At 46.8% G+C, this 556250-nt stretch overlaps 8 protein-coding genes, 2 long non-coding RNA genes and 1 other non-coding gene across 22 annotated transcripts; 1 reads left to right on the top strand and 10 right to left on the bottom strand.

The window, feature by feature from the left end:
* Nucleotides 1–5470: 5470 nt before the first annotated feature.
* EFHD1 (EF-hand domain family member D1) lies at nucleotides 5471–45712 on the bottom strand. The gene is made up of 4 exons (XM_045794116.2): nucleotides 45278–45712; nucleotides 23000–23147; nucleotides 15246–15380; nucleotides 5471–6765 (listed from the first exon to the last, which is right to left on the bottom strand). The coding sequence occupies exons 1-4, from the start codon at nucleotides 45583–45585 to the stop codon at nucleotides 6631–6633; spliced, it is 726 nt and encodes a 241-aa protein (XP_045650072.2). The 5' UTR covers nucleotides 45586–45712; the 3' UTR covers nucleotides 5471–6630.
* Nucleotides 45713–93869: 48157 nt separating this feature from the next.
* Nucleotides 93870–121407, bottom strand: EIF4E2 (eukaryotic translation initiation factor 4E family member 2). Of its 4 annotated transcripts, XM_087864403.1 has the most exons (9): nucleotides 121089–121407; nucleotides 115110–115224; nucleotides 113518–113652; nucleotides 108468–108572; nucleotides 107146–107298; nucleotides 106912–107048; nucleotides 103779–103791; nucleotides 94941–95022; nucleotides 93870–94400 (listed from the first exon to the last, which is right to left on the bottom strand). In XM_087864403.1, exons 1-9 carry the CDS (start codon nucleotides 121106–121108, stop codon nucleotides 94264–94266), a joined length of 897 nt encoding a protein of 298 aa, XP_087720529.1. In that variant the 5' UTR covers nucleotides 121109–121407; the 3' UTR covers nucleotides 93870–94263. The 4 variants fall into 4 exon arrangements, with proteins under 4 accessions (XP_087720529.1, XP_045650075.1, XP_045650074.1 ...); XM_045794118.2 differs by lacking the exons at nucleotides 94941–95022; nucleotides 103779–103791 and adding an exon at nucleotides 100144–100221 and having other exon boundaries at nucleotides 94258–94397; nucleotides 121089–121392; XM_045794119.2 differs by lacking the exons at nucleotides 94941–95022; nucleotides 103779–103791 and having other exon boundaries at nucleotides 93870–94397; nucleotides 121089–121393.
* A 1747-nt stretch (nucleotides 121408–123154) lies between these two features.
* Nucleotides 123155–128840, bottom strand: CHRNG (cholinergic receptor nicotinic gamma subunit). The gene is made up of 12 exons (XM_045794215.2): nucleotides 128707–128840; nucleotides 128371–128510; nucleotides 128066–128110; nucleotides 127762–127871; nucleotides 127043–127198; nucleotides 126186–126283; nucleotides 125677–125877; nucleotides 125364–125478; nucleotides 125039–125153; nucleotides 124103–124319; nucleotides 123749–123882; nucleotides 123155–123474 (listed from the first exon to the last, which is right to left on the bottom strand). The coding sequence occupies exons 1-12, from the start codon at nucleotides 128759–128761 to the stop codon at nucleotides 123301–123303; spliced, it is 1560 nt and encodes a 519-aa protein (XP_045650171.1). The 5' UTR covers nucleotides 128762–128840; the 3' UTR covers nucleotides 123155–123300.
* Nucleotides 128841–134222: 5382 nt separating this feature from the next.
* Nucleotides 134223–141562, bottom strand: CHRND (cholinergic receptor nicotinic delta subunit). Its single transcript, XM_045794216.2, has 12 exons — nucleotides 141445–141562; nucleotides 141007–141152; nucleotides 140533–140577; nucleotides 139921–140030; nucleotides 139660–139815; nucleotides 139332–139441; nucleotides 138231–138431; nucleotides 136879–136990; nucleotides 136662–136776; nucleotides 135606–135810; nucleotides 135397–135515; nucleotides 134223–134699 (listed from the first exon to the last, which is right to left on the bottom strand). Exons 1-12 carry the CDS (start codon nucleotides 141494–141496, stop codon nucleotides 134517–134519), a joined length of 1554 nt encoding a protein of 517 aa, XP_045650172.2. The 5' UTR covers nucleotides 141497–141562; the 3' UTR covers nucleotides 134223–134516.
* Nucleotides 141563–141858: 296 nt separating this feature from the next.
* Nucleotides 141859–147200, bottom strand: PRSS56 (serine protease 56). 2 transcript variants are annotated; one of them, XM_045794196.2, is made up of 13 exons: nucleotides 147110–147200; nucleotides 146367–146474; nucleotides 145926–145979; nucleotides 145621–145810; nucleotides 145131–145230; nucleotides 144877–145042; nucleotides 144497–144639; nucleotides 144090–144252; nucleotides 143725–143901; nucleotides 143474–143638; nucleotides 143324–143386; nucleotides 142865–142971; nucleotides 141859–142483 (listed from the first exon to the last, which is right to left on the bottom strand). In XM_045794196.2, the coding sequence occupies exons 1-13, from the start codon at nucleotides 147195–147197 to the stop codon at nucleotides 142199–142201; spliced, it is 1809 nt and encodes a 602-aa protein (XP_045650152.2). In that variant the 5' UTR covers nucleotides 147198–147200; the 3' UTR covers nucleotides 141859–142198. The 2 variants fall into 2 exon arrangements, with proteins under 2 accessions (XP_045650152.2, XP_087723743.1); XM_087867617.1 differs by having other exon boundaries at nucleotides 143725–143898.
* Nucleotides 147201–158240: 11040 nt separating this feature from the next.
* On the bottom strand, nucleotides 158241–160649 carry LOC148110824 (uncharacterized). Its single transcript, XR_015726763.1, has 3 exons — nucleotides 160586–160649; nucleotides 159011–159453; nucleotides 158241–158800 (listed from the first exon to the last, which is right to left on the bottom strand). It is a non-coding gene; the product is annotated as an uncharacterized LOC148110824 (long non-coding RNA).
* Nucleotides 160650–177647: 16998 nt separating this feature from the next.
* Nucleotides 177648–184975, top strand: ECEL1 (endothelin converting enzyme like 1). Its single transcript, XM_045794219.2, has 17 exons — nucleotides 177648–178521; nucleotides 179126–179194; nucleotides 179300–179410; nucleotides 179488–179580; nucleotides 179752–179876; nucleotides 180543–180765; nucleotides 181238–181336; nucleotides 181575–181649; nucleotides 181846–181949; nucleotides 182175–182233; nucleotides 182309–182360; nucleotides 182929–182996; nucleotides 183181–183305; nucleotides 183595–183660; nucleotides 184041–184136; nucleotides 184356–184432; nucleotides 184566–184975. Exons 1-17 carry the CDS (start codon nucleotides 177733–177735, stop codon nucleotides 184663–184665), a joined length of 2331 nt encoding a protein of 776 aa, XP_045650175.1. The 5' UTR covers nucleotides 177648–177732; the 3' UTR covers nucleotides 184666–184975.
* Nucleotides 184976–193815: 8840 nt separating this feature from the next.
* ALPI (alkaline phosphatase, intestinal) lies at nucleotides 193816–196753 on the bottom strand. The gene is made up of 11 exons (XM_045794222.2): nucleotides 196676–196753; nucleotides 196479–196595; nucleotides 196248–196363; nucleotides 195897–196071; nucleotides 195646–195818; nucleotides 195271–195405; nucleotides 195113–195185; nucleotides 194847–194981; nucleotides 194569–194760; nucleotides 194232–194354; nucleotides 193816–194114 (listed from the first exon to the last, which is right to left on the bottom strand). The coding sequence occupies exons 1-11, from the start codon at nucleotides 196737–196739 to the stop codon at nucleotides 193816–193818; spliced, it is 1602 nt and encodes a 533-aa protein (XP_045650178.1). The 5' UTR covers nucleotides 196740–196753.
* A 7453-nt stretch (nucleotides 196754–204206) lies between these two features.
* Nucleotides 204207–548356, bottom strand: DIS3L2 (DIS3 like 3'-5' exoribonuclease 2). Of its 8 annotated transcripts, none has more exons than XR_015725613.1 (22): nucleotides 548284–548356; nucleotides 498957–499105; nucleotides 498268–498425; nucleotides 490037–490090; nucleotides 480141–480242; nucleotides 428417–428651; nucleotides 398141–398241; nucleotides 393068–393315; nucleotides 373150–373323; nucleotides 339792–339871; nucleotides 311768–311880; nucleotides 299762–299869; nucleotides 281811–282044; nucleotides 246810–246889; nucleotides 216219–216402; nucleotides 215535–215621; nucleotides 212502–212649; nucleotides 211949–212079; nucleotides 211674–211778; nucleotides 210396–210497; nucleotides 207662–209700; nucleotides 204207–207587 (listed from the first exon to the last, which is right to left on the bottom strand). XR_015725613.1 is itself a non-coding variant. In XM_087864389.1 (21 exons), exons 2-21 carry the CDS (start codon nucleotides 499006–499008, stop codon nucleotides 209551–209553), a joined length of 2646 nt encoding a protein of 881 aa, XP_087720515.1. In that variant the 5' UTR covers nucleotides 499009–499105; nucleotides 548284–548356; the 3' UTR covers nucleotides 204207–209550. The 8 variants fall into 8 exon arrangements, 4 of the variants coding, with proteins under 4 accessions (XP_087720515.1, XP_045650076.2, XP_087720520.1 ...); XR_015725615.1 differs by having other exon boundaries at nucleotides 204207–207418; XR_015725614.1 differs by having other exon boundaries at nucleotides 204207–207868; nucleotides 208060–209700.
* On the bottom strand, nucleotides 419496–423796 carry LOC148110823 (uncharacterized). Its single transcript, XR_015725617.1, has 2 exons — nucleotides 422946–423796; nucleotides 419496–421809 (listed from the first exon to the last, which is right to left on the bottom strand). It is a non-coding gene; the product is annotated as an uncharacterized LOC148110823 (long non-coding RNA).
* Nucleotides 462721–462933, bottom strand: LOC123790127 (small nucleolar RNA U3). Its single transcript, XR_006779012.1, has one exon. It is a non-coding gene; the product is annotated as a small nucleolar RNA U3 (small nucleolar RNA).
* Nucleotides 548357–556250: the final 7894 nt, after the last annotated feature.

Here is a 556250-nt window from a genome sequence, read left to right as displayed (position 1 = left end):
AGAGAGCAGGAACCAAATCTAAGGGAAGAAGAGAAGGAGGAGGAGGAGGAAGGAGTATTTGACCTTACATCCTTGGCAGTTGTCATTGTCCTGACATACAGTAGACACTCAGTAAATACCTACAGAATCAAATCAATTCTTGATTATCTACTTCTTTGAAAGGGTGCCTTCCCCTTCTGGTATTCACTCTTTCTTTCCAGTGCTTCTTCAAATGGTGATTTTAAAGTTACAACAATAGACGGATGCCCACTCTAGTCAGGGACAATAACAAAGTTTCACCTTTGTTGTATCATTGATAGAAACAGAGAAGTTAATAATAATAGATCATTGGGGAGGGGGAGGAAGGAGGAAGGAGTTTAGCCAGAAACAAGTTTAGTATGTAACAAATACTGGTTGATCCACTGCCACAGATTGTATTTTTCTAAAAATGGCAACACCGATATTGTCCATTCAACATACTCTTCTAGAGCCTTGCCACTACCCTTTCTAGAGGTAGAGTGTAATTCCTCTCCCCTGGGGTGGTTATATATAACTGATAGAACAAGGCAAAAGTGAAAGGAGGTGACTTCTAATGCTAGATCACAAAGATGATAGAGCTTCCACCTTGTTTGCTAAAGCAGTCTCTTTTGAAGCAAGGAGCTGCCGGATAATAAATCCAAATGGTCGGAGGTCACCATTCTGTGAGGCAGCCTAGACTAAGGAAGAGGCCCATGTAATTGCCTCCAGCAACAGCCCCAACAGGTTTCAGGAGTCTGAGCTACACAGATCTGAGTGTTATCCATAGAGAGGAGATCTTTGAAATCATTGGGAATCACCCACAACCAGCAACTGCAGAAAGGAAAAGTATGGAGCTAAGTAAGGCAGGCTCTTGGGAGGAAAACACACAGCTGGTGGGCAGAGAGAAAAGTTACAGGTAGGACCAGGTTAGGAGCAGGAGCCAGTCTCAGAACAGAGGGAGGAAGAAATTGATTGGCAATGCCAAATCTATAGGATTGTCAAGGAGCCTGGGGCTGGGGAAACTGCCCTTGAATTTGGTGACTAGGATTGTCTACGGAGCAGGAAGAACAGAAGGTTAGGAAAGAGTAGGAGATAGGGAAGGGAGGACGAAGAAGTTTGGAAGTGGATGAAAAGGGAGGATAGATTTGTTAGTGAAGAGGTCAGTGGCCACTGAAATTGGGCCCCTAATTAAAAGTGTTGCATACACAACTGAAAACCGAAGAGAAAACACAAGTAAGAGAGTGGGGGAAGAAACTGAGCCAGAGAGCTGAGCAAACATCAGGGAAAGGCGGCTCAGATGATAACTATGGAAACAGATCCATTTTTATGTTTGAAAACATTTTTAATTATAAAAGTACTTGCATATTTTAAATTCTATTCTCATTTCTAACCTTCAGATGTATACCAAGAAAATTAAATCATAAAAAACTATCTTGGAATACGATAAATGTGTCCTTTCACGTAAATGTCCCACAATGTGTCCCAAAATGTTTCTTGTTTTTTCCTGAGTTTTTTGCACATTTAGGATTTCATATTGCAGCTGTCCCAGAGGGTTCCCAGAGAACTCCCAGAGGGGCGTAGAACTGCCCTCTCACTTTTGTGGTGGTCAGACGGTCTCCTCTCTTTTCTTATTAACTGTTATTAAAAATAGTAATAAAGCAATACAATCTTATGGTTTTTAAAAATGCAAAAACATATAAAGGAAAAAATTTAAATCCCCTCAAGACCTACCCAGGACCCTCAGGACCTCCCCCACTGAAGTAACCCACTGTTGACAGCTTCCGGTATGGCTTCCCCAAAGACGTTGTATGCGTAGACAGGTATGATGTGCTTCTCCATTCTCAGCACCACCAAGTGCTGAGAAGATGATGGCTGCCCAAAATCCACTCGATCTCCGACCTCGTGCACCTTAGTCTGCACGAGCAGAGCCATGGTTTTATATCTCTCATGTAAAACAAACAAAACACAACACCTAATAATTACTATGTATGTCGCTCTGCCCCTAACCTTTTTCCAAGAAACAATACGCCCCAGCATCCTCCACATTTTTTTTTTAAGACTTTATTTATTTATTTGACCCAGAGAGCAAGAGAGCACATGCAGGGGGAGCAGTAGAGGGAGAGAGAAGAGAGAGAGAGAAGCAGGTTCCCCACTGAGCAGAGAGCCCGATGTGGGGCCCGATCCCAGGACCATGGCCCATGGCGCCATGACCTGAGCCAAAGGCAGACACTTAACTGACTGAGTCACCCAGGTGTCCCTACAATTTTCCATTTTAAGTCTACCAAATTGCCCTTCAAAATGGCAAGAGCAGTGTGCACTTCCACCAATACCATGTGGCAGAGTACTGAAAGTGATTGGTTTCAGAAAGGACGCGGGGGAGGGGAAACTGACGCCTGATAAGGTCTATCCTCAGCACTTCCCTAAGTTGTGGAACCCTAAGTTGCCCCCCAGGACCTCCCACCAGCCCAGGACCCTGGGGATAGCTATGGAACCACTGTTCCTATAAGTCAGCCCTGTGGGCAGGGATGTGGCCAGAATCTGGCCTGGTGGGCAGATAGGGTCTGCAAGGAGAAATCTGAGCAGGGGCAAGGCCACAGGTGTCAGGTCACATGATCCAGCAGGGAGGACTCAGCAAGTGGCAGCTGCCAGGGGCGTGGCAGGTGAGCAGGCACAGCAGCAGGAATCTCCCTGGGCTGGTGGGGTCAGGAGCCTCCAAAGAACAGAGAAGTGAGAAAGAAGGCACTTGTGCTTGGGGCCAAGGCAGCAGCCAGACCTGGGGCACTGCGGCCTGGGATCCTTTGCCTCTAACTTTGGGGACCCAGGGCTCAGGAGGAAACAGAATTGCAGTCATGCAAGGTGGAAGATAGAGAGGAAACCAACTGTGTCCTGGGCGCTAACAAGTCCCAGGCTTGGAATTGGCAAGTAGATGACCATCATCTTTGTTTTACAGATGAAGACTAAGGATCAAAGAAGCCAAGCTACTAGCTTCCGTCTGACTCCAAATCCCATTACATCACACAGCCCCAGGGCAGAGGCAAAGGTTTGTTGATTTCCCTATATTGCTCAGTCAAAGGAGGGCCTTTGGGGGGTAGACTCATCACTTTTCCAGTGAGAAAGGATGTCCCCACCATCTCCACTATCCTCGCTTTCAGAGCTGTTCCCTCAGGCCAGGCTCCCACATCTGGGTGCTTAGAAGATCCCTGAGTCAGTGATAGAGGTCCTCCCTTACCCATCTCTGCTGCAACAAACCCAGTTTGTCCTTGTGAAACAAACAGGCGGGGGAGCCTGTCGCGGGCTGGGCAGCATGCTAGGCCTACTGCAGTGGGTAAGGCAGAGTTCCTGCCCTTCAAATTCATTGTCCAAAGAGAAACAGAAGTGAAGAGAAGGGTATTGCATAATGCCTTAAAGATTACACTAGAGAGAAAAATGAAACAGAAACCCCAAGAAGGGGCACTTCGCCTACCCTGGGGGCATCAGGAAAGCTTCCTGAAGATAATCTCTTAGCTGAGTCATCAACGTTGAGTCCTTTGCCAGCGGAAGGGAGGGAGGGAGAGCCAGGTGGAGGAAACAGTCATGCATAGCCCTCAGGAGCCCCACTTTCTAGGAACCCACTAGGTATCACGTGTACCTGGAACGTGGTTTGGCAGGAGAGAGGGGAGGGAGGAGGGGCAAGTGATGGGACAGGACAGGTGAGCTGGGACTGGATCCCGAAAGCAGGGGAGGCAAAAATTGAAGGGGAGATGTTAGGAACCAAGGTTATCCTAACTACAGGGTGGACATCCGGGCAAAATGAGGGCAGGGAAGGCAGTCAGGAGGCCATTGCCGAGACCCAGAAAGAACCAATGAAGTCCACGACCATGGAGGGGGAGGATGGGAGCTGTGGGTGAGAGGCATGAAGGGAACATCTAGAGGACTCTGATCAAGGAGGGGCAAAGAAGTCTTATCCCTGGTCTCCAGTTACCTGACCCAATTATTTGTCCTTTTTGTCTTCAGCCCTTCTGTGTTACATTTTCCATCATTTGCATTCATGAGTTTTTAGCTCTTGCATGGGCCTCGCTGTCCAGAGAGGCAAGTGATGTTTGAAGTAATTACACTGTTGTCTCCATTGCTTATTTTCTTTTATTCATTGACTTTATTTTTTTAGAGCAGTTTTATTTTTTTTTTTTGAAGATTTTACTTATTTGATAGAATGAGTTGGGGGGGAGGGGCAGAGGAAGAAGCAGACTCCCCTCTGAGCAGAGAGCCCAAACCAGGGTTCAATCCCAGGACCCTGAGATCATGACCTGAGCTGAAGGCAGCCACTCAACTGAATGAGTCACCCAGGTGCCCCTAGCAGTTTCAGATTTGCAGAAAAACTTCGGAAGAAAATACACTTTCCATACCTCTCTCCCTGTCCCACCCCCTTCCCTTATTACTAACATCTGGCATTTGTGTGCTGTGTTTGTTACAACTGATGTGCCCATATCAATACCTCATTATTAAATGAAGTCCGCAGTTTACATTTGGGGATACTCTTTAGTGTTGTGCGTTTTGGCAAATGTATAATGACCTCTGTAGAATCACTACAGGACCACTAAAAATCCCCCATGCTCCACCTATTCATCCTGCCCTCTTTCCCTCTCAACACCTGACTTTTTACTTCATGGGTTTTGTAGTTCTGTCTTTTCCAGATGTCATAGCTGGAATCATACCGTGTGCAACCTTTCCAGACTGGAAAGTTTCTGCTGTCGTTTTGTGACTTGACAGCTCAGTTTTTTTCATTGCTAATATTTCTTTTCATGGCTGAATTAATATTCTATTGTATAGATGTACCAGCTTATCCATTCACCTCCTGAAAACCATCTTGGCTGCTCCCAAGTTTTGAAAAGTAAGAAATAGCTGCTATAAACACTCATGGGCGGGTTTTTGTGTAGACAGAGGTTCTCAGCTTGTTTGAGAAAATGCCAAGGAAGCACACTTCCTGGATTGTATGCTCAGACTGTCTCATCCCTTTTTCATGTCCACTTCCTTGGGTGGGGAGGCTGGAGGGTGACCACACCTGGAAAAAAATGATACCCAAAAATCATAGGTCTTGCTTTTGTCCAAAAACCAAAACGATCCTCCCTGAGGAGCTACTGGTGTTCTCTTAGGAGAGAGGTCAGTACTCAGGTCCCCAAATGCCCCAGAATCTCAATGGGAAGAAGGGAGGAGTCATTGGCCCTCATCAGAGTTTCAAGGGGTCTAAGAAGCAAGAGAAATTAAGCTGCAGATCTTACCTGTGGCTGAGAGAATCCTCAGTGACGGGAAGGGGAAGAGCGGCTGACAAACCACCTCAGTCCGCAGAATGCCCCTGAGGAAAGCTGACCTCCAGTAACCACTCCTAACTCTACTTCTGGAAGTTGGTGTCAAAGAGGAGCCTGGGCTGGATGTGGTCCCTGCAAAAAACACTCTCCTCTCTTCCCCCAAATCAAAAAAGACTAGAAGCACACGGAAGTGATGGCAAAGTCCATTTGCACAGTTTATTTAAAAAGAGACAGCTGTAAAGTAGAAATGCAGATGTTTTCCTGTTGTAAAGACAGCAGTTACAAAAGAGAAGTAATAAATATGATGCTAGGAAGTATTTTTTTAAAAATACAGCAAACCCCTGGCATTTGCGAGCAATCCCAAGAATGCACGACATATAAAAATGTGCACCGGGTGTAAGAACAGCTTCCCCTCAACATCTTGGGAGAAAAAGTTGGCCAGATGAGGACAGTCATGACTTGGGGGATTTTGAAAAGCTCTGGATTTGTCACTTGGGAATGTAGGGGTCTGCTGGAATAGAATTTGCATAGTCAGAATTAACAGGGATTCTTCTACACATTAGTATCACTTCTGATTCTTCTCTTATTCTTACAGGTAAGTAGCATAGTATTTAAGAGTAGGAGGAAAGGCTGCAATCAGAAGACATGAAGGGAGGGGGATTGAAGAGGGTGGGTCCGTGAAGAATGCTGAGAGGATGGGAGACAGGTGATAGGAAGGAACAGAATTTTCTATTTTTCTACTATTTTGTCATCTCAGCCTCATACCACTCCCCCGGTTGAAGAGGGGACAGGCAGTGGTCCAGCCTGGCTTGCCTTCAACCTCACCATCATCAAAAGACAGAAGATGCAAAAGTAACTGGCAGAATCAGGCTCAGAATGAAAACAGGGAGGTTGGATAAGAAACAAAGGGGAGGGGGACCCACAGAGGAGAGGGGCAGAGAAATACCCAAGAAAACCAGGGCAACATTAACATCAGAGCCCTCCAGGGACTCTCTCCTCTGAGGACCATCAAAGAAAGAAGTATCTGCACAAATTAACACTCTTTGATAGGAAGGGCAAAGGGACATGGAAAAAGTACAAATTGCCAAGTAGAGGCACATCTGGCTACAGAGCAAGGAGGGCAGGAAAGAGAAGCAAGTGGGGCAGTTAGCTCATCCCAGGACTGTGGGGAGGGGCTCCCACACAGGGACGAGAGCCTCCCCTGCCACCCCACGAGGCTGAGAAGTTTGCATTGGGTGGTGGGTGTGGAGGCTGGTGGGGGGGGACAGGAGTGGCAGGGGTGAGGATGCCCAGCCAGCTCTCGTGGGGGCATCTGTGAGGCACTGTGTGGATGGAGGTCAAGGTTGCCTGACTATGTGCTGAACGCAGCCTTGAGCTCCCGGAAGGCTGCTTGGCGGAGCCTCCTCTTCTCTTCCTCCCGCTTCCGCTCATCTTGCTCGGCTTTTAGCTCAGCCTCAAACTTACTGGCACAGGACAAAGCTTGGACCTGCAGAGAAACAGCAAAAACAAACCAACAGACTGAGGGAGGAGAGGAGCAACTTGGAGATGGAGCAGCCCACCAAACGTAACTCAGTGGGCTGGGGCCGTGTGCCATGGGAACCCGGTCCCTCTGCACGGCAGGACCCTCTCACCCCCAGAGCAAATACTCTTCAGAAGTTTGCTTAATCCAGGGGCGCCTGGGTGGCACAGCGGTTAAGCGTCTGCCTTCGGCTCAGGGCGTGATCCCGGCGTTATGGGATCGAGCCCCACATCAGGCTCCTCCACTGTGAGCCTGCTTCTTCCTCTCCCACTCCCCCTGCTTGTGTTCCCTCTCTCGCTGGCTGTCTCTCTGTCAAATAAATAAATAAAATCTTAAAAAAAAAAAAGTTTGCTTAATCCAATGGTGAGGATGCCATCACCTTATTTGCCACCGTGCTATACCTAGTCCTACCTGCTAAGGCTGATCTTTCCACTTCACTTCTTCTCCGGGACACGGTTTAATATCCTGCCTCTTACCCACTTCTATGTCAACCTTTAATTTCACAATAATATTGTTTTGTTCCAGGGGGAGAAAACCCAAACCAAAACCAAATGAACTCCCTGCTAGGATTCTGACGGCAACTGCATCAAACTGCCGGTGGCAAACTGATACCTTTACAACATATCAATCATTCTGAATTGACTTCTGAATATTACGTGTTTTGGGGAATGTTGTGAAGGGGATTTGGTGCCAATTCTTCAAACCTAGTTTGTCCATAATAATACTGTTATCAGCTACATCCATCTTAAAACCCTCTATTCTGGAACCGATCCCTTTTCCCCCCATCTCAGTGTCTCATCAATTTGGTAAAATTCCCAAACCCACTGGGTGTGCGCAAAGTTATTTTAGTAAAGATTGCCAAATTGCTCTCCAAAGTAGCTGTTCCGATTTACACCCCCACCATCACGGAATGTTGAGTAGTCATTTCCCCACAGCCTCTCCAACGTTTATCAGGCACCTTTTTCCTGTTTGCCAATCTGATAGGGAAAAAAGGCCCTGGCACCTTCTTTTATTTCCTTTTTGCTGAATTACCCATTTCCCTGGGGCTTCCCATTTCGCCACTCTTTACAAATTTAGACTTAGTCCCTTGTTACATATTTTCAGTTACTTAGTCTTTTGCTTAATGCCCCAGGTATCTGAGGCCATGGGAATATTTAAATTTCGATGTAATCAAAATCTTCAACCACTTCCATTCTGGCTTTTGTCTCTCTCTCCCTCTAAGTAGGCTCCACATGCAAGGTGGGGCTTGAACTCACGACCCCGAGAACAAGAGTCAGTCACATGCTCTATCAACTAGTTGAGCCAGCCAGGCGCCCCATGGCTTTTCTCTCTTATGTCATGTTTAAGGTCTTTTATATCCCAGTGCTCTAAACCCATTTTCCTCTCATATTTTTTCTGGTTTTATTTTCCCATTCAGCTCTTAAAGTCACCTACACTGTATGTTACTGAAGGAATATATATAATAGAAGGATTTTACTTCATTTTCCTAAGTGGAGAGCCAATTTTCTCAACGCCCTTTTATTGAATAGCCCATTATTTTGCCACCGATTTGAAAATTACCTTTTTTTCTTTTTCTTTTTTTTTTTTAAGATTTTTATTTATTTGACAGAGAGAGAGAGACAGCCAGCAAGAGAGGGAACACAAGGAGGGGGAGTGGGAGAGGAAGAAGCAGGCTCCCAGGAGAGCAGGGAGCCCGATGTGGGGCTCGATCCCAGGACCCTGGGATCATGACCTGAGCTGAAGGCAAACGCTTAACGACTGAGCCACCCAGGCGCCCCTGAAAATTATCTTTTTCGTGTACTAAATTCCCACATGAAGAGGGTCTGTTTTTACTGTTTACTATCCTGTTCCACTAACTGATTTTATTCCTGCACCTGCACTACATTATTTAATATTACTGCTTAGAGAATGCCTTGATATTAATGAGGAAAGTATTCTTCCATTATGTTGACTAAGCACATTCTTTTCATTTTTTTTTTTTTTAAGATTTATTTATTTGAGAGAGAGAGAGTGGAAGCGTGCCCATGCGTGAGTGGGGAGGAGGGGCAGAGGGAGAGGGGAAGCAGACTTCTCACCCTCCACCCCCCAGCAGAGAGCCCAACGAAGGCCCATCCCACGACCCTGAGGTCATGACCTCAGCTGAAATCAAGAGTAGGATGTTCCACCAAATGAGCCATCCCAGCACCCCTATTTATTTATTTTTAAGTAGGCTCCATGCCCAGCATGGATGGAGCCCGACATGGGGCTTGAACTCATGACCCTGAGATCAAGACCTGAGCTGAGATTCAGAGTCAAATGCTTACTGGACTCCATCCAGGTGCCCCTCTTTTCATATTTTTAAATGTCTTACTATGAATGAGTATTAAACTTACCAAATGTTTCGAGATGGCTCACTGACAGGATCACATTTTTTCGTATTTGGTATCTATGAGATTTTTTAAAATTATCCCTGCAGTCTTAATATAAACTTCAAATGTTTTAAGATTCCCACAGCTATATTCATTACATTAATATTTTTTTCTGATGTGTTTTTATCTGATGTTGTTATGAGAATCATGATGGCTTTAGAGAATGAATGTGATATAATCTTTTTCAATGTTTGAACTAGTTTGTGATATTGAAAACAATGTGTAACATTGCAGAATTAATCCCTAAATTCCCCAGCACTTAACTGGTTAAGGGGGAGTTAACCTAAATGTCTTTACAATTCATCACATTGTCTACTTATTACCTCAAATTTATAAAAAAGCATTCCCTTTCATTGAGTGTTTAATGATTTTAAATCAATGTGTCCTAACCTCTCGCTGTCATTGTTTTTTTTTTTTTTAATTTTAGGTAGACTCCAAGTCCAACATTGGGCTCAATCCCTAAAATCTAGAGTTCCACATTCTACCGACTGAGCCAGCCAGGCACCTTGACCTCTCACTGTTTTTAACTACCATGTTCCCAGGTCCATCATCTTTTCTCCATCATGAGCTTCCACGTTTGGGTGTCTCCTTGTGTATTCTCTGGTTCACTCATTCACTTCTCTGCCAAGGCGGCTGAGATTTACCATATCCGAAAATGCTCTTTATCCTGTCCGTTCTGGTTTTCAATCCATTACATCCTTGGTAGCACAATGCAGATTCTCACACCTCAATGAAAAATGGTAACATCCCTTCCTGCATTCTCCCTGCACTGCACAAGGGTCCAAGTCTGAACACAGGATACCTCTGAAAATATTAACCACAAAGTCTTATGCTTTTACTTTTTCCGAATCAGAACCCCTAGGGGTAAGGACTAGGAAATTATGTTTTCCAAATTTCCCAGAGGCCCTGCTCTGTTCCAACCAGCTCTCCTCCAGCTCCCTACATCGGAGTCCCTAGAAGACAGATTTAATTGCCTAGAGTAGAGCCCGGTTCATGCTGACTCTCTTCAAACTCTGTCCCCAGACTCAGGCTGAAAGTCTGGACCCCAGATCCCTTTGTCTAGCCCTGACGCCTCTCCTCCTCACCTTATTTTTTTCTTTGTTTGGTTTTCAGGAATTTAAATATTTAAAGTTAAATTATGTAAATCTATGATTAAATTATATTAGAAACAAGAGTAATAAATATTATAAAGTCATTGCTTCTTGATTATCTTGCTACCTTTTACCCTGTTTTGGAGGTTGTCTGCTTCTGTTCTATCTCTCAGGTGGGAATCCCACACAGTAACGCGCCGTGACTCTTCCCAAATTCACGTTCAGCAACATCCTGTTGAAGCTTGAAAGCAGCCCCGGTGGGAGTATTTACACCTTGGAACCCAACAAAATGCTACAACGCAGGGCTGGATTTATTGTTTCGTTGGCAATCTTTTCATAAGAAAGTGATGGGAAATGTTAAAAATGCAGATTAAGCTGAAAGATGTGTAGTGTCTATAGCCTTTATATTATGAATAGCTTCAACGAAATTCAGAGAATATTCTTCCAGTATTTGAAAACTATTATCAAATTCAGCAAAGGGACACGTGGGTGGCTCAGCTGGTGAAGCATCATGATCGTACAGCTCAGGTCATGATCCTGGGGTCCTGGGATTGAGTCCCACATCGAGCTCCTTGCTCAGAGGGGAGTCTGTTTCTCCCTCTGCCTGCTGCTCTCCCTCTGCTTGTGTTCTCTCTCTCTCTCTCTCTGGCAAATAAATAAATAAAATCTTAAAATAAAAAAAGTCTATCTCTCTCCTTGAATCTATGGTCTGTGAGTCCTGTCTTGCCAATCACCCCACTCTGCGTCTTCATGTTTCCTTCTCTGCAGACCACTTCCCTGGGCTCTAAAAACATACCAACATCGGTCTACTCTAGGTTAAAAACAAACAAACAAACAAACAAACAAACAAACAAACACCCAAAAGTTCTTCTCTGATCCCAAGCTACCATTCCAACTTTGTCCAGGCCTCCTCTGCCAGTCGTCTATACAGAAAAGTCGGGCTGTTCCCAGTTCCCACCCACCTCTTACCCTACTGCCATCTGCCCTCCACAGGGAACCTGGTCTCTCAAAAATCTCCACTGACCCACTTGTCAGACCCAAGACCTCTACTCTGGCCTCATCTGACTTCAACTCTTCTGGAAAGTGCTCCTGTCCTCCAAAATGGCATTTTTCTCCAGGGCTTCCTTGTATCTCCGCTCACTTTCTTCCCCACAGTCCGGTCACCACTGTGTCCTACCATAGTCACTCTCCTCTCATTCTCAAGGTGCTACGTGTATCTTGTGAAGACGGCTCCCATGGTCTGTGTAGTCGGGCGTCCATGAGGCATTCATTTCCTCCCTTCTCTTGTCCTCCGAGACATGGCCTGAGCATCTGGGGAGACTGACCCTTCCCTGGGCTCCAGAAGAAAGCCCAGTCAGGGTAATGGTATTCCAGCTCTTGCCAGTGCTCAGTTCAGCAACAGACATGTGTGGAAGAGATGATTCCATGACCCTCCATATCTAGCATCCCCATCCTTCCCAACAGCAGAATTACAGCCGGGCACACAGATCCCTAGGAGGCAGGGCATTTTGTATTCTCCCATGCAGCCAGGTATGACCAAGTTCTGTCCCGCAGGACACGAATGAAACTATTTGCAACTAACACTGTGCCCTTCATTTTTTAAAAATTTATTTAAGCAATCTCTATACCCAACGTGGGGCTCGAACCCATGACCCTCAAATCAAAAGTCACATGCTCTTTTGACTGAGCCAGCCAGGCGCCCCCATTGTGCCCTTCAAATGAAAGGGTATACCATCCCCTTCCTCAAACCATTCCCATGGTGTGGGGGGGCATTCCTGTCTTGATCGTTAAAACCTCTACAGAGCTCCACAAGCCTAGTCCTAATGGCACTTTTTACTATCCACCTCCAAGCAAGCGGTCATAAATGTTGAGAGTGCTCCTTAGTTGGGGACCCTCCCCAGCCCCGCTGTTACTACCCTCGACAGACCCATAATTCTCCAGACATCTGTGGAAGCCTCCCCGACTCCAGCTTCTCTGCAGGCGAGTCCATCCCCAGTGTCCAGCGCTGGTCAGGTGGAGGCCGTCTGAGGGTCCCCGGCACCTGCAGCCACGTTTCCTGAGCAAGGCCGCAGAGCTGATTCAGCTCCACGTTTCCTGGGCCTTACCCTGGAAAACCCGAAGTAGGCTGGGGGCGGGGGGGGGGAGGGTGTTGCTGAGAAGCTGGTCTGCAGATAATTCTGGTGGTTAGCAGGCTGGGGAGGCCTGACCTTTAGGGAAGACCAGAGATCCCTATGCAACTGCATCTGGTGCGGACAGGGACCAGCCTCCAAATGTTCTTTACCCTCTGTGCCTCGGAGCCTTTGTGCTTGCTGTTCCCACGGCAGGAACGCCCTCCCTTCCTTGATTACAAGGTGAATCCCCATTCATCTCTGAACATCTGTCGCAAATGTCAGCTCCTTTATGGCCCTCTCCCAAATCTGAGTGATGATTCCCTCCATTTGTCATTCATGCAAACATTTATTGAGGGCCATTATGTGCCAGGCTCTGTAATTACAAAGATAACACACCCACTCTGCCTTTGAGTCTGTGTTGAGGAGGCAGACATACAACAAGTTCAAAACATTTCGTTGTTATTCTTTTAATCTTTTCTCCTCCTTATAAAAATCATGCACGCACATTATAAAACATTCCAAAAACATAAAAAAGAGGTCCCTCAGTCATAGCTATTACTAATACTTTGGTATGTAATTATCCGGGTTGTATTTAGTATTTAACAAAATTGGGTTTCAAACATAATGTTCTGCTTCCTCCGTTTTGGACATCTGTCCACACGAGTGCAGCCACACCTCATTCTCCCATAGCTGCGGGGTGTGCAAACGGGCGGGTGTGCCACCAGGGGCTCAATTCCCTGATAATGGAAACTTTGGTTGTTTCCAATTTTTCTCTATTAATGTGTATAAAATCCCTGTCTACATGTCTATGTTTATTTGCATGAGTGCCTCTAAGGGATAAAATCCCAGGGGCAGAATCCCAGAAGTAAATGATAGGAAGCATACACAGCTAGCCCCAAACTGCTCTCCAAAAAGCTGGGACAATTTCTGCACTCTCACCAAAAATGTCTGAGAATAGGGGAGGGGCATCAGGAAAGAGAGAGAGAGAGAGAATCGTAAGCAGGCTCCACATCTATCAGGACCTGAGCCGGATCTCAAGAGTAGGATGCTTAACCGACTGAGCCATCCAGGGGCCCCTTGAACGGGTAAATTATAATACCACTTCTATTCATAGTAGAGGCACACAGAAGAGGGTAGACTTTCTCAGGAAAAGCAGCCAAACTCTGCTCATTCCACTCTTTAAGGTAGAAGGAGTAGAGTTTTCTAGGAAGAGGCCTTTGGGTTGGGTGTTCCGGGTGGAGGAAACAGCAGGCACCAGGCCCCACTGGTGAAAAGGCATGGCAGTATTAGAAGAAATGCACACCGAGTAGAGGCCAGAGCAAGGATCAGAGTCGGGTTGTAAGATTTTTCATCGTTCCCAGAGACTTTGTGGAGACTTTAACAAGAGCATGGTATGCTGAACTGCAGAAGTGGCCCAAAAAATATCATGCTAAACTTGGGTCTCAATCTTAGGCCCCTGCTCAAGGCATCATGAACGATCCACATGTGTTGGCTCATTGGGCGATGAATGGAGAGGATCCATCCTTCCAGAATTCACCCATCCCTCCTCTCTATTCCCTCTCTTCCAAGGCTGAGTGTTTGTTTTCCAAGTTTTGTCTACTACCTCCTTGTAAAGGAGTTGTATTTGCAGAGCTGAATGTGCCAGGCATTGCCCCGGCTGTGCTGAATCAATGCTAAGTCATGAAGGAAGGGTCGAACCACTTTCAGGATTGGACACAGGATGCTGGCGTTGAAGGCGCCATGAGTGGTCGGCCTGTCCCGTGAATCTTCAGATGAGGACAGGAGGAACGCAGATGTTAGGGGTCCACCATGATACACAGCCTATGTATTGGCAGAACGATGACTGAACCTATCTCCAAGCAGCGTCACAGGGATTTAAGGAGACAGTCCTACTCAGGGGCCAGCGTGGCCAGGATATTTGCCAGGGACACTATGTCTCTGGGCAAACTTCTGGAATAAGCCAACACCGCCCAAGAGGCTGGCTTCCATCTGAGCTGGGAGGGCATCCCAACAGCTCCTATCACGTATTGAGTGCTCACAGTGAGCCAGGCATTTGCTAAACACTTTCTATATGTGAGCTCATTTAATCCTCACAGCCATCCCATTATCGCCTCCATTGTACAGATGAGAAAACTGAGGCACAGCGAGGTAACAGGGTCAGTGGAGGAGGCAGGATCTGACCCCAGGCAGCCCTCCCCACTGCACTCTACTACTCTGGCTGACTGGGGATTTGGAGGACTCTCTGATTTCTCTTTCTGCAGGTGCGCTCTGTGGAGATGAAAATGACAGCACCCAGCCAGGGACAGGCTCTCCATAAATGTTTGATGACAGGATGAACGTGTGAATGGATAGGAGCACCCAGAAGGGCTCTGGGGCCGTGCACTGGAGATTGCTTCCCAACCCCCAACCACTGTCAGTGGAACAGGCCAGCGGGGCTCCCTCCTCTGGCCCCATCGTTCATTCGTTCATACACGAGCATTTAAGACGTAAAGGTGGAGGCACCTGCTCCAGGAGTTCACCTGGGGCTGGGGGTAGAAAGGTGTTCTCGGGGAAAGTCTGGATCCAGAGCTGATCTGGGAGCATTGTACCAGCAAATCCATTTGAATCCGAAACCAGGATGGAACGCATTTACCATCGGATCGTTTTTCCATTTTGCTTTTCATTTTCAGATCTCACGCAGACACACTCATTCCCCTTCAATCACACATGATACGCACACTTAAGCTTTACTGTTCTGCTTGTCCCGGGCGAGAGAATGAGGTAGTCACTGACCGGGAGCTCGCATTGGGCAGGGTGAAGGGAGGGAGGACGGTCCTGCACAAGGAGGAAGCACCCACCTTGGCTTCAAAGAAGTCCTTGGCACCTTTGACACCCTCCTGGGCCACGTCGATCTCGGAGAGCTTGGCCAGAGCCATCAGCCCGCTGTCCTCCTGCAGCTCCCCTGCCGCGGCCTTGTGGAATATGAGCAGGAACTGCAGGAAAGGGTTGACAAGAGTCCAGGTCAACGTCACGGAGACCTACAGGGAGCCCCTCCAGCCCGACGGAAAGTCGTGATTGCCAAGCCTACAAAAAGGGTGTGAATACGTGCATGGGACCAACTCTATTTTCCCTTATCACACTGTCAAAAACAAACACAGGCCCATTTTTCACAAGAACGTAGGGAAATGGGCACCTTCATCTCCAGCGGAAGGGAATGAAAACCGATTCAAATTTTTTGGAGGGCACTTTGGAAATATTTACCAAAAATAAAATGCTTTCACCCTTCCAACCATTAATCCCACTGCCAGGCATCTGTCCCTCAGAAACATTTGCACAATAGTTTAAGGAGCATTGTCTATAAAAGCAAAACAGTTGGCGATGTCCAAGTTTGCGCCACAAAAGAAAACAATCCAATAGACCTATAGGCACTATTTTCATTTTCTGTTTGTGTCCCACTTTTGCATTAGATTGTTTACTTTTGCTAGTGTTTTCTTTTAAAGGTTTTATTTTTTAAGTAATGTCTATATCCAATGCGGGGTTCGAACTCACGACCCCGAGATCAAGAGTCATATGCTCTACCGACTGAGCCAGCCGGACACCCCTCACAAGTTTCTTTTTTTTTTAATAAATCTTTTTTTTTTTAATATTTTATTTATTTGTCACAGAGAGAACCACCACAAGCAGGGGGAATGGCAGGTAGAGGGAGAAGCAGGCGGAGAGAGAAGCAGGCTCCCTGCCGAGCAGGACTCCATCCCAGGACCCTGGGACCTGAGCCGAAGGCAGACGCTTAACCAACTGAGGCACCCAGGCGTCCCCTTCACAAGTGTTTTCTAAGACATCTTTATAGAACCTGGTATGTTTCAAATACTTCAGCTATCACTTACCTTTTAATCGTGTTTATGATCATTTTTGACTTTCAAACATTTTATATAAATTATCAGACTTTTTCTTCTCTTGCACCAGTGCACCAGTGTTATGCTGAGAAAAACCTCTCTGGCCACCAAGGTTACAGAAACAATCACCTATGTTTTTGTCTATTGCTTTTATGACTCCTTTTTTTGTTAAACGTGTAAATATTTAATCTTTGAAATTTATTCTGATCTAGCCTGTGAGGTTGATCATTAACCCTATTTTCTTCCAAATGGTTAGTCAGCAATCCCCACACCATTTATGGAATAATCCATCCTCTTCCTCCAGATTCCAAATTGTGGCCTGAATACATTAATCTTTTTTTTTTTTCTGAATGCATGAATCTTTAAAGCCAATTTGTACGAAAGCCTCCATGGGCTACATCTCCCACAGCCCCGCCGAAGGATACATTTTTAAATAAATAAGCCAGGTTGAAAAGCCAGGTCTCCCACCTTCCAGCCCTTCCCCTAGGCAATTTTACGGCTTTTACTTCTCTGAAGAATTTTGGCGAATTTGTCCAACCACTGTTGTCCAAGCTTCTATAATTTGTTTTTCCAAGTCGGCCCTAAAAGAGGCCTCTCCAGGTTTTAGGTGCTACGTAAAGCACAAGTATCTACAGGGGAATTCTGAGTTTTCGGGGGTTTTGTTTTTGTTTTCACGATCATCCCCTCTAAAGAATGGCTTCCCCCAGGGAAAAGAACATTACCTAAAGTAGACTGAGGGGCCAAACAACTCCAACGGGCTTTCCAAATTCCAACTCGGCTGTCCTTTCCTGCCAAGACTCTTAGTCCCCAGGGGGAAGTGTGTTTCGGTAAGTGGAAGTCTCAGCCTCTACCACCGCCACCCCGAAATGCCACGCGAAGAAGCCTTTCTTTGTCCTTCTCGCCCTGGGTCTCGTAACTTCACTGTGGACGTTGCCACATGTGAAGCAAGGGATGAAGCAAGATGCTCAAAGAGCGTCGCTTCGTGGAGGCCGCCACGGGCCGCTTGGCTCCACGGAAACACCACGTTCATCCAGCTGCAGCTTCCAACTTCCTCACTAGAGGCCGGCAAAGACTCAGTTTGCTGCAGACCGTCAGAGCCAGACCGCGGACTCCAAGTCCGAGAAAACAAGTGCTTCCGGAGGTGAGGCTTCCCCAGAACAGGGTGGAGGGCAAGGAGGCTTGGGGGGGACGGCTGTAGGGGGCTCTCATGGGAGAGAATGCAGCCGCCAAGATGGCAGCCCTGGAAATGTGAGCCAGCTGCAGACGGAAGGAGTGAAAACCTGTCCCTCAGCACCCTGCCCACCCTTTAAATATTTACAGCTTACAGAACACCCCCCACCCCTCCCTTGCTCCACAAGGCAAATACACAACAGGTAGCCCCTCCCCACTGGGACAGCAGCTCTAGAAAGATGGCGCATGGCCGCAGCCTAGCAAAAATCCAAGTGGCCTTGGTGGTGGTGGTGGTGGTGGTGGTGGTGGTGGTGGAAGAGGGGTGGTTGTCTCCTTCTCCCGGAGACTCATTTTTCTCACATCTACAGTGGAGGTATTTACAGGCGGGCTTGGAGTATTCCTCATGGATCTTTTCCCCCACATGTGCTTACTCTCACTCTGCCAGCTCACAGAGGACCAACAGCAGCTCTGTCATAACTTAGGGGTCCCCACCCCAGCCAGTTAAAGGAAAAAAAAAAAAAATCCTGCTCAACCTGAAAATGTTCAGTCTTCTAGAAAAGCAAGCCAGGCATCCCCATTTGATTTTATTATAATCATCAACTCCTGAATGACAATTTCTCCAACTGCCCAGCCTTGTTTGGCTTCCTATTTATAGTCCACAAAGGCTGGTATGTTGTGGGGAATTGGAAAGTGTCCTAGCTGTGACTATGAGCAAAGAGGGAGGGGGGAGAGAAGCAGAAAACAAAGAAACAGAGAGGGAACTAACAAAGCTAAAACAGTGATTTCAGACCTAAGCTATCAAATGCTTCTGATAAATTTAAAGAATTTTAAAATTTAATGTCTTTTTTAGGTAACGCTACCCTTAACGTGGGGCTCAAACTCACAACCTCAAGATTAAGAGTCACATGCACTACCAACTGAGCCAGCCAGGTACCCCTAAATTAAAAAAAAAAAAAATTCATGACTCTGACTGGTAATGCAAACACTTGCCCTGAATTAGTTAGCCCTCTAAGATTGCAAGTAAAAGAAACGAACTTGTTGACTTAAGCAAAAAGGAGGTATTTGTTGACTTATTCTTGCAAGGAACAGCCATCTGCAGAACCAATTTCTACTATTTCACCCCAATTTCAAATTCCCAGGACAGGGAATCTAGTGGACATAGTCTGGCCAGTGGTCCATCCATGGTCCGATCAACAATGACAAGGCCTATGGGCAACCCAGCACAGCCAGGGTGCCACCCAAGGGAGGGTAGAGTAGAAAGAGAAAATGGAACCCACAATTCCCAGTACTGACAGGTATCCAGTAAACCCATCATCCAACCTTTGTACAAAATGACCACACATCTGGTCTTGGAGCAATTCTTCGAGAGAGATATAATGGAATGAGAGAGGAATACAAGAAAAAGAGAGGAGGATATTAAGGCTTCTCTGCCTGCCTCCAAAGGAGAAGGAGGTGGGGGAATGTCTGGGATCCAGTTCCAGATGACTACAGCTATGGAGATAGAATTGCTAACCTTACTCGTCACATTGTCAGCGTTTGGTCTCTGGTCATGGAACACTGCTACATAAACACTTTTAAGGGTTCCACATACACCATTTTTCGAAAATGCCCCAAATGTGCATGTATTATTTTCTCTTTCTTTCTTTCTTTCTTCCTTTCTTTCTTTCTTTCAGAAGTCTCCATGCCCAATGTGGGGCTTGAACTTACAACCCTGGGCTCAAGAGTTACAAAGAGTCACATGCTCTACCGACTGAGCCAGCGAGGTGCCGCCACATGCATTCTTTTCATAACTGGAAAGGAGGGGTGGCTGGGTGGCTCAGTCAGTTAAGCAACTGCCTTCAGCTCAGGTCATGATCCCAGGGTCCTGGGATCAAGTCCTGCATCAGGCTGCTTGCTGGGCAGGGAGCCTGCTTCTCCCTCTGCCTGCCGCTTGTGCTCTCTGTCAAATAAATAAATAAAAAGCTTTAAAAAAAATAATTGGAAAGGAAATGGTTTAAAAGAAAGATGAATTGCTTTGTACACTGGGGAAAAGTAGCATAATAGACTTAACGGAAACATATCTTTGATATCAAAGAGCTTTTATGTGGATGTGACTTGCTTTGGTCAAGTTGATTCAAAGAGAAAGAAAGGGAACAGAAACATTCACTAAGCACCTACTAAATGCCAGGTTGTGAGGAAAGAACTACAGAAGTAAGCAATTTTGTCTGTCTGGCAATCTGGCCCCCATGTGATGATGATGGTGGGACGGTTGGCTATGGTGCCCTGTGGTACATGACTTGGACCCAGCCTGTCATAGTCCCCTGAGTGCAATGACTGATCCAGGAGGTAGGCTCGTGTCCCCAATAGCCCAGTTTGGGCCCCGTGGTTGCTGAACTGGGACAATGGAACCTGGAGCCACATTGGCAGGTGTCAGGGAGAACACGCCATATGGAAAGAATAGGTGAGGCAGACACAGAAGAAAGCACAGTCGAGATATGACAAGAGAAAGGCACTGCACTACTGTGCCCAACATACTTTCCCTTCTTCATCTCCCGGCTACGGGAGCTGCATTCTGTCACTTGCCATCAGGAGTTCTGATTTGGGCATGCAGAGAGAACTCCCTTCGCACAACAGTACTGAGGGAAAGCTAGTAACACCCCCCCCCTTTTTTTTTAAGAGTTTGTTTATGGGGGCGCCTGGGTGGCGCAGTCGTTAAGCGTCTGCCTTCGGCTCAGGGCATGATCCCGGCGTTATGGGATCGAGCCCCACATCAGGCTCCTCCACTATGAGCCTGCTTCTTCCTCTCCCACTCCCCCTGCTGTGTTCCCTCTCTTGCTGGCTGTCTCTGTCTCTGTCAAATAAATAAATAAAATCTTTTAATAAAAAAAAAAAAAAGAGTTTGTTTATGGGGTGCCTGGGTGGCTCAGTCGTTAAGCGTCTGCCTTTGGCTCAGGGCCTGATCCCAGTGTCCTGGGATCAAGCCCTGCATCGGGCTCCCTGCTCAGCTGGGATCCTGCTTCTTCCACTCCCCCTGCTTGTGTTCCCTCTCTTGCTGGCTGTCTCTCTGTCAAATAAATAAATAAAATCTTTAAAAAATAAAAATAAAAAAAATAAAGAGTTTATTTATTCAGAGAGAGAAACAGAGTGTGAGTAAGGGGAGGGGCAGGGGGAGAGGAAGGGAGAGAATCTCAAACCGACTCTGCACCAAGGGCAGAGCTGGACACAGGGATCGATCCCACTGCTCTGAGATCATGACCTGAGCCGAAATCAAGAGTCAAATGCTTAACCGACTGAGCCACCCAGGAGCCCCTTAACACCCCTATTTTTAAAGACAGAAAAACTGAAGCTCAGAAGTCAAATAACTTGGGGCACCTGGGTGGCTCAGTCAGTGAAGCGTCTGCCTCTGGCTCAGGTCATGATCCCAGGGTCCTGGGATGGAGCCCTGCATCGGGCTCCCTGCTCAGCGAGAGCCTGTATCTCCCTCTCCCTCTGTGGCTCCCCCTGCTTGTCCTCATTCTCTCTCTCTGTCAGATTTATAAAAAAGAAAAAAGAAAAAGAAAGAAAGAAAGAAAGAAAGAAAGAAAGAAAGAAAGAAAGAAAGAAAGAAAGAAAGAAAGAAAGAAAGAAAAAACAAAAGCAGGGGCGCCTGGCTGGCTCCACTGGTAGAGTGAACAGATCTTGATCTTGGAGTTTTAAGTTCAAGCCCCACGTTGGGTGTAGAAATTACTTAAAAACCAAATCTTAAAAAAAAAAAAGACAAGGAAAAGAAAAAAGAAAACCAGGAGGTTGGGCTGTGAAGTATTTATGGCAAACATATCCACACTTCCAAATCCGACAGCTCTGGGCACAACTGCTAGAGATGGGACTACAACGGGGCTCTGAACGACAAAGGACGGACAGGAATGTCACTGAGGCTTTGTGAGGTGGGGGGGGGAGGCTACCACAGGAACACTTCAGAGATTTCCAAACCTCTGATGTCCATCTGTGGGCATTTCTGCGGGAAATGGCCAAACCCGCAGCTGAGCAAAAGCTAACCAAGCATCTTGGATTCAGGGAGGAGCACGTCCGGGTGACTCCTGGGACTGCGTCTTAGCTCGGCCGGTGACCTGCACAGACCTCTCCACACCCTCTCGATTTTTGTTCCCCCCGGGTCACAACTTTGCCACAGAAGCTCTTTCCCAGGCGTTACCTCCAAAGCTTCACCCACACGAAAGATTTACCTTCTCTACCCCAGGGATACTGGACTGAAAGAGCCAATGCGTCGCACAAATGATACAAAGGAGCCAAACGAGAGGCAAGCGAGCCAGACGGACAGCTGCGAAGGCGAGCGTGGCAGCTGACGACCGGAGGCCGTGGGCACCGAGCCCGCCGCCCAGGTCCAGCCTTGAGCTGGAACATGATTTCCGGCCAAGTGCTGACCGTTTGGGCCCTCTAGCTCCTTAGCTCGAAACGAGAAGGCTGGCCTAGAATATCCCGAGGGTTATGCCCAACACAGGTTTTCCCTGACTTTCTATCTGGAGTTGATCTGTGCAGTTGAGAGGCAAGGCCAGTGTCACCGCAGCTGGGGAGGGGACTCAGTGCTGCTGCGTCAGCCCCAGGCACCCCAGGAAGAACATCCACGGGCCCTAGCGAGCCTAGAGGGAGGACGTGTACTTGGCCAAAGCTCTCACCATCAGAAACCAGGACACAAGAACTCCACTGTTTTGGAAAAACCGAGGTTACACACCAGGAAGCAAGGACGACGCTCTCTGCTCCCAGACCCTGAGGGCCCAGCTGAGATGTGACAGAATGTGACTGAGCAGCTGGGCTAATGCTCGGAGCTTTGAGCCCGGATATTGTCCCCAAACCTGCTCCAACACCTGGGCACACAGACACACCTAGAGGCCTTGCAATAAAACTCAACCACGTAAGACAAGGAACCCTTCCTGTGGAGCCGCATCCCTGCCTCGGAAGAAACCCAGTGTCCCTGAGCCTCCCCCCCCCCCCAGATAGAAATGGCTCTTGGCCTTATCACCAAAGTTCTCACACATTTAGAGATCAGACTGAATCTACTTGCACTCTTCCAGAAAGATATCTGTATGCGGAAATTTTGCCTGCAATTTCAGGGATTCAAAGGCCAAAAAGCCCATTCTTGGATTGTAAATGGGGACGTGGGGAGCTCCGTGAGCACAGTGTAAAACCCTTTGTTTAATTGCTTTTTGAGTATCTTTAAACACTTATCATAAAATTTCAAAGTTTTAATACATAAAATGGCATAAAATTATAAAACTACCAAAACCTGGCACCCACACATATCCACTATTTGGTAAACATCCTTCCAGATTTCTCCACACCCAAACATTCACCCAAATGAGGTTGTCTTACCCACCGTGACTTTCTATCTGCTTACCAAGCATTTTCCCATGCCAGCACTGCGGTCCACTAGCTTTTAAAGATATTTTTAAAAGAACTCTAGGTTAACTGTCCAATCAGCGCTCTGGAGAAGCCAAAGCCACTTGTGTTCCAGGGACCTGTGACTGTGAGGCTCCTCCCAGGGGCCCTCTGTGCAGGGACTCAGGGCCAGCAGGTACCTCGCGGAAGCTGAGCTGGCCGTCAAAGTCCTCGTCCACCTCCTTGATCATGTTTTTCAGGCCCAGGTGGGTCTGGGGGGCCCCCAGCTTCTCCATCATCAGCTTCAGCTCCATCAGGTCAATGTAGCCGTCCCGTCCAGCATCATACCTGCAGGGTCAAAGGAAGGAAGCTGACAAGGGACCACCACAGCCAGGACCATAGGACACTTGTCGTTCTCCCAAACACGTAACTCTTTCGGCCTCATTTACTGGAAAATAACTCAGTCACCTGCTGCTTTGCAGTACCCACCTGGGTCACCAGATCAGAAGGGACCCTCCCACCCTTGAAACGCCTTTGGGCACTGCACAACACAATTCAAAGGGGATCCTGCACTACGAGATTGCTGTTATGACTTTTATCCCCTTAACGAGGCCATAAGTTTCTCAAGGATGAAAAACATGCCCGTTTACCTTTATGTCCCTCAATTTTGGTCAGCAAACACCGGCTGAACCTCCCAATGCCGGGCAAGTTGTAGAGTGAGCCCGGGCGTCCCCGGCATTCTCACAGAAGGCAATTCCAGGACCTTCCTTTTGGGTCTCTGCCTCCCCCACTTCCACAAACCCCTCCATTCATCCTTCTTAGTCTTTTTTAAAAAGATTTTATTATTTATTTATTTATTTGAGAGAAAGCATACACTCAAGAGAGTAGGGGAGGAGCAGAGGGAGAAACGGACTCCATGCTGAGCAGGGAGACCCATGTGGGGCTTGGACACACGACCCTGAGATCACGACCTGAGCCGAAATCAAGAGTCAGATGCCCAACCGACTGAGCCACCCAGGCACCCCTCTCTGTTCAATCTTCTGGTCTCCTGCCTGTGGAAGCTGGTCCCCACCCTTGCATGTGGCTGTCCTGGCCCTGGCTCTCTGGTTTTATGCTTGGCCCTCTGGCACGCTCATCTAGCCTCCAGGTCCAAACAGTCACATCTATGCAAGTGACTGCTGAGAGGGGACCTGGCTCTGACCTGTTGGCTGAGTCCTACCATAGAGCCAGCATCTCTGCTGGTGTCCCTCCAGGCCCCCAGTTCCCTGTGTGCAAACAAACCCAGCCTCACTATGGTGGGAGGACCCTGGCCCGGCCCTCTACCCCTTTGTGCCTGGGCTGAGGGGAGCCTTCTTCAGCCTTCTGTCCTCTGCTTTCTGCCAACCTGTTCACCCCCTACTTCTCCACATACCTCGATTTTCTCACAGACCCCCCCTCTTCTTCCTTCAAATCTGTCCCATTTTCTGCTCCTCAGGAATCCCTTGTTGTTCAGCTATGAACACCTTGCTTTACAAAGCAATCAGTTCACAGGAGCCAAAAGGTGGAAACAACCCAGGTGTCCATTTTCAGTGAATGGATAAACGAAATGCAGTGTATCCATACAATGGAAAAAGGTGTATTTTTACAATAGGATTATTATCCACAATAAAGAGGAGGGAAAATCTGACACATGCTGCCTCGGGGAGGAACCTTGACAACATTATGGCAGGGCTGAGATAAGCCAGACAGAAAAGGACAAATACCATATAACTGCACTTGTCTGAGGGACCAAGAAGAGTCAAATCATGGAGACAGAAAGTAGAACAGTGGTTACCAGGGCCTGGGGAGTGACTGTTTTGTGGGTTAGAGTTTCAGCCTAGGATGAGGAAAAGGTCCGGAGACAGATGGCGGTGATGGTCACACAAGAGGGCGAATATACACCGAACAGTAAGCCTACATGGTCAAGGTGGCAAATTTTACATGTACTTTCCCCACAGTAAAAACAGACAAACCAGTCAGGCTCCTTCACTCTCTACCCCCTCCCCACCCTCCCAACAACAAAAGCCCACCATTGTTGGCACCCACACCACCACCCACCAAGGAATGCAGTCTGTGGGCAATTAGAAATCTAACCCTGAGGGCTGGTGGTATTCTGAGGCCCACGTGGTTAGGCTGGAGATGAGGCCCAGTAAGTAGTCCCCAGTGTGCTCTGTTCCAGGCACAGTAGCCGACTCATGCCATTCCTCCCACCCAGAATGCACCTCCCACCACCCCACTGTCCTCAGTGGCCTTTCAGTACCCCCAAGCTGCCGCCTTCCTTCTCTGATAGCCAACAGCCCCAGTGTCAGTCCTCCAGTACTCAGCAGGGGCCGCCTCCCCCTGCTGGATATTTCCTAATGCAGCAGCTCTGTGTTCCCCACAATCCCAAATTCTGAAAGAAGGGGGCCACAGGCCTCCCCACCCTGTGACAGTCTTCTCCACTCCAGGCCAGCCCCACACATCAGGGGATATGGGCCTGGTCAGTGGGGGGCACCCGAGAATGCCAATGGACTCAAGACCCCATGCAAGGATGGGAGTGGAAGGAACCAGCAGTATCTAGCCCCGGGAAGCAGAGCACTGTCTTGCGATGATGCATTTAAACTTTCCAGGAGCATTCCCAAAGAACAGCAGGAGCTGGGCTCTCTGTGTAGACATGACAGAGCTGGACTTGAACCAACACAGGGAAGAGCTTTCTGGCAAAAACAGCCAACTAGAATAAGACCTGAGGTAAGAAGAGCTCTTACAAACAGGCTGGAGGGACAGTCTCTGTTACAGGGAGTCCTAGTCAAAATAAACAGGTTTCTTTAGTGTGGAACTTTCCAGAGCCTTCATATAGTCATCTGAAACCTACCAGAGGGAAACAGAGCACACAGACTCATCTGATCACACAATCCTGTGTGTTCGGGAACTTTCCACTGGCAGAAGGCACACCTTGGCAACCTGGTGTTCCAAGGAAAACACTTTGGGAAACGCCTCTCAGAACAATTCAGGGTTAGAAAGACGGGTCAGTTAAACTACCACAATGGTACCAACCATGCTGGGATTTTGAATAAATGTCCTCTGCCCACCGCTCAACACACAGTGCATGTCTCAGCAAAGTTTGCAGAGAGGAGGAGCCCCGGAGTGTTGAAGGGCCGTGCACTGAAGATGTGTATCACTGGGGGCAAAAGCAAAGAGGGGTCGGGTCTCAACACAAAGAGGAGGAGAAAAGGGAGCAGCGAAAGTCTAGGTGTGAGAGACGGTGTGTCCCAGAACCAGAGAGAAGCTGGAAAGGAGGATGGAGGAACAGGTGAGGGAACACTCAGGAATTGGTCCCCACCCAGCAGGGTTAGAACAGACCCGGTTTCCTGCTCATATAACCTTGAGCAAGTATGGCCTCCCCCAGGACAATGGGGCTGGCACTATGGGGTCATGCACAGACTGAGACGCCAGCCTTCTGCGTCTCTTCTGGGTTTCTGACCACACGAGGCGAGAAGGTTTGGAAAAGGAGCACCTGGGTGGCTCAGTCGGTTAAAGTCAGTTAAGCGTCTGCCTTCTGCTCAGGTCATGATCCCAGGGTCCTGGGATGGAACCCCACATCAGGCTCCCTGCTGAGCAGGGAGTCTGCATCTCCCTCTCCCCCGGCTCATGCTCTGTCTCACTCTCTCTCTCTCTCTCTCTCTGTCAGTAAATAAAATTGTAAAAAAAAAAAAAAAAAAAAAAAGGATTTGGAAAAACTTTCTTTTAGGCCCATAAGCCTGAAACATTCTCCAGGCCTAAGAAAAAGGACAAATATTTCAGAAAGGGCCTCAGCAAAGTCTGGAAACAGATTAAGGGAATTTAAAGAAATCTTTACATGGGCAGAAATCTTCCAATGTGACCACTTTGGTGAGTCAGGGCCTGGAAGCAGAAGCCCAGCACCCCAGTGGGCAAGTCCCAGCCGGAGGGAAGGGCCCCAGGTGCCGCTAGGCAGGCTGGGCTGGGCTGTGCAGCGGGCGATCCACCCCGCACAGCAATAAAGCCGGTGTGAGGATGTGGAAGAGACATCTCCAAAGCCGAGCAGGGCCGGGAAGAGCAGGGTTCACTCCCCGGGCCTCAGTCAAGACCGCTTGCCTTTGTTCCTGCCTGAGCACTGGCTAAGGGCCAGCTGTGGTAAGTTCTGGCAGGATCGTAAAGTGACACATGAGTGGCGTCCTCACCCCTCCCTGTGGAGCTGGGATTCATAACCGAGAAGAGCATCCTTCCCTCTTCAAAGTGACCTCTCTACAAGGGCGGGTCCATGGTCATTTCTCTCAGGGCCTGGTTTTGCAAGACAGGCAGGAAAAACCTCCCAGGTCCCCTTCGTCATCTTTTTTGTTGTACCTGTTCCTCTCAGAACACCCGGCAACCGTACAGGCCGTGCAAGCCATGGGGCTCAAAGCACCTAATAGCTCAAACTGGTCTGCTCTGCGGTTCACAGCGCATGGTCTCATATGCCCATCCTTTTCATCTTTACACCAGCCTTATGAAGAATTAATAGTAGCCACCTGTGTTTCTGGTTTATCAAGAGCTTACTAAGTGTTGGGCTCTGTGCAAAATCACCTCATTTAACCGCCAGTGCTGTGAGGTGGTCATTAGTCACCCCCCTGCATGGACGGTGAAAGCAGAAGTATGGAGTGAAGCCACTTCGCATGGATGAGAGTGAACCTGGGACTTCCCAGTAGGCGCCTGGCTTTACAGGGGAGCAGGAAAGGCAGGAATGGTCATTAACTAAGTCTATACTATGTGCCCCACAACTCGGCGGGGGGGGTGGGCAGAGGGCACACTCAATGTCCCAACACACAGACCACTATTGGGACTGTCAGATTTACACCTTTTACGGTTTATACCTGAAGACTCTGGCAGAAATGATAGGAGCCACGTTGCTAAGTCCTGAACGTGCATGGATTCTGATTTTGGTCTCAAAGCATGGTGCAGGGACCAGAAGAATACCCAGGTTGCTGTCTTAACAAACATTTGGAGAAACAGTCTCACCGGTCAAGGCTTTCAAATAAATTTCATCTGATTTAACCCTCCAGCACTACTCTGAGGAGTGTAGGACTGTCCGACTGATGAAGACACTGACCATCAAGGTCAACCAGCCCAAGGTCACTAGGTCTGCCCAGGTTAACCCGCAGGACCCCTTGCCTCATGCCCAAGCCCGAAGTCTGAGCCCTGGGCTGAGCAACCCAGCCACCAGAGTTAATATGGGGGGGATAAGACTTGATATTCAGCCAGTTCTAACAGAATGCCAAGGTTGCCCCTCGAAGCTAATGTAGAGAGAACATTCCCCAGGAAGTAAGGAATTAAAAAGACAAAGGCCTTTCCGAAGGCTGTAGGACTTCATGATCTCGTCCCATGGTGGGTGTGGCTGCAGGAAGCTGGAGGGGACAGGAAGCTGAGGCCCTCACGGGTGGGCCAGAGGGCAAAACAGTCATCTTTAGCCTGCTTAGAGCCCCTCTCCACAAGCAGTCCAGTGTGGAAGGCCCATTAGACAAGGTCAAGGGCAAAGTGGCTAACTTATACCAACTTAGTGCCTGTGGGTAAGGTGAATGCAGTTGGATTCGTTTCCTACATTCTGGAAACCTCCTTTGCCTGCCCCCCGCCGCCCGACTCATTAAAATGCTATCACCTTCCTTTTGATTTGGAATATCCAGCCCCATGGAAGGGAACAGCACCTAGAACAGTCTGCCCAGGTCAGGCCCACCCACCAAGACACCCCCCAGGTCCCCAACCCCTGCCGCCGGGGCCAAAAAGCCTTTGCCGGAATGGGGGTTTAGGACCGGCTTCAGGAGAAACTGCAGGCCCCTCTGGGGTTTTCTTTCTCCCTACAAGCCTGGCCTAAACCTGAATTCCCCTCCCCCTATTTCAAACTATCAAAATATTCCCTTTCCCTCCCCACAGTTCCTGTCTTTCAAATGCTTGCAGGCCCCTTGGAGTCCACTTAAGCCCTTGGCTCCTCCCCTACCAACATCTTAGCTCCAAACACCAGTTTTTTTTTTCAATAATTTAAATTTTAACCCAGATTTTTCTTATTGAAGGCAACCCAGGATGTAAAGAAAAACCACCCAGAAACTCAAGCCCCTACACCCTTATTTGCTATTGCTAGCTGGGGTGTCCTTCTAGCCCTCCTCTGAATTGGTGAACTTTTCCCATGTTTTTTGTTTTAAAAGATCCTCAGTGCCTGCCATCTTTATACTCTCCAGGATCTGCTACAGAGACCCTAGTCCCATTAGCCCTGGGGACAGCCCTGCAGACACGGGCTGGCGTTGACACCCAGCCCTGCCACCCGCTTGGGAGACACTCGGGCAGGGAGATAACACACCCACACTCCACGCTGGCACCCAGTGAGCAGCCAAGGAGAGGGAGCTATTTTTAAAAGGACTACCTGTCTGCAGCCATGAAGAGGAAGACAGCTTCCAGGGCTCCTGCTCTGAAGAGCTGCCCTCTTTCGACTGGGCCTCACACAGCTGTCAACGTCTTTAGCATTCTGGGGCAAACTCAGATGCACAGCCCGCCGAGGCCCCGTTATGCAGAATGTCCATGAAGCCCACACTCAGTGACAGCCCCGCCCAGCCGGGGCGAGCGATCCGGTCTCTTGCCAGGGCTCACTCAGAAAGGCTCTGTACTGACCAGGCTGGCCCTGGATGGGGGGTGGGGTGGTGGGCTGAGACCCCTCACCAGCATGCCCATCACCGTGGGTGCCGAGGCCCTGGGAAAGCGCCTGGCCTGGCCCCAGCAAAGGTCCACTAGTAAGGGGACAAGAGGACAGGGGCCGGTGTCCAGTGTCCACCCGGCGCTCAGCCCCTCCTGGTTCCATGAACCACTTGTTCTCTCAGCTTCCACTGTGCAGAGCCCCTGGGTTTTCTTGGTTTTCCCCTCACCAGAATAATCCTGCCATTAAGGAAGAAAGAAGCCAGCCAGGCTTTGTCTGCCGGAGGCTCAGCCATCAGAAACTCCCCAAGGATCCCGGCGGGGGGCGGGGGGGGAGGCGATGGGGGTGGTTCTCAGGGGGATGGCAGTGCCCCAGAAAATGTCTGAGTGTTGAGAGGATCGCCTCCATTCCAGTAAACTGAACACTTCTGCTTTTCTTTTACGGAGCAAGGCCTTGAATGGAACTCACGCAGGGCTGGACAGGCACAGGCTGCTCGGGGTGTGGTCCCTAGACCTGTCGCCTCAGGGTCACCCAGGATTGTTAGAAATGCAGACTCTCGGGCCCCGCCCCAGACCTGCTGAGTCAGAACCTACATTTTCATAACACCCTGTGGTGCCCAGGTACTTTCAAGTCAGAGAAGGGCACTGTGTCAGACTACCCCAAAGCCAGTGGCCTTTCCAGGGACGCCCCTGGTTTCTCCCCGTGGGTGTCCTGAACTGTGCCTCTCCTGATGAGTCTCAGGGTGCCCCAAGGTCACAGGACTGTTGTTCCTCCTCCAAATTCCCCTGGTTGCCCAGTTCTCTGAGGTTCTGCTTTCCTATCTTTGGGGGGTCCTCCCCAGCTGTCAAGTCATCTGCTCCTCCTTTTCTTCCTTCTTTCCTCCCTCCCTTCTTCCCTCCCGTTTGCTACAGGCTGGAAGCAGGCCCAGAAACCAGATCTCCAAGTGTTACAACTACATGCAAAATAAGAGTCAGCAGGCCCAAGGAAGGGGGGGGGCGGGAACGACGCGGAGACTCTGAGGAGTTAGGTCTGTACAAGAGCTTGAGCCCAGAGTCTTTGATTTCCAATCAGTTCCTGGCTCCCCGATTCCATTCATCCACTCACTCAGCACCTGGCTCCCGGCTACCTGGGGCCTCTCCAGAGCAGAAGGAGAGCACAAAGACCAGTCCCAGCGGGCAGACCGACGTACAAAGAGGCTGTTGAGCGCTGATATGGACGGAACTTGGGCAGAGTGGAGTGGAGGGAGGCGGCAGGGACCCAGGAGCAGGAACTAACAGGACCACAAGTGCGGAGCCAAGGGAGGGAGCCGCTGTCACCAGTACAGTCCAGAAGTGCCAGTATGTTCCAGAAGGGGGGAGTGGAGCCAACTCCCACGAGGCATTCTGGGAGAGTTGTGCCTTTCTAAGAGCAGTGGGGGTGAGGGGGTGGGAGCAGCCTCCAAAGAGTTTAAACCAGAGAAGTGGCCTCAGAAGGCTGCTTCTTCAAAAAGACCTCTCAGCTCAGGGTGTGGGATGGATGTTTCCAGGGCAGGGGCCCGGTTGGGGAGCACACACTAGCCTTAGCTGTGGAGGGATGCAAGGAGAGTAATGGTTAGGTGGGGCGGGGGGAGTACACAGCCTGTGGGGCGGGGGGCTCACTTTCAGCAAGGCAAGAAGCCAGCATCGCCAGTGGAGGCTGGGTCCCTCCCACCCATCAGCCCCAGCATCCTGCAGCCTGGTTTCATACACGGTGTCCGGCAGTTCATAAAGAAAGGTGGGGAGGCAGAGAGCCGCAGGGCCACCCCACTGCTACGGGGCACCCACTGTGTGCTCAGCACCTCACAAGACAGTGGGGGGGGAGGCAGTACCTTCAAGAGGATCTGGGAAATCTGCTTTGTCCCAAATGTATGCAGGGGAGTGCACTGCTCCTGCCAGGGACCGCCCCGTGGATTCAGGAAGAGAGGGCAGGGGATGACCTCACAGGAGAGCTGCTCACCCTCCGTAGGTCCCCCACTCAGTGGGGGTGTAAATAGGGAGGTTTCAGCTACATGCAAATTCTACCGCTGATGCCAGCAACCCAGCGTGGAAACAAAGCAACCGGAATCCCATGACCACCCTCAAGGGAACATGCCAGTGACAGCGAGACAATAGGTCAGCAGTGCAAAGTTCTTTGTCCACACTGAAGGCACCAATGCCAAGAACCCCTGAGCAAGAGTGACCCGCTAGGGAGGCTCAGCTAGGGAGGCTCAGCCCGAGAAAGCTTGACTCAGCAACGCAAGTGTAACAGGCACAGTTCGGTTTATTAGAGCTGGGGGCTCCTACCAAGGAAGGAGAAGGATAGCAGTGGCCGGGAGCGTGTTCCCCAAGTCACAGTCCCCTGGTTCAAAGCTCTGGTGACACTGTATGCTGTGTGTCTCTGGGCAAGTTACTCTAACTCTCTGGGCTTCCAATTCCTCCTTCGTCCATTTGTTGCCAAGATTAAAGGAAGGCCAGTAAGTGCTCAGCTTATCAGGCAGCGCTCACATTTTTAGTTTTGGCGGATATTAAATCATTAAGAAAAAGACCTTAATCCTGGAGTCTCCCCTTGGTCCTTCCGAAGTGGGGGCACCCTTGCAGGGCTTGGGTAAGTACAGGCGGCTGGGGACTCAGTTTGGGAACAGGGAGTGGAGTGAGTGGATCTGGGAATTTAAAGTTCCGGGCAATCCATCTGGAAAGGAGAGGGAGAAAGACCAGGGTGGTGCGGGCAGGGCACTTGCACTTGGCTTCCCGTGGGAAGCCTGCCCTGAGCAATCCCGAGAGGAGGCAGTGGGGAGCCGGAAGGGTTCTTCTGAGCAGGAATGTCAAAATGAGCAAGGGTCAGTCCTTCGCTGCAAAGGCGCGGTCATGGGGTGCCTCCCCTTAGCTCCCAACACTTCCTAGAAAAGTCCTGAGGGGCTAGGAACAAGGCCAGAGGCGCCTCTGGAAACCTAATTTTCCTGGGAATTCTCAAGAGCCTTGTGGATCTCGGGGGACAGGTTTCCCCAAACGACCCAAGGCTTCCACACCAACTCGGTTAGGCCTGGGGCAGCCCCGGCAGTGCCCCCCACCCCCGTCCTCCACCTCCAACCCGGGAGTCAGAGAGACAAATGGCAGGGGGAGGCCCTGAGGGAGATGGAGGCCAGGGGCCCCAGGCCCAACCCAGGGGACTGTGGGGGACTCAGCCATCCCTCCAAACACGAAGGAAAAAGCAGCCTGGCTGGCAGCCCTGGGTCTCCCATCCCCACCCCACTACTTCCCTGCCGGCCAGCCCTTTCCTGTGTCCCTCTGCTGGGCTGGCGCCACCTTAAATCAGCAGCCCTTCCGGGGGCCCTCGGTGGAAAAAACATGGGGCTGGAACCAGAGGAACTAATTCAGGCTCTGCCTGCAGGCTGAGCGGTCACACGATCTTGGGGACAACCTGAGAATGCGGTGGCTTACCTGTTTCCACATCTCACTTACAGGCCTGCGTCTGGGGGGCATGTGGGTGGTGGCACTGCCAGAGGGAATGACAAAGCCCCGGCCACGGCCCCCTCCCTCTGATGGCCCCCTCCCTCTGATGGCCGCGTGGGCTGCGAAGCACCCCAGAAGCAGCAGTCAGGGCCACAGTGCAGCTCCAGAGGCGGAGCTCAGACCCCTCTTCAGAGGTCAAGGCACCCCTAGCCTGCCTCGACCCGGGGCTGGCCCTGGGGTGGGCATGGGGATTGGAGGAAGAGGTTAGCCACATTTGAGCATAAAGACCAGTCTCTGCTTTCCCACGGCAAACACTCTGGAAGGGAGGGGAACGTCACAAGAATCAACCATGACTAAGTGCATTCAATTAGAAAATGGGGGGTATGGGAGAGGAGGGGGGAGGGGAAGGGCAACAGCCCAGAAAGAGTGGAGCCAGCTGGGGCAACCAGTAACAGAAGAGTGCACTAGCCGGCTGGGGCTGGCCTTACAGGTTATCATGAGGAGCCGGGACCTCATCCCATGGGCAACTGGGAGCCACTGAACGCTGTATGTTGTCCCGGAACCACAGAGGAATCTGAAGACAGAAGCAAGGTAATGAGATTTGGGCTCTGGCAAGAGGTCACAACATATAAGATGGATGGGGGAGGCCAGCTGCCCCAGGCCCGGTGGTCAGGTAGCCTACAGAGGCTGTGCCACCCCTGGCCCGGCCTGGCTCTGCAAGGGAGGGTGTCAAGGACGGCTGAGATTTAGAGCCTGAGAAGATGGGGGGTGGGGGGGAATGACAGTAATGGGAGAGGCTAGTGGCACAGGAAGCACGAGTGTCGGCCTTCTGGGTTCAAAGCCCAGTTCCACCACTTACGTGATGTGTGACACTGGGCAAGTTACCTAGCTTCTCTCTGCCTCAGTGCCCCCATCTGTGAAATGGGTATGACCTCATGGTACCCACCTCACAGTGCTACGCTATGTAAATGATAAGATCAGGGCCTGCACACAGTAGGTACTCCACAAGTGGTGGCTGTTCGGTGTTTTGGGGGGAGCCCAGTGCTCAATAAAGTTGACCATTGTAGCGTGGGGCGGCGGGAGCGTGAGGCCTTCAGGGAGGGGACAGAGACCCCGTCACTGAGGCCAAGCAGCACAGTGCTGGACAGGATCAGGGACCAGCACTTCTCCAAGGCCGAGGCAGAGCTCACCAGGTCTCCCTGGGCATAGAGCTGGGACGGTCAGCAGCCAGGTCTTGTCGGTAGAGGGTTGATGCCAGGCCTGCTGTCCCAGGCCTAACAGTGTTCCCTGAGCAGCGCCCAGTGGCCTGGGGGTTCCCCTTGGAGGTGTCTAACCCCAGAGCTGACATCAGCTGCAGCCTCAGTCCATCCTTCCCACCAGGAAGGGGCGGAGGGGCCAGCCCTGGGGACACAGTTTGTAGGTCCTAGACAATGTCCTTCTGCTTCCTGCAAATCTGATCCAAGCTAGCAGAAGGCTAAGTGCGTACTGTCCACCCAGAGGCAGACATTCAGGGGGAAGGACCAGGCAGCCACACCACTTGCCACTTCAGAATCAGACCCCAGTGTGACTGGAAGGAGTCCACTGCTCCTCGCCCTGTACCCCCCCAACACTAAGGCTCTGCCTGGCCTGGAACCAGGCACTGGCACAGGGAGGCTGCTGCTGGCACTGGCAACCCAGTCTCTACCTCCAAAACCAAAGAATTTACCTCCATCCTGCAACATAGCAGGGCAGCCAGGCTAAGACTAAAAGACAATAAAATGAGGCCCGGATACCCCTCCACATACCCATCCACCCACCCCTCGCACAGGAGAGGGCCCTTAGCAACACAACACCAGGAGCCGCTGAAAGGAAGGAGAGACATCAACGTCTACTACTCCCAGCCAAGATGGCGGCTGGCCCCCGGCACTCACCGTCTCTCTACCTGGAGACCCCTCCTAAAGGAGAGGAAATCAGTGATACGAGAGTCATGATGATAAAGAGAATACAGGAAGTTTGGGGAGGGGGCTTGGGAAAAGGGAGGCATCAGCAAAGAGTTCTCAAAGATAAAAAGCAGACTAGGAATATAATTGGCTATTCTGCCCAAGGAAGCCAGTTGGGCCCTCCAAACCCAGAGGCGAGGTGGCGGTGTTCAGCCAAGCTCTTGGTCAGGTGGAAGGGTTACTTGGGGCAAAAACAGGAGCTTTACTGAAAGTTGGCCTAGAGGAGAGTTGACACAGACACATCCCCCTCCTCACCCCCAAATACACAACACTCTTAGCTGCCAGGGATCTACAACCACAGGCAGAGAGAGAAATCAAAGGGGCTAGTGATTACAATGGCAGCAGCGAGTGTCCTAGAGGAAAGACCTCTACATTCAGGCATCCGAGAGCCCCCAGTAATGGGCTGCTCCCTGCCTGGTCTCCAGAATCCAAGCCTGCTTCTGAAAGCCCCTCCCGTACATACAAAAACAAAGACGGACACAAGAGAGCCATGGTCAGGAAAAGGCCCAAAAGGAGCACTGCTGGGCCCCACCCCTCCCTTCCTCCCTTCCAGAACCTCCATTTTGGCCAGGTTCCTGCCCCTTAGGGAAGGGCAGTCAATGACTGGCCTGGGTGGGCCCATGACCCAGTGCTGGCCAAGGGGATGCCAGGGACTGGCTCACGGGATCCGTCTGGAAAAGACTGCATTGTTTCAAAGAACCGTAGGTCTTTCCTGCCTCTGATTTTGTCACAGCTGTGTGTGACTTGGCGAGCTCCCCACCTTGCTACCAGCCCCCAGATGAAGCCAACACCAGGACTGGAGGGGTGCAGAGGACCAGACCTAGGTCTCTGACAGCAGCAGCCAAGCATGCCCAAGGGCCACCCTTGTCCTCTGGACTCCCTGTTATACGAGCTGATTCTTCACTGATGAGTTCACGGCAGGGTTTTCCATCACTTGAGCCAAAGGCCTCAAGGAGAAGGGCATAGATAGTCTCAACATGACGTTCAGGAACTGGTCCCTAATCTGATGGTGGCGACCCCTCGGAGGAGAACAGCATCGGGCTTCCACTCTCCAAGTCATAGTATCTTCATTATTTTACAAGAGATTTTGAACAGGGACATCATACTTTTACGACAAAAAATCATTTTCTTTTAGTTATGAGATTCTAGTCTATTCCCTCTAGACCAGTGGGTTTAAGCTTTGGGAAAACAGGCCTTAAACTCCATGGAGGAGCTGGATCCCCTCAGCAAATGGATGCCCACAACTCGATACACGATTCTCAAGGGCCCGAAGATCTGAGGTGAAGAGCTCCTGCTCCAGCCACGGGGCTCAGGGAGAGCAGACGCCCAAGGCCAAGGTCTCTGCCACCAAGTTAGCTTTACTTTTTCCTTTCCTGGAGTTTTTAAGTCTTTCTAGGGCTTGTCCACAGCCTGGCTCAAACACCTTGGACTGCCTCTCAAGGGAATTAACACCAAGGCAGCCCCCTTCCCAGGGGATAGGGTCACACTGGGGACCCCCACTGTGGGGTGCCAGCTGCCAGCCCCCTTTGCTGGCCGAAGAGGCTGATGCATTTGTGGCCAGGGCTCCGGGCTCCCTCCTCCGTCCCCTTCTGCCTCTCTTCCCCTCAGGCCCTGAGGCCCGCCTCAGGGAGTGAAACCCAGACATGCGATGAGCGAGACCAGCCCAGATTCCCAGGGCTTGGGATTCAGAAGACTCCAGAGGGACTTAACTGCCTAGAACAGGGGACAGTAAGCTACAGCCTGCAGGCCAAATCCTGCTCCCCAAGTCTGACTGGAGCACGGCCTTGCTGGTGGGTACCATAAATGGCCGGTTCTGTCCCACAGTGGCAGTTAAGTCATGGCAGCAGGGACCCGAGGGCCCACAGGCCAAATAGATTTACTGTCTGACCCGACTGAAGGAGTTTGCCCACCTGTGGCCTCGAAGAAAACCAGAAAGTCATACAGTCCATCCCCCAACCTCCCAAAGCTCTGCCCCAAATTTCTCACCCCAAGAAGTCAGACCACCCGCATCACAGTGAAGCCCCCAGAGAAAACGGCTTAACACCTTTCAGACAATTCTTTCCATTTCTCAGCAACTCCAACCATGAGAAAGTTTTCTTCTCTATATTGAACCAAAACTGTAGTCTCCCCTCCTTGTGGCCGCCATGGTCACCTGGGTCCTCACCACACTCCAGGCTGTCAGCTGCCATCCTCCGCCTCGAGGACCCTCAGTCCCAGGGCCTTCGGTGCGTCCCTGTCTCAAGGACCTGGATCAGTCCTGGCTGGCTGCTCTTCCCTGGCTGTGGCCAGAAAGACCAGGACCCCCTATCCTGAATGCAGCAGCCTGGGGTCATAGTGCCCCCCAGCGTCTTCACGGGGGCTGCTAGGCCGCAGGCAGTGTCTTGTACGTGCGTCGGGGACGGCCTTTCCAGGACTCGCATTCCTCCCTGTCAAGCAGCATCATTTAAATCCAGCTCCCTGTAAAGTTCATTTGAGCTTCTCGAGGGCAGTGAGTCCTCCGGATCAATCTGGATAACCAGCCCCCAGCAGGTGCTTCGCTGAATGAGGGGAAGAATGAATGGTGAATGGCTCAGAAACAGGAGGTCGAAGGAGGCTCAGCATCGCCATCATTACGGTACCACAGTGGATTACGGTGAGAAATGTACAGGCATTGCAGGCTGTGGGAGCCCAGAGGTGGGAACACTGGGGAAGGGGTCACAAAGTGTCATGCAGCCCCGGAACCAATGAGTCCATGCCTGGGGTCCATGTTCTTGGCAGGTCGCTGACCCCAAACCAGGTTTCATCCTGCAGGATAGTGCGGTCCTTGCTCCAATGACCCAGAGGCCCCTGCACACGGGCCTTCCAAGGAGCACCTAGGATTGAGGACCAGTGGTGCTCTTCAATCACCACCACTGACGGGACACAGGAGCTGAAAGAGGCTCTAGAGGCAGGACACCAACATGAGGGGGAGACGAGCACTGAGCGTGTGAGGGTGAGCGTGAACGTGAGCATGCGTGTCAGCAGGTGTGAGTGTGCGAGGGTGCACACGAGGCACAGATCTTCGCCAAGCAGGAAACTGAAGGCGGATGTGGGCCAAACCTAGAGCGTGTGCTGGGCTCCTCCCCGGAGCATCTCTTCCCGGCTCACAGACAGGCCTGGCAGCCACAGCTCCCAAGACCCCACTCGCTCAGCACATTGTCACAGACACACTGCCTCGGCCGCATCACGAAACCACACTCCCTAGCCCAGCGGAAATCAGGCCCTCCTCCAACCCAGTGGCAGAAGGCATTTCTATTTACTAGTTGGACTCGGGGTACACCAGGGCTAGAGTCTACATGAAGTCAGAGTCCCCTAGACATCACAGCTTGGAAAGCGGGTGCTTGTTACCTTATCTTGCAAGGGAGAAGGGAAAAGGAATGTTTTTTGCAAAATTTAAGATTTTAATAACACTGAATTTCAACTTCCATCGCTCCATTTCAAATTCCTCTTACTCAAATTCTCATAACATGGGAAGGCTCTGTAAGGAGGGTGGAGGAGACTTCCCAGAGAGAGATGTGGGGAGCAGGGAAGGAGGAAAAAACTTCCTGCAAAGATCTCACTGCCGGGAACCGCAGAACGCCCGTCCAGCCCCCCTCCATGGCGAAGGGCTGGAAACAACTGTGCTTAAACGGGGCTGAGAAATAGTTCTCGTTCCAAGTCAAGGTGCCTTTCTGCCGGAAGCCGAGGCCCCAAAACAGAAGCCAGCCCGGGTTCTGGCTGAACGCCCCCCAGGAATTCAGATGAGCCCAGGGTTCTCTCTCCTCACCCTCAATCAGCCAGGGTCAAATGTGCAAAATCCAGTGCAGGTGAGGGAATGTCAAATCTTAGGCGGCTCACTGTGGACTGAAGCCACAATTGGGAGCCAGAAGCTCTTGCCTTTCTCTAAGGGGGAGAAAAGCACCCAGCTTCTATTTCTTTTCATGCACCTTTCCCATCCTCGAAGTCAATTCACTCAAAAGATGCACCTGAGAGTGGGTGCGCTGTCTCTCTCTTCCTCCTCCTCCCCCCACACCCCCTCCTCCACCCCCTCCAATAAACCTCCTCAACTTCATCTCTACAGCAAATGCCTCCCCTCCAAGTCTACACCCCTTTCTCCCTCCCTAGTTCCATAACATCCTTGCCTTTCCTGGGCTCAGGGGTGATGCGGGTGTTGGAGGGGTGGCCATGACCTCACTGTTTCGGATTCTCCATAAAAAGACAACTCTCCCAGAGCCAAATACTCCTCTTCCCACCCTCTCTTTGGGGAACTGGAGCACAAGCTTCGAGTATAGCTGCAAAAACATCGCAGGCACATTTCAAGATTGCTGCATTTGGGTCCTGCCTCTATGTGGCCGCCCTCAGTAGCTCCCTCTGCGAGAGGCCCCTGGAGAAGCCCGGGGGTAATTAAAATTTCCTGTCTAGCCTTAACCTCCACCAGCTCGTGTTACAGCCCTGGACACACACACACACACACACACAGAGTCAGGTTCTTCTGGGCCTTCTCACTCTTCATTTAAAATCAGGCCACTGTTCTCTTGGCTCGGGCTATCCAGTAACACACTTGGAAATGAAGAGGGAACTTTCTCTGGCCAGGTGGAGGATGCCTCTGGCTTTCCACACTCACTCGAGAATTCTCTTCCTCCTACAACACACCATTTGGGAGCCAGGCTCATGCACATGGGTTACCCCAAGGATACGAAGACAAGTGACCCCCAGCCCAAGACCCCAACATGCTTGCAGGCTGGGGAGGATCCGGTTTTTCTCCAAAGCTTGACAATGTAAGACATCCCTAAGCAAAACACTTTCTTTTCTTTTTTCTTTTAGCAAAACACTTTCAAACAGGAGAATCAGATGTAAAAGATCAAGGCCCGTTCCGCAGTACGTGCACAAATCTCTCTAGCCCCGAACAAAAAGAATGGACGTACTTTGTACTCGTCAAGTCAGGTTCTGAGTGAACTAAGGCAACATCAGAGCCTGGATCTAGAAACTCTGATTAAACAGAAATTCTTGCTGAAAGTAAGTGCGCTCCTGGCACGGGTGGGGGTTTTCTGTTGGTTTTGTGTTTTGTACTTAGATGGCAAGTCCATTTCATTAGGATGGGGCTCTGGGAAGACTGATCCCCCTTCTGCTGGGGGCAGGGAATCATGCTGGCTTTGTTTAAGGCTCTGACATCCCCCCTCCACCCCCCACTCCCTCCACTCAGGAGACGAGGAGGAGCCCGTCATGGGGCCACATGGACTGGGCAACTCTGCTCGCTTGCAGTATTGGGGTGAATAGGGCCCCCCCAATTCACAGCTACCCAGACCCTCAGACTGTGATCTTATTTGGAAATAGGATCACCACAGATGTAATAAATTAAACTAAGATGAAGTCATACTAGATTAGGGTGGGCCCTAAATCCAGTGACTAGTGTCCTTACGCCATCAGGAACACCTGACCAGACTTAGCAAAGTGGAGCTGGAGCATGGTGCCCATAAGCCGAGGGGTGCCAGGGCCTGCTGGCTACACCAGAAGCTACAAGAGGCATGGAAGGATTCTTCCCTAAAGCTTCCGTAGCTAGCAGAGCCCTGCCAACACCGTGAGTTCAAGAGTTCAAGGGCCAAGCTTCAGAAGGGCAAGAGAACACATTCACGCTGTCTGAAGCCACCAAGTTACGGGACCTTGTTAGAGCAACCCTAGGACACTCCTCCACTCCTCCCATCCACAGAGCCTGGAAGGGCAGTAAGGGAGGGCACAGCCCCAGCGAGACCAATGACTCAGCAAGCGGCCAGGGCGCCACTCTCCAGCTCAAACTGCAGGAGAAATCAACTTCAGAGGATAATTCAGACGCTGCAAAGTGGTTTTGAATTTTTTTTTAAGATTTTATATATGTATATGTGTGTGTATGTGTGAGAGAGACAGAGCACAAGTGGGGGGGGCAGTCCCAAAGGGAGACGGAGAAGCAGATTCCCCATTGAGCAGGGAGCCCGATGTGGGGCTCGATCCCAGGACCCTGAGATCATCACCTGAGCCGAAGGCAGATGCTTCACCAACTGAGCCACCCAGGCACCCCCTGGTTTTGAATTTTAAGCAGAAAAGGACAACACAAAGTTTGCACACCCACCAAAATGACAGCTATGTGACCATCTGAAACTGAGTGCCGCAAACCTCGAGGGCCCTCGCCGTGGGCCCGGCGTGGAGCTAACGAACTGCTCCACATGCATGAGCTTCGTTAATGCCCCCAGTAACGCCACAAGGCCCGTACTGTTCTAGCCTCACTTGACCGAAGGGGAAACCGAGACACCGAGGTTTTCAGTAACCCTCCAGGTAGCAAGCTGTAGAGGCAGGGCCTGAACCCAGGAAGCCTGGCTCCCCATTCCTGCTCTTCCCAGCCTCGGCACTGCTTCTGCAGTGGGTTCAGTCTGGAAAGCCAGGTGATGGGAAATAAGCTGGGATTCTAACATGCTTTGGCTTTTATTTATTTACGTGTAGAAAAGCAAAGGGAAAAGGAAAAGGGACGAAGAGGCCACACTTCGACGGGGAGAGAAGCACGGTACCGACCAGTGGCTGCAGACAGGTGTCCAGCAGACTCGGTCACGGGGCAGGGAGGGGCAGGGAGGAGAGTCCGGGAAGGGTCCGCATGGGCAGGGCTCCTCCAGGCAGCATGGGGGTGGGGGTCGGCAGGAAGGGGTTTCCTGGCCCCGCCCTCAGGGAGTGGCCAAGGCGGCAGCAGCTAGGGGTCAATGGTGGGGGGGGGGGGGACAGAGGAATGAGCAATCCGATTTTCAAGATGACCTACCTATGCATAGCTGAAAAATTGCTGAGTTTTTTTTAAGTCATGCAGGACAGCAGGAAGAAGAACCCACGAAAGAGGGCCAGCAGGGAATCAGGGCTGGGCTGTGGGCAAAGCTGGGACCAAGGAGCCCCTCAGCAGGCAGCAGAGGGCCAGCAGGACAGGCGGCACTGCCAGGCCAGGCCAGGTGGCAAATCCCCGAATGCCAAGCCCCACAGCAGCCTTTCCGGGTGCGTGGGGGCCCACGGCCTGCCCTAGCCTGGGCAAGGGTAGCAGGGGCAGGAGATTGGCTGATGGGCTCAGGCAGAGAAGGTCCCAGAGCCAGCTGGCCATCTGGAGGGGGGTGGAGGTGGCAGGAGGGCAGGGAGCTCAGGGGGCTGGCAGGGGGACAGGCCGGACTTAGTGACTGTGGGCACAGCAGGGCCCCTTCACAAGATGAGGGGTTGGTCCATCACCTAGCGTCACTGCCACATGCTGAGCCGTGTCAGAAGTAGCCAGGTGACAAATCTCTCAACCCAGGGCGGGCTGACGCTGATGGGGTAGGGACAGCCAAGTCCTGGCTGCCCCCCAGGTGTGAGGAATGGGTAGACGCACACAGAGGGAAAACCAACGAGCTCAGAGAGTTGGGCGCTGAGTTTGTGGAAGCTCGGGGGTTGGGGCCATGCAATCCCTGTTTCTGCAGGGTATGGGGAGCCTGAAGCTGGGGCCGGACACAGGGACACAGGGCTGGAGCCAAAGTGGGGGCACGATCTGCAGCAAAGGGCTCCCCCCTTCGAGGTCACATGCCATCTCAGCAGGTCACCCATTCATCTCCCCGAAACCGATGAAAGGAACAACTGCCTTCATTCTACAGATGAAAGGCCAGAAGTGGTTAAGCAACTTGCCCAGGTCAATAGCCACAGCTAATGACCCAGGAATAAGGGGGCCGTATCCCCACCCTCCCCACATTCAGGATGCATAACTGGGTCCTGATACCAGATTAGGGGGGGCCTTGATGAACACAGTGGAGAAAGAAAGGTAGCACTTTCCAGGGGCCCTGCCCCAGTGGCCACAGCAGCTACCTGGCCCTCATGGGAGGGTAGCCGTTGTGCCCATCTTACCAGCAAGAGAACCAAGACTTAGAGGGATTATGTAGCTTGCCCAGGGTCACAGACCCTAGGCCCCGTCAGCCCCATGTCTGTCTGAATCTGAAGGTGGCCCCATTCCCCCGCTGGTGCTCGGCTGACTCTACCCAGAGGGGCGCTCTGCCTCTCCTGCCTTCCGGACACAGCGGGCTGATTCCCAGAAAGGCTTCTGTGCACCAGCTTGGGCCTCAGATCCCACTCCCTGATGACAGGAGCTGCCAGTCCTGCCACAGGACACTCACGGCTGAAGGGGAACAAAGCAGCAGGCCTGAGCCTGCCCACAGTCTGCGTCCAGGATGACCTCTGAAGGTCATCACAGCCAAAGCAGTACTTGACCCTCCTTCCTCAGCAAAAGCCCCCAAGATTTGCCAGTGAAAGTTCTTCTTCCCCACCGCCAAGGCCCAGCTGTTGGGGTGGGGCACGTGACTCAGCCTGGCCAATGGGAGCCACAAATTTCCCTGGCCACAGCAATTGGTTCAGAGCCAGTAAGAAACAATAGTAAAGCTAAAAAGAGAGAGACAATAAGGCCTTTGCTGTGGTTACTCTTTTCTACTGGACTTACTGGAGCTGCTGTGGCCTGCCTGCCACCACTAGGGATAAGCCGCCTGAGAATGAGGACAACACAGAGAGGAAGCTGGCTTAAGAAAATGAGAAACTAAGCACTGATAGCATCGTCTGAGCGCCTAGATCCAACCATACCTGACACCAACTGTGAGCCAATTAACCCCTTTTTGCTTATGCCCATTTTCGTTGAGAGTGACAGAAAACACAGCCTAGAATTCTGCCTGACGCCACAGCTCTGGAGAGCTATCCTGTAATGCCAGGCACAGGCTGGGACCCCCGACCACATGTTGCCTTCCCTTCAGCTTGACCCTGTTTTCTCACGAATGCCGCCTTGCTTGAAGACCCTGTGTGGACTCCCTGTATCACTCTTAGGCAGCCAACAAACAGATTTATCCTTTCACTCATTGTTCTTCAGGGAAAAAAGCAATAGCATAAATAAATAAAAAGAAGCCCAAGTCACGTCAAAGCAACCTGAAGATGGAGGTCCCCAAGATGCACTCCCCCCAATCCAGCTGGACTGGGAGTAACTGCTGGGACATGGGAGCAAAGGAGCCTGAGCAATCCTCCCCAGAAAGGCATAACCCCAAATAGATCAAAGGGGCTCCCACAAACCATTCACCCATTGCTTTTCCATCTCCACCCCAGACATTTTTGTTTTTGCCCGAAACTCAGCCTTCCTTAATTATCCAAACTAGACCCACTAGGTGTGAACACCAGAGAACAGTGCCTGGAAGAAGGGAAATCAGCACGTGGGGGAAACAGAGGAGGCAGGGAGGCTCCGGGTGCCAGCCTCTGTTGACCTCTGCAGAGGCCGCGGCTGGACGGCAGCCCAGCCTCAGGAAGGGGCCAACGCTCTGGCCACACAGTGCCGGCCACACAGCCTTTAAATAGAACCTCCACGCGGGAGGACAAACACATTCCAAGCGCTTTTAAAAACGCCCCAAGCATGACCTGGCCAGAGGCCTCTGCTCCCCCAGGCATTTTTCCGGTCTTGGCCCAATTCTGGAAATAATATTAATAGCTCGGTTAGGAGCTCAGGGTGTGCAAAATACTGTATGGCCTTAAAAGGCAGGGACGATGACTGCCCTCACTCTCCAGATGAGGAAACTGAGGTCCAGGGACCTCCCAGAACGCAAGGCCGAATAGTGGGGGCTCTCTACGCTGCCTCCAACGCCCAGCAGCTCCCCGGCTCGGCGCGGCTTTCACCGCAGCGAGCCCCAGTCGCACCGGCTGCCAGGGGCTACGTCCTCCGACGGCCGCCTCCTGCCCAAAACGCCAGAAGGGGTAAAACAAATATGGCGACGCTACCAGGAGGCTCCCTGGACACACTCCTCCAGGAACGTCCCGATCTTTTGCAACGAGTTTAACCAACTCTCAGTTCTCAGCTTCTTTGGGTACACCAGACCCTGCGCGGCAGCCAAGGATAACTTTCCGCTTTTGTTTTAAAAGATAAAAGGACAATGGGGCTAATTTCTCCCTTGGGAGATAAAGTTAAAGCTGGCAGGTAAAGCGCTGCGCGATTCTGTTTCCTAGAAGTTGCGCTGCGGGCACATCTTGCAACCAGCCGCGGAGGGGGCGGGACCGGCCGTCGGGACCCGGGAGCCTGGGACGCGGGCTCGGCTGTCCCAGGGAACGTCTGAGCTCAGTCAAGGAGAGCTGCGGCCACTGCTCTCGGTGTCCCCGCCCAGCCAGGTCCCCCCCCCCCCCCGGGCCCGTACGGGCTCCGGACGCGCAGAATCTGGGGGCGTGGGCTAAATGCTAAGTGCACCCCGGATCTCCTAAATTACCTCACCCTGTCCCACCAAAGCTGAGCCAGGACTCTGGGCCAGAAAGATCCGCCCACCCCACCTCCCTGTTCCCTCCCTCTCGGGTCCTCGGGCGCAGGGTCCCCCGGGGCGCACGGCGCAGGGCTGCGCGGGCGCTCACAGTTTGAACATGCTCTCCAGGTCCTTGATGAGGCGGCGGCTGAACTCCGGGAACTCGGTGTAGGGGTTGAAGATCTTGCAGCGGCGAGGCCGCGCGGTGCCCTCGTTGATGTCCAGCCGTCGGGTCAGCTGCGCACTCAGCTCGGCGTCCGCGCTGGCGGTGGGCGCCCGGGCGGGGGACTCGGACTCGGGCTCGGGCTCGGGCTCCCGCGCCGCGAAGGCTCGGGGAGCTGGCTGGGGGCGGCCCTCCTCCGCCTCCTCCCACTGCAGTCGCCTCTGCAGCTTGCGCGCCAGCTCCTGGCTGGCCATGGCGACGGATGTGGGGACCCGGGGACGCGGAACCCGACGCGGGGACTGGCGGACCGCGCGCTCCTCGCGGGCTCGCGGCTCGGCAACGCTGTGCCCAGGCGGCCAGAATCCGGCGGTTGGGTAGAACTGCGGGCGGGAGAGGGGGGCAGGCGGGGCGGAGCTGCGGCTTTAAGGAGGCGCGGCGGGTGGAGGACCCGCCCGCTCGGCCAGAGGCCGCAGGTGTGCTCGCGTCCGGGGGACGCCCACCCGGCTGCCCCTTCCCCGCGACTCCGGACTGGAGGCTGACCGCCCCTCAGGACGGGAAGTGGACCCTCGGATCAACTCCGACCTTGCCTCCTGCTCCTGGTCGGAGGGATCCTGGGGACCCCGCGGTCCCCGGGGAAACAGCAGTGGGAAAGTCTCATGACCGTTCGGGCGGTTCCTCTCTCGTTCCACAGACGTACCCCGACTGGAGGTGCTCGCGGCCCAGGACAGGCTGGAGGTGGGAAAAACCGAGCGCCCCGGGGTGATGCCCACGCGCCCCAATGGCTGGAGGTGACACCCACTGGTCGCGAGGTCTGGGAGTGGGAGGCGCCCGTGGGGAGTGGGGAGCTGAGTTTCTGACATTCATTGAAAATAAATGTTGCTAAAACATACTAAAAATACTAAAATAAGCCAACAGAAAAAAGAGCAAGCAGGGGTGACAAAACTCGTGGTTCCCCCCCGAGGCAGGACCCCCGCGTGGCTTCAGGGGCTTCAGCTTTTTCCGTGAAACACACAAGAAAGAAAAGAAAAGGAAACTCAAGAATAAATAAATAAATAAATCAGCATTTTTAACAAGCGGGTAAAACAAGTACAGTCGTCATTCTCCCTAAGGAAGGCTAATGCCGATGGCTATTACATCAGCCAAGCGTTGTAAACAGCGCTCCGCGCCCGCCTGGACTCTCTCTGCGCTGGGCACCCGGTGGGCTGCCGACGGGGGCGGGTGTCTGTGACCCCCGCTGGGTTGTGCGGCCTGCCAGGGGCTGGGGGCATCTATAGAGGCCTAGTGAAAAAAAGAGGTTATTTAAGGGCGCCTGGCTGGCTCAGTGGGAAGAGCCTCCAACTCTTGATCTTGGGGTTGTGAGTTCCAACCCCATGCTGGGTGTAGAGATGACTTAAAAATAAAATAAAATCTTTAAAAAAAATAGAAGAACCTAATAGTTTTGCCTTTTCTTTCACTTGTGGGTAGAACATAATATTGAAGATTCTCTTGTTACTGAGAGTGGATTTTGAAAGCAATTCAGCTTTGTCAGTGTTTCTAAAGGAGGAAGCACTCTTTTTTACAGCTTTATTTAGTGTTTGGACTTGGGCAAACGCTTGGGATACCATCACTGCGATCGAGGTCATAAACATATCCATCACCTCCAAAAGCTTCCTCGTGTCCCTCTGGTTTTTGTTTTGGGGAGTTTTTGGTAAGAACACTGAATATGAGATTTACCCTCTGAGATTTTAAAATCCATTTGTTACTACATGCCCTGTGTTAGACAGTGGGTCTCTAAGGAAGCACTTCCGCGTAGTGTGTGTATGAAATATGCTGTCATCGGGGTGCCACTCAACAGGCATCTCACCTGCAAGGGACAGAGTTTGGGGGCTGTGCCCACCCCTGGCAGCAAAGCCGCAGATACCCATGATGCTCAGCAGGCAACACCTAGCCACGCCCAAGAATGAAGTCTCAGTATCTCACCAGGGACCCAAGGTGAGTCACAGTCACTGCCGTGGCTTGGAAAAGCCCTGCTCCCCTTCTCCCCTTCAGAGTCCAGCTGGGTGCCTGACAAACTCAAAACATGATTGCTGAGTGAATGGGTCAGTATCAGCACTTACTAGGCAAATATGACCCGTGTCTTGTAAAATAAATTTCTTTTTTTTTTTAAAGATTTTATTTATTTATTTGACACAGCACAAGCAGGGGGAGCTCCAGGCAGAGGGAGAGGGAGAAGCAGGCTCCCTGCTGAGCAGGGAGCCCGATGCAGGACTCGATCCCAGGACCCGGGATCATGACCCAAGCCGAAGGCAGACGCTTCACTTACTGGGCCACCCAGGCGCCCCTGTAAAACAAGTTTCTATATAAAAAAGAGTAAAGGGAAAGGGATCAAATTATGAACAGTTGTAAATGCTGGAAGTCAGATCATTTCCATTCTCTTTTTTTAATTCTCATTTTTCTGAATTTTTTACAGTGAGTGTGTAAACTGTTATAATCAGAAAACAAATGTTGGGGCGCCTGGGTGGCTCAGTTGTTAAGCGTCTGCCTTCGGCTCAGGGCGTGATCCTGGCGTTCTGGGATCTAGCCCCACATCAGGCTCCTACGCTGGGAGCCTGCTTCTTCCTCTCCCAATCCCCCTGCTTGTGTTCCCCCTCTTGCTGGCTGTCTCTCTCTCTGTCAAATAAATCTTTTTTTAAAAAATGTTATTGTTTAAAATGAAAAGGTGCCAGAGGGTGGGGATTGGCTGTAGAGCAGCTGAAAGTGCCTCACCCTGTGCCATCCCACGAGCTTGTTGACCATCCTCCAGGGTGGCCAGAGGACGGTCTGCATTTCATCGGGGGATCAAATGTGTTTTAACTCTTTTGTGCAAACTTCTTCTTCAGTGACTGCTGTGTAACAAACCATCCCCAAACCCGGTGGCTCTAAACCACATTTACTTTGCTCACAAATCTGCAATCTAGGGCCGCCTGGGTGGCTCAGCCGTGAAGCATCTGCCTTCGGCTCTGGTCATGATCCGAGGGCCCTGGGATCGAGCCCCGCATCAGGCTCCCTGCTCGGAAGGAAGCCTGCTTCTCCCTCTCCCACTCCCCTTGCTTGTGTTCCCTCTCTTGCTGTCCCTCTCTGTCAAATAAATAAATAAAATCTTAAAAAAAAATCTGCAATCTGGGTAGAACTTCATGGGACAAATGTCTTTTCTGATCCTTTTGGCATAAGCAGGAGCAGCTCCAAGGCCAGGGGCAGGGTTGACTCGAAGACTCATTCCCTCACAGATACAGAATCGAAGTTGGCTAACGCTTGGGTCTTCCTTTGCACTGTGGCTGGAGCTCCTACACACAGCCCCTTCACAGGGCCTAGGCCTCCTGAAAACATGGTGGCTGGGTTCCCAGCGCAGGCTGTAAAGAGGGAATCGCCTTTGCTGCTTCTTCTTCTTTTTTTTTTTTTTAAAGATTTTATTCATTTATGTCAGAGAGAAAGGGGAGGTGAGGAGCCGAGGGAGAGGCACGGAGCCCAAAGCGGGGTTTGATCCCAGAACCCTGAGATCAGGGCCGGAGCTGAAACCCAGAGTCAGATGCTTAAGCATCTGAGCCACCAAGGTGCCCCAAGGGCGTTGCCTTTTATGATGTAGGCTCGGGAATCAACATAGCTGAGCTCTACTGGCCAAGGCAGTCACAAGGAGAGAGAATATAAATCTCCACCTCTCGGTGGAGGAGTGACAACATCACATCTAAGAATAGCGAGTGAGATGGGATACATACTATTGTGGCCATCTTTGGAAAATACAATTTGCCTGTTCTCCCTCTGCAGGTCCCTGCAGGGCTGAGTACTATGCCAGTTCCGTGGCATCTGGGCAAGAACAGATAGATCTTTCAGGCCGGATGGGTTGGCACAGGTTCCAGGCCCTCTGGGAAGGGTTGACCTGCAAGTCACAAAGAAGATGGAATGAACCAACTTCCAGAAAGGGAAAAACCTTTCCAAGAGAGCAGAAAGCTGGGGACACTTCCATCCCCAGAGGCATTTGGCCTCTTGCTTGTGTTTGCATTACCAACTTCTTTAACAAGTCAAAATCTCAAGGCTCTGATTTGTTTTAGAGGAAAATGTTTGGGGGCACCTGGGTGGCTGGTCCAGGGTCGTGAGATCGAGCCCCTCACTGGGCTCCACATGGGGCAGAGCCGACTTAAAAAAAAAAAAGTTTGTCCTTTAAAAATTAAGTCATTGTTGATGCCATGTGTTCTTTCCGAATTTCTTCATACTATCCCTCATTGAAGTGAAAATATTCTCTCTTTTTTTAAAATACATTTTATTTATTTATTCAATAGAAAGCACGAGCAGGGCGTAGGAGCAAGGGGAGTGGGAGAAGCAGGCTCCCCGCTGAGCAGGGAGCCCCATGTGGGACTTGATCCCAGGACCCTGGGATCATGACCTGAGCTGAAGGCAGGTGCTTAACTGACTGAGCCACCCAGGCACCTGAAGTGAAAATATTCTAAAATTAGACAGTGATGATCATTGCACAACCCCATGAATATATAAAAACCACTGAATTGTACCTTTCAAAAGGATTAATTTTGTGGTATGTCAATTGTATCTCAATAAATCTGGTATTTAAAAAATGGCAATAATAATCCATTGCCTCTTAACATAAATGAGAAGAACATTGTTTTCCATATTTGTATATGTCTTTCTTTTATTTTTTTTGAGGGGATTGGTGCAGAGGGAGAGAGAGAATCTCAAGCAGACTCCTCGCTGAGCGTGGAGCCTGACAACGTGGGGCTCAATCCCAGGCCCCTGAGATCATGACCTGAGCCGAAACCAAGAGTCAGACGCCCAACCAACAGAGCCACCCAGGTGCCCTGAAACTCAAATATTATTGAGAGCAAATACTACCAATTGTTCACCCCAAAGTCACAGGTTCACCTTGTTCATCGTTCAAGAAAGTGTCTCCAAATACCCCGCTGTGAATAACCATAGTTTGTCGATTGTTCTTTCAGGTAAGAAATAATGTTCCCTGGGAAAGGGTCCTCGTCCAACTCATAGCGCAATCAGTCGTATACATGCTTTTCTCCGGATAACTGCCACACTTTGGTCCTCAGCAGAAATGCTTCATGTGTACGTCCCAAATATTAATTCAAAAGACATGCACTGAGATCAATGAACAGAAAAGAGAGCCTAGAAATAAACCCACACTTATATGGTCAATTAATCTATGACAAAGGAGGCAAGAACATACAGTGGTGTTACGGAAGGACGTGTCAGCACCGTTAACTCAGGAAGCCGGTGGGTGAACCGGCGCTGCCAAGGCCACCGGCTCCTGCCAAGGCCACCGGCTCTATCCCTAGGAATCCCGAGGGGACTGGACAAATCGAAAGCACCGCTCACGGCTGGGTTTGCAAACACTGTTGCTGAGCAAACTCAGATAAACTCATCACAACAGACACTAATAACTCAAGACACAAGGGTTTGGAAAAGAGCAGAGGAGAGCTTTATTTCAGGTGTCGGCAGCCAGGGGAGGCGGCAGCCTCGAGCTTTAACAGGTGGCCCCTGCCAGCAAGAGGGACCCCAACAGTTTTATAGGAGAGGTTCAGGGAGGTACAAGAGAGCAGGAAGAGTGGATGGTCATGGGTGTGGGGCAGTAAGTGTTCAGCCCTTGACCTTGGGCAGGGAAGGGGACTGTGGGGTGTGGTCTTCCAGGCATTCCATTGCTGTCAGGGATTTCTGGCTTTGTGGTTAGAATGTTCCAATCATTGTCAAAGCCCTAAGAAATTGTGATGAGAAGTAACTCTTGGGGTCTGTCATTGAGCAAGAGGGCTCCCTGACAACGGGGAAAAGATGGTCTCTAGCAAATGGTGTTGGGAAAACTGGACAGCTACATGGAAAATAACAAAACTGGACCATTTTCTTCCACCATATGCAAAAATAAACTCAAAAGGGATTAAAGACCTAAATGTGAGACCTGAAACCACAAAAGCTGTCAAAAAACACATAGGCGATAATTTCTTTGACATCAGCCATAGAAACATTTTTCTAGGGGCGCCTGGGTGGCTCAGTCAGTTAAGCATCCGACTCTTGGTTCCTGCTCAGGTCGGGATCTCAGGGTCGTGAGATCGAGCCCCCAACCCACTCCAGGCTCAGCATGGAGCCTGCTGGAGATTCTCTCCCTCTTCCTCTTCCTCCCCCTCTGCCCCTCCCCTCAGCTCCTGTTCGTGCACTCTCGCTCTTAAATAAATAACTAAATAAAATCTTTAAAAAAAAAAAAAAGGACACATTTTTCTAGATGTGTCTCTTCAGGCAAGGAAAACAAAAGCAAAAGGAAAACTATTGGAACTACACCAAAATACAAAGCTTCTGCACAGGGAAGGAACCCACCAACAAAACAAAAAGGCAACTATGCAAGAAGGCATTTGGAAATGATATGTCCGAAAAGGGGTTAGTATCTAAAATATATAAAGAATTTATACAACTCAACACTAAAAACCCTAAATATCCAATTGAAAATGGGCAGAGGACATAGACATTTTTCCAAAAAAGACATACAGAAGGTCAACAGCCACGTGAAATATGCTCAACATCTATCAGCAGGGAAACGCAAATCAAAACCACAATGACATCACCTGACACCTGTCAGAATAAAAAACATAAGAAATAACAAGTGCTAACAAGGATGTGGAGAAGAAGGAATTGTGCACTCTTGGTGGGGAGCAAGTTGGTGCAACCACTGTGGAAAACAACATGGAGTTTCCTCAAAAAAATGAAAAATAGGGGCACCCGGCTGGCTCAATTGGTAGAGCATTCCACCCTTGATCTCAGGGTTGTAGATTTGAGCCCCATGTTGGTGATAGAGATTAGTTAAAAAATAAAAAATTGTTAAAGATTTTATTTATTTAGTTATTTAGTTATTCGACCGAGAGAGAGAGAGCACAAGCACGGGGAGTGCCACCCAGGCGCCCCTAAAAAATAAACTGTTAAAAAGAATTAGAAATAGAAATACCGTATGACTCAATAATTCCACTCCTGAGTATTTACCCAAAGAAAATGAAAATACTAATTCAAAAAAATATAAACAGCCCCAGGTTTTTTGTTTGGTTGGTTTTGTTTTTGTTTTAAAGATTTTATTTATTTATTTGACAGAGGCAGAGGGAGAAGCAGGTTCCCCACTGAGCAGGAAGCCCGATGTGGGACTTGACCTCAGGACCCTGAGATCATGACCTGAGCCGAAGGCAGATGCTTAACTGACTGAGCCACCCAGGCTCACTTAGAGATTTTATTATTAAATAATGTCTACATTCCACATGGGGCTCGAACTCACAACCCCAAGATCAAGAGTTACATGCTCCACTGACAGAGCCAGCCCAGGGCCCCTGCAGCCCTATATTTATTGCATCGTATACAGTGGCCAAAATATGGAAGCAGTCCAAGCGTCCATCGATAGATGAATTGAGAAAGATGTGGTGTCTATATACAATGGAATATTACTCAGCCATCAAAAAGAATGCAATCTTGCCATTTGCAACAACACGGGTGGATCTTGAAGGTAAAATGCTAAGTGAAATAAGGTAGCCAGAAGAAAGTGATTTCACTCATATGTGGAATTTAAGAAACAACAGAATAAACAAGGGGGGAAAAGGAGACAAATCAGGCTCTTAACTGCAGAGAAGAAACTGGTGGTTGCCAGAGAGGAGGTGGGTGGCGGGATGGGTGAAACAGACAAAGGGGATGAAGAGTACAATTATCTTACAGCCATTTTAAAAAATTAAGTAATTGGGGCGCCTAGGTGGCTCAGTCAGTTAAGCAGCTGCCTTTCTCTCAGGTCATGATCCCAGGACCCTGGGATCGAGCTTCCCCCCCCCCCCCCCGCCAGTCCCTGTTCATCGGGGAGTCCGCTTTTCCCTCTCCCTCTGCCTGCCGCTCCCCCTGCTCATGCGTGCTCTCGCACACTCGTGCTTTCTCTGTCAAATAAATAAAATCTGTAAAAAAAAAAAAAATTAATTAGTTAAGTAAAGTAATCTCTACACCCAACGTTGGGCTTGAACTGACAACCCTGACATCAGGCATCTCCTGCTCCCATGACTGAGCCAGCCGGGTGCCCCAAGAGCACACTTACCTTGATGAGCACTGAGAAATGTATAAAACTGTTGAATCATTATATTGTACACCTGAAACTGATGTAACTCTGTATGCTATTTATACTTCCATAAAAAAAAAGAAACGTGTACTGAAGGATCAGAATCTATTAACATTAAAAATTATCCTTCATCAAAAACGTTGTTCTGTGAAAGGGAGGCTCACGTGGGGGGCGGGCAGGAGCGCCTGGCTCCGGGAGTCCCAAACAGACCAGGTCCAGCCACTCACCATGGACAAAATCCAAAGGCAGAGGGACAGGCAGTGGTGGAGCGAGAAACGAATTATTTCAGTGAGGCCAACTCGGGCAGGACAGGGGTCTAGCGGCTCGGAGACGGTCTCCGAAGTGCCGAAAATACTTCCAGGTTTATATGAAGAAAATGTGGGACAGAGGCAGGTGGGCAGTGAAGGGCAAATCCATCATGGTCTTGGGGTCAGTCCTGCGGGGTCTTCCTGGCCCAGGGCAGGCCTTATCAGCTGAGGGGTAGTTTTGGTGCCTACAGGAGACCTTTTGCCCTCAGGGTCTTTTGCCTGAATTAAGAGATCAGCTGGAAAGAAGGATCCTCAATTAGAAAGTTTGAGGTCAAAATGGAGGTAGTTAAGTCCTCTTTCAATTTTACCTGAAGTTACAACCTATTCCCACCCACATCTCACACGTGTTTTATTTTTGCCTCGGTCCCATTTGTTTTCATGTATTTTGTTGACTGTTCCCTGCCCGCCCCTAGAGCGTAGGCCCTGAGGGCAGGGACCTTGTTATGTTTTGGGTGTTACAGGATTTCTTTTCCTTTGGTGCCCCGGGTCTTGGTCACGCCTCTTGGAAGAATGATGAGGTAGACGGGAGGAAGAGCGGTGGGCAGCAAAGCAGGGTTCGTTGAGAGTTCATAAGGTTTCTTGAGTGATAGAACAAAGCTCCTGAAGAGGGAGGGGACCCGAGAGGGTTGCCACTAGAGTTTCTAAGTCTAGGGGGTTTTATGGGCTTGTTGGGGTGCTGTTTTAATCAGATTAACCCTCCATGCACCTGTCAGCCAATCAGGTTTTTGTCGTCTACCTATCACGTGGGAAAGGGTGGAGGGCACCCTCCAGGGGTGGTGTCAAATCCTTTTAACGGCGGTTTCCTCCTAGGGCGGGGCCCCTTGTCCCTGATTGCCTTTCTCCCAACCAGCCTTCATCATGGGGGACAGCCCCAAACACCTGCAACGGGACCAGGCCCTGAGTTCAGAGGATTTGAATGAATGAGGTTTTTTGATTTTTAAGCCGAATGCCGCAGAGGAGGGAGTCCACGCTCAGCCCAGTGCACTTCTGTGGACGGCAGAATCAGCCCCAGTGCCCGTCGTCGGGGGCGGAGTTGGGTGCTTTCTGCTTACACACAGAGAGCAGAATACTTGGCCGCCATTAAAAGACACAAGTAGATAAATATCTCTTAAAATGTGGTCCACAGACCACTGAGAACTGTTTTATGAATCCAAGACATCATTTACCTTTTCCAGTGTGTTTGCACCAATGGCATAAAAGCAGAGGTGGGTAAAACTGATGTCACCTTAGCCTACATCAAGGCAGTGGCACCAAGCCCTACTGAGAATCGTTGTATTCTCCTGGTTTTTGTTTTGTTTTCCTTTCTCTTGTTCTGTAGTTTTGAAAGAGGACTTGAACTACCTCCATTTTGACCTCAAACTTTTTTTTTTAAGATATAAACTTTTTATTTGAACGTTTATATATTAGATTATATCAACAGGGATGTGATATTTACAAGGCAGGAGATCATTTCCTTCTTCAGAAGATTATATGCTTATTATTTGCACTTTATCCTATTTTCATCTCTACATTTAAAAGACATAAATTACAGAGCATCCAAGGAAGAGCAGGAAAAAGACAAAGGAATTGAAAATATGGTCTCCTTAAAAAAATGAAAGGGATTTTTGCTCCCCTTGGAATAGAGAGGGGTGTTTTATAAGTAACTAAAACCCTGTTGAAGGTGGATATTGACCCCTTTTTCCATCCCTGTAAAATGGGAGACTTAGGGGTGCCTGGGTTGAGCACCCAACTCTTGGTTTCGGCTCAGGTCGTGATCTCAGGGTCACAAGATCGAGCCCCATGTTGGACGCCGTGCTCAGCCCAGAGGCTTCTTGAGCTTCTCTCTTCCTCTCCCTCTGCCCCTTTCGCTCATGCTTCTGCTCTCTGTCGCTCTAAAGTAAATATTTTTTTTTAAGGGAAGACCGAATGTAGATGATTTAAATTGTTGCAAGGCAGGCAGGGGGCAGGGGTGGTCACCATCCATCCATCCTTGAAAAAAGGATTACTGATGCTGGAGTAGGTCACCAAGCACAAGAGGGTGGTCCCTGAGATCAGCGTGGGTGGGCGGAGGGGTGGAAAGAGGAGTGGAGAAGTGGCTGGGGGCTTACTCCACGGCCTCCTGCCATTTCCCAGGTGTCTGTAATTAACGGGACCAGCCCTTTTGCCTCTGACTACGAACTCACCCGCATTGTTGCTGCTTACCAGGAAAGGAATGGTGAGTCATAGGTATAGTTCATTCAGCCGCTTCTCAAGGACCTTCCAGGTTAGTGGGACCATTGGACAAAAACCGAATTGGAGCCCTTGGGGCACCTGGGTGGCTCAGGTCATGATCCTGGGGTCCTGAGATCGAGTTCCACATCGGGCTCTCCACTCAGCGGCGAGCTTGCTTTTCCCCCTGCTTGTGCTCACTCTCTCTGACAGTAAATTTAAAAAAAAAAAAAAAAAAAAAAAAAAGAATCGGAGCCCTTGTCAGGATGAAAATAGCAGTGCTAGTGAATACTCAGTGACCTTGACCTCAGACTTTCTAATTGAGGATCCTTCTTTCCAGCTGATCTCTTAACTCAGGCAAAAGACCCTGAGGGCACCAAAACTAGCCCCTCAGGCGATAAGGCCTGCCCTGCGCCAGGAAGACCCCGCAGGACTGACCCCAAGACAGTGATGGATTTGTCCTTCACCGCCCACCTGCACGGACCCACCGACCTCTGTCCTCATATAAACCTAAGTGTTTTTGGCACTTCGGAGACAGTCTCCGAGCCGCTAGACCCCTGTCCTGCCAGAGTCGGCCTCACTGAAATAATTCGTTTCTGGCTTCACCACTTGGTGAGTGGCCGAACCTGGTCTGTTGGGGACCCCCGGAGCCAGGCACTCCTGCCCCCCTGCGCCCAGCTACAAAATGACCAGGAGTCTCCTCTGGGAGGTACATTGAAATAACAGCCAGGAGAAAGCCGAGTGGGGTGCTCAAACGTAAACAACTCGGGCTGGAGGAAGTCCTCCCTGGATGTCAGCATCCCATCTACTGTCTTCTAACTCTTCCCTTAGAGAGGTTTCCGGAAGACTCAATTATTTCTGCCTTTTCTCGCAGGATTTCATCCCAAGAGCAAGTTTCGGGTCTTTGTTTTTGTTTGGGAAACCCTGAAAGTGACTCCTATCTGTCCCCAGGCTGGCTGCATCGTCCCCAGTGGAAAGCCCACAGGCACTGCCTAAATGGGTTTTCTCCCCTTTCTTAGAATCTGTAACCACACCTTGCCTCCACGGGACCCCCTGGCTGGGCCCTGGAAGGCCCTGGAAGGCCCCCGGCTGGCACGGTGGCAGAAGAAAGTCCTAGCAGAGAACTAGGGAGCAAAAGCTTTGGAACTTTTTAAACCTGACTCCAAGCCTCAGGCCAGACCCTGAGGCTCCAACCCCAGGTCCCCAGGCCCCTCCAGGCATCCATGTCTGTGGCCTTGGAGACTCGTCAGGGAGCCCCCCCAGAGGGGCAATGAGCTCAGACTCAGGTTCCCTGGGTGGCCTCAGCTTTCTCTTCAAAGGACAAAGAGACTCCAGATGGTGAAAGCTGCAACAGAGAAAATACTCACCTCCCTATTTCTCACCTGATAGAAGTGACAAAGAACTAGGAGTGGGTGAGGTTGGACCCTCCCACTGGCCTAGGGATTCCCGGCAGGGGCTGTCAGAACATAATCCCCCCCCATCTTCTCCTCACCCAAGCCCCTCAGGGTCAGTGCCACCCTGGGGAACCTTTTCCTCCCAAAGTTCCCCCAGTCAGTCAACTGTTGGTCCCGCCCCCTGAGGCCACTTGATTTTCTCCCCTCCCTGCCCCCCACCGACCTCAGGCCAACCCAGGGCTTGCAGGGAAGGGCAATGGGTGGCAAGGCCTCCCCTTATGGGTCCTCACCCAGGCCCGAGGGATTGGTCCAAAACAGTGCTGTCCAAGAGAAACAATGCATACTTTTTATTTTAGAATGTGTATTTTGGGGACGCCTTGGTGGCTCAGTCGTTAAGCCTCTGCCTCCGGCTCAGGTCATGATCCCAGGGGGATGGAGTCCTACATCGGGCTCCTTGCTCAGCAGGAAGCCTGCTTCCCCCTCTGCCGCCTGCTTCCCCCTCTGCCCGCTGCTCCCCCTCCTTGTGTGCTCTCTCTCTGACAAGTAAATAAGTAAAATCTTAAAAAAAAAAAAAAAAGAATGTGTATTTTGTATTTTAAATTTTCTAATAGCCACATTTTAAACAAAGTCTAAGAAAACAGGTGAAATTAATTCTCGCAATATTTTATTTAACCCAATACATGCCAAATATTATCTTCTTAACATGTAGCCAATATAAAAAATATTAATGAGATATTTTACATTATTTTATTTTGTAGCACGGCCTCAAAATTTGGGGTATGTTTTATACTTCCAGCTCCCCTCAGCCCATCCAGCCACATTTCCAGCGCTCAGTAGCCGCTGTGGCTGCCGGCTACTGTCTTGGATAACTCGGGACTAAGAGACAGGTCAGAGTGATCTGCTCCCTGGCTCTGACCCTCAACTGAGACATTCCTGTCTGGCCTCATCTCTGGCCTCCAGGCCCTCTGGTCGGAACCTCGGCCATTGACTTTTCCTCAAAATGCAAGGTCCCCAATGTACCCAAATCTGACCCAGTGCTCCATGGATGCTAGACCCTTCTGGGATAGGATCCGAAAATAAAGACCAAAGGGTGCCACCGGTCCTAGTCCCCGGTGTCCTTACTGGTTTCAGTCTGGGGTCCCAGCAACGGCTGTAGGAAGCTCATGGGTTTGGGTATAGCTGCTCCCCTATGAAGAGGGGACACTCCTGAGATTCAAAGGTTTGCCTTGTTGCCCGGAACTTGCTGATGGGACCATTTCTTAAGAAGTTTGAGGATATCGGCGCATCTGGGTGGCTCAGTTCGTTGGGCATCTGACTCTTAGTTTCAGCTCAGGTCATGATCTCAGGGTCATTGGATCGAGCCCCTCGTCAGGCTTCATGCTCAGTGGGGAGTCTGCCAGAGATTCTCTTCCTTTCCCTCTGCCCCCTGCCACATGCTTGCTCTTTCTCTCTAACAGTAAATAAATAAATCCTAAAAAAAGAGAGAGAGAGAGAGATTATCTTTCCCTCTCCCTCTGCCCCTCCCTCTCCCCAAATAAATAAACTAAATAAATAAATCTTAAGAAGTTTGAGGATATTATATTTCATTAATCCCCTAAGTTCTCAGACAGTCTTTACATGTAGCACAGGGTAAGATGTCCCAAACTATTTTTGGCTCTTCCCTTCAGACACAGAACCAGAAGCCCTCAGTCATGGGGCCAGAGTTGGGAGGAGGAGGGCAGCAGTATAAATCCTGGCTCTCACTCAGAGGCTGTGTGACTTTGAGTAAGTTACTTAACCTCTCTGAGATTCTGTTTTCTCATACATACAGCAGAGGTAATACCACCCACAGACATACAAGGATGTTCTGACAACTGATTGCATGTAAAGCACTTAGTAGGTATTGAATTAATGTCACCCTGCTGATAGATGTTGCTGCTAAGTCAAGCTTTGGTTATTGATCAACATACAGGTAACAGAAAGACTTGTATTAGCCACATCTGGACAGAGACCCTTTTGATATCATATTGGCTGATACCTCTGAACTGTGTGGTTTTTAAAAGTTAAGGCAAAATTTAGGAACACCTTGGACCCATTAAGTAATCACTCCCCATACCCTCCTCCTCCCAGCCCCTGGCAGCCACTAATCTGCTTTCTGTCCCCATGGATTTGCCTATTCTTAATATTTCACATAAACACAAGCATACGCTACTAGGACCCTTTGTGTCCGGCTTCTTTCACTTTTTGTCATGTTTTCCAGGCTCCTCCAAGTCGTAGCTTCTGTCAGAGCCTCATTCCTTTTGATGGGTGAATAATATTCCATTGTGAGGATGGACCACTGCCTGCGTCTCTGTCCATTTATTGCTGGACATTTGAGTTGTTTCCCTTCCCTAGTTTTCAGGGCGAATGCTGCTGTGAACAGCACGTACCACACACCTTAGGGCTGGAATTGCAGGGCCATGGGCTAATTCTGCGAAACGCTTCTGAGGAGCCTCTGGAGTATTTTCCACAGTGGCGGCATCTTTGACCTTCCTCCCAGCAATGTAGGGGGGTTCCACTTGCTCCATATCCTTGCACCAAGCATTCTCTCTCTCTCTCTTTTTTTAAAGATTTTATTTATTTATTTGACAGAGAGAGAGGCAGCAAGAGAGGGAACACAGCAGAGGGAGTGGGAGAGAGAGAAGCAGACTTCCCATTGAGCAGCGAGCCCGATGTGGGACTTGATCCCAGGACCCCGGGATCATGACTTGAACTGAAGGCAGACGCTTAACAACTGAGCCACCCAGGTGCCCGTCTTTTTTTTTTTTTTAATATTTTATTTACTTGTTTGAGAGAGCAAGCGAGAGAGAGAATGAGCAGGGGGGAGAAGCAGAGGGAGAGGGAGAAGCAGACTCCCCGCTGAGCAGGGAGCCCGACATGGGACTTGATCCCAGGACCCCGGGTTCATGACTTGAACTGAAGGCAGACGCTTAACTGACTGAGCCACCCAGGCATCCCCACCGAGCATTCTTAATACCGAGTAAAGAAAGGCTTAAGGAACTAACTGGCACATGCCAGCTCTCCATCGCCTGTGTGGACCTTTGTTAAGGTCAAGCACAGACATTGGGATGAACAAGCAGTTCACGGAAGAGGCAGCCTGAATGGTCGATAAATGTGGACCGATGCTCTCTGCCTCACTGCTAATCAGGGAAGCGAAAGGCAAATTACAACCGCAGTGGAAGAACATTTCCTACTCATTTGGAGTAGCAAACATGAAAAGGTCAGACCAGGGGCGCCCGGCGGGCTCGGTTGGTGGAGCAGGAGACCCTTGATCTCAGGGTGGTGAGTTCAAGCCCCACGTTGGGTGTGGAGCCTACTTTCAAAAAAAAAAAAAGAAAAAAGATTGGCCAAAACTTAGCTTGGCTGGATGTAGACAGTGAGTGTTCTCATACACCACTGGCCGAGAGTGTAAATTCCCACAACCATTTGAAGATTCGCACAGTTTACTACTAGTAGGTATATATCTTAGAGGAATTCACACAAAGTCAGAGATAAGAATCCAAGGAGCCATATTTAAAAACATTTACAGCTATTGGGGCGCCCAGGTGGCTCAGTTGGTTAAGTGACCAACTCTTGATTTCAGGTCAGGTCATGATCTCAGGATCGTGATCGAGCCCCACATCGGCTCTGTGCTCAACGGGGAGTCTGCTTCTCTCCCTCCCCCCCCCAGTTTGTGCTCTCTCTCTCTCTAAAGTAAGTAAATAAATCTTTTAAAATATTTATAGCTGTTGATGGAATTCAAGAAACACTACCCCAAAATATGGCAACCGGGCATATTGAACTTTTCTTTAAAGATTTTTTTGTTTTTGAGTGAAAGAGAATGCGTGAGGAGGGGAGACATAGAGGGAGAGGGAGAGAGAGACTCTCAAGCCGACTCCCCACTGAGCGCCGAGCCCCACGTGGGGCTCGATCTCACAACCCTGAGACCATGGACCTGAGCCGAAATCAAGAGTCAGACGCTTAACCGACTGAGCCACACAGGCGTCCCTTGAATGTTTTTAACTGAAGGAATTGAAGAAGTAGAAGATGCAGGAAGAACTTTTTGACCTTCCCCTGAAGCACGTCACAGACCCCAGGTGAGAGGTGCCCTCTCGATACCCAGAGGAAGGAGTGTCCTTATCTCCAGGACGCCAAGAAGAATCTGAACAAACCAGCCTTGTTTTCCCCAGTTCACTACCCTGAGCTCACACCCCCTTGTCTGATCACATTTTTCCATGATTTTTCACTCTTCATCATCATCAGATCCAGCACCAAAACGTTCAAGTGTAACTTTGGGTCTTCATTTTCTCGTGAAGGCTCTCATTCACATAAAACTTACAGTAGATACACGTGTATGCTTTTCTCCTGTTAATCTGTCTTTTGTTACAGAGACCCAGCCAAGAACCTACACCACGTTGTTGTAGGAGGCAAACAATGGAAACAACCTAATGAATAAACCACAGGTATACCCAGCAATTTGCATGACTCACAAAAATAACGTTGAGTGTTACAGGTGCTAAAGAAGGATACGCCCCTATGGCCGCACCAAAGAGAAATGCACACGTGTGCACTGAAAGATACATATCATAATGTCGATGGTAGCTTTAAAAAATTTTTTTTTAATTAAATTTTCTAATTTTTTAAAAAGATTCTATTTGTAAGTAAGCTCTACACCCAACGTGGGGCTTGAACTCACAACCCTGAGATCAAGAGTCACAAGCACCACCGACAGAGCCAACCAGGCACCCAATGGCACACAAATTCAGCTTAATTTTAAAAAGCCCCAAACCGCAAACAACCCAAATGTCCATTCACGGTAAAATAGATAAATAAATTGTAGCAAATTCATGCAATACAATTCTACACGTCTGTGGAAAGAACTGCTTGGGGGACTTCGTACACATAAGGTCAGGAGAAAGAAGCCGGCATAAAAGAATATACCCTGAATGTTTATATAAAGTTCAGATTAAGCAAAAGTGACATTTAGTGTTAGAAGTCAGGGGTGAGGGTTGGGGGAGCGACTGGGAGGGGGCCCAGGACGGGTGCCTGAGTTCCTGGAAGAGTTGGGTTTCTCGACCTGGCTGGCCACTAGAAGTGGTTCGTTCTGCAAATTTTCATCAAGCAGTATGCTCGTGATCTGCGTGCTTTATTTTAGAGAGAGATTTTATTTATTTATTTGTCAGAGTGAGAGAGAGAGCGATCAGGAGCAGTGGGGGAGGAGCAGAGGGAGAAGCAGCCTCCCCGCCGAGCAGGAAGCCCAGTGCAGGACTCGATCCCAGGACCGTGAGATCATGACCCGAGCAGAAGGCAGACGCTTCACCGCCTGAGCCGCCCCGGCGTCTGTCTGTGCACTTCCTTGTATTTATGTTTGTGGTGGTTTTAAAACAGGGCCACAAATGACTTGGCACTCCTCCCATTGAGAGCTGGGGTCTAGGTCCCCGCGCCTCGAACTTGGGTGTACCCTTGTGATGGGTGGATCAAAAGATGATGGAAGTTGGGGCACCTGGGTGGCTCAGTTGTTAAGCGTCTGCCTTCGGCTCAGAGCGTGATCCCGGCGTTATGGGATCGAGCCCCACATCAGGCTCCTCCGCTATGAGCCTGCTTCTTCCTCTCCCACTCCCCCTGCCTGTGTTCCCTCTCTCGCTGGCTGTCTCTCTCTGTCAAATAAATAAATAAAATCTTAAAAAAAAAAAAAAGATGATGGAAGTAATGTGACGTCACTTCTGAGAGGAGGTCATAAAAGGCAATGCTGCTCCCGCCTTGCCTGCTGGGAAGGCTCCTTCTTGCCACCCTGTCACCCTACAAGACGGCTGGCTGCTCTGAGTCACTCTCGTCGCTGTCCTGCCCGGGAGCCACACACGTGAGTCAAGAAATCCTCTCAGGTGGGTACCCTCTAGCCCCCCACTCTTCCAGGTTCCACCAGTCAGGTAGCCCCAGCTCAGGTTCCAGACATTCCGGAGCAGAGGAGAGCCACCTTCCCTGAGCCCGGACTCCTGACCCAGAGGGCCTACAAACATAACAAATTGGTGGTAGCTGTTTTATCTCACCAAGCTTTTTTAAAATTGTGGTAAAAAACATATAGCATAAAATTTATCATCGTGATCATTATTACACGTACAGCTCAGTCGGTGAACATAAGTATGTTCACATAGGAGCACCCGGGTGGCTCAGCCAGTGAAACGTCTGCCTTCGGCTCAGGTCATGATCCCAGGTCCTGGGATCAAGTCCTGCATCGGGGCATCGGGCTCCCTGCTCACTGGGGAGCCTGCTTCTCCCTCTGCCCCTCCCCCTGCTCGTGCTCTCGCTCTCTGAAATAAATAAATAAATAAAAATCTTTAAAAACCCCCTGTATTCACATAGTTATGCAACATATTCCAGACCTTTCCCATCTTGAAAAACGGAAGCGCTAAACCCATCAAGGACAACTCCCCTTTCCCCCTCCCTGCTGCCCGGTGCAGCCACCATGCTTTCTGTGTCGATGAGTCTGACGGCTCTAGGAACCTCCTGTGAGAAGGATCATAGACATTTGTCCTGTTTTGGTGACTGGCTTATTTCACTTAGTGTCATGGCCTCCTGTTGTATCCATAATGCGGACGTCACTAGTTTCTGGGTGGTTCTTTACACCACCGCAAACAGCTGCAACAACGTTGTGCCTCAATCAGCGTTAAAGGGAAAAAAGTGACTACACTTAAAAAAAAAGTGTTACCCACCCAGCAAAGCATTCCTACAAAGATCAGGCAACACGCAGATGCTCAGGGGATGCAGCACCATGACCTCTTCTTGAAAACACAAACCTTTTCCGTGCCAGACGGCACCAGGCAGGGATAAATCCCGATAAACAAGACCAGGTGTGGAGAAGATGCAGGGGAAGGGCTGGGGGGTGAGTACGAAATCTACTTAAATATAAAGATTAAAGAAAAGAGGGAATCACGGTTCCTTGGGTGAGTCTGTACGATATAAACTCTGAGCTTGTAAGAAAAAGATGTGAAAATATTTATTATCTATCACTGGATGTAACTTCCCGTGTAGGACTGAGTAGAGCCACCCACCTGATTCTCCGTATATACGCACGTGGGGGGGCAAAGTCGGAGGATGGTGACAGAGTAACGTCTTCCTCTAAGTATCAGAAATGCAATCAACTCTATCTACCACCGAACTTTGCAGGGGGTTTTGTTTGTTTAATTTTGGATGATTACAAAAACAGCAACAAAGAACGAGTGATTGATCTTCTGATCCTTGGCTCCTTGGAAAGGGCCCAGCGCTGCCCTCAAACCCCACGCCGGCCTGAGGTTCGTGGTATTTGCTCCCTTCACCGAGGGTCACAGACGGCAAGTGCCTGGCACAGAGGCGCACACCTAGTCATAGGGGGGACCAAACCCAGCGTGTCTGCTGTCTGATCCTGACCCCAGCCCCGAGCCCATCCCTGCAGCCTGCGCAGCCCCCGCCCTCCCCCAGCCTTGAAAGCCCTCTCCTCCAGTAAGGAGAGCGTCCAGGACCAGGTGCTGGGGGCCAAGTCTGCCGCTAATTTGGGGGAACTAGGGAAAATGGCCTATTCTCAGTTTCCACATCTCTAGGATGATCTTTTGTTTTTCATTCAGTCATGCAATAACAACAGTTGAGGGGCCTGTATGCCAGGCCCCAGAGGCCACAACGGGGCAGAGTGCTGTGATGCAGGGAGCCCTGGGAACCTCTGGACAGCGAGGGGTCAGGGAGGGTCCCTGGAGGGAGGAAGGGCACTGGAGCTGGTAGCTATTCCAGGCCGGGAGGGTGTGCCCCCAAGGGGAGCAGGCACAAGGCAGAGAAGTGAGCCCTCATGGGGGGTGGGAGGGTACCCCAGACTCCTGGTAATATGGATCCTTTTTCTGCTACTTTCCATTCATTTTGCCTCTTCTAGAGTTTGATATAAATGGAGACATAGAGTATGTGTTTTTTTATGTCTGGCTTTTGCCATTCAAAATGATTTTGAGGTTCATGCATGTTTTTATTTGCATCAGAGTGGCGGTCTGGGCTCCTGTTTTACGGCTGAATAGTAGTCCGTTGTGTGGATACACCCATTTATCTACTCATCACTCACGAGGGGTGCCATAGGCTGAATGCTTTTGTCTCCCCCAAATTCACATGTGATGGCATTTGGAGGTGATTAGGTCATGAAGATAAAGCCCTCCTGAATGGTTAATGCCTTCTAAAAGAGACCCCAGAGAGATCCCCTTCTGCTTCTGTCAAGTGAGGACACAGCAAAGATGTCCGTCCGTGAACCAGGAAGCAGGCTCTCAGCAGACCCCACGCCTGCCAGCACCTTGACCATGGACCTCCCAGCCTCCAGGACTGTGAGATCTAAAACTCTGTTGTTTATAAGTCTCCCAGCCCAGTAATTTGCTACCAGCAGCCCTAACGGAATAAAACAATAAGCACTGAGATTGTTTTCAATTTGGGGCCATTACTGGTAAAGCTGCTGTGGAGATTTGCATCTGAGCCTTCATGTGGACATATGCTTTCCTTTCTTCTAATTACCTAGGATGGCATAAGTTAGATGTTGTGTTTCAATTTTTAAGAAACTGCCAATCTGTTTTCCAAAATGGTGTAGTATTTCTATTGCTAGAAAGAGTATGTGAGTTTCCTTTGCTCCATATCCTTGCAATACTTGGCACAGTTGGTCTTTCACATGGTAGCCATTCTAAAGGGTGAGTATTGGTGTCTCACTGTGCTTTTAAGTAGTATTTCCCTAATGACTAAAGATAGTAGCCAGTTTTGCTTGTCTTCATTGGCCCTCCCTGTATCTTTTTTGGTGAAGTTTTCAAACCTTTTGACCATTTCTTTTGAGTTGTTTGTCTTATTATAGAGTGGTAAAAGCTCTTTATATTTTTGGATTACACTCACTTTGCAAGATACACATATTGTGAATATCTTCTCCTAGTCTGTGGCTTACCTTTTAATTTTCTTACTGATGTTTTTTGAAGCCTGTGCTTATTTTGGTGTCAATAAAACATCCAAAAGAGGGAGCAATTTCGTGCAGGGGTGGCGCTCCAAGCCCAGCGGACTGGGCGTCACTCAGCAATGAGGATAAAGTGAGGCTGAAATGCACAGACTCTGACGTCATAACTGCTGTCTGGGGGTGGAGGTTTCCGCACTTCGCGCCTGGCAGGTAAAGGGCCCGGCAGGCCGGGTCTATGCTGGGCACTGCCACCTGCTGGCCGCTTGCCCCTGTGGACTCCCGGGCCCTGGCTGGCCTGAGGAAGCCTCCACCAAGTTGGGAGAGCGTGGCCCCCCCCAAGTCTCAGAAGGCAGCCCCCCTGTTGGAGGTCCCCGGGAGCCACCTGGCTGGGAGGCTGCTGGGCCCCCCAGGGGGTGTGGGCCTCTCCTACCTGCTCTCTCGCTGTGGATGTGGGAGAGGCGTCCTGTTGGCAGCTCGTCACTGGGACAGGTCTTGCCTCGAGGGTTTCACATTTAGTTCTTGGAATCTCTGCAGTTTGGGAGGACACGCAGAATGCTCTGCCTGAGGGAGGGAGTCTCTGACGCGGAAGTGGCTCCACTGGCGGGTGGTAGCTGGGGTCACCGCCGAACACCCTGCTTTCTCTGCCTACCCCAACCGACTGCCACGCAGCGCCCAGTCCTGGGCTGGGCCTTGTCAAGGATTTCCTCATCCCCCAGGCGACTGGAGCCCTCGAGCTGTGGAAGCTCTTCTCAGAAAGGTAGTACCTGGGACTCTGGGGGTGGACAGCCCCCTCCCAGGATGCCACTGTGGACCAGGGTGCAGAGCTGGTGTCCTCTCTTGGGTTTAGGGCTGTGGACTGGCTCACCAAGGCTGTCATTGTCTCAGGATGGGCCCCCTCCCAGTGTGCTTGTGGGGTCAAAGGACCCTGGAGACCCAGTGGGCAAGGGTGGGGGGCCTGGTGGGGCAGGTCGTCATTCTAGTTCCCTCACGCCTACAGATGGGGTCTGGAGCTTCCTCCCTCTGGGTCTGACTGGGGCTTGTCAGCTGGGTCCTGCAAGCTGCAGGTGGATTCTCAGGGACACGGAAACAACAAAAGAAGATGGAAATTGGGGGCACTTGATCTTCTTCTTGCCCTGACCCTGCTGGCATGTTCACCTATGGACTCTTCCAGAATATTTTAATATTACTATTTTTTAAGTAGGCTCTGCGCCCAATGTGGGGCTCAAACTCATGACCCCGAGATCAAGACCTGAGCTGAGACCAAGAGTTGGACGCTCAACTGACTGAGCCACCCAGGTACCTCTATTCTAGAACATTTTTAAATGCAAAAAACAAAACACATAGTACTACAAAGGAAACCAATTTTATTGAAATACAATGATCAAAATATTTGAAAATGTGTCCTATGTGGTGCTTCTTGGTTAATGCAATAACAGTAGGTCTAATAATGTCAATATTTTCAGAAGAGAATAATGTAGACGGTATTCAACTGACTGAGCCACCCAGGCACCCCTAACTTTGTTTTCATTTTAAGAGCCTTTACGCTTCTCATGCTTTAAAAAAAAAAAATCTGTAACAGAAGTTAACCTACCCAAATGCATTATGATAATAAATATGTTTGAAGTTACTTTGTCATTGTACTTTATGCTTTTTCCCCTGGTTTTTCCTTTCTTCTCTTCCTCTCTTTTGTTATGAAACTCAAGTGGTGTGCACATACAATATATTTAACAATCATTGGCCTTTATCTCAAATGTTGAATGGTTGGTATACCTCCAGATACATTAACAACTACCATATCAGTTTTTGAAATCATCCTTTATTTAAAAAAGGTAATGAAATTTTATGCCTGACAGCTGCTAAACCAGTCAGCTGAATTACCATATTCCTTCATTTTGAGCATGCCTATTTCTTTAAAAAAAAAATAGTCAAGTTTTTTTTTGTTTGTTTTCTTTTCCTTTAGCAACTGCAATGTTATTCGATTAGTGGTTGCCTTAAAAAAAATTTTGTCTTAAATTTTTAAAAAAGAAAAAAATATCTGAATATATGTACGTATACACACACACACACACACACACACACACACAGGGCATGCTCTACTGACTGAGCCAGCCAGGCGCCCCTGAACTTAACACCTCCTTGATGAACAATGTCAAGAATAAAACACATTCCGTGCCTGCACACCTAGATAATGGAGAGATCTGGCACACTGGGGTTCTCTCCCTATTTGCTCCCAGAACTTGCGGATTCCTTCGTCGGGGACTGGGTGTCTTCTGCGTGCAGACACAGTCTCAGGCACCTGACCGCTAGCTGCTAACCGGGAACATAATGAAAGCTCCGTTCAATGAACACTCAGTGGGCGCTGCACTCAGTGCCCGGAGCTTTACACCGACTGCCTCGCTCCGGTTCCCCAGACTCCCGCGGGCTAGGTTCCTTCTTACTTCGTCTTCTCAGTAACCTCGCTCTAGCTGGAATCAGGATCTGGGTTTTAGAAATAAACCGTTCCGGGATGTCGCCAGCTTGGGGTGGACCGCGGAGGCGGGCCCCGTGCGCTCCCCCATGCTCAGTGCGGCGCGGAACCTGCCCAGGGCGTCTGCGGCCCCGCGCGGGCCCCCCACGCGATTTGCCCGGGGAAGCGCAGGTGAGTTCGCACCTGCTGAGAGGTAAGGAGCGGGGGCAGCAGGTGCCTCCTCTCACCGCCATTCCAGATGAGAACGACTGTGGACTTCGACACCCCGGCCCCCGACTGCAGGAGGCTGCGGAGTCTGACCAGCCTTCAGTTAGCGATTCTCTCTCCTACAGGGACAAACCCCAGGGAGGGTTTGAACTGGAGAGAATTCCAACCTTGCGCCCCGCCGAGAATTTAAAACCGGCAGTGCCACCTAATGGCATCCTTGAGGAATGACCGCGTCCCTGCACCCAACCAGACCGGAAATTGTATGGTTAAATACTGTACTTGAAATTTGCTGAGAGTAGAACTTAAATGTTCTCATACACAAAATAAGTAATACTTATGTGAGATGATGGATGTGTTAATTAGCTAATTGGGAGAATTCTTTCACAATGTATACTTAACATCAAATCATCATGATGTACCTTTGAAATATCTCAAAATGTTGAAGATTTTACTTATCGTACTTCATGTTTTTTAACATTAAAAAAGATTTAAAAGATTTTATTTATTTATTTATTTATTTATTTATTTATTTATTTATTTATTTATTTATTTATGAGAGAGAGAGCACAAGTGGGGGTAGGGGCAGAGGAAGAGGGAGAAGCAGATTCCCTGGTCAGCGTGGAGCCAGCCTGGGGCTCCATTTGAGGACCCTGAGATCATGACCTGAGCCAAAATCAAGAGTCTAACGTTTAACCGACTGAGCCCCCTGGACGCCCCTATTTATCTGAGAGAGAGAGAGAGAGTGCAGCACGTGTGAGCCAGTGGAGGGGCAGGAGGTGGAGGGAGAAAATCCCAGGCCGACTCTGCACTGAACGTGGAGCCCGCCCCAGCATCGACCTCATGACTCTGACATCATGACCTGAGCCTAAACCAAGAGTCAGAAGCTTAACAGACTGAACCACCCAGGTGCTCCAGAAATATAATTTTAAATGTCAATTATACCTCAATAAAACTGAAATTTTTTTAAAAAGAGAAGTTTGCTGCTTAATGTCAAAAATTAAAGACTTTTTTCTTTTTTTTTTAAGATTTTATTTATACGAGAGAGAGAGAGAGAGCACAAGAGTAGAAGCAGTGGAGAGGGAGAAGCAGGCTGCCCATTGGGCAGGGAGCCTGATGTGGGACTTGATCCCAGGACCCCAGGATCATGACCTGAGCCAAAGGCAGACACTCAACCCACTGAGCCACCCAGGTGCCCCAAAATTATAGACTTTCAAGCTTGAAATGGGCTTTAAAGAGCACTTAAGGCAACCCTCCCATTTTATGTCTGGGGACAGTCTCTCCCACGTATAAGGACAATGCTCTCAATATGACAGGTCATGACCTGAGGAGACTGAGTGGTGACACTTCAGAGAAATGCCTCTGTTAAGAATAAATCATGAAAAGGGGCACCTGTGTGGCTTGGTCAGTTAAGCGTCTGACTCTTCGTTTCAGCTCAGGTCGTGATCTCAGGGTCCTGAGATCAAGCCCCACGTCGGGCTCCACACTCAACAGAGTCAGCTTGTCCCTCTCCCTCTGTGCCACCCCTTCCCCCCGTTCACTTTCTCTCTCTCTCAAATACATAAGTAAAATCTTTTTAAAAATAAGAATAAATCATGAATGGGGTGCCTGGGTGGCTCAGTCGTTAAGCGTCTGCCTTCGGCTCAGGGCGTGATCCCAGTGTTCTGGGATCGAGCCCCACATCAGGCTACTCTGTTGGGAGCCTGCTTCTTCCTCTCCCACTCCCCCTGCTTGTGTTCCCTCTCTCGCTGGCTCTCTCTCTGTCAAATAAATAAATAAAATCTTAAAAAAAAAAAAGAATAAATCATGAAAAGGGAGACAGACAGCCTGCATATTTACCTGCACCTAGTATGGCTTCTGAAAGCACACCTGGGCTCGGATCCGGCCAGTCCCAAAGAGCATGTGGTTTGGTGCACCCTCTTTGGCAAACCACCAGTTTGTCAGTGACCCTCTTAAATTTGCTTCAAAGACTGAATGAAACTCATTATGCCCATAGCATTTGTTCTGTGTGCTTTCCCTTCATTCAGCAAATATTTAGGGATGACACTCTGTGCCAGGCACTGACTGGGCTTTGTGCTGGAGATCCAAAGAACACACCGCTCTTGGGGTCTTGGGCTCAGAGCACGAATGGTGGAGACAGATACCAAGAAAACATTCACATCACTGCACACTAACTGTGATACACGGCCAGGACGAAAGGTAGGACGAGAGAATATTACAGGGGACTTGACCTGATCTCACAACCTTGAGATCGAGAGTTGCGTGTTGTACGGACTGAGCCAGCCAGGAGCCCCTAAAGGTCACCTTTTACGTCTTATTCCTATGCCGAGTATTTTTTTGTTGGATGCCAGACATTGTGAGACGTGTGTTTTGGCTGTTGGATTTTGTTGTGTTCCTTTAAAGAGCACTGGAGTTTTTATGGTGGGCAGTTCGTTTACCTGCAAATCATGTTGATCTTTTTTTTTCTTAAGTTTTTAAACTTTTGTTTAAGTAATCTCTTCACCCAACATGGGGCTCGAACTCATGACCCTAAGATCAAGAGTCGCATGGTCTTCTCGCTGAGCCAGCCAGGCGCCCCCACTTTGATCTTTTTGAGATTTGTTTTAAGCTCTTTCAAGACTGGTCCGGAGTAAGTCTTCCCTCTCTAACCCCGCTTTTAAGGTGTGGCCGCTCTGGGATCTTGACTGAACATGCTACCATTCAGTGAAGTCTCCTACTTAACTTTGGCGGGTCGGGACTCAAACGGTTCTCATTCCTACCAGGTTTGGGGGTTGTCCAGCTTATGGCTCTGCAGTATTCGTTCTTTTCCGGGAAGGCATTTTGTCAGTCCCTGTGGAGGTTCTCTACGTGCAGGTATAAAGTGGAATTCGGCCAAAGACTCAAGGGACCCTATGCAGAGTTCCAGAGCTCTATATCTGCTTCGCTCTCTTCCTGCCGGCCCAGGCCTGTCCATTCTTGGCCTCCAAACTTCAGTCTGTGTCTCTTCAACTCAGCGAGATTGCTGGGCTTTGCTTGCGTGTCCCTTCATTGTGCTTAGTCTGGATTTTACTTGCAGGTGGAAAGCCTGGGAGGTGGTACTTCTTTGGTCTTGACCCTCATTCTAGGGCTCCCCTGGAGTGGACTTAATGTAGCAACGCGAAGTGACCGCTAGATGGCGCTGCCGCGCCCATTACATTCCGCCCCAAGGCTCAGCCGAAATGCGCAAACTTCAACCCGCTTGGTCATCAGGCGCTTCATTGATTGATCCCCACGTCGTGCCAGGCACTGCGCCGGGTTCTTCGGGACTTTAGTTCGCTTGATCCTAATAGAGCTTCAAGGTGTAGAGAATCATTCCCTTCCCAGATGAAGACCTGAGGCGCAGAGCGTCCTGTGTGACCTCCCTGAGGCCACGTAGCTGGCAAGCAGGAAAGCCTATGCCTGCCCCACCTGCCTTGCAACTGCTCCCCCCCCCCCGCCCCCAGGGATTGCACTTCCGTGTTGAAATTGTTTTTCTAGATAATGGGGAGTCACGGAGAGAAAAGCCACCTACCTATGGTGAAGGAAGGCTGAGACTTTGGGGGCCACAAGACTTTGAGGACTTTGTCCTTAATTGAACTAAGATCCCTCCACGATTGGGAGCTGTGGCTTAGTGTTTGGGTGTCTGACTCCATCAGCAGCTGAGGAGACAAAGGGGACACGGAGACATCCAGGGAGCTGGGACAGGCCCTGGAGGGAGGGGTCTGCTGAGGAGGGGTGCCTGGGGCCTCCCCAACTCTTCCTAGGCTCCACAATTACTAGATGCCCAATCTGCTAAATTGCTTCCTTTACCGAGCCTCAGCTTCCTTACCTGTAAAATGGGATCACAGTGACCTGGCTCTCAGTGTTTGGAAGGACAGAATAAGAGTATGTATAAAGACACAACTCCAAAGCAGCGTCAGTGCTAGTAAGAGAGCGTTCCAGGCATGAACGGGAAAAGGCAGCTAGGAGAAGCATGCCCAAGGAAACCAGGAGGACTTGCAGGAGTGACAGAGGGGCGCCCCGGTTTCCAGTCCAAGCCACAGGGGGTGAGAGAGACTCTTTCAGACCTGCAGAATCTGGGGTGACAGTGACATCTTGTGCTGAGTGGGCAGGTAGGGAGAGGAAGCAAGAGCCCAGCACTAACCTGAGAACCTGTTGGTGGTGGGAGAAGCCAGGAGAAAGGGGAGCAGGAAGGGGAGGATTTGACTTCTGGCCCTGGGAGGAATGGAGAAGCTGGGGCAGGGAACAGGGGGCAGAGAGGCCCATCCAGAAAGCCGAGTGAGATGGGCCAGCCGAGGCCAGGGAGAATGCAGAGGGTGCAGGGATGGGTTCTGGGGTCCAGGAGAGAGTGGTGCCTGCTGGCCCAGAGCATTCGTTTCAGAGCCTGGGAAGGGAGGAAGAGAGAGACAAAGGGTGCAGTCATGGGAAGTAGTTGGTTTTAGCTGGGAAAAGAGAGACCAGGGCAGAAGGAGATAAATCAATGCTGAAGATGAGGGAAAATGCTGGCAGCAGTCCCGCCAGGGGCGCTAAGTATGTAGATGTTCCTAAATCAAATCCTACATTGTACACACACACACGCACGCACACACACGCACGCACGCACATACATCCTACAAAGCCAAAAAACATTAGAATAAGCTGGTTTTCAGTAAAAGGTAACCACCTTTTGTGTAAGAGAAATATACAAACGCAATACCTATTCTCTCTACCATAATTTCATTAAAATATAAAGAAAAAATATATTTGCAATCACAACAAAAAATATAAAGTACTTTGGAATGAATTCAACAAAAATGTTGTAGGACCTAGATTTTTTAAAAAAATTTTTAAATATTTATTTATTTTAGAGAGAAAGTGGGAGCAGGAACAGGAGGGGCAGAGGGAGAGGAGAGAGGGAATCTCAAGCAGACTCCCCGCCGAGCACAGAGCCCAACATCGGGCTCCATCCCGAGACTGATGAGACCATGACCTGAGCCACAATCAAGAGTTGGACATTTAACTGCTAGCACCACCGCCCCCCCAGGACGTAGATTTTAAAATGAGCAAAGTTAAAAGTAAACAAGAAAACTTTGCCGAGAGACAACAGACTTGATTAGAGAGGAATGTACAGCCTGAACCAGAAAATAATACACAGTGGTATGAAAAATATATATTTTAATTCCATATTCAGTTTAATCATCAATCAGTAGTTCATCATTAATTAATGATTAGTTGGTTCTTCAAAAATTAATTTAAAAGATGTTTATTTTAATAGAAAAATGCCTCTGGGTATAAACAGGAAATTTACTATAATTAATTAATGATTAGTCACTAATGAATATGCATTAATTCTAATACATATATGATCATAGACAAGAAATATTTGAAAAAGAAGAGTCATGATAGAAGACTTTTTTACTGTTACTAAAACACATTTTTATTATTTTTCTAAGATCTTTTATTTTTAAGTAATCTCTACACCCAGTGTGGAGCTCGAACTTATTACACCAAGATCAAGAGACTTCTGCCCCACCGACTGAGTCAGCCAGGCGCCCCCTAAAACACATTTTTAAAAAAAGATTTTATTTATTTGAGAGAGAGAGCGTGCACATGTGTGGGTGAGAGAGAGAGCTCGAGAGCTCGTGCGCACAAGTAGGGGGGAGGAGGAGAGGGAGGAGTGGGCTCCCTGCTGAGCAGAGAGCCTGACTCGAGTCTCAGTCTCAGGACCCTGGGATCATGACCTGAGCAGAAGGCAGATGCTTAACCAACTGAGCCACCCAGGCGCCCCTAAAACACATTTTTAAACTGTGCTTATTAAAACGATGTGTTATGACATAGGAATAGCCAGTCAGATCTATAGATCTGAACAGAAAATCTACACATATGTGATAATTTGGTATATGATAAGGGAAGCATTTCAAGTTCTTGAGAAGAATGTTTAACAAATCGTGTTGTCTTTCTTCTTTTAAGATTTATTTATTTATTTGAGAGATAATAAGAGTGCACACGAGGGGGAGGGGCAGAGAACAAGACAGTCTCAAGCAGACTCCGAGCGGAGCATGGAACCTGTCGTGGGGCTTGATCTCATGACCCTGAGATCACGACCTGAGCTGAAACCAAGAGTCGGAGGCCCACCAGACTGCACCACCCAGGTGCCCCAACAGTGGTGTTTTTAAAAATGTGGCTCACATCATAGAATGAAAATAGGGTTAGCTGCCTATCCAATATTTTAAGCCACATTCATTCCAGATGTGGTGAGGATTTCAATACAAAAGTGTAAAACCAACAAACAAAAAAGCAGCAGATTTACTGGAAGAAAACTTGGTATAGGTTAAAGTTCACGTAACTTTAGAACAGGACAATTAAAGCAAAGCAAACATCATAAAGAAAAATTTGATAAACGTAACCAGATAAACATTTAAATACTATAAATAAAATTCAAAAGCAAATGACGACCTGGGAAAAATGTTTGCAACAGATATGACAAGAGATCAGTACTTTTAATTTCTACAGAGCTTTTAAAAAATCAATTAAAAACAGTTTATTTTAATAGAAAAATTGTCTCTAGGCAGAAGTAGGAAATTTACAAAAGAAAACAAATATGAATATCCAACAAATACAACGTCCAAAATAGAAGAGTATAATTTCTTTTTTTAATGATCTGTTTATTTGATATAGAGAGGGAGAGAGAGAGAGAACGCAGTGGTGGGGAGGAGAAGAAGGAGAGGGTGAGAGAGAATCCCAAGCAGACTCCAAGCTGAGGACAGAGCCCGATGAGGGACTCCTCACGACCCCGAGATCGTGACCTGAGCCAAAATGAAGAGTTGGACACTTAACCGATGGAGGCACCCAGGTGCCCTGAGCAGTATTATTTCTTACATACCAATTAGTAAAGATTAAAATATAATAATAAAACCCAGAGTAGGCGAGTGTGCAGGAAAACAGGTACTATATTTTCTGGAGGGCAGTTTGCCGGTACCTTTAAAAAACATGTAAAAGGTGTGTAGTTCATATTGCAATTCCTAATATACCTGACATCCCTGCCCTATATTGTGAAAAAAAGAAAAAGAGTGATCATCTTAATCCAACTAGGATAATCCCACTCTCGCCACAGTGACTGGCCGGGTAACCCAGTTCCCTTCCCTTGGCCAAAGGACTGGTTTAGGTTTGGCCACTTTACCCTATTTGAGCCAAAGAGATTCAAAGGGAGGTTTGCTGGGGCTTCTGGGAAAGATTACTTGTTCTTTGGCAAGGGCTCCCAGACTTGCACCCTCCCTCCTTTTCTGGAAGGAATGGAGTACATTAAGAACCCTGGAGGTGGGGCAGCCATTTTGCCACCATGAGGGATGGCGCCAAGGATGAAGCTGTCCTGAGGGAGGCAGAGTGAACAGAAGAAAAGGACTGGGTCCTTGATGGTGGGACACTGTGGATCACAGCAACCCCAAAGCCTGCTCTACCTCTGTACCTTTTTGTTTTGTGTGCCAGTAAAACCCCTCTATCACTTAGTTTGGGTTCCCCCCTAGAAGCAGGCCTGGAGACAAGGATTCAGTGCAAGTGGCTTATTTGAGAAGTGATTCCAGGGGCTCCTGGGTGGCTCAGTCGGTTAAGCATCTGACTTTGGCTCAGGTCATGATCTCGGGGTCCTGGAATCGAGCCCTGAGTCAGGTTCCGCACTCAGCGAGGAGTCTGTTTCCTTTCCCTCTGCCCCTTTTCTCCTCCCCCCTCTCTTGCTCTCTCTCTTTAAAAAAAAAAAAAAAAAAAAAAGTGATTCCAGGCAACACCGGGAGAGTGTGGAAGTGAGGCAGGGGAGGGAAGCGGGTGCTGTGAAGCCCCTTTCCACTGGGGGCAGTTGGAGCCCAAACCCACCAGGGAGCTCGGATACAGCATAACACGTACTCCCAAGTTACCCCAATCGAGAGGCAGAGAGGCAGGGTATTTATAGGGCAGCTCCGTACCCACCATTAGAGGGAGGCTGCCTCCGGGCGCATTAACCAGCCGGGACTGCCCATTTGCCCGCGCTGCCGGGAGAACAAAAGTGCTGAAGCGGAGACTCCTGCTCACAGCGGCAAAAGCAGCCTGGGTCCGGGGAATGAATGCCCCGGGGCTACAGGCCCGGCACCGAAGCAGCGGAGTAAGCCGCTCATTGTGCTGTTTGAAGCAGGTACGAGGTGCATCCGCTTGGACCCAGCACTGCCCTCGATGGCTGCTTACCCTAAGGAGCAGCGGAGGGTGGTTCTCAGCGCAGAGTGCCTCTGTGGGGAAGAGCCCAGGCTTTGGGGCCAGTATCTGATTTCTCTGTGCTCCAGGGGGCTCCCCTGTCAAGGAGGCATCCATCAGCGCCTGCCTCGAGGGCTGCTTGGGGACATACGCAAAGGGCTTCTACCAGGGATGCACAGAATAAAAACCGCTTAGATGTTGTTATTAAAATTAATGCCCTTGGTAACAAAAAGTTGGAAATTCACATCCATCCATACAGACATATTAAGTATATTATAGCAATTCACAGGGTAAATTGTAACACGGCCATCAAAAAGCCCACAGCCTATGGGGCGCCTGGGTGGCTCAGTCGTTGGGCGTCTGCCTTCGGCTCAGGGCGTGATCCCGGCGTTGTGGGATCGAGCCCCACATTGGGCTCTTCCGCTGGGAGCCTGCTTCTTCCTCTCCCACTCCCCCTGCTTGTGTTCCCTCTCTCGCTGGCTGTCTCTCTGTCAAATAAATAAAAATCTTAAAAAAAAAAAAAAAAAGCCCACAGCCCTACAGACTATACCCACGGATACAGAGTGATACACTGTTAAGTAAACCCAGCCCTTCACAAGCCTGAACGCACACTTGTGCCACAGGCGGCTGGCTGGTTTGATACTGTACTATGATTGGCTGGACTGTTGCCGGGGGTGGAAGCTGGTGAGGAGGGCACAGAACCTCTCTGGACCACTTCTGCAGCTCCTGATGAGTCTATGATTATTTCAACATAAAACACGAAAACAGGGGCTCTTGGATGACTCAGTCGGTTAAGCGTCTGCCTTCAGCTCAGGTCATGATCCCAGGGTCCTGGGATGGAGCCCCGAGTCAGGCTCCCTGCTCACTGGGGACCCTGCTTCTCCCCCTTCTTGTGATCTCTCTCTCTGACAAATAAATAAAAATCTTCTAAAAATTAAAAAATAAAACACAAAAACAAGAAAAACCTAAAAAATAATCCCATTTATGAGAGATCTCTAATGTGTATATGCTATAAGTTTATACACTTTGGTAGTAAAAATATTGTTTCTGGGGGCGCCTGGCTGGCTCAGGTCACCAGAACATGTGACTCTTGATCTCAGGGTTATGAGTTCGAGCCCCACATTGGGTACGGAGTTTACTTAAAAATAAAATCTTGAAGAAGCAGGAGAAGGAGAAGAGGAAGAAGGTTCTAGAGACTTTTTCCCCCTCCTATCTGTACTTTCTGTAATGGAGCAGTTTTAGGTGTGCGTGAAAATTTGAGCAAAAAGTATAGAGTTACCAAATCCCCTCTCCCCAATTTCTCCCATTTTTAACATCTGATTTAGTGCGGTATATTTGTTGCAATTGACAAGCCAACGTTGATACGTTATTATTAACTAACATCCATAGTTCACACTAGGGTTCACACTTGGTATCGTACATTCCACGGACTGTGATAACTGTATAGTGAACGAGCCAGCATAACAATATCATACAGAATAATTGTTTCACTGCCCTAAAAATCCTCTATGCCCCACTTCTTTATCCTCCCTGCTGCCACAGCAACCACTGAGGTTTTCACTGTCTCCATAGTTTGGTCTTCTCCGGAATGTCACGTAGTTGGAATCCTCTACTCTGTCGTCTTTCAGACTGGTCTCTGTCACTTAGTAATAGGCATTTGAAGTTCTTCCTTGGCTTTTTCATCACTGGACAGCTTATTTCTTTTTATCATTGAATAAATATCCCATTGTATCCCATTGTATGGGTGGACCACAGTTATTTTTTTTATTTTTTTAAATTTTTTTTAAAGATTTTCTTTTTATTTATTTGACAGAGAGAGAAAGAGAAACGCGAGCACAAGCAGGCAAAGTATCAGGTAGAGGGAGAGGGAGAAGCAGGTTCCCCGCTGAGCAAGGACCCCCCCCCCCAATCACGGGACTCGATCCCATGGATCACAGTTATTAAATTAACATTTTTTTAAAGAAGAAATCATTTAGAAAGGGGGATAGAACGTATTTGGTAGAGACGAGGCAGAAGGAAAAGGGCGTACAGAAAGGCACCTAACAATGGTGCTGTCGTCGGGCGTCGGGCGGGCGAGGAGGGAAGCTTGAGCCCAGCAGAGCATTCCAAGGGGAGAGGCATTGGCTTGCCTGAAGGGGAGAGGGGCTGCGGAAGGGAGGGCACCGGCAGGAGGTACTTAGTGAGTCCTGGGCCTCTGGGTCTTGGGAGAGAAGGCAGAGGCATGACAGGTGCAGGAAGGGTTGATATCTTATGCCATGTTGACCTGTGTCTTGAGGAATTTCCTGTGTAGCTCATGGTGGGTTTCGAAGCGCCCCTGTCTACCCCTTCCTGGCAGCTGCAGTCTGGAAAAAGTTACCACTGAGCCATGATTTTATAAATAAGCTATGAGCGTGTCCCAGGAAGGCAGCACCTCAGAGCCTGGACATTTAGCACCTCCGTGGCCAAACTGGCAGGCTGCCTGATGCCGCTGGTGCCAGGGCATAATTCACCAGCTGACAACAGCCCCATAGCCTGTCTGACACCGCTGCTGGGGTAGCTACAGGATGCAGCAGATCCCCCACACCCCTCTGTTCTGACTCCCAGATTCTAGGATTGATTGGGGCTTAAACAGGCATCTGGTCTACCTTTGGGATGACCCATTCGCCAACAGAAATTATTTTATTCTTCCTCTGTTAATCTCACACCAGTTGCCCCCTCTGTTCCTTTTATGCTCTGATCATCAATTAAATTTTTTTTTAAAGATTTTATTTATTCATTCGACAGAGATAGCCAGCGAGAGAGGGAACACAAGCAGGGGGAGTGAGAGAGGAAGAAGCAGGCTCATAGCGGAAGAGCCTGATGTGGGGCTCGATCCCATAACGCCGGGATCACGCCCTGAGCCGAAGGCAGACGCTTAACCGCTGTGCCACCCAGGCGCCCCTGATCATCAATTAAAATTTGGTGGTGGTTTTTGCAAGGCTCAGCTCATTTGTATTTATATCTTACCAATAGTTGTTCTAGAGATCCAGCTTAGTGTCGGTATGGTGCCCTTTTCCTGCCTTTTTGCCATGATTTTTGTTGATCTGTGACCACCTTAGCATGCCTTAACCTGGGAGGGGACAGTCTGACCACTGGCCCATCAGTCACCCATAGCTGGTGGCAGTGCCGCCTACATTTTAGACTGCAGCCCCCTGACTTGTGCAGACCACCCAGAGCGTACTCAGGGTGGGGGATCAGGAGGGGCTCCTTGACAGTCAAAGTGGGCTATGCTTCCTATTCTTGGGGCTACCCACCCCGTCCCTTTCTGCTGGTCCTTCAAGGGCCACACCTCCTCTCTGGGGCTCTTTATCCCCTGCCACTTGGGGTCCCAGCCCTTTTCCTCCTGTTGTGGTCAGGGTGGGATGGGGGGCCCATATATTCCTATTTGACCTCATAGCATGGTCTTTTTTGACCTGAGCTCACAAAAGTGTTTCCCTTGTGCCAAGCGGGGCTCACACTTATTTCTTGTCAGGCTTAGGAACTTGCTCTGGAGAGTAGAAACCCAGGCCCCGCCTTGGAGTAAGATCCAGGCATTTAAATCAAGCATCACCCCTCATGCAATTTTTTGGACTTTTTAGTATGAAATTATTTTATTTTATTTTATTTTATTTTATTTTATTTTATTTTTAAAGATTTTATTTATTTATTTGAGAGAGAGCAAGAAAGAGAGAGAGGCGAGGAGCAGAAGGAGAGGGACAAGCAGACTCTGAGCTAAGCCCAGAGCCCCACACAGGGCTTGATCCCATGACCCTGAGATCATGACCCAAGGTGAAATCAAGAGCCAGAAGGTTAATGATTGAGCCACCAGGTGCTCCTGAAATAATTTTAGATTTATACAACAGTTGCAAAGATAGTACACAAAGGTCCTCTATACCTTCCACCTAGCTTCTCCTAATGTTATTATCTTCCCAAACCACGGCACGCTGATCAAAACCAAGAAGTCAGCTGTGGTTTTGCTAGCTCAACTGCAGACTTCATTCAGGTCCCCCCAGGTTTTCCATTGCCGTCCTCTTTCTGGTCCAGGATCCCATATTACATTCAGTCATCGTGTCCCCTTAGTTTCTCCTGATCTATTACAGTTTCTAGGTCTTTCTGGGTGTTTCATGACACTGACACTTTTGAATAGTCCCGGTCAGATATTTTGTTATTTTGTAGAATATCCCTCATTGTGGGCTTTTCTGATCTTTTCTCATGAGTAGACAGACAGGTTATGGATTTGGGTGAAGAAGACCTCAGAGGAGAAGTGTTCGCATCACATCCTATCAGGGTGCGTGGTATCAACAAGACCCACTTACGCTGTATAGGCACGTATCTGTATTTATGGCGGAATCTCTCTCTCTGTATATGTATGTGTGTGTATTAAAGTAAACATATGGGCTGCCTGGGGGGCTCAGTCAGTTGAGCATCTGACTCTTGATTTCAGCTCAGGTCATGATGTCAGGAGCATGAGATCAAGCCCCGCATTTGGGCTCCTTGCTCATAGGGGAGTCTGCTTGTCCCTCTGCTCCTTGACCCTGCGCTCTCTCTCTCTAAAATAAATAAGATCTTTTAAAAATAAAATAAAACCTTTAAATAAATAAAAATAAAGTAAATGTAATCTCATACTGATGCTTCTCCTCTCACCTGGCACTGCAGGGTTCATTCCAGCATCTCATATGATTTTTTTTTAACGTTTTATTTATTTATTTGAGAGAGAGAGCATGACCAGGAGGAGGGACAGAGGGAGGGGCAAGCAGACTCCCTGCTGGGCAGCGAGCCCGACAAGACAAGGGGCTGATCCCAGGACCCCGAGATCATGACCTGAGCCGCAGGCAGATGCTTCCCCGGCTGAGCCCCCAGGCGCCCCTCGCATGATTTTCAGGGGCTCTCTGATGGCAGGAGGGGATGCTGCAAGTAGCAGGAAGGCTACAGTGAGCTGCAGTTCTTCCCGGAGACCTTGGCTCTCATCTGCACATGCGCGTTACCGGGCAGACGCTTTGCTAGTAGACATTGGACTCACGGACGTGAGCTGGCAGGCTGCTGGATCGACACTCCTGAGCCCAGGCTGGGGCCCAGATCCGCCCTGAGGCTGCACGCGGTCTAAGCTGATGGCTGCTCGGGCTGCTGGCTGAGGCTTCAGGCAACGGGTGGGAGGTCCGGGAGGGTAGGCGCAGATGAACCACAGGGGCTCTCGGTCTTCTCGTCTTGATTCACGCCCCCGCCTCCCTGTTGCAGGGAAAGTAAATGAACAGGGACTTCAGCTAGGACAGTGATTTGTTAGGATCACTGATGCCTGGGCCCAGACACTGGTGAGTATCATGCAGGGCTGGGGTGTGTCCCGGGAAGAGAGATGGGGTGCACCAGCTTTACCCTGGCTTTGGTCTCCCTTTGAGCTTCAACCGGTGTGGTCAGCTGGGAAGACACACCGCCCACACACTTCTCCCCTCCTTCCTGGTTCCTCGGCCTCCCCTCCATCGACTGCCTCTCCGTGCCCACCCTCTGGTCTTTGCCATCTCCTGGAGCCACTCTCTTCCTGGATCCTGTGCCTGTGGCCCTGTCCTTCCAGTCTTCTTCTGAGACTCCTCCTCTGTCTGCTGTTTGGCCTCCTTGGGGCCCCCGCCCTCCCTGTTGCTCTGCCATGAGCCCTTCTTCCTGCCTGCCGTGGATCTCTCGGCCGGTCACGAAGTCACTGGTTGCCAGCACCCTTCTCCAGTCTGAGCTCTTCATTTTCAGCCTCACCAGCTCGGCCAGTTCCTGAGCCCGGAGATCCTGACGGGACCTGTTCCTTCCTGGTTTGGGGCAGCGAGCCAGGCCTTCCTTCAACGTCCTTCCGTGCTCATGCAGTTGGTTCCCATCCCCCCACCAAGGCTCTGTGACACTTGCAAACCTTTGCCTTTCTCTGTCAGTAGATCCGAAGAAGGCCTTTCAAGTATGAGCCCAACTCCAGAAGTCATACAAGGAAAGACTGGCCAATCCGAAGAGATAGCAGCAAGACTCTGGATGTGAAAATGTCAGGCACAAACAGTCTAGAAAAGAACACTTATGCCTTTGGTGGTTGGTGATTTCACAGGCAGCAGAAGGAAGCACTCGGCAGCCAGCAGATCATAGCAGAGGACTGTCCAGAGGCCACAGTGATTCCTGGACGGAGAAGAGAACTGAACATGTCAACAAATCATGGTCAGAATCCTTGCTCACACGGTCCAGAAGGACAGGAGACAGTGGAACTGGACCTATCATCAACCACAGCAAACAGGACGCATGGTAGTTCCTCCCACCGGGAGGAGGGGGAAAAAGTGTTCACATTGCCCTCATGGCATCTTGTCTTCTTAAACCCTAGAGATTCCATAGTAAGTTACACAGGCAGCCACGTTAGAGCCACACTTACCTGCGTGCAATGGGTTCGCTTGTTAAGAAGTTACAGCTCACCCTGGACTCTCTTGCCCACCCTCAGCCACCAACCGAATAGTGGCTTCATCCCACCACATCGGGTGAGCCACCCTGGCCTCCCTGCTAGCTGGTGTTGCTTCTGGCACCGGTCAAGCTCGTGTCACAAAGGGGTGGTCTCCTTCATACACAAAGAACTCCTAGAAGTCATTAAGAAAAGGACTATCAATTCAATAGAAAAAATGGTCACTATATGATCTGAAGAGCAAATACAAATTGTTCTTAAATATATGAAAGAAACTCAACCTCACTCATAAGAACAACACTGAGATATTTTTTTTACCTGCCAGAATTAGCATAAATCAAAAAGTTTTGCACAATACACTTTTGGTAGGTATTTGTGTTCTGCTCCATTCCAACGTGTGTGTGTGTGTGTGTGTGTGTGTGTGTGTGTGTGTGTTGGGGGAGCTCCCCATGCCAGCAAGCAATGCTCAGACGCGAGCTGGGTGTCCTACTGATGCGGTTGTGGGATACAGGTGAGGCTCAGTGGGGTGGGATCCGGAGCCGATGACCAAGAAAGAATTCTTGAGGCATCTTTGGTGCAAAATGGTGGTTTATGAAAGCGCGGGGACAGGACCCGTGGGCAGAAAGAGCTGCGCTGCAGTTGTGAGGGGTGGCTGATTATATACCATGGGGTTGGGGGAGGTAAGGAAAAAGGGAGGTTGAGAAAGTACTTTCATATGTCAAAGAAGACTCTGGACACTGGAGGCCTTGCTATTGTCGAGTTAAGGACGTTCACCCCTCTACAAGGTGTTAATAGTAAGGTAGTTGGGAGCTTCCCGGGATGTTACTTTCCCCCTATCACATGTCCTTGTCAATGCGCTGCAGGTTTAAAAGAAATTCCATTTTATTTACATTTCCTTCTGCCTCAGCCTCCCTCAATTTTATGGAGGGGATGGTCATGTTAAGGCTCCAGGAAACTGAATTATGGGTCTCCGAAAGTTAGGCTATTGATGAGAAAGCTTCTTCCTTGTAAATCAGTGTACACTGAGGGAGACTCAGGTCTCGCAGGACTGCCATCTCTGTCAGTTAACCATTTGTTTTTCCTTTCCTTAGTTTCAGGGCAGCCAGGAGTGCCGAGGAACGTTGCATACATGGGGGGGGCGGGGTTTGCAGGGTGTCAGTTTCTGCTTTGTCCTCAGCTTGCCTTCTGTTCCCTCATCACTACCGTTTAACTCAGTTCCCACACTGGCTATCGGGGGACAGCATCGGGTCCCACAGGTAAAGGGCTCAGTCCTGTAAGACTGCCCAACACTTCAGACACGAGTTGTCAGCCCAGCGTGTCACCCGTGCTTCTGAGAGACAGTTCGGTGGATTTGCTAGAATGGCTTGCAGAACTCAGAATACCTGTTAACTCACTAGATTATCAGTTTCTAACAAGGGAATTAAAGGATATGCGTCAACAGCCAGATGAAGAGATAGAGAGCAAACCCTACCAAAGGAGCTTCTGTCCTTGGGGAGTCTGGGGCCTGACACAGTGGCACTTGGAAGCATGCTGGTTCCCCAACTTGGAACCTTTCCAAACCCCCTCCTTTTTGAGTGTTTATGGAGGCTTCGCTACACAGGTATTGATCAATCTTTAGTCATCGGTGATCAACCTCAGGCCTCTTTCCCTCCCTGGAAATCATCTGGTCGCCACCGGTTTCCCTGGTGACCGCCCCAGCCTCAGGTGCTTTACAAAAGCCACTCGTTAACAGGAACCCAGAGGGGCAGAAAAGGGGTTGTTGTAAATAACAAGACACCCATTCACCTTTGTGGTTCTGAATAGATTTCAGGAGCTGAGGATTAGAGACTAAATACTGTAAGGAAAGATGCTCCCCTGCTTCTGTTGCTCAGCAAATTCAAGGTTTTTGGGAGCTGTGAGCCCAGAACAAAAACTATCAAATATATATGCAAAATATATTTTGGTTTCTGAATGACCAAATACATATATTTCTTTTTTTTTTCTTTTTTCTTTTTTTTTTTAGAGAGAGAGAGGTGCAAGGGGGAGGGGGGTGGCGCCAGAATCTCAAGCAAGTTCCATGCCCCGCAGGGAGCCCGACCCTGGGCTTGACCTCACGACTCTGAGATCATGACCTGAGCCAAAACCAAGAGTCGAATGCTGGATGCTTAATGGACTGAGCCAGCCAGCCAGTGCCCCTCTATTTTTCTTATAAGTCACAATATCATGGTGGGGCTGTGAGGAAACAGGCATCGCTGGTGAGTGTGTAAGCTGGTGAGAAATTCGGCCCTAACTATCAAACCCATCTACTCTGTGACCCAGCCTCGCAATTCCACTTCCAGGAATTCATCTTACAGAAATGCTTATACGTGTGCAAAATGATGGGGATATGTACCAGTTAGTTATTGCAGGTTTCTTCCAATTAGCAAGATTGGAAGTAATCCAAATGTGCATTAGATTAAGGGGACTGGCTAGAAAAAACGTACATCCATACACCCTGCCCTACAACGTTTATACCTTTCCTTGTCTTCTTTAAGAAGATTAATGTATCTTGGCTCCAAATTCAGCATGGCATTTAATGGAGACCATTAGAGGCATTCCCACCAAGACAGGAGCAAGAGCGAAGGCTCACTATTAGCAGCACGGTTTAAGAATGTACTGGAGGCTCTAACCAATGCAATCTGGGAAGAAAAGCCAGAGGTATACAAATTTGAAAGGAGAAAGCAGCACTTTCACTCTTAGAAGATAAGATTATCCACATACCTGGAAAATCCAAGCGGATCATTGCAACAACTACTACGAACAGCAAGAATTTCTGAATTCCCAGTGAACAAAATCCAAACACAGAAATCAACAGTCTCACATCATTGCTTCAGAATGATGGGCCACTGGTAAGACCTGGGAACCCTGTGAGCCCGAGCCCAGAGTGGCACTTCATTTGCTGTAAAATGAGGTCTTTGGGCCGAAGCTGTGCTGTGCAGAATACCACCATGATGACTTCGGCATTTTGCAAATCTGCTTTGGCAGAGATGTTCTGGGCAGCCCGTGTCTGTGGCAGCCTGCTCCAGTCCAGCCCTGCTCAGAGACAAGGGAGTGGCCCCTGCCATCAGGGAACACAGTCCCATCAGGACGAACAGACAAGGGCTCCCGCAAGCGCCTGGCACTGTAGGAACACCGGCCTGCACGTCATTCAGGCAGGAGGGGACCAGGAGGGCTCCCTGGAGGAAGCAATTACTGAAGGGTGATAGAGGTAGGCAAAGGGTGGAGAGGGCATTTCTCACAGCAGGAGACGAGAAGTGTGGAAGCGGGAAGAAAGAGGGTGTATCTGGGGCACCCCAGGAACTCAGTCTGGCCAAAATATGACCTGGGAGGGCATTCATTGAAGAAATACGGGCCAGTTAGCAGGGCCAGGCTCAGTGCGGTTGATGTGAAATGTTGGGGTTTGGGAGCAAACAGCTGAAAGAATTTTTTAGATGTTTCCGTGCAAGAAAGGTGGTTTTATTAAAGCATGGGGACAGGGCCCATGGGCTGAAAGAGCTGCGTGGGGTCGTGAGGAGTGACTGATTATATACTTTCGAGTTGGGAGGGGGTTAGGGACAGCATAAGTCTAAGGAATTTGGAAGCAAGGTTTCCAGGACCTTGAGGGGCTGGCTGCTGTTAGGACAAGTTCATTCAGTACTGTCTAGTGAAACCTTATTCATGAGACGCTTTAGATGGATATGGCGGGGCCCATAGGCTTGGAGGATGATTGCTAACACACATCTTGGGTGGGGGAGTGGTAGAGATAAAGGAAGTTTCCAAAGAGATTTTGCATGTTGAAGAAGACTTACAGGATCCTGGAGGTCAGGCAAATGTCAAGCTCCGTTGTCTTTTGCCTCCAGAGAAGTATTCACAGCGAGGCAGTTGAGTCCTAGAGGAAGGTCACTCTGCTTTTCTCAAGTACTTGTCAATGGGCTGCGAGGGAAATTTAACTATTTTTCTTCTACATTTCTTTTCCCTTTGTTCTCCGTATGGGAGTGAGCTACTACCTGGGGTGGTGGGGCTGTGGAGGCTGTGGTCGGGGTGGTGCGAGCACTCTGATTACAGGAGGGGAAGTTGCTAGGGGTGCCAGGGAGTTGTCAGGTTGTCCGAAGCCAACGCCCACTCTCAGGGGCAAGCGAGAAGGAGGGAAGGAAGGCCCCTCGGAGGTGGCCCGGATCTTGGCTGCCAGTGACAACCTCCCAAGAAGTCCTGTGCTAAGGGGAGGGCAGGGATCTCTGCCAGGGCCTCTGGCCATTCTGTCACACAGGAAGGGCCAGCCCCCTACCTTTTGAAATGAAGGGCCTTGGAGGTCAAAGGGGCCAAGTGGGAACCATCAGGAAACAGAAGGTGTGCAGGGGGTCGGGTCAAGAATGAGTAAGGCATATATGTGGCCGAATTAGCAATAGCTATGAGTGGACCAGGACCACTGACAGCGTGGCAGAAGCTGGGAACGGTGGACACTTCAAGCAGGGAGCACAGAACTGAGAAAACAGAGCATGGGGTGCGGGGCTAGACCCCAGGGATCCCCGCAGGAGCCCCGTGCCAGGCAGAGCCAGGCCCGGCCAGCCACAGCTGTGCTCAGCCTTTGCGGGACTCCCACCACATTCTAGGAATCATCCTGAGTGGGGAGCGAGCGGGGTCTGGGGAGGGCAGAATGAGGCCAAGGCTGAGATGGGCTTCTAGCTCTTGAGGTGTCATCGTTAGCCATCCTCTCGTCTGTGATGAGGAACATCTACTGGCTGCGGGATATCTGATTGGTCTACCTGCCTTTTTGGGCTTGTGGACCGGACCCCTTGATTCACATACTGGACTAAGAGTGTGGTAGGTGGAGGGATGCCTTGAACCCCGCCCACACAGATGGAGGTCAAGGGAAAGATCAAGTCAGTCCCCGGGTACAAAACCTCATTGTCTGTGTTTACTGGCTGAGGATGTGTTTAAAAACTTGGAACTTTTGCTCTCGGGGTGGGGATTTGCTTCCACAGAGCCAGTGCAGAGAGTCTGACAAGACAGTGGACTAAGGCAGAGAGACGATTTGGGCACAGAAACTTTACAGAAACACTCACGGTGGTGGAAACTGCATGGTGTGGTCTGGGGTGGGGCTTCCCTGGCGTCGGAAGGGTGGCATGGGATTAGGGAAAGGCTATAAAACATCCCCCTGCCAGCACACCACGATGCCCTCCTGGCCCTCACTGGAGCCTCAGGGGAAGCTACCCTTCTCACTTGCTCTGGATTCTCTGTGGCCACTTGGGTGGGCCTCTGACCCACTGGGACCACCCTGCAGGGGTCATTATGTAGCCCCAGGGCCCAGGTCCACTCTGGACACCAGCATTCCCATCAGTCCAAGGAATGGCCTGCAGACTAGGTGAGCCATAGCCTCCCCGCGTTAGGAGGTTTGGAACTCGGAGCTCAACTGACCCGAGGTCAAACCCCACCTCTGTCCTTACAAGACACGTGACGTTCTGCAAGGTGCTAAGCTGTTTCTTCATTTGTTAAAGGGGGACCACAATAATCTACACACGGGCACACTAAGCGGTGTGCATGGGAAGTGATCACAGTGCCTAGCACGACGGACTGCTCGTAACTGGTCCCATTTACCACCAGCCCCACCCATGGGAACCCCTCAAGCACGGAGCCCAGGTCTGCACTTGCAGTGTCCAGGTGAGTGAAGGTTACCTGTCCACTGGCCTGAGCCCCCACTGACTACATTTGAACCCCTAATCCCCTGGCTTCCTCCCCGGCCCTCCTGGGATGCTACAGCCCCACCCGAGCACTCCTGCTACCCTCTGCACACCTCCCTCTGCACCTCCCTTGCTGTGTTCTGGAGCTTATCCCCTTCAGACTGTGAGCTCTGGAAGGGTCCCACCTCAGGCTTCCCGCTCACCTCTCCCACATGCACCGAACGGCCCAGGCTCCCAGGCAGGAGGCCAGTGTCGGATGAGCACGCTGAGCACTGCAGAAGCCAGCTGTGGGCTCTGTTCTCTTGCAGCTGACACATCAGAGGGCTGTACTTCTATGAGCTGTTGGGATGGAGACGGATTATTTGTCCAGGACATTTGAGCTTGAGTCAGAACCATCTTAGAGGGGACTTCAGTGTCAAGGTCATGGGGAACTAGGCCTGGGTAAGTGTCAGGGCTGACACTTTCAACTGGCACCAAACAGGACTGTAGCCAAGGGAAAGCAGACCCAAGGCCCAGGGGCAGGGACAAAGGAAGATGAGAAATACCAAAACAGACTATCCAGGTCTCTGCCAGGGGAGAGAGGTCAAAGAAGAGAAAAAGGGCTGGATTAGTTCCATTGCCCTCTGGCAAACCGTGTGAGTAGATGCGTCTTCTGGGTGTGGATTTGCACTCCGTGGCCATAATGCTTTTCCCAGCACAACCATCCATGGACTGATGAAATGCTCTATTTACCAGCCTACATAGTCCTTGTCATTAAAATAATTCATTTCTCAGCAATTGAAATCAGGCCATGGACTTGTGAACACGTACCTCCCAGGTTTTAGCACATCCCTCACCACGCCCCAGCAGCGGGAGAGAGTGCCACGGCCTCTGGAAGACGCAGCTGTGATTGCCATGGGGAGACGGCATCCTGAAAGGGCTGACTTCTACCTTAAAGGCTGAGTACATGCTGTGCATGAATCTCCTCTCCTGTAACCAGAATTCCCAGGTCCAGGAATCAAGGGAGAGAAGTGGGAGTGGCTCCTCTCACCAGTCCACTCAAGGTGGCTCTGCTGGCTCGGAGCTCTTGGTTTTCCAAGGAGGTGGAGGGGCTCCTCGGGACACTGAACCAACAAGCTAGTTGGGATTATTCTACTGGCTGGGGAATATTCTAGAGGGGAAACATGGGTGCTGCTACACCACAAAGGTGGGAAGGACTGTGGCTGGAGCCCAGAAAACCCTCTAGGTCTCTCCTAAGAAATCGCCAATGATGAACGAAAACTAAATAAAGGCAGGACAATTAACTCAGACCCTTTAGGAATAAAGGTTTGGATCTACCATGCGCCAAAACAGAATCCAGCTGAGAGCCTGGCCGAGGGCAGAGGAAAGGGAGACCGACCAGGTAGTGGAAGAGGCGGTTATAAATATCAACTCCAGACACACACACACGCACGATTTCCTTTCCGCTTCTCAGTATCCCAAGCAATTTCTGTTGGAAGCCAGCTTTACTGTTTAGGTAGCATTCTGTGATTCTATATTCTATTCGGACGAGACTCTGACTAGATGGGAGGAATCAGCACGGCCCAGAGATCCACACGATTGCTGGGCTTTACGGTTCCTCAGTGTGGGAGACGGTATCTTCTTACAATTAGTTGCATCTTGAGCAGAAACAGAGTAGCTTTCGCGATAGTACGGAAGTTCAAGTACACGCAGAAGGCTGGGTATAGATGCTGTGCAGCTAAGGGACGGGGCTGTACTAAGCCCTTGTCTCTCAGCTTCACACCCAGCGTTTTTAACTGTTTTTGTGAAACTGACACAGCACTCTGCGAACATTTCTGCTTTGCTCACACGTATCCTGTGGGATTTCTCCAGCGGGATGCACGGGAGAGAAGCCTCAGTGCTGGCGGAGGAAAACCTGCTCTTCCCGCTCCTACCGCACGACCCCTTTGCAGCAGCGGCAAGCGTGTTCCTGTAGCTACAGCTCGATCAGGGGCTGTCCATCTCCAGCACGCTCAGAAGCAGCCCCCTCTTGCCATCACGTCTGCGGAGACACCAGGACCAGAGGAACGGCCTCCATCCTGAGGCAGCTTGCCCTGGAGCTGCTGTCTCCTTGATTCTTCCTTTCTGCCTTTTTACTTACTGTGTCAAAAATTCTATCCTATTGTTAAAATGACTTTCCTGTGTTGTGTCTTCTATTTGGACCATGACTGACAGACACAGAAAGTTTCTATCTATGGAAACGGAGTGTCAAGTCTGCAGTGTTTTAAATCCTTCGTCAGCTGAGGCTTCTGCGATGTTTCTCTCTTCCTTGGTATTTCACACGGGCACTTGGTGATTTCATCAAATTCTAATCCTTCGAGTTTCCTTCAATTCCAATCATCCTCACCCCACGTTGAGAAGGGAAATGAACAGTATTTTGATATTAAAAACTTTGTATCAAAAAATTTAAGTGGAGTTTTGGCAATGATTAATACCAATTAGAGAATATTTTTAGAACACGTTTATGTCAATGACCCTGCATTGTCTCAACTATCCCCAGGTTTTGTTCTGGAATGGATTTAAAAGCCCCGTGCACAGAAGGCAGACTGAGCGGCCGCAGCTACCGGTATCCCCACTTCCCTGTATTAAAGAGTCCACAGCCTGGTTCTTGCGGATATTTTCCATTTATTACTGCAGTAGACAATTGCTCTGAAAGTGCAACACTAAATCACTTTGTCACAGCCTCTGCTCCTCCACTGGCAAATTCTTGGAAGTTCATTCTTGGAGCATCGTGGACCACAAGCTTCTCTCGAGGTGGAAAATTATTGCCACTGCCAAGGTCACAGGAAAAAAACCCATACACATGAATAGAAGACAAAATGAGAAGAGCACTGGAGAGGGGGAGGGGCCAATTTCAAGTGGAAAACCCAGCAGAGGGGTCATGGGGAAACAGCCCGCCTGTGCAAAGTGGAAGGTGACTCCCCGTCTCCTGGCAGCAACCTCCATGTTTATGAAGTTGGCCTGGATGTACCTTTCACACCTTTGTCCCCAGAATAGGTGATACCATTGCCACTGCTATGCCACACCTCGGTGTAGCAGAGGCCCAGGGAGTCAAAAAGAAATGAAAGGACCTCTCAAGCTAGTTTGGAAAATGGGTGGTTTGGCTAAACTGACTCTTCAACCTCCCACTTAAAGCTGCTGGGCGGAGTATCTGGGACAGCTCTGGGGGTAAGACACTGCCTAAGAGAAATAACTCTCGTTCTAACCAGCACTGGGTCAGCATCTCTAGATGGTAAAAAATAACTTTCAAATACTGCAATGACAAGGAGGAAGAGAAACATGAGCAGCTCTAGAAAACACAAGAGATTAAAAAATCTGAATGAGACCAAAAAAGCGCAAAAATATGAATATGGACAAGACACCTAAGCAGCCTGACAGAACCCTCCCTCCTGAACACATTATACACACACGCACCCGCTCGCACACACATAATAGTCAGGCAGATGCCCCAAGGAGGACAAATCCAAACGTCTGCTCTCTTTGGAATTCTCATGGCAAATCTTGAGTGTAGGCAAAAGTGAAACCCTTCCCAGGGTCTAGACAAATACTCATGAGGCAGCCTTTGCTCCCCATTTTAGCCAATGTTGCTCCTATATTTGCCTGAGCCCTTCACAATTGTCTGGGCACTACAATTCATTCTTCATACTCCTGGAGTTTAAATCACTGCTAGATCTTCTTCTCCGATCTAACTTCACCTGTAATGGAAGCACCTCCCTTTTGGCTCCTGTACTCCTGTTCTTTTGGGGAAAAAGCATCCCAAGACAGTGGTAATTAGGTGTTCAGGAGTTGGAAAGTAGGAAGAGAGTAATATAAATACAATAAGGAAATGCCTGTTACTCTCATATGATTTCTCTGAGACCAGGTGGCTAAGGCCCTGGCCTTCGAAGATAGGTTTTAGGAGAGGCCTTAATTTAAGGTACTGCGATCTCTGCTCACAAGAGCCAAGTAAGACAGTGCTCCTTGGAGGTTGCTGTAGGACTCGTACTCAGTACTTATTTCAATCCTAGGTGCTCTTTTGACCTCTCTGACTTCAGTCCTTCTGGAGTCAGGTCACCCGGCTTCTCTGATGCATGACCAGTCATTTCCAGCATGTTTGCAGTGGCCTACAAGAGGTTTCTGTCCGGGTATTGGATCAGCACAGGTTTACTAGCGTATCTACCAGGTGATAAGGACTGAAAGCAGGTTTTCTCAACCACTGCAGACAGGCACAGCCATGCAAAGAAAGCCACCCATCACGATCACCTTTTCATCAGATGCCCCCGTTTCAGGATCATAGAATTTATCACATTAAGGATTAATACTGGGTGACAACCAAGCTTCTGCTTCCCTTCCTCAATGAGGGTCATGCAAGAACCACACAGGCCCTGCTTGTCTGGTTTCAGACATTGCCCTCAGCTCCAAATCCTGCACTTGGAACTGCTATTATAACCTAGCTCCTAATCACACTGGATTCTGCTCCAGTTTAATTTACCAAGGCATACCTTCCGAGCCGCCTCAGTGAAACCAGTGTGGCCCACTGGATTAAAATTCTAAGTGCAGCAGTGCCTAAGAAGAAAGAGTCCCACAGGAGGGAGGACTGGAGGGCATAAGGCAGGAGACTATACAAAATCAGTCACACATTTTCAGAAAATGGTGGGCTTGGGGGAAGAGGGGAGAGAAATAAACAAAGGTCCCAATAATTTAATGGCAGAGCTAGAAGAGAGCATTTATAGCTATTCCGGGACTCTCCAACAAAAAGCTTTTCCTGGATGCACAGACATTCATAATACTGATAACTCTCAGTCGACAGCTCTGGCTTGTACACGTGGTCACGATGCCCTTCGTACAGCAGAGAAGAGCAAAACAGAACGCCCGACAGGCATCTGGACAGCACACAGCAAAACGAAAGGCTGAACTCCCCCCCTCCCCCCAGAACCCCATTTAAAAAAAAGTTTGTCTATTACAAAGTCACGTTTTCTGTTTTCCGCTTTATAAAGTCAGCGATGCTGGAGGGTGTCTAGCGGAATCCGTCCTCCAGGAATGAGTGCAAAAGGGGAGCGCACGGCTCAGGGACGTCCCTTCAGTGAGCAGATGGAAGGACCAGCTGGAGACCTCCCATCCATTTCGGACAAACACACACATACAGAAAAGGATTATTGCCAGCTTGTGTACTTTCACAATGTGATTTTTGTATTTCGAAAGCTTGAATTGTCCCTGAAAGAAAAAATGGGAGAAAACAGAGCATTCAATACACAGATCTTCTATAGGCAACAACACACATGCAGGGCAGGGGCAGGGGCTGGGGCAGGGGCAGGGGCGTGGGTGGAGACCTGAACTCAGCAGCTCCAGGGCCCTCATGACACACCCCAGAACTTCCCTTCCTTGCTAATCTAATGCCAACATAGCAAACCACCCCCCCAAGTCCCTTCGAACACTTCAACTCGACTATTTTCAAGAGCCAAAGATTAGAAACAATCCAAATCCTTAGCAAAAGGGCACTGGTTAAATATGAATATTATGGCACATTCATTCACTGGGACCCTTGTGCAGCTTAAAGAAACAAGCCAAGGAAGCTCACTACTAATATGGAAAACTCTCCAAGAGAAACTGAGAAGGTCTGGAATAGTGTATGCACATAGTACACCACCTTTTGTGTAAGTGGGGGTGGGGGAAATAAGGTCATGGTTCAAATCGCTTGTATGGACATGCAGTCGATAAGGAGACACTAGAAACCAACAACAACGGGTACGTGGGGCAGTGGCGGGGGAAGGGGAGGCGGCACAGCAGAAACTGAGCAGATGGAGTTAGAGTGGGAAGAAACCCCTTTTTTCTCACACACACCAAAAACTCTGTTCAAAACTTAGAGCTCTCTATAAAAGGATGTTCCATGAGGTAAAACACTCGTAGCCTTTACTTTAGACACTTGGCTGTAAATCTCAGAGAAGCGTGTGTATGTAACACACGGTAAGTCACATCCTCTCACTGCCCTCTACAGGATGTGCACAGGCGTGGCTACCCACCAGAAACCTTCCCTGTTCCACACTAGAAGTCCAATATCGCAGCAGTTCACACTGCCTTTGAATCCCACAGTCTCAGCGCTGAAAGGGCTTTAAAGGTCTCCTCATGTGCTGTTCTAGCCCAGAGCTTCAGACTTTAAAGCATCTGAAATTCTAGAACAGAAATGCTCATTAATCTGATTTCTGAGTCATTATTTCCCTTTAGTTTTAGTGGGATATTCTAGAAGCCTTAGCTTTAACTGACCCATCTTAAAACTGCTACAGTTTATTGGGCATATGGGTACTGGTGCAGAGTAAATATAAAAGAACACGCTCGGCCCAGACAGAGAGCAGTCTCCAGTTAGCGTAACCGATTCTCCCCCACGATGGCAGCGGGCCGCCAGTGAAGAACAGCCCTCAATACACAAGGAGAGTGACTGCAGACAAGTACACTGAGAGGGGGAAACAGAGCTGGCGTAGGTGAACTCTGGCTGCGAAGAAACGGATGTTATCGCAACAGGCCACTAGTATTTTTATAACTGACATGCACGACCATGTAGCCCATTTTTCTGTGGCTACTGAGCGTTCTGATGATTTCCATCTAAGGAGATAAAGACTAAACGTGAAGAAACACTTAATGGGGCGATCATCTTTTTAAAAGTCCTTTCAAAAGGACAGATCCCACTGAGGTGCCACAAGTAGCTAGCAAAGGATGAATAAGGAAGTATCTGATTATAAAACAGAAAAGCAGGCGTCACTGATGTGTGCGTGTGATTTAAGTCCCCTCGGGGATGGTGCACTACTGAGACCACGTGTCAGAGAAGCAAGCCCTCTACAAACAAAAGAAGTGATTAGGAAGGAATGGTTTGCTGTTTCCTTTCTGCCCGTTTGATGCCACCTCTACCCCACAGAGCAACTGGATCACAAAAGTCAATCAGCAGGGAGAGATAAAATGGGTCAACAGAAAGGTGGGGTGTGGACGGGAGCATCACAGGATTTGCTGACTGTGGGAGAATGCTTTATCTTGGAGTAAGAGAGATGGCAGGCAAGTGTCTCAACCCAGCCCTTTCATCTGTTTAGTGATGAAGAGGAAAGAACTTTTCCGACAAGTCATCACTGCAAGCAGGTCACCTTTATCTTCTGGAAGAGTCCCTGTACTATGCTGGGCTTAGGCCACAAATTCTCTCTGTGGCAGGTAAACGGAAGAGCTTTACAGTACTTTATCATCCAAATATTTACTATTTATTCTAAGTACTTCTATTGTCACAGATCACTTCATGGTCAGAAAATCTAAGAAATCACAATTATTCTAAGATTTATTTGTAATGTGGAAAAGGGGAGAAGAGTAAGGAGCCAAGAAAATCTAGCTGAGCTTCTCCAGAGTTTGATATAAAGGAAAACAAAGAGCAACGAGAATGGGTGACAGGCTCCTGACAATGACAGGCTGGTGGCAGCTGGTGGCTCTGGTCCAGCTTTTCTTAAAAAAAAAAAAAAAAAAAAAAAAGTGGGCTGAGAACAGCTCGCTGCCAAAATTAGTCTCAGGAATGTGTTCACCTTAGACCAGCTGAGAACTCATCCGCAGTTCGGTCCCTCACCCCGGGGCTGCAGTGCCAGAGGGATTAGGAGACAGAGAAAGGAAGGAGGAAGACAGGAAGCGGCAGAGGTCACAGGCAACTTCTAATATTTTTTTTTTTTTTAAAGATGGGCTTCTGTTCTTTTAAAAGCAAATTTAATTTAGAAAATCCAGAGTGAGCTCCTAAAAGCTAGCCCCTCTAGCCACCTAGCAATGTTGTGATGGTGCATGGGTGACTGGGAAGGGTTTTCTGTTTTTGTTTTTTCCAATGATATAACAGATCTTTTAGAAGGAAATAACATTTTTACAACCTCATCTGTCAATTTACGTAAAATAACTAACTGGGACTGGCCCAGTGTACTGATTTAAAGGGGCTTTTCAGAGATCAGTTTTTCCACTGTATCTTAATATTGTCGAGTATTTTTACACACCAGGGCACAGGAGCCAACAGACCCACAAGGCCAGAGAAGTCAGAAAGACATTCTCTACAGGATGACTCTTTGTCCTGATACTGGGGGCTCAGAAATATCAGAGCCCTAACCAAACTGGCTTTGAACTTCACGTTCCCAGGCACCTTGGGCAAATCTATTGGCCAAATACTCTGCAACAGCTTTCTAATCTGCTCTGCCTCCACATAATCACCTTTTTCATCCTTCTAGAGAAAAGGACAAGTTTGAACTTTGGGAAGAATAAGCTGAGGCAGAGGCTGACTCCTGAGGGTGCACAAGAGAAGCAAGGTGGCTGGTTCCTCAGAGGAATGCCTCTGCATTCTTGTAGGAAGCTGTCGCTGTGCTATTGCCCAGCAGGGACAGCACCGTGGTTCTGGGACCTCAAGGGAAAACTGGGAGCAGAGCCACTGAGGAGGAGCCCTGCCTGACTCTGCTCTGGAGGGGGATCTGAAGGTACACTCACAATTCAGCCTACACATGGTCTTCAGAGGAATATTCTCTATCAGCTGTCCACCCCAGGCCAGCTCTGGCTTCCTCCTCTCTCCCTCACCGGATATTAAATAAAACTGCAAACCCTTCCTAGGTTCGGTGGGGCAAGTTTCAATCTCTAATCTCCCACTGAGTGCCAACTTCATTCCCCCAAAACACAGATTACTGCTCTGTGCATGCCAGGCCAGACATATAAGGAACCATAAATCCTCTCCCAGCAGCTAACCGGGACTTCTATTGAAGCCATGGTTAAAAGTACAATACTGATTTATAATGCAGACCATATGGAACAGTTCTAGAATATTAGCAGCTATATGTAATAGCATAACATATCAGATAAACTGAGAAGTATTTGTGGTTCAAGAAGAAATACTTAAAAAAATTATTTAAATTGCAGTTTTTATTTCTCCCCAGATCACGGTCTACTTGGAAGGGGGAGATGAAAAGGCAGAAAGGATGAGGAGCTATGAGCTGGAAGTACACAGCCTCTTAAAGCACCTCTTCCAGGAGTAAGGTGATAGGAATGAAATACGGAGTCCTTTAAAGGTCTTTAGGACAATGAAGTGAGGTGATTTTTTCGTTTAGATGCTCATACCCCTCTCAGATTTCCAAGGCCATGCTTCAAGAAGGAGAACACCTAGGGGACACCTGTCTCTGTCGGTAAAGCATCCGACTTGATCTCAGTTTGGTGAGTTCAAGCCCCACATTGGGTGTGGAGCCTACTTAAAAAAAAGAAAGAAAGAAAAAAAAGAACACCTAAATTATGAAGTGCTCATGAGCTGCTTTCTGCATCTGCTAGACAGAAGAGGTACAGGGGCAACAAACAGAACAAAGAGACTGCAAAACAGCAATGATATAAAACGTGATTTTGAGGCAATTCAAAGATAGCTTTCCCAAGGAATTCGGTGTTAGTGAAAGGGGAGGGAACAGTTTTAAGTTTTCTCCCATTCTGACTATTTCAATTTCATTTTAAAGCCCCCCCCCCATGGAACATAAGATGCTATTGATCTTTAAAGATTCCATCATTTTATGTCCTCTAAACATCACTATGTCAATTAAACTACGTCAAAATTTTTCTTATCATAGTCACTGTAAGCACCCTGATTTTAGGGATACTAACCCCCCCAAAAGGAATCCTAGAAATAATCAAATATGGTAATGTTATCAAAACAATTCCATTACAGTGCCAGGCCTCTGGAAATCTGACTTCTTTTCTCTCCTGCACATCAGTGTAGCCAACATTACAGCCCACACATGTTTTCCATCCCTCCTGGTATATTAGCAGCCACCTCAGAATTCTGTTGACTCTCTTTTACAGAGAAATCTTTTAAATAAACTGCAGTTTTAAAAATCTAGTATCATCTAAAAATTGAATTTATAATGAAGGAATTAAACTATTAAAAAAGACAAGTGGCAGCATCCCTGAGTGGAGTTCTGGGACTATGCCTACAGATCATCCCAGCTCCACAGAATACTCAGACCCTGGGCCACCTGCTTCTGTCCCTCTGTGTCGTCCCCTCTTCCTGCCCAGCTGAGGGACGCAGGTCTCCTTCTCTTCAAACTGCCTCATTTCCTTCGTGGGAAGGAGGAGTTCTAAAGCAGCTACTACAGCTGACATGTTCTGCTCCAATTTTAGCAATTCTCTCTCTCACAGGGATAGGGGTGGCAGGGGGTGGGGGTAGTTAACGTCCAGGAATATGCTCTCAGGGCAGGCACATGCAGATACTGTCCTCTCATCCAGAATAAACTGACCCAGTTCCCTCTGCTAAAGAGGCAGACATGGACTTGTCACTCTCTTAATTGAAATACAAATGTTCTTAAAGTGAATGTGTCAGTTGACCCTGCCTTCCATTTCCCAGGGACTCTCCCTGCCGGTAAGCCTATGATGTTCTAGTGACAGCACACCCTGCATCTACCCCAGCTCACTCTCATTGTGAAACCCTCAGGTTCTATCACTGTTTGCTCACAACTGACAAACACCACCAGCAAACAACAGCCATACCTCTCACCTAACCCACACCGGAGCCTATGCAATTGCCCTGTTAGTTACAGACACCGCCAGATGGCTTAAAAATGGCCACGTCTGGGCAAAAGACAAAAGGATCTGTGGCACATTTATAATCATGAGATGTTGGCATCGGAAGAGATCGGATACATTTTAGGCTGTGGACCCTCACTTTTCCAAATGAGAAAACAGGGGTATAGCACATTAAACAATCTTCCCAGAGGTTCACCAGGAGACAGGTGACCCAACGAGGACGATTCAGTGGTTTTGTACTCAGTGCTTCTCTCTGAGACTGTGGCCATCAGTCAAAGAGGAGAGGCTGGAGCAGGCTCCGTGCCGGCAGAGGCAAGGCTGACAGTAAATGAGGAGAGGGCATGCCCTTGGGAAGACAGGGCCTATGGCTGAGACGTATGTCACAAGGTTACAGAGAAGATAGACAAGGCCCTACCCTGAGTGTGAGAGACAGAGGGGAGCGTCCGATCAGCGGCCGCTGCTGTTCACCAGGCCATGAAACTCCTCCCAGGCCCTGGCAAACCAGAGACAAAAAACACAATAGCACATTCAGGTCAACAGCTTTTTAACAAAGAGAGCACAGACACGATAACCCCACATCCCACTTCAGATACCTCCAGGTCGAGTGGAGCCCACCAGTACCTGGAAGCCCAGTTGGAACCTAGACTTCCCACTCACATTAGCAGTGGTGGCCAGCTCCTCTCAGGGGCAGTGGGCACTGCTCCCGGTCTGCTCCACTGGCGAAGTCTGGCCCTCACTAGTCCCTCAAGCATTTGCCAAAGTCCTACCTGCTGCTCCAAGTCTACCAGGGAGGCCACTGAGGTCAGAGCTAAGCTCAACCATCCCTGGAGACACCTCTCATGACTAAGGCAAAGGGCAGTGGTGCTTTCTGCCTTGGGGGCATGAGGACGTGTGGCAGAAACTATTTTTCTTCATCAGGCCTCACCCTGGGGGTAAGGTCAGGTACCCAACAGCATCATGATGTCTGGAGATGCAATGAGGCAACTATAGCGCTTTCTCTGCTTTCACATTTCCAACCTTCTTGACCCCTCTCAACTCATACCCCAAATTTGTTTCAGGTTCCATCTGTTTCTGGAAATACCCATTTAACTATTAACTTAAACTTTAAACTGTGTAAGTCACAGTTCAACATTTCTAGGGATCAATGCTCCTTAGAACTTTCTGCCAATTAACTCAATTTAGTAACTGGGATTAGGAAGGGATAAGAAATGTGACCGAGGGGTACACAGTCTTTCTGGGTGCTGTTCCATGAAGAACAAGCCCTTGGTAACTGCTGGTCCAAAAACAGGAGCAAACCAGATCCCCCATGCATCCTGAAGCCCTAAACCACCTCGAGTTTCCTTGGAGGAGCTGATGTCCTACCTTTTTGCCCTAGCTACTTTTCAGCCCCGTTAGGGACAAAGTGCCTGGTACGCTCCCTGGGAAATATATATACATATATATATATATATATATAATGGGTAATTCGGTGCTTCTAAATAGAAAATTCCTTATTGGCAATTATTCCACTCTTGGTTTAAATGGATGACAATACCCAGGCTGACAACAAATTATGTCACTCACTACAGGTTTAATATTATGGCCAAAAGAATATACTTCATTACTAGGCCTTCTATGGGTAGCTTTTCCTTCCTTTTTTTTTTAAATAGGGAGGGGATAAATACAGAGATCTGGTATGACAAATTCCTTCTGCCGGGGAATATTTGTACCAGTTTCATTAGTTTTTCCCTCTTTTGAACAGCAGCAGCAATGACAAGTTAATGATCTACCTCTGATTCTAAGAGGTAGATCTGCGGTTGATGGTTTCTTCAGAGAGTATTACCAAAGCTACTCCTACATGCTAACTGAATTGAAGAAAAATATAAGACCGCCAAACAAGCGTGCCAGTCTTTGTCAATTCACAAACTCAATATCCACAGCAAGACATCTGTTCCACAGCCCTTTCTGGAGAGGTGGTGATGCGGTGAACTTCCTGAGTCCATGAGTGACGTCACAGGCTGTTTCATTCTCCATTCCAAACGAAGATAAGGGCAAAGCAAGTCCGATGCTTGGGCAGCAGCCTAGAAAACCCCTCCTCTCTCCTTCTAACAGTGAGGTTTCGATTCTATCTTAAGCAACTTAGGTGTCAACAAGAAATGACACGGCTGTGTTGAAGCTTCATCTCATTTATCCTTTTGTTTCCAGAAAGGCCTACACTAGTCCAAACAGAGCAGTTCTCTATGTCAAGAACCTGCAGAAACACAGGTTGCAGAGCTCCCCTCTAATCCATTCCAGTATGAAACTGCCCTCCCATTTTCTTCAGAAGGATCTTCTTCAGCTGCTAAACCTCAACATGAAGAATCTGGGTACAGAAATTTCCTCACATGGGTTCAGTGGAAATCAAACAGTTGATCATAGTCACTGGAACAATCACTCTTACTCTCTCTCGTAGGCCAACGCTTGGCTAAGAGGCAAGTCAGCCACCTAGAGCTAGGTGCGAATTTTCTACCTATTCTCCACCTGGCATCCCAGGCATTTTAGGTAATATTAAAACTTGCTTCTTTTAAAGGTAAAGAAAGAACAAGTTAAATGTTAGAAGTGTCATATGAATGGAGTTTCTTAAAAAAAAAAAAAAAAATTTACCCTGAGGTTAACAGAGTCTACAGGGAATTCTGAACAGGTTCAAATGAGAGTGACAAACAGCCCTTTAGAGACCACTCGTGTCCCAGCTCACTTACCAGAAAACAAATTCTGACAGCAGAGATCTCATTTCTGTGTAACTGTACTTGCCCCCACCCTGCCGAAAGCCTGGGCTTTCTTCGTTTTGAACATCAGTATGGGGGAACATTTCATACTCGCAAAGCCAGGCCAGCAATTATGCTGGTGTGCCTCAGTGCCACCAGGCTATGATTCTGATTTAGCTAAGATAGGAGAAGGGATGGTTTGTTCTTGACTACAAAATTCAGTGTTTAAATACAATGATATCTAGATGTGGTAAAGCAAAGTCCCCATGTTTGACCCATCTCTCCTCTAGAATAAAGTAATAAGGAGAAGTCACCTACCCTCAACTTCCTGTGCAGAGGGACCTGGTCAGACTCCCCAGTACTGTGGCCCACTGAGTGAAGCTGGCCCTGTCTTCCCCTTTTCTACTCCAGGCCAGATGCACAAAGGAACTCAATGGGACTATTCCAAAGAGAAATTTCCTCACAAAAGATACTGCTGCTTTATGTGGCTCTGTGCCAAGTTTTATCCTGGTGGTCCCCTGGTGGTTGCAAGTCTGGCTGCGTTATGAGATTTTTCCTCAAAAGAGGATAGTTAGTTACTTGATGTTTGCAAGGACCCAAACCTATGAAATCTCAACTATGACTGGTCTCATTAAGAGGAGCCATGCACCTGAGCTAACACTCAATTTAACAGGTTTCCCATTTCTCAGTGGGACCTGCTCACCCTTCAGGGGCGGAACTACTGGCAATGAGCCCCGGTAGGAGGCAGCAGGCAGGCAACCCCTCTGCAGCAAAGCAGCGCACACGCACGGCACGCAGCAGCGCTGGCCTCCGCTCACCTGAGAGTGCAGCAGGCAGAGGCCACAAGCAGCGTGATTAGGGAAAGGCTGGAAAAACCAAACAGCTGAAAAAGGACATTGAAAACTGGACTGAGACACAGCAAGGTGGAGAAACGTGACTGAAAAATCTAAGCCACTCCTAGAAAAACGCCCCTCACTGTTGCCAGCAGCCCTACTCTCCAGAGAACTTGGGGGAGAACAAAGGTCGGCTCCTTCTTCCTTCACTTCCCCTGAGTTCTCAAGTTCTTGCTGCTGCTCCTTGGCTTAACCAAAGCCACATCTGTGGGAGAGCCATAAGGACTAGAACAAAGCAGAACAGCTCTGACTTCTGTTCACATTTGGCAAGGATCACACAGGGACCTCCACGTGGGTTTGGTGCTTTCTGATCAACTCTTACTCTGGATGCTGACATCAAGCTCGTCTCCTGGACCAGTTATATAGCTGAAATTAAGGTCAATATGGGTAACACAATATTGGAAGGCAAGAGGGAAAAGGACATAGAAGGTAATTCTTTGACAGATGCTGAAAACACAGAGAACGGGCATTTCCATATGCCAACAAATCTCCCATTTTCCAGGTACTTCAACCAATTGTGGATATGCAATAAGCAGAGAAACGATCACACAAACACCTCCAGAATGTTAAATGCCAGTCCCACCGTGTGTTCTGTGAGATCCCAGGCCACATGCAGCCTGGTGGTCAATCAGGACAGTAGAAGCGCAGGGTGTTGCTGCCAAAATGGAAGAGCCACTTTGGAAAACTCCACATTACACCCACAGACACCTTCAAGATGCTATCAGGCAACCTGACCTAAAGTTCTGCAAAAATTGTTTATTTTTGGTTTGGGTAGTAGCTCCTAAGAAAACTTAAAAGTAACATGAGGCCTGCTGAAATCCTACGTGCAGGTCAGGGGCCTGAAGGCCGTGCTGCAGCACATACAAGCCAAGGCACAAAGCACCTGAGGGGCTGGTATGTGCTACAGTCAGATATCCTAAGGAGCAAACGCTGACAGGATGAAGGCATTTCCCCACCCCAGATCCGGATGCACAATAACCTGGGGACCAGGAGAAAGGGAAGGGCTAGAACCCTGAAACCTTGCAAGCAGGACTAGCTCGAAGAGGAAGACAATTTGGCTCTAAATGGAAACCGAAGGGAGAAGGCCAGCAGAGAGCTTGTGGCTTGGGCAGCTCTGGCACAGTGAGAAAACCCTGTTAACACAAAGCGAGGAAACTACATACACACAGCCACACACAGACGGAAGCAGGGCTTTACCTCCAAGCAAGAGTTCTTTGAAGTAAAGGCAAACAAAGTCAGCAAAGCAAAGGCCAAGGATCCCCCTTTCCAACCTTAACAGACGATCAAGCTGAATTCTAATCAGAAATCCCTCTGGTCTGGTCATCAGCGTGACCAGATGGGAACTACAATTCAAGTACCAGAAAATGGGGTCTCATTTTGAGAGCGAGATGTCACCTCATTATGTCAGACCTCAGCAGAACTGGAACAAAATACCATGTGACACTACAATGGGCTTATGGAAACGAGGCTGCATTCCCCAGATGGCCCTCCATGGAGAAGTCTGTGCCATTCCTTAACATGGTGACAGTCAGTCTGAAAGGCCACTTCTTTGATGCACCATAAAGAGCGAGAGCATGAGACAAGCTAGTTTAGCACCATTTATTAAGTGATCTCAGCTGTTGTTGTAGCTGCTGCGTGTCAGCCTGTTCTTAAAACATAAAATGCTCTTCCAATTCCTCTTGTCCAGGACAGAAGGATCTTCCAGGTAGCACGCCAACAGAACAAGAGACTCCGATGATGCCAGCTTCAATGATGGTGCCATCCAGAGAGGGAGAGGGTCATGGCACATTCAACCGCGGCTTCCAGAGGTTTTGAAAAAGGAGCCTTTGGGGGCCCAGCCTGCCTGGCATTCTAGTGGAAGTGCAAAAGGTGGGCACATTGGGAGAGGAAAGAGAGGGAGACGCGAGGGAAAGTAGCATCTGGGACTCAAGGAGGGTTTCTGGTCCCTGTAGCTGCAGGGCTGGAGTGCTAGGCAGATCTCTTGATAAAGCAGTGAGCAGCAGACTAAGGCAAAAAGCCCACGGGCTCTCCTAGACTCTATAAGGACTTGTTCACGTTTCTACAAAAGTCAGGAAGAACCGCCTCAGGGTATTAGAGAGGGAGAACAGTGGAGAGGGGAGAGTTGTAAAATACCTCTTTCCCTTTCCTATCTAGGTGAAAGCTTGCTTTTGAGGGGAATGGGGGGTGGAGGGCATTTGGGAACCTTGAACGTAAGAGTCCTAGAAAGTGTGGATTTCCCCAGACTGAACTGTGTCTGGCTGGAGGGCAGACACTATTCTCTCCCAGAATGAAGAACGGGGAAATCTGCCTAGAGAAAAACAATGCTAACTCCGGACTGCTAAGGCAAGCAACTGGGGCCACGACTGGCTAGTAACTGTTGGTGGCTACGGATGAGTCACAGCCAGCCATCTGATTACGGACCAACTCCTGTGGCAGTGTTCCCAGTAAAAAACTGACACTTAGTTAGTTTAAGCCAGCTCCACCCACAACATTCTCTGTGAATGCATGGGAAAAAGATTCCCAAATAGTTTGCCTGCTGAACACCATCACTGGGCTCGTTACTAGTCTTTAATAAGAATAACATGATGATGATATTATTACTAATGATGACGATGATAGCAATAATAATAATAATACTTCGCCCTGTAAGAGCATTCTCCACCTGAGGACCTTCAATTACAAAGATTAAATCAGCCTCACAACAACCCTGTTAGGTAAAGTATTATTATCCCCCATTTTAACGATGGGGAGACTGAAGCAGAGTGGCAGAGACTTGCCAAAGGCACATACTGATACTGGAGTCAAAGGAGAGAGTTAAACCTAAAAGTCCTGACTCCTAGTTAGCTAGCTCTCCCTCCAGTTTTGAGAAAACCTGACAGCCACTCCCCACAACTTCTTCCTAATAACTCAATCACTGAAGGAGCAACCCTAACCAGTGGTTCTCATTTGTGGACATCCAACTCTAGGTACCCCGAGTCTTAGACCACAAAGCTTACTTCCCCTTTGGCATTCATGCTTCCCCCTTAGATTCTACTCTCACAAACACACTATTCTGCTTCCTCTACAAGTTCAGCTCTACACACAAGGAAGTAGAGTCGTCATTCCCGATAGAAGTCAATTTCCCAGGACAAAGAAAACAGACTGACACTCACAGGTTAAAAAGACATGCAAAAGTGGGGTGAGGGGTGGACAGGGAGGAGGACTTCATTGTTCAGTGAAATTATCTTAAAAAACAGCAAGAAAACGAAGAGCACTTTGTCTTTCATTTCAAGATAGCGGTTAGTGAATGAAAGACAAGACAGCCTGTGTAAATAAAGCAAGCCCAGGCGGTGCAACTGGGATTCTGCAGAAGGGCTCTTTCTAATACAAAGTGCCCCACAGTACAGGTGGGCAGGAAGCCTCACCCTCAAAGAACTGCTACAAGTGGCCAGAAGCACTAGAGGGGAAGACTGGTCTGTCCCTTCTCCATAAGTCAAGCTCCTGTACGACCATATTCCTCTGGGCCCAACTAAGGACCTACTTCTCCTAAGCTTAGGGACATGCCCCCCAAGCACCCCCAACACGTACTTGATGCTGTCGGTGTGGGTTTTGTACTCCATAATGGTGTTGGGAGGTAGGTTAAGCACTCGCCGAAGCGTATCCCGGATTCGGGCTGTGGTTGCTTGGTCACTGGCAGTCTTATTCCATATTGAAATAATGTCCTCCTACAGGAGGAACAGAAGGAATCGTCAAAGCACACCGGAGGCAGTGAGGAAAGCAAAGGCAATACAAGAAACCAGACCTGCCCATGGGGTGGCTTACCTGAAACCGGACAGAGACCACAGCCCCACAGATCTCCTCCCCAACCATGAACTGTTCCCCCAACATGGCCAGGATAAGATTCTCCCAGCAACGGGATGCCAAGCCCTTCCGCAGCCGAATAATCCATTTGCCACCATTTTTATTTGCATCGTCCTGTACAAGAGAGAAAGCAGTAAAATTAAAATGTGGTTTTGCAGGTCTTTTACTTTTGTATGAAGGCAGGGAAAAAGCAAGGATCCCTTGAACACTTAAGACGTCTTGTCACTTTCCAGTTATTGAACTTCATAGGAAAAATGGCAGTAGGACTAGGGAGACAAGAAATGGGAAAAAAAGAAAAACAAGGTGGGACTCCTTGGTACAAGCCATAACAATGAATGGCTAAACTGACCCTTTAAAAATAATCCTCTTTTTCTCGAACTACTTTAAGAATCAAAATGAAGTGATATCAGATTTCAAACACAGATCATTCCCCGCTTCAGTCACTAAAAGTTTAGAGTGTTACTATGTCTCAAGCACACAGACGTGAAGCCACACTTTCTACCAAATCCAGGCTAGAGACAGCCAAGAAAATTAATCGCAGCAGCACAGTCTGACAAGTGTTGCTGTAACAGAGATATACTAAATTAAACAAGAACAAGACAGAAACACTCAAGAAGAAGAAACATTTACGCTGGGTCTTGAGGAATGTAGAGTTAGGCAGGTAAAGCAAGTGAAAGGGCTCTGCAGGCGTAGAGAAAAACATGTCTGTGTACAAACTGGGACTCTGGGTTAGGGAGATATGCAAAGAGGAAGGCTAGCTGCACTGAAGGGAAGGCCTACGGGTGAGTGAGTGCAAGATCATGTGAGCAACGCAGAGTTCTGTAGGGCCTATAGTTGGGTGTGTGTTGTGTGTTCACCTTTGTCTTCTAAAAAAAATGCCCTGGCATCAGAACAGAAGATGGATTACAGCAAAGAGAACACAGAGCTCACCTCTCGGTCTGCAGCTACTGCCTGTAAGTAAGCTTACTTTTTACCCACCTTCAATCACACATACACTATAATAGTATATCACAGCACACACACACACCCCATTTTGATGGGAGTAAGGGTAATTAAAAAAAAAAAGTCCTTTAGTGTTGTTGTAATACCATGTTACTGATAAAAAAATCTTTGTAAACACACAGACAAGCAATGACATCAGTGCCTTTTCCCAGAGGTCCTGGCTCCAAGGATGTACCAAACAGGGATGCAACTTTGAGAGACTTTAAATACTTCTAACCTTAGCAGGGCTAAAAAAAAAACCCAAACACTCAGAAAAGCAGTCTGAGGTCATCTGTGCTTACCTCCCACATAGGTTTAATTCCTTCTTTGAAGAGATGGAAGTCACTGTGGCCTGTCAGGTCCCCGGGACGTACCATGTGGCTATAAAACCTCCAGAACTGCTCCACCTGTACAGAGAAGGCCCCAGAGCACAAAAGACGTGTCTTTTCTTTTTCTCTGAATGAGTATGACACTTAAGAGAAGAACATAAACATGGAAGACACTCCGCTAAGACCCTACTTTTTGGAGGATACATTTTCATTTGGGGAAGTATGTGCGAAGGAAAGCATGTTGTATGGGAAGTAGAGAAAAACATAATATTGTTGATACAAGAATAAACTCTAGGTGAAAAATGCCAGCCTCAGCCAGGAGCCCTAGTAATGGAAGCCCCAGGATAATCACTGCATGCTCTAAGAGGACCCTGTTTTACACAGTGGAACCCTTTCAATTTATTTATTTTTCTTAAGAAGGCTCTATGCCCAACGTGAGGCCTGAACTCCTGACCCTGAGATTAAGAGTCTCACACTCAGGGCCCCTAGGTGGCTCAGTCCGTTAAGCATCTGCCTTTGGCTCAGGTCATGATCCCAGGGTCCTGGGATTGAGCCCCGCATCAGGCTCCCTGCTCAGCCGAGGGCCTGCTTCTCCCTCTCCCTCTGCTGCTCCCCCTACTTGTGCTCTGTCAAGTGAGTAAATAAAATCTTAAAAAAAAGAAATAAAAAAGAGTGTTGCACTCTACCGCCTGAGCCAGCCAGGTATCCCAACACAGTGGAACCCTTTTAGTCTTCAGGTATATTAAGTGCCACATAACCTCAGCCTGAATGTATTTTTTTTTAGAACCAAATCACTTTTTAAAAAATACAGTATTATTAACTATAGTCATCATGCTGTACGTCACATCCCCATGAAGTTTCATCACTTCTCAATCAAAGACCGTTTATTGGCAGATACAGCATTAACTACAATGAATACATTTTAGTTCTGTTTGGTTATTGAGCACAAGTGATAGGATCAACCACATGCATTACTCTCAACCACGGTGCCCTTGATAAAGCCGGGACAAGCCAAAACCAACAGAACTCAGCCTCTCTTATTTGGGGTTTAAGTCCCTCTTCTTAGCTAGAAAATTTATGTTTCTCCTTGCCTCTCCTTCACAATCCTGTTAGAAAACTAGACATATTTCTCTATCAGATGCATGCTTACTTCTTCTACTCAAGCTATTCCCATGTCTCTCAGTAGTGCCAGGATAAAGAGACCTCGTTTCCCTAATCCTTTGTAACTCACAGGGGACACCTACAAAGTACCGGTTAGTGAAGAGGCACACTTTAGGAAGAAAGAAAAAACATGGAATAGTGTGAAGACAGTTGGTATTTGCCAACACGCCAATGAGGTGGCTCTAAACAAACACCCAGGAAGACATTATAACGTAGCTGAAAACAGGTATTGAGTAGACAGAGATTCAGATCATACTTCTAGATATGGATTATCCAGCAACTAAGAAGGAGACCTTACACTTTATGAAGCGGCTGTTCCCCCAGTTCCTCTAGAACAGGAACATGGGAACTGTCTCCTGTTATAAAGAAGTCAGGAACGAATGCCATTCATAGGATTCCGAAGCAGTGTCTCATCTCAACAACCGCTATGTTTAATCGTATACAGCAACTGGGGACAGTAAGTGGCCGTATGTATTAAATGAGCAATCCTTTTTCCACTCTGACACAGTGGGAAGAAACAAAATACACCCACTAGAACCTGTAGCTCATTGCGAATTAGGAATTGGGGGTGGGGGTGTTTAGGGAGAAGTTTACCAGCCACCCCCAACTCCCCGATCAAGCATTGCTTTATTAGCAGTTTGGTCTCTTCCAATTTTATAGCCAGACTACAGAATCTCATAGTCACAACCTTATATCCAAATCACAAGAGAGATGAAGTAAACAATTTGAGAAGTATTATTAGGCTTTAAAAGATTTTTTTCTTCCTTCTCTTTAGGCAATTTTGGTTTTTGAAACTCCTCACTGAAACCAAAAAATAAATGTTCAGACTCCAAATGTGAGCTGCACAAAAGACTTCAGAAATAATCTCGGGGCTCCTGGGTGGCTCAGTCGGTTGAGCGTCTGACTCATGGTTTCAGCTCAGATCATGGTCTTGGGTCCTGGGATCAAACCCTATATCGGCCTCTGCACTCAGCAGGGAGTCTGCTTCTCCTCTCCCTCTCCCCCCACTAGCACACACTCTCTCTCTCTCTAAAATAAAATCTTTGAAAAAAGAAATAATCTCAACTACCTTCCTCATTTTATAGTTGAGAAAATAGTTTCAGAAGTGGCCGTGCCCTGAGTCTAGCACCACAGCAGATAAGCCACGTGATCCCCAAGTCCACTGCTCTCCCATTTTAAGACACTGCCTTCTTAGTCACCCTGCCTTCAAGAACTTTTAAATATGGTCAAATATTAGGATTAAGGAGCATTGAGAAATACTGCTTTGGATTTGATAAAAGGTTCCACAATGTGATTACTTCTCTGTGAAGAACCTAATATTGTAAGACATTTTCTAATGCCTTGAATTACATTGACAGCCAACTTTAAACACTGTGGTCACACATCCACTGAATCTGGAAGAATGACACGCCAGATGATGCTGATGATGTTGCTCTAGTCAACTCAACATTTATGCCAGAAGAAAAGAAAAGAGAGGCGCCTGGGTGGCTCAGTTGGTTAAGTGTTTGCCTTTGGCTTGGGTTGTGATCTTGGGGTCCTGGGATTGAGTCCCGCATATGGAGCCCCATGTTGGGCTCCCTGTTCAGTAGGGACTCTGCCTCTCCCTCTACCCCTCTCCCCCCAACTTGTGTGCACGCTAATAAAATAAAATCTTAAAAAAAGAAAAGAAAACCCTTTGTGCACAAGCTCAGTAAATTCACATCTACCTTTCCTAAAAGAAACATGCTAGAAATATTCACAATTACCCCCAAATAACTAAACAGAAGCCTGAATGAAAACTCCTCTCCTTCTCCACCCTAGTTCAGTCTTCTCTGACCCTCTGAGTGCTCATCCAGCTGTTCAGAACATAATGGGCAGCTACCTTCCCTGTAATGTCTAACATTCCCAAATGGCAGGTCATCAACATTTTTGTGATAGATTCAGGAATGTTAGGAATGCACTGATATTTTCAAAAGTGTATTTCTATTATTCCCTTTACCAACAATTCTGTTCTTTTCATATCTCCTGTTCAAATTTTTAAGTTCAATTTTATATATACATATTTTAAGTTATTTATTCATTTTCTTAGTAATCTCTACACCTAATGTGGGGCTCGAACTCATACCCAGGAGATCAAGGGTCACAAGTTCTTCTGAATGAGCCAGCCAGGACTCCTTAAATTTAATTTTAAGCCCATCTACTCCAAAGAGGCTTTCCCCAAGTTGGAATTAATCCCTTCTTTCCTCTGAACTTCAAGAGCACTTTAGCTATACCTTCCCTATAGCACTTCTCACTGTCTACCTGTATTAAAATCTCTGGGAATGACTTACTTCTCTAAGGGCAAGGTCTTAATTCATTTTAGAACTGTTAGTGAATTCATTCAACAAACATTTCTTGAACCAAATATGCGCCCAGTGCACAAGCTATTTTTAGTATTACAAAACAGCCTACATCTACCAGTAATAAGGGAGCACAGGCAGGCCACCTGGCTGGTTCAGTTGGTGGAGCATGCAACTCTTAATCTCAGGTCATGACTTTGAGCCCCATGCTGGGCATGGAGCCTACTTAAAAAAAAAAAAAAAAAAAAAGTAAAAAATAAGGAAGCACTAAAGACTAAAACAAATCCTTGCTTTGGGCTAAAATTATATCAACAACTCAGCAGAGTAATCAGATAATCTGATTACCAGATATGTATATATATACACATACACACTGATTAGTAACAAATGGATAGTTTGCTAGAAATAACATTAAAAATATTAGAGACACTTGACTTGCACTTTGGTGTAATGGAAGAGTGAATGAAAGAGTATGTATGGGCTTTGGGATATAGCTTTTACAGCCTACCCAACCAGAGTTTTAATCCTGGCTCCTCCAGTTCAAGTAGATTATGACTGACTTGACACTTTGATCAGATATTTAACCCAAGTCTCACTTTCCTCGCTTGTAAAATACAGATAATATCACTGATCTAACAGGGTTATTATATGATCAAAGGAAATTACATCAAGTGCCTATTACTGTGTCTTCCTTCTTTACCAATTTATTGTAATGCTTACTGTCTGTTATACTTTCCTTTTCCAGTGTCCACATTTTAAATGGGAAAAAACCTCCACAATTTCAAGTAAATAACAAATCCTGCATTTGATTCTGCCCAGAGATCAAATGTACAGCACATAGGAAGTGCATAAAAATTTTTGTTGAACAAGACTGGTGTTAGTTGCAGACAGTTTTCAGGGTACACAAACCTAGCCACCTGTGAGGGAGATAAGACAGAGCGAGGGCTATTTCTGACTCTGACAGTACCTACAAAACCAATTATTAGGATTTCATTTTCTTTCTGAACGTAGGAAAAAGATGCTACTTTATGCACAGTTACTAACATATCCAAAACCCTAATGGGAGGTTCCTTTTTCTTTTTTTAAGTAAGCTTTATGCCCCCAAGATTAAGAGTCCCATGCTCTACCAGCCAGGCGACCCGTTAATAGGAGATTCTTAGTATAAGAGAAACTTTTCAATTTTACTCTTGACTTTACAGTCAAGCTTCATAAAAATAGATACAATGTATTATAAAATCTTTTATCCTCCGTGACACTTTGCACATAATAAGGACACAATGCATACCTACTTAAACAAACCTGTATTTTTATATTGTCCCCTTACGGTCAATTTGACAATTCACATACTTCTTGATACCTATGTATGTTATCTATGGATGTCTAATGAGAAATCTAAGACGAACAAACCTAACCTTAGGGACTCAGGTCAAATAAGGAAACCAGAGTCCTAAATAGGTTACCAGGAAAGTAAATAAACACAATGAGGTAAGTATAGGCATGAATGTACTACCAAGGCTCACTACATTAAACCAGTAAGTACTTACAGAGGCAAAGGTGCCAATCTGTTTGATATTCTGTTCATAGCTCTGTGAACTGGTGGGACGGCCAGGGGTTCTCCGGGAGTACCAGAAGGTGTAGTTGTACTGCAGGGGATGTTCTGCTGGTCCAGGAACAACAGCCTGTGAAGTAAACGTGTGTTAATCTGGGGCATTTTTCACATGATCTGAGACTGAGAAAACAATTTACAGTGTCACCCCTTACCACCTCCACAAAAAGGACACATCTTCAATTGCCTGTAATATGCCCAAGAGTCCACTTAGTGGTTAACTAACTCTTTAGTGGGTAACGGACTCTAAGTACCTACAACATTTTATTGGTATTCTTATTTCTGTTTTCTATTTTAGGTATTTATGTTTATATCTTATCTCAGCCAAGTACTCCCAGGCCAGGTACTGCCTCCTCTATGACCCTTTATCACTTACTGGCTAGTAACCTGGGCAAGGTGACTAACCTGTTTGTGCCTCTGCTGCTTATCTCCAAAACGAAGAAAATAAAAATAACCATATTGTAGGGCTGCTGAGAGGATCATATAAATTAACAGATGTAAAGTGCTTAGCCCAGTGCCTGGCACATAGTAAGTGCTCAGTGTCAGCTACCATTATTATTGCTACTATTAAATGTAAGCCCCTTGATCTAGAGTCTCATTCACCTTTGTGTTCTTTTAGCACCTACAATGCTTGTTTCTGGATAGTTCTCCACCTTGTGAGAGAAAAAAAATTGTTTTGATATTTGAAAAAAGAAATTGATCTGGGACACCCGGGTGGTTCAGTCGGTTAAGTGTCTGCCTTCAGCTCAGGTCATGATCCCAGGGTCCTAGGATCAAGTTCCCCATCAGGCTCCTTGCTCAGCCGGGAGCCTGCTTCTCCCTCTGCCTGCCATTCCCCCTGCTTGTGTGCACTCTCTCTCCCTGACAAATAAATAAATAAAATCTTAAAAAAAAAAAAAAAAGAAAGAAATTGATCCATCAATCTCTCATTCTCTAAATTTTCTCCTTTCTAAGTCACTTTCAGCTTAAAGAGTCTACAATTTCAAGGGATGTGTAGGATTAAATACGCAGCAGCAGTTTATGAAGCAACAAATAGCCCTGTTAAACTCCAGGGTTAATCTCTCATGCTGGGAGAATGCTGGAAAGCAAGGCAACATCTCAAGATCCTGTGGCAAGGGAAAAGTTCTAACTCCCAACATGAATGCCAGTGATTCAACAATCTTTTTTTGAGAACAAAAGCAGATATTCCAAGGGCACCTGGGTGGCTCAGTCAGTTAAGTGTCTGACTCTTGATTTTGGCTCAGGGCGTGATCTCAGGGTTGTGAGATCGAGCCCTGCACTGAGCTCCATATGCTCAGTGTGGAGTCTGTTTGCCCCTCTCCCTCTGCTCCTCCCCCTGCTTGATCACATGTGCACGTGCGTTCTCTCTCTCAACTAAATAAACCCTTTAAAAAAAAAAAGAAAAAAAAAAGCAGATATTCCAAAATAGGGTGCCATCTAGTTAATCTGGTATCTTTAACATAACAGATTCCACAAGATAACCACGTCTCAAGTCCAAAGGCAATTCTGTGTATACAGCACAAAACTCACCTTCCTCTTACTGCTGCCCTGACTCTTGTCTCGTTCCGTTTTTTCCTTCTCACCATCTTTCTGTGTGCTGTTTTCTTCATTCTGATCATGGTCCCCACTGTCATCATCTTTCAATCTGAATGGGAAGGCAAAACAGTGTTAGGCCATGACTGAGCTGATTCTTGTCACCTCACAAAGCCACTGGGTCAAATGAACTACCATATAACCAACCCCAGGTCACTCAAAATACAGGCAATGAGATGTACAAGAGATGAGGGAAGAACAAGGGAGTGTAGAAAGGCAGTTAGGAGGAATTCCAAAAAAACATTGTCTGCCAGTTTGCTAACAGGCAAAGAAGAGGCAGTTTAAGGGATTGTTTTTTCGCCAAAAATAATGAATCAGTAATAAGAGTTTCTGGACTGTATAACTGCTTTGGCATTTCAAATGAAGTTTAAAAACTTACCTACCTCTCTCAACACTTCTAACCATCTCTCCTATCCTTCCCCACTGCCACTGCTTTAGCTCAGGTCCACTTCTCTGTCATCTCAGTTATCACAACAAATTCCTAAATGGTCTCCCTGACACAAATTATCTCCACTGTCTATCCATCCTCCACACAGCCACCAGCATCTTTCTAAATCCAAATCTGAGGGGCGACAGGGTGGCAATCAGTTAAGCATCTGACTCTTGGTTTCGGCTCAGGTCATGATCGTAGGGTCCTGTGGTTGAAACCCCCGATGAGCTGCGCATCGGGCTTCACGCTTAGTGCAGAGTCTGCTTAAGACTCTCTCTCCCTCTGCCCCCACCCCCACACGTACGTGTGCGCGTGCACTCGCTCTCTCTCAAAATAAATAAATAAATCTTTAAAAAAAAATAACACAAATCCGATCATTTAACTTCCATGCCATCAACCTCCCTTGCCTTCTGATGCCCACCCTGCAGGACAAAGTACAATGAAATTTAAGATCCTCTAGAATCTGATGACTGCCTACTGATATCCTCTTTCTTTCCCCATTTCCCAAAGCAACCTATAGTCCCACAGCTGTGCTACCTGCAAACACTGCCCCTCAGCTCAATGTGCTATTCCTCCCATGTCTGTTTTTCCTATTAAATGGAGGGATCTCTCAGAAGTCTTATCAATCTTTATATCTCCAGCACCGAGGACAAGAAGATACTGCCCTAACACGCTGCACAAGATGTTGAATCAATGTTAAATGAAAAGAAAAAGAAATGACTGAAAGAAGGAATGAATGTCTTTCTGCCTGGTAAGACTGGTCAAATGTACAGTAGGTGCTATCCTTCTAGAAGCAGTGAAACTACCCTAAGGCTTTCAGGTACATCTAAATCTCACTGGATTCAGATAAAAAGATACACAGAAGGTGAATTCACAAAGATAATAAGAATGCCATTTAGTTTAGAGCTGGAATATTAGCTTATCATGGATCTTCTCCAAAATCACCTTTGGCCCTAATGACTATCTAGTCCAATGGAATTAGGTCATTCTCAAGAAAGGTACTAGAAATGCTCAAATGATAACAGAAGATATTACCTTATATACCAATAGAAACATGTTGCAAAGCATTTTGCATTTTCTTTTGCCCATGAATTTCCAGGGCCTAGCACATAAAAAGCTCTCAATAAATAACAGAATGCACACACTAGCCATGTGTTGCGGTGCCTCTTCTGCTCATTTCACAGCCCTAGCTGCAGGATATATTCAGGTGCACCATGCCACAAATGACCCCATCCCCACCCTGGTCAAGGTATGACTATGAAGGGCACCTGAACAAAGGGTATTCCAGCCTGGCCAATAACTGATTCCTCATGGTCTTGCTCAAAATTATGTGTAGATTCCTTCCGTGGCTTTTCCTCCAGGAGATGAAACATCACACAGATTCAGGAGCTGGGGCAATCATATGGGTCCCATATGAGAAAAGCCATGAGGGAAAGACAGTGAACAAGAGCAAAGCCAGCAGGGAGAAAGGGAATGGAGCAGAGAAAGTGGAGAGAAAAGTGGTTTTGTTTATGATGCTGCCATCTCACTGACTTAGTCTGACCTCTCTAGACTTCTGGGAGAACATTATTTGTGTTTATGATACTCCTTCCCCTTTATTAAACTTGAGTTGGTTTGGTTTACTTTCCTAAAGTATACTTGGAGCTATACAGGCTCCAAGTGCCACATTTAGCAAGCCACTTACTGTGTTTATCAGACGCTAGAGTGCCTGTCCCCAAGGACCTGAGTGAGGAGATGAGGTACACATACTCCGGCCTCAGCTTGGTACAAAGGTCCTGCTCTGTGCCAGTGTCACCTCCTGCTTGGTCCCAACAAACTCCTTCCACTCTTGTGTTATCAACGTACTTGCAGTTTCCCCATCTTACCCCTCTGTTATGCTCATTGTGTGGTCTCTTCTTGGAAAGCCCCTCTTCCCTTATTTAACTTGTCCTTTAGGACTCTGGATGAGAGCCACTTTCTCTTAGAAATATTTCCTAATCTCTCCTGAGGCTGGATCAGGCTCCCCTCTTCTGAATCTCACCATATAAATGTTTGTACTTGTCTCAGCTGTAATGTCATGGCTAATTTTTTGGCTCCCAATCAAAATACCTCATGGTTTTTTATACTGAATAGGCCCAAGAAATTAATTCTTGTCTTTAGGGCACACTTCAGGACTCAAACCATTTCCCTCTCTTCTTACCTCCCATCCTCCACTATATCCTCTGGGGTCCCTTCCCTTTAAATCTTGAAGAGGGGCAGTCACCCCACATCTCTCATTTTACTAGCCCCAAGAAAAGCATAAGTTCCTTTCTTTGCTGCTAATCACAACTAGGAAACAGAAAAAGAAGAGCAAAAGTAATTACACCTGAGAAGAAACAGTGCTACTGAGATCCTTGGACCACACTTCCTGACTCCCTTCAGAGATGGTAAAAGGCAATCCTTTTTTTTTTTTTTTAAAGGTTTTATTATTTATTTGACAGAGAGACAGAGGGAACACAAACAGGGGAACTGGCAGAGGGAGAAGCAGGCTCCCCGCAGAGCAGGGAGCCCAACACGGGGCTCGATCCCAGGACCCTGGGATCATGACCTAAGCTGAAGGCAGACAACTGAGCCACCCAGGCACCCCAGTAAAAGTAAATCCTAATGGACCTTCATCTTGTGTTATTTTTTGAGAGTGGAGCTAGCCAACTACCCTGCCCTCTAAGCCTATACTTAAGGCAAATCACTTGCATCCTATCTTCCAGAGGCTACTCTTCCCAGCTTGAAGCTGGATTTGAGTCAAGATACAAGCAGGACTAAAAATCAGTGCTCCATAGACTCAGGAGGGCAATTAGCATCTCTAAGGCTATCCAGACTGAGTGGCTAGTCTAAGTCAGCTCATCAAACTTCTGCCCAGGTTTGTCCTCATACTAACTAGACCAATTCCTTGAGGATAGGAACTTGGTCTAAGTCATCTTTACATGTCCAGCATCAGACAGAGGCAGACAACAAACATGTTTAATGAATGTGCTTCTAAAATCAAAGCAATAGGGGCGCCTGGGTGGCTCAGTTGGTTAAATGTCTGCCTTTGGCTCAGGTCATGATCTCAGGGTCCTGGGACACAGCTCCATGCAGGTCTCCCTGCTCAGAGGGGAGTCTGCTTCTTTCTCACCCCTCTGCCTCTCCCCCCTGCTTCTGTGCACTCCCCCCCCCAAAAAAAACTTAAAAAATAAAATAAAATCAAAGCAGTCCAAGGCAGAGTAGGATGAGTGCCAAACAGGTGGTTCAGACAATACTTTAAGGGCCAAAAGCTAGCAAAGAGAGAATACTGACAAAATCAAAAATGGCATCTAGATCTGAAAACTAATCAGTTTGGGACCGCAGAACAGTGAAAGCATCTTAGGGTTTTACACGTCAAAAGGATCAATGACAGTGGTAGCAATTATGGTCCTAGGTTACACTCACAGAAGTCGAACCCACAAAGTTGGAGGGGTTAGAGCTCTTCTTTAACCTGAGCCCATCAGATTACAGTACCCAGCTCCAGGCACTGGACTTTAGGATGCTGGCAAACTGGCACCAGTCCTGAGGAACCACGTGGTGAAGAGTATAGAAGCCAACACATAACAACGATCTAAAAACTGCAGATTTTTGGGGCGCTGGATGCACTCAGTCAGAGGAGCTCTTAGTCTCGGGGTTGTGGGTTTGAGTCCCATGTTGGGTGTAGAGATTACTTAAATAAACTTCAAAACCAAGGGCAGAAGTGTGGTCTCTAATTGTTAATTTCAAATAAATGAAAGCTTTGATTTTTTCCTGCATAGTTAAGAAATGTTAAAAAATTCTGACTCAGTATAAGGAATAGTTAATAATTACAACTAATTAAAAATGATCCATCCAGGTTAATTTTTGTCAAGAGGTACTTGAACCGAGGTTAAACAACAAACCTGGGTTTGAATTCCACCACATGGGCCTTCCTGTTTTTGTGGACAAGTTACTTGACCTCAGAGGACCTCATTTTCTTATCTGTAGAAGGAGGTAACGTGATTCCCTTTGTAGGGTTGTTATGAGTAGAAATAATATGTAAAAAGTATCTAGCAAGATGCCTGGGGAAGCCATTACTACCATTCTTAAATTAGCTTACTGCAGATCCCCAAATGATTTGGGCAGGACTGGCCTAGATGACCCATAAAGTGTCTTCCGAAGATGAAATTTTGATCTGTTCAATTCAGTGGAGGAAGGGATACATGATTTGTAGAGAGCTCTACTGAGGGAGGACTTAGATCTGGGATTTGGTGCTGCAGCGATTTAAGATGAGGGGTACAAATGGGGTGGGGGGACTGTGGCTGTTCTTGCTGAGATGGGCTCAGCAAAGCAGCAGGCTGGGGAAGAGTTCAGCCAGACTTTTTCCAAGTCCCAGCGAATTCTCAGCAACCAGGAAACATTCCCGAGGAGCTGCCTAGAGTGCTGGAATCCAGGACTCCTCAATTTGCAAACCAGCACTCATTGTCCTGGAAAAAACCAATTTCCGATCAGCAGCCAGTCACAACCTAAATAAACAGTGATGCCACTTATGTGATTTGATCCTTATCACACGCCCCTGCAGAAGCAGGGCATTAACCACTAACGTGGTTTAGATAACAATGGCCGGGCAAATCTTCTACTGTCAAATAACTGGTAAACTGGTGGGTCTGGGCCTGGAAATCTAGGTCTCTGGAGATCAGAGAGATTTACTAGACTACTAGAAGAGATAAGAACATAATCTACCTCAAGATACAATCGCTAGAAGGAAACATGCAAAAATACTCTGCATTTCCTTTTTGCATTTCCAACTGATGCTGAAACTAGGAACAAGACAGGGTACACACGAAGTAGAGACGGGGGGCTATGACAAGTGTGCTCGCTGGACAAGAAAACGAGCAGCTCCCAGTGAGTGAGTCGGAAGGGAAAAGAGGGAGGAGAAAGGAAGTAGGAAGGAGTCTGCGGAAGACGAGGAGCAGTCCGTAACTGAGCAGCCTCTGGGCGCAACAGCCACATTACCTCACTGCATCTTCCCAACTCTCCGACCCGGGCTGTTACCGTCCCCACTCTGCAGATGAGAACACTGACTCAGAGAGGCGAGGTGACCTGCCCTGGCTAGAGAGTGTGTGTGGAAAGCCGGATTCAGAGGCAGGGCAGCCAGACTGCGGAAACACCCAAAAACCGCCGCGGTCTCCGCCCCTCCACGCCGCTGGCCGCCCGCACCCACCGGGGCGGGGCGTCCAAAATTCTCCTTCCGGGCGTCACGGCCACCTCCGCCCCGGGACCCCGCGCTTTGCCCGCAGTCTGTACGACCCCGGCGTCTCCGGGACCCCTGCATCACGCCTCCCAGCCCCCTCTTCTTCCCGGCCGGCCGCCTGGGACGGGGAGGCCCGCAGCCCAAGCCCGGGAGGGAGGACGGCGCCGGGGAGTTTCTCCGCCGCCAGCCCCGCTGGGGGCGGGCGCGGGGAACGGTTGGGGGAAGGGGCCCCGTGGGGCGGCCACGCGCCACTCACGCGTCGAACTTGTTGTTCATCCTCTCACCGCCGCCGTCGCCACTGCCTCACGGAGTGACTTCCGCTCCGCCGGGTCGCCCCTCCAGCTTAGGGCCCGGCTACTTCCGGCTGCGCAGGGCGCAGCGGAACGTCTGCGCGCTGGCCCCGTGTGGGGCGGGTATGCCGGGACGCCCGCCCTGGGCGGCTGCGCGGAGGCGCCGGGGCTCGGCAGCGGTGAGGGTCGCGGCTCTTGGCGCTATCCGGGTTCCTGTCGCGCGTCCGAGGGGGCGCCCTGACTCCCTCCCGCGGCGGCTCGGAGAAAGAGGCAGAGCCGCGTCGCTGATCTTGCGGGCTCTGGACTCACTGCTTGGTACAAATCCCGACTCCACCCCCAGAGCGGGCTGCACGATCCTGGACTCTCTTTTAACCTCCCCGAGGCTGTTTCCTCTTGGGTACCGGCCACGCTGTATTATAGTACCTGCCTCTTCGGGTTGCCGTGTGGATCGAACGGGATCATCAGTGTCAGGCGCTAGACATAGTCGCCCACAATAAATGTAGTATTGTAAATTTTTGCTTACTTCCGCCAGGAGTTAAAGAGCTCATCTCCGCCCTTTGAGGCAATCAGAGAAGTTGAGAGACTCACCCCAGGTGACAAAGCTAGTGAGAAGCTTACAGGAACCACAGATGGGCCCCACCATCAACAAAGTGGCTTCTGGGTCTAAGTCGTGGCTCCATATGCACGGGGCAGCGCGCACATAAACCGGAGTTGATGAAGTGAACCTGCTGGTGATTGAACCCCAAAGCCAGCAACCCTGTACTTGGGGGAGGGTTATTTCCGGTGTCCTCTCCCCTCCCCCAGCAATGTCCCATTGTCAGGTCTTACGTGGTACTTTCACACTTTTGAATCACTTTCACCTGCACCTTTGATCCTTTGATGAGGGTAGATAGGAACCGAAATCAGTACCCATATTTACAGATGAAGAAACAGAGGCTGGGGGGAGGCACAAATGACTTGCTCAAGTTGTCTTGTCACCAACAGAACTCAGGACCCAGACCTACTCTCAAAGCAGGGCCTTGCCTCTCTCCCAGGAAGACCTCAGCTGGCCATCTTGTTTCCTAAGTGGGGCCAAAGGAGGCTGTTTAGGGTCTCCTCTCAGAAGGCAAAGCCCAGCAGTTCCTGTTACCTCCCAGCCTCTTTGCTGACCTCTTCCTTGTTTTAAGCACCCTTTGGTACCAGCGCAAATGCCCCAGCCTTTGAGAAGAGGAGTCTGTTTTCTAGGCCATGGAATCTTTCTTGGAGTGTCTAAAATTTGGTTGGGAATTCTGGACTCCAAACTTTAGCCACCGGTGTTCTGGGAAGCCCTTCTTACCCTGGGCCCCGATTTGCCCATCTGAAATGTGGGGGAATAGTGACTCTTGCTTGTTCATGATGACATGAGGAGCTTTTAATTCATGGAATCTTTTGTGATCAATGACAAAAAATGCATATGAATGGAAAGGTCACTGGTGCAGGTGACTATTGGGTGCTTATAGTACCCAGAAGGCAGGGGAGGGAGATACCAGCTGGAGTGGGCTGCTGCCATTCTTTCAAGAGAACATTACCTGCTACTCTTCACATCTCTCTTGACCTCCCTCCTTTAGGAGCCTATGGGGAACTCGTAAAAAGGAAAGGAGGCCCAGGCCTGGAGGGATGGGACCTTGCCTAGTTGGGGACATCATACAAGACAGAGTCCCTAGGCCTTCAGAAGTGACAAGAGTAAGGGGTGCCTGGGTGGCTCAGTCAGTTAAGCATCTGACTTCCGGCTCAGGTCATGATCCCAGGGTCCTGGGATCGAGCCCCATGTCAGGTTTCCTACTCAGTGGGGAGTCTGCTTCTCCCTCTCCCTCTGCTTGCTCTCTTGAGCGCTCTCTCTCTCTCTAATGAATAAATAAAATCTTAAAAAAAAAAAAGAAATGATGGGAGTTGCTAATGCTTTGCTGACGTGAGGATTGCCAGGACTAGCTAACCAGTGCCACGTGGCTGCTGATCCCAACGGCACACCCTGCCCACAGCCATTCTCAACCACTCCAGGACTCCAGCTCGGTTTCTTTATTTCCCGTGCTTTTCTCAGGGCCAGCTGGCTCACATGGCCCTGAAGGGCACTTCCCAAGAGAGCACACTCATGACCTCAGCCACTGAAGAACACAGATGATAAGACTCCACGTGTCTAGCAGCCATTGGTAGTTGGTTGGCTCAGTCAGGTGAGGGCAGGTAGGAGCGGGGGTCTCCAGGGAATGGCAGAGCAGGCACCTGGTTGTAGTGGGCCATGAGGAAGATGCCAGCGGTGCCACAGACAAAAAGCGAGAGCATGGCCAAGAAGCAGACACGGTCCAGCACTCGGCCCACCAAGAACCACTCCTCACTCCCCTGGGGGTGGGAGGCAGGGTGTGGGATGACCAGCAGTGACACCAGGCCTGCCCTGGGTCATGGTGCCATCCTTGGTCATCCAGCAGGCCTCTATTCTCCATGGCCGTGGGCCCTTCTCACCCACTTCCAGGCCTTAGCCTGGCTTCTGCCATAGTCCCCTGGCCCTGATGTCCCAGTTCCACTTTTTCCATCCCATCACCCTGCCATGGCCACTCCACTCATCTTGTTCCCATCTCAGGTCCAAGCCCCTCCCTGGGTACTCAATCCCCCTTACACTGTCAAAGTGACTTTGCTGGTGCCGGGCGAGGGCAATCAGGTTGCAGGCTTCCACACAGGCCTGGATGGCCGGGGCGGCCTGCTTCAGGCTGCCACACAACTCCTGACTCTGCCCTGGCTCTGGGCCTTTCTCTGGTGAGACAGGATAAGGTTTGGGAATAGAGTGAAGAAGAAACAGTCTGAGAAGGTAGTTTCTCCTGAGCAGCCCTAGCTTCTCTCTCTCCACCCCGGAAACCTACCCACACTCATCTGCTGGGCCTGGTGCTTTGGTGGACAGCTAGCCCTCCCCGTCTGGAGTCCCTGGGAGGAGTGTCCCCAGTGTCATCCCCCCCACCCCCCCACACAGCCTCACCTAGCTTCTCCAGTGCTGCCCTCACCAGCCCATTGCGCTGCCACTGCCGGAAGAGAAGTTCACTGCGAGGCAGGCAGAGAGCAACGTCCTCCCCGGCTGTGAGCGACCATCCCGAGGCGGAACCATTCTGTAGCTGGCGCCCAGTGTCTTGCACAGCCACTGGGGCCAGTGGGCGGACATGCATCCGCAGCAGCTGGGGCAAGAGCCGCAGGAACACCTGGAGAGAGGATTTTCTGGTGGGCTTCTCTGAGTAGCCAGCAGACTGGGCATGTGGGCATCCAGGCTGGCTTCAGAGCAAAGGGTGGAGGTTGGCATGGAGGGCTCAAACCACCGGGGGCCCAGAGGCAGCAAACCACGGTCAGTGGCTTGACCCCAGTACAGCTCGGCTGTTCTGTGCTAGACACGGAGCCCGGGTCCTCCAACTTGTGTGCACATCAGCATCACCAGGGCACTTGCTCACAGGTTCCTGGGCCCCACCTCCGCTGCTCTGGCCCAGGATGCCTATGGGGGGGCCTGAGAATCTGCATTTGCAACAAGGGTCCCAGCTGACTGCTGCAGGTGGACTGCAGATCGTACAGACTCCGGAGTGAGACTGCCTGGGCAGAACCTTGCTTCTGCTTCCTAGCCAGGCAACCTTGGGTAAGCTACTGAATCTCTCTGCGCCTCAGCTTCCTCACTTGCAAAATGGAGGTGGGACCAATACCCACCTCATAGGAGTCTGATGATGATCGAATGCATTAGGATGCAGAATGCACCTGCCACACAGTAAGCACTCAGTATTAGATTAATCCACCGGGCACATGCTTCAAGATACACACCGGGTAGGTTTATCGCTGAATGTGGCAGGTGAGTAGGGAAGGGAAAGAGGGTGGAGAGGAGAACGCATGTGAGTGGACTGGAGAGGAGGATGCTGGAGTGAGCAGAGAGGGGCCTTGCCTTTCGGACCCCGCGAGCCATGGAGTGTGTGTGGGGGGACCGCAAAGACACGTTGAGCACGACCACGGCATTCACGACAATGAGGATGGTCACCGCCAGGAGGAAGGTGAGGTACCTGCCGGGGTTGGGTAGGCAGGAGGTGGGGCTGGCCCTTTGGCACTTCATCTCCAGATGCACCCCACCCTTAGCAGCTGATTCCCCCCAATTCCTTAGGGTGAGGGGTTAGTATTGAGGGGGGTGGGGGTGGGAGTGGCAGGAAAGTAGTGCCCCGAGTTCTGGAGAAGGGGGGGAGGAGGTGGGTGGTAGGCGTGAGGGCCAGCCTTACTTGCTGATAAGTGGCACTGCCTGGGAGGTCTCGGGCACCTTCTTGGCCACGAGGAAAAGGAAGACAGTCTGGGCCAGGAGCACGTTGATGGCGACAGTACACTTCTGGCCGCCCGCTACCCATAACCAAGAGGCCTTCAGAGCCGATCTCAACTTCCCTGCCGTGGAGCACCTCCTCCACCCCACAAGGAGCCCAATGGCCCTGGTGCCCGGGACAGGTGGTGTTGTGTGGGCCGCCCCAACCCTGTGCCCTCCCAGCTAGTCCCTGTGCGGCCACCTGGGGCCAGGGCTCCCCTCGCACGGGCTCCAGGTACCCTTGGCAGGAAGGAAGTAGATGAGGATGGCGACCGAGGAGATGAGGACGCAGGGCGCGATGATGTTGATGACATAGAAGAGGGGCTTGCGCTGGATGAGCAGGTAGAAGACCACCTTCTGGTGGCCCGCCTCCTCGGCCGGGGCCGCCTCATCCAGCAGCATCTTGGCCGGCCGGTGCCGGATGGCCCACTCCCCATTCTCTGCGGGCAGCAGGCAGGGTGGGCACAGGGAGCGCAGGCCAGGCAGATCCCTGCAGCCCCTGTGACCTAGCTGCAGGGTGGCCGGCATGGGCCCAAAGAGCAGCGTCCAGGGAGACTGGATACCCGATCCCTCTCCCACCCAAACTGGAGACATTAGCATGGGCAAAGGAGAACTGTGCTGGGCCTTTAAAGATATATTTTTTATGGTTTACTGTAGTTTTCATCTTGAGTTACATGGGAAGGGGTCTGATCTTCATCTGGCCCTGCCCTGGAGGCCAGGTCCGGCAGCGGTCCTGGGAGGAGGTTACCTGTGAAGGCCTCGGGGTCGATGAAGATCCACTCAATGGTCTGACCATCTTCCTGGCTGAGCTGCAGGTTGATCTCATTGGTGCTGTAGGTCTGGGACCTGGGAGATGGGGAGGACGGGGGATACACTTGAATGTGTGGAGAGCCACCGCCGAGGTCACGCAGACGATCATCTGAGGGCAACTGTGGGCAGCATTGCCTCTAAAAAGTGCAGCCAGGAATTCCCGGGAATTCTCCATAGAACCCTGGCCGTGAGATGGGGGGCGGGAAGGGGACTTGGGCTCCCTGGGGGTCAGGGAAGTTTTTGCGGAGGGGCCGGGAGGCCGCAGCTCAGTACCGTCACCAGATGTTAAGAGCCCAGGGGACACTCCGTTCCTCCCTTCCACTGCCTCCGAGGCAGGAGGGGCCAAGGGTTAGAACACAGAAAACACCGTCTGTCCCTGTCTGGTCTGTTTGTTAAGGAGGGTCTCCTTGTGAAAAGACCGCTCCTCTAAATTATGGGAAAACCCTCACACAGACCTCTGTTCCCCCATTTCTGGATGAGGAGACTGAGACAGGCTCCTCCTCTCCATGGGGTGTGGGGTGACACTCGTGTGTGCCTCCTTGCTCACTCACCCCGGTCATTAATTCCTCCCTTGGGGCACAGGCAGGGAAACTGAGGCAGGGAAGGAGGATGAGTGAGAGGACTGTGGCTTAGCAGGGAGGGACGTGGGCCTCTTCGGGTGTCTGGGCCTGAGATGGGCACAGAGGCCCCCCAAGAGACGGGGCCGGGCCCCTGGCGAGAAGCCTTATGTCCCCCCCAGCCAGACTCCTCTAAGGGCAGCTCCCTCCCCTCTCCCCCCCCAGTAAATGGCCTCACTGGAAGACGAGGGAGCAGTTCTGCCAGTCGAAGGGGAAGTAGGTGACAGAGACCGGGCAGGCGGAGCGGAAGATGGCAGGTGGCAGCCAGTAGACGCAGCCATCGGGAGATACCAGCACGTTGCAGTAGAGGGCCACCTCGAACACGCCGTCCACGCTGCGCACAGGCCAGGCCCCGAGGCTGGGGGCTCACGTCCCCAGCAGTCCCGGCTCGCCCGAGTCCCACACCCCAGGTCAGCCCTTGCCCTGCGTGGATGGGGCCTGGGGACACCAGCCCCTCATGGTCACAGGGTCCACTACCTCCCCGCCGGAGGGCCCCCCATCGCACCTGCCTGCAGGCTTCCTCTGCCCCGTCCCCTCACCACCAGGGCCTGGTCACAACGGTACTACCATCTCTTCAGCTGTTGCAAAGGCCCGGGGGCACCCGAGTGCAGCACTCCATGCCCAGTGACTCCTGACAGCTTCTGAGGAAGCCGCCCTCATCCCCAGGCCCGAGGAGGGCAGCAGCCCACCAGAGGACCCGGCCCAGAGGATATGGAGCCAGGCCGAGAATCAGGTCTGCCGGCCCCGCCCTACCCTCAGCAACAGCTGCTCCGGCCAGTGTTCCCCGCTCTCCACCTTCTGTTCACCCGTCCCTTTCCCCAGAGCCCCCTTGTCATACGGGGCCCTGCCCTTGTGTCCTTTTGTGCCCGCCTCACCCCTGCCTGCACCCCTCCTCACTTGTTCTCCAGAACGACATCCGGCCGCCACACCATGGTGGACGGCACCCTTAGCACCCACAGGCCTTCGTAGTCTTGTGGGTCCCAGCGCAGGCGATAATCACACCACTGCTGCAGGGGGAGTGGGGTTGCCAGGCCCTGCTCTCTGCCGAGTCACCCCCCACCCCCACCCCCAGGAATAGGAGCCTAGCCCAGGGGGGTCAGAAGAGGTGGGGAGGGGGCGGGGGAAAGGCAGGCAGCTCTAAGAGCCTTGGGACCTGAGGTTGGGGGCCCCGATAGAAAAGGACTTCAGGGTGGCCTCTTACCATCTCTATCCAGACATTGGTGGTGAGGGCCTCCTCTCGCTCATTCTAGGGGTGCAGAACAGAGGGCTGAACCCCCATCACTTGCTCTCCAGATGTTAGTCCCTATAGGCCCCCCGTTGGGTGCTACAGGACCCCAGCCTCTTGGGCAGCCCTCATGGGAGTTTTCCAGCTCCCCGGCCACTCCCCTGTGGAGTCCTTCCCCCTCCTGGCTGCTAGAGCCAGCCCCTGACTCTCCCCAGCAGGTCCCAGGGGCGGGATACACTGGCCCTCTGTCTCTCCCACTGTCCTGCAGGCCTGTGGCTCACCAGCGAGATGAGGTTGGTGAGGGTGAGCTTCAGGCTGACATTGACCACGTCCGAGTCGCGCTCAGCGGGCCTCAGGTGCGGGTTGTAGTTGTTCATCAGGTCCCCGAGCAGACGTTCCTCCTGGTTCCGGCCCTCAGCTCCTGCAACAGACAGCACTGAGCCTGTTTACACGGGCTTTGGGGCAGGGAGAGGGGGAGGCCACAAGAGGGTGTGATGTGGAGAAGTAGGGCGCTGGGTGTGGGGGCAGGCTTCAGGAACCCTCCAGACCCTCTGTCCCCTGAGGCCTTGGATCTCTCCTCCAGGCCTCCCCAGGCTCCTGATCCCCTGTGTCCACACCCAAGCAGACAGCCAACAGCAGCAGGAGGAGCAGGAGTCCCTGGCCCCTGAGCATGGTGCCACAGCCCTCTGCAGTGACGGGTGGGACGACAGCTCCCCAGCTCAGGGTAGAGAGATGTAGACTCTGGGTCTCATGTAACAGCCCATGCTCCCACCCCAGCCAGGCCAGCCCAGCCCCACCAGCTGTCTGACCACAGCACTGTCAGCTGTTCCAAGACGGACAAAATGCCAGGCTCAGGTTACCTGGGCTGGGGAGGGGACAGAGGGGCCCCATCTGCCCCAATAGAGACAGCCCGGCCTCCGTCCCCACTCTCTGATTCCACTGTCCCAGCCCCTGTTCCTTCCGTCTGGGAAGCTGAAGACACAGCCAGGGACAGAGAGATGGGGGAGGGAGGGTGTGAGGAAGGGCCCTGAATTGGGCTCTCTCCTTCTATTTCCTCCAGGGGGTCAGGATTTGGGGAGGTATGGAGGCATGTTCTGTCCCTGAGTTTCTCTGTGACATGGCTGAGGACCACAAACCTGTCCCATCAGCCTAACATCTTCATGGGTTACTCCACTGGGCCAAGACCCTGGAGGTAAAGCCTGTGAGAGAGATACACTCTGTTCCTCAGGCTGATACCTTAATGCCAATTAGGGTGCCCATTTGGGGTCCTCCCAGGCTCTGAGGCATGGCACACAGGCCTGGTCAGCTTTGAAGGAAGGAGGGCTGAAGAAGATCTGGAAGTTAGGGCTCTTGGGAACAGAACAACTCCTAAATAGGGGCTCCTCAGTGTGGCCTCAGTATTTCTTAAATTATCTATAAACTTGGGCACCCGGGTGGCTCAGTCGGTTAAGCGTCTGCTTTTGGCTCAGGTCATGATCTAGGGGTCTGCTTCTCCCTCGCCCCTCCCCCAACGTGCACGCGTGTGCATGCACACACTCTCTTTCTCAAAAAAAAAAATATATAAAATCTTAGAAAAAAATTCACAAACTTAGGGAGTCCCCAGCATGTAGCAGGCCCCAGACCCGGCAGACAGCGGGGGATTGCGAGGGAGGCAGGGGTAAGCCTGCGTGGCTCACAGGAAGTCACTGTTCAGTAGGGCAGGCAGATAAGGTCAAGGTTGTGGTCCCGAGAGAGTCAGGTGAGGGGACCCAGAAGGGCCAGAAAACACGCTCCATCCACTTCGTAGTTTGAGGTCGGGGAAGGGTGGGGCTGAGGCTGGTCTAGGAGCTGAGCGCCCTGCTGCCAGCTGTGGCCGTGGGCTCAGGCTATCTGTCTTTTGACCATTTACTCTGAGCAGACAGGTCAGGATGTCCCAGTAAGTTTGCAAGACAAAAAACGCAGATTCCCATAAGTGCAACACACCCTTGGGCATCCGGGGGAACTGGGTCGTGAAGGCGTCCAAGGGTTGGAGGAAAAGCACCATTTGAGGACCTGTCCCCCTCCCCCTAAACAAATGATGTGTCAGTAAACTGGAAATCAGCCTGCTCCCTGTCCTCGGAGATCCATGTGAGGTTGGCTCAGACCCCAGCCCTCCACAGCCCTAAGTCCCTCTTGTCTGTCCCCACCAGGACTTTGGGGTCAGGGAGACAGCGTGGTGGCACCGGCCTTCCCCACTCATCTCCTTCTGTCCTTGTGTTCAGTCCTGCTCCAGGGCCCACCCTCAAGCATCACACTCACCGCCAAGCGTCTAGGTGTATAGCCCCCTTTTCCTGGAGTTTACAAAGCCAGCTCCCCTTCTCCCCAGTTTGCCCTTTGGTGCTCCCCAGAGCAGGACCTCTCCCCCTCTCTAGTTTCCTCCAAGCACACTTTGGCAAGCCCATTAATGGCTCCTGCTAAATAATGGACCGCATATTCACCCCCACCCCACTGCCCCAGCCAATGGTGGTTTGGCCGGTGTTCCGACATTTCTGACTTTCCCTTTCCCCTTCTCTGCAAGTCTGGTAGGGTAAAGGAAGGTTGTGGAGCGTGACTTCCCTCTGGTATGAATTATGCCACTTCCCCATATGAAGAGATTTCAACTCCTGTGTTTTCCCCTTCTCTCCTGCTGTGGGAGAGAGGCAGAGTCTCCTCGGTGTTCTCAGGAGGGGGTCACCTGAGGAGGGGTGGGGCTGCCCTGGAGGGGCTAAAGGGGGAGGTGTGGAACCATTAAGAGAAAATCTTCTGCCGGCTTCATTTGTGCCCAACAGCTACTTGCCTTTTGTCACTTTGTTTTCTGGAGACTGGAAAAGTGGAATGTTCGTTTCCCAGGCTCCCTCGCAGATAATGGCGGCCATGTGATAACATCTCGACCTGTGGGATGTCTATAGAAGTCAGCTGAAGGGCTTCAGGAGAGAGCCTTTGCCTCCTGATGAAAGGGGTCAGGAATGGCTGGCTTCTTTCCTGCCTTAAACACAGATGAGCAGCGCGGCTCTGTGGCAGTCAGCTTGCACACAGCATGAGGCGACAAGCATGAGGACAGAGCCAACATGCTAAGGAGGGAGGGCTGGGCAGAGAGCAGAGAGCCTGGGTCTCAATCGCCTTGTGGGACAGCTGAGCCAATGTGGCAACTGCTGAATCAGGATCATATTACGCAACAAAGAGGAAGCCCTATCGGTTTGAACCACGGTTCTTTGGGTTTCTGTTCCTTGCAGCCCAGTGCATCCCTCACAGATTCATCATTGCTTGAAGGAGGGTGTGTAGCCCTGATGGCCTGGGGAGAGTGTGTAGGGACACCCTGTGGTTTCACAGGAAGCTGGCCCCTTGTGGGTGTGACTTCCTGGGGAGAGTTCCACGTCACCCAGAGAGGAGACCAGTGCTGACAGCACCCTGGGGCTGCGGTGCTGGAGGAATGTGTGCTGTTGGGGGTCCCGCTGTGACCCTGGGAACCTGTGCACGGGGCACTCTTGGTCGGGTGTGGCATTTTGGGGTTGTCTTCTCAGGAAGGTTTACCACCACCTGAGCCGGGCCTGACACAATTCACCTGGAGGTTGCCAACAGTGCCATAGTGTGGCAGAGAGAAGCAAGGACAGTGGCTGAGGGATCTGATTCAGGGCTTCTCTTGGTGTTGAGATGGGCACCCTCTCATAGAGGACGATTCCAGGGAGGTCCCGGACTTCCTGCTCATCTGATGGGTGTAAGCCCAAGCTACTTTCCCTATTCAGAGGGAAAAAAATTAAAGATTTGTACCTTGAATCTGTGTCAGAAGTAACTAGGGTCAGTTTTCCTGTTAAGAGGTTTGTCTTTTTCTGGGCACTGGGTTCCCTAGTGGCAGTGGGCCCAACTTCTAGTACAAATGAATGAAAGCTTTTGTATAGTCACATAAAAAAAAAAAAAAAGAGGTTTGTCTTTTGCTACTTTCCAATGAAAGACTAAAAATCTCACCTTTTGTATACCTGAGCTAGTGAGGTCACCAATTCCCTCTGAGGGAAATGGGTTGAGTTATGAAGACCTTAAGTGTATACATCAAGGAGGAGAATAATTGGATCCTCTGTACTTGCTCCCATCTGCCCTCAGACCTGCTGCCAGCCTCAGACCCGGGAGACCACAGGCCCATCCTCTGTGACTCAGGCCCACAATTGAGGAATCAGTTAAATAATCACCCCTTAAATTTGGAGGACATGAACCACAAGAGACTCTTAATCATAGGAAACAAACAGAGGGCTGCTGGAGGGGAGGGAGGTGGAAGGACAAGGTAACTGGGTGATGGGCGTTGGGGAGGACATGTGTTATAATGAGCACTGGGTATTATATAAGACTGATGAATCACAGACCTGTACCCCTGAAACAAAGAATACTTTATATGTCATTTTTTTAAAGATTTTATTTATTTATTCGACAGAGATAGAGACAGCCAGCGAGAGAGGGAACACAAGCAAGGGGAGTGGGAGAGGAAGAAGCAGGCTCATAGCGGAAGAGCCTGATGTGGGGCTCGATCCCATAATGCCGGGATCACGCCCTGAGCCGAAGGCAGACGCTTAACCGCTGTGCCACCCAGGTGCCCCTATATGTCAATTAATTGAATTTAAATAAATTTTTAAAAATTTGCAGGACATGTGTAAGGACCTTTATGATTACTAGCAAATTCGATTTTCACAATACCTCACAAACAGGACTTACACATTTTGTTGATGAGAAAACAGAACCTAAGAGATGAGAGTGGCTCACCCCAGATAGCCCTGTAGTGTAACAAAGCACCCCAAAACTTGTCTCTTAAAGCAACAAACATATGCTATCCCACATGGTTTCTGAGGGTCAGGAATCCAGGAGAAGCTTAGCTGGGTGGCTCTGGCTCAAGAACTCATTGGGCTGCACCCAAGATGTTGACCAGGGTCGTGATCTCATCTGAAGGCCCAACTGGGGCCGGAGGACTGACTTCCAAAGTCACTCATGAGGCTGCAGGTAGAGGGCCTGAGGTCCTTGCCAGGTCTCTCCACAGGATTGTTCCCCATGCCAGCTGGTTTCCCCAAAGTGAGAGATCCAGCTGAAAGCAAGAGCAATGGAGCGGGAGCCAGGGAGATGCTGCAATGTCTTATAGAGCCTTATCTCAGAAGCGACACGCTGTCACTTCCGCCTCATTCTGTCGGTCACACAGATCAAGCCTGGTGCAGTGTGGGAGTGGGCTACACAGGGTGTGAATACCTGGAGGTGGGGATCGCTGGGGCATCTTGGAGGTAGGCTGCCATTTTCCCAGCATCTGCAGCCTCAGACTTTGGCCCTTGGGATAGGATTGTTGGGGGCTCCCTTTAGGGTATAGTTGTCAAATTTAGTAAATAATGATACAGGATTCTGGGGTGTCTGGGTGGGTCAGTCGGTTGAGCTCTGACTCTTCATTTCAGCTCAGGTCATGATCTCAGGGCTGTGAGATTGAGCCCTGGGTGTGGAGCCTGCTTAAGATTCTTTCTCTGCCTCACCCCCCCAAAAACAAAACAAAACAAAACAAAACAGGATGCCCAGTTAAGTTTGAATTTCAGAAAAACAATGAATATTTTTTTAGTAAAAGTATGTCCCAAATATTGTATGGAAACCCTACTTTGGGGAGGAGAATAGTTGCCCAAGAGGGGACACTCCTTGGGGGAAGGCTGAGTTCTGGGGCTCTAGGATTGTGCACGTGACCTAAGGTTGACAAGCTGACCTTTGGTCTCTGTGGGTGTTGAGCCTGGCCCTTCCATCCCAGTCCTTGGCTTCCCTGAGGGACCCAGACTAAGTTACCCAGGCAGAAAGGGCTGGGGAAGGCCATTTTGTAACCCTGGCCCTCCCACCTCTGCTGAAACCCTCTTCCTTAAGAGCTCTGAGAGGGAGGGGTCCCTACCTCAGCCCCAGGTGGGGCCTCAGAAGCCCAAGGCTGAGGGGTTGTTGAGAGGAGGGTGGCTGGAGGAACAGGGAAGTGAAGACACAGGACTCCACCTGCTCTACCCCCACCCAGGGAAGGAGAGGCAAGAAGAGGCCTCTGCCTTTCTGACTCCTCAGAGGGGTCCCAGCTTGAGTGACATCATCCCTGACCCCTGAGCCAGCCCCCTTCTCCCCCCAAATTGTCCCACCCCGACCCCCAGCTGATGTCCACTCTTAGACCTCCTCGGAGGCTCCTGTCTTTAGCTGCAGAGGACCTGCGGCTGAGGGGGGCTTCCCCCTTCCTTCCTTAATCTCAGGAAAGCCCAGCTCTTCCTGCCCCAGCCTTGCAGGATCAGCTGCACTCAAGCCTCAGGGTCAGAAGTTGGCCTCCCCAGGAAGGGCTTGTCCTTTCTCAGACATCCCTGTCCACACAACTAGCCCCCCCTCCCCATCCCTCTCAGGCCAAAGGCCCCACCCGACGCTGCCCGGGAGCTGGGCCAGCAGGGCAGGCAGGCCTATTCTAGATGAAGCGCTTGTCCTGCTCGTGGTAGGAGAAGGGGTCCCCGGGGAAGGGCTGGGGTGGAGGCTGGTTGTAGGCCCCCTGCAGGAAGATCCAGGCCGTGCCCACCACCATGATGGGCGTCACCACAAACAGGCAGAGTCGGTCGACTGTGCGGGCCACTCGGTTCCAGCAGTCCTTCTCCTGGGGGCAAGGAGGCAGGGACAGTGGCTTGAGGGAGGCTGTCAAACCACGGGCCCACACCCCAAGCTGGGGGCCCAATGACAGAGGCATGGCCTTGGTGTATCTGTGGGGGTTGCCTCAGGCTTGCACCAGATGGGATAGGCTGGAGTGTCCCCAGCAGGGCCCAGGACCCCTGAAGCTAGGGTCTCTGTCCAGGAGACCAAGAGTGGTCACAGCCTCCCTCCTCACCCCACTTCAGGGCTCCAGGGGCTGAAGAAGAGCTGGGGTGCCAGGAGCCTCTCTCAGGGGGCTGAGGAGGGTACATTGTCCCCTCTCCTCCTTCTTCACCCCTCCCAGAAAACGGGGCCCCTTTCTCAAGAGAGAGGTTTTAAAAGTATATAATATTGAAAACCACCTAAGGCTGCCTTTTCAACGTCTGCTTGCATCTGGAGTATCAGACTTGGAGTTGAGCAGGGACAAAAAATGGCTGGGCGTGGTGACAAAGAAGGGCCCTAAGGGAGCTACGTGCCTGTGCCCGAGCGAAGGCTGTGTGCTGTGAGCTGCCGGGGGCTTCCAAGTAGGGCCTCTGCCTCCCGGGGGGCCTGGAGTCTGCACCCACCGTGAACTCCTTCACCTCAGTGGGTATGTGTCTCTGAAGGGAACCGAGCCCCTTGAAGACAGGAGACACCCTACGCATAGGCTACCTGTGGCTCCTCACCTCGTTGTAACTGTTCTGGTCCCTCATGTGGCTGACGATGAAGTTGGCCCCATCCACGGCTGGCTTCAGCTCGCTGAAGAGCTCCTGCTGGGCTTGCTCAGAGCCTGCGGGGGGCCGGCCTGCGGAGACCAGGCCACAGGTGGGCATGAGGCCTGCTGCCAGCCCACCTCCCACGGATGGGCCGCACTCCCAAGCCACCGGGGACCCACGTGCAGTGGTGAGGCGCCGGGCCAGCCCGTGCCGCTCGGACTGCTTCTCAAACATGAGGTCGCTTCGGGACTTGAGCAAGAAGTACTCGTCGGCCTTGGAAATGTAGCCCAGGGAGCTGCTCCTCCGGATGAGAGGCCCTGGGCTGGGCCCATCCTCTGCTGGGCGGGACATGTGCAGGAGTTCGGGCAGGGTCTCCAGGAAGAGCTGTGGCAGGTCAGGGGGACACAGGAAGGGAAGGTTGTTTTACAGGCATGGGGTCACCTTCACACATCAAAACATCTGCGACTCCGTTCCGGGCTGCCGCAGAGGACTCCCGAGTCATGCTGTCACCGATTCCCCCGATCCCCTCCTGACGGACACTTGTCTTGCTTCCAACTCTCCCTCATTACTCACCGCACAAAGCAGAACTCATTTGTTCAAAATGAATTATATATGAAAAATGAAAAAGTAAGAACAAGGCCCCAAATGCGGAGCGCTCTTCTTCAAATGCTGAAGCCTAAACCAGTTGCTAAAACATCCTCTGCCATCCCAGAACAGCTAGCGGCCCTGCCGTGGCTGAGAGGCAAGGACACCCCTCCTGGGCACACCGTCCCCACATCCTTTATCTTCTCTTTAATCGGGGTGGAGCGAACACACGGTAGAACAAGCCGCCCTGAAGTGCAGAGTTAGACGAATTTTTACAGGTGCATTCAACCGTGTAAACACCCCCCAGAGGAGATCTCTAACACGGTCCCAAAGGGTCCCTCGTGCCTCCTCCCGTCACACCCTACCCACCCCTAGGGGGACCACCCTCCTGACTTCTATCGCTAAAGGCTAGTTTTGCCTGTCCTTGAACTTCACGAAGAGGAGACCGTGCAGCCTGTGCTCCTTTGTGTCCGGCTCCTTTCGAGTGACAGTGCACTGGGAGAGTCGTCCACGCGGCGTGGGTAGCAGCATGTGGCACTTCGGCTGCAAGGGGTGGCAGTCGCCCATGCAAACATGCCACGGGGGGCTTTCCCTGCTCTCCTGTAGAGGGACAGCCCGACGGTCTCCAGCTTCTGGCCGAGAGCCCTCACCTTCTTGACCCCCTCAGACAGCACGTGGGTGCTGGGCGTGCGGAAGTGGATGTTGAGCACGATGACGCAGATCACCACGACCATGGTCACCAGCACCATGCCGAAGAGCAGGAACCTGTAGGCGCACGCTCAGCCTGGAGCCCGCGGGCCACGGTGGGGTGTGGCAGGGCAGGGGAGGGGGCTGGGGTAGGCATGGCGTGGCCCAGGCGTCACTCACTTGCCGATGAGGGGGATGGCCATGGACGTGGCGGGCAGCCGCTTGGAGATGAGCAGCAGGAAGACAGACTGAGCCAGGAGCACTGAGATGGCCACTGACGTCTTCTCGCCACCTGGGGGAGCCCCGGACTTAGCTGCCACCTCTGGCCTTCGGCCCAGTGGTCCCACTGCGGCCCCTGCACCGCTGTTCACAAAGCCACGGCACCCCGATGAACAGCGTGGGCTAAGGAGCTAGAACACGTGGGTTCAAATCCCGGCTCTGCCATTTACTGGCTGGGTGACCTTAGGCAAGTAGCCTAACCTCTCTGTGCCTCGGTTTTCACAGCTGCCAAATGCTGTGAGGACCAAGTGAGAGAGTGCATGTTAAACGCTCATCGCGCGGCCTGGCACTGGGCAGGTGCTCAGTGATCACCAGCTATCACCGTTAGCCAGCTCGCTGCCACTCAACCCTCTAAAAGTCACAGGTCTGCGTGTGTCCCCCTGTACAGAAAGCTCCAGGGCAGCCTCAGAGTGCCCATATTTCCCCAACTCCTAGGCCTCCACTCAGAGACCCCAGCCTGGCACCACCCGGCTCCTTCCGCCGGAGCTCTTGAGCATGCTGTGCGGTGGCCACTGCGGGTCCCGGGCCCACAGTCCCGTCCCCCACCCAGGGCCCCTCCTCTCCCTGGAAACTGCCTCCCGGACCCATCTCCGGCTCAAGCACCGCCTCTGCCAGGGAAGCTTCCCCCATTCTCCTACCCCGCAGGCCAGGAGCCTAGTCCTGTGCATTTCACAGTCTCGGCCAGCAACAGAGGCTGGATCGCATTTGTCCCTGGGACTCCCTGTGCCTCGCTTCTAGTAAATATTCTGAAACTGTTATGAAACCAAGAGCCCAGTGTACACGTGCCCTTCTAGAACCAGATGAGCATGGACTGCACGCCTCCACGCCTGGCTTCCTAGAGATCCCGTTATCCAGCCGCCGGTTCAAGGTGGATGGCCTTCCGTGTGCCAGGCCCATGGTCACACATGGTGACCAGGACAGACCTGATCTCTGCTCCGCCAGAGGGACAGTCCCGTGGTTCTCCCTCTTGAGGGGACTTCCTTGGGAAACCCCACCGTGAGAAGCAGAAGCGGGGGCCAAGAGGGATGGACCCCCCAGGCGCCCTGTCCATTTGGAGATGTTGGACAGGGTCACGAAAGCCCCCTTTTGGCTGGCCACAGGCCCCTCATGCCTGGACCGGGGTGTGGTGACCCCCTTGTGTCTCCCAGGAGGAAGTGAGGGGAGGGCGGGGGAGGCCGAAGCTCAGCCGCCCTCGGGGAGAGGGAGAGGCTGCCCCAGGTGGCCGGGGGGCTGGGACAGGCTCTGAGGCTCACTGTCAGCCGGCAGGTAGAAGACCAGGTTGATCATGAAGGAGATGAGGACGCAAGGCACCAGGATGTTGATGACATAGAAGAGGGGCTTGCGACGGATGATGAGGTAGAAGGTGACGTCCTGGCGGCCCGGACTGTCCGGGGGGACGCTGGGGTCCACGTTGATCCTGGCTGGCCGGTGCGCGATCTCCCACTCCCCGTTCTCTGAGGGGGGCGGAAGGGCACCTTGGTGTCAGGTCAGGCAAGGGGGCGGGGGGGGGCTCGGGGCAGGACTGGGGGCTGGGTGGAGTGAGCCAGCCTGAGGGGGCACACAGAGGAAGGTTAGGGTTCAGTCTGTGGGTTTTTTCCCCTGAGGGCTTGGGATAGAGGTTTCAGTCTGCAAAGGGGAAATTCTCCTCTGGGAGTGGGTTGTTTTTTTCTCCTTCTTGGAAAATGTAGAAGCTGAGGCCATGTATGGTTCAAATAAGAAGTCTTATAGGTAATGATGCAGTGAGCGGAAGACCAACGCCTAGCCCTCCACACCCTGGGGAGGTAGCAGCCTTAGGACCAGTGTGATGCAGGTCTCCCCTGATAGACAGGGGCATGCAGTGGGGGCCCCATAGGAGATCTGAGCCTGGTCACAGTTAGGGGCAGGGGGCCGGGGCTGTTGGTTGGGGGCGACACACATAACATTAGGATGCCCACTAAAGCCGCAACCACACCCCTGGGCTTACTGGGAACAGAAGACTAACTACCCTTCTCATCTGTCAGTGACATCTATCCCCAGGGACCCTGTCCGGACCCAGGAGGGTCTTCTGGCCTGGACAGCATAAGGAGTGGGGCACTGGCACCAGTCTCTGCCTTTGGGACACAATCCCCTCCGGCTGGACTTCTTTTCCTTCCGATGTGCTAGACTTGTGTCAGTAAGTATATCTGTGTGTGTTTCTCTGTGGGTCGGCGTGTGTCTGTCCATCTGTGTCTCTCTGTCAGTCTGTGTGCCTGTAGGTCCATGTTTCGGGTGTGTGTGTGCACACGTGCGTCCCTGGGGGGGGCGGCGTCGGTGTGACCGTATCCGCAGCTGTGTGTCTGAGGGGCCTGCCCACCCACAGCCGCTGCTCCCAGCACCTGTGAAGCCCTCCGGGTCGATGATGATCCACTCCACGGGATAGAAGCGGCCCTCTTCTTCCTCCTGCTTCAGACTCAGGGTGATCTCCTTGGCCGTGTACTTGAGGGAACTGGGGAGGGCAGTGGGTAGAGGGTGGCCCTCAGCCATTGGCTGCAGGCAGTGACGGGGAGTGGGGAAGGCTAGTAGAGGAGGTTCGTGGTCAGAGGGTCTGTCATGGGTGTGGGGGAGCTCTAATCAGGACAGAGCGGGGGTCTCTGCCTGACAGTGCTTCATGCACCTCCCTCAGTTCCTGGCAGGGGTGAGGGGTGGCTGGAGAAGTGGCTGTACCTGAACTTGAGAGAGCAGTTCTGCCAGTCGAAGGGAAAGTAGGTGACAGAGATGGGGCAGGAAGAGCGGAAGATGGCGGGCGGCAGCCAGTACACATAGCCGGAGGGGTAGATGAGCACATTGCAGGAGTAGGAAATCTGGAAGGAGCCGTCATTGCTGAGGGACAAAGACAAGGGCAACCGTGAATGCCAGCCAGCTTGGAACTGGCAGGGTTGGGGGAGCAGAGCGGGGAGGGGCTGCCAGGGAGGGCTGCGGCTCTACTTGTTCTCCAGCACAATCTCTGGGAGCCACAGCATGTCAGGGGGCAGGCGCAGGACACTGATATTTCCAAATTCTTCAGCATCCCACTGCAGCCGGCTGTCTGTCCAACCCTGGAAGCCCAAAAGAGGTGTCAGCAATAGACTTTGCTGTTGCCCAGGCCCCCCACTCTCCTCACTTTCCTAGAGGAAGACTGACAGGGTCTGGAAGCTGTGACAAAAGAGGTTTGGGGGAGGTGGGTACAGAATTAGGACTCAGGTCTGTCATGTACAGTTGTGTAGAATGTACACTGCACAACCAAGGAAGTATATTTCCATTGTGGACATAGAAGCCGTGTGTCTGTATTATGAACTTCTGACAGGCGGCAGAAAGTGTCTTCTAATAACATCAGGATATTGTGACAATTTTCCCCTAGACGAAGAATCCCAATCTACTGGACGTCTCTATCTGAGCTAGTGGCTATACAAGGTGGTGAGAAGAGCAGCTCGGCCTGTGGGTAGGAGCCAGCTCCTCCTGGAGGACAGGAGGATCCCTTCTGGAGATACCCAAGCACAGGGGGGCCTGGGCCCTGCAACCTCACTGCCCCCCCCCCAGCTCTGAGTGGGGTATTCTTACGTGTTCAATCCATACGTTAGTGGTGAGGGTCTCCTCAACTTCTTTCTGAAATCACACAAGACGGCTGTCCCCCAGGGCCCGCTTGGTTCTTTCACCTACGTGCATTCACCAGGCACCTGCTCCCAGCCACCACCCAGGGGAAACCATGGCCTAACCAGACTCCTACCACAAGCACTCACAGTCAGGAGGGGGTGGGCAGACCAAGGAGCAAGGAGGGCGCATGGCCTCTGAAGTGTGTCATGGGTCTGATACAGCCCCAGAGCTAAAGCTGGAGGGGAAGGGCCATCAGCCCAAGGCCCGTGGGCAGCACTGAGCTTGCAGAATGTGGGAGCCTGCTTCCCTGGGGAGGAGCTACCATAGCCTAGCCTGGGGCCTGGAGCTTCCTCTGTGGCCATCCCAGTCGGGAGACATCCATGCCTCCAGGAAGCTGTCCCTGCCCTCCCATCTCCAGCCTGCCTCAGAGGGGCCACTCACCAGGGAGATGAGGTTGGAGAGCGTGAGGGCCAGCGAGACCTCCACACTCTCTCCTTGGTGTGCCACAGGCCGGAGCTCCTTGTTGTAGCCTTTCTCTTCAAACAGGTACCGAATTAGCCGCTCCTCCTCATTTAGGCCCCAGCTGCCTGGGGAGGGATAGGGACAGGGATGGGGTGCAGGGAGGTGGGTGTGGGAAGGGAGCTGCCCTGGACTCCTGCTGGGCCATGGGGCTGGGCTCAGCTGGGGGATCCAACCACTGCCCAGGAAGGGGTCCTGGTGGTCAATCCCTCCAGGGAGAAATGGCAGTGGGGGTGGGGGGTTGGGCCTGATGCTAAAGGAGGGAGCACCAGGTAGGAGGGGTGGGAGGGAACCATGCAGTAGGGGCCCTGGGTGCGAGTCCTGAGGGACCCTTCAGGGCAGGGTGATGTCCACTCTTACCACACACAACCAGTATAGCCAGCAGTCCCAGCGTTAACACTGGCCCCTCCATCCTGTCTCTCTGACTGGGTCTTGTGGCTGCCCCTCCAGTCTACAGGGCTGGGGAATGTGGGAGGATTGGAGAGGGGACAGGTGCAGGGGAGGAGGGGTGGAGTGCAAAGGGAAGTCGCAGCCGGAAATGCAATCTGACACTTCTGGCCATGGCTTTGTGGTAGAAAACCCAAGGCAGGTGACCAGGGGGTGGGGAGGGGGACTGGCTGCCAGGCAGGAGCTCAAGGACATGAGGCAAAGATCCCAGGCTGCAACTCCCCACAACTAGCAGTAGGGGTGGGGGCTGGGTAGAGGCACTGGGCACTGGGGGCTGTGCTGGTCAGCCACGGGTAGGGGAGTGGTGACAGGTCAGCTGTTGCCGTTTCTTGGGGGGAAGACAAGTATGGGGAAATGGGGGCTTAGCAGCCTCTCTCCAGTGTCTTTGTGACCTCTGCCAACTGCTTCTGGAGGCTGGGCCCTGTCTGGCCCTGTCTAATGTCCACCCACCCAGTTCTCATCCCAAGAAAGCTCCAGAGTTATCTCTGTAGGTCATAAATAATGTTTATTAAAGCAGCCGTGATTTTCTGATGGCACATGTGGGAAGACACATGCACCCAGGCCTCCTGCCCCACACACCCAATCAGCTGTGGCTGTGACAGTTTGTCATCACAGGAGCCCCTTGGAGCAGTAGGTCCTGACCAGGGGTTGGGGGACCAGACATGGTTCATGGTCCCCTGGCTGGAGAAATCTGAGGACTGAGTGGGGGGTGCCCCTTCCTCCCCAGTCCCTGGCTCTGCCTTGCACCCATCTGGGGTCCCTCTGTCTCTGCCAGGGCGGCCAAACGGAAGGCCTGCAGGGCCTGCACCAGCAACCGGGGGAGGCTGCGAGCCATCGTGGCTGGCTCCAGGCCTACCAGACCGCCGAAGACTACATGCTGGCCCCCCAAGCCTGCCCGCACCCAGGCTCGGAAGAGGCCAGTCAGCGTCTTGGAACCCAGATCTGCCAGGACCTGCAGAAGGAGGAGGGTGCTCAGGGCCCCACAACCCAGCTCTTAGTCCGCCTCCTCCTGGCCCCCAGAAACTCTCACTCAGATCCACTCCCCCCTTACCCCCCAAACCTGCACACTTCCTGCTCACTTACACCCCCACATGCCCTTCCACTCACACCTCCCCCCCACACTTTCACATCCACCCAGCACCCCAGCTTACATACAGCTGCCCTTTCCACCCCTTTCCCCCAAGACACCCCCACTTCCACCCCAAGCTGCTGGGGGGGCAGGTCCTCCCTCGTCCTGTGGAGGGTGCCCCTTCTGTCTCCCTACTCACCAGGGCTGACCCAGGTCAGCCTTCTGAGGCCACTGTGAGTGAATGTGGGAAGCCTGAGGACCTACCTCGTGAAAGTCCATGGCCAAGTGCTCTGATGGGACCTGTAGGATCCAGGCATGGGTTCCTTGAAGGGTGGTCAACTTCTGTTGCAGGCTTTCCAGCCCTGGGCAGCCTGCAGAAAGGAGAGAGGTCCTGGGAATAGCAGAAAACTGGCACCAGCAAGGAGCTGGGAGTGGGATTCCCACCAGAACCTCAGGATGAGCCTCCCAGTGGGCGGATTTCTCCTCATGCTACGGATGGGAAACTGAGGATCAGAGAGGTTAAGTGATAACACAAAGCAGATGGTCTCTGTTGACACTGAGGGGGGCCCAAAGCCACAAGTGCCCCCAAAGCGTCATCCTCCCTACTGCGCGGGGGTCAGGTGGGGAGAGCGAGTCTGCCGGCTGCCCCAAGAATCCCCTCAGGGCCTCGCCAGCCCTTGGCCTGCTACTCTCCCGGCAAAGGCCGGCAGGGGGCGTCATTACCGTTCGCTTCCTCGCGCGGCTCTGGCCTCCGCTTCGGGAACCGAGCGCCTGCAGCCCGCGATCCTGGGGAGACGCAGCGTTAGGGGATCGCCTCCGCCGCGCAGTTGGTGCTGGGGGGTGCTGGGGCTGGAATGTGAAGGCGCGGGATACCTGGGTGCACCCGCTGCTCGCGGGAGGGGTGTCTGGGAGGCTCCAAGAGCGACAGAGCGGGGCGAGCCGGGGACGGGGCCAGGCGCCGCATCCCTGGGCCGGGGCCGAGCAGCTCCTGAGCGCCCCGCAGCAGGCCCAGCAGGGTGTGCGCCAGCGAGCGCAGCTCTGCGGGCGGGACAAGGGCGGGAGCGGCGGTCAGACGTGGGCCGGGCCCCCTGCTCCCCCGGCCCAGCCCTGTGAACTGGACTGACCGCATCGCCTCCGGCGCTGCAGGCACTGCTGGTGCGCCAGACGCGCACAGGCGACCGCTGGCCCGGGGCACAGGCGGGCGTAGAAGGCGCAGGGCGGTGCGGCGTCTGCCGGCGGCTCCCCGGGCGGGTCCCAGGCCAGCAGCTCCCTGCAGCTGGGCTCCCGGCTGGAGGCGGCTGCTGCAGGGGGCGGCGGCGGCCAACTCAGCCCCGGCTTCGGGCCCTAGACCCCCGCAGCCTTCCCCCCAAGGGAGACAGGCTTTGCCGACGCAGTCAGGGGCTGGGGGCCGGAGGGGTGAAGACCGGCTCGTCCCAAGGGCTGTGAGCAGGCCACTCCAGGGAGAGGTGAATAGGAACGGGGCGCTCACCGCTCATCTGCTCCTGAAGCCAATCTTTGAACACGGCCACACGTGTGTAGACCCCGGGCTTCCCTGGCTCTCCGCATCCATCCCCCCAGGAGGTGACTCCGTACAGGACCTCCCTGGGGTGGGGGCCAGGCTCAGAACAGGTCAGGGGGCCTCCAGAATCACCCTGCGGGACCGGAGCCAGAAGAGAGGGTACTACATTGACCTGCCCCTCTCATTTGCCAGCCTGACACTTGGCAGGGTAAGGCAGCTCTGAGTTCTCATGGAAGTGCTACTCTTGTACCCAATTTAGCAATGGGAACATAGAAGCTCAGATAAGTTGAGTGACAGCCAGACTGGGGAAGGGAAGAAGCTGTCCTGTCCCTGGGGAGCAGCCCACCCAGCATCCTAAGATCAATCAGGGCTCATACCTGGCACGAGTCGATGCCCCCGGCCAGGTAGCCGGCACAGAGCATGCTGCTGGGGTGCAGCTCGGGCCCCAGGGCCCTTTTGCAGGTGTCAGCGCTGAGCAAGGGCACTCGGGCCTCTCTCACCGCCTCAGCCTCAGGCCCGTCTACAGGGAAGCAGGGGAGGGGGCTCAGGCCTGGAGGGCAGGGGCCTCACGAAGAAGGTTTCCTCTCCCACCTCCCTCCTTGATTCCTCCCCCTTTGCAAGATCAGACAGCATTTTGCAAAGGCGTTCAACCCTGGGTCAGGTTCCCTACTCCTGGCCTTCCCAAACTCCACCACCCTAGCCCCCCATTCTTCCCGCTCACACTAGCGGCTCACCTAGGCCCCGGCCTGCCCCATACCTTCGAAGAGGGCCCCCCAGCCCGCGATGGCGCAAGCGGTGCCGGCTGGGGGCTCCCGGGTCCCCTGGGGCAGGCACACAGGGCGCACTGCCCCTGCCCCTGCCCGGCTCACCGGCGTCCACAGCTGCACCAGGGCCAGGTCGTTGTGGAAGGTCCGCGGGTCAAACTGCGGAGGGGGTGGCGGCGCAGTGTCAGTGAAGCGTGGGGTGGGGGTGCTGTTCCCAACTCCGAGAGCCTGGGGGCTGCCCTCTCACCTTGGGGTGGGGCAAGATGCGGTTCACCGGCACCTCCTCCGCTTGCTCCCCCCCAGTCCCCTCGGCCAGCGTCACCGTCCACAGAAGCTCGTTCGGGGCGCTGCGGGACGAGCGGCGGGGTGATGCGCAGGACAAGGGTGAAAAGAGTCCCCTAGAGACCCCGCCCTCCGCCCACCGGCACCACGCCGCAGGTTCGCACTCCGGACTCTCTCTTTCTCCGCTGTTTCTCGCGGGGCAGAGAGGGTGGGGCGGGGAGAGGCGGTGGCCCCTAGTAGGTCCACTAGCCGGGCGGAGCGCCCCCCCGCCCCCAGATACCGCGCCCAGGGTGCGCGGCGTGGGCGCCTTGAGGCCTGAAGCCGGGGAGGGCGGTGGCCGCCGCCAGGGGGCAGCAGAGACCGGCCTTCCCGCGTGTCGCCCGCCAGACGACCCCGGAAGAGTCTGACCACGCACCGGGGATGTGGGCTGGTCAGGGGCCTGGGCTCCAACGTACCCCGCGAAGCAGTGCGCCGCGGTGAGCACCCAGGACGCCGCCACCAGGACGCCGCCGCACAGAGGCTGCCCTCCGAGTTGCAGCCTCACCAGCCAGGGCCAGGCCCCGGGCGGTGCAGCGCTACCCCCAACAATGCGGCCGTGGGCACGCGTCACGTTGACAGTGCTCGGGCGCCTCTGGCCACACGACCCTAGAAAGGTGGCATCTGCGTTACAAGGGACAAACCCTGGCCGCCCTCACCATCGAGGCCCCTCCAGGGTTCACCCTGCCTTCCGCCCTGCCCGCTTGAGCCCTTTCGGCCTCACCTGGCTCAGCGGGATCCTGGAGGAGGGGGGCCTGCGGCCTGGGACGCCCGGGGCCTGCTGAGACACGCACCTCTGAGCCTGGGGGCTAGCCTCCCACCCTCCCTGCACCCCAGGCAGAGCCTGGGCCCTCTCTCTGCCCTACCGCTCCCCTCTGTTACTCTACCCCCCAGCAGTCAGGGTCGAGTTCAGCAGCCATGAACTTCTCACTGGTCACCAATCGAGCCCAGACTCCTTCTGCTCTCCTGCCTTTGCACAAGCTGTGCCCTGTGCCTGGCGTGCCCTTTCCACTTGGCGAGACCTTCATCAGCATTGTCTCGGTGGCAGTCCCCACCTAGTTTCTGTCCCCAAGAGGTGAAGGGAAGAGATAGGGAGGACAGGAGACCGGGCCCAGGGTCGTCAGTGTCAGCTCACCGGGACATGGGACGGTATGATTGGCACAGCCTCTGCACTCATGCAGTCTGTGCTGGATCTCCATGGCCACGCGATTCACTGCCCACTGGGCGCTTCTCTGGGCAGCCTGCAATGCTTTCGTGCCCTGGGCTGATAGAGCTGCTGGGACATGGGGCACAAGTCAAGCACGGTTGGGGAAGAACCTCAGGCTCCAGCCCTGAGCCCGCCTTGGGAGACAGGGGAAGCAGGTGGGGCTCCGGGAGCACCAGGCCAGAATGGGGAGGACAGAGAGCCCCAGGGCCCCAGGGCCCAGCACTCAGAGCAGGTGGCCCCGAATTCTCAACCCAAGAGCTCTCTCTAATTCAACTGAGCTGGGCTGGAATCTCTGAAAGGGGACTTTCCTTAAGTCCTTGAAGGAAAAACAGCACCCCAAAGGTAGAAACATCACAAAACTCAGGCTTCTTGACAAAATAACGGTGGTCAAGCTGCCCACCTTTGGGCCCAGATAGCCAAGGAGATGCCACCCTGGACCCCTTCCTCCTGCTAAGCCCAGAACCTTCCCTAAAGCACACCCTCTGGGGGTGCTTGCCAGGTCCCCTTCCCTCTGCACCCTTGTCCTCCCTCTTCCTCGCCCACCTGTGCCTCAGTTCCTGGCCCCTTCCCCCTGCAGGGTGGGCAGAAGGGGCCAAAGCTCCCGATGAGTGGGAGTGGCAAGGTCATGCTCCCCTGCCCCGGACCCACTTCCTCTGTGCTCCTCCCACCTCGGCCGCACCCTCAGAACAGCCCAGGCTCACCTTGCAGGGTGCTGGGGGGCAGACGCGTATACAGTGGGTGCCCTCGGATAGACCAGGGGGTTGGGAGGGGCAGCAGCAGCAGCAGCATGGACAGCAGCATGATGACCAGGAGCGGGGCCAAGCGACCCTGTCCTCCTTCCCCCTTGGGGTCCACCCTCCAGGTGCTTATCCTTCGGTGTCTGCCTCCCACTGCCTTTCTGCCCCTGGGCACTGAATTCTTGTCCCCCAAATCACCTGACTATTCTCCTATTCTCATCAAAATCACCCACTTCCCTCAGGCGGCCCCTCACCTGGCCCTTAACTCCCGGGAGCCCACAGGGGAATGGGGCTTGGGGGGCTATATAGAGGACAGGCTGGGGGGGTACTCGGGAGGGGGGCCAGGGTTGGGGGAGGGATCGGGGTAGTGGGCACGACCCTCACCTTTGAAGTTTCACAGTCCCGGCTCTGAGGCCCCCCTTCTGTCAAAGGAGCCCTTGTTTCTGCGGCTCCATCAAAGCGGGCTGGACAGGCCAGAAGAGCTGACGGTTGGGCTGGGGGCCAGGCAGAGGGGGGCCGGTGGGTAGGGGCTGGCCCCATCTCCAGGGCTCGGATGGGGGGGGTCCCATCTGCCTCTACTCCCTGAGGAGTTTATGGCTATGCTGGGGGCACATACTCCTGGAGAGAGGAGGGCAGGGGGTGTCCGCGGGTCCTCAGCAGCCCCACCCCCTGAGGAGGTGCCCAAGCTCCCAGCCCCTCTGCCCCTAATTGCTTGGCAGCGTCTCTCCCCCATGTAGCCATTTCTAAAGATGATCAAAGCGCCCTAATTAGCGCCGTAATTGCCGCACTGGGGGTAGTGGGGTGGGAAGAGGCAAAGGCAGGCCCGGAGAGGAAGGCGGACATGAAAGGCCCCACCAGTGGCCCAGTTTGGGTCGGCCAGGCCCCAGCAGCTTCTGACGCTCTCCCAGACCCCCTGCCCCTATGCAGCGCTCGCTCGGCCTGTCCAGCATTGTTCTCAGTTGCTATGACCCTGATCTGGCAGGAGGGAATCTTCTGGAGTCTCATGGGAAGGGCCATAAATGAGCAGCTCTCCTGAGACCAAGCTCCCACCTGGGGCAGAGAGGAGGTGCCCTTCTGCCCCACAGAATGTCCTGGGGCCAAAAAAAAAAAAAAAGAGAGAGAGAGAGAGAGAATCTTGGCACCCCAATTCATGCTGGTGACCCAGGGTGGCTTTGGCAGGCCTGGTGCCTTCCCAGAGCGGATTCTGTCATGACGTCGCCCACATAATGTATTACCCTTTCTTCTGCAGCCCCTTCTCCTTTTGCGACTCTGATGGGAACCTGCCCCCCTTCATAAGACAGAGCCCCAGACCTACAGAGATAGCCTTGAGTCAGGGGTCCTAGTCTTGATGGGTGAGTGGGGAGGGGGGGTGGGGAGCAGCCAAGTCCAGTAGCTTCTCCAGGTTCTTCCTTCTATGCCACCAGGCAGCAGAGAGTGAGCACGACCTCTTTTTCCTCCCTGAAACCCTCTTCCCCCTTGATCACTGAGATGTCCCATCATTTTGGTTCTCCCCCAGCTCTCTAGGCACTGGCCACAAAGAAGTTTGTGGAACTCCTGGAAGTCCACTGACATTCCACCCACCCAGTGGATCCTGGCTCCTGAGAGCTGAAGATCGGCATCTCTTCCCAAGTCTGCACTGGCATCACCTTGGTAGCCTGAAAGCAGCCACAGTGCGAGTATTTACACCACGGAAATCAGCACACACTATAAATCAGAGCCGGGGGGTGGCTTCTGCCCCTCAAGACCCAGCTCAACACCCCCCCCCACACCACTGTAAATGCCCCCTTCCCCCTCCCTGGTTACCACCACCCCTCATGAAGATCATGCCTCTGGTTCAGGAATGCCATGAAATAGTGTCTGAGTAGGGTTATTGTGAGGGACTACTGTGAAGCTGGAAATTACTTGTATTCTTCAGACTACCTATCCCTCTAGATAGGATGCGTATCTAGATAGGGTATATCTACGTTTTTATCCATGATCGCAGATTCTTGGCAGAGAGGGTGTTCACTCAACATGGGCTGTGCATGAAGCATAAACAGAGGTTTGAGAAAGTGTCCAAAGGAAATTATTTGTGGTTCCAAGAAAGAGCCACCAGGGTAGGGGGCCCAGAAAGCAGAGAAGGTGGGTGGAAAGCCTCACAGGCCTCTGGGTGGAGAGGCCAACACTGCAGGCTATCCTTGGAGCGGGCATCCAAGCTGAAGGGATGAAGGCCTGGAGCGAACCCCCTGTGGTCGTTCCCCCCGGGGCATTCCTCCAGGAGGAGCGAACTTCCTGCACATCGGGCACCTCAGTCCCTCGGCTGCTTGGATCCTGCCAAAGCCAGGCGGGCCAGGCCAGAGCCTCTGAGCCGCCTTCCCCCGCCTTCTGCCTCGGTTGGTCTTCAAGGCGTGCGGTGGGAGGAGTAAAAAGACCCAGAGCTGCTGGTCTGTTTACCGCCCTTCCTGCCCCAGCTCACCTCAGGGTGAGAGCCCCACCACCGCCAAAGAAAATCAGGGGCCTTACAGCATGGACTGTGAGCCATTCAACCCCTACCCCCTTCCTCCCAGACCCCTGGGACTGTTCATCGAAAAGGCACTGTGGTTTTGGGGCTCCCTGGCCCAGGCACATCAGGAGCAGGCCCCCCTTTCTCTCTCCCTACCCAACAGTGGAGAACTGAGGGTGAGGGGAGCCCTCCGCCCACCCTGCCGCCCCCACAGAGTTTCTGAAGCTCCACCGGAGCACAGGGAGGTGAGAAGAGTTTTGCATCAAGCGAGAAACGGAGAAACTGGAGCTTCAGTGGACACTGCCCAGAAAGAGAAGATTCTAAGCTGGCAGGTGTAGAAGGCTCAGAATCTGGCCAGATGTTGGCGGGGAGCTGCCCCTTGCCGCGGGAACGCAGCCTCCGCCCAGCACAGCCGAGGCAGTGCCTGGAAAAATGAAATTGTTTCAAATCCATTTCCCGCCGAGTCGAGATTCCCCAATAATCGGGTTCAAGCCATCTGCAGCTGGGCGCTGGGTTATTTGTCGTCTGTCTGCTGCCAGGGAGCAGGGCTTTGTGCCTCGTCCCTGCGGTGTCCCCAGCACCTAGGACAGAGCCTGACACACTGTATTTGCTCAGCAACTGAAGAAATGAATGATCAGCACTGCCCCTCTTCCGGCTCCGGAGGTGAATTCCCCGCCTCCTGTGCACCAGGCTCCATCTGTCCGAGGCAATCCTGGGGTCCCCTGCTCCCCTGTTGGCTCCTCCTGCGCAGGGGCGGGGGCCCGGTCTGCTGCCTCTTCTCGCTCGCACCCACGTCCTGGCTGTGCAGTGCTGTTCCTCTCCCTGGAGCAGGTGTGTCAGAGAGACGTGACCGCTTCTGGGGGGGCTGGTTGGTGATCTTGGGACCCAGCAGAGCTGGGGTCTTCTCTCTTCTGCTCTTCCAGTGTCCGTTCCTCTTTGCTGTCCTGTTTTTGGGGGTGGCAGGGGCAGGATGACTGTCCAGGGCGAAGGAGGGATTCCAAAGGGACCGGAGGGATCTTTACTGGCGTCCACAGCCCCTGGTTCTTGCACCTCCCCACCCTCCCCCCACGGTCACGGCTGCCCTACCTCGACCCCTCCTGCAGGTGCAGGAGAGCCATAGCCCCAACCTCCCACTTTAAGAGGGAGGGAAAGAACCTTGGACCTTTTTGTTGATATTTCTGGAAAACTCCAGCTGGTTCATGCCAGAAGGCTGCAGCCCTGCAGCCTCCCCCCTCCCTGGCACAGAGCCTTCTTTTGTGTTCTCAGGAGGACAATGGGGGGATCCTGGGTCTCTGGAAATGGGAAGGAGAGACCCAGGCTCTTGCTGCCCTAGGTCTGTACACTTGTCCTCTGGGGGAAGACCTTCCTCTTCCTCCTCCTTCAGGACCCTCTTGCGCTGATGTGTTCACCCCTCCCTCCAACCCAAACCACACTGACCTCCTGGGCCCCGCCAGAGCAGTGGAGGGGAGACTTGGCCAGCAGCTGAGCAGGCCACCTTTGGGGGCGGTGTCTCTGGACAGGCTAGGGGGACCCACAACTATGCCAGCTCCGGGGACCGAAAGTGGCCAAGAGCCAGATTCCCCTGCACTGAGGAGTGAATGGAGGCCGCAGTCAGGGTCTTCTAGGGATGAGACGTCGCTCAGGCTGTGATTCAGAGCTCAGGCCTGGGGTTCTGACTGCTTGTCCGGTGACCTTGAGTGAGTCACTTCTTGTTATGGGTTGAATTGTGTCCCCCCGAAAGCTATGTTGATGTCCTAATCCCCAGTACCTCAGAATATGATCTTATTTGGAAGAAGAGTTGTTGAGATGCAATTCAAGGTGAGGTCACACTGGAGTATGTTGTCGTCCCCACAGAAGAGCAGAGGCACCCGGGAAGAGTGCCATGTGACAGTGGGAGCACAGACCGGGATCACGCTGCTTTGAGCCAGGGACTCTGGTGACACCACAAGTACGGGAAAGCCACGGACCAATTCTCCCACAGACTTTGAGAGAGTGTGACCCTGCCAACACCTTGATTTTGGATGTCTAGCTTCTAGAATTGTGAGAGAACAAATTTGTGTTGTTTTAAGCTAGTCTGTGGCCATTTGTGATGGCAGCCCCACTAAATGAACACACTTCACCCTCCTCAACCTCAGGCTCTCAATCTGTGAAATGGGTTACCAACAGCCTGGCAGGGAGAACACCTGTTAGGCCTCCTGCAAAGGGCTGGCAGGGGTTGTCACCACTGCTCTCGATCAGCTCTCGGTAACCCTGTAAATAGATAAGATGCTATTTCCCTGCATGGATATGGTGACGGCAGCGAGGGCCCGATCCCGTGGGGGCAGCCAGGGAGATGTGGGAGCCCAGAGAACAAGGGAGAATGGGATACAGGGCAGCAGGGAGGGTGCGCGTCCCCAGGCTGTGTGTGCCCTGACGCTCAGAAGGTTTCTGCACAGGGGACTCCTTCCTCTTGGATTGCTGTCTCCTTCAGCTTGTCAGCTTTGCTTGCTGCTGTGACCTTTCTTTCCCCCTGGGCTGACCATGACTTTAAGAGGGAGAGGCTGGGTGCTGCCTGGGCTGGAGGGTGCTGAGGCCGGGGCTGCCCCCTGCAGGTTGAATGGGTCTCTGAGAATGGGGGGAGTCCTGGAATCTGCATGTAGGGCTCTTGGAGGTTGGCAAGACCCCTGGCCTCCTGGCTCATTTTTCACCCAATGTTCTGGGCAGGAGCCACAGAGCATGGATACATCCAGTCCCCCCAGCTCCCTGCGCACATCCCCCAGTCTTCCCGAGTTCCATCCCTTCCCACCACACTTTCCTGTCAGCCTCTTCTGCAGTCCTTGGGAGGGGAAGGGGGTCATCCCCGCCACTCTCCCCTCCCCCGGGCCAGTACAACCTTCTCCAGTAGGGCCACCCCTCTACCTTGGCCGCTGGGATCCTTTGGGGGGGGGGTGGGCGCTCTGCTTTTCTGTTTTAATTAGAGACCTCCAACTTCTTTTCATTTAGTGAGAAAAGTTGGAGAGTCCAAAGGAATTTTGCTAAAATTTCCAGTAAAACAGAAACAAAGAAAATACAAAAGCACGAGCGCACCTGAGTTTATAAAGCGCACAGTTTGTCACCACACCCCCCGGGTGCGCGCCGCTGCACGCGGCGCGGCGCCGGGCGGCTCACCCCTCAGGCAGAACACGACGAACTCGCCATTCTGTCCATCGAAAGGGTCGGGTACATTCAGAAAAGACCTGTAACAGCTTTATTTAAAAATGTCAATATTAGGGGCGCCTGGGTGGTTCAGTGGGTTAAGTGTTTGCCTTTGGCTCAGGTCATGATCTCAGGGTCCTGGAATCGAGCCCCACACTGAGCCCCACATTGAGCCCCACACTGCTTCTCCCACTGCCTTTCCCTCCCCCTGCTTCTGCTCCTTCTCTCTCTATAAATAAATAAAATCTTTAAAAATATAATAGGGGCGCCTGGGTGGCACAGCGGTTAAGCGTCTGCCTTCGGCTCAGGGCGTGATCCCAGCATTATGGGATTGAGCCCCAAGTCAGGCTCCTCCGCTATGAGCCTGCTTCTTCCTCTCCCACTCCCCCTGCTTGTGTTCCCTCTCTCGCTGGCTGTCTCTATCTCTGTCGAATAAATAAATAAAATCTTTAAAAATAAATAAATAAATAAATAAATAAATAAATAAATAAATAAATAAATAAATAAAAATATAATAAAAAGTCGATATTTACAATGTGCCCGAAATCATGTCCTTTTTTTTTTTTTTAAACCATTTAAACATGATGGGAATCTTTAGAGAAGGAGGGCATCGAGGCAAAATTCTTTTAGGTTGAAAAGATGCAAATTTTTGCATACCACTGCTCAACCTCGTGATGGAAAGAAGCAGACCCTTTCGCAATTCTGCCTGTCCTCCCTCCCTTTCTGTGTCTATTGTGTTTCCTGTGGTCTCTCTCCTAGGCTTTCCTTCCCTTTTCTCAGTCATGCTGTCATTTGTGTTTCTTTGAAACTCGCTAATTTAATGCCCTCAGTTTCGACTGTAATATTCACATTTCTCCTCCTCTTACATGATAGATCCTCCCTGATCAATAATTTTTATTCTTATTGCTTCCAAATCTTTTTGTTATTATGAGATGATCATTTTAGAAAACGCTGTCTCTCTGACAAAGAGACATTTGCTGGAGTCATGTGGCTCTCTTCACTGTTCCTTCTGTTTATTTTCTTTTGTTAAGATAAACCAAAATTAGATTTAATAAATTATATTTAAAATATTCAATCAGATCCCTTTGTAGCAATCGTTCTATCAATTTATCTCTCTAAACGTCTTATCCGCATCAACGCAAAAAGAGATTTCTGGAAATGGTGGTTATTCATTAATTACAGCTATTTCTGATAGGGAGATTTATTCTTATTTTGTTGTGCTTTTTACTTTCTTCTTTGTGCTTCCCTGCCTCGCTTGAATGCTTTAAAACCAGCAGGTAGCCTTTATACAAATGCAAAACATGAGAAGTATAAAAGAAAAGTAGGGATATCAGGAGGAAACTTATCAATGATACAGAGTTTGTGGCTGCAGTATTTCACCCAATAAATGCTCAAGTCAAAAGTCGGTTGGAAATAGGCAATTTCATGTGGTTCAATGTATTACAATGATCTTTAATCATGTCTGAGGCAAGTATTATCAGACCCATTTTACAGGGAAGGCCACTGAGGCTCAGAGAAGTTGAGTGGCATGCCCAAGACCCCATCACAGGAAACTAGAGGAGCAGAGATGAAAAACAGTCCTGCGGGCTCTGGAGGGCCATGCCCTTGACCGCAGCCCAGCCTCGCCTCCGGAGTCCACAGGTACCTCCCGGATACGCTGACCTCCAGGGGTTTGTTCAGGTTTCAGCACAAAGGTGGAAGAGTCTTCTTGAAAGGGTGGAGGGTTTGCCTCCCCCGACAGGACGCCTGGCTGTGCCGGGAGGGGCAGGAGCAGCTGTGGTGACACTTGGGGGTGGGGGTGGGGGGTCAGCAAGGCGGACAAAGCAGCGGGCAGAGACCAGGGACCAGGAGGACTTGGAGTGCGGAGGAAGAGGAGAAATCAAGGCCACGGATGCCTGCCACCAAAGTCCTTCCAGCACCCATCTTGCATCCCCAGCGCCCCTGAGGTCTGGAAGGCCCTGTCAGGGGGGGCCTCAGCCACTCTCCCCTTTCTGAGTCCAGCTGCCAGGCGTGGGGTAGAAGGGGAGCGCGCATACACCAGGGCCCCAACGCAAGGCCTAACTACACTCTAGCTGGGCATGTCCTGCCCCCCACCCAGCGCACCAGAGCCCCAGGCCCCATCACTTGAGGGTCCAGCAAAGGCTGTGGGGGCGGGGGCGGTGAAGGGGCCTGTGGAGGGCGGAGCCAATAAATCTCCTGAGGCAATTATGGAGGTAAGGCATAAACAAGGCACTCTGCCTGCTGCCGCCGCCCCCTCCCCTGCACACACGCGCGCGCGTACACACACACACACACACACACACACACACACACACACACGCTAAAGCGCGGCCCATTTGCAGGGTAATGGCTTTGCAACAGCAGGAATTATCTGCGGCATTAGAGGCAGCCTGGCCGGGTGGAGTGGGGCAGGCAGGGGCCGAGGCTGGGCCTCAGGGATACCAAAGGGAGCAAGCAGGTGTCCGGATGCTGGGACCTGCGGGGGGGGGGGGCACGCCCCAAGAGGACGCCGCAGGGCTGGGAGGCAGGGGTGGGGACTGCAAAGGGCTTGGTGAAGGCCAGGGCCAGGTGGATGCTGCCCACAAACCTCTCTGCTGCCCACAAACCTCTCTGCTGCCCACAAACCTCTCCTTTCTGCCTCCAAGGTCTGTAAGTAGGCAGACGAACAGGGGCACTAACTCAGCACCTGAACTCATGCCCAAGCAGCCCCCTGCTCCTGTTCCGGCCTCGGGGCTACTCAACCCCAGACTCCTGCCTCCTGCTGCCAACCTACAGAAAGAAGCCAAGAGTGACCACAGGGAAGCCCGGGAAGGAGCACACATGTTATAGGTGTGGCGACGTGAGGGGTAGGCGTGCTGTTAGCTGGCTTTTTCCCTCTGTGATTGTCATAGGAATTGGGGCCAGGTTGCCCAGCAGTGCCAGGGAGGAGGGGGTTCAGAAGGGAGGACCCCGCTCTTCCCCAGATCAGGAACCCGAAAAGAGCTACCACCTGGGTTCTAAGAAAAGGCCTCGAATGCCTGTTTCAGGGTGAGGATATTGGGGGCTAATCTCCTGTCCCCCTTTAGCCAGCTGGCCTTGGTAGGGGCAGCAAAGTCCCAGTAAAGATTCAGGCAAGCTGAATGTTCCAGGCCGCCTGGGACCCCGAGGTCATGGCGATGCGGGGGGTGGGCTGGTCCTCAGGGTCCCTCATGTCTCAGTCTGGCCTGCGGTCTGACGTGGGGGTGTTGGTGAATCATGCCTGCCAGCCTGGCAGTAAAGCCAGGGCTCCATGACTCTGGCGGCAGCCGAGCATCCTGCCCACCTGCGGGCACACCCAGATTGCATTTGCTGAAATAAATTGCTGGAGAAAATAAATCCTGCACACATGATTAATGGGAGGCAGGGAGGCAGGCAGCCGCCGCAAAGAGCCACTGGGGAACAGAGTGACAGTCGGGCACAAAGCCAGCGCTGCCGTGGGGCCTCAGGGAAGGGGCTCTGGTGGCTGCACAGTCACGGGGGTCACTGTAGCCCTGGCATTGCCACCGAACAGGGGGTGTGAGCCTGCAGGAGGACGAGGCCCCCAGGGGCTCAGGCCAGGCCCTGCCACGGCTCGCCACCATTACAGGTGGTGTGGACGGGGCTGATCCTGAGCTCGGAGCTACCCTGACCTCCGTCAGACTGCTCCTGGCCATTGCGGGTCCTCACGGACCAGAGCAGGGAAAAAGCATAGCTAGGGTCTCAGGAGGAGGGACAAGGGCTGAGGAGAAGGGACTTCTCTCCTGGACAGCTTGGAGTTGTTGAGCCGGTCACCTCCCGTCTGGGCCTCAGTCTCCTGGTCTGCTCAATGGAGCTATACCCGAGCCTTTCTCAAAGGTGGCTGAGAAGCACCGCTGAGGCCACCCAGGCAGGGCGCCTACTTGGGCGGGTGCTCATGGGGGCCGTCCCAGCCAACAAAAAGGTATGCAGCATCTCCGATGGGCCCACATTGTGCTGGGGACTGGGGTATAGTCTCTGCCTGCCTGGAGCTTAGAGGCAAACACTGAAAATCTCATCCTCATCATGACGTCATCTGGAGGTCATTTCCAACGCACAAGGTGCTGTGAAGGAGAGGGCCCTGAGTGCTGGAGGGGAAATAGAGTTACAGTCTGGAGGTCAAGGCAGGCTTCCTGGGGGCACCGAACACAAGAGGATTGGTGCCGCAAATGCCAAAGTTGGACAGTACACTCCGTTGGCGAGGCTGCTGGGAAAGTCCTGTCACTGCCTGGGGAGGGCCCAAGGGTACAAGCCCCAGGTAGGGCAGCAGGAAGTACCTGTTCAAACCCCCGCCTGAATTACAAACGCTCCTATTGCACAACTAGCTCTTCGCTTAGTGACCTTTATCCCACAGATACGTGCAAAAGCATATTTGTGAAATGATGTACACAGACGTTCACTGCATCATTGTTAGTAAGAGCAAAAAAGTAACAACCCTGGGGCGCCGGGGTGGCTCAGTCGGTTGGGTGTCTGCCTTGGGCTCAGGTCATGATCTCAGAGTCCCAGGATGGAACCCCGTGTGGGGCTCCCTGCTGAGTTCCCTGCCTTTTCCTCTGCCCCTCCCCCCTGCTTGTGTGCGCTCTCTCTGACAAATAAATACATAAATCTTAAAAAAAGTAACAGCCTGGGTACTCATTAAAATAGGACAGCATCAGAGAAACAGTGAGCAGCCACACAGTGGAATATTATGCAGCTATAAAAAAGGGACAAGGACTCCACTGTTATGGAAAGAGTGTCAAGATAGATTTAGTGAAAACAAAACACAGTACAGTGTACACAGTATGCTTCCTTTTGTATAAGAAAGGAGGAAAAATAAGAGCACAGATTTTTATTTTCCTCAGAAGACTACACAAGAAAGCACAAAAGTAGCCACCCTGCGCTTTGTGGGAGAAAACCAGGTGCATAGGGACAGCGTGGCAGGGAGGCTTTTTATTTTATATTGCTTCGATGTTTGAAGCAACTGGATGTATTATCTACCGCAAAACAAATTTTTTTAAAATAATATTTTAGGGACTTTGTTTCTTCCTAGAGGGCACGGGGCTCCTGGGTGGCATCGCAGTACCTCGAGACGCCGGAGGGGGGAGCTAGTTAGTTTCCCTGACTCCAGGCCGGCCCTCAAGCTGGGGCGGCCCGCGACGAAGTACACAAGCGCTGGCCTATTCCGAACAAACCAGGTTTGGGGACAGTTCGTTCATACAACCAGCCTTCAGGGGATCTGAGGCTCAGCACGTGTGGCCCCACAGGCCGGGACGCTCGGCCCCGTGCTCGCAGGAAGGCTCCGGACTCCGCGGCCGGGGCCTGGAGGAGTGACCGGAGCAGTGGACCGCGGACGGAGCGGGGGCAGCACGGGGAAGTGTCCGGCGGGTCACCCGGCCCCCATGGGGTTCAGGAGAGAGACCGGGCGCGCTCCCGCCACCCCAGCCCAGGAGGAAGCCCCTCTTCCCGACGGGATCGGACCGGGCGCCCCGGCTCAGGACTGCAGAGAAGGTGCGGGGCGCCTCCTGGTGGCGCTCCGTGAGAGACGCAGGCCTTGAAGGACAGAGAAGCCCGGGACCAGGTTCTAGTACTCCAGGGAGGCGTGGGGGGCTAAGGAAAACCAAGGGGTCGCACAGCTGGGACAAGGGATTCGAACCCAGGCTTCAGGGAGAGATCGTGGGGCAACCGAAGGAAGCTCTCCATGACTGCGGCTGTCCCCACTAGACCCCCAGCTGATGGGCCACGGGCCGTGGGAGCTAGTTTCGGAAGCACCGCCCCGGTAGCGACACCCTCTCCCCACGCCCGCCCTCCCTCAGGCCTACCCAGCAGAAAGGCACAGCTGCTCTGCCCGGCGTTCTCCTGGGGCGCAGGGAGGGAATGTCTTGCGATTTCTGACCGTCCCATGATCTTTCCACCTTGCTCTCCTCTTTTCCCAAGGCAGCACCTGTTTCCTCAGTCACCCTCCCTGCTCAAGCCACAGCTCCGGGCAGCTCTGCCCACCTGTGGAATCCCTAGGGAGCAAAATGTAGGCGCTGCATAATGTGCTGGGCCTCTGTTTATCAATTATTAAGAATTTCAAAATGGTGATGGCAGAGCGTTGAACCAAGCGGGGCGTCTGAGCGCAGCATCTGTGAAGCTGAGTGGGACCGGAAGCCAGGGCTGCTGGTGAAGCTGGTGTTGTAAGGAGGGGACACAGAGGGTAGGGTAGCGGGGCTTCCTACCTCTGATCCGTGGCACACGAGCTCCTAGGCCTGGGGTTGGTGGCTCCTCCTCACTTCATCCTTGTGTCTGAGCATCTCCTCTGAGCCTCATTGTGTCTGAACGTCTCCCAGATCTTCCCTGCTCCCCACGTCAGGTGCACACACACTGTGCTTATGCACATATGTACACCGGGTAGGGAGGTCCTCAGAGCAGAAGCTGGCCCATCTGAACCAGGCCTCTTGGGCTTTATTAAGTGCTTATGTGCACTGGCCCCTGCTAAGCCTAAAGGTATTCCCATTTTGCAGATGAACAAACTGAGGCATGGGGAGGTTGATGGCTTACCAAGATGAGTCCGAATTCCCACATCTGGGCATGGACCACGGGGAAGGCCCCTCTGAGGAATTAAAGGGGGTGTAGGGACTTGCTCTAGGTATCGTCTTGCTCCCACAGTCGTGGCTGGGGCCTGGGGAAATAAAACAACAGTCATCGGTGAAGTTCCATGAACCATTAGCACGTGCCAGGCTCTGTTCTAGGCATCCTACAGGTCCTGACTCTGGGATCCCTCACAGAAGCTTCAGGCAGTGGGGGCCATAATGACCCCACTTTACAGACAGGGACTGTGTGAGCCACAGCCAGGTCACACACCCTGCTGGGAATCACAGAACAGAAAGGGTAGAGGTAGGATTTGAAGCCAGGCAGGCAAGGTCTCCTGTCTGGGCTGGTACACCGCACACTTCGGAGGGCGCCAGATGAGGCTGAACATGGTGACGGAGGGACAGGCTGCCCCACTGTGCTCTCTTTCGGTCCCTCAGCTCTGAGCCACACTGTCTGAGTTCGGCTCTGGACCTGGCTCCATCTTCTCCTCCAGGGGTCCCTGAAACTCTCAAGCCCTGCATCATGGGACACACGCTGTGGGAAATGTGGGGTTTGATGAAGGGGGTTCCTCAAGGGGTGCTGGTACTTGGATGGAGCTGGAACCCTGGGGTCTGGTCCCCTCTCCCCCAAGAAGCGGGCTTCCCCGGGGAAGGGTGCTGTGCATGTGGCCAGAGGCCCTGCCCCTCAGCCTGAGCCAGTTCCGGCAGGGGCTCTAACCACAGCTCCCCCCACCTGCCTCCGGTGCCTTCCCAGCCCAGGAGGCTCGGGATCAAGAGGCAGGACATTAGAGACTTGAAGCCATGTGGCACCCTTGCCCCGAATGAGTCAGACACCTCACCCCTCTGTACCGCCCCCAAGTCTTTGTCTCTCTCTCCCTCTCCCTCTCTCAGACACCCCTGCCCCGCTCTGTCCCTCAGCAAGTCTGGGTCTCTGTCTCTCTATGACTGTCTCTAACACCCCAACCCCTGTCTCTCGGACTCCCTCCTCCTCCCCCACCTCTTCTGTCTCTGCTATATCTGTGTCTCTTGTTCTTTCTCTGTGTGCCCCCCCCTTCCTCTCTCGAACCACCCCCAGCAGCCCCCAGGCTTCCCAGGGCTCCGTTCTCAGGAAGCCGCCTCCTCTCCCCGAGCTCTCTTCCCAGCCGCGCTGGGGCGGAGGGGGAGCACGAGCCCACTTCTTCTCATCCAGGCCTAATATCTTAATGCAAGGCCATTACTCACCCGGAGTCCAGGCAGGGCAGGCCTCTCCCCTCCTCGTTTGTCATCCAGAGTGAAGCCTCTGCGTTGTTCCTCGGGGATCAGATTAAGGGACTGACAGTCAGGATGAACAAATTTAGCTGCGGAGCCGCCTCCTCACTCCCTCCCACCCCAGCTCGGGGCTCCAGGTCCCTGAACTTTGAGTAGGGGGGTCTGGGGCCCCAGAGGGTCCTGTTTCTTGGTTCTGCTCCTCCTCAAAGTGCCTGGCGAGGGGTAAGGGGGTAGTAGGAGCTTTTCTCCTGAGGGAGGGAGAGAAAATAAAAGGAGCTGGGTCCAGAGTGACCTCTACCCCCTGGGCGCTGACCAGCATATTTACCATAAAAATAGAACAGCCAACACAAGAATGGCCCTTAAAGCTCTGTTCAAAGCCCTTCACCTAGATTCACTCCTGTGAATTGTGTAGGCACAATTATTATCCCTGTTTTACAGGGACTCAGAGAGGCTAAGTGACTTGCCCAATGCCACACAGCCAGTGGAGTCTGTCAGTCATGGCGCTTTGTATTTTTGTTCATTTTCTCAACACAGTGTCTGTGGGAGAGGGACTAATATCATTCCCCTGTGACAGATGAGAAAACTGACGTGTTTGTCCAGGCCTAGAGCACGTGGCCACGGCTCTGTTCCCCACCATGGTCCTGCCCTCCGCCCTCCTGTTTCCCAGGGACAGGCTCAGCTCTGCACTGCTGTCTCCCGAGCGGGCACGACGGTAGCCATCTGGGAGAAGCAAGAGCGGGAGGCTCCCTGGCCTGGCCTGTCTGCCCCTCAGTTCCATCTTCGAGGCCCGATCCTCCACCAGCGTTCTGGGTCTGTAGGGCAACGTTGAGGAGAGAGTCACCCAGTGTCATCACACCTCTCTCAGGCCTTGTGATGAGCACCTGCTGCCTGGAGACCCCAGAGCTGAAAGCCAAGAGCTGCTTTCATGGGAGGGCCAGGGAAGGGGCCGTGGAGCCCACCTGGAGCCTTCCCACTGCTGCCTGGACACCAACTCTTTCCACATTCCACATCAGCCGGGTTCCCATAGTAACCACTGGCTTGCTGTCTCCTAGCAACAGAGTGGTCCTCAGAGGGGGAAGCAGAGCAGTGGAGAGTGGCTGACATTTGAGGCCAGAGAACTCAGGTTCCCATTTTGGCCATGTGATGTCATAGCTGTGAGGTCTTTACCTCTCTCAACCTCTGCTGTGAAACGGAGGTGATGGCGCCCAGGGAGGAAGCATTAGGGACAAAGCTGACCATCCGTGAACCCCAAAGGGTCATGCAAAGGTGTGGAATTAATGAGAGAGGGCCCACGGGGCACTGCTGGGCCTGGGTGGGAGCCGAGGGAGGTGAAGCCGGGGTCCTGGTGTGCCTGTGCCGCTGCGTGGTGAAGGACCCCAGCCTTCACTGGCTGGCACCCCCGCCCAGACTCCTTGGCCCTAGACTTCACCACTGGCCTCGGTGTGGTGTCCCCAGGGACTCTTGCGGAGAAACCACACCCTGGTGATAGTTGTGCCTTGTCCCCTTATCAAACTACAGTGCGCTGGCTACCGCAATCCGGTATGTTCTACGACCTTGACGCGTAGACGGCTTCATTTTACCCCATGAGCTAGGTTCTTTTGTTGTTGCGGGTGTCAGCTGTGGAACCGGGGGCTCAGAGCGGTTACGTTCTGTGCTCCCCCTGGGCTGACGAGAGGCCCGACTCTGACCGCCAGATTCTTGACACCTCTTTCTTTCTGTCTCACCTGATCAGGAAGGAACGAGTCTGAGAGGGAGGAGTGACTAAGGAGGGAGGTGCGCGGAGAGGGAGGGAGGGAGACCCCGGAACGGGCCCGGGGCACCGGAGGTAGGGGACACGGGGCCAGGGGACAGCACGGAAATCCCCCGAGCGCTTAAGCGGCGCGGACAAATAGCTCATCCGGAGCCGTCCGCGAACTCTCCGGAGGGCGGGGTGGGGGGCAGCCGCGCTGGGCTCCGGAATCAGCCGCGTTTCTCGGCACCGGCGGGCGGAGGCGAGGGTGGAAGGGAGAGGTCAAGCCCGAGAGGCAGGTGCGAGGAGAAGGGGAGCCTGCGGCCCGAGTGCCCTGGGCCAGGGGCGGCCTGGGGGAGGGAGAGACCCCTCTGCACTGCGCCCAGAGGCCGGGCCCCACCCAGCCTGCTAGCCCCGCGGGCTGGCGCCAGGCCCTCGGTCCCTGTCCTCGCCGAGTTGGGGCAGGGGCTGAGCCGAACCTTGACCAATATTCCCGAGGGAGATCAGTCTCCCCCGCCGCAGGCTAGGTAGGCCCCCTCCCCCACGCCGCCCTCCAGGCTGAGCCTTCCCCGCCTTCCCCCTCCCCGCCACCCTCCCCCCGCCCCAGCTCAGCCCCCTTCTGGGCCAGGGCCGAGGTCGCTGCGGCAGCTCGGGCCGCTTGATTCAATTAACTAATTCCCGACAAGACAGATGTGCAACTCCCCGCCGCCTGCCATTGGGCGGAGATGGAGCTCCCGGAGGGCGGGGGCGGGGCGGTGACGTCACGGCCGATAGCTGACATCATGGGCGCTCAGCCAGGCGTCCCGCAGCGACCCAGCTCTCCCCGGCCTCTGCAGTGAGTGCTTGCTTGCGCGTGTGGTATGCGTACCTGTATCTCCATGCGCCACCCCTCTGGGGGACGCCCCGGGCCTCAGAGATCTCCAAAGGGTCCATGGTTTGGTCCAACTAGGCTGACTCCTAAGGGTGCGACGCCCTCCCACTCCGCCCTTCTCCCCTTTGCCCTCTGAATTTGCCACCCTCCCCTGGCCCCGCCCCCATGTCTCTTACCTTGGTAGAATTTTCTGGTGAGTGTGTGCACAGTGAGGTCCACGCGTGTGCATGCACACTCAGGCATGCACACACGAGTGCACACAGAGCCTACCTGGACACACAGGTGTATGCCCACGAAGCATGCTTCCAGACAGGCGCACAGTGGTACCCAGGTGCACACGCAGGGACACGGGGAGCCACACATGCACGCCCTGCAGGCCCCCCAGTCCCTTAGCCCCTGGCCTTAGCCCCTACTCAGGCTCCTGGCCTCCTGCGGGGGTTGAGGAAGGGGCAGCAGAGGGGGAAGGGAGGCCTTGTCAAGGACACCAGCAAGGAAAGGAAAAAAAAAATGAAGTGGAAGAAATAAAATCAAAAGGCTTTTAAGGCTGCTCTCCCCAAGTAGTTGATGTCTTGGCTGCAATTGCCGACAATGAAATATTGTGCTCTCTGATCGCTTAATGCACAGAGCCCGGCAGCCCCTCCCCCTGCTCAGAGGCAGTGCCCTCCCCTGCCCCTCCACTCCCCTCCCCTCCTGATCCTCCCTGGCAGGTCTGCCTCCTTGCTCCCAAAGGGCCCAGAGTGTGTGGTGGAGGGCACAGCTGCTGCTCGCTTCCAGCCTGGCACTGACCCCAGGAGGGGCTCCAGAGGCCACAGCTGGCATGGGGACCCGAGCCCACAGCCTGGGCAGGAGGGGTGAGCTCAGCTCTGGGCTGGGACCCCTGCCCATGCCTGGCAGTTGTAGTGCTCAGGGCTCTCCCTGCGGAGAGGCTGGGTCTGGGGGCCTTGGAACTGAGGCACCCTCGGCCAGGAGGGGAAGGTCATAGGATCCATGTGTGTCTCATAGGGATCTTCAGCAACCGGGAGAGGCTGAGACGCTGGGAGACTCTGTGTGTGTGTGTGTGTGTGTGTGTGTGTGTGTGTGTGTGTGTGTTGTGTGTTGTGGGGGGTGGATGGGGGGTGGAAAGGTGTCCTGGCCTAATTCTCAGCATTTAGCTAAAAACTGATCTCAGTCATGGTTAAAAGGCCTGGCTTTCAGCCTCAGCTCACATTCAGCTCCATCGCTTCCTGGCTCTGTGACCTTGGGGAAGCTCTGAGCCTGAGTTCCACACCAGGAAGGATGGAGGGAATCATAGAACTGGCCTCATAGGGTTATTGGAGGATTAAAAGAAAAATATATGCAAAGTGCTTAGCACAGGGCCTGCACAGGGGGGCGGGAGGAGGGCCATAGCCGGGCTAATTACATAACTGCCCACTGGCTCCACCCCACTGGCCCAGGACTGGATGGGCCCGGCTGGGGGCAGCCTGAGAAGTGCTGCTGCCCGAGAGACCCCTTCCCCTGCCCCAGGCTCTCTCCTCCTCTACCCTTGCTTCCACACCCCACCCCGCCCCCAGGCAACTGTTCGCTCTCAGCGCCTTTCTGTCAGGGCTGCCAAATTGGCCAAATCTCCGTAATGCTAAAAAATTGGCCCATTAGCTGGCAGGGAACATTGACAGGAGGGGGAGCGGTGTGCATTGCTGCCACAGATGTGCCAAGGGGCTGGAGGGGGGACTCCAGGGCTCCCCAGGCAGACTAGCAATGCCCAGGGAATGGCAGTTGCCAGGTGTGTGCGTGCGTGTGTGTGCGTGTGCGTGTGCGTGTGTGTGTGTGTGTATGTGTCTGGCGCCCCACTCTATGTCAGACATACTGCTGGGGGCTTGCACGCCACAACTTCACATAAACCCTACAGCGGGGCTGAGAGCTGGGCCCTGTCGTTATTTCCATGTTACAGATGAGGAAGATGAAGCCGAGACAGAAGGGCTGGACCAAGGTGGCTCAGGAGGGGACTTACCCTGGTCTGAAATTCCACTGGCCTTCCATGCAGCCCCCTTCCCGGGTGTCCCAGGGACCCCCAAATCCCTCAGGGGCCTTGCTCCTGAAGTGTCTGCCCTTTGTCCCACCTCCTGGCTCTGCCCCTTGGGGGTGTCCCACCTGGCTGGGGCAGCTGGCCAGAAAGTTGATCTTGTTGGCATCAGCTCTGCCCAGCTGCTCCTCGGTGGAGAGAAATGAGGTGTGTGGAGGAGGTCACCTGAGGGGGTTCCTGGAGGAGGATGGGGGAGGGAGGCTCAGGGCTTCTGGCTGGCCCCCACCTTCCCTCCTGGGGGTGCTTAGACAGGGGCTGCCCACCTGAGTCCATCCCCAGGCTGGGGGCCTGATCATAGGACCAGGCTCTTCCCTGACCTCTTTGTTCAGGATCTCAGATAGCCACACTGTTCCCATTCTCGGGTAAGAAAACTGAGCCTTGAGGAGGCCCAGTGACCTGTTCACAGCTGGGAAATGGCAGCTCTGGTTTTTAATCCAGATTAGTCTGACACCAGAGCCTGAGGTTTTAATCCTATTGCTCTAGTGATGGGGAGCGGCCTCACTGGTGTCATGTTCTATTAGGGGACAGTTTTAATCCTGAAAATGTTTTCATTCATTCTTTCATCCCTTAAATGTTAAGCACCTCCTAATGCCAGCACTGTGCACTGGGGACACAAGATAAATGAGACCCTTCCCTACCCCGGCCCTGGCTGCTCTGTGCAGTAGAGATCAGCCCTGCCTCACACGCAGACCCCTAATCTGTGTCTCTGCACCCCCCCCCACTTTCTGCATCTACTGGCATATAGATATGCCACTGCGCTGAGCTACGTGGACGTGGGGGTCTCCATGCCTGTCCTTGAGAAGCTGAGACACCTGCTAGTGGGTCTTGGGGTCCCTCTGGTCCTTCCTCTGGGGCCCCCAATGCCCCATCCCCCACTCCCAGCAGACCTCAGGCAGGGTGACAGGTACCTGATGATGTGATGGTGGTGCTGGTGGTGCTCATGGGGTGGACATGCGGGTGATGAAAAGGATGGGGTGATGCAAGTCCAGGCCCAAACGAAGGGAAAGAACAGGCAGAGAGAAAGAGGGTGCATGCAGAGAGGTGCTGCTCAGTGACCTTTCACCTGCCCCACCCAGCGAGGCCCAGATGCTGCTGGCCCATTTCCCCAGCCAGCTCAGGGGAAGGCGGGGGCCTTGCTCCTTTCCAGCCGGGGTCTGGCCATGGCCTCTTGGCCCTACCAGCACCTGGAGCAGGTACACAGGTCCTGACAGACAGGGCGAACCCCAGCTCTCCTGGTCCAGGGGACCCGTCAGCAGGGGACCACAGGGTCCAGAGCGGCAGGCGTAGTACTGGTACATGGGCCGTGGGCAAGGGTCCTGAGGCTGTGGCCCTTCCCTCAGGGCTCTGAGGAGGGGAGAGGGGAGCCGTGGAACAAGGCAGGCTCTGTAGGAAGGGACTGGTACATGGGCTGGCGTGGGCAGGCTGGCACAGTGCTTCTCAGTTTGGGGTCCGACCGGTTCAGATCCAATTGCACCGCTGACAGGCTGGGGGGCTCCCTGTTCCTTGATCTCTTTGAGTCTCGGCTTCATCACTGTCCTGACACATGGGATGATAATGCTATCTACTTGGGAGCTGTGATTTTTACAACAATTCTGCAAGTTGGAGGCTCAGTGAAATGCTTGGCATGAAGGAGGCACTCTGGGGATGTCATGGACTTCACTCTTCCGGCCTTTGTTGGCTCCTGTGGGCCACGCAGATCCTGGCCAGCACCAGCCCCCAGGTGCTCACGGCTGGGCAACGGGCTGGGCTGGGGACTCCCGCCACTGGGCCTCACTGGGCCTCTTGGCAGGCAGGCTGGGCTCTGATGGCCCACCTCCCTGTCCCCTTCCTGTGCCAGGCGGCCCAGCCTTCCATTGCCCCCACCCCCTGGCCTCCCCCTGCGCCCTCTCCACAGGCTGGTGAGGGCTCTGACGTGTGAAATAAAAAGGGATTTTAATTACCTCTCAGCAAAACAGCAATTAGAGAGAATCACAGCCCAACAGCAGTCCCCTCCTCCACTGCCCCCGCCAGATCTTTCTCCCCTTTTTCTCCAGCCCCCACCCCGGCTCTGAGGCTGGATGGAATAGGACATCCTCTGATTCAGCTCAGGACCCCTGGGCCCCAGGTCTGGCAATGGGGAGCCAAAGGACACGAGTTGGTCTGTGCTAGGAACAGGGCAGAGTGGGGGCAAAGGGCTGTACAGGGAAGCCCCCCCCAATGGCTGGGGGCTGGTCACTCGGGTCAGGCCCCGCTGTGCATCTGCACCTTGGACACAGACAGTACCCATATCTTTGGGGTCCGCATGAACCCGGTACATGCCCATCCGTGTGTGTGTGCGCGTGCTCGCGGCCCGTGCGTGTGACCGCTCGTGCGTGCATGCAAGCGTGTCAGCGCTCCGGGCCGTGCAGCCCACAGGAGGAGCCCTCTGTGCTGGGGAAGCAGGCACAGTTTTCAACAGGCTTTTAAAATAATTGCCTGTGACCCTGAGCCGCAGCTCTCTGTCCATGGGCCACCCCTGGCCCGGGCCCCTGCTGCCCGGGGTCACTCCCTGGTCCATCTGCACAGCCTGCAGCACCTGGGCTGCATTTGGGGAGGGGGCCGGGAGGGCGGGGTGGGGTGCGCCCACAGGTGGCCTGAGGCTGGGGGCGGCAGTGGTGGGTGGCTGATTGAAGAGGTAATTGCAGGCAGCAGGCCCTAGCTAATGCATGTTATGATTAAGCCCCATTACCGAGGGAGGCCGCTCAAGCATGGGGGTGGGGGCGGGGGGCGGGGAGGCTGATTCTGGGGGGGCCTGCGCCAAGGCTAATAGTCTTTCTCATGCGGTGGGGGGATCAGGCTGCCACTGCCGCCTCCACGGTCCCCCCCCCCCCCATTCCAGAGCTGTCGCCCACGGGAGCCTGCTCAGAGGAGAGGGGAGAGCCAGAGTTTAGAGGTGGGAGAGGCGCTCCCCCAACACACACACTCACCCCTGGGCAAAGGTCTGAAAGCCCCCATTCTGTGCTCTAAGGGGCCCAACCCGCTCTGGTGAGCAGCAATTTCCTGGCCATTAATCTTGGGGTTCCTGTGGCTGTCAGGGGCCCCCTGGCAACCATAAGTCTCAGTGCTAGGGGATATCATGTCATTGGGTTGCAGAAGCCAGAATGGCTGCAATCTGGTGGCTGACATCAGAGACCCCAGCCCCAACCCATCTCATTGGTTATCATAGGTGCCAATCACGGCACCCCTCCTGCTCATTGGCTGAGGATGGGCCAGGTCAGAGCCCCGATCCCCTGATTCTAAGGCAATGTGGGCCCTGGGAGTGGGTTTACCTGTCCATGGGGAACGGGCCTCAGAATCTTTCATTTCCCAGAAACCCAGAGAAGTTTTACGCTTTCTCAAGAACACACAGTAAGGGATGGATCAGACCTTTGTGTTACCCTAGTATCCTAGCTTGACCACTTACCAGCTGTGTGACTTTGTGTCACTAAACTTTTCGGAGCCTCAGTTTCTGCCTCTGAAAAATGGGGATAATAGTAGCATCTACTCCTAAAATTGTGAGGATTTAAATGAGACAAATTAGCACTTAAAGCCCAAGATCTTTTCCAGAAGTCAGCTGCCAGTATTTTTTAGCATGGCCTTTGCTCTTAGACCTGTATCCTTTGTGGTAGGCAGAATTCTAAGATGTCCCCCAAGATTCCTGGCCCCTGGTGTATACACACACACACACACACTCTCTCTCTCTCCCCGTTTTTGTTCAATCAAACACAAATCTGGATACCGTTATAAAGGGATTTTGTAGTTGTAATTAAGACTCTGAATTAGTTGAACTTAAGTTAGGAAGCTTATTAGACCCAATTACTTGGGCCCTTTAAAAGCAGTTTCTCTGACTGGTCGATGGGAGGAAGACAGATTCAATGCATGACACGGATTCAATGCCAAGGAGATTGTCCGCTGATGAGCTGGAAGGGCCACCGGGCAAGGGGTGCAGGTGACTTCCAGTTGCTGACAGCAGCCCCTGGTTGACAGCTAGTGAAGAACGGACACCTTGATTCTGCACGGAAGGAATTGGATTCTGGCCCAACCAGTGTGCTTGGGAGAGAAGCCTGAGCCCCAGGGAGAGAGCCCAGCCCCCACCCACCCTGACTTCAGCCCCGTGAGGCCCTCAGCAGAGAACCCAGCCCTGTGCAGCCTGGACTTCTGACCTACAGAAGCTGAGATCATAAATTTGCTGTTTTAAGTTGCATTTGTGGAAATTTGTTACACAGCAGAACACTAATAACCCTCTTGGGTAGTTCTGAGGGAAGGCCAGGGGACATCCTGCCCGGAGGGGAACTCGGTGCTGGGCTGAGGGCAGCCCCAGGCGAGGCCAGCACTCTCAGACTTGTGGTGGACAGGCTGCTGGCGCCTCTGGGAGGGGGAAGAGGAAGGCAGAGATTGGCAGCCAGGCTCCTGGCTTGGGGGCCGGTGTGGTCTGGGGCCCCTGCTATTCTGCTGGCTGTCCTCAAATCTGACCTGTCATCTGTAGGGTGTCTGTGGGGGCCCCTCGCCACCTGCTGCCTCCGCCCACACCCCTGGGTGGCCGGCCGTAGGTAGAGGTGGACTTGGGTGTTCCCAGTGACACACAGGTGTTCGATGGGAACTGTGATTCTGGCACTCTTGTCGTCTATCCCACGGTTCCACTTCAGGGAGTCTCGGACAGTGCCCCCCTCCAAAACACACAGTCTAGAGGGAGGTCCCCCCCAGGCCCAGGGCCCTTTGCCTGGCCCCCTGAGTCCCTCTGAGGCCTTCTGTCTCCTCCCTGCCACGGCCCTGCTTTCCTACAAGGGGCAATTAGTGGCCTCAGCTTTAATTAGCTAACGACCCCCTTCAGCTCCAATCACTTGAAATGATGACGGAGTGCAGGGGGAGGGGACCTCGGCCCAGAGACCCTGTGAGGCAAGGAAGAGGCCCTTCAGGTCCCGCTGGTTTCTCTGGGCTCTGCCCATCCCAAGCCTGCCCCCCTTCTTGCAGTCCCAGGCAATGGGCCCTGGGGTTTCCTGACAGGAAGTGCCCCAGGCTCTGGGGTCCACCTTCCTATATCCCCCCAACACCCCTGGCTTTATTTGCTTCTAGTAGTGGGAGTTGAGCTCCCTGTCATGGCCTGTCCACTCAAGGGGCCTGGTTGTCAGAACTGGAGACCCACAGGCCTCAGCCTCTCTACCCTCTCTCCTCCCTGCCCCCCACTGCCACCACCTTGCTTTGTCGATCTGGCCTCCACCCCAACTGTATTGTGGTCAAGGCCTTGACACGCAGGCTGGGCAAGGACAGGGTGATGGGAAAATCTGGGGTCCCTGCAGAGCTAAGGAAGAGAGACCAGGAGAATGCCAAGTCACAAGATAATGTCAGGTGGGGACAAATGCTGTACAAGATGTACCCAGGGCAACAGACAGAAAACAACTGGGTGCTTCAGATGAGGAGATCCAGAAAGAGCCCTTGGAGGTGGGGACATCTGCAAGGCCTGGCTACAAGCCCTGAGATTCCTCCTCAGGTCTCTGGGCAGAGCCACCTTGGCACGTGCCCAGTCCCCCCAGAATCAGCACCTCCCACCCAACACAATTCCTGGGCTGAGATCACAGTCGGGCCCCTGGCTGTGTCGCCCTCACCTGGGTTCCAGATGCCCTGCCTGTCCCCTGCAGAGCCGTCCCTCATCTTCCAGCGGTAGTTTACGTGCCTCCAAGACACTGAAGGCATCAGACGGGATTAAAGTCCTGCTTCAGGGCTTGGGAGCTGGGTGACTGGGGGCAAGTTTCTTTCCTTCTCTGGGCTTTGTTTGCCTACATGTAAATTGGGGCCAATGCCAGGGGCCCCTCCTGGGGTTTCTAAGACTCCGTGTGGTGCAGCAGGTAGAAGGCCTGGCACAGAGCGTGGCACTTAGGACATGCTCCACACGTTTTATTATGGGGGCTCCACATGTTTTGTTATGGGGGTTCTACCCGCAGCTGTGGGAGGCCTGTCCAGATCGGGGCAGGTACCTGCTCTCTTCAGCCCCGTCCGTGCACCGGGTTCCAGGCTGGGCACAGAGGGACACAAAGCTCTTCCGCAAGGAGAGGCCCTCAGACAGGCTCTCTCAGGTAGGGACCTGCCCAGCCAGGGGACTATTAGGGGACCCGGAAGCTGAGAGGGAACGAGAGAAGGACAGGAGGGCTGGGGATGAGGCCCGAGGGGATGGCTAGAACAAAAGCGCAGAGATGGGGGTCCCGTCCTCTTGAAGAGGAGGGACATTTAGGGGAGCAGGAGCCAGGAGGCTGGAAGGGGGTCTGAGGCCAGACTGACGAGGCCCCGGAAGCTGTAACAAGGGGTCACAGAGGACGTGGGGCGGGAATGGGCAGGAGGCAGCCGCACCCCGATGAACAAGGAGAAGGAAGACACCACCTGCCCCCAGCAGGGAGGGGGACTGAACAAGGGCCAGCACTGAGACAGGGTGGGTGGGAGGGAGGGGGGGGAGTAAGGCTGAGACTGTGCGCCGGCCCGACGTGGAGAATGAGGAACAGAGGGGGTTAGAGGTGAGCTGAGTGTGGAGCGCGGGGAGCCGCTGGGCCGCGCAGGGGGACCGAGGGCCAGGGCAGAGTTGGGAGCCCTGCCGCCAGCTGGGCACAGCCTCCGGGGGACAGAGAAGCGCTGCAGCCCGGGAGGGCAGGGAGGGTGGGCCGGGAGGGAGGGGGAGAGGCAGGGAGGACGTTTGTGTGGGAAATACTGCTGTGGGCCTGTGGGTACAGGGCACCAAACCACACATCTTGGGGCGCCTGGGGGGCTCAGTAGGTTAAGCGTCTGCCTTCGGCTCAGGTCATGATCTCAGGGTCCTGGGATCAAGTCCAGCTCCTTGCTCAGCAGGGAGTCTGCTTCTCCCTTTCCCTCTCCTCCTCCCCCCTGCTCATTCTCTCTCTCTCTCTCTCTCTCAAATAAAGGGATAAAATCTTAAAAAAAAAAAAATAAACCACACATCTTGTGGTGCCCCATTGATTTTAAAAAATAGAGTGATGTCCGCCCGGGCCTGGAGGCTCAGGCGGAAGTGCTCATAGAGCTTATCTTTGCTGTGGGGGGACCCTGGGGGGGGGGGACACATGTGAAGGAGGGCTTTACATTTGCCTTCTACCTACTCGTGTGGTCGAAGGGTCCTAAAACAAGAATGTATTTATATACTTCTTGTATGAAATAAAAAACCGAGCTGGAGGTCGGTAGGCAACCCCAGAGAAGGGTCTGCATAGTGGGATGGAAGCCCACCACACGGTGGGCGAATAGAAGTGAGGGGCGCATGGCAGAGGAGGAACAGCCCCCTCTTGTCATCTGATGGGTCCCAGGGCCAAGGAGAAGTGTGTATAGGATCTGAGAGCCTGGGCAGGTTCGTAGGTGGGGGCGCTGTGCCTGGTGTGAGGCCTGGGCCTGGGAGATACTTGGCCTGGCGGGGTGGGGGTGGGGTTCTGTGAGCTGACCGCAGCTGTGTGAGATCTTTCCATATCTACCAGCTGTGTCCTCTGTGCTCGGCTCTGGGCTCCACAGCAGAGTAAGGTGCAGGCAGTGTGGTGGGGGCTCAGAGGGCAGGCCCCCAGTCCATGGACAGGGCACCTGACCAGACAACAGAGGCCGTCATCCCAAGGACGATGAGTGGCAATGGGCCAGCGTAAGAGGTGACGGGAGAAGGGTGTTTCAGCCGCAACAGAACAGCAAGTGCTAAGGCCCTGAGGTGCATGAGAGGCAGCTAAGTTCTGGGAAATGAAACTAGATCAGAGTGACCAGAAGACGAGAGACGTAGGAGGTGGGGAGACAGAGCGGGAAGGGCAGAGAAGGGAGGGAAGAGGTTGCTGTCTCATGGGCCCACTAGGTGTGGGGATTCTATCATGGGAGGTGAGGAGGGGCCAGTGGGGAGGCTGGGAGGTCCGGGTTGGAGTGAGCACGCCATGGTGCTGGGAGCTCGCAGAGGAGCTCAGCCAGGGGTCTACGCAGGGGAGGTTCTTGAGTCCAGCTCAGGGAGGGCCAGGCAGTTTGGGGAGGAGATGCACCACCCTCGAGGCCCAAATATCTGAAGTAAGTGGGGTGCAGGGTCCAGCCCTCCCTACCCCCCTACCTGGTCAGGTGGATAGCCCACTGGGAGCTCAGGCAGGAAAGATGGGCAGCCCCTCATACCTCCTAGTCACGGCAACAGGGCAGAATGAAGGCACGGGCTGGGTGCTGGGGTGTGCGGGCCTTTGGGGCCCCCCAGGCCTGCTGTGGGCACCCGGCTTTTCCACAAAAGCCTGAGTCAGCACCGTGGTGGCTGCCTAGAGGCTCCGGCCTTCCCCCGCCCCCTCCCCACCACCCCGGCCACTTGGGAGAGTCATTTCATTTCTCAAATTAAAAATCCATTTTGTGCTGTGAATAATAGATGGGATGAGCACTGGGAGGCTGGGCAGAGGACAGGAAGCTGGTTGGGGGGTGTTTTCCAGGACACAGAAAAGACTGCAGAATGGACCCTGGTGCGGAGTGGGAACTGGTTGGGCAGGGTGGAGGCTGGGGGGCATCTCCCAGAGCAGAGGCAGGACTAGGGGCTTCAGCCCCTGTGGGGCTCTTAGGCCTGCCTGCTGGGGTGGCAGGCAAATGGGGCCCCAGGCTATTCCCACTTACCTGTAGGCCAGAGGGGAGCAGAAACGGGTCCTATCACCACTGGGCTCCAGGCTGATCCAGGCCTGGCTTCAGGCAGGCAGCCCCCCTTTGGAGGGAAGCATTTAGCCCTTCGCTTGGTAAAAGCTCAATAGACAAGTCATTGGTGTGAGAACTGTTGTCCCCAGCGAGTGGGGCTGCTCCTTGCCCCTTCCCCAGAACCCAGACCTGGTGGTGTCTCGCCCAGGAGGGGTAGGCTGGGATCTGGCCCGTGGTCAGAGAAGAGGCTGAATTGAGGGTTTGGGGGCCAACCCCCACCCCTTACCTCTGCTTCTTGCACCCCCTCAGGCCTTCTTTATTCAAGGTATCTCTGACGGATGCTCCCCCAGATCCTACTTCCCCGGCCCCTGAGCTGGGCCCCCAGTCGCCTGGCTCAGGGCTGGGCTGGGTGCTGCTGAGTCCTGTCGTTCTCTTGTTCCTCAGTTAGGGGGTCACCTTGACAACTGGGGGTGGGGAGGAGGAGCACTGGCACTGGACGCCTCAAAGAATATGCGGGAGCTGGAGGCCAGACCCCTGGCGTCCTCCCCTACCTGTGCTCAGCTTCTCTTTCTGAGAAGGAAGGAGCTCTTTATTGGCAGACTGTCTAGGGGGCCTAGGACTGAGCGCTCATGGGCCCAATCCTGGGGCCACCCTGGTGGGCCCTGGTTACGGTCCTCAGGACTGGGGTGCTCAGGACTGCGGTTGTCCTGGGAGCCTCTGGGGCTGGCTGTGGGGGGTGAGGAGCTGGCAAGATGGAGTGAGGCAGGCAGGTAGGGCGGCCTGGCAGAGAGTGGGGAGGAAGAACAGATTGATGACTGCTGGGAGCACGGGAGAGGGATGGCCAGGACGGGTCCACAGCTGACCTGGGAGGGAGGAGGGGCTGAGGGCTTGGGTCCCCCACCCCCTAGTGGCTGGAACAGCAGGGTCCCCAGGGAAGCATGTTTGCCTTTGTGCCTTTCTGTCGGAAGAGAGTCGGCTCCCTGAGACAATATCCATTTTTATATTTCTTGGAAATTTCACGGCATTTATTTCAGGGAAAATAAAAGCTGTCATTGCTGGAGAAATGATACCAATCAGGGCCTGAAAAGGCTGGAAAATTATCCTCCTGGAGACGGAACGTTGAGGGAAAAAATGCAGATTAAAAGCACAAAGAGCCACTTTGCCACCGCCCTGCCCTCCCCTCCTCCCTTATGGAATCTCCACATTTTGCATAATTCCACCTCTCCTCAGCGGAATTAACTGGACCCAAGAAGATCGCGCGGGGCAGAGGAGGACCCAGAAATGGCTGGAGGTGGAGGCGGAGAGGGTCCAGAGCAGTGGCATACAGACGGACAGGTGGGCAGATACAGGAGAGGCAGGATAGGGGCAGAGGTGGCTGCTCCTGGCCAGGGGTCCAGTAGCCGGGCTGCTGAAAAGCCCCAGGGAGGGGAGAGGGTGATAGGGCCTTTGCGCCCTTGCCTGGTTTTTATGAGCTGCGGCTCATGGCAGTCTTGGGCTGTCTCATTGTCTAGGCCAGTCCGACACACTGGAAGTGGCAGGGCTGGGAGCACTGGTGCCTTGTGGGGTCCCCTGCTAGGAACACAGGAAGCAGAGAGGGTGGGGAGGGCAAGACCAAGAGAGCAGAGACTCCAGGAACAGTAGCATTGGTCCAAGAAGCTCCAAGTTCCCTGTGCCCTACATGGCCAGGCCCTGTGGGTACAGTGGTGAGCCAGGCAGAAGTAGGCCCTGCCTCAGGGGCTGGGAACTGTGGGAGGGAGGTCCCACATTCAAAGATCAAGTTGTATGGGAAGAAGGTGGTGGGTGAATAAATTCAGAGACACCCACCCCCACCTCCACTCCCTACCTAGCCTGTCCCCTCCACCAGTCCATATAGCAGGGCACTGAGGCCTGCGCTGGGCCTGAAGACTAGGGCTTCAGGGCAGGGCAGGCTGGCACCCTCCCTCCCTCCTGGTCCCCGGAGGGGAGGGGCTCTTGCAATACTCCTTAGTCCTTTTCTCTCTTCCTGGCCAGGGGCTTCCGGAGCAGTGGGGGCTGAGGCCAGCCGAGGTTTGGGGGAGGGGTGCAGTCTCAGCCCTGAGGCCGCCCCTCTTCCAGCAGTAGCCTCCAAAGCTCTCCCTCCACCAGGTTGAAGTCTGCCTGGCCAACCAAAACCCCAGACGCCCTTGCGGGAGGACTGGGTAAGGGCAGGGGCTAAAGGGGAGACCAGAAAGCCCATTTATCGAAGGCTGCTCTGCGCCAGGGGCTTACAGGCGCTGTTTCAGCACACCCCATAGCCTTGCTGGGAGTCCTCCCTGGGCAGTGCTCCAGTCCTGTGGGCTCGGCTGGGACAATCCACGCGTCTCCTCAGCTCCAGCTTGAGCCCTTTTCAGGCGGGCCTGGTACGCGGCCCCGAGTGGGGGCATCTTCCCCGGGAGGAGCAGGCGCCCTCACTCTTCCCGGGACGCAGCTGTACCTGGAATCCCCGATCCCCGAGCCTGTGCAAGCCCCTCTGGACCGGGTCCCGCAGCCGCCGTCCCCGCCCCCGAGCTGCCACCGAGCTGCCAGGTAGCCGGGATGAAGGGTGGAAGAAGGAGGGGGCGCGGGGGGCGGGCGGAGGAGGGTGGAGCCGCCGGCGCGCCCCCTCCCTCGGGGCCGGCGGGCGGCGCGGAGCGGCGGCAGAGGAGGCGGCGGGCGCACGGAGAAAGCTCCCGCCCGCCCAGCTCCGCTCCAGCTCTGGCTCCGGCTCCGACCGGGGCTAGACCCGCTCAGTTCCCGCTCGGCCCGGGCGCGCACCTGCCGGGTAAGTGACATCCGAGTCCGCTGCCGCTGCGGTCACCATCGCAGCCACATCCACCGCCGCCGCCGCTGCGCCGAGCCTCCGGGCTTTGTCTGCGTCCTCGCAGCTCCGGCTCCGGCTGCGGCTGCGACTCCCGGGCTCGGCTCTCGGGCTCCGCGGACTGAGCGGCGACGCGCGGGAGGCTCCGCGCCCAGAGCATGGGGCGCACGGGGCCAGCTCGCTCCGCGCCGGGGGTGAAACTTCGCTCAAGTTTGGGTTCCGAGGAAAACCTGTTGAAGCCGAGAGTGGCCCAGGGCGGGGACGGAGGGGCGGGGGACGGAACCGGTTCCAGGTTCTTAGGGCCGTCGGGGGTTTCTCCCTGATCCGGGGCCGGCTGGAGCGCGCTGCTTGGGAAAGGGGCTGGTGGACATTATGGCCACTGAATAGGAGAGGGGGCTGAGGGTGGCCCTACGGACATCCTCGGGGACAAAGTTTGGTTCTTTAGCCGCTTTCCTGGGCGTCTAGTTCCAGTGCGGCTTCTGGGTTGGCGTAGACTCGCCCTTGACCGCACCTCCTTTCTCCAGCCTGTGTCTTCCCCCTCCCCCACCAGGCCTTGGCTGTAGCAGGTCACAGATGAGAAAGGCAATGGGAGGAGAAACAGTCTTTCATTGAGGGCCTACTATGTGCACCCTGTGCACGGTGCTCCCCTACTTTATATCAGTGGCCTCCCAAGTATGCGGCAGGCATATGTGTGCAGGGAGAGAAGAGGCAGGTTAAAGGACGCCACTGTGCGGGCGGGAGCTGGTGGCCACTCTGAGCCTTCCCTTTTCCTCATTCTCAGAGTGGATGAGGGAGGCCAGGACTCAGGGCCGTTCCCTGTTGAAGACACGGAGTGGCCTCCAGCCTCTGGACCTAGGCCTGCGCCCCTCCTCGTCGTGCTGGTGGGCCCCGTCGGGCCCCAGTGCCTCACTGAACCTGAGTCTACCCTTCCCGCAGCTGCGCCTGGGAGCCATGCGGAGGCTCGCCAGGAGGCCGGCGGCCCAGCTCATCCTGTAGCTGAGATCGCCAGGGGCTGCGCGGCGGTACCAGGGGCACCATGGAGACCCCATATTCGATGACGGCGCACTACGACGAGTTCCAGGAGGTCAAATACGTGAGCCGGTGCGGCACGGGAGGTGCGCGCGGGGCCTCACTACCTCCTGGCTTCCCGCTGGGCGCGGGGCGCAGCGCCACCGGGGCCCGCGCGGGGCTGCCGCGCTGGAACCGTCGCGAGGTGTGCCTGCTGTCGGGGCTGGTGTTCGCCGCAGGCCTCTGCGCCATCCTGGCCGCCATGCTGGCGCTCAAGTACTTGGGCCCGGGCGCCGCGGGCGGCGGCGGCGGCTGCTCCGAGGGCTGCCCGGAGCGCAAGGCCTTCGCGCGCGCCGCCCGCTTCCTGGCCGCCAACCTGGACGCCAGCATTGACCCATGCCAGGACTTCTACTCCTTCGCGTGCGGTGGCTGGCTGCGGCGCCACGCCATCCCCGACGACAAGCTCACCTACGGCACCATCGCGGCCATCGGCGAGCAGAACGAGGAGCGCCTGCGGCGCCTGCTGGCGCGGCCCGGGGGTGGACCGGGCGGCGCGGCCCAGCGCAAGGTGCGCGCCTTCTTCCGCTCGTGCCTCGACATGCGCGAGATCGAGCGGCTCGGCCCGCGGCCCATGCTCGAAGTCATCGAGGACTGCGGGGGCTGGGACCTGGGCGGCGCCGCCGAGCGCCCCGGGGCCGCGGCGCTCTGGGACCTCAACCGGCTGCTGTACAAGGCCCAGGGCGTGTACAGCGCCGCGGCGCTCTTCTCGCTCACCGTCAGCCTGGACGACAGGAACTCCTCGCGCTACGTCATCCGCGTGAGTGCGTCCCCCTCCCCAGTTACGGCGCCCGGCCCGGGACCGGGGATGCCAAGGCCCTGGTCCTGCACGGGCCGCGCGTGGCCCGATGCAAGGCGACCGGTGCAGAAGGGGAGGGGAAGAGAAGGGAGGGGAGCGCATACCGGCATAGCGCGGGAGGAGGGCGCAAGTAATTTCCCTCGAGTAATTGCGGTGTTTAGTGGAGCCGCGGGAGCTGCAATTTCCCAGTCCTGTGGCAGGCCGTGAGAGCACGGAACGAGGGGTGTGCCAGTGGGCTGGGGCAAGACAGAATGCCAGGGGCCCCAACTCTCAGGCTGGGCTCCGCGAGTGCCCTTCATAGGTGGGGAAGGTGAAGGCTTACAGGAGGAAGGATGGGGGCATGGGTTACTGCCTCCCCCGTGTCTCCAGACTAGGCTGGTTAAGGGTGGGGGTTTCTCCCAGCTTCTCTGGATGGAGGGAGGGGTAATGTCTTTGTGCTCCTGGGGCTTGTGATAGTATTTATCTGGCCCATCCTCTAGCCATTTGGACAGAACATCAGTCTGTTTGCAGGAACCTGGCACGTTGACCTCTGATCTCTGACCTCTGACCCCATCCCTCTCCCCAGATTGACCAGGATGGGCTCACTCTGCCGGAGAGGACCCTGTACTTAGCTCAGGATGAGGAGAGTGAGAAGGTGCGGGGCATGGGATGGGATGGCAGGGAAGGCCGGGGGCTCCAGGAGGGATGGACTAGGGCCCAACACTGACCCCCACCCTTGAAATGTTCCCTCTTGGTGCAGATCCTGGCAGCATACCGGGTGTTCATGGAGCGCCTGCTCAGCCTGTTAGGAGCCGACGCTGTGGAGCAGAAGGCGCAGGAGATCCTGCAGCTGGAGCAGCGGCTGGCCAATGTAAGCTGGGGGACCACGTGCACCGAGGGGAGGGGACCCGGAGGCAGCACTGGGTCAACGCTCACCTCTGTCTCCAGATCACAGTGTCAGAGTACGATGACCTCAGGCGAGATGTCAGCTCCATGTACAACAAGGTGACGCTGGGGCAGTTGCAGAAGATCACCCCCCATGTGAGTGCAGCCCACGGAGATGGGGGGGCACCGATCCTGGGGCTCCCGGGCTGTCCCTTCCCCAGAGCCATGGGTTCCTGCGTCCCCCCGTGCCTCTCCTGGACTCCCTCCCGGTCCTCTGTGGTCCCTGCCACACCCAGCCCTACTGTGCTCCCCCTGCCCCCACGACAGCTGCAGTGGAAGTGGCTGCTGGACCAGATCTTCCAGGAGGACTTCTCGGAGGATGAGGAGGTGGTGCTATTGGCCACGGACTACATGCAGCAGGTGTCCCAGCTCATCCGCTCCACACCCCGCAGGTACCGCTGCCAGTCACCCGCCCCTGCCTGCCTGCCCCTCCGGGCCCCTCCCCTGCACCCCACATCTGTCTGCTTCGTGAGCTTTGAATTCCCATTTTCGCTTCTGTCCAGTAGCCACTCTGGGGAGGCAGGTGAAGAGCACTGCAATAGGAGTCCAGATCCCCAGATTCAGACGTGGCTCTCCCCTACTCCCTGGGACCCCAGGCAGGGCTCGTGAGCTGCCTGAGCTGCAGCTTGCTCCTCCGGGGGTAGTGGGACTGAGGGAGTCCAGACCTCGGAGAAGGAAGGTGTGGCTGTAGCTCTGCGGCACCAGGGCCGCCGATGGGAGAGCCTCCCTGGTTTCTGGCCTCCTTGGGGAGGAGCAGAGGCCTCCTAAGGCCAGGCCTGAGGCAGACAGTCACCTTGAGAGCCCCATAGCAAGTTAGCCTCTGGCACTCCTCTGGGGGGGCGGAAGTGTGTCCTGCTGTGTGGGGGCCCAGCCCCTTTCCCTGCTGGGGCTCAGGCCACTCCAGGTTCCACCTCCATGTGCCCGCAATGACCCTCACTCCGGTGCGGGGGCTAGGTCTAACCCCAGGCTGGGGGGTCTGCAGGGGGTAGGGTGGTGCCCTCGGACGGCCCTGGCACGGGGGCCTGTCTGGACACCTGGCTGTCTCACCTGGCGCTCAGGATCTTGCACAACTACCTGGTGTGGCGTGTAGTGGTGGTCCTGAGTGAGCACCTGTCACCGCCGTTCCGAGACGCGCTGCACGAGCTGGCCCGTGAGATGGAGGGCAGTGACAAGCCACAGGAGCTGGCCCGTGTCTGCCTGGGCCAGGCCAACCGCCACTTTGGCATGGCGCTTGGAGCCCTCTTTGTACATGAGCACTTCTCAGCTGCCAGCAAGGCCAAGGTCAGGCTGCCCTGGGCTTGGGGGTTGGGTGCGGGTGCTGGGCTGGGCATGGAGTCCTCCCATGGCCTCGGTCTGAGAATGGGGAGCCCCACATATCCCCTTGCAGCAAGGACTCAGCCCTCTGGGGCTCCAGACTACTTCTCACCAGGTCACCTCCCCCAGGAAGCCTACCTGGTCTACCAGCCACAGGAGGGCTTCCCCCTCAGGCTTCTCCTCTGCCATGCTCAGTAGATGTGGCCTTGGGAGTACTGATCATTGCTGGGGTAGTTTGCTTTCAGACTGTGAGCTTTTTGTCGGGGGTGCGGGGCCTGGATCCCCACCTCCAAGGTCTCCCCTCAGTGCTCAGCACCAAGCCTTAGGCCGAGGAAGTGGTACTGAATTAGTAGTACCCCTCATGCTAGGAGCCGGGGAGGGGGGCCCAGAGCTAAGGCCTCCAGGGTTGACCCCTGATCCCTGACCCCTGACCCTGCAGGTACAGCAGCTTGTGGAAGACATCAAGTACATCTTGGGCCGGCGCCTGGAGGAGTTGGACTGGATGGATGCTGAGACCAAGGCAGCTGCTCGGGCCAAGGTGAAGTAGACCCTGTCCCCATTTCTCAGTTCCACAAACACTTATCGAGTGCCAACTGTATGCCAGGTTGGGGTAACAGAAGAAACAACGATGCCCCTTGTGGAGTTGGCATCACCTGGTCTGGTCTCCCCTGTTCTTGAGCCCCACCTCTGGGCTGGCCCTAGAGTTTTCCCCCTTGGGGGGTGGGGGGGCTGTCTCCTGAGGCCCTGGCCCACTCTGGCCACCGTCTCACCCGCAGCTCCAGTACATGATGGTGATGGTGGGCTACCCGGACTTCCTGCTCAAACCCGAGGCTGTGGATAAGGAGTACGAGGTGGGTCTTCCCCTGGCCCTGCCCCGACCGTCCGGCTGGGCTTCGGACCCTCGGTCAAGACCCCCAGGGAGCCCACCGTCACTGCCCAGGAGGAGGCATGGCCCTCAGCTGGTGGCCTCGGGGAGGACAATGGGGCCTGCACCATGGGTCTGGCCAGACCCCCCGCCTGCCGTTGAGCGCTGCCCGCCCCGCGCAGTTTGAGGTCCACGAGAAGACGTACTTCAAGAACATCTTGAACAGCATCCGCTTCGGCATCCAGCTGTCAGTCAAGAAGATCCGGCAGGAGGTGGACAAGTCCACGTGCGTGCCTGGCCCAGAGCTGGGGGAGTCGGGAGGGAGGTGCCGAGGGGAAAGCCTCCTTCCCAAGGCCAGCGGGCTGGTGGGGCAGACCGCGTGGGGGGCTCAGGAGTGCTCAGCCTGGGGGAGGCGCAGGACGGGGCTACAGGCTGGGCCGCTCCTTTAAGGAGCAGCGGGCTGGGAGGTGGTGGTGGGGCCTCCCTAACTGACCCCCATCTTCTTCCACAGGTGGCTGCTCCCACCACAGGCCCTGAATGCCTACTATCTACCCAACAAGAACCAGATGGGTAAGGGGGCGTGTCCCGCAAGGGGCCGGGCCTGGAGGTGGGGCAAGGCTCCTGCTGACCCCGTCCTCTCTGTAGTGTTCCCCGCAGGCATTCTGCAGCCCACGCTCTACGACCCTGACTTTCCCCAGTGAGTACCCAGCCTGGCACGAGCCAGAGCCAGCTCTGCAGTCTTGTCTGCCGGGTGCTCAGAGTGTCCTGACCCGGGCTGGGCCCAGCAGTCATGACAGCCACAGATCCTGGGTCCCTATTGTCTTATTTCAGCCTTGTTTAGAAAAATGAGTAGGGTTTTTCTTTTTTTTTTCGTTCTTTCTTTTCGATGTCCTGAGTTCCCCCTTACCTGGTTTGAGGCTCCTTTAGGTGTCGTTTAGGTGTTTCAAAAGGGGAGTGACCCTAGTGATGAGGAAACAGGCCAAATCCCACTTGGGGTGCCTCAGTTTCTCTCATGTCTTCCTCCAGCCCGGTCCCCTTCCCCCATCCCAGTGCTGGTAGAAGTGATGTCCTAAAAAGCAGCTGCAAACGCATCATTAGCCCCTTTCACATGTTGTATGAGGACCCTGAGGCATGAGTGCCCCAAGACCGTGAGGACTCCCCGGGCCACCTTTGGCCTGATGGGGGCCTCCTGGGGCCTGGGCAGCAGCATGCAGCTCCCAGAGGGCAGGTGAGGCTGGGGCCTGACGCTGCTGCCACGGGCCCAGGTCTCTGAACTATGGGGGCATCGGCACCATCATCGGACATGAGCTGACCCACGGCTATGACGACTGGGGTGAGGCCCACGGGTGGCTGCAGGGGGTGCTGGGGGAGGGCAAGGACAGGCGGTGGGGGGGGCAGGGTGGTGATGAGCTGATGGAGACCCCACAGCCCTCCTGTCCCCGTGGGCCAGTGGGCGGGTGGGGGAGGGGGCTCTGGGGCTGCGAGTCAGTCCCAGCCACTCTGCGCACGGCCCACAGGGGGCCAGTACGACCGCTCAGGCAACCTGCTGCACTGGTGGACAGAGGCCTCCTACAGCCGCTTCTTGCGCAAGGCAGAGTGCATCGTCCACCTGTACGATAATTTCACTGTCTACAACCAGCGGGTGAGACCCCCCTGCTGCCCCTGAGGCCCGGCTGCGCACAGACTAGGAGTGTGCACACCTACATGCACACACGTGTGCCCGGGTCCCTGTGCACATGCCCGGGGTCTGCATACACACTTGAGTGCGTGACCAAGTTCACACGAACTCATGGGACATGGAGTGCAAAGGGGTCAGAGCCCCATCTAAACCCTCTGGGAAAAGGAAAGGAGGGCGGGCTGGGCCCAGGGCGGTAAGGCCTGAGGAAGCCAGTGGGCCGCAGACAGCCCCTGGCCTCTTCTCTTCTTGGCAGGTGAACGGGAAGCACACGCTTGGTGAGAACATCGCGGACATGGGTGGCCTCAAGCTGGCCTATTATGTGAGCTGCCCTTGCCTGGCCCTTCATTCCCGTGGGGGGGTGGTGGGGGCTGATGAGGATAGGCACCCCTGCCTCCCCACCCCATGGAGCTCTGGCCTGGGAGGGGCGGGGCATGTGGCTGGCACAAGGTCCACTGGAAAAGGAGGGACTCCCAGGCTGCCTTCAGGGAGAGCAGGGAGGGCTGCCTGGAGGGGTGAGGGCTGCCTGGGGTTAGCCATCCCAAGAAGGAGCACAGTTCGGGGAAGGTAGAAGGCAGGGAGCCTGGGGCTCGGCATGATGGGTGTTCTGCAGAACAGGGGTGCGTGAGGGGCTGACTGGGGGGGAGGGTGAGTCAGGTCACCACACTGGGGGCACCGCAGCTCCGCACTGTCACCCCGCAGGCCTATCAGAAGTGGGTGCGGGAGCACGGCCCGGAGCACCCGCTGCACCGGCTCAAGTACACACACAACCAGCTCTTCTTCATTGCCTTTGCCCAGGTGGGCCAGGTGGGGCCAGGTGGGAGGTGGGCAGGGGCGGGGACGCAGCCCTTAGCCTATGTCTCATCAGCCGGCCCTCAGAGGCGATGGCCCCATGGGTTCAGAGAGGGGATGAAGGCTGAGTGTGCAGGGGGGGGGGGGGAAGGTTGGCCGGGTTTGCTCAATGGACTCCTTGGCTTCATCTTCCCCTCTTCTCCCCTCCCCCACCACGGGGCCCAGAACTGGTGCATCAAGCGGCGGTCACAGTCCATCTACCTGCAGGTGCTGACCGACAAGCACGCACCCGAGCACTACAGGTGAGCCCGCCCGCCTGCCCTGTGCCTCACCCTTCCCTGTGTCTGGGGCCGGAGCAGGCGGGAAGGGGGAGGGGCAGCTGGGGTGTGGTGGCCGCTAGGACCCCCTCTAGGTGGGTCTCTCCTGCTGCCCCAGGGTGCTGGGCAGTGTGTCCCAGTTCGAGGAGTTTGGCCGGGCCTTCCACTGCCCCAAGGACTCGCCCATGAACCCTGCCCACAAGTGCTCCGTGTGGTGAGCCTGGCCACCCGCCCGCCCTCACTGCCCGCCCTGCACGAATCGCGTCCCTGCCAGCTGCCGGGGCAGGCATGGACCCGGCGCTGGTCTGCTCTGGGCGCCACCTGCCTTCTCAGCCCCTCCAGGACCTGGCCTTCCTGCTGTCCCTCACTTCAGGACAGGTCCGGAGCAGACATGACTTTGGGCTCCAGGAGGGCGCGGGGTAGAGACGCCAGGGTCCCCAGCTTCGGCTCTAAGGAGCCAGATGCCCCTGGCCAGGCCGGATTGTACAGGCCCCGCCTTCACTGTGCTCTTGCCGCCGAGTCTGGTCAATAAACTGCTGTGCTGTCACCTTGGTTTCCTCAGGGGCCCCTTTGTGGGGAGGCTCAGGCCCTTCGCGCAACAGCGACCCTAGAGAAGACCTTGTCCCTTCCTGTCCCACCTCTTGGCTCCTCTGTTTTTTCCACCAACCACCTGTTCCTCCCTCCCCCGAAGTCCTGCCTAGGCTCCTGTCCAGTTCTGGGGTGCCCCCCCCGACCAGGCTGTGGGTGCCAGAACACCTAGCCCTGTGGTCTATACCCCTGCATGACACTGGGACTCACTTCCCCTCAGTCTAGACGCTGCAGGAGCTTCTGCGGTGTCCCCTAGCCAGTCATGAGCCCTCAGCCTTGGGCTCAGCATGTCCAGGAGTGGGGGGCTGCGACACACACTTACAGAGCGTTGGGGCCCAGTGCATGCAACATCGAGTCATCCTCGTCTGGATTGGCGGCTCCAGGGGCGAGAAAGGAGCGGTCAGGGGTGGGCAGGGAGGCTCCAGCCATGGCCCTGCTGGAGGAGAAGAGGGAGTGACGGCCCATCGTGAACAGGAGGGTGGGGGTGCGGGGCGGACAGCCTATGGAGCAGCCGCACTGGGTTATCCGAGGGGTCTGCAATGAGGGGGGACCAGTGGGACTCCTGCCTTTCTTCCTAGGGTCTGTTTCTCTTACTTCAGGGACAGCCTAGAGCCCCTCCCTGCTCCCCGCACCCCCCAGCGCCGCCCGGTGTGGCCCGTCCCCATCTCCCCCTGCAGTGGCACATCTCTTGCCCGCCCAGCTTCTGTCAGGCTTAGAGAACGTCTGTCCCTGTCTCAGGCTTGAGTGACATTTAAAAAGTATTTGAGCCTCCGGCACACCAACCTTGGGGAGTGAGAGAAAGCGCATGTGCCACCGCTGCTGGGGCCGGAGTAGAGGCATGTGTGGCCCTGGGGGTGCGGGGCTCTGGAAGAGAAGAGGCAGGAACTTAGAAGGACCCCAGGGGCCAGGGGAGGCCGCACTAATCAGGGCAGAGCTACCCCTCAAGGGTGGAGGTGGGGCCTGCAGGGATTAGGAGCCTGCTAGAGGGGCTGTTTATGCACTACCTCGGTGTCCCCTCAAAGCCCCTTCCCGCTGTGCTGGGCGCATGCATGCCGTATCCCTCAGCCGTGGACGTCCTACACCGCGCCTCTGGCCCCTGGAGCAGGAGGACGCAGGGTTCTCTCCGCCCACCTGGGTGGGACCCTCCCTACCTCACGCGGCCAGCCGTCTGACCCGGGGTCCTGGCTGGAATCGGAACCCCCGGCCCAGCCCTTTCGCCCCCAGTGCCCCAGGGGTTCTCCCAGTTCCCCATCTCCACCCAACACCCATCCCTCCGTCTCCGTCCAGCAGGCCCGCTGGGGTCACTTCCGCTCTCCCTCAGGAAGGGGTGAGGTGAAGCCCTGGCGCTCCTGGGGATGAGCCCCTCCCTCCATCTGTGCCCAGCTGAGGGGGCCAGAGGGGCTTGGGCTTGGGCGGGTTGGTGGGCCCCTGGGAGGGGATGAGCTCCCTGGCCCGGAGGCTGGTCCAGCGGGAAGCCACAGAGCCCCGCGGGGCTTGGAGCCTGAGGCCCGTCCAGCCAGGGAGCCCCGACCCGGCGGGACTGTGGTCTGACAGGCGCGAAGCCTCCAGAAACGCCTCAGCCGGCGGCTCCTGACCAGCTCCGAGCTCCAGCGGCGGTGTGGCTGCTACCCGGGGCTCCGGGCTTCTCACGCTTCTTCAGGGAGAACGGAGGGAGACCATCAGGTCAGAGGGACCCCAAGCCAAGGGCACCCCAAGCACAGGGTCCTGGTGCGTGGACAGGGCCCAGGAAGTTCAGACACAGCCATATAACCCGGAGCCACGGTGTGGCCCAGCAGGGCACAATTGTGACATTGTCACCCACAGGTTCCCAAACTGCTTTTCCAGACAGACCCTGGGAGCCTCCTCACTGCAACCCAGCGAGGTGGACGGAGTGGCAGGGACCGCCCCTTTGACAGGGAAACTGAGGGGAGTCACATGTCCTCAGACGGGCCGCTCTGGAGCTCCGGGTGCCATCCCGCACTCGGCGTCAGCTCTCAGTGTCCTGTTCCGAAGCCACGCGCGTGGCGCAGGTGCTGGCCGCGAGGTGTCCCAGGCCCCGTGCTAGGCGCTAGCGGCCGCGCCGAGGATTAGCGGACTGATTCTGCGGTGGCGGCGGAGCCAAAGTGGGTCAGCACGGCCGCCGGCTCCGCCTCAGTTTCCTTGTGTTAAGTGAAGGCCACGAGGGCAGAGAAGGCCCTTCTGGTGGCAGTGGGGCAGGTTGGAGAGGGCTGGCCCCATCCATCCCCCGGGGTGGGGGAGGAGGGTGTCCTCTGCACTGGGCTCCCTGGAGTGACAGAAAGCAATCTTCAGCTAAGCATTTAATAGCAGGGAAAGAAAGGAGCGGGGGATAGTTCACAGCTCACTGAAGCTTCCAGGTGTCCACCCGGGTGCCCATGCCCAGAGCGCCTCATGGTTCCTGCGGTGGCCCCGGTTCTGCCATCCGTGGCTTTGAGACCTTGACTCCAGGGGACACTGCTGGGTGACCTGGACAAGTGACTTCCCCTCTCAGGGTCCCAGGAGCATCATCGGCCTCCTCGGTGGTGTGTGTGAGGGGTGGGCCTGCCTGCGGTGGGTTGATGAGAGCCTACCCCACCCGCCCCCCCAGGCCTGCACAGCTGTGGCCTCAGCAGTGTCAGCCGGACTCCAAGTCCTCAGGGCCAAGGAGGCCAGGAGCACCCACTCTGTGCAGATCTGAGAAGGATTGGAAGCCAGCTGGAAAGTGTGCTCAAACTTTCCTGCCTCGGGGCTCAGAGGGAATGTGTTGGTGTTGGTGGCCCTGGCATTTCTGTGGCACCCAGGAAGGGGCACAGGGCATGGGTACCCCTGAGCAGCCATAAGCCCCAGTTCTCAGGAGCCAGATTCAAGTTTCTGCCATTTCCGTGGCTGCTTCTGTGCTGACCCAGCTGCCCAGGGCTCTGGGGGCCCTGGGGGCCCTACTTGTGAGGTGCCCTAGATGAAATATTTTTAAATGGCTTGAGCCCCCATTCTAAAAATGTTGGGAAGCCCAGGGTCCTCCATATGCAAGTACCTTTGGGGGTGGGTTTCTCTCATGCCTCCTTTCCCGCCACTAGGCCCCCTATGCTGGGCAGCTCCCTTATTCCTCCCCCCCCCAACCAGGGGTCACCCACACGAGGCTGGGTGGAGTCACAGACTTAACTGAAGGTTTGGGGTGCTGGAGGGACCCTTTCTGTGCCTCCTCTCCTTGCTCCCCTTCTGGATGCCTCTCCCTCCCCCAAATTGGTCTGAGAAACCCACTTCCTCTAGATTTATTGAAAAGAGCAATTTCTCCTTCCTTCTGCCGGCTCCAGGCTAGTCCAGAGGCCGAGTGCCGTCTGAAGCCCTGGAGACTGTCCCCTCGGGCCACCCAGGCTCAGGACAGGGCAGGCTGCAGGGTGTCCCAGTCCAGCTTCCCTCCTCCCGTCCCACAGCTTCTGTGGGATCCTGGACTCCTGGAATTTGGACAGCTCGTGACTGAGCCAAGTCTGAGGAGAGCGTCTCCTCGGCAGCGTCCACCAGGTCACTGGTCTCGTCTGCGAAACTGCCGAGGAAGGGGACCCCCAGACCTAGCTGCTCGCTGGCCTGGCCTTCCCTGCGGAGTCCTTACAGTGAACTGGTCTCCACCCCTGGTGTCCCGGCAGGGTCCCTGCTCTGGGACTGCCTGACCACAGGGCTCCCCCTCTCATCCTCCCTGTCACCCCACGCAGGGCTGCAGGTGCCCAGAGGGCCATGCGGGCACACCGTTCATCCCTGAGGCCCAGGTCCCTCTGGGCGGCCCCAGCATGAGCTCATCAGGTCGGAGGGGAACGAGGCGGCGCCTGGCTCCCCAACCTCAGCTGCTGCCCGCCTGGGAGCCTCTGGCAGCGGCTCAGGCTGATTCATTGGGCAGCAGGCAGCTCGGATCCCCGAACCACTGTCACATGGTTGCTGTTAAGCTGCATCTCTCCTTGTCTATAGTTTGCATAAATAATAATAAAAAAACCCTCCCACCTTCCTGCGGGACCAGAACGTCGCAGGGACCGCTGACAGCAATCTGCAGGGAGAGGTCGGAGCGTGGCCATTTCTCTCGCACCTGAGGAGCCCAGGGCAGGGAGGGGAGGGGAGAGCCATGCTGGCTGATGAGGGACTCGCAGAGCTGGCGAGCAGAGGGAGGGCAAGGCCGGGGCCGCCGGGGCCTGGATGCCTCCCAGTTGAGGGTGGACGCTGGGTGGCCTCAGCCTTTGGGACGGGGGAGGAGCGCAGCCGTTTCCTCCCTGAGGGGCGTCTAGGGAGCCTCACTGTTTGTCCCTGGGCACCGTGCGCCACACGTTGGCACAGACTGGGCTTCCCCAGTGACAAGGTTACGCCAAGGGGACCGCCAGCTGCCTGCTGTCAGCGCTCTGGCCTGGTGTGTGCGCAGCTCTGTGTGTGAAGCCCTGTTCAGCTAGAGTAAGCAGGCCCTGGGGCCACTTTAGATCAGAGGGTGCAACTGAAAATACCACACACCTTTCTGGAGGCTTCCGGGGGGTGGGGGCCCACTGGAAGGCAGGGATTGGGGGTTGCGGCCTCACAGGGGCAACAGCCCATGCAGATGCTCGCCAGGTGGGGAGACCTGTTTCTGGAAAGGGGGAGTGAGGGGCTCACAGCGTCGGATGGGAATGTCAGCCTCAAGGTCAGGACAAGGGCACATCTGGCATCCTGTCTGCAGCCTCCTGAGAGACAGCGTGCCTGTTTTCCCCCATCATGACACATCCTGGATCAGCTGCCTGGGCCGTGTTGGGCTGGGTGTGGGGCACTCCATGAGCTGGGGCCGTGGGTCGAGTGGAGACTGGACCTGAGGTGCCCTCCGGGCCCCTGTCTGAGCCCTGCCAGTGGAGACGTACCCACAGCCAACAGGAGCTGTTTAGCCTGAGTCCTGTCGGGTCCAAGCATGCCTGGTCCCCCATCTGCTTCAAGGGACGTCGGGCCTCCTGCGTGCCTGTGGTGTGCTGGGCTCTGCTGTGCTTGATCTCATCTGTGGCCTTGCCACGCCCCTGAGCAGGGCCACCCTAATGCGGGAATCAGTAGGTTCACATTCAATATCGAGCTCCATGCTGGCCCCTGTACCCGGTCATCTGGGCACCCACCCCTGACATGGTTGCCGGTGTCCTGGGGGAAGAGAATGAGGGTGTTCAGGGAGGGACACCCCCTCCAGTGAGGGGCATCCCCTCCCGTTTGCTCGCTGCCAGTTCTTTGTGATGTATTAAGAGTTTAGCGCATCTGCCTAAATAGATTTATGGATAACGTGCTCTAGTTTTAAACAAACAATCCTCCAAAAACAAACAAGTAGCTTCCAAAAGAGCCCCGTAAAGAATTCCAAATGATGCAGGTGATCCCCCCGGGGAAGCGAGTCCGGAAGTGGCAGCAATCACACGCCCTCCCTCCTGACACGGCTCGCCGTCACCCACGGTGCAGACCTGATGAGAAATTAGCCCCAAATATAAAACATAAACAAACCCGAGCCAGGCTGCTGGGGAGGCTTGCCCGGAGTGACTGGTGCCTGAGATGCTAGTCAACAGCAGCGTGAAACCCTCGTGGACAGCTCGGTATTTAAAAACTGAGCTTTCAGAACATGGAGACAAACCCCCGCAATTCTTTTCCCAGTGATGTTTAAAGTTAGGCGCTTTTCAACTCAGTTCTTTTTTGATATTTCCCTAAGCAATGATAAATATTTGGAAAGCTCTTTTAAAGTTTCTTGCATAATAGCAGGAGACAAAAAACACCTACCACCAGGCAAACACTTAGTTTTTTTCCTGCCGCAGTAAAAATGGCAGAAACAATGAACAGAAAATGATCTGTCGACAAACCGAAAGGCATTTCTTTGTCAGCAAATACTGTTGAAAGATGTAGAGAAAACACTACCACAGATTGGAAGGAAGTGTTAGCGCAAATTACCCAGTGTGGGAGGTTTGCTGCACGGTTTCCACACGTCTCAGCTTAAGGTATCTGCTGGGTTCTGGTCCAATAATGAAATACACAAACCATTTGTGTGTGTGCATGTGTGTGTGTGTGAGTATGTGCATTAGGAAAGGAAGGATACTGCAGAGAAGATGTGTCAAACAGTGAATGCCTTGTTTAATAAGAACAATTGCAAACGGGGGAAAACAGTGTCAGGGCACCCCCGGATTTTTTTTTTAAGGATTCTGGGTGAGGGAAAGGTGTAGAGATAGCAGCACCTCCCAAACTCACGCACTGGCCCACCCAAACTACTGCAGGAGAGAACTAGAAGCAAGAGGACAAATAAAAGGCTACAGGAGCCCTCATGGTGTTAACTTTATAAAGTCAAGGTTGTCCTAGCGGAGGAGAATCTTTATGATACTTGGCAGTAAGATTGGGTGTGACCAGGAAAACTTCCAGACCACACAGAACGAATCATTTTTATGGCAAAGAATCGAAAACGGCTGTCATGAATCTCCCTCTCCCTCTTTCCTCCGAGCTTGCCCTCCTTCTTAAAGGCCGAGGTGCTGGCATTTCTGGAGGAGACACGAGCTATCAGTTTTAGGCACCCAGGAAAGTATTGGAAAAATAGATTCACCTTCACGGCATCTGCTCCTCCCAGGTAAACACATTGAGACAAATGTCTGAAAGTGTTTCCACGGACACACGACTTTGTGGCTAACAGATCAGGACCTGAGCTGAGGGCAGATGCTTAAGCAACTGAGCCACCCAGGCGCCCCAACTTGTAGAGTTTTAAAAATGTAGACTTTCCTTGGGTTTTGAACCCACTTATGAAACAGAAACATGCCGCACCTTCCCATTGGTTTGTAAGACCAAGTAACTGACAACAGAGGAGACATAAATACAGCAGCTGGATTTTACTGAGTCCTTGCACAACTGGTGGATGGAGTTTAAAAATGAATATGATGGCTAAGCGAGCCTAGCTAACGATGCCCTTTCTCCATTCAGCTCCGATATATTTTGGTGACAGCTACTAAGTTTCAGAATTGAAATAAACTGCCCTGAGGGCCATGCCTTCAAATCAATGTTTTCCAAGATTATAGTAAATAAGAATCGTGACGACTCAGTACGGTGACAGATGGTAACTAGACTTACTGTGGTGGCCTTTTCTTATTGTATGTATATATCGAATCACCGCGTTGGACACCTGAAACTAATACAATATTGTATGTCAATTACTCTTCAATTTTTAAAAAGATTTAAGTAAGAAAGCATACTCAATTACATTGATATTTCTAGTGAGAGCAAAATGCTTTTTTGCACCTTTGCAAACGTACAAATAAATTTATAATTTTGTAAAATTTATTTAAAAATATAGCTGATTTCACTTTCATAAATTCTTTTCAATGTTCCCCCAGGGTGGGTTAGATACTCAACAAATGCAACTATATTGGAGTGGGTGCTCCAGAATATTTTTGGATGGAGGTCAGAAATGTTTGGAGTCTGCACCTCCCCTCTGGTTTCCCAGCTCCCACCTCTACCCCCTTCCCAAAACAAAACAAAACAAAACAAAACAAAACAAAACAAAACTCTTATCCCTAAAATAATCAGAGTGCTATTTTCTGTCAGGTCATGTTATGCCGCTGCTCAAAGGCTTCCAATCACATACCACACTTTGGATAAAGTTCAAACTCCTCACCCACCTGCTCCCATCCTTCCTTATGTCTCAGGTTACCCCCTCCCCTACCCCACCCCAACTCTGATCCAGCTATAGGCCTGGAATAGCACTTGCTGATTGCTGCCTCAGGGCCTTTGCATGGCTGCTCCTCCTGCATTACTCAAGCTCTCACTTCCTTGTCTTTGCCCCACTGTCTGCTCCTCAGGCAGCCCCTCTCTGACCTCCTGATCTGAATTATCCACCCCATCCCCTCATTCACAAATTTCTGTGCTCCCACATACTAACAATTTTTCTTTCTAGAACATATCACTACTGGCATTACACTGCATAACAGTTTATTTGATTGTTGCTTTGTCTCTCTCAGTAGAATAGAGGCTCCGGGAGGAGAGGGAATCTCCTCTCTTCACAGATCTGTGCCCAGCACCCAGATGGCCTCCCGCAGGCGGCAAGGGTTGCTCTAGGGCTGCCTGCTCTGCATGCTCCTTGGGTCTCCCAGGCTGGAATGGGCAGTGGGGGGTGAACATCAGTAGCTAAGTGACTTGGGACAAGTCTCTCCATTCTGTGTCAGCATCTCCACTCTGTGTAATAGTACCGCTGGGCCCCAGAGGTGCCCATGGTGGATGGCACCGCACCTTGGCCCCAGCAGCCTCCTTAGCCAGCTAGGTGCCTGCAGGGCCGGTCGCGGGGTGACAGGAAGCCACCCTTTTCCGCTCACCCTGACATGCCCCAGTCCTCGGGTCCCCAAGGCGCTGTGAAGACTGAGGCCAAGAAACGTTGTGTGCTGCGGGGTCCGGGCGAGTGGTGGCCCTGTGGGGGACGCCTCTAGCATGGTGCCCGCGTGGTCCTCCGGCAGGGCCTGGTGGTCGGGAACCCCTCACCCCCGCCCCGCCCCCCCCCCGTCCTTACCCGGGCGCTGACGTTGGGGGTGGGGAGTCGAAAACAGCCCACGGGGGACCGTGGCTGCCCCGGAAAGCCGCCACCGCAGCACGCAGGGCGCCCGGCGGCCCAAGCCATCGGGGTGAAGGTCTGGGGGAGGGGCCCATGCTGGCCGGGGGTGCGGGTGGGGGGTAGGTTGATGGCTCTGGGGTGGGGGCGGGGCCTAGGGCTGGAGGAGGGGCCGGGCGGGGCCTGGGGCTGGAGGTGGGGGGGCGGGGGCGGGGCCGTGGAGCCCCCGGGCGGGAGGGGGCCGTCAGGGCCCGGCGCCCGCCAGCAGCCCCAGCAGCAGCGCCCCGGCCAGCAGCGGCAGCGACGGCGGCACACCGGCCCGGCCCGGGAGCGCGGCGTCAGAGACGCCCGAGGGCGGCAGGCCGCAGTCGGTGTAGGGCTCGAGGCAGGCGGCGAAGGCCATGACGTGCGCCACGAAGCTCTGCTCCTGCACGCCGTGCACCAGGTGCGCCTGCGGGCCGCGCGCGAACACCGCCACGTCCTCGCCGCCGTGGGTCTCGGAGAGCAGGGGCGCCACGGCCTGCTGCTTGTATGCGGGGTCCCCTGGCCAGAGGGTGGCGCTTCAGGGCCGGCGGGGGGGCTGCCTCCCCCTCCCTCGAGTTCGCCACCGCGCTCCCCCCCCCACGCCCGCCGACCGTCCCGCCGACCCGGGGCGCTCACTGCTCTGGCTGTCGCTGACGTTGGGCCGGGAGATCCCTAAGAGCGCGAAGCTGCCTCCGGGGCCGTTGCCGTAAAGAATAGAGGTGTAGGTCTTGTTGTCTTGGGCTGTGCTGGGGGCCAGCCCTGCGGGGAGGAGGGACCTGGTGAGCACACCGACCACAGCGAGGGGGCCCCCTGTGTGCCCAGCCCAGACTGCCTCCGTGCTGGCCCAGTCCTCACAGGCACTCCACAAGGCAGTGACCCCATTTGACAGTTGAGGAAACTGAGACTTAGAGCCATTTCTGCCATATAATTTGAGAAACAGCACCTGCTACCCCAAATGGAGCTTGCTGCCTACCGAAAATGGAGCTCCCTCGCAGTGTGTAGCCACCAAAAGAGAAGACGTGAGAGTGGTCAGCGGTGACAAGGGTCAGTGTGTCCTTCTCACTTGTGATCTGGCTGGCCTTGTCGATGGCAGAATCGAACATGACGGCCTCCGTCAGGGCCAGATAAGCCGTGCCGTCGTGATGACCGTGGTCGATGCGGCCTCCTGCAGGCAGGGCATGTGGAAGGTGGACAATGCCCACCCACCCTGCCCATTCCCACTCCTCTGCTTGGCAAGGGGCTGCCACTCACCCTCCACGAAGAGGTAGAAACCACGGGGGTTCCGGCTCAGCAGGCGCACGGCCACCTCTGTCATCTCCATCAGGGACGGGTCCTGGGTGGTGTCTCGGCGGACTTCATACTTGGTGTCTCCTGGCTCAAAGAGGCCTGTGGGAAAGGGGGCCAGTGGTGACTGGGGGAGTGGGGAGGGTCTGTGGCCTGAACATCTGTGTATCTGCTTGGCTTTCTGAGGACCGGGGAGGCCAGGGCAGGAAAGCAGGTGTCGGGGGGGTCATTACCCATGAGGTGTGTTACAGAGGGGTCCTGGGATGCCTCAATGAGCGCCGTGCGATTCCACACATACCGAGCACCCTGGAAGGGGCGGAACCGAGCCTCAGTCCATAGCCCTCTGATCCTTGTCCCTGCTGTGCCCCTTGGGCCTGCGGACCCCCATCACCTGGTACTTGGCCTGCCACTCCTGCACCAGGTTCCTCCCATCCAACCTGACGCCGTCCTGTCTGGTGTCACTTGGATACTCAGGGTCTGGAGTCCCCTGGGGGAACATGTACTTTCGGCCTCCGCCCAGGATCACCTGTAGCCAAAGGATTAGGCAGGTGGGCTTGGGGCCTGCCTGGCCCTTTGCTCCCTTCTCAGACAGCCCCTAGCTCCCCTACCAGGTCTGCGGGTATGGCCGGACCCCTGCTGTACCTTCTCCACCACCACCCCCTTCCCCAAGCCCCTGGAGACCCTGCCAGGCCCCAGAGCTCAGGCTGTCAGTTGTCTGGGACTGTGGCCAGTGCGGGCACCCCCCCCCTTGCCCTTCATATCCCACATCAATGTCCATGTTGGAGATGAGCTGCTGGGCGATGTCCTGGCATCCCTCCTCCCGCGCCTTGGCAGGCATGTCGGCGTCCGAGTACCAGTCGCGGTTCACTACGTGTGCGTAGGTGCCAGCCGGCGAGGCGTGCTGCACTCTCGTGGTGGTCACCACCCCCACCGACTTCCCTGAGGGTGGTAGAGGTCAGGGTGAGCCCCTGAGGTCTCTAATCCTGCCTCTGCCCATGAAGCTGGCCCCAAGCCCACCTGCTTTCTTGGCCCGGTTCATCACGGAAGTGACCTCATTGCCATGTGTCGTGTTGCACTGGTTCCAGCGGGCAGCTGCGCTCACACCAATGGTCTGGTAGTTGGCCTTGACCCCGCACAGGTAGGCCGTGGCTGTGCCTGCGCTGTCTGGCACCTGTCTGTCCACGTTGTACGTCTGGGGACAGAGACACCCTCAGCTCCCCCATGACACCGTCAGACGCCCAAGATCCTGACCATCCTCACTGCCCTGGTGCCGCCATTTCGGGCTCCAACCCTCCTGCCGCCCTCCCGAGCCCCACCCCCACCCCCACCCCTCTGGTGGGGAGCGCCCTGAGGCCACCCAGCCCTTACCTTGGACAGAGCCAGGTACGGAAAGTGGTCCATGGCCAGGGGTGTCTCAGGTCCCAGTTTGTCATTAAGTTGCCCTTTTAGGATCCTAGTGGCTGTCACTGTGGGCACCCCCATCCCTGAAGGAGCATACCTCGTCAGGCCTGAGTCCGCAGGGTCGGCCTGTGTCCACGGGCAGCCTTGGGTGCCAGGGCTGCGGGAGCCACAGGGCATGGGCAGGCCCTACACACTCACCGTCCCCCAAGAAGAGAATGAGGTTCTTAGCAGCCGTCTGGATGGGCTGCAGCTTCTTAGCGGCGTCCAGGGCCTGCGCCGCCTGGTGGTTCCAGAAGTCTGGGTCCTCCTCCTCCACTGGCCACGGGGAGAGGGGAAGCCAGGTCAGTCTTGGGGGAGTGCCCTCTGTGGGGGGCAGCTGGGAGGTGCCTCATTACCTGGAATGATGCCAAGGACCAGCTGTGGCCTTAGGCCCAGCAGCAGCAGCAGCATCCAGGCCATGCTGGGGGGATGGTGGAGGGTGGCAAAGCTAGGACTCCGGGCAGGCTGGGACCCAGAGGGGCCAGAACTTGGGTACCAGCTGCAGTATAAGCCGCCTGGGCTTGAGTTGGGGCAGGACTTTGTCCCTGGCTGTAAAAGGCTCCATGTCCCTCCCATTGCCCCAGGTGGCCACCGTGGCCCCGCCTCGGCCTGTGACTTTAAGTCCTGCTGGCAGAAGGGAAATGGCAGGGTGTGGCCGAGCAAGCCCCAGGGCAGGGGTCCTGGAGAAGGCAGGTCTGTCCAGCCGGGATAATTCCAGCTGTCTCCCCAAGGTAGGGTGGGGATTTGGAGGCATGTCCCCTTTGGGGGAGGAGCATTTGCCGTGTCCCCATAGGGGCCAATCCCAACCCTTTGCTCACACAGTCTTGTGGGAGAACCATTACTCCTATGTTCACCTCATTTGTTCAGTGTTTTCTGAAAGCCAGCTTTGGCCAGTCTCCGTCAGGGTGCTGGCGGGAAGGGGTGGGAAGCACACAGCCTGGGCCAGGGGCCTGGGTCTGGCTTCCTGATGCTGCGAGGCGCCGAGATGTGGGAAAGGAGGCATGTAGGGTGGCCCGGCTTCTGACCAGGCTTGGTGTGGGCAGGTGGGGAAGGTGTTGGGCTCAGAGTGCACCCAGGAGTCTGGATCCAGACTTCTTGTGCTGTGGAAAAGGGTGGGACAGGTGGTGACAGAGCGGAACCTTGTCTGTGTGTCCAATTACCGAGAGCCGGCCGGCCTTGTGGGGTACGTGTGAGTGTACGTGCACGCGTGTGCGTGTGGGGCAGGCAGGGGTGGGGCCCAGTGTGCATGAGGTGGGTCTCTGCTCCCTTGGACAGGCAGATAGAACCCAGGGGCGAGTCTCTTCTCTCCAGGGGCGACACATACCCGCAGCTGCAGCTTCTGTCAGGGAGCTAAGCGGTTTCAGTAGCCAGGCTGGTTCAAAAGCCTTCCTTCAATCCAGTCATTGCACTTTCTGGGTGTCTAGCCAAAAGAATTCAAAGCAAGGTCTAGGGGGCGCCTGGGTGGCGCAGTCGTTAAAGCGTCTGCCTTCGGCTCAGGGCGTGATCCCGGCGTTCCGGGATCGAGTCCCACATCGGGCTCCTCCGCTGGGAGCCTGCTTCTTCCTCTCTCACTCCCCTGCTGTGTTCCCTCTCTCGCTGGCTGTCTCTCTGTCACATAAATAAATCTTTAAAAAAAAAAAAAAACAAAAAAAAAACAAAAAAAAAAAACAACAAAGCAAGGTCTAGAAGAGATATTTGCACCCCCGTGTTCATAGCAGCATTGTTCACAATTGCCAAAAAGGCCAAACAACTCAAGTGTCCATCACCCAATGAATGTATAAACAAGATGTGGTCCATCCATGTAATGGAATATTATTCAGCCTTAAAAAGGGAGGGCATCCTGTCACACGCCATACCATGGATGAACCCTGAGGACACGATGCTAAGTGAAATAAGCCAGTCACAGAAGGACAAGCGCTGGGTGACTCTACTTAGAGACTAGGTATATCTGAAGTTGTCAAATGCATAGAACTGGTTGCCAGGGGCCAGGAGGAGGGGGCCGGGGAGGGGATTGTTTGGTGGGTACAGAGTTTCAGTTTTGAAGATGGAAACGTTCTGGAGAGCTGCTGTACAACATATGCTTCCCTCTACGGAACCAGACACAAAATGATGGTAAATTTTATGTTGTGCTTTTCACTACGATTTTTAAAATATTCAAAGAAGAAAACCTTCCTCCCAGCTCCGCACACCCCAGCGGACCATGTAGCTCCATTCTGCGCTCTGGCCTCCTCACCACCTGAGCCATGCGTTTGGTCCCCCAAAACAGGGCGACTGCCCTGGCCATCAGCGTTTCCCTGCCCAGCCCCACTCTGCTCAAGCAGACCTGCCTTTCCAGCAGCTCGCCAACCACACTGACCTGGCTGTCCTCTGTCTGGGGAAGAGATATCGCCTTGGGAGGCATCCTTCCTGGTTTCTGAATTGTCATCATAGCTCCTTCTGTTCCCTGTATGGTCTTGCTGTGTTAGGTAAATTCTTGGCTAAAGGTCAGGGGAGACTAACTTCTGGGCAGGTCCTTAACTAATTAATTGGTTCTCTCTATCAGGCTGTAGGTGAAAGGTTTGTTATTCTAAGATTAGTCTTCCTTGCAGTAAATTCCCCATACCTTTTCTCAACTGGATTTTTCTTTTTTTCTTTTTAGAAAGGGGGAAGGGAGAGAGAGAGCAAGAGAGCATGCTTGTGCAAGCGGAGGGGGAAGGGCGTAGGGAGAGAGAGAATCTTAAGCAGGCTCCACCCCCAGTGCAGAGCCCGACAGGGGGCTCGATCTCAGGTCTCTGAGATCATGACCTGAGCCAAAACTAAGAGTGAGACGTTTAACTGACTGAGCCACCGAGGCAGCCTCCCCCATATACTTTTTCAATTGGGATTTTTGACATAACTTATAGACTCACATGCAGTCTAAGAAATGACACAGAGGTCCCCTGCATGCTGCCCAATTTCCCCCCCATGGTACAAGCCACAGATTTTCAGGTTTCGATTCGGATGTCCCCCCTTTCACATGTACTCGTTTGCGTGGGTGTGTCGGTTCCACAGTATCTCGTCTCATGCATGGGTTCATGAACACCAACCACTGTGGTTGACATACTGAACAGCTCCAACCCCACGGATGGAAACAGATGGCTTTATAACCGCCCCACCTCCCCCCACACCCCTGCTCTGTCTCTAGCCCCTCTCCTGCATTCCTAAAATGTTGTCATCTCAAGGAAGTTACGTAAATGGAATTTTGGGGTTGGCTTTTTTTCACTCAGCATAATTCCTTGGAGAGTGATACAAACGGGGCAGTAGCTGACTCCTTTGCGCTACGGAGTGTCTTCTGCGGGATGGGAGAGCACAGGGTTTACCCCGTGTCCAAGGGCAGACATCTGGGCTGATTCCCATTTGAGTGAATATGAATAAAGATGCCGTTAATATTCATTCAGGTTTTTCGGGGGGAGGGGGGGGACATGCGTTTTCATTCCTCTGAAATAAATGCCAGGAGTGCAGCTGCCGGGGGTGGGGTGGGGTGGGTGGGGTGGGGTGGGTGGGTGGGGCTTTTGGCAACAGGAAGTGGTCAACTGTGATCAGCCTTGGTTTCTTGTGAATTTTGTCATGTGCCTCAGTGGGACTGGAGACCAAACATAACACCACTTGTCACTGGCGGTAAAGAAAGTCTGCTTGTCCACATTCGCAGCCTGCAGCCGTGATGCGGCGCGTGGGACTGAGTCAGGCAGGCACCTTTGGGCCTGAGTCACCTGTGATGACATCGGGTTATAGTCCTTCCTCTGGGACCTGGGATTACAGGTCAGCAGGCAGCAAGCTCTTTCTGGTGTGGAGTAAGAGGTAATTGTCACCCCAGGCCAGGGGATGCCCGGCTCTGTGCAGCCTGCAGTCTGCTTGTCCTGGTCCGTCTGCTCCCTGGGAAAGAAGGGCTTGTTCTCTAGGGCCCCATGTGGAGTCCCGGCACCCTCCGCCGTCGTCCTCATTTACCAGTGGAGGCTGTCGGGGGCCGTGTCCCAGCCCCTGGCGCGGGGCGCATGTGGACACCGCTGGGGGTGGGGTGATGTGGAGACCACCCCCGAGCAGCTGCTGCCGACCCATGGAGGGATGGCTCCTTCCTGCCTCCTGCCCTCCGGATATCATGACGACACCCACCCCCCCACCTTGGGAAATGTAGTGACCGCCCTGCTGGGGGGGGGTTTGGGGGGTGGGGAGCACAGCAGGAGCTGGGAACCACCATGATCTCCAAAAGACAACACCCCTCAGCACAGTGGGGAGCACTTTGGGGAAAGGGAGGCATCTCTTTCGAATAGGTCAGTTTCTCTCATTTGAGCCTCCTCCCACCAGCCCTGGAGAAATAGTAGGAGTGTCCCCACTCAGGCTGGGGTGCTGGAAACAAACACGGTTGGATTTTGCTCTCTTTTCACTGGCAGACCTCATGGGATCAGGGGGGTACGAAGCCTCCTGAAGTCCCCTGGGGGTCTGGGAGGCAGGTGGGAGGGCATGGGGGAACAAGGGGGGCGGAGGCCTTAGGTCAGCCCCACTCAGCCACCGTGGCACTGCTTCACCCTCCGTGCACTGTTTTTTCTTTCTTTTTTTAAGATTTATCTATTTGAGAGAGAGAGCATGCATGTGCAGGGGGGAGGGGCAGAGGGAGGGAGAGAAACTCCAGCGGACGCCCCGCTGAGCGCAGAGCCCATCTCTGGCTCCATCTCCCGACACCGACACCGAGATCAGACCTGAGCCAAAACCAAGAGTCAGACACTCAACTAACTCTGCCCCCAGGCACTCCCCTCCCTGCACTTCTGATAACGTCTCCCCCCTCCCCAGTTCTGGGGCCAGGAGACGAGGCCAGCCCACCTGCCTCTCCTGTGGCCCAAGCAGGGGGCCATCAAGAAAGTCCCGGGGACTGCGCTCCTCACAGGAGTCAGCTGCATCGTGGCCTGGGGATCGGATGGACCACGAAGGAGCACTCAGCGGAGAGCAACAGGTGTGGCCGGGTCACGGGCTCCGTGCGAGAGCTCTTAGAGGTCACCGGAAGAGCACCGGCAGGGGAGGGAGGTTTGTGTGTGTCCTCGGTCCCTGTTGCAGGTGCAGAGACAGGCTCTGCCCTTCCCCAGGAGCAGGTGGACACTGACTGGAGAACAGGGGGGCCAGACCTTAGGGGCATCCGTGGGCCTGCGGAGGAGAAGTTTGCTGAGATACGTTCTGGGGCTCTGTGGAGGTGAGTGCATCTGAGGCCTGAGCTCAAGCGCACACTGGGGTGCCCCCGGGAACCCCAGGAAAACACTGTGCCACATCACTTGGGAATTCCCTCATGCTGGCATTTTTGACCTGCACGAGTGTCAGCACCAGCTCTGTGTTTGGGGTCAGAGAGAGGTTGCAAAGCCCAAAGGAAGGCCCCAGAAGGCAACTGTTAATAGAGGGAGCCCATTACACCAGCCTTGGAAACTGAGGTTTGGGAGGAGGTAGGGGGGCCTCTGAAGCTTACGGGGCCATTGCGGCTACCCTCACCGAGCTGACTGCAGGAGGTCTCAGCGAGGGTCCTGGAGGCAAAAACCAGAAGCTGGGCAGCTAGTAGTTGTTTAAAGGAGAGGATTTTGTTCAGTGAAAATCTCTTGAGCACTGACCACATGTAAATCATCCTAGAGGTCTGGCAGAGTCAAATCAGGCCCCACCAGCGAGGGGCTTCCTGTCTGGAAGTGGGAGGTGGGGGGTTTGTAAGCTGAATTATGTTACTGGACACTGTCCCAGGGGAAGAATCGAGGTTCCCCTGACCAGTGTCAGACCCCCTTGGAGAGGAGCAGGAAGTAATGCAGGGGGATCTGGGCAGGACAGAAGCCTGGACGTAACACCCACTGACAGCTTGCAGCATTAGGGCCGGGCTGTGCTTTGGGGGGCTGGAGGCGGAGGCATGAAGAGGAGGTGCTGGTGGAGGGGGTGGTGTTGGGGGAGCCAGGAGCACAGACAGGGGCAGGTGAGGAGTCACCGGCTGAGGAAAGATGGTGAACGCGGTAGAGGAAGGACTCTGGGACGTTGTGTGGCTTTCTGTACTTTGGCCCGAGGGATCTGCCTGCCCTCCCTGCCAGGTCCCTCAAAACAGCCACACCCCAAATCCCTCTTCTCTGGCTGCCACTTGTCTGCCGGCCACTCTCCAATCTGATATCAGAAAGGTGTTCAACGGATGCAGAAATAACCACATTATAGACCCCCAGGTTGGCAAAGACCAAAAAGCCCACCCACAGCACGTTGGGGCCTGGGCTCAGTCTCCACCACTTATAATGGGTATCCTTTGGTACTTAACCTCTCCCAGGCCTCGATTGCCTCATCTGCGAAATGGGAAAAAGAACGGTACCGATGTCACAGGGCTGTGAGCGCAGGGCCATGGGACAGAGGCAATTCTGGAGGGGGAGGGGAAAGGCAAAACCCTAACTTTTGAAAAAAGGCAGGTCTTTAACGTAATTAAAGCTAGCTGAAAAAAAAATAATATAATAAAAGCTGAGTGTTTGAAGGCCAATCGGCTAAATGTTAGACAAAGTGGGTTATTCCTAGAAAGCAAGTATTGATAATTAAGGCCTGTGCAGCAAGGCCTCCTTCTGGGCCATTCCACCTAACTGTGTGGGAGGAACATCTAGGCACTGCCCTTCCACAGGGGAACTTGGGTCATATATCTTCTGGGAATGCAGAAAAGGGGACCGTCCACCAGCAGGGCAGGAAATACCACCATACCCCCTCCCATATAGTTCCTGGGGGTTCAGCCTGCCTCCGGCTGGGGCTACAGGAATGGGCTGGTGGAGTGGGCAGAGGCCAGGCCTCCCCTCTGCCTGGTGGGAGCAGCCGCAGGGGCTGGGGCGGGCTGGCAGGTGGCTGTCCTCAAGCCGAGGCTCAAGGCCGTTGTCCTTAGGGCAACGCAGGAATGACACGTATGCAGCCCACAGGGGGTTTGGTCATGGATGTACAATATGAGGGAACGAAGCTCACTCCTGGAACTGTATTCACTACTTTAACTCTGATTTTTCTCTTCCAAGAACCAGGAGGGCAGTCTTACTCCAACAGGAGCTTGGTCTGAAAATCTACAAAGGTGAAATCTCCTCAAGGAGACATTTTGCTTCATGTTCTGTCTTGTGCTTGTTGCTTCTTCAATATTTGGCTCAACGCTTTCCAGAACCGAGCAATGAACAATTTATGAACGTGAAAGAACAACACAATTCACGAAACTATTTGAGTGAAACAACTTTAAGTAAAATAAATTATTAAAATGGGACTCCTCCTTCTAAAATTGCTTTCTATATATTAATACACACACACACACACACACACACACACACACACACACACCCCAAACCATAAATACTCACAAAAAGTGAAGGTTCAGAGATGATCTTGCAAGAAGGTTTTAAATATGTAACCTGACTCAGTTATGTGCAAATTCAAACTCATCATTCCAAGTACTTCATGTACTCCCCCCCCCCCCATTTCCAGAATCTTCTTTATTGTTGTGAAAGGCAGCTTTCTCCTCTTTCCATTCACCAGGGCTCACATCTTTCATCTGCTTCAATACCCCTTTCACCTTCAATTGACCCTGAACTCTGTGACTGGGCCCATGAACTGGGCCTCTGTAGTCAGTGCCCAGCTGGGGCCTGAGGTTCAGCCCTCCTGTCCAGGCCAGAGCCACCACAGCCACTAGGGGCTCCGCTGAGGCAACCAGTGGACCTGTCCCCGCCCAGAATGCCACCTGAGTCTTTAAGTAAAAGGTCTTAGGCAGCATTTGAACTCCCTGGGAGTATCAGGCCACCTGTCAGCAGGAATTTTATCTTACTTACTGGAATGATGTACTGTTTAATATCCCTGTTGCTGAATGTACAAAAGCCTTTTAAACCAACTGTAGATCCATTCCTGCTAAGAAAAAAAAGATTTTTTTGGCGGGGAATTGTTTGGGTTTTTATTCTTATCCAAGTTACACATGGATACAAACTATCATATAGATCTATAGTGGATTCGTTATGACAAAACAAAAACAGCAGTCCCCTCTCTCCCTCCCTGCATTTTCCCATGGCTGAGGCAACCGCTTTGCTCTCTTTTGGCTTTCTATGTTCATATTTACCACTGTTTCTAAATCACTTCTTCATTTTTCAATCGTAAGTTCTATCTCTTGACATAGTCTACTGACCTTCTGTTCTTGAGGTCTATAATGGTTTGTATAACGAACCAGCCCCAAACACATCACACCTGTATTTAATCACAGATCTGCAATCTGGGCGGGGCTTGGAGGGGACAGCATGTGTCTGATCTATGGGGCTTTGGCGGGGGTGGGTGGGGGTGGCTGGATGGGACCTGGGGGATCTGCTTCCGAGATGGTTCTGTCACGTGGCTGAGGAGCTGGCTCCCTTCCACGAGGGCTTCTCCAGGGAGTTGCTTGGGCTTCCTCACAACACGGCAGCTGCATTCCAAGAGACAGGGAGTAGAAGCTGCCAGTCCTTTGAGGCCGGGGCCTCAAAACTGGCCCAGTGTCCCTTCTGTCACATCTCTGCGTATCAGCAGCCGTCGAGGCTGTCCAGATGTAAGGGGGAGGCACATAGACTCCGCTTGAGTTTGTTTATCTAGCAGCTTCACGGAGGTGTAACTGACAAACAGGAACTGTTTATAATCAAGACGTACAACCTGCTGTTTTGATATATGGATACATTGTGCAATGATCACCACAATCAAGCTAATTCACGTATCACCTCAGAGCGATCTTCTTTCTGTGGTGAGCACACTGAGGAAGGACCCGCCTGGTGGCTTTCAAGCCCACAATACAGGATTGTTAACGACACCACCATGCTGTACATGAGATCCCCGAACTTGTTTATCTTACAACTCAAACTTTGTCCCCAACATCTCCCCATTCTTCCTCCCTGCCCAGGCCCTGGAAAGCAGCATTCTCCTCTGCTGTTATGAGTTTGATTCTTTTAGACTCCACACATAAGTGAGAACATGCCTGGCTCGTTTCACTTAGCAGAACGTCCTCCGGAGTCATCCACGTTGCCACAACTAGCCAGATGTCTTTTTTCGCAGCTGGACAAAACTCCATTGTGTGCATGTAACACATGTTCTTTATCCATTCCTCTGTTGACGGGCCCGGACTCCCCACCACCTGTGCGGTCCTAACCCACTGCATGACTCTGCCTCATGCCCTCAACTCCCAGCAGCAGCAGCTGAGGCTCCCTTGCTCTCAGAAGGAGTCCAAACTCTGGCCTTCGCTGTCCCCACCCTTCCTCTGCCCCGTCCTTTCCATGCCCCGCCCATGCCCCCCCCAGCACTCCTCTCTGCCTCCTCTGCCCAGAGCCCATCCTTGCGTGTGACTCGAGCACCTGCCCGTGCCAGCTCTCTTCTGACAACCTGGATCTGCCCCCTCTCAGGCCTTCATGTCACCTGGATTGTCACAGCGCCTCCAGCCTGGCCTCCAGCTTCCTGCCTTGTGCCCTGTCACCGCTCTGCGCTCGCAGCAGCCGCCGTGGGCATCTGGTGCTGTGTCTCCCTGGCGGCCTAGCCTCTTCCTGGGACCTGCTCCCCAGCTTCTTGCCCATCCCTCCCAACTGCCAGGGACCCTAGGAGCTACCATTCTGTACCACAACAGCTCTCTGACGGACCAGGGCTGGGCAGCTGCCCCATTCTTTCCTGGGGTCTCTCTAACTAGAGCTGGGAGTGGGTGTCAGTCTCTCTCTAGGAGGGTGAGCTGCAAGATACAGAAGGCAGACGCTTCCAGAAGGTCAGCATGGAGGAAGTGATCTATACCAGGAGGAAATGAAGCAGAAACAGAGAAGGGGCCCCGGGCCACCCCAGGTGACCTGGAAGCGTGGTGCCTCCCTGCCTCCCCGAAGGTGGGCTCTCCCGCCCTCCTCTGGTAGTTCTGTTCAGTCTTCCTATCAGTTCGCTTCCTCCCAGAGTCACTTTGCACTGGGTTTCTTTCGCATATAATCAAAAGACAGGAGTCCTCCTGAAGCCTCAGGACCACTCTCTCTCTGGCTCCTCCTTCCCAGGCTCCTTGTACCAGCTCCTTCTCATCTTCCTGATCCAGTTTTCAGTCCTGAGCCTTCTCAGGCTTTTAATTTGGGCTGTGTGCTGAGGACACCCCACAGAGCACCGCTCTCCCCTGCACCTCAGGGCCCAGCATGGCATTCCCACACCCACCAGCTGCCCACCACCCCTGCGACTGGTGCCCCGCACATTCCACTCCCGGCCCCGCCCCTGCGTCAAGCCCCTGGAGCTGTTCTCAGCACGAAGCCTGGGGACGCTGGCTTGCACCCCTCATCTGTTCTCCCCGCCCCAGCTTGCTGGTTCTCCTGGCTCACTCCGCACCTGTGCTGTAGCCTCCCGTCCCCTCCACCGCCCAGACAGCACTGGGCCTCAGGGCCTGGGCCTGTAAACAGCCACCAGGCTGCTCCCTAAGGTCCTGCCCCCACGGGACTGCCCCGCCTCCTGCTTCACCGTCATGCCCTCCCCACCGCCTGCTGCACTAGTGACACCCCCCCGCCCCCCGCCCCGGACAGCAGCCCCAAGAACACGGAGCATCTTGGCCACTCCCTGTTGGGTAAAGGAGTGAAGGAACAGAGGCTGTATCACAGCACAGCCCTGGTTAGAAACCTCAGATAGAGTGCAAGCTCTCTGGCCAGCTCCGAGTGTCCATGCAATCCACCTTTCCAGCATCTTCTTGCAGGTCGTCTCAGCACTCTCTGATCCTAGCGACCTTGACCTTCACAACTCATGGTTAGACAAGTACCTTCGAACCTCAGTTCCTTCACCCCTGTGGGGCCCACACATCTGATCACTGTCCCAGGGCTGGGAATACACCCTCCAGCCTCATAACTTTGCTAGAGCTTCGTCACATAGTGACATTATTTGCATCTACAGCTCACTCTGCCAATGGTGATCCGAGGTGGCCTGTTGGGGAAGACAGAGCCTTGCTCCAGGTCCTGGGCTTCTGCTGGTACTTGTGTGCAGGGGCTCTGGATGGCAGAAGGGACGAGTGAATCTTCCTTTTCGATGAGGTTTTGTGTCTCGTCATCCTTTTGTCAATAGTTCCATCACGTGGGGACACAGAAGGGACTGACTCCCTCCGTGGACCTCCGCCAGAGCCCGGTGTGCTGGGAGAGGGGATGGAGACAGACCCAGCTACCTCGCGGAGAGTGCTGGGCCGCCTCCCTGGGGCAGGGGTGCAGTGGAGAGCCGGTGCCTGAGCCCGGTCCTGGCTGGGCGTCTTGCTGGGTCACCTTGGCCAGAGACCTGCCTCCTTTCTGGGTGCAGTTTCCATTTCTGTCAAATGAAGCGGGGGTGGGCTGGGGGTCCATGGCCTCCGTGGCTCTAGGGTGCCACAGAGCGAGACTCACCTGTGCCCAAGCAAGTCCTGGTGGCAAAGATGTTCCTTGATGACCGAGCTGGCGCTGCCTCACCAGGGCTCAGGGGGCACTGGGGCAGGAAGGACTGGGGGCCGGTCTGAGTTCATGCTGTTCAAGGGGGAGCCCAGGCGCTCTGACACACGGCCTCCTGATGGCTGTCACTCGGCGGGGTCTCTGCTCACCCTCAGCTCCCAGGCTCTGTGGGAGACCAGCAGGGGACAGCCCCAGGGCAGAACGGGGCTCCTTTCTCCTCCTCAGAGGGTGGGGCAGTCGAGGGGACGGGGACAGTGTTGAGGTGTCCTGCCCTTGGGCTCTGTCGGGCTGCCTAGGACAGGAAACACCCAGAAATCTTCTCCTCATCCAAATACCAAACCACCAGGCCCTCTCACCTATCTTCCCTTCAGATCCTTGGTTGCAGGAGAAGGCTCTGGGGACAGGAACAGAGGGGGTGGTAGCCTCAGAGACATCTTGGGGGTGGCGCGATGGACACGTGGAAGGCTGGCTGATGTGCTGGAGGAGGAGAAAGGCACGGGAGGCAGGAGGGTGGCGTGTCCTCCATTCCCCTCCGACACCCACCCGGGGCTGGGAGATGATGAGCCACGGCCTGCCCGTGGTGGACAAAGGCAGCCATGCCATAGGTCCTCTGGTCCCCGCGAGGCCCTCCTACAAGGTACTGTACTGAATTTTTCTTTGAAGAGAATTCATTGCAACCAGATCAAATGGGCTCATTAATACTGACACCCAAGGACACAGCACGGTGGAACCAGGGCCGGGGTCACCATGGGTTTCACCCTGGTTTCTGGCAGCCCTTGGGGAAGCCAACCTGAGGTTCCCTAGTTAGGTGGGAGAGGAGCGCAGGCTGTGGTCAGGCCAGCTGGGTAGCGAGCACGGCCCAGTGGCCCTCCATCTCTGTCCCTGGGTCCCCAGGGATGGTGCAATTGCTGGGTGCTCAGGATGATGCCAGGCAAGTGACGAGGCCAGGTTAGGGCCACCAGGCACCCCCTTTCCCGTCCCTGGACGGGAACGCCAGTTTGAGGGCCTTCCTTGTCTCTGGCAGGCCCAGGTCCCCTCTGTCCCCCTGCTCCCTCAGTGCCGCCAGGGTACAGGATTGGCACTGGAGGGGCTGAGGTACCAGCTTGAACCAAGGGGTGTGGACGGGGCTACTCAGAGCTCTGGCCTAGGACCCGAGAGAGGGAGTGCCACAGGACCCGTAGTGCCCCTCTGAGGCCAGCAGGCAGAGAGGAGGTGGTGGGGGTGGGGATGGACAGTCACTTGCCGCAGGGTGATGGGTGAGCTTGCTGTCTTGCATACTAATTACATTTCTAATCAGCCAGAATGAGGCACGGGCATCAATCTGACATGTGGCCAGCTCTGTGAATCATCCTGGAACTGAAAGGAAGGTTCTGGAGGGTGGCGATCCCAGTTCAGCTGTGAGGGGTGGAGCCTAAGCCAGGTCCCTTGTCCTGGGTCAAAGGGGCACCCTGCTGCCTTGGGCCTCCCAGCGGTGCCCCATACACCAAGATAGCAATTCACACTTGATTTTATTCCATGACACTGATTTGCTGAAAATCCCCGGTTTCCTGGGCAGGGGAAGGCAGTGGATGGCCTGGCAGAAGGGGACTGGCCTCCCCAGGAGGACCGGGTCCTGCTCCGCTCTGGTGAAGCACCAGCCAGGCCTCAGCCTTCCGTCCAGCCCCGCCCTCTCCTCTCCAGTTTGTTTAAAAACTGAGCTGCAAAAATAAAATAGAATGAGGAAATAAAAACAAAACCCTGAGTTGTTAAAAACCAAATTAAAAATCCCCTTTGGTGTCGAAAGGTCCTATTCCTAAAAGCCGGTGGGCAGGGCAGGGGCACGGGCGGGTGCGGCTGGGCGGGAGGCGTCAGGCCTCCGGGCCCCCAGCGTCTGGCTCCTCCTTGTCCTGCAGGCCCAGGAGGCCGTCGGTGCCCGGCCGCTTGAGGACAGCGCTGTACTTGAGGGCGGCGGTCTCGGCCTGCAGTACCACCTCCACCAGGCTGAAGATAGTGACGACCTGCGCACAGCACAGCCCAGCTTGGTGACACGAGTGCGCCATGAGGGGCCCGTCCAGGGGGTGGGAGAGGCAAGAGCTTGTGCGCAGGGCCCAGCTCTGTCACTGTCCACCTAGCGGGGCCCCAGGACCCCTTGCCCTCCCCTCTCGATGTCTGTTTGCCTGTCTGTAAGGGGACCCTGCTCAGGCACTGAGGCCAGGGCTCCCGGCAAGAAGTCAGGGAGCCAGACATGGCTCACTCACATCGTGAGTGCCCGGGGTCAGGAAGAAAGGAACTGGAGTCTGGGGCTGGCCTGGGGTCAGAGCGTGCTGTAGGGGAAAACCATTATATGCAAGTTCTTGGGTAGAAGATCCATAGTTTTCATTAATTTCCAAAAGGACCCCAAAAGTTAAAACCCTGCTTTAGAGGGCTCCACAGAGCCCCCTGCCTCTCCCCACAGTGGCTGTCCCCAGGGCAGGGCAGGCAGGACGGGAAAGCTCTGGCCCAAAGTGGGGGATATCGGTGAGCTGTGCTGGTCTCCGCATGCGGGATCTGAAATCCCACAGGGGAGCCTAAGTGCCGGGGCGCCGGGCCAGGTGGGCCAGCAGGGGAGGCCTGGCAGGGGTGCCCCAGGAGGCAGGAGGGCGTGGACGGGAGCTAGGGGTGGACGGGCACACAGTGGTATTCTGGCAAAGCTGCCCCACCCCCGGGTGCTGACCTGCTGCACTGGCTCCTGTTCCGTGTCCTCAGGCTCCCAGATGAGTGTGAGCTCCGGCTTCTTGCCCACCTTTTGAAAGTGGTGGGACCGCAGTGGCAGTGCCTGGGGGTACACACATCTAGCCTCTCAGGTTGTAAGCTCTGGGCGCCACCTCCTAACCTTTGACCCTGCAACCCCCCTTGGAGGCAGCCCCCTGCCTTTGCCTGCCTCTGACTGGCTTTGAAGGAGCTCCTTGCCCCCACGCCGGCAGCTGGCTGTTGACTTTTGATTAGGGACCCCCCCAACCTTGCCTCTGGCCTCTGGCCCACTTCCGGGAGGCCCTGCCTGGCCATCTTCCGTTGAGGCCGTACCTGAGGGTGACCGAGTGCTGACCTAGACCTAGACCTGTCTGGTGACCGACCCTTGAACTTCTGTCCTGCTCAGTGAACTTCAGGACCGGAGCCCTGACGGATCCCAGCTGGACTCCATTCTGTCTCTTCTGCTTTACTGTATTAACTCCATGCTTACTCAGGGTTCTGGATGTCAGGAAATCCAGAGCCAGGGTCAGGGGCCAGGGGGTGACCCGCTAACCACAAGGTCAGCTGAAACAGGTCCCTCAGATGGTGTCAGCACAGGCACCAAGTACCCTTGGAAAGAACCGTGAATAAACAGCCACCCAGGGCAGGACCCAAGGCTAGCGCTGGTCTCTTCCTTCTCTTCAGGGGACACAGCTTCCAGAGTGGCCATAAACCGTTCTCTCTGATCTTTCCTTCCTTCACATTCCTGTAAAGAAATCCCCCAAAGCTTGCATGCCCTGCCATCCCGTGCTGGTGAGGGAGGGGTCCGTTTCTCTTGAGCCTGACAACTCATCCCAGGCAGGTGCAGCGGGGTGGCCCGGCATGGCCCATTGGGTGGGCTTGGCGCTGGGGGGCGGAGGGAAGTGAGGTCAGGGACAGCACAGCCTCTGCCACCACATGGCCAGCGTCACCACCACGGCTTGTACTCTCCAGGGCAGGTGAGGACAGCAAGGACCCCAGCCTGTGCTCCCATCCTCCATGCTTCCCCCCACATGCCAGGCGAATATGGAGGAGACCCCGGCAGAGGATGGGGGACACGCAGGTGAAAACAGTGTGCAGTGGACACGGCTGGGTGTGTCTGTGAGGGGAGGGACGGCTGTGCACAGAAGCCATGAGGTCCCTGGCACTCGCGTCCTAGTAGATGGCCTTCAGCAGCCCAGAGTTGGGCCTTTGGCTGCCTGGAGGTCCCTAACCCTGGCCTGGGGGGCCTGTGGGTACTCACGTTACAGTAGACACGTTTCTGCACCCCGTAGCGCAGCACCAGCACGTCAAAGGCTTGGTTCAGGACGCCTAACACCATGGCTTCTGACTCCAGGGGGCCGCTCTCCTGCAGGGTAGGGCTCTAGCCAAGGCTTGGCCATGGGACGTGGCATCACCCCCAGGGCCCGCCCCAGCTGCCGAAGGCCCCTGAGCTCTGTAAGGGCCCCTTGTGAGCCGGTGCCCAGGAGGGGAACTGGGGTGGAGCAGGAGGAGGGGGCACCGGGTTTGTGGCCTCACCTTAACCAGGATGGCAAAGAAGAGGCCAGTGCTGAGCTCCTGGACACGCTTGGAAGCCATGCGGCGGTCATTGCAGTGGTCGGCCTGCTTTTGCAGGGCCTCGGGCTCCAGGTCCGGCAGCTCCCCGTAGCCTGGGAAGAGGGTGGTTGCGGGGCTGCTGGCGGGGTGCGGTGTGTATGCCAGCCATGGCTGGGTGACAGGAGGCACAGTGCTCACTGCCCAGGGAAGGTGGGGCTTGGGCGGCCCATGCAGAGCAAAGGCCTCCCTGCTGCCCAGCTCTGAGGGCTGGGAAGGTGGGCAGCCGCGGTTAGGGCCCTTGGCTTTTGTACAGGACTTTTAATGAGCTCTATTGCAGCTGACCCCTAGCATGCTCACAGTGGTGTCGGGGGGTGGGGGGTGTTTCTGGGCCCAGGTTCCCCTGCCGCTCGGCTGACCACCCCTTGGGGCCTCTACAGCCATGCAGTGTGGCCTCTGGCTGCTAAGTACCTACTAGGGCTTGGGCAGCCCTTAGGTGGGCGCAAGCCTGCATGACCCCCCGTGATGGGCCTCTCACCAAGCGCGGCGGCCAGGAGGCGGTGCACCAGGACGTCGGCGAAGCGGCGGATGGGAGAGGTGAAGTGGGTGTAGAGCGGCACGTTGAGGGCGTAGTGCCGGAACTGTGTCTGGTCCTGCAGCACCCCCGAGCAGAAGTACAGTGCCATCTAGGGGGTTGGGGGGGGTTTGAGCCAGGCCAGGCCAGGCCAGGTCAGGGCTGAGTTTGCTCTGCCAGGCTGTGACACTCAGAGGCTCATGATGGGCTATTTTGGAGCGGACTGACCTGCCACACCGCAGGCGGCGGACTGCGGGCCTGAGGCGGCCAGGGGCCATTCTCTGTAAGGGGACCCATGGGGCTGCCTTGAGGCTGTGCCAAGCCATGGGGCGCCCGTGCCCCTCTCCTGCTGAAGACAAATGTGGGCCTTGCCCTGGTGGTGGCAGCACCGAGAACAGGCCAGAGAACACCGCAAGGGACCCACCCCGCCTCTGTGGGCACAGGGGGTGCGGGGAAACCTCAAGATGCCGGACAGCTTCCTCCCTCAGAGCCCTGTGGGGCCAGCCGCCTGAGCCCTTGGGGAGGGTGGGCCATGAGCTGAAGGCTGAGAGCAGCTGGGGAGGAGCTCGGCCTCCCCCTCAGCCTGCTGTTGTCGTTTTAGGGATGGTTACTGCCAGCGACAAGCAGGGAGAGGTTTCTGGCCTGCTCCATGGGAGAGGAGGAGGAGAGGAGGCCTGGGGCCTGGCGGACAAGGGGCCGCAGGCATGCTGTGGAGGCACAAGTGGAAGCCGGCGCGGCTACAGGGCCCTGCAAGGACGCGGAGTCTGCCACCACCAGCTGGCCAGAATGGCACGTGGGAGAGAAGGCCCGGGACACCTGGTACCCGCCTACAGTGACATGGGCAGTGGGCGCCCGGCTCCTCCTCTGTGTCCGACCTCATGCCCTCCAGCTCTGATCCCTGTCCTGTGGAAGGCCATACCGGGCCCCCCGGAGGTAACCCCACACCAGCCAAGGGAGGGAGAGGCTCACCAGCCACCAGCCTCAGCCCTTGTCTCTGACTAACTGTCCTGGCAGCAAGACTCAGAGGTCTGGGTTCAAGAGGCCCTTCTGTAGGGGAGGAGTGAGGACCGGGGTACGTGAAGAGAGGCCAAGTTTCTCTAGCCCAACAAATGGCTCCAGGCCATGGAGCCTCCAGGCCATGGTGGTTCTGCTGGGGGCGGGTGGCTTGGCCACAGTCCCTGCAGTTGCTTACCCTGTGGTCCCGGAGCTCTCAGGGTTGGGACTCAAGGACACTGCAAGGAACAAGTGAACAGGTTCCTCCCTGAGGGCCAAAGTCACACCCTTGTGTGTTCCCTCGCTTGCTCCCTTGCCGCCTGTGCGCTTGGCCAAATGAACAGCCGGCTCTGGTTACTGTGTGTCAGGCCTGGAATCCAGGGCACAGCTGGTGCTGACCTGCTCAGCTCGAGTCCGCCGCCCTTCCAGCTCCTGCTGGGGCCTGGGTTATGTCCGGGGCAAGTCACGGGGGGAGGTGGGAGCAGCCTCCACTCCAAGCCATGTTTGGGCGTTGCTCTCAGTGGTGGTGGCCCAGTTCCTCATGTGAGCTGGGGTGAGGAGCAGAGGCCCTCGTCCCCTTCCCGGCTGGGAAGGTATGTCTGGGCGCGGTGGGATGGGTGGGGACTGTGGCTTTCCTGGGACAGGAAAGTCCCAGGTGTCCAGTTTCAGCAGCTCTCTTAGGACGTTTGTGCTCATCGCTCCTGCCACTGCCTGGTCCCCTGTCCCCGTCCCAGTTCTTAAGGGCACCACAGACACTCCATAACCGCCTACCATCAGCTCCACATACAAAGGCCAGCCTTGAATGTCACTCACTAGCAGGCAAGGCCAGAAGTCCACTCTTTCTCAGGCTCCCGGTGACTCACTCAGGAGAGGAGGGCTCCTTTCTACAGAGTTCTAGAGCTAGTTTGACCTCGGAGGTGGATGTCTTCCCGAGGCTGGGGGCAGGGAACACAAGCCTGACTGGCCCTCCATGGCACAGTCAACAGGCAGTTGCTGGGACCCGGGGGCGACCGCGTCTCAGAGTAACTAGAGGGCAGAGTGACATCGAGTCCCTTGGCCACAGGTACACCTGTCCCTCTGTGTGGCATGCTGTAAAAGTGCTTGGTGTGGGCAGATGCTTGTGACCAGGGACAGGGTAAAGGCAGTCAGACCCAAAAGGGCCCCGATGGCTCCATTCCTGGCAGAAAATATGACTGTCAGGAAATAAATCGGCTGTGGCCAGCTGAGGTGACCTGGTTCCTGTGAACCGATTAAATCTGCAAAGTGACTGAGCCCCTTGAAAAATGGTCTGTCACTGCCCCCTGGCTGGAACAGGCCCAGAGCTGGCCCCATTAGTATCCGTGGTCCTGCTGACCTGACAGGCAGTGGGGTGGCTCCTTCCCAAGACGCTCGGGCCTGCAGGGGCTGCAGCTCAGCCTGAGAGGGCCGAGACATGCTGCCAGGAACAAGTTCACCATCTGCTCCCAGGCTGCCAGCCCGTCACACTGCCTGCAACACATGCCCACCGCCTGACTCCTTGTCTACCAGCTAGCAAGAGGGAGACTTCTCTGCCTGGGGTCCACAAGGCACGGTGGGGGCTGATGACTTCTCCTCGGTGTAGGCTGCTAAGGGAGACAGACAGTCTCTCCCCTCCAGGGTGCCCATCCAACTAAGTTACTAGCTAGCCCCTTCCCCGAGCTGGTCTGGTCTGTGGGCACGGGGCACCGAAGGCTTGGTGTATGCCCTGGGATGGCTCCCTGCCTTCAGCTAGGAAACAGCTCCGGAGGCCATGCAGGGGGCAGCAGGGCTCCACCTGGGGCCTTTAACGGACCCACAGAAACCGTCCTGGAGCAGGGAAGGCAGGCAAGTCTGCGCAGGAGACAGATCGGGCTCAGGAGCTCAGGGCTCACCTGTCCTAGGTAATGCCTGGGGCTGTCCTCCTCAGCCCTCCCCTTAGGTCCTGTGTGTGGAGGTCAATGATACTCCTGGGCGAAGGGGGAGGCTTGGGGACCCACCCCCCCTTACCTGCATGGGGCGGGAGCACATGTTGGTGAGCACCTCCTTCCGGGCCAATGAGTACTTGTCATCTCCAAATGTTTCGGTCAGACTTTTCTAGAAGCAAACCCGTGTGATAGGCAGTCAAGTTGGGGGAGGCTCTGGGGCCCCGTCACCCTCTGACCATCTGAGACCTGGCTCTGGGGAGGAGGAGTAGGCTGAGGGCTCGGCCCCGCTCAGAGGGCCACGGTGGAGTGTGGAAGCCAGCAGCCCCCGGTCCACGTCCCACACTGGACCGTGGCTCTGACGTCAGCCTTTCCATGTCTTGTTGGCTGGATGGAGAGACTGGTTTCCAGCTGTCCGACCTAAGGTACCTCTCTACCCACCCCAGGCATAAGTCTAGATGGGCCCAACATCCCTTCCGTGGGATCAGAGCTCAGGCCTGAGCCCCAAAAGGCTTAGTTCCAGGCAGGAAGCACTTGACACCACTTACCATAAAAAACATTCTCTGGCTTCCAATCATCTCAGCCCCCTACTGAAAGTTTCTGGGCCCAAGCCCAGCCCATCTCTGGCCGCAGGATCCCTGCCCACAGAGGGGTGTTGAGTGGCTTCCCTCGGCCTGGTCCTGGTGGGGAGCATGGCCCATGGCCAGGGCCTTTGTGACTTGAAGTCCTCTCCCCGGGCCTCCCCCTCCCCTGCACTCCCAGCACTCACATTGAGGGCCCCGGCAGAGCTGAAGTCCATGGGCAGCCCCATCTGCTCGCAGAATTCCACAAGGTCATTGAGCATCTTGGTCTGGGGCGGGGGGTGCCGACGCAGCAGGGCGCGCTCAGGGAAGGTGCGGTGTGTCTTGTGGGCCACGGCCATGTTGGCCAGGAGCATGAACTCCTCCACGAGCCTGCAGCGGGAGAACCAGCTGGGGTCAGGGGCCGCCGCTGCCCCTTCTTTCCCAGGCTAGTTGCAGGCTGGCTCTCTCATGCCCTTCGGTCTCAGCCTAGAGATGCCCTCCTGCCACCCAATCTCATCCACCTTGCTCGTGCCCCTCTTTGCACTAACCCGTCAGCAGCACTCTTCTCTTCTGTCGTGTGAGCTTGTGTACCACCTGCCCTATTAGCTTGGGGGGGATGGCATCTGTCTTGTTCCCTGCTGTGGCCCCTGTGCCTGGCCCCCCAGCACCCTGCCTGACAAAGAGAAGGCGCTCAGGAAAGCTGTCTGCTGAATGACTCGCCTCCCAAGACACTCACGGGCACCCCGGCTGTAAGAAAACAAGATGCCTAGGCATGCCACGAGAACACGGAGTGCCTCCTGGGGGTGCGTAGAAGGTGGTCGGCAGACCAGCGCTCCCTTCTCTCCCTGGGGAGAGGAGGATTTCTGAGGATGAACGGGAGGGTCACAGACAGCAAGAGGAATCACACATCCTGGGGCGAGGCAAATGTGCTGCTGAGGTGTTCAAATCCCAGAGAGTTAACGTCTTAGGGTTTAACACTTGAGTTTTGCCGCCCTTGAGTGTCATTAGAATCAACAAGTATGGACAGATCCGGCTTTGAGTGAAGAGACAAAGGCACACCCAGGACCCAGGGAGAGAAGCAGGGCCTGACGGGGGAGGAAAGAAGTGTGCCAAGATTGAGGAGTCAGGGAAAGTGGGAGGCTGGATTGCACAGCCCTGAGGTCGGCACCCCCACCCCCCAAATCTGGGGCAGGTGGCCATGTGCTGCTTCCCCACCCAGGGCTCCAGTGGGAGGATTAAGCAGATCACACACGGGCACGCTGCTGCCATCATGGCCAGGGTGTCCCGTATGGGGATGGCCTTGCCTAATTTAGGGACCACTCTCCCCTGCCTTTATTCTGGACCCCACGCTGCATGTCAAGCCTGTGCTTCTCCCACAGAGCCAGAAGAGGTCAGGGAGTGAACTCCTGTAGCCCTGGCAGCAAGCAGCCGGAGGCCCGAGATGAACTTCCTCTCCCTGGAGGTGCTACCCGCGCTTCGGGGTTAGCCTCGCCACCTCACCAAGCGCTTGGAAAGAAAAGCAGCCCGTGATGGGGGCGGGGGAATGAGCATGAGCTTACAGAGCCCCTCCTCCCCCCAGACTGGACCTGCCATGGCAGAAGTGTGGCTCTGGTCTGCCAAGCTGTCCTGAGAACGCATCTGTCTCTCCCAGAAGCCCTCTCTACAAGGAAGAAGGGCCGTGGGAATGGCCCTCTGGTGGCAGCACCATCAGAGGGACCAGGGCCAGGTCTGGGCCTTGGGAGAAGGTCTGAGCCTCTGTGGAGCTGGCTTTGGACTGGCCTGCTGTGGGGCACGGATATAGTTTGGGTGTAGGACGGCAAGGGTCAGGCCTCAGCTGGTCCTTGTCCCATGCAGGAAACCTTAGGTGTGGAAGGAGTTTCTTTATCCCCTACTGTACACTCATAGCCATTGCAGTGACCGTTCCGCCTCCCGCTGCCCCCCAATCTGTCCTCGTGCACAACACTTTCTGCTGAGAAACTTCAGAGTTCAGGCACGGGAACCCAACCACCGTCTCCTAAGTGGAGGTCTGAATCCTGGCTCTGTGTCTTTGCTGGAGGAACGGGCACGAGTCCGGGACCTCTCCTGACCCTCCTTTCTCTCCAACGTAGAGTAGGGAGAATAGCACCTGCTCCACAGGGCGGCCATGGAGACCAGTGCGAATATCACAGGATATAAGGGCATCCTGTCGGCCTCACCACACAGGATGTGCTTTCCTCTCTCCCCACCGTCCACACCAAATGGCCAGCCAAGAGTCTCCCCAAGGTGCCCTGTGAGTTTCATCCCTGCCACTGATCCCCCCTTACCTGCCGTTTCCTCACCTTCCCTGAAGGCTCAGGCTGAAGCCTGTCTCCATCATTCCCTTGGGTCCTTACTGCCAATTAGCCACCTGGCAGCAAGAGCCAGGCTATTCTGTGGTCACCTGGGTCGCAGTCTAGCATGGTTGGACTCTTCACACTTGGTTTTCCTATTTAGATCTTGTCAGCCCAAGAGGAGTCTCAGTTCCTGCCCAGTAAATGTCTGATTTGGTTTGCTGCCTGTTCTTGGTCAGATACTAGAGGCCGTCATCATCTGAACGCTTCAGATGGATACCTTCATTCATCTGTCTGTTCACACCACAAACATTACTGTGTGCCAGGCAGTTCTAGACCTGTCTCCCCACGCAGTCTGAGAATCCTGGTGGGCAGGGTGCCCACGGTCTGTTCCTTGGAGCCCCGCAGTCTCCAGCCCAGCTGCAAACTTGGGTGAAGAGCTAACACCTATATAACCTTGAGACTGACCGTGGGCTGTGTTTCGCCAGTGTGGCCAGAAGGGGGCAGCATGACCACGTAGCAAGGTTGTGGCCAGGCTGCAGGAGAGGGAGTGCTGGGCCAGCCAGAGGAGACGGCTGGGCTGTGGCATTCTAGCCTGTCCCGGCACCTGACTCCCACCCCTCGGGTCAAAGGAACTGAATGCGTGGGGTGCCTCCCCAGGTGGAGCTGTGTTCCTGCTCCCAGTTCCTGCAGGGCCTCTCCCGCCTCATCTCTCAGCTTCTCAAGTAAGGATGTGAATAGGAAGGAAGGGATGGGGAGGGTGGGGTTGATGCCCAGAGCTCCAGGCAGTGACAAGGGACCCAAGTCAAGCTGCTTCTCCATTACTTGTCCTCCCTGGAGCACCCCCTCTCCCCGTACACTCCCACGAGTGCCTGAAGCTGGTGGAGAAAAGCCCGTGTGCTCCTGTCAACCTTGAGAAGAAAGTCTGGCGAAGCTTGAGACGCAGAGGCTGACCTTGGACAGGTCCCTTGCTGCCTCCTGGGGGCTCCATCTCTCCCCCAGGGTCTCAGTCCTTCCCTCATGACGGGGGCAGGAGCTGAGAGGGGAGTCTGTGGAATTCTCTCCAAGATGGTTTGCTGATACGAAGCATGCATCCCAGAAAATTGTCAGTGTCACCAAACTGGGAGGTGGTGTAGCAATAAGGCCGACTCCCTGGGTGTTGCCACGGCTCATTAGTGTTCTAGGATAGCTGCAGGGACCATTTCCCCACAACCTGTCCTTAAAATCCTTATACCAGCAGGTGGGAGAAGAAGGGGTAGAGAGAACACACAGACCATGAGCAGGAGGAGGCAGAAGCGGGGCCTGGAGCACGGTGGCAGTTCGGTCCTGGGGTGGCTGGGAGGGACACGGCGCAGCTGGAGGAGGGTCTCCAGTCAAGTGGAGGAACAGGAAGGCCAAGGAAATGCCAAGAGGCCAGTAGCCAGATTCCCCTGAGTTCAGGATTCACTGTCAAAAGCAGGCCCAGGCACCATGGAGGGAGAACTGGGCTGGGTGGCAGTGGGGGTGGGGCAGGTGGGTGTCTCTGCTCTCATCTGAGGCCAGCAAAGGCCCCCTTCACCAGACTCAACAGGTTCCCCCCGAACGGGTCAGTTCCACAGATGGGCCAGCAGGGGGCCCCCCAGCATCTTTCTTCCACAGGACCTGGGACGTGGCAGGAGCAGCTTAGAACCCAGGAACTTCTAGGCCGGGAAGAGCCTTAGTTTATAAACTGCAGTTCAAGGTCCAGGGGTCTCTGGGTTCCCATTCAGTGTTTTTCTACTCAGCCAAAGGGGTTGAAGGCTTGCTCTCTGAGGCAAGGCAGGGCAATTAGAAGAGGAGCCGGAATAGCTGGCTTGCCAGCAAGCACCCCTTCACCCTGATCTCCTTCCCTGCTGGGGGCCAGGGCTGCATGCACAGGTCCGGCAGCCAGAGCTCAGTGATGCCCCAAGCTGTTCTGGGTGGTTAGGACATGCCCGAGAGCAAACGCCACACACCAGAGTCTGGGAGGCCGCTGCTCCCGGATCTGGGTACCTGCCCTGGTCGTAACCCATCTCCTCCTCCTGCTAGAGCGCCCACAGGCGTGAGATCACTCAGCCCCCCTCCGAGGGCGGCAGTGGGGGGGAAGGGGCTGGAAGCAAGCAACTTCCTGACAACTGCTCTAAGTGGGGGCTCAGGAATGGCCACCAGCCAGGATCACCTTCCAGAACAGCAAGCCAAGCCAAGCCCTTGGAGGTGGGGCCTCGGTCCCAGTCCTGGCATCTGCTGAGCATCTGGAGCCCCATGCCACTGGGGGCCCACAACTCTGGAGGTCTTGGGGGTGGGGGGGTGGCTGTGACAGCTGCACAGCCAGCTGGGGGCCATGCCAGGAGGCAAGCTCATCAGCGCTCATTCTCAGCATCCCACCTACCTGTGCTCTGGGCTTCCAGCTGCTGGGCGGGGGGGGGGGGGGGGTGTGGGTGGGTGAGGGAGGCGAAGGGCAGGTGAGAGTCTTCCCATCCCGGGGAGAAGCTGAGCAAGCCTAGAGCTGCCCGAGTCCCTCACCTGTGAGGGCAGACGGCAGGTAAAGGCCACGAACCACCTACTCAGAAGTACACACATGCTCACATAGCAGAAATGACTTTCGTCCAGAAAGGTGTTTCCCAAAGTTAACGTTACTTAAAGAAAAAACTATAGGGGCGCCTGGGTGGCTCAGTCATTAAGCGTCTGCCTTCAGCTCAGGGCGTGATCCCAGAGTCCTGGGATCGAGCCCCACATCAGGCTCCTCTGCTTGGAAGCCTGCTTCTTCCTCTCCCACTCCCCTTGCTTGTGTTCCCTCTTTCGCTGGCTGTCTCTCTCTCTGTCAAAAAAATAAAAAATCTTAAAAAAAAAAGAAAGAAAAAACTATAAATATATATGAAATGCCAGGGGATGATTTTATTTGGTGTTTTTTATTACAGGACATTCCTTTGCCTTTAGGAGGCTAGATGCATCCGGACTACAAGAAGCTACCAGACGTGGCATTTACTACTCATTGACGATTGGACTTGGGTCGCAGCTGGAAGGATGAGGTCTGGGAAAAGACACTCTACCTGGCAGGGGTTGGACAGTGGCTACATGAGAAATGGACTCAAACAGCTGCCCCTTCCGAGGAAGGCTGCCCATTCCTGACCATCAGAGGAACTGGACTGAAGGCTCCTCCGCTTGTCTGGGACTCTGTTTTGTTAAATAGGGGCCTGGGAGTGTCTGTGGCCAAGAAGCCCCTCCGGTGGGACCGGGGGAGGGTGGTGTCACAGGGAGAGGCACCTGCTCTTCACCGCCCCTACTGCTTCCTTCCTCGCTCCATGTGCACAGGCCATGCCATGGGCAGAGGAGAGGCTAGTGGCCACCAGCCTAGCAGCTTGCCTGGAATTCCAGCTCTGCCACTCACTAGCTGTGTGATTTCCGATGAAATTTTAAACCTCTCCAAATCTCAACTGATTGACCTGAAAAATGGCTGTGCAATATACAAGTGCTTGCCCTTCATGAAATCCACTATCATGAGCACGGCGAACGTGACTGGCTGGGTGCCCCAACCCCAGGATTTAGGTGGAACACACAGCGAGATTCCTGGAGGCTCCTGCTGCCCTCCTGCCCCAATGCCACCACCTCGGTCAGGCCTCCAGCTCTGACCAACGGGCCTCCCTACTTCTAGTCCCACCCTGCTGTTTACTTCTTTACACCCAAAGTGGGGCACTCTTTCGCGAAGGCAAACCTGGTCACGTCCCTCTCCTGCTTGAAGCCCTACAGTGACTACCACTGTCCTGGGACACTCCACCTTCTGGGTAAAATGAGGTTTACTAGGCTTTTTGTCATGTGCCCAGGTTCACCTCTCCCTTCTCCCCATCTCCACTCCTTACCCTCTAGCCATGCTGACTTCTTGCGGCTCTCCCCTGCTCTGTCTCATTGCAGTGCTGCTCTCTTGGTGGGTATGCTGGCCCCCCCCCCCTCTTCTTCCTCCGGGGAGGCAGCATGAGGCGCGAACCCTACGTCCTTCCTGGGCATCCCATCCCACCAAACTGCTCACGCTGCTGGGACTGCCTCTGATCATCATTTTACCTCCCCTTCCCATCCCAGTGCCGTCTAGCCTGGTCCCAGCATGCGGCTTGTGGATGCCCCAAGCTGGCACGGTGCAGACGCTCCATAAATCTATACGGGTTCCCAGGATGGGCACATTTAGGAGTTGGGAGGGCTGGGCCCCTGCCACCGTGCCCTGTTCTGCTTGGGCACCCAGCCCTCATGCAAATACGTCTGCCCCCTAACACTCACTGCCAGGAGTCATTGACAGCTTCAAGCTCTGCCTAAGAAAAGAGCCTGACTGAGTCCACTCCCAAACAAGGCGCCAGGGAAGCAACAGCCCTTGCAGCAACCCCACCTCTGGTCTGCGGAGCAGCACTCTGCTTATGAGACCGAGGCGCGGTTATTTACTGACAACCCAGAGCAGGAAGCCTTCCCCCCAGAGCCATTTGTTGGTATCTTTGTTCTCTTACTCATCCTCACATCTTTTCTGAGCTGCTGCTGCAGCCTCATTCTGCCCTGTGTGCAGCGAGAGAGGGAGGGACGCTCATGGAGCACTGGTGACAGATGTCATGCTAGGAGCAGTCTGGACGTGAAGCCCCTGAAAGTCTCTCGCAGCCCTGGGAGAGCTTTCTATCCCTTTCTGTGCGAAGGGAGCTTACAGGGCAAAAAGGAAAGGTGTTTGTCTCTGAGTCCCACAGCTGATTGGCAAACAGGCCTGGGTGACCTCGAAGCCCCACTGCCACCAGCAAGCCTTATGGGCAGATCAATTCCAAGAGGTGGCAAGGAGGAGGGAACTACTTTACACGAAAGGGATGAACGAATAAAGGTGCGCAGGCAAAACAAATTGAGAAAACCAGGAACCAAGGGCCGAGGGAGGAGGGCTGTGCCTTGGGGGACACAGGCAGGGCTGGGGTGCCCGCCTCCAGCACCGGCACTTCTCTGGGGAGCGGGAAAGGCTGCCAGCCCAGGGATGGGCATGAAGAACAGACAAAGGGGCGCACAGGGCCCAGAGGCTGGGCGCAGTAAGGATGAAGGCTGGAGAGCCCGATGGCTTGTGCAGCCGCAGCCAGAGGCAGCAAGTAAGGGAAGGTCATGCCAGAGTCCGAGGTACATGCGAGGCGAGGCTCTGGGAGCGGGCGAGACTGTCCCCAGGCCCAGAGGGGCAAGAGGGAAGGAGCACTGCAGCTGGCGGACTGGATTGAGAGGAGACACAAGGTCTAGGGAGCAGTGGCCTGGGGTACGATCGCTGTGGGGAAGACGGGGAGGCTGCGGAGGGCCCTGGTTTGGCAAGCAGGAGCACGGTGCCACAGCTGTGGGGGCTGGGGCCGTTGATTCAGGAAACCAAAGATTAAAGAGCGAGGGAGGCCATCAAATGCAGACGATCTCAATACGGTTATTAGTGGAAGAGGCAAGAGTTCTTTGGGAGGGTGAGGAGGTGATGCTTTCTGATGGCTGTTTTTGAGTATCCAAAAGATTGCTTTGCACGTGTTTTCAGCGGCGAAGGAGCTAATGGCGAGGCAGCACCTGAGGGTGAGGATGTGACCAGCCTGCATTTGAGGAGGGGGAGCTGTCCAGGGAAGACGCCTGATGTCCGCCTCTGAGCTGCGAGCTCTCAGGAGGGGACGCTGGGCCACGTGGTTTGAGTGGAGAGGAGGCGGCTTGTCCTAGCTGCCCTCTCTGCCCAAGGAGGGCCTCAGGGAAGGCCCTAGCACACTGTCCATCCCTGCAGGAAGGGCCTTGCCCAGGGCCACAGCCAGGCAGGGGAGGAGGGGGGCGGGATCCCACATTCCCCAGCCCCTTGTCCCAAGCTGTCCTGAGCGCTCAGGGAGGACATCTGGTCACCAGCAGCCCCGGAACACAACAGGCCCCTGTGTGAAGAGCAGCTGGGTAGCCTTGGAGCACTGGCACGAGGTCACTGTCCCTGAAACTGTCTTGCCAAGTCCACCGGGCAAAGGAGAGAAGAGAAAGGCCTATTCCCATCAGGTCAACAAAGGCAGTGGCCACCTCCACAAGGCCCAGGGACAGGGCAGCCGGCGGGGGCTGGGGGGTGTGGGTCTCTGCACCGTAGCCAAGGCAGGCACGGCCCAGACCCGAGGTCAGCGCTGGGCTGACCACAGCTCAGTTGGCTGCTCTCCCTCCCTCAGAAGTCGGCTGATCTAGACAGGTGCAGGGAGGCTGGCGCTGGCTAGCAGGGTCTCTCCTGAGCCCAGGCTCTGTGCAGACGGGCAGGCCGAACTCCCACCCTGCCGGCCTGGGGCCCTTGTCGTTGGACCCTTGGCTCCTCTGCACTTACCCTCTCAACCCTGCCGGGTCAGAGCAGCGGGGCCTCCAAGGATGTTCCGTTTCCAGATTCATTTTGCCAGCTAAACCAGATGAGAAACTCACCCCACCCCTTCCATACCCAGAACACTCAGAAAGTGGCTTTGGAAAGGACTGGGGAGCTGGGCAGCCAGGGCAGAGTGGCATGGCTGTTACCCAAACCCGAGGACGCATCAATTTTCAAAGACCTAAAGCAAGCGAGAGACCAGAACAGCCTCTTCTGCCCTCAGCCACCAGGGTACTTGTCACAACTCTGTGGGAATCTCATGCAGATGGAATTAGGCCGCTCACAGAGACTGTTCGATTAGCACTTGGGGAAAACTGCTAACCTGGAAATTTGATAAGAACTGCTCCCAGCCAGTTTCAAATCATTTCTTCTGAGGACTTGATTTTCCCCACTTGGGCACATCTTCACTGCAGGCCTGGGGGCCCTGGGGCTCTGCCATGGCCAGGAAGGAGGCAGCCGGGAGAGCTGTGCGCCCGAACACGGCCCCTTCCCCGAGGCCGAGCAGCCCGCGGGCTGGGGGTGTGGGGGAGGCGGCCACCCCCGCAGAGGACCTGCTGCTCTCCCAGTGGCCCCAGATGGAGTGTAGTGTGGCGGAAAACTGGGGGCCCGGGAGTTGGGGTGGGCTGGGAATGACGGTTGGATGGGCACTGAGGGAAGCTGCCGGGGATGGGAAACTTGAAGAGATCTTTGTTGCGGTTCTCTCCTAGGCCAGACCGGGGTGGGGCTGGTGGCCTGGGAGCTGGAAAGTGGAGGCCTAGAGAGAGAGCTGCAGGCAGAGCCGGCCGGGGTGGGTGGGGGGCGGCAGGCGGACTGAGGGGCGCCCACCCACAGCTGGCTGGGCACCCTGCCTCGAGGGGCCGAATGGAGAGTGCTGCGGCTGCGGGGCCGACCACACGTCACGGCCTGGGCCTCTCGCTGACCCCTCTCCTCCTGGGCTTGCTGCAACCTGCTGAGTGTTTTGGACATTCCCATGAAACCGCAGGGAAATGAATGGGGCCTAGTTCACAGGCATGGAAAAGCCCAGAGGAGAAGGCCTCTGGAGCCAGACATAACAGGCCCTGCGGGTGAGGCCGGAGCCAGGTTTCCTCTTCTGTGAGGCTGAATCCACTCCAGGGCCTTTCTATAGGTTCAGCGGGTGGGGCCCAGCTGCAGCGAGGCACGTTTCAGCCTCTTGTTTTTCTAGCTCAAAAGGAAGTCTCCAGAGGCTAGGCGTCGGGAGCATGGGCCCTCGGGCCCTGCCAAAGGGAGGCCCAGTGGCTGCGGTAGGGAGGGGATGGGGGTTTGCTGGGGAGCAGGGTTGACAGGCAGAAAGCCCTTTGTCAGCGTAAAGCTAGCTGAGAAGCCCAGCTCCCTTCCCAAGGTTCAGGACTCTGCTCGAGGAGGCACAAGGCCGGTGCTCATGGCAGAAAACTCCCCCTAAGCAGAACCAGGTGGCAATGTGTGCTTGTGGCCTTGCAGAGCTGGGTAATTAGGGCTCGCTGGCTACGCTGTGGTGTTGACACACATGCCTTTCTCCACTTCTAGCTGCTGTCCAACTGGAATTAGAACCGCTGACCAGAGGAGGTGTGGCCAGGATGCACAGAGGCCCGGCCACCTTCGGGAGTGCTGCAGTGCCCCGGACAGCTTTGCTGCCCTGTTCAGACTCCTGGGCCCGGGGGTCCCTTTCGTGCCCCAGCCCAACTACTGGGGCCTGGCTCTGTAGCCCTGGACAAGGGACAGAGTGTAGATAAGCTCAGTGGGGGCCAGCCTGGTCATCACTGTCACCGGGAGGGATCAACTTTAATTTTAAAGTTAGGCTTTGGGCACAAAGCTATTTGGGAGAGAAGAATGTTCCAGAATGCAGGTGCCCCCCCCCCCCCCGCCCACCCCCACCACGGCAACAGACAACTAGGTAAGAGAGGATGAGACACATGTTCCTGGGAACTCAAGCTACTTTGCTTTTGCAAGTTACAACAGGCTTTCCTCACCTCCCCAAAGACACTCTTGGCCTCACTGCTGCTGGGGAGCAGCTCAACTTGAGCAGGGCCACCAGCCCAGCCACATAGTCACTGAAGGCTGGAAGGAAGTAAGAACACTTGCTGGTCTCAGGCTGGGCTTTCCACGCAGCAGAGTGTGGCAGGGCCGTGACTGGAGACTGTGGTCTTTTGGACTCCAAAGTCTGGCCTCTGCCCCCAGCCAAGTGGAGGAAAGGGTTTTCTGGAACGAGCAAAACAGGAATCTGAGTCTTTCGGGAAGCACTGTTTCCTCAGCCACAAAGAGGGGAATCTGTGCTCCAATGTCCCCATGCAGCCTGGCCATCAAGGCCTGCAGACGCTGGGGGGCTACCTGGGTGGGCTGCCCAGGGCTGCAAGGCTTGCAGAGGTGTGGCCCTGGGGGAGGCCCTGTGGTGGGTGTGATGAGTTGCCCACAGGCTGCCCCTCCACCCAGATGCTGCAATCAGCTCCCATCCTGAGCCCTGGTCATGCCAACCTTCTGTGCGTGCCTGGTCCAAGGCCATGGGGAAGAGGGTCGGGTGGGAAGCACTGACATGGGGACATGGTCAGGGTTATCCAGGCTGTGCAATTGCCTTGGGACACCACGGGGACACACCAGGAGAGAGTTCCAGTCTCTGAAGAGGCACCTGTGGGTGCCATCAGCTTCCTCAAAGACAATACTTCTTGTAAAATCCTTTGAACCCAAGGGTCTAGACCTGAGCATCGTCCTGGAGCCAGAGCTTTGAGCCTTGTATGCTTTGAGGCTGCTGGGGATGGGGCAGGGCAGCTGCCCAGTCCAGCCCAGAAAGGGGCCAAGGATGGATGTTGCCCTTATCTCTGAGCTGGCACAAATCCTATGCTCTCACAGCACGGCCTCATGCTGGCTTCTGCACATTCTACCCCCGGCTCCTCACAGGCCACTCAGGCCTGTGCAACACCAGCCTCTCTCTGGCTCTAACAGCTGTTTCCCTTCATCTGAGGGCCTAGGACAATCTCTTGCATATGGTAGGCACTCTCCAAATAGAAGTCTTTATCTGCAATTGTTTGCTTTGTCTATGTAAGACCAATACCTCTATTTCTCTGGCACTTTATGCTGTTTTCACAAGTCATAGACCCCTTGTTGTTCCTATGAGCAAAAGGAGGCTCAGAGGCCGAGTGACTCCTCCAAGCTCACAGACCAAGGACGCAGACACCCCACCAACTGCTCTTTCTTCAGGTCATCTTGTGTCGCCTGCCCAAAGCTCCCTGAGGACTGGGCAGCAGGGTTTCCTTAGCGGTGCCCGACTGAGGGCTCTGCTGACAGTGGGGGCTCAATACAGAGCCTGCCTCACGGTCACACTGGTACCCGGGGGACAGGCCCCTGTGGGGGTCTGCTGCATCACTGCAGTCCTTCCTCCTACCGGTCAAGGGTACCTCCTCCCTTCAGCAAGGGTCGCAGCAGCCACAGAGCCCAGGTCACTCATCTCAGCCTGGCACTCCACCTCCCCAGCAACCTCGAGGGATGGAGATGTTCCCTGGGGCTGCTCCCTGCCCGTGTCTGGAGCTGGCCACACTGGGCAGGCAAACATGTGAGGCCACCTGCAGGCCTGGGCTGGCCTCTGCCTCTTTCCTGCTCAGGGGACAAAGAGAGCAGGACTATTCCTGTACCTCATCACTTCCCCCAAGGAAATGCTTCCTCCCATCTGTGTCGGGGCTCAGGCTCCGTCTTAGGTCTCAGTGTTGCCACTGGAGGAGCACAGGTGCTGAGCACATTTGTTCTCACTGCGCTAGTCCCCACAGCCATCCCCACCACCCCCACCTCCAGTCACTAGCTAAAGGCTCGAAGGTTCTGCCTATTTCCTCTGCGACCTCTTTTTTTTTGCTACTGCTACTGCCCCACCTGTGGAAGTGTGCTGGCCCACGGTTCAGACGGGAGGGCAGGGCTTTCTGCAGAGCCATGGCCATCCTGACCCTCAGATGCCTTGGTCTGAAAGCCTGCCCTGGGAGCTGCCCCTCGGCAAGCCTCCTACAAGCCTTTCCAGTCTGTTCCGAGAGGGTAGTTCCACACTGAACTCCGAGGTGGGCAAAGAATTCAGGCCTTTTTTATGCTTACCCTGGTGAGTTCCATACTGTCAGAAAAATTTCAAGTCTTGTTTGGTCAGTCCCTTGGCCAGGGCCATCGGAGGGGCTGAACCCTGAGACAGATCTGGCTTCCTGCATCACAGGCCGCCACTCCCCTGGCTCCTGCACACTTGCTGGCTGGCTCCTGGCTTCAGCCTCGCTCCCCCACCGAGTCACGAGGAAATGGGTACCTCTGTTCCTGGGGTGCTCTCTGGGCCTCCTCTTCGGTACTGGGCACCCACACTCTCCAGGACCACTCCCGGGCTCCCGCACTGGGCCCTCTGCTGGCCATGCCCTGGGGCGCCTCCTGGGCTCAGTCGCACTGAGTTTTCAAGGCTCAGTTCAGGCTCAGAGCTCAAAACAGATGACAAGTGTCTGCACTGAGGCTGGTTTTCCTGTCTGGGGACCAGGCCTCCCCCATCTCTGTATCCCACGGCCAAGGGCAAGTGTAGTAATGCTTGGAGAACAAACGAGGCATTTCAGAGACATGATTTGCTTGGTGCTCCAGAGAAAATGCTGAGGGGAAAATGAGGCCTGTCTTTGGAGGTGGAAGTGGAGATGGCAGGAGGGCCTCGGAGAGTGCAGTTACAGCTCCTGCAGCTTCCCTTCAGCTCAGCCCTGCTGGAAGGCAGAGCATGGACTTGGCAGAAGGAACCTAAGATGGCTTCTGCCGGCCCAATGGGACGTGTTGAGTCTGCTCGAATGAAATTCCTACTCGCCTGCAGGTGGTTATTGCTCAGACCCGACACAGGGTGAGGGTGTGGCCAGGGCTCATTTGTTGGTCACCTGACAAATGAATAGTCTTGTCCAAAGGCAGCCCGCCTCACTCTCTCTAAATATGAAACCCAGCAGATTACAAAAAAAAAAAAAAAAAAAAAAAAAAAAAAAAAAAAAAAGAACAAAACTCTCCTCTGGGCTGTTTCCGCTGAACTAACACTTGTCTTATCACCCCCTGGGATGTGGTATGTTGAGTCTGGCAGAGGTCTTCATTAGCTAAGTGACTTGTAAAATATTGACCTACCGTTTTATGAACTAGGCTCAGAGTGGTTTAAATGGATATGTTCCTGTCCAGAGCCTCTGGGCTTCCCCAACATGATAATGTCTCTGCCTAGGCAACCTCCAGGACACACTCAGGCACCCGCTCTCCCTCTGAAGTGTGGGTGGGGGCCAGCAAAGAGACTGCTGGTTTCCATCCCCATCTCTACCTTTTGTCTCTGGGCCAACGAAAGCTCTCAGATATAGGCTGTGGGAAGACTTCAGCCCTTTCTGGGTGTTACCCTCAACTTGACCTTAGACCCAAGGCCAGAACAATCTGGATTAGGCCCTTTATCCCTCCAGGTGAGCTGGGTCAGTGGTAAGTCAGACAGTGAGGCCAGCAGATGTCAAAGCCTGACTGGATCCAACGGTTTCACTTTCCTGAGCTGCCACTCCAAGTTCGTCTTGGGGAGCCCTGTTTATCCAGGACTTCGGAGACACTCTGAGAAGGTTGGGCACCCGGGATGCTACCCGATTTCTGTGTCAGTATGGCCTTCTGGGAGCTTCTTCACAGGTAGCTTAGGCCCAGCCTGGGCAGCCATTCATCACTGGGAGGACCAGTCCGTTCCATCCCGGCCTCCCTCAAGGGAGAGGGCACAGCACCCAGGGCTCTCTGGCCTCAGCCGGACAGTCCCCATCTGGGAGGAGGCCCTACCCAATGCCCCACAGGGTCCACATAGTTCCCTGGCTGCAGCTGTCCTCCCAGGCCCAGGCCTCTTGTCTCTCCGTGCAGCTACTGCAGGGGATAGGGACGGTGCTCCCTGGCTAATGGCGTCACGCCAGTCCACTCACTGGCGAATCTCTGTGAGGCTCGAGCCCGGGTCCTAATACGTCACAGCTGTGTATTGGTGGCATTACTGCTAAAAGGTCATTTGCAGCCACGGAAAAGACTGGGCGCTAGTTTAACCCAGACATCCTTGCAGGCAGTGTGCAGATCAGGGGGCCCCACTGCCAACCTCCCACAGAGAGGGGGTGCTGCTCCCCGCTCTGCAGCTGTCTGCCCAGGAACGGCGACACTCAGACCGCTGAGTGCTGAGGCGAGCTGTGCCTAATCCCGAGGCACTGAGTTCTGAGGAAGCAGAGGCGTGGTCCCTGCACGCGAGGGCTCTGAATGGAGGAAAGCCACCCTGTGCTAGATCTGCAGGTACAGGGAGAGGCGTTCGTGGTGGGGGGAGCACAGCCATTCTCCCTCTATCCGTAATTCTCTCGCCCCAGCAGAGGCTGACAAGACAGAACACAGAGCCCTGATGAGCTCCTCTCCTAGCTCCTGTCCTGCCACCTGCCACAGAGCAACTGCCTCCCCCAGGTCAGCTGGGGCTCACCGGACCTTACATCCTGCAGGGCCTCCCACACTGACACCCCAACATCACAGGCACCGAACGGCATGGGCTTTCCCACGTGGGAGGGGCACATCACCGGGAGCCCGCTCTCCACGCACTTTGCGCACCTCCGCCATGGCCTTTGTCACCGCTCGAGAATGCGGTTTTGGATGCCCAACGGGCCGTGTGCTTCAGGGAGGAGGGGCTTTCTCCCTGCCTGTGCTCGGTACGGTAGCTGGCACGCGCACGGGTCCAACGAAGTGTGCTGGGTTAGCAGAGGAAAGGTGTCCAGGTCTGGGCTGAAAATGCCTGGGAACTGGTTCTCTAGGCCACAAAGCACGTGGGCAGACTTCAGGGCCTCTGCTCACACACTAGGGAATCTCCTTGAGGTTGCTTTCTAGGACTGGCAGTGGGAAATGACCCATCTGACTCGTAACACAATTCTGAATATAGGGGTTTCCTGATGATCCCTGTGGCTCCCCTGCTCTAGCCCATCTTTCCCAGGGTTCTGACCAGCGCTGGCCTCAGGCCTCAACGAAGGCTGGGTGTGGATTGGAAGAAGGTGCAAGGAGGACAGGGGCTCTCCCTTGCGGACAGACAGCTTCGCTTTCTAACCAAGCATGGTGACGGTGTATCCCTCAGGGGTCTGAGGAAGGAGGTTTGACCCACACTCCTATCCTCTACCCACAAAAACTTTTCCATCCTGTTGCTAGGAGTTCATGGGTCAGGAAGCCAAAGGCAGAAACCTGCCCCATGGGGCCCACAACCAAGTACTGGTTCTGAGGAGACAAATGGGTCCATAAACAACCTGAGAGTTAAGTTTGATGGCACTAGGAGCTGGAAAACATGCTAGGAAGAGGACCAAAGGAGGGAAGAATTCCTTCAGCTTCAGGAACGGAACACTGAGGAATTGGATGGTTTCTTAGAATGTTTATGACTCAGAAGCTGGTGGCCAGCTAAACGGTCTTTCATCGGCGCTGAAGAAGAATGTGAGGAAGCAGATTTAGATTAAACTGGAGGCGATCAGCAGTAAGGAAGAGCCTCCCAACATGACAAATGGCCTGAATGATTCAGTTCACAGTTGATTTTAAAAGCGCAACCTTCTCGTGCTTATCTGGAACTCAACCACATGCAATCTAGAATATTCAAAGCGCGGGGCAGAACCAGGAAATGAACAACAAACAAAGCCTGTGAGCGGCCAACACAGGTGCAGGAGCCAGGCATCCAACGTGACTCACGGGGAGTCCTCCTTTGCTCGTCACCCAGAGCTCTTCCTCCTCCTGAACGACGATTCTCACCGCACAATGCACCTCCCTGATTCCACCCCCCCCCCGGGGGGGCCTCATGCTTCTGGACAGCAGTGGAGAAGTGACGACCCATGCTGACTGTAACGGGGGACACACAGGCAGACAGGGCAGGGGCTCAGCAGGTCAAGTGACAACACGAGGCACCACAGAGCATTTAGTGTGGAGGGACAGGGCACTGCACAGCGTGCTAGGCCGCGAGGAAAACATTTCTATACCACAATATAAGCATTGTAAATAATCCCAAATTATTAGAAAGGGCTTCGTTTGCACCCAGTTAACACTATTCAAATAGTAGGAGTAGAAACTTAAAACAAACTTTTGGTGCTTGGAAGAATGAATCTCTCTCAAGGTGAAAATAATGTTCTAGAGAATAGACCCGAAGGTTCTAGATTGCTCAGACATTAAGGTATTTATCTAAAGATCACAGCTGGTCTACTGCTGTTTGACATGCCAATGAGAAGATACCCAAGAAGTGCAGGGTGAAGAAGCCACGTGAGAGTCAGGGCTCCCGGGACACAGCCAGTGGTGCCCCAGCCTCTGTGGGCCTCACTTGCGAGTGCTCCCCGCAGCTCTTTAGTTACAGGGTGATGTGGGTGGGTCTTCAACCCCAAGAAATGCACCACATCCTCTGCCATCTCAGGCCACTCTCACGGTTGGTACTTGTGCCCCACTGACTGTCCTGGGCTTCGGGGGCAGACACCATGTCTCACTCATCTTCCACCTTGAAGTCTGGCCTAGTAGTGCCTGGCATGTCCTTGGGGCAGACAGGGAGTCATGTGAGGTTCGCCTGGGGCCAGCTCCAGGTCAGCAGAGTGGTGTGTTCTGGGTCTCAGTGAGGCCTCGCTGTGCTGGGTTCTCTGAGCAGCTGCATAAGTTGGCCACTTCCTGCCACTTGACTCAATGGGCAGGAGCTGGGAGCTTGCTCTGAGTCACTCTGTGAGATCTCTCCCACCTGAGTGCCCACCATTGAAGCAGTGTGCTCAGAAGACCGAGGAGATGGTGTTTAATTCCTGTCCAATAAATGAAGCAGCCTCTAAGTGATTTATATCAATTGATGGCCTTTGTCATCAAGCACAGCAATTCCTTCAGGCTCCGGAGGCTTCCTGCCCAACCACCAAGAAAAAGCCACAATGCCCCAGAGAGCTGGGGAGTGGCAGTGAAGACAGATCAGGAACACTTCCCCACAGAGAGCACAGCCAAAAGCTTAGACAGCCAAGCACGTTCTGGTTATCTGCCAGGCAGCTGTAGGAGGTGACAGCCACGGGCACCTTTCTTTAGGCTTGGAGCCAACACGCAATCCTGTGGCTTGTTTTTCGTATGGGCGAACCTCCCTGAGAGTATCTCAGGCCTCTGCGGCCTGGGCCCGGGCTCTGGACTTCCACGTACCCAAGAGATGGTGTTTATACAGAGGCACTTGCTACTCTAAGCATCCGAACATGCCCTAAAGCCTGGCACAGCACACCAGCATGGAGGGAGCTGGAAGTCGCACCCCACACGCCAGGAACTGAGTGGGCCTATTCATCAAACAGGGAACAGCCTGAACATCACCAGCCTCTTCTAGAAGCCCCTGAAGTCTTGAAAAGGGACAGGCCTCCTTGGGTTTAAAAACTGCCCAGCTGAGCTGTCGGCTCATAACAGGGGCCCAAAGAGCAGTCTTCCTTCCAGGGATGCAGAGAAAGAGACATGAGTCGTGCTGGAAAATTCTGAAAAAGGTATGGATATGGCAGGTAGAGATACAGAGAAAACAAACATGCTAATTCTCTCTGGTCAAAGCACGTCACCACATGCTAAGAAGCATTTAGGGAAAAAACAGCTGAAGGGCTCCACGTCATGCTGGATTGCTGCAGCCCCAGAAGGCTCCCCAGAATGTGGAGACTGTGGTCCGTCGCAGAAGATGCGTAAAGGGAAAGGCAAAGTTGTACAAAGGACACTGAACTCCAGAAGGAGAAAAAGTTGTTTGCTTAATGTAGCCCTGTGTTAAATCAACCAAAGAAGCATTTACTCTCTTTTATAAGATCTTCGAGGGTTTCAAAGTATTTAGTTTCAAGAGTTCTTGGTGTCCTAGAATTTTCTGTCTTGCAGGGAATTCTCCCGCGTCATCCTTGGGTAGTTATTTAGGCTGCAAAAGGCGGGGTGTGAGAATAATGGGGACATTCTCACTGAGGCTTGGGCCCAGAGAACCCTTGCCAGCCCCAGGGCCTATTTGGGTTTGGGTCTCTACCCTCCCTGTGCTCTGCCTTCCTCTCTCCACATCTCAGCAGAGAAAGATTCTGTGTATCTGTGTAATCCTCAAGTTGGGACAGCTGACACTACAAAGGGCTTAAGCATACACAGTTCTACCCCACAACGCAAGCCGCATGACTGGCAGGAAAGCCTTCAGTCCGCACCTCCCACTCCCTGGGATCAGATAAGAGCTCAAGTGGCAGAAGCCAGGGAAGGCCCTGGCCTGGTGGGTGGCTCAACCAGGTGGCTGAGGAGAGCTGCAGGTGCAGCCCTTCAGGGTCTCAGGCAAGCAGGGAGGGCGCCTTTCAGCGTGAGACTCACAGCTGCCCGAGTTTGCACCCGTGGCAATGGAAATCAGAGAAAGGTGGGATGGAGCGAATGACAGTGATAGGAGGGGATTTGGAGGTGGAGAAAGAAAAGATGTTAAATATACCTGTGAGGTAGTTTAACAATGTTTCTCCTGGAAATCTGTGATAAAAGTGATAGTTTTGTAAGCTTGGGGGTTTCACATTCAATATTCTAGCAGCCAATCTGGGGGGGGGTGGTGAGAACAGTCTGGGTGTGGGTCTGACACATCTGTTTGAACCCCTGTTCAGCTACAGGTCCTTCTGTAAAGTGGACAAGGCAAAACTTCCCTCACAAAGTTAAAATGAGACACCGTCTTATGATAAACATCAGTTTCTGTTCTCTTAAAACACTGATTCCATTCGCCTCGCTCTTAGCCTACAAACCACCACTGCTGCATTTCAAACCCAGAAGTATTTCCACACTGAAAGCGCATCTTGGGGGAAAAGTAAAATCAAATGTATATTCAAGGGTAAGGTTCCATAACCTTACATGAGTTTGTGGTAAAAACTCCCCTGAGATCAGGAACAAGACACGGTGCCTATCATCACTTCCATTAAACACCGTACAGCGCAATAATGCAAGAAAAAGAAATACATGGTGTGAGCACCAGGAAGGAAAAAGTAAAACTCTTACTACTTATAGATGACATGACTGGGTATATAAAAAAATCAAAAAGGACCTCTGAACAAATTATTGGGGTTTAATAAATAAATTTAGCAAGATCACTGGATACATGATCGATCCAAGTAAGCTGTATTTCCATATAGCAGCAACGAAGGAAAAAGGAAATTTATAAATGCCATTTAAAGTAGTATGACAAATATCAAATGCCCAGGAGGAATCTAACACAAGATGAGTAAGACTTCTACATAGAAAATTATAAGACGCTATTGAGAAGAAGAATCAGAGAAGGTGTAAATAAAGAGCAGGACTGAATCGCGCAGATTGGACAAGGCGTGATGGATTCCCACAAAGTCAAGTCTCCAGCAATGTGAAGGAGCGGACGCGGCTAGATGCAGCAACAAAGATGAATTCTCACAAACATAATGCTGAAAGAAAGAAAATCAGACACGAAAGGGAGTATACGGAAAGATTCCATTCATATGAAGTTCAAGACTAGGCAAAATGAATCTGTAGTGTACAAGTTATGATGGTGGGTTCCTTTTGGGAGGAGGGGGGGCATGAGGGAAGCTCCCAGGTGCTGAAGTGCTCACTTTCTTGATTTGGGTAATACTTCTGTGGGTGTGTTCGCTTCTACTATTCCTTTGAACTAGATGCGTAGGACTTGTGCGCTCTTCTCTACGCACGTCATAGTTCAAAAATAAGTTTGACAGGTGGGTTTACTGTAAAAATCTGTTTTCCAGCGTGTGCACTATGGAAGAAAACAGTGGAATGAAGTCCCCCTCTATGCCAAGACATGGATTAGGGTGCCTGAGCGTGTGTGCTGATGTGTCTGCACAATCTCCCCACTGTTGCTGGCTCCCATGCTTTCTCACTCTGATCAGTTCTGGCCTCAGAAAGCCAGCGGGAGGGGTGCCTGGGTGGCTCAGTGGGCTAAGCATCTGACTCCTGGTTTCGGCTCAGGTCATGATCTCAGGTCTTGGGATACAGCCCCATGTCGGGCTCTGTGCTCAGCACGGAGTCTGCTTGAGACTCCCCCGTTCCCAGTTCATGCTCTCTCAAACAAATCAATCAATCAATCAATAGATCTTTAAAAAAAAAAAGGGAAAGAAAGAAAACCAGCAGGAGCCAAGGAGCTAGTAATTTCTCTTCCAGGCTGAGCAGCCCGGCCCCGCAGCACCGGAAACCCCTGCTCAGGCAGTTCAGTGCTCTAAGACCTGACTTCAGGCCCCTCTGCCCCCCATTCTTGCAGCAGGTGGAGAAAGGGTGCTGACTCCACACAGCTGGTTAGGAGTTTCTCCCTGCCCTGGCCACCCATGACTTGCACTACATCTATGGAAGACTGGGTGACTGTAACCCAAAGGTAATGTAAGCGACCCAGGAGGCTGGTACGCTGACCCAGGCCTTGCTGTCCTCCCTGCCGGGGCGCCCCCGAGCAGGTCAGCAGCACCCCGTGCAGCTGAGCCAGGCCCTGGCTCCGCCATGTAACATGTGGCTGAGATCGGATCCCAGGGAGAAGGTCGCTGGCTCCACCTCTTGTGTGTAGCTTGACCTTGGGCAGGGCACGCTCAGGGAATCGGTTGCCATCTCTAGGAAAGGGCAGTGTTCATTCTGCCTTCCCTTTCTGTAGGGAAAGCTGAAGTCAAATGCACGCTGCATTTTTGGCATCCAAGGTCTAGAGGCTGCGTGGCGTGAGGTGGTGGGAGGGCCTAGCGAGCCACCCACCACCTCTCTGCATGGTGTGGAAGGGGAGAAGCGTCCCCCCACTGATCCCCCTCTCGGCTGCAGCAGCTTGAGCAGGAGCGGCGCCCGCACCGCGCCAGTGCCCCACACCGGGGCCGCGATGGGAAGCAGGGTGCTCACACCTGCACTGCGCGGCCCACTCCAACCTGCACACTGCCGCTGCAGGCCTGCTTCCATGAGGTCACTCCTGGCACCCCTCTCTGGTGGCAGGGCCTCCAACTTCCCTCCTCTCCCTGCACTTCCAGCTCCCCTTGCTCCTAACCAAGGGCTTCGCCAGGAACAAGAAAGGCTTTCTTCAGTCGGACCTGGCGGTGTTGGTGGTAGGTCTGGGGCTGTCAGGTAACGTCACCGCTTAGCCCGAGGAACTGGCATCAGGTCCGAGGTGCGGACACAAAGTGTCACTTCCAAAGCACCGGGAAGTGTTGGTGTTGGTTTGAAGTTGTCAGGCTCCTGGGAAATACCTCCTCTGCTTATTTTAGGTGAAGGAAGAGAACACGAACCAAGCAGAGGGGAAACGAATCATCAGAGCTTGTCCAGGAGTCCCTGCCCTCTCGCCCGCCCCACTGTGGCAGCCGTGCCGCTCAGACCTCCTGCACAGGAGCATAAATTGCCTTACAGCTCGGCTGCAGCCTCTGCAACCCACCACTGCACGGGTGCTGAGCCGCACTTCGGGTGGGCTGCCCCCGGCTAGTAAATGTGACTCCTCCAACAGGCGACTTTCGCTCAATGACTTCCCACAGGCCTGGCTGCAGTCTGACACTCTCCCTAGGCAGTCCTTCTCCTTCCCCCTCCTCCACAGGGGCTGGATGTGTGGAGGTCTGAAGACTCTCCTGCCCTCTTCTCTTCAAATGCTGGCCTGGCTTCTGCCCTGTCGGCAGATCTGAACCAACACCTGGAGTCCTGAGGTGGCTCTGAGAGTTTGGGGACTGCTCAGTCATTACCTGGCAGGCAAAAGCGCTGCGCTTCTGAGGGCTACATGGGGCACGGAGAGTCCCTGGCATAAAGTGGCGGCCTGACTGCTCACAGATTTGCCAATGGCGACCTGGGAAAAAGCTTTGGCTTGACTTGGTGTCAATTCGAGCGCGTGAAAGCCTGGAAGGTGCGGTGTCCACCAGGACTGTGAGGCTGGCTGGTTACTGGGAGGTGTGCCGATGCCCAGCAGAGGGACAGTGGAAGACGGAGTGCCCTCCATAAGCAGTTAAAGGCGAAGAGCCACAGGGGCCTCTTTGGCAGCTTCCAAAAAGGTGGCCCACTCTTCCCTCAGGAGGCTAGCAATGCCCCTGTGCTGGAAGACACACACAGGTCCTTCCCCTGTCCCTAAGAGTGTCCCCTACCTCCTTTCCGGGCTGCCAGGCCCCTGACTAGGGCTAAATGCCAATATGATAGTCCTGCTGGGGGCGTGCTGGGCCCTTGATAAGGGAGGAAAGATATTATGTACCAAGGGTAGGAAGAAGCCAGAGCCTTCTGAGGGGCGTAATCAAAGGAGCCAGGAGATAAGAAGAGGTGAGCAAGAATTCATGGACTTGGGGTATTTCACGGGATGTGCAATTTAGCGCCCTGGCAAAGACCCGAGAAGGCGGGGCACACTTGCTCCTGGGTGGTCCTTAGAAGCTCAGAGAAAGTGACAGCTAAGGCTGAGGGAAGTGGAAAGCCATGACCTGCCCTGGCAGCCAGCAGAGGAAGGAATAAAGAGGCTGAGGGAAGGGGCCACACTGGAATGGACGCACTAATGAGTTCAGAAGCCCCAGCAGAGGCTTACGTTCCGTGGGAATGCCTGCTGGACACTCCTTCGCTGGGGTCACCAGCAGTGCACTAGTGAGAGGGATACCAAATCAGTAAGGAGTCTGTGGGTACCATTGGTCTGTAGGCCAGAGAGGACAGCAGCAGAGGCAGTCACAGAGCTGGGGTCACCAACACTCATGGCGATGACAGTGCCTGAGGTCCAAGAGGCCAGGGGTACCTTGGTGTGGGCCCCTCTGAACTGCCAGTGCCAGCCACTGCCAGCATTCTTTAGACTCCAAGTGTATCGGGGCCAGCAGACGAGAGGAGCAGTTATCATGGGGGGGAAGAGGGGGACAATCAACCTGGATCCGAGGAGGGGCAGGCAGAGAGACGTGCGGAACTCAGGGGAACTTCCTGGTGCTTCCTTGCCCCACTGTGAACAGACATACAGACATGTGCCAACCCTGGCTTGAGAAGGATAGGACAGCCAAGGGCTCAGAAACCATGATGCAGGTTTGGGTCAAACTACCAGCTAAGCTGCCAAGCCCTGTGGAGGCACTGGCTGAGGGTGAGAAGAATTTGGGAGGGACAGTGGGTGAGAGGGAGGGGACGACCAGCGGGGACCCCAAGTTCTAGTCCAGTGATGGAGGCAGAAGCTTATCCTATTAATTTCTCCTTTCAAAGCTCCTCCTTGGGAAGAGCGCTAAGCTCTGCCCCTTGGGTCTGCTCGGACCGTCCAGAAAGCACTATGTGCTCAGGGGCTGGGAGAAAAGAATCCAGGTGGGTTGGCGGGGTCCCGGGGCCTTGCCTCAACCCTGGCTGTTGCTAGAAAGGCCAGTGACCTGAGTGATGAGGTGCCCACAGCTTGTGGAGAGCAGAGGACGTGAGGACCAGCACTGCCCTGTCCCCTGGAAGGCTGCAATGTTGCTGTCCTTCAACGCAGGTTTACAAAGGTGGGAAGGCACTTCAGCTGAGGAAAATCCATCCCGCAGGGAAGCTTTCTTAGACACCTCTAGATGTCGGCTATTTGATATGGGTTTCAAGGTGCCAACATGAGTCATCTGGCCAGTCAGGAAAATACAAAAGATTTGGTTTCATTAGTTTAACAAACTAACCTGTCCCAAGAGTAAGACGGAGGTGGGGGAGCCGGCTGTGGGCGTCAAGGTAGTCTCTGGACCAGGGCGACGCGCAGGTGCCGTGGGGAGGAGAGGGCACTGCAAAGCTACAGCCTGGGTCTGCCAGGGCCCAGGGCACGAGCCACGCAGGTGGGTACAAGGGCGAACACTGTGCCCCATAACTGCTTACTTACACAGTCACATCACACACCGCTTCATGCCATTCTCCCCTGACCCTGACATGTATGGTCATCTCCATGTTCCTCATGGAGAGACTGCATCCCAGAGAGGACAGTGACCTGCCCTGGAGAAGACTGGCCAAACTCAGATTTATGATGATAGGTCAGGAGCTCCTCCTATCAGACCAGGCTGCCTGCTTTCGCAGGGGTCCGCAGGGATTGGAAATCATAGAATTTCCCAGACAGAAAGCTTCTAGGGCAGACCTGCCAAGGAGAGGCTAGAACCCTCCCCTCCCCCCACCCCAAGATTTGAGTTGCAGAGAGAAAGGCAGGTGGTGTGAAGGCACAGCAAGGGCTTTGGAATCGGCTCGCACTGGGGTAAAACTCAGGCTCTGCTCCTGACCATGGTGTGGCCCTGGGCAGGTTAACCACTCTCTTAAAAAAAAAAAAAAATCTGTAGAATTGTGAAAATAAGATCTGTCTTGAGTGGTTGTGGAACTAGAAATAGCCCAGGTAAGCCCATAGCCCCATGTTGGTGATTTGTGGGGATTCAGGAGCTGGGCAGCTCCTATCACTATTACGCTGCATGGATCAGAAACTCGAGAGGTCACGAACAAAACGGCGTATTTAATGCTCGTCATGACTGTTGCTATGCCTCACTATCAGGCAAAACATGGTAGGCGCTTGATGTAAGTAAGTGTAATCACTACTATATTTACAGACTTAAATAAAATTTTTACAGCTTTTTTTCTTCTACATGTTAGTTCTTTAGAATTCATAAACTATCCAAGGAGACAGTTTTCCCTGATGTCAGGAGCAATTAACCCTCATCATAATCCTACAACAAATAAAAAGCAAAGGCTGGATAGAGATTTGACTCCCAGGAGCCAGGTTCCCTCTCTAAAAGATTAAGTTAGCTCCCCCCCGTCCTCAAGTATTGTGTGCCAGGTCCTGGGCTAGAAGCACTGAAGTGAACAAAACAAGGACCTGACCTTACAAGGGCCCAGCCCAGTAGGGGTAGCAGCAGGCGAACCAATATGCCTGAAGTGCCCTGTACTGAACGCTGAAGAATGGACTGGTGAGGTGCAGGACCATGGAGAAGGGACACTGGCTTCAGCCTTTAGGGATGGTTGTGAGGGGCTGGGATGGCTTCCCGGAAGAAGTAATACTTAGCTAAGAGTGGAAGGAGAGATAGGGGCTACCTAGATGGGTGGGGAAAGGGCCATGGGAAAGAGTGGGGTTCTAGAAACAAGGAACAGCCTGGTCACACGGAGACACATCGTACATGAGAGACTCGAGGTGGTCTGGTAGGGGTGTGATATGGGGGACGCTGCAGTAGGTGCGGGCCCAGCCCCTTCCACTAGCCCTGGGCCTCCAAGGGCCACATGAGTGTTCATTTGGCTCTGTAGCCTCACTGCCTAGTCCTATACTGGTCCCTAGCAGAAACCCTCAGAGTGCTTGGTGAATGAGTGAGTACTCAGATTTGCATTTTAAAAAGTTCATTCAGACTAATGGTTCTGACAAGAAGGTAGACTGGACTGATGTGGACGTCCTTCCCAACATAAACATAGGGAAATGATGGATGAAACATATGAGAAGAATCATCTAAATATAAAACTGAGCATGAGAGAATAATGGGAAAATTCCCAGTTACCTGAAATACAGAGGAAACTAAGTCAAAGCCAGAATCTTTATCGTGGCAACTATGGCTGGGATTATCAAACTCTGATACAGTTATAGGAGCTGTGATTTTAATGGCCACAGGAGGAAGAAGACCTGGCCAGGGAACTGGATCCGAGAGCCTCGCAGAAAGCCAGGAATCCAGGAAGGGCTGTTGGTCTTTAAATAGGGACCAGAAGAGCTTTCTCACAGCCCAGAGGAGAGTCTGTCTGTGGTGTGGAGCAGAGGTTTCTCCTCTGCAGAGAGGAGATCCCAAGCCCGCATAGCATGGGTGGGTATAGACACACGCTACCCAGGTTCTGGGAATCCTGAGCCAAGAGGTTCACACTGAACTAGCCGGGCCTCTGGAACTCCTGGGATCTCGGCAGAACCATTGCCAAAGCGATGAACACACACATCCACAGCCACGGCTCCCACGGTGCAAGCAATCCCGACTTAAGATGGTCTCCTGATAAAAAAGAACAAACCACGCGAGGAAGTGAACCACCATGAAGGCAAGACAACAGACACAACACATGGGAGAGTTGGTATCTGTAAAACTAGAAATAACTGAATACTTCGAAAGATGCTATACGTGTAATGAAAATAAAAGAAGAGATGAAAGGAATAGAAATCATGATAAAAACTAGGACACTAAAAAACAAAAACTAAAAATTAACAGACTGATTTTAAAAAGGTCCAAACAGAACTTCTAAAAATTAAAAATAAAATAAAACCCCTCACATTTGAAAGCAGTATTCAACAGCTGATTACAAACAGCTACAAGATTAGTAAACTCACAGATGTTTTTGAGGAAGTGCTGGAATACATCACTGGCAGAAAAGGAGATGGAGAAAAAGAGAAGACAGAATAACATGGCAGGTTTCTAACAGGAGTTCTAGGAAAGACTGGAGAGGATCAGAGATAGCAGAGAAGGATTTCCAAATGGAAGGATGATACTGAGTCCCCAGCAACATAATAAAGATGAATCTACCCTTAAATTGATCACAGTAAAACTGCAGAATGCCAAAGTAAAAAATCAGGTCTCAAAAACAACCAGAATGAAAAGCCACACAAAGCTCCCTCAGGCGGCAGAGAGGACAGGCTGGAGGTCAAAGGGCCAGACGCAGGGAGAAGTGTGCCAAGTAGCTCCCCGTCCCTGGCAGTGGGAGGAGGGTGGTGGGGATGGAGACAGGGGAACACTCTGGACAAAGTTCTCCATCTGTGAAGGGTACAGCTGTCCACACAGTTGCTCCAAAGTCAGAAGCAGCTACTTTCCTCATCCTTGCTCCCACAGCACTCAACTCTCCCCATTGCAATGCGTGAGTCCCCCAGGAGAGCTGCGATGAGGTCTGCTCTTTACACAAACTTCTTGAGGCCCTGGAGCAGGTGTAATTCATTTTTTGTGCCCCAGTGCCTAGCACAACACATGGTATGGGGCGGGGGCCTACTGAATGCGTAACTGACTTCTCATGAATCACTTGTTTGCTCTTTGTGGCCTGTTCTTTGCCCCGTGAAGAGATCTCCAAACCCCACTTTGAGAAACGACCCTCTGTCAGCCCCAGATTCACTGGATTGCATATTAAAGGCAGTGAAGCTTTCTGCAACAGAAAAATAGAACGTCCATGGTGGAGACTGGTAGCACCTGTCAGCATCAGGGGGAGAGGCCTCGCATTTCTTAGGTGCAGATGTGACCAGCTTTTAAGGGGCTAAAGGGATAATTTGAGTGAAGAGCTTTACTATCTAGCTCCAGACACAATAGGGCAGCTTCTTTCTTCTAATGACCTTAGTTAAGAATGTTTACCTGAGAACTGTGCCCTCTAGCCCAAGAAGAGGCAGGGTCCAAGTCCGGCCTGATATCAGATATGGACAAGTCCCAGGGCCTGTCCTTCCTGGAGCCCAGGGGCAAGTATAAGCCCCTTAATGCAGATGGAGAACAAGATGATATGGAGCCAAAAATCGGGGTTACCAGGATGTTTCCAGGGAAGGAAGCTGAGAAGAACGTCCAGGGAAAATGAAAGCAGAGTGCCTATTTTCAGGGCCACTCCATTTGAAGGGAAAGGCCACTGGGGAGAACTGTCCCAACAGTCCCAATACTTATTCACAACACCTTCTTCGCTGACGGACTGAATTTGGCAGAGCGGAATACTAAAATGACTATGAATTATACTGTGGGAAATACCCAGGTCAAAGTAGCAGTTTCAATAATTAATCGTACCAAACGAATCCTCAGAGATCAAGCTAATTTCTTTCATATGGGGAGCCTTCTCGCTCTGCTGCTCTTGCATTCATGTTACTTGGCTGAGGCAACATGGACGCCATAGGGCCTGTGGCGAAACAGCGTCCTTTCCTGAACACCACTGTTACACCGCTATTGGGATGCAGGCTCTCTGGGGGAAATGACCCTAAAAGTGAACAGAGGACCACAGACAGGGTAGAGCCCAGGGGAGAGCAGAAAGTCACAGTTAAGCTCATGGGATTCTCCACACTTCGCTTCCCAATACACACGTGGGCAGAGGAGGCTGCCTTCAGACAGAGGGCATCGCACACAGCTGAGCGCTGCCGAAGGCACGTGCGCCAGCCTCTTCCCTACGCATACTCCGTTAGCTGCAGCCACAGCTCACGGGTGCAGCCTTGTCGGCACTGGGAAAACAGAATGGAAGTCACGGTAATTCTTCTGTTTGGGAAGGAGAGGCAATCAACACTCACCATGGACACTTTATGTGCTAGGCTGTGACGATGTCTATAACATGTTATTCCGATTCCCAGGACCATCATCCCCCCAGTTAGGGCAGAAGGTATCATTAGTCCCACTGTTCTTAACAGATGGAGAAACTTGAGGCTTAGAGGTTAAGATGTTTGTCTGCAAATTGATAATGAACCCCAAACTGCCTCTACTAGGACAAGCAAGAGAACCGCAGAGAGGGGTGTCACTGAGATGTTTGCTTGCCATCGTTTCCCAGATCGTGGCTCCTATCCAGTTTCCTACACAAATGCTTTCTTTGGCATGTCTCTGGGGGCCAAAGCTTATCAATATTCACAACCCCTAAATTCTCCTCTTACATCGCTTATTCTGATCACATGCTAGGAGTTGGGGATCAGGCCAAGAAACAGAGCTAGGCTATTTTCTCCTCTCAGCTCCAAAGACTACCTAAGTTGTTGTCACCTCACCTCTGAACTGTGAAGACATGAACCTAAAAGAAGGAAGGCCAGTGTCATCCTCCCACTGAATGAAAATGCTGCCAACCTTTTCCCCAAAGAGCAGGCAGTCAGGCCAGAATTGGAGTCTGTCAACACCCCTGGGCTGAAAGATCTGTTTCTGTTGCCACAATCTGTGTGCGTGGGGCTGCCATCCACTGCCAGCCAGCAGGCACCAACCCAGGGAGCGCAGGGTGGCACGGACAAGCAGCTTACGGCTGACGCTTCTCTGACTCCCTAGTGATGCTTGCGCCTGCCCCCAGGGGCTCACTCAACGGTCCCCGCCAGTCCCTGGAACCGAGAAGTCCAGCCCTACGTCTCTGCTGAATTCAGCATTATGAGACGCTGAAGTGGTATCTCTGACACAAAGGCCTGGAAACCCAGGAACTTCCAGGAACAGTGCCATCCAGGAGGACAAACGATGGTGTTAAGGGCGCTTGGTCAACCTGTCCAAAATGACTACTTTGGTAGGAACTGAGGGTACACAATGGCCTCCTCTGAAGATAAATCACAAACAAGAGTAATGCCTTGAAAGTAATACGAATGGAGATTCTGGTCATGAAGGCGCCCGGTAACCCATCTTCCCCACTGCACCAGAGCAGGAGCTCTTCAGGAAGAGCGAAGTTTTTCTTCTGCAATGTAAAGGACAGTTCCACTGGCATGTGTTTATTGGATTCCTTCCAGTGGGTACCATTACATAGCTTGCATATTTAAACAATTAATCCTCAAGTCCAGGTTGGGACTGTTCCTGTCACTGACTGGGATTTCTAAAATAGCAATGCAGGACAACAACTGTTGCTCATCTATTCTCTTCTCAGAGCAAATGTGATCACAGTGACTCTTCCTCACGTGGCTAAGGCCAGTGAGCTGGGGCAAGTTACTTACATTCCCCAGACTCCAGCTTCTGCAAATACACCCATGATGACAATGGAGAAAACTCTTCAGAGTGCTATGAGGATCACAAACGTAACATCCCCAGGGGTGTGCCTGATGCCCAGCGGGGGCTCACTGGTAGCCATTGTCACCCATCATCACCACTGTCATTGCCATCAGCGGGCACTCGCTGTGTCACAGACAAAACTACACAGTCAAGAGAGGCAGTCTGTGGTGAAGGAAAGAGCGGCTGGAACAGCCTGCCAGGTGCCACCTTTCTAATAAGATCACCAACTTGGATCTCTGTAAGTACCCAGAATCCCCTGATTATAAAATTCACAAGACAGGCTAATGCAACAAAACCTATCCGGAAGTGCAGTCAGACAGAACAGCACAAGCCGAAGTCACACAGTGAACCAAATTAGCAAGTGTGGCATTGGAGATGGGCGGCTTAGGGGGGTCCCCTAGAGGACAACTGAAGTCTGGAAAGGAAGGTCTGTTTCAGAATATATAATACCACCCATACAAGCACTCCAAGTCCTATATTTAGGAGCCGAAGAGATTTTACAGGAGAAATAGTTTTGTGCCAGCTATTTTCCAGTAGAGTCCCCCGAAGTGTGATTCCCTTCCTGACAAGCCTTCATCAGAGAAGCCCACTGTGAGAGAGCCCACAGGTGCTCCCTCTGCGGGACAAGGTGAGGGGACACTCCTCCTTTCCCATCAAGGGGCTTACTTGTTGCTGTCACGGTACTCATAGATGTGACATCCTTGAGGCAGTCCAGTCTCGTGATCCAGGGTGAAAGCAAGTTTTAGCTGCAGAAAAAGAGAAGAGAGAAATATTGAAGTCTAGGCAGCATGTGCTATTCATTCTGGCTGCTGAAATGAGGAAAAAGTTAAGCAAAATCCCATTCCCTCCAGCTGACATGTTGTGGAGAGCCCAGGCCTGCCACTTCGGGGAAGAGCCATGTCTTACAGGGACACTGTCATCAGTGGGGGTTGTTACGGGGACTCTACTTACTCATTCAGCATATAACCAATGACTTATTGGGCACTTACTTTGTGCCAGGCACTGAGCTAGCTGGTGGGGAAAGAACAGCGTAGAGAAGCAGAGAGGGGCCTCCTTCATGGATCTGTCTGGTCGGAAAGACAGATATCAATCAGGTACCCACATGGATGAGTGAATGAGTGAATATAAAACTTCCAATTAAAATAGGTTCTCTGAAGCAGGAAAAAGACCCCTGCGTTTCTACAGAAGTATATAACCTGATCCAGACTGGGAATAAGGGAAGGAGGAGGCGAAGATGGGGAGAGGGGAAGGTTCTCCTTGGCAGAGAGCACAGCATGTACGGAGGCCCTGAGGCAGGAGTCTGGAACTGAGGGTGGCTGGTAAGCCGGAACCCAGTAGCTACAGAGGACATGGTGGGCAGTGATGCTGGAGAGGGAGGCCGGGCAGAACATGTAGAACCTGGCTGGCCACGTTAGAATTTTTTTTTTTTAAAGATTTTATTTATTTATTTGACAGAGATAGAGACAGCCAGCGAGAGAGGGAACACAAGCAGGGGGAGTGGGAGAGGAAGAAACAGGCTCATAGCAGAGGAGCTTGATGTGGGGCTCGATCCCATAATGCTGGGATCACGCCCTGAGCCAAGGCAGACGCTTAACCGCTGTGCCACCCAGGCGCCCCTGGCCACGTTAGAATTTTTGACCTTCACCTTAACAGCAAAGGAAAGCCTTTGGTAAGGAATGAGTGGATGACATGATCAAAGTTCTGTTTTAGCAAGATCCCTCTGGCTACTGGGTAGAGAACAGGGTCTAGGGATGAGCGCAAAAGCAGGAGCCCTGCAGGAGGCTACCTAGCAGGTGATGGGGGCTGGGGCTAGAGAGGGGAGGGAGGGTATGGGGGGTGGCGAGAGGGAAAGAAATGGACAATTTAAGACCTACCTTAGAAATACCATATGATTTCACTCATATGTGGAATTTAAGAAACAAAGCAGATGAACATAGGGGAAAAAAGAGAGACAAAGCAAAACAGACTCTTAACTGCAGAGAACAAACTAAGGGCTGCTGGAGCGGAGGTGGGCAGGGGCATGGGCTAGATGGGTGATGGGCATTAAGGACGGCACTTGTTGTGAGAGCACTGGGTGTAACAGGTAAGTGATGAATCACAAATTCTACTCCTGAAACTAATACTACACTATCTGTTAACTAGAAATTTATTTAAAGAAATTTTTAAAATTTATTTAAGAGAGAGAGTGCATGGGGGTGGGGGAGGAGGGGCAGAGGGAGAGGGAGAGAGAGTCTCAAGAGGACTCCACACTGAGCATGGAGCCCCATGCAGGGCTCCGTCTCATGACTCTGAGATCGTGATCCCAGCCGAAAATAAAAGTTAGGCACCCCTAACTAGAATTTTAAATAAAAACTTGAAAAATAAAAGAAGTAAAGTTTTAGAAGCAGAGTTGACAGGCTATGCTGATGGATTCCATGTTAGGGAGTGGTGAGACTGGAAAAAAAGAAATCCAAGACAGTTCAAGTTTCTGATTTGAACTATCAGGTAGGTTCCATTGCTGAGTGGGAAGACTGAATCTGGGGGTGGCTGGAAAGCCAAAAGTTGGATTTTGGACATGTTAACCTTGAGGCACTCAGTAGCTTTCTCGGATTAGGGATGACCAGAAACAAGAATCTGGTAATGAGGCCTTGGCTTCTTTCTGGATTCCGGAGGGGAGCGCTCAGGTGAGTGCAGAACTCCTGTGTTGCAGGAAAGCCAGAGCTCAGGGAAGTTGTGTGTCCTGCTAGAGCTGAGGTGGTTATGGCAACTTTAACATTTCTAAACCTAGAGCCAATTACTAGATTTACAAATTCACTAGGTTTTTAAATTGCCAGGGAAATTTTAACTAAAATTAACTGCACATTATTACAACTTTTTTTTTTTTTTTTTAACTGCAAGGCTGTTAACACAGATCTGCATCATTAGATGCTGGACGATTTTTCTCTTCCTGAGAGGGAAAAGAGCTTGTAGGAATGGCTTGTCCTCTTACTGACCCAGATGAAAATACAAAAACAGAAACAAGCCCTTCTTCACCATCATGAAGCCAGGAACTTCAAGTCAAAGGCATGTTTTCCCTACAGAGCCCTGCTTGGATCTTCCCAGCCCTCTTTCAGCAAAACAGAAAATAATTGTTTTAAAAAATCTATTAACTATACCGTTTTTTCTTTATCTCTCTCTTTGTGGCTGAGGCCAGGCCTATATTCACTTAGTCCATTTCAAAGACTGCTCTGCTTAGAAATGTTCAAATCCTTTGGTTCAGTAATTTATGAATTTATGGCTTAGAAAAATTATCATAAATGTAAGGGAAAAGGTTTTTTTGTGAAACTGTTCACTTCGGTATCGTTTATTGGAAAGACTAAGAGGCCAGCAATAGCAGAGTGGTTAGGTAAACTGTACCACAGCCGCATGCAGAATAGCAGCCATTAACTGCTTCTGGAGGATTTTGATTAATCTGGGAAAATATTTGGGTTAGCCGGAAAAAAGCAGGATGCATACTTGATGATATACCAAGAAAACTATGTAAAACAGAACAAAGACTGCATAGAAGAAAGACTGGAAGGAACGATGGCAACAGTGTTTCTTTCCTTTCTTTACATTGTCTGAATTCTTTATGATAAATGCAAGGAGCTATAAGCCACAGTCCTTAGTCATGAAAGAATCAGGGGAAATTTCATTCTTGAGGTCAAGAAACTGTGTAAATACCAATTCAACACTTAGGTGAGCGATTAGAAGTGATGAAGGGGGTGAGGGGAGGGAATGGGACAGAAGAGCACTCATATTTACTGAATGGAGAACTCGTATTTATTGAATGCCTACCAAGTAAAGGCTCTCCTTTACCCTGACCACAACCATCTGAATTAGGTATTATGATTTCCTTTTTATAGGGAAGGAACTTGAGGCTAAGAAAGGTTAAGTAATTTGTCCAAACCACAAATAGAATTTCAGCTAAAACCCATGCTCTTTCCACCTCACCGGAATTAGAGGACTCAGTGATGGTCTGGATGTGAAGCCTGCCAGGGAGGGAGGTGTGAAAGATAATGTTTAAGGTGCTCTGCCTTGGGCAGCAGGGCAAATGGTGCTGCTACTCATTGTAACAAGGAAGAATGGCAGGTTTGGAAGGAGAGCTTGAGTTTAGTTTGGGAGTGCTGATTTTAAGGTATTGGAGAGGCATCTTAGGGGAGATGAACAGCAGGCAGCTTGTATCAACAATTCTGAATTTTATAGGCAAGACTGTTATCTGGAGGTGCAAAATCTGGAAGCCTCTGAATGGTAAGTAAGATGGTGACTAAAGCCACTGGTGTGGATGAGAACACCCCAAGAGAGTACGTAGAGTAAAAATGAGGTGTTTGATAGCATGGCTGGATTTAAGAGCAGGGCAATGGAGATTAAGGAGGAGGGGCAATGGAGTTTTGAGTTAGGATGTTACAGGTGCCAAGAGGAGAACTTATCTCAAGGAGGCAGCAGTCAACAGCATTAAATCCTTCTAAGAGGTCAAGTAAGAGACGAACAAGCATCCAAACCAAAGAGTCCATTGGATTTAGCAACAAGGACTCTCAGGAGAGTGGTGGGAGAAGAGACCAGGGTGTGATGGGTGAAAAATGGGTAGAAGGTAAGGAAGTGGGGATCATGAACATATGTAACTCTTTTAGCAAATTAGACGGTGGTGGGGAAGAGTCAAGAGGAATGGATTGGAACACGACAGGACCGGACAGGAGGATGTGGGCTTAAAGGAAAGTGTGTTGTAAGATACCAGGCTGTTTACATGCTGATATAAAAGAAGCACTACAGAGGGCAGACTCGAAGACACTGGAGAGACGGAGGTAACTAAAGAGTCAAGGTGGCCGAGATGACCAGAGGGACTGGAAACCAACACACAAGTGGGTGACCCTTCCCGCACCGTAGCAATAGCGAAGGCTGGGCAGGGATGCAGATAGCTCTGTGGATTTGGCGGAGGTAGGTGGGGGGGGGAGCAGGATGGGGGATGGTGGTGGTTTGGAATGTTCCAGTCTGATTTTTGTTCTTTTCTGAGAATTAGGAGGTCAAATAATCCACAAGGAATGGAGGGTTTGGTGAGGGAAGGAAAGGAGGTTGGAGGAAAGTGATGAAGGCTTGAAATTGTTTCTTTGGAGAACAGGAAAAACCGTTGACCAGGGAAGAGCATAAGGATTGCCAGGGAGCATTAACGGTCCAGCTGAGGCCACAGGAACTGAAGTTACTGTAGCAACCATCTGCCCAGATGTTGATTTTTTTTTTTTCTAGCAACTTAGACATTGGCATGAAGAAAGTTAGGTTGGTCCAAAGCTGAGCATTTGCCAGGAAGGTTTGAGGGAAGAATAATGGAGCTAGGGAGTAGAGATATGATATTGGCAACAGACAGGCCAGAGACTCTAAGGGGGAACAGGCAAGAAATAAAAATGAAAGGGTCTGATTGGAAGAAAACAGAAAGATCTGGGGTACAGATGTCTTGTTTGGAGCTAATATTTACTGAGCACGTTATCAGTCCTCATCCTCTGTTTAAACAGCCCTGTGAGGTTGGTTCCTATCCATCTGTTATATAGGAGTTTTAAGTATTTTTAGTCCAAATTAGCAAATCAGTTGCAGAATTAAAGTGTGAGCCATGTTGCTAACCACTGGACAACACCGGCCTCCTAAGTGTCCATGAGGTCAACGAGAGGAACTGTAAGAGTCACTGCATGAGGGGGTAGGAGGCACTGGAGGCTGTGGTCAGAGAGTGATGGGGCAGTCAGTCTCAAGATTCGAGCAGAAGTCAAGGAATGGAGAGTTGGGAGGCTGTGGTGAAAAGGTCCTCCATGAGAAGTCTGAAATTCACCCAGGATGATAATATGATGTTTCCCAGACAAACTAATCCACAAAGTGTGTCACTATGGGCATGCAGGGGTGTTGGTAGGTATCTACTATGTGCAAGGTTCAATACATGAATGAAGGAGTCCAACCTGCCCATGCAGCAGACCTAGATGCCTATCCAGTAGCCCTTTCCTCCTTCCCAATGACACCTTACATTTATCCAGCCAGTTACCCTCCCACGCAGGCCACGGAATCCAGGGGGAAGCAGATCCAGCTTCCAGGGCTGGGCCTGATGGTTCTAAGGTAACCTCAGAGTAACCTTAGTAACCTCTCAGGAACTGATCAGGAACCCAAGCCAATCAGTGCCTGGCATTTCCTGGCCCTAGGAACTGGTTCAGAAAAGGACATGTGACCTAACGGAAGCCAAAGAGCAGATGTTTGCAGAGTGCTTCCGGGCATGAGGGGACAGAGCTGTTGCAACTAGCTTGCTCTCAGCCTAAGAAGGAAGCCAGCTCACAGAAGTAGCAGCCTTTAATGACCCACAGAAGAGCAGAGCCAGAGCCTTGGTTGAGCCATGCCTGGTCTCCTGCCGGCCTTCCAGATGTCTACTCTTCTTCTGTAACCGCACATCATTTCTCTCGAGGACACAGACACATAATAGTTCTACCCACTTCTTGGTGCCACTTGCCACAATGCAGCTGAGTTATCTTTCTAAAACACAAGCCCAATGACACTTCCTTCTTTAAATACCTTTGATGGCTTCCTGCTATTTGCCACAGGTATATGAATGAGTCAAACAGCCTTGGGCTCTCTGAGGGTTGGCTGCTCACATGAATAAAAATGGACTGTAACAGAGGGATGGCGAGGGGGGGCACACACTGAGGAGAGGGTGCCAACCAGGGAGGACCTCAGGGTAGGTGACAGGAGTCTTAAGGGAGAAACATAAGCCTGCCCGACAGGCAGGGGTGCCCCTACCCCCTCCGCTTGGATCATGTCATGTACTTTTATACCTCTGGCCCTTCCTTATGCCGTGACTGCTTCTAGGAGGGCCCTTCCTGTCTACCCGAGCAAGACTCCATGCATTCTTTGAGCTTCTCTCTGAGAAGCTTTCTCTCTGAGAAAGTCAATCTCTCATCATTCCCTCCTCTGGTAACTGGAGGCAGGGCCTCTCCCCCCAGTGATTCCAAGGGCTCAGGGCAGACACCTTCACTGGGAACCCTTGGCACACAGTGCCCTCAGCACTGTCCACAACAGGTGCTCAGTGCATGTCGCTGAGCTGACCTGCTGAGTAGAGATTGGGAGCATTTTGTTTACCTATTAAGAGTTGTGCAGTCATCTATGACAGAGGCAGAGCCTCGCCCCTGCAGGTTTCTGCGCCGCTTGGCACGCTCTGATTCTGGCTGGACGCATCTGTAGTCACCCACCCAGTCTCATCCCTGAGTTTGCTTTGCCTCCTCTCACTTCAGTGAAGAAGTTCTGCCTCACCTCTGTGCCCCAGTGACGGCCACCAGATGAGAAGTGATGGCTCAAATCTCCTTGGTGCCCAGGTGCTTCCATTTTGCCGGCACCCTTGAAGATACACACAGTCTTTCACTCAAGAACAGCTCCTGACTGTGTCCTATGAACCTGGCGCAGCAAGGAAGCAGCCAGGCCTACCGGCTACGTCAACACTGCAGGGACCCACCCGTGGAGTCGCCTAGTTTGGAGTGACCGTCACTACGACACTTCACGAGGTCCGTCTTTCCCTTTTCCAGAGGCAGCTCCACTACTCAACCTTTCCCCCGGGGAGGATGGTTTCCAGTTGCATCCCATCCCTAGCAGCAGGTGAGAAGAAAAGGAGGCCCAAGAGGCAGTAAGGAGCTCACTCTGTCAGCCCCCACCAGCAGAGGAAAAAGGCCTTTAGATGGGTCTAGTTAGAGGCAAGGCTTTCCTCTGGACAAAGGCCAGGCCAATCTCCCTTGGGCAGGAAATGGAAGAGCCTTTTACTTTAAGGGGCTCAGGCCAGATCAAAGAGGAGGGCAGATGCTGGGGAACCACAGTATGAGATTCCTGCTGGGACCTCTTTAGACCCAGCCCTCCTGCTCCAGGCCGAGCCCCAGAAAACTGGCAGTGTGGGACATGAGGAGCTGGGCTGCAAGGGGCCAGGGCCATGGGGAGAGAACAGTCCTTCCCCATTCGCTGTGGGAGTGTGGGTTACAGGCCCATTGTGGTTGTTGGGCCTGCAAGAGGCCCTTCTTCAGTCCCTCTGGGCTCTGGGGGTGGGGGATGGCCAGGGAGGCTGCAGGGCCATGATTCTTGCAGGTAGCAAGGAAGCAACAGGAGTGACCGGTTCTGAACCACGTGAGCCTCCTCAGGTGGACCCAGACTAAGCAGCAGAGGGGTCCATGGAATCAAGGAAATGTGACCTTATTTTGTATGACAATCCAGTGAAGCCAATGGGCCAGATTACATTCATAAGAATAACCGAAAAAGAGTAACAGAACGGGCCAGAAAAGGGGGGCTAAAGGTGGCGTGCCAGATATTCCCCTTGGCCAGTGAGCAGGTCAGGCTTCAATCGGTCTGGGTATACAGTTCCAAACAGCCATGTTCCTGGAGAACATCACGCACTGGCCACTTGGCATTAAACGCCATCAGCTAAGGAAGACATCAGCTCAGAGCTCCTGGTGCTTTTGAGAATGCCAGGCCTGACCTTTGGAGGGCAAGAAATACATGAAGAAGCTTAGGAGTTGTCTATTTCGTCCATAAAAGCTTCAAAACAACCTCCGATGGGCAACTGGGCGTCTCTGACCATGGCCCAGACAGCCCTCGCAGGCTGCTTCGTGACCGAGGTGGGGACCTGGATGCCAGGTTCCGAGTCCCTCTCAAGGGGGTGGGGTGGGGGCGGGGGCAGTCAGGAGGGAGGTGGCCGGTCAAAGCAGAGCGCTGGTTCTGTAGCCAGGATCGCTCTAGTTCAAACCAACACGGGTTCTTCAGGAGGCCTGTGAGCCTCCTTCAATCTGCTAGCTATTAGGACCGAGGTTCAAACGCAGGTCAAGGAGCAGCCTGGGAAGCCTGCAGCCGCGGCATGGTCGGCTCTTGCCTTCACAGTCCACTGGTCTTGCAGGGTGTCCAAGTCTTCCCTCAGCCCAAAGTGGCAAATCCCATCACACTTCCAACATTTCAGGCATGCCACTGATGGCACTTTCAACGCACAGAAGTTACTTCTACCTGAGCCTTGGTTTTGTAATTGAAAAATCTTATTAGAAGGAAATCTTCATGCTCTCCGAGGTGATCTTTAGTTTTTCTTCTTCAGTTTTTCTTGTTTGGTTTGGATCTCCCAAGCATTATTTCTTTTTTTCCATCTCCTCTTTGCTTTCTTTTATAAGACAAAGATGCTGTGGACTTGGCTTCCTCTTGGTTCACAATGATTCTATGGCAATGTATTAAGTTTCTTTCTCCTAAGTCCACTGAAGTCTTTTTGGACTTGGAGAGAGCTTTTTAAGAAAGAACTTGCTCATTCAGCAGGATTTTCCTCCCCACCCCAAGCTCTGGTTCTGACCTGGAAAAAATAAGAGTGAGAAAGAGCAAGAGAATCCTGCAGTCCTGACGCTCAACTTCCCAAACCACAAAAAAGAACCTTGCTCCAGTAACGTAATCATGGAGATTTCTGGCACCTTGGTCTTTCAAGAAAAATACATCCATCTGCTGGCACAGGGACCCATCAAACTAAATCCTGTTCAGCATGGAGTTCCCGATTCATTAGTGTTGGAAAGTCTATGGCGAGGCTGGCCGCCCCACTAGATGATGCCTCCCTGCAGGGGCGTCTGTAAACCCCACAGCTGTGTTTTCACTTAAGGCCACTTCTCCTGACTCCACTGCACCTTGTTCCAGAGGCTCGTTCTATTCTCATTAAGGTTAAATATGACAGGACAAGGATTCTTCAATGCTGAGGTTTTACTTGCTCAGAAGAGAAACTGTCGGTCTCCAGAGCTTTGGTCAACCCATAGGGAAGGCTGCTCTTCAGCAAGGAACCCATGCCTGTTGCTTCATGCTCGGTTTGCTTCAGAGAACTCTAAGCCTTTCCCAGGAGAGGAAAGCCTTGGCTTCTCCTGCCTGCCTGTCATGCTGCCTCCTCTTCTGGGGCTTATTTCATTGCTCACCTGCAAGGCCAGGGAAGTAGAGTTCTGGTGGTCACTGCCCCACACCACCTGCCTTTACTAGAGGGTGAGACCAGCATCTCCCTTAGCAGAACAGGATTCCCCTGCTCCAGCTTTCCTGATCAGGCCTTAACTGGTCACTGGGTCACATTTTTGCTCAATAAATTTCTGAGCAATATGACAAGTGACTGCAAAGCGTGGTGAGCAAGTGTGCATGTGTCCCGTGCAGCCCATCTGCTCAGCCCACTCACAGCTGGAGCTTTCTGGATGATTCTCATGGCCCTATCCCTCCCCCAAAGCAGGACTGCTGCTTTTCTGATATTGAAATCAGAAAATATGATCCCAGTTCCCAGTCACGGGAACTATGCTCACTCCTACAGATGTCATTTTATTTCTGCCTCCTTTCTGTGGTTCTGGTTTTCTGTCTTTCTACTGTATTCATTTCACTATTTCCTTTGTTGTAAGTCTTCTCGAATTCTTTTTGGAAACAGAAGAGGGTATGTATAGATAAAATAAGTGTCTTCAAAATATAAGCCAAACATACTTAAACCATGAGATCCAGGCATGTTCAAATACAACCTGATTAAACAATAATCATGACGGTAGGCATTCAGTTCACGGAAGAAAGAAAACGGGACATTCTTATACAATCCTCAGAGCCAGTGATCAAGCTGGCTCTCTTCTTGAAAAAACAGGAGAGAACAGAATGATCTTCCAGGGAATTGGCCTCAGTTTCCAGGGACTTGAGGAGTCGGGGAGTTATATAACCCCAACCTGGGAGCCAGCAGCTCTGGCCTCGTCTCTGTTCTCTCCCAGACTCTGAGGTGGTGGTTGAGTTCTACTGGCCTTAACTTTTCCATCTGTAAAATGGAGCTGAGTTCCTCTATGGTCATCCCTGTGGTTTGTTTTATGGATGAATGTGAGATACTTTCTAGGTTTACTGGAATAAAGGACCCATAATAATCCCTGCTCTATCTGGGAGAAGAGAAGCTCTGAAGATTTCAGAAGGACCAGCGCTCACATCTTTAGATGGTTTGATGACAGAGAAGTGGCAGGAAAGAATTCTCTTGCCTATCACTGTCTTATGTAGCCAAGAGCAACTGTCAAAGTTCATGACCCGATTCCATATTAATTTGCTTCCTTCCTCCCAGACAGAGCCAAATGTCTGGATACCATTCTAGGACAACATTCTAGGTCATTTCTGGTCCTCAGGCAGCCAATATGCCGTTCTCCCTGGCTCCTGCAACCTGGCTTTGCCTGTAGCAGAGGGCTTAGCAGCACCTCCTGGCAGAAGAATCATGGCCCACCACCATCTCGTCATAAGACACCTGTTGATCTGACAACACTTACTGGATTGTTCAGAACAATCTGGAAGGGACACCTAGGAGGCCCATACCTGCGGGTACCTGAGGTTCCTATTCTCATCCAAGATAATCATTAGTATCTTAGCCATTTTATTTATAAACAACATATCTCATAGATACCATCCGATGGTAAAAACCAAACACCTGGGTGTTGTGAAGTTTGAAGAAAGTACAGAAAGAAGTTTGCCCCTGAGATGAAATGCAAAGACCAGAACTACAGACAGAGGTCGGTGGAGGGTGCTAGCAAGGGCCAGGATCCAGTAAGAAGGAAAATGGACAGACTTTCTGTTTGCCTTGCTAACTGAAAAGTCAGCTTTGGTAACAGAGAATCCTTGGATAACATCACATAGTTGAAAATCATTTAAGAACCGACGCATGATGTTAAATGTTACAAAAATAAGTTTCACAAGAATTTTAGGGGAACATTTTCATTAAGCAGATAGTTGTTCTCCCTCTAGCCCTTATATACTCTCACTAGGGTCTGTGGGCTGGAGCTCAAGGAGGGGCAGTCAGTGGCTCTCACGGTCTGCATGGACCTTAGGGGTCCTCTGCTGCTCTAACTTTCTGCCCATTAGACTGGACGAGTTCTCTTTCCAGCACGTCTAAGAGTTCATGCTTTTGCTGCAACCCTCCAGGCTGGGACACAGGCTTTACCTGATCAGGAGGTCATTCTACTCGTGGAAAGGTGGACCTACAACCACCCCGCCCCCAACGCGGCCGGCCGCACGGTCCGGAAGTAAAGAGCACAGCCCACTTCTCAGGCCGTCTGGTTTGGACTCCTGACTCTTTTTTTTCCTATTAGCTGTATTCCCTCACAGAGTTACTTTACCTGTTTCTGTCTTGGTTTCCTCCTCTGGAAAATAGGAATAATACTAGTATCAGTTTCATACGGTTTTTGTGAAAGTTAGAGGAAAACCACCTGAGAACAGCACCTGCCTATGGCAAACAGCCAGTAAATATTCCTATTCAAGAACAAGATCTGGGGTTATTTCTTGTAACGAACTGAGACCAAAATGGAGACAACAGCACGCTGGGACAAGCTGACTGGGACTGGACGGTTCCAAATGTGATCCCTCTTAAACCTGAGGCATTTCCACAGTCTTAGGGTTCACTTTCCTCCCCGGAGCAGTATCTGGGGAGCCACTCCTCAGCATGCGAGACTCCCCCGGGGTGCTCAGCAGGAGGACTCGATGCTTTGAAGCTTCCTCGTGCTCCAGCAGCCCTGGTGCTCTCGGTGGCATGCGGACCCAGGGTCTGCCATCAAGGGCAGCCCTGACAGTTCTTCTCTGGTGCCCAGGCTCCTTGGGCTGCTCTCCACAGAGACAGTAGGCGGGGGGGGGGGCACGATGCCCCTCCCTGGCCCTGCTAGGTTGGCAGACAGGCCTCACAGCACAGGCTGCCCAGCACTTACACACCAGCAACGACTTGTCTGCTAATTCCTGCTTGGGAGAGGAAGAGGCCGCAACGACCTGCGAGAGCGAGGCAGAGGGCTGGCTTCTGATGGTCCGGATATGAGAAAATTGCTTCTACCATGGTCTGATTCTTCTCATTTCTTCTCAAGCTGGAACACGTCAGTAGTTGTATATTTAACTATCATGCCGTCCCAGCTAGACTGGGCGCTCCAATAGAGAAATCCCAATTGATGACTCTTTGTGGTCTCCCACAAGCCTTTGTTAACTAAAGGATTTCTAGGTGAGAGGACGCCCTGCAATTAGCAGGAGGAATACAGTTTCCATATGCAACCAGACAGGGTGCCAAGAGCTTCGTGTGTACAGGCACTCCTATTTTAAAGGTGAAGAAATGGAAGCTCAGGGGTGTTAGGGAACCTGCCTCCCTGAAGTCAGCAATATATAAATCCATTGTCCGGGAACCCAAACCTACCTAACTCCAGAGTGCATTTCCCACTGGGCCACACCTGCTGTTTCTTCTGTCACCAACAGGGCACCGTGTTGGAGGCCAGGGGCTGCAACAATTGACTTCTCTCCTCTAGATCCTAACAGACACATGGGCAGTACACGGTGCTCTGAGTGTCGGTCTTCCAAGGCTCGCTGGCGAAGGCATAAGCAAAGAACAAGGTGGGGGCCTCCTCTGTTGGGCAGAATTGAAGACAAGAAGCTGGACTGAGAGGCTGAGCAGATGGAGCTGCCCAGTTTCAGGTGGAGAAGCCAGGCTGAAGGAAGAAGATGCCTGAGTGGGCTCTCCAGAAGCAGTGGGCTGTGTGGACACTGGACGCGGCAGGTAAGGCCACTCAAGGGAAAACAAGGGAGGAAGAGAGAGAGACAGGCTGGCTTTGCTTTTCCGGTTCAATGAACCTGTCCTCTGGTTGACATGTTCAGTCTCATAGCTAGTCAGTAATAAGACCAGAAGTAGAGCCAAGGGCTTCTCACACCAGTCGGCTAGTCAAAATACTGGAAGGGAGGAATAGAGAGAAAAACAAGGCAACAACAACAAAATAAGATTAATATAGGGCCTATTATTATGCTGTTGAAAAAAATGGGTTGGGGACTCACATAGCCAATTCCTATTATTTAAAGTCATGGGCCCCTCTCCATGACTTCCTCTGCAAAATGAAAGCCTCAGAGGAGATACTCTCTTTGGTTCCTTCTGGCCATCCATTTCACAATTCCGGGAGCAAGCACCTGTTGAGCCCAGTCCCTGTGTTGCTCGGTACCCTGGTTGCCCTGGAATCTGCCAGGCACAGAGAGGCCCAGGGGAGAAAGGACAGCCTCGGCTGGCAGAGATGACTAAGTCACACTGGCTCCAATGCTGTCGGCGCTCAGAGAAGAATCTGGTAGAGTGGCCTACATGAGGCTGGAGGTCAGTCCAGCAGGACAGAGAGGATTTGCAAAACACCGATGAAAAATTCCAGGTAACGGGAGAACACAGGACCTTTAGCCCTCCTAGGGCACAGACCACATGGGTCATGTCCATCACTGTACCCCCAGTACCTACCAGTCTTCGGCGAAGTAGGTACTCAACAAATAACTGTAGGAGGAATAAATGAGCACAACCAGTGAAATGAAGAATTAATATGCACTGTTCTGTGACTACGAATGAAATTGGTCTGACAACGAAGTAGAGGATACAACTTGGGAAAGGGTAAAATAATACTGATGATGGTAACAAAAATGGTCAGGATTTACTGAGCTTATTCAATAAGACCTTCTGTGCCAAGCATATTAATATGTTCTCTCACTGGATTCTCTTAACAGCCTCAGAGGTGGGTGCTGTGGCCATTCTTACTTGATAGCTGGGGCATGGAGGCTGCCGGGCGTTGGGCAGCTTGTCCCAGGTCCCACAGCTGCGACCGTGCGACACGAGCCCAGGGGCCCTGACTCCCAGTTCAGCGCTTTCCCATAAGACATCTGACAGAGGCTCACCACCCAGACCCTCTTCCCGCCGGTGTCTCCTCCTAGGCCACTGGCAGCTCTCTGGTGCATACTACTTTCCGACAGCAGGCGGCCCGAGCTGAGACCTGGCCCTTCCCGGGTGCCATGCCGGTGTGCCACACAACTGAATGAAAAACTCATTTTTTGTGTTGCGATCATTACAGATTTACAGAAACTGCAAAGCTAGTACAGAGAGGTCCTGTGTTCTCTTCACCAGATTTCCACCAAAGGTTACAGTCTACATAACTACAACACGGTATCAGGCCCAGGAGGCGGACACTGGCACGGCGTGCACACCTAGTTCTGTGTCATTTGGTCACACTGTAGATCTGTGGAAATGCTACTGCCATTTGGATGGAGAACTGTTCCCTTACCACGCCACCTTCCTCTCCCTGCCGCCATCTCAACCTCCTGGCAACACTGCTCTGTTCTCCAGCTCTGTAATTTTGTCATTTTGAGAATGTTGTAGAAATGGAATCAGACAGTATTTTAAGAGAGTTCTTCAAAGTTACCCTAAGAGTATGACTTGATCCATTTGTTTGATTTGTAAAAGAACATAAAACGATGACAACCAACAAGAGAAATGAAAGAATGAAGGAGAATAAGGAGAGTTTCTATTCTCACTCTGCCACTTCTAGTATGTGACTTTTGACAAATCACCTACCCTAAATCTCAGTCTCCTTGTCTGTAAAAATGGGTAGAAGGTTTAAGGATTAAATGAGGTAACATGTGAAAGCACTTGGCAGGCGGCAGGCACTCAATAAATTCTAGCTGTTTGTTATTATTAGTAATAAGCCAAGGAAGCCTCTGCGCCTCTTTATAGAAAATCAGGCTCTTAACGGTCACAGACGATTAAGGAAGTGACCACGCCAGCCCTTAAATGACCCCAGGTCATGCTTCCCTTTGCTTCCCAAGACTCCACCATGGAAACAACTGGGGACTTTTAAAAGGCGCTTCCAACAGGCATCTTCAGGCGCACACCCTCATGAGAACAAGCAGCCACTCCCCATGCCAGATTCACCAGGGGGCCGAGAATTCTGAAAGCGGGACAAATGGCCAAGAGCTCTCTGTTTAGCACAGAATGCCTCCAGAGGACAGCCGGGGTTTGTGCAGAGGCCCCTGGCAGCACATTGAGTGCAGAGAAGGGGATGGTGCCAAAGAGAGACAGGGGTCAGATGTGTGATTGAATTAGGTGCTGCATGGATACCCCACAAAGCTCAGCATCACTCAAAGGCTGGATGGGAGATGGACGACAATGGCCCACACCACCCACAAGGTCACCCTTAGTATGACTAGCCATGGAAATCTGAAAAAAAAAAATCTCCCCCAAAAATCACATATGCAAAGACTCCATTATATAGTCCAGAGAGCACTTGACTTTGAGCCTTTGAGTAGCTGGGAACCCAGCACAAATGGCTGGCTATATCTTAAGCAATATGCCCAAGGCCCATTGAAAATGGACAAAAACGGGTATTCAGGATCCTTCATGATTTACTGAAAGTGGCATTGTCTGTGCCTTTGCATGGCACCAGCAGGGGTGGGATCAAGGGCGCTCCTCCTGATGGCGGGGTCACCCCATGTGTCTCCTGTTCCCTTGGACTTTTCAACTCCCCTGGCCTGCATTCACTCACTCACTTTTTCTCCTTTGAAGTTAGAGAATACTGCCTCATCTATCACTGACATGTTGGGTTTCAAAGGGACTGGGAGTGAATTCACTTTTTTTTTTTTTTTTTTTAAACAAATGAGAAGAGCTCAGCTGGGAAGAGAGAGAAGGAGGGAAGGAGGGAGGGAGGGACGACAAGAGCTAATGATGGCTGCTTTCTTCCAGCTCCATGCTGAGGGGAAGCCTTCGTGTGGCATCTAGGCTCTGGGTGGGGGGACAGAAGCTTTTGGTGGTGTGCCCCGTGCCGCTCCTCGATGCCCGTATGTGCTCACCAAGGCTTGCTCACTAGACGTCATACTGTGTTCCAGGCCCGCTTACTGTACTTTGGAAGGCATGCATGCTTCTGCTGCTTCCAGGAACACTGACTTACCTTGAACAGGGCAAGTAAAGGCACACTGGACTTGCTTGGCTGGCTGCTCTGTGGGTGGACTGTCCAAAGCACCTCAAGCTCAGGGGGTCCCTTACTGATACCTGCTCTTCTCCCCAGTGTGATGGGGGGGTTCTCCTGGGTGGCATCACAACCACCTGGCTGCCCAGTCAGAAACCCAGGAGTATCTAGGTGCACCCTCTCCCTTTTTGGGGTCTGATTCCACCGTCAATACCTTTCTCATCTGTGCCCTCCGTCAACTGTGTGACCTCAAGCTTAGGGCCCCAGAGGGTCTCACGTGGATTCCTGCTGCAGCCACCTAAGTGGCTTGAGGTCCACCTTGACCCCTTCCAATTCATGCTCTACAGAGCTGCCAGAGAGATCCTTTTAAAAGAAAATCCCATCCCATCATTCCCATATGTGAAATGCTTCAACGATACTATGATGAAATCGAGAAAGCACTCTTATTTCAGGGCAGAGGAAAAAAGGTCCTCCAAGATTGGCCCTCGTCATATCTCCAACAGTATCCCCCACTGCCACTGTGAGCCCTTCCTAAGACCAGCCATACCAATGGTCTGCACCTCCCAGAACATATCAAACCCCTGCACTGTTCTGCCTGGAACATCCTTGAAGAAACCATCCCCAACCGACTCTCCACCGCTCTCCTTTACTAGAATAGGAATCTCCTCCCATATTCTGTAACTCAGTACGAAGCACACTCTGAACCATGTGTTTCTCAGAGACAGGGCCATGTCTTACCTGTCTTGTGGTGACTGATACTAAGTTGATAATCGATGTTGTTTTCTGAATACTTTTGCTGCAGTGTATTTTCCCATGGATGAAAGATGGCAGGCCTCTACTTAGCTTGGCTGAGGTTGGTCATTTCACAGATTTCTATCAAATGTTAGCTGCACATCCTTCCCAGGCAAGCAATCCTTGGCCTCTCACCCACATCAGGCTTTCTTCCCACCAAATTACACTCCAGCTGTTCTAAGGAAAACCCAATTCCAACGGCAGTTATAACTAGCAAGCTGCCTTGTTGACTATAATTTTTAAAAGCCTCTTGGTTATGAGATTAAAGCATGATTGGGTGACTCACTGACATGGGTGTTTGCATGTAATCGACAAAGTCCTGTGCCTGGCACCATTTACCAACCCGACTTTGTGCAGCAGTCAGAAGGATTTATCTAGAAAATTTACAGGTTTTTCTCTTATCATCTGTACCCTCCTTTAAGAAGATAAAATCTAAGCTTTTATGCCAAATCTTAAGCCACAGAGGCTTCATATCTGTTCAAAAGCCACTCCTGAGGCAGCTTCTGATGCCCACACCTTCTTTCCAGATGGTTCTTGGTGGGTACCACGCCTGGCAAGGCTCTCAGGATGACCCCATCCCAACCGTGCTCAGTTACATGTCTGTCAGTTATTGGAACTGTGTTAAAAAAAACTGGGCCCAGGAAATAAGTGTTTTAAAAAGAAGGAAGAACCAAAATGTAAATCTTAAGACTATAAAATTTCCAAAAGAAACAGGGAAAAATCTTTATGACCTTGGGTTAGTAAGACATTTCTTAGGACACCAAAAGCAAAATCAGTGAAAGAAAAATTCAATACACTGGACTTCATCAACCTTGACAGCTTCTGCTCTTCACAGAGAGAGTAAAGAAATAAGAGAATGCAAAGACAAGCCAAAGACCCGGATAAAATATTTGTAAATCACATACCTGATAGAGGATTTATGTCCAGGATATAAGAAGAACTCTCAAAAGTTAGTAATAAGAAACTAAACCACCCAATTAAAAAATGGATGAAAGATATGAACAGTCATTTCATTAAAAAAGATATGTAGACAGCAAATATGCACATGAAAACATGTTTAACATCATTAGTTAGTAGGGAAATGCAAATTAAAACCACCAATGAAATACTTCTACACACCTATTAACATGGCTAAAAAACAAAACAAAACAATCTGACAAAAACCTGACAATACCTAGTACTGGTAAGCATGTAAAGAAACGAAAACTCTCATACATCGGTATAGCCCCGCCTAGAAAACAGTTTGGCAGTTTTTTTTGGTGGGGGCCGGGGGGTTTGAGAGGGAGGGAAGTGGGGAGGGGGAGAGGGAGACAGAAAATATTAAGCAGGATCTTTGCCCAGAGCAGAGCCTGACACGGGGTTCGATCTCACAACCTGATCATGACGTGAGCTGAAATCAAGAGTTGGACACTCAACTGACTGAGCCACCCAGGTGCCCCTTGTTTGGCAGTTTTTAAATAAAGTTAAATAGACACTTGCCATATGATCTAGCAATTCCCCCTCCTAGGTATTTACCCAGTGAAATGACAACTTAACCATCATGCTAAAGCCTGTAGGTGTTTATGGCACCATGATTCTATAATTGCCCAAGCTGGAAACAAGCCAGATATCCTTCAACTGGTAAATGGATAAACTAACTGTGGGCCACCTAATACATCAGGGAGCGCTGCTCTACAGCAAAAGGGAATGACCACTGATACTCCCAACCACATGGTAACCCTCACATGCATGACGCGGAGTGAAAGAAGGTGGACTCAAAAAGCGACCAATGGTATGATTCCATCTGATGACATTCTGGAAAAGGCAGAACAATAGGCACAGAAAACAGATCAGTGGCTACCTGGGGCTGAGCGTAGGGCAGACAGCGTGAGTACAAAGGGGAAAGTAGAAATTTTCTGGGGTGATAGAACTAAAAAAAAAGAAAAAAGAAATTTTACTGTATGTAAATTATACCTTACTAGGGAAAAAAGTAATTCTGCCTAAAAATGTGGCTGGTGGGTGTAGTACTGAAGGTGTTAGGAGTTCCTAGTGATTGTATATAAAATCTGCCCTTTTATGGAAATGGCAAAGAGAGGACTCGGGAGTCGACCAAGCCCACAAGCAGTAAAACAAATGCAAGTCAAAACAATAATAAAACACCATTTTCAACCTATCATAATAACGAAGATTAAATAAAACCCCAAACTCTCCATTTGGTGAGAGGCGATGACAATGCACTATTGTTCCTGCTGGGGAAAGCCTAAATTAGCTTAACCTTTCTGGAAAATTATCTGGCAGTTTGTATCAAAAGCTTTAAAAACGTACACTCTTTAGGATACATAGAAAAACGTTATGACTAGGTCATGGGTGACCGATGCCTATATGGGCCTTACTTGTTAATCTCTAAATTTTTATAAGACAAGTATTACTTTTCTAAGAAAATTACAAGGTAATCAAAAAGGGAAAAGTATCACAGAAAAAAAGTGAATTCCTTTCAAATCAGTCATTCCAAGAACGTATTCTTAAGGAAATAATCCAAAATGATTTTTTAATTTTATGCAGAATATTAATAGCAGTGCCATTAATAATAGCAAAAGCTAAAAGCAGCCTAACTGTACCAACACTGGGGAAGGGTTACATACACTGTGAAATATTCTGCCTCTCTTTGAGCGCCATGGAGTAGGATGGGCATTCCACCTCCTTTCCTTCGGGGCTCACAAACCCCACAAGGTGTCCCCAGTTTGGGAGTCCGGTACCAACTCTCGAGTGCCTGAACTCTTGCTCTAGTCTGACCTCCGGCTGCTGCGCTCCCCCTCCCTGCCCCCAACAGCCAAACTGGACCACTCCTTCCAGTGGAGCGGTAGGAGAGGACCCATCCTCACTCCCGCACCTCTGTTTCAAACCCTCTCCTCTCTGGCCAGACCCAACTGAAGGATCGCAAATGAGGGGAAGTCTTTCCAGGCCATGGCTGCCAGTGACCCCCCCAGCCCCACGGCAGCCCTGCCAGAGGCGGCTCTTCCGTGAGGACAGAAGTGGGGTCTTTCTCAGCATCTGGCCACGCAGCTAATAGCCATCTGTTGCTCTGTGTCAGGCACTGTTCTAAGCATTTTATGGGTACAAGTCACCTAACAGTACCCCGATGGCATAGGTACTATGATTATCTCCATTTTACCGATGGTTGTCTCAGGAACATCATCTCCACTTTTTTTTTTTCTAAGATTTTATCTTTAAGTGATCTCTATACCCAACACAGGGCTCGAACTTACAACCCCGAGATCAGCAGTCATGCACTCTATTGACTGAGCCAGCCAGGTGCCCCACATTATCTCTATTTTATGATTATCTCGGGAATATGTTATCTCATTTTACTCCTTATTATCTTAGGAACCTGAAGAACAGAAAACATAAAGTCACACAGCTAAGCTCAAGAGTCAGGGTCAGAGTCCAGGCGGACCAGTGCAGGGTCTGCTCTGTAAGTCTTCACTGACTTGTAGCTGGTGGCAAGGAAAGAACGGGATCTGGGCCTGGGCCAGTCTGGAGCAGAAGCTTGTACTAGAGAGAAGTTCAAAGCTAGGCCTCTGGGCAATCAGGACAGATCTCCACAGGAACCGAGAGGTGCTCGGCAACAAGGAGTCAGGCATCCAGGCCAGGAAGCTGGGTGGCCAGGCAGGCGGAGGAAAGGGAGAAGCCCAGAGCTTTGCTCCCGCTCTGCTTGAGCTCAGGAGTGTGTCCCCACAGGCCAGCCAGGGAGGTAGGAGAGCCCTGGAGCTTGGTCCCAGTACCTGGCTGGGGTGGAGGCCGGGAGAAGGGAAGGGGACAGCTTCTTGTTATTTACAGAAGGAAACTGATGGTAGCAAATCAGTTTCAAAGTGCCCCACGGCCAAGCACGGCCAAGCACGTGTTCTCGGAGCTCAGTAATGGCTCCCTGTTCACATGTACTTCGAACCCAGTGGACTGTTATTCATGAGCAAATTTTCTTATTTAGGAGCTTGCCAATTTAATGCTGACAAGCAGATAAGAAACCTGCTGGGATTCCCTCCCTGGGTATTGCCCTTCGGGGCCTGGCTCATTTCTTTCTACTCAGGCAGATTTCCTTTACCCCAGGGGGTCACAATTCAAGGGGCAACTAAAGAATTTCTAATTTATTTTCAGCGTTTTTCTTATAGTACATTGCTAATTTCTATTTTTTACAGGAGGAAACTTTAAAAAACAGATTGACCTTGTCTCTAATTGACTTTTAAAGTGGCCCCTTCAAACATGAGAGACTATGGACTATGAGAAACAAACTGAGGACTTCAGAGGGGAGGGGGGTGGGGGAATGGGATAGACCGGTGATGGGTAGTAAGGAGGGCACGTATTGCATGGTGCACTGGGTGTTATACACAACTAATGAATCATCGAGCCTTACATCGGAAACCGGGGATGTACTGTTTGGTGACTAACATAATATAATAAAAAAATCATTAAAAAAAAAATAAAGTGGCCCCTTCAACTCTGAGAAACAAACTGAGGGTCTCAGAGGGGAGGGGGCGGGGGAATGGGATAGGCTGGTGATGGGTAGTAAGGAGGGCACGTATTGCATGGTGCCCTGGGTGTTATACGCAACTAATGAATCATCGAACTTTACATCAAAAACCAGGGATGTACTGTATGGTGACTAACACAATATAATAAAAAAAAAATTAAAAAAAATAATAAATAAAGTGGCCCCGTCAAACCACAGCTAGTGTTCCCATATAAAACACCTAGGAGCCACCTCCACACAAACCCAATGCAGCCTATTATCCAGGCTTTTCCCTCGCACCCCCCTATTTGTGTCCCCATTTCCTCCGTGAGACATTAAGCTACTCCGAGGGCTGGGACACAGAAAGCTGGGAGCATGTTCTCGTCTCTTTGTCCCCAACACCTGGCACAGTACTTGTACCTGGTAGATACTAAAAAAAAAAAAAGAAAGAAAGAAAAAAGTGTGGGAAATTAAAAAGATAAATCAAAAGGGATCAAGTTACAAAATACTTTTAAAGCTCTTAAATTCTCTTTAGTTTAACAACATCTGCCACGTGCCATTTAAAATGGGAACGGAAGAGGTGCTATAAACCAGTGTCACATAATACTGTTCTTTAAAATGTGGGAATTCCTTGAGGAATAACGGAACGATCTCTTCAAGCTCCAGACTTGATATAAAATGGACAGTCGGGGTGCTGTGAGCTCCCTGCGGCACGCCCCTTGTGTGCCAACAGCACAGATCTGCGGGTGGGAAGTTGCCCCAAGGTATCTGCCTTCTCCACAGCTGACACTCAGGAATGCAGGCAAGGAGGGAGACGAGGGTAATAAAGAAATAAAATAATAATATGAAATGAATGAAAACTCATGAAGTGCTGCATCACTTCTTCTAGCGAAGAAGTGGGGGAGGAGGCGGCCCATTTAGAGCAGGCTTCTGGAGGAAGGGAGACGTGTGGGACTGGGGCCAGCAGGTGGAGGCCCAGGCTCTGAGAAGGCAGGGAAGGATGAGGAAGTTGATGGGTTGGTGGGACACAGGGAACATCAAACACAGGCCATACCACAGAGGGGCTCCAGAGTCAGGAGGCGCTTGGCTCTGATGGAGCAATCCAGTCCTCCTTAAAGGCTGGCCTGAGATGAACAACATGAGAAAGAGGTTTCCCACAAAGCTCAACCAAGTCAATGGTAAAGACCGCTTCATGCTATAAAATATGTCTTTCCCTCATTTTGGTGCTAAAATGTTTTCATTTATAAAATCATGACAACAGTAGATGGTAACTAGCTTTTTAAGACAATGTCCTTGCTGGGCAAAATTAAGACTTAGCAATCCTATATCTTGTCCTGGAATATCTATAGAAACCTTTTGGTCCCTGAAATTTGTTTCAGGACACTGCAGGTCCTTGAGTGACAGGTGAAAGCAGCGTTTGGGGGGACTCGATCTGGCAGCAGAGATTAGGGCAGAAAGTGAACAGGAGCAGAGGCCCCCTGGCTCTGTGGACCATGGAAACCGAAATCAATTGGTCCAGCCTTGAGAAGCAGTCACGGTAAAATCTAAGGGTCAGCTGCAAGGGTTCCCTTTCCCCAGTGCAGGTTTTACTAACGTCAAAGGATTCCACGTCTCTTATGTAGCTGTTTGGCTCACATTCGAGTGACGTGGGGTGTGACATGGGGGCAGGGTGAGGACGTGCAGAGTGTCCTGGGAATAGAACGGGGAGAGTCCAAGCACTTCCTAATCATGAGTACAATTACCCGAAAGACAGAGCCCCTGGAGGAGCCAAGTCTCTTCTGTCTGTCGAGGCCACTAACCTGAAACTCTTGCATCTCAGAGAGGAAAAGGGATGCTGGCCGCTGCCCTGCTCGACCCCCAGAAGTTTCTTATGGATCATCTCGTCAGCGTGAGAGCCCTGTGCCTCCCTTCTCTGCCCCCTGGAAATGCTAGGGACTTAAGTTCTGAGTCATCTGGGCACACTCTCAACTCCAACTGTGATGTGCGTTATCTACTCTTCTCAGACAGCCCAGCAGCAACTAACATGGAACCTCTGTCTTGTGCAAATCATTTCCATGAGCAGCAAAACCAGACTCCTATCAGAAATCACAGCGGGAGCAGAGACTGGGGATCCCATTGCAGTATACAAATCATTTCCATTTTATCATGTGGGTGGGGGATAGCAGCTGACATCAGCTCACCCTGGAGGGAATCTTTGTGAAAGGCAGGTGGGGGTGGGGGGGATCTGGTGCCGTGCCCACCTTTCCACGCTGGCAAGCCAGGTCTCCAAGAAGCCTGAACATCTCTGTTCCCAGGGTGGCACACTGGGGGTCTCTGCCTTTCCCTGGAGGGCCTCTTCTGCCAGGCCCTCTCAGGGACACAGGCTCCCTGGTCTGAGGACACAGAGGTGAACACAGAAGTGCTCGGGACGCCTCAGAAGTACTGCCAGCCCCCCGGGGGCCGAAGCTTCCTGCCTCCTCACACCTGTCCAGGCAGCTCCACCTTGAGAACGTCCTCATTACACCCTGTTCTAAACCCTGGATGCCTTGGCAAGGAATCAAACACCCAACCCTTCTATTCAAAGAGGGGAGGAAACCTCTGATTTATAATGTGCATTTAATTCTCTTACGTAAGCACCCCTCTTTTCTGGAGCTACAGTCCCTTGCCTGGATGACAAGCACCTTCCTCTTTTTAAAAAGACCAATATGCACAGAGATGCTCAGAGGCCTTGAAATGTCTGGTTAAAAACAAGCACTGTCCAGGGGGTGGAGATACAGAGATGAACAAGACGCTGTCCTTACCCTTCAGGAAGTCAGTCTTAGGGAAGGAGACAGGGGAGAAAATGGAAAATGACAAAAGCATTGGGACAATGTGATCAAGACAGGTGACGGGTATAAATAAAGTGCTAGGGGAGCCCTAAGCGGGAGGGAGGGGGGAGGGGAAGGGGAAGGGAGGGAAGGGGGGTACTGGCCGATGCCAACCTCTCTGCGGCTGGACTGCAGGTGCAATCTTCAGGTTCTTGGAAACTAAGACAGGGTTATGGGGGTGGGGTGCTTTTTCCCTTCTTTAAGAAATGAGCCTCGATACAGGCAAGCAGAAAGCAGCAGCAGACAAGTGAAAAGCTTGCAGAAGTGGGGTAGGAGCCAAGTCCACTGTGTAAAGTTATGTAAGAAGCAGTCTTCGGAGTTCCGCTGAGGATCTGTACTGGCCAGTCTCAGCAGGAGCAGAAGCACCAGCCCCTGGTCCTCCTCAGTGGCCACTGCACGGAAGGCTCCTAGGGGCCCTGGAGGGCACTGAGTGGTGAAGGTCACACCAGGACCATCCCAGGGGTACCTGGCCTGATGGGGGCACACTTCTGTCTTTCTCTGGCTACCTTCTGCTCCCTCTAATCACTCCAATCAGAGTTTCTTTTTAGAACATTTAACTTCTGGGTTGTTCCAAATGCTTGAACTCACTCAAGCAGCCATCTCTGATCCAAATTTTATCAGTAATAGAATAGGTCGCTCTCAGTCTGACTTGTGTGTCTATTTCTCAGTGGGTTTGGAACTTGAGAGAGAGTAGCGCAATGGGCTATATGCCACGTTGTCTCAACAGGGTGGGCATTCCCAGTCTTCAGCTCCTCCTCACCAGTTATGCCCTTCCCTGGCACCACCGTGCTTCCCTCCCCACGCCAGCCCTCTTACGAATCCCACCCCACCTAATAACCTATTCCTTCAGCCCCATGTCAACGGACTATGCCCTTGCTTTTATCTCATTAGAGTTTCTTGTAAGTACACAGAGTTCTTCTCAAGTTCACTCTGCAACTTGCAGGTAGAAAGTTCGTTTTCCACTGCCTAAGGCTCCTTTATAGAACTATGGGCAGCACTCGTAACGCAACAGGAACTTAAGAAATATCTGTCCAGTGAGGGGCCGAGATCATGTCTGAGTCTGTATATTTAACAACTTCCAGAATAATACTACCCGTATTCCTTCTAATTTTTGAAAATTATGAGTAAATGACTATGTGACATGCCTAAAGGAAGATGAGCACAGGAAGAATTTGGGGTTTTAATGACAAGCTGCTTGGCACAGTTACTCTGACACTTAATGATATATGTTCGTTTTTATGCGCATGTTAACAAGCCGCAAATAGCGCTCAGCTCCCACAGTGGCTGTAATTAGTGTGACTTATACACAACTAGGTCAAGTTTTCGGGTCTGTCTCTTGTTCATGCCTTGGGACGCATAACTATGGACTGTTTTCCCTGATTCCGTATGAAATTAGAGCGCCAGCCGATCCCTCTCTCTCCTTCTCTCAGAGGAATAACCGGGGCTCCCTGTGCTCCTAGGTTCTCCCCGAAGCCTGAGGCTGCAGCTCGTACTGCCCAGCTGCTCCCCTGTCCTCCAGAGAGGCCGTGCTAGATGGCCTGGCTGTGACTTGCTCAAAGGAGCACAGATTCTTGGCTGAAGAGTTATTTCTAAATGAGCTAGATACACTTCAGTGAAAACTTTGCTAACAGAATTAGTATGAAACTGGTAACTGGGAAAAACTTACAGGCTGATGTTCTTAAAACCTCACTGATTCTAGAACTCTCTCCATGCCTGAAATAATACGTAATCTGTCAACACTGAAACAGAAGCCCTGAACTTCTAGTGGAAACCTTCCTGGACTGTTTACTACCACCGTGAAGAGAAGTGTAGCAATTCTCATGGTAGAGCCACTCCGCCCTCTTTAGTCTTAATTCAATTGGATTTCTTTACAATTGTTCATATCAGGCCAACCCAAGGCTCTTAGACACAGGAGGTAAGAGCCACAAAACAGGCTACTGAATTTCAAATGTTCTCTGAGGATCTGAAAATGCAACAGTAATTCTCAGCACCATTTCAAAAAGGATGGGTTTCTTTATGGATTCTAATGAGGGGAAAGAAGGATCTCATTTTGGGGCAGGAGGTTGCTCTCCAGTCTCAGCTTCAGCAAGGGGTTAGCAAGATGCTTTCAACCACCATTTTCAATTTTTGGACTCTTGTAGCACCTGGGTGGCTCAGTCAGTTAAGCGTCTGACTCTTGATTTTGGCTCAGGTCATGATCTCGGGGTCCTGAGACTGAGCCTCATGTTGGGCTCTGCGCTGAGCGTGAAGCCTGCTTGAGGTTCTCTCTCTCCCTCTCCACCTCCCCCTACTCCCTCACTCTCTCTCTCAAAAGAAAAAAAAAAGGCTTAATTTTAGGCTCTTAGGAGTATTTTTTATAATGGCTAATGCTAATAGGAAGAGTCTATGGTGTGACACTGGTCTTTGTAGGCAAGACCTCATGAAAATAAAATGAACAAAATAGGAAAGATGAAGGAATAATCCAAGATCACAGCCACTGGGACACTGCAGGGCACCTAGACACGACTTTGAGAGAGACAGGGAAAGGGAGGCAAGGACAGAGAGACAGACAGACACACCCCATATAGACACAGAACTCCTGACGGGTATTTCCACAATCGGTGCTCTTATTCATGGGCTATTGGAAGGAGAAGTTGGCATAACTTTTCTGCAAGGGAATGTGGCAGTGTTTAAAGATTCTTAAATATGTCCATACCTCTGACCCTATCAGCATAGTTCTAGGACCGTTCCAAGGAAATCATTAGAATCACAGCAAAGACTTAGGAACACAAGGTGGCTATGGCACTATTATTTATAGTATTAAAAACCTGTAATCTAAATAACCATAACTGGGGCATGGTTCAATGGTCCAGAGCATACTAACATAAGGAAATATTACAGAGGCATTACAATGGTTTAGAAGAATTTTGAATGACATGAGAAAAAACTCATTCTATAATATTAAAAAGCAGAATATGAAAATTAAATGTGTGTTATGCTAACCACTCCTCCCTCCTGCCATGAAGTTTTAAGGAGGATATTCATAAGGAACAATACACCCAAATATTAGCAGCGGCTATTTCTGAATGATGGAGTTATAGGCGGTTTTGGTTTCTTCTTTACACTGTTGTATTTTCTTTCTTTCTTTTTTTTTTTTTAAGATTTTATTTATTTATTTGACAGAGACAGCCAGTGAGAGAGGGAACACAGCAGGGGGAGTGGGAGAGGAAGAAGCAGGCTCATCGCGGAAGAGCCCGATGTGGGACTCGATCCCTGAATGCCAGGATCACGCCCTGAGCCGAAGGCAGACGCTTTAACGACTGCGCTACCCAGGCGCCCCATACACTGTTGTATTTTCTAAATTTTATCACATTAGAAAATGCTTACATACTTTTTTATAGATAAAGGAATTTACTTATGCTTTTATAATCTGATATAAAGCTTCCTTTCCAAGGAAAAGAGGGGACCGAAAGGGTCTACCTAAAAACTGGGGCACAAGGAAGTGTCTCTCACCCCCCTGCCTATCTAGTGCCACGTGGCTGCTCATTCTGGAGCCTGACCCACTAGAGCTCATTCCTATACAGCTGAAGGACCATTTAGATGTTTCTGGCTACCAAATGGTTACCTCCAGGCCAACCTTCCCAGCTGACCTCCGAACCCCTATGCCCATATGCTTACTCTACATTCCCACCTGTCTCCAGCAGGCCCCTCAAACTCAACTGACCCTAAGTGGAAGTAGTTATCTTTCTTCTCAACTCCTTCATACAGGTGTGTCCTGGTCAGTATGTGGTACTGTGTAACCCACCTGCCCAAACCAGGAACTGGATTCCTCCTTTCTCCCTCACAACTGATCAAGATCATCTGTTTGTCAAGGCTCACCAAAGTTCCTTCCTCTCTTGGATCTGTGATTTTCTCCTGCCCCACGGCCTACCTCTCAGCTCAGGCCCTCGTCATTTCTCTGGTGGATTGTGTACTTCCTCTGTTTTGTTCTCTTTCAGTTTTCTCTCCATATCACAAGGCTGTGATACTCTGATCATGTCACTTCCATAGTTAAAATCAGTCCATGGCTCTCCTAGCTCAAATTCCTGCTAACTTCAAGGCCTAGCCTCTGCCTCCTTCCCTTGCTACTCCCCCTCTTTGCATCTACACCATAAAATCTGGAACAATCTGCCATTGCCCAAATGTGCCATCTCTTGCTCCTCCCATGCCTGCACCAGCAGTTGGTCTGAAATGCTTCCCCTTGCCTTCGGGGACTCAAACTTCTAAAAACCCTAGCGTACACACTGTCCCTGCTGGGAAATCTTCCCTGATCCCCTGAGCCTGTGCTGGTTCTCTCCAACATAGTCTCAGCATACTCTTAGTTTTCTGTGTGGTCTACTGGCTCCTTCAGCTCACTCTAAACTTAAGAACCTGGACTGAGTCTCATTCCTTCATTCCTTATTCCCTTATCTCCAGCACCTAGCACATACGAGGTGCCCTATAAATGCTTTCAGAAGACACGCTGAATGAAGGACTAAGAACTAAGACAATAGAGACCAATTCTACAAACATGTCCGACCATCTGATCAGCAGCTTACTCCTGTGCTCCAGTGGTGATGTAAATAGTAAGACCAAGGGAGAGTCAGATAGGATGAAAAGCCCATTCTTTTTACCTTGCACCAAATATCACACTATACAAAAATTAAGCAGTAGGGATCTGGAATGCTCATTTCTTGCAAACAACTGTGTTGGAGGAGAGGAACAGAAACGTTCTTAACTGTAACATTAAACGTATGAGTCAACAAAACATATTGCCACATACAGCAACAGGGGCAGGGTGGGGAGAGAAATGCCACACGGCCTCCTTAGAGCTGACCTTGGCCCTGAGCAGGCCCACCCTGCAAGATGGCGAGATGGCAGAGCCAGCCTCTCCGCAGGTGGGCTAGGGATGCGACCCAACTGTGAAGAGCTCTCAAGCTCGCAGGGGTGGCAAATGAGAGCCACTGTTCTTTTTGCTTCTGGCTAATTAAAGCTACCTGACTGTAACTAGGGTAAGGGAACTGGTGCTAAACTGATTCACTCCTCTACTTCTGGCCTCCAACTGGACCTGCTGAACATGGTACTAATCAAATGAATAATTTACTTAATTGCATGAAACCCCCCCAGAGCTACCCTAGCACAACCGTTCTCCATTACCTCGCCATGTTCCCCAGTGCGGTGCTGATGAGCTGCTAAGAGCGGCCTGAGTCACAGAGCTGAATTTCAGGTGGGCGGGGGTCAGCAAGCTACGGACGGACCCCAGGCCAGATCTGGCCTTCTACCTGCTCTTGCACAGCCCAGGAGCTGAAAATGGTTTTTACATTTTTAAATGATTGAAAAATCATCAAAGGAAGAATACTATTTTGTGAAATGAAGACGACATCAGATTCAAATTCCAGTGTCCTTAAGGTTTTATTGGCACACAGCCTGCTCACCGGTTCGTCTGTGGCTGCTCTCACATTGCAACAGTAGAGCTGGGGAGTTGAGACAGAGGCCATATGGCCCATGAAGCCCCAAATATTTGCTATCTGGCCTTTTACAGTGAGTTTGCCGACCTCTGACTTCAGGGCTGGGCAAGCCCAAGGACACCCAGAATAACACTCCACAGTAGTGTGGGTCCCAAGGTATCTAAAAATTATTTCGCTAACAAGTTTAGCTTTACAATCAAGACCACTCAAAGAAACTGCCCAATAGTTGGGCTTCAAAATCATGCCAGGAGGGCGTCATAGAAGATGTAGATGAGGACTTAGTAAAGGCTGCTTTAGTTTGGAGGAATCGCCTAAGATGGAAATATAATTTCTTCTTCACTACAACTTTCCCTAAATTCAGAAAGTGAAAGGCTCCATAGGAGCCATTCATGTCCCTGACCACCTGCCGGGGCACCCCAGAAGGGCCCCAGTTTCTTGCAGGCCATCATGCTGGTTTCCTCACAGAAGTCCACACACAGAGTAGGTTCTCTCTAAGTGCTATCTCCTGACTGAGGAATGTTGGGCTGGAGAGAAAGCCCCAGAAAGCTGTACGTGTAGCTTCCTAAAGATAATCAATATTCCCTGAGATGTTTTTGTTCGACAGTTCTATTTACCACGCCACTACCCTCCCAGGCTGTCCTTTCTTTAAGGCAACCGCTAAGGCACAGAACTCTAAAAGGAGCCTGAGGCCTTGTCAGATCACAGGCAGTGTTATCTTCCTCTCTAGAGAGGAGGCTGCCCAGGAGCAGGCTTTGTGTGGGCATAAACAGAAGTGCCAGGGAGCTCGGCGCATTCTCAAGGCCTGTCAGGCAGGCCTGAGTCATGGAGCAAGAACTGAAACGGAATGAGGAGGCAGGGCTTCTCATAGTTCCCCTTCCCCCAAACTCAAGATTTGCATATGGTATAAACCATTACGGTTCCTCTTACTATAAACACAAAAACATCTGGGCCCCTTTTAGGGGCATCTCCTCTCAAGAAACAGGAGTGACATACGTGATAATAAAGAAAATGAGACCAGAATCTGTGGAGAGTCTAGAATTAACATGGCAGCAGGAAACATGAAGATGGGAAGAAACCACCCAGACAGATACTATTCAACTCATCTGACCAAAAAGCTTGAAGAATGCATTGGGCAACTGCATTTGCTTTTGGGCAGTGAAACAAAGGAGCGTCATTTCACTGAGCTAGAACCTCTGGAGAAAGGTAGAAGAGCTCTAGGTAAAAGAGACATGTGACGTGAAGCAGGCGATCCGACCTCTAAGGCAGTGCTTCCCAATCGGTCCAACACCACGGGACATACAGAACTTGCTATTTGACAGCACACTAGGGTGAGCAGACAAGACTTCAGCAGGTGGTGCCCCGGAGACTGAGGCCAGCCCGGGCGGCCCCGAGGGCTGAGAGTGCACCATCTCAGATGTGCGTGACAGCGCCGGCCTAAGCTGGTGACTGCAATCAAGTAGCTGTATTTTCTGTGGTTATTACAACCTCCAAACCAGTCTGACTCTGACTCAACAAACAGGCGCTACCCTAGTATCCCCCACCTCCCTCATTCGGAAGGTCATCATGGTAAACTGATTTCTTAGAAAGGGAAAACTTCTGGTTTAGCAGATTTATTCTGCATCCAAGGGCCTACTGTGTGACACGGATGGCGTCCCCTCTCACAGGGCCTCTCTGAGGCGAGTGTGAAAGGGCATATTTTTTTAGGACTGCCACCAAAAATGTGGACATGGTGAAATGAAGCAAACAAAGCCTCAGAGAGAAACTCCAAACAACAGGCTATGCCAAAAGCACCAAGAAAAATGGATTTTTGCGAGGGCAAATGCAGGCAGCAGGCCCAGGGGAACAAACGCGGTAGCTCCTGAATGGGGCCATTGAGCCGATTCATAAAGGACCTCGCCAGTGTCCCTTGCTGCGGGAGATTGATGTGCCCCTCCTTCTAAAGCTGGGGTCCACACAACTTGTTTTCTGGGGAACCAAGGGATCAACTCCAAGGACGCACATCCATTATTTTCAAACCTGAATTAACTGGAACCTAATTAGGACTTTTGAGGGCTTCCCCCCTCACTTTGAAGGAAAACTTTTCTCTCTTAAGCCAGTGTGGTGTAAGTGGAGAAGAACTGAACAAAGAGTCAGTTATCTGGATTTCATGCATATAAGCAACTCACTTAACCTTTGGGGGGCATCAGCTTGCCCATGTATAAACTGTGAGAGCCAAAGAGATATAGATATACAAGGTTATTTTCAGCAATAAAATCCTGATTCTAAGATTCAGCCAACAGATCATTATCAATCAATAATCTGTGATCATTCTTCTACCTTGACTACCATACCCCCTACTGTGAGTTGAGATCACCTAACTGATCTTTTATAGTTTTATAGTTATAGAGCATTTCTAATACTTAATCCAATCAAACATTTTAACAATCTGATAGGGTAAGACCTCTAAGATGTTATAACAGAGGCCCTCTCATTTGATGTGCCTGAAGAAGTGGTTAGTAAGTTATTGTAGGAGCTGGGTAAAGAGGGGAATCAGGGCACCTGGGTAGCTCAGTTGGTTAAGCGTCTGACTCTTCGTTTCGGCTCAGGTCATGGTGTTCTGGGATCCAGTCTCCCCCCCCCCCCACTCAGCGGGGAGTCTGCTTGAGATTTTCTCTCTCCCTCTGCCCCTCCACCCTCTTGCACTCGTGCACGCACTCTCTAAATAAATAAATAAATGAAATCTTTAAAAAAATAAAGAGGGGAATCATACATAAGAGATATATTTGTAACTAATCATTTAACTTAATTTATATAAATGTACATTCATTCATTTTTAAAATATAAAGCTTTTTAAAGGGGATAATTAATTTCTACATTTTTTCTGAATAAATTACACTCATAATTCATTGTCTATAATTTATAGCTTTTGTTTCTTTTTCTTATTTTTATTTTTTTCGTTTTTTTGTGGGTTTTTTTGTTTTGTTTTGTTTTGGGTTTTTTGAGAGAGAGAGAGCGCGAGTGAGAGTGAACAGGAGAAGGGGCTCCATTTCACAACCCTGAGATCATGACCTGAGCCAAAATCAAGAGTCTGACCCTTAACCGCCAGAGCCACCCAGGTGCCCCTACAATTTTTGTTTAAGAGAAGGAGAACGTAGACATCTGTAAGCCCATCTGAGTACAGAATTCTCCCTGAATTTTATGATTTTCCCCCCATTCTTTTATAGTTGTCACACGCAAACAGCAGAATTTTTACAGATTCATCCTTATTGAATCTTTTCAAACAATTTCAATTTTCACAGAAAGAACAGCTTCCTTTTTTATGCTTTTTTTTTTTTTTAAGATTTTATTTATTTATTCGACAGAGATAGAGACAGCCAGCGAGAGAGGGAACACAAGCAGGGGGAGTGGGAGAGGAAGAAGCAGGCTCATAGCGGAGGAGCCTGATGTGGGGCTCGATCCCGTAACGCCGGGATCACACCCTGAGCCAAAGGCAGACGCCCAACCGCTGTGCCACCCAGGCGACCCTCCTTTTTTATGCTCTTATTTGATCGGTTTATCATCTGATTCAGGTAAAGTGCATGGTTATTTGATGCACACGGTTGCCCTGGTGGGAGCAGAGGCCGGAGGGAGTGTGAGGCAGGCTGCACACCGTGCCGTGGGCACCGATCACTGCGTCCTGCACGAGGAAGGATGAGTACCGGCTGAGGTGATCACGAGGCATCCGGGTGGAGAGTTCAAGAAGGCAGTGGGGAGAGGCTTGTCAAGAGCTTGGGAAGGACAGTAGGGCTGGAGACAGAGATTTTGGCATCATCAGCATCCGGTTAGTGTGAAAATTATAAGAGTAGAGGATTTTGTTCAGGAAGGGAGTGTGGATAGAGACAAAAAAGAGGGTGGGGGAGACTCCAGGGAATGAGAACCCTATAGGGGACAGCAGGGGAAGAGGCTTCTGCAAGGGGACCAGCAGGACATTACTGGAGATGTCCGAAGAGAAGCAGAGAACCAGGAGGCGAGCTTCAAAGGGCCAAATGCAGAACAAAGTCCAGGAAGCAAGAACTGAAAAGCGTCCTTGGATTTGACAACCAGGGAGCCCCTGGTGAGTAAGACCTGGGGTGTGTTCCTGCCCCCACAAAAGATTTCACTGAAGGAAAGCAAGAAGTATTCTGTCATCTCCTATACCTTTGGTCCCTCTTCTACCGGCTCTGCTGTCTTCCTCAGCGGCCACTCTGCCTACTGCCTGCCCAACAGCATTCATGAGCAGATAGGTCTGCTCAGGCTGCCAGAGCCCAGGCCAGGGAAGGTGGGGCATGAGAGCTCTAGAAGAAGCCCTGACTCCTTCAAGCACAGGCAGAACAGTGTATCTACTCGCCCCAGGTGCTGCTAACTTATCCCTAGGCCCAGGGCAGCAACTACTGGCAATGCCTCCTGAGAAGCATTAGTGACGTTTATCACAAAAGCTAGGATGAAATGAAATCTTCAATTAGAAAGTTTTAAAACAAACCTTTTGAGATCCCTCTATGCTGGAAGGCTCAGACAAAGACGTCTGTGAGGCTGCCCCCTGCCAGTCCCGCTGCTCAACTCATTTTTCAAACACCCAAAGACTTCCCCCAGCATATAGTGACCAGGCAGGGAGATCAGGTTCTCTGGGGATTGGGTAAGAAATTTAAATGAGAAAAAAAACTGCACAATACGGAACACAGGCTCTACTCTATAATGAGGAAAGGATTCCTAGGTCGTAAGAGTTGCCACACATGGAAACGGACGTGGAAATGTGACTAAGTTTGAGTGACAGCTACCTAAGTCCCAGAGAGCCACTGGCATGGCTGTAATACTCGAGAGCAATCAGTTCCATTCCAGGCCACCATGTTCCTCAATAGTCAAGGTTCTCCAGTCTCCTCAGTTCTCTGCCTCTTTAAATATGAATCCAGAATTTATAAACATGTGACTCTTTTTGGAAGACAAGGGATAAAAAGAAATACGTTTTTTTAAAAGCCTCATGATCAGATACTGGTCAACTACCTTGTAAACTCCCATGTTCCTGTTCCCACCTCCATTCAGAGGGATGTGAGGTAGAAACTGAGGGAAGGCTCAAATACTGGGTTACAGCTTGGCCAGCAAAGACCGGCTGGGAGTTCTGGTCACAGGGTCACCCACACAGACACTACCCTTTTGCCTTGGTTCATGTCAGTGGGCCTCGTGTGCCTGTGAAGTTTGGAGGGTGGGCGAGTTAGTCCCCACCTGCCTCGGAGAAAGCTGTTTTAGTGCTGTGACTGGGGAAAGAGGAAGGGAAGATCCCAAGACTGCCCTGCTGAATCTCATGCATGCTGGGTTCAAGCATAAGTCAAATCTGTTGGTTGCACCAAAAAAAAGAAGTGACTGACTTGATCCAGACGCAGTGCGCCGTCCACAAACCGTTGTTTGCGTAACTCCTTTGCGATTCCGTGGAGATTCAAGACAGCCCGGTGTACCTCCTCACTGGTGTGCTCGGGGGAGATGGGGGGCAGCTCCTTCTCAGGGATTTTCTCGGTTGGGCTTTCAATCATACTCTGTGCATGCTCGTAGCTCAGTTTGGTACAGGAGCGAATGATGGTCCGACCAAACCATTCACAAAGGATCTGCAAAGACAGAATGTGAGGGAATCATGAGGAGAGCTTTTTCCAGTCTTTTCTGTCATGTAACCATTCATCCATACACCTTCTACATCCATACCACCTTTACCAAGCACAGACTGCTCAGAATGGTGTTAGGTTCCAGCTAGGCACGAAGACCGATCAGAGGCGGAAGCTGCTGCCCTTGGGGAGCTCAGACTCTGAGGACTGGATTTAACAGGCAGTAGCGGTCGACAGAAGGTCTCCAAGCACATGGCGGCGGGTGGGGTGGGCGCCGTGCACAGGCAAGACCCAGCAGGAGGGAGACTCAAGGTGAAGGGTCTGCTGGAGTGCCTTTTCACTACTTGGAGTGAGTGGTCATCAATAGCAAAACTGGAAGGAAGAGAAGGGACAGAGGGTAGATGCCAAAGATGGGGCACATGGGGAATCTGTGGACTTGGTAATGGATCAGATGTGGGGTGAGAGAGAAAGTGGGGTCACTGACAGAGAACACAGGTCAGAGAAGCAGAATGGAGGCAGAAAGAGAAAAGGAATTCCAACTTACTCTATTTGGGCTATTTATTTACATAAAAAGGTCAAGAAATGGGGTTTCTCAACCTCAGCACTATTGAGTAGACTAACTCTTTGTTGTGGGGGAGAGCCTGTGTATTGTAAAATGTTTGGTGATATCCCTGGCCTCCACCTGATAGATACCAGTAGCCCCTCCCGCAACCCCAAGTGGACAACCACAAATGTCACCAGACATCGCCAAACAACGGTAGGGTGAAACTTGGCCCAGGCTGAGGCCCACTGAGCTCGAAATTACACCCAAGTTTTTTTTTTTTTTTTTAAAGATTTTATTTATTTATTTGACAGAGAGAGAGAGAGAGACAGCCAGCGAGAGAGGGAACACAAGCAGGGGGAGTGGGAGAGAAAGAAGCAGGCTCCCAGCGGAGCAGGGAGCCCGATGCGGGGCTGGAGCCCAGGACTCCGGGATCACGCCCTAACCCAAAGGCAGACGCTTAACAACTGAGCCACCCAGGCGCCCCATACACCCAAGTTTAGTGGTGGTGCTCACTGTGGTGGGATTACTGCTGATTCGTATTTTATCCTTTAAATTTGCCTGCATTTTCTATAATGAACATTTATTGCTTTTAAAACAAAAACAAATGTTAAGATATTTTTGGGACTCCTGAGTCTGAGGAGCAGGGAGGAGATCCTGGGTGGGCTATGTAGCAGGCAGCTGAGGTGGGGGCCTGGGGTCTGGGGCGATGACTAATCTACAGGTGGGGAGCTGGCAGCCTTGGCAGGAAGGTCCGAGAAAGAGAGGGCAAGAGAGAGTCAAGGCTGCCTTCTCTACCACCTGTTCCATTGTAGGGGGCAAAAAGAGAATGTGGAGAGTGAAAACAAAAAAAAAGAGAGCTCAAAGGGATAGGAGAAAGATCAGGAGTGTCCAACGTTAGGGGAAAGGGGCTTCAAGAAAGGAGTACTCAAAAGCCACAACAGACACATCCAGACCACTTGCAAGGAGACAAGATGCTTCCCCCAGAGCAGCCATTTCAGGCAGCAACCCTATGACGTAAGTTTTATTATCCTCATCCTGCAAAGGCGGGAACTGAGGCACAGACACAGTAAGTGACCTGTCTGAGGTCACAGGCTGGGGAAAAGGCCGCCCGAGTCTGAGCTCCTAGCCACTAGGGAGAGTCAGATGCCACTTGGAAATCAAGGAAGATAAAAACAAAAAGTCTGCATGTAGCATTTGCTTCTTGGTGACCTTTAGAAAGGCTTTTTAGAGGGAAAAGCACGGCACGGGGTGGGGCGGCAGAGTCGAACTGCAGAGAGTTCAGGCCCTGTGCTGTGCACGGACTTGGGAAATGCTGCCACAGTGGGTCCGTGCACCTTCGGGGCAGCCAGAGCTCGCCTGCCAACAGCCCTCGTGCCAGGCAAACAGCAACATCTCCTCTGTGTGTCACGATATGAGGAAGTTTGGGAAGTTCTGGGTTAAGGACAGGTGCATGGTTGGTGGAGGCAATGCAATGAGCGTGGATGAACGCTGCCGGGGGGCTGGCGGGACGGAGGATTACGCTGGGTTTGTGGGGTGAGGGGAAGAAGCCAACACAAAAGGAATGGATCCCGGGCCAAGTGGAGGCACCCATCCATGAAAGAGGAAGAGTGGCCTGGAGAGGAGGCAGGAAGGAAAGGGGAGGCAAGGGAGGAGACTTTGGGGGAAGAAGTGGGGAGGTGAAAGCGCTCACATCACCTAGCTCCATTCTATGGGGTAGAAGGCGAAGGATGAGGGGGGCTCAAAGGTATGAAGAAGTGGGAAAAGCCTGAGATAAATTCTGTGGGGAATGGATTCATGAGCAAGGAAAAGCCAGAGGTATTGAGAGGCAGAGGGGGCGAAGGAGGAGGGTGGGAGGTCCAATCAGTTGTGGAACCTCTCCGCCTGAGCTTGCAAACATCCCCTCTGCCTTCCTTTTCACAGGTCAAATCATTCTGTTCACAACCTCAGAAATATGCTTCCCGAGAAAAAGCCATCTGAAGGATCCATGGGTGTTTCCAGGGGGAAGGGAGAGAGCCCGGCCCAGAGCAGCTGTCCACGCCACAAAGCCTCTATGGTACACAGCTGGCTACTACCCTGGAAGGTGAGAGAGACCCCTCTGATACCCTAACCTTCCCCTGAAGGAAGAACCAATACCCTTAAAATGGCAGCCAAGAAGCACAGGAAGAGAATGGTAGAAACTACTCTCATTTTCCTTTGATTCAGTGCAAAGAGCCTCATTATAGAGGCTTGGATCTGTAATATCAGACTTTAATTTTCTTAAAAAAAAAAAAACAACCCTTAAACTACACTTTCTGAACTATTCCAAGAACCACTCCTATCCAAAAATATAAGTGATTCAAATACTGTGCTCCTGACGACTCTGTTGCAGTAAGTAGGTCCTGAATTTGGCTCTCAGGAGGTGTCTGTGTGTGTGTTGAATGCAAGAGAAATTAGGGAGCCAATTCGAGGTATCGTCCAACAGTCGCGGTGGGGAAGTCGTGCGTGTGGGTCTCCAGAAGAGCCCCTTTCAAGGTCAGCCCATGCTCGTCCTTCTATTACATCCACATTTCCTGAAAACTCCCCACGAATGGAGTTGGTCCAAGCTCCTCTAGAATGACAGGGCCACGACTTATTCATTCTTGTGGTCACAAAGATTTCCCCTGGAGATTTAGCTTGTTTCCTTTTCTCTGTTTCACTCCAAACCCGGTCAACCCTCCTCCTTCAATGTGTCCACATTTTGTTTGCCGGTCGGTCTTTAGCATGCTTGGGGAAACCTTCCTTTCCATTCGATCCCACAACTCTCTCTCACACACCTTACAAGTGGTTCCACAGATTCCCTCAGATAGCCAAGTCATAGGATATCTGGACTCCTGGATATCTGTGACCCTTTTTACCTGGAGGACACAGGAAACCACAGCACGCTTATACGGATAACCACAACACATAGGTCAGGCCAACCCCCTCCACCCTGACTGGGCATCTATTTTCACGTAAACTAGTGGGTCAAGAACTGCTTTAAAAATCTAATGAAAGCCGCAGGTCCTCTCCTTCGAAATATTTATGCCCCAAATTTTGTAGTAAGTTCCATAAGCTTCCTAGACACTGCCAACCCCAAGCCCATAGGTCCTTGCTCTAGACAGAGCTTTGTTTCTCCCTCAAAACCTTCTGATTATAGTGCTGAATGCTGACTAGAGGCCACTTTTCATCCTCCAGAGTTCTTAAAATTTATTACCTGTAACTTGGCAAAATCAGAAGTCTACCACTCCTTACCTATACTTGAGAATGACACACATTGGCTGTACTATCTCAGTCAGTTTGAGCCAATTTTTCCCTAATGGGCACATCTCTGCTCCTCTAGCTTATTTCCTTCTCAGTTGATGATGGGCAGCCTTCTTACCAGCACACACCACATCTGAGACTGTGGTGCTGACGGGAAGTTTCCTGGAGTGCTCTCACCTTACTTGAGCACTTCCTCCTCCCCTTCATGCTGGCATCCTAGAAGACTGCACCAGCCTTCTTCCTGAATATACTTCCTGAAAGGGCTGAAGTGGAAGCTCCGAAGAGCCATCAAGAACATTCTGGCCCAGTGACATGGCCTCAGGCAGCAGAACCTATCCTGATTTAACAATCTAGTGATTGTGGGAATCATACCTGATACACAGATTAAAAAAATTCTTAGGCTGGGGGTGCCTGGGTGGCTCAGTCGGTTGAGCGTTCAACTCTCGGCTTCAGCTCAGATCATGATCTCAGGATGGAGACTGAGCCCTGGGTTGGGCTCCAGGCTCAGCGCCAAGTCTGTTTGAGATTCTCTCCCTCTCCCTCCCCCCATTTCCCTCCCACTGTGCACACACTCTCTTTCCCTCTCTCTCTCTCAATAACTAAATAAATAAAATCTTAAAAAAAAAATCCTAGGCCAGGAAAACATGGGGAAGCAGCAGAAAAGCCAGGATGCCCGTCGCTGCCTCACAGACAAGGGCAGCAGGAAAGCAAAGACCCAAATGGGGGTGGGGGCGGGTCTCCCAGGGGCAGCATGCCGTACACTATGGGAGGAAGGTTTCTCTCTGGATGGAACACCTCATTAATCTCCAATTTGGAAACTGTCTTCACATCAACGCCCTGTCCATAACCAGGGCCAGTGGCAGAAGACAAAAGGACAAAGAGTTTTTCATGGAAAAAGTAAAAAAACCACGAGGAACTTCATAAACAAAACCGTTCAGAAAGAAGATCCTGTCCTTCTTTCCTTTGCTTAATCACGGGATTTGGGTCACTCCCTTGCTGCAGGCGGCAAGTTTCCTGCAGACACTCTAGGACACGACTGTTCAAATGTCGGATTAAATGCCAGGCCAACATCCACTGAACGCACACAGCTGAAAGCAACCTGGTTAGAAAGGAGCGACCAATGTGGACCTCGAGACCTTTCTGGTACCAGGTAAGCCTGGAAATGGCACAACACTTAAGGGCACCTGGCCCCGTCTGGTTGCACAGCGCTTTCCCACCTATTCCCTTTTAGAATCTCTTAAACACGTCTGGTGGGTGTGCACGGTTCAGCCCATTTTACAGTTGAGAAAATAGGCTGGCAATCTGTGAAAAGTCACACAAGCCCCTAAGTGGCAGTGAAGACTGGATCCAGGTCTAAATATGTAAGATTCAAAATTCACTGTCATGTGTGTTATGCCTCAGCCGAGTAAGTATATACGAGATTTCAGCTGCGACAGACGCTGAGGAAGGAAACAAAGCGTGCCTCAAATACATATCGACTTTCTCCGCTTTACAGACACAAAATGGTGAGGAAACATAGCCTTTGAAAATTGTCCATTTCCATCCAACTGTATTTTAAAATTTATTTTGAAAAAAAGGGCCAGTGCCTCCCTATAAGAAAGAAATGTCTGATTCAAAAAATAGCAAATGAGGTTAATTTGTAATTTTAAGGAATTCGATGCAAAATCATTCCTGCAGCAGCTCTGGGCTTCTGCATGTAAAATGTTTGGTTCAAAAAACTTATCAGGAAGAAACATTTTCCTGACCGAACAAAAGCAGGCAGTCTGGGGTGGCCAGCGGTGGGGGTGGGGCAGATTTCTGCGTCTCACACCTATGAACACGAGGCAGTCGTGGGGTGGGGGGTGGGGGGAGCACAGCACAAGGCGAGAGAAGTCAAAGGTGCCAAGGACACTTCTGAAAAGGAAGTGGGCAGAAAGAGGAGGGGCTCCAAGGCAGCTGGGAGGGGCAGACGTGACCTGTCTGTGGTAGAAGGTGCTAGTGACTGCAGTGGGCACAGGCAGCTGGTTGAGGAGCAAGCGGGGGTCTCCTCTGCTAGGCCCACTGTGACTGGGGGAAGCCCAGGTCACTTTTTAAAGAATGAAGGCCAAGGTAGGATTAAAGAGTAAAGAACAGACGGAAGCACGGTCAGCAGCACACTTCATTTAGACCCAGCTAGGTTTTCTCCTACTGGGTGGAGAGGCTCTGAAGCTGCTCTGGGCCCACCAGAGACCTTTGCCAACGGTGGGGAGGAGGGAGCCTGGGCAGCAGAGCAAACTGTGAGTTTGCCAGCGTGTTTTAGTTTATAAGGCAGGCTGTTTATGTGTTAGACTTTTCTGGAAGGTTTATTTTATAGAAAACAAGCCTGAGTCAACTGTGCTCTCTTCTGTCTCAAGCCACCTGCTATCAGCCTAATCTGCTGACCCCAGACTATAATTGGGCCCCTTCCCACCCTGATCACGAAGCAGCTGTCTAGACTTCGAAGCCTAAGAGGAGGGAGACAAGGAAACTTCCTCAAGTGTTTGCCTCGCAAACCTAGGAAATGGCAGGAACGTGAGAAGAGCTTGAAGGCCCGGATGTGGTTAGGAGACAAGAATTCCATTCCTATGACAGAGGATGAGGGCACCATGCCTGAGCAGTCCTTGACAAGTGTTCTCTTTACCTCAGACAGTCGCACGGGGCTGGGGGCCCTAAGGTCTGTGTGGGAAGGAAGCTGGAGGTGGAGGGAGAGGGAAGAAAGTGAAGGAGAGCAAGGGAGGGAGGCTTCGGAGGACTGGGTTCAGACAGACCCAGGAAACACAAAATAACAAACTTCTAAAGCTACTGAGGTTCACTCATTCAGCTCCAGCCTTTCAACAAGACCAACCTGGCCCATCTCTCAAAAGCAGAGGTCCTTTAAAGACACCTACCACAGTGACCCATTACACTGTTTACTAACCCTTGGTCCCAAATCTTTAGATTTAAATCAAATACACTTTTAACAACATCAAAATGTAGGAGATAAGCTGATTAAAAATAATTTTTAGCTCTGCCTGACAGCTTTATAAATGATACATGTCTTTTTTGTTTTTGTTTTTTATTTCTTGAAGATACTTTGTTTTGAATTCTTACTTTAGTCCCAAAGATTCACAGCAAAGCCTGTGCTCACAATTCAGTCTGCCAGTACCCGAAGTGACCCTAGGTAAGCCTCTAATTGCCTGGTGTCTTCATTAGCAAACTGGGCCACGAGAGGCCCCGAGAACACAGCAGAGTTTTTCTAAAGGCTCCTTTGGTCTTGGGTTGTTTCTACAGGCCTGAAATAAAACAATTCTGCCCCTGCCTCCGCTAAGGACTAAAGATGGATATTCGGGGAACTTTGCTATTATTCTCAGAATCGGCCTTGGAAGCTATTGTCTCTCACTGGGAGCTACTGGGGCAAGATTTCCACTGCACCGTCTAAGGATGAAACGCAAAACCCAACAACGTGTTTCTGTAGCGGTAACCGAAGCCTCAAGTGACACGACACTGGGCGTGAGCCTGGCTCTACGGGCTTGCGTCAGACACCACGACGGCCCAGGACGTGCACACCATTTTCTGTTTCAAGTTTCACAGGATTCCTGTGGTGGCAGCTGGGGCGGCCGAGGCAGGGTGAGCGTGGGGAGCAGTGAGGGTGAGAGCCTGCGGAGGGGTCCACATGGGGAAGCAGGCGGCGCAGCTTTGCCAACGACATGGGTCATGTGAAGCCCTCCTCAGCTCCCAGGACACAGCTCAGGGGTGCTAAGGAGGCTGCTGTAGGTAAAACTGCCTCCCCCAGGGGAACACCAGTCCAACAAAGCAGACTAAACAAACAAAGGACTGGGAAAACAGGTATGCAATTCACTTCATGAAATCATTTTTGAGCATCCGTGGCACTAGGCTGTGTGGGGAGGAGATTACAAAATTAGGAGTGGGCTCTGTTTACTAGGATGTGAAAATCTAGAAGGACAACAGGTCTGTGCACAAATGGCTCTCAAGAGCAGGGGACAGGTGCTGCAGGGGGGAAGAGATGGGAGAAAGGACTCTGAGGGAAAGTGGGGGTCCTCCCATCTGAGCACCTTCTCAGACTTCAGCAGGGGTCCCTACTCTTCACTCCCTCTGGGGTGGGAGTGCTGGGGGTCCTCTCCTCCTACTGAGCGCTAATCCCCAACCTGAAGTTTGGGTCCTGAGCCTCCCAGTCCTTTGTGACCTCGCTCCAAAAATCTGTTTCTGCTTTCCTCATTTTCAACATCTCCTTTTCTATTCGCCTTCCCCTATAGCCTACAGACATATTCCAATATCTCTTATGTGGTTATTAAAAAAAAAAGCAGGAAAAAATCTCAAAGTAATTCTCACTCTTCTCTCACTACAGTGGTAATATGTATTAATCGTAGAAAACTTAAAAAAGATACAGATGGGAAGTGGAGAAGAAAAAGAAATCACCTATAAATGTACCATCAGGAGATAACTACTGTTCTTATTTTGGTGCATATTTAATTCATGTATCTTCAATACCTTGTGTCATATTTGAACAGAGAAAATATTCAGTGAGTCTTTACCAAATGAATGAATAACAGTTTCGTGAAGAAGTGGCATTTTAGATGGATCTCAGAGGTAAGTAGGATTAGTACTGGTAGAGATGCGGGGAAGGACACGCTAGGAAGAGGGGAAAGCATGTGCAAGGTCTCAGGAGTGGCAATTTTAGACCAAACAAACCCTTCAGTGGCAAGAGTCTGGAGGATAGGAAGCAGATGGTCACAAAATGGGGGAAGAGTTAGTGGCGGTCTATGTACATCATGCTCTGGAGACTGGACTTCTGAGGGTATCCTAGCCCACCACCATGCTGTGAGGGGATGCTGAGCAATACAGTGATGGGACCAGATTCACCTTCTGGAAGGTCATCTAACAGCAATGGAGAACTAGAATGGACAGCCATGAACGGTGCCTCCCAAAGTCCCAGGGGAGGATGGCAAGGACTTGAGTGGGGGCGGTGACTGTGGGAACAGAAGAGAGAGGATTGGAGACACTTGGCGAAGGAAGAGCCATTAGCACTCAGAACGGATGTGGCAGGTGTGAAGCAAGCTAGAGACTGAGAGACCAAATGGCTCGGAGGAGGCCGATGCCATTAAAAGATCTAGACAACACAGGCCTTAAACCCAGGTTGGAATGGGTGCATGTTTGACTGCATGAAGAGAAGGGAAAGGATGAGGGAAGGCAGAGAGGGACTGTTGACTCTCTGAAGGGGGGGCTTCAGCAGATCCAGCAGCAGGGCCCTCTGGTTCCCAGGGAGATTGAAAGTCACCTGGGGAAATGGTGGGATCTTGACAGAAGAGGAGTGCAAGGCACAGTGGAAGGCTGGAGCCACGGATAAAGGTTTGAAACAGTGACGTTAGTAGTATATAAAAGGATTCCTAAGTAGCAGTTTGAACTGGTAGACACCATAGTTCTCCCACAGCGTTCAACATTCCAAATGGGTACATCAGGCAGGGCCTGGACAGATTTTCCTAGAACTACCGGGAATGGGCAGAGACCCGGTGCGTGCTCTAACATGGCAGTTTGGGAAGTGTGACTTGTCAACTGCAGTCAGGTCATGGAAGCTTGGGCGGGGTGCGGCTACCTAGTGGCGAGGTCAGTTTTATAATAAGAGCCAGCGTTTCCCATGTGAACAAAGATGCTCTAGGAGATGAGAAGAGACTCTAGTCCCAAGAAGACTTTGTAGTCCATGCATTTCCAGCCAAGAAGACAGGGAGAAAATAACAGGAAAAAAAAAAAACCCATTGCAAAGACTTTTCAGATTTTATTCTGAATGAGAGACTGGAGTTTCTGAAAAGGAGAGACACGACCTAATGTCTGACTTAGAAGGATCACTCTGACCGCTGTGTAAAGGGGAGATGAAGTGGGGCAGCCGAGGCGAGGAGGACAGTTAGAAGGCACTGCAGTCCAGGAGGGGGATGGCAGCTTGGCCCCAGGTGACAGGGCTCACAGAGGTAAGGAAGAAGGGCAGATTCTGGAGGCAGTTAGAAGGCAAAGCTGAGGTGATTTATTGGTAGACTGGATGTGAAGGGTGAGAGAAAGACCAAAGTCAATAATGACCTTCTGGGTTTTGGCTTGCATAAATGGCTGAAATGAGGTTGCCCTTGACTGAAGTTGAAACAAGCAACTTCTGGAGCACACGTCCAGCCGAGCCAGATGGCACATGGCAGCAACGCTGTGGGAGATGCAAGCTGTGGATCGCTACTGTCATTGTGAGACGCTTCCTTTATTATTCTGACCTTTGACCCTGAGGTTTCATGGTTCTAAGGTCTAAGGACTCAGTAATCAAGTAGTTATTGCTTATGACCTCTTTAAAGCATAACATTGGTGTTTTTACAAAGGTGACTTCAAATGAAGATGTATTCTGATGAGTGGGGCACATAGGACATGCTGTCTGTTTGCAGGGCCTTAGTGCTGAGTGAGACAGAAGTGCTGGAAGTGTTCGGGAGATCAGGAGGTCACTGGTCTCACACATTCCAAGTGGGTTTTGTGGTAGCAGAGTTGGATCTTATAAAGCACAAGATGTTGCTGGGTTTGTTTTCCCTCACAACAATATAAATGTTGAAATCAGAGAACAATGCTCTCACCACCAGTATGTGAGAAATGTGCCAAAAATAGACCCTTCAGAGTTTATTGACCTCAAAATCTGGGCATTGGCTTAATGAAAGCATAGATGACCAGGATTTTCTAGTGACTCTTAAAAAAATCTAGTGGGTGCTTGAAGAAAGTTGGAATGGCCATTCGATGGCTGGTCATGCCTGCTCCAGAAAGTAAGACATTCTAGCAGACTAAGGGAAAATGCAAAACTTTCTCCACTTCAACTCCAGGTGAGGCTGGCGGCCACGCTCTAGCAGCAGCGGCATGCTGCTGGTGGCCCTACTCTGGCTCCTTCTAAGTCCAAGCCATTACCCTCGAGCAGCCACCACCACATACAAATCCAGCCTCAGGCTCTGGCCGCCATCTTCCTCATTTACTCGGGTTCTTGATGTGGGGCCACCTCCCTCCTCAATGGCCTCCTCTGGCTCCCTGACTCTCCTGCCTGCTCCCTGCTCCACCCCCACCTTCACCCCCCATCCCCGCTTAATTCAGGCTTTCCTTGCCAGGGTCTTGAACAAGGTTTCCCCCCTCCCCTCCGGACATGAGTCTGGCATCTGACACCTCCTTTCTTGCGTCCTGACTGTAAGAGATATTCATGCGGAACTATATCTCGGGACAACCAACCAACTGGGCCCACCCACCATGTGCTCTCTTAGAGGTCTGTGCAGGGTGTGGCCAGTGGGTCTTGCTCCACGACCATCCCTAGTCCAAATCCTCACACTTCCTCTTTGGCTTGGTTTGGCGGAGGCTTGGTTTGGTGCCCTCCTGGACCCCGTGCCTGCTTCACACCTGCTCTCCAGCCCCTCACATGCCAGAAGGCTTGCTCACTAGACACTGCCTCCAACAGAAACCTTAAAGACCAATGGAGTTTTCAGAGTTTGCCTCTTTCGAGTGCTTCTTTTATGACCCTCATATTTTAGTAGCTCATTAGATCAGGCAGCTTTTTATTTCTTGGGTTTGATCCTGGCAGGCATAATTCAGATTCAAAGTTCTTTTCTGTTGACTCAAGTCAGTTTTCTTCTATGGGCTTTTATTTTCTATTTCAACTTTTGCAAAAATAAGCATTTATAAAAATATAAAACTAATACATGTTTTTAAAAAACATTAGAAAATACAAAAAAGTAGAAAAAATTACTCATACTCTTACTACCCAAATACAACCACTATTGGCATTCTATTTTATTTCCTTCTGGTCTTTTTCTATTCATTTTTTCCCCCCATGCGTGCTCCCACCCCCACCAAAATACGACTGCTGGCATACTGTCTTCACAATTCCTTCTTTGTACCTCAGATAATATTTGCTTCTTGACTCTTAAAAAGGAACTTATAATCAGATATTTAGGAGTTGTAAAAACCAAATGTAACGTGTGCTTCCAGTTCCGAAAAATCAGTTGGAGACAATGGGGAAAATGTAATTATGGACCAGGCTGTGGATGACACCAAGGCATTAGTATTAACTGTTAGGTGTGCTAACAGCATTGCTGTTATGTAAGAAAATGTCCAAATTTTTAAGTCACATATCAAAATATGAGTGAAATGACATGATGTCTCTGGTTTATTTTAAAATACTTTAGAAAGACAGAGGAAAAAAAAGGTTGTCAGTAGTGAATCTGGGACATAGGGATGGTAGGTTTATTGTGCTATTTTCTTTACTTCCATGCCTATCTGAAATTTTTCAAAGTAAAAATTGAAAAGTTAAAGTATCCATAGTCCAAGGAGACAAATAGTGTTAAAGGCTTGTTACAAAAACCATCAGGCCTCTGTCTCTTTCCTCCCCAAGGGTAACCTCTTTCACCTCTTCCTGTAGGTTATGTTGCTGTTGACTTCCATCTTTCTATATAGCCTGCTTGATGACTACTTCTTGGTTTTTCAATTTTAGGTGTTATTCAAAACTTTTCACTACAGAAGAAGAGAATTTCTCTTTCTTTCCACATGCACTCCCTTCCCCCAACCAAACACACATAACCGTTCCAGGCCCTCATCTTCCCAATGGTTACATCAGCATTATCAGAATTAGCTATTACGGTTATGTATACACTAAGTGTGACCGTTCTTTCCTACACAACTTTTTTATTTTCACTAGAATTAATAACTATCTTGTCTTCATTTGCTTGGTTTTTCTATATACTTTGTACATTGATCCACCCCAAACTTTCCACCAATTGTCTAAAACAGTGGTTCTTAAAGTATGGTCCATGGCCTCCTGGGGGTCCCTGAGACTCTTTCAGGGAACTACGAGGTCAATCCTATTTTCATAATAATACTACGGCATTCTTTGTCCTTTTCCATGTGTTGACATTTACCCTGGCAGAACAAAAGCACTGGTGGGGGGAAGTTCCACCGCCTTGGCATGAATCAGGCAACAGCAAAACCGTATCAGGGGCTGACTCTTCACCACCTCGCTCACAGGAACAAAAAAGCTAGCTGGCTTCAGAATGTTCTTGATGATGCAGTAAAAATTTTTGGTTTTATTATGTCTCAACCCTTGAGTCCTTGTCGTCTTCACTTATGCTGCTTGCTGAAGTATGATGGTCGTCTTGAGGAAAAGCATTTATACAATTTTGAGCTATAAGCTAAACTGATTGCTTTTTTTTACAGAACACCATTTTTACTTGAAGGAACAAATAACATTAAAACTATGGTTCTCTGGCACTTCGAAGAAAACAACCAACATTATTTACTGCCCACGATAAAATCTGAGCCTTCACAAAAATTAGAATTTTGGAAACCTTGTACCTACATGATACATGTTTCCTAGTACTTAAAGACTTGTCTGAGATCAGCAGTGATATTAACCAATGTGATTTTTTGATATCATAAATGAAATATGTTCACATTTAGAAGATCTGCATAATGAGCCAATATTTTCTAAATGATCTAAACTTTCTAAGTGCATGATAAAAAAAAATCACTGCATGGGTAAAAGAATCCATTTAAAGTATAAGACAGATTTTTAATGTAACCCAGTAAAAAAAAGTTCAGTTGATACTGTACTAGTCTACTAGGGCTGCCATAAAAACATACCCCAATCAGGGGGCCTTAAACAACAGACATTGATTTCTCACAGTTCTAGAGGCTGGGGAGGCCAATTTGGTTCCTGGTGAGAGAGGCTCTCTTCCTGGCTTACAGATGATCACCTTCTCACTGTGTCCTCACAGGCAGGGAGAGAGAGCAAGCTCTCTGGTCTCTTCTTATAAAGACAATAATTCTATCAGATCAAGGCCCCACCCTTATGAACTCATTAACCTTAATTATCTCCCTATAGGCTCTACCTCCAAATACACACTGGGGGCGTGAGAGCTTTAACATATGAATTTGGGGGGTACAGTCTGTAGCAGATACAGTCTCAGGTTCTAGATTGGAACTAATTTTTAAGAGACTGCCGAATTCTGGTGTAGTACAAGGACAAATAGCCACAATTATCTGAAAAAGCAATTAAAATGCACCTTTCTTTCTCAACAATGTATCTGTCTGAAGCTGGATTTTCTTCACATACATAATTCAACCAAAATAATTTATCCTAACCGATTGAATAGAGAAGCATATATGAGAACCTGGTTTAATGTCTTCTTTAGTACAGATATGAAAAAAGACTTATGAAAATATCAAAGAGCTTGTCTCCTAAATTTTAGAAAACGTAATTATTTTTCATAAAATGTTATTTATGTTAACCTAATGAATTGGGCTTATTATTATTACTTTAATTTAAATAAGTAAAGGCTTGAAGGTTTTATTAGTTTAATTTCTAACAGGGCGAACAGGGGTAATTCCCATGAAAAGCACTTTGAGGTCATCAAAGTTTTTTTTTAGTGTAATAAGTCCTGGGACTAGAAAGTTCTATAACCGCTGGGCTAAATCATTTCTCAAGAAATTCAGAAACATAGATGTTTTAACCATTTCCTTTTCTTAAAGGCACCTCTCCTAGAGCCTTCTGGCCTGCTGCAATCTGGATCGACTGTCTTTTATACTCCGTAGGACCAGTGCCCTAGGGGCTTTCTTCACCATCATCTACAGGTGTCAGCCAATTATGGCCCATGGCTCAAATCCAGCCTGCCACCGATTTCTTTTTTTAATTTAAATTCAATTTAATGAACATATAGTGTACTATAAGTTTGTAGAATTTAGTGATTCATCAGTTGCATAGAACACCCAATGCTCACTCCATCCAGTGCCCTCCTTAATGCCCATCACCCAGTTATAGCCACCTATTTTTAAGTAAAGTTTTACTGGACCACAGCCATGTCTTTCATTTACGTATTGTCTGCTTTTGCACCACAACAGGGGAGTGGAGTAGTTGTGACAGAGACCAAATGGCCTAACAGCAAAAAAAAAAAAAAAGGAGGAGAAGGCGAAGGAAGAAGAAGAAGGAAAAAGAAGAAGGAAGAAAAGAAAAAGTACTATTCTTTACAGAAAAAGTTTCCCAATCTGTGATCTAGGTGATTCTTTCACTGCTTTCCTGGGTTGGTTTATTTGCTCCCTGAATCCTAGGTCTTCCTCCTTCCTGATTTACTCTTTCACTTTGGTGAAACACATATTCTGGTAGCTTCCTGAGAAAGGGTATATGAGAGGTATATATATATACATATTTTTTTTTGAGGCCTTGCATGTATGAAAATGTCCTTTCCTACTCACACATTTTATTGAGCGCTTAGTAGGTACAGAATTTTAGCACAGAAATCAGTCTTTTGGAAACCAGGAAGCTTTGTTTCATTGCCATCTAGCTTCTAGGGTTATAAAAGAAAATTAGTCTGAAGTTATTCTGAGTCCTGATATACTGTATGTGACTTTTTTTTTTTTTCCTTCTAAGAAGCCAAGAGGATCTTTCCTTCGCTATGGCCTGGAGACGATGTGTATCCAGCACAGTGCTGGGGCATTCGGTTCTTTCACTCGGAAAGTCACATCCTCCGGTAAAGGGACATTTCCTTGAATTATTTTGTTGATCATTTCTTCCCCCTCTATTTCGACTATCCTCTATTTCTGGAATGTTCACTGGACAGATAGTGGATATCCTGGACTAGTCCTCTAATTTTCTTATCTGTTCTCTTTCTGGGACAATTCCTTAACTCTATCTTCCAACCAGAGTCTTGAGACTTCATTTCTTTTCTTTTTTTTTTTTTTTAAAGATTTTATTTATTTATTCGACAGAGATAGAGACAGCCAGCGAGAGAAGGAACACAAGCAGGGGGAGTGGGAGAGGAAGAAGCAGGCTTATAGCAGAAGAGCCTGATGTGGGGCTCGATCCCAGACCGCTGGGATCACGCCCTGAGCCGAAGGCAGATGCTTAACCGCTGTGCCACCCAGGCGCCCCTTGAGACTTCATTTCTTCTATCATGTTTTAAATTTTCATGAGTTCTTCCTTTCTCCACACCCCACCATTTCTTTTTGTAAAGTATCTAGATCTTATGATAAAATTCTTCTAAAAAAATTCTCATGGGATATAAATGATAGTTTCTTTTCCCTGTATAGTCTGCTTGGCCCTAGTTGCTTTTTTCTGTTTGTTTGCTTTGGTTTTTCTATTTCTTGGCAGAGACTTCAGTCTTGGCTGTCTCTCTCTTTTTTAAAGTAATCTCTACACCCAATGTGGGGCTTGAACTCACGACCCCAAGATCAAGAGTCTCATGTTCCACCAACGGAGCCAGCTAGGTGACCCTCGGCTGTCTCTTCATACATGGAAGTGAAATACTAAAATGCTCATTTTTAGTGAAATCCTAAAAAGCTCTGCTTGTGTTCGTGGAACTTCCTGCCTCTAGGCTTTCCTGCAGGGAGACACAGCTGGGCTATTGGTGAGGAAGCCCCCAAGGTTCTGATCTTTAAACCCTCTTCACATTCAGATTCCTCAAAAAAAGAGTTTCTCATCTCCTGACCTGAGGGTATAAGCCTTGGCGACCAGAATTCTGGGTTTGGGTGGAAAAGCAAGCTGGGATTTTCAACATTCAGAATGCCAGCACTCACTCAACCTCTTCCAAGGGACCATGACCAACAAGTGTGTTTGGTGTCCTCTAGTTTATACATCCTTCACTTTATGCAGTCCAGAGAATAAATTTCTGGTCTTCTGCCAACATACGGGAGGGGCGATCTTTCTCAACAAATTTTCAACCAATATGGTCGTTTTCCTCTTCACCCACCTCTCCCCCACTTTGTGGAGTTACCTGGTGTCATTGATTTCTGAATTTCTTTAGGGTTCTGCTATGTAAAATCGGGCTGTTTCTTGGCTTTCTCCATCGCTGGCTCAGGATTCAGCTTTCTCAGGACTGCTAAGTCAGTTACCACTCATCCATCTGCTTCCAGCTTCCAAAATTTTGTTGCTGTTGTCTGCTCTCCCATTCTCTTTGTCCTTGTGGGTTTATGTCTTAAAAAAAAATCTCTTCACTGTTGTTTTAGTGAGGTTTTGGGAGGGAATGAAAGTAAATGTGGGTATTTGATCCTCCATCTTTATTTGGAACCTCTTTATAATTCAGTATCTTCTTTTAACTTCCATTTAATATCACAGCATAAACATTTCCTATGTTCTCACATGGTCTCTGTCACAGCTTTAGTAACTGCGTCACATTGCCTGAACGCCGCATCTTACTTCGTCTGTTGCCTTCTTTTTGGATGTTTAGGGTTGTTTCTGTTTGTGGGGAGGAGACTAGTTTTTCCTGGAGTTATCTTCCATCTATCTGTCTTCTGTCGGCCCTATCCTTAGGGAACGCCTGCTGACATTCTTCTCCTTTCTGTTCTCGATCCACGGTTTCATCATCGTGGGCCTTGATTATGGCATTACCTTGTGCCAATTTAATTCATCTTCAGACTACCAGGTCACCCGCACAATGCTGGGGCACTAATCTTTATAAAAGTCACTTTCCTCAGGACACTTCAGAGGAATGCTAACCCCCGGAATTCATCTGTGACTGGCATTTGAAGCCGCTCCCAGTTTGATCCCCCCACCTACCCAAACTCGCAACCCTTTCCCCGGATGTCCTCCTTCAAACAGGCTGTAGCCCAGATGTTCCCCTTGCCACTGAAATGGGACATTCGCCTTCATGTCCATCTTATCTCCTGCACTCAGCCTCCCCACTTGACTTTGCTTACTAATTTCTTCCTTCACCTGATCAAAGATAAGAAACAAATAACTTGCTTCTAATTGCTTAGGGTCAGTCTGGCCTTCTAAATGGACTGACAGCTCTTCAAAGGCAGGGGGCTTGTCTCTGTTCTTCTCTACGGCAGCTGCTCCTACAGCGCCCTCATCTTCCCACCCCGGGACTCCAGCTCGGTCCCAGGCACACAGTGGGTGATTAACAGGGACTCACTGAATGAAATGGTCATGCGTGTAAGTTGTTACCTTGCCCTCCGGGGTTAGCGTCCAGATCACAGAGAAGGTCAGCTTGTCGGTCATGGGATGAAGGCTGCACAGCTCCTCGCACAGCAGCCTGGGAAGCATGGGGACGACCTGCACAGAGAGAACAGGCCCGTGAGCACCTTCCTACAATCTGCAGGAGCTTACTGCGAGCTTCGGAGTAGCCCAGAGGGCAGAGTTTTGGGGAACAGCTTAAGCCTCCGGAGCAAGCTGAAGATGGAGGCAGCTTTCTCCCCACCAAAGACTGCAGAAGGACCAGGCTATCCGGTACTTTTTCCACAAGCCTCTAGAGAAATGGGAATGTGAACTGGAAAGGTGTGAAGAATTGGTAACAGGGAAAAAATACATTACAGCAATGAAAAACAACGACTTTTTACTCTATACTAAGACCAAATCTCTAGAGTCAAGAATGACTTGCACTTTTGGGTATAACTATTCCAGTCAAACTATATACTTAAGAACCCAATGTCTTATACTTAAGTCTTTAATTCAAGCTCATTCGTGTGTGTGGTGGAAGACAGGGGTCTGGTTTCATTCTTTGCATGTGGCTGTCAGTCTTCCCAACACCATTTACTGAAGAGACCACCCTTTCCCCAGAGACAGTCAAAGATTAGTTGGCCATACACACATGGGGTTATTTTGAACTGTCTATTCTGTTCTGTTAGTCTGTTTTTATGTTAGTACCATACTGCTTTGATTATTATAGCTTTGTAATCTGTTTGAAATCAGAAGTGTGATGCCTCCAGTTTTATCTTCTGTCTCAAGATAGCTTTAGCTGGTCAGGGCTAACTTTTGTGGTTCCATATGAATTTTAAGATAGATTTTTCTATTTTTGTGAAAAACGCTATTGGAATTTTGATAGAGATTACACTGAATCTGTAGATAACTTTGGGTAGTACGGGCATTCCAAGAACTTGCAATCCAAGAACACTGGGCGCCTATCTTTACACTTATTTGTGCCTTTGTCAATTTCTGTCATCAATGTCATATAGTTTGCAGTGTACAGGTCTTTTACCCCTTGGTTAAATGTATTCCTAAGTATTTTATTGTTTCAGGTGCTATTATAAGTGGAATTGCTTTCTTAGTTTCTAAATCAGCTCACATCTCTTAGAATGTCTATTACCAAAAAGACAAGAAATAATAAGGATGTGGAGAAAAGAGAACACTTGTACAATGTTGGGGGGACTGTAAACTGATGTAGCCATAATGGAAAATTGTATAGTGGTCCCTCAAAAAATTAAAAATAGAACACCATTTGATCCAGCAATTCCACTTCCGGTTATATATCCCAGAGAAATGGAATCAGTACTCTGAAGAGATACCTGCACTCTCATGTTCACTGCATTACTTGTAATAGCAAAACGTGGAAACAACCTACACGTCTGTCAACAGATGAATGGGTAAAGAAAATGTGTATATACACATAAGCTATGGAATATTATTATCCATAAAGGAGGAGGACATCCTGCCATTTGTGACAACATAGATGAACGTGGGAGGGTATCCTACTAAGTGAAATAAGCCAAACAGAGGAACTCAAATACTGTACGGTATCACTTACACGGCAGTGGCCGGGGGGAGGAAAAATGGGGAGATGTAGGTCGAATGGCACATAGTTTCAGCTATCAGATGAATAAGTCGTAAGGATCTAAGGTACAGCATGGTGACCACAGTTAATAATAGGGTGTTGTATGCCGAAATTTGCTGACAGGAAATCTTAAGCATTCTCACCACACACACACAAAAGAGCTAACTGCGTGCGGTGATGGATGTGTCCACTATCTTCATGTTGCAATCATGTCACGATGTACATGTGTCTCAAATCATCACATTGTACACCTGCAATATATACAATTATATTTGCCAATGACTTGCCAATAAAGTTGGGATAGATAAAAGAACCCAAGGGCTAAGTGTAAACTCATGATGGGGTTTACAATAAAACTGCAGAATCAACACTTTGTGATTGAAAATATCACAACTGACCAAACTGCTTGTTGGAACATTAACAGGGTACTCCAATAAAATACCACAGGGCTCCCAGAGGAACACTGTGGTCAACTAGTCACTCATATTGCAGTTTTTTAAACCTAAATTTTTTCTTCCCTTTATTGATCGTTCTAGTCCATAATAAACTGATCCAGTTGTATGCCTTCTTCCATTACATAAAAAAATTCTCCTCCAACTTACTTTCAAATGATGACTTCAACTATATCTCTGCCTGGATGTCCCGAAGACACCTCAGATCACTCCTCCCTTTAAACCTATTCCTTCTTCCGCACTTTTCTTGATGAACAGCATTATCATTCACCCTGCTTCCAAACTAAAAGCAGCCACAGTAATAGCCCTTTATTCAACACACTGGCTGTGGACTCCTTGCTTCGCAGTATTGAGCACAGGTAACACAGCTAACGCTGTAAACCGGCCGTAAGTAACAGAGAGGTAGTAGGCAAGAGAGAGAACTCTGTACTAGTCGAGGTAAAGTTCTTCGGTTGTTTATTTATCAGCAAAAGCAAAATAAATCCCAGTAGTTTCTTACTCTGTGTGAGGTACCTGTACCCTGTTTCAATACAGTGAATAACATTTCGTATGGAAAAGTAAATTCTAGAACTCATAGCCCACACCAGTAACAAATAATTAATAATTATATGGCATTACTTGGCATTATTCTGAAGGATGTAGTACTTCTTTTTAACACTTATGTAAAATCGAATGACCGTCTGAAAACTTTTGCTAACAACTTTTATAACACAATCACTTTTGAAATTTTTTGGTACCATCTGTTCAGATGACATATTTTCTTCAACTTATTTAATAACGAGTGTTAAAATATGATCTATATATTTAACACTGTCTTGCAAGTATCAAGTGTTTTACCGAATAATACATCGTCACCGGCATAAATGTATGGTGCAAAATGGAGAATGTCTCCATACCATACTGTCTCGTGACTGAACTGTAAAAATTTTCCATCATTTCAGCTTTTGGATTGTGCTGTGTATTGAATTGTCTCCCCTCCCGCCCAAATTCCTTTGGGGGAGCCCTAACTTTCAATGTCACTGAATTGGAGGTAGGGTCTTTAGGAGGTAATGAATGTTAAATGAGCTCATAAGGGTGGGGCGCTGATCCGATAGAGAGAGGTAACTCTCCTCTCCCTGCCCTGCACAGACAGAGAAAAAAAAAAGGCCATGTGAGGACACGGCCATCTACCAACAAGGAACAAAGTCCTCACTAGGAACTGAACTGGCCGGGACCTTCGTGTAGGCCCTCTATCCTCTGAACTGTGAAAAAAGAAATGTTTAAGCTGCCCAGTCTCTAGCATACTGTATGACAGCCCAAGCAAAGACAGATTAAATCAAATTTGTGGGGTGTGCATTTTTGGATCCTTCTCTGGGCTACATTAGCTGATAATTATACCTATTGTGTTTTGGTAGTAGGCTACCCACCTGCATGCTTGTAGTACAGGACTTAATACCTCTTTACACATAGCTAGAGTTTCTTCGAAGTGTTCAAGGAACTATCTTATTGTGAATCACAAAGCTGTGTATATGAGAATGTAATGCAATTCCTGGTTTCGTGTTTTAGTGTTTGGCAAAAGAAAGTCATTGCAACTAAATGCAATGTGGTATCCTGGACTGAACCCTGAAAAAAGACATTAATGGAAAAGCTGGTGAAATCCAAATAAGGCATGGATTCTAGTTAATAGTAATGTTCTAATATCAGCTTCTTAGAACAAATGTCCTAGGGTACTATAAGATGTTAACACTGAGGGAACTGGGTGTAGGGTATGTGGAACTTCTCTGTACTGTCTTTGCAATTTTTCTGTTAAGTCTAAAATGGTTCCAAAATGAAAGAGCTTATTAAAAAGAAAACCACTGCTTTCAAGAGTTGATGTCGTAAGTTACACATTTAAATATGAAAGAAATTGAAGCTAATGAAATACAACCTGATCTGTTCTTATATATTAGAGTTTGGGGTTAAGATTTTATTTGCCAAAAGGCCTTTACCACTAAAAAACAAGGTCTAAAGACCAGCAACCAATAGAGTGAAGTCCATACTCATCAGCACCACGATGCAAGAAAAAGAGCAAAGCATCTGAAGCCGGATGGACTTGAGATCTAATCCTGGGCCCATCACTTCTTGTACAATTTGGGAAAGCTAGTGCAATTCTGAGCCTCAGTTTTCTTACTGGCAAAACAATACTGAAGGTGCTCAATACAAGTCAGATCGCTGACTCCCACGGTCCCGTCAGTTCCCATGGTCTCCCAGGTCCTCAGGTCACCTGGCTTGGCCTTCCCTTTCAGCAGGGCTGCTCACAGCACACCCTTCACCGGCCACGCCTGCTCACTGCTCTAGCTCTTGCCAAGACGGTTTTTTCTCTCTCTGGGACATCTTTCTGGACGTTTTGCATCTGGTCAACTTTTGCACATCCTTGAAGATTCGGCTCATTAACGTCCCTCAAAGGCTTACCCAGATTCCCCCAGGGGAGGATGTACTGTGTTCTGTACACTTTCCCCACCCACCTTTGTTCTTTCAAAAAGGATCTGAGGCAGTCCTAACCATCAGTCACTCATTCCACCCTCCCAGCTCTTTCCTGACATTTCTATAGCTCTTAACACACCCGCATCGCTTCTTTAGGTGCCTCTCCCTCCACTACACCATAGAATCCTCAGGAATGAGGACAAGCCCTTGTCCTGTCTCTCCATCTAGCACCTGACATACAGCAGGTACTCTGTCTGCAAATGACTGACTTTTGCCCGGGAAATGAATCATTTACTCTTTCTGTGTTTACTACGTATTGCATCACATAAAACATTTTATGAAATACACGGTGTGCTTCTATTTAAACATCTTTACATAAGCACTTTGCAGGCAGCTAGTATTTGAAGTATAAGGTAAACTGTTTTGACTATTCTCTCCTAAAAATCACTGGCACACTCAGTGGCTGCCCAGGTTATAAATACTGCTTAGTACCTTGTATCTTACATAGAGGATAACATTGTAATATCCAGATGCCCAAGAACCTAAGTGTTCACGACAAAGCTAAACATTAAAACATTTTCAGGTAGTATAATTACCTTTAATTTTTAAAGGGTATTCCTTTGAATAAACTTTCACCAGATCTTGGGACAGAATTCAGATGGTATTCAGAGAAAACAGTCTTTATGTCCATATAGTTTTATAGACGGTTATTTCTCTTTCAAAGGTGAAGGAATGAAGATGTTACAATCACATCCATGGTGTGGCATGTCACGGTCTCCCATCAGTCAGGCCTGCTTTCTGCCGGGCTCCCTGGGAAGGTGCTCCACGGCCCATGGCACGTATGTGAAGTCCACACCCCAGCAGGGATCCCCACGGGAGGACGGCTGGAGAGACAGGCAGCCACTCCCCATAAGCTGCTCCCTCAGTTACAAGCCCTGTAACTTCAGGGGAGCTGTTACCTGGACAACAGCACGTGGTGTACGCATGCTCGGCAGCTATGTGACATTTGCCACAGCACCCGGGGAGACTTGCAGGCAGGGGTGATGAGTGCCGAACATGACGAACAAGTGGAAAAGAGAAGAGAGGTCTCTCCGGCGTTGAGAAACTGCTGGCTGTCATTAGCGCCATGCTACCACTTACGCATCCCCTGACCCCGGATGGTTGCCTTCATCAGCTCACTCCGAGGTATACAGTCCCTTCTCGAACTCCCCCACTTTCGCTGTCCCAACTCTATAGCCCCACGGTCAGGCTCACGATGCGCCTTTCCTGCATTTGTAATTCACAGCTGAGCAGTGATAGCCCGTCACCGGACCAGGTCGCTAAGCCAGGCTCAGCTCCTACCTCAGTGGAGGCTGGCAGTCCTTTCCCTCGTCTGGGGCTGGTTCTTTCCTCCAGGCCCTTCGACTCCGTTCCAAGACTCTCTTAACTCTCCTCACACCTCCTACCCAGCTGCCTTCCCCCTGGCTCTCAGCAGAAAACCTCAACTCATCTTCACAGAGAAAACAGGGACCATCGGACTCAACCCCTCCCAAGCATCCTTCCAGCCCCTTCCTCCAGCCCCTTTCTCCCAACACCCCTCTTCAGCTAGGCATGTGCACCTCAGTCCCCTGAGAGCTCAAGTGTCCTCCCTGTGCCAAGCCTGGCCTCCTGTCTGAGCTCTGACCCACCCCTCCCTGCCAAAGCTCTTCTCGAGCTACGTGTTCTTCTGCGCTGTCTTTCCCAGAGACTATAAATACAGGGTCAGTCTCCCATTCTTGGGAACCAGAAAAAACACTCCCCTCTCCCACTCTGGAGGTCCCCCTTCACGTCACTAAGGTTCTCAAAATAGTTCATGTTTCCTATTTTCATTCACACTTTCCTTTCACTTCCCAACTCAATAGGACATTTTATTTTTTATTTATTTATTTTTATTTTATTTTTTAAAAGATTTTGTTTTTTGTTAAAGTAATCTCTACACCCACCATGGGGCTCAAACTTACAACCCCGAGATCAAGAGTCACATGCTCTACCAACTGAGCCAGCTGGGTGCCCCTCAATACGACCTTTTTAAATTATAAAAATTACATGTTTGTGGTAGAAATTTTAGGTGATAACAAACCAAAACATGAGAATGTAAAACTTGTGAGGCCCCACGCCTTAGAAGAAACAATGCTAACATGCTGGTACAGAACCTCTGTCTTCTTTCCGTGTGCTCAAAAATGACCATATGTCAGGTAAAACATTACATGCTACGGGTACACGTATATTTTGAAATACAGAGCTAGTGGACACTCTCAGACTCCTGCTGCTTTGGTCCTTACTGGACCCTTTCCTTGGCTGCCTCCTTAAACAGTGCTCTTACCCTCTGCCCTCTACTCCCCTTTCTTCTCCCTGCACGTGCTCCCTAGGGCCTCCCTCACTCCTGGGGTTGCACTCCCTCTGATCCACGAGTCCCGTCCATACTGTATTTCCAGCCCTGCCTCGCCTGTAACTCCAGATCCCTTTATTATGCTGCACGCTGGACACCTTGATTTGGACGTCCCACGCATACTTCCAACTTTGCATGAAGAACACAAAGTTCAGCATTTTCTTCCCTGCACCTGTTGCTATGACATATTTCTTATCTCTGTTAAGAGCAGCACCCTGTTACCAGTTAAGCAAGCAAGCAAACAACAACAAAACCACACACACACACACACACACACACACACACACACCCTCCCACAGAACACAACTGGGCGTTATCCTGTGATTTCCCCACTCTCCTGCCTCTGCTATACCCAATAAGTTCCCAGGTTCTGTAGGTTTTACAACTAAATCTCTCTCAAATGAGTTTTCTCTCCTCTCCATCTTCAAGTACGGACATACTTGTCTCCCTTGGGTTATATTCTAAGAGTCTCCTAAACCAGGAGCAGAGTTCTGGAGTAGAAATTTTTCTGGGTCAGATTCCCTTATTATTCTCCAGACTTCTGCATCTTCTTACTCAATTCCACCCAATGATAATATGCAATCCCATTTACAGTAGGACACATGGCCTTTATCTTTCCCAAAGCTGATGAACTGAATTTAGCAATGTGATTTTACTTGTCCTGCTAATGAGGGAGGGTCCAAATACTTTCAATGGGGTGGAGAGGTCTCCAGTAAAGTCTGTACCCTCCATGATCAGAGGCCAAGGGTCAACAGTGGCCAAGAGCTCTCAATGAGAAGATGGCAGAGGGCCTTCAGACCTATCTCCGAGGAGAAAGCAAAGACAGCAGGGGGAAGCCAACTTGCCCTATTTGCCTAGTTGGACTCTTTGTTGTGTGATGTGGATTGCTAGATAGGGACGGGATGATGTTGGGGGCTCCTTGCTTAGGATGTCCATTTTAGCACCAGGCTGAAGACAATGATGGCTCTAGTTCTCCTGGGGTCCAACTGGACACCAGTATGTTGATAACTCTCCTAATATTCTGTGAGCAAAAATCCCTGTGTATTTTGGGGTGGTTATTCAAAGCCTCAAGGGACTGGGGCTGAGGCTGATAACAATTTTCCTCCCTCTGGCCTCACGATTCTTCAACCACATGGTTGCTAAGGTGATTCTCTACTTGAGACAAAGGAGACCATGTCCCTTCCCTACTTGTCCTCAAGATGAAGTCCACGCTCCTTAGCTTGCCACTCTAGGCCTCTCTTTGTAACTTCATCTTTTGGCTCCTCCTGCAATTTATACCCCAGCAATTCAAAACTACATACCATCCCTTGAATGTTCCAGGCTCGTTTGAGCCACTGCCTGGAATGCCCTCTTCACTCACGTGTCTACCTAGAAATTTTCGACTCCAAATTTGAAACACTGCTCAAAAATCAGTTGCTTTGTGAAGCCATCTTGGCTCTTGTGGAAGCTTCTCTCCTACCACCAACCTGGGCAGATACAACTTCTCTCTCCTCCTGAACACTCCCTCACCTTGGGAGTACGTCTGTCACTGCAGGTGGCCCTGTGTACTGTGTTGGTTATGTGCCCACCTCCTCTGACCTCCCCAGGGCAAGATCAGCATGTCTCTCATCTTCACACACCTGCCACCTGGCACACGGCTGCTCCGGGAACCGGATGGAGACGGACAGCCCTTCAAGCAGCAGGAAAAGAAAGGAAAGGGGCTTAAAGGGAGCTTCACCTCCTTAAGCATGTTTCAGGCCAGCATCAACGTTGGGTCAGGGCATGGCTTAAAAGCTGGTCATGGAAAAAAGGGACATGGTGACAGGACACTGACTTTCTAAGCATTTTGGACCAGGGCTTGGGAGAGTTGAGAGAAACCGATCATTTAGGTAAATACGCCACTGCCCAAGGCAGCTGGGTGGGGGTACCAACAAGACTATAAAATCTTATATTAGCCTCAGAGAGCAGAAACATCTGCTAAAGCCACAGCGGGCAGGCTGGCCAAGTTCAGCAACGGGTTAGCCAGGACAGCCCTGTGACCAACGGAAAGGGCCACAGAGGGGAAGAATCAATCATCCATGCAAAGAGGATGAGGAGGAACTAGCAGCGACAGGGGGGTGGGGGGCTTCCAAAGCTCAGGGGAGCCAGATGTCAGTGACCCAGCCGGGAGGGGCAGCAGGGGTCTCCTCTGGCCTTCACTGGCTTGCAAACTCCCTCACACCCTCAGAGCCCATTGGCTGTCAGAGCCTGAGAACTTAGGGAGTTTTTCTCCTTTTCTCCGAGGACTTCGAGGTTTTAACAGTAAGGTACAGCTAGCTCCCCACTCGCACACTGAAACAACTTAAAAGGAAATAGATAATTCATTTGCCAGCCAACATCTCTGTTTAAAGAGTTTTCTTTTTCATATCAACACTTCCATGAATTCCAAATTTGATCAACTCTTTGCTACACAGTTGGACATTAACAAAACATCAACACTCTTTGACAACCTGCTGGGGTCAGAAAGGAACATCTTAAAACTCTTTGGACTCTACGTTAAGACTGGCTTCCAATCCCAATCTTTGATCTCTATTATAAAGCAGTACCAATAAAATATCGTAGAGATTTATGGGCGAACTTTCATTTGAGCTGTTTCACACCTAAAATAACACGGGTGCTGGGGCCAACAGGCAGACAATTTAGCTTTAGGTTTCAACTGTTTAGGGTTTCTTTTACTTTTAAAACTTAATTCACTTATTTTTAAAAATTACCTTACATTTTACAATTTCATTGTATTTCCCTCTCCAGGGAATAAGGGAGACATTTACTGGGTAGATGTCCCATCCTTCTGAGAAGGACAGGCTTAAACTCAGGTAGACACTTGTCCCCTTAACGAACAGATGCCTAGGTGCACCTGGGTGCCTCAGTCAGTTAAATGAACAGATGCCTAATTTTTTTCAAAAAGAAAGAGTGTGTCCTTTTCATGGGGCTTAAATGGACAATATTTCATTTTATCTTTCCTCCTGCGTATACTCTATTTTTTAATGAGAATAACCAAATACTTATTACTATAAGTAAAATCCCAACAAAAAGAATTCATTTTAAAGACAGTAAAACAGAATCTGGACTCAACATTTGTTTTATTGTATAGTCCTGATCTATGGGCTAATTCCCCAAATCAAGCTTAGACTGTATTTTTGATATCAGCTACTTATAAGCCAGTAGCAGTGAATGAAAAGAAATTGGTGCCACATTCCCTACAGGGGGGAACCACCCAGCCCCCCACCCCCAACGCACACACTCCTTCCCCCATCTGATGAAGCTGGGAGAAATGATTCTGCCAAATGAGAAAGCAGAGAATCTGGAGGAAGACGTAAGCAGCTCATCCAGCTTTCAAGAAGACCTTTATAGGCAAAGTAAAGTGAAAACAGCAGAAAAGTTCCTGGACACAGTCCTTTAAGAAACAAAAATGAGTAGGAAGAAAGGTCAGAGCAGTGGTTCAAAGGAACCAGAATGCACAGCTGCTGCTGTCCAAGGTTGTGGGCTGGCGCCACTCACTCCAGCCAAGCTGGGGGCCGAGCCGGGCAGCAGGAGCCCGCAGCCACTCGGGGGCACATGGGCCCTTCCTCCATTCAGCTCCGCACTTTCAGAGCTCAGGAGCAGAGCCCCAACTCTGAAGTCCTGAAGAGAAATTCTAGAACTGCGACAATCACGAAAACAAAGTAAAGAGGAAAGGGAATGTGCTTCGTTATTGAACCCAATTTTATTTTTCCATTTTCTGATTTTGAAACATAATTCCTGGTTATAAAAGCAGAATGCAACAGCTAGATAAGAGAAAACCACCTCCTTAGAAGAAGCTCTAATTGTGTCTAGAACTCTTAAATATTTGAATCTGAAGAACAGAGTTAAACTTTTCTACATGGGGAGAACAATTCACATAGACTCACTTTCTTGAAAGTCTAAGAGATTGCCACTTCTGTTTCTCTTTCCATCATACCATTAGAGTTTTGTAGATATAAGGGATTTTGGAGTCTGATCTCGCTTCCCTCAGAGGCCGTGGGTCAGGCAAAGGCCAGAGTTGGCCAACTCCACTTTTGGGCAGGAGGTATGGACGGGATATCTTTAACCTGAGGTTATATTAAGTGTTAACAATGTACAAATATCAGAGCTGTGTTCTCAGGAGAGCCAAGCTGTGAGTGAGGGGCCTGGCTTTTGAGTGGTTCCTTTGTCTGCGCAGGCCAGGTATCTACACTAAAAGGAGCCAGAGCAGAGTGAAAGTCATTGCTCAAAAAGCTTCAAAATGAAAACCTTTTTATTTAAGTATAATACACACACACAAGTGCACAAGTCATAAAGGAAAAGCTTGTGCCTTTCCACTAACTGAAAGCTTATGTAGTCAGTACCCAGTATCGGGAATTGCTGGCAGTCCCCCTACCACTTGGGCTCTCTAGTCCTACCGTGTGAATCCACACGACTTACTTGTTGATGGGAACCAAACAGTTCCTGTTTTCTTCGGTGGGATCACACCGCTATTTTAATTTACATTTCCCTGCTAACGTATGATGTGGGGCATCTTCTCACATGCGTATTTGTCATCTGTAGATCTTCTACGGTGAAATCCTTTTCCATCTTTGAGATTCCAGGTTATCTCCTGTCGCAGTGTGACGACACCATAGACATTACAATGCCACATTACAGCACGTGGCTGTGTTGCAAGAACACTTTATAAAAACTGTGGCTGGTGGCTGCTGTGGGCTGAGTTTGCTGAGCCCTGCTTTGGGACAAGAGCTTGAAAGCAGTTACTTTCCCTCATTTCTTTCTGAACATGAGCGTCTGTCTGAGTGAGTCAGGTGGCAGGGCCAGTGTGAAACCCGAGATGGGTCCGTGTGTCTTGCCACGGTATGGTTCCTACTGAATATATAAGGAAAACATGCAACCACCGAGGGCAAACACTTTTTCAAAGAAAACCTTTTCTTTTTTTTTTTTTTTTTTTAAAGATCTCATTGGATGTGAGAGAAGATGTTCAGACAAGATTGCTCTTTCTCATGACTTTTTTTTTTTCATTTTTGGTAAGAAAAGAGAAACAAAGGAAGCAGACCAAATAGTATGTCCTTCAATCCAAGAAACTAGAGACTGATACTTACCTTCTGAACCAAGTAGACGCTTGTTGCTCTCTCAGCAGCCACTTTATCCAGGGGGGATCCCTCGGGAACAAAGTAACTGACGTCCGCAATGTGAACCCCCACTTCAAAGTTGCCTGTAAATGCAGAAGGAGGCTGATCAGTGTGGTGTGGAAGGCAAGGCCATCTCTCCCGGGAATTGCTGCCGAGACGGCATGGCACTCTCGGAGGCCGCGGGACTTGAGGTGCGGGTCACCGTTCCCAGTCTTGCTGGGTATTCCACCTGCCCCCGGGGATTTGCATGGTTACTTTCCTCACTGTATCCTAGCAGATGGCGAGACTTTTATCCTCAAGAAACATTAACCATCTTCGCAAGATGTTTCCCGTTTCTAAAGGCCTCTTGTGCTTGTAAACATCAGCAGACTTGCCAAAGCAGGTTCATTTGCCTGCTAGTGCTCCTTCAGGGCACTAAAAATGAGGGAGGCCCCAAATCCTGTGGACTCTGCCTCTGAAGCCTCTGCTCTTCCTGTCCATTCTGAGCACAGCCTCTAAGTCGAGCCCTACACCTGGCCTTCCTACCTTGATTCTGCCCCTTCTTACCTAGCCTTGCACACTGAGGCCTGGGACCTTCTCAGCCATGGACCTTGTGATGCCACTCCTTAGCCTGTAAGCCACGTCCTTGCTTGGTTTCATCTCAACCTGCCTCGACAGACTTCCAGCTCCCCTCTCCACATGTCTGCATGCAGCTGTCATGGGAAACTTCTTTCTACTCCCAGAACATACCTCACCTCACCCCACTGACATGTTTGCTTGGCTCATGGTTTTTTCTTATGTTTGGAATCATCTCAACAGGACCTAGCCTATCAAAATCCTCCTTACCTTATAAGGACCAATTCAAAGAGAATCGGGGAACAAGAAGAGATTCTCTGCCCTCTATTTCTTTTACCTGAACTGTCAAAGCACCTGATCCATAAATGAAGATGATTACCATGGTCTTTTCTTCAGAGCATTCACCTCTGCCAGATATTATAGCGTATCTTTATTGGCTTACATATTTACTGTCTGCCTCTCTCCCAACAAGGTAAGCTCCAGGAGGCAGAACCTTTTATGTAACGTTCACTGGTCTAGGCCCAGTACCTAGAAGAATGCCTGACAAATAGTAGACCCTCAGTAAATACCTGTTGAGTGAATGAATTAATAATTGGTTTGTTTGCCTGTTGTCTTTCCTTTCTGGCAAAAGACCTAGTTTTTTCCCCTTACAGAACTGTCCTGTCCTTTTCTGGTGGAGCGGCCCTGCCTACCAGTTCTGCCAGACAGATGGGCAGATGGCTGGTGGAATTACGCTTCAAGTGGGGTTGAGAGGATGGTTAGGTTATAAATTTAAGATTTACTCTTGAACATCCCATAAACCAGCTCTCAAATACAGCCTATGTGATTATACACAAACGCACACACACACTCACATACGTGTATGTAATGGACAGAGTGGACGGAATATAAAAAAGAGCACTCATGTAAAGTTGGGGTATAGTATGACGAGCGCACCGCAGGCAGACAGAGGCACACCAACGGTATCAACACAAAGGTGAATTTGCTTAAGTTTAAATATGTGCTTGGGGTGCCTGGGTTGGGGTCAGTCGATTGAGCATCCGACTCTTGGTTTCAGCTTTGGTCATGATCTCGTCATGAGATGTAGCCCTGCGTTGGGCTCTGTGCTGAGTGTGGAGTCTGCTTCAGATTCTCTCTCCCTCCCTCTCCCTCTTCCTCCCCCATCCTCTGCTCCTTCCCCCACTCGCGTGCATGCACTCTCCCTCTCTCTCTAAAATAAATACATAAAATCTTTAAATATATGCTTGATGTAATTCCCATCCTTGATCATGGTAACTTCAGGAAAGAGGATCTCTCTGCCGGGACCCCAGACAGGAAGGACTGTCATAAGTCTGGAGCTGCCAAGGAAACATCTTTGCCACACAATCATGCCGATATAGAAAATAATAGGCCTAGGAAATACAGGGAGAACCATGATGGCCTCATTTGAACTCCAGGATCCAGCTGAACTTGAAACTAGGCTACCTATGGACTTGGCAGTTCATGGATCAATCAGTTCCATTTCGGTTATGACTCACAGGAGGAGTCCCGACTGATACCCAAGTTGACTCAGAAGAGCTTCCGAGCACATCACTACTTGCTCCTGGTTGCCGAGACAATCAGCCCAAAAGTATCACACATTTTATCTGCAAATTTTGTAGTGATTTATTATCCTCCTATCCTTCTTCTCTGGGGGACCCTTCTTCCCTCGGTTTGTTTTAAAATGGAAAATTGTTAAAGTATGGGGTGGTTAAAATAAGGGGTTCAGGGACAGAGCAGAATTTAAGATTCCCCATTCCTCATCTGGCTCACACGCAGGGACCACTCTCCTACAGGGCATTCAGTGGGTTTTTCTGCCTAGTCCTGTAACGTTAATACACTGGGGAAAACTGAAGTCCATCTAAGAGATCTCGGCGGCTGTGGGATAATATGATAGACCTACTTCCCACAGAGGAGAGGGCCGTTGGGAAAGCAGAGAAAAACCAGTGTGGCTCAGAGTTCAGCTGCCTCACTCTGAGAGCCACGCAGCTGTGCTGTTGGGTCACCAGGAGCAGGGACACCTGCCCTGCGCTGATCGAGGAACTCAACCCTAAGAGCATGTGGCCAAGAGTCTCAGACGGCTCAACTTCCAATTTTGATATTACAAGTACCTAAAACCAACACTTGGGGAAGGTAAAATAAAGTGTCTTCTTTTGAAGTCAGAATTATAATGTATTAGCCTAACAGGTAAATATTGACTAAAGGAAAAGAGAGGATTATTACATCATGATATAAACCATAATTTTAAATTTGGTCTGTGTGTTGTTACTACACATGAACTTTCTGTCCTTAGTCAAAATTGACAAACTGACAAAGAGTTCATTACAGGAGATAAAACATGAAGGAGGCCAATCAAAACATATTTCAGAGGCTTAAATTTCACTCAGAATTCCCAGCAGAGCCTCTAAGACCAGCAAAGAGAAGCTCTCTTATTCTCTCCTTTGGACCTTTTTTTGTGGAAACCCTAAGTAAATATTTTATTACATGTATTTACATAACGTGAACTTGCAGAACTCTTGAGGTAGTGGCGCTGAAGGTTTTATTCTATGAAAGAGAAAATATAAATCCAAATGTTCTGTAGTATCTGCTGCCAAGACATTTAGGACCAATTTGATGGTTTAAAAAAATAGTATCTTCCATATAAAAGGATTCTTTACAAAAACTTTTTCTACATGAAAAAGTTTTCACCGACCGGGTCTAAGGTAAGTCCTGAAAGTTCTGAAGCGCCGGGGAGGCAGAGGGAGGCAGAGTCCCCAAGGCCGGCCATGTCTGGCTTGCCTTTGCTCAGTGCCCACAAACTTAAACGAATACAAATGCTCCTTGGAATGAACCTGAGAGGACATCAGAGCTGCTTCATCCAATTAAAACACAAATAGAACCGAAAGCAGCGGTTTAAAAACCACCTTGTCTAAGCCAGCCTCCCAGCCAGTTCAGCCACTTTCCAACAGTGTCCCGGCCAGGTGGCCCTGACACATCCTCAAGGGTGGGGAGCTCACGACTCGAAGCCACTTGCTCTTCTTCTGAAGAGCTCTTGTCACTTCAGTGAGAACATGTGAAAATGCTCTGTAATCAGTAACGGCTATACGAACACAATGCTGACCGTGATGACCATAAAAATGATAATAAGGACAGCAGTGGTGGCCGTTTATGTAGCGTCTTCTTCATGCCAGGGACTCCACATACATTCATCTAATTTTGACACAGGCACATAAACTGAATTTCACAGATGAATCACTCGAGGCTCAGAGAGGTTCCGAGTCACTTGTCCAAGGTTACCTGCCTAGTAAGCAATCACCCCTGCATTCAAAACCAGGTCAGATTCAGAGTCTTTGCTCCTTTTATTACCCTACCCCCCTACACTCCAAGACAAGATGATATAACCCAATTTTTCAGCTCAGTGGGTCACAGCTCAAAATTGCTCCCTATCTCTAGGGAGACTCAACAGAAGCCATTCATGCCCAGGGATTCAGAAATCCTGTTGGTGACTTTTCCCAGCCTTGTTCCCAGCCACATCCCTGTCCCTGCTCTTTCGGTTCCCACGGCAGCTGCCCTTTGCCACTTGCAGCCTGGCTACACAGCAACTGCTAAGTCATCAACTCCAGGTCGACTTAACTGAGAGTCTTTACGATCCAACTACAGCTGTCTAAGTTTCTAGGTTCCTTCCTCAGCTGTCAGTCCTTAGCTGGCGGCAGAGTGACTCTCCTCGGGACCTGAAAGGGCTGCGCAGACGTACCAGGCTACCCCTTGAGGACTGAGGAGGGCGACCAGAGTCTTCCAGACTTGGGTCACTTGAATTCACTTTTACCCACTGCTAAGACCAGACAGTGGTGACGGGCTCTTCCTGACCCAGAAGGACACTGCTTTTAATCCAGAATGTCAGGGAACAATGCGGCCAAATGTACCTCACCAGCAGAAAATAGCTGCTTTTGTCTGGGTCACTAATGGCCTTCGTGTTGCTAAATTCAAAACTTTTCTGGCCTGACTTGACCTGACCTTACAGGGCATCTGAAGCCTAGTGATTTCTCCCTCCTTGACACATGCTTCCCTTGGCTTGAGCGTGTCTAACAGTGTGACTGCTCCTTCTCAGGCTCCTCGCCTGTCCCTTACATGCTGGCATGCCTCGAAGCTCTGCCCTGAGTGCCTTCTCCGGCAATCCTACTCTCTCCCTGGACTGTCTCATCCACTCCCAGGAGTTCGAGCAACATCTCTGTGCTTTGGTCTCCTTGTTCTGTGCCACCAGCCTAGACTTCTCTGAGCTCCAGACTGACATGCCCCTTAATTGTCACACAGGTACCTCACATTCACACCTCTGAAAGTCCTTACCCCCAGCAAAACCATGTCTCTTTCCATGCTCTCCATCCCAGGAAGTGGGATCACCTCCACTAAACCAAAAGGGGCACCGTCACTGAATGTACCTAAAAGAAACTAGGCTTGTCTCAGCCTGTGTCGACCAATCACTCTGAACTCTATCTCTCAAATCTGCTGATCTCTCCTCTTCCCACCATCCCCACTGTGGCCAGCGCCACCGTTGTTTCTTTGAAGGAAGATCTAACAACCTCCGTGTTGTTCTCCCTGACATTTCGCAAGCCCATTTTCCACACTGAAGATAACGCTCTTTCCAAAATACAAACCTCCCTGTCACTCTGTTTCTCTACCTGATGCCTCCTACTGGCCCTGTAGACCACTGCATAAAGCCCATTCCCTCCGGCAGGCTTTCCCTGATGACCGAGACCATCCTCTGTGTCTTCCCACATCATCCTACACTCCCCCTGCACAACCACTCGCCCTGCCCCCCTCACCAGGGCTCAGCACCACTTACTGAAAGCAGGTCACGAGGTATCTCCCTCACCCTCTGTCATCAGCACAAAGGACAGGGAAAGGGCCGAGCACATAGTCAGTGTCTGATGCTTAGTGAACAAATAAGAAAATAACCAACATACAGGGTAGACTCGTTGCCACTCTAGGCGGAAAGGGTTGTAAATGCTGCCTGGTCTAATGGTGGAGTCCTCCCCACACCAGGTCTTCCCAGAGTGGGACTGATCTATGCTTGCACACCTCAGGTGACTTAGGAATCACTACTTCTCAGCATAGTCCAGTCCATCCTCAGATAGCCAAAATACGTCTTCCTACAGCTTCTGCTTTTTGGCCCAGTTCTACCCCAGGGGGCTGCCCAGAACGAGCCCAACGCTTCAGAGGACAGCAATGTGGCTAAGAGAAATGAGTGTGGTGGCAGATCTCTTCCAGCAGGGTTGGGCTCTGCTTTTGGGTTGGCACCAGCTTTGAAATATTTAGAGATCTTCTCTCCTTCAGGCTAAATTACCATATGGCTTGGCTTTGAGTCACCTCAATCCTCCAACACCCTCCACCCAAACATGTTCCTGATAACCACCTTCGTTCATTCAATTAGCCATTCAACAAACATCTATTATGCTCCTGCTACATGGCAGGTACTTTTCTAGGCTACTGGGGACATACAAGTAAACAAGATTGACAAGATCTAGTGGGGAGAGCAAGACAACAAGCAAACAAATACACGGTAAGATTATTCAAGACGGTAAAAAGGACTCTGAAGGAAATAAAATAGGCTGAGGTGATGAGAATGTGCAGGGTCCACCTCAGATTTAGTTAAGAAAGGTCTCCCTGAGGAAATAAACGGAGACCTGTATGTCTAAAAAGGACCACCCCCCATGATGACTCCGGGGAGTGCATCACAGGCAGAACAACCAGAGCAAAGGGTCAAAGGTGGGAGTAAGTTGGCTGCATTGAAGGTACAGAAAGAAGGGGAGACCTGGAACCTAGGAGGCTAGTGAGGTAGATGGGGCCCCGATGAGAGATGCTTTGCTGGGCCAGGATGAAGCATTTAGATTTTATCTTAATTGCAGCAGGAAACCACTAGAGAACTGTAAGCAGAGAAGCGAATATACCACATTTCCTCTCATTTTATCACCTCTTCATTCTGTACATCGTGCTTCTGCGAATGCGATCTCAGGTTGTACTGAACTGAAAAGAAGGAGTGAAGAAGAACACAATCTCTTAGGAATGGTGCTACAGGACAAGCAAATTCAAGCAAGCTTCAGGGAAATAGTACGTTTGGTAAACAGACGTGGAAAGAAGCATAACCGACAAGACACGGTGACAGACACGCAGACACTGGCTTTCCCATCTCACCGACTGGCCACCATCCAGCCTACGTGACAGGAAAATGATGCTCTTGCTTAGGTCACCCTCTTGACCCTGTGGCCAACATGACCCTCTTCCCAACATCATGAGACTTAAGAGAAATAGAAAACCGTGCTCTGAAAGCTGAGGAAGCGGAATCCAACTGAGATAACGGAGAGAAAGGGACTTTGTGCTGTTTAGACTTCTCCAAGAGCAAACGGCCTCCTTCAGGTCAGCACATCCGGCCAGGGTGCGGGCCTGGCCTTAGTTTGGCCCCTGGCATTTTAGAGACAGACTCATATCTGAGGAACAATTGGGCTTGGATCACCTTGTAGCCACACAATAAACTCTTTTAGTTGGGGTAAGCAAATTCCCTCTTACTTTGGTGCAAACACTGATTGGGTAAGAGAGACAACTCAAACTCTGACGTCTTCCAGTTCTGTGTGGTATTTGGTTATGTAATCAAACACAAAAGCTGACCACTGGTACAGCAAGCCATGGCAGTACTCCATGGCCATGACGTGGCAATGGTTTGAAGATATTTCACAAACTTGAAAGGAGTCAAAGGGAAAAAAATTCTGGGACAAGGAAATCTGAATGCAATGCAAGGTACCCATGCATGAGGAGGGGGGTCGTACAAGAGGATTTCTCAGACCCTCCTGAAGGCCAGGATTTGAAGAGTCTGTACATTGTCTCTTTTAATTTTCCTTTTGCCATCCAGCAAAGGGTTAATGAGGACCTTTAGTTGCAAACTCCTTAAATGGTGAGCTCACCTTCTGGAACTAAGCAGCTTAGAGAACCTTTTTCCTTCATTATTACAAAGGGCTCTATCAATCTGCAAGTACTCAACTAAACTGCCCACACAGCAATTTTTGTCATGTTCAATCTAATTCTCAGGAATCTAAGTTTAAATTTATATGAACAGCATGGAAGAGGAACACCCAGGTAGTAAATTCCACTTTTCCCATTCCAAATGATTTGAGCAATGGCCTCCTTCATTAACAGGAAAGAGAATGAGGAGCTGAACATGTGAGGCTGGCACACCCAACGTCTGGGAATTTCCAGGCATTTCAGAAGTGAGTGGGGAAAGCCCAGGTCAGTCCGTCAGGCCTGGGACAGAGCGTGGAGCCTAGGGTCATGCAAAGCTCTGAGTACAGGAGGGCAGGCATTTGGTCTTTTCTTCAACGCCAAAGGAGAGTGAAGTCAGAGGGGCCAAGAAGGACCCTTGAAGGTAGTTTAGTAGGTCCAAATAATTAAGGGTGGAAGTGGGGGTGGGGTGGATGGGGGGTGGGTAGGGGGTGGATGGGCTGAACTGGTCATGGTTTCAAGGCTGCCAGGGTTGGGTGATGGGAACAAGGAGTTTCATTATACTATTCTGTCTACTTCTGTGCATGTTCAAAATTCTTTATCCAAAAATTAAAAAAAAAAAAAAGTTTGCAGGGGCTGAAGCCAAGGAAAGAAAAAAGTTTAAAAGGGAAAAATTCAGTTAAGTAAAACTAGCTACAAGTCTTCAAAGAGGGACAAGCCAATAGAGGCAGGAGAGTGTTACTGCCTGAGCAGAACTAAGATGTCCCCAGTGATGATTTCTGGAGGCCAAGGATATGGGGACTGTTCCTTTCTACATTATACACATTTGTAATATTTCCAGCTTTCAAAGGCTGGAAAAGCAATACAGATAAAAAGTATAAACATAAAAAATGCAAACCTGGCTTAAAAATGGCTGGAAAGAAATATATCAAGATGGTAACAATGGTTTTCTCTGAGTGGTAGGATTATGAGTAAATTCTAATATTTCTATCATAAATGGATGCTTTACAGTCTTTCTTTCCTTTTCTTTCTTTTTTTTCTTTCTTTCTCTCTTCCTTCCTTCCTTCCTTTCCTCTTTCTTTCTTTCTTTCTTTCTTTCTTTCTTTCTTTCTCTCTCTCTCTCTCTCTCTCTCTTTTCCTTCCTTCCTTCCTTCCTTCCTTCCTTCCTTCCTTCCTTCCTTCCTTCCTTCTCTCTCTCTTCCTTTCTTTCTCCCCGCCCCCCCCCCCCCCCCCCCCCACCGACAACATGCTCGGTCCTTGCTCCCGCTGCCTCCCGACCCACCTGGTTCCCCAGCACACAGTAAGAGAAAGCACCACTGGCTGGCCTGGGCAGGGGGCAGCAAACAATGGGAGCTCACCTGACAAGTCTCCTGGCTGATAAGGGTGAAGAAAGCACTTTACAGGCCACTTCTATTAAAGGTGAGCTCAGTAAATGAAGCAGCACGAGCAGGCATGTTCCTTCTACATAAGAAACAACTATATTCCCACCAGAAATGTGACTCTAGTTTGCAGCAGCCTGTGGCTGTTGTCATCACTTTCCAGGTCCAGGGTGTGCAGCTAGCCGGGGGAACCTATCCTTTCTCCTGCCTGTGGTGTTCAGGGAATGCATGCGCGATCCCAGCAGACCGTTTCCCACAGACACAGGTTTGAAAACCAGATTTCAGCATATTTTCACACCCATTTGTGGGTTTTTCTACTTTAAAAAAGCCTCTCTACAAAATATAGTTACTAGTCTCTAATAGACAAATTTAAAAGAGGTGTGCCATTTTCAACAAGTTTTAAAGAAATCTAAGCATCTCTGTGTATTTGAATGCCTGTTCATTAATGCAATTTCTCCCAACGACTGCTTAACCTGATCCTAGCCTTCCTCAGCTGAAATCAAAGCAGCTTGCATATTCGCCTTGAATTTGGAGAGGCAATAGTTTTCAAAAGCTTTATGTCCTGTGACAAAACCCCTTAATGGTTTTTCTTGAATTCCGGAGAAGCTGTTTTAGTTTCTTGTTATTTTTTTGCCAGGCCAAACTTGCTCTTTTTGGATCTAATTACTCAGTTTCACTAATTAATCTCTTCTGCATGAAGGAGAAACCATTTTCTGATTCCCTAAGTTAACAAGAAATTTTACCTGTCATTTATGCATGTTTATGAGCTTATGATAGGAATTCACCTTCCTGGTTGTCCCCCAGCAATAGCACACTAACTGCTTCCTTTGTTTATATTAATTCATTTAATCCTCACAGTGCTGTGAGACAGATCTCTTCCTACAGATGAGGAAACAGGCCCAGGGAGGTCAGACAACTTGCATCAAGGTCTGGCTCCCAAGCCTAAGCCCTTGATTACTACTTTATGGGATTTGTGTCTTAGTATCAGGTATCTGACTAATTTGTAATTGCTTTTTTCTTAACCCCTATAATGCTACAAGCGCTCTCACTGAACCAGTTTTTAAAGGATCATACATTTACTTTGCAGAACACACACTTTAAGACAAATAGGTAGAACAGAGTATGATTTTCAACATAGCCAAAAGTGACTCCTTTATGGTGACAGTAAATATTTGCTGAAATAAAAAACCTGCAATGAATGGTCACTTTCTATTTAGGAATATCTATATATCAATTACAGTTTTAATTTAGTATTCACATAAAGTATTTTGAATTGCTAAATTTTCTAGGTAACTGAATGCCAATGCTTTAATTATCAACCTTTAATGGTTTTAACTCTTCTGGATGGAAATCCTCTATAAATGTATTATGTATTTCCTTTTCTTAGTAGCAGGATATAATTCAATATTAATAACATAAGGTCCTTAATATATTTTGTAATAGATGCTGATGTGGCAGAGTAGGGCAAAAGTGTCCAGTCCCAAGGACGTACTCTCAAATTTACTCATTACTTGTGTCACCAAAATGGAGTTAACACTGTTCAGATGCAAAACCTCCTGGTTAATTATAACCACAGTTATGATTGATTGGGCCTGGCACATAAAATACTCAAATATTTCTCGATGAAAGGAATCTACTGCACAAAAGTTCTATGGGGTAGGTACTACTGACTTTCAGGTTTTATAGGTGAAGTCATTCGGGCTCAGAGGGGTTAGAGGACTTGCCTGATGTTGCACAGTGAACAGTGGAGCCTGCCATTAGAACACTGTTGGACTCTACTATCAATGTTCGTAACTATCGTACCGCAGGGCCTTGAGGTCCGGCCATTTCCTGAGGGATTTTAATCATACCACGATGATCAGTCCCCTTGACTTCTTGTTTCTTAGCAGTTCTATGGAGATCAAATTCACATACTGTACCACTCACTCATGCGAAGTGTCAGTTTGGTATATACACAGTAGTGCCACCATCACCACCATCAATTTTAGAACATTTCATCATCCCCAGAAGAAACTGCACATTTCTTTTCAGCCACTTCCTATTTCTCCCCAACCTTCCCAGCTCTAGGTCATCACTAATCTACTCCATCTCTATCAATGTGCCTATTCTGGAAATCTCTTATAAATGGAATGATATAGTATGTGGTCTTTTGTGACTGTCTTCTTTTACCTAACCATGTTTTCCAGGTCTTTCAATGTTGTAGCACGCGTCAGTCCTTTATTTTTATGACTGAATAATGTTCCACTGTATGGAAATACCATATTAACTATTCATGAGTTGACAGACATTTGGGTTGTTTCTACTTTTTATGTGCCTCTTCACTTCTTAAAATAAACTTTTTAAAAAAAGTAATCTCTACACCCAACGTGAGGCTTGAACTCACAACCCCAAGATCAAGAGTTGCATGCTCTACTGACTGAACCAGCCAGGCGACCCTAAAATAAACATTTTATTGAGCCATAAAATACATAAAGTATATAAACCACAAGTGTACAGCTCAATGAATTTTTACTAAGTGAATACACTTAGGTAATCACTCCCCAGTTCAAGAAATAGAACATAACCAGAATTCCAGGAGCTTCTTTTGTGCCCTCCAGCCAGTCTTTATACTCACCAAAGACAACTGCTTTTCTGACCTCTGCAACCTATAATCATAAATCAGTTTTGCTGATTTGCATTTACACAAATGGATTCATTCAGTATGTAGATTGGGGGGGTGGTATCCACCTTCTTTTGCTCAACATGTTTGAGACTCATCCATGCTGTGTTTTGAATTTGCTCCGTACCACCACTGCTCCATACTCCATTGTAAGAGTAAACCACAATTTATCCATTTCCTGTTGATAGATACTTCGGTTGTTTTCAACGTTTTGCTATCACGAATAATGCTTCCATGAATACTTTTGTCCACATGTACTCATTTCTGTTGTGCATATATTTAAGAACGAAACCACTGGGTCGTAAGTGTGGATCTACTCAGTTTTATTACATACTGTACTAATGTTTTCCAAAGTGGTTGCACCAACTTACACGCCTACTCCTACTCCGTGTATGAGAGTTCTAATTGCTTCTCACCCCAACTAATTGGTATTGTCAGTTTTAAAAATTTTTTAACTATTCTGATAGGAACATAGTAGCAACTCACTGTGGTTTTGATTTCCATTTTCCCTGTGCTTTTCCTATGCTTTTATATCCATCTGGACACTCATTTGACATTTTTATCAGACAAAGGATATTCTAAATCCTCTTTAATTTTCTTTTCTTCTCAGTATAAAAGTAATATGTGCCCATTTTTATAATTTCTACGTTTATATTTTGCAAAAATATGAAGTTTTAGAGATAACAGAAAATGAATTTTTTAAAAATAAAATTACCTATAACCCCCCCAAAACACCCATTGTTAACATCTTGGTATATTCCTTTTTTGTTCATAAACAAATGTTTTGTTCACATAAACAAATGTTTATAACAAAATTAGCACCATGCTGTACAATTTAGAATCCTGCTTATCTCACTGCTTGAATATTTGTAAGTTGAGTATTTTTTACTGTCACTAATTTTTTTCAGAAAGTGCCTGTTCAACTCTTAACATATTCTCAGTAGGAGTCCTTTGCTGGCTATAGATTATTACAAATGCCTTCTCCTCCATGGCTTGCTTTTTCATTATTTTAATGGTGTCTTTTGATAAATGGAAGTTCTTAAATTTAATGAAAGCTAATTTGTCACCCTCTTCCTTGAAGGTTAATGCTTTCTGTGTCCCACTGAAGTAATCTTTGCCTATCCCAGGGTCATGAGGTTATTCTTCTATATTATCTTCTAGAAATGTATGTTTTGCCTTTCACACTTAGATCTATGAGCCATGTGGAACTGACTTTTAGAGAAGGTGTAAAGTAGGAATCAAATTTCATTTTTTTCCCACATGGATACCCAATTGATCCAGCAGCCCTTTTCCCACTACACCGCAGTGACACCTTTGTTGAAAACCAGGTGATTTTGTATGTATGGGTCTGTTTCTGGATTCTCAATTCTATTTCCACCCTGACTTCTGAATAGCAACTGCGTATTTATTATTTCAGCATCACCTTACTAAAATTCCATCTCAATTTTAATCTTTCATTTTATATTAATAATACTTTTCACTGAATACTTACTTTTTGTCCGGCACAGTTCTAAATGCCAGGGATTTATCTCATTTAATCTTCTCAGCAATTTTAAGTTAGGCATTATTATCCCTCTCTTATAGATTGGGAAATGTGAGGCATGGAGAAGTTAATTCTTTCCTCTGGAATATGGACTGTGACTCTTCCCATTTTGTTGTCTCACCATCTACTTCTGTGGAGAAGCATCAATAGCTCAAGCAACTTTAGGCAGTTACCGCCAATATCTTTAAAGCGAGGTTGTGTTTTTGCAACAATAGGCATAAGAGGAGCTTTGTTCCTTTAGCTTTTCATATACTCAGAATTTTGAAACTAAAAGACACCTGAAAAACTGTCTAGTCCACACATCCATATAGCTGAGGAGGGAGAATTTCAGAGGAACCACAGACATGTCCAAACTTACATGATGCAGTATAAGCCAAGATGAGACAAGAACTCAGCTCTCCTGCTCCTACTCCAGTGCTCTCTCTGGTATACCAAAACTGCCTCTCATCATGCAATGAATGTGTTAGATCACTGAGACTCCTGAACTGGCTTCCAAGTTTACCTTGGTGCCAGATACTTGAGGATGCCTGACTGGTGGGTGCCAGATTATCTTGGCTTTAATGAGCAAGGAAACTGGAACCAATCAGCAGAGCTGGAAGCAGATGAACAGGCCACAGTCCAAATTTGGTTTAACAAGGTGCACTGAGACATCCATGAAAAAAGAGAATTTCCGAAGCCCAGACCCCACAGAAATCAGGCTAGCAAGATTTGAATGGAACATAGGAATAAGACTTAGAGGGGTGGAGCTGTCTCTCCACTTAATCTTTCCACTTAGATTCTGTGTCCTCAAAACAGGAACTCATTGGCAAGCATCCCAGAAGCCCACTTCCAGGCCAGAGGCCTCGCATGACTATTCAGTTCCTTGGAGTTTTTGAGTCAAGGTATGATTCAGTAAAAAATGACCATACAACAAGGAGAGTTAAAATTGTTCAACTCATCAATGCCCCAGATGAATGGAGAATACATGCACTTCCTTATGACTCAACGGTTCTACAGAATTTTCCATTTTTCTTCCCAAGTTCACTATCAGGGGTCATACTATGAAAATAAGGCTTGTCTGAGATCAAGGACTTAGATTACCTGGAATCTGCCTGAGGTCAGAATGCTCTCTAAGAGATTGCAAGAGGAAAAAAAATCAGTGTTTCAAAACCAAGATTAGAAATGACTTCACATAGAAGAGGAGCGTAGGAATAACAGCACTGGAAATCCCAGGCATCATGAAGATGTCAGAGACAAACCCAGAAATGTATCCAAGTAGAAAGGTGCCCTGAAGTGGCAGTTTTCTTTTCCAAAATTTATGGAAGAGTTATCAGGGGTTCTCTTCTAGAACACAAGGAACAGATTTTAAACATAGGGATTTTTTTGGTTTTGTTTTGGCTAAATTAAATGTTGCATAGCGATCTTATTTTTAAGCTACATGTCCCATGTGTTTCCAGCTGATAGATTAAACTTTCTTAATGATGTGTTTTTTCTTAAGTTAAAACTGTTTCTGCACTTACTTCTTATTTAATTGCACTGTGATCCAAGAAATGATGGCGCTTTAGCAGGTTCACACAGCAAAAGGCTGTGGTGTTCTCTGAACAGTGCTTGAAGAAAGACTCTGACGTAAAACGTATTTCCCCACCCAATGACCTAAGTGACAAGACCCTAAGACCCTTGCAATGCTGTGTGTGTCTGTGTGTGTGTGTATGAGGTGGGGTCCAGCCGGAGCTATAGACTGCTAGGCATGGTGAAGTATCCTGTGCAAGGGTAGGAGCAGTGCAGAGCACAGTGTGAAGGCATGCTTTCAGTCATCTCAGGGTTGGGTGTTGTGTCTGCAGCAGGAGAAAAGCAGATCAGGTGTCCCACCAGATGTCTGACTACAGCCTCTGTAAGAATGCAGCAATTACACTGTCACCAGAGTGCACTGATAAAACAGTTCTCATGTCGGGGCTTGCAGAGCAAGGCATGAGCACATCCTTCCCTAAAGGAAGTGAACATCCTCAATGACACTCTTTGTGGGAAGGGGCCAGTCCTCAGATGGGAGATGCAGAATGAAAGAAGTAAGCCCACGGCCTCTTTCTAGAATCTCTTAGGTCTAGACTTTTGAAAAGCAGATGTTGAGGCGTGGGTGCCTGAATGATGCTCCCAGTGTGGAGACAGGTCAGGACCTGAGGGGGCCTGGATCTGGAGCAAGTGCAAAGCAAGCCACTTCCTGATGCTTTCTTTGTGTTACTCTCTGCTGATCTTCCTTTAACCGTCCTCTAACTTTCAGGAAACTCCTGTTGAAAAGTTAGAATCTAGTTTCAGCTGTGCCTGAGGTACTAAGCAAAGAATTCTGGGGACCATACTTGGACCAGGGTGGTAACAAGTTCTGTCAGCCCCTATAGTCGGTGGGCAGAGGGAGTGGTGATTAGGAAGAAGGAAGCGGAGGTCCAAGGGGTGAATATCCCTGTGGTCCAGCTGTCTTCCCATCTGGGAATCCTTCTCTACTGCTAACTTTGGAACTCTGAGCTCCTTTTACCAGAGAAGGCAATTTCCTTTTTGCCAGTCCCTTGGTAGTAAAGGCTTTCAAGCAATTCTTCACTCTCTGCGGGTAGCCTGTAGGTCAGTATGGATATATTTAAAAGAGTTAGGGAGCTCCTGCGTGATGTGAGGAAAGTAGTCAGGGTGGAAATCCTTAACTGCATTTGTATTCTGTGTGGAAGGTAAGTAAACTCCGCCATGAGGAGGTAGGTAACTCACTCACTCATCCTTCAAGTATTAACAGGAAGCATAACATCAGGTATATTCCAATTTATGGCACTCATCTGGCCATGGATCTGAGAAGGTACTGAAAATCTTCAAATGTATTGTGTTTTTCTTAAGTTAAAAATGTTTTTGCACTTATATCTTATTTAATTGCACTGTGATCCAAGAAATGATGTGTATGATACCAACGACTTTCAGAAACATGCTTAACTGCTCATCAGAAAGCCATTTTAAAAAAATATCTTCTGTGTGCTTGAGAACAAAGCGTAATCTTCATTTGTAGGTACATATGGTTATAAGAGGTAGCCTGTTAACTGGGGTAGTCACATTTTCTATAGTTTTAATGAATTTCTGCTCTCTTTGAATCATTATTTCCTGGGAAAAGTGTATTAAATTAACCCACTAAGAAGATGAATTTATCGATTTCTTCTTGTTTTTCTGTCAACTGTTATTTTCTATATTTTGAAGCTGTATTATTTAGTAATATCTATTCAGACACATCTTCCCAGTGAAGTGACCCTTCTAGGAATCATTTTGTGACTCACTTTACATTTAGTAATGTATTCTATCTTAAAATCGATTTACCAAACATTAACAAAAAATACACTAGCTGTCTTTTGCTTAGTACATGACTGGTATAGCTTTTTTCACCTTTTTACATTTAATCTTTGTGTCTTCGTGTTATTTCTCTAGTCTAACAGTCTTTGCTTTTTAACCATAGAGTGAAATTTAATGTGCTTATTAATTTGGCAGCTTCGTGTGTGATTGTTCTTTAAAAGACTTTATTTATTTATTTATTTATTTGAGAGAGAGAGAGAGAGAGAGAGAGAGAGAGAGAGAGAGAGAGAGAAAGCATGAGCAGGGGGAGGGGCAGAGGCAGAGGGAGAAGCAGACTCCCCACTGAGCAGAGAGCCCGAAGCAGGGCTTGATCCTAGGACCCTGGGATAATGACCTGAGCCAAAGGCAGACACTTAACCCGCTGAGCCACCAGGTGCCCCTTGTATGTGCTTTTTATTTGTCCTGCTTCCTTGTATTCTTTTCTCTTGCCATGTCTTCTTTTAGAGTGAAGTGTTTTTGTTTTTCTCAGTCCATTTGCCTCTCTCTACTAGTTTGAAGTTATTTACTGTATTTCCGCTATTATTTAAAAGATACTTGAAATGTTTATGGAACACGAACAGTATAAATACAGTATATATGATATAAAATATAAAGTAATGCAGAAACTAAATATTAAAAAGCATCTGTTTATATGTTTTAAATTCTGTTTCAAAGTTAAATCCTAACATGCCAAAATTTTCTCAAATATTAATGGTTTTTGGAAAAAGACCCTTGGCTTGACAATTACTAGCACTCTAATACTAGAAAAATGAAAATAAGATCTAATAGCCATGTTTGATATTTTGTGTCTATTTTTTAAGATCTCCACTGTGGCAGGGCCAAAAGTAGAAGTAGGAACTTTTCCTATTCAAGCAAATGAATTCTGTTTATCACTATGACATGCAGGAAAGGCAGAGTAGACTCTGGTTATTTGTTTTGTGTATTTCTTAGAGGAGCAGAGGGGGCTTCTATTGTTAGAATTATAACAGGTAAAGCTCATTTTTCATTCAGTACCTGTACCCACAGTGTATGATCACCTAGAAAGTCATCTTATACCTTCTCCTTATCTCTAAACGTTTGTGAAGCTACTATCTTTATAGGCTCTCCTTTTCTTTTCTTTTTTTAAAGATTTATTTATTTATTTGAGAGAGAGAGAGACAGAGTGCATGCAAGGGTTGAGAGGGGGAGAGGGAGAATCTCAAGCAGACTCCCCACTGAGTGTGGAGCCTGATGCGGGGCTCAATCTCATGATCCTGAGATCATGACCTGAGCTGAAGTCAAGAGTCCGATGCTTAACTGACTGAGCTGCCCAGGCCCCCATAGGCTCTCCTTTTCTAATACAAGCAATTAAAGCTATAAATTTTCCTCCAAGTATTGCTTTAGCTGCACCCTTGCATGTTTCATGACCTTTTTTACGCTTACATTTACTAGAATTTTATCTTTGGCAAATCTTTATGGCTTTGGTTTAGGGTTAATTCCTCCAGAGAGCATCTGCTTATGATTCTGCCTGGCTTCTGGAAGCACTGTCCACCTGGTGCCACTTTAAGCTAAGCACCTGCCTTAAAATTTTATGGACTATGTAGATAGTGTTAATTCAGGTCGTGAGATAACTATCTGGGTCATTAGGCATAAGACTATACCATTAGGTTAGCTACTTTAGCACATAAATCTTTCTTTGATCACCTGCTCTTGTTTTACTCCTGGCTTCTAGGGACTTGTCATACACTCTGGCCAGCTTAGCCATACATTTTAAAAAGATGCATCATTTTAAAGAGTTTTAGTAAAGAAGAGTTTTTCAGGCTATCCATTCTACAACATTACTAAAAATGTGATATACAAATATTATATATATACATTTGTACACATTTTTCTGAAAAGAGAGTCTATTGCTATCATGAGGTGCTCAAAGGCTCCCGTGATCCTAAAGAGATGAAAACCACTGCCATATGTTCTGTTTCAGCCTTACACAAATTAAGATAGCAGATTTTATCTGATGTTTCACAGATCTCCAGGTCAAAGGAAATTCTGCAGATTAAAATCATTTAAAGTTGATTTTCATTCTCAAAATGTTACCTGATTCCTATGTTCTGGTTTTATCTTAGTGTTATCTCCATACACCAATGGAACCTCCTAACATTCCCAAGAGAGTGGAATTAAAAAACTAACTTATTTCCAATGTCTCAACATACCCATAAGACCTAACTGATACCAGCTTTCTAGTTTTCCAAACTGATGGATGAGCGTATTGCCACTGCAGATGTACCTGCTGGTTAAAAGGTCTTTTCTTAACTAGCAAGCCTGTCTGCCAATAGAATTAAAGAAAAAAAAATCTGGCTTTTGTATCACACACTTTTTTCTGTTTGTTTGCTTGTTTGCTATCATGTTAAGGTTCATTCAGGAAGTTAATTTTAGCAGGAAACTAGCACTCATTGAATTTGGAAATGGCAAGGACAGAGATGGGAGAGAGCTGGAGAAAAATGACAAAATATACCAGGAAGCAAGTTGCTGTTGAAGTCTGTAGGTATGAAATGAGAGAGCAGCGTGGGCCATGTGAGAGACTCACGCCAGAGAAAATGGGGAGATGAGCCTCAGATAAGCCAACCCACAGAGCTGGAGGAACAGATGTCATGAACATAAGATGTAAGTCAGTGATCTCAGTCCCACTGAGACATCAGGAGATGGACCGAAAGACCTGATTGTGATGGGGGAAAGGTACACCTAATTCCAAACAAACAGACTTGTTTCAGGAGAGCACGTGGAGTTGGCTTGTATGTTAGCACATAAGCCTACGGGCAATGCACAAACTTGGGGTAGATGCGTGCTGAAAAGAAAAAGCGTAAGGCAAAAAACAGAAAAAGAAACATGGAAAGTATACAACAGGTTGTCTAGATTGACTACGCCAAATACAGGGAACCATGCGTGATACTCTGGATATGGAGATATCCAAGGAATGCCCTGCCCTTGGGAAGCAGGTAGAAAGGGGAATTAAATCCGGAAACACTGATGTTTATGGCTGCATTAAAGACGTGAAGAAAATGTGCTAACAGGATAGGAATAATTCATTCTGCCAGGAAGAAAGAAAAGCTCCGCAGAGGTGTTATGTTGCTCTTGAAGTCTGGCAGGGAGGCCAGGCATTCTACATAGAGGGCAAAGGGCAAGTGCAGGCTCAGAGGCAGGGTAGAGCGCAGCGGTTACGCAGAGCCCACTGTGGCCAGCCACCCCTAGGGATGTGTGCGTGTGTGCATGTGTGTGTGTGCTGGGAGGTGGGGAAGGGGGGAAAGGAGACACTGGGGATTAATCTTGAAGAACTTTGATAACAAAGCTCTATCAAAAATAGTAAGGACCATATCCATAGGTACAAAGAGATTTTTAAGCAGAAAAACCATCTAATCTGGTTCTGTGTGTACATAACAGAAAAGATAAATGGTTTGCAAGGTGGAGGGTAGACAGGGAGGAGGGAAGGAAATTATTGGAAAGGCTACGACAAAAGTGTTGAGAAGAAGAGGAATCAAATGTGATTCCAGGATTCCTTAAAAAAAGAGACTTTGGTTGACTAGGTGGCAGGTGATGCCTTTATAAAAGAAGGGGTAAGAGAAGGAATGGGTTTGGAAGGGAAGCAAGGTCCCAGCAGCCTTGTCCTGGTGCCTGTCATGCTCTCCCTCCCAGCAAACCCCCAAATTTGGATCACTGCAAGTTCTCCCATACCCAGGAGGCTGAGGATTACTGAAGAAAGCCACCCCGACTTGGCAGTATTCTAATTCAGCATACCTGAGGAGTGTTGTATATCGCTCTGTGTGATGGGATTCTGGTCACCTCCCTCCCCTTCCCTTTTCTCTGTTTCCCCCACAATCCCCCCAAGCCCCTTCCCTGCCCCCTTGGCCCTCAGCAGGCGTTCCACTTCCTCTCCCAGTTAAAAGGGATCTTACCAGGTGTGAACACTCAGCAGCAGCAGTGCCTGGTCTGTCCTCTTGGTCTCGATGGAAGAGGCGTTCACCCTCCATGTCTTGGCCTCACTTTGCACTTACACTCTGAATCACTCTCACCTTCTTCTTCAAGGCCTTGGAAAACATTCAACCCCTCTCTTTTCTATATTTTCAATTTCTCCTTCTCCAAAGTCTCTTATCTCCCAATACAGAAACATGTTAAAATCCTTCCATCTTAAAAACAAAGAAAAGGCCTCCTCTGACCCTGCCCTCCCTGCCTCTGGTACCTTTCACAGCCAAGCTTCCCAAGGAAAGCAATCTCCATTCCCGTTTCCTGCTCTGTTCTCCACCACCTGCAGCCCGGCTTCCCCTCCTGGAAGCCAGTGACAGTAGTTTCACCAAGGTCACCAATGATACCCTGCTTGCCAAGCCCAAAGACTTGTACGGTTCCCCCCTGCATCCTTTATGATTCTCCGCCATTCAGCCTGCTCTACCTGCCTCCTCTCCCTTCTCTGTTTGGCCACCAATCTGCACAGCCTTGTGGGGGTGATATTCTGTTGGGCCTCTCTCCCAGGGCTCAGCCAGGCTTCCTCTCAGTCTGACTTCTCCTGGACTGCCTCTCCCAGGCCCAAGCACTGAAGGCTTCCAGATTGCATCTCCAGCTCAACTCCTGTTCCTTGTCCCCTTGGTCTTTCTAGCTGGACATCTCCCAGGGACTGCAAATTCAACTGTACTGAGCTGACCTCACCGTCTCTCCCCTCAAAACCAGCTCCCCTCAATATCTCTTATTGAAGCACATTACGTTCCACCCAGTGCCCAAGCTAGACACTTAGTATCAAAAGTTTATTAACTCATTCACTTGCTTCTCAACAAACATCTGTATGTCTGCCAACCAGGTAACGCGGTGCTCTGGGCACTGAGGGCTCAACAGTGAACGAAACGATGTCCTCTCATAAAGATTTCCATCCAGTGGGGTAGACCCACATAAGCGCCTTAAAGAAAATCGAGAAGGCAGAGGCATAGAGAAGACTGTGGGACAGGGGTGGTCAGGAAGGGCCCCCCTGAGCTGATATCTGAGCAGAACCTAAGAGGCAGGGACCTGGAGAAGAGGGATCTGGACAGACAGAAGGGGAAGTGCAGAAATGCTGGCATGTCTGAGGGTCAACAAGGAGGGCTGCATGGCCAGAGGGGAGTAAACGAGAGAGGGACTGTGGGAGCAGTGCTGGAGAGGCAGACTTAGCGATGGGTCGTGGTAAGAACCTGGATTTTTATCCTTGGTGCACCATGGGAACCTTGGAGGAAGTGCAGCAGGGGAACAGCCTGATGGGACGGGCATTTTGTAAAGACTGCCTTGACCTCAATATGTGAGAAGAAAAGGGCAGATGCAGGAGACCAGTTAAGAGGCTCCCATAGCTGCCTGGACACCAAGTCCTGCCCCGATTTCCTTTCCTGGCTAATGCCTCCCTCCAGTTCTGGCTCCTCAGCCTCTGCCGTGGTTGGGCACTTGCTACCTCTTACCTAGACCATTTTAATGCCACTGCTCTAATCCGGCATCCTCACTGCTGCCAGAGTGATCTCTCCAACCTGCAAGTTGGATCCTGACTCTGTCCTGCTTAAGACTCTTTGCTTACCATTGTACTCAGAATATAACTCCTTACTAGAGCCTGCAAGCCCCTTTCCCGACTACCTCACAGGCTCCTCCCATCCCAAGTTTCGGCCACACTATATTTTTGGTTCCTTTCAGTACCAAAGTCTTTGTACCTCGGCATCTCCATTCCCTTAGCCTGAAATGTTCTTTCTCCCCATTCTGTATCTGGCTCACCCCTGTTTATTCTCAAGTCTAGGTTAAAATATTATTGTCCATCTTAAATGTGGGACCAGCAGGTCCCACATTTAAACTTTGGGTCATTCTCAAATTTATGTATTTGATTTTATTTGATATTAACCTGGAGAGGACAGGAAGTTCATCAAGTGTCTCCCGCTCTTGTATATCTAGCACAGAGCATACAGCATGGTCCTCGATCACATTTCTTGAATGAACAGATGCTGTTGTTCTCCAAGTCAAAATGCTGCCTTCTCCATAAAATCTAAACTTTCCAATGGGGCCTACCAAGGAATTCATGGTCTCCTCCCTGCTTTATCTACAACTACCACCCCACTTGAACCTCGCACTCCCGCTATTCTAAGCTGTGTAGTTTCCTCTAAAACACCATGCTTCTGTCACCCTGGGGCTTTGTATACACTCTTCCTTCTTCCTAGAAAACTTTTTCCCTCTTGAGTGCCTGTAAACACCAGCAAAGAATCACTGAGCACCTACTCTGGGCCTGGGCATCTGTGACGGTGAATGGTGGGCAGACAGGTAGAAACAAGATTAGTAAATCAACCAACAGTACTTGATGAGTGGTGAGGAAAGAGATCAAGCAGGAGAGGAGGAGGGAAGGTGGCGGGGGCGGGGGGGAGGGATGAGAGGCAGAAAGGGGAGGGAGGGCCTTACTACCACTCAAATCTTGAGTCAGCCACTGGGCTCTCCTGGGCAACAGGGCTGCGGGCAAAGGGAAGGCGAGCACAAAGGGTGAAGAGCATGTGATGAGGGGGACTGGCGCGGAAGCTCTGCAGGCTCCCACGAAGACAGAGGCAGAAAAAGAAGGGTTAAAAAGAAAGCACCTGGAGAAAAGAAGTCCAAATATTAGAACCAAGAGCAAGTAGGGCCCTCCGAGTCCAAGGAAGAAAGAGTTTCAGGAAGTAAGAGTAAAGAGCCAAAAGCTCCACAGATGTTGGGTGAACTGAGGTCAGGGACAACCTGTTTGTTGGACTTCCTGAAACTATGTGGCAAAGGGAATAAGGAACAAATGGGAAGTGAGAAAGGAGCAGCAGCAGGTTCAGACCACTCTTTCAAGGTATCCTCATGGACACAGGAAGGGGGAAGTTCCTGAGGGGGAGCAGGGCTGAGGAGAGGTTTTGTAGGATGAAGTAGACTAAAGTTTGCACACAGACAGGAGGAAGCCAGACCAGAGGGAAACATCAAGGGCCAGGGAGAGTGACTGGTCGGGGGAGATCCGTCCAGAGGGGAGAACAGAACCTAGAAGTAGGTTCTGGCCTGGTGGCTGGGATTTGCCTGAATGTTCACTCACAAGCTCCAGGACTTCCACGCTCTCTTTTCCTTCCCAGAGGCAAATCCAGAGACATCCTGTCAGCAGTTTGCTCTCGAAAACTACTACCACCAGTTCTATCGGGCAGGTTCTCTGGTCTAAGCGTGTAACACAAAGGCACAGTCTCTCCAGCTCCTACCTCTACTGCCTCCAAAGGCATTAGTCATGATAAGAAGCTCTTAGCAGGTGACAAATATAGCCACACAGGGAAGTTACAGAGTTTAGGAATTCTATGAAATTCTTACAGGCTTTGCTCCTAGTCTCTCATTCCTATTCCCTTACTGGGACAGAGCTCCCTAGTCCCTCCTCCTTTGGGGAAAGGAAAGCCATGCAACCAGGAACGCAACAGAGGCAAATCAGGCAGGAAGACTGGCGCCCCCTACAGCAAAGCAGGTAACCTGCATTCCTGAGGTCCCTCAGACTGGATGATGTCTGTTTATCTGAGCATTTTCTACAATGGCTCCTGCTTTCTTTGAGTCAGATGGCCACTCTGTGGGGACGGGAAATAAGAGCAGGTGGCTGAATACAGGGAATTCCTTGGGTGGGAATTTCAGGGTTCAGAGATGAAAGCAGCAAAGAGAGAGACAGGCAAGACGGATGTGACTATGGGTATCCAGCCCAGGCAATTCCTACGGACTTCTGCAGCATTGTGGTTAAGGTGTAAAGTCCCCAGAAAGCCTCAAGGAGGAATGGGTTTGTTTGTTTATTATTCTTATTCACTCACTCATTCATTTTCCCCCAGTGGTTTCTGGTATATTCACAACATTGTGCAACTATCAATTATCGAATTCCAGAACATTTTCATCACCCCAAAAAGAACCTCCAAACCCATTAGCAGTCATTACCCATGCCCCCTTTTCCCCAGGGCCCAAATCCTTCATTTCTAAGGACTGGTTAGGATAATCCTGCCACATTCAAAGGCAGAGCACTCATTAGCGAATAAAACATTAGAGAAACTAGCTGTGAGAGAGGTGGTGAACATCAATTTCCTATAGGAACTGGTGGGGGCCTGGATCGGCTAAGCTGAGGAAAGGTCCTGTCTAACAATTTCCCCTCGAGACAAGCAAACCAGTAAGGCTTGTCTAACTGAAGAGAATGGGTTCCTATTACTCTGGACTTGGGTCAGCCCAGTAAGGGAGGCCCTGATGGCCATGGAGAAGTCTGGATACAGGCTGGCATGTACCTCGGACCTCATAAGGGCAGAAGTGACTCCATGACACGGGCAACAGGCTACAGCACATGGAAGAACATACAGGAAGCTCAGCTGAGGGGTGGTGACGCAAAGGTGACAGCTGTTACTCAGTGCCTCGGGTGTGCTCACATGAGAGACAAGACTTGTTCTGGGGGCACTGACAGGTACACATGGGACCCACGAAAGGAAAACTGCAGCAAGACATCAGTATTTCAGACCATAACAGGAAAGGAGTTCCTAACAGCCATGCAATCTTCAGGCCGAATGGGCTGCCTGTAAGGTAGAGAGTTAAAATGCAATCTGGATATTCAACAAGCAGATGCTGTGGAGGTAATTTGAAAACCAGAGGGTGATGTGACAACTGTGGCACTCCACACTTGAGTGGTGAGGTCAACTGTGAGGTGTGTTACAAGTGATCTGTTATAGTAATAAAACACGGGAGTGGGTGATTTGTCGTCTTTAGATTCTGGGTTATCTTTATAACACCGCTCTTGTTCACTTGCGTTATTTAGCATTTCATGAGCAAAAATGGATTGCTCCACAGTCAAGTTAGCGGGCGGGGTAATGCCCATGGGAATGTTCCACTCAAGTGTATTTTTAAGCTCCTGGAGGCAGGGAATCAGCACGCTAGATGACTGGTAGAATCCCTTCCGGAGCTGAGATTCCTCGAGGGGAGGGGGCACCCCCTCCTCAGCCTGCTGACAGAATCCTGACATCCCGGAGAACGGGTATCATGGCCTTTCTGCAGAATTGATCTGCAGCTGTAAGGTTGAAGTCGCACACCTGCGGGAGATACTGGTCACAAGTCCCGAGGGTACACCTGAACTCTACAGGAGGGGACAGTAAGGACTAGGTAAGTCACATCTGCCTGAGTGTTTTATTTGCACAGAACAGTCATTCAGATGATTTCAATAGGGCCAAAGGAAAGTCTGACCTCTATATTTTCTTTAAATAAAAATGGTTATAGATGATGTAAATATGCCCAGAAAACATTATTTGCTTCTTGAAACATTAAACATTTTTTCCTCCAAGCAGAAATTGACATGAACTGGTAACTAACGGAACCTGAACTCAGCCAACCTCACCCCAATCCAAACTGGAATTGACTTTCACTTTTCATCCCCCTGGATAAATAGCCTTGGCAGAAACCCTTGTCACAAAGGCCAACTGTAGAAGTGCCACCATATAAACGCTGGACTGACCAACTCCGGCCTTTTCAGATTCTTCCCTGACTCCTTTTCCATGTCCTCCTTCTGCGGCTCTGCCAAATGACCAGATGTTCATGACTCCTCTGGAACGCAGGAATAACGACGCAGATGGAAGGTAGCTGATCACCTGGTGCAGTGCGCTACTGGGCAGCCCGTGATTTCTGGCACCTCATAATTTTTTTTTATTACAAAACTTTTTTTTCATTACAAAACTATTATTACCACATTATAAAAAGCTGGAAACCAGAGGAAAGAGAAAAATCACTTACGATCCCATCATCCTAATAAAATTGCTGTTTGTATTTTAGTGCGTTGTCTACTTTCCTCCAGGGCTCTCTGTGTATACAATTACACGGACGACATATATTTAGCTTATTTGTCCCCACCTCCTCTGAAAAGGATGTGTGGCAGCTTAGATAAATGTGTGTCATCAGACAGTCAACTCCATGTAGACACAGGCTCTCCCAAACCAGCACGTCCTCTTGCCGCCCTGGCTTCTAACTCGTAAATTCCATCTCCCCATCATCCAGGTTGAAACTTTTGCTCCATCTTGGCCAGTGCAAAGATTCCTCTCTCTCAACCCCAACATCCATTTCCACAGATTCTTCTGTCATTACAGAGAGCCACATCTGCTCTCCCCACCCTCCTCAGTACCGCCACCACCTCCAGTCCAATTTATTACCTATTTCCCTAAATGATTACAATGCTTCTCTCCCTCTACTTCCTCTCCTTCTCCTTCATCTTGTACTGCTAAATTATTTTCCTTATTTTGACTGCTCTCCTTGAACAAGAGACTGAAAACAACTGGTTTTCAATTGTCTGATACAGAACATTCTTTGGTTGGAAATTTACAAACGTGTACAATTTGTCTCCAATCTGCTTTTCATGCTCTATCTTTTACTACTTCCCTACTGGAAACCTCTGCTGGTAATCTGCTAGCCTAGACAGGAGACGTAGTGTGTAGTGTATAGAGTGAGTGGCGCAGGACATGTGCCTGCTCTCTGGGGTCCCTGCAAGAATACCATCCAGGCCAGCTGAGATGCAATAACAGGTGTTAGACCTTGCCTTCTGCCATTACCAGCTATAAAAGTGGACAAAATAAATGACACAAGGGTTTTCAAGCATTAGACTCCAAACAGAGCAGGGCTGTGAACCCAGAGAGAAGGAAAATACAGGAAGTGAGGTTCATTGTCACCTGGCTTCCTGCCTGGGAGCACTTTTCATACTGGGGATCGGGGGAGTGGAGCTCAGAGACAGTGCCATGCTCAAGCCTTCGCACTTAGCAAATATTGCTCAGAAGATGAAAAACTAACCCAGTATTTGCTTTTTTAAGTAGGCTGCTCACATTCTGGGTTTTGAAAATCTGTAATTGCTCCAAAATTTCTAGGGGAACTTTTCTCTCTTTATGTTTTTAAGCTTCTTTCAGTTTTCTTTAGTTGAAAATACTGAGCAACCTTGCCTACAGTTTCAAGGAGGACTCCCACTAAAAGAAGATAAAAGCATTTTTAGGCAATGACTTTTCTGTCTCTCAGCCTCCCATCTACTAATCTCATTGCCTACTACAGTAGAGAAGAGACCACACGTGGAACCTAGGAGCCAAGGCCTAGAAGTAGTTCCTCTGACCTCACTGCTGCATTCCGCTGAGGCCCGGAAAGGCCCCAGTGAGAGGACCTTTCTTATTCTCACCCTCATCAAAGTGACCACAGGAACATAATCTTTAAGTCCCACACTGTACAGGCTCTGGAACAAAGCAAACCCGACCCTGCACATTATGCTGCCTGGAGAGTACATGGCAGCCAGGCTGACCAGGAAGGCATACAGACAGCCTGCTACCAGAAAGGTCTAGAAATTTCCATCCTAGGGGCGCCTGGGTAGCTCAGTCCTTAAGCGTCTGCCTTCAGCTCAGGGCGTGATCCTGGAGTCCTGGGATCGAGCCCCACATCAGGCTCCTCTGCTGGGAGCCTGCTTCTTCCTCTCCCACTCCCCCTGCCTGTGTTCCCTCCCTCGCTGGCTGTCTCTATCTCTGTCAAATGAATAAATAAAATCTTTAAAAAAAAATGAAATTTCCATCCTACCATCAGCAAGCGGCTTGCAGGAGAGGGCATCATCAAGGTCGCGGGCAGTTGATGGGTCAATGGTGAAGATACAGTCTTTCCTAGGAAAGATTGAAGATATGATTAGCAATGCCACAAATACCAGAGCCTTTACCTCACTGGACTAGAGTTTTAAAGAACAGTTACTTTGCAAATGTGCAAATGGTAGGCAAAGGGAAGAGTAACTTCTGTCATGGCTCTCTGAGAAGGCAATCTTTAGTCAACTGTGAGATGGAAGAGACAAATGGGGGAAGCTACCAAGACTCCATAGTACCTCAGGGTCCTCCTCTTTCTGTGAACTGGCACCTACTTCTCCTTGAGCCTGAGCCAGAAGAAGTGTGAGCGGGTACAGTGAGGTGGCTGCCATGGACAAGGCTTCCCAGAAGGAGTTTTCTGACATGAAGAGGAAGTGCCTTTGGTAAATTACTCTCCAAGGTCAGTTCTTGCTTTTGCCTCCCTCTTCCTCAGTGGCTAATGGGAACCTGTCCTTCAAGGATCTATGAGAGGATGACTTAGTATGCCTTCTCTTATCTTGCCAAAGTGGGAGTTTGCCAAAGAATAAGTCACCTGACTTGTTGTGACAAAGGGGATAGGACCCAAGAATAAGTTTAAAAAAAAAAAACTTTGCGCCAGACAGTTAGCCGTAATACAACTATACTTGGAAATGGACCTAATCAGGTTGTTTCCATGGAATAATTGTATATTTCACCCAAGCTCACAGAATTAGTATGCCCTCTCCCCACTTATCTTCACATGATACCCCTATGCATATCTGTGAAGTGCTGGGACATTCTCGTTTTGCTTTAGAGCTTCCCAAATACCATGCCCTACGCAGCCACCAGTCCAACCACATAAATACCTGTGGTTTGGGCAGTCTGTCCACAATTCTCCACACCTCCTGCCTTCCCTCCCCAGGCACTGGCCTGGGGCTGGGGAGCTCGGCACAAGCACCTGCCCTCCCCACACACAGGCTCTCTAGCTAGTGCCCTCTGCTGCCTCTGGACTTTTCCCAAGTTCTTCCTCCATGTCCTCCAGTACGAGCAGAGCCATTGCTGCCATACCCCAGTCTCTCCAGATGCATCAGCACTGAAGATGGGAAGCATCCTGGTACCCGCCACAATAAGACTGGCTTGGTTCATACAAACTTCTTCCTTGGGTAGCTCTTCTGCTTAAAGTGTCCCCAAAGCCCTCAGAGCCTGCCAACCTGGCTCTGGTGCTGGCTTGCAAAGCTCTTGGGGCTTTCTTTCTCTGTCCCCTTACTCCTGATGATCCTCAGCAGTCCACTCTTGACACCTCACGGTGATCAGCTCACCCCTGCAGTAGCTCGATTCTAGGACAGTACCGTTTCTAAGATCAACAATCATCAATTCAACAATAGCTTTTTAGGGAAACAAAAACCCTTACCACATTAAACATATACGTTGATTTTAATGTATTTCAGGATTTGAGAAATGTCAAAATGTTAAAAAGAGAGACAGACTCTTAAATGGTAAATGAATATACAGATAACCAAACTGTGGTGCATCTAAACAAGGGAATACTAATTAGCAACCACAAGGAACTAATTGCTCCTACATGTGACAACTTGAAATCTCAAAGTTTCTATGCTAAGTTAAAAACACCATTCTCATAAGCTTGTATAATGTATATAATTCCATTTCTATGGCCTTCTCAAAAAGACGAAATGATATGACAGCAGATCAGTGGTTGCCAGGGGCTGAGGGTGCCTGTTCTGGGAGAACAGAGCTTTCCTGTATCTTGATTATCATGGTGGTTACATGTCTTAAAATTCATGTAACTGTAAAACAAGGTCAACTTTACTGTTTATTAATTTAAAATTTAAAAAAATTTTAAAAGATTTTATTTATTTATTTGACAGAGATAGAGATAGCCAGCGAGAGAGGGAACACAAGCAGGGGGAGTGGGAGCGGAAGAAGCAGGCTCATAGCGGAGAAGCCTGATGTGGGGCTCAATCCCAGAATGCCAGGATCATGCCCTGAGCCGAAGGCAGACGCTTAACTGCTGTGCCACCCAGGCACCCCTAAAATTAAAATTTTTAAACAGATTTTATTTATTTTAGAGACAGAGAGAGAATATGTAAGCAGGGAGAGGGACAAAGAGGCAGAGGGGCACAGGGGGAGGGAGAGGGAAAGGGAGAGAATCCCAAGCAGACTCTACTCTGAGTGTGGAGCCTGAGGTGGGGCTCGATCTCAGGACCCCAAGATCATGACCTGAGCCGAAACTGGGAGTTGGACATTTAACCTATGGAGCCATCCAGGTGATGCTAAAAATAAAAAATTTTAAAAATGACTTTTGAATCAAGGAAAGTAAAAAAATATGTGTTCATTGTTAATAGAGTTGATGAATAGGTGCTGGAATTACTAATATTTTCGTTTATGCTTGTCCATATTTTTTAATTTTCACTATAATTATTACTTTCATAAATGGAAAAAATTAGCACTGTAGTAATCTCCCCCAAACAAAAAATAATTGTCCATCACATACACAGTATTGCTTACAAAGACATTTAGCAACCTTATAGACTCGTACTGCAGAATACAGTCAATAGCTCTAAAGTGAGGAGTCGTGTAAAACTATCAACTCACTGTACACGAAGAGAAGAGGGTGGGGAAAGGTGGGTGCCCCTCAGGTGGGGGACACAAGAGCATTTAGAGTGTAGTCCTAGGAAGAGTGGCTTTTCAGGACATCCAATCTTCTCACTCAACAGTTGAAGAAGAGGTGCTCACAGTGGGGGAAACATAAATGTGGAGGTGTCGGGATACAAAGAGATAATTTCTGTTCCATCATATAAAAGAAGATGTAATTATGGCACAGTGCCAGATGAAAAGAGAAACACCAGATGTCCCCTGCAACATAAGCTCCCGAAGGTTGTGTTGCAGTGCTATGAACAGAGGCTGACCTCCCAAGTGTTTGTTGAATGAATGCACGCACGCTGACAGGAAGAGAAAGGAAGTGAAATAATCCTGACACCAAAGTAATGGGCTCTGAATTGGTAAGGATCTTGAATTTGATTCACAAGGCAAGGAAGGAACTGACCGCTTGTTTCTTTTTGTAGCCTCCATAAAAGCTAGCAAAATGCTTTATATATATATATACTGAGTACTCAATAAATACCTGTTGAACTGAAAAAGTAAAATGTCAGACTTGGAGAGGGGGATGTTTTGATGTCCTTCCTCAGTGACATCATAAGAAGCTGAAAGAATGTCCCTCTAGTCAAAAATCAAAAAGAACACTATTAGCTTGTTGGGGGCCACAATCGACTGGTTTACTTAGATTGTTGTAAAGGAAGTTATGTTTTCTTAAAATTAAATGTTTCTGGGTGCTTTGACTTTCATTTCAACGAATGAATGAAGAATGCCCACTAAAACATTTCGGTGTCCAACTGGTACAGACATATGTGACAGAGTAAAACTTAAGGACTTCAGCTTTAATTTGTAAATTTCTTTAAGAGGACCCCCTGTTTCTGAGAAAAATCTTAGACTAGCCTGAACACTCAAACCAACTCTCTACTACTTTTTTTTTTTAAATCTGCTCGTAAACCAGAAACATAAAAGCCTAAATTAAAACAACTCTGAGGAACCGTAATCAGGAATGCCTGCTGGAAAGACATACCATCCAGACATTATCCTTGATCATGGGACAGCGAACTATAGCCACAGACCTAAAAGGGCCTGCCACCTGTTTTTGAACAACCCGGGGGGTAAGAATGGTTTTGCATTTCGAAATGGTTGGGAAAAAAACAAAAGAAGAATATCATTTCAAGACATGGGAAAATTATATGAAATTCAAATTTCAGTATCCATAAATGAACATAGCCATGCTTTTTGGATACGACGGCAGAGCTGAGTAGTTATGACAGAGACTGTCTACTTAACATTATCTAACTGGCCTTTAACAGAAAGTTTGCTGACCCCTGTTTTAGATCAATGATCCCCAATGCACCAAGTTTTTTTTTAAAGGTCTGATAATTAATCAGTTTGGGAAATGCTGGGCCAATTTCTTAATTGAGGAACTTCTTAGAGCCTTCGATGCAATGTGGCTGTGCAATTCTTGCCATACCTATTTGATCTGGGCTGTGTGTGTGTGTGTGTGTGTGTGTCAGAGCATCTCCCAGAGTGATGAGCTGGACCCTGCACAGGCCTCCAGTGGAATCCTTATCCCAGATGGAGCCTTGCCACCACCTCTATCCCAAGGGTCATAGCAAGAAGTCAACAGAATGGCTATGCTGTCTGCGGCAGGGAAGCTGATGAGGGCTTTGTCCACCCCGTTTAAGAGTGCTTCTGGGGGAAGTTTATACAGGGCAAGGACCCACTCCCACCCTCTTGAGTTAATGGTTTGTTTGTATCTTTTACGCTTCCCTCTTGGCTTTGGCTTCTAGGAACTTAAAAAACCCTTGTAACTTGCCTCAAAAGGATCTTACTTGTTTGAACTCTGTGAACTCACCTTTATGCTGGCTGTGACTAATTATCCCACTTATATATTCCTTTTCCCTTGTATCCTAATTGAAAAAAAATTAATTGCATCATATGCATACCTGCTAGCTACCTTAAATACCTTTTTTTTTTTAAAGCAGGGTATAAGTATGTACACGCATAGATTAAAGGGTTACAACATTTCAGAATCACGTTGAAGGGGATGCTGGAAGAAAAGAAGACCTTCAGTATGGGCTACTAAAAGAACTAACTGCTAGACAGAGTAAAACTTGGAGAACTCCCAACTAGTATTTGTGCTGTAGCAGTGCCCTCCAAACTCGCTCGCTCACTATGGAAAATTGGGAGAAGCAAGGGAACAGTGAGTGACCCTGACAAACCCCAGTCCTCAGTGCTGAGAGCCAGTGATTTAATCTGTTGTCATCGCCACAATTACGAACCGGCCACGATGTGGTGCATGAGGGCTCCTTCTGGTTGCAGGCCACGGCGGCCAGGAGCTGCTGGCCTCAGCACTTGGGAGCCCAGCCCCACGGGGGTGGCGCACCGCGCAGCTGTTACACACTGTTAACATGCTGGGGATTTTACTGGCTCCTTTTCTGGAAGGCTTTGGTCTCACAACCTGCAGGGAGCAGCCTGGCCTGCCAGCTTTTAGAACCTGTGAGACCAAATATTTAAAGAGTTCCGCAACAATGGTTAGAAAGAAGCTAACCCTGACCCACAGGAAATCAAGTGCCAGGTGGGGGAGGGAAAGAATGAGACTCCAGTTCATGAGGCTGCAGAATTCCAATTCAGTGCAACGTTATGTAACCAAAATTTCTGAAGGCACGTGACTGAAGGGCTTAGTAGAACTTTTTAAAGTGACAGAACACTTCTAAGATTGTCCTCCTCAAAGCCCTTGGTCCAGGAAAAGAAGACAGGAAAAGTAACTAAAAGCTTCCTCTAATCCCTTAAGACCTTGCCAAGAATCCCAGGAAATAACATAACCATAGAAAGAATTTCTTTTTTTTTTTTTTTAAAGATTTTATTTATTTATTTGACAGAGATAGAGACAGCCAGCGAGAGAGGGAACACAAGCAGGGGGAGTGGGAGAGGAAGAAGCAGGCTCATAGCAGAAGAGCCTGATGTGGGGCTTGATCCCATAACGCCGGGATCACGCCCTGAGCCGAAGGCAGATGCTTAACCGCTGTGCCACCCAGGCGCCCCCATAGAAAGAATTTCTGTTCCTCTGTCACTCACACACTCTTCCTCTGCCCCTGCGTCCTCTCCCTTCTCAAGGCACCACCACCTCCGCCTCCTTGCAGCTGGAGGCAGCTGGCTGTCTCCATGGCAACACTGCCTTGCCACTTTGTCACTACATTCACTTCACTGGATGTTGGCCACTGCCCCTACCCCAGCACAGAAATTGCCCTCTCTATGGGGCACCTGGGTGGCTTAGTGGGTTACGTTTCCAACTCCTGATCTTAGCCCAGGTCTTAATCTCAGGGTCCTGAGTTCAAGCCCTGTGTTGGATTACATGCTGGGCGTGGAGACTATTTAAAAAAAAAATTACGAAATTGCTCTCCCTAAGGTCATAGGTGCTACCAGATTAATCACCTTAAAGCATGTGTTTGGTCAAAAACGTTTATCCACTCCTTAGTGAGTAAAACAGAAATTCAGCTTAGAATTCTAAGCCCTTCATGGTATGGCCCCGACCTGTATTTTTCCGGCTAGTCTGCATAGTCCCAACATGTACCTTTTGTGCCAAACTTTCCTCTATACCCTCCGGTCTCTGAAACACTGTGCTGCTCCGACATGCGGATGTTCACTTAGCCAATCTCTAATGTCTAAGACTGGCTATGAGAAGCCATCTTTTTTCCATGGAAACTTCTGTGGCTCCACCAAGTGGACAGCACTTCTTGTCCACTGTCCCGCCCATGCCTGCAGCCTGCCCCTCTCTGGTTGTACCAGTCATTGTCATCAGCATGCTGGCGGGGACTTAGGGACAGGTCTTCTCACTGGGACAGGGCTGGGCACTCCTCAAGGTGTGGTTCTGTGTCTCCTCCAGCACACTGAAGGCACACACATAAGGAATAGCTGATGGATAAGTGAATGAGCAAATGACCAAAGCGCTCTCGTTAGCCCTTTTCCATTTCAACTTTGCCACTGTGTCTTGGGAAACACATTTAGGATTAGAACTCATGACCTCCTGGCGTGCAACCCTGTGGTCACACCACAGTGTTGTTTCCAAGGGTGTCCTTCTCTGTCTTCATCCCATCTTCTTTTCTCATAAAACAGTGTTTTACAAACTGTGGTTCAAGGACCATCTCCAGACTGACAAAATTTATAGAGGCCCTCCTCTCCTCTGTCCGTGACTCTCAGTCTGTCTCCTGATAGCAAGCAATTCTGCTGCGAAGGGTCTGCGTCAGGGACGGTGGATGGGTGAAAAGGAATGGAACGAATTTAAGAAATAACCTTAAGAGGTTAAAGAATACAATTTTTACATACCTACTTTGATGAGATGGTATCAGAGTTTATACAGAAACCAGAAAATGTTATGTAAACTATAGCAGGAGAAACAACTAAATAGCCGGAGTGCTCATCCACGGGCTACCATGTAGAGAGCCCAGCCAGACAGGTGCTGGACGGTCCAGTCGAGTCAGAGGCTGAATTCGTCTGGGCTTCCATTTCAGTTCGACTTTTCTCAGGCAAAGGGAGCTGGGAGCATTGTCCAAGCTGAGGGCTGCCCCCCATGGTGTAGCAGGGCTGGACCTTTTATTTTTTCTGATGGCAGCTGTGGAAATGTTAATACTCTTTCACTCAGCCCTCCCGCCACAACAGATGCTGCAAAGTCTGACACAAATCCCAGATTTTTCAGAACAGAAAAAGACTAAAATCTATTTAAAGCAGAAAGAGACCTTGGTCCATCTGTCCCTCTCTCCCCCGAGAGTGACAAAGTGACACATCTGAGGCCATAGAGTGAGCTGGAGAAACGGCACTGCCCTGTGCAGCTCTTTTTTACGGGACCCTGGGTTTTTAATCTGGGGCCCACAGAAGGTCAACCTCAAGCGTCAGCGAAATTCTAGACCAAATGAACATAGTTGTTAGGTTACTTTTGAAAGGACACACGTAGGATGAGACTGAATCAGAACCAAGTGAAATGGCCTTCCCTGTTACACTCACTCACTGAACCTCCCATCATTCTTTGCCACTGTTTGTACTTCAACAATCAACACTCTGGAGTGGAGGCAGTGGGACAAGGCTGGCCGGAACTATGGGATCCGGGGACTATGGTGTGGGCCAGGAAAGCCATGGTTTCAACTCGAAGAATGTGCTAAAATTAACTTTCTTCCCCTCAATTTTCATTTTGAAAAATGTTAAACTTTTAGGAAAGTTGAAAAAACATTGTAGGATGAACATCCATGTACTTCTCATCAAGATTCATCAAATGTCAACACTCTGCCCATATTCGCTTTGTCTTTCTCCTCTCTCCAACCCTCCCCCTTCATATATCTAGATCTTTTTGTTTTTTACATCCGAACTGTTTAAACTTATGTTGCAGAGATAATATTATACCCCTCCATACTTCAGCATGCTTTCCTAAGAAGAAGGGCATTCTTCTACAGAACCACGGTACTGTTACCATAGACGAGAAGACTAATAATTCCCTACCACCGATTTACAGATCATATTTAAATGTCTTCAGCTAGTCCCCAAAAGTTTTTTTAGCTCTTTGTTTTCCTCCTGATCTAGGATCTAATCAAGGTTTATACACAGTATTTGGTAATTATGTCTCTTTAGTCTGTTTAATGTAAAACAATCCATCCTTTTTTTCTTTTAAACACGACATTGCTTTTTGAAGAGTCCAGGCCAGATGCCTTGTAGTAGTATGTCTAATGTTCTGGATTTATCAGCTTGTTTCCTCATGGAAGGTAGAAGAAAGGAAGGGACACAAGGAAATCAAACATGGCAAAATTAATCTTCTCTGAGTTTCTTAAACAGAGCATTAGGTTTTAAGTCTCGCCTATATTAGGAGTGAACATTCTAGGTTGAATACTTCACAGGTGATAGTGTGTACTCACATTGCATTCCTTCAGAAGGCACAAACTGTCAGGCCATGAGATTTGATTACTTGCTTAAGGTGCTAATAGCCAGTTTTTCTATCTTAAGGTTACCTCTTTGTATTTAGCAAATACTCCATGGAATAAGACTTTTAGATAATATGAATATCTTGTTCTCAAAAAAACCTTCAAGCAATGATTTTAGCATCCACTGTGATTTGATATTGAATTGATATAACCCTGCAAGTTATAAAATGGTGCATTTCAGATCCTATAATAAATTCATTTACTAGTGGGCTCTCTTCTGTCAAGAGCTTTTCCTGCTATGTTCCCAATATTTGTTTTGAGTATCATTACAGATTCACTGATTTTTTTTTTTTTAAGAGAGGGAGAGAGCGGGGCAGGGGGTAGGGAGAGCAAAGGGAGAGGGAGAGAGAGAATCTAAGCAGGCTCCAGGCTCAGCACAGAGCCCGACGCCTGGCTTGATCTCACAACCCTGAGATCACGATCTGAACCGAAACCAAGAGTTCAACACTTAAGCAACTAAGCCACCCAGGCACCCCCAGATTCACTGATTTTTTTTTAATTCAATGTATTATAATCTATTACCATTACCATTCTTTCTGATACTCAAATTAGGCTGGTGGGAGCTCTTTCAAGTGATCTCCTGTGTCCTCATGATGTGTCTTCCTTAATAAATCTTTGGGCACTTCTATGCTTTTTGGCATAGGAAATGTTTCAGGCTCACCTTATACATTACCTGCCCTAGACTAATAATCACCCACTTCCCTAAGGACCCCTGATTCCTTCTCGCAGGGAAAGAATGATATTTAAAAACCAACATAGGCATTAGATTGCTGTGCTCATTATTACCGGGGTATTATGGCTGCTAGGCCCTTTTAGTGAGCAGAATTAGAAAGTACTGAGTTAAATCATAGAAATTGCTGATATTTGACTACTTGTGGCCTAAAAATTGGCAATTTCATGTAGTTCAAACTAACATACTGTTTAAAAACCATGAGTTCATACTGACACCCTGATTGACCAACTGATACCTAATATTACAGAGTTCTCCTCACCTTCTCCTATTTCATATTTATATCTTCATTCTCCCAGTGAGAACCTTGGCACCCAATGGCCTCAATATTCTAAACAGCTTCAGAACTATAATCCCAATATCACTAGCAACAAAGAACCTATTATGATTTCTTTGGAGTTTTATCCTTAGAATATGGTCACTAAGAGTATAGAGTTAGAGTGCTCAAAAGTATAGTGCTGAAATTATTTGAATTGATTCTTTTTTCTGTATGTGGTGATGCTATGCATTTGATAAACATTGGGACCACTTATTTCTGTTCTATGTCAATTTTAGAGATTTTGCTTTTACCTCTTTTTAGATTTGATTTCATTTTATTTTTGAACATTTAAAACATTTAAATGGTTCAAAGTTCAAATGTACTCACAGAAGTCTTACTCTCATCTCTACCTTCCTACCTTGTTCCTGCCTATCCCCTGGAAATAGCTATTTTCATCACATTCTGTTTTATCCTGTGTTTCAGCTTTTCTTTTTGATATTTTTTTTATTAAAGATTTTAAATTATTTATTTATTTGATAGACAGCATGAGAGAGCACATGAGAGAGAGCACATGTGGGCGTGGGGTAAGGGGCAGAAGTTGAGGGAGAAGCCAACTCTGATCCAAGGACTCCAGGATCATGACCTCAACCACCTGAGCCGCAGGCAGACGCTTCACCGACTGAGCCACCCAGGCGCACCTGATATTCTTTTTTCTTCTTTCTTACACAAATAGTCAAATACTACAAACTCTCTTGCAACTTGCTTTTTTCACCTAACAATAAATCCTGGAAATTATTTAATATCAGTTCAGAGACTAGAATCATAGAACCACCACAACTGCAGTTCTTTAGAAGTCACCCTAGTCCATATTTTATCCCCCAAATGACTCCAGACTAAAGTCAATCAGACAGATCAACTCACATCTTGAATATTGGGAAGAGGAGTGAGTAGTAAAGTTCATTGCCTCCTTAGGCCAGCCATTCAATTTAGAGAGCTCTATCAGAAAGTAACTTCATATGCTGAATTGACAACTGATTCTGAAAAACTTCATAATTTAGCTATTTTGGAGCCCCAAAGATTTAAAGTTGGCTCCTTCTTCCACCATGCAGCCCTTCAAACATGACTTCTCAAGAAAGAGGCCCATCTCTTTCTTGTTCCAAATGGTTTATAACTGTGTATAACTGTAGTTATTTTCATATAATTTTCACTTATTTTGTGTCAAGAACAAATCGAAGTTGTAAGAACCAGTGAAACATCAATATAAAAAAGGTATCAGAGGTCAAGAGAAAGAAGGCCAAAATTCCTTCACTCAATATTTACTGGGCATCTACTGTTCTAGGTGTTTGGGACACATCTGAGAACAAAGATTCCTACACACTTATATTCTAGTGGTGGAGGAGACAGAATATAAACAGTATTGTAATTAAGTGCTGTGGAGGGGAAAAAGAAAAAGAAAAATTAGAACAGAGCTGGGGGGCAGGTTGTAAGTGCCAGTTACAATTAGGATAGCCAGAGTAGGCACCAATGAGATGATGACATTTGAAGACGATCTGAAGGAGTTAAGGAAGCAAGCCATGGGTTACACCAGGGAAGAAAGACTAGGACAAAAGGAAGAGCTCGTGCAAAGGCCCAGAATCTACCAAATTACTTTACCTGAAGGCAATGAACAAGTGGGCACAACTCAACCAAGAGAGTTTGTAGGTAAAGCAAAGATGGCTTGACCTTTGCGTTCTTTTACTTTCTGTCCAAGAAGTCTTAAATCTAGGCCTGTAGGGGTTCAGAATGCAGCCCTGCATGCCTAAGGGAGGAACAAGAGCAGCTGAGTCCACTGGGCCCAGAAAGTCTCTATATCCAAAGCTCGCTCTCTGAACAGCTCTCTGTCTTCTTTTACCTCTGTGAGCAGAGTTTCTATAATTGAGATTTAAAAGCCGGTGATGGTGTTGCATGGTGCACTGGGTGTTATATGCAACTAATGAGTCATCGAATTTTACATCAGAAACCAGGGATGTACTGTATGGTGACTAACATAATACAAAAAACATTAAAATAAAAAAAAGAAAATAATAATAAAGAATTATCATGATTTTTCAAAGCAAAATAAATAAATAAATAAAAGCCGGTGATGGGTATTAAGGAGGGCACATATTGCATGGTGCACTGGGTATTACACGGAAATAATGAATCATGGAACATTGCATCAAAAACTAGGGATATACTGTATGGTGACTAATATAACAAAATAAAAATTATAAAAAAAGAAAGAAAGAAAGAAAAAAAATACCAGGGTGGGGTTAAAGACAGGGAATACTGATTGATACACATTAAGTTTCGAAATCGGACGAAATGAAGTAGCAATAAACTTCCAAGAAATGCTCCCACATAGGAATCAAATATCGAAAGCCCTAAATACAAAGTGTTAAAAATTTAAGCATAAAAATTCTATACAAAGTACAAAATCTTCAGAGAGTATAAACATATTAGAGGTCTTCAATATATAGGAAAACTGGCTCTCACTGAAAACACTTTTATTCTGTACCTCCTAGAAATCACCTCTTGAGAGGACAGAATTATAATAATGGTGGGTATTATTTTTGCTCTCATTTTGTGATGGGGAAACTGAGGTTCAGAGGGATTAAGTAACTTGTCTAAGGTCATAGAGCTGCAGAGCTTTGATTTAATGGGACAGGAATTCAATTCAAATGAGACAGTGTTAAAAGAAGTGAAATAGACAGAGAAGTTTCATTTCAATGGAAACTGATCTTTTCTAGTTACCCTTAGTTCTATACTTTATCTTAAGATTCAAGCACCCCAAAAGCATTTTGGCTGAAGAAATAAATACCCCAAATTTCTTTCAGGAAAAGCTTCTCTATGTTGGTTAAGTTGACAATGACTTCATTTTTAGGTACCAAATCCAAATCTGTTTTTTACTCTTAACCTGAAAACTCACATATGGAGTTCTGATATCAAGTTTATTCAAAGTAGATTATCCTTGAGGCGTATGCCTTCAGCTCACAGGCTCAGGTTGTGATCCTGGGGTCCTGGGATTGAGCCCCCAGGCGGGCTCCCTGCTCAGTGAGGCGTCTGCCTCTCCCCCTGCCCTTCGCCCCGCTTGTGCTCTCTCTCTCTCTCTCAAATAAAAAATCTTAAAAAAAAAAAGTAGATTATCCTTAGTATGTTAGAAAAAAGCCATGTCCCAAGTACTTTCTTTTGGAAAGGACATACAAAAATAGGAAGAAATAGCCAAAGAAAGAATATGCATAGATATATTTTCACTCAAATATACTACACTTTTAAATTTGCTTTGTAATTTCCAGAAGAGACATAATTAATATGTAAAAATAAAACAGAAATTGTAACCAAATTTTCATATGACTTTATCAGAGACTTAAACACAATGGGGTAAAGGCCAGTATTTAATGGATTTAAATTCTAGTGGACAGAATTAAGAATAGTCACAAAGTCAAGGAATTAACTATGTCTAGACATCTCTCCTAGATTTCTATTTGAGGAACAGTATTTTTTTTCTCATCCTTTGAATTCCCAAGCTAGGAATTCAGAACCTGCTGTTGAAAGGATCATCATCCTTAATTCTCAATCCATTCATCAGGCTAAAATGCAAATGTAAGTGGTGAATACATTTCAACAGCCCTGGAGCTCCAAAGAGCCTTCTCAGGGAACAAGCTGAGCTAACTGGGGAAGGGTTAAGCCACCCCTATTTTTCAGATCTGAAAACAGTTGTTCTGATATGAGAAGAATCATTACAATGGTGCCCGCTCCCTTCTATAAAAGCTATACACATTTTTTGCACAACTGTATGATTGTTATGGCAACCATAAACATGGAACTATCATTCTTCAAATTACACACTACCCATACTGGATTACCTACGTACGTTTGTTCTTCTACATTACCCAGAATTTCTTTTCAGAAAGTGCTCTGTCTGTCCTATAGATGTTTAAGAGCAAGATAAAGTGGTCTCTTTCAAAGGGAGATTCCACAACAATGAATCTTTCAAAGGCCTAGTTCTTGAAGAATTCTAGGGCTTCCCTGTCAAGTCTTTGAATCCTGTGGTCCCTGGGAGGCCTCAAAATATTTTCCCTGGGAGGCACGGGAACTGCCTGGAAAATGTATTCCCCAAATCATTGTTTTTTTATTAAGAGGAAGATTAAAGCACCATGAATGGGCCTTAATAGGCCTTGCACAGTTCGGTAAAATACTGAGAACCTTTACTGGAGTCTCGGTTTAGTGAGGTGAAAGACTTATTTAAGAGATGCATACGAGTGTTTCTGAAAATACAACATGAATATATCAGACAAAAATGCCAAAATAAATTTCAGCTATATTTTAGGATGATCAGGGACTCTCTTGCTACTTTAGCTAACACCAGTAGAACTTTACAACTTTTAACAGCAAAAAAGTGTGAATTCTTTCTTCTCATTAATGGGGAAAGCCAAGACTGGTCCTGTTTGTCTTTTAAATATTCATTTTGGGCCAAAATTCTGTTTCATTGTTCACAGAGCTGATTCTACAGTTAAAAAAAAAAAAAAAAGCAGGCTGGTAATAACTTCCTGGCTGATTTTAATATTAAATACTTAGATTCTGAGGCAAAAACCTGTTCATAATTACTGTGTGCTCCAGAGTTTCCAAATAAGACCTTGAAATTCATTTAGTTTTCCTCTCTCAAAAATTGAACAAAATTAATTAATTAAATTAAATTTTAAAAATTAAGAGACCCTAAAAACACACAGGGTTTTGAGGGGGGCAGGGCAAGTCAAACTCTACAGGCAGTACGCCTAGTTCCCGCAAGCACTCCTTGTCGGCAGAACGGAGTGAAGGGCGCGGTGCTACTTCTCAATTCCCATCCATCTACAGGACCACAGGAGGCCCCATCCAGTCTACACCTCTTCCTTCGCTTCCAGGGGTCAAGTCTCCAGCACACTCCCTCTGTCTCAGTCCAATCCCCACCACCCAGTCCCTACCATGCCTGGGACTGGCCCTGAATTCATAATTGCAACCTCTTTTCCTACTGAAGCAGCTCTCCCCAACTGTACTCCAGTCTCCTGTCTTCTGTCTTTCAGATCCGTTAGCATTTGGCTGCCAGGATGAAGTTCCTAATACTTAGCATTAGATTATGCTCCTTTCTCAAAAACCTTCACTGGCTTCCAGCCATGCTGACACTACACTCCTCGGCTTGGCATTCAATATCTTCCATGATCCACTTCAAACTACTTTTCCATTCTCACTTAAGATGACTTAACTTCATCAACATGGGGCCTTAGTAAACCAGTTCTGTTAAACACCCTCCATTAGTGATTTGTGTAGACTGATCATCTCTTCTTCCAGACTATTCTCTCTGAAGGAAAGGACTGTTTCAATCACATATTTTTCAAATCCAACAGTATCTATTTCAGGGTCTTGCAAAGAGTAGCAGTAATAACTATTTACTGAATTGAATCTTTAATTGGGCCCCTTCAATTCCAACCCCTGGAAAACTGGCTGCCGCTGTCAAAGAGCAATGAATGGTTCTCACCCACTTGTCCCTTTACCAGAAGAACCAACATAACCTGTGAGAGTAGAATACACTTCAGGGACCTCCAGCCATGGCCTAGGAATACAGCCCTAGAGAATTTTCTAGGTTTAGAACCAAAGTCCTTTGGATTATGAATATGCTGAAAGGCAAGGGTAGATGAGAAGATGACAGGAAAATTGACTGAGGAAGAACAGAATTTAAGAGCAGAAGGTGTGTGAAATTTTTAACATCTTTTTGGTAAGGCCGTGTGCCTTAATCCTCATCAGAAAGGAAGAAGAGGCACTATTTTATAAAGCATAAAGTAGGCTAGACCCTGTGCTAAGTCTTAAACACCACAACCCCATGAGAAATCCAGTACCTGTACATTCCTTTTAACTTGTAAAGGAAAGTAAGGCTCAGAGGAGTTAAGTCGTTGGTCCAAAAATACATACCTAGTAAGTGTCAAGAGTGAAGTGATGTTTCAAGCCAAATTTGTCTCTAAAACCTATGCTCTTGTATTTCATCCCTGTGATATCACGGACATTTAAATTTTTCAAACTCCTGGGACAGAAGAATGAGGGAGGCCATGCATAAATGAGGGAGGGAATACAGCTGTGGTAGACTGGTACCTGCCCTGCTCTCCCTCTCGCAAACCAGCATAGAACCCAAACCAGGACAACTGATCCCACCCTAGAATTTGGAATTGGGACAGAGAAAGGGAGAGGGAGAGAAGGAGGAAGGTGTGTGAGGAGAGAAGGGGAAGAGAGAAATCAGGCTCCCTCCGTGACTGGTGACTGGGAGGGAACAGCCATCCACTATGGAGCAGGAAGCCAAAGAGGCGAGCCTGAGGGAGGGGAAGCAGGAAGCAGACGTGTAGAAGCAGCAGAGGCGGAGATGAAGAGAGGAGCCTTTCTGGGTTTCCTGCCTTGCTTCCTTCAGTCCCTGGTTCCCTGCCCTTGGATTCTGGGAGTCACCACAGGATCCTTAAAACAAATTCCCCTTTCTGCTTAAGTGAGCTCCAGTGGTTTCTGTTATTTGGAACCAAAAAAGTCTTAATTAATGCACCAGCTGTGGAAAGTTTCCTAGAATGGCTAACGTGTCATGGCTTTCTCTAATGCTTTCTCACTAACAAGCTATGACAGGCTGTTAGAGTTGGTGCCTCCATACCGCCCACTCCTGGGGGGCGCTGTGAGCGTCCACAGGTGTGGGGAGGCAGAGAGAGGGCATGGCAGAACATGGATATCAAGTTTCTATTTCAAAAACAAATCAACTTAAATGTCCAATGCTATCACATTTTTTTGGCTAGTAGGGATTTGAAGAAGGCTCTGACTTCTTTTTTCTCAATATAGGGGAGGGAAAGGGTGCAGTGTTCTTAATGATGCGGTGTTTGTGCGCCCCACAGCCGCATAAGAACTAGGAAGATCGGCAGGAGAAGAAAGGGATAAAGAAAGCGGGGGTAATCAGAAGGGGGAATGAAGCATGAGAGACTATGGACTCTGAGAAACAAACTGAGGGCTTCAGATGGGAGGGGGGTGGGGGAATGGGATAGGCTGGTGATGGGTAGTAAGGAGGGCACGTATTGCATGTGCACTGGGTGTTATACGCAACTAATGAATCATTGAACTTTACATCAAAAACCAGGGATGTACTGTATGGTGACTAACATAATAAAAAAATATTATTATAAAAAAAATGATGTGGTGTTTGGGGTTGACTTTTTTGTTCAGTGTGTATCAAGAGTGTAGACACATGAGGATGGTGGGTAAGAGCTTTCTAGACTGAGGATCTGAATTCAAGTCCTAGCTCAGCCCCTCTCAGCCATGTGATCTTGAGCAAGTGACTACACTTGCCTAAGCCCCAGTTTCTTCATCCGTAAAATAGGGATAATTATTTGAATAATTAAACAAGGTAATGTATAAAAGTATAAAATAATTAAATGATAATACATATCAAAAGGAATAAAAGAAACATTCAACAAATTATACGTGTTGGTATACGTACACCTGCCACATGAAACAACAAGCCAAAATGAAAACTTCAGACTTCTACATGTGTTCGTTTTCCTTATCCAGGATATTTTGGGCTAATCATTAATGGAGATGATCTACTACTAGGGAAACTGATCTTTCTTTTGGTGCATCCTCTGGTGTGTCTCAAGGCCCAAAGCGGAGAAGACAGAGGAGGAACGCTCAGTGAGTGCCTCCCATGTGCCCGGCACTGTCTCAGGTCTGCCTGACGGTCAAGATTGTGCTAGTGATTTAATATTTTCAAAGTAACTCTATTTCAAAAAGAGATGATTAAATATGACTATAGAAAAGGGTAATTGAACACACATTTAAAGCATTATTATGCTTGTGGGAACACTCCTATCCTAGGAATTCTAATTACATCTGTAAGACCACAGGAGAACTGTTTAAACAATCACAATGTGAAACTCTCTATTCTCCCATATACAAACGTTGGTGTAATTCCACTAAGTCACCTCTCAGGCACAAAGATTATAGGGAAATTTGACCTTCGCACACTGACAGTAAACATAATGTAACAAGACCAATTTCTTCATACACGTAACAGGACTTCCATGCACATCAGTGTCCTGTGAAAGTCACAAAGGGACGCCGTACACTTACTCACATCACGCCACAACTGCTGAAAAGGGTTTTGGAATTCTTTAACCACTTTCTAAGCCAATTCATGAGCTTCACAAGAGAATCAGTTTTACTACTTTATAATTATACTTAATTTTTTTTTGAAGTTGCGTTATCCAGCTTGATCACCCCCCTGATTTACCACTCTTGGCTCTAAACTGACTTGGCTGTTTCCAAAAATCAAATCCGCTCTCAAAAGATGAAGATTTGCCATTGTTGAAAATGTGCCTTAGGCTCTGAAGGCAATTTCCGAAGAGGAGTCCAAAAATTTGTATGTCCTCCATTGGCTCCTGCCCTACCGCCTGCCAGCAAGCTCAAAGCCTCCTCCATCTTAACGACATCTTCAGGACCCTGCGTCGGTCAAGCTCCCTCTCATCTCTTTTGTGCCGCAAAATCCTTAAAAGAGATGTTTATACTTCGTGTCCCCCCTTTTTCACCTCCTTTCCTCTCCTCGGCCAGCCAGTCTACTGGGGCTCCCATCACTCACTGCAACAACGTATGAGATACACAGGAGACAAAGAAAAGAACCTGATGGCTAAACACGGTGATTTCTGTCCCAGCGTTGCCCTGGCTGACCACACCGCAGCGGAGCATAGGGCAGTTCACCCTTGCTTGGAACTTGTCATCGACCCAGTCTTTGCCTTTTCTTTAACTCTTCGAATATCCTCCTTCCTGCACCCCCAACCCCACCTTTTCCTAAGAAGCTTCCACCCTTTGAACACTGGAGCTCTTCTCAGTCCATCACTGGTCCCCTTTCTTGTTCAGGTGCATGCTCCTACCAGGTTTATCCATTCCCTTGGGGGGCTCTATTACTTCTATGCACCGAAATACGTATCTGCAGCCCAGACCTCCTTCCTGAGTGCCAGGCCTCCGTTTCTTTCTGCCCCTTGGACATCACCTTTTGGTATCCTAGGCACTTAATATCCAAATTTTACTCCTCTTTCCCCATCTAAGCATTTTGTTCTTGCCCTCTATTTCACAGTCTCAGATTTTCCTGACTTTCATTTCGGCTTGAGGATGGATACTGACACAGATCAAAGGTCATACGGGCATATCCTCCTACTGAGAGATCTTCTCGAGAATGTCAGAAGCGGTGTTGGTTGCTTCTTCTTCTTTTTCAATAATAAGACAAATGCCTGTGGAAATCCTATTCATCCTTCAAGGCCGAGTTAAAAGGTTACCTGGCTTTAAAGCTTCTTCATGCAAAATGAATTACTTTTTCAGCTGTGTTCACCTGATACCTATTTTTTCATTTGAACCTTTTATTTTGAGATAAAAAATTGTCGATTAACATACAGTGGTAAGAAATAACAGAGAGATGCTATTACCTTTTACCCATTTCCAATGGCAAAATCTTACAAAATTATAATACAATATCAAAACCAGGATTTTGACATTGATACAATGCACTGATCTTTAGATTTCCCATTCTCACTGTGCTCATTAAGTTCCATACAATTTTATCACTTATGCAGGTTCATGTAAGCACCACCTCAAACAAGAGACTGAATGCTACCATCATCTCAGGGCGCCCTCAAGTTGTCTTTTAATAATCATTATTCCCAATTCCCCCCCTACAAATCTATTCTCCAGTTCCAAAACGTGTCTCTTCTAAAATCTTACATAACAGAATCATACAGATGTATCGTTTCAGGTTGACTTTTTTTCACTCAGCATAATTTCCTGAAGACTCATGCAAGCTGTTGCATGTATCACCAGTTCATTCCTTTCTATTGCGGAGTCCCAGTCCATGACACGGACGTACCACAGTTGGTCTGACCACGCACCTGTGGAAGGATAATCTGGGTTGTTTCTAGTTTGGGCCTGAAATGAATAAAACTGCTATGAAAATGTGTGTGCAAGTTTCTGTGTGAACCATAAGTTTTTATTTCTCTGGGAAAAATGCCCAGGAATGCAATTACCAGGTTGTATGGTGGTTGTGTTTAGTTTTTTAAAGAAACTGTCAAAGTGTCTGCAGAGTAGCTGTGCCATTTTACATTTCCACCACCAGTGTGTGAAGGATCTGCTTTCTCCGCGTCCTTACTAGCATTTGGTACTGCTTGAGCTTTTCACCAACTTTGCTTTTTCCTTTTATTTTAGCCATTCTGACAGGTGTGTACTGAGATTTCACTGTGGACTTAATCTGCATTTTCTAATGGCTAATCATGTTAAACATCTTTTTATCTATTTATTTGCCATCTGTATATCCTCTTCAAGAACACGTCATATGCCCATTTTCTAACTGTACTGCTTTTCTATTATTGAGCTTTAAGGGTTCTTTACGTATTATAGATACCAGTCCTTTGTGGGATATGTGGTTTGCACATATTTTCTCCCAGGCTAGCTTGTCTTTGTATACTCTTAACTAGGTATTTCACAGACAAAAAAGATTTTAAGTTGAATTTATCCATCTTTCCTTACATGGGCTGTGCTTTGCTTTTTGTGTCTAGCATAAGAACTCTTTTACCTAGCCTTATATCACGTATTTTATGCTCTTTTATTTTATTTATTTGAGAGAGAGAGAGAACTAGTGGTGGAGAGGGGCAGAGAGAAAGAGAGAGAGAAGCAGACTCCCTGTCGGGCTCCCTGCTGAGCAGGGAGTCCGATGTGGGGCTGGATCCCAGGGCCTGGAGATCATGACCTGAGCCAAAGGCAGACGCTTAACCCCAGTGCCCCTTTTATGCTCTTTTCTATAATATTTATAGTTCTACATTTTATATTTAAGTCCATGATCCATTTTGAGTTCATTTTTGCATAAGGCATGAGGTTTAGATCAAGGTTCACTTATTTGCCTACACAGCCCCAATTCCTCCAATGCCATTTGTTGAGAAGGCTATTTTTCAGCCACTGAATTGCTTTTCTCCTTGTCAAATATTAATCTGGCATATTTGTGTGGCTCTGATTCTGGGTTTTCTATTCTGTTTCATTAATTTATGTGCCTATCCCTTCTAGTTTTTTATAGATACTCTTTATCAAGCTGACATTCTTCTCTCTTCCAACCTGCTGAAGAGTTTTTAGTATGTATGTGTGTTGGACTGTTTCCAAATGCCACTTCTATAATAACTGATAGGATATGATTTCTCATTTTTTATTCTGTTGATATGACAGATTATATTTATTCTTTCTAATAGTTTTATTGAGGTTTAATTCACATACTATAAAATCTACTCTTTTAAAATGTACAACTCAATCTTTGTGCAGTTGGCAGTATCAATGAGGTTTATCCAAAGTGCAATAACTGCTAGCTGAAAAATAAATAATTTTTCAAATGTATGAATCAGAGGTTTTCAGTATCTGCAAAGTTGTGTAATCTTTTCCATGACCTAATTCTGTGTTCATCACCCAAAACAGAAACTTCATACCCTCTAAGGGTCATTCCATGTTGCCCCTTCCCTGTAGCCCCCAGCAACCACTAACTGACTTTCTTATCATACACTATGTGGCCTTTTACATGTGGCTTCTCTCATCTGGCATAATGTTTTCAAGGTTCATCCATGCTGTGGTATGTAACACTACTTTAGTCCCCTTTATGGCTAAATAATATTCCAATGTATGGATATACCACATATTGTTTATCTGTTTATCAGTTGACGGACATTTGGATTGTTCCCATTTTTTGGCTACTATAAATAATGTAGCTATAAACTTTTGTGTACAAGTTTTTGTGTGGATACGCTTTCAATTCTCTAGGAGTCAAATTACTGGGTCATATACTCTACATTTAACGCTTCGAGAAACTTCCAAAATGTTTTCCAAAATGGCTTTGTTGTGTAGTGCATACACATTTAAGATCACTATGTCTTTTTGGTGGAATGATCCTTTTAACATTATGTCCCTCTTTCTCTCTAGTAATTTTCTTTGCCCTGAAGTCTATTTTATCTGATAATAATATCACCAGTGTTGCTTTTTTAAAATTATATTTGTATGGCCTATCATTTTTCATCCTTTTGCTTTAAACCCACCTATGTCACTGTATTCCAAATGAGTTTGTTTGGAAATCTAATGACTGGATTATGCTTAAATTGGTGTATTTAGGCAATTTACATTAAGGGTAATTATGAATATCTTAGGGGTTAAGTTGCCATTTTTACACTTTGTTTTCTGTTTGTTTCCTCTCTCATTACAATGTTTCTTTTCTTGTAGGTTGAACGAACATTTATTTTTTTTATTCCATCCTGACTGTTTATAAAGTCATCACTTTGTGTAGTTTCCTTAGTGGTTGCTCTAGGTACCACCCTATATGTAATTTATACAGTCAACTATATCAACTTCTTTCTACTTCAACTGAGGTATAGAAACCTGAATTCCACTTAGGTTCCTTTCCCGCTCTACAGTCTCAGTATTTTTCCACATATACTGATCACTACATTATTGTTATAACTTAGGTTGTAACAACCAAACTTTGGTTTCAACCACCAAATATGATTTAAGAAACTCACAAGGATAGTTCATGATATTTGCCCCCAGTTGTACCCATTCTCATACTCTTCTTTCCATTCTGAAATTCCATGCCATCTCACCTTATCATTTCCTTTCTGTTTAGAGAACTTTCTTCAGTCATGCTTTCAGGGTATGTTGGCTAGAAGCAAATTCTCTGAGCTTTTCTTTGAGAATGTTTTTATTTCCTCTTTGTTTCTGAAGGATATTTTTGCTGGAAACAGAATTCATGGCTGACATTACTTTTCTTTCAGTACTTGAAAAATCTGCCACTTTCTTCTGGCCTCCATGGTTTCAAGTGAGAAACGATTATCATTTGAATTGGTGTTTTCCTACAAGTAATGCATCATTTCATTCTGCTTCAAAGATTTCTTTCTTTGCATTCAGTTTTTAGGAGTTTAAAGATGATGTGTCTTTGTGTCGGTTCCTTTGGGTCTGTGCTGTTTGGGGTTGTAATACTGTAATTTTATATATAAAATAATTTATATATAGAAATTTATAAATAATTTATAATTTATAATAAGAAATACACATTTGGTCTTCATCCCTGTTCCTGATACAGAGCTCCTAAAACTCTTGGAATCTCCTAAGTGATTAGGAGCAATAACGGTGTTTTTTGATAACAAATCCCTTTCAACCACACCTGACTTTATGCTAATGAGATAACTTTTGGAAAGCATTTAAGTATGGGGGCTGGTTGTCAGAGGAATCAACCATGTGATCAGAGGGCTAGAACTCTCAGCCCCACTCCCCAACCTCAGGGGAGGGCAGAGAGGGGCTAGAGATTGAGTTCATTCAGCAATGGCCAATGATTTAATCAATTGTGACGACATAATGAAGCCTCCATAAAAACCCAAAAGGATCGGGTTAGAGAGTTTCCAGGTTGGTGTACTTGTGGAGGTGCTGGGAAGATGGCATGTCCAGAGAGAGCCTGGAAGCTCCATGCCACATTCCCACATACTTGCCCCATGTATCTCTTTCATTTAGATGCGCCTGAGTTCTATTCTTTTACAAGAAAACAGCAACCTAGGAAGTAAGCTGTTTTCCTGAGTTCTGTGAACTACACTAGCAAATTAATCAAACCTGAGGAGGGGGCCTAGGAATCCTCAATTTATAGCCTGTTGGCTAGAGTACCAGTAACAACCTGGACATGTGATTGGCATCTGAAGTTGGAGGGGGCAATCTTGTGGGACTGGGCCCTTAACCTACGGGATCTGACACTACCTCTAGGTTGACAGCGTCAGAACTGAGTTCCACTGTAGGATACCCAACTGGTGTTCAGAACTGCTTAAGGTGTTGAAAACCCACACATCTGGTACCAGAGGTGAAGTAGTTCTTTACAGGAGTCTGCTGAAGGCTGGTCTTTGGCTGAATTTGGGAAGTTGTCAGCCATTATTTTTTTGAATACATTTCCAGTCCCATTCACTCTCTCTTCTCTTTCTGGGACTCCAATGATACAAATATTAGCTTTTATTATTATCGCATAAATCCTTCTTGCTCAAACTAGGTAACTTCTATTGATCTGTCTTCAAGTTCACTAACTCTAATTCTATCCTATAATTTCTACTCTACTATTGAATTCTAGATAGCTTTTGTTTTATTTTGTTTTCAGTGATAGTATTTCTTACTTGGATATTTTCCATTTGTTTTATTTTTTTAATTTCTTTGTAGAGATTTTCTATTTTTTTCATTTGTTTCAAGAGAATTCATAATTATTTGTTAAAGCATTTTCACAAAGGTTGCTTTAAAATCCTTATCAGATAATTGCAACATCTGATTCATCTCGATATTGGTAACAGGTATATTTTTTCCATTTAAATTGTGGTTTTCCTGGTTCTTGGTATGACAAGTGAATTTTTATTGTACTGTAGACATTTTGGGTATTATATTAGGAGACTCTGGATCCTATATAGTTTTTTGTAGGATTTTGTTTTTGTTTTTTGGTAAGCAGTCTCCTACTGAGGTGTAGCTGAACATGCATGTTCAGCTTCCTGCTGAATCCCACTGCTACCAACCCAGCAAAAATGACACACAGACTCACAGTGCCTCACTGTACATAGCAATCCAGGCCTCCTTTCAGCCCTGCTGACATCTTCCTGGTGAAAAAGGGGCACCAATTCACACTGTCTCACTGATTCCAAGTGTGGGTATAAACTAAGCTCCTGGCTAAGTCCCACTGCCACCAGGAAAGGGAAAAGCTAAAATCTGATATGTCCTGTCACAACAGTTTGGGGGCAGAAGCTCAACTCCCTGTTGACACCAGGAGTAGGGGGTAAGTGAGTGCCAATGACCCCTGGCTCCCACCCTTTGGTTTATGGTGACAGGAGGTACAGGCTTGGTTCACACTGGGTTCCAGGGACACCAGGGGGTGTGCTGTGGTAACTAGCCCTGACTCATCACATCTCTTTGATGCCAGGTAGGAATGGAGGCTCATCTTATCTCTGAGACTTGCTGGCACTACTCTCATGGGACAACTGGAACACTGCCTACTTTTGCTAGATGGGGAACAGAAGGTCAGCTCCACTCTCAGCTTTGCCAATACTACCCAAGCAGGGAAATCAGAACACAACCTGCTTCCACTGAATGAGGAACAGAGTCTGCTCCTCACTTGGTCCCACAGACACTATCCCCAAAGGGAAACGGCGCATGCCTCCTTTCACTGAGAAGGGGGAAGGAAGAACAGCTGCTTACTTGGTTCCACTGACACTACCCTAGCAAGGGAATGAGAGCACCATGAACAGCTTCTGCTATGCAGGGGATGGAAGACAGGCCCTGCTCTGATCTCACACCCCCCAAAGTGGAGTCAGAGTGTCACCTGCATGTGGCAGACAGGATGGGAGAATCTCCTGGAGATCTTTTTTCCTGTGCCTTTTGGTCATTCCAGGGCGGTGCCTTCTACTGCACCCTATCTGGGCTCTATGGGAGGCATGAGGAAAGCCAGGGGAATCACGGGCGTGTTCCTCAGGTCCTGAGACCCTGGCGCAGTCCGCCTTCTCTTTTCCACATTTCCAAATTTTCCTATGCTTGTTTGTTGTGTTATGCCCACGTTTTTAGTAAGAAGGAGGGCCCAGGAAGAATGGGCAGACTCTATCTCTGTCAGAAACAGAAGTTGCACCTCATTTTATTACAGCAACTTTAACATCTTATTCTTTTAGATGTTTTCCTACCCAATTTTCACATTACACAGCAACCTCTTTGAAGGCACTGGACTGTGTCTTGTCAGCATTCATTTTCCCGTGAATACCAAAAAGAAACAGGAATGAATCCCAGCACTTGCTTAGAAACACATGTTATATTCAACCAATTAATACATATTCTGCAAACTCCTAAACAAAACTTTGATTTTTTTCCTTTTTCTCCCTCCTTTTATCCTATACACATGTATTTACATATATAAGTTATTATATACCAAGTACTGAGTTAGATTCAAGAAACAGAAAGACAAGTAAGGCCCAACCCTTGTTCTTGAGGGCTTTGCCATCCATCAGGATAGAGTCACGCACAGGGAGGTTAGAGGATAGTATGGCAAGTGCTTTATAATAGGTGTGAACAAAAGGAGAAGGGAAAGGAGAGTGGGCATCTCTAATTCTTCCAGAGTGAGATGGCAAAGGCAGTTAAGATGGGCCCTGGAAAGCAGATGAAGGGCAGGGCATGGGTAAGATGCAGAGCTATGAGAGAGTAAAATGGTCTGGGGAAAGAAGAAGGGCTGAATCAGGACAGGATACTGCATAGAAGCTAAGAAACTTATTTCCCTCTTTTTCTATTGTCAATAAAGTTGGTAATTTCATTTTTTCACTTGCACTGATATGAGTATCAAGCTACCCAGAATTTTAAGAATGATTTTCCCATACAATTATTTACTGCTCGTGGATCTCATTTCCAAATTCTGTCTTCCTTGCCCATTCTCCGTTATCTTCAATGGGAGGCTTGTTTCTTTCCCAAAACTTTCTGCTGGAAGTTGTCTTATCTCCAACCCAGGCATTAAAAAATGAAGGGATATGAGAAATCAGCAGGACTGGCAGAGCATAGACCTCCAAAAAGCCACTACTCCATATAAGCATTAGGATCCATTAATCTTGGTTATTATCCATGAGATTTTTGTAATTTCATAAACAGTGAATTGGGATTTACTTGAAGGGAATAATATTGCCAGGAGTTTTAAATGACAATGACAGCTTCCTTGTTTAATGCAGAACAATTTAATCTTGCTCCGTTCCAAGTAAGGAAAGAAGGGATTCCTTTGGCAATGAAGAGATGAGATTCAAAGCACAATCCTTGGATTTCCTGTGTGGCCCACAGGGAGGCACAGTCAATGTATCTGTCAGATAAATGTAGCAGATAGTCACCAATGGAACACCATCTCTTCAAATGAGATGACTCTGAGTAACTCCAAGAGGACATATCAGAGTCACACTCCATCAGAGCTAGTACGTTTTGAAATATTTAGTTGCACAATTTCAACGTGTAGTCTAAGGAGCACTAGGTCCATGAGATGATCCAAGAGAAAAAGTTCCAAGAAAATATTAACCCACTGTTTTCTAAAAATATTCGGCCATAAAACCCTTTTACTCCATGACATTCTGTTAAAATCCCAAAGGATTTTAACGCATTCTGTTAAAATCCCAAAGGATTTTAACGCATGATCTACCAACACCTTTTGGAAAATCCTAACCTGATCAAATAATCCATTTTACAAAGGATGAAAGTGCTCTCTCTCTCCATCTCCCCAAATTTAACTAATTTGCCCAAGGTCGCCCCGCTAGTTCCCAGGAGAGCTAGGACTGACTTCTAGTACTCCTTCTACGCTGCCACACTCCCTTACCAGAGGAACCTTTTCTAAATGGCAATTTAATCATACTGGACTTCCTGATAAACAGCAAGATCATTAGTCATTTAATGTTAGTTATGTTTGAAAGCTTTCCCACAAAAGGGTTGACCTGAAAGAGGTTAGTATTATATGTCTCTCCTTTCAAGCAGCTATTTCAATGTTGGTTTTACCTGGAGTAAAAGGAAATTTCTGTCTGTTTGGAACAGTTCCATCTTGAAGATATTTCAATATTTCTTGCCACAGCACCCTTTCTGTGCTCGGTATTTTTAGCTCACTGTTTTCTATTTTGGCAGCCGAGAAGCTGCAGTTTGTAATTTTACCTCCAGCTTCATATTTCTTCTTAAAAGTGAATACAATGTCCTGTTTATAATAATAAAATCACTAGTTGGCAGAACGACATTAAATGGAAAAAAAAAAGAGAGAGAAAGCAATTGGAAAATTTAGAGCAAGCAATTTTAAGTGCCAAGTTTCACATTTGTAATGGTCCAGTGGAGGTCACTGGGCATCCTTTTTATTGAGGGGATAGTGAAGAAATAGATATTCACAAGTTCTTCTGTGAAAAACTATAGACACCACCTCCACTTCAAGGAAGCTCATATTTTACTAAAAAGTGATGTGATCCAAACTTCCACAATATTACTAACTATAGGAAAAATATAAAAATCAGTTTAGTGTGGTATTTTCCCCCTCCAATATTTAGGTTTTCATTTTCCACTTTAATTGAGCTTTTAAGCTTTGGTTTCCTATTCCAGTTTAGCAACAAAGGAAACAAAATAATAAGAATGAAATTAGAAATAATTGGAGCCAGTCTCAGAAACAACCTTGGGGTTTCTCAGGCTTCTGGTGCAACCCCCTTTAAGCAGTTTCCTCGGATACATTCTCTTCCTGATCCCCAAAGGCTTGAAGTATTGGTGTTGCTTGCTCTTTGCTTTTCTTTAACCTCAGATGCCCTGCTAAAGAGAGCTGCAGGTCTAGGCCATGCAAACAGGGATTCTCCAGAGACTGGAGGTGAAGGTCCAGAAAAGTGGTGCTCGCGATCAGAAGGGCCCGATCACCCCTAGGAGTTCACACCAGCCTTCCTTCTTGAAAATTGCTAACCAACCATTTTTCTTTTCAAAATAAACACTATTTCTCTCAACTTCAGTTTGCAAAATATTACCCCAATTCCACTGGACTAAAAAACTGGAATTTTACTGACATAATTGGATTATGAGGTTTAAAGATTGATGGAACTTTTCTGTTCCAAATATAATTGTTCAAATACCAAACCTAAACGGGTATGTAGAAGTCCTTAGGTAGCTAGAGCCAGAGTAATGCTGCAGGCTCCATGGCATGGTGGCCGAGCAGAAGAGGTCAAGAAGCTATCAAAACCACAGGAGTTGTGAGCCCTAGTAGAGAAGGATCTGGGAGTCTTAGAGGAATGTGTCACCTTTTCTGCAGCCCCAGCCTATCACTAAATGAAGCGTGCTTTAGTCACTCTAGTTCCCTCTATGCTTGCTCATTTTTCAGGTCTCGGTTCAAGCACCAATGCCCTTGGCAGTTGGTTCATACTGATACCATAGCACTTGCCATACTTTGCTGTAATTTGTCGGAGTGTAAATCTGTCTCCCTGAGAAGGAATAAAGTCCTAAAGAACAAGAACTGGGCCTTTCTTGTCTCTGTATTTCCAGTAACTAACTTAGAACTTGGCATACATTACATATACACATATAAAAATAATATATATAAGATGTATATAGGAGAGAAGACAGGAAAAAGGCAAAGAAGGTTTCACTTAGGAGTTTACAGAATATGTATTAATTTACTCATAGCACATGTTTTTTAGTGGGTGCTGGGACTCATTCTGAATTCTTATGACATTCCTAGGAAAATTAATATTGATAAATACCTCTTTGAAAGCACTGCACCTCTGGGCAGAAAAAATCATAGTACTACAAACGCTTGTACCAAGTAACTCTCCCCTCCGGCACAATCCCATCCAATTATTGAATCCCCACTGCCCATGGATGGTATTCAATTAATATTTGTTGGCTGAAAAACTGAATGAATCTATTTTAAGACTGAAGAGAAGGAAGAGGTAATCAGATCAAAAGACCTCAGCATACCACCGACTTCTCCTTATGTTTACCTTTTATTATAAAAATTAAGAAGTTAACTGATTACATACATACATACATGAAGAATTAACCCTGGTGCCTCATAAGGTATGTGGGTCAGGAGATAAGTGAAGTGTCCCGATGAAAGAGTCGGTGTTCCAGAACACAAAGGCAATGACATTGGCATTCTCATTACTTCCTATGCTTCCAGCCAACTGTGATCAATGGGTATTTGCTCATGCCCTGTACATGGATTTATGGAAATTACCTAGTTTCAGCTAAACTAAACCTTACAAAATAGACAAGAGGCTAAAAAAAGATTATTACAAAGATCCACAGACTGAAAATAATACTAAACTAATAATACTAATTCTACTAATACCAGGAAAAAGGCAAAGTTGACATTTCTTCTGCCCCTAATATAAATTCATCAGCAGCCACACGTATGATTTCAAAACAATCAGATGCTACCTAGCAGATCCTTAGAAAAAAATAAAAACACTTAATCTGTTCCTTCAAGGTAAAGGTGACATTTTAACAATAAGATAAAAAGTTATTTTATTTTGAACAAAATAAAACCAGAAACTCAGGTTTTGAAGACAAAATTTTTAAAAGGGCATTTGAAATGTTATAAATTTGGAGACCTAAAACGATCTAAGTGTAAAGCTACTACACACTTAAACTTTCTGAGAGAATTTTCTAACTAGTTTTTTAAAAATGCCTAATGAAGAATAACCAAAGACAATGAACCCATTTTTAAAAAATCTAAAAATGTAGCACCTTTCAATTAGTTCAAAAGAACTGACTTGACATCATGAAAGATGAAAATTTATTAGCTGGATTATATTTCCAAGTATAATTTGTAAACAGGACTAAAAAAATGAGTATTATGATTTAGTAAGTTCAATTCATCTCTTCTGAGGTATCCTTTTCAGTTACAATAACCATTAAATCTAAAACTAAGTATCAAAATATAAAGAACTTATAATCAGACCTTTGTGTTTCTTTTTTTTTTTTTTAAAGATTTTATTTATTTATTCGACAGAGATAGAGACAGCCAGCGAGAGAAGGAACACAGCAGGGGGAGTGGGAGGGGAAGAAGCAGGCTCATAGCGGAGGAGCCTGATGTGGGGCTCGATCCCATAACGCTGGGATCACGTCCTGAGCCGAAGGCAGACGCTTAACTGCTATGCCACCCAGGCGCCCCAGACCTTTGTGTTTCTATATCACAGGTTGTGAGAGCAAAAATTTTTTAAAAAATGATGAATTTCAATCAGACTGCTCTCACCAAAATAAAATTATGAATGTGAAGAGTTTTCTATACCTTTTTATTTATTTTTATTTATTTATTTAAATGATTTTATTTATTTGTCGAGAGAGAGCACAAGCAGGGGGAGTGGCAGGCAGAGAGAGAAGCAGCCTCCCCGCTGAGCAAGGAGCCCGATGCGGGACTCAGTCCCAGAACCCTGGGATCATGACCTGAGCCGAAGGCAGACACTTAACCAACTGAGCCACCCAGGCGTCCCTTCTACACCTTTTTAAAGGAAAATATCTTTAAAATTTATTTTATTCTCATTTTTCCACTTTTATGTATATTTATAATGTACATAATAAATTAGCAAAGTAGTAAATATGCTTGTGATTGTAAAATAAAGACATATACGTTATTGGGAATGCATGTTCAAAAAAGTTTAGAGATGACTACTTTAGGTATCAGGAACCAGTTGAAAGATTTTAAGCTAAAGGAATAAAGGAAATCCGATTTGAATTTTAGAAACATAATCCTAGAGATAACAGGCAAGGAGAAAGTACTGGGAGGTTAAAGTGATTTAAAAAAAATCTCTGATACTATGCTCATAGCAGTATATTATAGCTCATCCTATAAGCTCCCTGTATCTGTGGATCCTTGCACAGGACACATAGGTATATTTTAACAGAGGTCTTCTACAGAGCAAGGCCTTCTGTTCTGTGGTCTAACTCAGAGACAACTGGGGCCAAAGAAAAAGGCAACATAGAACCACCAGAGGGGAACTGAGAGCACGCTGGGCTGGCTGAGTGTTGAAGTGCCTTATTATTTATCTGTAGGCTAGGAATCAGGCTAGAAAAGATTGAGCACCTCTCTTTCCTGATAGTCCCAATTATAATTTTTAAAAGATATAAAAGTTATTTTAAAAAATAATTTGAAAAGTAGAGCAATTTATAAAATGAAGTAAAATACTGCCTCCCTACCTCCTACTACCCCACCAAGTCCACACATGATAATCACTATCAACAATTTGATGTATTTCCTTCCAGACCTTTTTCTGTGCATTATATATTTTTATAAATAAATAAATATATGCATGGGTGCATACATTTGGATAGCATTTTTATATTCTTTGGCTTTATTAAAAATAGGCTCATACACTGTTTTGAAACTTGTCTCTTTTACTTGGCAACATAAGATAGCTGTCCCTTTAGGACAGTCCCTGTGGATCTAGTTCCTGGTTTGCAGCTGTAGGGAATGCAACCTTGCTGGTATGGTATAGGTTATTTAATCATCCCTTTGCTGGGGCACCTGGGTGGCTCAGTCGGTTGAGTGTCCAATGTTTGGTGTAGGCTCAGGTCATGATCTCAGGGTCATGGGACTGAGTCCTGCATTGGGCTCTGCACTCAGCAGGGAGTCTGCTTGAGAGTCTCCCTTTGCCCCTCCCACACCTGTGTACCCCCCCTCCAAATAAATAAATAAATCTTAAAAAAAAAACCCATCCCTTTGTTGAGGGATTAGCAGTGTCACTTTTACAACGGAGCAGCAATGAACATTCTTGTATGTCTATCCTTATACACTTTGAGTAGGATGGATTCTTGGAAGTCAAGTTTTTGGGTGAAAGGGTAGGTACATTTCAAATGTTGATAGTTACTGCAGAATGGCTACACTGACTTAAACTTCAACCAATGAAGTTCAGCCATTCATTCTTACAGATTTTTAAAAAATAGATTCCTAGGTTTAGGGAAAGATCTCAGAAAATAATCCCTTCCATTTGTATACAAGAAAATGACAGTTCAGAGAGAGTAAGGTTTGGGCCCAAGATCCCAAAGCCCCTGATGAGATCACTGACCAGCAGGAGTTCCACAAGTGGTGGCTACTGCTGAAAGCCGGGATGGTAACTTGAGTTAAATGACTTCAAATATAAATGTGTGTTCCATCAGAGCTACTAACAGGTAGGAAAGGGGACTGTCATCTCCTTTCCCTTGCCTACCCTTGGCAAGAAAAGAAAAAAAGGCAGTAAATTCCTAAAAGACACAATAGCAAGAGGGAGCAGAGGAGGAGGATTCTCAAATTAGGTGGAGTAACGGGCACCAAGAGCAAAGGTATCATAAGTTCAGCTGCATGAAGTGAGCAAGTGTGGTGGAAAAGACTCTGACATGGGATGACCTTAGCAGAAAACCTTCCACAGCCTCAGTGGGTTGTACGAAAAGTTTCTTGGTTCTAAATATCTCCATGTGGCATCCAAAGTGAATGCCAGCACTGAAACCAAATTCTGAAGAGAAATATCAGAAAAGAACTAACATCCCACAATGAAGAAACATCTTCAAAGAAGATGTTGTTATAAAAATACCACAAAAGTACTTTCCAACAAATTCCAGACCTAAAAGTAAAGCTTTAAAATGAAGCTCCAAGCACAGAAGCTTTGAATCCTTTGCTCTGTGCCTGAAGAGGCCCATTTAAAGGAAGGTACTTCTGACCAGATAACATGGTCGTTATTTGATCAGACCTACAGGGCACAACAATGAGGAAAAAAAGATAGCAACTGTATCTTTGGAAATTAGAATGGTCTAGATCAGACGTGAGCACGCTTCTTCTATAAAGGGACAGAGAGCCCTTTGTGGGCCATATGGTCTCTGTTGCAATTATTCAACCCTAATGTTGTAGTGCAAAAAGATAGCCATAGACAAAATATGACCCAATAAGCATGGCTGTGTTCCAATACAACTTAATGAATATTGAAATTTGAATTTTATATAATTTTCATGGAAGATTATTTTGATTTTGATTTTTTTCAATCATTTAAAAATACAAAATCCATGTTTAGCTCATAGGCTATATATAAATAGGCAGTGGGCTGGATTTAGCTTAATTTTAGCACTTAATTCTCCATTAACTGAATTTAAATGTTGGTAGAAAGATGGAAACATCTGAGCCCCATCCCTAAGAAAGTGAAGTTAGAAGATAGAAAGGCAGAAACGTGTTGTTCTTAAAAGAGTTTTAGATATTTACCTTAAATCTCTTCTCTTGGTGAATTCTTCTGGTGGGATTGTCCAGGGCAGGCCTTGAGGGAGACAGTCTAGAACTTCCGAGGAGAAATCAGAGAAATCCACACCATACTCTGTTAGTATTCCTTCTGTTTCAGGCTCGATTTCACCAGCCTGCCCAAGACTCTTAGCCAGCTGCCTGTGAACAGGACAGAGAGGAACAAGTATGTTAGTGAATAAATGGATCATAGACATCCATTTCCTCTCTAAAAGTGAGGGTAGTAGGAAAATCTTTAAAACCTCCTGTCCTTCCCCCAGCAAGAACACCATCACCAGTGAATGGGGGGCCAAGCAGAAGAGACAATGATACTCTTATCCTGTTAAATCCCTAACTACGGTATAATGTTAACTTTCTTCAGGAATTCTGATGTGCGGAGTTGGGCCAGATGGCCTTTCTTGGGCTTCTTGCAATTGTTTTTCATGAAAAAGTCAAATTGATATTGTTAGAAGCTTTTGTCAATTCCTTCTCTTGCAAACACCTTTAGAGACAGTTCTGATTAGCCCAGTTTGCTGTTACATCATTAGTTTCACAGCACCTATAGCTTAAGTCATGCTTACTAGATCAGATCTGATACTTACATTTTTTCACAATTCTAATTTTTACCTTAATATTTTAAAATATCTTATCTGAACACACTACTAATATATTTGCACTGTAAGAAGTTAGAAAATACAGAAATGCATCAAGAAGAAAATTAAAATTATCTGCAGTCTGGTCACTCAGCAAACTACCATTCACATTTTGGGGTGTTGGTCCATTAAAAGTAAGATGGCATTTAATGGAATAGTTCTGATGCTATGAGTAGGGTTCCACTTTGAGAAGGCAAATATTACTCGTCATCTATGGGTCATCTATAAATATACCCAAATTGATAGTGCTCAATTCTCATAAGCATGCCACATTCAGACCATAAGTCTAAGTTATGTGTTGAACACAGATAATCAATAGGAAATATGATACTCTTCCTGCAAGGGGTTTAGCTCTGGCATTCGGGCTTTCTCTGGAGCCATTCAATTTCTTTGAAGAAGATTCTGTTCCCTATGTAAGGGTAGATGCTGGCTGCCAGAGTTCTTAGGTGCACAGTGGTAGAGGGAGACTGGGGATGTGGTTGCTTCATATGCAGACTTTTAACAAATTCCCATCTTCGGCCTTGCTACTGGAACAAGACAGTGGTGGCAGCAGGGCTGGCCCCACCTCTCACATGCCAGCCAAGAGAAACCAGCCCATAGGTGACACATATACCTGCCTACCTGCATAAGTTCCATAGCCTGTGGGTTGCCTGCGGGCTCCTCACATACAACATGGGCTCACACCAGTGTCATTTCCTCAAACTTAGGGGGTGATTACCCAGAAAGCATCTAAAAAAGCCAAAAGCAGGGGCGCCTGGGTGGCACAGCGGTTAAGCGTCTGCCTTCGGCTCAGGGCGTGATCCCGGCATTATGGGATCGAGCCCCACATCAGGCTCCTCTGCTATGAGCCTGCTTCTTCCTCTCCCACTCCCCCTGCTTGTGTTCCCTCTCTCACTGGCTGTCTCTATCTCTGTCAAATAAATAAATAAAATCTTTAAAAAAAAAAGTAAATAAAGTTTAAAAAAAAAAAAAGCCAAAAGCAGCAAAAATATGAGGGGGAAAATACAGAAAGCTATCAGGAAGATCCATAAATATTTGGAAATTAAACAACCAGTGGGCTAAATAAGAAATAAAAAGAGAATCAGAAAATATTTCGAAGTAGGGGCGCCTGGGTGGCACAGCGGTTAAGCATCTGCCTTCGGCTAAGGGCGTGATCCCGGCGTTGTGGGATTGAGCCCCACATCAGGCTCTTCTGCTATGAGCCTGCTTCTTCCTCTCCCACTCCCCCTGCTTGTGCTCCCTCTCTCGCTGGCTGTCTCTACCTCTGTTGAATAAAAAAATAAAATCTTAAAAAAAAAAATATTTCGAAGTAAATAAAACACAACAAATCAATATTCGTGAGAAGCAACTGAAGCATTGCTTTGAGGGAAATTCTGCTTTAAATAAATGTAATGCTCATATTAGAAAAGAAGAAATGTCCCAAATTAGTGACCTAAAGCTTCTATCTTAAAAAATCGAAAAAAGAAAAGCAAATCAGGTCCCAGGTAAGCAGAAGGAAGAAAATAATAAATAAAAATCAAAGGACAGAAAATGAACAACAATAAAGAAAACCAATAAAATCAAAAGCTGATTCTTTGAAGAGAATAAAATAGAAAATTTCTAGTGAGGCTAATCAAGAAAAACAAGGAAAGACCCAAATTATCAATATCAGGAATAAAAGAGGAAACACCATTATAGACCCTACAAGCATTAAAAGGATAAAAAGGGAATTATAAATGACTTTAAGCCAATACATTCAACATCTTGGATGAAATGGATAAACTCCCTGAAAGACACAAACTGCTTAAGAGTATTCAAGCTGAGGGGCGCCTGAGTGGCTCAGTCGTTAAGCGTCTGCCTTCGGCTCAGGGTGTGATCCCAGGACCCTGGGATCCAGCCCCACATCAGGCTCCCTGCTGGGAGCCTGCTTCTTCCTCTCCCACTCCCCCTGCTTGTGTTCCCTCTCTCGCTGGCTGTCTCTCTCTGTCAAATAAATAAATAAAATCTTAAAAAAAAAAAAGAGTATTCAAGCGGAAACCAATACCTAAATATTCTGCATCTATTTAAAACACTGAATTCATAGTTTAAAAACCTTCCCACAAAGAAAACTCCTGGCCCAGATAGTGTCACTGGTAAATGCCGCGAAGTATTTAAGAAGAGAATTAATACCAATTATATACAAACGCTTTCAGAATGTAGAAGAGGAACACTTTCCAACTAGTCTCATGAAGCCAGCATTACCTTCATACCAAAATCAGACAAAGGATTCATGAGATCAATATCCCTCATGAACACATTCTTAAAATTCTTTTGCAATATTAAAACACAGAATTCACCCTTGAACAATATGGGGTTGAACTGTGTGGCTCCACTTATATGCAGATCTTAAAAAATGAATACAGTACAGTAATATAAATGTATTTTCCCTTCCTTGTGGTTTTAATAACATTTTCTTTTCTCTACCTTACTTATTATAGAAATAGAGCATATAATACATATAACATACAAAGTATGTGTTAATTGACTGTTTATGTTATTGGTAAGGCTTCCAATCAACAGGAGGCTATTAGTAGTCAAATTCTAGAAGAGTCAAAAGTTATACAGACTTTCAACTGTCCGAGAGGTCAGTGCTGCTACTCCTGCATTGTTCAAGGGTCAACTGTATATAAAAAGGATAATACATCATGAATAAGTAAAGATTTAAAGATCTGTCCAACAGTCAACAGTCAATCAATATAATTCATCAGATTAGCAAACGATGAGAAAAACACGCCATCATTTTGACAGATGCAGAAAAGCACTGGACGAAATTCAACATCCATTCATGATCAAAACTCTCAACAAATAAGTAATGAACAGGAATATCCTTAATTTGATTACTGGCCCCCAGGAAAACCCTAGAGCTAATACCAAAACTTAATGGTCAAACACTAAATGTTTTCCTCTGGACCAGGAAGAAGACAAAGGTGTTACCTCTCACCAATACTATTCATGGGATTGGGGGTCCTAGTGAGTGCCATGAAGAAAAAGAAAGAAAAGCCATGCATATTAAAAAAGAAGACTTCTAAATTGCATGTAAGCGGGCCAAAGGACTACAATTTCCATTACAGAAGTGACTAGCCTCCTACATAATGCCAGATGTTTACAGAACACCCCTCTCACTCCATGAAAACCAGTAGCCAGCACACTGCGTATGACTTAGACTCTGCCTCAACTCATGACTTTGAATGTGGACTTCATTCATGGCGGCTAGAGTGGTTTCTAGTGATAGCAGTGGTGGAAACAGTGTCCAGTGGCAATGCTGATCTGTAAGAGCAGTGGTAGAGCCACTGGCATTGTGGCCAAACTAATCCTGATAAAGATGATGACTGGATTTCTTGTCCTTGCCTCTCCAGATCTGCCTTGGTTCCCACCTACAACTTTTTAAAAAAACATTCAAGACTCTTACTGTTTCTGTGAGCCCTTCAATATCCTTCTGATAAATTCCTTTTCCAACCAAGAGTTAGTTTCTCTTATTTGCAATCAAGAAGCTAGACAGGGGGCTCCTGGCTGGCTCAGTTGATAGGGGATGCAACTCTTGATTTCAGGGTTGTGAGTTTAAGCCCCATGTTGGGTTCAGAGCTTACTTTAAAAAAGGGGGGGGGGTCTAGACAGTTTAAAGATTCGAGTCTCATTAATTTTCAAAATGACTACTACATTATTACCTGTGTTCACTAGAATGAAGTTCCCATTGAAGATTTAAGGAACCTGTTGTTATTGCCTCTGAAGTCTGAAGGACATTTGAGAAATTAATGGGACCTGAGTTACTTCCAACCCATTTATTATTCTCATAGCTTCCTGAGGTTCTGTTTCCTACATTCACCTCCTAATACTTATGTCTTTAACTGTCTGGGTTCTTGGTTGCAAGCACAAGAAACTAACTGGTTGGAAGAGGAATTTATTGAAAAGATATCAAAGAGCTCACAGAAAGTGAGAGGCCTAGAGAACCTGAAAAAGGGAAGGAAAAAAAGATTTACATGCTCAGCCTCTAAATTCCTGATTCCAGGCTAAACTGAAAACTGAGGGACTTCCTATATGCATCAAACACATATTTTGAACCCCTTGCAGCTGCCAGGATAAGCTGGGGGGAAAAAATTTAAAGGGCAATAAATCATCAAATCATTGAATTCAGGGTCTCACTAAATCTCTTATGTGAGAAGTGGGGGTACTAATAAGAAAGAATAAGACTCAGAGAACCAGACTCTCTTTCTACACACACACACACACACACACACACACACACACACACACACTCTATTATATAGGAGGATGCAGAAAGGTCTGAAGACCTTGGATGCCTAGTTCCAACTGACCTTCCACTGTCATGAATCGTTAAGTGGGCTATGATAGGGTTATATCCATTCTAAGGGGTGGTCTCTGAAAAGACAGTAGAGCAGAAACTTCCTCCCTGCAAGCAGAACTTCAAGCAATATATCCATGGTCTACTTTGGTTGAAGAAACATTGCCTGATGGGCAGTTGCTACAAGTTTAGCCAGATGGATAGGGACCTGAAAGAAGAAAGACTGGAGTACTGGTAACAAGGACGTCTGGGGAAGAGACATGTGCATGAAATGGGCCTATTGAAATGAGCCCAATGACTATTTGTGTTCTATGAGAATGCTCAGCAAAAGACTTCCACTGTGGAGGTACGATGATTGGTCTGGAGAATGTCAACCAACCCCAACCACTGCAGCGCTTGCTCAATGGGAATAAGAACAAAGTACAAGGTAGCGGGAAATTAGCTCCATGGCATGAACTTCCTCTCACTACTAATGACCTGACTACCACACCTGCAGGATGCCAGTTTGCCAGCAGCAGCAACCAGCTCTGAGCATCTGATTCAGAACCATAGCAGGAGGACCCACCAATTACTTAATAGCAGATTGAGTTTGCTGAGCTCTTCTATGATGCAGAGGGCAGTTATTTCTCTCCATTAAAAGAAACATTAATTCTGGGTTTGGGTTTGCTACCCTCATTTGCTCCTCCCTCCTTGCTTATAGAAACACAATCCATAGATTTACCAAATTATCTTTTAAGCTATGATGCTATATTACTCAACACTGTAATTGAGGATTTCATCTTCTAGAGGTAGCAAAGCCCAATGAACTCACTGATTACAATGGTGTAATAGTGTACTAATGAACTAAACTGGGAGGCAGCACCTTATGAGGTTGGAGGGCTATCCTCTAGGATACAAAGTTGCTCTTAATATCCTAAAACCAAACACATGGTCTGGCTGAGCCTTTCAATATCATATTTAAGACCCACTCACAATAATACTCACCTCTACAACTGAGAGATTTTAATATCTCTGGAGATATAGTCATGATTCTTCTGAGTTGGAACCTAAGATTCCAAGAACCCCAACTGATATAACAAGGCACAAAGTATACTACCCATTTCCTGAAAAAAACTTATTTGCAATTCAAGCCAGCTGAGGGATGACTCAGAAGTAAAAGATTCAAGAATGGTGAGTAATAATAGAGAGATTAATCATAGATTATGTTGAGACAAGAAATTGCCAATATAGTTGACCATTTTTTACCTGTAAAACACAATTTCACATGATTCTACCCTACAGTATTTAAAAATCACACAAAATAATTAATTATACATAAAATCAGATAGCATACAGTTTCTGGGAGAAGTATAAACAATGATTTAGACCATATAGAGGTTTTTAGAGAATGAAACTAACATGAAAAGAAACATTCTTCTATGTGGTAATAGCATCAATACCAGTCTTTGTGGGGTAGACTTAAAACTCACTGGCCACCCTACTCTTACCTAGTGACATTAGAGTGGCCAAAAGTGATTATTTAATGCCTGAAGTAGAAAAGGGTCTAAACATTTGAACAAAAGGCATTTTATAATATCCAACTCTTAAAATAGAATACTAAAATCTAGGAAGACCTCATTATTTAAAGATGGAAAGGCGACATCTTAAACAAGAAAATACTGCATATTAAAAAGGAAGAAAGAAACAAGGAAAAGAAATGGCAGAAGGATAAAACATTCCCTGTAAGTATATGGCCACAGAAATTACTATCTTGACCAAAGATATTCGTAAGAATATATCACCACTATAAGGGAAGAACTCAAAGTAAAGATGCAGGTGCATAGCAAAAAAATTAATTTCGGGGCGCCTGGGTAGCGCAGTCGTTAAGCATCTGCCTTCGGCTCAGGACGTGATCCCGGCGTTCCGGGATCGAGCCCCACATCCAGCTCCTAGGCTGGGAGCCTGCTTCTTCCTCTCCCTCTCCCCTGCTGTGTTCCCTCTCTTGCTGGCTGTCTCTCTGTCACATAAATAATAAATAAAATCTTTAAAAAAATTAATTTCACAAAAGGGAATAAAAACTAGTGCTTCAGACCCAGGAAATAAGTAGAAAAGAAAAATAAATCCACTACAAAACATGAAGGTCATACAGGAGGTAACGAATGAAGAACTGACTCTGAAAAAAAGAAGGTTCGTTAAGATATAACTTGACAAAAGTTGAGAAAAATGAAATTGAAAAGTACAAAGAATTTTTGAGAGATTATAGAGAAAACAGACAGATATGAAGGCAGATGAAAGAGATCCAACATTAGCATAACTGGTATTCCTGAAGGAACTAGATACGTGGAATAGAAAACATTTCGAAGATATTAAGACAACTTTCCTGAAAAAGAAATTTTATACATAGAAAGGGCATATATGCTATGTCTCAGGAAATCTAATACGAAAAACACCACTGAAACATAGTCTAGTGACATTACTGGATTTTGAAGATGAAGATTTCTAAATGCAAGAACTCAGGGAATATAGTTTTCATAAACCTTTTCTGAAAACCTACTAGATGAAGAACTATGGCCTACCAGAGATGGAGAAATTTCTCCAAAAAAGACAACTAGTGCTGAGTACTGAATCCACCTCTGCGGGGGAGGGAAGGTAGAAGGAAGGATGACAAAAGTAAGCAGATGAAGATGGATCTAATATTAATTGTCTGAACAGGTCGTATCAGTCATTGGACCTTCAGTGAAATTTAATGAAAAAAATTCTTTTATTTTATTGGTGCTTTTTGTTCTGGCAAAAATTTTCACTAGGCTATATTCTGAATCCAAAGAATCTTGATTTGTTTACTAAAATTACAATGTGGCTCATAAAAACAAAATTATATTTTGGTTATGACTTCCAAACGTCATCAATGACTCCAAGTTTCTATTAGTAGTAATTAATATTTATTTTACTAAGTTCCAGAGAACATTTCTCAAGTACCTTACTTAAATAAATTTATTATAGATTTTCATTGGAGATATAATTGAGAGCAGCATAGCCTGGACAGCCTGCAGGAGATAGAAATCTAACAGGTCAGCAGCTGAAAGAGCTCATAAATTTTGGGCTTTAGATGTCCCAGAAAGACTCTTATGCTGTCTATTCACTCATAAATTCTGCCGTTCCCCTAAAAACCAGAATACCCTGGGATCTAAACAAAAGCACAATCTACTAGCGAATGGACTCACACATTGTCTGTCTTACAGAAAGGTTTGCTTTCATTTTTTAATTTTGGTGTAAGTTTTACTTAAAATGAATACGGAAGTTACTTTCTCTTTCATATGCTATGGTTCAAATATTACAGCTTTCTAAGTAGTGTCTATCTTCTTGTCATTGTCTTAAAAAATGGCTACAGCTGCTTTTGGACAACTATGATTCAATGTTGCATCAAAATGTCTGGCTGATTCTCTTAAAAACCACACTTCAGCCTACTCTTCACTAAAATGTGTCCTTCAAAAATAACTTGGAAGCTCATAGCCTAGAGGATCCTAAGGAGACACGACCACAACTAAAAGTTAGGTATCCTGGAACAGAAAAAGGACAATTTTTAAAAATCATGGATTTCTGAATAAAAGTATGGACCTCAGTTAGTCATGTTTAAAATTCATTAAACATTAAAGTTAATGAATCAAAGTTAATAACATCAAAGTTTATTAATTGTAACAAATGTACCATACTAATATGTTAATAATAGGGGAAATTAGGTCCAAGGTACGTAAGAAATCTCTGTACATCTTAACAATTTTTCTTTAAATCTAACTGTTCTAAAAATAAAGTTTATTTTTTAAAAAACTGAATCAAAGGAGTAAAAGAAGTAATCTAGATTTCAGTAACAGGTAAATGGTAAACTAAATCACGGCAGTTTTGTTCAATTGTTTATTATGCACTTTAGAAAAATAATTTCGAAAATGTAGCAACATAAAAATGACTGACATAAAACAAAAATAAAAGATGTTCAAAGGTATAGTATAATTTAACTATGTAAAAACATTTATAAAAAGATTGAAAGGGAACAGCTAAAAACGGTGTTAATTATTTTAGAGAGGAAGGATTATGAGTAACTTCTCATTTTCTAAACTTTCTTTAATATTGTAATATTTTTAAATTAAATAATATAGAAACATTTATAATTTAATAAAAACCTGTGATGCCCACACAACATTTATTCCCCCTCTTTCTCCTTTCTAACAGAAACCTAATCTTTTTCATACGGGGGACTCATTTCATTTTCAACTGCAGAGGCAGATCTTCATTACTCTAATAAAATCAGGGTATGGTTCCCCGGGAGACTGTGATCAATATCATGGTTGGTGGAGAGGATTTTCCCCTTCCTTGCTGGATGTGATCAACAAAGCATGCAGTCTGACCATACTGGCGGGCGTCTTCAATACCATAGAAAATCTACTACTAGATCACTGAAGACAGCAAAGGGCCAACATCCTCAAGTCACTAAGCCCTGGAGTTTTCCATCACTTGGTGCTAAAAGCATCCTAACTAATATAAATACTTTAAAATATCTTCTGTGAGAAGCAAACTTCTCTTTCCTGTCCTTCACTCGGCAACAAAAAATTAACACTCTTATTACCAAAAATAAAATCTCAGGACTGCTCACATCATACACCTTGCAGGTGTTCACTACATATTGACAAGGTACTATTGGTTCTAGAGCATAAAAATACTCTAAGCAGCTCCTTCCTTAAGCAATATAGTTCTATCTTAAAGGCCCTCCCTTTATGGCTTCCATATTGAAGTAGGCCCACAAAACATATACCATGTTCATTTCACCTTCATGGAATATAGGAGCAAGGCCAGGAAGCCATCCTGTCCTCCAGAGTAGATCTCTCTCCTCAGTGCTGTCACTGTTCTTTGGTTATATCTCCTTTCTGGCACATGCCGCTTTCTAGCTGTGTCCCAGTGCTTTAGGTACCTCTCTTCTTCTCTACCAATGGATGAAGAGGATCATCCCAAAAAGAATAAACATTATTTCTGTATCTTATGCTGACACTTGCTCATTTTAGGTGCCCAGAACATGATGGTTTATTGAATAAATGAATTAATGAGTTAATGCTTTTGAGCCTGGAAAAAGGGCATATTATTCCTCCTTGAAATGCCAAAGAAAACCTAAGAAAATTGAAGACAGTAAAAACAAATAAAACCCAAAGACATGTATTTAGGTATCTAGAGTCCTTTAAAAACTAGTTGCCACATTAGCAAAATTATTAATATTAGCACTTCCAAATCAAGGGGGGGAAAGGCCTGCTACTATTGCTTTCATTCCAAACTGAACTTTCATCACTTATTAGTGTGGAAAATATCTTCTCTTCAATTGTAATTTGCCAGTTTAGGAAGATAAGAAAAAGAAATAAAAGTTATAGGAATTAGAATGGAAGGAACGAACTTGTCATTACTTACCCATGATGTGATTATCTGCATGGAAAATCCAAAGGAAACTATGTCCAAAGTATTAAAATTAATAAGGGGATTTAGTAAGATGGCTGGATACAGGATTAATACACAAAAGTTAATTGTAATTCTATATGCCAGTATCAAAAGTTGGAAAATGCAACTTAAAATGTCTGTTCTTCAGAAGTTAACATTAATAACATGAAAATACAAGTCATAAACAGCAGAGAAGATATTTTCCCCACCAGTAACTGCTACAAAGATTACTTCCTAGAACACTTTTTTTAACTCCAAAGAATCAAATAACAGCCTGATAAAAAATGAATACGAAAAGGCGGGGGGATGAAAGTTTAAGCAGAAGCAGAATAACTGGATAATTTCAAAAAATCTTCCCCCAAATCTAATAATTACAAGAGGAAAACAGTAAGTTAGGAATTCTGGCAGGTACTTCCTTAGCCTAATGATCAAGGTTAATATCACCAGTAACACACAGTGACATCATGTATTCCCTGATATGACACATATTGCCTCTGTGGTATCCTTCCCAATAATGCCTAATCTCAGTCTAATCATAAGAAAACGTTAGACAAACCAAGTTGTGAAACATTCTACAAAATCACTGACCAGTACTCCTTGAAAGTGTCAAGGTCATGAAAGACAAGGCTGACAAACTGTCACAAACTGGAACAACTATAGCAATGTGACAACTAACTGCAAGGTAGGACACTGGACTAGTTTCTCAAATAGAAAAAGGATGTTAGTGGAGAAACTTGTAAGATCTGAATTAAGTTCTATACTTTCATTTAATAGTATCATACCAAGGTTAATTTCTTGGTTTTCATAAATATTCTATGGTAATGTAAGATGTTAACATAAGGAGAAGCTGGCCAAAGGTATATGGTACTGCTTTGCAATTTCTGAAAATTTATCTAAACAAAAACTGAACTGCAAAAAAAATGTAAAAGATACGAAGACATTTTCTAGAAAACATAATGACCATAAATAAATGAAAAGATGCCCAATCTCATTAGTAATTGGGAAAATATAAGTTAAGATCACAAGATACCATTTATACCCACTTGAATGGCAAAAATGGAAGAGTCTAACTATATCCAGTGTTGATAAGAATGTGAAGCAACAGAAACTCTTACATACTACTAGTAGGACTAAAAATGGACACAGTCACTTTGCAAAATGGTTTGGCTATAAAGTTGTAAAGCTTAACATGCACATATGTGTGATGCATTAATTTTACTCTTAAGTAGAGTCTAGAGAAACTTCAGTTAGTAAGCACTGGAATGTTCATAGGAGCATAATTTCTAATAGCAAAACTTTGGTTCAACCCAAATATCCATTGCTAGATAAATAAAATAATAAATAAATAAATAAATAAATAAATAAATAAATAAATAAATAAATTGTGGTATATTTCAGGAGATGGAAATATTGTGAATTAAAATGAATGAAATATATAAATGTATTTTAGAAACAATGTTAAATGAAAAAACCAAGTCATAGAAGAATATATGTAGCAAGGTATTTTTTGTAAGGTTGAGAATCAAGCAAAACTAATACTTTTAGGGATAATAAATGTGGGTAAAGTATAAAGAAAAGCACATTTTGATTAGTGTGTTTGAGAAAGTGGTTACCTCTTGGGGAAAAACTAGCAGTTAGGACAGAGAAGAATACAGGGCACTTCAACAATATTGTGATATATTTCTTAATCTAGGTGGTGGGTTCATGGGTTGGTTTTAATATCAGTACTCAAAAATTACATAAGTGTTACATATATACTTTTATCTGTGAAACATACTTTGCAATGAACGTTAACAAATATTTTGAAAACAATATTTTAGACAAATATATACACCAAACCCTTAATAGCGATTATTTCTGGGGGTGAAATTCTAGAAGTTTTTTACTTTCAGTGGTACATGTTTTAAATAATTTTACTGGTAAATATATAATATGTATGTATTTCAAAAAATTAAATTTTTTTTCTAATTTGGATAATAAACAGTTCTGAGAGACCTGTCTTCATTAGAGTAATTTATAATGACTACCACCTCAATATTTCTCACTCACCAAAGTTCCTCCACAAATACCATTCCCATTCACAATCAGTGACATTACAACTGGGTCATACTGTAGAATCAATGAGGACAGTGGTGAAACAACATTCCTAACTTCCTTAATAGGCAGGGTGTGTGTGCGCGTATGTGTGTGTAATATTTTATATAAATAAGTAAGTGTGTCATGTGTAGGCAGTGTCATGTGTAAGTGAAAAACTTATTGAGGGAAGGGACCAGCTACAGATATAAGAAATTAAGCAAAAGAGTTCCTCAAATTGGACAAATTTAACAGTCAACATTAGTGTTCGAAACCATCCATCCTCCTGCCTCCACCACATATTCTTATAAAGTTTTAGCCTTAAAACTAGGCCATACACAGGAGGACAGACATACATTCTTGTAGTGATTATCACTCAAATAAATGCTCTCATGCATATCGGTCCATGTTGGAAGCTGCATGCAAACGGGTACAATGGTATCAGACCCTTGAGAACCTGCAAGTGGAGGACAATCCATCACCAACTGCACCTGGAGCCCAGAAGTTGTGTTAACAACACACAGGAAAGAAAAAGTGTGGCAAATACAACATGGCCTTTGGCCGTATATGTTATACATTATTTTCTATAAGGAGGAGAGACTATGTTATTTTTCCTTTTTCTGCCTCATTGTCATGACACAGCAGGAAGCAGCAAATAAGGAATGGGGACATTAGGAAAAGTGGGCAGATCAGTGAAAACAGAGAGCAGGAAGTGGAAAAGAAAAAAGGCTCAGCAATACTGCATGATTTTAGGGAAGGCCCTGAAGATTGTGACAGAAGAGCCAAATGTCGATGTGAAGGGAGCAAAGAGCAGAACGAAAGCATTTAAAGAGTATAAGAGAAGGCTGATGATAGCTAAGGTCTCTCATACTCTGAAAGAGCATTTTTGAGAAGATACACGAGAAATTGGGACGAAGCCAACAACCGTGGAGGAAGTGTTCATGACCGCCCACACCATGAGGGAAAGAACAGTTCCCTAACCACAGCCTGGCTCCAGACCATTCCCCTCCATCCCTTTTACTTTTGCTCTGCTTTGACCAGAATGCTCTCGACGTTGAAGACCTGGCTTTTCCCAAAGCTGATCCTTAGAGGCCACCAGGTGGAGCCCAATAGTCACAAAAAAAAGAGCCCCCTTCTCAGCCTGATTTGCTTTTTGTCTCTCAGCCAGCTAAAGCCATACCCCCTGAAGGGGACTTACAAAGTCTAAGTTTCAAGTTCAGAGGATTATATAACTCAGTCTCTTCTTCAGAAGAGTCTTCAGATAAGGAACATACTCCTAATAAGGTGAAGTACTCCTTTTGCACAGAGGGAAAGATTGGATAGAACTATCTTTCAATCTGCTAATCTTACAGGCTATGCCTCAATAAAATGAATTTCTCCCGTTTTTCCTTCCAACCTAGTTACTATCTCATTTTCTTACTAAATACAATTTAATATAATTTAATGACCACCTCCCCAATTCATAGCTACCTCATAAGAAATTCAGTATCTATCAAAGCTGAATGGAATGGTAAAAGTAAAGTATTTGCTTCCAACAGTCAGTAAATATTTCTAATTGTCTCATAACTGGCACCTGACGGGTCAAAGCTGGGAGATGAAGATACCAGAACAGATGATGCCTCCCCCCCACCCACTTCTTCCTCCACAAGCCTCATCAGTCAGATCCCTTCCCCTCCCTTCATCTCACCCAGTCACTTTCTCCAATGGAAGCTGCTGTCCTTCAGCTCTCATTAAAATGAGCAGCGCTGTGACTCCTTCTCTAGTCCTCATTTCAACAGCCTCCCATTAAGCCTAGACAATCTCATGTTCAACACAAAATTTTCTCAATTCTGCTCTACCTCCACTGACCTATTTATTTTTCCTCCTCCCCATCCCTTAAAGCTACCGAAGTTTGCGAGAGCAAATAATATAAATATGTTTCTTTGCTCTAGGTCAATTCACGTTATGTATCTTCAGTTAGTCTAAAGTGTTGCCAAGACACACTATCATGTTTCTTACAGTAGCTCCTATAAAACTTTTCCATTTTCTTCAAGATTTATCCTTCAATATTCAAGAAGAAGAAAGCACGACAAATCTAGGAGAAAGGGACCATGATATCTGCATGTTCATGACATCCTTGAAGGGAAGTCTGTGACTATAAACTCTAGACTTTAGGATAGCAGATTTCACAAAGATCTGAGAAAATATAGGCATGAATTCCACTGCAAGAGTTTCTAAAGGGAAAGATGATTTAAGAGGGTTGGGAAGCTCTTAAAACTGTAAATCTGATTACATAATTACAGATCATTCCAGCGAGGAAGCCAATGTGTCTTTTTAAGTATCCTGGACAAGAGTCTCATACTAAGTAGGAAAGGTACTAAATATGTTATGATGTATAACAAGCAGCAGTGATCCCTAAAAGCCAGCAAAGGTTCACTAAGAACAGATTACCTTTAGGTTTTTGCTAGCATTACAGGACTAAGATTCATGCAAATGTGGCAAATATGATATACAGAGGTAACCAAGGCTGAACTGAGATCTCTCATGACAGCTCGAAGAACAAGATGAAAAATAACTTTCTACTACCCAAAAGTCTCTGGTACTGTAATAGTCTTCGGACTCCCCTTAGCGGGAGGTACCAAACTGCCACTAGGGCTGCCAGAGAAGCAGTGCTTACATGGAAGGGGCACCAAGATTGATGGCCTCCTTAAGGCCATCGAACCAGCCAGCAAACGTTCACTGAGTATCCTTGTCCTAAAGGAACTCATGGCCAAGTAAATGACTTGCACAAGCAATTACAAAACAAACAGGCCAGAGCTACGATGATGGTACTATTACAGACTATGGGAGTACCCTAGAAGGAGGACTCAGGGAATATTCTTCAAGCGGACAAAGGAGTTAAATATAAAAGTTGAATATTTCACTAAACAAACAGCAGGGAGAAGAGAAATCCACTGCTGGGAAAGCAAGTGTAGTGTGCAAACATCTGGAGAAACGAACACACACAATCAGCTTGGCAAACGGCAGGAAATGAGGCATAAGGGAAGGCAAAGGTAGGAGCTAAGGCTGCTCACAGTGCATCGGGGTGAAAATGCCATTGTCGTCTGCCCAACACTCGAGTCAGAGGCCTGCAAGTTCACCCGAGGTTCTGTCCTTCTCGTTCATGCCCCATTTCCAATTGGTCGTCACGACTGGTAGAATTCACCTTCCTCATCCTCCCTGAATCCTTTCATTCCTTTTGCTTCCTTCACTGCAATTCATTTATTTCGGGTTCTCCCCATCTCCTCTGTGTTAATACAATAACCTGTTACGATTGCTTGCTTTCAGTCCTGTCCCCTCCCATTCACTCTGGACTCTCCGTCAGAGTGATCTTTCAGCAAAAAGGCTTCTGTTCTCCCAGAAACAATCCTAGATTTCTTCCTTCACCCATGTCCTCTAAACTTCCAGAAAACTACTTTATTCCTATGGAAGAACTTCTAACATTCTGCTTCATACTACAGCTAGAGCTAAAGAGACAGGCCATTCAATCTGTCTGCTTTACCCACACTCGTTCCCAGAGACTCAAGTCCCACAGTCCCTGTCGACCGGGCAGTGGGCCACAGGACCTTGGACCACTACCTCTCGTTAAAACTACTGATCAGGGCAAATAACTGTCTCAGGCTAGACCAATAAGATTTTCTACCCTAGAAATTCTGTATCATGACCAGCCTTCAGTATGGGACCCGCAGAGGACTGGCAGTGCCATTTTGCAGCCTGTACACTTTTGAGCAGGGAGATGGCTCCTGTGTAGAGCAATGAAGAATAATACAGCTCATGTGCAGAAAGGGGTACAGAAAATATACTAGGTGGTGGCTGGACTTGTCAGGGTCATCAAGAGAGAAGCTGGGATTCTTTTGCCACCTTTTAAGTTCTGAGATCCTCATGAGGCCTGCCTCCATTTCCAGCCCTGGGTTTTAGGAGAACCACCAGTTTCCTAAATTAATTTCCACTTCTATTTAAATTAGCTCAAGTAGGATTCCATTTCTTAGAATCATATTAATCCTATGACATTTACATATAAGTCCTTTTGTGTTAGGCTATAATTTCTCTGAATAAAGAAACTACACCTTGTTTACCTTTGTATTTCTCACATAATATAGCAGAGTGACTTACACATAGTTGATCAACGTCTATCTCAAAAACTGAATTTACCTACAGAAGAAGTAAATGACCTTGGGCTTGAATAATTAGTAGCAATGACAAAGAAGAAGTTTCAAACTTTTTAAGAGCAGAGTGTAGGGGCAGGGAAGAAATTCAGAAAGAAGCCACTTTGGCTAACCTCTGCTTTCGGGCAGAGTTTCTGGGGAAGCTGACACAGACACTCACGCCCGCAGCAAGCACCACCTTCACACTCCTGGTCCAAACATGGCAAGATGAGAGAGGAAGCCCAGGCAGTCCTAGCACAGCATGTTCTGACTGGGAAACAGTGACCTCGGGGCCTAAAGATCAGTAACTGATAGCCAGAACACAATGGCAAGGCGAACCCCAACAGCCTCCACAGCTGCGCCCCGCACCCCTCCGGAGAAAGACGCCATCTGAGAACTTCATCAGGACAACCTGCCACATTTTTCTCTCTTTCTTCAGATAAATTTTCTCTTCTTCACAAAGATCTTAAAAGGCATATTTCCATAAATGATAATTTTTGCTGTCTTTATACTAGGAAGGTAGAGAAAGACTTCGTAGTGTTTTCCATGCAAGTATAAGAATCTTCAAATATTTTTATTTTGAGAAGTACATGATTAATACATGGCCATTATTTTACAATGTTCTTTCTTGCAAATATCTTTGCTGCTTCAAAGGCTTGACTCCTTTTTCAATTGTTGTTGTAATTTACCCACAAGGAAAAGAGTTCTTGATGAAGTTAATGGCTCAGCTGTGAAAAAGGAACCTGTAAGACCATTCCAGCACAATAAGAGAAACTCACATCATGAAGATTTCTTGACTACACCCTTACAACTTGACGACTAAGGAAGTAGTCCAATCAAGTATACACAATGGGGTAAGACAGAAAGGCAGATAAAAGCCAAGGCTGGATTTCCTGCTTTGATGTGAAAGTCTTCCCTTTTCACTGCCAAGTAGAGTGTGGCAGGCACAATCAATAGGGGCCAGGTGGCACAGCTGTTATCAGGCCTCCAGAGCTGATGGTGAGAAACTGGCAAGCCTCAGAGAAGGACTATTTAGTTCTCAAGGGGTTGACGTCACTTTTGGATAACGAGTTAGGCTTAAAAATGATGATATTGCAATCACTCCACTTGAGAGCAAAAAAGAAAGTAGAATTGTTCCTGAGTGGCTCCGAGATCACGTAAATCACACTGATCTTCACATCACTGAAGAAGTGGCACAGGACAGTGTTTCTTAAATGGCATGAGGTGTAACATACAGATTTGATTTGGCTCACTTTGCTAGGCATAAGAGGCTAAGTATAGAACGAATCTGATAAAAGCAACATATTGTGGCCATCCATTCAGTGTTGGTACTCATAACCACAGGACATTCCCACAAAGGCCCATCCTGTACATGTCAGATGACCAGCAAGCAAGTCACCAAACTGGCTTAGAAGTGTCGGAATAAACTTCTCTAACTTGTACACCTTTATTTTCATTTTGTGTGATGCATATGATACAATCTTAAAGGGCTAAAAATATAGCTAAAACTTACTATTGTGTTTCTTTCAAAATGAATAAGAAGAAAACAGACACAGCTTTTGATCAATAACTAGGTCTAGCAGTTTCTTCAGATCAAAATGAAGTGGCTATCTATGATGCTCTGTGACTACATACCTATATTTAAGTTTAACTGGTTTCTGACACCTTCCATAAAAACATGGTACCCTTTCCTATTTACAGTCAGGTAATTTAATTTTTAACACCAAAACCTATGAGGGATCGATAACAAAAAAGCACATCATTAAAATTACTTTCATATTCATATTTTTTGTCAAAATAATAAATTTATTACATGATTGGCAGATAGTTGTTACTGATATATTATTCTCTCAATGTTTGCTGAAATTTTCAAAATAAAAATTTTACACACCTTACAATCACAGGGGTCCTTGAAGACCTTCAAACATTTTTTGAGCTGTTGACTTTCACCTGAAAGACCTGGTCCCAGCCTTGAGGCTGCAGGAGGGTAAGTTTGCCACTCAAGATGGCTGGAATTTTCGCAGCCATAAGGAAGAGATTTTACTTGAGATGAGAGAATTTCTCTAAGGGGACTGATAAAGCCCCTGAAAGCAGAAAGGAGAGGAGACAGGGCAGAGGGGACTGGGCTGAATCAGAGGGTCTCCAGGTGGAGGACGAAGAGCCCTCTCTAACACCAGCATTCCTCTGTGCTCACCAACAGGGGAAGGACTTCCCTATAACAGCAGTAAGTACAAAGAACTTTCTTCTAGTAGTTTCCAGAACCTGAAGAGGGAGCCCAGCAGGACCTCTGAATGGATCCTGGAATATCCAGGATGCTAGGGAGGTACATGCCCTTGGTTAATGAGAAGCCCTGGTCAATGGTCCCAGGTCCTGGAAGGCACCAGTCAGGTTGTTTTTCAAGGACAGCCCTCGACTAAGACAACTGGGCCCACACAACCACACTGGAATTGGTCACACGGGCTCCACAGTGGCCAGCTCAGAACTGCGTGTCCTGGCCCCAGTGTTAGACACAAAGCGGACACCCATCTTGATGTTGGAGAACACGTGGGTGACCTGAAAGCAGACACTGTTTTTCCACTGCTGGACGGGAACGGGCATAGCAGAGAATTTATCCAGGACACTCTGGCATCAGTCAGAGACACAAATCTCAGTCTTGCCACCATCTAGCAGTTCTGGCCACGAACCCTTCTCCTCCAGGTTCAAGACCTGTTTTTTGTGACACCAGCTGAAGGAAGACACAAAACAGGTCTGCAAGGGGGCCCCAGAAACCATTGACCTGTTTACCTCCATCGCCCAGCAGTCCACTGGGTGGACTGTCTCATATTTATATTTTAAAGCATAGGAGACTGAGGTCCCCTGAAATGCCTGGAATTTTGCATATTTTAACACTAGCCTCTGCAAGGAGGAGTCTTATTGTTTGATACAATAAATCCTTTGCAGTTCACAAGTACAAACAGGGTTCATGACATAATGTGAAATAAGCAGAAGACTCACAATGTGCTTATGTTTTATGTCCCAAACCAAAAACGAACAAAAAAAGGTGACCGCCTGGCAATTCAAGGAACCTACAGGTGACCAGTCAAAGTGGTAGCTAAGAACAATTTCTGAAAAATCAGGACCCAAATATGCCAAGTACCCATGTTTTAATAAAGAAATAATAATTAAAATACACAAAAGAGTTCACCAAAAGGCCACCTAAAGTGAGTTCTGTCTGGGATCTGTGGTTTTTCCTGCCAAAGATCACCTACCCCAGGGCAAAATTGCTGTCCTCCTTCCAGTCCACGATGCGGCAGATGAACAGTGTGTTGGCATAATCTTTAGGCCGGGTCACAAAGTCCTGGGGACAGTCCTTGAGAGGCACATAAATTCTAGGCACTCGGTGGTCCGAGGGAGAAAATAGGGCGTATTTCCTAAACAGTTCACTGTTCTTATCAGCCAAGAGTTTGAGAAAGCCAGTTGCTGCCCGGGAATGTTTTTTCTCCAAGATGTAAACCACCTGAAAACACCAAAGATATAATCAAACGTTGTTTACCTACAGGACTGAATAACAGTTGGGAGAAGCCAGCAAGATATTATTCGATCAACTAGCTGGGCCTAGCAGCTTTCCTAGGTCCACATGAAGTGCCTCTCAGTGATGCTCTGTGACTAAGTAATGCATATATATTTTTAAAGATTTTATTTATTTATTTGACAGAGAGAACACAAGCAGGGGGAGCAGCAGGCAGAGGGAGAAAGAGAAGCAGGCTCCCCCCCCACACACACCCCCAGCAGAAAGCCTGATGCAGGGCTTGATGCAGCACTCGATCCCAGGACCCCAGGATCATGACCTGAGCCAAAGGCAGATGCTCAACCGACTGAGCCACCACCTGCCCCCCTAAGTAATGCATATTTAAGTTGCAACAACTTAAGTATCCAGTGAGCTTATCTATCCAAGGAAAACCATGCAATACATGGATGAATTAAATGAAAGTGCTTTTATAATCAAGACCTATGTCTTAAGGACATATGTTAAGACTCCGGCAGGGAAGTTTGGTTCCAAGTATTTGCTCTGCATTACATTTTTCTCACATGAACAATACTACAGTTGCTTTTTTAAAAAATGTTATTAAACAGAAATAAGGAATTGGTCTTTATTATGCCTTTAAAAGCTAGAAACCAGGGCACCTGGGTGACTCAGTTGGGGATCTGACTCTTGATTTCCGCTCAGGTCATGATCTCAGGGTTGTGAGATTGAGCCCCATGTCGAGCTCTGCACTGGGCACGGAGCCTGCCTAAGATTCTCTCTTTCCCTCCTCCCCCAACACAGCCACTCACTCTCTTTCTCTCCCTCTCTAAAAAACAAAAACCAAAAACAAAAAGGCTGGAAACCTTTCCACCCTCCTTCTTTTCAACATTAAACCCACTCTCTCATTTCACCAGGCAAAGACTCAGGCCACCACATCACAACAAGGACATACTATTTCCACCAAGAGAGAAGCATTGTTGAAGAAAGTGAATCCCTTCACCCACCCTGAGATGTTCTTCTTCCTCAACTGTTTCCCTTTCCCACTGCGGACAGTCTGCATTTTGACCCCTTCACTGGAATTACTTGCCAGCATTCCACTTTGACCCCTGAGCAAAGGTTCAGACTGCTGGTGAGCGGGCTGCCGCTCTTGTTCATGTCTCTGACTCCATGTGGGGCTTCAGCCTATCTACCAAGAACCTCCAACCAGTCAGTGTGCCTCTCTTCTGCCCCAGGGACACCTGGCTGCTGCCCCTAGGACACCTGTCCTCTCAGCAAATCTCAGTCCCATGATAGGCTCTATGCTCTCCTGACTCTTCCTTCCTCCTTGGAAAACACCATTCTGTTTTGAACAAGCTGCTGTGCCCTCTGTCGGGAATCCTTGACCCCATCCTCACATGTGCTTGGCTGTCCCAGGCCCTTTGCACAGAGGCTGCTTCTTCACACACACAGCCCCTGAATAAGGTGTCCATGTTTCTGCCTCGTGCATATGTCTGCAACCTTTTATGGTGGAGGCTGTCCCCGTCTTACTACTATGATCCATGGACCTCCTAGTTATTCTGCAGTACCTGGCTTGCATTTCCAAGTGAATGATTCAGCCACTATCTTGCCCTTACAGTCCCTATATTGCTTCAATGCCGGTGGCCCTCAGTTCCATTCCATTTTGGCAACTCATCCTCATGGCCACCATGCAGCATCCTCAGGTCCAATCCTGATCATCTCAGACTGACCCGTCATCCAGCTCCCTTACTCTCCTGTGCTCCCCTCCATGGCTTCTTCACCACATCAAGGCTACTAGCGCCTTGACCCCAGCCCACTCTGTGTCTGTTTGCTACTTCTTAGGCCTGAATCCTTTCCTACCTCCGAGGGACGTCATGTTCCATCACTTTTAGTCCTCTCACCTGTCATCAGATGGCTCACCTCTCTTGCTCTTCCACTGCATCCACTCTAAAAAATCCCCAATTCTGGGACAGTTCAGCCACTGCTATTCTCCAACCTCAAACACAAGCTATGAAGTCCATCAGAAGAGAATTACAATGATACAGATGGAAAATGGACACCATTACACATTCGTGTTACACAATCGTTGCTCTGACCTCAAAATCTCTAAGGTATTTTTAACCTGTTCCCAGTCAGCACAATCTATAAGCCCCACTCTCTTGATGATCCTCTCCTTCTGACTCCAATTATCTGAATGCTGAATCTATTTTATTGCCCCACAACTTCCTGAAGCTCTGTTCCCTCTTTCTAGTCTATTTTCTCTCTGTACAGATTGGGTAAATTCTACTGATCTGTTCTCAAGTTAACTGATTCTATGCTGAATCACCTCTACTCTAGTACTGAGCCCACCCTGCAAGTATTTTATTTCTGTTACTGTATTTTTTAGTTCTATAATTTCTACTTGGTTCTTTTTTTCTAACTTCTATTTCTTTGCTGAGATTTTCTATTTTCTCATTTGTTTTGAGAGAATTTTCAGTTGCTTGTTGAAGCGTATTTCTGATGGCTGATTAACATCACTGTCAGATAACTGCAACACCTGGGTGTTGGCATCAGTTAGTGGTCTCTCCTCACTCAAGTGATGATGTCCTGGTTCTTGGTATAATGAATGATTTTCTATTGTATCCTGGACCTTTAGTCTATTATGTTAGAGATTCAAGGTCTTACTGGAATCTTTTCTTTTAGAAGGCAGGTCACCCTGTCTTGTTTAGGTCCTGAACTACTTTTGTGGGCTCTAGTTCCAATGACAATTTAATTTGCAGAGACTGTGCAGTAGTATTTTGACGTTTGGTTTGATATGGAACCACTGGGGCTCCAGCTGGTCTCTGCCGGTACTGCCTGAGGGGGTGGAAAGAACTTCCTCAGGGCTGGCCACCTAGTCTCTCTCGTATGGATTAGGAACAGATCCTAATCCGTATCCATGCAGGGACACAGAAACTTCTCACTTAAGGTTTTTAGTTGTGGTAGGACCCTGGTGCTACCTGACTGCCCAGTGTCTCTGGGTGGGAAAGGAGTGTCTCAGACCCATGAAGAAAAAGGCTTCCTGGACCACATAACTTCTACGGCAGGATCGTCCTTACTGGTGTTCCCCAGCCACCTACTACCTCTGGGGGAGTAGAGAGGAGTTCCTAACTAACTTGCCTTCCTCTCTTCACCCTTCAGAACTCTCCTATGGCTGCCTCCTGTTATTTCCCAGGGTTTATAGCTGTACTGGTAGGACAGAAAGGAGAAACGAGTCTATGCCATCTTGTCTGAACAAGATGCTTCTTGTTTTAATATCTGACAGCACGAGAAGTGTATGAAGCAGCTTGCCATTACCTACGATTCATACATTAGTTGCAGTAGAAATGACTTGACTACAGCGTTGTTTTGCATACAAGTGCTGTTTTGCCTTGTGATTTTAGATTGAATTCATTAAGAAACTATCCAAAAAAAACCCAAACAAACCCAGCAAGAGAGAGGGTACCATTGGGGGGCAGTAGCAAATCGCAGAACACAAGTTCCATCTACAGAGGGTTGCCTGTACTCAGCTCTGACTGAAGCCATTTAAGAATGCGGCCCAGTGTTGCCGGATGTTCTGTTTTGTCAAGAGAAGCCAGAAGTCTCATTTTCTTTCAGTAAGCTACTCAGTCCAAATTGTTAAATGCTGCACAGGTCACACAAAACACAAGTTTATAAGCCAGATCTAGCCCACAGGCTTTCCATTCATTACAATCTCCCACACCTAGCATGCTGCCTGGTATAAGGGTATATGGTTAGTATTCAAAATGCTTATTAAAATAACTGGATAGGCAGTTGAGGGTAACATACATGTAATATAATTCAGAAATTCCTCCTGTTAATATGCAAGAGGTACTGTCCTAACCCACTTGCTAGGCTGAGTGGCAACACTACCACCGCAGGTTGAACATGCTGAAGGACGCCTCTGGTAGAGAAAGCGTCATGCTTATTACCACCTAGTAAACCGCTTCTTCTACTACGAGCTATCTGCATAGCTAGGGTCAGCCGTGTTTGATCCCATATCTGAATATGCCACTAGCATATATAACTGAAAAATAAAATTGAACTATGCAAAACAACAGACAGGATACAAAAGCAATTTTTTATGTCTGCGATAACTAAATTAAATACATGGGGAAAACTAAAAAAGACATTAAAAACTTGCTTTTGAATTAGATATGGACACGACAATAATAAAAAAAATTGAAGCAAAAAACTAAGAACCTAAAAGGAGTCTACATTCATATTGCTTCACATACTGCCTAAATTCTCACTCCACATAACCCAAACTGGAAGTCAAAGATGTCACATTACAAGTGTGGTTTAAGCAGAAAAAGATAATGCAGAACTTCAAAAACATACCCACACACAAAGAAAAGGCTGTGGACCTTCATTCAAACACAGGCCAATCAACATACATGTATGTCTTTAAAGTTATACAAAATATTAGCTTTTTAGGACTCTTTGCTTCCATTGACTCTCCTGATTAACTGACCAACTACAGTCCTAACTGAATTGCATGAGACACCTTTGACAGGTAGCTCAGGTGACAGCCATTTGGACATGTGCAGAAAATCTGTGGGCACGGGGCGCCTGGGTGGCACAGCGGTTAAGCGTCTGCCTTCAGCTCAGGGCGTGATCCCAGCGTTATGGGATCGAGCCCCACATCAGGCTCCTCCGCTATGAGCCTGCTTCTTCCTCTCCCACTCCCCCTGCTTGTGTTCCCCCTCTTGCTGGCTGTCTCTATCTCTGTCAAATAAATAAATAAATAAAATCTTTAAAAAAAAGAAAAGAAAAGAAAAGAAAATCTGTGGGCAATGACCTTTGCTGATCTTTGCAGTGACTTCTCTGGTAAAGCTCTTGGGTCCTGTGACATGGAGGTGCTCTCATCTTTTGTAACTGGAGTATCAGAATCCTCTTTTCCTAAAATAAGAAGAGAGAGGAAAAAGAGAGAAGAGGAATCAGTTAGGTGCATATCTATTAGGCATACAGACTCATAGGATTTTTTTTTAAGATCAAATTTATTTTTTTTTTAGAAAGAGAGAGCACGCACGTGTGAGTGTGCGAGCGTGAGTGGGGGGAGGGGCAGAGGGAAAGAAACTTCAAGCAGACTCCTGGCTGAGCGGGGAGCCAGTGCGTGGGTCTTGGTGTCCAGACCCAAGAGTTCCTGACCTGAGCCGAAACCAAGAGTCAGACTGAGCCACCCAGGCGCCTGGTGGGATTTTTAAATTCAGAGCGCCATTTACCCTAAACTACTCACCTTACAGAAAAGGAAACCCAGGCCCACAGAAGTTACGAGACTTAGCTAAGGTCAGTCACATCACCAACTTGCATTAATGCTCACGCTCAGCAGTCCACGTGATCTATTTAACGTTATTCAAATGCTAAGCATCATATGAGTGGAGAGCATCAAACTGGGCTGAATTGAGCTAAATGCGCCAGGTGTCAGTGTGCCAGACATACTAGATGTGAATGCTGCCCCAGCCCACAGTGACCAGCAGAGATAGGCTAATTTATTATGCACATCTGCTGAAATCAAAACAAACGTTAACTTTTAAAAGTACTTTGGTACCAGCCATAACAAACAAAATGGTGGAAAATAGATTATATTTATTAAATAAATAAATAAATAAATAAGCCAACCCTGATTTTCCTGGCTTTTCTTAGTGACATTATATAAAGAGTATTTAAAGTCTTTAAATGTTTAATTTCCTTTTTTAAGAAACTTATAAAATGCACATTCACCCAAGAAACTGAAACCACATCTCCCCAATAAAGAGGGAGTTAGGCTCTGTACCAGAAGTATTAAAACCACTCATGAACAAATGCAGCAAATTACACACTTTTGAACATTTAATATTTTGTATTTTCATATGTTACTTTACAGTTCCCCCACAAAATAATCTTATCCAACTATACTGGAGATTCTGGATTTTAGGGGTCACAACCAATTCATGTGGGCCCCACTCCAGATAGCTAAGAGAGACTCGCACTTATCATCATTTAGACATTACCAAGGCCAAAATAAATAAATAAGTCCTTTTCAGGACAGGCTGCCTCTTAGCAAAGGCTCAGCTTAAGGCCAAGTTTTACCATTCTGGGCGTACTCTGGAAACACTGACATGATCTGACCTACTGGGGCTTAAGAAAGATCAACTGTTTGCTTTTCCATCTATGCTGAAATATGCCTACCATAGTGCCCACTGAAAGCAGAATTCTCACTGTTTTTCAAAAAGAAAAAACAAACGAAAACTTTCCCATTGTTGATCACCCTGTCCATCAGTGAAAGAGGATATCCATCTTTTATTTTAGACCATAGTTCAGGATTCCAAGATCATTAGATGCTTCCAGAACATCTTTTATACTCTTGGGGAGAAAAAAACCACACAAGTTGTTGATCTGCTCCATAACATATCTTGCCAATGTGTTCTGCAGAACAAGGTCATTCAGGAAAGATTAGGAGGCTGGAAATGCCATGAACCAGTAAACTCTACCTAGATATCTGCTATCTGAACTTTCAGTCTCAAGAGCTGGCAATCAAGGGGGTTTTCTAAGGCAGCCCAAATCCTGGGCATGCAACACTCTATCACAGTCACTGATGGTTCCAACTTACAATGACTGTTGCTTTAGATTCCATCCCAACAACAAACAAGTCTTCTGTTCCAAAGGTTATGCCAGGTTGCATCCAAAGAAAGAGGGCTAACCATGGAAGCGAGCCCAATTGTGATTTTCAGATATCACACCTGCACATGACCTTTTCAGGTTCTGTGTTCATAAGGATATCCTGACAGAAACAAAGCTTTATTCAAAGATGCATTCCAATAAATTAAACTGAAGCTTTCAGCCCTGCAGGTGAGCATCACAGATACGTTCAATGAATGTGAAGAAACACCATGCCAGGTTAGAAAGGTGAATCACCTCCACAGGTTTCCAACAACTACGTCTTGCTACACCAATAGCAAAGTTGCCGGTTTAATGAGAGATCTACCACACTGTTTAATCCTGCGATTCTTCATTTATTCATTTATTCCATGTGTATTTATTGAGCAATGGGCATTAAGGATTCAGTGAATGAAAGAAATATGGTTCCATCCCTTACACAACATATACTTTAATGTGCAAGTGATATTCAATAAATAACCACTCAATAAATATAGTTATAAATTGTGATGAAGGCTAAGAAGGAAAGAACAGTTCCAAGGAGGAAGAGTTCTCTCAATAAACAATTTAGAGTAAGAGGTCAGGACAAGAGGCCCCGCATGCAAGTGACATTTAAGCTGACACCTGAGGATGGTTCAGGAGTGAAGACGGGGACAGAAGATCCCAGGTGGGAAATGGCACTTGGGGAGGGGCAGAGGTGAGAGGTTCTGGGCACAAACAAAGAACAGGAAGAAAACCAAGTAGCCGGAGCACAGTGAGTGTAAGAACGGGCATGGCAAGGGACAAGGATGAGAGGTAACAGGAGTCAAGTCAGCTGGGGTCTTCTACGATTTACACATCCTAAACTGAAACCTAAATACAATGGGAAGCTGGCTAAGGATTTTGTGCACGAAAGTGACACTGCCGGAGGGGAGGTTCAAGCAGGCTGAGAGCAGAGGTAGGGAGGCCAGTGAAGAGCTACCGCAGCAGTCCAGACATGCGAGGACTGCGCTATGATGCAGGCACTGCAGATGGAAGGAAAAGGATCAACCTAAGACATATTGTGGAGTTGAACTAATAGATTTTGGCGGTGATCACACAGGGGAGCTTATGGATCATTAGCTATGAGAAGTGAAGGGTGATTTCCAGCTTTCTGACATTGATAGGAGCATCATTACTGGCACAGGAAAGACTAGAGGAGGAGGTGAAAACCACGAGTTCTACTTTGGAGATGTTTCTATTTGAGGCCACCTATAAAAACTTTGGTCCTCTCATATACAAACAACGCCAAGTGGGAGCAATGTAAAGAAAAAGGCAAAGAACTGGGCAAAAGGAGTTTTAATCTATCCAACTGAACAAGTGACATTCCAGAAAGGGAGAGGAACATGTGCAAAGGCGATTCTCGATTCTCACAATCGAGAATAAATGGGAGAAGGAGGAAGATTCTATGTTTCTAAACAAGTTGCAGGGAGGGGACCAGGCACAAAAGGCCTTATACGACATGCTGAAGTGTATGTATTTTATATTATAGGAACAGAGAACTATTGAAAATTTTGAGAATAACATGATCAGAATTATATCTGGTGGGGCACCTGGGTGGCTCAGTCGTTAAGCGTCTGCCTTTGGCTCAGGTCATGATCCCAGGGTCCTGGGATCGAGCCCCTCATCGGGCTCCCTGCTTGGCGGAAAGCCTGCTTCTCCCTCTCCCATTCCCCTAGCTGTGTTCCCTCTCTCACTGTCTCTCTCTGTCAAATAAATAAATAAAATCTTAAAAAGAAAAAAAAAGAATTATATTTGGTGAGAAGTGCCTGGGTGGCTCAGTTGGCTAAGCCTCTGCCTTTGTCTCAGACCATGACCCTGGAGCCCCAGGATCGAGCCCCATGTCAGGCTTCCCAGGGAGACTGCTTCTCCCTCTCCCTGTGCTGCTCCCTGCTTGTGATCTCTCTACCTTTTGCTCACTCTCTCTCTCAAATAAATAAAGTCTTTAAAAAGAAAATTATATTTGGTGAATGGTCAATCTGTTGCTCCTATGAAGAGAATCTCTTTTTCTCTATCTGCTTTTATGATTTTCTCTTTGCTTTTGATTTTCTAGAGTTACATCTTGATGTACCTAAGTTTGGATTTTTTTTAAAATTCTACTTGCAATCATTGGTCATCTTAAATCTGTGGTTTGGTATCCAGCTGTTATGGAAAATTTCAGCCATTACCCTTAAATTTCATTTTGCTTATTTTTTCACTCATCTCCTTCTAGGACTTTAACTTATTTAGACCCTCCTCCTCTGTGTTTTCTATTTGTCTATCCATGCTATACTCTAGGTAATTTTTTTCTTACTGTCTTCCAATTTGTTAATTTTTTCTTCAGCTTCATCCAATCTTCTATTAAATTCATCCACTGAGGCATTTTTCTTTAAACTATGTCATCAAATATACTACATTTTTCCTCATCCACTGAGTTAATTTCATTAAAGTTATGCTTATTTCTAGAATTTTTATTTGGTTCCTTTTTCAATTTACTTTGTCACATGTCATAGTTTCCTACTCTTTGCAGATATGTTCAAGCTTATTTTTTATTTCTTTAAATATAGTAGTTTTTTTACAGGTTCTACTATCTAATGACATTTATGAAGGGCTGTTGGTTTCTGATGGTTCTTGCCATTGCTGTATAGTTTCCTCGAGTGCCTCGTTATATTTATGTTCTGGTCACTGAACAATTTGAGGCCTGGGTTAAAGAAACCTTTCTTTGGAAAGAATTTCCACTTGGTTTTGCCAGACACCTGGAGGCATACTAGCCCTTAAGCTAATTCAAGACTTGAGATTCCTTGGTTGACCCAGTCAGCTTGAACGTGGGCTGTAATTCCACGTGAGGACTGGTACGGTTCAGGTTTACCCTCTCCCACATGGTGTAGCCCTTTGGTGTCCCAGCTTCTTGTGAGATCCCAGTTCCTTAACTTCTGTCCTCCACTACTGCTGGACAAATCTGCAATATTGCCTGGATTCTCCATTCCAGTTTTAACCTGGTAATGTTTGTCAATTGTCAACTCTTTAATGCTCACAGTTTTGGGTCTTTTTTTTTTTTTTTTTTTTACTTCATGCAAATATTTTTAGTTGTTTCAGTGGACAGGACTGTGTCTGAATAACAGCCCACCACTACAATAACAGAAAGCCCCTGGGATTTTTCAGGTGGCACTGTAGAGCATAGTTAGGGAGAGTGACAGGGTGAGAACAGGGGGGAGGACAGTGGTGATCTGTGCAGGAAACACAACAGGGAGACAGTAAGGAAGCCACTGTGTTAGTGACCAATGTTACATAAGGCAAAAGCACAAGGAATAGAGCGAAGAGGCAGGTACTCTCACATTTATTTTTCTCAGCAACCCCATGAAGGAAGTATTACTGCTTTGACTTTTAGAGAATAGCAACCACCCATTCAAAGAGGTAAAGTAACTTATCCCAGGGTTCATCCAAGGAGATGGTTAGTAGAGGGGGCGTCAGGACCCAGCATGACTCCAAGTCCAACCACCACAGTATGATGAGATCATGAAGAAAGATAGGTACGTGTGGGTGGGTTCCAATGAGGAGGAGAGGTTTGCCAAAAATTTTATAATTCAGTCATAGACATTGACAATTTTAAAATTTTACAAGATGCCAAGTAATAAACAGCTCTCGATATAATTTCACTGCTTCCACCCATAGGGATGATACAATAGTTAAAAGCATGAGCTCTGAGGTCACAAGACCTAACTAAATTCAAACCTCTGTCGTGTGACCTTGAACTGTGTGGCTCTGAACAAGTTATTCCTTCTCTATAAATTTCCTCCCTGGTAAATCTGGAATAGTTCACATGATTTATGTTTACAGGTAGTACCCTGGCACAAAGTACAAACACAAAAAACTTAGATACTATTAATATTGTTGTTGTTGATATTATTATTATTATTATTATTATTATTATTATTATTATTAGCTCTTGCAGTGAGTTTTGAGGGAATACAACCCTGTCATCCTGGGCATAACTGACTGCACATGACTGGTATACAGGACGATGGCAACATTATAAAATAGGTCACATTTCCTCCTCCGTAAAATGTAACCAATCTTATAGTTAATGGGAAAATTAAAACAAAATGAATGTGTGTAAAAGTGCTATAGTGGCTAGAACCCAGTAGGCGCTCATCAAGTATATGGCTGCTATATAACGTATATTTAAATTACTCATTACTTTTCTGTATGCTTGGTGCCTTCTGTGTGAAGTAAGGAGAAACAAGAGCTGGTGCTATATAGGTGGGCAGAGGCCAGGTCAACATTAGGAAGTTTGGATTTATCCCAAAGGCAATGAAGAGCTATAGAAAAAAGCATGCAGGAGACTAACATGACTTACGCTTTAAGAAGCTCACACTGTTTGCCATGTTCAGAGTAGATTTAGGAGAAGTGAGACTAGGGACAGAAAAGTCAGTTAGAGGGGCGCCTGGGCGGCTCAGTCGGTTAAGCATCGGCCTTCGGCTCAGGTCATGATCCCAGGGTCCTAGGATGGTGCCCCACGTCGGGCTCCCTGCTCAGCAAGGAGTCGCTTCTTCCTTTGCCTCTGCCCCTCCCCCCTGCTCGTTTTCTCTCTCTCTCTCTCTCTCAAATAAATAAATAAAATCTTTAAAAAAGAAAAAAAAAGCAAGTTAGCAGGTTACTACAATAAATCACACTAGAGAGGTACTTAAAGCAAGACTGACTAGATTGTTTGGATGCTAATGGGAGGGGAAAAAAGGGCAGTCATGGGGGAGGAGTAAGGAACAGGGAAAACTGCCTCAATTCCTTAAACAGAAGTTCTCAAAGTAGAGTTCCCTGATCAGCAGCAACAGCATCACCTGGGAACTCTCGGAAGTGCAAGTTCTCAGGCCCCACAGTCTGTTGGAACAAGCTCCACAGGGGGTTCTGATTCTGACTCACTCTCAAGTGTGACAGCCACACTACAGACAAACGGGCAGTGAGCCACCACAGGAAGAGCATCTTCAGGCAACCAGGAGACGAGGTAAGTTCTGTTTGGACTTGGTAAGTCTGCGGTGATCTGATGCTTGAGAGAGAGGTGAGGGTGTCACCTGTGTACAGAAGGCAAATGGATGAGTAGACCGGCCTCCTCAGAGACGGTTTTGAATTAGAAGAGTCAAAGCAGGGAGAACACCAATATTTCAGAAAGCAGAAGCAGAAAACCCTACAAGGAAACTGAGATACGGTCAGGGAAGTAGGAGATAAATCAGGCTAATGTGGGGTGAGAGAAGCAAACAAAAAACAAAAAACAAAAACAAAAAACCCACAAACAAAAACAAAAACCCAAACAAACCAAAAATCAAAAAAACAAGCATTTCAACACGGTCAGCAGAGTGGGCTTAGTAATAACAAGGTCACAGGCAACCCTAGTGAGACTCATTTGAAAGAAAGAAACACAGTGAAGTCAGAATGCTGTGCGTGGGGAACGGGATGAAAGGTAAAAGGAGGAGACGAGGGTGTGGACGAGGCTCCGGAAGTCTGACTGTGCAAGACTTGAATAACACAGGGTGGTAGCTGTAGGGGTACAGAGAAATCACGACATGGTTGCTGTTATTTTATTTTTTTAAGATAAGGGAGTCTTGGTCATGGTTCATTGCTGATGGGAAAGAACCACTACAGAGGTGTGGTTGAAGAGGGCACAATGAGGACTGGGAGGGGGCCCTGGGCAGGAAGGGATGGGATCAGAACCCAGGGGTAAAGATTAGCCTCAGGCAGCAGGACAGAGATGCCACCTTCTCTGTATGAAAATAAATGGAGGAGGAGATGAATCTAGACACAAGTCATTTGTGAGTGTGGTGGCTGAAAGCTGAGGGGGATCATGGGGGGTGGGGTAGAGCAGCTCTTCTCTGAAACATACAAGCCAAACTCATCTGTTGAGAAGCGCTAGAGGAGGATACCCACTACAGTCCAAGCTGGGAACCACAATTCCAAGGGAGGATCAAATGTGAAAGGCATCTCCAAACAGTGGCCGTGGACATGCCAGGCTCTGTGCTCCGTGCATTCAACATAAAACTAGTAACTAGCTATTGAGCACCCACTGCACACACCTGGCACTGTTAGGTGATTTACATACTCTACTACATTTAATATTCTCCAATAATCCAATGAGGCAGGCAGGTATTATCAGGCCAATTATCCAATCATAGAGATAGGAGAAATGAGGCTCACAAAGATCAAATAACAGGCTTGCCCATAGGTACCAGTCTCATGAATGCTGGCACCTCATGGTCTTCCCATGATGCCACACAACCTTCAGGATCCTAACAGGTTTCATGGAAGTGAGAATGGAAAAGAAAACATGATTTTTGAGAGATCTGTCTGAGTGATAAGATAATGAGAGAAGTCGATCAACTCTGGGGCAAATTTTGAGTTTGGGATGACAATGGGATACGAGTATGATAATGTCCTCTACCCAAGCTGGAGATATGGCTCTACATCTTGGGGTAGAGGTTGGGAACATCAATTAGATGATAACAATGTGTGAGAGCAGACAGACGGGTAGAGACTGGGGAAAGAAGGACTTGACATATTAACAGAACAGGATGAAGAGATGAATAAAAGGAGTTAATACTCAAGCATTAAGAGGAAAAATCCCTTTGCTACCGATTTTTCTATATTGTTCTAATCTGCATTCTCATTGTGGCAGGGTTTGGCCACCCTCCTCACCAGGCTGACCATGCAGAGATGCCTTCAGGTTCCTAAGTTGGAGCCGAAACCTAGATAGTGTGGCTTTTCAGGCCCAAACTTGAGTTTCTCAGTCATATTCTCAGATGGGGCTCTGCACTAATTCCCGTTCCCAGCTGTTAACTGTATTAATTACATCATCAACACTCTCCTGCTTTTCTCCGAGCACTCTCTGCTCCAAATCTTTCTCTTGCCCAGGAGAAACCACTTTTAAATTTCTCTCTACTAAAGTTTTAATTGGCTTTTAGCCTCATGGCTCCCCAAAGACCCAAAATGTAGGCACACAATGTAGCTGGCTTTAACTTACTAATTCTGCATCTTTCCCAGCAGACGGATGATTCCTCCAAGTTTAAGTTGACTTTCACCTGAGTTTTTCTTAAAGGGGCCAACCCTTACATCTTAGTATGATGTGATTATTTCAACATTAGAACACAGTGTTTACTAAAATCAAACCAGTGTTTCTTTACCTGACTTCTGAGGACTAGCTATCCATCAAAACTTCAAAAAATAAAAAAGGTGCTAAGCTATCTTGGAGGGGTAAGTGGAAACTGGCCTCAAAGCATGGGAAGCAAGACTAGATGAGTTTTGCTGTGTTCTGAGTCTTCAATTCCACATATATCAAACATTTATTATATTTCTCTTATGTTCCAAGCCTCTTAAAGCACATATTTCAACCTACTGAACATCTCCAACAGGAATAAGATCCAGCCCACTGTTGGGCAAAAAGGACAGAATTAAAATGCTGCTTCTCCAAGAGCCAGTCTTCTTTATCAATTCACTTGCTGTGACCTAAAAAAGCAGGACCACAAAGTGATCATTAACAGGCAAAAGAAAACAGTTTGAAGAAGTTGATTTTTATAGACTGCCTCATTATCTAAAATTCATCAGGCCCCCTAGGAAACAGAACAATGCACCACTCAAAAACAGCTAATGAGTGAAGCATCTCTGATGGAAAATTGTTTCTCCTTAATAAGGTAACAAGCTCTAACTCTAAATGCAAATCAGACTAATGTGGATCACCCCAGCCAGGTTATACAGACATGAATGAGTCATTGCTTTTGATGCCAAACTGGCGAATCTGAAGGTTTTATAATGGCTCCTATGTGGCTGCTGTGGACAGAAAGGACTCTGGTGTTAAGCAGGAGAGCAACCTTGGTCCTTCTTCAGTTTCAAAGAAGGAAAAAAAGGGGTCTTTTGCAGAATTTTTGCTGAATACAAGACTCTGTTCTCAGAGTTGCAAGTGGATGAAAGATGAGCAAGAACAGTTATATGAGGGAAGAAAAGAAAATATTCAACCATAATAAGATCAGTGATGGAATATAAGCTGAAAAAAAAAGTAGCTATGAAGAAGAGTCACAGAAGAGAAAGATCACACATTTAGCTGGAAAAATAAGGAGGAAGCATCTTGCGGTGAGGAAACATCTTGCGGTGAGCAGACTCTAAGATGGCCTCCACTGATCCTCACACCTCCTGAGCTACACACCCTTGTATAATCCTCTCCCTTCGAGTGTGGGAAGGACCTGTGTCTTGCTTCTAACAACAGAATATGGCAAAGATCATGGAATGTCACTTCCATGATTATATTACATAAGACTGTATCTTTCACCTTGTTAGCAGACTGTCTCCCTTACTGGATCCAGTGAAGACCGCTGCCATATAGAGAGGCCCATGCAGCAAGGAGCTGAGGGCAACCTCTGGCCAGCAGCCAGCAAGCAACTGAGATCCTCAGCCCAAGAGCCCACAAGGAACTGAATGCAGCCAACAACCACATAAGTTTAGCCTTTAGATGAGTGACAGCTTGATTATAGCCTTGTGAGAAACTCTGAAGCAGAGGACAGATCTGAGCCATGTCCAGATTCCTGACTAAAGGAGAGCCTTGTTTACTCATAACTCCTTGGACACCAAATGCATGGGTTTTCCACACCAAGCAATTCCCTAATTCTCTGGGTGTTCTATAATTTAATTCAATTCTGACACTACCTACCTAGACTTAGCACAGACCTCACAGGTTAAGGGATCAGTCCCACGAGACTGCCCCCAACTTCAGACACCAAATGTACTTAGTGGGTTTCTAGGTTACCCACACTTAAGAGTTGGCTACATACTGGAGAGATGAGTTCCCATGACCCCCTCTCCTCAGGTTCAATAATTTGCTATAATGGCTTACAGAACTCACGGCAACACTGAATGTACATTTACTGGTTTAGTACAAAAAAATATAATAAAGGATACAGATGAGTAGCCAGGATGAAGAGCTACTATATAGGGTGAGGTCCAGAAGGATCCCAAATGCAGGAGCTTTTGTTTCTGTGGAGTGGGGTGTACCACCCTCCCAGCATGTAGATGCATTCGTCAACCTAAACCCTGTTGTCCAGAAATTTTTATGAGGGCTTCATCACATAGGCATGACCAATTATTACTGCATCTTCAGCCCTTCTCCCCCCATTGGAGGATGGCGGGTGGGGCTGAAAATTTCAAGTTTCTAATCATGGCTTGGTTTTCTAGGTAACCAGCCCCCACCCTGAAGCTATCCAGGGATCTGCAAAGAGTTGCTTCATGGAACAATAGATGCTCCTATCACTCAGGAAATTCCAAGGGATTTAGGAGCTTTGTGTAAGACATTCCCATCACCCCCGCTGTTCAGGAAATTACAAGGGTTTTAGGAGCTCTGTGTCAGGAACCAGGGTCAAAGACCAAATATGAGAACAAAAGATGCTCCTAGCACTTCTATCACCAAGGAAATTCCCAGAGTTTTAGGAGTTCCGAGTCAAGAACTGGGGCAGAGGCAAATATATATTTCTTATTATGCTACACTGACCCACAATAAATGCAAGTGTTACTTTTTTTTTTTTTTTAATTTATTTGACAGAGATAGAGACAGCCAGCGAGAGAGGGAACACAAGCAGGGAGAGTGGGAGAGGAAGAAGCAGGCTCCCAGCGGAGGAGCCTGATGTGGAGCTTGATCCCAGAAAGCCGGGATCACGCCCTGAGCCGAAGGCAGACGCTTAACGACTGAGCCACCCAGGCGCCCCAAGTGTTACTTTAACCCACTGAGTTTGTGGCAATTTGTTACATAGCAATAGATAATTAATACACATGTAAAATGACAGTTGACATTTGAAGATCAGAGGGATGATTTTCACAGGAGATGGGTAATTAGGCAGCATCATGGCAGAAAAGAGGAGACTCAGACGCACGAAGGCAGAAAAGAGCAAGGAGTGTTCAGGAACAATCCAAAGTTCAGCTTGGCTGGACCTCAGGTCTGAATGGGTAGGTGCAAGAACATAAGCTGGAGAGGCAGGCAGGAGACCCCTGGCAGGCAAGAACAGCCAAAGAGAGCTCATCACCAATATGTGGTCTGAGAACCTCTACAGGAAGATTCACCGGACAATTATTGTTTCAAGAGGCAACAGGTTTCCAAAAAAAAAAATGATTTGGAAATGCCTATAAAGGAATGCTATGCTTTCTCCTTTTTGAGATACTTTCCCTTCCATTACCTCATTTGATTTATGAAAGAATCTATGAAGAAGTTAAGACAGGTATTTATTATGAAGGGTTTGTGTGTATGTATGTGTACGTGTATGTGTATGTGTGTTTACAAAAAAGGAAAATGAAGCCCTAAGAGGCAAGAATGACTAGCAAAAGCTCTTGTTCAGTACTTTTTTTTCCTACTAGGAGTGTTGCCACATTTTGTTGGATTCCCCCTTCTCTGGCAGAGATGCAAACAGGCCTTGCTAGACAGGTTTGGATCCTGGCCCCAATGTACCAGAGTAAGCCCACCGAGTATTTGTACCTGGGTAGTAGGTGCAATGAGACCTGGGTGAACTGCAGAGTCAAGAGGGTAACAGTCTAAACCGCAGAACCTGCTATCAAAGGGGCTTTGAAATAAGAGGGTCAAAAAGGGCGTCAGAGCCCAGGCCAAGCCTATCAAGTTCATACGTTATTGCTGCTTCTGGCTCAAGCAAATGAGTCAGAGTTGAGGGGACTGGCCAAACAGGGGTCAGCTAACTGGGAGCAGAGATGAGAGACTTTACTGTGTAGCTGAGCATTCACTCCGGGGCCTAGTGAAAGCATATGCAAGGGTGGGAGGCTGGTTCCACTTATAGGGATGGGGTGACTCATTCATTCATTATTTTTTTAAAGCAATATCTGAACACCAAGGACAAATTTCTCCTATAAAATGTTAAATAAGATCTGTCTTTAAGGGTGGACATTCTATACCCAGAGTAGGACAACTGTCCGTTCTCTCTCCCCATCCAGAGCCATGTGACCCAGTTTTGTTTTGTTCTGTTTTTTCCAATAGGCTTAGTTAGAATCTTCAACAGCTTCTTGTAAATCTCAACAGGTTACGGTCACCACTACTTTATTAGGCAAAGATTTCCCCTGTTACGTTGCTGCATGACTTGGAAAAACCAAGTTGGCAGTTCTCAGGGGAGAAATGGCATTATTTAGAGTGACCCAGAGGTGAAATCGATGCCAGGAAGATGGACCTGTAGTGGCAATGAAAGGGTCTCTAACAAAAGAAGAAAAGAACTATCAGAAACCTTAGGTAGCAGGTGAAATACTATGCTGGCCAAAGGGATGACTAGGGAAGACCTACTTGACTGGGCTTTCCCCCTTAGAGACTAAAGACCAAAACTTCACAGACAATAGTGTCCAGAATCCCCAGTAGAGGGAAGTGGAGACGGATATCGTCCCCATCTACAGCTGATTCTCAGTTTCCCAGCTCAATAAATACCAAATTGAACTTTTCTCTTTTAATTCATTCTAATGCAAAAGAGAGAGAGGGCCTCCCTGAATAAAGGTTGATTTTAAATAATTGTGAGAATTAGTCATTTTAAATGAAAATCATCTTAATCATTTGATACCCACTAAGGAAAGAGAGGTATCCCTTTACTTCTTGAAAATACTCATCACTTCCCTCTTAGTTCCATATACTTTTCTGTTAGGTCGTGTACAAAACTCTCAAAATCTTTATCAGTTACTTCCCAACCCCCAATCATGTCCTAGTTTTTCATATTTACCAGCTTGTGCCTTGGTTTTATAGGACAACGACTACTTCAGGTAAATTCCAACGGTGGGCCATTTACTTGATAATCTCATCAATTTCCCACAGCTCCAACTGATGACACTGTTCAGATCTGTAATTCTCACCATCCCTCCTCTGGGTTTACACTTCTATTTCCAGATGCCTACTGGATGTCATGACCTGAATGACCCTCCCATAACTCGAATTCAACATGTGATCAGAAACTGAATTCATAGTCCCTCTCACCACTGTTCTTGTTTTTCTCATTTAAGAATGCAAGTACTCATGCAGTTACTAAACTAGATATAGAATTCATCTCATTCTTGAATGCTCCTTTGCCTCAAGTCCCATATCTGATCTGCCATCTAACTCCACCAATTCTAGTTCCGAGATATCTTGGTAACCTATCCCTTCTTCTGCATTCCAGCTACCATTGCTCAGTCAGGTCTTCAAGGATCTCTAGTTTTAACTGGTCCCATGCCATGCCCCAATTTCTCCCCTTTTCCTAAGAGTCTCCTTTCCTTAAAACCTTGGATGACTTGACACTACCTCAGTACTTAGCGGCCACAGATAACTGGGCAAAACCCCACCAGAGCCTATTTTTTCAGCCTCCTCTCCAGACTCCCCACCGGGCATCCTGCTCTATTCGCACTATAGATATGACTCTACCTATCATCCACTTTTGTGCCCCTGTTTGTACCAAGGATATCTTTTACCCTTCTTCCACTGGCAAACCCTACTCACCCTTCAAGGCCCAGAGAATAAACTGTCTTTTTTTTCTCTCCCTCCTCCTCCCTCCTCCTTTCACCTTCTGCCCTTCCCTTTCTGAATGGACCCTTCCTTCTCTCTGCAAATCTGTTCCTCTTCTCTATGTGCACTGTCTGTGGTTACTAGCAGCCTCTGTTCCCAAGCGTCTCCAGCCAACATTCCATGTCACATTTTAGCTCCAGAGTCCTTAAGCTGTGGAGAAAAAATATCTAACTGGTCACTGGCCAGTCAACGTGCTGAAGATCTTTGGGTCGGGAGTCCACTCATGGTCTAACCAAGGCCCTGAGGACAGGGAAGACTCTATTTCCCACTTTAGGAAAGGCAATTCCCACTGAAGGGGATTAAGGCAGGCGAGACCCAGAACACATATCTGTTACTGTAACTCTTCTTATAGACTGATTTCACCTGAAGGACAAGCATCTAGATTTTACTCTTTGATCATCTTTCTTTTCCAGAAAGTAGCATAACACCTGGCATGTACTGCCCTCTGTATTTGCTTGGATATTCTTGGTTGAAATGACAAAACATTCAACACAAACCAGCTTATATGTATCAAAAGTGACTCAGTGGCTCACGTGCCTGGAAGTCCAGAGGTAAGGCAGGCAGGCTTCAGGGTCAGTCAATCTAGGGCCCACCAATGGCGGTAGGGGCCCAGGTTTTTTCCTGTTCTCCATTCTTCTATTCACAACACTAATAGCAAGTCATAAAATAGCTGCCAGGAGCAATTAGGGATAAATGTTTCCTGTTGTTATCCATCAGGAAACTACTTTACATCCCAGAACTCCACTCAGGAGTCATCCCGATTAGACTGCTTAGGTCATGTGCCTATGGGAAGAGGAAATGGTATAAAGCTACCATGTCTAATACAGTAGCCACAAATCATACATAGCTATTTAAAGTAAAATTAATTAAAATTAAATACAATTAAAAATTCAGTTTCTCGGTCACACTAGCCACATGTCAAATGCTCGACAAGCATAGGTGGCTAGTGGCTGCAGTATTGGACAGCAGAGGTTAGAACATTTCCAATTCTGCAGGAAGTTCAATTGGCACAAGGTAAGCAGGCATACCAAGCAACTGGTATAAGGCAACCAAGACTCAGCTTGGCAGCTGGGGTCGACCTCACTCAAAGTACAAGGACTCTGGGGAGGGAACAGATGAAAATCAAGGCACATATGGGAAAGGGGAAAAGGGAAATAGCCATTAGGTGGGCAATAAACAATGCCTAACATATTCTTATAGAAAGAAATTCAATTGCTCTGGTACGATTTGCTCTTTAAATAATATGATCCATATGAAGAAATTGTCTGTTGTTATTGAAATACAAGGTATTTTTCTTTTACGAACTCACTAACTTCCTGTGGGACACTGGACAAGCCAAGTAACTTCTCTGAGCCTCAGTTTCCTCGTCTGTAAAACAAAAGGAATGAACTAGATCAGTTGTTTCTAACCTTTTAATCACAACAGATTTTTTTATAGCACATTTTTAAAAATTAATTTTTTCCCAGGATCTCACACTTGGAAGTAGTTTTAGTAACTTAACTACATTGAAAATTAATTTGCTATTCTGTTGTTGTCGTTTTTTTAAAATAAAAAAACATATAACTGTTAATTAGAGCTTCTGATCAGTGAGAAAAGTCACTGTTACCATAGTGGGCTGGTATCATTTGTAACAAAAGTGAAGTTGATCTCGCAGTCTTGCTGAAAGCAAATTTACTAATTTCATTCAGTGCTATGAGATATTTATAATTAATGTGAAGTGCTCCACTGAAAGACCCTAGGGGTAGACTATCACATGTCATGAAGAGCACACGATCTTTAGGCCCCATGCAGGTCCAGAATTCTACGACTTCAATGTCAATGTGACTGTAAACAGATCCGATACTTGTTACTAGCACAGACTGGCCTGACCTGGAAAGTACCAGAGAAGGGGATGAGTGGATGGACTGGGAAGAAAGATTCCAAGGTAACTGAAATCTAGTGAGCAAGGGACAAGAAATAAGGAGAAAATGACACCATCACAAAAAGCTGTTGATCTTCCCTTTCCATTAGCAGTAAGCCCAAGAAAAGTGGATTATTAAATAATCCAGGGAGCCAGGTATACAGCTAGAAGTGGACAGCAAGCAAGAGAATCAGGAGCACCATGATTTACTGAAAAGGGTGTTAGAAGAGCCATGGGGAAGGTGACTCCAGAGACCTTCAAGTCTTCACTCACCTCCACTAAGAATGGCATAGTGACTGACATGCTAGAGTCGTGGAAACTCCTATTTTCAGATAAAAGCATGAACAACGTTTATTATAGATTATTTCCTTTTATTTAAATTTCTATTGCAATAATTTTGTGTTAAAAGGGCAAGAAAGCTAACAGGCGTGTCTATTCGAGGTGCTATAAGGGATAGACTGGGGCAGAGTATAGACTATAAATTACTTGTAATGTTTTGAAACCCAAGCTCCCTACGCCTGCTGAAGTGTCAAAGAGAAACCAGGCACGTAGGCAGGAGTGACTCCATGATACTAAATGGGAAGAGGAAGTAAAAAGGACAAGCCGGTGAAAGAACTGGGCAAGCTCCAGTTATATTTCAATAAAGAACAGATGTAATTATTATTACTTCAAGATTTCCTATAATTCACCCTGATTTTCTATTTTTATTAACCCTTCTAGTAACCATGCATTTCATAACGAAAAAATCCTTTCAAAAACCCCACATTCCTCAAATAGCTAAACAGGGAATTACCACATGACCTAGCAATTCTACTCCTAGGTACATGTCCGAATGAATTGAAAACAGGGACGCAGATACTGGTACGCCAATGTTCATTTCAGCATTAGTCACCATTCAACAGCCAAAAGGTGGAAACAATTCAAGTGTCCACGGATGAACAGAATGTGGTACACACACTATAACGAAATATTATTCAGTCATAAAAAGGAATGACATGTTGGTACATGCTACAACACAAATGAACTCTGAGAACATGCTAAATGAAATAAGACAGACGCAAAGGAGAAATATTGCATGATTCCACTTCTACAAAATATCTAGAATAGACAAATTTATCAAGAGGAAGTGGATTAGTGGTTATCAGGGGCTGAGGTGGGTGAAATGAAGAGTCATAGCTTAGTTCTAGAGTTCTATTTAGGATGATGAAAAGTTTTGGGATGGACAGTAGTAATGGTTGCACAAAATCATGAATGTAATTAATACAACTGAATTGTATACTTAAAAATGGTTAAAACTGGCAAGTTTTATGCTATATATTTTACCACACACACACACAGTTTTTTTTAACCCACAAGAGCTTCTGTTGATTACAGAGACTCTAGGGCAGGGGACAGTTTGATAAACAATATTTATTGGCTTTCAAGAAGGAGAACCCAGGGTTAGAAGAGAATGGGAAGGCCCCTCTCTGTGACAGTCCCTTTAAAAGAGTCTTAGAATAGAGAGAAACTAACTGACACTTCAAATTACATTTCTAGCCCAAACTTCTGTCATGAACTTCAACTTGCGTTCTAACTACACATGGTCACCTCAGATTTAACATGTCTAAAAGAAAGTTCTTAGAAATAAAGGATAAAAGTAGAAACTAGTTACTTACAATAAATAAAAACACAAAAAAATAACTTTCTATTAAAAATCAAACAGGGCACCTGGGTGGCTTAGGTCATGATCCCAGGTCCGGGCATTAAGTCCCACATTGGGCTCCCTGCTCAGCAGGGAGTCTGCTCCTCCCCCTAACCCTTCCCCCTGCTCCTGATCTCTCTCTCACTCTCAAACTCTCAAATAAATAAACAAATAAAATCTTTAAAAAAAATTAGACAGGGACTAGCTAGTGAAATTTCAAAATGAGGAGAAAATTGAAAGAGGTTATGATAATAGATGCAGACAAAATGAAACAATTGAAGAGATTTTATACAACTCTATCCCAATATATCAGAGTATGTGGTTAAAATGTAAGATTTTCCTGGAAAACATGAATTATCAAAATCAATGCAAGGAAAGGAAAAAAATTCCTACAGAAACCAATGATCATTAGAGCCGGAAAAAGTTGCCAGATAAAGAAATCCTAGCCCTTGTTTCAAGGATGAGTTCTTTAAACACTTCAATCACTGAAAAAACTTGGTCATTCTCAATGCTATTTTAACTGCTCCTAAGCACTAAGAAAAAGGCTCCCCAATTCTTCCTACCAAGTTAGTAGAGCCTAATACCAAAACAACAAAAAGAGCACAAAGAAAAGAAACCACACATCAATCTCTCATTTTGCACAAAACCCCAAAAATCATAAATAAATTATTACCAAACAGAATTGAGTCATATGTGAAAACATGTTATATACCACGACCAAATGAGGGGCATGGTCATATGACGGATGCAAGAATTATTCAGTGTTTTATGTTACCATGTAAATAAGCCAAAGGGAAAACAGTATCTTGAAAGAAGCTCAAAAGGCACTTGAAAAAGAAAAAGTCAATATCCACTTCCAATAGAAACTTTTAGTAAAAATGAAAGAGGACACTTGGTTAACCTGGTCTCAAGCCAACAACCAGCACTGTGCTTGAGGGTTTAAGACTGAGAGCATTTCCATTAAAGTCCAGAAGAAGGCAATCACCACTATTATGTAATACAGTTCTTAAAGCAATGGCCAGTGAAATGAGGTAATAAATAAGAAGCACAAAATTAGAAAGGAAGGTGCAAATTATTATTTGCAGATAAAACTACTTTATAGTTACAAAACCAAAACAACCAACTAAAAAATTATTAGAAATAGTAAGAACACTAATTCAGGTTTCCAGTTAAAAAATACACTAAAACAACTCCAACAGGTTTTTTTTATTTATCAATAATTACCTGGAGGAAAATGCTAGAAAAAATTCCCTTTCAAATTAATAAAAAAACACAAAATACTCATTTTTTTAAAAATAAGAAATGTGCAAGCTAATGCTATACATAAACTATTAGGCATATTAAGAGGTATTAGGCAAATTAGGCATATTAAGATTCTATAATTCACAATGTGAATAGGTTGGATAAATTGATGTACATAGACCAGGCTACAGTCAAAATGGCAAAACAGGGCACAGACCGTCCCTCCAAAACACCCCACAGAAAAGGATTGAGGCAATAGATGTTAGCCTGAATTATTATAATTAGCACCCCACAGGACCAAAAAAAGGGGGAAAAACCAATCCAATAACCACTTAAAGCAAAGAACTACCTGTTGAATTTCCTAACAGTAAAAAGTAATCAAAACACACTAAAGTTCTGTTCAGCAACTATCAGTTCCAATAGTTTAAACCAGTGATTCTCCAAATGTGGTTTGAGACCCTGTCAGAGGGACCATAAGATCAAGACTCCTAGCAAAATAATGCTAAGACATTACTTTGTTCTTTTCACTTTCATTCTCTCATGAGTGTAAAGTAGGGATTAGCACATTAAGCTGGCCAGCAGGCCAAATCCACCATGCCCATTCATGTTGGGCCTCTGTGTGTGGCCCACAACACTGAAAATAATATATGGCCCCTACAGAATACCTTCACTAACCCCTGCTCTAATGACTAATTGAATGTGTGCTTATATATTCTTGTGTTTTCTAAAATTTTCTAAGATATTAGATTTAAAATATAAACAAGTACATTTTAGAGGTTAATTCCACTTTTTTCTCAGTATTCCAACTGTGATTCTATCTACTATAATCACATTAATTTCATTAACACTGAATAAATCATTTTGAAATCTGGAATTTTCCTTAAATGTACACAGAAACACAACTAGAAACAAGTACACTTATTTTGCAATAATACTTTCAAGTTTTCTTAGTTTTAATTTTAAATACAGAAACCCACATGTACAAAAGCACTTTGGAGTCTTTAATAATTTTTTTTAAAGATTTTATTTATTTATTTGAGAGAGAGAGCACACACACAAGTGGGGGAGGGGGGCAGGCAGAGGGAGAGGGAGAAGGGATGTAGACTCCCTGAGGAGGAGCCTGAGGAGGGGCTGAATCCCAGGACATCGAGATCATGACTAGAGCCAAAATCAGATGCTTAATCAACTGAGCCACCCAGGTGGCCCGAGTAAATTTATTCTGAAGTGGGAACCAAATTTTATGGATCATAGTGGGGAAAATTAACTTTCTTTTATAAATATGTTATAAATTTTGGGTTATCAATGTGAGCATATACCATGTAGAACAACAGGATTTTTACATAATTTTTAAAAATTATATGCTAGTATGGTATAGTTTCATTCTGTTTGACTTTGATATTACATTCATAAAAACAATAATTTCTGTAAAAAATATTTAAAGGTTTCATTAATTTTCCCAAGGATCTCTCTTAATCCACTGTTAGTCAAATAACTTTAAAATCTTTAAGATTTTCTTTACTGACACTTTGAGCAATTACTGGTATTTTTAATGGAAAAGAAAATTGTAATTCTTTGAATAAAATTAATTACTAGGAAAAATACCCAACTGAAAGTAGCAGATCTATGTTAGTTTTTAACAATAAGCAATAATGACTTCATGCTCTAGAATACTTTAGAGCCAAAGCCTGGGGAAGATCAATGCCAGCTCTTCAACTACACGCTTAAGCTTAGAACATGACAATTCTTCTCTTTCAGTAATGCATGGGTATTTTTTGCCCATTTTTAAAAAATTTTTAAATCTACTAAGAAGTTGAAAGAGTGATATTACAAATACCCATTAAGTCACTAAGTGTTAACATTTTGCTATATTTGATTTCTCCTATTATATCTGTTTCACCCACGTGGGATGTACACATGTGCATACACACAGTTTTCTTTTGTTTTGTTTTTCTGACCCATTTAAGAGTAAGTTAAAGACATCAAGATACTTCACCCCAAGCACTTTAGCCAATAATTCCCTAAGAATAAGGATATTCTCTTATATATCTTCAATATCATTATTACATGTAAGAAAATTAACAGTAATTCCAAAATGTCAACTAATACAGTCTAAATTTATTATTATTTTTTTTTATTTTATTTATTTATTTGACAGAGATAGAGACAGCCAGCGAGAGAGGGAACACAAGCAGGGGGAGCGGGAGAGGAAGAGGCAGGCTCATAGTGGAGGAGCCTGATGTGGGGCTCGATCCCATAACGCCGGGATCACGCCCTGAGCCGAAGGCAGACGCTTAACCCCTGTGCCACCCAGGCGCCCCACATAGTCTAAATTTAAATTTCCCCAATTGTTGGGGCATCTAGGTAGAGCAGTCAGTTAAGCATCCGACTCTTGGTTTCAGCTCAGGTTGTGATCTCAGCATTGTGAGATCAAGCCCTGCATCCAGCTCCACACTCAGCACGGAATCTGCCTGAGATTCTCTCTCCCTCTCCCTCTGCCCCTGCCACTCATGCTAGCTCACACGCTCGCTCTCTCTTAAATAAATAAATAAATATTTAAAAAAAAATAAATTTCCCCAAATGTTGTTACCATATTATTTCCCTAGCACAGGATCAATGTTCACACATTATTTTTGGTTATGTTTCTTTTGGTCCCTCTTCTTCTGGAACAGTTCCATTTGTTTTTTATTCTTCACAACACCGACTTTTTTTGAAGGGTACAGGCTGGTTATCTTACAGATTGTTCCACATACTGAATTTATCTTATTATTTCTCCCACAGTGTCGTTTAACTTGTTCCAGGATCCCCTGTATTTCCAATATACTAGGAGTCAGGGCCAGAAGCTTGATTCATTTAGATGGAAACATTTTTGGCATGAATATTTCACAGATGATATTGTGTAACAATACATCCCATCAGCAGGCACAAAATATCAGGTCATCACACCACTGGTGATGTTAAGCTTGACCACCTGGTTAAAGTGGTGACCACTATGTGTCTACTATAAAAGGACATTTTGCCCAGTGTAATTTAGTAAGTCAACTGCGTCAAGATACTCTGAGTCCATCTAAATATCTTAGTTTCTAACAACCTTTCCCTCAATGATTAGTTTTAATACCTACTGATGATCCTTGACCAAATCAAATTATTACACTGAGGGCTGAACCACCATGAAATGTTTAATCTCTGCTATGTGTGTTGGTAGCTATGAGAAGAGCTACATACCATAATGGTTAAGAAGATAAGTCTAGAACTATTCAATTCCAGCTACACAGTAGAATCTTTGGGTCTCTGGAGAGCTTTTTAAAAATACCAGATCAACTAGAATCAGAATGTGTGGGGTGGTATCCAGGCATAGGTATTTTTTAAAAAGCTACCAGGGGATTCTTTTTAAAGTGTACTTACCAACTGTGTATCATTCCTGTGCTTTGGAAATAAAAAGCTACAAGCATCTCTGAGATAAATACTATTAATATTGCTGAAACAGATACTAGATTTGTCATAAGAATTAAATAATTAAACATAGTGAGGATCAATTATAAAATACAGTTGACCCTTAAACCACATGAGTTTGAACTGCTTAGGTGCACTTGTATGTGGCTTTTTTTCAATAATACAGTACAGTAATGTAAACATATTTCCTCTTCTTTATGACTTTCTCAATAACATTTTCTTTTCTCTAGCTTACTTTATTGTAAGAACAAAGTATATAATACATATAACATACAAAATATGTATTAATCAACTGCTTATGTTACCAGTAAAGCTTCCAGTCAACAGTAGGCTATTAGTAGTAATTGTGGGTTTTGTTTTTTTTTTTAGATTCATTTATTTATTTTAGAGACAGAGACAGAGAGAGCATGAATGGGGGGTGCAGAAGTAGAGGAAGAGAGAATCTCCAGCAGACTCCGTGCGGAGCATGGAGCCTGATGCAGGGTTTGCCTTATGATCATGACCTAAGCCAAAACCAAGAGTTGGACCCTTAACCGAATGCACCACCCAGGCACCTCAACGACAGGCTGTTAGTGTTGAGTTTTAGGGGAGTCAAAAGTTGTACACTGATTTTCTACTACATAGGAGTTCAGTGCTCCCAACCCCCAATTGTTGTTCAAAGGTCAACTGTACTTAGGCCCTAGCACACAGTATATGCTAAATAAGGATCAGTGATTATTATGTGTAAATACAATACAGGTATGCATGTATACAAAAATATATCTAGGTACATCCTAATATACATATATGCACCTAACAATACAATTTCAAAATATATCAAGCCACAATTTAGTTACAGAAGAAATCATAAAGGAAATTAAATACTTAGAACTAATAATAAAAATACTATACATCAAAATCTATGAACTATAGCTAAAGAAGTACTTGGGGGGAAATATATAGCTTTGAAAATATTTCAAAGGAAACAAGAAAGGCTAAAAGCTAAGTATTCAACTCAAGAAGTTAGGAAAAGGGCAGGGGTGCCTGGGTGGCTCAGTCGTTAAGCGTCTGCCTTCAGCTCAGGTCATGATCACAGGGTCCTGGGATCAAGCCCTGCATTGGGCTCCCTGCTCAGTGGGAAGACTGCTTCTCCCTCTCCCGCTCCCCCTGCTTGTGTTCCCTCTCTTGCTGTGTCTCTCTCTGTCAAATAAATAAAATCTTTTTAAAAAAAAAGTTAGGAAAAGGGCAAAAAGGAAAACCCCCAAAATAAGGAATTAAATAACAAAGATAAGGGCAAGTGGCAGTGGTATAGAGAACAACATCATCAACAATAAACAGAAAAATAACACAACCAAAACGTACATTCCCTAAAAAGATTACGAAGATAGATCTTTGACAAGCAAAAGATAAAGAAAAAAAGAGAGAAGATTCAAAGAATCAAAATACAGAATGAAAAGGGAGGCAAAAGTACAGGCACAAGAAGACTTCTTAAATTATCAAGAAATATTAGAGTAACAGGATTATCTATAGGCTAATAAATTCGGATGGATAAATTCCCATTAAATTAATGCCAAACTTGGCTCAAAAAAACTTGAACAGACCAAGCAGTATAAAAGAGATGAAAAGAGCAAACATCTTTCCCTCTGAAAAAAACAGTAGGCGCAAATAATTTTACAATGAGTTCCGCCAAATTTTAAGGGATTCCTGTCCTATATAAGCTATTCTGGAAAAAACAGGAAACAGTCAAAAACTGACCAAAACATTTCATGAGGGGTGCCTGGGTGGCACAGCGGTTAAGCGTCTGCCTTCGGCTCAGGGCATAATCCTGGCGTTGTGGGATCGAGCCCCACATCGGGCTCCTCCGCTATGAGCCTGCTTCTTCCTCTCCCACTCCCCCTGCTTGTGTTCCCTCTCTCACTGGCTGTCTCTATCTCTGTCAAATGAATAAATAAAATCTTAAAAAAAAAAAAAACATTTCATGAACCTAATATAATCTTGATTCTAAAAATCAGATAATGACAAGAAAATGATAGGTCCATTTTACATGATACAAAAATCCTGCCCTAAAGATTACCCAAGTAAATACGATAATATATTAAAAAAATAATAATACATTGGCATCAATAGGATTTATCCTAAGAATACCACGCTATCTCAAGAATTCAAGGATGGGGGGGCACCTGGGTGGCTCAGCTGGTTGAGTGTCTGCCTTTGGCTTGGGTCATGATCCCAGGATCCTGGGTTCAAGCCCCACACAGGGTTCCCTGCTCTGCAGTGAGCCTGCCTCACCCTCTCCCTCTGCCTGCCAGTCCCCCTGCTTGTGCCCTTTGTCGTCAAATGAATAAATAAAATCTTAAAAAAAAAAAAAAGAATTCAAGGATACGGACGCCTAGATGGCTCAGTCAGTTGAGAGTCTGACTCCTGATTTCAGCCCAGGTCATAATCTCAGGTTTGTAGTATCGAACCCCATGTTGGGCTCCATGTGAGTGCAGTGCCTGCTTGAGAGTCTCTCTCTCTCCCCCTCTGTCCCTCCTCCCGCTCCTGCACTCTCTCACTCTCCCTAAAATAAATAAATAAATCTTAAAAAAAAAAAAAAAAAACCACTATCCTTGATATTTGTAAATACTCTAGGATAAGTCCTCAGGATTTATCCTAAGAATTCAAGGCTATCCTTGAATTTTTAGGATGGTTCAATATCAGAAATAGATTTAGAGAGAAACCAGATAATAATCTCAATCAATAAAGAATACACATTATAAAGTTAAGCAAAAGGCAAAACTGTAGCAGTAACAAAAGATTATATGGGAGAATACCTATCTGAACTAAGAACAGGGAAAAATTTAAAAACCCATAAAGTATATGACTAATTTTATCACATTAAAATTAAGGACTTTTTTTTAAAATATTTTTTTATTATATTATGTTAGTCACCATACAGTACATCCCTGGTTTTTGATGTAAAGTTCGATGACTCATTAGTTGCGTATAACACCCAGTGCACCATGCAAACGTGCCCTCCTTACTACCCATCACCAGCCTATCCCATTCCCCCACCCCTCTCCTCTCCAAAGCCCTCAGTTTGCTTCTCAGAGTCCATAGTCTCTCATGCTTCACTCCCCCCTCTGATTATCCCCCCTTCTTTATCCCTTTCTTCTCCTACCGATCTTCCTAGTTCTTATGTTCCATAGATGAGAGAAACCATATAATTGTCTTTCTCTGCTTGACTTATTTCACTTAGCATTATCTCCTCCAGTGCCGAAAGACTTTTTTTTTTTAAGATTTTATTTATTTATTTGAGAGAGAGAGACAGCCAGCGAGAGAGGGAACACAAGCAGGGGGAGTGGGAGAGGGAGAAGCAGGCTCATAGCGGAGGAGCCTGCTGTGGGGCTCAATCCCAGAACGCCGGGATCACACCCTGAGCCGAAGGCAGACGCTTAACGACTACGCCACCCAGGCGCCCCTAAAATTAAGGACTTTTGTTCAATAAAAGACACCACAGATAATGTTAATGTTAAAATGACTAACTGACAGGATGGGAGAAGAGATTTATAATGCCTAAAATGGAAATGGGATTATTACAGAGCATAGATAAGAAATTCCTACAAATCAACAACAGTAACCTTGATAGGACATGGGCAAATGTTACGAAAAGACAATTTACAGAAATTAATCTAGACTACAAAAATGAGAAAGCTGGATAATTCTAACTGTTGGCAAGCATGAGAAGATGTAAGAAGCCTCAGGCTTGCTAGTGGGAGCTAGACTGGCGTCATCATTCTGGCTCGGGTCAAAGCCTCAGTTAATAAAGAACTGCTCCTGTGCCTTGTTTTGTCCTTTGTGCATGTATTTCTTTTGGGGACTTCACAGGGAGAAATGGCCAGTCTAGCATAGGCTTTCGGACTTAGACACTGTGGGTCCTGACCAAGTACCTCTACCTGAATCACACCTGATATGACTGCATTGCCTACTCACCTAAAAAGACAGGGAAACCAAAATTCCACTGTACCCTTCTCACACAGGTCTGGATATGGCACTACCTTTTTTTTTTTAATAAATTTATTTTGATTTTTTTGAAAATATCAGGAACTATGAAAAACAAGCTACCAGCTATAAAGCACTGTGTTCTGTTGGAATCTGAATTCATTCACTGATATGTTTTCAGGTTTCCCAAGTTTACTGTCGCTGACATTTTAGCATGTTGTTTTATGAATGACGAGACTCCAGGGTGGGAATTGAGAATTCACAACATTTTCCAAAAACTGTGGTTTATAGGAAATTACTATATGTTTAATGTTTGATATGATTTCTGAAGCAAACATAACTTTCTAGTTGTAATAATCATCATTTAGGGAAGATTTGATCTCAGAATCTGGAAAAAGAAGAAATTTAGCTCCAAGAAAGAATGGTCAGAACTGGTTCTTGGGATTTAAATAACCTAGAAGTATCACCTACAATAACCATATGAGTCTGCTTTTCTTAGCCAAAGGGAAATATAGTCACTTTTCATCCAAGGGAAGAGAACTTAAACACAGGCACTGAGCAGGCCTGTCACAGGAGGAGATGAACCTTAAGTGAGAAAAAAAAGTCTCATCCTGATCCTGAAGCTGACTTGGGCAGGCCCCAGAAGAAGTAGTTAGGTTTCATGCAGATTCTTCCTTCAGAAAGGAGCTGGAGGTGGCCGGGAGATAGAAGGGAGAAGTGAAAGGATCACTGACTCCACAGTCATCAGGGTACTAGTAGAGGCCTGTCTCCAGACCGGAAAACTGAACAAGATCTCCGGCAGACCCAGCTAGGACAGAGAACAGGAAACGTACATCACAACCCGAGGAGGTCATGCCCCCTAAGATTCAGAGGCCAAAACTGCTCTTAGAATTCCCAATGATGAAAGAGGCAGAGCTACATAGAGTAACACTTCGCCATCATGATTTTTATACTTTGGCATTTGCTAACCAGGCAACCTTTACCCAAATATTTGATACCAAAGAAAATTTACTTGGGCTGTCCCCAGTTTCTACCCAGATGGCAGATTTCTGTGCTGACAATGGCACTGCCGCCTGGACCGTGGTAAAAGCTCAGCCAGTGGGCATGGACCCACAAAAGGGGCCCAGGTCTTTGATGCCCTCTCAGGGGCTGAGGAGGACGGAGATCCATGCTGTCTTCCTAGAAGAAACTACCGGGGAGGTCTGAGGTGCCCAGAGAAACTTTTCTCTTCACGCAACAATAGGCACTGGTCACAGACCCTGGGGTTATCCGTTTACTTACCAGAGCAACGTAGTTACGGTAAAAACAGGAATGCTTCCTGGGCAAACAGGGATACATAATGCATACACATGCAATAGGTAATGTTTGCTTTAGGTAAAACATGATATTAAAACAAAAATAAATAAATAAAAAACACTCTTTGGAACACCAGTATGAAATCCTAGCAGAACACCACTAGGATTAATAACTATTTGCAATTATGACACAAAGCAAAGAACCTTTCTAGAAGTCTTAGGAAAAGTTTACAATGTTCTTTTAAGGTTATGGTTTGTTTCAATAACAAATTTCAAAACCTTAAATGGTGCAAAAAGCACGAACATCCTAACTGTAACCAGATTTTATATCATCCAGAGAAGAGAAGCGGGTTGAAATATCCTAAAAACACCACGACTTTTAAAAGAGCAAATTGCAATTTTCCTAAATATCAAGGGGGCAAGAAATGAGAAACAGCCATGTGGTTTCACAAACTCTCTATTTAGAGGCTAGCAGGAAAGAGAAATTTGTACCACATACTGAGGGAAGCACTACGGCTGCTCCCTCAGTCAGGCCCAGTAAGGAAGGAATATAACAGTAGGACAGGAAGACCACAAAAAGAGTAAGGAAAAAAACATGAATACAGTGGACATGTAAAGTGCTCGATGATATTTACTTGTAAGAGAGAAGGAGGGGAATTACACCAGAGGACAAATCAAGAGCAGGTCTGGCTACAGAATTCCTCAAACAAAGAGCAAAGTAGATTATTTAGTATTCACTCCGGCATCAATTCTGTCATCACTCCCACCCATCCATATTTCCTTGCCCTTGTATTGGTACCAACCATTAAAATCAGGGCATCTTCTCCCTTCAACTTGGGAGCCCAGGGTAACAGAGGCTCCTGAGGTATGCCAAGTCCAAACACCAGAGCTAGGTTTCCATGAAGTAGTTTTGGGCCAAATACTAAGTAAGTTTTAAAGTGCTCCTTTGCCTGGCTTTGTCCTGCAAGTATCTCCCTCCCTAGGTGATCTTGCTGATGGAGGATCTGGCTACACAGGGTCCTGGTTCTTTGCCTCTCTTCTCACAGAGAAGACATGACTCACAATACTGACGCCATGATAATACAAACGCACTCTCAGAAGAGGGTCACGGTATCCAACTGTTTTTAAAGGAAGAAAGAGAAAACATCAGAAGAATGAAATTTCAAGGAATAACATCTAACCGATATCGGCCGAACCTGGAACAGTGAAATCATTAGTTAACTAATCAGGCCACAAAACAAAAGGAACCTGAGTGCATCAGGTCAGTGTACCTGTGGGCCACTGACGAAGCAGCAGTCTCTTCATTCAAAAAGAATTTCACAATTAGAAAGTCCTTCGGAATGAGTAGTACTTGGCACCAAGAAGCGACACATGTTTTCAGAAAATGCTCACCACCCCAGGTCACTACCTCATCAACAGTGAAGAAACAGGGTGATCTGTACGCAATCACTTCCTGAAATCACCTCCAGCTTACTTCAGGATGTCAGTGAGGCATGCTCCCCAGTGCCTATCACAATGTGTCCATAGAACATCCTCTTTTAGTCATCTTCTGGCACTTCTTCTAGTCTTTCAAGGGGACAGTACCAGAAACTTTTTCCTGATTAAAAAAAGCTCATAATCTAGTTGGCCTGGCTAGGTCAATCGTTTCCATGTCAGAGAATAGATAAAACTCAATTTGGCTGGAAAATATACTCCCTGCACTTAAAACTTCTTAGCAATCTATACATGAAAATATTCCAATTTTCACTGCTACCTTCCCTTTAGTTTCCCAGTGTGTGGTCAGCTAGGGCCCTTGGTCGTAGCTCCTTGCCCATGTGTTTGCACCTGCTTTCTTCTCCAACCAGAGAACACCTGGCTTAGATTTTCATCAGAGACAGTAAGACTGGCTTTTTTTCAAAGTTTAGAATCAAAACACTTTGTAAAGATAATCTACTTATCAAATTTAAGGTGATCTATTCCCACCACTAATGATGAAAAATACTTTTAAAATGAAGAGTTAAAGCAAAATCCAGGGTAAAATGACATGCTTTTTTGGATCGGAAAGATTGGTTTAATTCTGTTCCTATCAGCTACAGGGGTGGACTGGGCTCATCACAGGAACCTTCGAGATTAGCTATCAACACAACTCAAGACCTATTAGGGAAGGATAACAGCACCCACTGGCCACATGAGCCACTAGCAGCATCTCCAGCCCCTCCTCACAGCCAGCAGACAGAAGCAGTCAAAGATCCCCCCTTCCTAAAAGCTGCCACTGGTTAGAAATTGGGAAGGTCCCAAATGCACTGTGCGATTAAGTCTATAGCACAGAGAGAATCCCAATCCTTAAAACAATCAGGTTAGTAAAATAAAATGTCAGACAGCAATCCAGGACTCACCTTTGTCATGAACACAAACTGAGAGTTTCTTGACACCATCAACCAGAACATTCTGTGTGTTGCCATGTCCATCTTCTGAGTCGCTGTCATCAAACTGAGCCTCTATAATGACATCAGGACTGTCATTACAGCCTTTCACGGACTGCTGCGGGGGATGGCTTCCACAGAGCTCCTCAGGGAGATCTAATTCATAGGCACCTTCTGTTTCTTTGTCATTGCTCTCTGGTTTAATTACCTGAAGAAAATAGAAAAGTTCTGCTAAATCACTGGAGGGAGGAATGGCAAATAATAGATTTTTCTTCTTTTGTTTTTCGTTCCTAAGGGGAAAATGCACATTCAGAAGCTCACAGCAATGGGCACTCACCATGCAGCTTCAAAAAGAATATTTATTTTTCAGCTGCACAGACTACCTTATGGAGACAATCCATCCAGCAGTGCCAGGGTGGCCCTCAGCTCCTCAAGATGCCCAAGATGAATGCCATATCTACTCCCCATCTTTCTGATGGACCTGTTCATCCGCTCTCCCCCAGAGGCCCCAAATACCATAAGTACTAAGCTGCTTCATAAGGGTACAATCACATGGATCAGTGAGTATGTTCTGAGGTGATAAAAGAACTTAGCATAGTATGTTACTGCACTCCAAATGAAACCACAGAAAATGATGAAATGGAAAAAACAAAATTAAATGTAAATAAGAGTTTCTAAATGTTCTCATAAAAAATAAAAGCCCTTAATTCTCCATTTTGAGGCTTGAAATTGGTATAGAAAGCACACAACTGATGGATATTTATACTAGCACTGAGAATGAAGCATTACATAATATGACATTTTCAATTAAAAAAAGAGTAAAGCAAACAAGAGTCTAGATACTAATCCACTTAATAAGGCTGTCACATAACAGTCATACATCAGTACTCCGATTGCCATGGCATTTGATTTCTATGGATTTCTACAGCAGTTTCTCTGTGTGTTTAATCTCGAGAGGTCTAACATTTTTCTGAGTTTAACCTTGAAGTTTCAAAATAGATGCCCGCCTTCAACAAGCCAGATTACCATTTGAATTAGACCACACAAAGGTCCTTTAATAAGGGATCTTTATCTTACACAAGGCAGAAAAAATTACTGAAAGAAATCTTTCCCAAAACATTTTCACGTCACAGACTCCAATTAACATAACCATCCCCAGACAATGAATATTATGTTCACCCAGAAAATCAAAGTCAAATACTACCAAAGTATTCTAAAAATTCTAAGAATATATTCCCAGGTTTTTTAAAAAGTGACTTCATGAAAATGTGGTAACAGAAAAACTTGTAAACAGTAGTTAATTATTCAGAGTAAAATTGTGCCTTTTAATAACATTTTTTGAAAACTTGATTCCCAGTTTCTGAATATATGTAATGAAATTTTCTTTCAACTCTTGCCATGTTTTGACCCTTGTCACATTCATTCATTCATTTGTTCATTCTTTCATTAAGAGAAGTTTGAAGGTTCATCTTCTTTGATAGTAAAAGAAAAAAAATTCAACTGGCTAGGCCAGAAATCTCCAAAAAGATTCCCTCAAGGAAGAGGGAAGCCACAGTCGATCTTTAAATTAATATACAATCATAAAACCCAGCTCTCCTCTGTGCATTTCTGCTTGTCACATTAAGTCTGGTTTTCATGCCTGACCTAAAGGAGATCATTCAAAAAATAGAGAATTCACTGACAAGTTAGAGAGGAAAAAGAATTTGACATCATTCAAATCAGCAAACCTAGTCGATATCCTTAAATGTGCCTGGCAAATTCAGTAGCATTTAGGAAGACCTGCCCCGACCCTCCTCAAAGAATGAACATACCTTGGGCTTTGTCAGAATAGCCCAAAGCATGGGGCACCTGGGTAGCTCAGTCAGTTAAGCATCTGACTTTGGCTCAGGTCTTGATCTCAGGGTACTGGGATCGAGCCTGGCATTGGGCACCTCACTCAGTGGAGAGTCTGCTCGTCCCTCTCCCTCTGTCCCCCCCACCCCGCCTGTGCTCTCTCTCAAATAAATAAATAAAATCTAAAAAAAAAAAATAGCCCAAAGCACAGTCAGGACGTATACGTGCACCCTCTGTGTCTAACGCATGGTGACTACGACAGGATAACTGCTCTGTTGTTTTTTCTACATCATTCCCACACACAATTTCTCCTCAGAGCAAAGAGGTGGGACTAGGGCTGAAGAAGAATGCCTCATGTGCTAGAGTTAGACTCGCAGGTAACATGCAGTCTTCTGGAAAGGTGTTAAGCAAAGGTTCCATGTTTTTAGTTTCCACTATGTATTTCCGCCACTAATGGTTTCACAAAGGATTTAGTTCCCACAGGCCATGGAGAAAATCTTACAAGGGGAATCAGAATTCTGACATTATCAAATTTGAATGCTTAACTATCCTTCAGTGAAAAGTAGTCTTTCTCCATATGCATGTGTATGTCTGTGTAAAATGTAACAAGAATTCTGTAATCACCATGACTCTGCTACTTACTAAAAATTATGCTATGGCTCACAAATAAAAAGTCCAAATAAAAGTAAACGGGAAGAGGAGAGCAGGGGAGAGCAATAACCAGAGTACACCAAGCCTGACTGTATAGCACGTTTTATTTTATTTTTTTCCTTTTTTTTTATTTTAATGTTTTTTTATTATATTATGTTAGTCACCATACAGTACATCCCCGGTTTCCAATGTAAAGCTCGATGATTCATTAGTTGTGTATAACACCCAGTGCACCATGCAATACGTGCCCTCCTTACTACCCATCACTGGTCTATCCCATTCCCCCACACTCCTCCCCTCTGAGGCCCTCAGTTTGTTTCTCATAGTCCATAGTGTATAGCACGTTTTAAAACCAGCCCAGTTCTGACTTTATGATAATCTCCATGGTTTAGATTAGTTATATTCAAGAACTAGTGTTTTCGGCACTAAACTCACTTCTGAGTTATTAAATTAAAAAATGTTGTAAGGAAGCAGGACTTAATGAATAAATAAAGTCATTCAAAACTGTGTAATTCAAATATAAATTGGAGTGCCTGGGCGGCTCTGTTGGTTAAGCATCTGACTCCTGATGTCAGCTCAGGTCATGAGATCAAGCCCCACATCAGGCTCCACGATTCTAAGGTTGTCTTTCTCCCTTTCCTTCTGCCCTTCCCCCACCACCCTCTCTAAAAAAAAAAAAAAAAAAAAAAAATATATATATATATATATATATATATATATTAATATGTTGCATTTTAAAAGTATGTTCATTCTATTTTGTTATACCAGTACACACAAGAACAGAAATATATTCTGAGAAAAAAAGATCCCCAAACGACTACAGGATATAAAGACATTCTAAAACTACTCCATATCACACACTGGTTAAGAGTGAGGGTTGCAGGAGTGCCTGGGTGGCTCAGTCGTTAAGCGTCTGCATTTGGCTCAGGGCGTGATCCTGGCATTATGGGATCGAGCCCCACATCAGGCTCCTCCACTGGGAGCCTGTTTCTTCCTCTCCCACTCCCCCTGCTTGTGTTCCCTCTCTCTCTGGCTATCTCTCTCTCTGTCAAATAAATAAAATCTTAAAAAAAAAGAGTGAGGGTTGCAGGACCCTTAGAGAAATGGCTAATTCAAGTCTGGATCAGGAAGTCGATAAGATGAACCTGGAACATTTTGTCATAACAGAAAACAAGGAAGCTATCAAAGGCTTCTAGGGTCTCACTGAAAAAACTCCGGAATCACCATGAAAAAGCTCTCTCTGGTCAACATTAGAAAATTCCAAGCATTTATCCTACCTTTCCTGTACAAACTGTACCTCAGGTTAACCAAATAGTTGATGAGGTAAAGATCTTTTTTACTGAAGAGTTTCAGCTAATTGAGAAGGAAAGAAAGACTTTCGGTATTACCATTTTGCCATCCCTACTGAAGTAATGGATTCAGGAAATGATCATCAATGGTTGCTAAAACCGACCAATTCATAACCCGATGGGGATGGAGTTTTATAACAAATGGACCAGAGTGGTAATACTTAAGAAGAGAAAGAATCATAGTGCTTCCTGAGGGACTATAACAGTAAGTCCATAACACTAACCATTAAGTATTTTTCCTCCAAATTGAACTTGAATCTGATCTGAAACAGGAGCATGTTAAACGAAATAGGGAGAGGACCCATTTACACTCACTCGCCAGATGACTTCATTCCATCTCAGGGCTTTAAATCTCTCTATATCCTATTAACTCCCAGAATTAAATGCCTAGCATCAACCATTCCCCTGAATGCCAGACTCCTATCCAACTGCCTACTTCACATCTTCCTTCGGATGCCAGCTGGCACCTCGGACAACAGAACCCTTGCTCCCCCTGGAACCCACTCCTCTCCCAGCATCTGCTTTCTCGAAGCAGATGGCACCAAACTATGGCATCTTCCTCTCGTGCCTCACATCCAATCCATCAGAAGAGTCCACTGGCCCTTTCTTTAAATATTTCTTCTTGCCATTCGCACTATTATTGCCTTATTATTGTTGCATCCTTTATCTCCTTGCTGAGATAACCAGTCTCCTGATCTCCATTTTGGACCGAAGCAGCTAGAATGATTTTTAAACATAAATCAGATCGTGTCATTCTCCCAGTGGCTTCCCAACATCGTTCCATCGCCACACCACAAGGCCTTGTCAAACCAGGCCCATATTATTACTCCATTCTCATTTTCTATAACTTTTTCCTTTGCAAATTATACTCCAATCTAGAGATCTTCTTGTCATTCTTAGAATACTAAAACCTTCCATCCTGAGGTTCTTGCATTGCTATTCCCTCAATCTGGAAAACTCTGTGCCTGGCTATCCTTTTTTTTTTTTTTTTAAAGATTTTATTTACTTATTTATTTGAGAGAGACAGAATGAGAGAGAATACAAGATGGGGGAGGGTCGAAGGGAGACGGAGACTTCCTGATGAGCAGAGAGCCTGATGAGCAGGGAGCCTGATGAGCAGGGAGCCTGATGCGGCACTCGATTCCAGGACTCCAGGATCATGACCTGAGCCAAAGGCAGTCACTTAAACAACTGAGCCACCCAGATGCCCCTGTGCCTGGCTAATCTTAGGGCTCGATCTCTTCATTTTGTTCAGGTCTCACCCCAAATATCCTTCTCTCAGAGAGGCCTTTCCTGATCACATTAACTGAAACAGGCCCACCCGTCTGTCGTTACTCTATCCTCTTACCCTGCTTTATTTTTCATCACGATACTTATCCCTACCTGACAATGTATTACACACTATGTACTTTCTGTCTCCCAACTAGAATGTAGGTTTCATGAGCACAATGGCTATTTTATTCACCATTTTATTCCAAGAGTACATTTAGTAGCCACTCAAATATATGTTAAATGAATGAATTACAGCAATTAATTAGGAAATAACTTGTTCAGAGTCTATCTTCTGTGATAAACTGTAAACTCCATGAAGTGAGCAAGGCCAGGCCTGACCCAGTGTATACTCAATCTCATCTGAGTGAACAAAGAACCAGAGGTGGCACACCGCATCCAACATCTCCATATGCCGAAAACCTGTCTCTCAAGACCTCGTCCAGCTGGCTTGGATTTTCTAGAACCCAGAGTCCACTGCACAATCTCAGCAGTTCCTCCCCACCCTCCACTACCTGACCCAGGCAAGAGTAATTTCTCCCTTTTCTGAAGTCCCAAAGCAATTCGTACGTACCCCCTTCTATGGCACTTCACAATTTCTTCACAGTATTAGTGTTATCTGTGTATATGATTTACCTCATCTATTAACACTATATGCTCGCCAGCTGTATCTTATACATCTTCGTACATTCTATAGCAACTTGTATAATCAAGCTAGGTGCTCCATATTTAATAAACAGGTGGGAAAATGGGCTAAAAAAATGAAAAAATGAGCATAAAAGACAATCGGGATGCAAGAGAACGTTCAGAACAGTTTCCAGACACAAGAATATGTGGGTTAGAAACTAGCAGCTCAATTTTCCTTAGATCTGTAAAGTATGAGGCCTTCCTCTGTGGGATTAACCTTGAAAACGTTGAAGAGTCCCGTTCAGTGGTTCTCAACTCTGAAGTTTAGCAGATACCTCTGAGAATCAGATGAAAGCTGTCAGCCCTTCCTCCACAGAAAAATGCACATCTACAAACAGAAAGAAAGTATTCCATAAGAAAGCACAAGAGAGGAGAGTCAAAGGTCTGGTGCTGAAGGCCACCAGTTCAGGTCGGTCAATATTTCGGATTTCTGAGCTCAGAGTGAAAGGAGGGGACCCTGAGGAAAATGGATTTCTTACTGACCTATTAACTGAGGACTTTAAAAATTCCTCTGGGTTCCTCCACAGACCTGGGAGTGAGGCAGCAACTGCACGTATTGTCCCGAGTGCAGGCTGCACCCGGGATTATTCTGCCCTGGAGGTTTAGTCTAGTCTCTGGAGGACAGGACAGAAACGGATTAGTGACGGAAGCAAATGGCTGGGTCACACAGAACTTTGTCACTCCCAGTCTTGTTCCATGAACAGGGTAGGATGAGCACCACATAAACCCTGTTAATAAAAATAAATAAGGAAAATATATGCAGGTATCAACTGGGGCATAGAAATATGAAATAAAAGTGTCACTTGAAGCTACGAAAAATGCTTAAGAAATAATAGCCCTCTAGAATACTTCATAATTTTGATTTCCTTAAACCCTCCCTCCTAAACACAAATGCACATACACATACACAGAGAAATGTTTGTCAGATATACCCTTCAGTTAGTTTTACCAAGGACGAGTCTGTCATCTACCTATTGCCTCCTTTTAGAAGGTAAAATTGGGTGACAGAATGGTGTGGCAGTGCAGTGAGAGGAAAAGATGATCCCCTTTCTCCATCAGGCTATAATCCTTATGCTCTGGGGGATGGAGAGCAGTAATCTGGCCTTTTCAGCGGTACCAGGGAGCAACCCTGACAACCGTTAGGATGAAATTAAGGGGAGGCTATGAGCAGCTTACCATTGAAAGGAACAGGCAAGAGGCCTAAGCCCAGAATCTTGAGTTCAGAGCACATGAGAGAAGGAGACACACCTTTTGGAAAAGGAGGGTGAGTGTAGTACGACTTCTGTACTTTAAGAGAAATATAAACCCTGTGTTAGCAAAGAAATGATAAAATGCTTTGTAGAATCTCCCTGCTTTGAAGACAAGAATGGTTGCTGAATCAGAGACCCTACGAAACTGTGTAAGTGGAAAATGGCTAAGGAAGAAGCTACTCTTAAAGTCTGACAGAATTTTAGGAAATAATACATGAGAAAATATATAGGAAAATACGTATTAAACATACACAAAAAGCACTGCCACAAAAAATGATAAACTCCAATAAAATTAATTTTTCCTAAGATAACATTATCCTAAGATAATATAAAAGAAATTTTATTTTATTTTTTTAAGGTTTTATTTATTTATTTGAGAGAGAGAGTGCATGAGCAGGGGGAAAGGGCAGAGGCAGGGGGAGAAGCAGACTCCCTGCTGAACAGGGAGCCCAACATGGGGCTCCATCCCAAGACCCTGGGATCATGACCTGAGCCAAAGGCAGATGCTTAACCGACTGAGCCACCCAGGCGCCCCTAAAAGAAATTTTAAAGATAAGCCATAGATGTGCTCATATCCAGAATGCATAAAAAACTCCCACAGCTCAATCAAAGATAGACAATCTAACAGAAAAATGGGGAAAAGTCTTAAAGGCACTTTACAAAATAGCTTAACAGTCAATAAAGATGGAAAAGTGCTCAGCCTCATTAGTCATCAGAGAAATGCAAATAAAAACTATAATGAGATATCACTATAAACCTACAGACAGGCAAAAACTAAAAATCCAGACAATACCAAATGTTATCAAGAATGTACAATAATACTCCGCTGGTCTGAATGTAAACTGTCCAGTGAAGTAGAAAACAGATCCATTCGGTTCCTATGCAGGCTTACACCAATATGCTGTCCTGCCTCCCTCTGGATTTTGAGCGGTGAACACATGAAAAAAGACAAAACTGGGAAAGGACATTTATGCAAAAGCAGGGAGATAAGAAAATGCAAATTTTCCTTTAGTAAAGGCAAGTAATGGTGACAATGTTCAGTAAGAGAAAGAAGGATGAAGCAGCAGACGTGAAGAGCCCCGAATGCCAATTTAATGAGTCTGGTCTTTACCATAAAGCTCATGAAGTGGGGAAGTAGGAAAAAGTGGTGAAAAGCAGGAACTCTAGTCAACACAACTGGGCTTGCATCATGGCTCTGCCACTTACTAGCAATACCACTTTGGGAAAGTTATTTAATCTCTTTGAATCTCAGTTTTATTATCTTTAAAATGAGGACAAGAGTATCCAATATTATAAGGTTATTATGGAACTGAGAATTTATGAAAAACTCTTTGCACAGGTGTCTGGAGTTTAATATTTCTTTAAGGGAAAACAAATCTAGGCTTTAAGCCCAAAAAGTTCAAGGTGGTGAGGAACATCCAGGTGGTAGCCAGAAATATAGGTCTGGAGATGGGAAGAGTGTACCGGAAGGCAGAAACTGAACGATTAGGGAGCTAAACACAGTGGGGTGACAATTAAGCAAAGGTGTCCCAGGGCCAAGTGTCAACTGAAAAGAGAAGCTGAGAACAGAGACCTGAGAAGAGAGTCATTTATTTTTTTTTTTTAAGATTTTTAAAATTTATTTATTTTTGAAAGAGAGAGAGCACGAGTGGGGGAGACGGGCAGAGGGAGAAGCAGACTCCCCACTGGCACGGAGCCCGATGCTGGGCTCGACCCCAGGACCCTGGGATCATGACCTGAGCCAAAGGCAGACACTTAACCGACTGAGCCACCCAGGCGTCCCAGAAAAGACTCATTTAAAGAGGGTTCAACAAGAAACATGAGTTAGTGAAGCGAGAGAATTTAAATATAATTATGAATACGTTCAACACTAAGGCTTTTCTTGTGACTTTTCATCCTCTTTTTTTTTAAAGAAGGCTCCAAGCCCAGCATGGAGCCCAACGCCAGGTTTGAACTCACAACCCTGAGATCAAGATCAACTCTGAGCTGAGATCAAGAGTCAGATGCTTAAACGACTGAGCCACCCAGGCAGGCGCCTGACCACTCCTTATACTCTTCATGCACAATCTTCCCTGTGCATTTCACATATTAACTGATTTGATCCACACAATGACCCTGAGTGATACACGGAAGAGTAATTATGTCCATCTCAAAGAGGAAAAAATAGCTACTAAATGGCAGAGCTGTGACATGCACACAGATCTAGGATTCTAGGTCCAGTGCCCTTAGTCCTGGACACTCCTATGGGAGATTTCCTGCCAACAGATTCAGAGTAAGCTTCACACATACAGCTCCCACCACTAACATCCACTGCATGAAATGCCTCTACGTGTTTTGCCCTCCAGAAGATACTCAAACTTCAAGATCCAGCTCTTGGGTGAATGCTTCTCTGAGTAACCTCCCTCTCTTAAGAAATGTTCTTTCTTTCCTTTGTTCCACTGCTATTCCTTAACTATTCTTTCACTATAAGATTTCTTGATCAGGCTATATTCCATTTATTTGTTTGCATATTTCTCTCTTCCATCAGACAGCAAACCATGTCACATTCATTTTTTATATTCCCCCATGGATTCTAAAATGCTTGGCATTTAAAACATGCTCCATAAATATGCGTTTCCTTTTCTTCCAAAGAGAATGAGAAAGACTTGAATCAATCATAAAAGAAGCATTCTAAAAATAATTACAAGAAATGAATAAAACAACTACCAAGCAGCAAGAGCCAGCTAAATTCAGATGCACGTCTACATGATATGGCATGATACTACACTGCCCTCCGTAAACACACTGTCTGCAAAGGAGGAAAAAGTCAGCAGTTCCTTTATCACAGGTGAAACTTACTACCCTAAGAAGCAAATACAAATACAAAAGCAAATGAGTAAATCTGGAAGACATTTAAATAAATGCACTTTTCTAAAATAATTCTAGGCCTTCATACCTAAATTACAACTCCAGTTTCAATATAACCATAAACTACATTCCCCAATTTGAAAGCAACAGTTTTAGCAAGAAAAACTGCAAATGCCTGGATAAAAAAGAGAAAGTCCAGATCCAGGCACAGCCTCCAGGGGTATTTCCCCGATTGCTGCAGAGTTGTGAAGTACCAATCCATCCCTCAGAAAGGTAAATTTACATCACCTCCAAAGTACAACTGAAACTGACCAGAATCAAGACACTAGTCACTTCACCAACTGTTTGATATTGATTAGATGTCTCTTTCCCTTCCTTTTATAATTAATATATTTCAAAACTGGGGAGCAACAGAAAGAATTCCTGTAATGAAACAAATCCAGTAGAGTCCTAAATAAAAATGCCAAGTAACATTTTCATCATGCTGGCTTACCTAAATTCCAAGCATGAAACATTTCATAGTTTTCCTATCTACTGATAAAGTATAACTCTTCCTTAAACATAAAAGTCATCTTTGAAAAGTGCTATGTTACCTGTTATAAAAAGAGTAAGTCCATATTAGCACTGGAAACTTCTGTTCCAAGCAAATAAATTCTATTACATTCCCCGGGGGCAGGGGGGTGCTATCAACTTGGTATAACGCAGCTTTTCCAAAAGATTCACATATACCTATGCCTGCAGGCACTTTCTGCTCTAAGGGCTGTTTATGACAGTGTCGGCTGAAGGCTTTGTGGAAGGACATAATGTCCTGCCTATCCTACTACCTCAGCCTTTGATTCAGAGCTAATATATGTCATGAGGTCCACCTAGGAGCTGCTTTTCATTTTTTGGCTCCTCTGGCTGGGCTTAAATGACAGCACTCACTTGCCACACATGTTTTAACAAACTTTCAAATCCCTTAATGGCACACTTGGGACACAATATAATACACTGTTCAGGAAATACCTTGGAGCCAAGAAAAGCTATTGATATTTCCACAGGGAGTTCCTGACAAGGCTTGCCAATAAGCTTCTTTCATTATAAAGTATGACCATGGACATATCATTTTAAAGACATATTACAGACATTCTTAAAGGCATATGTGTTATTGGGAACTTTGTTTGCCTAAGGTAGTTCATTCAAAAATACCTTTTTATTTCGTTTACAGGAACAGAACTATTTCCATTCTACTGGTTACTCAGGAAAAAAATTCTTTACCTTTTTCAATCAATCAATTCATCTTCTTTTCTTCTCTCCCTCTCTTTCTCTCTCTCTCACACACACACACTCCCCACCACCACATCCATTAGCTCATCCTATCAACTCTACCTCCATGGCTACCATGGCCACCACCCTAGTTCAGGCTCCATCATCTCTCACTTGATTATAGGTAACAGACTCGAAAGGGGTCTCCCTACTTCTATTCTCTCACCCTTTCTGTCTGTTTCCAACACAGCAAAGTGAGCCTATGAAATATAAGTCCTATCATGTCAAATTCTTTGCTCTAAATCCTCCAAGGTTTTCCACCTTCATTAGAGCTAAAACTCAAATACTGATTAATGCACAGCCCTCCCTGGCCCCTACCCCTACCCCATGAGCCCTCTGACCTCATTTCCAGCTATTCTCTGCTTCAGCTTTTTGCTGTTCCTTGAACACGCAAGGCACATATTTACCGTCCCCCAAGATCTCCACAAGGATAGCTCCCTCACTTCTTTCCATTCTTACTCAAAGTCACCTTCTCAAGGAAGCCTTCTTTGGTTGCCATATTTAAAATCTCAACCCCAGGGGCGCCTGGGTGGTACAGTCGGTTAAGGGTCCAACTCTGGGTTTCGGCTCGGGTCGTGGTCTCATGGTCATGAGATCGAGCTTCGCATCCAGCCCCGCACTCAGTGTGGAGTCTGCTTGAGATTCTCTCTCCCTCTCCCTCTGCCCCTCCCGCTCATGCTCTCTCTTTCTCTAAAATAAATAAATAAATCTTTAAAAAATAAAATTAAATAAAATCTCAACCCCATCCCCAAAACACATATCTCTCTCCCTTATTTATTTTCCCCTTTAGTACTAATCGCTATTGAGCATGCCACACATAGTATTTTATTTATATCATTATATCCTTCCCAGTGAAACAAGCTCCACAAAGGCAAGGACTTGGCCTGTTTGCTCACTATTATATTCCCAGCACTTAATATGGTACCTAATATAAGGCCTCCTACACAATCCCATCTTAATGTGTTACTATCACCTTAAACTCAAAATATCAAAAACCACTCTGGTCTTTCCCCTCAAAGCACTCCCCTTTCCAGCACCATTACCACTTTCTTCCAGGCCTTGCAAACTCAAAACCTCACAACCACATCAACTCTTCCCTATTGCTGAACATACTGCTTCACCAAATCCTTCGCTTGTCTTTTTACAAGTGCTCTTATATCTCTACAAATTCCCTGGCATTCTCATGCTGCATCCTCAAAAAAAAAAAAAAAAAAAAAAAACCTGATTAAATTACCTTCTTATTCAAAAACTTTCCATGGATCTCCCTTCCTAGAGAAACTAATTCTCTGTTTTGGGGCTTACCATTCAAAGACCTTTTGAATGTCCACTGATCTTTTTAGACCATTTGAATCTTACCTGCCACTCCCTTCCATTACATACCATTCACAGGCCGCTGCAACTTTTCCCTCACTTAGATCACAACTCGAAAACAGGTTTCTAGCAACTCAGAACAGCAGGATCTGTCTCCCTCTATTCATCTGTGACTGCAGTAAAGGAAAACTAATACAACTCCCTACTGAAAAATGGTTCAATTTTGTTTTAAATATTTTAAGAAAAAAAGGAAAAAGGGCTCTTGCAGAAATGATCTGTATCTGTCAAGGAGCAGACCAGGCTCGGATTGCAGGAGAGGAAGAGAGCAAAAGTTTGACTAGTCAGGGTTTAGCGTCTCTGGACACTGCTCCTAAGAGATCATGGAACTTGAAACAGAATTATGGGTGTCCTGTGACACGTACCCTCACTCCTCTTCTGCATGGCTACTGCAAACAACTAACCAAACACAATCCAAATCTGGTACAGCCAAGCCTCTGGACCTAGTCACCAAGGAGAGGAAGACGCAGGAATGCTTCACCTTAGAGGAGACAGAGTTCACAAAACACAGTAGAATCCAACTAGAGTAATCTCGGAAACAAGGCATTAAATATTTTAATGCCAGAAATGAGCAGAGACATAGGGAATAGAATTTGGCAGAACATCACACCAAGTTCTGAAGCTCAGACACAAATAAAGAAAAGTTGGGCAAGAAGCTGGATAGAAGCAAACCTGGGAAAGCAGACCCAAGGCAAGAGTTCCCAAGAAAAGACAGAACTGAATGAAAGACCTTCCAAGAACAGAGTCCATGGAAGGAACAATCATTGAGATTTAGTGAAAGAACATATACAGGTACACGGAGCTCAGTAGGTAGTGAATGCTTTCTTTCAAATCTGAATCTTTACTGCATTTTTGACCTAAGTCTTTAAAACATACTTAATGTATTAATAATGACTAGTTTAGCCGCAAGAAATGAAAAAAACAAACTTGAATTGGCTCTTTTTTAAATAACTTATTAGCTTATATAATTGAGTCTACCTGATCAAATTGTGAGGCTCACCTGGTATTTGAGAGAGAGAAAGAGAGAGACAGAGAGAGAGAGAGAGCACGTGTGTCAGCTCAGATGCCCTCAATATTAGCTCCATTATCAGGGCAGCCTCCTCTTCATAGTGTGAATAAGGATTCCAATAGCTTCAGAATTACATCCTTTCTTCTTAGAGACCCCATGGAGAAAAAAGGGAGAAATTCTTACACAGGTGCTCTGCAAATCAGTCCCAGGATTACCCTGCTGGGGTTGATTTGGGTTGCATGCCCATTTGTGAATCAATCACAGGACAAGGAGGTAGACTAAACTGATACATCCCTGTATCTGAGGAATGTGACCAATTTTTCAATGCTAGTAAAAAATAAAGCTAAAGTCTCCTCAGAAATGCTCAAAGTATGGGGGCACCTGGGTGGCTCAGTCAGTTAAGCATCTGACTCTTGATCTCAGCTCAGGTCTTGATCTCAGGGTCATAAGTCTAAGCACAATGGTGGGCTCCATGCTGGGCATGGAGCCTACTTAAGAAAAAGAAAGAAAGAAAGACATGTTCAAAGCAGGGCTCTTTTTTAAAAAACAATTATCTGTATTTCTTCACAGAAGCCTACTGATATAATTTCCAACTGTTCCCTGAATCAAAGATCATTCCCCTTTCAGAATCATAACAATTTTCAATATGAAATCAAAGCAGGAATGTAACATCATGCAGCATAGAAAATATTCAAAAAGTTTAAACAACATGGTCAAGAATGTAGAGCACATGTCAAATAAAGACTATTTGATTTAAAATTTTTACATGTATAGACACAGCTGCAGTGTCTGACCTCAGATTCCTTCACATCACACCAATCTCCAGCAAAACGGATTTCACATCCTTGACATACTTCAATATCCTGGACATCACTGAAAAATAAGCTCAATTTGAAGGCCATTTCAGAAAACCACACAGTACACAATGAAAATTTTTCAGAACAAGGGAGACTGAGAACATTAATGTAAGGGGTACAACCCAAGAGCCTAATGATGTTCCATACAGACAGTTTACTATTAGTAGATTAACCACAATTGTCTGGAAAGTCAGCCAACGTCTGAACTACCACCTTCATATATTGATAATAAAAACGGAAACCACATTTCTCTGATTAGTGGTTACTGGCACACTGTAAACTCTGTACCTACTGCTAGATTTTTAAAATAGATTTAAAGTACAGCCAACTCCAAAAATCTACTTGTATCTGCAACTATCCTTTCCTTCTTTACGCCTGAAGCCACAGCAGAGCAATATAGCTTTGAATACTATTTCTTGCCTTGAGGGCTTTGCTTACTGGGTAATACCCCCCAACACTATTTCATTTCTCCCTCCCTCTCTATGATAAACCTTTCTAATATCCACATGTGATGTTCTCTATCATTTCCATTCTTTGAAAACATTCTCATAAAACTGGAGTAGTTATATTAATATCAGTCAAATTAAAAAAATTTTTTAATTAAAAAATATTTAAAAAAACATATGAACAACATTTATACAAGTCAAAGGACTTTATTTTTTCAAAGGACTTTCATTCATATTCTATAAAGTCTTAACTCATTAATACAATGACAAACCAATTTAATAATTGGGTAAAAAACTAGCATAGGCGTTTCAGAAAAGACTATCTATCTGTCTATATCTATATAGATATAGATAGATATAGATGGCCAATGAACACACACCCAAAAACTGTTCAAGCATCATTTCATCATCAGGGAAATGCAAAACAAAAGATAACAAAAAACTACAATGACAAAAATCAATACTCCTATGGGCCTACCGGAATGGTTTAAAACTATACTACTATATCCTGCTGAGGATGTGGAGAAACTGACATTTTTAATAGGAGTAAAAAATGGTACAACTACGCTGGAAAACTGCTTCATGGTTTCTTATAAAGACAAACACGTTTACCAATGATCCAGCGATTCTATTTCTGGCTATTTAACCAAGAGAAATAAACACATATGTCCATACAAAGACATGTACAGCAGTGGTCACAGAAGTTTTATTCTTAAAGGTCAAAAAAAATGAAAATAACTCAAGTGTCCTTCAACTGGTGGATGGGTAAACAAACTCTGGGACATCTATATAGTGGAATAGTATTCAACAACAATAAACAACATGGATGGATCTCAAATGCATTATGCTAACAGAAAAAGGCCAGACTCAAAATAATTCCATTTATATGACATTTCTACAAAGGGCAAACCCATAGGGACATAAAACAGATTAGTGATTGGCAAGGGCTGTGGGGTAAGAGGAAATGCAGACTAAAAAGTGCTGCAAGGGAATCTGGGGTACGATGGGACTATTTTCTATCCTGACTATGGTAGAGGTTACACAAATCTATACAGCTTTTAAAATTCATAGAACTGAATGCTAGAAAGGGAGAATTTTACTGTATGTAAATATGTAAACCAAATAAATCTCCTTTGTATCCAAGCCAAACAAGCTTAGCATCTATACACACGGAGGAGAAAAAACGCAATTAAAACATGCAAAGTATTAGCCAAGGTAATCAACCGATGATATCAAATATTTTTCATTCTGCCAAAATCTGAAATCCAATAAACATTTATCAAAATCTTATAATGTTGAAAAGCATCTACTAGGCATTAAATAACCCCTCCTTACAGTGAGGTGACACTTAATAGTTAACAAAATACTCAAAAATATCATCACTACTACCAGGCCCCTGATACCTGGAAATAAGTAGGACCCACAAGGAACATCCCCAAATATCTGTAACCAAAAGTATACATCATTCAAATGGCATAAGCTCTGAGCAGTGAAAGGAACGACTGCTTCCTGCTGAGATGACCAAGAAAGGGCATAAAAATGATGGTGAAAATAACAGAGGTCAAGAGGATGACATTGATGAAAAAGATGGTATGGAAAAAGTCCAGGAAGTAGGCATGTTTGAGGAACAATAAGCAGACAAATATGATTTAGATCTGGAAGCTGCTGAAGAGCCTCCCACAACTTCCACCACCATACATACACACACACACACACACACACACACACACACACACACACACACACACAATCCACAAAGGAAGATTAAGCTCTTTCCTGCCAGAGAGAGGCCTGAATGTCATTCAGACGGTATACCCTAAAATGCACGTGTGTGTACACACAAATGCAGAACTTGTTTCTTTTTTCTTAACTTGTTGCTTAAAAAAAAGAAAGCCCTTGCAGTAGACATTAGTACAGAAATAATACATAACACTCTAACCACAAGTAGAACTGAGGTTTTTGTACACCAGCTGCCACTGATCAACTGGTTATGGGATTCCATGTAGAAAAACTAGAACTCCAACTTGCAAATGACCCATGCTCAAAAATAATGTGGTACAACAGTGGGGAATCCAGGACCTGAGTGAGGCGGCAGGAGCCCAACAGGGCTTAAAGCCTAAGCAAGAAGGGTGACCTCATGGAAGAGCAGGTCAGTAATACCACCATATATGTTACAAACAGGATCAACAAAAAAATAAATACACGGTGGACAATAACAGCCATGTTTCTCACTATTAGAAGGAGTCACGAATATGGAAAGGGGGAAACTAAAATGAATCCTGTGGTGTTGGAACTATCAGTGTGAACTCACTGTTTTCTAGATAGATAGGGAGGGAGGGAGGGAGGGAGGGAGGGAGGGAGGGAGGGAGGGAGGCAGAAAGACAGGAAGGAAGAAAGGGGTATATACACATACATATATTTCCTAGTTCTGGTCACTGAGAGGCCTTGGGGGCATCTGGATTTCTCTACTAAAAGGAATGAGGACTTCTTACAAAACAGCTGATTCCATGGCACAAGCAGGGAAAAGTGAGGCTGGAGCATCTCCAGAAAATAAAGAAGTGTTCAAAGAAGGATGAGAACATGTCAAAATGATACAGAAGCCAACCTGGGGGATTCTACTGGCCAAATCTGGGGCAAATGGAATGAAATAATGATAGTAACAGATTACTCCTCTGGGAAATTACATAATCTGCTCTTTCCCAAAGAGCATCTATATACTAAACATACTCACTTTTCAGGAACTGTGAATTCAAACATTTGCTCGATAGTATGGTAGCGCCCTTCTGTCCCTTTAAGACACCCACTATCACTTGACGCCAGTGGGTCATGACAACATGAGTGCCTATCTCTGCTTATAATAAGCCACATAAAACTGGACCAAGCAAGGATAGAGAAGGCTTCTCAGCAGAGATGACTCTGGAGGAAGCAACATGTCTCAGTCTCTGAAACCAAGGCAGGCTTTCTTCTACTTCCGGCATACCCAGAGCTGAAGACCCCTAAAAGGTAGACAAGATGACTCTAAGAATCTAAAGCAAATTTCCCAAGACCTTTGAATAAACACTGATTTTAAAAATAAATTTGTCTAAGTTGTTTTTTTTAAAAGGAAAAACTAAAGCATTGCTGTTCTTTTTACTTTACTTGGTCCTAAATATGGTATACAGCATCATCATTACTTTACAATGACGGGGGTGAGGGGGGGGTGTCTTTCACTAATGAAGTAGTTCCTTCCCTCCCATGAAGACTGTATTTCTGAACAACTCCAATACAATTTCCAATTTCCAATTTATAGTTCACATAAAGTCATGTTTCATTTCAAATCTGACAAGACCTCCAATGTCCCCTGCGGGTTCTATGCACATGGACTACACTTCTATGATTCAGAAGCTGACATAACAGAGGAAGCTATTGTGAACCCTGAGACCAGTCTGGCTGCCACATATAAAATTATCCCTGGAGGCAGTCGGCTTATGAGATCTAACTTTGAAGAAGTAGAAAAGAATAAAAGAAGAAACCTGGCCATGAGCTATAAAGTGCAGAACTGTATGTGCATGTGTGTTCACAATAGTATAAAAGCAAGGAGCTTATCTACATTATGGTGACTCTTCTTTTCAAGCTAAGACTTGCCCAAAGCTTTAGGAACAAAGTTACATTAACAAGAAGCTCTCTAGCTTCGCTGGGTAGGTCTCCAATCATGCGAGAAACATGTCTTTGCTTTCCCATTAGCACTTCCTTCCTTGCTTTGCAGATAGCTAAGCCCAGGTAACAAACAGCTGTATTTCAACAAGAGGGGCCCAAAAGTGTCACTTTGGGGTTACAAAATGAGCAGCCCCAGATACGGCTTTCAAAATCAGCTGCTAAAATCTGGTCTTAAAAGAGTTATTCTGAAGTCATTTAAATTTTGGGCTTATGCTGAGTTTGGTAGTACTATTATTTTTGATACTTAAGCCAGTGGTGAGTCTTCTGATGGTAGAGTTAACATTTTTTTTAACCAATAATTTTCTAAGAGCACTAGGCTGGAAATACAATTTTCATATTGTTTTATTTGAATCATTTTAAAAGCTGTCATCTTTCCCCTACCTTGATAGAAGCATAAAAAATGAGTTCAATGTAAGCTAGTTCAGCCATATAACCTCACAGTTTACGCCACTAAAAAATTCTTCTGAAAATTATCCCGGGCAGAAATTTTTGTATACAAAGTATCAGCCAAGAACAAATTTTTACAGCTGACTTCTAAACCCTTTAAAATTGTATTTTATAATGGAAATACTGACAGATGCTTTACCCTAGAAGCACTATTTAATATTTCTAGCTTTTCCAAAATACAATACTATGAACTCAGAAGCAGTGATATAGAAAAGAAAAAGTCTTAAATTATAAATCTATTTTTAAAAACAGGCATGAATACAGCCAAGGAAACAGTCAAAAAAACTAAGAGGCAGCCCACGGAATGGGAGAATATATTTGCAAATGACACTACAAATAAAAGACTGGTATCCAAGAGCTACAAAGAACTTCTCAAACTCAATACACGAGAAACAAATCAACAAATCAAAAAATGGGCAGAAGATATGAACAGACACTTTTCCAATGAAGACATACAAATGGCTAACAGACACATGAAAAAATGTTCAAAATCATTAGCCATCAGGAAAATTCAAATCAAAACCACACTAAGATACCACCTTACGCCAGTTAGAATGGCAAAAATAGACAAGGCAAGAAATAATTGTTGGAGAGGATGTGGAGAAAGGGGATTCCCTCCTACATTGTTGGTGGGAATGCAAGTTGGTACAGCCGCTCTGGAAAACAGTGTGGAGGTCCCTTAAAAAGTTAAAAATTGAGCTACCCTATGACCCAGCCATTACACTACTGGGTATTTACCCCAAAGATACAGACATAGTGAAGAGAAGGGCCATATGCACCCCAATGTTCATAGCAGCATTGTCCACAATAGCCAAAGCGTGGAAGGAACCAAGATGCCCTTCAACAGATGACTGGATTAAGAAGTTGTGGTCCATATATACAATGGAATATTACTCAGCTATCAGAAAGAACGAATTCTCAACATTTGCTGCAACATGGACGGCACTGGAGGAGATAATGCTAAGTGAAATAAGTCAAGCAGAGAAAGATAATTATCATATGATTTCTCTCATCTATGGAACATAAGAACTAGGAAGATCGGTAGGCGAAGAAAGGGATAAAGAAAGGGGGGGAGTAATCAGAAGGGGGAATGAAGCATGAGAGACTATGGACTATGAGAAACAAACTGAGGGCCTCAGAGGGGAGGGGGGTGGGGGGAATGGGATAGACCGGTGATGGGTAGTAAGGAGGGCACATATTGCATGGTGCACTGGGTGTTATACGCAACTAATGAATCATCGAACTTTACATTGGAAACCGGGGATGTACTGTATGGTGACTAACATAATAAAAAAATAATAATAATAATAAAAAAATAAAACAGGCATGAGTAAAATATATTTTATGGGTCAAACATGTTTACATGCATTTAGCTATCATAACTACTACATTTAATTTTGCAAATGTTTTCTTGAACCACTTAGTCAGTATTTCAATCTATGATACTTTTATTTGTGATTGGTGATTGATTTCAGCCTGGCTTGATACCCATTCACCATATACAGATGGAGTTCAGGTCCTGTTTCCACAGGCAGGAGAAGTAAGAACATTATCTAAGTTCATATCAGTTGAAGCAGAAGGAAGGCTGTAAACCACAGTGAGCCTGGAAAACTTGGAACAGTAGGAAGCCATTTCTGGGAAGTGGATACCCAAATCAAAGAAAATCAGTGACAAGGACATCCCAGTGCACCACATAAAGACAGGTGCCAGACACATCTGTAACTAAATTAATTTTTCTACCACACCTCCTACTACCTCAATATCATCCTATAGCTCTAATTATAACAAGAGAAAGTCACCCACACTCAGTACCCTCTATCCCAACCCAAACTGCATCCAAAACATAACAACTAAACGAAATGCACTTATATCCTCTGGATTCCAAAAGGTTGGTGATATGAGGAGATAGACACAGAACTAGAGCCCTCTAGAACTGAGATACTGGCTTTGATGTTCAACACTTGAAACATGTCGCGATACTTTTAATTAGAAACATGCTCAAGTTTCATCATCTTTAAAATGAGATTTAAGGGGCTCCTGGGTGGCTCAGTTGGTTAAGCAACCAACTCCTGGTTTCAGCTTGAGTCGTGATCTCAGGGTCATGAGATCGAGCCCCGCATTGGGCTCCATGCTTAGTGTGGAGTCTGCTTGGGACCCTCTGCCCCACCCCTGGCACTCACTCGCTCCCTATCAAATAAATAAATAAATAAATCTTTTTTAAAAATAAAAATAAAATAACATTTAAGTTATACACAACAGTAACAAAATAAAGGATAAAAATCATACAATCATTTCAATAGACACAGAAAAAGTATTTGACAAAATTCAGCATCCATTTATGATAAAAAAAAAAAAAAAACTCCCAGCAAAGTATAGAGAAAACATACCACAACATAATAAAGACCATATATGACAAGCCCACAGATAACATCATACTCAATGGTGAAAAAAGTTTAACACTTTTCCTCTAAGATCAGGAACAAGACAAGGTTGTGCACCCTTGTCACCTTTATTCAATAGAGTATTGGAAATTCTAGCCAGAAAATAAGGCAAGGAAAAGAATTCATTTAAAAAAGCACCCAAACTGAAAAGGAAGAATTAAAGCTGTCTCTATTTGCAGATGACATGATATTTTATATATGGAACCCTAAAGACTCCACCAAAAAACTATTAGAACTAATAAATGAATTCAATGAAGTTGAAGGATACAAGATCAATATACAAGGATACAAGATCAATATACAAAAATTTGGTGTGTTTCTATTCTTTTTTAATTTTTTAATTTTTTTATTTTTAAAGATTTTATTTATTTATTTGAGAGAGAGAGAGAGCATGAGCAGGGGGAGGAACAGAGGGAGGGAGAGAAGCAGACTCCCTGCTGAACAGGGAGCCAGACACAGGGCTCGATCCCAAAACCCGGGATCATGACCTGAGCTGAAGGCAGACGCTTCACCGACTGAGCCACCCAAGCACCCCGGTTTGTTTCTATTCCTTAATAATGGACTATCGGAAGAAAAATTAATAAATCAATCCCATTTATGATTACATCAAAAGAACAAAATATCAGGGCAACCTGGGTGTCTCAGTAGGTTAAGCATCTGACCCCTGATTTCAGCTCTCTCTCTAAAATAAATAAATCTTTTTTTAAAAATGGCAGAAGACATGAACAGACATGTCTCCAAAGAAGACATCCAGATGGCCAACAGACACATGAAAAGATGCTCAACATCACTCATCATCAGGAAAATGCAAACTAAAACTACAATAAAATATCACCTCACACCTGTCAGAATGGCTAAAATCGAAAACATGGGAAACAACAAGCGTTGGTGAGAATATAAAGAAAAAAGAACCCTTGTGCACTGTTGGTGGGAATGCAAACTAGTGTAGCCTCTGTGGAAAACAGTATGGAGGTTCCTCAAAAAAATTACAAATAGAATTACCTTATGATCTAGTAATTTCACTACTGGGTATTTATCCAAAAGATATGAAAACACTAATTCAAAAAAATACATGCATCCCCATGATTATTGCAGCACTATTTACAATAGTCAAATTACAGAAGCAGCCCAAATGTCTATCGACTGATAAGTGGATAAAGAAGATGTGGTAAAGATTTATAATGGAATATTACTCAGCCATAAAAAAGAATGAAATCTTGCCATTTGCAACAACGTGGATGGATCTAGAGAGTATAACACTAAGTGAAATAAGTCAGCCAGAAAAATAAATACTATGTGATTTCACTCATATGTGGAATTTAAGAAGCAAAAAACAAAAAATGAGACAAACCAAGAAACAGATTCTTAAATAAATGGGTGAAATAAGTGAAGGAGATCAAGATGACACTTATCATGATGAGGACTAGTAATGTACAGAATTGCTGAATCACTATATTGTACACCTGAAACTAATTTAACATTGTATGTTAACTACACTGGAATTAAAGTTAAAAAAAAATTCCAATAGCATTTTTCACAGAAATAAACAATCCTAAAATCTGTATGGAACTAAAAAAACCCTAACAGCCAAAGCAATCTTGAGAGAGAACAAAGCTGGAGGCATCATCTTCCCTGATTTTGAAGCTCTAGTCATCCAAGCAGTACGGTATTGATCTAAAAACAGACACATAAGTGAAGTCTTGCCATTCACGACAACATGGATGGAGCCAACAACTCAGATGCTGAGGAAAATAAGTCAGACAGAGGAAGACAAATACCATATCACTTCACTTATATGTGGAATCTAAAAAACAAAACAAATGAACAAACAGCAACAAAAAGAGAAACAGATTCATAAATATAGAGAGCAAACTAGCGGTTGCCAGAGGGGAGGTGAGCAGGGGTACAGGTGAAATAGGTGAAGGGGATTTAAGAGGTAAAAACTTCCAATTATAAAATACGTAAGTCACAGGGATGAGAAGTACAGCATAGGGAATATAGTCGATAATACTATAATGACTTTGAGTGGTGACAGATGGTAACTATACTTATCATGCTGACCATTTCATAATGTATATAATTGTCGAATCACTATGTTGTCCATCTGAAACTAATATATGTCAACTGTACTTCAATTAAAAAAAAGCAGACACACAAATCAATGGAATAGAACAGAGAGCCCAGAAATAAACTCACACACATATGGTCAATTAATTTATGACAAAGGAGCCAAGAATATACAATGGGGAAAATTTCTTCAATAAGGCGCTGGGGAAAGCTGAACAGCCACATGCAAAAGAATGAAACTAGACTACTATCTTACACCACCATACACAAAAATTAACTCAAAATGGATTAAAGTCTTGAATGTAAGACCTAAAACTATAACACTCTTAGAAGAAAACATAGGTGGTAAGCTCCTTGACATAAGTCTTGGTGATTATATTCTGGATATGACTCCAAAACCTGAAACAACAAAAGCAAAAGTACAGTGGGATTACATCAAACTAAAACGCTTCTGCATAGCAGAGGAAATTATCAAAGTGAAAAGGCAATCGACTGAATGGGAGAAATATTTGCAAATCATACACCTGACAAGGGATTAATAACCAAAATATATAAATAATTCATGCAGCTCAATAGCAAAAAGACAAAAAGCAAAATCCCAAAAATTAAAAAAAAAATAGGCAGAGGATCAGGGCCCCTGGGTGGCTCAGTCGGTTAAGCATCTGCCTTTGGCTCAGGTCATGGTCCCAGGGTCCTGGGATTGAGCCCCACATTGGGCTCCCTGCTCGGCAGGGAGGAGTCTGCCTCTCCCCCAGCTCATGCTCTCTCTCACTCTCTCTCAAATAAATAACATCTTTAAAAAAAACAGGCAAAGGATCTAAATAGACATTTTTCCAAAGAAGACATATAGACTGCCAACTGGTACGTAAAGAGATGCTCAACATCACTCATCATCAGGGGAAGGTAAATCAAAACCATAACGAGATATCACCTCAAACCTGTTAAATAGTTATCAAAAACAAACAAACAAAAAATGAAAAGGGGACTCCTGGGTGGCTCAGTCGGTTAAGCGTCTGCCTTCGGCTCAGGTCGTGATCAAGCCCCACATCAGGCTCCCTGCTCCTTGGGGAGCCTGCTTCTCCCTCTCCCTCTGCCTGCCGCTCCCCCTGCTTGTGCTCTCTCTCTCTCTGACAAATAAATAAAATCTTGAAAAAAAAAAAGGTAACAAGTGTTGGTGAGGATGTGTAGAAAAGGGAACCCTTGTGCACTGCTGGTGGGAACGTAAATTGGTACAGCCGCTATGGAAAACAGTATAGAGGTTCCTCAAAAAGTTAAAAATAGAACTACCATGCAATCCAACAATTCCACTTCTGGGTATTTATTCAAAGAAAACAAAAACATAGGGTGCCTGGGTGGCTCAGTCAGTTTAGTGTCTGCCTTTGGCTCAAGTCATGATCCCAGGGTCCTGGGATCGAGTCCCGAATCAGGCTCAGCGGGAAGCCTGCTTTTCCCTCTCCCTTTGCTCCTCCCCTCTTCCCATGCTCTCTCTCTCTGTGTCAAATAAATAAAATTTTTTTAAAAACCCATAAATTTAATAAGCTCTATGCACCCTCGTGTTCACTGCGGCATTATTTACAACAGACAAGGTCGTGGAAACCACCTAAATAAACATGGGTGAATGAATGGATAAAGAAGATCACATATATACAATGACATACTATTCAACCATAAAAAAGAATGAAATCTTGCCATTTATAACAACACAGATGGACCCTGAGAGGATTATGTTAAGTGAAAAAAGTCACACAGAGAAAGACAAATATCATACGATCTCACTTATATGTGGAGTTTAAACACACACACACACACACACACACACACACACATGAGCTCTCAGATACAGAGACCAGACTGGTGGTTGTCAGAGGTGAAGGCTGAGGGTGGGCAAAATAGGTAAAGAGGTCAAAGGTACAAACCTCCTGTTATAAAAGTTATGGGCATATAATGTACAGCATGGTGACTATAGTTAATAATACTGTATTGCATATTCATAAACTTTAAGTCCTCATTCCATGAAAAAAATGTTGCATGTGACTATGTAAAATGACAGATGTTAGCTAGACACCCCAGCAATGCTTTCACAATATATACAAATCAAATCACATCGTGCACCTGACACTAATATAATGTTACATGTCAATTATACCACAAATTTTTTTAAAAAGGAAAAAAAATTGGGACATTAGACTGGAAAACCATTACATCTCCAGCTTCAAGAGTCTGACACTTGGGTTGAAATTTGGAAAAATGTCTATTTATCAGAGTGAAACGACTAAGGAAAAAAAGAAAAATGTAGGTGACGTGGCAATAAGAGAGAAAGGACAGAAAGTGAGTTCACTAATAGAAAGGAATATTTAAGTTAATTTCATGACCAAATCTGCTTGTGTTCAACAGAACCAGTACAATTATAAAATAATTACTTGATTATATTTGTGTACTAGTCAAAGGTAATGCACAGAATGCTATTAATTTTTTTCTCATTTTGAAATGAACATTTTTACTGAACATAATCCATTTTATTTACATAAAGTACACAAATCGTAAGTGTATAATATAAAATTTTACAAAGTAAACACACACAGTCATGTAAGTAGTACCAAGATGAAGAAACAGTCTTGGCACTGTATTTTTTTACCATGCTGCCTAAAAACTTAACCACAAATTTAGCAGCTTAAAAAAAAGATACAAATTTCTGTGGGTCACGTATCCAGAGGTGCTACCTAGTTAGGCCCTGTGCTAAGGATCTCACAAGGCTGCCATCAAGGTGCTGCCTGGGGCCACTGTCTCATCTCTAGTTTAAGGATCAAACCCTCATAAGCTTGAGTCAGTGTTGGCAAAATTCCAGTTCTTCCACCTCTCACCAATTCTCAGCATTGTCAGTCCTTTGCAATTTAGTTGGGTGGTGTAAGAACTCCAGCTTCTTTCTTCAAAATTATGTTAGTTGCTTTTGGCCTTTACATTGACATCTATACTTAGAACCAGTTGCCACACATGAAAATGCTTGCTTGGACTGCGCTGAATCTATAGATCAATTTGGAAAGAATTAACATTTTTACCATACCGAGTCTTAAAGGCCATGAACTTTTAGTCAGGGCATCTTTATCTTCTATCAACAACACTGTGTAGTTTTTAATGTTGAGGTCTTGAACATCGTCCACAATATTTATCCTAGTAAAAGGTGTAAAAGGTACCATTTTTTAAATTATTATTGGTTTGCTGATATATAAGAATACAAATAATTTTTGGAGGTTGACTTTGTATGTAGCAACCTTCATCCTTTAGGGTTTTCCATGTATGCAATCAAGTAATCTGAACATAATGACCACCATCTTCCTTTCCCAGTCCTTACACCTTTTCCCCCATGCTTTATTACTGACTATGACCCCTGGTACAATGTGGAATAGAAGTGGTAACAGTCAGCATCTTTGTTTCATTCCCACTATCAGAAGGAAAGCTTTCACTGTTTCAACATTAAATATGATGTTTTGTCCGGGTTTTTTTTTTTTTTTTTTCGTAAAAAGCCTTGATTAGATTAAGGGGATTTCTTCTCCTAATACTATGCTAAGAGTTTTTATCAAAAATGGATTTTGAATTTTACCAAATACATTTCTGCAAAAACTGAGGTAATCATATGATTCTTTCCTTTATTCTGTTAATGTAGTTCATTACTGGGGCACCTGGGTGGCCCAGTCAGTTAAGTGTCTGCCTTCGGCTCAGGTCATAATCCTGGGGTCCTGGGATTGAGCCCCTGAGTCGGGCTCCCTGCTCAGCGGGGAATCTGCTTCTCCCTCTCCCTCCGCCCCTCCCCCTGGCTCGTGCTCACTTGTTCTCACTCTCTCAAAAAAATAACATCTTTTTTAAAAATGTGGTTCATTATATTGAGTTTTTCCCATTTTAACCACTTTACTGAGATATGATTGACACATAAAAAGCTGTACATATTTAACCTATATAATTTAATGATTTAGGGGATAAATATATATCCATGAAACCATCACCACCACCAGCAAGGAAACAGACATACCCATCACCTCCTAAATTATCTCCCCACCTTCTTTATTTTACTTTATCTTTGTGGTAAAAACATTTAACATAAGATCAACCCCTTAGCAAATTTAAAGTATAAATACAGCACTGTTAGCTACGGGCGCTACACTGCAGCAGATCTCCAGAACTTATCCTGCATAATGGAAATTTTGTACCTTGGACTATTACCTTCCCTGTTAACAGAGTTTTGAATAGTAAACCAACCTCGTATCCCTGGAATAAATCCCATTTGGTTCTAATATATTATTTTTTTCTATATATCTATGGATTCAATTTCCTATCATTTTTTTAGGATATTTGTATCTCTGCTCATGAGAGAAATTTTCCTGTAATTTTCTAACATTGCATTGTCTGTTGTCAGGTTTTAATAGCTAGAATATGTAGGCCTCATAAGACATTTTTCTATTCTTCAAAGAGTTTTGTAAAATTGATGCTATTTTACTGTCATAAATATTTGAAAGCATTCACCTGTAAAGCGATTTGACCCTGAAGTTTTTCTTGTTTAAAAAAAAAAAAAGCTGAATTAAAGATTTAATTTCTTTACTGGATATAAAATTGAATATTCAGATTTTCTATTTCTTCTTCTGATCATTTTGTTGTGTATTTCAAGAAATATGTTTATTATTTCTAAATTTGCCTTTACTTTTGAAAAATACTTTCACTTGGTATAGATACCTAGTTTGGCAGTTATCTTCTTTCTGTACTTTTTTTTTTTAAGTAGGCTCCACACCCAGCTTGGAAAGCAACACAGAGCTTGAATTCATGACCCTGAGATCAAGACCTTAGCTGAGTTCAAGACTCAGACGCTTAAGCTACTAAGCCACCCAGGCACCTCACCCCTTCTTTTTGTACTTTACAAGATATCACTCCAGCATCCTTTGGCTTCCATGAGATTTGTTTGAAAAGTCAGTTTTTGTTCCTTTGAAGAGATCTTTTTCTCCTATCTCCTGTCAAGAGTTTTCTCTTTGGGTTTCATTAAGTTTTACTATAATATGCCTACATATGATCTGCTTTGTATTAATACTGTTTGGGCTTTCTTGAGTTTCTCAAATCTGTGGCCTGATGTCTTTTATATATTTTGGAAAATTCATAGCTGTTATTTCTTAAAATACTGTTTGAGTTTCATTCCGTCTTTCCTCCTTAGCTCAAATTATACAAATATAAGGTGTTTTCTTTGTATTTAATATGTATTTAATCCTTTTATTTTCTCCATGCCTCACTCTATGTTGTTTGTTTTTTTTTTTAAGATTTTATTTATTTATTTGACAGAGAGAGACAGCCAGCGAGAGAAGGAACACAAGCAGGGGGAGTGGGAGAGGAAGAAGCAGGCTCACAGCTGAGGAGCCTGATGTGGGGCTCGATCCCAGAGCACTGGGATCACGCCCTGAGCCAAAGGCAGACACTTAACAACTGCACCACCCAGGCGCCCCTCTAAGTATGTTTTACTGAACAATTTTCCAGTCTACTAATCCCCTCTTCTGTAGTATCTAATTTTAGCTAAACACATATATTGAATAAACCAGTCTCTATCATTTTTTCAGTTCTAGAATTTTTACCCATTCTCTTTCTATAAGTAACGGTTCTCTGGTGAAATTCTCTATCTTGTCATCTACTATCTTGAGCATATTGGCTCAGTTATTTTAAAATCAATTTCCTATAAACACCAAAATCTAAATTTACCCATGGGTGTGTTTCTACTGTTTTTTTTCTCTTTGTTTTTGATCATTTCTCATACATGATGCTTTTTTACTAAATGCTGGATGTCAATGCAAAATTGTAAGAGTTCTAAAAGATACTCCCTCCTTCCAAAGAAGGTTCACTTTTCTTTTAGCAGACAGAATGGGAACAGATCATGCTGACACAGAAACTGAGATGGTTTGAGGATGGATTTTCTGCCTTTTTTAAGTACACACCATCAGCCAAACATTTTTACTATAGAGTACAAAATACATATGATAAATGAATTATAATTCAATAATTAGTCAAGAGTTCATGTAACTTATAAAATGTACTTGGGCAGTTCCCATATTATAGATGTTCTTTTATATGCATGTTTATATGAATTTTATCTCTGTTGAGTTTTTTTCCTCTTCTGATCCTGGGCCCTCTAATTGCAGTTACCCCCCAAATCCCTGAAAAATCTTCCCTGCAATGCATATAAGCACATGTGTACTTTCTGTGTCTCAACCCACATTAGAGATTCAGGATGACGGCCTAAAGAACTTCCCTGATACTGCTTCTAAAAAATAACAGCTATCAGTGGAAAGCTTCAAGGCAAAATGGAAGAAAGGAAAATAAAATGAACAATGATTAATCAATTTTAATCAATTTTAGACCTCAAAAAACAAGTCAAAAAACTCTAAAATGAATGAGTTTAGGATTTAATGTATTAATTCTGAGACAAAAATAATATTGCAAGTATCTTCCTCCAAAGGAACTTAGCTAAGGAGATGACTTATTTTCTGCTGAAAGAACAGAATTTCCTTTCAAATTAGAAAAATTTAAAGCACTCTGGCTTTTGCATTTGTTAAAGTAGTTTCCAAATGTTAAGATATTCCTTATGGTTCTAAACAAAGAAACAAAAACAGGTTTTGAAAATGAGACTTCCTGGATTCATTCAGGCTTAACAGATAATATAAACTTCCTGTATGTTCCATGAGGGCACCACACTGTCTGTCACATTCAGTGACATATTATTCCCTTATCTGGTGTACTGCAGATGTCCAAAATAATATTCGTTAAATAAATCACCACATCAATGAATTAAGAGAAAACTGACATATCAGTACCTTCCTGCTTTAATTTACTATAAAAAACACATTTTAAACTATTTTTTAAATAAATTAATAATAAAACTGACACAAATATATTTGCTAAGTTCCATACAGCCTTAACAGTAGTACCTTGAAAGACAGAAGTATGAACAAAAATCCAAATTCAAGAATTTTATGTTTTAGGGACTGACTTTTCCTCTGTTGTCAGACATTGCCCCCTCACATGAATTAAATCAATATGCTCTGGCCTGTTTATCAACGAGTATGTGAACAATGAAAAATAAATACTACAGTTCAGTCCATCTTGCAAAGTAATCTACATAAGGCCCTAGAAGAGTGCCTCTCATACAACAGGTACTCAATAAATGCTAGTTGCCATTTTTAACATCAAATAGTAGGAGGCATTCATAAGAAGCAACACAAAGAATACACAGAAGAAAACACCAAACAGCACTGGAATGTGAACAGAGACAGTAATAAAGGGCTCTATATTATGGATGAGAAACATCTGACGGTTTTTCAATTAAGTAAAACAGAAACCTTGCGTAACAATCCTGGAGATACAACGGAAAGGCCTCCCAGTGGCAACAACCTGTGTAGAAGAGAGAAAAAGAGATACAAGCAAAGAACTACAAGCAAAGGAAACCATGTGTGTGAAAAGAAAATGCAGACACACAGCTGTACCGTGCCTATTCAAAGACCTCCCTTCTGCGGTGCCTGAGCGAAGGGTACACTGAAGGTTGCCCAAGAGGGCAAAGGGCAGGTCATACAAGGCCTTTATGTCACATGAAGAAATACGAATGGTAACAAAGAGCTAAAAGACTCTCGTCTAAGCTAATATTAACTGAAAAATAGGTGAGCGACAGCATCTAGGGCCTCTAGGAAAAAACAGAGTATCCTGGAACAATCAAAATCTACAAACATACTTATTTAACTCTCTAAACCAAAGAAAATTAAGATGGAAACAAATAAAAAACCATCTATAAATATTAATGAAGAAACATTACAGAAGACATTTATAATCAACACAGTCCATCTTTGATATTCGGTGGGGAGGGATTATATCCAGTTCCCATGTGCAAATATCCAGCAAACCTGACTTGATCCAATGCTATATTTTCTCTTCCAATTAAAGTTAGTTCTTAAGAAAACAAATTTTTGCTTTGAAAGACCACTAAATTTAGTAAATTCACCCCATGCTTTTTAGTCATAAAATTTTACATCAAAAGATCATTTTTCTGGGGCGCCTGGGTAGCGCAGTCGTTAAAGCGTCTGCCTTCGGCTCAGGGCGTGATCCCGGCGTACCGGGATCGAGTCCCACATCAGGCTCCTCCGCTATGAGCCTGCTTCTTCCTCTCCCACTCCCCCTGCTGTGTTCCCTCTCTCGCTGGCTGTCTCCATCTCTGTCAAATAAATAAATAAAATCTTTAAAAAAAAAAAAAAAGATCATTTTTCTTACGTTGTCTGGAAACGATGAAATTGTTCAACAAGTATTTATTCCTCAACTACTGTATGTTAGTTACGGCCGCTAGATGCAAGGACAAGAAACTGAAAGAATGAAACTCGCATTTTAAAAGCACCTATTTGCGAGACACTATTTTGGGTGATTGCAGCTCCTTAATCCTTACCAAAAAACTTACTTTCATTTATACATGAAGCCTCTGAACCTCAGGGCCAGTAAGTAAAAGGTCTAGAATGTAGACCCTAATCTGACTTGAACAGACCATGTTCTTTCTCAAATGCCATGAACATAAACATAAATAAAACACAACTCTTGCCCTCACCGGCTTAAACCTGGGAGGAATACATGCTTACAGTCCCTTTGCCTGAAATATTCTCCACTCCCCTGAATTTTCATTTGGCAAACTCTTCTTTCAAACTGAAATTCAAATGTCATCTAATTTAAGAAATTTTCATCAGTTCCCTCAGGCAGAGCTGTCTTCACCCCTCCTCTGAGCTCTGGCATCTGTCTTCAAATCTCTGTAAGGAATATATCAGATAGCACCATGGCTGCTCTGTTTACATATCTGATCTTGGGCAAATTGTGTTCATCTTTGCTCCCCTGGGACCCAGGCCAGTGCCAGGCACAAAGTGGCCAATGAAAAAATGTTGGGTAAATGAACAGATGGTGGAAATCACCCAAATAGAAATGCCAGTTTAAACTCTGAATGTACATAAAGGTCTCTGTGGAAAAGTATATAAAGAAAGAAAAGACGGCTCAGGGCAGGAGATTGGGAAAGGTCTACAAGGTGGAGGAAAGAGAAATATCAACTAAGAAAAAACAAACCAAGGAGAGAAACAGAAGTGGGCCACAGATCTAACAGGGCATTATTACAAAGAGGATGGTCTTAAATCATTGTAGAAGCTCAAGGAAAATGAAAACTAAGAAAGTGACCAATGAAAATGGATAGGAAATCAGTGATGACCATGAAAAGAACAACTTTAGTAGCATGGTAGGTTAGAAACCAAACTTCAGAATCTAGACCACTGTCAAAAAAGAAGCAGTGGGTCTAAAACACCTGGCTATAAAGAAAGAGGAAAAGAAACAGAAGCACAAAAGAAAATGTGCACAAAACAAGGATCTTTAAACTCAGAGACATACACCCCTGGCCCTGACTTCGAAGTACAGAATCAGCCTTATGCCTCTGTATCTACCAGAAAAGTGAAATCAGGTCCAACTCAAAGTGCCAAACACAGAAAGAACACACTTAGGAGAAATAGCTAACATTGAAGATGATTAAACCAATGTTCAAAGTACCAACAAGGGGAATGAAGCATGGGAGACTATGGACTCTGGGAAACAAACTGAGGGCTTCAGATGGGAGGGGGGTGGGGGAATGGGATAGGCTGGTGATGGGTAGTAAGGAGGGCACGTATCGCATGGTGCACTGGGTGTTGTACGCAACTAATGAATTATCGAACTTTGCATCAGAAACCGGCGATGTACTGTATGGTGACTAACATAATAAAAAAATATTATTAAAAAAATAAAAAATTAATAAAATAAAATAAAAAACAAAGTACCAACAAGGTCAAAGGATGGATGGAAAACAAAAGGCAAAAATTAAATAAATGCAAAGTCTTTTATTGAGTGTGGTTTTAATTATTTAACTAAAGGATGGGCATGACCTGGCAGTACACACATACCATTTGAAAAAGTTTTCTCATCTTTTGACGTAGTAAACTGCACTCAGAGAATTTAAAGAAACAATTTTTTTTTTTTTTAAGATTTTATTTATTTGACAGAGATAGAGACAGCCAGCGAGAGAGGGAACACAAGCAGGGGGAGTGGGAGAGGACGAAGCAGGCTCCCAGCGGAGGAGCCCGATGTGGGACTCGATCCCGAAACGCCGGGATCACGCCCTGAGCTGAAGGCAGACGCTTTAACGACTGCGCTACCCAGGCGCCCCTAAAGAAACAATCTTAAAAAATAAAAGTTATGTATTTAAAGGTGTTCTCCACAATATTATTTAAATAACCAAAAAACTATAAACAACTAAAATATCCTATAACATAGGAAAGTTATTAAAAATAAAAAACATACACTCAGTTAAATATTTTGCAGTACTTAGAAGTGATGATTTACTTAAACACTTTCTGAGTGTATTAATTTGTGTCTAAAAATCTTAATAATAAACTAAGACAATGTTTACAGTAAATAAAAGCTCACAGTACTAAACCACATACACATAATATGAATGTTGTATACTCATTGTATAAAGGCATTTTGAAAAGCAGGTAACAATGACACAAAATGCTAAGAGGAAACAGTACTTCTGTTAGGTAATGAAGGGAATGTACTTCCCACACTGCATTCAGTAATATACTATCTCAAAACAACAATAACAGTAATAAACACCCTTCTTCAGCAACAGCAACAAAAACAACCGGGCATATCCAACTCAGTAAGTATACACAACATTTTTTCTTTTTTCCCACTCAGATGGCATCCCCTACCTCTCACTCTCCCAAAGGAAGAGAAGAACGATCATCAGTAACAAGGGCAGCTACAGAAGCAACTCCCATAGCTGGCTTTATACTCAGGAGCGGACGCTGCACCTAATCCTCGTGGTTTCAGATATTCTTCATGTTCAGAGAAACTTCTCCAGTAGTGAGCTACAGAAATGATCTCTGAAAACATAGTCTTCCCACACACAACATTTTTTAAAAGGGAACTTTTGATGCTCCAGAAGTAACTCACAAAATAAAGAGTCATCAATTCACAGGCTAGATGACAGAGGGGTACCATTTTGAAATGCCCCAGAACAATGACCTGTGTGTGAAAAGGAACGGGAGCAACACGATTCATACACTGCTCATACAATGACTAAATACCAAAGAACAAAGGTCATTTCTGGGCCAAAATTGTGTATATATTCACAAGACTAACTCCTTTTAAGTCAGAAAAGTTTAGAGACAGTATATTTTAGTGATCTACCTTACAAAAATTAAGTTTTACTAAACATGGAATCTCCATATGACCCAATAATTTTACTCCTAGGTATATAACCAAGAGAACTGAAAACATGGGTTCACACAAAAACTTGTTCATGAATGTTCATGGCAGCATTATCCATAATAGCCAAAATGTGTAAGCAACCAAATGTCCATCAACTGATGAAAAGATAAAATGTGATACCTTTGTACAGTGGTATATTACTTAGTTATAAAAAAGGGATGAAGAATTGATAAATGCTATAATACGGGTGAATCTTGAAAACATGCTAAGAACCCAAACACATGGGGCGCCTGGGTGGCACAGTGGTTAAGCATCTGCCTTCGGCTCAGGGCGTGATCCCGGCGTTATGGGATCGAGCCCCACATCAGGCTCCTCCGCTATGAGCCTGCTTCTTCCTCTCCCACTCCCCCTGCTTGTGTTCCCTCTCTCGCTGGCTGTCTCTATCTCTGTCGAATAAATAAATAAAATAAAATCTTTAAAAAAAAAAAAAAAGAACCCAAACACAAAAGGGGAAATTTTGTATGATTCCATTTATATGAACTGTTCAGAACAACCTATAGAGACAGAAAGAAGGTGGTTGCCAGAGTCTGGATGGGAAGGGGAATAGGGAGCAAATGTTTAATGAGGACAAGGTTTCTTTAGGGGATGATGAAAATGTTCTGGAATCAGATAGTGGTGATGGTTATATAATATTGCGACTATATTAAAATCACTGGATTGCACTCTTTAAAATGATTTTTAAAAACAAAATGACTAAAATATGAAATTCATCTAAATAAAATCATTAATTTAATCATTTATGGCATAATCTAACCTTCTCTGACCAAAGTAAATGTCAGAATGAAAAGATAATTCCAATTAAATGACAAATAATAAATCATTTTTATAATATGGGTACCCTATTTATTAAAGAACAATATATCCTTTTGATAAAACCCAAATATAGACATTTAAACAGTTTCAGACTGCTTTTGTTTAGATTTGCTTCTTCTAGTTCTTTATTCTTCCAGCTATGTTCTTCTTTTTCTTTAAAATCTCATCTAATGCGGGGGCACTTGGGTGGCTCAGTAGGTTAAGCATCTGCCTTTGACTCAGGTCATGATCCCAGGGTCCTGGGACTGAGCCCCAAAGGGCTCCCTGCTCAGCAGGGAGTCTGCTTCTCCCTCTGCTCCTCCCCATGCTTGTGCACTCTCGTGCGCCCTCTCTCTAATAAATAAAATCTTTAAAAAATAAATAAATAAAATTTCATCTGATGCAACAACATATGACACTATAACAGCACAGGGGAAAAGGAAAAATAATAATGCTCACATTATTAGCTTTTTCATACTGTGGATTGTTTCAAAATACAATATTCTGAACACTGAAATAACTTTTCAACATCCTATAAGTTTACTTTTCAAAAAGACTATTACATGTTGCGAACTACCAAAAGCAGGCCTCAAACAGTGGTTTAGGAAAAAAGAAATAGAAAGCCTACCTCGCAACACACATGCATTAAACACAGTGTAAGAGGTAATTCTTCAGGAAAAAAAAATTAATGAAACTGGGACTAATAAAATGACAGGATTATCTGAACTTAACATAACATGAACAACTAATGATATGGATTGAAATCTTTTTTCAATAACCTAATTAGAAGGTTTTTTCCAACTATACCTATAAGAATAACCTCTCAGTCCTTCATTTTGCTATAACAAAATGGAGAAGGGAAGTGTGTGTGTGTGCGTGTGTGTGTGTGTGTGTGTGTGTGTGTGTGTGTTTGGTAGGGGGGAAGGTGACCAGAGTCTAATTCTGCTAAAATAAGGAAATCATCACTCACGCACTCATGACTCTCCCCCAGGACTAGCTATAACAGAGTAATGTCATATATATGCTCCTTTCTCTCTAGTGCCGAAGTAGTTTTTATTTTAAAAGAAAGAAGAGTTAATTATTTAATTATCCACCATCAGTGCTTCTCAAAATTTAACCTTCATGCAAATCACTTGGGGATCTTGTGAAAAAACAGATTCTTCACACTGGTGGTTGCCAGAGGAAAGGTGGGTGAAAGGATGGATGAAAGAGATAAAGAGGATTAAGAGTACAGTTATCTGGATGAGCACTGAGAAATGTACAGAATCTCTGAATCATTATATTGTACACCTGAAACTAATACAACACTGTATGTTAATTATATTTGGGTTAAAAAAAGAAAGAACAGGGGGGAAAAAAGCAGGTTGTTATTCAGTGGGTCTCGGAGTACAGCCTGAGACTCCTGAAGTGCTGCTGGTACACAGAACACACTTTGAGTTGCAAGGATCCAGAAGGAATACCACGTCGAACACCAAGAATGTACTGGAGAGGACAGGCAGAAGGCCCAAAGGCAATATACCCAGGCTGCAAGGCTCAAGCTCCTCACTGTCAAAAGCCACCTAGATCTGATCCCAAAGGATCTGAGACTATGGTTTTTACTGACTGGAGATACTCCATCAATAGGGCACTATAAACAATGAGACCTCACTTCGCCCATGGTTCCAGAAAAACAAATGACCATGCACCAAGGATTCCAACAGTTTCCAGGTTCATTCTAGCTTCATCCAACAAGATCTGGGTCTTCAATTCCACAACTGGTCTCTGCCAGCACGAAATGAGCAGGAGCCTCTGACGAGGTTAACAAGGACTTATCTCCAGCCATTCCCCTTCTCCTCACAGCCTCCACTTCCACTCTAATAAACAACTTTCAGATTCAGAGCAGGCCAGGCTTTCCTATCCATCAAGCCGTCTAGCTCAAACTCACTTTACATTCAGACTTCACTTCCTCCAAAAATGTATTTCCAAAAAGCATTCTGTGACCCTTGGCAGGTTGGCAGGGTGTCCCTACTGTGCACTTGCACAGCACTCCGGGACTTGACCACTGCACTCACCACTCTGCATTGCTCCGCTCAGCTGACAGTCTCAGCCTGGGTTCCTGCAGAAAATCAAGCCTTACACACTAAGGCACCCATTATACATAATGAATAAACTTTGCTACTTTGCATCTAGAATGGCACTATTTAAGTACCGCCTTTGGAAGAACTGACAAAATAGTCACTCAAGTCATTTTCTACATTCTGTGGTTTAGAACCAGATCCTGCCTATCTTATTTCATACCATGTTCCTAAGGTTCGTAGCAAGCACTCAACAACACCTTGTTGGAGGAGTTGCACGAGTGAAGGAGCCCGCCCTTGCTGACTGACCATATTCTAAACCTTTTCCCTCAATCATTCATTCTGTGTTCCAACCTGACAGAAACCTCCTTGGTTCCTGACCATCAACTCACTTCCCGTTTAGAGCCCTACCCTCATTCCTTTGAACTAATCTTTGTCACTTGCCTCGAGCACTGACCTTTATCTGACCTACTAATGCCCTCCTCTACTACATCCTGTACCCTGGATAATTTTTCCAGTGACACAAATGGGCCTGCTTTGACACTAAAAAGGACTGAGTGGAGAACCACTTATCTTCTCTTTGATCACTGCAAGTGCCAACTCCATGCTACCCACTGCCCAAGTAAATGGCAAAAAGGGCCTGAACCATAAAGGTAGAGCCCGGGGATACTGGATGAGAAAAATGAATGAAGCAGCAGTAAGGACAGAGAGCCATGTCACCAAGTTAAGGTGGACAGTGTGCTCTCCACTCAATTTCCAAGAATATTACTTGGAATACCTTACTTGCAGATTACCTTAATCCGCAGGATCGATTTCCAGCTCAATCAAAAAGGAACTGTAACTATGGCAAACACATATAGACCTCTTAATAGCAAACAGCATTCACACATATTATTAAAGAGGATAACTCTAAAAAAAAAAAAAAAAACCACAGAATCCAGTCAAATAACTTCCCAGAACCCACAGAGATAAAGACTCTTTACAATTTTCTCATTCAAGGGGCACCTGGGTGGTGCAGTCTTTAAGCGTCTGCCTTCGGCTCAGGGCGTGATCCCAGAGTTCTGGGATCAAGCCCCACATCAGGCTCCTCCACTGGGAGCCTGCTTCTTCCTCTCCCACTCCCCCTGCTTGTGTTCCCTCTCTCGCTGGCTGTCTCCCTCTGTCAAATAAATAAATAAAATCTTAAAAAAAAAAAAAAAGAATTTTCTCATTCAAAAACAGAAGACTCAAGAACTAAAAGCTTGAATTACTGAGATGGAGTCAAAATAGGAAGACAGCCGTTAGGATGAGAGCGGAGGGCCTGCATTGAGGCGCCCATGGTGTCTGCCAGGGCAAGGGGGAGTGAGGGCCTTCATGGCGTCTAACCACGCCTCTAGAACAGGGGTCCACAAACTACTGCCCACGGGCCATTTTTGTAAATGGAGTTTCACTGGTACATAGATGTTTTTATGCTCTGGAGGCAGAGCTGAGAAGTTGCAACAGAAACAAATGGTCAGCAAAGCCTAAAACATTTACTATCTGGCTTTTATAGAAGTTTGCCGACTCTGGCTCTAGGACATGCTACCAAAAAAAAAAAAAATCACCATCAGGACATCTCCCTTCTCCCTGCCTAGTGTCCCCAGTGCACTGTGTTCCTAAAACCTGATCTGGTTTTCAACGGAGCAGGTCCCTGTTTGCACCCTCAGTTCTGTGCGCTGCTTTCTCACTTCACCCTCTTACCAGCCAGACCCACCTTCTTCCAGCATTCAGTCTAGTTCATTCTCAGTAACCTGTTCTCAAATGCTAACTTTTGATCTGTATTGTGATTTTACTAATTAAATTTTAAGTAATCTGATGTATTTCAGAGGTCTCTCACAAAGATAGACTGTGTAAGCAAGAAACTCCACCAGGGGCTCCACCTCTGGGAAACCCAACCTGAGATACTATATTTAAGTCAAGTTTCTCTCACATCAAAACAACTGTAACTGTCATCTCTGGGTCTTTTATTTTTTCTAAGTAGGCTCCACACCCAATACAGGGCTTGAACTCATGACCCCTGAGATCAAGACCTGAGATCAACAGCCAGATGCTGAACCAACTGAGCCACCCAGGCACCCCTGGGTCTTTTATTCTTGAATCACTACCCATTCTTAACCTCCTTCAAGCTCCCCAATGCCTGTATGATAACGGCTGAACTTCTTTACTAGCATGAAGACATTTCAGGACGTGAGCCCCCCACCCACCTATCCACCATCTACCAGACTGGCCTGATCTCCCGCAACATTAAATCCTACCTTACATTTTAAGCTCCAAAACACTAAAATATCTATAGTTTTCCAAATCTACCATGTCCCTCTCCCTAGCTGCCTAAATTTACAATAGAGTTATGTATATGCCCTAAATCATTACTAGTTTCTATAAAACATGGGATAAGATATACCTATTGAAATTTTTAAAATAAAAACTGAAAAATTTAACAATAGCAGTAGCAAGCAATAATATCACAATACTACTAGTAATGACAATTTATAAATACTACCAAGTGCCAGTACATTTCTGTAAAACCTAACTTCCTCGCCTTTCACATACAAAAACTGTACCATTAACTTAATTCAAAGATCAACAAATTTACTTTGTATCACATATTGTACTTTCAAGCAAGAATTATATAACTAAAGGTGATCTTAAGGGCCATCTAGATCTTCTAGGTATTTCTGAATTCTTTTTTCATTAGTGGGAATGAATTTGTAGTAAATGATACAAAAGCTGTAGCCTGATGTCCCTAATGACCAGTGGCATATACTCATCAGAAGGCTAGTCAAGAATGCCATGCATGATCAATCTAATTAATGCAGTGGGAGAGTCATTAGGGCAGTTCACCAGATGTATCCTGCTATCCCTACTTACAGACACTTGGTAGGATGATACTTCTTGGCTCTCTTGTGGTTGAGGAGGGCCAGGTGAATCATTCTGGCCAATGAGCTGTAAGTAGAACTGATGGAGTCATTTCTGGGCAAAGACATTTTAGATGTCCAGGGCTCTGTTTCCTTCTGCCACAGAAAAGAGGAACACTCCTCATGGCAGTTATTCCATTCAGCCTGGGCTCTGGGGTGAAGATAATACAAAGTGAGGCCCTAGGTGATCTTGATGCACAAAGAGCATAAGTAAAAATATACAGTGTTGTTCCATAGTATAACCTTAGCTACTATACAACTTGCTGGCAATTTAGATACTTCAAAGGAATGCATAGTGACACACCAACATTTTACATCAACATTTTACGTCTGCTGTAAATAAATGTTATCAGTGGTAAACTCAAGAGCTGGGAATAGTAAATTTGAGTCATTCCATGCTCTTAGCTAAACTAAGGGAAGAATAATAGTAATATCTGACATTTCTTAAATGCTTACAATGTGCCAGCATTGCTGTAAGTACTTTATCTACCTTAATTCATTCCATACGATGAATGTGAATTTCTCGAAAACATCTTCATGGAGTTAGGAGGACCGAATTAGTTTTCTAGCAAATAATCCTGAAATATTAATTGGGAGTTTCCCAGCACAAATAAGCTACTCTATCCTTAAATGATACATTCCTTATTTCAGACATTTCAATTTGAATTATGGAGATCTGAAGGCATGTTTAGAGCAGGCAAGAACCTGAAATATTTGATCCCAGAGCTGGCAATAATGAAGAAGAAAAGATGATTGTTAAAAATAGGCTTGTGTATATAACAATTTGGGGAAAATCTGATCATGGTAGTAGATATACCTTACCTACCATATTGCTGTGGGTGGAGGCTCCAAAGACCTTGCCTTCCATCATTAAGTACCTTCCAAGTCTTTTTCAGGCCTGCCATACAGCCAAGAAACCAAACAGTTCTAAGAAATCCTAATTCCACTGGAATTGAGAACAATCCAAAATGATAGTGGTTATATAAGAGATTGGATTAAATATAATCTAGTATGATGGGTGCATATTTAAAGAAGAACTTGGAAGACAAACTTTAAAACAATCACTTGAAGGAAAAGCTAGTTGTCAAAGGAAACAATTTACTGTATGAGACCAATTTCATGTGACCATAAGAAAGTTTGGAACAGCCATTGAAAATTGGGGATTAAATGTGCACTTTGATTTTTTTTTTTGTTTGTTTAATTTAGAACAAGAGTAGTAACTCCTATCAACACTTCCTTTATTCTTTCAAACTCGTTATTTCTTTCTGTGCCAATCTCTTCTAAAATACCCATCCATACTTCAATTATTCTTCTGCTTAAGTATAAGTCTGCATAAAAATAAGTTTTCTTAGTGACTATAACAGACATGTTAGGAAATACAGCATAATTATCCCCACTTCTCCACCCTCCTTAATTCATGTATAGACTTTGCTCTGTCGTAAATTAAGTGAAATAATCCTGTCCCAAGAGGAAATTAGACTTTGCTAACAAAGTGCTTAATTGATTTATTCCGACTGTATCCTCTCAGTCTGATGGAAGTGCTCAAAAGATACTTGGGTGATGAATGAATAGCATTATAGGTTTCTAGCAGGTATCAATATATCACATCAACTCCAGCCTCTCTTACTATAGTTTTAAGTATGTAGACAAAAAAAATATATAGAAGCTAATGTTCAACGAGCAGGAATTTCACTTCATATCCACCCCTGGCTCTTCAGCTAGTCAGATCTGTTTCACACTGTGGAACAGTCTAAATGAGTCTCATTTTAATACGTTCTTGTCCTCCTCCCTTACTCTGATTTTCTCTGGGTCACTCACTATGGCTGTATCAACTTAGCTGCTCACCCTAGTTCCCAAGCAAGGTAGGCAACATTTAAACAGCTTTGGCTCCTCCTATAGGAGGCCTTAGCTTTTAACCCACCTCTTAGATCCAAGATACCAGAACTTAGTTCTGGGCTCCCAAATCTCCTTTGGTACAACCAAAAATGGCCCAGAATTCTGGCTCTCGGGGTTGGTCTTCTGCTTGGTTCTTGCTCCCAGTACTGCTCTAGCCAATTCTCCTAGCCTGGCAATCAAATGTCATCCTCAACTCCCAGCCCAGTGGCTGCCTCTACCAGTCTGTTTGTAGTAAGAGAGCCCCATACCTCTGAAATCAGACCCTTGTCCCAAAGCCCCAGAAGGACCCACCTCTTATATGACAACTGCCTACTTGCCTTCTGAATACCTGTGCCACATACCCCATGAATTTGTGATCTACTGCTGGGTCAGGATGATAGCTGGGTCTGTAACCCCTTGTTCAGCAGGCTGTAGCTCTTGATTTAACTTTATATTGGGGTCAGCTCTCTCAGTATCTGATGCACTACCTAGAACAGATGTCTGGTAAGGTTACAACACATTCCCAACACCTGCCTTCATAATGCCCCAAGAAGCTATCATACTTGTCTAGTCTTAAGACAAAACCACTAGAATTCTAATTAATTTTTCCTAACTTGTCTATTTTCTAAAAATTAATACTAGGCTTCTGGTCATTTCAAATGATACAATCATTCTTTTGACCCATGATGGCAACTTAAGATACTACTTAATGCTAAGGCATAATTATGATTTCCTGGATTTATGCTGATTTTTATGATTCTTGACAATATCTATCTATAGATCTAATAACTCTCTTCTTTAGCATTCTGAAATAACAAAAAGCAATGAGATCATGAAATAAGAAGATGTGAATCTGAATCCAACTCTGTCATTCCCTGGTTATATACTCCCTAAATAAGTAAAATGTATAAGCTAAGACTTGGGTCTCTCACTTACAAAATTGGGATGGAGACAACAGCAGACTAAAGAATGGTGTGAAGCACTAAATACAGTTCCTGGTATACAGAAAGCGCTAAAAAGTTAGCAATCATCCAGCATCCACAGGGTTTATATATGCATATTTGTGATGTACTATACTGGAGTATTAAAAGAAGGAAAATCATAGGATAAACTTAGTATAGTTAACAACAACAACAAAAAAAGATGAAGGACAAGGTTGTTTAATGATTATGGATGAACTTGATGGGACAAGGAAAGGAAAGAGGAAAGAAGGAAGGAAGGAAAGGAAAGAGAATGCAAGAGGCAGGACGAAGATCAGATAAATCGCAAGAGGAGGAGCATTTACAGAGGAAAGCAGTATCTGTGGGCTTCTGCCAAAGGGGCCAAGGCTGTTGGTCTCCCTGGAGGGCAGGAGCTTGAGAACTGCTCTTCTTCCCCAGTGTCCGGGGTCGCTGGGAGAGGGGCCGCTGCCCTCAGCCAATGGCACGGCGGGGAGAGCCTTATTCCACATATTTGTCCCTGAAAGTGGAAATGCTCACAATCCTCTCTTACCAAACTGTTCTCAACCCAAGGCATACTTATCTTAAAACAAAACCAAACCTCTCTTCTCCATTCCCATCCTTCAAACCTCACTGCAAATGTAACCTCCTCTAGGAAACATTCCCCAGTTCTCTCACAGTGTGATGCTCCCATAACAACATGGATTGCTCTTGCTATTTTGCAAGCTGTACTCCAATTGTTCCCATCCCCATCCCAGCCAGCCAACAAGCTCCTTAACAGCAAAGCCTGTGACCTTTCCAGATAGTACCTCCAGCTTCAAGTACAGGACAGGGTGGGAGGAGGATGAGAAGCCACCAGGTACCCTGCACAGTTCTAGGCAGAATCATCAGGATCCGGGAAACAGCTCCTTACCATAAGAAGGACATGTCTCCCCCACTTTGAAAACCTGAGGAAAACCACAGACCCTCAGCCTAGAAAAACACGTGCACCCACACAGAGAGAGAGAAAGAGAGACAAGGGGAAAAAAAAAAAATCCCACAAGATCCATAAACTAAAAGTCATGAGATCTGGATTCCACTCCCTGGTCCTGCCAAAAGCTCCAAGCTCTCAAACAAGTCACCTAATGTCCCAACTGGCAAAGTGAAGAAACTATCTTTTGCCTCTCAACTATCCTTCATTAGACATCTGTAATAAAAATTATATACATATACTACAAACGTGGAAGAATTCCAAAATTAAAATTGTTATGTAAGAGCAAATTATTGTTTATGACTGCCTCACAGCTTGGTTCTTTAACAGCTATCTATTTTGCCAAAAAAACATGCTGTGAAAGAAATTGACTATTTACTACTCCAGCTAAAAGAATTGTTGTTTTTTCTAAAACCCCAAAGGCCCTGTAGTTTACATACCCAAGAGGGGTGAGCACAACAAGCATAAAGAAGCAAAGATGAATAATCCAATTAATTCACATTTGCTCACACCATTGACTACAGATTCCTCTGATAACAATATGCTTTTGTACTAACAAACCTGTAATACAATTGGCCAGTATGCTTTGAGATGTTTATATTCTACATGTCAGGGATGCTTGAGGACAGTCTGAATATTCTCTTCTCTCTAGTTTGACCCTGTCACCAACAACTGTCACAGGTGGGCTACAGCCAACAAGGCTCCCCGCTTCAGAATGGGAAGCTGTGAAATACTCTTAACTAATGAGGCCTGGGAGACATACCTAGTGGGGTTACTAACATAAAAAGCAATTGTCAGGCAGCCACTGTGAAGACCCTTAGGAGCTCCACAGAAAAAGAACAAGCAAGGAACCCTGGGCCTCTACATTCTAAATCTTCTGAAAGCTAAAGAGGGTTTCATTCCCCCTCATCAACTACCAGCAGCTCAAAGGGTCCTCCTGGCCAGTCTAAGCCTCTCTCTGTACTCACACCAATCCCTGCTCAAGAGGATGTTATCAATAAAGAGAGGGCTCAGGATCCAGTAGATCAAGAAATGCCTTCCTAGATTTGAGCAGATCACACAGATTATGAATGCCTGAGTTTGACACCCATTTCACTGGACCTCTGCCCCTCTACACCCTCAGAATGCATCAGCCTTTTCTCTAAACCAGGCACAGCTGAAATTTTTGCTTTGTTTTGTTTTACAAAAGTTATCTTTTTAACGTTTGCAATATGTGACATCCCCTATTTCATTCCTGATATTGGTGACTTGTGCCTTTTAAAATTTGTGTCAGTTGTACTAGAGGTTTATCGATTTATTGATTTGACCATAGAACCAACATTTTCTTTTCTGTTTTCAATTTCATTGATTACTGCTTTAGACACAGATGAAATTTAACCGCCATGGTTCATACCCCCTGATGCAAGGACACGGTCTTTATGCGGTCTCCTCAGCTGACCTCTAAATCCTCATTCACTCAAGAACTCAATCAATCCTCAGCCTTTTTTCCTGCAGCTACACTCTCTAGGTGATCTCATCCACTAGCAGGACTTTAACACGACAAATATGCTGATGACTCCCAAATTCACATCTCTAGCTTCAATCTTTCCTTGGAGCTGCAGGTTCATTTGTCCAAACATCTTGTTTTGTTTGTTTCTTCATTTTCAGTCATTTTTATGGCTTTATTGACATACAATAAAGCGCATACATTTAAAGTGCACAAACTGGGGGCGCCTGGGTGGCACAGCGGTTGAGCGTCTGCCTTCGGCTCAGGGCGTGATCCCGGCGTTATGATATCGAGCCCCACATCGGGCTCCTCCGCTGTGAGCCTGCTTCTTCCTCTCCCACTCCCCCTGCTTGTGTTCCCTCTCTCGCTGGCTGTCTCTATCTCTGTCGAATAAACAAATAAAATCTTTAAAAAAAATAAAATAAAGTGCACAAACTGGTCTTGACTTATGCACACGATTCTGAAACTATCCCTTCAAGATAACGAACAGGCCCATCACCCTCAAAGCTGCCTTGGGGCCCCTTGGTAATCCATCTTTCCTACTCCTGCCTCAGGCGGACCAATGATCTGCCATTTGTCCATACAAATTAGTTTGCATTTGCTAGAGTTTTATATAAATGGACTTATACAGAGTGTATTCTATTTTGCTTAGCTTCTTCCATCCATCATAATTTATTTTGAGATTCATCCATGTTGTTGCATGTATCAACTTTTTCAACTGCTGAGTTGTATCTGTTGAATGGGTATAGCAAAATTGGTTTTCATGCTGATGGACATTTGAGCTATTTCCAGTTTGGGGCTATTCAAAAAAAAGGGGCTATGAATACATACACAAGTCTTTATGCAGACCAACGCCTTCATTTCCCTAAGGTAAATATCCAGGAATGGAACGGCTGGATCACGGCAGGGAAACACTTAACTTTTTAAGAAACTGCCAAACTGTGTTCCAAAGCAACTCTACCATTTATAGTCCCACCAGCAGCGGATGAGGGTTCCAGTTGCTCCATATCCTTCTCAACAATGGTTTTGGTCAATCTTTTTAATGTTTGTCATTCTAGCAGTTTTATAGTTCTATCTTGTATTTTCTTAATGACTGACTATGTCAAGCATCTTTTCCTATGCTTATCTGCTATCCATATATCTTATTTAGTGAAGTATCTCTTCAAATCTTTAATATGGTTTTTAAATAGTCGTCTGTTACTGACTTACAAGAGTTCTTTACAAAGTCTAGATAAAAATCTTTGGTCAGATAAATGTTTTGCAAATATTTTCTCCTAGTCTGTGGCTTGCCTTTTTTAACAGTGTTTACTGAAGAGCAAAAGTTTACACTTTTGATCAAGTCAAATTTATTTTTTCTTTTATGTTTCATATTTAAGAAATATTTGTCAAATCTAAGATCACTAAAATTTTCCCCCCTTTTTCTTATAGAAAGTTCATACTTTTTACAAAAACATTTGTATCTATGATCCATTTCAAGTTAAGTTCTGCATATGGTACAAGGTAAGGATCAAAGTTCATTATTTTTCATATGGCTATACAAATGTAATAGCACATTTGTTGAAAAGAGATCCTTTCCCCAGTCAATTACCTTGGCTCCTTTGTAGAAAATCAATTAATCATATATGTATGGGTCTATTTCAGGACTCTCTACTCTGGTTCCATTGATCTATAGGTCTATCTTGACATTACCACACAATCTTATTAACCGGAGCTTTATAGTAAATCTTGAAATCAGGCAATATGCAGCCTCCAATTTTGTTTTTCTTTGTTTTGGCTATACTAGGCCCTTTGCACAACTATACAAATCTTAAAATAAGTTTGTTAACATAAGCCTGCTATGATTTTCTTTGGGATCAATCAGAACAGAACCGGCATCTTAACAATACTGAGTCTTTTCATTGATGAGCATGGTATTTTTCACTGTTTACTGAAGTCTTACGTAATTTTTCCCAGTGATATTTATAGTTTTACTGTACATGTCTTACACATTTTTGGTCAAATTTTTCCCTAAGTATATCATAATTTTGATCCTATTAAAAAGATACTTTAATAAATTTTTTAAATTTCCAATTTCTCATTTCTAATATATGGAAGTGCAATTGATTTTTTTATATCAAACTTGTCCTTCAACCTTGCTAATCTCACTTATTATTTCTAGCAGCTTTTTGTAGATTCCTTAGGATTTTATACATAGAAAATCACATGGTCTGAGTATAAAGAGAGTTTTACTTCTTCCTTTCCAACCTGAACGCTTTTTTTTCTATTGCTTTATTGTACTGGTTAGAATATCCAATAAAGTGTTGAATAAAAGGATGAGAAGGGACATTCTTACTTCATTCCCAATATTGGAGAAAAACAAAAAAAAAGTCTTTCACCTTACTAAGAATGTTAGCTATAAATATCTCCTAGATGTTCTCTGCCAGACTGAGGAAGTAATCTTTTATTTCTAGTTTGCTGTGAGTTTTTATTACGAATGGTTGTGGACTTTTGTCAGCTGTATTTTCTACGTCTATTAAAATGATGGCATTGACTGAAATATGGTGTTTAGTTTGTTAATACGGTAAATTACATCAAATTGCTTTTCAAATATTAAACCAACTTTGCATTCCTGAGATAAACCCCATTTGCTCATATTGTATTATCCTTTTAATAGAATATGTTGCTGGATTCTATTTGCTAATATTTTGTTGAGGACTTTTTTAGCTATGTTTGTGAGGCGTACTGGTCTGTAACTTTCTCCTCTTATAATCTCTTTTCCTAGTTTTGATATTAAGGCAGTGCTGCCTTCATAGGATGAGCTGAAAAAGATTTCCACCTCTTGCATTTTCTGAAAGCATTTGTGTAGACTCTGGATTATTTCTTCCTTAAATGTTTAGTAGAGTTTATGAGTAATGAACCATCTAGGCCTCCATATATTCTCAACATTTCTATTAGCACGTCTGAAAAGAAATTAAAACTTAACATGGCCAAGCAGAACTCATAATTTTTGCACCCGAACATGCTCTTCCCTACTATTCCTCATTTTAATTAATGACATCCTACTCACCCATTTTGCTTAAACCAAAATCTTAATCCTTGATTCCACCATCTTTCTCACCCTACTCCTCAAATCCATCTTCAAGTCCCATCAGCTCTGCTTTTAAAATGTATCCCTACTTCTCTCCATCTCTACATCACCTAACTGGCCATGCCAACACATATTCCCCCGCTACATTCCATTCTCCGAACAGCAGCTAGAGCGATTTTTGGCTAAATAAGACCACATCACTCCCTGGCTTAAAACTCCCATCTGGCCCTTAATCTCTTCTGCCTTTAGATATTAACTGTAAAATAGAAAAACAAGCGGTGTCAACGTAGCCTGAATATACTGACTGTGGGAACACTATAAGAATTTCAGTAAATTCTTATCTGCTTAACTAGCTCCAGTCACCTAGGAATTATAAAATCACAAACATAGGCCTCTTGGGTAAAAACACAACTTTGCTGTGTTGAGTCTCAAAGGAGGTACAGGTTTTTGTCTAGAAGCAAAGGCACCAAGGCAGAAAATAAGAACGCCCAAGTCCTAAGTTGTCCTTCTACAATTTGACAACAACAAACACCTTCAACTCCAACCTACTCTCATCTTAGGCTTCCTGTCCAAAGCAAGAGTGCATCTGACAATAGCAGGAAAGGCTGTGCCTGCTGGTCTTAAATATAAATGGGGTGAAGAACAAGGAAAATAATGCAGCTGATTTATGTATTCATGTTTGGTTTTTTTAGCCATCCCCTGCCACAGCCAAGGTAGGAAGGATGCCAGGCAACTTGGCCTTGCTCTTTTTTTTTTTTTCCCCAAAGATTTTATCTATCCATTTGACAGACAGTATACACAAGCAGAGGGAGGGGGTGAGGGAGAAGCAGATTTCCTGCTGAGCATGTGACGCAGGGCTCAATCCCAGGACCCTGAGATCATGACCGGAGCTGGAGTTAGACACTTAACTAAGCCACCCAAGCGCCCTGGCCTTGCTCTTTCTGGATCAACCTCTTCCACCTCTGCAGAGCTCAACAGGTGATCTACTATACATTCTCCATTCCTATAATTCTTCAACTAGTCAACATCTACTCTGGTTGGGTCTAGACTCACCCAGTTTGCTCATTACTCATCGATTTCTTTCTATTCTACCCATTCTCACTCCTTAAGTTAAAGAAAACCACCATCTTTCTTGTTCCTTCTAAGGATCATCTTCACTCTAATTCTGCCTCTTTACTCCCTCAAATGACCTCCAGGAATACTTTCTTCAGTTTGACCAGGCCCTCATGCACTCCTCTTATCTTCTTAGCTCCCATCAATACTGTGCTAGATGATGCTTTTCAGAAAAGAGGAAGTGGCCTAAATCAATCTATGTTCCTAGAACCTGGAACCAACCCTTACCTGTGCTTTTGGGGAATCAAGGGAGGATATAACCACAGCTGGCAGCAACTGGGGATGGGCTGGGGGATCGGGACTAGGATAACTGACTCTTATAAAACACTCTGCACTTAATTTTACAGCAGTAATCATAATTACCCTTAAATCTGTGTGTGATTAGTTATCTGTCTCTTCCTACATGCACTCCCCATCAGACTAAAAGCTCCATGAGGGCAAGAGCTATGTCTCTCTTGATCATTATTAACATTCTTACACCCTACAAATGCCTGGCATATAGGTCAAACTCAGTTATTCTAGCCCTATCAGATAAAAACAAATTTATGTCTCCACAAAGCTCTGAGATAAGGTAGTATTTCTCCCATTTCTGTAAAAGCTAATAATAAAAACTGACATTGCTTGAGCTGCTACCATGGGTCAGGCACCACTCTAAAAATCATTTAATCTTCATGACAAACCTATGAAGTAGGTACTACGATTATTCCCATCTTACAGATGAGGCATTTGAGATACAGAGAGGTTATATAATTCGCCCAAGGTTATACAGATGAGTGGCAGAAATGGGATTCACACCCAATGAGCCTAGCCTAAAAGCCCACTCTATTAATCCCTGCAGTACCTCTCACTGAAGATAACACCATATTCCTCAATACCAGTAAATTGAGCCAAATAAAATAAAAGATATGAAGAAATGCTATAAAGAAAAACCCAGACTTGGACACACAATTGCCAGTTCTACATGACAATTCAAAGAAACTGCTACCATGAATCATTCCAGTGCCTGACCTTTATTTAAAACAATCGTCAAAAGCCACATTTTTCTTTTCAATTGACAGACATATATGGAGACTGAAACCCAGGATATTCTCAGGTTAAGAACATTTTCTTCTACCACCAGATATTTGTTTTATAAAAAGACAGAGTCTATTTTTGTCTACCAGGGGAAGCTCCAAACTGGAACCTGTAGAACAAGGTATGTGTTGCCTGGGTTTTCCCTTAGAGGCAGCAAGAATGTGTGAAGACTGCCACCATGCCCATAGCTTTGTCTTTTCAGTTCTCCCATCATTAAATGTGGGAAAATAATATATATCGGAAGTCTGAATGTGTCCTGCAAGCTTTTCTTCTATCCTAAAAATCAAAGAAACCAATGCAAGGCATATGACAGGGAAGACAGATCATAGGGAGGGAGCAAGGAAAACAGCTTAAATCATTAGGTGTCTGCCCACCAGATGCTTCTAAGTTCCACACACTACATGGCCTGCTTCTGCGGCAGCCACAGGACCTTAGGAGTCCGTGACTGCTCCAGTTTATGATGTCTCACGGATGCACCATGGAATAAAAAGGCCCTGAGTAGTGTATTATTAGAAAAGAAAAATTTAACTCACCTTCCACTGCTCCTCTGGAAGCAGCTTCACGACCACCAGATCCCCATTCAAGGCTCTATTACGAGCAACAACCCCATCGATAAAAATGTCTCGATCACCATCCTAGGTTGGAGAGAGAAAATAGTCAGCTTACCAAGACCTGGAACCAAAAATCACTTCCTTGGTTTAAAAACTGAAGACTTTACAATCTGTCCACTGACTTAACAAGAACACTAAGAAATCAGTCTCTTTGGAACTAACAGAAATGGGGATAAACACATAAAAGACGATTAACAGAATGTTAAAAAAAATTTCAAAAACATAAGAGAAGATCTCCAACAGGCAGACCAAAAACAAACAAAAATACATAAAACAAAAAACTGAGACTACATGCTTTCATAACTGAAATGAGAAAGGAGTAAGTTATCTTTTCTTGTTTTAAATAAAATAAAGCATAATGGGGGTGCCTGGGTGGCTCGGTCATTAAGCATCTGCCTTCGGCTCAGGGCGTGATCCCAGGGTTCTGGGATCCAACCCCACACCGAGCTCCTCCACTGGGAGCCTGCTTCTTCCTCTCCCCCTCCCCCTGCTTGTGCTCCCTCTCTCACTGGCTGGCTCTCTCTCTGTCAAATAAAAAAATAAAATCTTAAAAAAAAATTATAAATAAATAAATAAAGCATGATGATACCTTTTCTATACTGATTTTTTTTTTAAGTATCAAAGAAGGGTAAAACATAGAAGGTTTGCAAGAAAACAGAACAACAGAATACAATCCCCTCAGAAAACCCACTGAGGACAGGAGCAACAACCAGCTCCAGGATTTGAGCTCTCTAAGGAAAAAACCAGCAAAAACATAATCCTCCTGCTGAGAAAATGACAGAGAAAGCAAATGCAGTTGCTCTTATGGAGACCTCAGTAGAAGGCAAAGAAGAAAAGGAAAGGGACATGAGATTCATGAAACATTCTCACACTCCTCCAGCTCTATGACTGAGGAGCAGAGTGAACTCCCCACCGTGAACACAAGCCATGGACACCTTTGTCCTCAATCACATGCTTACAAATAACCACATTAGGGACAGTGTGGTCTCAGCATCCTTGGGGTCACAGGAAGATGGGGGGTGCCTGAATGCACCAGAGTTCCTAGGCATTGGAGCAGGAAAGCCAGCTGCAATCAGCAAGCCCAGGAGTGGGCTCTCAGCTCAGGGTTGCCCTAAACCACGAACCGCACAGTCAGGTGAATCCTCCCGGAGCAGGGGCCCCGCCAGGAGACTCCCCTTCCTCCCCCAGGGAGGAGTGGCGTGTTTGTGAGCTGCAGGAGTCTGCGGGGTTTGGAGACTCTAAACAGGGTAGTGTGCCTGAGATAGAAACACTCAGTCACAGGCTGGGTGAGCGCGGAGTACAGAGACCAGGGAGTGACTGAGTGCTTTTCCTTGCGGGCATGCTGAGGAATGGGGCCCTGAGCTTTCAGCTCCAGGAGACAGAGACTGGGAGGCCGCCATTGTCATTCTCAGCCTCTAAAGCTGCATGAAAAGCCTTCAGGGAACAAAGCCACTTGAAAGTAATCCCGAGCAGATTTCTTAGCCTGGCCCCCTAGCAAGGGCAGTGCAATTCTGCCCCGGGGCAAAGACGCCTGAGGATCAACACAACAGGCCCCTCCCCCATATCAACAAGAACATCAGCCAAGACCAAGATTACCAATCACAGAGAACTGCAAAACTCCAACAGTAGGGGAACGTAGTATATAGAATTCATGGGGTTTTTTCTCCCACAATTCCTTGGTCTTTCAATTTTAATTTTTTTCTCTTTCCTTTTTTTTTTTTCTTTTTTTTTTTTAAAGATTTTATTTATTTGTCAGAGAGAGAGAGACAGAAAGCACAAGGGGGGGATGGGAGGCAGAGGGAGAAGCAGGCCCCCTGCCGAGCAAGGAGCCCCATGCAGGGCTCGACCCCAGGACCCTGGGATCATGATCTGAGCAGAAGGCAGTCGCCCAACCAACTGAGTCACCCAGGTGTCTCTCTCTTTCCTTTTTCAATGAATTTCTTATTTTATCAACTTCTTTTTAAAAATCTTTATTAATTTTCATTTTTACAGTTACAGTCTATCCTTTTATTTAATTTTATTTTTGTGTAAGTTTTTCTTTCTTTACAATTTGGGATACAGCTTCTTCTAACAAACAGACCAAAATACACCCAAAATCTAGTGTATGGCTCTGTTCTCTTCTCCTGTCTGACCATAGTCTCTCTCTCTTTTTTTTTGTTAGTCTTTAATTTTCATCTTTATAGTTACAGTCTATCCTTTCAATGTATTTGATTTTATTTTTGTATATATATAAGTTTTTCTACAATTTGAGATGTAGTTTCTTCTAACAAACCAACCAAAATACACTCAGGATACAGTGTATTGCTCTGTTCTGTTCACCTGTCTGTTTATATTCCCTTTTTATTTTTTGGTCTTTTAATTTTCATTTTTACAATTACATTCTATCCTTTCATTGTATTTAATTTTATTTTTGTACATAGATAAGTTTTTCTTTCTTTAAATTTTGGGATCTAGTTTTCTAAGAAACAGACCAAAATACACACAGGATCCAGTGTATTGCTCTGTTTTGTGCACCTGTCTGATATATATATATATATATATATATATATTTTTTTTTTTTTTTTTTTTTTTTTTTTTTGGTTTTTGGTCTCTTCTCATTTGTTTAGTGTATCATTCTCTGGGGTTGTTGTTGCCATTTTAGTATTCTGTTCTCTCACTCATCTATTCTTCTTTGGACAGGATGACAAGACGGAAAAACTCAGAAGAGAACAAGAGGCAGTACTGACTGCCAGGGGGCCTAATCAGTATGGATATAAGTAAGATGTCATATGCACCCCAATGTTCATAGCAGCATTGTCCACAATAGCTAAATCGTGGAAGGAGCCGAGATGCCCTTCAACAGATGACTGGATTAAGAAGGATGTGGTCCATATATACAATGGAATATTACTCAGCAATCAGAAAGAACGATTACACAACATTTGCAGCAACATGGACGGGACTGGAGGAGATTATGTTAAGTGAAATAAGTCAAGCAGAGAAAGACAATTATATGGTGTCACTCATTTATGGAACATAAGAAATAGGAAGATCGGTAGGAGAAGGAAGGGAAGAATGAAAGGGGGGTAAACAGAAGGGGAAATGAACCATGAGAGACTGTGGACTCTGGGAAACAAACTGAGGGCTTCAGAGGGGAGGGGGGTGGGGGATTGGGATAGGCCGGTGATGGATAGTAAGGAGGGCACATATTGCATGGTGCACTGGGTGTTATACGCAAATAATGATTCATGGAACAGTGCATCACAAACTGGGGATGTACTGTATGGTGACTAATATAACAAAATAAAAATTATTTAAAAAATAAATTTAAAAAAATAAAAATAAATAAGATATCAGAACTAGAGTTCAGAATAACAATTATAAAGATACTAACTGGGTTTGAAAAAAGTATAGAGGACACTAAGCCCCTTCTGGAGAAATAAAAGAACAAAAATCTAATCAAGTTGAAATAAAAAGGGTTATTAATGAGATGCAATAAAAATGGAGGCTCTAACTGCTAGGATAAATGAGGCAGAAGAGAGAATTAGTGATACAGAAGACCAATAATGGAGAATAAAGAAGCTGAGAAGAAGACAAATAACAACTACTGGATCACAAGGGGAGAATTCTAGAGTTAAGTGATACCATAAAGCAGAACAATATTAGAATAATTGGGATCCCAAAAAAAGAGGAAGGAGAGGAGGGGCAGAAGGTATACTGGAGCAAATGACAGCAGAGAACTTCCCTAATCCAGGGAAGGAAACAGTCATCAAAACCCGGGAGGCAGAGAGAACCCCCCTCAAAATCAATAAAAACAGGTCAACACCCCAGCATATAATAGTGAAACTTACAAATCTCAGAGACAAGGAGAAAATCCTGAAAGCAGTTCGGGACAAGGGGTCTGTAACCTACAAGGGTAGAAACATTAGATTGGCAGCTGACATACCTACAGAGACCTGGCAGGCCAAAAAGGACTGGCATGATATACTCTGGGTGCTAAATGAGAAAATTTGCAGCCAAGAATACTTTATCCAGCTAGGATGTCATTCAAAATAGGAGTGAGAAAAAGCTTCCAGGACAAACAAAACTAAAAGAATCTGTGATCACCAAACCAGCCCTACAAGAAATACTGAAAGGGGTCCTGTAAGCAAGGAGAGAGCCCAAAAGTAACACAGACCAGAAAGGAACAGAGACAATATACGTAACAGTCACCTTACAGGCAATACAATGGCACTAAATTCATATCTTTCAAAAGTTACCCTGAATGTAAACGGGCTAAATGCCCCACTCAAAAGACACAGGGTATCAGATCGGATAAAAAAGCAAGACCCATCAATATGTTGTCTGCAAGAGACTCATTTTCGACCCAAAGACACCTCCAGGCTTAAAGTGAGGGGGTGGAGGGGCGCCTGGGTGGCTCAGTCGTTAAGCATCTGCCTTCAGCTCAGGGCTTGATGCCAAAGTCCTGGGATCGAGGCCCACATCAGGCTCCTCTGCTGGGACCTGTTTCTTCCTCTCCCACTCCCCCTGTCTGTGTTCCCTCTCTCGCTGGCTGTCTCTCTCTCTGTCAAATAAATAAATAAAATCTCTAAATAAATAAATAAATAAATAAAGTGAGGGGGTGGAAAACCATTTATCATGCTAATGGACATCAAAAGAAAGCTGGGGTGGCAATCCTTACATCAGACAAATTAGATTTTAAACCAAAGACTGTAATAAGAGATGAGGAAGGACACTATATCATAATTAAAGGGTCTATCCAACAATTTACAATTGTAAATATTAATGCCCCTAACATGGGAGCAGCCAATTATATAAGCCAGTTAATAACAAAATCAAAGAAACACATTGATAATAATATAATAATAGGGGACTTAAACACCCTCCCCCACTGCAATGTACAGATCATCTAAGCAGAAGATCAGCAAGGAAATAAGGGCTTTGAATGACACACTGGACCAGATGGACTTCACAGATATATTCAGAACATTCCATCCCAAAGCAACAGAATACACATTCTTCTCAAGTGCACATGGAAAATGTTCATTTTTCTTAAAGGAAGTAATAGCAAACAGGCTTAGAAAACCACCACTCAAAATTTTCTAGTAGAGACACTTGGTATATGTAAGATTTAACACTCAACAGACTAAAAGTGATTACTGTAACACTTCAGTTAAAATTAAAATTAGCATTCCAAATTCACCAAAACTGCCCCACCAACACCAAAAATGGGACTTTAGACACTCAGCATTTTTTACAGTTTCCAATTACAAACCATAAAAGATGTTTTAGAACAGTTTTTCTGTTCAATTTCCAACCTAACCATGGGATGACAGCTGTGGCCTGCACATGTTGCCAAACCTCAGCCACCCTAGTCCCTGAGGCACCACTACCGTGTTAGCCACAAAGACAGAATTACTGCAGTTGACCTCACATTGAGCTCCTCAGAGCAATAAGGAAGAAGCAACCACTAAATAGAACGTGAACAACTGCAGGGTGGCACATGGTCCTCAATAGCTGCCTTCTGCAATTTATGTAGCAATAGGGTCTCTCCAACTTTCCCGAAATGAAGAGAGAGCTGTTTGGAGGTCATCCCAACCCATGATCATGTGGTCAAAACACATCGAATAAAATACCTCTCTCATAAGCATGTACACCACCCCCAGAGCTCAGAGATTTAAGATGATAAGATACTGGTATTGTCACATTCCCATCCCAAGAAACCAAGAAGAACAGGGCTGAGTTGAACCTCAGACAATACACAAATCTCCAGGTATTGCGTCACTGCTCAGCTCTTACTGGATTCATTCAGAAGTCCGTATCTATTGCAGAATCTCTTATTTTAAAGACCATAAACTTGGGAACAACTCAATATTAAAAGTTCGATTCCTCCCACTTTACTTTTAAAGGCTAAAGTGTTCAGCTCTTTATTTGAATGTCAAAAACTAGCTCTATCCACCAGGAAGAACAGAGAAAAAGGAAAATGGACAATGAACCACCCTAGAAGAAATATAATAGGATCTGGGGGTAATCTACCTAAATACTTAGGAGGCTTTCAAGCAGGGAGGACAATCCAAGAGCATTCTATCAATGGAATAGCTCCCTTTGGACAAAATAAATTCCACAGTCGTTCAAAGAGTGTCTCCCATGACAAGATGCACAAAAAGGTTATAAAATTTCTTGCACCAACATAATTCAGAATGGAACCTGTGCTTTTTGTAAAAAGCCAAAGTTCTGTATCTGGTCCATTTCTCTTCTTTATCCCATTTCTCTTCTTTACCCCAAACAGGATAAAAAGGCATCTCAATAATATCAATTTATCTTGGTTTGCTTGAAAGTCACATGGGTTTGTTCTAACTCTATCTTACTTTTACTGAGAACCCCAGAAGACCAGCAGGTACACATATTAAGTGACTTCTCCCATGTATTTTGGCTTTGTCAAAAGAAAATGAAAATCAACTTTCTATCAGCTGAAATTATAATGAACCTAAGTCAGCATCCCCCAAAATGAAGTACTTTTCTAATAACAAAGTGATGATAAATTCACTGTTCTTAGCCTATTGACGTAAGTAGATATTTTAACATAGCATATGACATTGTATAAATTCACAACTGTTTTTAGAGTCACTAAGAACCTAAATAATCAAATCTAGTCTATTTTTGCCTCTCCAAAAACTTTATAATTTTAAATTAGAATTTAGAATTTTAAGATTTTTTTTTTAATTTATATGAAGAGATAGAGACAGTCAGCGAGAGAGGGAACAGAAGCAGGGGGAGTGGGAGAGGAAGAAGCAGGCTCATACTGGAGGAGCCTGATGTGGGGCTCGATCCCACAACGCTGGGATCATGCCCTGAGCCGAAGGCAGACGCTCAACGACTGTGCCACCCAGGCGCCCCAAGAATTTAGAATTTTAAAGTTGTAAGGAACATTAGACAATCTAATCCATTGCTAGTTTTACAAATAAGGAAACTTTTCAATTTCCTATTGTCAGAGCAATGGCTACATCTTCTTTTCTAACAATTCCTGTCTTTACTCGCCCTGCTAAAGCAGGGGACAGGTAACATTCAGGCCCTGGTTCTGATATTCTACTCCTAGTCCACCTGTGAGCATTTTTCCAGTTCATACCAGTTCACACTTGAAGTGGACATGTGCTACGTACACTCATAAATCGAGACCAGTGGTAGTTGTGAGATATATCCACATATAATTCACTGCCTCTATCTCCTTCCTCAATGCCTTCTAGAATGCCTCTAACACTGAAACCCATAAAACTAGAATGTAGGATTGTTCTAGTATCTACAACCAAACTTAAAACTGGGCCTTGATAGAGCTTTTACAATTAGTTCTTAGTTACTTAGAGGTGAATCCTTTAGCATTTTTTCTCCCTCTGAGACAATATCACTATTCCATTAGTGGCCAAATAGGAGAATAAGGGGCATAAAAATAAACCAATTCTAATATCACGACTGTCTAAAAGATTCTGAATAGGACATGCCAGGAATATAATTTCAAGTAGGAGAACAACCTGGCCTTTTGAAACATCAGTAACTTTTGTTTCTTAACTTCCTTGAACAAGCCAAATTAAACTGTGCCAACACATCATTTGCACATGTAAATTAGATGAATTTAACTCACAGGAACCTAACTAGGTGCCACAATTTAGAGGACCTTTGCTCTGGCCCTTTTCCAGTCACACTCTTCCCCATAGGTAAAGACTTCTCAGGGCCAAATGGATGTGCATCCCTGAGGTAATCAGCCCCAAGCCCACTTCCAAGGCATACACAGGCATGTTCCCCAGGTCTGTCTGCCTAGAGGCAGACCACAGTCACTGGTGGCACCCACTGGACTTGACAGGTGGCTAAAGGGCAGGTATTTCTAAGGCATGTGGACAGAACTTGGACATGTGGGATAAGATGCTCACATGGGTGCATGCAAGGGCCCCCACTGAATGGGGAAGAGGGGGTGCAGTGGAGACAGCAAAGAGGGGACAAGGAGCCAGGACTGGGAAGGGAAGAGGGGCAGGCCAGAGGCAGACCCTCCATATAGCCACACTTCAGAATGGAGCTCCAAGCAGTCTGAGAATTCTACACTTGAACCCAGGTACACAGAGGTATATTTAACAAGAAATATATTTTATTTGTCACGAATGTATTTTACCTGTTAGTTTGATTTATAACTTCTAAATATTTAATATAAAATATGTGTGCCTCCATTTGTACTCTTGTCCCAGGCCCTCCACTTGTCAGGAACCAGCCTATCAGGGATCTAACTTATGGAAATTTAATACCGTGTACTCAGAGAAGAAAACAAGCAAGTAGTCAAATTTTCAAAATGCTATGTAGTTCCCCTTAACATTCCAGTCAATGCCAGCAAACCTTAGTGTACACAGGAGATGGGAGGCTTGTAATCTGCTCAGCTCCCAGGTGTCTCTCAGGATGAACTCCTTACTCCACTGGCTATGATTCTCATACTTAAAAACCCATGTTTTTCATACACCAGGCCCCTATTATAACTGAGTTCCCTCAACTGGTATGCCAATGAAGAAACAGTTATACTTTCTAAAGTAGAGAAAATGCTAGTTATGCTGGACTTACTGAGAGATTATCTGTCTCCAACATGGCATATTCCTAAGAAATTTTCATGGGTAATTTTTATGGTTACTGAATGTGATTTCCATCTTATGAGCAAAGCCGGGAATCGAACACCATGTAAACTGTGCTTCCGGGAATAATGAACCTGCTCTTGCAGCTAAGTCACTGCCTCAAAGCTCAGTTGTGCAAAGTACCAGGATCAGAATATATAACATGGTCCGTCACTGGAGCAGAATAGGATTCAGAGAGAACAAGGTGACATGTCAGTGATACTTTTTATCTAATCCACTGGGTAAGATGGAACTTGAGATACAAATGTGAATCCTTGACTTCTATAGGGCAAGGAGGGAAAAGAACTAAACTGAGCTTAAGAACAGGTCTTAGGGTTATTGGAACACCACCACCACCTGGGAAGCACATGACTGAACTTGTATTCTCGCTAAATTTGTCATTTAACATCATGAAATATGTTAACTGAAATACATATACGTACTCCATTTTCTCATCAGTAAGCTCATGTTTATCCCTATGCTCTCTTCCACTGTTAAAATGTCTATAATTCTACGGCTATCCTATTTATGACAGCCTGGAAAAGTCACGTCAGGAATTTGAGAATATTGCTCTCCTAGCTTTGCATAATCAAGCCTTATCCAGAGACCTCCTGCTAACTATATGTCAGAGTAAACTTCCCTGAACAGCAGAGACCCTGGTAAAATGAGTCATGAATAGAAGAAAGGATATAAAGACCCAACAGTGAAAAGCCTTGCACCAAGTCCTATCACCTGCAGAAAAGTGAAGTGAGAGACTCTGACCAAAAGAAAAAAACATTACACCTTTTTTTTTTTTTTACAAATTTGCAGATTAGCTCATACAGTAGATCGAAAATAGATAGCATATTTGTTTGGGAAAGATTAACTTAAATCAGTGGAAAAACCCATAAATCCCTTTAAGCTATACACCAAGGGCGTCCAACTAAAGAATGGGTGGGTGTCTGTGTGGGTTCAGCTGCTCGCTGCAGCCCTAGTAACAAATGCCATCCCCTTCACTTGAAGTGAGAGTTTAAGACTGGCAGAGGGGGTTTTTAACCAAAGGCAAATTTTGCTTATTTAAATTTGAAACAAATCCTTGCCCATCCTCAATTTTGTTTTACTACTCTGCTTTTTAGTTAAAATATATGATTTCAGTTTCAGAGCACATCTAAAAAATTAAATGTGACATTAAGTTTATTATAAAGTTATTGAACTTACCGGGGAAGGAATGAAGGCTTCATGAAACTTCTTTGGATTAATTCTCAATACACCCTTTAAAAAAAAAAAAAATCTGTGAAAATTTAACTAGTTATCCACCTATAAGCTTTCCATATATACGTTATTCTCCAATAAAAAGTTTTTAAATTAATTAAACAGCTCAATCTAGAAAACAATTTAGGCGTAAGAGAACTACTCATTAAATGCATGAAACATGATTTCTACTAATGTCTGCAACATAGGGTTCGATCAAAAACTGAAAGCCCACACTGGCACCTGGCTGTGAACAGGCAGAGGTGAGAAGGAACAGAGCTTGGCATGGAGTGGGAAAGCGGCAACTACTGGGATTTTATGTGCCCCCACATGCTAGGCTTCACATTGAAACCCTTACTTTAAGAACAAGATTATATAGGGATTACGTCTCACTACATAATGGCCTTTTTTATTCACTGAGACCTTTCCACACTTGCTTGTTTCCATGACAATTTTCAAAGTGATACAGGTTGATTTCCAACCTGGATACTTAACCTTGAGCGACCAGATGCATATTTTTTACTCTGGCCCTTCTGCAGAGCTGAATGAGTCAATAATTCAAAATGGTCCAGAACCAGCTCTTAATGTAAATGGGAATCCTGGCTCCGACAGCCAGGCCACCCAGTCTGCCTTCAACTTCATGTTATTCCAGCACCAAATCAGGGTCTGCTTCTATTTACGCACAGGGGTGCAGGTGGGGGCCGTCTTCAATAGCAGTTCAGTATTTTAGGCTCTTGCAGGAAGCTGTAACCCTCCCAAGGTTCCAGCTGCATTTGAAGGCCACTGGAACACATGGAGAGAGGCAGTTATTTTCCTAAGAGCCAGACTCAAAGGGTGTCTTGAGAAAGTGTTTTAAATAACATTTCCCCCCTAAAATGTTGAAAGACTCGAAGATACATTAATTAACAAAACAGGTGAGGGCATAAAATAAAGGAGAAAATAGGTCTCCCCTTCACTGGTGCACCATGTTTAAATTACAAATTTCCATGCAACAGTTTATACTATCGTTAACATCCCAAATGGACTTAACTCAAGATTTATTGAATACTATGTTCAAGACCCTGAGACAATGTGGAGAGAGAGTGATTTTCAAGCTCAGTCCCTGTTTATGAAGCAAAATATGAAGGATGCCATCAGTGAGGATACAGCTGACTTTCAGCTGGGGGCACTAGGAAAGGCTCCATAGACAGTGTCTGACCTGGTCCTTGATGGAGGAGAAAAACTTGCAGATAAATCAGAAGGGAAATAACAGGCAAAGAACAACATGTAAGCAAGAGTGCTTAAGACGGCAAACACTCTTCTCCCATCATGCTGTAACTCTGCTTAGGGTAAGAGATAAAGGGGGTGGGAGACAAGGCTGGCAAAGCTCCCCGAGGCCAGACCCTTTTTATGAATGTCACTGTAATTTCACTTCTAGAACAGCTGATTTTTTGTTGGGGGGAGGGAGACAAAAGGCTTATTACATTTATCCTAAACTTTCACCCACTCACTCAACAAAACTTCCTGAAGACTCACATGGCAGGCACTATGCTAAGTGATGGGGACACAATGGAAAGTAATAACAGTCTGCCCTCACAGAGCATAGTGTCTAGTGAGGGAAAGACACTCGAAATAAATCAAGTCCATTCACTCAAGCTAAATTTTCTAAAAATTCATTTTCTGATTCCAGGCATTGCTTTCTGACCTAAGGTTTGTTTTGTTTTTCCCCCTCAGTTGCTATTCTTCTATCGTCCCTTCCAGTTCAGTGAATGGGTTACAACCTCTGTACCACAGTATAGAGATAAGAATGCCTTCTGCTGTCAAAGGGGCCCTTAAGTACAGAGCACGTAGAGGCTAACAATGGCCTCAAAGGAAAGAGGTTGCTCAGGGCTCCGTCTAGGCTCTATTTAAAAGAATGGATATTAAAAGGACCTTCAAGATTCTACTCTTGATTGTCTATCCCAAACATCCTGATACACAAAAGCATACAGGGAAAGACAGAAGCCTTGTTTAAGAAAAACATTTGCAGTTTGAGTGGAGCATACTCTTAAGAAATTGACCTCAGGAACAGACTCCCTTGGGAGTGCAAATCGTACTGAGGAAAAAGAAACTCTCACAGAATTCCACAGCAGACCAGAGTCTACCCCACAGCCTGATGAAAGAAGCTGTCAGTAAAGCATGTCAAGAAATGGTCTTTTAACTAAAAGAGACTTCCAGCAAAATTTTGTCTTACTCACCTACAAAAGTCCAGGACTTTCATATCCACATTTTTATGACCATTACCTAATCTACTCCAATCCCTCATCGATCATCTTCCTCCTCAACCCTTTCCTAGGCCTAGAACTTGATCAGTGAGGCTCCTACATGCTCCATCTCCTCTCTGAATGCTCCTGAGCTCCTCAACTGAAACCTGGCTGTTCCCTGGGTATGATCACTTCCCTTGAAGTGCTCTCAAAGAGAGTCTATTGTATCTCTCCTATCCCATGTGTCTCAGAGACCAGGAGAAGGCTCCCCCCTGTTTCCCCACTGTAGCTTTAAAAGTATTTTTTTTCCTCCATTCTTGGTCAAAACCCAGATCCTTTGGAGAACACGCCATTACCTCCTGCTATACCTCCTCACTGCTATCATCTTCACATCTTTTGATCATATCCCTGATTCACTAATGCTTTGACTTATAGTTCACTGTCTTCCTCTGCACCGCCATTCCTATAAACACAGAACTTTGCATTCACACAGTTGACCAGACAACCCTAGCCGGACACTCTAGCCACCTTTTCCTCCACCCACCCTAACGACTCTCCCCCATGTTCACTACTGTCTCTTGGCATCATTGCTAATGATACTAACTCCAAACGTGAAAACTCAAATATCACACTTTCTGATCACAGTCTTCTATCCTTCCATCTTGAGTAAGGTAAAAACCCCACTTCAACAATTCTTTGTCTTCACTAAGACTTCCAACCCACGGACCTGATCGCATTTTGTTCCCACACTATGTTTAGTCACTTCCTTGGCTACCTAGTTGCCATGGCCTGTCATTACCTCCTGCCCTTGCAAACCCTGAGTCCTGGGTCCACTCTCCCTCTTCTATTCAACTAGCAAGACCTCACTCTCAGTTAACCCCAACTATCTGCCTTCTCCAGGCTTACACCCAAGGAGCTGAATGTTACTGTAGAAAAATAACACACAACTGGGCTAATTAGCCTAACTTGGCAATCACAAACATGTTTTATTTGGCTTACAGGATGTTTGAGAATACTTAAAGCAAAGGAATTTCACACATAAATATGTATTTCCACATTTTCCTGAAACACCAGCTAACCCTCCATGGCAGCAACCATCTGAGTTGAATAACAAACACTTCTCTTATAGCAATGAAAAAAAAAATACCTCAAATAACACTTATATAAGTATACTACATGTTACACACTGTTTTAAGAGCTTTATATCCATCAACTAATTTAACACTCAAATCAATCCTATGAGGTAGGTACTACTGTCCTCCTTTCTACCAGTGAGAACACCGAGGCGCTGAGAGGTACCCACCTGCACACCACATTCAAGCCCAGCAGTCTGGTTCCAGAGTCCTCGCTCGTAACTGCCTTAGACTGCCTCTGCTCGCCACAGTCATCACCAGGGCCTCTTTGCTCATTTATGCCATCTGTTCCCTTCCCTGAACACCCCAGCACCACCTTCCAGCCCTGTCTTCCCTGTCTCGGTTAATGGCAATATCATCCATCTAATGGCTCGATTCAAAACTTGGAGGTCCTGCTTTATTTCCTCCCTCTGCCTTGCCTTCACATTTAAGCCATCAGCTTCCTGCCAGTCCCAGCTCCACCGCCATCCACTCCCCACTATCTTCAACGCCACCACCCTCTTTCCTTGCCCCGTTTACTCTAACGGCCTTCCACGTGGTCACCCAGCTTCCGCTCGAGTCTATTCACCTCACAACTGCCAGAGAGCTGTTTTTAAAGCATAAAATACATCATGCCCTCTCCCTACCAAAACACTTCAGTTTTAATAAAATCCAATTCTCCTAGCTGTGGCAGCTGCCTGACTCTCCAGCTTATTCCTGTATCATAATTCCCTTTGCTCACTATGCTAATAGCTCCCTTCATGTTCCTCAAAAACACCAAGCCTTTTTTCTGCCTGCCATTCTTCCGCTAGCTGGTCTCTCTGCCTATAATGTTCTTTGCCTAATTCTCCTGAAAGCTGGCTCATTTTCACCCTTCAGATCTCAGCTCAGAAATCACCTGCTCAGAGCAGCCTAACCACCCCATGTAAAGTGGCTCTAATTCTTCTTCCTCATCTTTCTTACTTCCCTGGCAGCGCTCAGCACATGCTGTAATTCCCTCTTTATGTCTTGGGGTGTGTTTGCCCGTCTCCCCCAGTGAATCACCTATCTCACTCGCTGGTATATGCCTGGCACTTAGTAGACAGTCAAGAAACATGAGCTAGTTAATGAATGTCTACAGAGTTGAAGCTCTCCCCCAGCCCTGGCAGTAACCGTATGAAGATCACCTGTGCCTGCTGAATGGCTGGGCCGTCCACTGTAATGTCACCTCTGTTTTTCTCTTTAATTCATACCCAAATGTTCTCCAGCTGATTTCACTCTTAACAAATGGTGAAGGTCCTAGAAACTAGAAGGTCCTAGAAACCCATCCTGTCCTATCTTCTCAGACTAGGAATTCTTGTAAGGTCCAATAACAACTTCACACCAATATTCTATTTTAGGGGGGGACTCTGACATCATGCCTCAGGCTGCTCTGGTGGATCAACCTGAGCCACCTTCCGCCAAAGCATCATCTGAGATCAGGAAAACAGCCATTTCTACCATTATACCCATGTCACTCTGGTCATCACCCCAAACCTGAGTCCCCTCTAGGCCTATCCCATACTTTCATTTTTTCCAACACCTCCTACAACAATCTCCTATACTGCACCTACAGAGAAAAGATGTACGTATGATGTGAGAACTTGTTTGTAAAAAAAATTTTTTTTCAAAATTACGTGTACATGATCATGTGTTACTGCTAATCAGTTCAAACACAGGAAAGAGATTCCTTCGGTCACTATGGATTCCTCATCCCCACATAGGACAAAACACCAATGAAATGTCAAATTATTGTTCAAAGTATTGAAAACAAAATAAAAGTATTATTCCACTCCTATTTTTAAAATACCTTCTTAATATCTCTTAATAAATGTTTCTTCTCTGGATGGGGAGAAAAAAGGGATGTCACGATATACTTAAATTTGAATATAAAAGTTAACAAATACTTACAAGTATATCTAGCAAGTTTACTTTTCTCCAATAGCATCTAAATAGCTTTTCTTGTCTAGCTTTTTATCTTCCCCATCCAGGCCTGCACACATAAAGTTCATATCAGAAAGCAGATGGACTCTGTTTCCCTGCCTATGAAAATCTTATTTACAGTGTTGTATATTTCACACGATGACCTCATATCTGGAACCCATTCCTCTCCCCATCTGCAAAGAACAACTGTTCTCATCTGTGGGGGGAGGCTCTGGCTGCAGAGTCTCATGATGTCACAAGCCAGGAGGAATTACTTACAAACTCCTGGGAAAGAGAGTTGTTATATTGATCAGCTTTTTGTTTTGTTTTAATATCAGCAGAGTTGTTTCAAAAGCAAGAATAGGAAGGAGCAAAAACTGTATCATTCCAGAATATTTTCGTCACCCTATCTCTATAAATTCTATAACCAAAACTACAAGCAATTTTTCTTCCAAGTTATAACAACTGAGTTTCCCTCACCCTTCTTCAAAAGACACAGAACCTTGATCCTTTATTCACTCAGTAAATAAATATTTATTCAATATAAACTCATTATGCATCAATCAAATGCCACACACTGGGCTAATCTGTGGGAATAAGGTACAAGCCTCCCCACAAGAAAGTGAATGGTCTATTTGAGGAAACATAAATACCAAGAAATGGTAGTAAGTTTAGAATAAAGGGTAAACAACGAAGTCAGCTTCAAGAAAGTAATCATGGCCAATTCTGCTTGGAGAATTAAGATAAGACTTCTCAAAGGGGGTAACATTTAGGTAGGGACTTAAAGTTCAAGCATGATTATATCAAGATAATGGGAATAAGAATTCCAAGCACTAGGAACAGTGTGTACCGAGTCATGGAAAAATCAAAGAGCAGAGTTTTTACAGGAAAGGTCTTAAAGATCAGGGTGAATAGAGCAGCATGTACCTGAAGAAGAGTGGCAGGAGATGAAAATGGGAAAGGCACAAAGGGTTCTTGTACATGAAACAAGATGAGGGACAAGAAACTTGTAAATAAAATGGAGTTTAGTATGTGGATAAAGAGCAAATGAATGGATTAATGAAGGGACAAATGTCCAAATGCAGCTTCAATTCTCCTAAGAGAGGCCTCATCAAAGAAATACAAGGGAATTTTAAAAAGGGGGGGAGGGGGACTAATAGTACCTCTAAAATCAGAAAGATCAACTTGTTTGTTAAGGTTTTCCATTCAAGAGTCAATAAAAACACTAACGCAAAAAGATACGAGCACTCCATGTTCACTGCAGGACTATATATAATAGACAAGTTATGAAAACAACCGAAATGTCCACTGATGGAGAAATGGAAAAAGAAATTATGGTGTATACACACACACACACACACACACACACACACACACACTGGAATATTACTCAGCAATAAAAAAGGATGATACCTTGCCATTTGTGACCACATGGATGGACCTCAAAGACATTATGCTAAGTGAAACAGGTCAAACAGAGAAAGACAAATACTGTTGGATCTCTTAAATGTGGAATCTTAAAAAAAAAAAAAAAAAAAAAAAGCTCAGAGATAGAGGCTGGTAGTTGCCAGAGGAGGTGGGGATACAGGGCAAGGGCAGGGGGTTGATGAAGGGGGTCAAAAGGTTACAATCAAACAAACAAAAAAAAGAATCTACATTAATCATATGTGCACTTGGCCAAAGGTAAATACAAAAAGGTGATTAAAAAGGAAAAGAAGATGACAGTATCTGTTCACTGGCTGGATCTTCAGCCAAACCCACAAATATAGAAGCTGGACTCTCAGAATGAGAGAAATGAGAGAATGTGTTCAGAATGGAACACAACCAAATTTTCAAGTGAGCCAGGTAACACATGGCAATACCTCTATATACCAATTCGATAATGATAAAATATACTTAATTCAAGAATATGTGCCCCTGCCTCACTCTCCATCTCATTACCTACTTCCTGCCTCATATTTCCTGCCTAAGGAGACCTAAACTGCCTTACTCCACATTGTTTCACAAGCCATGTTCTCATCGCTGCCACTACCTCTCTACACCTCCTTCTCACACACATATCACTCATGTAATAGGCCCCAACTAGTTGTCCTTCGATATCCACCAAGAAGTCACCTCCTCCAGGCTCCCAGTCCCCCCCCCCAACACCCTCCCATACACCCTGGAAACACGTTTATTTGAGCACTTACCCTTTATCCCCAAATCATCCATTCCCATGACTGCCTGCCCGCACTGGGCTGGGAGCTCACAGCACAGAAAGCCGGTCTCAACCGTCTTCATTGCGAGAGCACCCAGGCAGCACACTCCTAACTATGAACTGTTCCCGGGTCACGGTGGACGTTCAACAAACTTCTGCTGAGCCAAACCACTGAACTAGCTTATGAAAGTATTTTGTAAACTATAAAGCACTCAACAAATATTGTCTGGTGCTGTTTACTGGTTCCTTTTCAACCCTAGTCTCCATCATTTAGTATCCATGTAATCCAGGCAAACTGAACTATCAATGCTCCTTACAGCCAAACCCTATTTCGCACTTCCGTCTGAGTAGCGCACACTGGTCTCCCCATCCGTAAAGCTCTTTCTCGTATCTTCACTTGTTCCAACTGGGCCAATTCATGGCCTGGTCCAAATATATCCTTTCCAATAAAACATTCTTAAACAAAAAACAACAATAACAAAACACACACACACATTCCTAGACAACCCTAACTGGAAGTAATGGCTCCTTCCTCTCAAATCTCAGAGCACTTGGTCTGTCTGTCTTGTGGTGCTTACCATCCCGAACTGCACTGTAGGTGTAAGAAGTGGGAAGCCCTGTGCCTGCTCTCTCACCATGTCTCTCAAGCACACAGTGCAAAACAATAAACAGTTTAATGAGCAATAGACATAGTCAAGGAATAGCCGTGTCGTATGTTTTAAGCACCTGGATAAGTGTTCCTCTCTTCAAGCCTTCTGAGATATCCTCCTTGGACATGTAGGTTTCAAATATGCTCTTTTTCTTCCCTCGTATGGACTTGTTCTTTGACTTTTTGTCACCTGGCGAAGCACCAACACCATGTGGGCCAACCACAGAGGACACACCTAGAAACATGAGGCAGCAATCAACTCTTTCCTCAACCAAACATCTCTGTATTTTTAAACTGGGGATATTTTACCTTTTTTTTAACACAGAAAGACTAATAAAAGAATGAAGTGCTCTGATAATGACTTTAAATAGTCACAAAAAGAAAAGAATGGGTAAGGAAACATGAATAAAACGTACACAGATGAGACTTAAGTTTTAAATCAGCACCACAACCTGCACAGAACATAATCTCAATAATGGGTTCAATATGCTTTGCTGTTTATAGACACAAACTTTTAAAATAGGAATTACTAAAAGATCGTCTCTTTTCTGGAGGAAACTAAACAGCTGTACTCAATATAACAATAAATTAAGACAACAAGAAATCACACTTAATTCTAGAATAAATAACATGGAAGAATATTTAACAGGTCAATGAAAGAATTATAGTGCCCCTCTGCCCTAAGACCCGCCCTGCGCCTCCATTCCACTGTTATTTTATCTCAGGTCTCCAGTTGCCGGAATAGACTCCATTTTCCTTTTGCTACCTCTGGGGGTCCCCAGGGGCCGGAGGTTCAGCCTGCAGTCAGGATGGCTCATTACTGGTTCCAAGGTCGCCTCTTCTCTCCAAATCCAGGGGGGCCTCCACGGCTCAGCTCAGAGTTCTTCCTGCCTTGAGGAGCTCAGTTGTCACTAGCTGAAACCAAAGAGAGACAGGTGACTGACTGACAAGCAGTTAACCTGTGGCCTCCCCTGTACTCTCAGAAATGTAGTACGTGTGTGATACAAACAACAGGGGGGCGGGGGGCCTCCTGGGTCCCAGTGTCACTTTCTCTTAGGCAGTTAGACAAGTGCACCATCTGTCCTGAGTTTCTTTTTAAGGTATCGCGAGCCTGCTTCTTTGGGCCACTTCAACTAAAAACCTCCACAAACGGGGCAATGAGGCAGAGATGAAAGAGCTCTGCAGTTCTGTTTGGCTTCTGAAATAGGTAAGAGTGGGAGGGAATAGAATTTTGAAAAACGTATAAAGATCTGTAATCTTAAAGGCCATAGTGAAATACATACTAAACTAGGAATCAAAAGATGCAGCATTTACTAAATTCCACGTCGGACGAATGACATTCGTCTATGAAACCCAGTAAATCAATTCCTTTGGAATTCATCATCAAAACCTAATTCATGGCCATAACCGGATATCCAAAACTATGCAGGGAACCCCAGGTGGTTCACTAGCTTTCAAAAAACGGCAACACTGCAGTTAGACATCTATTTCCCTACTCTTACCTGACATCACTTCAAACCAATCATCTGTCCGCAAGCCCGGGCAGCTGCTTCTAAGGAATAGAAGGCAGCTGCCTGGATCCGTAGACTGGAATCCAGGGCCCTGGAGCCGGCCCCTGGCCTTCCACCTGGATACTGAACACATCATCACAACTTCTACTTTCTACTCTCAGCTGGCCACCAGCCCAGGGATTCAAGCCTATACTTGCAAATTTCCAAAATCCTGGTGGGCAGGCTTCTTTCCCATAAAATGGATCAAGATGTCATTCTCAACACTAGCTTCCATTTCCTGTAAATTTCCCACACACATCCTTCATTGAAATGACATAATTTTTCTTTAAAGTGAAATTTATACTAACTCAGGAAAAGAGAAGCTACAAAGACAAAGGGTAATAGGCCACTTAGCAATACATGAAGAGATTCGGGATAAAGTAAAAAATAAAAAAAATAAAATAAAAAGCAAGAAGGGAAAGAAACAGATGGTCTTAGATAAACAACAAGGTAATGGGAAGGGCATACAGAGGAGGCCAGGCTGTCTGATGGTTTAATTCAGAAGGCATTCATCCATTTATTAATTCAACAAATACTTGGACAATGTACTATACTAGCACAATGAAGAATACAAAAGCTAATTAGATTTATAAAAATCATGTTGAAATAACAATACAAGTTGGGAAGTGATAAGCACTCTATTTTTTTAAGCATGGGTAAATGTACTTATGATCATAGAAAGAAAGCATCTCTAGGTCAGGAAATCTGAGAGAGCTTCAGCAAAGATGTGAAGGAAGAACTGAGAATGTGAGAAAAGCATGCTGCTGGCAAAAGGAAACAAAAATAGAGACACAAACAGAAAAACACAGGCAGGCTCTTACAACATTAATTCCATTTGGAGTGAGTCCAGCCTGTATGAAGGGAGGCAGTGGCAAGGAAAATAAAACAAGTTGGAAGGTCTAGAAAACCAGCCCGTTTTTCAAAGGCAGTAGGGAATTTCTGAAGCATGAATGAGCAGAAGAGAAGAACAACATATCAGAATTGTGTTTCAGGAAAAATGAACCTGGCACAGGATTCAGAGTCATGTGGAATTGAGAAAGACAGCGGCAGCTGCACCTTAGGAAAGAACAAGGACAGGGGAGAAAGGAAGGAAGGCCTGAACTAGAGCCGAACAAACACACACTGAGAAGAAGAAACCCGTGACATGGTATTATTACAGAGGACAAACGGCACCACTTGGCAGCCAGGCAGATCTGGAGTCTCAAGAGCAAGAAGGTGGGAAATGTTCACAATTTCAAGCAAGGAGACTGGGAGATGATAACGTCACTGAGTTAAATAAAGATAATGAATTCTACCTAGGGTGTTCCCTATCTCTACGTGAACATATACCTCTATGTATACCTGTACATATGGAAATGTGCCTCTATGTATACCTCTACCCCAAATACTTGGAAACTAGAGCATAAATTAGATAAATTAGCCAGCCATTTGCATAAAAATGGTAACGCAGAGTTTTCTATAATGGACAAGACTGCCAAGAAAAGCTAAGCTGATAGATACAGTAGGGGCCCAGGACAAAATCTGGGTTAGGCAATTTTTAGGAAATGCAAAGAAGTAGTAGAAAATATAACAAAGAAACTAACAAAGATGTAGGAAGGAACCAACAGAGCCAAATGTTAATAAGAAAACAGGAAGAAGATAACTTCCAAAGGAGAATGAGTTAATGATTATGGTTGACAACCACTACTGAGTAAGAATACAACTCATGGCAGCCTTGGGTAAGGAGAAGGGTTGGGGGCAAACTGCAAGCAGAAAAAAGACAATACAAAAACAAAAGCCAAAATTGAAAAATGGATGCTCTGTGTCAAGTCCTGACGCAGGCAAGAGCTCAAAACCGACTGCCAGTTAAGTGAAATGAAGACAGAGATCTCAACTCAAATATCCCAAGATCAGCTGCATCTCTAATTTTCCTTCACAGCAAATACCCCCCACAGTTGGTGTGATTTATACCTAACCTGTCTCTCTAGCTCAGGAAGACAAGGAATGTCCAGTTGGGTTCATGACTCCTATCGTACTGGGGGTGGAATATGTGTTCATTATTCACTCCTTAAATGAGGAGATGAGTTTATGTTCAGGAATAAGCAGTGAGAACACCTAAGCAGAGCAGGGTCATTCAGAGAAATTACACTAAAAACAGGTCAGCAAAGAACAGGAAAAGAACACAGGACCCAGGAAACAAAGTTGGCAAGAGTAAGCCAAATAGCTGGGCAGAGAATCAGTTGCCTTTGGGTATCAAAGTACTGGAAGGAGATGGAAAGATTCCAAACAGAGAATATACTAAGCAGAAGATTAATGAACAAGCAACCTTCCCAGAAACATGGGTCTAAAGGTCCATAAACCGAAGAGAAATCCTGGGCACCCCTACCTTAACACACGGAAAGGACAAGTCAATTTCTAATCCTCCTCAGCTTTCAGAATGAGGGACACTGATGTACTGCCCAAATGCCCACTGGTTCCTTGAGAGGGTGTCTTATCATGGAAATAGCTGTATATTCTGAAGAGCTGGGCTGGGGTTAGGATGAACAGGAAGTAATGGTCAACAGTGTCCCATGGTACAAAAAAGCAGGATTAAGGCAGAATGGGGGGAAAGGCACTAGACTTGAGAAGGAGTAAATCTGAAGAAATAATCTAGGTGAAAGAAGCGGTGTCTTGGGACCCTTTATATTCCCCAAACCTAGCACAATGCATAGTGCAGAGCAGAAGCTCAAAAATTTGAATAAATGAAGCCCATCTGAAACAGAAACCAGCTTACAATGAAGATCACTAATGAGAAAGTGAAGTAGCAGGGCCAGGACTAGGGTGAGGCAAGCCAGGCACCTAGGATGCAAAATTCATAAAAGCAAAATCATGTAAGTACCAACCCTGCATCCTGCACTTGCAGGACTTCAAGAGAGACTCCTGAAATGTTTGTGCCCTAGGCATCTCGCTCACCTTACCCTATATCTCAGCCCTGATAAGAAGCAAGAGCAGATGAAATTTATGAACCTGGGCACTAAAGGAAACCCAAGGAGATAAAATCAAAAGAAAAGTTTGAAGAGAGAAAAGGTTGAGCCTATTCAGAAGCTAAGATGGAGCCAACAGAAAGCAAGACATGGTAAAAACAAATGAAAGAACACACTATTTATGAAATAAATTTTTAGAAAGTTTAAAATAAACCTCACTGAAATTAGAGAAATAAACAATTTACATTACAAATAATTGGGAAACACATGAAATAGCCAACAAGTTGTATTAAGACACTACTTAACCAAATTGCCAAAACAGTACTACTTAAAACATGTTCTAAAATAAAATTCACTTTGAGTAAAATTTAAATGTTTAAAAATGAGGAAGACAGGGGCACCTGGGTGGCTCAGTCGGTTGGACATCTGCCTTCAGCTCAGGTCATGATCCCAGGATCCTGGGATCGAGCCCGGTGTCAGGCTCTCTGCTCAGTGGAGTGTCTGCTTCTCCCTCTCCCTCTGCTGCTCCCCCTGCTTGTGCTTTCTCTAGCTCTCTCTCTCCTGCTCTCTGTCAAATAAATAAATAAAATCTTTAAACAAAAAAAATGAGGGAGACAGAGGGGTCTCTGGGTGGCTCAGTCGGTTAAGTGTCCGACTCTTGATTTCAGCTCAGGTCTTGATCTCAGGGTGGTGAGATCAAGTCCCACATCGGGCTCTGCACTGGGCATGGAATCTGCTTAAGATTCTCTCTCTTCCTCTCTCCTTCCCCACCACCGCCACACACCACAAATGTGTGCGCACGCACACACACATACACATGCTCTCTAAAAAAAGAAAAAGTTTGTGTGTGTGTGTGTGTATGAGAGACACAGAAAAAGAGACAGAGGGACAGAGAAGACACGGGAAAGGATGCCCAGAATGGTTGAATAAGGAATTTGACAAATATTATCCCCTAGAACAAAAATAACAATAAAACTGGATAAAATTATCAAAACCAACTATTTAAGGATCTGCGTATTGACCAAAGACATACAAAAAATTGAGAAGTGTTTATTCAGGAAAATCTACTGAATCTCGTTAAGAACAATGGAAGTGTGTGGTGGTTTAACCTGTAGCTCCCACCATCCCACACCCACTCCCAATTCCTTGGTATTAAAGTCCCACCAGGGCAGGGCAAGCTGTGAAGACTGGCAGATCCACTTAGCCAGAGGGAGCTAAAGTTCTTTGGAGTAGAGCAAGAAGAATTCCATGCCCAGGGGCATTCTCAAAAACAATAATAATTCCAGGCACCAAAAAAAAAAAAAAAAATTAGGAAGGCCAATATCACAACTAGTCTGCATCTGCAATACTAGTTAGGGCAAGCTACAAATCAGGAAACCAACCAGAAATTTAACAGGGAGAATTAGGAATGAGACAACCAAAGTGGGCCTTGACAATTTACTTTTTCCTGCTATGTGCATGAACAGGACTTTAAACATAAGCAAAAGAAATGAGAAGACCCTAGAGAGCTACTCATCCCTGGATGAATGTGAGCCTTGCAAATGCAGAAAGCAAAAGCCTGGGCTGACATGTAAACTGTCTGAACTTTGAATGCATTCCCCCAAGTCTCATGAGAACCACTGATAAAGGATGGGGGCCTCACTGTTTCAGAGTTTAAACACAACCCTGAGAATCATAGGCTGACCATTAAGAGATGCTTACCTGAGGGCAACTACAAGAAAGTTAGCCTTAAAAATAAAAACAAGAAACGAAGAACTATCAGAGACATCAGCATCCATACACTGTGGGAGAAACAGACTCTAAAGAATAAGTCCAGACAAGTTACTACACAAACAAAAAGAACAACCAACTCTGGGGAAAAAGAAATCAGAATGCAGAATATATTATCAAAAATGTCCAGGTTTCAACAAAGACTTATAACATGGGCAATAAACAGAAAAGTGTGACCCATACATGGGAGATGGGGGGACAGCAGTTTCAATAAAAAATGTCTCAGGGGAAGCCTAGATTTCAGACTTAGGTAAAAGAAACTTCAAAGCAGGTATTACAAGTATGTTCAAAGAACTAAAAGAAACCACTTATAAAGTAAAGGAAAGTATGATGACGATAACCTGTCAAATAGAAAATATCAATAGAGAGGGGTGCCTTGGCGGCTCAGTTGGTTGAATGTCTAACTCCTGATTTCAGCTCAGGTCATGATCTCAGGGTTGTGGGAATGAGACTGGCATTGGGCTCCGTGCTGAGCAGGGAGCCTGCTTGAGTTTCTCTCTCCCTCCCTCCCTCCCTCTCTCTCTCTCTCACTCACTCTGCCCTTCACCCCACTCTCTCTAAAAATATAAGTAAGGGGCTTCTGAGGGACTCAGCTGGTTAAGCATCTGCCTTCAGCTCAGGTCACGATCCCAGGGTACTAGGATCAAGCCGCATGTCAGGGCTCCCTGCTCAACAGAGAGTCTGTTTCTCCCTCTCCCTCTGCCTCTGCTCCTGCTCTCTCTTCTCTTGCTATCTCGAGTGCACTCTCTCTCAAATAAAATCTTTTTTAAAAAATAATAAAAAGAAAATTTTAAAAAGAAAATATCAATACACAGAAATTTGTTTTAAAAAGTAAATTCCAAGTTGAAAGACAGAACTAAAATAAAAAACTCACTAAACCTGAAAATAAAAATGATCAATCAAGATGATCCAACATAAAAGAAAGGAAGAAAGAAATATGAAGTAAAATTATTTTTTAAAAATCCAATAAAAACTTGTGATAAAGAGGGGCGCCTGGGTGGCACAGCGGTTAAGCGTTTGCCTTCGGCTCAGGGCGTGATCCTGGCGTTACGGGATCGAGCCCCACGTCAGGCTCCTCCACTATGAGCCTGCTTCTTCCTCTCCCACTCCCCCTGCTTGTGTTCCCTCTCTCGTTGGCTGTCTCTATCTCTGTCAAATAAATAAATAAAATCTTTAAAAAAAAAAAAAAACCCTGTGATAAAGAGTCTAGCTCCATTTTTCAATGTTTGACTTCACCTCCCTTTTCCCCTTTGATCCACCTGTACAGCTTGATAAGACAGTCCATGTGCCCCCCAACCTTTGGCCCCAGGGGGAAATTCGAATTTCACAAATTCCCAGTCTGCACATAGGAACTTCTCTCCAGTCCCCTAGCCATGATAAAGAACTAACCCACTCCTTCTGCCTCACTCAAGCCAGGCCAGACATGCCTGTACCCACCCTACTCTGCCAAGGAGTCTCTTAGGTGAGTAATAAGTTCTCTCTCAAATTCTCCTGTTACATAGGGTTATATAGGGCAATCAATATACATTGATTGGGGTCCATTCCACATTCACAGGGTGACCACAGAACAGGAGTGAAAGAGGGTACCTCTCTCCTAACCTTACAGGAAAGGATTATAAGGGATTACAGACAGCCAACGAGATAACTGAGAAGAAATGGACAAATTCTTAGAAAGACACAAATTACTAAAGCTGACTTAAGAAAAAACAGAAAATGTAAACAGACATATAACAAGAAATTGAATTAGTAATTTTAAATCTTCTAATAAAGAAAGCTCAGATAAATTCTACCAAACACTGAAAGAAAAAATAATAGTAATCCTTCACAACTCTTCCATAAAACAGAGAAAATATTTCCCAACTCATTCCACAAGGATAGTATTTCCCAATACCAAAGGCAGAAAAAGACATCATAAGAAAAAAAAATACTACCTTAACATATAAAATAATTTGGATTTTTAAATTTCTTCAGTTTTAGTAATTTGCATCTTTCTAGAAATTTATCAATTTCATCTAAACTTTCCCTTCATGAGGGGGCAGAATGTTGTTCCAAATATACTTGTGATTTTCTTAGTACATATAGTAGTGCTGTCCTTTCTGAAATTATGGAAATTTCCAATATCTGTGCTGTCCAGTATGATAGCCACAAACCACATATCTTTTGAGCATTTTAAAGAGTTCCTGTCAGGTCTGAAACATTTGAATTTCATCTTTATTCTTCTAGGAAATTTTTACAGGTTTTAGAATTCTAGATTGTCAGTTATTTTCTCTCAGTAATTTGAAGATGTCATCCCATTGTCTTCTGGCTGTCAATGTTTCTGTTGAGAAGTCAGTCATTAATCTAATTTTCTATCCTTTTAAAATGTACTATTCCGGGGCACTTGGGTGGCTCAGTCGTTAAGCATCTGCCTTCGGCTCAGGGCATGATCCCGGCGTTCTGGGATTGAGCCCCACATCAGGCTCTTCCACTGGGAGCCTGCTTCTTCCTCTCCCACTCCCCCTGCTTGTGTTCCCTCTCTCACTGGCTGTCTCTCTCTGTCAAATAAATAAATAAAATCTTTAAAAAATAAAAATAAAGTATACTATTCCCTCTCCATATCTACAGCAGCTTTTGAAATTTTTCTCTTCATCTTTGGTTTTCTACCAATTTACTACAATATACTAAGGTATGGATTTTTTTTTATTACTGCTTGGTGTAAGCAATATACTATTATCTGATAGCTTTCATCAGTTATGAAAAGTCTTCAGCCAATCTTGTCCCATAACCCTTCTGCCCCATTCTCTCTCAACCCTTTGTGCGGAACTTCAATTACACACTTCTGACCTTTCAGTGTCTCTATGTCTTCCTCAATCTCTTCAGTAATTCCTTCACTTCTCTAATTCTCTATCAGCTCTCATCTTCCATCAAACTACCCCATAAAGTTCTTAATTTTAGTTATTATGCTTTCAAGTCTAGATTTTCTTTTTTTCCTTTTAAAAGTTTCCAGTTTTCTGCTAAAAAATGGTAAATCTTGTCCTTTGTCTCTATGAACAAGGAAAGCATACCTATATTAAAGTTGCTCCTGAAAACTCCAATAACAGAGGCCTGGATGGATCTAACACTATCTTCCGTTATTTCTATTTGATTTTGTTCATGTTTTTGACCATTTGTGCCTGATTTTTTTTATTATGGACTAGACATTATATTTCCAAGATTTCTGTAGCGGTAATTTGAGGCCTAGTATAATGCTACCATCTTCACTGGATTTTCATTTGCTTGTGCCAAGCACCTGAGACAAACACAATAAATTACCTCAACCTGCTTTCAGTATCTAAATGCATTCAAAGTAGAGATACAGTTTCTGTGACGGCCTATCTATATCCACTTCAACCTTACTTGTGGATTGTAGCCCTTCAGGATCCCGATCCCAAATAACAGTGGTTCACCAGGACCACACAGTCCCCACATTAGCAGGGCCTAAATTCCAATTCCTTTCTCTTTAGCCCAAAGATAATATCAAGTACACACTGCTCAGTTTTTCAGCTTCTCAGTCATTCAGGTGATCTCTCTAAAAACTAGTAAGTATCCACAGGAGACAACCCTAAATACTAGCTTTATCTCTCCAAACCTTTATTCTTCCTAGATATTCACTCTCTTATTACCTCTTAAATACCCTCAACAGATTTTTTTGGTGATGGGCATAAGCCAGCTTTTCTAACTGTTGTCAGAAGGAAGACTGGTTTCCAACTATTTTCTATGCCAAAACTGGAAGCGTCAACCCCACTCTTAACTCTCATTTTCAGTCAATACCTTAAATTCCCAACTCCCTCCTATATGACTCACTCCTCTCTCAGACAAAAATTCTCCATAATTTCATGTATCCTCTCCTCCTTTCCTGCAATATGTTGGCTAACTGAATTTAAATTTTTTAAAAATTTTTTTTAAAAAGAAAGTTAGAAAGGTCCCTACAGGGATGCCTGGGTGGCTCAGTTGATTAAGCATCTGACTCTTGGTTTCAGCTCAAGTCATGACCTCAGGGTTGTGGGATCAAGCCTCGCATCAGGCTCCTCGCTCAGCGTGGAGTCTGCTTGAGATTCTCTCTCTTGACCTCTCCCTCTACCCCTCCCCCTGCTCATGCACTCTCTCTCTCTCTCTAAAATAAATAAATAAGTCTTCCCCCCAAAAAAAAGTCCCTGTATGTTTACAACCTAACCTCCTCAATTTGTGTTCTTCACCCTTATTTTTATCTATCTACTCTAGAACTTTACCACACTCATTATTCTCCCCTGTAGCTGCCTCCACAAAAGCATACAACCTGTATAATGACCTACCCCTGTTCTCCTGTTCAATTCAAGCTACCAGCTACCATTTCATTTCCCTCACTCCCATCTCTGCCAAAGTTTAAAAATGTGGTCTAGACTCATAACTCTATTTCCCCATGACAGAGTCTTTAATCCTCCCTGGAATATAACTTTTGTCCTCATCTCTACAATGAAATAGGGCTTTTGGTATTCCTAAAGAGGAAAATCTTCATTACTAAAACAAGAGCATACTCAGTTAATTTTTCCTAAACCCTCTAGTACAGGATGCCACTGACCATGCCCCTAGACTATAAACTCTTCTCCCTTGCCCCTTCAGGACACCACAGTCTCCTGGCTCCTCCGACTCTCTGCAATTTTCAAATTTTCCTGCTGACTCCTCTTCTTCGACTTATCCCTTAAGTCTCTGCCATTTACAAGATCCTATTCTTTTTTTTTTTTTAAGACTTATTTATTTATTTGAGAGGCAGAAAGAGGGAATGAGTGGGAGGGAGAGAAAGAATCTGAAGCAGACTATAGCTGAGCACAGAGACTGACGCAGGGCTCGATCCCATGACTGTGAGATCATGACCTGAGCCAAAACCAACAGTCAGACGCTTAACCAACTGAGTCACCCAGGCACCCCTGCAAGATCCTATTCTTAAGCCTCATCTCACTTCTCTGTTAAAGAATTTTAAATGTACATCTCCAGTCCTGCTTTCTGAAGCTCTTCTTTAACTTTCCAACTTCCTGCTCATTAATATTGGCAAGCACTTTGAATGTAACATGTTTCTCATTCAAGTTATTATTCTCCTCAAACTAGATTTTCCGCCTGCATACTTACTGCATCCAGATTAATGACATCATTATCATCCCTGGGCAGCAAACAGTAGTCATCTAATCTCTTTCTCTCCATTAATAATATTCTATTACCAAATTCCATTGCTTCTACCTTCAAAATGTGTCCTAAATAGATTCTCTCCTTTCCAACTTGATCAGCACTGTCTGAAATCAAGTTGTTGCAAAAGAATAGCCTAAAGATTAGAAGTTTCTTAACAGGTCTCTTAACCACTAATTTCTTTTCTTCAATCCATATTTCACACAAGAGGTATCTTATCAAGGGCTTTTTCAAAACCTTTCAGGGTTCCTCACTGCAACTCTGTAATCTAACCTACTGCAATGGTTAATTTTATATGTCAACATGACTGGATCACAGAGTCTCCAGATATTTAGCTAAACATTATTTCACGGTGTGTCTGTGAGGGTTTCTGGATGAAATTAGCATTTGAATTGGTGGACTCAGTAAAGCAGTCCACTCTCTTCAACGTGGGTACGCATCATCCAATCTGTTAAGGGCCTAAATAGAACAAAAAGGCCAAGGAAAGAAGAATTTGGCCCCTCCAGTCTGATCACTTGAGCTGGGACATGGATCTTCTGTTCTCAGCACTTAGTTCTCAGATCCTCAGACTGGACTGAAAGCTACATCATTGGCTCCCCTGATTCTTAGAACTTCAGACCCAGAATGAATTATATTACTACTTTTCCAGGGTCTTCAGCTTACAGACAGCAGACTGTGGAACTTCTCAGCTTCCATGATTGCATGAGCCAATCCCTATAATAAATATCTTCCTATATCTATATCCTATTTGTTCTGTTTCTCTAGAGAACTCTAACACACTCATCTTTCAGGTCTCATCTCTCACTAAAGGTTTTTTCAATATCACACTAGGTGAATTCTTAATGAAAATAATAAGTTGGGAAAGGCCAAGTTTGGCATCAAAGCCTGAAAAATGACTTTAAAACAAACTGAGTTAACAACTATAAACTCTAGGTGGAGGGGGGGTAGAAATCAAGAACTACTTGAAGATTCTGAAGAGTAAACAAAAGAAACAGATTAGGAGGAGAAATCTAGAGACACAACTGGCATCGAAGTGAGTTCCATGTGTCTGGTTCTTGGTTTTTTGGTTTGGGGGCTTTGGAGGGGGGGCACTGCTTTTCCCTACAGACAGGCCACAGTCACAGGAGTGAGCAGTAGAGGCAGCTGAAACTTCAAGAGAAATCCTACAGACTGGCCAGAAGGAAGGCAAAAGAACCTGGGCAACCACAGGTGGCTGCCAAGGGCAATCTAGAATAGGAGAGCTGAAGAAGGGATTCCCCTAATTCTTATCAACACTGTGCAAGACTCAGGCTGACTCCTTAAAACTGTAGATGTGTAGGACAGACCCAAAAGAACATCATAAAGGCTTAAAAAATTGAACTGAAATGCAAACCTACAGGAGACAAGACTTATAGTCTGAGCCTAATGCAGTCTGAGGCTAACTGTGAATGAAATTTTTAAAAACTCAGTATTCTTCAGTGGAATTTAACAGAATCCAGAGTCTACAAAAAAGCTGATTAACTATATCCAAGGTACAACCCCAAATTATTTGACATACGAAGAATCTGGAAAATTTGACCCATTCTAAAGTGAAAAAAATTAATAGATATCAACCTTAAAATGACTCAGAGGTTGAAATTATCAGTTAAGGACTTTAAACCAGCTATGATAACCATGCCCATTGAAGGAAAGGAAAAGACATTTGAATGACTGAAAAGATAGAAAATCTCAACAGAGAAATAAAAATTTCCTTTAAGAATGGAAATTTTAAAATGGAAAAATATAATATCTGAAATAAAAATTCAGTGGGTAAGCTTAATAGCAAATAGAGATATAAGAGTAAAGAGTCAGTGAGCTTAAACTTTATCAATAGAAATTATATACACTGAAAAAGAGGGAAAAAAAGATTGAACAAAAAGATGAACAGAGCCTTATGGACTTAAGGCTTATTTTATCAAAAAAATCAAACATATGAGTAATTGGAATCCCAGAAAATAAAGAATGAGTCAAAAAAAGGATAATAAATATTGACCAAAACATCCTAGACTTGATGAAAGACAAATATATAAATTCAAAAAGCTCAATGAACCCCAAAGAGGAAAAATTCAAAGAAAACTAGATCCAGACTCATAATCAAACTGCTGAAAACCAAAGAAAAGAAAAAATCTGAAGCATCCAGAGGAAAATGCTATACTACTTAGAGGGGAATGTTTTCAACGGCACTAGATTTCTTATCATTTCCTATCACCTTCTTTCAAGGCATCCAGAAGACAGTGGAATAACATCTTTAAAGGGCTGAAAAGAAAAACTATCACCCAGAATTCTATATCCAGTAAAAATATCCTTCAGGAATGAAAGCAAAAAAAAGACATTTTTCAGATAAAGGAGAACCAAGAAAATCCATTACCAGCAGAACATCACTACAAGTAACACAAAAGGAAGTTCTTTGGGACAAAAGGAAATGATAGCAGAGCAAAAACTGGATCTTCAAGAACAAATGTTAAGCATGAGAAATATTTAATTTAAATAAATTATACCTCAATAAAGAAGCAAAAAAATTTTTAAGGGAAATTATTTCTAACCTGAAATTCTATATGCAAACTAGTACTCAAGGATGGTGGCAGAATAAAGACATTTTCAGAAGTATAGATCTAAAAAAATTTCATGTATTCTTTCTTATAAAAGTACTATAGTATATGCTTGACCAAAATGACATAGTAAGGGGCGCCTGGGTAGCGCAGTCGTTAAGCGTCTGCCTTCGGCTCAGGGCGTGATCCCGGCGTTATGGGATCGAGCCCCACATCAGGCTCCTCTGCTAGGAGCCTGCTTCTTCCTCTCCCACTCCCCTGCTGTGTTCCCTCTCTCGCTGGCTGTCTCTCTGTCACATAAATAAATTAAAAAAAAAAATGACATAGTAAAACAAGAAAGAGGATACAATGAGGAGGAAACACAATACATAAGTAATTTCCAAGATGACAGAAAAAGGAGACCCCAGGATGGCAATTGTACATCAGGAACAAAGGGCAACCTCCTGACTGGAGAACGAAGTCTAGATTAGAGTAGTATCAAGAGACAGAATGGTATCACTAAGATCTCTACCACCAAAGTATTTATTGTCTTTTTAACTCAACACAGATTGCCTGATTGAGCCTGGTTTCTTGTTCTTGGCTCAGCTTCACCATAACCTGATAAAAAGCTCCTTCTTGCATGCCAGAAAGTTGACTCAGCTGAAGCCACTCACTTCACCGCACAGAAGCGTTCTGCTTTGATCAACTCCTGAGCTTGTGAATTAATTACGGGACAGATAATCTATATAGTACGCTTCCTTTTATGTAACAAAGAAAAAAATAAGAATTACACACACACCCATATGCTCATTTGTGCAAAAAGACACGCAGAACAGTACCTTAGAACTAGTGAGAATGGTTACGTAAGGGGGGGTGTAGGTGGGAGCAGGATGAAAAGGAAGCAGGTGAAAACTGGGTAAAAGAAATGAATGTGGAGGAACACTTCACTGCATATACCTTTTTGTATGTTCTGACTTTTTTTGAAACCATATTCATGTTCCACATACTGAAAAAAATCAACACAAAATAAGAATGGGAGAAGTAGCCCAAAATGCAATGTAAACAAGAAGAAATGATCCTAACTATATTTAAAATGAGAAACACAACATACCAAAGGAAAGAGGGGAGAACTAGCCCAAGTAACTCTTGAGTAACAGCATTTAACTAAACCCTTAGGTTAAAGACAAATAGGAAGTATAAACAAAAATTAAACTCTAATTGGGGCAGCTGGCTAGCTCAGTCCATGCAACATGGGAATCTTGATCTCGGGGATTTGAGTTCAAGCCCCATATCGGGTGTAGAGATTACTTAAAAAAAATAAAATCTTCAAAAAATTTTTAAAATTAAAAAAAAATTAGGGGTTCCTGGGTGGCTCAGTCAGTTGAGTATCTGCCTTCAGCTCAGGTCATGATCTCAGGGTCCTAGGATACAGCCCCACATCAGGCTCTCCACTCAGCAGCAAGTCTGCTTCTCTCTCTCCCTCTTCCTCTGTGACCTCTCTCACTCTTGCTCTCTCTCAAATATATAAAAATCTTTTTAAAATTTTTTTAAAATTAATTTCTAATTAATAAGTTAGTTTTTCATGGAGGTATGGGTTAGCAACCCTAAAACTACTTTCTGTATATTCTAGGATTCAATAAGTAAGTAAATATACTGTGGATAAAAGGAGTCAGGTTTGTCAATGTTGGAGAAAAATATTATAAATATATAAAGTAGAAAGGCTAGAATAAACCTTTTGGTATTGAAATGGAATTGGAGGTATCACTATAATTAATGGCTTATAATATATAGAGATAGATAAACACCGAAATACACACGCATAAATGTATACAAGTATATACATGTATATATTCTCTTTTTTAAATATTTTATTTATTTATCAGAGAGAGAGAGAGCATGCGCAGTCAGGGGGAGCAGCAGGCAGAGGGAGAAGCAGGCTCCCTGCTAAGCAAGGAGCCCGATACGGAACTCGATCCCAGGACCCTGGGATCATGACCTGAACTGAAGGCAGATGCTCAACTGACTGAGCCACCAAGGTGTCCCACATGTATATATTCTTATGTTATCTTATCTTATGTCTTCTAAGAGGGCCTAGAATCAATAATATCCCAGTAGCAATGAGCCCAGCTCTCAGTTTCTCAATACCATTCACTGCTAAAAGGAACCAGAGCTCCTTTGAAAAATGGCCAATTCTGAGACTGGAGTGGGGGTGGTACAGTTAGAGCCTAGAAGAGGGGTTGGCAAACCACAGCCCAAAGGCCAAATTCAGTCAGGCACCTGTCATTTACAAATTGTCTATGGCTGCTTTCCTGCTGTGAGGGTGGGCTTAAGTAGTTGCAAGAGACTTGTATAGCCCTCAAAGCCAAAAATATTTACTATCTGGCCACTTACAGAGAAAGTTTGCCAAGCCCTGGCCTAGATAGAATATCTTCTTGTTCCAGAAAGTAAGGACACACCCAAAAATAATGGGGTCATGTCAAAAGTTCACAGGAGCCAGCTGAAAAGGCTCCTACTGGCCAAATATATGACCATTTAACTGTCAAAAATTTTACGTAACGGCTTATAACCCATTAAATAAAATAAGAATCCATGAGTTCATGCTGATAAAAACAAATAAAAAGGGAAGCTCTTCCTTACAGCAGAATCCCAACATTAAAATAAACGCAGAAAAAAATGATGGAATTAAAAAATTACCACTGGCAATCATCATCATCCTAATTCATTCAGATTCATCAATGGATGCTAAAACCAGTAGGTGAAAGTCTGAGGAGTAATAGAATATTAAATCACCTCAAACTATCATCAAACATAGTTATTAAATATAAAGAGGAAAAGCATATCTTGATAGTGGAGATATCTAGACAACCAACTTAACCAATTGATCAAAGTAATAAACACCTGTAATGGGACAAATCAACATCATATGCCTCCTGATAAGATACATTAAGAAAAAAATGCCACTTGTTAAACACCAGTGAAACCCAAAATGAGGGATTTACTACAAATAACTGGCCTATAATCTTCAAAAATATTATTCATGAAAGGAAAGACTCTTCCAGATTAAAGGAGACTAAAGACACATGACAACTCCATGCACTTGTGATCAGGACTTCTGTCTCCTATAAAGGACATGATTAGGAAACTTGAAGGTATTTGAATAAGATCTATAGATTACATAATGGCACTGCATCAATATTAATTTCCTTATTTTGATCCCTGCACAATGGTCATAAAAGAGAATGGCTCTGAGTGTCTGCAACTCACTCTCAGCTCAAAAAGAAAAAAGGCAAGTGGGAAGGGATGTTAAAGTAAATGTGGTAAAATGTTAATGATGAAGAATCTGGTGAAGAGGACAGAGCAATTCTTTGTACCATTCTTGCATCTCTTCTACAGGTCCGAAATTACATGTTTCAAAAAAAAAAAAATCCAAGTGTTTAATCATAGTATCGTATCTGTTTACTGAATTAAACTTTTTTCTCATGCTAAAGAACATTCACAATTGATAATTTAACAACTAAAAAACACCCCCTAACATGCTATACAAATGATGTACTAAATAAAAGAAACTCAAATAATCAGTTAGAGGATATGTGGGCTACAAGATCATTCCATCCTGTTTCATATGGGCCAAAACAGATTTATTAGCTGCAAGCTCAAATAAAGTGATCTCAAATGAGAGTTATGTCAGTAAAAACACTGCCTCTCAACAGGTCAGCAGTGACTTTACTAACTTATATTTTACAAAATATTTTGAGGATTTAAAAGATTAAATGTCCTGAAAGGGACAACAACCCAGCACTTTTTGCAAACACAGCTGTTGGTTAAAGCTCTTGAGAAAAGAAAAGCCTGGAATGAGAATCAGTTGTAGGAAGAGATAATGGTTATAAAATATTAAGAAATTTTGGAATCTTTTCCTATTATTCTACTAGCTGACTTGTTTCTGAACATGCGCTTCATTACCACATGCAGCACTATATGCTCTTCAGCTCTGGGCACAGAGCAGTAAACACAACACGACTGACAAGGCCCCTACTCGGTACTTACAATCTAGGGGGCCGAGAAGACAAACAAGTAAACAGACAACAAGACGGTAAAACAGAGTGATGAGATAGTGATTAAGAAAAGCCTCTATTGAGGAGATAATACTGGAGCTAAAGTCCAAATGATGAGAAGTCCACAAGTGAAGGTCTCAGAGTAGAGCCTTCCTAGCAGAGGGTATGACAAGTGCAAAGACAACAAAGAAGAAATAATCTCAGAATGTTCAAAGAAGTTATTTTAAAAGGCCTCATTACTACTCTCAGTATAGTAGACAATACCAAAGAATTGTCAGTTTTGTATTAGGTACGATAATGGCATTATGATTGTATATGACAATTTTCATCACTGCATAGCATATTTCTCTACATGTATATATGTATTGTAAAATAAATGTCAGGGACTTCTTTAACATATTTTAGCAAAACAAAGGAAATAAAAAAGGGATGAGTGAGGCAAGTATGCACAAATTCTTGATTTTGGGAAATGGGTAAATTGGGGCTGATAAACTATGCTTTCTAGTTTTTGTACATTTGAGAGTTTTCGAAATTTTTAGAAACTCCACCTAACAGAAACTTCACATTATATGTGGCAATACCTCATATCTTCTTTCTCTTACTTTACTACACCAGCTCAGCTCTTACCTTTTCAGTTCTGTGTTCTGACTACCTCATGTAAGGAGATATAAATGAAAGCTTTAAGGATACTCCCATACACTAGATAAGTCCTACACTCTATGGCTAAGTCCAGTTTCTGTGAGAGCTAATCTACCTATGGCAGGGCTGGAACTAAAATAAGAGGATATAAAATAAACAGCCACATACTGATAAACAGCAAGTCATTCTTTCTGAGAAAAAAATGCAAATTGCCTAGACCAAGGACCATCCTCCCAGAGATTAAAAAACACACTAGGCTTCTTCCCCATCCATTCTCTGGAGACTGCTCTGGCAAAGATTTCCTGATTGTGAAATCCTACTCTCAATGTTCAGTCTTGATCTTACTTGACCTTGCTGTAGCACTTGACAGCGTTGAACACTCCCCCTCTTCTTGAGCCTCTCTACTTCCTTGGCAGACATGACAGGAGGGCTAAACATGCTCATACTCCTTCCTTTTAAGAACAAGTGTCACATCCACAGCCCCTCCTGAGAGACAGGAAAGCAATTTCTGCCCCAGGTGACCAGTTCTGAAAGAACCAGGAGTGGATCCCTAACCCAAAACAATCTATAATCTAGTGGTGTGTCTAATTTAATGATATGTCAGAAACTTCTATTTCTGGTAATACACTGGAGTCATTTTTCTGAAAAACCTTCTGATAGCAAATTACGAAAACTGCTAAATAAAATATCACCAACTTCTGGAGAGCATAGTGGAACTCTCAAGAGAGAAAAGAAAATCCCCAGGAACTAAAATTCAAGTGAGAGCTAGAAACCAGGATACATGGAAGCTGAGGCTACAGAGACCCTGGGAGCACATCCTGGTGTCAGCGCCACGAGGCTTGTAGTTTAAAGCTGCAAGGGGGAGGGGCGCCTGGGTGGCTCAGTCAGTTAAGCATCTGCATTCTGCTCAGGTCATGATCTTGGGTCCCAGGATCGAGCCTCGCATCAGGCTCTCTGCTCAGCAGAGAGTCTGCTTCTCCCTCTCCCTCTGCCCCTCCTCACGGCTTGTGATTTCTCTCTCTCAAATAAATAAAATCTTTAAAAAAAATTTTTTTAAATAAAATAAAGTTGCAGGGGGGGCAGGAGATAAGGCTTTAACCATATGAAATGTAGAGACGCAGAAGTTAGCCTCCTGCAAAAAAAAAAAAAAATTAAGACCCTTAAAGGGCCATCAACTCACTGAAAAGGTAGGCTAGGAAAAAAATGCACCTACAGTGAAGAAAAACATCAAGAAATGTGTGTGTGATGGGGTGCCTGGGTGGCTCAGTCGGTTAAGCATCTGCCTTCAACTCAGGTCATGATCCCAGGTTCCTAGGATCGAGCCCCACATCGGGCTCTCTGCTTAGTGGGGGGCGTGCTTCTCCCTCTGCCTCCCTCTCCCTCTGCCTGCCACTCCCCCTGCTTGTTCTCTCTGTCAAATAAATAAAATCAAGGAAGGGAGGGAAGGAGGGAGGGAGGGAGAGAGGGAGGGAAGAAAGGGAGGGAGGGAGAGAGGGAGGGAGGGAGGGAGGGAGGGAGGGAGGGAGGGAGGGAGGGAGGGAGGGAGGGAGGGAGGGAAGGAAGGAAGACAGGGAGAAAGAAATGTGTGTGTGTTGACCTGGGCTCCAGCTGGGAACACAGGTGAGTCTCCCCCAGAGATTCACAAACACGGGCTTGCCAGAGAGCGGTATAGCTGCGCTAACCCCAAGTGCAGAGCCTAACTTAAAGTGAGCCTAGGTTGGTAGTATCCCAAGGCGCTGGCTGAACCAAAAAATCCTCTCAGGACTATCCACTTCAGAATATTCCCACACTCAAAAGCCTGATAAATGCTTACAAAACACATGAGGAAGAGAGCTGGAGGAAGAGAGTCAGGAAAAAAATGGCAAAATGTGGTGCAAACAATTTCAGGTCATAAAAATGACAAATATATAACATTTTAAAACTATAATGTCTATAAAGAAATACAAGAAAAATAAAAACAAGTAAAAGCTTACTAAGAGACAAATTTTAAAATAATCAAATAGAACTTTCAGAAGTAAAAAGTAAGTAATGTTGGCAGGTAACTTTACAGGTAAATGCACTAGACTAGCTTTCTCCCTCATTACATCGGATGGGGTCCCCAGTTTGGTGGGTATTTGATCAGTCCACATAAAAAATGATGGTATTGAGGGGCGCCTGGGTGGCTCAATCGTTAAGCGTCTGCCTTCAGCTCAGGGCGTGATCCCAGAGTCCTGGGATCGAGCCCCATATCGGGCTCCTCCGCTGGAAGCCTGCTTCTTCCTCTCCCACTCCCCCTGCTTGTGTTCCCTCTTTCGCTGGCTGTCTCTATCGCTGTCAAATAAATAAATAAAATCTTAAAAAAAAAAATGATGGTACTGAGATCAAGAAATTTTAATCAAGAAATATTTAGGAGCCCAGAACAACAAAACACGATGGACTGGACATGAAGGGTGAGGGAAAAGAGGATGATCAAGGACAACTTCATGTTTTCTGGCCTATACAGTTGAATGGATGACGGGGACATTCTCTGGGACAAGGTTACTGGATTGGGGTAGACAAGTAGGGATCGTGAGCCCAGTACTGGACAAGCTGAGTGTGAGGCGACTCTGCAACATCAACAGACGATATCAAACAGGGAGCTGGATATCCAAGTCAGGAGCTCTGACAATGTCCGGGCTGACGTCAAATCTGAGAGTCAACAGAGAACAAATAGTAATTGAAGTTGGGAACACAAATGAGATCAGCCAAGGGAGAGAGTAGGGAGAAAAAAGAGGAGCCTCAGATTGAGACCTGAGGAGCCTCAAAGTTCAACAGGCAGGGAGAAGACTATTGCAAGGCTGAGAAGGAACGGCCTCCTTGAAGGAGGTATGAGAAAACCCAGGAGAGTGTGATGTCAAGAATTAAAATTTCAAGAAGGTAGAGGGCAATAAAGTCGTGCACGGCTAGAAGAAGTGAAATAAGAACTGAGTGTTCGTCAGACGTAGCAGCACAGATGTCCCAGGAGCTTGGTGAGAGCTGTTCCAGTAAAGTACTGGAAACAACAACTAAAAAGAAATAAGCTGAGGCATTAATGGGCAGGGAGGACATGGAACTAATGAGTCCGGGAGACTCTGCTGTGAAGTCTGGCTGTGAAGAGGAAGAGATGAAATAAAAAAGTAGGGTTTCCATTTGTTGTTGCTATCATTTCCATTAAAGGGGAAACTTGAATGTGTTAAAATACTGATAGGAAAGAAGAGTTGAGAAGGTGAAGCCAAAGATAAATGACAGCTTCTGTAGGGGAGAAGGGGGACAGAAGGAAGTACCTCCCTTATAAAGTCTTGAACGATTACATCGTTCAGCATGTCAACATGTTAAGTATTTAAGACCCTAGGATGTAAGCTCCAAAGCTGTGGGGCCTTGTCTGTCTGGTTCACCACCGCACCCCCAGGGCCGAGTAGGGCTGGCACACAGAAGGCACCTAGGAAATGTCACCTGAATGAATTAATTAAAAGAGATGCCCTGTCACCCTTTAACAACTATAACTTATTTAAGGCAGGAACTATAGGGCGCCTGGGTGGCTAGTCAGTTAAGCGCCCGACTCCTGATTTCAGCTCAGGTCATGATCTCATGGTGGTGAGACAGAGCCCTGAGTCTCTGAGCATGGAGTGACTGCTTAAGATTCTCTATCCCCTTCTGCCCCTCCCGCACTTCCTCACCCCCGCGCATGCACACGCTCTCTCTTAAAAAAAAAAAAAAAGAGAGAGCAAGGACCAGACCTTATGCCTATTTCTACACAGTGCCCTACAAAGCAGAATGCATGTTCTTGATAACATGATGATAATTTATTATGGCCTAATGTCATAATGGGAATTGAAAAGACAGAGTTCGGCAATATACCTTGACATTGATGAGAAGGAACGAAAGTCTATGTAATGTTTCTCAGCTCTAATTTTAAAAAAGATAGTAGCTGTCTTCAAAACACCACAACATTTCCCCATATTCCAGAATTTAAGAAAACCCTTACAGATAATTGAACGAACTTTCCCCTGCTGATGAAGTGCTTTTATAAATTCCTGTAACACCAGAATTTCGGTGCCTCTTATAAGATTTAAGTGAATTCTGGAGTTTAGTATTTTCACATTTTGATAATACACACGAGTACATCAGTAAAGGCAAGAAGTACATTAAGGATATTGCTAGAATGGATCTAAGTATCATCTCCCTGCCTAATAAAGGCAGAATCATCTTAATGTCATTGAAGTACCAGAGTTCTGGTCATAAATGACACAACAACAAATGTAAGATATGCAATCAGGCAGCATACAAAACCAAAATCAAAAGAGATCAACCCAGGCTCTTCTCAAATATAAGCTTTGCTACCAAATAAGATTGATCCCAAGATATTATGAGGTGGAAACTGCTTCATTTTTCAGCAAACAGCTTCATTTGTCATGTGTACTTTGTACAGGATTATGTTATAAATTCAATCTCATGTTTCTCTCCCATATTTTATTACTATGATTAAAGTCATCTACAGAATTACCAAATTGGAACAAATAAGATTACAAATAAGATTATGCTTTAAAGATTTTTATACTAATTGTCACTTTCAACCGCCTGAAATTTACTCTAATCTCTCTTTTGGGATAAATGTGCAAAAGTTTGAGATAAATTTTAGAAAAAAGTAGCTAAAGGCTCATGTCAAACACAAGTACCTTTAGAAATAAGAAGAAATCTCTTTTTATCCCGTGAGGAAGGAACAGACAGAGAAACTTGTGGAATATAAAAGAATAGGGACCAAATAAAGACTTCATTTTCTTAAACTGAAATCAGAATCTCTTTAAGCAGAGGAAAGTACCCATTGGTGTCAGAATTCATGTTCAGCAATAAATAACAAAAGAAAGCGTCTCAAAAACACACAGGATTTTATTTTCATAATGTATGAGCCGTCAGTCACATTGGAATATCTCTGCCATGATCAGTAAACTTGGCAAACATAGAATAAAATAACATTCTCTCTCCTGACATAATTCAGGGCAATACTTCAGCAGCACTAAAAAAGGCCACTCTAGAAGGTATTAGAAATCGTGACATGTATTGCATGAACTCCCAGTCTATGCTATCAAATAAAGTCTGTCTGCAATCTTTTCACTTTTCTTCATTACTTTCTGGGGAGGTTCTTTTATTTTTCGTTTTGGAAACGTAAATATACATACGAAGTAGAAAGAATGAAGTAATAAATGCATGCTCATCACTCAAATTCAACAATTACCAATAAATAGCCAGTTATTTCATCTACTCCTACACACACACACACACACACACACACACACACACACACAGGCTTCATATCCCCCATATACACATATACATACTAAATTATACTGAAGCACATGGGAAGACTTTTAAATTCCCTTTTAAGAACTCTAAAAGACATCGATGTGAGACAGGATTCCATCAAAATCATAGAGAACATAGACTGCAACCTCTTTGACATCAGCCACAGCAACTTTTTTCATGACACATCTCCAAAGGCAAGAGAAACAAAAGAAAAAATGAACTTGTGGGACTTCATCAAGATAAAAAGCTTCTGCACAGCCAAGGAAACGGTCAAAAAAACTAACAGGCAGCCCACGGAATGGGAGAATATATTTGCAAATGACACTACAGATAAAAGACTGGTATCCAAGATTACAAAGAACTTCACAAACTCAATACACAAGAAACAAATAATCAAATAAAAAATGGGCAGAAAATATGAACAGACATTTTTCCAATGAAGACATACAAATGGCTAACAGACACATGAAAAAATGTTCAAAATCATTAGCCATCAGGGAAATTCAAATCAAAACCACACTGAGATACCACCTTACACCAGTTAGAATGGCAAAAATTGACAAGGCAAGAAACAACAATTGTTGGAGAGGATGTGGAGAAAGGGGATCCCTCTTACACTGCTGGTGCGAATGCAAGTTGGTACAGCCACTTTGGAAAACAGTGTGGAGGTCCCTTAAAAAGTTAAAAATTGAGCTACCCTATGATCCAGCCATTGCACTACTGGATATTTACCCCAAAGATACAGACGTAGTGAAGAGAAGGGCCATATGCACCCCAATGTTCATAGCAGCATTGTCTACAATAGCTAAACCGTGGAAGGAGCCGAGATGCCCTTCAACAGATGACTGGATTAAGAAGATGTGGTCTATATATACAATGGAATATTACTCAGCCATCAGAAAGAATGATTACACAACATTTGCAGCAACATGGACGGGACTGAAGGAGATTATTAAGTGAAATAAGTCAAGCAGAGGAAGACAATTATCATATGGTTTCACTCATTTATGGAACATAAGAAATAGCAGGAAGATCGGTAGGAGAAGGAAGAGAAGAATGAAGGGGGGCAAACAGAAGGGGGAATGAACCATGAGAGACTATGGACTCTGGGAAACAAACTGAGGGCTTCAGAGGGGAAGGGGGTGGAGGACTGGGATAGGCCGGTGATGGGTATTAAGGAGGGCATGTATTGCATGGTGCACTGGGTGTTATACACAACTAATGAATCATGGAACGCTACATCAAAAACTAAGGATATACTGTATGGTGACTAACATAATAAAAAATTATTATAAAAAAAGAACTCTAAATTACAGGTCATAAATGGCAAAATATTCTATTCAGCAAACAATTCAGTAATAACTACTGTTATCCCTTAAGGCCTTTACTTACATAAAGCATAAATTTTATAGAACAAGGTTATCATACAAGTGTAATCCAAACTTCATGTTGTGATACTGAACAGCTACTTAATAATAAAGCTGAGAATATAATGCACCCACCAGCTATATGCATAATTTAAATGGTAATCAAAGCCATTATCTACCCACAAACACTAATCTCAAAATTAGTAAGACAAAGGGAAGAGTTGCAAAGCTTACCCACATGGCCAATTTTACCAAGGCAATTTAGAAAAATGTCTAACTTTCAGAATCTATTATAAAATGAACAGAATGTCTAAAATATACAAGAATTGAAAGTAGTTTTCCCTAGATTCATATTATATCAAATAAAATGTCAGTTTTCATGAAAACTATTCTTTTTTCATTTTACACAAGAGATTATTACCAACCTGGCTTCTGTGTGTGTTCTTTATTTTAGTTTAGTTTAGTTAGTTCTTTATTTTTAAAAATCTGTCCGTTATATCATTACTTTCTTCTTGGGAAAGTGTTGCTACTCCAACGACTACTCTCAGGGCTGCAGTCACAAACATCTGGAATTTACTATCTATGGTAAGTCCTCACTAAGGACCATGCTCCTGCCTACAACACACGATCCTCATCATGTCCTGCAGACACTCCCAGGGAAAGACATGCAAAGTCACAAGCAGTTGTACTGCCCCTGAAAAATGACAAATAAGATTTCTAGCATTAGTCAAGGCATCTGGAGGAATGCAGGACACCAAATTCCGAATGGCAAAAAGATGAAGACTAAATCCAGACCACAGATGGAAAGATGGGGGAACTTTAATGACCCCTAAGCCAACTTGTCAATTTTGAATCTGGTGTGCCAGCTGAGCGCCCTGTACTGGGGGACCTGAGGGAGGCCTCCCAGGCAAGGTGATGCTAGCCCTCCTTTCTGTAGAGAAATTATGGCTCACATTCACACCACTCAACATGAGTGAGTTTGAAAGACGGTGATTCTAGGGCTTGTGGCTTTTCAAAATTCTACATTTCCCAGAGAGAAACCTCTACCACCCAAAAGGGCATTACCACGGATGTAATAGTAACTTCACACAGAGAGTAGAAAATAAGACAATCCAAGAAAGCAAATAACCAAAAGAATTCCAAAAACACTGAAATGTAACTAAGACCTGCAGCATTTCTTCTTGCTGCTTCAAAAACAGAACTCAAAACAGCAGCACTGGAATCCCGGCTTCTCAGGAAGACAAAACAAACCTGAGGTCTACAGGCCCCAGGGAAATAAGCTGGTCCTTCACTTCCACTCCAGACCTCCAGTTTCCCAGTGTGGATGCAAGCCTTCTGAGCAGAGCAGCAGAGTGTGGGACACTGACTCCACAGCAAAGTTCAGAATCCTAGGATTATTTTAAAACTTCAGACTGCCAGTGTTCAACTTGTCACTTATCGGGAAGCTACAGCACTAAGATCTTGCTATCTCTAGATGCACATAAAATATAAAGCTTACATTCATACAGAGGCTTTGTCCAAATTTCACTAATCCAGATGTGAGGAAATCCAAAGTTATGATTCCCACAGCAACCGTAGTCTTGGCAAACCCAGACTCATGTATTCTGCACTACTTCAGATGGTAGTGACCTTAAAAGAAACTTAGAATAAAGCACATTTTAATCTCCACATCTAATTACAAAGAAAAACTCTCAGACAGATCAGAGATTTGAAAACTGCCTTCCTTCAGGGATAGAGGAGCTATTTCTTTGAGACATTAACAGAGACTGGACCAAGCTCTGAACAATGTGCTGGAAGAAACAATCCTTACCTGGCCTGAACAACAGGGGCCAGGCAACTAACTTAACACAGTTTCCTCTAAACTCTCACTTCTAATTTGCTAAGGCAATCAGCTAATGGCATTTAAGCTTCATTTCAAATATTTAACACTTTCAGAGAGTACCCTAAACGCTAATCGGATGCAGAATGGGCTCAATTTTAGCTCCCACTCGAGGCAATAGATGAAACATTTGAAGCCACCACAAAATGGATTATCTACTAGAAAAGAAGTCAAATAATACTCCGCTAACATTGAAAATGGTTTCACTGGTCCTTAGTTCAAGGTCAAAATGCCAGTTTCTGGAAGGCTGGGTGCCACCCAATAAACTATAAGATTAATGCAAGACAGCAGAGCTTAGTGGTTAAGAGGCTTGTGCAGCCAAAATGCCCAAGTCTGAATTCTAGTTCTGCCACTTAAAAGCTATGGCCCTGGGCATGTTACTTCACATCTCTGTGCCTCAGTTTTACCATCTAAAATGGGCCATAAAAAAACCTACCTCGTAGAACAGTCAGGAGTACTAAATGAGGTAATATAAGTAAAGTTCTCACAAGAGTGCCTGGCAGATAGTAAGCACTCAATAAGCATTTGCTATTATTAACATAAGGTCATTTATTTTACCTTTACAGAATTTTTTTTTTTTTAGAGAGAGAGCATGGCGCGGGGGGGGCGGGGGCGGAAGGGGCAGAGGGAGAGGAGAGAGAGAATCCCAAGCAGGCTCCACATTCAGCTCAGAACAGAGCCCAATGTGGGGCTTGATCCCACAACCATGAGACCATGACCTGAGCCAAAACCAAGAGTTGGACACTCAACCAACTGAGCCACCCAGGCACCCTAGCAGCAATCTTTATCTATTTGAAAAACCAGCACCCACACTAAAAAGGACCAAAAAATCTAAAAATATCATGATGGTAGTACTTTCATCAGTCTCTATAGCACAATAATAATAAATGACCTTGCCTCCTCTTGCCTCCTTCCTCTACCCCTCTTGCTAACTAAGGACAGAGTCCAAACTCCTTAGCCAAACATTTCAGTTCCTTCATAATCTTTTGGCCCATCCGGGCTTACTGTCTTCCCTACTCCTATTATAACCTTCTGCTTCAATCAAATTAGTTTTCTCACAAGCCTCTAACTACAGCTTGTACTCATTTGACAAACATCTAAGAATCTATGGAGCCAAGCATGGTGCTAACATGACATGCAAAGTTTCTGCCCTTAAAAAGCTCACAGGATATAGCAGAAAAAGACATTAAAAAATAGTTTCAATAGAAGAGAACTACAGTCACAAAAGAGCAAAAGTAAGGTAGCTGCACAGAGAGGAACTAGTAAACTGTCGGTGAAGAGGTCCCCTCAGGGAGGGCTTTGCAGAGGAAGGCTTGTGAGAAATGCTCAAAGAAGAAGAGATTGAGAAGGGGGTCAGAAGGCAAACAGCAACAAGCAGGGGCAAAGAAATTCTGGGTAATGAGGTGCAGCTGGACTGCCAAGGAGCTGACGGAAGCTAGAAGCTGGAAAACAGGGATAGGCAAAAGGAGTCCTGTACCCAAGTCAGAAGCACTGGGGTAAAGCTCTGCCCTGGAATCACCAAAGAATTCTGTACAGGGGCCTAACGTGATCAGATTTGCATGTTACCATGATGACTGTGGCTGCCATTCAGAGGCTGATTTGGAAGGAGAGACTGGAGACTGAAAAACCTGTTAAGACAACTGGAAAGATCCAGGTAGCAGTAGGGATGGGAAAAAGGAGACAGGCTCAAAATACAAATTAAGAACAGAATTGGTAAGACTTGGTATGAGCATAAGAAGAGGGGAAATCTAGGAGGACTCAGAGGTTTCTAGCTGTAGCAACTGAAGAAATAAAAGAATGGTCACAACACATAGGCAAGGTGAAGAGTACATGACCCCAAATGCAGAGCCTGGGTCTTTATTCTAAGAGCAATGGAAAGTAAGACAGGGAAAGAACTTTTTAAAAAAGGTAAAAACCTAAATAGATCTTTAATCACAGTAGAAACCAGAGAACACTGCCAAAGATCCACACACACTCCCCCCAAATTACACCAGGCCAAGACAGTTTTAAAGACAGGTAATTTCAATGTTATGGAAGCTTTTCAATTTATCCCATGAGGCTGCACAACCTTGATACCAAATATGACAAAGATAGAACACACACACACACACACACACACACACACATACACGCTTTCAAACACAGAACTGTAGAAGAATTTTTGTTATGAACAAAAATGCAAACCTAATACAAAAAATAAAATATTAAGTCCAACATTAAATTTTAAAAATTATAAAACATGAACCCATGGTAGAGACCTGTTAACATATTAATTAGATCAGTAAATTAATGGAATGGAACCAAATCATCAAGAAGATAGAAGCCGAAAGGCATTTTCTTTTTTCTCCTTCTTGCAAGGATTACTATGGAACTGCATTCGCTGAGCCAGAGACCCTTGTCATTTGTGTAGCACACCACCTACACTGCTTGTGGGGCCACCGGCCAGCCAGTGGCCTAGACTCCAAGCCCTAACAATGTGCGCCCAACACCCATTCTGAATTAAGACTTCTTAGTAAACTAGGAGTAAAAAGAATGTTTTCTAATGCAATAAGATGAATTCCTCAAGGAAACAACACCTCTTATGTAGTATCCAGGCCAAGAATAATACATAACTTGAATTTAATCATGAGGAAACATCAAACAAACCAAATGAGGAACATCCTTTAAAAAAAAAAAGAGGACTCTGTTCTTCAAAAATATCAATGTCACAAAAGACAAAGGCTAAAAGAACTTTTCCAGATTAAAGAAGACAAAGGAAATAGGACAACTAAATGCCATGTGTGACCTTAGACTAGATCCTGCACTGGAGGGGGGAAGATACTAAAAGATACATTACTGATCAACTGACAAAACTTTATTCGTAATAGTCAAAAACTGAAAACCACCCAGATGTGCCTTTCAGCAGATAAATGGTGAAACGAGCTGTGGTACATTCATGCCAGGGAATATTACAATAAACAGGAACGAACTATTGATACATACAAGAACCTGGATGAACTGCAAGGGAATTACGTGGAGTGAAGCAATCTCAAAGGTTATGTACTGTATGGTTCCATTTATATACTCTTGAAATGACAAATTAGAGAGATAGAGGAGAGTGTCTTGGTTGCCAAGGGTTAAGAAGGCAGAGAAGGAGGGAGATAGCTGTAGCTATGAAAGGGTAGCCCAAGAGATTCTTGTGCAGGACCTATTTGGTATCCTGACTGCACTGGTGGTCACACAAATCTATAGATGTGATAGAACTAAATACACACATACACACACACACACACACACACCCCAGTACGACTAAAACTGATGAAATCAAAATAAGATGAGTGGATTGTATTGACATCAATTTCCTAGTTGTGATATTATAGTTACACAAGAGGAAACTGGGTGAAGTATCCACAAGATCTCTCTGTATTATTTCTTACAACTGCATGTGAATCTACAAGTATCTCAGAGTAAAAAGCTTAATTTAAAAATACAGTTTAAAAAGGAAAAAAGTTAAAACAAAAAACAGCAACAGAAAATAGCTTACAATCATAAAGCACTAGAAGCATTCCTATTAGCTTCAAGGAAAAGGATGCCAGCTATTATAGTGTTATTTAATATCATTCTAAAGGTGCTAGTCATTGCTATAAACAAGACCATATAAACATTAGAAAAGAGGCAAAATGATCAATGGTAAATGAAATCCTTGCTACCTAGAAAATCTAATACAATCAAGTGAAAACATATTAGAATGAGTTCAGTAGTATCCAATATCCAAATACAGTATATAAAAATGAATAGCCTTTTTATTATATCCCACTAATACTCAATTAGAAAACTGGATAATAAAGAACTTGATTCTATTTTTAATTCTTTACCTAAGTCATATATAACTATTTTTTAAATATTTAAAAACTGTCCCAGGAATATAATGACTATATGTCTCTAATAACATATTCTCCAAACATATTCTCCAGTTCTCCCCACTGAGCACCATATTTGTTCTCTGATTTTGCTGCGTCTCTTTCTCTAGTCCATCCTTCCCTTCAGAAGCCAAAAGCTAGAAAGTAGATTCAAAAATGTCTTCCAGTAGATTCAAAATTCCAGTAGATTCAAAAATGTCCCCCACGGTCTCAAATACTTTGCACAAATCTAAGTCAATTTTAAGGGATGAGGATCAAAGTTTCCTTCCAGCTCAGAATCTCCATCTTGCTAGGAGCCAGCATCCCTTTAATCAGTTCCAAGAGACTCAGTGTGTGTTCTTGTGCAGCCCTCAGGACCATCTCTCCACTTCATGAGGTTTCTCTCTGCCAGGAATTCCAAGTTCTCAGTCAGTGACACTCACTCTAGAGCAGATCCACATTAATCCATCCATTTTTAATCAGGGCCTCTCACAGCAGCCCCCATTTCAAACTCCAGCCACTTCTAAATCACTATCAGCCTAATCCATGTGTGTCCTCCAGTGGATCCCCCGTGCCACGTATCCTATGTGAAAGCCAAGACAGTTTTTCACTCTGTAGACAGAGTGCTTCTGCTAAGCTCCAGGTCTTCAATATACAAGAAATATCAGTTAAAAAGCAAAAATAAGGGGTACCTGGGTGGCTCAGCTGATTAAGTGTCTGCCTTCAGAGCTCAGGTCATGATCCCAGGGTCCTGGGATCAAGACCCACATCAGGCTCCCTGCTCTGCGGGGAGCCTGGTTAGAGTGGGAAGCCCAGTTCTCCCTCTCCCTTCCTCTCCCCTTGCTTGGGTGCTCTCTCTCTGTCAAAATAAATTTTAAAAATCTTTAAAAGAAAAAAAGGAAGAAGCAAAGATAAATAAATTAATAAAGCTAAGAAACACATCTAAATTTGTAAATACTGTATGAGTAAGGTGTCAATTCAGATCAATGGAATAAAGATGGATTTCTCACTAAACGGTGTTGGAACAACGGTCAACTATATAGGGGAAGGAAATGGATTGCCGCACACCAAATCTGATGGATTAAAGAAGTGACCACAAAATATCAAATGATAAAAAGATTAATAGATTCAACAGCAAAAAAATAAAATAGGTAAGTATTGAACACATACCATATCATAAACAAATATAAAAGCAAATATCTTGCTTCCCAAGTTAGGTAAACTACTCCAAAGTACAGAAAAAGATGAGGGGTGCTTGGGTGGCTCAGTTGGTCAAGCATCTGCCTTCAGCTCAGGTCATGATCCCAGAGTCCTGGGATCAAACCCCTGTCAGGCTCCCTGCTCAGCGGGGAGCCTGCTTCTCTCTCTGCCCCTTCCTCCCCCCATGCTTACGCGCTCTCTCTGAAATAAATAAAATCTTAAAAAAAAGAAAAAGATGAAAAATTCCCTAACATGCTAAATGTTAACTGTATTCTAGATTTCAAACCCAAACAAAGAAAGCACATAAGTAATAATAATAATAATAATAATATAGGACAATCTCACATATGAACACAAATGCAAAAATCCTAAATAAAATATTAAAAAACTGAAACCCAACAGCATATGGAGGATCACGCTCAAGATATATTCTAAGAGAATCTACATATTAATATGATTTACTACATAGTAACAGGGGGAGATGGACAGCTTAATAAATGCCCAAAAAAAGAACATTATACAGTTTATCACCGATTAGTATTAAACAGCATTAAAAAAAAACTTAGAAAATAAAGAAATACTGTGACACTTGCTTAACTAAAAAAAATAACAATAATAAGTCAGGGCACCTGGGTAGCTCAGTTGGTTAAGCATCTGCCATCAACTCAGGTCATGATCCCGGAGTCCTGGGACCAAGCCCTTCATTGGGTTCCCTGCTCAGCTTCTCCCTCTCTCTCTGTCCTTCCCCCTCTTGTGCCCTCTCTCCCAAATAAATAAATAAATAAATAAATAAATAAATAAATAAATAAATATCTTTTTTAAAAAAAGTCAGAAACAGTAAACATTGTATTTAATGGTATAATGTTACAGACAGGATATCACTGACAACACTGTGCCAGAGAGGTCCTATTCGATACCATCAAAAAAGTTAGTAAGAAGAAGAAATATTGGATAAGAGACTAGGTTTTCAATATTTACAGATAATATGACTGTCGACTAGAAAATCAAAGGATATACTTACAAATTATTAAGACTCATGATTTCAGCAAGAATGCAGAAAGGGCAGATTCAAAATCAACAAATAAGTTATGACAAACGTTCCTATATGCCCACGATAATCTAAAAACATGACAGAGAGAAAGATAAGTTCTAAGTAGTAACCAAAATCACAAAATGCCTGGGAATAAAATTAATAAGACTGACATAAGATCTAAGTTAAATTTTAGGGGCGCCTGGGTGGTGCAGCGGTTAAGCGTCTGCCTTCGGCTCAGGGCGTGATCCCGGCGTTATGGGATCGAGCCCCACGTCAGGCTCCTCCGCTATGAGCCTGTTTCTTCCTCTCCCACTCCCCCTGCTTGTGTTCCCTCTCTCGCTGGCTGTCTCTGTCTCTGTCTCTGTCGAATAAATAAATAAAATCTTAAAAAAAAAAAAAAAAAAAAGATCTAAGTTAAATTTTAAAATTATTTTTAAAAACACAGAAGACCTAAACAAAGAAAGAAACCCCCGCTCTTGACCAAAAAGACACAATATTATAAAGACGTCATCTGTAAATTAATCAAAAAATTACAATGTAACCATAATTAAATTCAAATCATGACTTTTTTATAGAAATTGACAATCTCAACAATCAAATGGAAGAAAAACGGCAAAGGATACAAATAGACATTATTCCAAAGAAGATACATTCATGGGCAATAAACTCATGAAAACATGTTCAACATTGTTAGCCATCAATAAAATGTAAATCAAAACCACAATGAGGTTCCCTTCACACTCACTCAGAAAGCTATAACAAAACAAAACACAAACCAGAAATTAACAAATATTGGCAAGGATGTGGAGAAAGTGGAACTTTCATAAATTCCTGGTAGATGTGTAAAATGGTTCAGCCACTACAGAAAACAGTCTAGAAGTTCCTCAAAAAGTTAAACATGAATTACCATAAGACCCAGCAACACCAGTTCTAGGCATATGCCCAAAAGAGCTGAAAATAATTATCCAAACACTATACACACATGTTCATAGCAGAACTATTCATAATAGCCAAAAGGTGGAAACAACCCAAATGTCCATCAATGGATAAATAAATTGCAGCATACACATAAAATGGAATCTTTTTTAGCTATAAATAATGAGTGTGTCTGAAGGAATGAACCCATGCTACATCATGGATGAATTTTAGGAACACTACACTACATGAAAGAAGCCAGACGCTAGGTCACATATGATTCCATGTATATGAAATATCCGGAATAGGTAAATGCACAGAGACATAACGGAGATTGGAGAGGGAAGAATAGGGAGCAACTACTGCATAGGTACGGGCCGTTCTTTTGGAATTAGGAATCATCCAAGGATGATTGTACAACACTGTGAATGTATTAAATGCCACTGAATTGTTTCCTTTAAAATGGTTAATTTTATGATAAGTGAATTCTGCAACAGTAAAAAAAAAATTTAAGTATCAAATGGAAGAGATAAATGTACAGAATGATGGAAAATGTTTGCAAAGAAGAGTAGCAAGAAAAGATTTGCTCTATCAGATTGCAAAACATACTATGAAGTAATGGTTATTAAAAGAGTATGATATTCAGTACCCTTTCCTTGATGAGCACTGAGTAATATATAGAATTACTGAATCACTATATTGTATACCTGAAACTAATATAACACTATACGTTAACTATACCAGAACTAAAATTTTTTAAATAATTTTTAAAAAGGAGTATGACATTACTCGAAATAGGCAAAGACATATAAGAGGAAAACAGTCTAGAAAGAGACCCTAAGAAAATAATTTTTAAAAGAGTCTAAAAGAGACTCTTCAAATTTTTTAAAAATTTATATTCAAATCAGTGGGGGAAGACCACTCACAAACATGGTGAACATTCCTAAAACCCACCGGACTTTCCGCAAGAAGTGTGCCAAGCGCCACCCACACAAAGTGACACACAGTATAAGAAAGGCAAAGATTTTCCTTCAGGGCACCTGAGCAGTTCAGTCAGGCAAAGGATTCTTGATTTCTGCTCAGGTCATGATCTCGGAGTCTTGAGATCAAGCCCCAAGTTGGGCTCCATGATCAACGCAGAGTCAGCTTGGGATTCTCCCCCTCCCTCTGTCCCTCCCCTCACCCCCACCCCCCTACATGCGCACACTCATGCTCTCTCTCAAATAAATCAATTGTTGGAAGGAAGGGAGGAAAGGGAGGGGAGCAGAGGGGAGGGAGGGAGGGAGGGAGGGGAGGGAAGGGAGGGAGGGAGGAGAGAGGAAAGGAAGGAAGGAAGAAAGGCATGCAAAGATTGTCTTTATGCCCAGGGAAAGTGGCATTATGACAGGAAGCAGAGTGGCTGGGGGGGGGGGGGGCAGACTAATCCTATTTTCCAGAAAAAGGCTAAAGAAGATTGTGCAGAGGCTTGAATCTGTTGAGTCCAACTGCAGATCTGAGAGAATGCTGACTATTAAGAGATGCAAGCGTTTTGAACTGGGAGGAGATAAAAGAAAGGAAAACTGATTCAGTTCTAAACTTCATATTTTGTTATATTATGAAAATACAATCTTGAGGTTATGTTCACTTCAATCAGTCAAGATAATGGGACAACTGGCTATTTAGAGAAAAATAGTTACATCCTTATTACTATACATAAAAAATAAGACTGCAGTTGGCGTAAAGTGCTAAATGTTAGAAGTAAAATTATAAATATATTAAGAGAAAATATAGGGGAAAAATTGCTTAAACGGGTAAAGGAAGCCTTCTTAGTTAAGACAAGAAAACACAGAAACCATAGAGAAAAAGACTCAAATTTTAAAAACTAAAAACTTCTGTATACCAAAAGAAGTCATAAAAAGACAAAACAACAGACTGAGAGAAAATATTGGCAACATATAAGAATTCAAGGATTTAGAGGCTCCTGGGTGGCTCAGTCGGTTAAGTGTCTGCTTTTGGCTCAGGTCATGATCTCAGGGTCCTGGGATGGAGCCCCAAGTCAGGCTCTCTGCTCTGCAGGGAGTTTGCTTCTCCCTCTCATTCTCCCTCTGTGCTCTCACTCTCTCTCTCTCTCTCTCTCAAATAAATATTAAAAAAAAAAAAAAAATCCAGGGGCGCCTGGGTGGCACAGCGGTTAAGCGTCTGCCTTTGGCTCAGGGCGTGATCCCGGCATTATGGGATCGAGCCCCACATCAGGCTCCTCCGCTATGAGCCTGCTTCTTCCTCTCCCACTCCCCCTGTTTGTGTTCCCTCTCTCACTGGCTGTCTCTATCTCTGTTGAATAAATAAATAAAATCTTTAAAAAAAAAAATCCAAGGATTTATATACAGAATATGTCAAGAGGTCAAGACCTACAAATTAATATGAAAGAAGTAAACCCAATTAAAACAAAGTTAAACAAAAAAAAAAAAAAAAGGCAAAAGATAGGAACAGTCACGAAAAGAAATACTGAAATTTAATTTGCCAGTCTTTGGCATAGGCATGGTATCATTCCTATGTGCAGTCAGGATAAAGAACCCCGAAACCATACCTATTTGAGGAACGTCCAGGCTGCCCAAGGTAAAGTAGAAGGGGAAAGACAGGAGAAATGAGCCACCATCAAGGACTTCTGCCCACTCACTAAGGTATGGCCCTGAGAGACGAGCTGTAGAGTACACGGACATGGACGCCCTTAAAGGAAACTGATTTATTTGTATCCAGTCAGAAAGCATTATCTTTTTTTTTTATTTCTAAAAGGCAGAAACATATGACTCTTATTCTTTATGAGACTAGTAGGTTAAATTATTAAGAAATAATTTTATGCTCCTAAGTACAAGCAGGCCAGGATTCATTATTGGCAAAATGTGACCAAAGCAGACACACATGATATTCTAGGGAGAAGCAAATCATTGAAAAATATCTGCATTATGATTCCATTCTACAAATCTCAAAAACATGCAAAATTAAACAACAGCTTAAGATACAGAGGATGTGGTATAAAGAAAATACAAAATTCAGGTTACCTCTGTAAGGGAAAAGAAGGGGTAGGATTACAAACAAGAACATAGATCTTCAATGGCAATGACACTGGCGGGTTGTTATATGGATACTCATTGTCCTATTATTCCGTATACCTTACACATATTTTTCATACATTATTTTACAACTTCTCAGTATTTAATAAAAAAGACCATAATTTAAAAACAAACGATATAGGATTAAAAATGCATAGCATATAGCCAATGAACTTGTAACAGCTTTGTACAGTGACAGGTGGTAACTATACTTGTGGTGAGCACAGCACAATGTATAAAGAAACTGGATCATTATGTTGTACACTTGTAACTAATGTCGCATTGTGTCAACTATACTCAAATAAAAAAAGTAAAACAAAAAAACACTGTACAGATTGCATGTAAAGACATATATAGTCTTTTAATTCTAGATTCAGTGTTTGCCACTGAAAATCTGCTTGGTTCTGTCATCTCCTTCTAGGTGGACACTTTTTAGAAGTTAGCGAAATCCTTGATTTTCATCTTTTCTTCTGAAGTTGCATTAGCAAGGAGATTCACTGGTGTAGGGAGAGTTTACAGCGAAGGGCAATGCACTCTTTGATCAAACGCACTGAGAACCACTAGCAATCACTTCGGGAAGCTCCAGCCAAGAGGGCACTTGCCAGAACTCCAGAGTAAAAAGGTTTGCATAAGAAAATTAAAAGCATTGCAGGAAGAATGATGCAATTTGAACAATAAGACATTTTTCTACTAATTAGTTTTTAATTGATTGAAATTCAATGAAACCCTGGTTGAAACTTCAGCTCTTGACTGAGATACTGTACAAAGATGAGCGTGAGTGCAGTTGAGTACTTGCGGTATCAGAGCCAACTCTGCAAGTAGTGGGCACTTGGGAGTTCAAGGACAGTACCACATGTACTCCTCCCTACCAGCCAGAAGTAAAGAAGTCCCAGAGAACCAGGCTTGGGCTCTGCCCACAACACTATCATCTGAGCATTCCTTTCATTAGAACAGTACAAGATTACACAATGATCCTTAAGTTGAAGCAGGATTCTGGATGCCTGGGGAAGTGGGATACTCTTTGCGTATGGTAAACTGACTGCTGAGACAATCAATAAATGAATTAGCATAAAGTATGCTGACTTCTTTGGAAGGAATTTTATGAATACAAGATTAAGACTTCTTACACAATAAACAATGCAATCACAAGTAGTAATAAAGCAGAACCAAGTGTACTATAGTAAGAAAACGTTATTAATCGGTTAATAAACCTGTGAATTATACACAAAACTGTACTAAGTAATGAAAAGAAATTTCAAAAGACACCATCCCTGTGTCAGAAGCATGAGCATTTGGAGACAAGATATATTAAAAGTGGTGTTAAAGTCAGACATCAAAAATACTCCACCATTCAGTCCAACCTCCCTAGTCATCTGCTTTCCATATTCAAACCCAATTCAGGTAAACACATGCCCCAATCTTCCAAACCCACATATTGCAATACACTCTTCTCTCCTCCTCAAATGCTTCACCCTCATTAGAACAACCTGCAAAGTCGGGGGGCCGTGGGTGAAGGCCTGCGTGGCTCAGTCAGTTAAGGGTCTGCCTTCGGCTCAGGTCATGATCTCAGTTCCTGGGATCGAGCCCCACATCGAGCTCTTCGCTCAGTGAGGAGTCTGCTTCTCCCTCTCCCTCTGCCTGTTGCTCCCCCTGCTTGTGTGCTCTCTCTCTCTCTGTGTCAAATAAATAATTTTTTTTAAACTTTAAAAAAAAAAAAAAAGAACAACCTGCAAAATCTTACCTGTCCTTCAGGTTTCATCCCAAAAGCTTCCTGCATTCTCAGAAGTCTTTTTAATCTACATACTCCCTATGATCCTGCATAATTCTTCTCTATTGTGGTGCCTTCCCTACTATTTTTAGTTCTGTATTTGTCTTATCCCTCCTATTGAGGCAGGAGTAACAACAGAAAGGGCAGACGTTGTGAAAAACCTAGATTTATATCTGAACATTAATTATCTAACCCTGACCAAACCAAACTACCTAACTTTCATAAGCCTGTTTCCAAACATACAAGATAAAGAAATTATTAAATATCTTGCATTACTTCCTTTATTTTTTTAAAGATTTTATTTATTTATTTTAGAGACAGAGAAAGGGAGTGTGCAGGGGAGGAGCAGAGAGAGAGGGACAAGCAGACTCTGCACTGAGTGCAGAATCTGACAAGGGGCTCAATCCCACGACCCTGAGATCATGACCTGAGCCAAAATCAAGAATCAGACACTCAACTGACTGAGCCACCCAGGTGCCCCGCGTTACTTCCTTTAATAAATAAGGTGTGTGAGAGAGAAAAAGAGAGACAGAAAGACAAAGACAAAGAATGTAGAATTGTATGGAAATAACAAAAAAGGACAGGAAAGTAATAGTTATTAGAACTGTATTCCATATATTCAAAAAGACGAAAGACTGAATGGGTTAAGAGACATCAAAGATATTGGGGCACCTAAGTGGAACAGTTGATTAAGCATCCAACTCTTGCTTTCGGCTCAGATAGTGATCTCAGGGTCTAGAGATAAAAACTCTGATGCCTGAGATGAAAAATACACTGGATGAGGGGCGCCTGGGTGGCACAGCGGTTAAAGCGTCTGCCTTCGGCTCAGGGCGTGATCCCGGCGTTCCGGGATCGAGCCCCACATCAGGCTCCTCCTCTATGAGCCTGCTTCTTCCTCTCCCACTCCCCCTGCTTGTGTTCCCTCTCTCGCTGGCTGTCTCTATCTCTGTCAAATAAATAAATAAAATCTTTAAAAAAAAAAAAAAGAAAGAAAAATACACTGGATGGGATTAACAACAGATTAGACACTACTGAAGAAAAAATTAATAAAGCAATAGGAACTATCCAAAATGAAACAAAGAAAAAAGAAAAAATTAAGAGAGCTAGGAGACAACTTCAAGCAACCTAATATATGTGTAATTCAAATCTGTAAAGTGGGGAGGGGAAGTGGAGAAAGAAAAATATTTGAAAAAATAACAGCCAAAAGTTTTCCAAATTTGACAAAAACTACAGAACCACAAATACAAGATGTTTAATACACAAATCACACACACACAAAAGAAAACTATAGTAAGACACACTATAATTAAATTGCTTAAAAACAGTTGAAAGGGAAAACTGTAAAAGCAGCAGAGAAAAAATACACACTAAGTACAGAGAAACAGAGGTAAGGATATCAGATCTCTTGTCGGACATAAGCAAGGTAGAAGGCAGTGAGTCCAAATCCTTACAACAGGGGCACAGTTAAGCGTCTGCTTTCAACTCAGGTCACAATCCCAGAGTCCTGGGATCGAGCCCCACATGAGTCTCCATGCTCAGTGGGGAGTCTGCTTCTCCCTCTCCCTTTGCCACTCCCCCTGCTTGTGCTCTCTCTGCCAAATAAATAAAATCTTTTAAAAATATATCCTTATAACACCAATGGAAAAAACTGTCAATCCAGAATTCTTTATGTAGCAAATATATCTTTCAAGAATAGAGGCAAGGGGCACCTGGGTGGCACAGTCAGTTAACCATCCAACTCTTGCTTCAGCTCAGGTCATGATTATCAGGGTCATGGGATCAAGCCCCTCATCGGCTCTGTGCTCAGTGCAGAGTCTGCTTGAGATTCTCTCTCTCCTTCTCCTTCTGCCCCTCCCCCTGCTCGCTCGCTCTCTAAAATAAATAAAATCTTTCTTTCAAAAGGCAAAATACAAACTTTTCCAGACATGTGAAAGCTGAAATAATCATCACCAGCAAATCTGCATTACTAGAAACGTCAAAGGAAGTCCTTAAGGTAGAAAGAAAATAACAGATGCAAACTATTTCAGAAAAATAAAGGAAAAGGATACTTTTCAACTCATCCAAGGTGCCAGCATTACACTGATACCATAACAAAAAGACACTACAAGAAAAAACATCTCAAACCAGTATCTGTCACAACCGTAGATACAAAATTTTTTAACAAAATTTTACAATTCCAACAATATAAAAAAAACTAATAAGACATCAGGACAAAGTAGGATTTATTTCAAGAATGCAATGTTAGTTCTAATATTTGAAAATCAATATAATTCACCATATTAAACTAAAAATGAAAAACCATATGATCATCTCAGTAGACTCAGAAAAAGCACTTGTCAAACACAATTTCTTTTCAAAAAAAATCTCTCAGCAAACTAGGAATAGAAGGAAACTTCCTCACTGACAAAGAACATATATAAAAAGTCTACAGCTATCATCATACTTAATGGTGAAAGACTGAGCTCTTTTTTCCTAAGATCAGAACAAGACAAATATGTCTCCTTTCATCGCTTCTATTTAACACTGTACTGGGAATTATATCCAGTGCAATAAGAAAAAAAAAAAAAAAGAAGATTAGAAAGAAAGAAGTAGGGGCGCCTGGGTGGCACAGCGGTTAGGCGTCTGCCTTCAGCTCAGGGCGTGATCCCGGCGTTATGGGATCGAGCCCCGCATCAGGCTCCTCTGTTGTGAGCCTGCTTCTCCCTCTCCCACTTCCCCTGCTTGTGTTCCCTCTCTCGCTGGCTGTCTCTCTGTCAAATAAATAAATAAAATCTTAAAAAAAAAAGAAAGAAAGAAAGAAAGAAAGAAAGAAAGAAAGAAAGAAAGAAAGAAAGGAAGAAAGAAAGAAAGAAATTGTATTCTTTTCTATTCTAAAATTGTATTCACTGTCAAATAAATAAAATCTTAAAAAAAAAGAAAGAAAGAAAGAAATTGTATTCTTTTCTATTCTAAAATTGTATTCACAGGACATAATCTTTATATAAAAAATCCAGTGGAATCTATTTTAAAAAGCCAAGGGAATAAGTGAGCATATCCTAGTTGACAGAGAAGATCAGGGTACAAAAATCAATCATATTTCTATATAGTGGCAACAGTCAAAAACACAAATTTGAAAAACCAACATTTCAATAGCATCAAAAAATATGAAATATACTATGTTGTACACCTGAAACTCTTGTAACATTGTATGCCAACTATACAATTAAAAAATAATAAATTAGAAAATATATATGAAATACACAGGGATAACTCTGACAAAAGATGTACAAGATTTGCCCAGTGAAAACTACAAAATACTGCTGAGAGAAATCTTTTAAAAATTCTAAATAAATGGAGACTATAGCATTTACATGGATTGGAAGACATCATTAAGACGGTAATTCTCCTTGGGGCACCTGGGTGGCTCAGTTGGTTAAGCATCTGACTCAAGCTTTGGCTCAAGTCCTGATTTCATGGGTCCTGGGATCCAGCCCCGCCTCAGGCTCCGAGCTCAGGAGTCTGCTTGGATAATCTCTCCCTTTGCCCCTTCCCCCACTTGCATGTGCAAGCACTCTCTCTCTCAAAAATACATAAAATAAATCTTTTAAAAAAAGATGGCAATTCTCCTCAAACTGATCTATAGATATAATACCATCTCAAATTCTCAAGCCGACTTTTTGGAAAAGCTGACAAGCTGATTCTAAAATTAATATAGAAATGAAAAAGACCTCAAAGAGCCAAAATCTGTAAAAAGAACACAGCAAAACTGAAGGACTTAACCCATCTGACTTCAAGTCCTATTATAAAACTATAGTCATCAAATCAATGTAGTGTTGGCATCAAGCCAAATAGATCAATGGAACAGAAGAGAGTCCAGAAATAGAACACATATATAAGGAGATTTTTCAACCTACGTGGAAGGCAATTTACTGAAGGAATAGCCTTTGCAACAAATGATTCTAGAACAACTGGGTTCTATATGTGAAAAAAAATGAACTTTAATCCATACTTTTTACTATACATAAAAATAACTCAAAGTGGATCGTAGATCTAAATCTAAAACCTAAAACAAAAACTCCTAGAACACAGGAGAATGTTTCAGTGATATTAACTAGGAAAATATTTCTTAGGTAAAGCAACAAAAATATCAACAAAAGAAAAAATTCTAATTTGGACTTTATTAAAATTAAGAGCTTTTGCTCTTCAAAAGACAGTAGTAAGAGAATAAAGAAGACTAGGAAAAATACCTGCTGAAAAAGAATTTACATCCAGAATTTATAAAGAACTTCTAAAACTCAGTAATAAGAAAACACAGAACCCAATGAAAATGGACAAAAGATCTAGACATTTCACCAAAGAAGCTTTATGGCTAACAAATAAGTTCATGAAAAGATACTCAGCATCACTAGTCATTAGAGAAAGACAAATCAAGACCACCATGAGGTATCACTACACCTCTACTACAATGTCTGAAGTTAAAAAGACTGACCATACCAAGTGTTGACAAGGATGTCGAAGAACTGGACCTCTTACACACTGCTGGTGAGAATGCTAAATAGTACTTGGAAAACTGACAGTTTCTTTCAAAGTTAAGCATACCATATAAAGAGAAACAAAAGTATACGTCCACACAAAGACTTGTACACAAATTTTCATTAGCAGCCTTCGTTACCAGTTAAAAACTGGAAGCAACCAATATGTCCAAAGTGAATGATTTAGTAAACTGTGGTACACCCATACAAAGGAATATTACTAGCATTAAAGAGTAATCAACTACTGATGCACTATAACTACATGCTGTATGATTCCATTTATATAAAATTCTAGGAAATTCTAGGAAGTGAAAATTAACATACAGTGACAGAAAGATCTGTGGTTATCTGGGATGGGGGCCAAGGAGCCAGGGATATGAAGGTGATGGATATATTCACAATATTGTTTGTGATGATGAATATATACACATGTCAAATTTAACAAACTGGGGGCATCTGGCTGGCTCAGTCAGTGGAACATGCAACTCCTGATCTCAGGGTTACGAGTTCAAGCCCCACGACAGGTATAGAGAATACTTAAAAAGCTTTAAAAAAAATTTTTTTTAACTTAACAAACTGTACACCTTAAATACATACAGCTTGTAATATGTCAACTATTCCTCAGTACGTCAGCTTTAAAAAGTATAGTCATAACCAGCAATTAATAATCCTTCAATTACAAATTGGGTCCTAATTCATTAATATAAAATTATTCCCTGTTAACACTGTGCATTTTAGTCATACAATTCAGAATGCACCCTTACTTCCGAACTATTAAGAAAGACTGATTTAAACTAGTAAAATTCAGTAAATCATAAAGAAAACAAATGTCTTATTGGAGCAAAAGAGCTCTGAACAACTCAAATATTTTTTCATTTAAAAAACTTAAAATAACTAAAAAGAATAACAAACCATGTAAATTGTTGCTTTTAAGTAGAATTAAACAAAAATAATAATGTGCTATTTCTCCTCCCTAGTATCATAACTGTTGCTATAGTTTCATATTCAATCCTTTAAAATGGATTAAAGCTGACCATGGCAAAGAGAAAGAAGCAACTGTTTCCCATGTGGAGAAATGCTCTCTAAATGAGAAGTTAAAGAGAAATGTCTGGGGCCTTTCTCTGAATCCCTCAGCACCTAGACAATCACTACAAACCTCTCTTCCTCATCAAAGCCTAATGGGAGGTAGAAACAATCCAATTTCTTTAAAGAAAACCTGCCGAGGAACCTAAAGAGCAGAGTTCCTCAATTAGCATCATGATTTTCTGCTTCCTCCTGGGTTGGGTACCCAAACTCTCCAGTCTACCAGATACTCTAACAATATCTTCCTTCATTTTAAAGATTTTTTAAACTCCCTACTACGTCAGCCTATTTCATTACTTGCCCTTTTCTTTATAGTCCCTATAGTATTTATGTTGATATTCTCAAGCCCAGCATTTATGCTGAAGTCAGAACCTGATTTAGAGAAGTTGCATGAGGCAGTGCTGTGGAAGGAATACGGGCTTTGGAATCAGAAAGACATGGTTGCATACTTTGGTCCTAACACATACTGCCTTATGACTTAACTCCCTGAGCCTCAATTTTCTTATCAGTATAAGAGTCAACACCATCTTTCTCATTGAACAATTGGTATTAAATGACATAAGGCATATGAATTATTTGACATACAGGAGGGGAGAGGGCTCCATAAATAATAACCCCTGTCCTCTTCTTTACTTTCTAATTAGAAGGCATTTTCTGAGGCAAGGTACCTCCATCAGCCCCTATCAGCCCCAGGTGTCATCAGTGACATTTTCACTGTACTTTGTGTGAACACTGTCTCTTGTCTGCCGACATTAGTGCATCCCAGAGGCAGCTGTATTAGGACGTAAGAAAGGAATTAAAAGTAGCTGGATGTTGGGGCGCCTGGGTGGCTCAGTCAGGTAAGCATCTGCCTTCAGCTCAGGTCATGATCCCAGGATCCTGGGACTGAGCCATACATCAGGCTCCCTTCTCAGCCGGGAGTCTGCTTCTCCCTCTCCCTGCTGCTTCCCCTGCTTGTGCTCTCTCTCTGCCAAATAAATAAATAAAATGTTAAAAAAAAAAAATAGTAGTTGGATGGTACTCCCATGTTCATAGCAGCATCACTCACAATAGCTAAAACGTGGAAGCAGCCCAAGTGTTCATCAAGAGTTGAACGGATAAGCAAAATGTGGTATATACATATAATAGATTATTCAGCCTTTAAAAAGGAGGAAATTCTGACATATGCTACAACATGGATGAACCTTAAGAATATTATGCTAAATGAAATAAGCCAGTCACAAAAAGATAACTACTGTATAGTTCCACTTCTGAGGTACACAGAGTACCCAAAATCATAGAGACAGAAGGCGGAATAGTGGTTGCCAGAAGCTGGGGGGAGGGAATACAAAATTGTTTAATGGACATAAAGTTTAAGTTTTACAAGATGAAAAACAGTCATGGGGGGCGCGTGGGTGGCTCAGTCAGTTAAGTTCTGTCATCAGCTCAGGTCATCCCAGGGTCCTGGGATCAAGCCCTGCATCAGGCTCCCTGCTCAGCGGGGAGTCTGCTTCTCCTTCTCCCTCTGCCACTCCCCTAGCTTGTGCTCTCTTGCTCTCTGTCAAATAAATAGATAAAATCTTAAAAAAAAAAAAAAAAGATGAGAAAGTTATGGAGATGGATGGTGGTGATGTTTGCACATTATGAATGTATTTAATACCACTGAACCATATACTTAAAAATGTTAAGACAGTAAATTTTACCACAATAAAAAAGAAAGTAGGAAAATAAATTTCTTTGGACTAACAACCTGACCACTTCCAGCCTCAATGTGAGAGTTAATCGCATAATTACAACTCTGGGGCATCAAGTCCTTGCTATGGTTCCAAACAAAGTGCTATCTGAAAAGTCCTTATCAAATCCTTCTATGTCCCGTAACGTGACACAAAGGAGCGTCTCGTGCAGCTCCACCAGCCTCCATCTAATAAAGACAACAAGAATTCTGGCTGTCTCCCTGACATTGCCAGTAATGCCACAGATGGCTGGACCTCGGAGGGATCTATGGAACCATTCCAGGCCCACTCACAGTCTGACTTGTGCATGTGCCCGGTGGTATTGGAATGAAAATGAACTTTACTTCCCACAGCAACTCCTCATATAAAACAAAAAAAAAAATTTCTGAAGGTTCAAAGGACATTCTAAAAACTGGATTCTCTAAGGCTAGTTCTACAACACTGCAGGAATCCAAAGTCTAAGATAAATTGGGAAACTGAAAATAAAAGTTTACAAATCTCCCCTACCCGAGAAAATGCTTTCTTATACTTTTTTGTACTTAAAATATTGAGCCATCTCAAAATCATTTCCAGTCCAATATCCAAAATCAACCGGTCTGAAGGCATTCTGAGATGAGTACTATAAAATGTGGTACAAATATGATTCTTTTTTTTTTTTAAATAATGATTTTTTATTATATTATGTTAGTCACCATACAGTACATCCACGGTTTTCGATGTAAGGCTCGATGATTCATTAGTTGTGTATAACACCCAGAAATATGATTCTTAAAAAACATTTACAGCAATAAAACTCAAACTCACCAGAAGCTCGTGGGGGGGGATAGAAATAGGGAATTGTTCAATGGGTACAGAGTTTCAGTTTTGCAAGACAAAAAAGTCCTAGTGAAATATAGTTAACATCACTGAACTGTACATTTAAAAATGGTTAAGAGGGTAAGTTTTATATTATGTGTTTTTATTACTACAATTAAAAAGAAACAATCACAGGAGGACTTGGGTGGCGCAGTTGGTTAAGCGTCCAACTCTTGGTTTCGGCTCAGGTCATGATCTCTGGGTCCTGAGACTGAGCCCGACCTCCAGCTCCGCACTCAGTGGAGTCTACTTAAGACTCTCTCTCCCTCTCCCTCTAACCCTCCCTCCCACTATGTGCTCTCATGCGCTCGCTCACTCCCTTTCTCTCAAATAAAACAAATCTTAAAAAAAGTCACAGAAGTTAGCGCCCTAGCAGTCATACTGATGCAAAAATATTTCAAATCAACTAATTTCTAAATGTCCAATACTAATCCCTAAAATTCTTTTTGTCCCAATTAAAAAAAAAAAAAGTGGACACATCTCGCTGGTAGGACATGGAAGCTTCCTCTAACTAAAACAAAGCTGAGGGAGCATGTTGAGGAAATAAGGAAATAGACAATACAAATACTAAGCAATAGAAATACAAAGCAGACTACTTAAACACAATCTGTGTCATCCCCATCTGCAATCCAGCCTAAGTCTCTAAGTAAAACTCTACACAGGCTTCTCTTTACTCCAAAAATAAAGAAAAACTCAACCTGTTTACAAGGGCCAGTCCCCCTCTCCCACCAGATTCTTCAACACTCTTCCTGTTTTCTACATAGAGCTGCACCCTAAATCCCCATCCTCCCCATGAACCCCACCATCTCTGCCCTTGCTATTTGCTCTGACTGGAACACTCTTCCTTTCCTGTGCATCCTTCAGATCTTAGTTCAAATAAATGTCTTTCCAGTGAGTTCCCTAAATCAAATAGTGTCACTGTTGCAGTTTTACATTCACATGATTATTTGGTATCATCTGCTGAATACCGGGGCCAGAGATGCATTCACTCCCCCTAATTTCCAAGGCCAAACATGGTGTACCCAATAAACACTCAAATATTTGTTGAACAAGTGAATAAATGGGCGCTAAACCTATAAGAAAGCAATGAAACATCCTACGAGGTTTCCTTAATGAATCTTTGGAGGATGTCCAAAGTAATTAAACCTAAAATCCCTATTCAATCCTTAAGGAAAAAAAATACATTTCTCTAGGCAAATGCTGAGCATCAAAGGCTGATAAGTAAAACACACAAATACACACACACACCGTAGATAAAGCAGAATTACTACTTGCTGAGCAACTTGTTTTTGGTATTTCTTGATACAATGCCTGATACATGGGGGCACTCTAGAAATACATGTCAAATGAATAAAGAGCAACATTTCACAAGCGTCTTAAGTACATATGACCTAGTAACCAACTCTACTGAAAACTATGGTGACTCATAAAAGTAAGACCATCACAGAAGCAAAGGAATGAATCTCTTAAGTGACAAAGCCCCCTACTATAAGTCATATTCATTTAGATCTCAAACAGGAAAAATGCCAGGTTTGTACTAAGAGTGAAAGAAACAGATACTGCAATCAAGAACCGTAGAGCGTTAAATAAAAACTACAAAATGTCACTTGCAACTATTTCCCAAAACCCTTAAGAACATAAGAAACTATTTAGGATTCCCTGTCCCCTCCACTACAAATACAAACAGTATCCATACTTTAGAGATATAATCCATAAACATAATACAGAAAATTCCAGCCCACACTGATCTCTCCTCCCTCTGATTTTGCATTTAAACAAATGCTGCTTTATAGTTTTCCCAATAATTTAATATATACACTCTTATTGTATATCCTTTCACATAATATAACACTGTGGGTGCTTATTAAATACTTATTGAACTGATACGAAATTATACTGCGTTGAATAGTGGGTTTTGGTATAGAAATTCCTGCAAATGTCATTCCTGAAATGTCATTCCTGAAAATTTTTCACATGCCTCAGTTTTAGCTGCATCATTAGATTAAGCATAAAGTCGTTATCCAACAATGTTCAAACAAGGTTTAGAGTTTTCTTAGTACCACACCTACAAATTCAATCGAGGGAGGTTTTCAGTGTCACGGTATCTTTTCAAATATAAGTCAGAGATATTAACAACACCTGCCCCTACTTTCTTCAACGTAGCAAATTTCACTTGAAATTTTTCCCAAACTTTATCAGTCCCAGGGAGAGTTCCTTCTGTAGATGATTGGAAGACACAAAATCTAAGCTACATAATACTAACCGCACATCACTAAAAACAGAAAACGTCATCTCCGGAAAAGGATCAGTTCGAAATGTTCAATTACATGAGTCTCCACGACAACAAAGCAGATAAAATACATCACTTTGGAAAGCGCAAAGCAGCAGGCAAACATCAAGTATTCTAGTTAAGTGGCTGCTGTTTAAGGCTCCTCAAACGCTCCACCCCTGCCAGTCCCGAACATCTGTATCAGGACCCATGCGAACGCGTCCACAGGTGACCGGAGCCTCGGGAAGCGTCCTCTTTATAGCAACAGGCTCTGTTTAATTCTGGCTTTCCTAACCGCGTCCCTGAGGGGGCTACAAGGGAGGACCGGCCCGAAGAGCCGGACCCGGCAGGCCGGGTCGGCCGAGAGCTGGGGGCTGGTGGTGGGCAGGGGCGACGCTGGAGCCGGACAGCGATGCCAGAGGCGGAGGGCGTTCGCCCGGGGCCGCTGCCCCTGCCGCAAGTGCCCCTGTAAGGGCTGCGGAGACCGGGCAGACCAGACCTGGGGCCAGTCCAGGGAAGGGGTCGAGGTGAGGCGCGCGGGAAAGGGGCGGGGAGGCCTCACCGTTGCTCCCGGGAGGCTGGCGCCGCGGCGGTCCCACAGTTGCTAAGGAGAATGCTCTTCCGGGTCAGGGGCGCGGCGGTGTAGAGAGCAACGGTGGCCCAACGGGGCCAAGAGCGACGCGCGCAGCAAGAGCGCGGGGGAAGCGGTGGTCGGCGGGCGTTCGGCTGCAGGGGGTGGGGCGGCTGGCAGGGGCTGGCGAAGGGCCGATGCGACTTCTCCGGCCTCGCCTCGCTGGGGAGAAGGGCTGTAGCCTGTGGCTCTATCTAGGCGACCTGTAAGAAACCTTACTGCCCGACCCCGGCCGCCTCAGCCCCCCGCTGGGGGGTTCTGCTCTACCGCCCGGCTTGTAGGCCCGCAGTTGTAGTCACCCCGGCCCTTTCGTGGGACAGGGTTTTACTCGTTCTTTTATTTAGTAGGCATTCCGTTTTTGGACGCGGGCTAAAGCCCCGGAACAGGGCTGGCACTGGAGATGCAGAGAGGGGCGATCTCGGCGTGGTCCCTAACATCAGAATGCACAGACTGATGGGAGGGCAGGCAGACGGGTGCTGCTTACCTGGGTGGGCTAAGTAAAGGCCGCGGGGCCTACCCAGACACGGGTGGGGAAAAACCGACGGTGGAGACTTCAAACAAGTAAAAGGGTAGGGAGGAGTTTTTCCGTAAGAGAGAAAGTCGGCTTCGTTGAGAAACCCACTGAAAGGTCAGTGTGGCCTGCCCAGGGAAGTGTGTACAGAGGGATGGAGCCTAAGAAAACACCAACATTGTAGGTGTGAACAAAGGAAAAGGAACCTCCAAAGAGCAATCAGAATGGTTGGTTGGGGGGCGCCTGGGTGGCATAGCGGTTAAGCGTCTGCCTTCGGCTCAGGGCGTGATCCCGGCGTCACGGGATCGAGCCCCACATCAGGCTCCTCCACTATGAGCCTGCTTCTTCCTCTCCCACTCCCCCTGCTTGTGTTCCCTCTCTCTTTGGCTGTCTCTATCTCTATCGAATAAATAAATAAAATCTTAAAAAAAAAAAAAAAAGAATGGTCGGTTCAAGGACTGCTGAGAAGACTGCAGGCGAGGAAAGAATTGCAGTAAGGATGTGGTCATCAGTGTCGTGATATGGCCATCAAGTGCCTAGTGGGGACCATAAAAAATCAAAATTCAGGAATATGGTGTCAAAATCGACAGTGGCTTGAATCTGTGTAGTGAAGGAGTCCAACATCATATGCTCCATATTCAAACAAGGAAAAGAGATGCATTAAATTGTTCCTGAGTGCCTAATGTTTTTGAAAGTATTTGTAAATTTCAGGATTCCTCTACTAATTCTTTTTTTTTTTTTTTTTTTTTAAGATTTCTTTATTTAAGGGATGCCTGGTTGGCTCAGTCCATTAAGCATCTGCCTTCAGGTCAGGTCATGATCCCAGGGTCCTGGAATCAAGCCCCACATTGGGCTGTCTGCTCAGAGAGGAGCCTGATTCTCTCTCTGCCTGCTGCTCCCCCTCCTTGTGCACGCTCTCTCTCTCTTTCTCTCTCTGACAAATAATTAAATAAAATATTTAATAAGATAAAGATTTCTTTATTTTAGCAAGAGAGTGCATGTGCAGGAGGGGGCAGAGGGAGAGAAAGACCAGGGGAAGAGGGAGAGGGAGAGTGAGAGAAAATGCTTAAGCAGACATGCGCACCACCCTTTGAGCATGGAGCCTGACCCGAGGCTTGATCCCCGGGGCCCTGAGATCATGACCTCAGCCAAAATCAAGAGTCAGAACCTTAACAAACTCAGCCACCCAGGCACCTGAGCCTTTGGTTTTTAATGTTCACACAGGTCAGAATCCCCCACAAAACTGTGATGTAGGCAAAACTTGTCTGTTCAAACTGTAGATGAGATGAAAGAAGTCCAGCAGGGGCAGGAGGCAGTGATTGGCAAAGGTACAGTGATTCAATAGGTGGGACAGGGCCCAATGGGGCCAGGGATGGGACGACCCATCAAAGGATTAGTAACATAAAAGCTGGGGTTTCAGAGCCAGAAAGGAAAGATGAAGCCAAAGAAACCAAAAATATTAGAAGCAGGAATAGATGAGCAAGGACAAGAGTAAAGGAAGGACAATTATTATGCGTAAGTACAACAGGCAGATCCCGTTTGGGGACAGCTGACAGAAAGTGTGGTGTCAGCCAGTGTGAAGGCTGCAGGGCTGGGTGGACGTGTTCCCACATCATCTAAGTAGAGTGAGCTCTGGGCTTCCTTATGTGGGCCAAAGGAAAACCACAACTGTAAAGTCACAGTGCAGAGTGACTTGGGATGAGAGGCTTGCCGCATACCTCCAGTCCAGAACCAGTACATTCCCATTAAATCAAGTATTACAACAAGCTTACCCAGAAGAGGAATATTCTCTAAGAGACTGTAAATTTATCCACAATGGATGTGACCAGCCATCTGTGGTAGTAAACCAAGAAATTCAAAATGTGAGGCTGAAAAGTTTAAATCACCCAAAATATCAGCCAAGGGAGCCTAGGTGTAACATAAGTAAGGCAGGACCAGAAAATGGTGACAATTTGAGAAAAGGAAGCTAAATCAATTGTTCTGTGAACTGAAGGGGCAAAGTCAACTTGTAGTGTAGACAAAAAGAAGCCCCAAATCCATAAAGTACAATAGATAAAGTCTATCCCGCATTCTCCTGGCACCCTTGAATAGAGCATCAATTCTAAAGAACCGTGTTCTGTTGAAGGGCCAAGGTGATTCATTAGTCTCAACTTGGCTGGGGTTCCAGGAGATTTCAATGGCTCCTCAAGAGACTTATCATTGCTGTAAAGGGCATATTTTTAGAGAACTGCAAGGAGTTGTGGGTGAACTCTGTACTTCTAGCATGGTGTGGGCATGGAAGGTTCCAGATGATGAGCTTTGTCTGACTTTGATCTCTGGATAATGGATAGCCAATTAATAATGCAAAATGCTTTGAGAAATGTCCAGAATATACACAGAGGACCAGGGTTACCATGCGCTGTTGGTATATACAGTGAGCCATCTGCTACCTCCAGAAAAATTCCATTTTGGCATTGGGAGGGATTGTGTCTATTATGAAATTCAAGCTTTCCTGGGAGTTTAAGGATTATAGACAGCTATCGTGCCCCAGAGTTTTCCAGGTCCAGCCTGACCCTGATTCCTAACCACCCCCCCCAACTTGGTCTTTTATGCTAACATTACCTGGTCACAGAAACCCAGACACCTAAGAGCCATCCATGACTCCTCGACTCCCCCCCCCACCACACCCTCACCTTACAGCCCAGTCCAAGAACAAGTCCTGTAGATTGTCTCATTCCCCCCCATCCAATCCCATTACTACTAATTACACTGAAAGAAGCAAATAACCAAGCCACCCAGAATCCGTAAGAAGTGTTAGAACATCAAAATTGAAGCTGGGTGATAGAGACAGCGTGTGTGAGAGAGAAAACAAACAGTGTAATAACCAAACACCACAAGAACTTCAAGGAAATACGATGGAATAAATCCATTCAACAACAACATGTTTGATTGCCTTTCCCATGTGAATTTCAGCTTGAAGGAAGGAAAAGATAACAAAAGGACTATTAAATATGTTGAAGAAAAACTAAGGTAGAATTGAACATATTCCAAGAACCAAAGTAAAGGAGTGTTTGCTGGCCTAGGGGTATGACTTTGGAAGGACCCAGTCAGCTGTGGGATGGAGTCGAGGGCCGTCTTTACGTGTGCGGGCTGATAGCGCTGCCGGCTGAGTGTTGGGTGAGCAGAAAGTATGTCTCATCATCGCCATATCAATTCATCTTGGCCTCCTCAATTCCAGCAATTAGCCCCACCCAGACCACTATTTCCCACTTGCTGGTTCGTTTTGGTTTTGTTCTTATCTGTCTTTAAATTAGTTTAAAAAATATATACTTTTTTTCTTTTCCCTCTATCTTTATGGGTATTATTTTTCTTTTAGCTTTTTAAATATAAATCCTTCTAGATCCTTCCCACTTTTTGCCTCATAGCCCTTTGCCTTTACCTTAATTTGTCTTACCTTCCAGCTCCTATTTAAAAATCTCTTTTTGAATACTTCTAACTGTTCATTTTCTTTTATCAGTATCTATCAACATGTTACTCTTAATTTTTTAGATTTATTTCTTTTATTTTCTAGTTCTTTGCTCTTTTGTTTCTTTTATTTCCTATTCAACATATGCTACTTCAAGTATGGATTTTAGAAACTTCTCACTTACAATGTTATTCTTTCTAAGTTTTTATTCCCATATCTTTGCTTTAAATTTGCCTTAATTTTTATACTCTCTCATTCTCCCATTTCGATCTCTTCCTCCGATTTTCCATCTTTTTTCTAATTTTGAGCTCTCTCTTTTAATCACAGATATATCTCAGAAGCTGTAAATGGCATCTAATAATTATTACACTTTAAAAAAGAAAGAATGATGGGGTGCCTGGGTGGCTCCATCGAGTAAGCCTCTGACTCTTGATTTTGGCCCAGATCCTGATTTCGGGGTCCTGAGATCCAGCGCCGCATCAGGCTGGGCACTCAGTGGGGAGTCTGCTTCTCTCCTCCCTCTCCCTCTGCTCTCCCCCTGCTCACTCTCTCTCTCAAATAAATAAGTAAATAAATAAATCTTAAAAAAATAAAAGAGAAAGAATGACATTTAAACTCATTAAACCCAGAATGTTTATGCCTTTGTTTTGTTGGAGAATTCACTGCAGACGGGGGTCTTTATAGGACAAGGTTTTACTTCTATCCTGCCAGATACCAGCCTCACATGAAGCTGGCAATTCCAATACAACAACAATGCATCATCACAGTTAACGGGAATCAAACTGCTGGGTTCAAATCCAACTCCTTCAGTTACTCACTGTGTGACCTTAGGCAAGTTACTCAACCTCTCCATTGAGGTTTCCCTACTCTAGCATGTGAATGATGATGGTACCACCTCATAAAGTTGATGTGAAATTTATTTTTTTTTATTTTATTTATTTATTCGACAGAGATAGAGACAGCCAGAGAGAGAGGGAACACAAGCAGGGGGAGTGGGAGAGGAAGAAGCAGGCTCATAGCGGAGGAGCCTCATGTGGGGCTCGATCCCAGAACGCCGGAATCACGCCCTGAGCCGAAGGCAGACGCTTAACCACTGTACCACCCAGGCGCCCCTGATGTGAAATTTAAATGAGTCAGTACATGTAAAGCACTTAAAACAGTACCTGACACAGAGTAAATATATGTTCATTAATATTATCATTTGATAAGAAGTTATCCTAAACAGTAGTCACTCTGAGGAGTGTAAAACAGCTAAATATTTGTAGATGATGGTCCTGACAGAGACGGCTTTCTTTCTTTCTTCTGTAGCAGACACTGCAGCCTACCAAACTTCTCTTTTGGCATGCTCTCTTCCTAACAGAACCCCAATTTTTTTTTTTTCGGATAGCAACTGTCCTCCAAGGAGTCATGTGCTGGAGGGGAGGGATGGGTTTGCTCTGCGTCTGTGTACGTGTTTGAGGTGGGTGGGGGACAATTTCAATGAAAGGTGAGTCTTTTTCTCCCGTTCCAGGGCCCAATGCTGCCGGAGTCTCTTCATTTTAGAAGTCTAGAGAGAAAGCAGCTGATTGGCTAAGGCCAGCCTGTGAATTGGGTTAGGGGTCCATGGGAGCCAGTCAGCTGACCTAGGGAAACAGACTCACTCAGTACGATTATGGCCTTTCAGGTCTATACCTTCCTTAGGATTTCTGTGTATGTGTTTGCACCCACGAACCCACTTACTGAGGGAAAGGGGGGGCGATTTTCAATGAAGGGTATATAGGCAGGGAGAAATAATCTTATGCAGTGTATAGCCCATCTGCACAGATAGACACACCCTAGTCTGAAAAGCAAGAATATAAAGTATAATTTTTGTAAAATGTGATTGTCATATTTCAAAATATTTAACTGGAGATAAAACTTCTCAGAATGCCAAAACCAAACCAAAAGAAAAAAAAATCTGAATCTATAAGAAAGAAAAAGAGTTTTTTTTTTTTAAGTCGTTTTTAGTTAGAACAAATATAAAGAAATGAGCACAGTCTGTTTTTTGTTGGGTAAGTGAAAACAGTCAAACACTAGGAAATTAGGTTGTTCAGAAAATTGTGAGAACATCTCATCTCACTTAAATGAATCAAAATACATGGCCTCCAATAGAAATCCTAAATTAAGCTAAAGAGAAAACAAAGAATTTTATTAACTGAGAAAAATGCAGAATAACACAATTACAACAATTATAAGATTACATGTAAATGGACTAAATTCTCCTATTTAAAAAACAGCATCATAGACTGGATTAAAAAGACAAAATCCACACCTATGAATCTTTTTTAAAACATTTAAAGAAAGAGGAGATAGAATAATTGAAGAGCCTGGCTCAGGTAAATCATGCTTGCATAAAAGCAGGTATAGCGGGTCCCAGCTTGACTGATTAAGTTATGTTCATCCCAGGATTCTGGCATACCTGGGCATGCCCAGAACACCCGTGGCAGGACCCACGGGAGGTCTGTCTTCAGAAGGCAGCATCCTAGGAAAGAAACCCTTCTTCGGGCAAGGCTAAAGGGAAGCCCAAGGACAACAGGTCAGTGTGATGCAGTTTAAGGAAGGGAGGCTGCAGGGGAGGGTGTGCACACAATATAAGCTGTCTGGCCTAAGCCAGCCCTGCTCTGTAGCTTTTCAACAGAACGAGGCACCAGCAGCGGAAGGGTGCTGTTGGAGCATGTTGGCGTGAACGCTCCACAATGCTCCATTCATTGGCCCCAAACACGGGCTCTGCCCCAGCCCCACTGAGAGATCATGGGCAAGTCCCTGCACCCTGGGGGCCTCCATTTATTCTACAGAAGGAGGCAATTGGAGGAACTGATCCAAAGAGGAAAAATTGGGAAGTAGAAAGCTTTCGCAAGTGCACATTAAGCCTTCACAAACAATGAATTGCAATTTTCAAGATAAAGATACTCACAATAGATACACAAAGATTTTACACATGCTTTCGCAGACTTCCATACAATAAAATTGAAGAGAAAGGGGATATACTACCTATCTGCCTATGGCCAGGCGAGAATGGAAGAAAGTCTCTGTGACGGAATAATTGAGTGAAAAAGGCAACACCAAATATGGGGACGTTACTTTAAAGACAAAGGAAAAAGATACCATGTACACAGTTAAAGCTGTGTCAGAAGAACTTTTGTATCTCTCCTGCCCATGCTAATAAGAAGGAAAAAGGAAAAAATAATCCATTAAATCTACACCTAAATTTTTAAAGGTTTAGGTAACAAATTTAAAAGGAAAAAACAATAAATACAAAATCAATAAATTAGAAAATAAGAGGGTATCTGGTTAATATGCAAAACTGAGATAAGAAATTAACTAATACAATATTTGCAGACTGTTAGGATAGCCAACTAAATACCAAAAAGAATGTAAGAGAAACAAAATGCAAAAACTATAAAACACAAAAAAAGTTTCAATTATTAGGAAATATTATTCAAAGTTAAACTGTAATAGGTTTTAAATATTAAAGGAAATTAACAATTTTGAATACAACTTAACACAAGTAGGAAAGAAAACTCAGGTAACAGGGAAAGATTAGCAAAAGGGAAAGTTCAAGGAAGAAACATGGAGAATTTATTGTAGAATGAATCAGTGAATTCTTTAAAAAAAAAAAGCACCTAGAGTTAATAATGTTGTTAACACTTCCAATATCAAATAAATAAAAACCAAATTCATTTTGTGAGGCAAATATGGTTATTTCCCTCCTACTTATAAAGATAAATATTATAATACTGAAAAAAGTTTCAAAAAAATTCATACATAATTTTACTACATCATACATAATTTTACTACTTTCGCACCATTATTTTTATTCTCTTTTTCAGGACTAGTGCTATATCCTCATGCTGCATAGTTGCAGAATGTGTAACTATCTTACATGCCTTCATTTATAAATTGTAACTTAGTATGTTCCATGTT

The sequence above is a fragment of the Ursus americanus genome, chromosome 1 (genome assembly GCF_024610735.1).
Source record: "Ursus americanus isolate L20-20 chromosome 1, mUrsAme1.1.p, whole genome shotgun sequence".
Classification (NCBI taxonomy): domain Eukaryota; kingdom Metazoa; phylum Chordata; class Mammalia; order Carnivora; family Ursidae; genus Ursus; species Ursus americanus.
The sequence above is the reverse complement of the archived record's forward strand: the minus strand, read 5'-3'. Positions and strand labels throughout refer to the sequence as shown.

Bases quoted from the DNA above. Each gene is read 5' to 3' on its own strand.
- ALPI (XM_045794222.2), bottom strand. From the start codon at position 196,739: ATGGCCTGGATGCTGCTGCTGCTGCTGGGCCTAAGGCCACAGCTGGTC. The intron at 196,596-196,675 runs GTAATGAGGCAC...CCCCGTGGCCAG, and splicing joins GGTCCTTGGCATCATTCCAG to TGGAGGAGGAGGACCCAGAC. The intron at 195,406-195,645 runs GTGGGATATGAA...CTTTGGCTACAG, and splicing joins TCTCCAACATGGACATTGAT to GTGATCCTGGGCGGAGGCCG.
- CHRNG (XM_045794215.2), bottom strand. From the start codon at position 128,761: ATGCTCAGGGGCCAGGGACTCCTGCTCCTCCTGCTGCTGTTGGCTGTC. The intron at 128,511-128,706 runs GTGTGGACACAG...TGTCTGTTGCAG, and splicing joins GCTGTTGGCTGTCTGCTTGG to GAGCTGAGGGCCGGAACCAG. The intron at 127,199-127,761 runs GTGAGGAGGGGT...GCCTGTGCGCAG, and splicing joins GATGTCGTTCTGGAGAACAA to CGTGGACGGCGTGTTCGAGG.
- EFHD1 (XM_045794116.2), bottom strand. From the start codon at position 45,585: ATGGCCAGCCAGGAGCTGGCGCGCAAGCTGCAGAGGCGACTGCAGTGG. The intron at 23,148-45,277 runs GTGAGCGCCCGC...TTGACCCTGCAG, and splicing joins CTGGAGAGCATGTTCAAACT to GTATGATGCTGGACGGGACG. The intron at 15,381-22,999 runs GTACCTGCTGGC...CCTTTCCTGCAG, and splicing joins GCCAGCTCAGCTTCCGCGAG to TTCCTGCTCATATTCCACAA.
- EIF4E2 (XM_087864403.1), bottom strand. From the start codon at position 121,108: ATGAACAACAAGTTCGACGC. The intron at 107,049-107,145 runs GTAAGCCACCCC...TTCCTCCTGTAG, and splicing joins TGGTCTCTGTCCGGTTTCAG to GAGGACATTATTTCAATATG. The intron at 94,401-94,940 runs TGCCCCACGTAC...CATTTTTTCTTT, and splicing joins GCCTCCCCTTCCCCCGCCAC to CAGGGACAATTCAAGCTTTC.
- DIS3L2 (XM_087864389.1), bottom strand. From the start codon at position 499,008: ATGAGCCATCCTGACTGCAGGCTGAACCTCCGGCCCCTGGGGACCCCC. The intron at 246,890-281,810 runs GTCAGTCACTTC...CTTTTTCTGCAG, and splicing joins GCGCACTGCGTCTGGATCAA to CTAAAACTTGCTTTCACCCT. The intron at 215,622-216,218 runs GTGAGTGCTGGG...GTTTGCTTCTAG, and splicing joins GCTCTGCCGGGGCCCTCAAT to AAAAGTCTGACCGAAACATT.
- ECEL1 (XM_045794219.2), top strand. From the start codon at position 177,733: ATGGAGACCCCATATTCGATGACGGCGCACTACGACGAGTTCCAGGAG. The intron at 181,337-181,574 runs GTGAAGTAGACC...TCTCACCCGCAG, and splicing joins AGGCAGCTGCTCGGGCCAAG to CTCCAGTACATGATGGTGAT. The intron at 184,433-184,565 runs GTGAGCCCGCCC...CTGCTGCCCCAG, and splicing joins CACGCACCCGAGCACTACAG to GGTGCTGGGCAGTGTGTCCC.
- PRSS56 (XM_045794196.2), bottom strand. From the start codon at position 147,197: ATGCTGCTGCTGCTGCTGCCCCTCCCAACCCCCTGGTCTATCCGAGGG. The intron at 145,043-145,130 runs GTGAGAGGGCAG...CCCCCTCCGCAG, and splicing joins GCATCTTGCCCCACCCCAAG to TTTGACCCGCGGACCTTCCA. The intron at 142,484-142,864 runs GTAGGTCCTCAG...CTCCTTCTGCAG, and splicing joins TGGCCATGGACTTTCACGAG to GTCCTGGCAGATCTGGGTTC.
- CHRND (XM_045794216.2), bottom strand. From the start codon at position 141,496: ATGGAGGGGCCAGTGTTAACGCTGGGACTGCTGGCTATACTGGTTGTG. The intron at 140,578-141,006 runs GTGAGTGGCCCC...GTGTGATTTCAG, and splicing joins TCTCCAACCTCATCTCCCTG to AAAGAAGTTGAGGAGACCCT. The intron at 138,432-139,331 runs GTGCTGGGAGCA...CGCCCCCCTCAG, and splicing joins CGACCCGGAGGGCTTCACAG to AGAACGGGGAGTGGGAGATC.